This window comes from Podarcis erhardii (genome assembly GCF_964252035.2).
Source record: "Podarcis erhardii genome assembly, chromosome: 2".
Classification (NCBI taxonomy): domain Eukaryota; kingdom Metazoa; phylum Chordata; class Lepidosauria; order Squamata; family Lacertidae; genus Podarcis; species Podarcis erhardii.
This window is the reverse complement of record NC_138498.1, coordinates 29,206,562-29,690,497: the sequence shown is the minus strand read 5'-3', so window position 1 is coordinate 29,690,497 and position 483,936 is coordinate 29,206,562. Positions and strand designations below refer to the sequence as shown.

Genomic DNA, 483,936 nt, shown 5'->3' with positions numbered 1-483,936 from the left:
GAGGGAGCCGCCGGGCAGCGCTCGCCCAGGTGGCATGGCTTGGCGCGCGCAATGGGCGAAGAAGGGGCGTCGCTGCCGCACGTGCAGCCAAGTGTGACCCGGGCGAGCTCACACGCGCGCGCGCGCGCGCGCACACACACACACACACACACACACACACACACACACACACACTGCTAAACTACACGCCCTTCGCTCGAGCCGGCAGGGCTGCGCGCGCGCACAGATTTGCCCAATCCACACGGGCGGGCAGGAGCAGCCCTTCCCGTTTACACGCGCAGCTCCGCCAAATTACGGCCACGGGCTCCCCGCCCTCCTGCGAAACGCGCGCGCGCTCTCTGCGCTTTTGAGCAGGTTCACACGCTAACCTGCGCTGCTTGGCTAAGCAAGGGGAGAAACTTAGATATAAAGCATAAAGCGTGGTACGTTTAATCAATAAATGTATATAAAGAATGGAGTTTCCTACGAATTTCGTTGCAAGGCCATAGGGACCGACAGAGGCAAATGGAAAAGGGGGGCAGATCTTCCCCTGCGCTAGTTGGGAAGCGTGTATGGTGATATTCAATGTGGAGAAAGTATAAATTGCGAATGGTCGTAATGGTCATGAACTGAGGCAGAGAATATTCCTGAGTGATCCTACCAATCCTTGAAAATGCAGGCCCGTCAGGGCCATTTTATACATTACAGATTACAAAGATTGAGGTGGTGAGATTTTGGAGGGTGGGGAGACACACACACACACACACACACATATATATATATATATATATATATATATATATATACACACAGTGGTACCTCGGGTTACAGATGCTTCAGGTTACATACGCTTCAGGTTACAGACTCCGCTAACCCAGAAATATTACCTCGGGTTAAGAACTTTGCTTCAGTATAAGAACAGAAATCACACGGCAGCAGCGTGGCGGCAGCAGGAGGCCCCATTAGCTAAAGTGATGTCTCAAGTTAAGAACAGTTTCAGGTTACGAACGGATCTCCAGAACGAATTAAGTACGGAACCAGAGGTACCACTGTATAATTAACTATAGCAGCCTTTCCAAACCTTGGGTCCCTAGATGTTGTTGGGACTACAACTCCCATCATCCCTGACTGCTGGCCCTTCTCACTAAGGATGCTGGGAGCTGTAGTTCTCAATAACATATGCGGACCCAAGGTTGGGAAAGGCTGAACTAGGTCAAAGAAAGGGTTGAGCTGTTTTGTCAAATATGATTATTTATGTATTATTGTTTTATTTATAAAATGTATATGCCACCTGTAATGGTTCTAGGGGTTGCTCGTGCGTAAACCTGCGCCACACCTGGCTGGGTTGCCTGAGTGAACCTTTTCTGTCCGGACAGCCACTCGCCCGTGGCTGTCTCAATCGCTGGCAGAATCCGTCAGTGGGCATTTATTGAACTTCTTCCAGCAAAGAAGCTCTTTGACGCCTAGTCTCCGCCTACTCTCCCTGCGCGGAAGCCTTCTGCGCAAGGAGGGTGTGGGCAGTGGAGGACCCTTACTCTCCCCGCTGGTCCCCGGCGAGGAGTCATGGGACCGCCTCGCCGATTCCCCCATCTGCCCCCCTTCTCCACTGGTGCTACGCTGATTCCCTTCCCCAGAAGATGGGCTGCCTCTCCCCATCCCGGGACGCGCTCTGGAATCCCTCTGGAGCCAGCTCTCTTCCTCCGGCCCTGATGGCAGTTCCCTGACACCACCCTTCTTCATAGATGATGCCACCCTTCACCAGATGATGTTGGGGCATGTAACAACAAAAGAGAAGATGCAGTTTAAACAGTCAAAATAATCAGTTGTAGAGCAAAACTATCTCGCTGTGCTGGCCCTATACATACATTTTCAGAGGACCTGGCAAAAGAAGAAAGTTCTCCAGCCAGCCCAAAAAGATGGATGTTGGCACCACCAGCTGAACCTCGGAGGGGAGGGTGTTACATAACAGAGGTGTTCTTTCCAAGAAGGCTCTTTGATAAGCAATAAATCCCCTGATCTCATGTATGGGTAGGACCCACAATCACCTCATGAGTACAAAGTACAGTAGTACCATCTAGAATTCTACCACCTCAGTCTACTGTTTCATTATGTGAACAATTGCCTTCATACTCCAAAATAAATGCTTCTTCCTCACGTCATCCTACACAGACCACATATCCTGTTACAGCCTGGATACATCATTATATTATTATTACAGTATTATCATTATTATCATTATTAAGTCGCTTTATCTTGCCCTTACGAACAAACAAAACCCCTCACATATATACATTAAAAACCAAGGGGGAGGGGAAAGAAAGATCTTTAAAACACCCCACCCAATTCTAAAAGTGGTTTTCGTATGGCACCTAAAGATAGGCAATGAAGGTACCAGGCGAGCCTCCCTGGGGAGAGCGCTCCACAAAGCAGGAGCCACCACAGAAAAGCCCCATTCTCTGGACCTTACGGAGAAGGCACACAAGGAAGGGCCTCAGATGGTGAGTGCAGGTTTCAAGGTGATTCAAAAAGGAAAAGGCGGTCCTTCAAGTATTGTCCTGAGTAAATACTTTTTGGCAGTTCCTTTCCATCCCTCTCTATCTTTGAAAGTGAAATACCATCTTTTTTAAAAAAATAAAAAAATAAAAGCCTTGAGGACAGGTGTGCTACGCTGAGTGAACAGCATATGTTTAGAAAATCAAAAGGTATAAACAGAGGGTGAATGTAGAATTCATACAAATAAGATAGGTCTCCTCCTCTCCTTTCTCTGCCACTGACTCCCCCTATTTTGGTCAGTAGTTTTGGCTGCATTCCTCTGCCTTCACTGGTACTTCCCTGAAACGAATGGCTGTATTTGCACAGTGGAGAAAAGCTACTCCGACCCCCTTCAGAACGAGATGAGGAAATGAAACGTATTTATTACATTTGTATCTTGCCATTCCTTCACACAAGGCAGTTTGCATGGCCTTTCCTCCTTTATCATCACAACCCTTTGAGGTATATTAAGATTCAGAGATACTTATTGGTCCAAAGTCACTCAGTGAGTTTTGTGGGGATTTCAACTGAAATCTTCCCACTCTAAATCCAGTGTGCTAAACACTACCATCACATCATTCAGATGCTAGGATCTAATGGCTCCCAGACTTTAGGATCAGTGGGCTGCAGTGTCAACTCAACTTATAATGTTTCTAATTGACCAAGAATGCAGCTGCCACTGTTTTTTGAATCTCCAGTAGCAATGTGGAGATGCTTCCTGTGAAGGCTGGTTCCTTGCATAATGTCGCTGCCATGCCTTGCCCTCTCTCCTCTTGTCTGGGATGACATTTTAGCATCAGAGTGGGCCTGTGGAACCAGATGCCACCCAGTTAAATTGCAAGCCATATTTTAAAGCAAGCCACTGGCAGAGGACAAAGGCCCAAATCCTGAATTAACATTTTTAGTCTGGGCCACAAAGCATAGAAATGGTTAAAACATAGCTGGCTTGAAAGGCCTAATTTTTTAATTAAAGCACCCACCCAGACCCAGTAATCGGAACTCGTTCGCCAAAATAATGTACTCCTGTAATGCTGTTGTGCAACAGCAAGCAGCCTGAAATTCTTCAGCTCTTAGTACGGGGACCTATATTTTCCCACAGTCCATGTTAATATTTAAAGCTGAATTTGCGTACAGTATTAATTTTTCAGAGGAGCCATGGCTGCAAAGAACATAGTGCTGTAGATGTCATCCTGCCATAAATAGATCTTACGTTAGGAGCGAGGGGATAGGGAAAATTAAAAGGTCTCCTTGTGAATAAATGTTCTTTGAGAAGCCGCCCCGATGTTTTTGAGCTCATTCTCTGCCTTCCTGGGGCACAAGATAATACTGCATTTCATGCAGCTACAATTCCCATTTGTAAAACAGGAGTGCAGAACTCTTAATGGGTGGTTACAGAGGCAGTTAACCTGAGTGGGAGCAGAAATGCTTAGAACACAATCTGCTTTCAAATAATATTCCTTTAAAAGAGGAGGATGGCATTTATTTCTTTGAAGTTAAAGAGAGGTGAATTTCATCATGCTTTTGAGACAAGACCCCAGCTGAAAGAAATGGGTTGGAATCCCAAAGAACCACAGTCACCTACAGAGATATATGTTGATATTGATAGGCTAACACAAGTCCTTATCTAGGAAAAGCATTAGTGTCTTGTCACTGTGCAAATGAGTTATGTAGCCTTGCCGCAAGGGGTGTGGGAAAATAATATTTGATGTATTTTTAAAGGGAGTGAAATTCTGAACTGCAGCCTAGAATTAAAGGGTAGGGGAAGGGATATCAAAGTACAGTGATACCTCAGGTTAAGAACTTAATTCGTTCCGGAGGTCTGTTCTTAACCTGAAACTGTTCTTAATATGAGGTACCACTTTAGCTAATGGGGCCTCCCACTGTTGCCACGTGATTTCTGTTCTCATCCTGAAGCAAAGTTCTTAACCCAAGGTACTATTTCTGGGTTAGCGGAGTCTGTAACCTGAAACATCTGTAACCCGAGGTACCACTGTAATGGAACACTGCTATACCAATAGCTTTAATGGAGTTTACCAGGTTTTGTTCTGAATTTTAATTTGTATTTTGAAAGACCGTATGAACACTCTTGCATTGGACTGGCACAAAACTGAGTTTTTAGGCTGTAGATGACTATAAAATACACACTATTTTAAAAACAACAACACTTGGGGCCAATAATCATTCAGTGTTGACATAGTCGCTAGCCAATACGTGCTAATAAAATTTGTGCAGCCACATTCCACATAGCACTCTCTATCAAAAATGCTCTGTGTGTGGAATGAGCCTTTTTCACATTACCACTTTGGCTGGTAAAATTCAATTTACCTTCAGCAAAGCACTACCTTAGAGAAAGGTGTAATTACATCAGATGAGAAACAAATGCATGTGTACTACTGAGCAGTGAAAAAAGTCATTAGGAAAGACCCTCAGTATTAAAGGCCATGCTTTTTATAGATTTGGCCTTTGTATGCAACATCATATAACCTTTGGGGAAACAAGTAAGAATGCACTCTCCATAAACAGGTGTGCTTGTTCCCTGCAATCTTTGTACAAACAAATCAGGGTGGATGTTCAATAAACTAGTTATCTGAATGCAACTTCGCTAAATGCAAATTTGTCTCACCATAATGCACAGAATGGTTGAAATGTGAAGGTACATTGTGGCACTGGAATCATGCTTGGCTTATACATTATACATATTATTTATTTATTAGAGTAGACCCATAACCAAAGTCCTTTGGGTGATGATGCTATACATCCCATAAAGCACCAATCAATTAACGGCACAAAAGTCCTATAAAACAAAACCACTATGTGGGATCAGAGAATACAATCCGCCACCATTATGTAATCTACTAACAGAGAGCCACACCCCTTTGAGAGAAAAAAATCATTGTGGAGTGAAATGTTTTCCTTTCTGTATAATTCTTTCCAGAAATCATCCAATTATGTGTTGACTGTTATCCACTGTCATTGTTATCAAAGCACATAAGCTGTAATACAAAGGCATTGGGGAAAGGCTATATAGCTTATTGGCAGAGCATCTGCTTTGAGTGCAGAAGGTCCCAAATTTAATCTCCAGCAACTGCAGGTAGGTCTGGGGGTGTCCCCCTTTTTGAAACCCTTCTGCCAGTCACGTGTGAACAATACCGAACAAGTAGCAACTTCCTATCTTCCTAAGTGAAGGGATGGTTAACAGGTATCATCAATACAGTGGTACCTCGGGTTACAGATGCTTCAGGTTACAGACTACACTAACGCAGAAATAGTACTTCAGGTTAAGAACTTTGCTTCAGGATGAGAACAGAAATCGTGCTCCGGCAGCGCGGCGGCAGCGGGAGGCCGCATTAGCTAAAGTGGTGCTTCATGTTAAAAACAGTTTCAGGTTAAGAACGGACCTTCAGAATGAATTAAGTTCTTAACCTGAGGTACCGCTGTATATAGAATGAGAACTGGTGTTCAGACAGCCCCAGGTGGTTTGCCTGAGGTCAAACAACAAGCTCAGAGGAGAAAGTGAAGTCTAGTCCTGTTCATCCTCAGCCTTCTCAAATACATACTCACTCACCTTTAGACAGGTAACACTGCCAGACTGCAATTCTGCTTCTCACAGTTCTCAAGTAAACAGCCTGCTGAGACTGCCAGAAGTTTGATCTGATAACACCTGGGGATCACATGGAGATGATTTTAAAAACCAAGGTACCTCCTGGTGCTGAGAGATGGAACTGCACAGAGAGAGCCAAAGAATGCAGCTGTTAACATCACGGTGTGCTCAGCACCTACCAGCTGTGCGCCCAGCTGTGTGCCTCTCGCCTTGAAGCACCAAGATAGCAACACTAACAGGAAACACATGAAGCCTGTCCCAAACTCTGCAAACTCCTGAGCCACATCAAGTGTCAGTTTTACTGGGGAAAGCAGACCCCCTCCAGGAACCATAATCTGTTATGATGCCGCAGTTTGAGACTCCAGGGAATCGGTTGCTTAAAGAGCCAGCTGACTGCCTCAGGGTTTGGTGCATTTCTGATGCAGCTTCCCCAGTGATGATCCAAGGCAGCGCATGGGCATGTGCCTAGGGGCATTGTGTAGGTGGGAAAGCGAGAGTGTGGATGAAACAGGCCTCTCGCAGAACTGTGCAAGAGGCACTAAACTTGGCATCAGTCCAAATCGGGGGGGGGGGGGGGGAGGAATTCCTCTCAGTCCCATGTGTTTCTTCCCTATGCTTTCAGCTGAGCCACATTCAGGCTTGCACCAATTGATGAACCTTCTCCCCACCACCACCATCACCAAAAAAGAGGGGGGGGACACGGGTAGATATAAGATCCTCTCTCTTTCGTTCTTGTGTAACATAGAGCCAGTAAATGAGGTCAGTTGCTCCATAGATTGCATGCTTAAAAAAATGCATGTAAAAAATGCAAATTAAAATTCATTACAGGGTATGTGTTGCACGGCTGTATTTGTCAGAAAATATTACACCTCAAGCCTACCCATGGCTAAGGCACTCTTGTATTGTAGAAAGATAGCTAGGAGTTTACGTGGGCTTAGAGAATCAGAGAATTGTAGAGTTGGAAGGGCCCCCAAGGGTCATCTAGAAGGGATGCGGGTGGTGCTGTGGTCTAAACCACAGAGCCTAGGGCTTGCTGATCGGAAGGTTGGCAGTTCAAATCCCCATGACAGGGTGAACTCCCATTGTTCAGTCCCTGCTCCTGCCAACCTAGCAGTTCAAAAGCACGTCAAGTGCAGGTAGATAAATAGGTACCACTCTGATGGGAAGGTAAACGGCATTTCCGTGTGCTGTTCTGGTTTTGCCAGAACTGGCTTAGTCATGCTGGCCACATGACCCTGAAAAACTGTCTGCAGACAAACACCGGCTCCCTTGGCCGATAGAGCGAGATGAACTCACAACCCCAGAGTCGTCCACGACTGGACCTAACGGTCAGGGGTACCTTTACCTTTACCTTTACCTTTACCTTTACCTTTACCAAGGGTCATCTAGTTCAACCCCCAACAATACAGGAATCTCAATGCAGGCTTGTCTTTACAATCACCGAAAGTGCGCGACAAAAGCCTTCTAGACAGTGTATTGTACTTCTGCAAGCGACTTTTCAATGGCAGCTCTTCTGCGATAAGGGGACAGGCCATGTGTTGCATGTAGGTCCTAGGTTCAAATCTCTGGCACCTCCAGTCTGTCTGAGATCCTGGAGAGCTGCTGCCTGTTAGTGTAGGAAATACTGAACTAGATGGACCATCAGCTTGCCTTGCTGTAAGGCAGCATCCTACAAAAACATCACACACACCATTGCTTCTCTGTTGCTGCTGCAATGTGAGGCCAGAGAAGCCGGAGAACATTGGCAAGAGGCTTGCGGATTGATATGCGTACAGGGTCTTAAACAGTGGAGGGAAGGAAGAAGGAATTTGACATTTTTAGGTTGGCTGGGTTTTTAAAAAAATTGCTCAGTTAGATTTAGCTTCTAAAAATCTTTAATTCCCCATGCAACTGTAGAGATGTGGCTTTGATCATGCTGTTTTATTGATGCTCTCGCTATTATTTTAAATATTTTGTTTGTGTGACTTTCGAAGGAGAACCTTTGGTTTTGAAAAATGGCATACAACTTGAAATAATCACAATTCCTATTACCCGTCTCTTTAAAATTAAAAAATAAAAATCATGTTATTGCCTTGAGAGCAATGTGCTTTTGCCACCTTCCATTGCTGTCCCACTGACTGTCTTGCCTCCCTCCCTCCCCTATGTTCTGTGGGATAAAATTAGAATTCATTAGAGCAAAATAACCAGCAGAGAAGCTGTATCCTCTCTCTACATCACCACAGAGCTTTTAGAGAGCCATTCACCATCTCTGGGCAATCTCTCATGATAACCTAGCAATATCCTGCCTGCAGATAGTAGATGCAAGCTGACAGTGGTGCTCTAGTGGAAAAGGCAAAAAAAAAAAAAAACCCTATGCTCCTCTAAACATGCAATCCCCACCACTACTACCACGTCAGACTCTCCAAGTATATCTATTTTCCAGGAACAGTTCCAGATTTACAAAAGCTGTCCCAGTTTCTGATTTGATCTTAGAAAGTCCCGTTTTTCCTTAGGATGTTCCTATTTTCATCGGAGAAATGTTGGAGGGTATGGAGTTATGCGACCCCCAAGCCAAGGAGATAAGTAACTATACCTTTAAAAGACATCTGAAGGCAGCCCTGTATAGGAAGTTTTTAAAAATGTTTAATGTTTTATTATGTTTTTATATATGTTGGAAGCTGCCCAGAGTATCTGGGGCAACCCTGTCAGATGGGTGGGAGACGAAGAAGAAGAAGAATCGGAAGAGGACATCCCTATTTCCATTGGATAAATCTTGTAGGGTATGCCACACAAAGCGCCCTATTCCTGCATAATAGTCATACATCAGTGGAACATATCCTTTCCAAATATTTTTTTTGGGGGTGTGTGTTGGGTTTTTGTTAAAATGCTTGAAGTTTAAACTGAACACTCAACAAATTACAAAGAAATTCCAAGGACAGGGACATACAGTGGTACCTCAGGTTAAGTACTTAATTCATTCCAGAGGTCTGTACTTAACCTGAAACTGTTCTTAACCTGAAGCACCACTTTAGCTAATGGGGCCTCCTGCTGCTGCTGCGCCACCGCCACACAATTTCTGTTCTCATCCTGAAGCAAAGTTCTTAACCTGAAGCACTATTTCTGGGTTAGCGGAGTCTGTAACCTGAAGCATAGGTAACCTGAAGCGTATGTAACCCGAGGTACCACTGTATCATAAACAGAATCTCCATATCATAAAAAGACTCTAAAAGATGTCTGTGAGACCCATGAACTGCATTCCACGTAGCAATCAAAATAGCCGTGAATATCCTAACTGCAGAAAGTAGAACAGGATGCAAAATAACTGTGCTCTAAGTGTCTTGACAATGCAATATCCCCAAAGAGAAATATTTCTTTTGAGAAATACACGGGGAGGTAAGGAAGAATAGGTAAGCCAATCTTTTAAGACTGGAGACACTGGGCCAGGAAACTAAGGGGAGGAGGCAAAGAAGTGATGGAGGATCTGAAAGGCATATATTGATTTTAACTAACCCACCTACAGATCTCTCAAGTTAATGTTAATCAGCCTCTAGAGAAGTTCAGCTTAAAATGAAGAGTTCTGCTTTGATCTAGCAATTCAGTGCCTGTAAAACTTAATCTTGCATATTCAAATTTCTAATAGCATAATTTAGTGAAAAATTCCCTTAACGATACTAACACTTGGTAACGTTTTTAGGTGAAACTGATCAGAGTAAAAAGTAAATTACCAAAATAGTAGTTAGGAGCCCTGAAAGAGCAGGGGGAGTTGATTTTTTTAAAGAAACAAAAACGTATACCCCAAATAATTCGCAAACTGCAGGGAAATAACCAACAGATTACTGTTATGGAAAATATATAATGAAATTAGTAATTATGATAATTGAAACCACCACGTAAACAATAATTCAATCGTAACAAATAATGAACACTTAGAATTTTGGATGTAATCCAGTATATTTGGCTGTTTTCCAAGGTGCAAGTATGAAATAGTAGAAGGGCCACTGATTAATTGTGAGAACCTAACCTCCAATTGTGATGTTTAGTTGAGGATAGGATAACAATATGGAGTGCTAACCTACTGAGTTTAATGGGTCTTACTGCTAAGTAAACAAGTATAGGAAGGTGGGCTAATCATCTTATGCTGGCAAAACTCAAAGTGGCACATCAGTGTATTGAAACTACAGCGGCACAGATTTATAACAATGGCATGCTAGTTTAAGTTCTGGCTTAGCAGCGGATGGCATGGAACTGCCTGAGTCCTAAGAACACCAGTTAATAAGAACCCCCAATATAACACATCCCATCTTAGACTTGTTTCAGAGCTTGCACTTCAACAGATCCAGGTTGCAGCAGATCCCACTCTGGTTATTGAACCAATTCATATATTTGCACTTCCTAGTTATAATGTTTATCTCCCCATTTCCAGCAGAAGCCTTACCCCATCTATGGGGCAATAGAACAGGGAATAAGTGATACATGGGGTTTGGGAGGCTGCTAGCGGACACATTAAATGATTCATGGGCTACATACCATTCTTCTGGGGAAAAAGAACTGTTTTGCCAGGGTTGCATCACAGCTGCTTTGTCAATAGAGTGGGCGTGACAGAGTGCAAGGCTAGGTTGGAGGAAGCACCTAGCCTGAATGGAATCTCTTGTCTCCTTTTACATAAGAGGCTCTAGCCCTGACAATGCAGTGACAGTCTCTGGCCCTGGTGTGCTGACCTTCCCATGACCCTGCAACAAAATGCATATAAAGGAGCTTCCTTGTAGTGGACTGAAGGGAACTTACAGAACAGGGAGGCTGCTGTGGCCAAAGGTGGCTTTAAGTGTAATGCAAAAAGAGAGAGAGTTGACAATCTCTAGTGGAGTAATGGGCTTGGCAGGGATCAAGAGCACTTGGGGTGTTTTTCCATTTTTGCCCATGACTTTCTCTAAGACCTTGAGTACTGAAGCACCAGTTCACACATGTGGATGCATCTCTAAGTATGTATCATCCATCAGTCAATGATTTTGTCAATCGAAGGTAAATATGTGAATTGCCTCTGCCAAAGGATATTGCATTTATAAGTTCTGTGGAAGTTCTGTACGTAGCATCTGATATGTGGTGGGTGTTGAATGTACATGTGAGAGGACTCATTCAAGGTCTCACTGGGTGGGTGCAAGAGGTGGACAGAAAACATCACCTATGATCCTCTACCCCAACTCAGAAAACAAGAATGCAACATAACCCTTTCTTAGACATTATTGCAGCTTCCATTTTTTAAAATGTTTGTTGCAGCTGTTTTTAACAAATTACTGCTACTGTACCTTATATACTCACTATTGTTTGGTGTAAGGTGGTGGAGGCCGTCATAGCACAGCAACAAGGGGCTCCCTGAGAGTGGTTTTTGTTGTTGCTGCTGCTGTGTGGTTTGCTTGTTTTGCCTCTTCACATTTAAAAAACAACAACATATTTTATTAATCTTTCAGATATATACAGGACCATAAGATTCAACAAGAAGGAAAACAATGCCCCCTAGCCCCTTCTGTAGTAGCCAACAATGAGTGCATCTAGCATGTCTATATGTTTTAAATTTTGTTTGATACTTTATAGTGTTAGCCATGTTGAGAAACTTTGGATGGAAAGGTGGGGTACACATTCATAAATGGGAGTTGCTAATTCAGTTAATGTGTTTCAAATTAAACTTGCTTTTGCTCTTATTTTAATCTGGGGGAAACGCCTCCCTACTCCTCTGAAAAGCTGGGAACAGGAACTGACAATATGGCAGAGCATGATCCTCGTCATTCCAGCCCATTTCATGGGAAAGGACTGGTTTCTGCTGCATAATGGTAAACTTGTTTGCCTGTTTGTTTGTTTGTTTGTTTGACTGGTGGGGAGCATACTCCGCAGATCTTCGCTTTGGCCAATATGATATCTGATGCCGAGCATCCAGTTGCCAGTGGCAATTGATAATACCATGCAACCCCGGAAGATGACCCATTGGCGTCTTGAAAGGGCCCAGGAGAATTGCAGGATGCATCTTGCCATAAATAGCAAAGCTGAGCAAAGGGACCTGGCCTTATAAAAGCCAGGGAGGTGGTTTTAGCTTTCCAAAAAGGAGCCTCCAAGACACAGCCTGAGGAAATTCTGCGGGAGGTAAGTGCTTGCTGTGGATATAGTCAATGCCTAGAGAGAGGCAAGCTAATGTATTAATATGGTAGTCAGAGGGAGGGGACAGTTAGAGAAAAACTGCTAAGTTTTTTCAAGAGCATTAAGAGTCACACTCAGAAAATCCCTGTGATTAGTGAAAGAGGGAAAGAATGGAAGTAGTGGAGGCAGTCAAAACAATCCAGTTCTGAGAGCTAGAATAGTTTGAGAGCTTAAGTAAACTGGTTAGGAATACTAGCTTTGTCGAAGGGATGTTCTATGAACCAAAAAGGTTGTTGGCATTTAATCAAATCAGTGACCCTGGCTCACATGGAACACCTGTGGTGCACAGCATAGGTCGGATGGCTATGGAAAACCAACACATTGAAAAGCTAACATCCCATGGTATTTCAGGCAACCACCGATTGAAAGTTGCAATAAAGGAATTGGTGGTGGTATTGCTGTGGAAAGGATAGCCAAGTTATATATTTAAAAAAGGTAAAGGCAGATGCATACTGATGTTTGCGTGTTTGTTTGTGAAGGAGGGGATTTTGAAAAGTGGGAGCCAGTTGGCTCTTCATGCTATACCCTGATTAATGGCGTACTGTGAATTAGGAGATGGCTCCTGGGTTGCTGTTCCTCTAGCATAAGAGTGGGATGCAACAGGCCGTGGACCTTGGTGTAGTGTTATGTCCGATATATATATTGTGGTTTGTTTTGCTCAGTTAAAGCTTGATTGGGAAGCCAAGAACAAACTTTGAATTCAGATGAGAAACCACAATCCATAGTTTGGATGTAGTGCCAAGTCAAGGGTCATTCTTTGTTGCTGCTGTTAGGGGAGGAGTAAAGCCATTAGCTATGTTGTTCAGTCCCTGCTCCTGCCAACCTAGCAGTTTAAAAGCACATCAAAGTGCAAGTAGATAAATAGGTACCGCTCCGGCGGTAAGGTAAACAGCGTTTCCATGCGCTACTCTGGTTTTGCCAGAAGTGGCTTAGTCATGCTGGCCACATGACCCGGAAGCTGTCTGCGGACAAACGCCGGCTCCCTCAGCCAGTAAAGCGAGATGAGCACGGCAACCCCCGAGTCATCCGCAACTGGATTTCATGGTCAGGGGAACTTTACCCTTTTTTACCTGTAATGTAAGCCATTAATGATGGCTAATGATGGCTAAATGTGACCCTTAAACAAGGCCTGCGTGTGTGATGCTTTGACTACACCCACATACTCAGGACTGGAGATGGAACAATCTGCCCATTTCAGATCTCTGTTTCTCCTTTTCCCAGTCTTGGATTCAGTTCTCCACATTTCTACAGCAACCTGCAAATTTTATTTTTAAAAGTCCTCATGAAAATTCTTCAACAATTTTGGGTGAATTTCTTCTGATAAACATGTTTGTATGCAGTTTTGACCAACCTACACATTTTTGCAGGCAATTCCTCCTACTACAAAGCATTTTTGTATGTTATCATTACCAATATATTCTTTTGTTTGCACGTTTGTCTCCAATCTCATACCCTCCAACATTTATCCGATGAAAACAGGAACATCCTAAGGAAAAGTGGGAAATTCTGGAATCAAATCAGAAACCGAGATGGCTTCTCTAAATCAGGAATGTCTCTGGAAAATAGGGACACTTGGAGGATCTGCAATCTATGGTTTTTTGTAAACATTGTTTGGTTGGAGAGCTTCATCACAAAATTCGAATAGGTTTTTGCTCCCCTGTGGGAGCACTTTAGAAAGTGCAAATCTGATAGATTCGGCTTTAAATGCAAACTGAATTGAATTACTCCCCCTTGCCTACTCAGGACTCCAATGCACAAGCCTGCTCTTGCTGCTACTACAACTTCTGTGCAGTTATTTGGTGCCAACAGTTTGCTAAGTGCAGCCTTTTAAATTAAGACATAGAATAAATTAGAGCCAGTGAGGGGGTGGAAAATGCAGTTTTATTTTTATGGGGGGAAGACATTTAAATGCTGTCTCTGAAAGAACTTGAGGAGAGATGATTTGCAAAATGTCAGTGTTGGAAAAGTCCAACTCTCAAACACTAGAGATAGTTAAGAAAATGTTTCGTGAAGGCAGAGGGCTTCAAAGATGCAAATAGACCAAGGGGCTGGTGGAACATCAAAGACACAAATACAGCAAGCCCCTTTTCTATTTTAGACAAGAGGGCCTCCATGTCATGCCACTTTTTGCAAATGACACTTGAGCCTTTAAATCCCAGAGGGGTAGTAAAATAAGAGGGTAGTCCAGACATGTCTCCAGAAGAGGTGAGAAAGTACAACGCCTACAGAGGGTCTCTCAGCATCCGGGAGTATCCATGGGCAATATTATGGAATGACACCTCCACAATGCCAGATGGCTTGGCAACCAGCACTAGTGAATATATTTTTGTCCAAATACTGGGATCACACCAGCATCCCCTTACCATGCCTTCACATGTCCAAATGGATTGCTTCACTATTCTGTTCTGTGAACAGCAAAACAGTCTCTGAGTTAGTTACCTCATATGAAAATGGCTGATCTTCCTGAATGCTCAAAAGTCATGGGAGAAGAACTGCCTTGTCCTTTCCTAAATAAACTCTTGGCAGGCAGAGTCTGACAAAACATGGGGAGTCCATTGGGAAAGCTGAGTTATTTAGACTGTGTGTGTAATCCTAGAACTAGTTCACATCACAAGACGTTGCCTTGCGAATATAAGAGTCCCTTAGAGGAGGCAATGGAAGGGTCAAGACGAGCACAAGAGGGGGAGCTTTCTTCAGAGTCCCAGCCAAGCCACAGAAATAAACAAGTCTCCCACTACAGTAATATGGAAGAGTGGGTGTCAGGATATATGTCGTAGAGTTTAAAGAGGAAAGTGTGGAGGACTAAGTGGGGTCAGGACAGGCCTTCAACTTGTTGTCACCCAAGTGAGGCAAGGAAGCAGAAAATCTTGAGGAGGTCTGAGGCCTACACAACTGGCTGCTAGGCAAGAATTTATCAATTGCACACTTATGTGTGTTTCCTAGAAGTTCAGGCTCATGAAGCACAATGCACTGCTTCCCTAGCTTCAGGAAAGGACTAAGTTTTGGTTTCAGCTGCATTCAGTTTCATCAGGAGAGTGCTAATACTAGGAAAGACGAGCTATGACAGAGCCTGTTGAAGGACAATAGTACAGGCAACTGTTCGTTTGCTCTGCTAATCTCCAGTTATATCACTGTCATGGAGCACTGCATTTTTTGGGGATTGGGACAGGTTAGGCACATAGCTGTCAACTTTCGGATTTGAAAATAAGGGATCAGCAGCCTCACCTGTCCCGGGGACAGTTTACGGGATATCTAAACATCCAGGATAGCAGCAGGAAGCAGCAGGAAACAGCACTGGAATAAAGGAATTTCCCACCAAAAAAAGGGAAGGTTGACAGCTACCGTTAGGCAATCTTTGCACGCAACAGGTTTCACACAGAGGCCCACCTTGGTGGGAAAGATTGTTAGGAAACAAAATGATCACATCAGGGTGTGGACACCTTAAGGTTCTTCACATGTCAGCACATGACTGATCTAGGCTTGCAACATTTCACCCCAATCTAGCCTGGTTGCCCTCTCAGGTCACTGATTTGCAGCCTTCTCACACCTGAAGCCACACTGTATGAAAGTCTATTTCTCATCCAGCTAAGAACAGGAACCCTCTAACACACTGCTCCAATCCTGTTTTTCAAGATGCTCACAGCTAGGTCTAGCTCCATTTGTGCCCTAGCAGTATTTTAAAAATCCCCACAGTATTTCACCAAAGTTGGATGATAGCTTTTACTTTGAAGAACTTGGTGGAATATATATGTAAAACAATTTCGACCCAATGAACTCCTAGGTCATATCAAACTCAGCGACCATGAGGCCACGCTAGGAGTGCAATTGGCAACTGGCGTTGGCACGGCTGATTTGCCTGCAGATGCATTCATCCAGAATATTAACTTCTCCTATGGGATGCAACAGTTCACTGTAGGTGTGAATTTGAAATGTGGCCTTGATTAAACCTTTGCAGCACGGGTCAGCAAAGGCAACATTCTTTCTCTACATTGAACAGAACTTAGTTGGGAACTAACATTCGTCTGCATATCTTTTACATAGTAGATCTTTCTATACTGCAACTCCCATCTTCTCTGAGCTACTGGCATTCTGGCTGGGGCTAAAGGGAGTTGGAGCCCACGTTGGCTACCCTTGATCTAACCCAAAAAGGAAAGCTCAGTGTTTTTCCTAATGCTTACAGCCTGCTTTATCCGATATGCTTTCGTGTATACCAAGTGACAGTGATTCTGGGATAGTGTTGCCAACTGGCAGCTCGTGAGCTGCATGCAATTTTATCTGCCCTCTGGAGAACCTGCCAGAGACGTGCCAGAATGCCCCCCCCCCCCCCGTTTCAGCTGGAAGAAGAATGGGTGCGGTGGGGAGCAGGGATTGCCTTTCTGCCTAGGCCTGCTTTCCTATCATGGGGTGCAAATGTTGCTTTTATAAGCTCCTGCATCACACCAGCCTATATTCTGCATAATCGAATGTCAACACTTCCACAGTCTACAGACAAACCTCACTCATCATTTCCTAATGGAGAAAAGACCACACCCTCAGGATCGGGCCCTCAGGTTTCCTTTTTCCTTGCTACTGAGAGTGGGAGCCAGCTTTGTCTTTCATCTCCTTTTTTTTTTAAAAAAGTACCACCAGCCTCCCTTTTTGATCCACTCATGTTCCTTTGTAATCCAGCATTTTGCAGTGGCGTTCTGTTGTTGTTGTTAAATGAAGTGTGCACTGCAGAGTTTAGGAAGTGAGGGTGACTCACCCAGGAGTTAAGCTTGTCTAGCAGACGCTTGGCTGCCAGCGAGGGGGAAAGAGCCAAAGAGGCTGAGCCCAGTCAGCTTGATTGGCAAGATGAGCAGCTAGCTCAGTGCAACAGGATTTACTGGAATTTGAAATCTGCCTGTGGTTTTAGCAGGCAATTGAAAGCTTCCTTCCCTTGGATTAAACGGGAGATAATCTCGGTAAATAGCATGACTCCACCATGTGGGGCTGAATCCAGACACACACGCATGACTATATCACCCAAGATTCACCTCTGTGAAGGCAAAGGGATTCAGAGATGGAGGGAAGATGCTACACGGCCCTCTTCCTGCAAGGCAGTATGAACCAGTAGACATAGTGGCTTGCCTCAAGAGTGGAGGAGCAATTCTGAATGAGTTCCTAAAGATGTTGTCTAGCACAAGCCTTGAGGCAATTAATGGCAATCCTTAATCATCCCTGGCATATGCTCATCCAGACTTTCCATCAAAGCTGACAATGACAGCAATCACTCAACTCCTCTAAATGATGCATTCAGTTGCCTGTTTGTTCTTCCCCACAGAAGCAGCCTTTCCTGAATATTCTACAGAATATCCATGCAGCTGCAAATTAATCCGGAGGCTCTTTCCCCTTCTCTGTGTGGCAGTGAATAACATCTCTCTTTTAATAATCATGCAATCTACATATGCTCCATTGTCCCTATTTACCAGGGAAAGTACTGGTAGGGTGTTGGGGGGGGGGGCAGCAGAGTTGCATCTTTCCCTAGTAAATTTATGTTCTCTTCGGCCTTGGATGGATTTTGGGTGTGTGTGCCCTTTTAAAAAGCTAGTCAATGTGTACATTATTAAAATTATGATTCTTCAGGGTTCAGCCCCTCTCCCACAGAATCTAGAAGCCATATATCTTAGGAGGAACAAAAAAAATAATATAAAACAACTGCTCATGGCATCTCCTCAGCAGGGCTGACCTTAGGAATTTTGTAGCCTAAGGACAAAATGGCGCCTCCCACATCCCATGTACGAAAGTCGAAGAAGCGGGCAGTTGACAAATACTTCAGCAGGGGTGATGAGACAGAGTTTGACCACTGCCCTTGAGGGCAGTAGACTAGCTTAACGAGTGCAAGCCTAGCCATGTGTTGGCCACAGCTCTGTCAACGCTCCACCCACAGCATCTGCTGCCTGAGGCAGTAGCCTTACTCTGCCAAATGACAGGGCTGGCCCTGTCTCTCTCAGTTACAGGGTGGCTGTGTGTTCTTCCTCATGGGGACAGTCCCCTTTTTAAAGGAGTACTATATTTGAAGGGCTGTCCCATCCAAATCCAATTCAAAGATAAAGAAGGGAGAGCAAGATAGAACTGGACTGCAGACTGAGCAAGCACATAGGCCACCCCTCACAGTCTTCACCTCTATAGTGACATATATTGTGTTTCTATTTAAATTGTGGTGATTATTCCTAGCTTTGGACCTATATCAGTTCATGCAAATTTTATGCAAGTAAGTGTCCTCTTTTTTGGTGATGCATTTTCCTTTTTTCCGTGATGCACAGGTGGCCACCCTTCCTTAGCTGTAGGGTGATCCTGGCTTCAAAACTTAAGTGTCCACAGTTGGGCCTGGTGAGCATTTAAGGTCCCCAACCCTAATCTGCAGGTTGTCATCAGATTGTATTTTATTCTGATCCTGATTTGATTTTAGGAGATATTTTAATTGATTGTCTGATTTTATGTTAATGTGTTAAACATTTGATGTTAGCCGCTCTGAGTCTGGTTTTGGCCAGGGAGGGCGGGGTATAAATTATTATTATTATTATTACTATTATTATTATTATTATTATTATTATTAACAACATACAGTGGTACCTCAGGTTAAGTACTTAATTCATTCCGGAGGTCCGTGCTTAACCTGAAACTGTTCCTAACCTGAAGCACTACTTTAGCTAATGGGCTTCCCGCTGCTGCTGTGCCGCCAGTATCAACCCAAGATACTATTTCTGGGTTAGGGGAGTCTGTAACCTGAAGCATATGTAACCTGAAGCATATGTAACCCGAGGTACCACTGTACTAGCAAGGATGGCCCACCCATGAGACAAGGTGAGGCGACTGCCTCAGGTGGCAGGATCCACAGGGACAACATATCTGGCCTCCAAGGAATGCACTATCTGGTGCTGGTGCTGCTGCAGTCGCAGTCACAGCAATGGCTGCGGCACACTCCTTGGAGACCAGATCTGACTCTTCCTCAGCAGCCCCCTCTTGCCACCTCTACAGCAACCTCTTGGCAAATAAGGAGGCATTGCTGGTCTCCTCCCACCCCTAGAGAAGCAATAGTGGAGGCTGCCTTCTGGGGTGGAGCTGCACCCTCCTGGTGTGATTTAGGGCAGGCACCTTTCCCAACCGCAATTGGCCTTTGATTCCCACTTCAGCCATCTGATTTGACCCCCCTCCCTTTGTTCCTGATGCACTTCTTCCTTCACCCCTTCTTCCCATTTTGTGGTTTGCCTCAGGTGCCAAAACGTATTGGGCTGACCCTGCATGCTAGCAAGCTGAATGCTGACTCGGCCATTAATTTGTACGTCATCCCCCACTCATGTGCGAGATGAGCTACAAGCCTTTAAGAAACAACTGTGTTCTGCATGACCATTCATGCCTTTATTTGTCTGTTCACCACCGTATTAATTTTAGAAAGGAAACAGTGCAAAATTACTCTGGGGATTGCTGGTGGGGGAGAGACTTATTGGTAACATAATAATGTCGGGTGGGGGGGAGGAATCAGTGCATTGCATAGTTGGCTTTCTTGTAAAGTTGCAGAACTTTTACAAAAAATAATAATCAAGGAGTTTGACAGAGCAGAGGAAAGGAAAGACACAACTGGGCAGAATGCCAAGAGAGTGTTGCTCTTGAAAAAAAAACATTATGTCTTCCTTCACCCTCAACAAAGGGTGTGAGTGGAGGAAGATGAGTCTTGGCTTTTGCACACAAGAGGAAATCGAATTGCCCTTGGGCCCTGCTGTTCACCAGTCCCACCCCTCATTTCTGAACCAGATAACCCTGCAACAACTCTAAATTAGTATACATAGTTGGTTCCATTGTAAGATTGAACATCCTAAAAAGTATTCTTAAGTTTTATGTTGTTGTTGTTGTTGTTTTTAAAAAAACCACTTTATGATAGCTTTACTGGTTAACTTGTTTCAGAAGCGAATGCAAGACAGACTTCCGTGGAGTAAATAAAAATACAGTGGTACCTCGGGTTAAGAACTTAATTCGTTCCGGAGGTCCGTTCTTAACCTGAAACTGTTCTTAACCTGAAGCACCACTTTAGCTAATGGAGCCTCCCGCTGCCGCTGCACAATTTCTGTTCTCATCCTGAAGCAAAGTTCTTAACCCGAGGTACTATTTCTGGGTTAGCGGAGTCTGTAACCTGAAGTGTCTGTAACCTGAAGCATCTGTAACCTGAAGCGTCTGTAACCTGAAGTGTCTGTAACCCGAGTTACCATTGTAGTATATAGAGAGGAGCAAAGGAAGCAGCCTTATTCTGAGTAGGACAATCGGGCCATCTAGCTCAGGCCTGCAATTGGCAATGACTCCCCAGAATTTCAGACAGAAGACTCTCCCAGTCCTACTTGGATATGGCGTGGATTGGAACACTGAGCCATGGGCCTTCCTCGAGGAAAAGACCAAGGAAGAGTACAAGAGACCAGCGGTGGCGGCAGTACAAATCACAAAGCACCTAGTTTAATTGTCTCACCCACCATGAGGAGAAGGAGTCACTCTGGTCCTCAGTTCCCTCGCCCCACCTGCAATAATGCTGACTTATCTTGCAGGGTTATTGCAAGGAACAGCAACTCAGTAATGCACATGAAGTGCTTTGAACATTTGAAAGTACCGTACAAGTATTAAGCATGCTCATCTTATAGGGCTGTCGTAAGGATTGCAGAGATATTTATGTGAAGCACTTTCCACAGTGGAATGTGCTTCATAAACACTGCTTTGAAGGAGTTCCTAAGATTCACCTGCTGCTTTTGAGTTGCTGGGATTTGTTTGGCTTCTTCCTCTTCTCTACCTGCCCCCCCTTCTCTGCAGAGAAGTTGCTTGGAGGAGGTTGTGATGAGACAAGGGGGAACACTCAAGTCAGACTAGCGTTGCTGATGCGTTATGTGCGATACAACTGCATCATCTTACATCCGCACTCCATTTCTTTTGTAGCAACAACGGTATGGCGGACGATTTTACTTGCCAAGTCAAGAAGATGGCCTTGGCCATGGGGGCATCCCTGTCTGACAAGGATATTGACCTGCTGCCTTCAGACATGAGGCATCATGGTAAGGAACAGATTATGGGTGCAAGCCACGGTGCACATCTGCAACAGATGTTTAGATTAGCTCATCTGGAGCAACAAGCGCTCCTCAGTCCCTTACACTGATCTTCAAACACATAACCCAAAGGTTGCATACAGTCCTTCCCCGGATTTTTCTGTGCCCCCCCCAATTATTTCAAAATATATATATTGACTGTTCCCATAGGCCACCCAATGTGATAGATTTTTAAAAATATTGTGTGTGCCTATACCTCTCTCGTAGGTACCTCACTATGATGCTGAATGGCTTTTGTAACCCTCCAGATCCCCAAAATGTGTCTCTTTTAATTGGCCACACCCACCTTCTCACTTCAGCCATGCCCACCTTGACACATGGTCCTCAGAGGTCAGTGCAGCCTTTGGCCTGAAAAAGATTAGAATAACACTCCTCACAAACCTGAACTCAAAGGGTGGCCAACGGATTAATGAGTATAACAGGGGATTAACTAATCTACAAGAGATCATCATTAGCATGAACCATACTTCTAAATATATGTAGGTTCAGTGTGTACAGGTTATTTTCCTTTTATTTGCTCCTGGCTCAAGCTGCCACCCAAGAAAACTTGGGGCCCCATTTTGGAGGTCTGGGTAGCTGCGCCTTGTATGGGAAGTCAGAGCTTGCTCACCTCACTTCTGTAAAGTCCTTCAGCCCCCAAAATCCACCTCACCGTAACAAAGCAGTTTTTGAATTAAAAGCCACCCAATCTGTTGCAGCTTCATTCAACTACGCCAAGTTCTTTGAATATATGCGGCAGTTTCTGACATCAGACGACCGGGAGATACACTTGCGAAAGGCCTTCCAAGTGCTTGACAAGGACGGGAGTGGATTCATTGAGTGGAATGAAATAAAGTAAGAAACCTCTGATGTGAAGTGTTGTCAAGTGCCAGGAGGAGTCAACCTGGGACGACACCCAACATTGGTCAAACCGAGAGTATATTGAAATCAATGTGCTTAACTTTATTGATTTCAATGGGTCTGCTCAGTGTATGACAAGCATTGGGTATCACCCATTCATTCATTCTTCTTACAACACAGAAGAATTTCTACATACACATAATTTTTGGAAGGTTATTTAATCTCTATGGATTACCTTTTTTCAGACTCGAAGCTAAAAAGGATCTCAGGTAGCTGGGCTTGCCTGAGACCTTTAAGTGTTGGTTTGGGAACCAAATGCCCCTCAGTTGCCAGGATTAGGGCTGGGCAATATCTGGTTTTCGACATTGTGATCTATCACCAGCTAAACATCAAAATATACCAGTATATCACAATGTGTGAAATAAGGATGGAGCTATGTAGAGGCATTGGTGGGCTGCACAGTTTTCCCCACATTGTGATTTTTGCATAGCACATGTGTGCGCACACACACACACACACACACACACCGTGATTTGTGATATATTGCCAGGTCAAAAATTATGAAACCAATATCACAATACAGGCTTCAAACCAATTTTGAACGATCTATCGCCCAGCCTTAGCCAGGATAGATATGCGAAATGATGAGACCCAGCACTGAAAAAATACATATTTGTGACCAATGCTTTCCCATAGGTTACACTCCTTTTGGCACACTTTTGGGTGTCAAATTACCCTCCCTGTGGCAACCCACCTGCTGCTTGTCTGTCATTTTTCTTGGACTCAAGAGGGCCAGTTCTGTTCAGAGAGAACTGGGATATGTTACCTGGTCAATCCTCACCCCATGTGTTTGGATGACAAAATGCAGGAGAGCCCTGTCTGAAATCATTATTGCAGAAAACGTTTGGGCTCGCTACTCTTCTCATCCTGGCATGTCAGGCTGCACTGCCAAAACCCACTACTATCTATAATAATGACAAACTCTGTTCTCTATTGCACTTGATAACCTTGGCTAAGACGATTAAGACACATCCTGCATGCTTAACTATAGGCATCCAGGTCTGTCAGCAATTCAGTTTCCCCCTCTCCCCCTTTCTTTTCTTGCTGCAATCCTGTATCCCAAAGCAGGAGAAAAGAGATGTCCCAGAAGAGCAGATGTCTCTGCTACATGAGATGTGGAAAAACAAGCCTACTGTATAGCCTGGAACAGGAAAAGGGAACCTGTGGCCGAACGACTGGTGTTGGGACAACAGCTCACATCATCCCTTACCATTAGTTATGGGGCTGATGGAGCCCCAAGTTCCCCATCCCTGAGCTAGAATATCTTGCAAAACAAGACGCTCCAATTCATAGAACCTTAGATTTGTAGCCCTGGAAGAGATCCCAAGGGTTATCTGGTCCAACCCCCTGCAATGCATTTGTGATACTGGCTCTGCTACTGACTGAAGAGTAATCGCAGAACCACATGCTTCCACTCTCTGAGGCTCAGCTTTTCCCTCCTGCCCTTAGGTACATCTTACAAACAGTGCCCAGCAATATGCCAGTGGTGCCCTTATCAGATGAAGAGGCTGAAGCCATTATCCAAGCAGCTGACACAGATGGGGATGGCCGGATTGATTTTGAAGGTGGGCAGAGAATGTATCATGGCAGTGATGGTGGCATCTCTGGGGTATACAGCACTGGGGGCTCAGAAGCAGAGGGCGCCTAGTCCTATTTAGAACTGGATGGGTCTACCTGCCCAGTTCCCTGTATCCAATACTGTAAGGGGAAAGGCATGTAAGCCTAAGCAAATGCAAAATGTGGCAGAAGAGCTCCTGCTGAGATTCGATCACCACATCTGGAGCTGATCCGAAGGACATCACTAGAACCAGGTACTCAGAAGATAATCGTGGCAAAGTTATGTAAACTGCCAGGGAATACTGTTGGGACAAGTGGCCCTGGAACAGGTGGGAAGTGAGAAGCCTAGAAATAGGCAGGCAGTGTTCGTTTTGGATTGCCTTTTGTTGATTGTTGTGTAGTGTCTTGTTTTGTACTTGTTTTGTTTTTAAAACTAATAAAGCATTTTTAAAAAGAGTGTTAGAAAAGCCTAGACTGTGGCCACTTTTGATGGGCACTTTGGTAAGCAATAAAGGTCAAATACATTGCCTGTCTCCCAACCATTACCCCCAAATCCCCTATGCTAGCCTTTTTACATCTCCTAGGCTAGGGCTTACCCACACTTACCTTTTACCCTGCTCTTTCCAGGTCTGCGCTTTAGTGCTCAGTGTCAATTCAGGTTTTCCATGGATTGATATTTGCTCCGATTGAGCTTTAAAGAGCAGGTTTTTGCAGGGAAAGCTCCAGAGCAAAAAGAAAAAAAAGGGTGGGTGGGTGGGTGTGTGCTCAGACATGGAGCTTTAAATAGCAGACCATGCCAGGAAGGAGAAGAAGAATGGTAAGCAGAGATAAATAAGCCCCTAGTTTGGGCACTTCCGGGTTGGCGCCATCGCCGAATGGCGGACTCCCTCCGAGCTTCGGAGGGAGCCTGCTCGGCAGGGGCTGGGTCCTACCGCGCCGGCGACGCGGGGACCCTCAAAAACCATGGGCGCTGAAACCCATGGACATGGTGACTCGGCTGGCACCTTTTGAGCCCCCCCCCCCGACCCGCGAAGGAGCCTTTTTAAAGGCTGCGGAACGGGTGACGGGGGGGTGTGTGCTTTGAGTCCTCCGCTTCCCCTGCCGAGCGAAGCCGCATGCCATTCAACGGAGAGCGCTGACTTCTTCTATTGGAAATTTGGACTTAAAAGCATAACCCGTGAGTAATCGGAATTTGGATTAAAAAAGGCGAGAAATTTTTAAAGAATTTGGAACGAGCGGGGGAGGCATAAAAAGGAAGTCAGCCCCCCCCCTGTTGTAGAGGAGCTAAAGTAAAGGACTTAATATCTAAGATTGAACGCAACCCTATTTTGATAAAGTTATGAAATTTCGCGATGGAAAACTATAAGATTGAGCTGGAGGAGAAAAGTGGAATTTAATCAAAAAGCAACCCCCCCCCCGCCCCGGAACCTGGGAGCGTTTTAGTTAGAGCGCCGGGAGAAGACAAGGAGAGGTTTTGACAGCTGTCAAAGAGCTGTCAAAGCAGAAGAACAAAAATGAGAACTTTGTTACGAGGACTTTGCCGGTTATATTTGTTACAAATTGGATACAAAATGTTTAAAACAAGGAATAATAAGTTACTTTGACTGGTGGACGTGACCTGGAAGGGAACTGAGTTACTACAATCCACCTAGAGGAGCCGAGGGATATTACAAGTTGTTGACATCGAATTTGACAGAACTTTTTATCTCCTGGGAAACTGCAGAAATGGAACACTATTTTGGCTACAGAGGTTTACACACTATAGTAGACAATAGACTTATCTATTGAAAAATGGAAGGGACTTGGCATCATGTTTCGTTCCTGAATAACAGAGCCTCTGCAGCGGAATTTAGAAGCTTTTGGAATTAGAACATTTGTGCAGGAAAACAGGAAAAGAAAGAGGAGAGAGATTAACAAGAACAACAAGAATAATAAGAATTGGACAAAGTTGGAAGTGGGAGCATTTGGGACATCCAGATTTGAAAGGTTTAAGAAATAAAATTGGAGTTTTTACTCCCAAGTATATAAAAATCTGGATGGAAAAAATGGGCCTTTTTGAGATAGACTCCTTCCAAGATTGGACATTTAAAATTAAAAAAGACTGGTAAAGGACTATGGTTTAAATAAATGTGGGAGCTCCAGGAAGACATCAGATGTTGATTAATATGGGGAACGCAACCAGGAAAAGGGGGAGGGAAATTTGGAATCCAAAGGGTGTAAAATCATATTTTATTTTATTATATTTTAATCTATTATGTATATTAAAGGGGGGAACGCGCGGAAGGGAATAGGTCGATCTTAGGAGATGGGAAAATATTTTTAAATTGGGTTAATGATAATAAGGTTAAAATTTGGGATAATAAATTGCTGATTTTATTTGTAAGAATTGGAATATAAGAGGGGGAGGGAAGGGGAAGTCCTGGAAAGATGTTACGGAAAATAAGATCTTAAATTTGGATGTTTTGTTTTTTTAGATTGTTATAATTGGAAACTCTTAATAAATATTATTAAAAAAAAAAAAAAATAAGCCCCTAGTTTGAGTTTCCCCTCAAGTGATGTCTGCTCACCAACACTGAACTAGTTAATCAATCAATTCAATTTATATCCTGCCCTTTCTCCTAGAGGGGCCCAGGGCATTAATAATAATCAGCTGCTCATGCAGTTGGACTCTGTCTGTAGAACTGGTGGTGGTCCCCAACATTTATGAACTGGCTTATTAATACTTTTTTTTTTTAATGGGAAGGCAAAAAGTTAACGAATAACTGCCTTAAATGCAGCCCCCATCTCAGACACTAAACCTACCTACTTCATCTGCCTGTTTCTATTGCAGAGTTTTCCGATATGGTCACAAAGGAAAAGGTTCCAAAGAAAAAGTAGAAAAGACCAAGAAGAACGGCCTCCCGTTTCCCTACGCAAGAATGCTGTGCTGGGGGTGGGATGATGGAACTTACCTGTCTATGATCATGTTGCACTTTTTGAAAGATCTCTCCTTATTATTAATATTTTTGCAGGGTGCAGTGGGTAGGTGCGTGGGGAATCTGCAGCTTACTGTCAGGGTGTGCTGAGAGAGGCCTCTCTCTCCAAACTGGAAAACCAGCCTGTTAGTCACAAAATGCTACCCAGCCCTTGAATAGGTTTCTTTCCAGGCCCAGGCTACCTGCCCCAGAGCGATTATATCTCACCTGGCCCGGCAGTGGCAGACTCCAACTATGGTGGCGGAGCGAGACCAGCTCTCCAAACTCTTAAAGGGTATTATGGTTAAGAGGCACGTGCTTCCTCCTTTGTCGCAATCCATCCTTTGGTCTGTGTTCATCAAATTTAGCTTTGGCCTAGCTGCTCCCCACTTTGCCTGGTAGTAGACTGACTGCTTTTGGTGAGGAAAGGAGAACGGTTTGCCTGCGTTTTTGGACAACAGGACTGAAAGCGAACCGGAAATGCTTGCGCGTGTTTCGCAGCCTGCCCAAAACCTGACGCGATATTTTCTCTCCCCGGACCTTCCTGCTAGCTTCCCAGTTAGGAACCATTAAGAGCCTAGTGGGTTTTGCGCCAAAGGAAAATGCTACTTTTGTCCTTTCCTGTCCAAGGCAAATAAAAGCCTTCTGTTTTAGCTCAGCGGCTACTGCGTCCTCCTTTGTCTTGACTCTTTGCTTTTGTTTCACCCTCATTGGGGTCTTGGAGGGGGGGGACAGGACGGGAAAGAAGGAAAGCTAGTGGCAGATCTGCAAACCCCCACAAACTGGGTCTCTGTCTTGTGAGGAAGGGTTCTGCTTCCCTGGGCAAATAGCAGTAGGCCTCATCATCAGCTGAACACCTGCTGCTGCCCACACTGCTGAACCCAGGTGCTTTTTATGTGCCAATTGGGCTAGGATTTCTTCCCAGAGTCACATTCTCACTTCCAGTGGTGTCTGAATTGAGGCTTGTTGGGGCGGAAGGCAGAGAGGCCTACAGGAGGAGGCCTCAGGTTCCTCCCTGCTGAGGGCAACACTGAGACTAAGAAAAAGAAAGCAGATTGCCATTGTCACTCCTGGGCTGGTTGTAAGAAGGCAGGCTGGCTGCACTTAGCTGGGCACTGCCCCATTTGCCCTAATGGACCAGCCCTACACTGCTAACTTCAGAGGGATCTTCCTCAGAACGGATGAGAGAAATGTGTATATGTGTTGCATTCACTCTCCCTTGCTTGCTCTGATGTCATTGATTATCACAACGCACCCAGACCCTCCACAACGAACAAGCCTTTCAGCTGCACGTTAGATACAAGGACACATTTAACTTCATATTGAGTCTGGCCCTAAAGAATTTGATTTTCATCCTCCTTAACTTTGAGCAGTGCCTACCACAGCTGCAGGGATGCAGGTGGCACTGTGGTCTAAACCACAGAGCCTAGGGCTTGCCAATCAGAAGGTTGGCGGTTCGAATCCCTGAGACGGAGTGAGCTCCCGTTGCTCGGTCCCAGCTCCTGCCCACCTAGCAGCTTGAAAGCACATCAAAGTGCAAGTAGATAAATAGGTACCACTCCAGCAGGAAGGTAAACGGCGTTTCCGTGCGCTGCTCTGGTTCACCAGAAGCGACTCAGTCATGCTGGCCACATGACCCAGAAGCTGTCTGCGGACAAATGCCGGCTCCCTCGGCCTATAGAGCGAGATGAGCGCTGCAACCCTAGAGTCATCCGTGACTGGCCCTAATGGTCAGGGGTACCTTTACCTTTACTTTACTACAGCTGCATGGGTTGTAGAACCTTAACAGCAGAGCTTTCCATACTTTTCATGTCGGAGACACACTTTTTAGACACGCATCATTTTGCGACACAGTCGTTCAGTTTTACTAGCAAACCGGAGGTTAAACTAACCCCTTTCCAGCCCCCGGAAGGAGCATGGCAACATACCTACATGCTGCAGCCGACACACAAACATGTCACGGCACACAGTTTGGAAAGTTCTGCCTTACAGGGTTCATACCCCAGGAGATGCTCCCTTGCTGCTGGGAAGGATCTGAGGATGGCAGAGCAGTGGTGGCAGAGCCAAAGAGTGCCTCTACTTCACCAGAGTGCATCTCAACAGTCATGTGCTCAGAAGAGGGCTGGTTTTTAGCACATGGCCTGAGAGAGGCTGGTTCTGGATGAGAAGGTTCTGCTCTGTCAACTTAGGCAGGGATTCCTCTTTTCTGCTTACAGGCTCTTAGCAAGCTGAAGTAAAGATGATAGAAATCGGCTTGCTTTGGAGAAAAAAGAAAAGGCGAAAGAACAAGAGACAGATTGCCCATGTGCACTTGAAGCCTCCTCTATCCAGCACAGCTCAGCTTTTTGAGGTTAAGAGAATAGTGCCATCTGGTGGCACCTGTGCTACAGCTGGCTTTTAACACATCCTCCACAGGTCAAAATCGCATGATTGTCGGCAAAGCAGGGCCAGCCTTGCCATTTGGCAGTGAGGCAATACAGCTCAAGTGGCAGGTGCCTGGTTGTATGCTTTGGTTGTGGGGACAGAGCTGTGCATGCCACATAGTTTGCCAGGTTTCTCCATAACTACCCTGCAGTACTTTCCTACCGCTAGTACTGAAATAAAATTCAGGAGCCAACCCAGTCAGCTTCTGTACATGGTATTGGGGGGGGGGGTGCCATGTTGCCCTTTGCCTCAGGTAGCAAAAAGTATTGCGTGGCAAAGTCACCACAAGTTGAACTTTTTCAGAGGGTTGTTTTGGAGTGTGTTTTTTTTTTTTAGCATGGTGACAGGTCCCTGTGAATTCTCATTCACGGACTGGAGTCCTTAATTCCTATTCATATCTGGGAAATCTACACAAAGGGCAATGGCCATGTAACTTCAGTCTTGGTCTTGAGAGGATTCAAAAGGCCATGGTTGATTTCCACTGCAGCATACAACATCCATGTTAAAGGATTTCTGGGGTGGTGTAAGAGAATAATCATGCTAACTGGTTACAAGAAAGGATGGACATGACAGAGAAATTGCTATGCTCCAGTAGGGATGTTTCAAGGGGTCTGAGAAATCTATTTGTCTCTCCTCGTGGAGCTTATAACCTTAGAAAGAGGAACACTGGACAGAGCAAATCTGTCTTCTGGAATTTACTAGAAATGACAACGCCACTGGAGCAGCCCTCTTGCTTCCAGCCATCTGAAGCTTCACATATACATTGTTTGTTGCCATGGAAATGTGCTACCATAAAGACGATTGAAAATAGCAAACATTTCATTAAGAACCATCACTTTGAATAATGCATCTGAATTCAGAAGTTGCCAAGATGTTAGAATTCAATAAACAGTTTCATATACAGTGATGTTTTGACCTGAATCTGATGTCAAGCTATGGCTCTAAATCGCATTAGAAAATATTGCAAAGCTCAGACATAGAATGTTCCTGCTGGTTACTAATGCTAGCCTTCTCTCAAGCTCCATTGCAACTGTAGGGCTTGGGCCACTCTCCAAGATAAACCCTGCATAATCAGTTATATAATGCAGCTGTATTATTTGTGTCTGAAAGGGGCATTGGCCTAGAAATTAGCTAACTGCAAAGATCAAACGTTGCACAGAGAGAATCAGAGGATTAGTACAAGGGTAAATGCCTGCACAAAATGGCAGCACTCCCCACCTTTCTACACATTCCTACTGAATAGTGTGTACGGTGCTTTTACTAGTTGCCAGAGTTCTGGTTTGTAAGGTTCATCCCCGCAAATTCAAAAGTACCCTGAAGTCAGCAAGTGGACCAGCCATGCTGACTGAGGATGATGTGAATTAGAGTCCAACAACATCTAAAGGGCCACCACAGGTTCTCCATCTTTGCACTAGAGCAGGGGTCAGCAACCTTTTTCAGCCGTGGGCTGGACCACCATCCCTCAGACCTTGTGGTGGGCTGCACTATATATTTTTTTTTGCGGGGGGGGGGGAATGAACAAATTCCTATGTCCCACAAATAACCCAGAGATGCATTTTAAATAAAAGCACACATTCTACTCATGTAAAATCACCAGACAGGCCCCACAAATAACCCAGAGAGGCATTTTAAATAAAAAGACACATTCTACTCATGTAAAAACATGCTGATTCCTGGACCGTCCACGGGCCGGATTGAGAAGGCGATTGGGCCAGATCCGGCCCCTGGGCCTTAGTTTACCTACCCCTGCACTAGAGTAACTCAGCACGGATTCATGCAAAAAGGGTAACATGACCAACACATGAAGGTAATTTGGATAAGATGGTAGTTTGGTATTGTTGTCTCTGGAAGTGGTAGAAGATCAAGGATTACTTTCTGAGCGACAGCATATCAGCTTCGTATAGGTACATGCATGCAGTCACACCTCTTCCAAAGAGCAGGAATGGGCAGTGTGGCCTCACAGTTTTGTGGAACAACAAATCCTTGAACTCAGGATGCAGACAGGGATGAATTTTGAACACCGCCCTTTGACATCTAGCATTAGCAGTTACTATGCCTGCTATGAGGGACGCGGGTGGTACTATGGGTTAAACCACAGAGCCTAGGGCTTGCCGATCAGAAGGTCGGCGGTTCAAATCCCCGTGACGGGGTGAGCTCCCGTTGCTCGGTCCCTGCTCCTGCCAACCTAGCAGTTCGAAAGCACACCAGTGCAAATAGCTAAATAGGTACCGCTTCAGCGGGAAGGTAAACGGCGTTTCCATGCGCTGCTCTGGTTCGCCAGAAGTGGCTTAGTCATGCTGGCCACATGACCCGGAAGCTGTATGCCGGCTCCCTCGGCCAATAAAGTGAGATGAGTGCCGCAACCCCAGAGTCGGTCACAACTGGACCTAATGGTCAGGGGTCCCTTTACCTTTACCTTTATGTCTGCTATGAGCAAACATTTTGGAGCTATTACCTAATGGTGGCCCTAAAAGAGACCATCTATTGAATGCAAACTCAGGTTAATGTAATCACAAGAACATGCATGCGTATGCAGTTTATAAATGCACACACACACAGCAAGTGAGAAACCAGGATTATTCATGTTAGTGCTTCCAAGCTTTGCATAATTAGAATGGATAACAGCCCTGAACACTGATCGCTGAATTTCATCAACAATGCAAATAAATTACGGTAATCAGGCTTCTTTCAGGAAAACCTTATGCCTGCAGTCCTGTGCATAATTATTTGAAGTCCCACTAAACTTAATGGGACTTGTCTAAGCTAAATTACACAAGGTTAGGTTGTATCACCCAGGGAACTTCTGACAAAGCAGAAAGGGCATATTTGCATGAGGAAGCCCAGCCGAATGCAGTAAATTTTACTACTAAATACACAGTCACTGCTATTACAGATTCACGTAAATAAACACTTTCATTCAAGGGCAGACTATTGGATCTGGGCATGTAACTGTCCCAAGTTATCTTGCATATTCCAGCCAGTTGCACCTTACCAGAATCAACTACCTCCATTCTGGATTTGGTAATGACAACGCAACAGATTACAGACTATCATAGTAGGTTATTTGCACCTCATTTATGTGGATTTTAAACATCTTCCTAGAAAGTGACTTGTTGGGGGAGACGGGGACTGGGACTGGCAGTACTGAATTCCACCATCAGTAACCATGCTGTCATTTCTTACAACCATGGATAGCAAGCAAGAAGATAATCACCTCCTTTCTCCCACTCTGCACAAGACTGTTTATTTCCTACTGAATCTGGGCAGAGCAGCATTCTGAGGCCCGTTTGCAAAGAGAATAAATCCCTCCTACTCCTCATTTGAAACAAGAGCTCTTTCTAGAAATGCTTTCCCACACTGGATTTCACATGATTAAATACTTAAAAGCCTGGGTGTTCATGCAGAGCTGGAGCTGTGATTAACACCGCGACTGGCCCTGCCATATGCCACACCAGGATGCAGACGTAGAGGTGCTTCTCTGAGGAGTTTCCAAGCATAGTGGGTGAGCAAAGTGCAAACACAAAGGGCAGCCATTTGCACAAAGGACTTGGGTGACAAGACCCATCAAACAGCAGAACAGAGTTTAATAGGACCAATTTTTTTGCTCTCCAAAAGGATGGGACCTTGAGCCCAGTGTCTCTGAAAGTATTACGACATTTTTTTCCTAAGCAGAAAATTATTAATGGTCTTCTGAACATGTGTAGAACATCCCCATGTTACGGAAAGCAGTATTTTTAATTTTAAAAACCAGTATTCAGTTATTTGGACATATGCAGGATACCTCCGTCACAAATGCACTTTATAAGTAACTCCATCTGCTATTTTTCCCTCCCAAACTGAAGGTGGAAAGCAGGAGGAATGTGCATTAGCTTTTCCTTCTCTGACAAAGTCTAGGGAAGAGCTGCAACTCAGTGGAGGAAGAGCATCTGTTTTGCCTAGGCTCCCATCTAATCTCTGGGATTTCCAGGTAGGGTTGGGGGAAAAAACCCTGCCTGAAATCTTGGAGAGCCACTGCCAGTCACTACTGAGCTAGATGGACCGATGATCTGATCTGATAACAGGCAGCTTCCTATATATGTTCTTCTGCTTGATCTGTAGCTACAAGGCCCAGTCTGTTGGGAGCTGCCGGCCGTCCACAGTTGGAACACGAGCTTAAAGTGAGGCCACTCCTCTCTCACTCTCCTTCCACTCCCTTTTATGTCACCTGCTGTGGTTAGCAGAAGGAACGCACAACACAGTTGTGATCTGACACAATTACAGTTCAGTAATATAACAGGAAGCCTACAGATTTCAAAAGGAACTTACTTGGGATACACGGGTGCTTAGGATCTCGAGTCCTTTGCAGTGTTAGCACCCGAGTGGCACACATTCCCAAGCCACCCAAATCCTCTAGGAGGCTACTCTATATGCAAATAGAACAACACATGGGGTAAACAAGCTTATATGGGACAGGTGTGTTTTTGAATGTTTATGCAGGAAAGGCTTTTACCCAGCGTATCTGAACCTCCTTTCCAAACAAAGACATTGGGAGCTGGAGAAAAATCCAATTTTGTATTATGTCTTTAGCCAGGCTAGCTGCAAATAACAAAAGCGGGGGCCACGGAAAGGGTGACAGGTCTGCTTTCAATGATCTTCCTGTGACTTCACAAGTTATGTTTCATTCATTCCCATATTAATGCAAACATTAGGGAGAATAGGAAAAGATAAGATGTAAAAGCAGGGCACAGTCATGAGAATTGAGCAAGCGTCAGCTTGACTGTGCATTATCAATACTTTTTGTACCAGGTTAGGTTTTACTTGAAGCTATTTGAACAATGCAAAAACATAAATTGAATTCCAGGTACCCACATAAAATGGACTTAGGGAATAATAAAAAAAAAAAACCAAGTGTGCCTGCTTCTGCCAAAGACAATTCACTGCAAGATACACCTTGGCTGAAACACAGCACTTTGTGACCTGCACGTAGCACATGATAATTCAGACAGCAAGTGGCTTCAGGTATTGTTAGGACTTAAGCCTAGGCCTGATCACAGGTGTATCTGGTTCACAATAGCAAGGAAGACTCTGTGAAAGGGCAGCAGATCTGCAATGGTCTCAGACACAGGCTCAGAACCAGCCAAATTCTCTTTACAGGCATGTACATTCCAGAAACCAAGGAAAATTTTAGACTGGGCAGATGGATTTTTACTACACAGCTGCCTCTGCCCACCAAGTTACAAATGCGTTATGCTTCACACCCAGCAGCAATTAAAAAAAACCTCTGGAGAAGTAATAAAGGGCAAAAGGTAACTAACAACCGGTGAAGAGACATTTGCTTTTAACAAAGTTCCCAGAGTGCTATTGCTGGACCACAGCACTCTGCTGCTGCAGGCAACACAGCTACTTTTCCAGAATTAACAGTTGTGTGTCTTTAGATTAAGTAAAACTAATCTGCTGTGTTAAGGAAATAATAGAAGTGAAATGGTTTAGGCAATTGCAATAGGACTTGTATAAATACTTATTAATAGCTAGGGGCTGTGCCCCTGCTCGCTTCACTCATCAATCCCCCCGGCTTAAGCCCAAGGTTCCCCTCCCCATCACATGCAACTACAAAACTTGCTTTTCACCTTCCCAAACCCCATGTCTGAATCTACTTCTCCCCTCTGTCATGCAGCCCGGTTTTGCACCCATGTTCGTCTACTTCCCCACCCTTGTGTGTAACCCGCCACACACGCACAAACCACTTCCATGGTAACCTCCTGCAACTTCCTCCTCCCACCCATTGCAACTGCTAAAGACCCTTTTTAACCTTCCGCCCAGTTAGAAAGCCAAGCCACCCTCCCTTCCTGTTTTACAGACCCTTTCATGCCCCTGCTTTAATCTTCATCCCCATTCAGGTGCCTTCTACTCCCTCCTTTTTTTGCAACCCATTTTCATATCAACCCCTCTTTTCCTACCTCCTCCTCCTTTTTCAACTTGCCCTTGCGCAGAGATAACCATCTTCATGACTCCTCCTCTCTCTTTATCTGCAAACCTTTTTGGGATGGCGTATGTTACTAAATCTTTAAGATGTATGAAACCTTCAGAGAAAGCCTGCCAAGTTTGCTCAGTTAAGAGAAGGTTAAGTTCAGATTGCAGGTGTTGTACATATATGGGTGTTTGCTCGTTAATAAAACACCTGTTCTAAATTACTACATCAAATCTGGAGCTTCCAGTTGAACTCAACTCGTGGTACCAGGAGTGAAATACATGATCTGAAGGAACTGTGGAATATTTGAAGGCTCCACATATGTTTATCTCTCTCACATGTGGCGGCTGCAGAGTAGAAGAGGGAGAATTTTGAGTACAGCAAGAAAGGAGGGACACTGAAAAGAGGGGGAACTGGCTGTTTTAAACAATGCTTTGAGTAATGTGTGGTGAAGGGAAAGTGAGAGGGAAAATGCTCTCATCTACCTCCCACCTGCCTGCGTGTCTTCCTACTTTACAACCAATTCAGGCAGTGGCAAACAGGTCAGCTGACTCCTCCTTAGACTCAGTGTTGCCCCTTGTAGAACTCAGCAGGGAAGTTGATGGGGACAACATTAGAATTAGTTGGGTTTGGCTGTCGTTGGCTCTGGCTCAATCTACTGTTGTGCCCCCTGCCTCCTGCCCTACCAGTCCGACACTGGTGCAGACAATACTGGACTAGATGAACTAGTGGTCTAACTTTATATATAAGGCAGCTTTCTGTGTTACCAATGGTGAGTAATGCAGGGCCAAGAATGCAACCGACAGGGGTCTGCTAAGCAGGCAAGACTAGCTTTAGCAGAGAACAGAGAGAAGTAAAAATCACTGCTAGGCAGACATCTTACAAATCAGCTGGATTTACTGTTAAAATACATTGGCAAGAACTGGGATACCACCCAGAGGTCATATCTCAGGCACAAGTAAAGAAACAGGTTAAAAAAAAATATTTTTTTTTAAAAAGAGGGAGAGGTGATCCCTCCCCAACCCACATACAGATTAGTGTTCGTTTTATCTTAAGTCTCTTGTGGACCACGACAGGCACATTTCTGTTGCTGTTCGTGATCACTGGCTCTGCCCTTGCAGGCCTGTTGGTACCAGTGCAGCTGCTACTTGGCTGCTAGCAGCTGCTTACGCTGTTGCTCCAAAAGGGCCTCTAGGTGGTCTGCTCTCTTCACGGCTGCCTGAAAAGAGAAGATAATTCAGTTCAGGGGAGAAATACGTATAGCGGTGAAAGGATGAAAGAGGAAAACAGAAGAATTTGCCATGCAAGGATGTAATCGCAAAAGTTAACAGAAGCTAATAAAATGAACGCAAATCAAAATTATTCTGATCGTTAAGGAATCGCTTTTAAAACAGGAAGGTAAAAATTGTTCAAGGTCTCAATTTTATTGTTGAATTTAATGTGGGGGGGTGGAGAACAGGAAATAGTTACAAGTTAAATTGCAGGGAAATGATTTGGGATTTGGAATGATGGGACAGAAGTGGTTAAAAAGGGTGAGCATAAGCTTCATGTGGCACTGCAAAAGGAGGGATGTTTTACAAGATTGTGTAGGTGTTAATCTAATCACAGTCAGGATTTATCACATTTAGGAAATGGATTCTAGTATATGTTGGAGAGGATGTATAGAAACAAGTAATTAGAGACATCCATGGCAAAGTTGTCCTAAAATCCCGGAGACATGGAGGAAAATGTTAAATATCATTAAACAAATTATGGGAACTAATCTAATAAAAAACATGCTGATTAATTCATTTAATTAATTTAACCGACTTTTAAAAAACCATTAATAATCTCTTAATGAGTACAAAGGTGTTGGTGAAAAGATCCCGAAAATGTGATAAGGAGTTAGCAATTAAAAAACGGGGATCTTGAAACTGCATTAACGTGCAGAAACTAACTAGCCACATGAAAATCAAAGTGAACTGAGAAAGTTTTATTCTATCTTGGGAAAAATCAATGACCAGTTTACTGAAGTGTTTTATTTATGGATTTCTGGAACTTTGTGCAAACATATGTGCACTGTCATATTGATCCAATTGATCCTTCAAAATTAAAAAATAAATAAATGTTAATACTGCTTTTTATTATCAACCCACAGCAATTGTTGTTTTGGTTAATGTTTCCTAGCAAAGAGTTCACACATTCAATTAAATTGCACGCTGGATGGAATAATACTTTTCCCCATTCTTCTTCTAAACTAATTTGCTTCTCAAGTCTTGCAGTGGAGCGGCTCCTCTGTGGCGGATGGCTACAATCATGCTGGATTGAACATTAACCAGATAATACCAAAATTACAAATTCAAATAGCTTTATTCATCTTATTCCCTTGAACATTACAAAATTAACAGCAGTAGCAGGAAAAATAACAACAAAACGAAACACAGGCTAGAATCCAATGCTGTCATTGCTCATATGGAACAGCTTTTGTTCTAGAACACATCTCTACTAATGAGGGAAGGAAATTTTCTTCAACTCTCCTTTCACCCCAAATATGCCATCTTCTGCTCTGTTCTGGAGGGTCTAGAAAAGCCTCTAGAACAGATTTTTGAAGAGCTCCAATGGGAAATACCCCACCCCTCAAGTTTTCAGGCATCCACTGGATCAAAAGCCATTATACAAGTGGAGCGGCAAGACTGAATTCCACTCTCGATATCGCTAGCCAGCTACCTTTGGTTTGCTCTTGATCTTTCTTACTGCCTGCAGAAGTCAGAGGATTAATTTATTTTATAGGGCTTTGGCCTCTCCTCAGTAGTCTCTTTCAAGGTGGAGTTGGTGCCATGAGCATTTCATAATTCTTTTGCAAACTGTGACTCGGCAGCCAGCCAGTGCCTTCAATGTCTCTTCCCCTAATGAGCCCAGGGCTAGCTCTGCCATGTCACAATCTCCACCTGCGTCCTTGGATCCCATGAATTAAAACCATCATTGTTTTCCTCACTTTGTCTTATTCTCTGCATCAATGGTGACAAGGATAAGCAGGTTTGCAGCTCTCACCTCATGTAGTTTTCGAAGGCTGTTCACTGCTTCCTCTTTCTTCACAATTGCTGTCTTCACTCTACAGAGAAGAAAGCGAAAGGAGACTGAGACCCAGGGTCATACACTTATGGTACCCTTGATGTTCTGCTGTCATGTTGGAAGCTGGGGAAGAAGAGGAAGATGTTCCTGCTTCTCCAAGGACAATACCTGCCTCCTCCCTTTGGCTTCTCTAGAAGATCTCACATGACGATATAAGCCCTTTCCCGACATTCAGTGGTGAATGGTGCCCCCAAATGAAGACAGATTTAAGTAGACTGTTTAAACATGTAGTAACTCCAAACATGCAGTCTCTGTACATGTGACTGGGCACCCTGCAAAAAGGCTGGGGTTTCTTTAGGCAAAATGTGATGCTGGGGGGTTGGGTGTGGGTGTGTGTTAAAAATAGATCCAGTTATACATGGGTCTTTCTGCTCTCAGAATAGCAGTAAGAGATTATACAAATGTCTGAAAAATGACTGGGCTGCAGGTTTCTTTTTAGAGACAGCAACAAATGAAGAACCACCCTGAGATCATATGATGAAAGGCAGTATATAAATCTAAGGAATAAATAAAATAAAATATGGGACAGGTGACATTTGAAACTACTGGTTAGTGCTGCAAAAATAGATCATTTTGCTTACTCTGCTGTCTAAGATCTTGAAGATCCAGATTAACGGTAGTAAATCTTTAAGCAAAAAAGACAAGCAACTCAACCTATTGCGTTCACATGCAGTCTAGGTCCAAGGGACGAACCAAAGCTACAGGGACAGATCAGTGCTGACTTGAGATAGTGAAGAGGAATTTGTGCTACTAAAAGTCTCAGAAGAAGTGGTGGGACACAATATAGGTTTTTTCAGTAGTCAGGGACAGCAAGACCTCAGAACCAAGCACAGGTCTCTAACCTTCCCTCCTCATGACTTTCAGATGCAAAATACGTCATCAGCTTATTGGTGCCAATTTGCATAAGATTATACAGGTCACAATTCAGCTTGTTGTGGTGCAGAACTACAGTTATCTAGGCATAGAATGTTAGCTCCCTGATTAGCTACACAGCCCTGTCACATCACCACTTGACAGTTTTGCACCTTGGCAGGGCTGCCACACTAAAACTGACAAGAGCTTCTGCCTTGGGCGTGCATGGGCGGAAAAGACAACAGCAAGCGTCATTTGTGATATGCCAGCCCAGGTTGCTGCAGCATTGTTCTAGGTCAGACCTGAACTCATCTACAGCAAGTGAGATCAATCCTCACCTTTTATGCACTTCTTCCAGCTCCTCCTCTTTGTCCCTCCTCACTCTGTCCAGTTCCAAGCGTTGCCGGGCACGAAGCTCAGCCATTTCTGTCTTGAGCTGCTTGTTCTCCTCCTCTGTGCTCACCAGCCGATCTGCAAATTCCTGCCGGATGACCTCAGAGAGGCTGCTGCGCTCCTGACTTAGATGATCCGCTACCTGTTACAGCAAGCAGAGAGGGGGAAGAGTATGTGACATATTGATGTCACTTTCCAGATATGCAAGAGATAAAGTCAGAGACAAGGCAATGCTCAAGCTGCCATCCAAGGTCTGTCTAATTCTTTGTTCTGCAGTTTACACCAGCAGAATTTACAGGTCCTTAAACCTTATCCAAAGACAAGAACCCACACACCTCTCCCATACTCATCACATCAGGGCCTCTGGGATTCCTCCCTAGCTTCCCTTTCTCCCCTGGATTTGGAGAGGAACCTGTCTGAGCAGAAAAAGCTTACTAGGAAGTCACTGCTTGCCTTCTCTGTGATACACCCACCTTTCGGATATCCTCTGTCTCCTGTTCCTTCTGCCGCAGCAGACCTCGCAGGTGAAAAATCTCGCCTTCTGCCTCTGAGAGCCGTCCCTTCATCTCGTTGCAGCGCTCTTGGAGTTTACGTTCTGAGTGTTCCATTTCTTGCAGCTCTGCTTCATATTTGTCCCGCAATCTCTTTATTCTGAATAGAGAATGGGAAGAGCTCCTGACTGACTGCTCAAGCTGGAGCAGACCCCCCAGTTTTATCAGGAGGCCTTTGAGGCATAATACAGCTCTTAAGACCATTTTTATGAATGAGGTGACTGTAGAGAAGGGTTCTCAAGCTTTCTGCCCACTGGGGCCACTTGAGAGGGCTGAAAATTACTGAGGTCTAGAAGTCACAAAATATTGGTGGAAGGGTAGAATTGGTTTGGAGCTCATATCCTGCAGCATTGCTTTACAAATTTGCCAAAGCACAAATGAAGTGTTCTGGTCTTCTGGCACTCTGAACAAAGTGTGTTTGTGTGAAAAGGCAAGCTAGTCCTTAGAAAGTTTGTTCTGACTTTCAGCTTCCAAAAATACAGAGGTAAGTGCCTTCAGTGACTGATAAAGGCACTGTGGGTCATCTATAACATGCACCAGTTCTAATGAATACCTGGAGCTATGAGAAAAATAAAAAAGGCAAGGTAGCAAATATGTGGGTTCAAGGACCTAGTCACAAAGGAATACCAGCAATCCCACCTGTAAAGTCAGGATTATTACCTGTTGCTTCAAATGGCCGGTGATTCAAGGAAAGCAAAACAAGTGTGTAAAATATGCAGATACACACCACCTGACCTTGCAATCATCACCTGAGGTCCTTCTTTGTGTGCTTCCTTCATGCAAGGACCAGAGGGTGGAAACACAAGAATGGGCCTTTTCTGTGGTGGGTCCCAACTTGCCGAATGCTCTCCCCAGGGAGGCTTTCCTGGAGCCTTCATTACATTTCTTTAGGAGCCAGGCAAAAACATTCCTCTTCTCCCAGGCCTGTGGCTAATTAAACAATCTATGGTCTTTTAAACTATGTGTGGAGGGGTTATTGCTTTTGTTCATTACTATGGTGTGTGTGTGTGTGTGTGTGTGTGTGTGTGTGTGTGTGTAGCAAACTGCCCTGTGATCCTCAGATGAAGGGCAGTATAGCAATTTTAATAACAACAACAACCCTGCACAAGGTCCACACCGAGAACCCAGCTTATAAAAAGCTTAAGCCAAAATGCAGAAGGCCATTTAGGGAACAATGGGAATGCAATTATTTTTGACCTTCATACATAACTGATTTACCTGTTCTCTGTGGCTCTCTCACACTCTTCCTTAGCAGAGGACATGTCAGCTTCTAGCCTCTGAATGACCAGTTCAATCTCCTTGTCCCTCTCCTTCCGCACTTCTTCCCTCAGCTCTCGCTCCCGAGTGAGCAGCCAGGCCTCCTGAAGGCAATACAAGAGAGCCCAGGTAAAGTTTAATCTGGGCCACCAAGGTAAAGCGAGAGGGCAGCTTAAAAGGGGAACTACAACATTACCTCCTTCTTTAGGTAGTTGGCCTCCCAGGCCTGCTTCTCCATCTCCAGCTGCACCTTCAAGGCCTGCACCTCTGCCTTGAGGAAGGAGGAAAGAGCACAGTGAGGCGGGGATCAGGGACAAAGGAGAGAGAGGGGCTGACCCCTCAATCTCTTCCCCTTCCAATCTCCAATATATTAATCCTGGTCCAAGATTTCCAAATCAAAAGAGCATGTGTGTTTACCAAATGGATGCTCAAAGAGGATTGAAATTATTATTTTCATCTACACCACTCCAAAGATTGAAAGGATGGAGCACTACACCAGGCATTCTGCTTTGCAAGAGTGCTCCACACCCGGTGCAACCACATCGGTTGCGTTCCCCCAGAGCCGCCTCTGGCCACAGGAAAACGAAGGTGGCAGGACAGAGGCTGTTTTCAAAACTACTGTCTGTCTCCAACCTCAGCCTTCGGTTTTATACGTCCACATTCTTCACAGAGACATAGAGGCCATGGCCAGGCTTACTACTAGCTTGCCAGGCTCTTTGCCTGTCTGTGTATGTGGTCTCACCTTCCAAACTGCACCCCACTCATCAAACAGAAAGAGAACTGGGAGCAGATTGGGATTCCATTCTAGTCCTGCAATGAAACAGGTCAAAAAACTGAGGTCACTGACACAATTTGTCTGCCAACCCTCAACCACACCATCAAAATCCAAGTGGCAAGTGCTGAATAATGGGAAATAAGGGTTTTCTGGTGGCCCATTCTAGACAAACTTATGCACTTCCTTGATAAGCTACAGCTTGAGAAGAGCTAGCTCACTCCAGTCCTGTATAGCAGGGGAAGGAAGATTTCAGGCTTGTTTGATCTGCCGTGGTTTTTGTTTTGTTTTGTTACTAGAACTCCAAGATCAATCAATCAATCAATCAATCAATCAATCAGAGCCATATTCAAAAGACACAGGGGTATATCTAAAGACCAGGGTGGCTTTGAGCACTTTCTGAGCCCAGAAACTGAGCTCAAAGTCCTTTCCCACAACGGTTAGCTGCTTTCATTTCAATACCCTAATTTAGGTCATTTTGCTGTTGCTGCTCTTGAACCATTCTTTGTTAAAACTATCTGGAGTCAGAAACTCTTACTGATGCGCAACAAATGTACCAGACCTGCCTTCTGCCCACTCCTGTCCTGTATTGTGCCATGCCTCCCTGTAGAAAGCTGCCCCAGTCCAAGAGGGGAAGTGCAGGTAAGTCCATGGGACAGAGCTGATCTACGTAACAGGATGCATGTTTAGGGAGGGGGAGGGCCAACAGGAAATCATGATGCAGTTAAAACTACATTTTCAACTTCAGAAACCAGTCGAATCATATAAAGCAAAAAATGTCATCTACCGATAAACGAGAGGGTATATGGCCCAGCAGTGCAGAAATCCCCAGGGTTGTATACACAGACCTGATGGCGTCGCTCCTGCTCTTCCTTCCCTTTCTTATATTCCTCCTTCAAAGCTTTGGTAACAACAGAGCTGTTCTCTTCCAGCTGCCGCCGCAGGTCCTCCAACTCAGTCCTCTGCCTGGGGAGCACAGATCAATACCATGGAACTGACAGCTTACCCGGCTTGGCGAGACAATCCAGGGACAAGCTGGACCTCACCTCTCTGGAGAAATGGGGGAAACTGGAGCCTCAGTCTGTTCTTAGTCACTCTCCCAGCAAAGGCAATTTAGAGAACTGACCCAGGGTGGCATGGGGAGAGCACGTACCACAGTGTTTCAAGCATCTTGCAATACACAGCAAGAGAGGAAGCCGCAAATCTTCCCGAGAGCTAAAATTTCCCCCTGGAAGTGGAACAAGCTGCTCCAATCTCACCTGGTAACTTAGTATGAGATGTCTATGATGAAAACAATACACTCTGGGACTTGGTGTTTGTTACCTTGCGGAATTCCAGTACTTGGTGGGTTCTTTCTATGCACTCTGCACTGCGCAGACAAACCTGCTCTACATATCCAGCAGCTTTGAAGCCAGTACCTACTTCTCTCACCTGGCCGCCTGCTGGTTGAGCCTTTCTTTCTCCTCGGCCACCTCATTGTACAGTCGGCGCCTCTGTTGCTGCAGAGCCTGTTCCTCCTGCTCCAGTTGTTTCTCATACCTGTGTGGAGGGACTCTTTCAGAAAGGGTCTTACCAAGGGTGCTGTATCCTTGGTTTGGCCTGAAGTTTGGGGGGAAGCAGCAGGAGCAATGATTTCCTATGCTGGGAGAAAATGTAAGATGACACATAGTCCCTTTTGGGCATACTTAAGAGTTATCAAAAAACACAGCCATCACAGAAGAGAGGGGCCAAATTTCTACTTGGGAACAGAGAAGTTGGAAGAGGAGAAACCCGGCAGCTGGGAGGAAAGGCTCAGTAAGAATGTTATCAAGGTCACAGCAAGCATGAAAGTAACTCTTCAGAGGATGCTACCCAGCTCTGTTTATCTGCTACCTCCTTCCTATGGAACAACAGGCACCTGTCTTGGCTCTCTGAAGTTAAGACTAACAGCCAGGATAGCACCACAAAGCTGGACAAGGAAATACAATAAGAGCTTTATGATAAGTGCCAATGTGCTTGCTCTCCCTCACCTTCACGTACTGTATCAATGGTATTGTATTGCCTTTCTCGCCCTGATCTGGCCACAGTGATCCATGTGACGGTCACCTCCAGGCTTGATTACTGTAACTCGCTCTATGCGGGGCTGCCCTTGAAGCTAACCCAGAAACTCCAGCGGGTGCAGAATGCCGCGGCGAGGCTCCTTACGGGAATTCCTTGTCGCGGAATTACCTTCATCCAGTGCTTTACCAACTGCACTGGCTCCCAGTGGAGTACAGGGTCAGGTTTAAGGTGCTGGTTTTGACCTTTAAAGCCCTATGTGGCTACCTACAGAACCGCCTCTCCTGGTATGCCCCGTGGAGGACCTTAAGGTCCACAAATGACAACATTTTGGAGGTCCCAGGTCACAAAGTGGTTAGATTGGTCTCAACTAGGGCCAGGGCCTTTTCAGTACTGACCTCGACTCGGTGGAACACTCTGTCTTATTATTATAGTGGGAGAAACAGCTAAACTAGCAGTATAACTAATCTACACCCAATTTTTTCCAGCTGTTACCTTCCGCTGAGTAAGTTGTTCACACAGTGTTCAGGGGTGTTGCCTTCTCCAACTGTCAAGCAGAAATACTATACCCGAGCAGCTTGTTTCCTGCTGCCACCTTTCTGCCCCAACACTCTCTCTCTCTCTCTCCCCCCCCCCCCACAGGCCACCTTCCCTTCCCTGAACAGCTGCCATGCCAGTCCCCACTTCTTCTGTGTGCCACCACACTGGGTTGCCTCACCAGCTCCTCCCTCTCTTTGCACAGTTGCAATGTAGTCCTCTTCCACTGCCCCTCTGTATAAGTAAGTTGTGCAAGCTCTGCGCCCTAAGCCCTACATACCGTTGCCTTGCCAGCTCTCTCTCTCGTTGCCCCTGCTCTTCTTTCTCATGCTCCAGCATCTCCCTCAGCTCCTCCGTCTGGCGTACGTAGCGCTGGGCTGCCCTCTCATCGGATTGTAGCAGCTCTGCTTCATGCAGCGTTTTCAGCTTTTTGATCTCTAGCTTGTGCTTAGCAATAAGCTTCTGAATCTCAGGCTCCAGACCTGAATGGAGAACAAATGGGGAGGACTATTAGCAAGATATGGGTGGTGGCGGCAAGAGGGGCCGTCACTAAAGAAAGGTCCCACTTGCCAAAGTAGGCGAACTTTGCTGAAAAGCAAAAACTACAATTGGAATACTTTACATTAAAACATTCCATGCACACATGCAACCTTTATATACAGCACATAGCTCTCTGGGCATGGCAAGTGCTGGTTGACCTAGTGAATGATGGAGGCTTACTGTGCATGATTCAGTAAGAAGAAGCCTTGCAACCCTGACAGTCATCTGACTGGGTCACCCTGATCTCAGTTCCAAACAAAAACTCTAGTAACAGAGCTGAGCCATGGTAAGGGAACAGGAAAAAAAAAAAGACCTCTGATCCTAGTAGGGCAAAGAATACACAATACTTACTAAGTAATTCTCAACAAGGAGAGACTACGTCAAATCCTATAGATTGTGCTTTTTAAAAAGTCACTCCCTAGTACTTTTGTTAAAGAAGCTTATTTTTTGCACAAAAAGCTGGAACAATCTCCCCTCCATCACCTCCCTAAAGTCACACATAATGATGACTCAGTTTTAGAAGCAGGGATGCAACAGTGCTAACTGTACTGAACACCCCACCCCAATTGCATTTTAATACAGAGGTTTTTACATTGTTAGTGTCATTACTTTTAAACTTATATATACATATATAAAATGCATTAGCTATGTGTGTTTCATTTGCATTAGTTTTCATTTTAGTGAGCCGCCTTGAGCCACTGGCAAAAGGCAGGATATAGTGTAATAACTGTAATTATTATTACTCTTGCTATTATTATTACTACTACTACTACTACTACTATTACTATTACTATCACTATTATTATTATAAAAGGAGTCAGTTCTGCAGCCCCACTAACTCTACATTGAATAAGCCACTCCTTGTGCATAATGGTAGCAAGAAGATGACTCAGTCACAGCTATCCACAAGTACCTTTAACAGTGATCTCTTTGATCTTCTTGGTTTTCTCATCAATCCATTTCTCCCGGCGGATCTTTTCTGTGGCACTCATGAGTTCCTTCAGCTTCTTTATTTCCTGCAGGGGAAGAAAAGGGGGGGGGGAATGCAAGACACAAATCAGACATTTCTTCATTAAATACTGAAAACATGCTGCCATGAACCTGCCCAGGCAGTCATGAAGTGTCTCCTCTATACACTGAGAAAGCAGTAGGTGCACACCCTACCTCACTGCCTCCCTGCAACTCTGGCTGGATTCCCAGCAATGCAACCTTGCAAAGAAAACCTATAATGAGTTTTCCTTCCCAGCTATCAACAATATATCCAAAGATAGAGAAACAGCAACAGAACCTACCAAAAGCATATACCTAAGTAAATTCGGGTTTGTGCACTACCCTCACATAGATTGAGTATATAAGCAGGACTGTGCACATTTATGTGGCAAAGCAAGAAAAAAAGCAAGATGAGGGATATCATTTCTGAGGATCCCAAATTTTAAGAAGCAGATTTCTAGCCACAGGCACAGAGAAAGGTGGTCTGGTGATTTCAGCTGAAGGTGTACTGTTGGCTGACCTGCTAGTAGCTAAGACAGGGTCCACCCTTCCTTCTACATCCCCTGCCCCAGGAAAAGCAATTCAAGGTTCCCTCTCCCCCACCTTCTAGCTCTCCACTACATTGGCCTTTGCCAACAGAATCAGGAAACCTAAACACTTCAGTCATAAAATGGAGGAGAGAGGGCACACAGGAACATGAAAGAAGTGCCTTAAACTGAGTCGGATCATTGCTCCAATCTAGTTTAGTAGATTGCTCCAATCTAGTTTAGTATTACCTGCAGCGTTTATTCTAAATGCAATAGAGTAACCCTAAATCTGCCCAGGATTATTCGGAGTGGCAGAGGTACTGCTGCACCTGAAGCCCTGATGGTTCCTGCTGACCAGTGCAGAATATGAAGGTGGGGGTAGCTTCCTATTTTTCTGCACTAGCTATAGGCTGGCACAACAGCCCATTGGCCCCTTTCTACCAAATGGGCCAGCTTAGTAAGCTGCGGGTCCCTGGCCAGCTCTGCTCTGCTCCTGAAATGTTCCATTCCAGAGTCTTGCACCAGCTATTGCCAGCAGGAATGTTGGTAGCTGTAGCTCCAAAACAGCCCATGCCTTTGGCAGGGGCAGGAAGGGTTCCAATGGCAGTGGAGCTCTTCTACCCTGCCAGCAGAGCCTAGCAAAGGGACATCTCCACTGAATGCATCCCCAATGCGAGGATTGCAGTCTATTTCTATTTTCCCCTTGTCAGTATTCCACTTTGCAATCTCGTTAGCATACTAGAATTAATCATCGGTGCTCATTGGCTTCTTAGACCCAGAGAAATGATGGTATTGGTTGAAGGACAATGCCACTGCTTTTTCTTGAGAGACGTTTTGCTTACGATGGTGCACACATGTGTTTATTCTGTCCTATTGCTGTCTCTCCTGCCAACCTAGCAGTTCGAAAGCATGTCAAAGTGCAAGTAGATAAATAGGTACCACTCCGGCGGGAAGGTAAACGGCGTTTCCACGCGCTGCTCTGGTTTGCCAGAAGCAGCTTAGTCCTGCTGGCCACATCCCGGAAGCTGTACGCCAGCTCCCTCGGCCAGTAAAGCGAGATGAGCACCGCAACCCCAGAGTCAGTCACGGCTGGACCTAATGGTCAGGGGTCCCTTTACCTTTATTGCTGTCTCTGTACAAACACTTTTTCCAAATTATGGGTGGAATTCGACACAGCAGACTTACTGAAATTAATAGACTTAACTTAGTCAAGTTCATTAATTTCAGTGGATCTACTCTGAGCAGGCCTAGTGTTGAATCCCACCCTTTAAAACAAAATGGAACTTGCAAAATTTATTTGCATAGAAGTTGAAGTGGGGCATGTATACACATCTTGAACAGCAACCCCCCTTTCAAACAATCTTCAATGCTCTGAAAAAAACAACACACCACCCCCTGTCATCTGTCTTCAGTTTTGTCCAAGTCTAGCCACTGAATTTTATGAATAATATTTGAACGTGGGTCTATCCATTTATCAGTAGGCAGTGAGGAATGCAAAAGTGACTGAGGAATTTGGATTGGTTTTGCTTCACAGGCAACTCCACCAAAAGGCTGCTCAGTAAGGCACTGAGGATAAGAGTTAAAGAGCAGTTCCACTTTTGGCTGGCATCTGACATGACCATGAAAACAGACACCTAGAGCGTGCCACTATCAAGGAAGAGCTCTTTGCCCCAAGCTGCAACAAGTGCCCTAGCCATACCCCCAAAGAAGGGACCTAACACAGGAGGTGGGGGACCTGTGGCCCTCCAGATGTTGCTGGATTACAACTCTCATAAACCATTGACCCCTCTTGCTGGGTGTGACTGATGGGAGCTGAGAGTCCAGCAACATCGGGGTGGGGAGGAGGCGTCACAGGCTCTCCACCCCTGGATCTAAAGAATTCACGAATAGTTGCACCAACAGGCTCAAGACAGGTGAGAGAGACAAAAGCCGAAGCCAAAGAGCACGCACAGAAAAGGTTTACCTCACAGAGGGGGCCCAGAGTGCGCCAAACCTAGAGAGAAAGAGGAAGAAGTGAGAGATAGAGGGAAATGGAAAGGAGTGTGAAATAAGAGTGTCTTGGGAAACAGGTGCAAAGAGGCAACTGGCAAATGCTAAGATCTGGAGCAGCTGGGCTCCTGCTCAAAGTGTTTGCCAAGGCGAGGCTCATCCAAGCGCCGAGAAAGCTTCCTACTTTTGCAGGGAAGGGTGTGCCAAGAAGCAGAAGCAGCAAAACCAAGCAAAGGAGACTCCTTGGTTTGGGCAGCTTTGCCAATGCAAATCCTTAGCTGTCTACAGTTTCCCCTTTAATGATAACAAAGACAGTCACAACTATCTTGTATTGTTAATGATCCTATAGAACAAGGGTGCTTAGTTAAGTGCTACAAGCTATTAAGACAATAAGTCAGTTCGGCTTATTAATTCCAAAGCTCTGGGTGGCAGGAGCTTCATTTGCCCTTTCCCAGAAATGTTATAGCTATAATCAAATGGAAGCCAGCAGGGCAAGTCTTTCTTTTTAAGAAGGGCCAACTGCAAGATGGGGCTGAATGGCTTCAGCCAATGAAGCATATTCGAAATGGGATGAACAGCAAAGGAAAGGGGAATGATTTCGCAGGAACCTAGGACAATCCTTCTGGCTTAGTAATGGTAACATATCCCATGCTTAGCTACAAATGCCCTTGCAAGCAGCCATGCTGTTGTGAACTTGCTATACCCAGCATAAAAGACATACAGTCTTAACTTGAGTTAGTCTTAGGCACTGCACTCTATAAACTACTATATTTACTCGAGTCTAATGCGCCACTGAATTTAATGCACACCTCAATTTTCAGAACCTTGAAACCAAAAAAACTGTTTGCTGGTGAATGTCAATGTGCCACCAAATTTAACGAACACCTTAGTATTTGCAACGTAATTTGGCCAAAAAAGGTGAGCATTAGATTCGAGTACATACGGTTATTCCTACCCAGTTTCAGTCAGAGTTAAGAAACTGTTCGGAAAAATAAGGATGAATTGTCATTGGGCCCTGGCAGGGGACTGCTATAAGCATTACCTCCAGGCACAGCAAGAACCAAAGATACAGACTTTGTCATTGCTCCTGCCACCCTAGGATGTCTAGCTCAACCAAAAAATTCGAGAGAGACAAGCACTATTTACAGTCACAACCAATTCTCTCTTTTTGTTACAAATGCCCCTCATTTCAACTTAAAACAGATTTCGTTGCACAGCATGAGGTATAAGAAATCCCTCCCCATTTGCAAAGAAGGAGCAGGATGTCTCCAAATGCATTATGTCACATAAATACTTCCGATTCAGCAGCTAGAGCATCACCTCAGCGTATCAAAGCAACCAAGCATAGAACAAAGAAAAAAATATTCAGGTAGGCTTAGTTGAGAATCTCCTCACCAGGTACAAGAAGAGGCCTTTTCCACCATATTGTGTACAAAAAAAGGGAGGGGAACTCATACACTGGATATTTTTTCGTGTGGAAAACAAAACTTCTACACTTCAGACAGCCTTAATGCTCCCCTCCACCCCTCAAGCATTCTGTATCTCTCGTCTTTCTCTCAGCTGGTCAGGAAAGAGGTCTTCAGAAGGTCCCAACACTGCTTACGGCTTTTAACCTGGTTCCTGTCTACGAACCAAAGGAGAACTATTCAGATACTTTATCTAGCTGGTGTGCAGCTCTGTCACCCAAGGAACTAAAAGCTACTTCCTCACCAGCTCATGCTGCTCCTGCATCTGGGCAATTTTCTTCGTGTATTTCTGATCCACTTGTTTCAGTTCAGTCACCACTGCTTCACATTTCTCGCTCAGAGTCTTCTTATCTTCAATCAGCTGTAGGGGATGGGTGAAAAGGAGGATAAAGTCACAGCACCTCCCCAAAATTACATCTACTATAGTGGCAGGCAATTGGAGAGCAAGGACTTTAAGGCTGCCACCTTACCCAGGTGTCAAAGCGGATGCTGAGCTCCCCCTTCACCATCCTAGTCAAGCATTACACCTTGAATTAGTGTGTTTAGTTGAAGCTGGGAGAGGTAAAAGCATATAGATATGCCAGCAGTGCAAAGGAGTCTAGGAAGGGGGTTGTAAGCGGGGGGGGGGGGGGGCAGAATAATATCTTCACCTTCCCATCTTCAAAAAGGAGTGGGCATGGGGGGAAGGAGGAAGATACCTGGTCGATGAAGGCTAGGTGCCGTTGGATAGCTGCTTCATACTGCTCCCTTTGTAGTGCCAGCTGGCGGCTCAGCTCTTTCTCTGTCCCTTTGACATGACGTACAGTCAGCTCCCGTTGCTGTGCCTGCAGGAAACAATAACCCGGGCATATTAAGAATAAGCTGGGCTATGCAGCCAGTCAAATTAAACCCCGCAAAAAAAACAGAGAAGGAAAAGAAAACACATGTCACGTGTATGCTTACTCTCAGACAAGAGGATCTTCCCATCCAGACAAAGGAATGTAGGAAGATGCCTTATCCCAAGTCACACCACTGGTCCATCTTTCTCAGTGCCTACACCAGGAATGAGGAGACTTTGGCTCCCGGATGGTACTGAGCTACAACTCCTATAAACTAGCCATACTTACTGGGACTAATGGGAGCTGTAATTCAGCAACATCTGGAGGCTCAAAGGTTCCCCATCCTTGGCCTACACTGACTAATGGGGGCTTTCCAGGGGTTTCAGGCAGGGGTTTCTCCCAGTCCTACCTTGGAGATGCCAAAGACTGAATCCGAGACCTTCTGCATACAAAGCAGAACTTCTACCACAGAGCTAATTCCCTTCCCCCATACTGATGGCTTTGTCCGGCTTCACAAACCAGACTGCAGAAGCCTAGGCTGTCAGGTAGGGTAGGCCTCGGCAACTTTGGCTGCTCAGGCTTTAAATCCATGTATCTTCCACACAACATAGCTGAATCCTGGGCTCTGCTGTGCTTTGTGACACATCCCCCTCTTTCCTAGCACGTGCAAACCTGCCAAGGAATTAGGCTCTAGTTACCCACCAGTGCTGTCTGTAGCAATGTGATGGCTCTCTTCTTCTCTTCTACCTCCAGCTTCAGCCGCATGATGGAGCTGGTAACCTCTGTGGCAACTGCTGATGCCTGCTCCAGGTGAGCTAGCTCTTCTTCTGACAAGAGCCCCTGACAGGTGGTAGAAATGCAGGTCTTGGTGTTATTACTAAGAGTTTCTCTTTTAATAGAACATCTAAAGTTACTCAGCTCACGTTTTGCCGATTACAAACCAACCTATTAATTTCCTGAGGCAGACCTAGTTATCTGCCTCAAGGAAGATGAGACCAGCCATTTATGCTGGAGGCCAATACAGCAGCAAAATCCCAACATGAATTTTATGAGCTTGCAAACTCAATCCTCTTTTTTGTTGCATCAGGTGAAGACAATTACCCACTTAATTCATTGAAAACAGACGATTCCCATCTTTGCTGAAAGTCAACTTCATGCTCGGGGGCTCACCTCTCGCTGAGAAGCAGAGGCAGCAGACCTAGGTCGCTCCTGCTCAGATTTCTCCATTTCATCCAAGAAACTAATGATGCTCTGAAGTTTGGCTTCCGAGAGCAGCGTGCCTTCCTCAGGGACTCCCAGAGAATAGTTCAGTTTCCCAAACTTCTCCAGGTTGTCAGCAGTGAGAGAATTTGAGTCAGCCTCCTGTATTTAGGGAGAAAAGGCCAGCTATCTATGCTAGACTTAGACAGGAATGGCAGAGCAGATATACTTCAACCATGAGTTGTGGATAAGAATAGAATCAGAGAATCAGAGAATTGTAAAATTCTAGTGGACATGCACTTATTGATGGATCATGTTTTCTAGGAAAGTCATCTTCTAGTCCACTTTAACTAAAAACCAGATGCTAGTGTGAGTTAAATGAAAGGACTTTCTGACTCAAGAGGGGATGATTTCCTCAACTCTCTTTAGGATAACCAAACATGCAAGTAATACTATCAAAGGTATTTGGAGTTGGTGGAAATAGTTGTGGGTCACAATAGATCAGCAGCAAATTATTGTGCCCAACATGAGACAGTAGCAATGGGGTGCCCTTTACTTCCTGGCCCATGGAAAACAAAAAACCAGAACCTCAAATGAGGTTGTTGATTCAGGGTAACAGCTTCAGAATAAATCATGAGAAAGGAACAGACAAAGACAGATAGATTTCTATATCTATTCCACTTACCCCATCTACCCAAGCATATTTATCTTCTTTGCAGGCCTTGGGTTGTGGTGGCAACTCTGGCTCCTCCTCCAACAACTTTAAGGTATCCAGTAGCTCATTAAGGGTGACTTTGGACTGTGCTCTGCTGGCTGCAGTGATAATAGTCTCCAAGTCTTCACTGCCCATCTTTCCAGAGCTGACATCCTTAAAAACAGAGAAAATCCATGCACGGTGAGATTGCAAGAAGGGTGCATTCCTGGTGTTTCATTTGAATGGGGTGAGTAGATCCATCTCCTCACAGTACAATGAGCAAGCTGACCAGAATATTTCATAGCAAAGCACTTGAAAACTGTGCAAACTGCAAAGTCACTGGACTAAAAAAAAAGAAAACAGCAACTAAGCTTTTGGGAGCATGATAAAATAGAAAGGGGCACCTGTGGCTGATCTTCAGGTAGTTTGTTTTGTCCTGGGACAGACAGACAAGCCCCAGCAGAATGTTCTTCTGTATCTGCGGCTGCCAAGTGGAAGTTGGCATCTGTAAATAACAACAAAAAGGATTTGCTATGACAGGAATCCAGTGCCCAGAACATAATCAGGTGTGGTGGGTTTGTGTGAGAGTTTTTGCTTTTTTAACAGATGGGCAAAGGACTATATCTTGAGCAATGAAGATTTTGGCTGAAAAAACCTCTTCTATTACATGCATGGTGAACGGAGGCTTTTTTTTCAGTCCAAGGTGGAGATCTCCTTGTGGGGAACTTTTGGCTATTTGACGGTGGTAGATGTCGACAAGGCAAAAGTAGGCAGAGCAAGTGGTATGACTTTTACCTTTCTATAGTAGGCTATGTTCCAGCGACACAAACCTCAGAAATTTCTAAACGCATATACAGACCATCTCTCCAGCCTCCATCACAAGGCATTATTGCAAGTCCAAGGACACATTCGAACAAGCCAAAAGCACGTGAGGAGGGTGCAGAGCAGGGCTGATGAATGGCATGGTCTGGATAGGGGTATGGCCTGAGGAAGAGTCCTGAGGGCCAAACAGACCTGGAGAACCACATTTGGCACCAGGTCTGAAACTCCCCACCCTTGGTGTGCAGCTTGTTTGATGAAGGTTTCTAGTTACACTACAATGGGAGGAAGTGGGTGAGCATCACAATGGACTCTTCTTTGACTTGCTCAGATAAAGCACCAATTGCATTTGGATGAGCTTCAAAGTGAAGCTGTGTGTTACTGGAACGAAATGGAACTGTAACACACACATTTTGCAGACCCAGCAATGTACAATTTAGCAATAGTATTTCCATTCCGCCCTTCCCTTTTGATTTCCTCAGGACTTCCCAAGCAAGCTGGGAGCAGCTGCTGCAGCAATCAGTTGCACACATCTTCTCCTGAACACTTCTTGCTTGAGCATCAAGACTTCTCTGAACTTATTCCTTCAACATCTCTGGCATGATACTTTGTGCTTGGTTCTCCCTAATGCAATCTGTGGTCTCAATGATCATATACTGTTTGCAACTTATCTGGTAAAATGATAGGACAGTTGTAGGCCTACCAGATCCAGTATAACTGCACAGACATTGCACTGAAGCTGTGAAGAACCTGGGACTTCAACCCCTATCAGCCAAGCATGGACAGCGGACAGGTATGTTGGGAATTGTAGTTGAACAATATCTGGAGGGTCACAGGTTTCCTACTTCCTGGACTAGAGGAATGTTCAGGAGACATCTTTACCTACAGTTTCACAATCTATCAGTACTTTTCACCTGCATTGTTGGCTTTGATGATGCTGTTGGCAGGGCTAGTGTTCTTCACTGGGCCAGCCTTCTCAGGTTTTCTTCTTCTGGTTTTCTTGCTCTCTTTCATTGCTGCCAGCTCCTCCTCAACCAAGCGTTGCGTATCCAAGACTTTCTGGGCTCTTTTTTGCTGCAGCTCCTAGCAGAAAAAAATGGTGTTAAGTGTTCTGTTATGGTCCACTTGCTCCTCCATTTGCAGAACTGGCAAATAAACACGTTCCAAGCTCTGAACAAACTGAAGCAATGAACTGATCCTCTCTTAATGTCCAAGGCAAGCAATGCTGGTATCAAGCCCCTACCTGGATGGCTGCTCGTCTGGCAAGACGTGCCTTCTCCTCTCGAATCTTTTTCCTCTCCTCATCTCGCCTCCGCTGCAAATCCAACATGTTGCCCTCCTCTGTGAGTTGCTGCTGCCTTTCCTTAAAAGGAGTTGAGGCAGAAAGGATTTTCAGGTGTTATTATCAGTTTCCTATTCTGGTATAAATGACAGCTGGGTTCCCCTGCTCCCCGCAAAAGAAACTAACATGCGGAGATGTTTTCATTAAGGTATCAAGAAGCTCAAGAAATAAAAAGAAATTCAGACATTCCTGTACATTTCAGATGTGGGACAATTAACTGATTTAGGGCTCTGCTACTACCGGACAGGATGAGGAAGGCCTTTCTAATAGCTTTCAGAAAAGGAACGAACAGAAGTTCCTGAAAGTGGGAGAAGGTAGGTTTCAGTGTCCTTCATAATCCCCACTCACTTTTTTCAGGTCTTTGCCAAACAACTTTATGCTCTTTGAAAAAATGGCTCATAGAACTGTAAAAAATGACCAAATGAATGGATATCAGCAAATCAACGCAACTTACTTCGCCAAGTGGCAAAGAACTGGAAAAGTGCATCCGACATTAACTGCCCTGCCCTGAGTATTCTGATTAACAATCAGAACCTTTTGTTTTATCTGAGAATGGTCCCTCCAATGAGAAGCTACTCCTTAAGAGAAAATGTCGGAAGAGGAGATATCACTTCTGACACAGCACCGTATGACCCCAAATGAACAAAACTATTTGGGGAACAAAGAACCACTTTCCTTAATTCTCAGGAAACGTGAAAGTCCGCTTTATACAATGCATGTATGCCATACATACCTCTCTTTTGGAAGCTAGTAAGCGCCTGAGCTGGGCTGCACCTTCCTTGTGCCTCTGAGAGTGTCGTCTGTACCAGCGCTGTATCATCACAGCAGCCAGGTTGACCTGGTTAATGAACCTGAATAGGTAGAAAGAAGTTAACAAAAAGTGAAATGGCTTTCCAACCACAAATAGAAACCCTGCCATGAAGCAGGAAGAGACAAACACAGAGAGAGATGCCATGCTGAAGGAGTGGCTCTTGCCTATATGGCTCCTGTTTAGAAAGAGCCCCCTCACTTTTTTCTTCTTCTTAGAAAACAATATAAAGTCCAACGCTCGGTTCAGAGGGATATATTTTAGACAAACGTGAAAGGAAATCAGGCCCCAGAACTATTTTGTTAGAACCGATAAAATGTGAAAGGACTGACCTATCAGCTGGAAATCATCAAACGCACCTGTTAAAGCTGCTCAGCAACAACATATTATGTACCCTTCTCTGAACTACCATGAGGCTTCCTCTCATCCTTCTGCATAACTTGCCAACATCTCCTCTGGTTATCTCTTTTGTTGCCAGCAAATTCATGCTTACCGCTCAGCCTCCTCCTCCGATACTTCCTGCCTCCTGAGGGGGTTACTGCTACTGCTGTTATTATTGTTCCGAGCCAGGATATTGCTGCTGGAAAAGTTTTTTTGGGACTTCATGTAGCTGCTACTCTCGGTGTCTTCATTGGAAGTGGCTTTGATAATGTTACTAAGAAAACAAGACAAGAACACTTCTGTCAGAAGCATCCTCTGTATTGCTCAACGGGTTGTTAGCATGCCATACTACCCAGTGATGGACACGTGTCTATTTTCCAGAGTGTATTGATACTGTGTTTTTCTCAGGGATACTGTCCTTGGTTGACTGCCTTGGGAAAGAAAATGCTCCCCACACACTAACATAATACATTATTCACTGCCTTTAATGACACTTTGCAAGTGTCAAGTAAGTCCTGCTAAATCACTCCTGCATTTTCATCTATGACGGTGCTTGAATTGGTCAAGGGATGAGCACCAAACATGCAGCTGGGAGGCGAGAGGTTTTAAAGGAAGAAAATCCTTAGCATTTGGCGTACAATGAGGGAAGCTCCTTTTGCTCATATACAGCCCAGTAGTGCGGATCATGAGTCTCTGGACTAACATTAATATGGGGGCTCTTAAAAACAACTGCAGTCTAATTTTTCCTAGCAAGGAAGCTTAAAAATAAGAAATTCAGGAGCAAGTATGCTTTCATTCCCACAGCTCTGCATGTGTATCTATCTATGCCTCCCTTGTTGAAAACCACTATTCCCCCCCCCCATGGCTTGCTCATACTTGAGGTGTTGGGCAGGCTGCCACAGTTAGGCCTTCCCTGGCCCCTTCCAATCAACCTATGGTGCCCACTGGAAGGATGGCTGTGAAAGGACTTACTTGAGGGAGGTTGTGGCCTGGTTGGAGCTCTTGGGCGCAGCTGCCTTGTCCGCAGTGGAGTAGTTATTATGCACCATGGTGGTTACACAGTTGCCCATTGCACCTTTGTTACTCCTCGTAGGAAAGAAGGGCAGTATGTTAGCATATTGAAGGCTGTGGGCCAACATGTGCAGACTTCAATCACAAACCTTTAGGACAAGGGTGGCTAACCCACCACCCTCTAGATATTGTTAGATTCCAACTCCCATTAGAGTCAGCCAACGTGACCAATGGTCAGGGATGGTGTAAGCTGTTCTCCAACAACATCTCAGGGGCCACAGGAAAACCATTAACTGCTTAAGACAGGGTTCAAAAGAAAACAAGGGGGAAATCGTAATGGGGGGGGGATCTGAAATAGGCTTCCCAGGTCTTTACCTGGAAAAAAGCACCAAGGCACCAGGCTACAGTGCTGTCACTGTGCTTGTTGCCCTGTGGCTTCACTGGTACTTTGTAAATTGTCTCTCCTGTCCTCTTGGGAGCAAAATATTGCTTCCCACAACATTTGGAAGAGGAAACTGAATGAGGGAATCAGTGGAGTGGACACGTGGTGACTGCACCCTCTCAGTGAGTTTTCAAAGGGAAAGGCACTGTTACCAGGCAAAGACCTGGCAACCCTAATTTGGAATGTGAGAGCACCAAGTGCAGGCTAAAGGAATGAGACCACATGAAAGCACACTGAAGCGCCGTAGTGCTGTTCAACAACAATGAAAGCAAAAGCAAAGTGGAAAGAATTGTTTTGGCTCAACCCTATTTTAGATTACAACCTGTAGCTAAAAAGAGACTGCTGTTCCTTTTCACATGGTTGTCTCCAGACCCTACTCCATTAACACCCATGGACCAGAAATAATACATCACCCATCTTCAGCAAAAATAGCGCTAGCACAAATCCCACCAGTCAAATTTCAGCAATTTACCTATCACTTCAGAAGCTAGACCTGGTTGCCTTTCTTACCTGTTATTTGCAGTGAAGTTGGCTGCAAGTGGCACATAGATTTCTTTCTTTCTCATGCCTGCAGGGGCCTCTTGAGTACTGGATGGGACGGGAAATGTTCTGGGCTGCTCATCCTGTACAACATAACCAGAAATAAGCATGAAGGGAAATCACCGTCATTGTATGCGGCAGGTCCTCTCCTGATACTTTTATTCTAACTCATGCAGAGAATCCATCTCAGTCCCACCATGATTCTCACTGATACCAAAGCCTGCTGGGAGACAACCCTGTGGTGGTAAGTTTGTGCTGTGCTGAATGTCCCAGGATGGGACTAATAAACTTCCAAACTGGGAGTGAGAGTCAGGGGCACTGATTCTGCGTGCCCAGTGTTAAAAAGCTACACAAGAGCTGTCAACCCCTCAGCTAATGACTGCTAATCCAAATTCCATACCAGGAGCCAAAGTCATTAGCACAGATTACACAATACAAAAGTATGGTAGTAGTGCCATATCCCCCTACTTATTTATTTATTTGTCTTATTTATTGGCTGCCCCATAACCTGAATTCTCCAGTAACACTTCCTTTGAACACCTTTTGCCCCTACTTCCTAGTTCCAAGTATAGCACTGTAGTGCTAGACAGAAGCTGCTGCTTGATTACAACAGAAGGGCATCCCTTTCTCCAGATCTTACACTTAATGCTGCACTAGCATTTAGTGTCGGTGGGGAGATAGCCTGCCCTCTTGTCATGACCGGGGATGGCTGTAGCCTTGTGGCAGGGGGCAGCCTTTCCACTGCTTGTTTTTTAAGGAGAGAGCTATATCCCTGTGCTGGAGAGCACAGCACTCCTCAACAGCTGCCTATGCAAGCATATTCTATGCTGTACTCACCCCAACAACAAGAATGACAGCTGAATGGGGGAAAGTTTCTCCCCTGACAATGACAGCACACTGACATTTATGACCTTGCCCTTACCAGGATGTTCCATGTTGTTTTCTTTTCTGGGGAGACTTTGCTCAGACTTGCTAGTTTCTTTCTTCCACCTGAGCTGCTTTCAAACAAAGTCAGGAAATCTCCGTGCTGCTCCACACTGCTGAGAAGCAAAATCACATGATTACTCAGAAATCTTGGGAGTTTGGTCCATTTCCAGAAGCTGTCCCCTGCTGAGCAAAAGGAGAACTCATTCTCCCCCATAAATTACTACCAAGTGTCCAGGAGTAATAACAAATTGGTTTCAGTACCTTCAAGTAAATGAAATGTATAGAAAGGACAAAGAAAGAGGATTTGTGGAAGGGGGATCTGAATTCGAAAAAATTCTACTGGGAAGCAACAACAAAAATCTTATTAGAATAGAATGGGAAACTAAATATAGGTTAGTAAAGGCCACGATGATACACTGGGGGTCAGATATCAGATATAATATTGAGTTATCAGCATAGGAAAAATTATGGAATAGGGCAATAAATTTCTTGGCTTGGAAGTGTTCAAGACAGAAGGGTCTCTGATGCATATGTGGTGGCACTGTAAATATGCAAAAAAATTCTGAGAGATGGTATCTGAGGAACTGAAAAAAATATTTAAGCTCATTTTTCCGAAGAAACCAGAAGACTTCTTGCTAGCAATAATAGGTGCAGAGATACTGAAGAAAATAAAAAATGTATTTCTGTATGCAACAGCGGCCGCAAGATTAGTGTATGTAAAATATTGGAAAGAAAAGATATCTCCAACAAAAGAACAATGATTGCATAAATTAATAGAATTTGCGAGTATGGTGTCCAACATAAGAAACTGGGATGAAAAGAAAACAAGAAACGAGTGGGATTGTCTGGGAGAATATTTGAAAAAAGATGGAGTTAAGGTAAACTTTCAAGCGGGGATAAATTTATGATCAGCGGTAGAAAGGATGAGCAAACTGAAGCAGTGAAAATAGGATGGAATAATCAAAGGACATGTAGCAAACCAAAGAAAATGTAGGGTGTCAAGGAAGGTTAGGTTGGGAAGTAGAACAAAAAACTTTGATGAGATGACATATGAATGCAAATATGTACTGGAAAATGCATCAATAAAAAATAACTTTTAAAAAAACCTACTACCAAGTGTTTTACTCATTATGGGGTAAACCCTCAAGAAGAAAAACACCCAACTTCCCCAGAAAGTTCTGAACGACATACATGAGTGAATTAGTTTCTGCAAAATATTGCATTTCAGTAAGAAATTTATTTAGGGCTCACCTAAAGGCACTGTTCACACGCTGGTTAACCTGAGTCGTGCTATTGGATCTTCGTAAATTGTTCATAGCTCTGGAGGTGCCAAGCCCTGCATCTTCCTGGAAGAAAAAGATGCACATCAACAATGCTGAATACTTAGGGGTTGGCTACCATGGCCTTGAAACAAAAGCCTCCTCTTACATAGATGGCTGCCCCATCTGCAGCCATCCCAAGATAAAAGAAGGTAAGCCCTACAGGTGATACATTAGCAATGCCCCTGGAAGGCAGCTTGAAGGATCCATTCAGGGCTGCTGCTTTGTTACTGGATGTTCCAGTGTGTGTTTCTGGGTTTTTAATATGTATTCATAATAAAAATTAAACCAGTACTTACAAGAAAAAAGGATAAGCACACTTTTATATACCATCAAAAATTCCATCACGTTTCAATTATTTTTCCTATTACAATTGTAACAATATTCAGTCTCAAGAAGTGGATACAGTCTAATTGTAAAATTCAAGTTATTTTGCAAAGTACAGGATGAATTGAGTCTTTAAAGTTGCCTTGCCCATTTGATATACAAGGGGTGGGAGTGGGGATTGATGGAAAACAACCAGTCCATGTAAAGTGCTTTTTAAAAAAACTGAACAGAATTTTCTGTGCATTTAATGGTGTTGTGTGATTGCTCTGTAAACATATCCCACATGCATGATTCTGTACACAACAATCAGAGGTCTGTGAAATTACAATTTAGCGATGCAGCCTGGGGTTAAGTTATTGCGTAATTCATGAGACTCAGTGGAAGTTACCTTTAGTGATAACTGTAGGCCACTTTGTCATTTAGAACCAGGAACTGTTGTCATCTTAGACCCAATGATAATGCAAACTGATTAGATGGGCAGATGGATGTAATGATCCTTGATCTTTCCATACTCTCTAAAAGTTGCTAGCTTTCATAATGCAATCTTATTGAAAAAACAGCAACTCCAAATCCTCAATATTGTGACTGTTTCTGTCCAAATGATACGCTTCCTTTTGTTTACTACAAAATCTGTGGTCTCTATGTTCAATTTAATTTTTCCTACTTTTCAAATGGCAAAATCTTATATGCATTTTGTATTGTTAAAGCAGTAATATAAGTTTAGGTTTGATAAGAAAGTATTGCATATATTTCACTTTTTCCTTTAAAAAAGCAAAGCAGGTTTCCCCCCCCCCCCCATAGCTTCAGAATTTCTGAATTTTTTTTACAGCTCTAGGGTGGTTTTTGTAACTTTGGGCTAGAACCCCCTTGCGTTATACAAATACAACAATCTTACATGGGCTGCTCTTGTTGTGGACTCTACTAAACACAGAATAAAAGAATGCACAGCATAACCATTTAAGCTTTGTTATTAAATGAAATATGTTTACCAGGAACATACTTAGAAGACAGAATAAACGTCCAAAGAGAGCAAGTCTATTACCCCCATCACCCAATACTCACTAGGATATTCCTCTTGGGCTTGTTTTCAGTAATGACGGAGATGGAGCGAGCAATGTGCTTGCCTGGAGAGGCACTGCTTGGGCGCTGAAGCACTTGCATGGGCAGCCCTGTAAGACTGAGATCCACACCATTGGCACTGGCACCATGGAAGGAAGAGCTGCTACCACGGGCACTCTTCATTGTGATATGGGAGCGGAGGCCTGGAAGCAAAGGAAAACACAAAGGTGAAGATGTTATGTTGTTTACAGGAATTGCTTTCCACATTTCCTATTTTGACCTAAAGCATAGACAAAGGAATAGGGAAAACTCTTGCGAGTATGTTCATAGAACATCTGTCACTGGTCACCTGCAATATCACAGGCCAGCAAATGTCTGTGATGCTCCTGTAACCATTATACACAGACCTCTCAATCTCAACAGAGGCATTTACCTGAGGGGGAGGGGGGAATTACTCATCATTTCCAAGCAACCTGATTTGGAAGCCATGTGCTTCAAAACTGAAATTACCCAGTAACAGACACACTTGCTGAGTTGAACATCATCTGGATTGCATGCAACAATTTAGCAGCAGCTATGCATTCCTGATGCAAAAGCTGGTCCCTAAGTATCTAACGGCCAAACTAGAAGATACAGGGGAATCCATGTACAGTCTAGTGGATATGTTTTGTTTTTAAACCACTGAAAAGGAACATCAGATTAGCAGAACATCTCAACGTTTTTCTCCCTGCCATTTTCTGCTTTCCTAACCAGAGGATGAAAAATATAGGGTCCTTGTAACTTTTTTCCTGCAGGAAGAACAACAGCCTGGAGAGGGTAATTTTGATTGACGTGGGGCGTGAGTGAGAAATGTTATCTAAGTACTCCCTCTGCTGAAATTTGCAGCTTCCTGCCTCTACTTTTCAGTAAACAAACACACTAAACAATACAAAACATTAATGTTAGAACATGGTGTTTCTGCGCCACAGACTGCCCAGACATTACATCCTCCCATGCTGAACTGCCATTCTTGTTTTACAATAATATCTCCTTAGCAGCTCAACCTCTTGTAAGAAGTGGTGCAAGTAAGAGAAAAGCCATTACTTCATCACTTCCCCCCTCACCCTTCCCTGTTGACAACATGTGATAAATGAACAGTTCCTGGCAATGCCAGACACATAAGAGTATATGGGCTTTCAGAAAAGGATAAGGTACACGTGACTATGAGGCCAAGCTTAAGGATATGCATATGCATTATTTCACACTGGCCAGATTTTATTCATAAGAGCATTTATATGCCTGAACTTTGGCCCAAAGTGAGTCCCACCAAACTAGTGCATAGAGGGGTACATAATTCTACCAGTTATAGCTTCCCATCCTCCAATCCTCTCCAAGTAAATTAAACTATTCTGATAAATGTTCTCATTTTATAATACACACACACACACACACACACACATCATATTAGGTTAGCCTTACTTGATTTGTCTCTTAACAAAGAAACTGCCCATCCACACGCCTATTTCCCTACAAGTGCTTTCAATTGCAAATACGTTGGCCCAGGAAAGATAAACACAAACCTCTCTATGGAAACCATAGACACACACCCCATTGATATGGGTGAAGCCAGCAACTAGGCATCTCATAGCTATTTCATTAGAGAAACTGTGTTAAGATTCAAGGCAGCAAACATGACAGGATGAAACTGCAAAAGTGTAGTCAGCCTTTGCATAGGTTCAATATGATTCAAGGCGAATGAAAAGCTTCATACAATCTGTATAGTTACACAGTTTCATTGTTTACTTTTCGCTTTCATTTACCGGTGTCTTGAAAGTTCAATACTCCTGTCATCTGTACGACAAATTTGGCACTGAAGTAGCTGAATGAGGCAATTTCAATGACGCTCCTCATAGTGGTCAACCGGATTTCAGGTATCACCCTATTTACCCAGTAACATAGAGCTTATAGTGTTCCAGTGATGCATTCTTTTAACCTGGAAGCATTTCTTATGCTTACTAGAGTAAACATAGCAAATGCGGCAAAGAAATGATTTAGAAGGGGTTGGGGCTTGAAACCTGGGCACCTAAAATGTAATTTTTCCTCAAGTCTGATGCTATTTACATGAGATATACCTGAACTACTGTGAGTATTTGCATAAGGCTGGTGCCTCTTCAAGAAGGCCGCTGTTTCCTAACAACAGAAGCCTATGTGAATCATACATCCTGGAGTACACAAACATCTTGCGGCACGATGCATAGCGCTTAACACCAGATCTCACGCTGAAAAATCCAAAGGAGAGAAACTTCAGAGCAGCAGACTAGTCCCTAAAAGGGATGCTGGAGAGACAGGATCGGGAGCAACATTCACCTTTCTGGTGCCTTCCCAAAATACTAGAAACGGGTGGGGAAGAGTTCCTTGTTTCTCCAAAGAGGAAGGGAAAGGCATCCAAAACAAGTTCTAGCTCCTCCTCCTTGTCACAGTGCTTTTTTAACAGTTGCAAAGAAGCACCATTCCAAGATGCAAGCTTACAGGGCCAGGGGCTCTGCAGAAGCCTGGGATTTTAAGCAGGACTCTGCAAAACAATGCAAACGTGCAGCAGCCTGCAGGGTGGCGGGGTTGGAGGCGGTGTACAGAGAGGATGGCCACTGTCTGGCTCCCCTCTATATCACAAATGGCTCTCACACACACACTTACCTCACTCAGGTACCCAAAAAACGAACCTCCTCCTTCTCGCTGGTGGTTCAGGTGATGGCGAGAGCCGCCCCCCCCCCGGCCCCGCTTCCACACAGGCTCTGATGGGCTGAGAGGAAGGCCTAGCCTTAAACCGAGGGGGGTTTTCTATCTACAACTCTCCCCCCCCAAAAAAATGGCCCCCGGAGGCGGCTGCTCCCCCCCACTTTCCGCCCCACTTTTATGATGTAGGGGCCTAGTCCTGCGCTGGGGTCATTCTCAGACGCAATGCCCGCTCATCCCCCGGGCCGCCCGCCTAGAGCATTATGGGAAATTCCCGCCCCCTGATGCTGAGGCTGCGACTCCAGTCCACGGCCCGGCAAAGAGAGCGAGGGAGACCAGCGGAAGACGTAGCAGCAGCCGCCGCCGCCGCCGTGAAAAACACACGCGAACTTAGTGCGAAGGGGAGGCCCGCCTCCGCTTTGCCACGGCATTGGCCAGAGTTTGGAGAGGCCTGGCTTCTTACCGGCTGGCCGACCTGTCCTTCTGCCGGCGCTGGGGCTAGGTTGAGGGCGCAGGAAAGGCGGCGGGCGGGAGACCCGCGAGGAGAGAAAGAGATGTTCGCTGGCTGTGGGGGGAGAAGCGTGTAGAGGAGGAGGAGGAGGAGGAGGGGCTTGCACCACAAAGGCGACGACCCCCGACTTAGTCCTGCAACCAGATCAGCCACTTCCTCCTTGCTGGATCTGTTGGGTATTTTCCCCCTTCGCTCTTTCCAACGGGGGTCTCCCTCTGAACTCCGGTTGCAGCTTCCAGGGCTCCCCCCGTTGCCGCCTCTTGCCTGATCTTTTATTTCCCTTTTCTTCCCTCCCCCTCCCCTTTTATGAAGATTACCCGCTCTGAGACCCCACAGCTAATTCTCCCCTGGCCTCCTCGCTGGCCCAGCCAGCTAGCCCTGGGGATTATTTAATGCTTATTTCCCCTAAATTGATTTCTGAATTTTGAATTTTATTGTTATTCATGTTTTAATACTGTATTTTATGCTGCTTTTACAATTAAGTGTTTTAAATTTGTTGTTAGCCGCCCTGAGCCTGGTTTTTGAACCGGGAAGGGTGGGGTATAAATAAAATATTATTATTATGTATTATTATTATCATTGCGAGATCCAAGCCCCAGGCAGGCTCCTTTTTCTTGCCTTAAAGCAACTGCTGCTCCTGCAGCCACCGCCATGTGCGTTGCTAGTCAGCATCGTGGAAGCGATAATACTTTTAACCACCGCTGAGAAGAGGAAGCCCGTTCCCACAACCGACAGCAGTATTTTTATTTATTTTTTCAGACAGGCTGCTCATACATATGGGGTTTGGGACCAAAACACCAGCGATCGCTGGCTTGCAATACAATCCGCATCCCTCCCCTCCCTGGGATCATGTGGTTCGGGGCTAGGTCATCGTAACCACATGGCTGAATCCATTTGAACGAATGAACGCATTCATGTAAACGAATTAGGAAACTTAATTAAGTTGATCATATCCGTCCTTTATTTTTTTTTGTCTCTGTAGCTGTTTTATATTTCATGGTGGACTGTTCTTGAAACGTATGGAGCTGATCAAATAATTACCCAATCTCTTTTTCAAAGGTGATGGCAATGCATGCCCATTTAAGGAAGCATCATATGCTCAGCCAGCTTCTTGGTCCCCAAGTAATCTCAACACTATTGCAGCCATGCCTAAGAGACGAGGTGTGAAGGATGCTTTTGGTAGCCTTGTTAGGCAGTGAGTAAGCCTGACTTCTAACTGCCAGTCAGGAATCAGCTGAAGCTTGGACCAGAATATCCACAAATGCTATGCTAATGCTCATAACATGAAGTATTAAATGAGAAAGGATATTCAATGGCAGTTTTGTGGGTGGGTAAAAAGGTACACCAGCCCAGCAAAGGAGATCACGATCGGATGCATGAACAGACATAATTTAGCTGCTCTGAGTCATCCCTGAAATTAGCATCACTTCAGCTTAGTTCTCACTGTGGCGGCAACCCTTGGCTTTGGCTGCACCACTACAAGCTAGGGCTCACTTGACTGAATGCTTTTCCATTAAAACAAACCCACCCTGCATTTAGAAAAGTAGCAAGTTGAAGAGTGGGAGGTAGGGAAATTTTAGTTACAAGTCTTTAGAATATCAATTCTAGGCATCTGTTTTACAAAATATAAAATTTACGCATCTTGCCCCTGGCAAGCCTTTGGATTGGAATCAGGTCCTTGGTGATGGGAACTCTCTGGATTCAATTATGTTGTCTCATGTTCAGATCAAAACTATATAACAGAATGCTCACATTGTTTAAATAAACTTCCATTACCCTGTATATTTCCAGTACCCCTGCTGCAACATCTACCAGTGCCTGTTCTAACAGCTATTTACACTTATTCCAGAGCCACACATTACATAATAATCTACATGCCTTTTAAGCAAGGTGCATTTTGATGTTTGGAACAGCAAAAGAGTTTTTGTATTGTCATTTTTGCCTGCCAACAGGCACAGCTTATGCTTTATTCTTAACCCTGCTGGGTTAAAACAGCAGCAATCCTGTAAGAGTTCTCAAAATAACGGGAAATAAGAGAGACGGGGAATACTTAATCCACCCCATTTTGGGACAGGGCAGAACACTTTTCATACACACTCATCAGAAGCCAAAAATAGTGCTGATCATAAATCTAGTGTGTGCTCTCAACTGCAATCTGCATTCCATTGCTTGTGTTACCATGTTTTATAAAATTCCAACCCAATCCTATGCAAGGTTAGTTTTGCTTAAGCCTGTTGGTTAGGAACACCAAACAGCATAAGTGTGGTCCTTCTCGGATACAATGCACCATTTATTACCTCCCTCTCCCGTGAGCATCCAAGTGAAGGAACAGCTGTGACAAATAGGGATAGTTAGAGCATTAAGAGCAAAAGAGGGAAAACAGGAGATAAGCATCAAAGCGGGATTATATTACACAGCTAGTGGGGACATTGAAAAAAGACTGGATGCGGGTGGGATGAAATGGTCCAGACCTTTGGAGTCAATGCTAGATCAAGTTGTGTGGAGGGAATATTAAAGCTGCCATCTGATACACATTTATTTGGGGGAAAGCCCACGCAAATGCAATGGGATTTACTTCTGAGTAAACATGGATAGGATCAGATTGCAGCGTGCCTGTTTCTGGCTTGCCTCAAGGCAGGGTGACCAATAGATTTGAGGGTCCTGATTAAACCAAGAAATAATATGGATCAGTTACACATTGGTTGCCCAGCAAAATGAACAAATACAGCATAGCACAATTCATAACAGGCCAGCACCTTGAGTGCCAGACAGATTTCACTTAAGCAGTTCAACCTTAGGCTTGATGAGAAGAGGGTGTACTTTCTATAAAGGACTTTGTGTACACACACACACACTCACTCCCCCCCTAAATCCCTTTCAGAGTGGTTGATAGCACACAAAGTCAGGGCAGGTGTGCTCTCAGAGGGAAAAGTAGTATGCTTTTTAAGAAATGGCAGCTGCGCCATCAATGCTAATGAGAACTGAATCTTCATCAAGTTAAATGCTGCAGAATCTTCATCAAGTTAAATGCTGCAGAAATGCTGCCTTTACATTCTTTTCACATGGATTCAGAGTTGCCAGACCTGCTCAAGGGGTCACATTTCCCTAAAGCAATATCACTTCTGGCTGGAAATAACCAGACTCTCCTTATCAATAAAGAGGAACCTCACTAAAACAATTCTAGAGCCAGAACGCAAGACCAAATCATTGGTCCATCCATTCAGCAGTTTGACTGTAATGGTACAGCTTTTAGTTATTTTGTGCGTAGCCAGTAAACAACAGTAAAGCAAGCCCTCTTCTCACCCATGCCAGCCCATTTGCAAGGGATATAAATATATATATGCCTATTTGAAAAAGGGCAACTGAGTACAAAGTAAAGGGGAAGACAGACAGACAGCTAGTGGTAGATAAAGTTAGGCAAGGGGGCTAAACATGGCAAGAACAGAAGCCGGGCTGCCTAGTTAAGGTACCGGGCCAATTACTGACCAAAAGGAAACAGAAAGCCCTGCCATATAATAATGAAGATCTCAGAAGTATTTTTCTGGTTTTAGATTATTTCTCCTTTGTCGCAAATATTGAGCCTGTCCTTGACCAGTAGCTCACAGAAGGAGATGTTTAAAAACATCTTGTACTGTAAAATGATCTTCAGTTACTGATGGAAACTGCAGATCTGGAGAATGTGTTTTGTTTCGTGTACATTTTAAAGAACCTGACTAAGGTTAATCCTGGTCTCTAGAGTTTCAACTTTTTTCTTTTTTTGTAAGGGGCAAGTGTAAGGTATGGCATTCTTCATATAAGCCAATTCTAGACAGGGCGGACTGCAAACATCAGTAACCCACTGACATGGTGAAACCCCAGCTAGAACCCCTTTTATCAGCAAGCCACTGTTTGTCAAAGGGAGTTGCTGGAAAAGTAATTGTTAACTTGGCAGGAAGATTCATCACAATGCATTTTCCTGTAAGAAAGGTGGTTGCATTAATGTTGTGGGGACCTATTGGAAGATGCCTGTGATGTCACCAGCCGCTGTGGGTTGCATCCAACAAAATTGTCCTGTTCATGCAAGGACTTCTGCTTGCACTATACAACTGCACCTCCCTCTCCCTGACCCCATGCTATCCAAACCTGTCCTGTGGTTCCAACACTCTGGGAGCAGATGGGAGTGCATATGAGAGAAGATGGGGAGGTTCTATTTAACTTTGGAGAAAACACCTAAAACCATATTACCATATCTCTCCCCCCCACACCTGTTCAATTTTTAAGTGTCTGTCAATAGTTTGCCCAGGGCTCCTTAAAAAAACACACACATTTTCATTCTGAGTGTAGATGATGATTTGAGAAACATATCTACAAATAGCTGCATGTGCCTGTTGTATGAATTCATCTCAACAGTATTGCTTGCTATTAATACTGGTGGTAGGAAATCCAAAGGCAGGGCTTAATTTGTACCAGGGACCAGTTCTGGCATATATGAAAGTGCAGAGTATACTCCCCTCCCATGGCCTAACCACAGAACCATCACCACTTGGAAGCAGATCTGGTTATGGCACAGCTATGGTGAAGTGCCTGATGTAGCGTATAGTATTTCCTGGACCAAGTACCCGTGAAGCAGGTAAAAGGGTGCAGAGAGGAACTGAATACAGCACTCTAGGAATAGACACCTCCATTGATTTACACTGGGGCATTATGTTGTTTTCTACTTGTTTATTAATAAATAATCCCAACAGAAAATTTCTCTGTTCTGATTGAAGCATTGCAGGAGGCTCTGTGCTACAAGATTTAATGAATGGAGTGTGCTGGTAAGCAATGCCAGCTGTACCACTTTTAATATCCTGGTGGTTTGTATGTTTAAAACCCCACTCACGTACAGAGCCTGACAGCAACTCTGCTGCAATCTGCCTGCCTGGACCCATAAGAAAGAGTGGGGAGAAAGAGTAGATTTTGCTATAAGGGTTAGCTCAATTTCAAACTTCAGCAGAGCCAGGCAGTACAGAAAGCCACCCGGTCCACAGTAGGACTGGAGACTGCTGTAGAGTAAGCCTGGACTGAGGTTTAAGGATAGCAGGAGTTGTTGACTATGAAAATGACCTCACCATTAGCTCTCCTTCAATTATTGGCACGACAGAATCAGAAGCGCCTTAGTGTTTGCCAGTGTTCTTTAAGGCTGCCTCATTTCTTATGGTCAGAATCCCAAGGTAACAAGCAGAGGACGTAGAAAAACAACAACATAAAAGTGGAAACGGATTTTAAATTGAAAAGGGAAGAGTAAAGGGGGTATTTCTGTCACTTCTGTAGCAACCAGGCATATGAAAACAGACTATATTGTGGGTGTTGGATTGTGCTTTTGTTGTTCAATAAGAAACACTGAAAACAATGAAATTAAAAGGGCAGTGTTGATCATTCATGTCTTCCTTTCATGCTTGCAATGACCCAGCAGAAATAAGAGGTGTAGCGATGGATGTTGCCTCTTCCCCTCTTTCGGGAATGAAGAACAGCAGCATAAGAAAATAGCACCCTCTGGCTATAGGCAGGTGTGCAACAGTTCAGAGAGAGCTAGAAAAACGCATCCATTTGGTGCTATCTCAAGCTGTCCCATAGCCCAAAGGGAACTGCTATGCATTGAGGAAGGAGAAAGCAGACGGTCCCTGGTTATCCTCAGTGGCTCTGGTGCTCCCAGTGCAAGGTGCTGTCCAGGAAGCTGGAGGTATACATTCCTGCTCCAGAGCATCTGCTAATACCATGCCTGAGGGTGCGACCAGTTCCATGCCGGCAAACAAGGAAACTGTGCCATCTGGATCACCTCTTGGAGGCCTGTCCTCTTGGGATTCAGGGTTTGGGAGTCTGCATTCTGGCCCTCGCTGGCCAGGCTCAGGTGGTTGGCTAATGCCAAGTTGGCCAGAGGACCCAGGTTCCAGCATCTGCCCTTCTGATGGATGCACAGCCCTGGTGAGGACTTCAGGTGCTTGGGAGGGCTGTGGTGCGAGACTCAGGGGTTTGAGGATAGCCTCTTCTGCAAATGGCATTGTATCCACCAGTAAGTCATCAGGACGCTTGGATATGGTCCTGGCAGGGGCACAGTGGCCGGGAACCGGAGAAGAGGTCTTGGAAGTGGGATGGCTCCTGCTGAGTGCTTCAAATTGACGCAAGATCTGTTGAAAGTGGGGCAGAAGAGAAAAAGGGAGTGTGCCAAGTATGAGAAGAATAGTAGCAGAAGCAGGGAAAGGAGGACTCTACCCACCACAAGAAAAAGAGAGAGCAAGAGAGCCTAACAACAGGCTGAGGACCAATAGCGACTCCATCCCAGGCTAGTGAAAACACTTCCACCCCTCCTTGCTGCATTCACTTTTACTGTGCTCAAGGGTCTGCTTTCTTGAGTTTCTGTTTGTATATCTTGCTCTTCCTTGCAAAGCTCAGAGTGACTAATGCAGGGCATGGGGGACCTTTTCCAGGCCAAGGGCTGCATTGCCACATGGGCAGGGCAGCCTTCCAGGGGCCACAAACCAATGGTGGGGATGGCCAGAGGCAAAAGGTTGGTGGCGCAATTGATGCAATTCTCGCCTTTGTACAATGAAAGTTCTTAGAGGTTGTGACACACCAGCCACCACATCTATCCTTCCTCCACCCAAGCAAGCAAAAGGTTATCATCCCAGTTCAAGGGCACAATTCAGCCAGGCAAAAGCATTCCAGGAGACCATGGAGCAGGGCTAGTGAAGGGTACGGCTGGGTTTGGGTACAGAGGCTTGGAGGGCTGTGTCTGGAACCTGGGCCTGAGGTTCACCACCACTGGATTACTGTGAGTGCTTCCCTCCAGGCAGAGATCAGGTCCTAGTTTCAACAACGCTATCAACTTTGGGCAGAAACTACTGGGTTCTCCCACTGACTCTTCGATGCCTTTTTCTCAGGCAATCTTGAAGAACTACTATAGCAAGGACATTTATTTATCTAAAATATTTTAAGTCTCCTTTCAGGGCACACAGACCTCCCCAGGCACCTCATAAGGATCCAAAGCATGTGGGGGAAGAAACCAAACCCAAAAGAAACCCAGTGAAATATTTTTTTCAAGTACAGTGCCAATTCAGCCAAATGCAGACCTGAAGAAATGTGTTTTAGAGTGTTTTCTTTAAAAAAAAGAGAGCGAGATCAGCAGTAATGACATCATATGTTCTAAAAGTATGGGTCTACCACAGAGGAAGTCTAACCTCCCGGACCCACCAGCCTAACAGCTCTCGACAGCAGAGTCTCAGACACTGATCTCAATGCTTAGGCAAGCTCATGCAGCTGTAGGTAAACTTTCAGCTAGCATTGTCTCAAACTATTTAGGGCTACTTTTTAAAGGGCAAAACCAGCACCAAATGTTAGCACCTGAAATGAATAGATATGTAACCAATGGAAGAAGATAAGCAGCAACATGTCAAGGTTGAAGGTTCATTCCCCATATGGGACAGCTGCATATTCCTGCCTTGCAGGGACTTTGACTACAACTCAGGGTCCCTTGCAACTCTACAATTCTTTGATTCTGTGATCCAGCACCCAGCTGCCTCAGATGTTCTAGCAGCCATGCTCTGCAGTAGTTGTAGTTTCCAAACTACCCTAAAGGCACAGCACAGTATCTAACAGGGGTGTAACCAAGGCATGCACAACTGTGGCTAGGTCAGATTTCTCTAGGCAGATGATTGTATCATCTCCATTAAAGCCACAATGCACAAGCTGTAGAACCTAAATTAGGTTACGTGCACTGCCAAAAAGCAGGCAAAAGTCTCCCAGAGTGCACCAGAGGCAGTACGAAGGGAGATATTCTAGTCTTGGTCTACTAAAACAAGTGAAATGGAGCAGTAAAAAAGCTATGTACAGAACCAGCCACTTTATGTCCACCCACACAATCATGCCCTGTGTGCAGAAGGAACAAGCCCAGCAAAACAACGAAGAGCCTGGGGAGGCTGTAGCCAGGGCTGCTGCAGCAAACAGGTGTGCAAGCCTTTGGGAGGCAGAGACCCAAGAGGGCATCAGAGGAGAGAGGGACAGAGGCCATTGTTGCCCGTGGTACCAAGGACTATCATTCAAGACACCCCAGGGTGTCACGGCACACTGGTAGAAAACCATTGGCCTACAGTTATCCCTTGCCAGGGTGGGACTGATGGGGCGCCCCTTGAGGATTTCAATACACAAAAGTTGGAAACATAAGCAGGAGTTACCTTTGTTGCTTTGTTGGCTACAGGCCCAGGGCTCTCTTGACTGAGCTCTTGCAAGTGCTGCTGAGTAATGGCCAATATCTGATCATGGGAGAGCAAGTCGGAGCACATGAGGGAATAGATGGCACACATGGCTCTCTGTGGGGGGAAAGGAAAGCAGCAGGGTTAAGAAGACCCTGGGCTTGCACACTGGGTCCAGCTTGAACATCAGCACTCATTCGGGCCTCTCATAATATGTTGCTTCACTGGAAAGAAACAAACAGAAGCTGCTCTTGCTCCACAGCCCACCCTTATGTGGCAAGAAAAAAAAAAATTAGTCCTAGGCTCCAACCCTCAATGAGATTGCAGCCAGCCCCCCCCCCCCCAATGTGGCCAAAGAGTTCCATTTCCCAACAGCTATTTCAGCTCTGAGTTGGAAGTAATCCAGACTGTTTTTCCCTCCACAATTGCTTTTCCAGGAGACTCACCATGCAAACACACTCACTGGGGTCCTTCAGGGTTCGGTTGAGGATAGCCAAGACCACCTCGCAGTTCAGCAGCCCACACCTATGGAGAGGGACAGTGCTGAGCCCAACAGCCAAACCAAAAAAAAAAAAAGGAGAAGAGCAGGGAGAAGTTTTGCAAGGCAAGGGGGAAAAAAAGAGTGGCCTGGTCTCTCCTGGACCTTCCTTGCTCTCCTAATCCAAGAGGAGCAAGGAGCATCAAAGCACCTTTTTTACATGGCTAATGGACAGTTCTTCACAAATGAGGCAGGTGGGGGGGGTAAGAAAAACATTAAGGAGTGGCAAGCTGCCAGCTGTTCCTATTGCTGATGAACGTTGCAACAGGCACCATTTGGATTTTTTGTCTTGAGTGCACAAGTGCTTGGGCCCAGATACAAAATGGATGCGTAGCCATGCAAGGACTGGGGCTGGGCTATGGGTGGAATTCAACATCGCATTCTTTCTATTGTTCCATCTACACAAAGCATTGAGTTTGCCAGGTGGAACAGTCCTTCCCACCCCCTTCACCTGTGCACTGGTTTCTCCTGCTACCTCCCGCCCCCAAATCCAATTTCAGAGGGGCATGGGGGCAGGAAAGAATCTTGTTGCTTCAGCAAAAGTCCTTGCACAGGGCTTCTGCTGAGAATGCTACCCGATGTGTTTGAGTACTTCTACAGTAATGCAGAAGAGGTGGAAGCGAGGAGGAGAAGGGTCAAGAGACGGCTTGGTTAGAAAGGGTGTTCATACTCCTTGATAAAATGCTGGGTCTCCTCGCGTGTCAGGAACACCTTGGAGCCTCTGGTGAGTTTGCTGACGAGGCTCACTTCCTGCAGGCAGTCCCCAAGGTTCTCAGCATCTGTCCTGTGAATGGTGGGGAGAAGGAAGCTGACAAGCCTGTTCTTTCTCCCCCATGCCCCACAAGAGATTCTCACATACGGGTGCATCTTGAAGGTGCAAGCAGTTGGCCCAGGCCCGTTCCCAGCCCCTTGCCCTCCCCAGCTCGCTCACCTTTCAGCAATGCTCCCTGGCTCCAGAGCACTTGAGTGGTTGTCGCTGCCCGACTTACTGTAGGAATCCGATGTCCTACTCAGCTCACTGTTCTCCTGCAAGGAATTCTGAGAGCTTTGCCCACTGTCCAGCTCCTCCCAGCCACCTCCTGCTTGCCCTGGCTGATGGGTCGCTGCAAAAGAATTTCAGAGGAGCAGCCATGGAGGAAGAACTGAAGCCCATCGCATCTCAGAAACTAAGTTCAGGGAAGGCATCTGCACACCACTCCCACCGTATCTCAACGCCAAAAAACTACAATCCATAACCAGAGATTCGTCAACTTGCCTCCCATCCCCAGAGCAAGATCTGGGATAAGAATTTGTTATTAACACTCCCAGTACGAGCAACATGAAAAAGGATTTTGCTTGAATTACAATATTATTTTGCACCAGCTAAATATTATTGTGCACCAGCTAGTAGACATTTGTACCCTAGAAGTGGCTTCTTTTATTCCACCTCACTAATGCAGGGAAGCTCTAAGTGCCTAACATTTGCTCCTCTTTCTATAAGGTTTCTATACAAGTTTTGAAAACAGGATATACCATGCTTTATAAGAGCATAAGAAAAGCCTGCTGAACGGGCCAGTGGCCCCTCTAGCCCAACTTCCTGTTTTCACAGTGGCCAGCAGGATGCTCACAGGAAGTCCAAAAGCAAGACCTGAGCACAAACAGCAGCACTCTACCCACCTGCGATTCCCAGCAGCTGTCATTCAGAGGCACTTACCTCGCTTCTTATGGACAATGACAGAAGGTGGCTTTGTAGGCAAGACGGAGCTTTTGCCTGGAAAAGGTGCTGTCACTGGCTCATAGGCATCATCCTTCAGCTCCCTACCATGGGGACAAGGGAGCTCCTGACCAGGGAGCATGGCATTGGCAACCACCTCCGCTGCCTTTTGGATGGTTGCCAGCAGAACTTTGCCAGTGGATGCTGCAACAATAACAAAGGTTAGGGCAGGTCAGGGCATAGCGGTTTGTCAGCCTATACCACAAGCAGCCAATGTGGTCCCCTCCCAACTCTCATTGGCCCCGGCCAACATAGCCAGTGGTCAGAAATGATGGGGGCTGCAGTCAAGCAACATCTGAAAGTTGTTGGCCACCCTGGGTCTATACACTATAGACACTGAGAAAACCCCAGGGCACAGGAAGAAGCCTTCCAAAGGACACCAAACCATAGCCATTAATTCTTGAAAGAGAGCCCAAGAATGGAAGACGAGTCCAAGACCACTGAAAGAGGCTTCCTCCACTTATACCAGCCTTGGATCTTCAAGATACTAGGATATGTGTGGTTGCTGATGTTCCTCTTTCTAGAGCAGGAGAACAATGCTGCCCTAAGATGGCACCACTGGCTGTTTCCATCCAGTAGATGAAAGCTTCATGCAGGAAAAGACTTGGGTCCTTCCCTTCAGTACCTTCATTTCAGGGCCTCAATTGCCCTTGCCTGAACCATGTTGGCCTTCTTTACAGTGCAAATTCTCAAAGTGGCTTAGAAACCAAGAAGAAAGCTATTGGTAGGTATCACGTAGCATTGGAGCAGGGGCTGAGATCCAGCATACAGGCAGCATGGTGACCTTGTCCCAAGAACTGGGGGTGCTCCTCAAGGACAGTAGTAGTAACACTCAAGACTTCCAAACCCAATGCTTACCGGAGCCACTTCTTTCAAAACCAAAGCCTTGGAGTGAGCCATGGGGGCTGGGCCTGGAGCCCATTCCTGGGAAGAGAGGCAATAAAACGGGCATAAATGAAAAGCAAGACCAGTATGGTGGTGGAATGCTTATTTCCTACCAGCATGCATATGATATCACGTCAAGGTGAGATGGGAAGTCAGCATGAACAGCCTATTGACTTGGGAAGTCTTAAGTTGTTTTGAGTACGGCTTTCCTTTCGCACCAACAGAACATGCAAGGGTTGGGTGTGGTGTGCCCTTATGACAGACAATCATAGCTTACAAGGTCCCTTTTTAAATAGTTGCACATGAAAACCAGATTCCATACTGAAGTTTTTATCTCAACCACCTCACAAAAGCATCAGTGATATTCCCCACCCCCTTAAAATCTTGCTCACAGGCAAGCACTAGCTGAGCCTTCTGGACTTAAAAAAAAAAAATGGTTTCAGGTCAAACAGTATGAACAGGGGAAGGTTCCAAGGCCCCTTTTGCATCTCCCCCTGCTTCAGCATTCTCACTTGGCCATAAAACGAGATCTGTGGTTGACTCTGTTCTCCTGGAATGCTTGAGAGAGACAGGAGAGACAGTGCAGGTTGTTCTTGTCCTCCTGGGCAGGAAGAGCTGGACAGAGTGTCCTTCTTGAGGCCAACAATCTGCCACGCTCCCTCTCTCAATACAAGCTAGTATGGGGGCAAAACAGGAAGAAGCAGTGCTGGTTGAATCCCCACTGAAAAGCCTGTACAGACAGGACAAAAAGTGAAACGCTCTGTTGAATACGGAAGTGAACTGTTGTTTTGAAAAAGTGCAAAAGGATTCGAAACCTGCAGGGCAGGACCAGAGATTTAGAGAAGATCGGAAGAAATATACGAACTATTTGAAGAGCAAATGTAATCAAAAAATTACGCTAGTAGGACTACAAGAAGTTTTGTAAGGGGAAATATATAAAATATTGCAAAGTAGAAAAAGAATAGAGATATTAGTTATGAGATTTAAATGTAATAGTGAAAGTAAGAAATGTAAATTAAGTGAATAGATTGGAAAAATTTCAGATGTGATTGATGGAAATCAAAAAATTGTATAAGATATAAAAGTATGTTTAATTATTGTTGAAAATGATATGTTCAAAAACATACACACACACACACACACACACACACACACAGATAGATATAGATATAGATATAAATATAAAAATAAAAAGTGCAAAAGGATCCAAGACTTTTCAGGAGAAGTCTGGATGCTGAATAGATTTCTGTTCCCCTGGGGATAAGCGGTTTACCTGCTGAAGGCAGCTCTTTAGGTGGAATAGCAGCAGGCTGGGGTAGCAACACATCTGAAAACAAAGCGCTTGCCAGGTCCTGCAAAGGAAAGAAGTACGCTAGCGGCAACCAGGTGAAGAAGCCAGGCCGAAAACCTACCATGTGAAAGGACTTTAAGAGCCTACCTAGATTTCTTGTGACCAGGACTTTTTACTCACCTGTGCAGTCACCCGCACCTTCTGATACAAGCTGTTGCCGTGGAGAGGATCAGGAGGCCCTGCAAACACTGCAAGGCAGAGGAGCAGGTGTGAAAGAGGGGCTCATCCCTGGGTGCCCTAAACAAGTCAGGTTTCCTGGGGCCCACTCCCTTGCAGAGTCCCAAGACCAACCGTTGCGTTGATTAATTTCACTGTCTCTCAGCAACTAAAAACCGCCTATGCAGTACTTTACGTTGCTAATATTCCCAACATTGAGGACTCGGCCAAACAGAAAAAAAGACATGTTTATCCACAGTATCTTGCATTATATGACGTGGCAAAACAAAATATATAAAGGACAGATATTGCAGTACAATTGCGGTGCATGCCCATAAAAATGCAGAAGGAAAATGCCCCAGAAATTCCAGTAATGCAAGAAAACTCCTCGAGAAGGGAGCTGTTGGAGGACCAGTTACCTTTCAATGAGTTTTCTTGCATAACATGAATTTCTAGGGCACTTTTTTTCTGCATTTTTATGGGCACTTTTATTTCGGTATTTGTTGAAAAGTGGAAAGTGTTGCATAGGTCCATTTCATCATTTGCTTTAGTTATCAGTAATAATAATAATAATAATAATAATAATAATTATTATTTATACCCCGCCCATCTGGCTGGGCTTCCCCAGCCACTCTGGGCGGCTCCCAACAAAATATTAAAATACAGTAATCCATCAAACATTAAAAGCTTCCCGAAACAGTAAAATGCAATAGTAAATAAGAACTCTATATTCAGTGGAATGTGGGGAGAAATCATCAGTTGTGATAATCTAGGTCAGGCCCCATACTCTGGCCATTGGAGTTCAGAATAAACCCTGTACTTCAGAGCACAGATATGGAGCTAATATAGATTACAGTGGTGCCCCGCAAGACGAATGCCTCGCAAGACGGAAAACCCGCTAGACGAAAGGGTTTTCCGTTTTGGAGGCGCTTCGCAAAACGAATTTCCCTATGGGCTTGCTTTGCAAGACGAAAATGTCTTGCGAGTTCCTGCGGGGTTTTCCCCTTTTTTTTCCCTTTTCCTTAGCTCTAAGCTGCTTATCAGCTGATCCGCTGATAAGCCGCTTATCAGCTGATCCGCTAAAAGCCGCTAAACCGCTAATAGCGCTAATCCGCTAAGCTGTCAATGGGCTTGCTTCGCAAGACGAAAAAACCGCTATACGAAGAGCCTCACGGAACGGATTCATTTCGTCTTGCGAGGCACCACTGTACTTTTGGCCCTTAAAGTGTTATATGAATATTAGGAAGATACTCTTCCTTGTTTATCAATATAGCCAACCCTGTGTCTTGCGTACCTGTGGCCTCCTGGATGAAGGAAGCATTCCGCTTCAGCTGCAGAAGGAAATATGAGGAGCCATGGCTGCACATGTGGAGCAGGATCTTGAGCACCTGAGGATGCAGAGGGGAGGCTTAGCTGGGATCAGGAGTACTGGGCTGGAAATCCACAAAGCAAATCTCTGTTAACCCCTTTCCTCTACCCTCTTTCAATTACCTTCAACTTGACGTTACACGAGTTGCTCTGAAGGCGATTGAGGAGGTACTCAAGGAGACAGTGACTGCTTCCTGCTGAGTCATGTGAGATCTCTGGAAGTTTGTGATGTTAAGGAGCCAGGAAAGTAAAGGGACTGATGGCGAAGGATCACCTGGAAGGTCGTGCCAGGCCCTGCCCAAGGTGCCATGTTTCAGCTGTTGTTTATGCCACACTATGATTTGACTTGTACTCTCCTTCAGCAGAGTAAGAAATGCTATTTGTTTTTAGCATATAGCAACAGTGGAATTTTCTTTTTTAAAAAAGTTTACATGCAGATCTGAAACAATTAAACTTGCTGGAGATATACTTTGGGTTTAAAGTGTGGGTGAAGTATTGGGAAGGGATAGGAAAGCATGTGCATGTATCTGGAGTGGGGCTGGCTCCTTATCTACCCCACTCTCTGCAGTCCACATTTGATAGGTGGGCTTCTCAATCCTCCAATATCTCCATGCCATCAGGTCACTCATTTTTGCCTCCATGGACGATCAGCTGATTGTTGAGCACATCACTTTGCAAGCCCTGACAATCAGATGATAGTTGGGGCTTGCAAAGTGCTGTGCACAGGTCTTTGCAGGTGCTAACAATCACCTGACTGGCTATGTCTGAAAATTCTCTTTGGCCCACACTATATATGACACAGTGTATATGACATCAAAGGTAGCTTGGTCAAAATGGCCTCATGGACCAAATAGGGAGGTCTGACGAGCCTAATTGCCATAGGTTACCCCATACCATCCCAGTTCTAGGAATCTGAGTAGCTTAGTAAACACTGCTGTTTTCTACATTTCTTATTTTTCATACCAGAATAATCAGCTATCACAGGTGTCACCCAAAAGGCAAAGAAGCAATTTGTATTGAGCTAACTTCTGCTTGAATTAGCTCCCACGTCATTAGATAGATTGGGCCTCTGTTCTAATCACTAGCCTCTGCTCTTCCTAGGAAAAGCAAGCATCACAGTAACCAAAGGAACCCCTAGTTGAGACCGAAGAGCCAACTCTTTCAGAGAGCAAAGGATACTGGCCATCTCTTCAAACAGGTACCCCGGGCATGGGACTTCATCATCTGAGGTACCTTTGATTAGAATGGGTAGCTGGAACAGGACGGGGGGGGGGGGAGAGAGAAAGAAACACACAAGAAGAAAAGTCACTGAGACAAATAACGCGGCGCCTTCTCAAAAGGCAAGAGTTGCATTTTTTGTCCCTGCATGCTACTCCTGACTCGATCCATGAAGCTGCAGCTAAGAAGTAATATTCCCACACACACACATCCCCCCCACAAACCCACAGCTCCACTTGACAACAGTCACAGATTGTGACTGTTTGCCTCATGTAGAAAAGGTCTGCTTAATCTCTATTGGCAGAGTATTTCATAGTGCTCAACTGAGGATGCCAAAGACACTATTTTGTGTCTTTAGGCAAGGTAACCTGGATATAAGTTGTTCAGAGCCCTGTAAATGAACACAAGGTTCATTAATTTCAACAGGTTGACTGAATAGAACGTTTTGATTTCATAGTTGTAAACTGCTTAGTTGTAAACTGCTTTGGCATATGTGGTATATAAAGTAATACTAATACTACTAACGATGTATCTGCTCCAGATACAATTTTCTGCTGCACCAACTGGTCAATTTAATCAGACTTTGTATTGTTACTGAGGTAAACATTCATCCATAAAGCTTTCTTTTTCCCATAACACCTGAACTGCAGGATTTACAAGAACTCCCACCCCAATTTCAAGCTGTGTGACCATATTACAGCATGGGGGCCCTGACAACTCAGCAGCTTAGAAACAACCAGCACAAGTCACGGTTACGAGGATGGAACAAGACCAACTCATGCACTAGTCCTTCTTGGGGATGATGACAATTACATTATTATACATCTCCACCCCCATTAATCACTTCCTCTGGTGCAGTTGTGAAGTTCTCAAAACCATCAAATCTAGTCTTACTATCAAAGCAAAGACACCTACATGAGGCAAACATATACTGCAAACCTGGAACATGTGTATTTTTCAGCGCTGAATTAAACCCTGTGCAGGCCCCTAGGCAGTTGAAATCTCGCCCCTCTCCTGGCTCTACCAGGATGACATTGAACTAAGAAAGCTTGATTGTAATTTTCTTTCAAGATCAAACCAATATCATTTTGATCCGTAGTCATGGGGCTCCTAGGCCCGTGCCTACTCTGCCTATTTGGTAATCTGGCCCTGGGAGTTTTGGCTCCCTACCTCAAAGGAAGATGCTTTTGTATAAAGATTTCATCGCTATAACTCTCAACCATTGTGCTTAAGCCCCATCAGTAACTGCAATAGAATAATCTGGTGAAGCTCTTCGCAAAGATCGCATCAGTTCGGTGTGCAAGTGGTGTATGAGTGGGTGCTCCCTCTTTTTGCTTTTCCAAAAGAAAAAGAAACTCCTTTCCACTAATGGTGTCAGGGGAAAAGGGTTCCCTGCCGAGCCTTTCTCCGGCAAGGTGTATTACCAAACCCAGAGATTTTAAATGGAGCAACACTGACAAACTACCACACCAGCAACAGGCACCCCAGGCGCTCTTCCCCACGGCACCCCCGCCCCCAAGCTCGCACTCAGCAGCGCGTTCTCCCTTCTATACCCGGCTCAAGAAGCTCAGCCGATCCCGCAGAGGTACCGCCGCCATGGCAATTTCCGAGCCCGAACATGTGGAAGCTTCACCTCCTCGCCTTCCGGAACTTGACGCGCTCCAATCGAACGGCGAGCCTGCGCGGGCCCAGCCAATCCAATCCTTCGGCGAGCGGGAAGTAGCTGTCACAGCCGGACGCCACCACCAGAGGTAAGGGCAAGAAACGTTCTACGCCGTCGGACGTAGCGGCGGCCCAATCAGGACGAGGCATAATGGGGCTGCGGTTCACTCCGGAGAGCTTTTGCGAGTTCGGCCCCGCGGGGGCCAATCAGCGGGCGGCGGAACTCCGCTGGGCCAATGGGAGCTGCGCCGCGGAAGGCGCCGCCGTGGTGATGTCTGCGGCCGCCCAGTAGCGGCCGGAGGGTTGCTGGCCGGCGCCATGTCTAGCCGGGGAGTCTGGGGTCGCGTCCGGGAGAGGCTGCAGCGCTTCCCCGAGTTGCTGGCGGGTTGTGGGGAGCAGGTACGGGGCTAGCCCGCCCCCTTGTCGTCATGGCAACGACACCCTTCTCCCTCTCTCTCTCTTCCACGCCCAGGGGACACTTTTCATTGGGAGAGCTGAGCAATGCACGTGTGTGTTTGTGTGTGTTTAAAGTAATCCTTAAAACAAAAGATTAAATCAGATGTAATTTAGTGTCGATCTGTTAAAAATATGGGTGTGTGTGTGTGTGATATTTATTGATTTTCCAGATTTTTAACAGACCCACGCCAAATTGCATCTGATTTAATCTTTTGTTGTAAGGATTACTTTATTATTTGGCCAAAATTAAAAAGTAAATAAAGTAATTGTTATGTACTGAGTCCCCTCCCCTCTAAGTTCCAGTCCTGCCCGGGAGGTCGCATTCATAGTCCTCAAGGTACGCTGGCGGCCTACGTGTGCGTTGCGGCCTGGGGTGTTCCCTGGTCCGGGGTTCTGGTTCTGGCTCGTGTTCCAAGGATGCTGGCTGTGATGGGGCTGTTTGGTCTGGCGCAACCGGCTCGCTCAGTCGTGGTTCTGGTTCCGGTGTCCTTTCGGCCTCCCGGGACCTCTCTGTATTTACTGGTTCTGCCTCTCCTGCTGGCCCCTGCTGCTCTATGGGCCTCACTGCCCCACTGTTCCCCTGGGACTCCTCTGACCTGTCCTCCTCCTCCTGGTTTTCTCCCGGGAATCGTCGCCGTATCTGGTCACAGTGGCGGCGCCAGCATTGCCCCCCATCCGTTAGCACCTCGTACGACACGGGGCCAGTGACCCTGGTGACTGTGGCGGGTACCCATGCAGGGCCTGCCCCAAAATTCTTTGCGTACACTGGGTCCTGGGCCTCGAAGGTCCGGGGGTTCCTGCCTTCCCCCACCCCTACCTCATCCTGAGCTCTATCGGGGTGAAGGCGGTCCAATCTGATTGCAAGGCGCCGACCCATTAGTAGTTAAGCGGGGCTCCGGCCAGTCGTTGAGCTGGGGGTGCTGTGCTGTGCTAGAAGGAATGTGGCAAGGCGGTACTCCCAATCCCCTTGCGTCATGCGGCGAAGGGTGTCCTTGGTGGTCCGCACCATGCGTTCTGCTTGGCCATTGGTGGCAGGGTGGAATGGCGCTGAACGGATGTGGCGGATGGCGTTCTGCGCTGTGAAGGTTTGGAATTCTCCTGACGTAAATGCAGTCCCGTTGTCTGAGACGAGAGTGTCAGGGAGCCCATGCGTTGCAAACAGCCTGCGTAGTACCCGGATGGCTGCGGATGTAGAAGTGGATGGTACCAGTGCGACTTCCAGCCATTTGGTGTAGGAGTCCACCACTATGAAGAATGTTTTCCCCTGAAAGGGGCCAGCGAAGTCCACATGCAGGCGTGACCATGGTGCTCGGGCAGACTCCCAGGACTGGACTGGGGCCCTTGGGGGATCTGGGCGGGATTCTTGGCAGGCCTGGCAGTGTTTGACCCAGGCCTCTATCTCTCCGTCGATCCCCGGCCACCACACATAACTCCTGGCAAGGGCCTTCATTCTTACTACCCCTGGGTGTGTCTCGTGTAGGGCTGTGAGGACCCTTTTGCGGAGGGGCTGGGGAACAACGACCCTGCTTCCCCATAACAGGCACCCCTTGTGGGCCGACAGTTCATGTTTGCGGGTTGTGTAGCTGGCGAATTCTGGCCCGGGGCTGCTGCTGGGCCATCCCCTCCACACCCAGTCCAGGACCTGGGAGATGACCCTATCTTTCTTGGAATGGTGTGCAACTTCTTGTGCCTGAATGGGGCGGTCGGGAAGCAGCTCCAGGCTCATAACCTCTTGTGCAGGTGCCGGGTCGGGGCCTGTTTCTGGTAGTGGTAGCCTGCTGAGGGCGTCCGCATGGCCCATCGCCTTCCCAGGGCGGTGAATCAGTGCATACTGGTAGCTGGCAAGGAAAATTGACCACCTGAGGACACGAGGAGACAGCACTTGGGGGGTCTGCTTTTCGGGGGCAAACAAGCCAAGCAACGGTTTGTGGTCAGTCACCACGGTGAAGGGCCGCCCATACAAGAAATCATGGAATTTTTTTACTCCCTTCACGATTGCCAGGCCCTCCTTGTCGATTTGTGAGTAGTTCCGCTCGGTTGCGTTGAGTGTCTGGGAAAAGTATGCCACCGGTACCTCTCTTCCATCTGGGAGTTGGTGTCCCAGGACAGCGCCAATGCCATAGGGTGAGGCGTCGCATGCTAGCACCACCGGCAGCCTCTCGTCGAAGTGTGCCAAGACCGAGTTTGAGACAAGCAAGTCCTTGACTGCCTGGAATGCGGCCTCCTGGCGATGGCCCCACACCCAAGGGGCCCGCTTGTCCAGGAGTCTGTGTAGGGGCTCCGCTACCGCTGCCTTGTGGGGAAGGAAGGAATGGTAAAAGTTCAATAGTCCCAAGAAGGCCTGAAGTTCAGTCTTGTTCCTGGGCGCTGGGGCATCACAAATGGCCCGTACCTTGTCCCCAGTCGGGTGGACCCCTTCTGCGTCCACCATGAATCCCAGAAAGTCCACCTGGGGCACTCCTAGTAGACATTTTTCCCGCTTTACCTTGAGACCCGCTGTCTGGAAACGGTGCAGAACGGTGCGGAGGCGGTCCTCAAACTCCTCTGGTGTGGGCCCGGCAATCAACACATCATCGAAGAAGGGGGTGACGCCAGGAATCCCTTTAAGGAGAGAGTCCATTAGATTCTGGAATATGCCTGGTGCCACGCTGACACCGAATTGCAGCCGCTTTACCCTGAATGCTCCTCTGTGCGTCACAATCGTCTGTGCCTCTGCTGTTGCCTCATCTACTGGCAGCTGTTGATATGCTTGGGCCAAGTCCAGCTTGCCAAAAATTTTCGACCCAGCCAGGGTGGCAAGGACATGGCTGACCACTGGCACTGGGTATGCATGGGCCGTGAGGGCCTTGTTTATGGTACATTTGTAGTCTGCGCAGATGCGGACTGAGCCATTAGGCTTGACAGGTGTGACGATTGGGGTTTCCCAGGGGGCATTAGGTACCGGTTCCAGCACTCCTTGCTCCACGAGCCGGTCCAATTCCTCGTCTATACGGGGTTTCAGAGCGAACGGGACCCGGCGGGCCTTGAGCCTGACTGGTCGTACTGCGGGGTCAAGCTGTAGAGCAATGGGGGGGCCCGTATACTGTCCCAATTTCCCATCGAAAACCCCCGGAAATTCCTTGCATATGGCGTCCACGTCCACTTGTAAGCTAGTGTGGTTCACCCCGGTGACAGCTAGCCCCAGTGGTCCAAACCATGCCAATCCCAGTAAGCTAATGTAGGAGCCCTTGACCACAAGCAAGTCCAGTTGCCGCGTCCGCCCTCGGTATTGCACCCTGAAGGTCCCCACCCCCATTGTGGGGACCTTACGTTTCTGGAAGTCCCGGAGGGTGAATGGGGCCGGCCTGAGTTTGGGACCCCCAGTAGGACACAGTTTCCTTAAGGTCCTTGCCGAGATTATGGATAGAGTTGAACCCGTGTCAAGCTCCATGTGGCATGGGGCCCCCTCTATCTGTACCTCTACATAAATTTTCTCTATGTTGGGGTGGGGCAACTGGTATACCTGGAAGTCCGTGAGCTCTGTCGAGTTGCCTTGGTGCGTTGGGCCCCGGGACCTGGGGTTCTTGGATTGGTCGTCTGATGCCTGGTGTCGGGTGGGCCGAGCCCGACACACCCGGGCGATGTGTCCCGATTTTCTGCACTGTCTGCACTCTGCATTGCGGAAACGGCAGGTCCTCCTCTCATGACTTTCTCCACAGCTTGCGCAGTTCCCTCCTTCTCGTCGAGGCAGCTGTGGTATGTGGGCTGCTTGAGTGCGCTGCTGTACTCGGTGCACCTCCTCCCTGTCAGATCCTGAGTCGTCGGTGAGGTCTTCATGGTGGACCCTCGGTTGGGACGGCTGGCTCGGCCGTGCCTCTTGTGTCGACCTCTCGGCAGCTTCCGTTGCCAGGGCCTCCTCCAGAGCGACCTGGAACGTTAGGTTCTTCTTAGCGTAGAGGCGTCGTTGCAGCTTCTCATCCCTCAGGCCACCGACGAGGCGGTCACGAAGCATGTTCTCCAGCTCTGAGAAGTTGCAGAACCGGGCGGCTTGGCGGAGAGAGGTCACAAACCCAGTTATGGTTTCCCCAGGGGCTTGCCGCTTTGCGTAGAAGGCATTTCGACGAGCCACCACTGAGGGCTGTGGCGAAAAGTGCCCCTTCAGCTGTTCCATTATTGTTTTGTATGGAACAGTAGCAACGTCTTCAGGCGCAAGGAGAGCCCGGGCGATTTCAAATGTCTCCTCTCCGCAGACGCTGAAGAATATTGCCCTCTTCTTGGCGTCTTCATCATCGGTGACCCCTTTGGCTTCTAGGAGGAAGGTGAAACGGGAGGCGTACGCTTCCCAGTCTCCAGATGCTGGGTTGAACGGCGAGAAGTTGCTGTCAGTTGCCATTCTGAGTTCCTTGTGTCCCGGAGCTGAAGCCTGGATACACGGTGCGAGGCAGCGGTGCGGCAGGTGGCGGTGCTGCGGTGCTGTGTGTGGCAGTCAGCTCAGCGGGATCCCACCTTCGTCGCCAGTGAAATATACTCGGAGTCGCAAAGTGATTTCATGCTCTTTATTCAGCTCATAGTGGTGAGGAGGAATGAATGAATGTCCCCTCAAAGTATCTGCCTTATATACATTATTTACACAATGGGCTGCACATGATTGGCTAATTCCGGAATTGTACTGTAAACCAATCAGGTTGTGGATTCACTTCAATCTGGAGCATGATTGGGTGGTTCCTGCCAACCAATCATACTGCTGCATTGTTCTAGGACCAATCAGACTGCTGCATTCTGAATCCTATTGTTCTAGGACCAATCAGACTGCTGCCTTTTGGATCCTATTGTTCTAGGACCAATCAGACTGCTGCAGTTTGGATCCTATTCGACTCAGTACATAACAGTAATCCTTACAAGTAGATCAGTATCAGCAACCCCACCATGGGCGTAGCCAAGATTTTTGTTAGGTAAGGGCAGGGCTTTTGTTAGTGAGGAGGCAGAACTGACGTGATTTGGTCAGTTAGTTAAGTATTTCTAGTGTTTTACTTGATCTAGAGGGGCAGCTGACCCTCCCGATCCCCCTTGGCTACGCCCCATAGCTATCAACTTTTCCCTTTCCTTGCGAGGAATCCTATTCGGAATAAGGGAATTTCTCTTTTAAAAGGGGAAACATTGACAGCTATGCTGCGACCATAAACCCCACAAGTGCCACACAAAAGATCTCAGGCGAAAAGGCTGCCCGGGGTGGTGGGAAAACGTCCCTCCCCGCTGTATGTGAAAGGGAGAGCTTTGAAGGCGCTGACCGGCAGGCTGACAGATCAACCAATCCATGCTTCTTAAGTGCTTGCCCACCTTCCTGCAAGCTTTTTGCACGCACCACACACCCGTTGCATTCCCTCCCTGCAGAGTCCCCGCCCTAAAAATCTGAAAAAGAATGGCTAGGTGTTCTGGGCTTAGCCCTCAAGAAACCAGTGAGGTTGAACCAAGTATCTATGTGCTTGTATATTTAGATATAGCATCTGACTGGGATTGATCTTTGCAGGCCTCCGTGTACGGCAAGTGCGTTGCCTCCAAGACGACAGGCCACGGGGACCTGAAGAAGGATGCTTGTGCCAAGGAATTTGAGATGCTGATGGACTGCTTCATGAAGAGCGTGAGTCACTTGCATCTCCTTAACTTTGAGAGTGAGGCCAGCATCTTTATTTAGTGCTGCCCTTAGGCTGTGGACTACTACAGAATAGGAGAGCTAGGTCTCCCTTCTTTTTTTATGTTCCTGGAGCTCTAGAGCTGGGACAAGTAACCCTTTTTCAGCTCCAGAGCTGCATTCCCTTCTGGGCAGCCTTCAGAGGGTTGCATGGCAGTGGTGTGCAGAGCCAGAGTAAGTAAATATATATATATATATATATATATATATATATATATATATATATATATGCAGGTTTTGGTGTCCTCGGGTGTCTTCCCGTGTAAAAGTTGGGGTGTCTAGGCGACGTTTCGACGAGGTCTCACTCGTCATCTTCAGGCTGGTGCTTTCGGCTTCTTGTTACTGGAACAGAGCAGGATCTCAGTGTTTGAGTTCCTATAAATACTGTAGAGGGGGTGTGGTGTATAGCCTCCAATGTTCTGGGCAGAGAGGAAGTTCCCAGGCTAGTGTGCCTTTTCTTCTTTTGTTCCTTAATTACTTGAGAGATATCTTGAGTGATTTCTTGAGTGATATCCTGAGTACCACTTAGGTGGGTCATTAGACACCCCAACTTTTACACGGGAAGACACCCGAGGACACCAAAACCTGCATTCCTGTACCCGTGAAAATCTACGAAAGCAAATATATATATATATATATATATATATATATATATATATATATGAGGAGTAATTAATGTAAATTTTACCTTTGTACCTAGGCTAGGTTCTATGCCCCCTCCCCATCATTCTCTGTGTCTTTCATCCAGGCAAGCAAGAAGCATTTTCAGAATTCAGTGACAGATTCCAGCCAGGCCAGAACATGAGTAGAGTACAAGGCAGGGTCAGTGAGGGGCATGGCCTGGGGAGCATTCCAAGGGCCAGATAAGAGAGGCTTGGAGGACCACATTTAGCCCCAGGGCCTAAGGTTTACCACCCCTGCTCTAGGGGGTCTTATTGAGTAACAACCTAAGTAATTGCTATTCACCAGCCTGGGAAGCTTCCTTAAGCCACAGTTCATCCCATAAAAGTAACTTGCTGCGGTGAAAGACCTTTCTGCAAGGATGAGAACAAAACAAAAATTTTGCACACTCACATTAACGGGAAGTAGTTCTTTGCTGCTATTCTCACAGCCACCAAATAGGATACTGGGTGAGTTCAGGGACTGGAACCTGTGGCCGTCCATGTCTTGTTAGTTGCAACTTCCATCAGGCCAAAGCAGTGGTCAGGGATTATGGGAGTTGTACAACACTGGAGTGCCATAGGTTCCCCTTTTCCTAACCCTGGTGTGCTTCTGGCCTGTTCTGCAAGTATCTTAACACTTCGGAGGCTTGCCTCCACACTTGTGGCAGAAGAGGAATACCGTGGCACTTCTGTAGCATTTTCACAGCCCTGTAGCATTTTTTTATTATAAAGAAACACCAATTCAGAGTTGAAATCTGAGAGTCCATGTAGCTTATCTCTGAAAGCACTAATGTTTTTCATTTGGTATAAAATAAACCATATCTTCTATTTAGCACAACTGGTGCCAGAAATGCCCATGGCTCCGCATGTATCTACTATAGAGTCTGAATTCACTACTAGCCTCTATGATCAAAGGGCCTGCTATCAGAAACATTCATTTCATGTTTTGCAGGATGGGGAGTTTTGACCAAAGCAGCTGCTAAAAAGCAGTTTGTGGTCTTTAAGAGAAACTATTTGCATTAGCCTATGCCAAGCTGTTTTCCTCCCGATGTTTTGGACTACAACTCCCATTAGGCTGTGCTGTTGTGCTGATGGGAGTTGTAGTCCAAAACATCTGGCGCTCAAATGCATAATTACAAGGATCTTTGCATGGTAATTACAGGTATCCTGCTTTAAATTGGAGTTTAGCATATTGGAGTCGCCCATCAGAAGAGGAAAGGGTTGGTGTACTCCTTTTTTTAAGATCACGTTTTATGGTGCAGCGTATATATCAACAGATACTTACATAATCCTTAATTAGTGATATGAATCCTAGTGACAATGACTCATCAGAATGTATCATCATTTACAGGCAAAAAGGAATGTAAAGTGAAGTACTGAAGACACACAACTGACTGCAAACTTGGATTTATAGTTGTTTTTGTGTGCTGGATCCACACATATTGTACCAAGGAGAGAGATTTATTTGTTTTTTTAAAAAAATAAAGTTTGCAATATATGCAGATCTATGCCTGTTCAAATTACACACGTAAACAAGCTTTGTTCGGAACTAATTTTTCTAAGACCCTGTGCATCTGGGTTTTTTATTTAAATATGGTGTAAACATGTCTGATACACAGTTTGGGGTGGGGGGCAGGGAGCGAGCAAAATACTACATCATGGACTGGAAGGCATGGAAAGACTGTTCAATCAACCTTTTGCACTACAAGAGGATCCCTGTTATAGTCAATCTGATGATGGAAGCGCTGCAAGCAAGAAGGGCTTGATAAATTTGCACTTTTACCACAGCTGCCTGATTGACAAAATATGGAATTAGTAAATAAGCAGCCCTCCTTCCTTTCTCCTCAGTGTAAATGCCTGTGGGATAGTTAAATTAGCTGTTAGTATCAATGTTGCTCCGAGGATTTACTCGTTCCCTTCCTACTTACAGGAACAAAATGCAAAGTAGAGCACTGCAGCTAGAGCTTTGCTCAAGATAGTTGGTTTTTGTTAATTCCAGTTCTTGAAGATTTGGGGCAAGGAAATATGAAGGCCCAGGGTGTCAGGACTCCATAATAGCCTTTGTTAATTTGTGGCGGGAAAACATATTAAAAAATAATAATACCCTGAACCCTGCCGTGTTGAGGAATCTGTAACTGCATGCCTGATTTCCCTTCTGAACATGCATTTCCTAATTGAAGCTTTGAAAAAAAAATCTAATCAGTGAAACTGCCTAAGGAGAAAAAGGCTTTATAGGCCAAGGTTACTGAACAGCTTAGTAATCCGCCCACTAGAAGTGCAAAGATTGGTGCAGCGTTGTGGCTCCTACTTACCAAAGAAAGCCAGTGAGTCCTTCATCATTGTAGGCACCCAAGGCCAAAGAGCTATGAAGGTTCTTAGGACAATTTTAGACAAGTGTTCAAATCTGGAGTCAAGTCTCCATTTAGATAGGTATTTTGAGTGGGCCCTGTATCAAAGAACACTGGATTCATGACTTCTTTTTTTAATGTGGATGGATGTAAGTAAAAATATTTAAAACTGTCATTCAACCGAATACCTCTAAATCTATTTTACAAGTGTGCCTCGCAAACTGATTTACTCACAGTATATGTAAAGCATTGGCAGCAAAATGGCTGGAAACAAGCAATGGCCCCCTGGTACTTAGTAAGAGCATAACTGAATTTCCGATTCCCCAGATTTATGCTAAACACTCTCAAGTTGATGGCTCTTTGGGTGGCATTTGAGTTCAAGAGAATGTAAAAGACTTGAAACCAAGCCAAGATCAACAGGAGAGGAAGGGACACTTCCTTACTGGTGCATATTGGTTGCAGATTAGAAATCACATTCTGTGAAATACGAACAAATGTTATTTGCATCAAGGACAACAAAAGGCTCCAGGTGAAAATGCTAGCATTTACTTTATTTGTTTGTGCAGCCTGCCCATAATCCACCAGGTGCAGTCCACAGCCTCCTTCCCCAGATTTCACTCTCCACAATTGTATGGAGATGGCTTGTTTAAAATTCAGTTGCTCTATCGAGCGTTGTCACAAGTATCTTTGGTCCTTTAGTTACAGAACAGGCACAGCACATGATCACATCGCTCTTGATCAGAAAAAGCCTGACAAGGACATACAGGGACATCTCCATAACCCTTTAATATTAAAGCAACTTTCCTGGTATTTACAAATAGAACACATGTAGAAAGATCATACAAACATTTAACCCCTTTTTACTTAACAAATGAAACTGAAGTAACAGCAGTCTCAGCTGTGGCTGAACTGTGCTTTGAGCAGCATTACTACTTGAGGTGGTCGCATGTAATGCTAAACCATGGGTATGAGAACAAGCTGCAGTAAGCCTCTGGTGCAAAAAAGATGCAAGGCTGTGATCAGAAGCTTACACTTCTGGTTTAATGTGGGGTAGCCCACATGATAGCTTCCAGATGTTGATAGACTGTAACTCCCAGCGTCTGACCATGCTGAGTGGAGCTGATGGGAGTTGCAGTCCAAAATATATGGAAGACACCACATTAGCCACACCTTAATGTTGCATCTGAATCCCACTCTATGATCAACCTTAACTATATAGTTTGTTTAAGCAAGCCAGTTTCTTACCTGAAGTTGGCTGTTCTAGCAAACCATAGTTAAGATTAAACACGGTTTGTTGTGTTCAGGTGATGTAGAAAGTTTTGTTTAAAAGTTGTTGTTTTTAAAGCTCACATCACAGGAGGGAAATATATACACTCAAGGCTTGCTTAGGTTTGTTCTCGTAACACTAAACTATGGTTTAGTGATATGTCCAGATCAGCCCAGTGAGTCTTCTGAAGATTAAGGCTATAATGACAATCGTGCTTATGACAAGGCAAAATGTCCCTCAAAGTAGGTTAAGTGGAACCAGCCACATTTCTCCGTCTCCTTTAATGGAGACACATCAAGCACACTTCACAGGCAAGATACGGCAAAGGCAGGATCTAGCTCTGCCTCACTTGTCAAGACTGTGATGGTATTGCTATTTTCCTAATAGCAATGCCGTCACAGGTATTTCTGCACCCTAAACCCATAACTGTTCCAGATAAACAGACTGATAGGAGAAAGAGGCCAATTTACAGACTCGAAGACCCTGCTTGTTTATAACAAAACATTCCCACAGTGCCAAATTCTATTATTTCTGCAGCATGGAGAATCTTAGATTAGATGGGAAGATACCATCAGCTGTTAGGGGCATCCAAGAGTCAAATGCTTTCCAGTTTCACCGCATCGTTTATCAACAGCAAATGCCACAAACCCTACCAGGAGGCCTGAAACCAAGCGGCGCTCTGCTCAAGCGCACGAGCACCTTTCACAAACGCTTGGACTGTTGGACCAGGTAGAGGTAGCTTTAAACAGCGCTGCCTGCACTTGCCAAATGGAGGAGAGAGGTAGACGCAGGCTGGCCCACTGGAATAAAGCTGACTTGGAATCTCTTCGTTTTGCTTCCTTTAAATTGCTTCCTCTTGCAGCAGGTGGCTGGCAGAGTTTTCATGCACAGTATGGTTCCATAATGCACTTGGGATAGGAATGTATTAAAAGCATAAACCTAATATTTGATAGTTGAGCAAGAGGAGGAAATGATGGGCAATCTCTTTATTGCTAACGTGGACCCCTGATGCATCAGAACAGCCGCTTATGAGCTTGTTTAAGGATGCCTCTGACACTAACTAGCTTTGTGTTTCTGGACCCATTAAACTGATGGAATGTCTTCTCACTTGAGACACTCATGAAACTCCCCCCCCCCTTCTTCCCAAAGGCATATCAACCCATTCCCCAAATAACAGAAGAATCCAAAATTAATTTAAAGGCAGGCGGGGGGACCTGTGGCCCTCGAGGTGGTGCTGGAATACAACCCCCACTATCCCTTTCCACTGCCTGCGATGGGAACTGGAGTCCAACAACATCTGGAGGGTCCCAGGTTCCCCCTCCCCACTGTAAGGGATGTGAGCGGAGAGGCAGATTTGATCTAGATCAAACAGCAAGCATGAAAACGAGTTCCAGTTCCAAACACACAGAAGTTAAAGGAAATAGTTAAAAGGCAACTGAGCGAGAATAAAATGCAAATGCTTCTTTGGAAAGGTGGCAAGCACAAAGCACTCCAAAACTGAGATGCTCTGCAGGTTAGCCACCAGCAGAAATGAGGGGAAGGGACAAGCTGTTGCAGTACTGAAGTATGAAAGTGGCTGGGCAGCGATGCAATTTCTTCTTCCCTCAAGACTGCACCAGTCAAATTTGTCCGGTTCAGATAGAGCTAGCTGATTTAGGCTGCCAACAGCTGCATCTCCAACTGCAGGCAGCTCAGTAACAAGGCATCCCAAAATGGCCCGACGTTTGGTCTCAGTCATGCAAAGCCTTCCTCTCTCACCCCTCCTCCTCCTCCTCTGCCACAGTTATCTGTTTAATCTGCCGACTATGAAGTGCTTGCTGGGCACCTTCTGCTGCCTGGTTCAAGTGAGTCTCCAGCGCACTGCGGAGGTCATTGACTTTCACATCTGGGAGGGGGTTTAGTCCAATTATCACATCCCCTGTCTCGCTCTCTTCTTCCTCAAGGTCCCGCCTCCTACGGCGCAGGTCTAGGTCAGCCTGCAACTTGAGGTCTCTGTTGGGTTTGGCATTTTCATGCTCCCTGGGGGCAAGCCTAGCCTTCTCTGGCTTCACAGCAGGGTCGTGTTCGGACTCCTGTAACTTCTCTGGTTCTTTTCGCTTGCTCTCCAAATCCGGCCCTGGCTCATTGGCACGATGGGGCTGTGGGCTGTGGCCTCCGGCTGCCACCCCCTCTTTACTACCGCCCCCCTGGCCTTGCAGTTTACCAATGTGGTCCAAAGGTAACGCTTGCTTCTCTCCAACTTTCTCAACCTTCATGACTCCTGGGACCTCCAGGTTCTCGTGCATGTTCTCAGAAACTTTTGGTTTATGAGCAGGATCTGCTTGCTTTTCTTGATGACGGGGCGCCTCTTTGTTCATCTCCCTGGCAAGCGGCTCTCTCTCGGAGACTCTTGGAGCAATCTTCTCACCCGCCACATGAACTTTGGCTGCATCAGGCATCTCTCTTTGGCCTACAGCTCTTTGCGCAACCTCAACCATTTTCTGGACATTCTTGATCTTTTCCAGGGTGTTTTGGGCCATTTGAGTATCCTGGCCTTCTTTCAACCCCACAATCTTTAGTTGCTTTTCCTGGTGATGCCCACCAGCCCTGGCTACCTGTGAGTCGCTTCTGACTGGCTCCACTAACTTCCCAGCTTGATTTTTCCCAGCTTGGTGTAGTGAAATCTTCTCAGCCTCATTTGGATGAGCTGCAGGGATTTTAGGTGGAGCTCCAGTAAATTTGCTGTCTGCTTGCTGCTCTCCTGTGGCCTGTTGTCTTCCCTGGCCATTAGAATCTTGGGGGTGGTTGTCAAGCCCATGCAGAGGACGATCCAGTCCATTATTTGGTATAATCTTTCCAACGTCTTCAAATTTATCTTCAAGACCATCCTCTCTCTCCTTGCTTTTGAGGATAGGCAGGTCAGGTTCTTGGTGTATTTCTGCTGCAGAGAAAAGCAAACAGCTCTTAGTTATTGCATGTTCTAACAAAAGGGAAATCTCCCTACTGACAACAACCGGGGAGTTCACACAACAGCCTCATAAGGAGGTCACACCATTTCCCACCCCAAATTCTCCCTACCGCCGCTCACCCCTGACTGCCATGGTGACCAGGTTAATTTTGAAACTCATAAACAAGGGCAGCAATGTAGTAAAGCAGAGAGGCTCCTCCTAAGCTTCAGGCTTCCTGCAGCTCTGAACAGCTTCCGAGAAATGTGGATGTCTCCCCAAACCCCAATGTCGCCTTTCCTCCACTTCCATCTATCCTCCTGTGGTTTCCAATTACACACAAGTGAGAATTTTCACGCCAGGAAACAGCTTCTGCTATGCTGGCTTCCAGAATGGCTTTGTATTGCTAGATGCAGAGGAGGGAATTGGAGAAGAAGCATTCCTAGGGCAAAGCTGAAGAAATGGGCTCTGTTCATGGTCCACTGATACCACCCTTCTCAGAGTGGCTCCCCAACCCCTATTAATTCATTTATTTATTTTATTATTATTATTATTATTATTATTATTATTATTATTATTATTATTATTTACCTTGCTTTGGCTTTTCCTCTCCTTCCTCCTCTTGCCTCTGCTGGTGGATCTCCTTGTGCTGCTCCTCAATCACAGCCAGAAGCTTTGCTTGCTGATCTAAGAGCTGCTTCTGCTGAACCTGCTGTTCCTTAATCACTTCTAACAAGGCTGCATGGTCCAGCTCCTTCTCCTTCCCAGCTTCTAGAAAGAGAGAGGGGAGGGGAGAGGAAATGGGGCTGGAATGAATGCACCCCAATGGTCTACCATACACAGGAATTCGGAAAGAGTAGTAGTGGGCATGCTACTGTCTCCACAAAACACTTGCATAGCCTTGCACTTATCGGATCTTGAGGTCCTAGCTCACTTTGGTACCTATGGCCACAAGAAACCCAATTCCCCAAGCACCTTCTGGAAATAAATTATCATTCTGGGGTCGTTTTCTCTTGCCATGTCTTCTTTTGTCTGTACACTGAACACCGGCAATGCCCAATGCATTTCAAAGGAGGGAGGGGCAGCTCTTTCCAAAGGGAAGTTGAGTTTGGATCAAAGCGAAATGGAAAACCAAGGCAGGCAGAGGGAACGAACTGCGTGACATTCAAAAGGAAGCGGTACTTCAAGTGAGGGTGTTTCAGGCGCGTTGAGATTAAATGGTTTGGGAGCTGTGAAGGAACCGATGAAATCTCAAGAGAGATTCCAGGGTGAGGTGCCCAGTCAAAAGCAAGCCACGGACGGTGTGAAGACTCGAGTACTTGCAGGAAGTTCAAGCTTAAAAACGCACAGTGCTTTTTCACAAGCGCCTTCAACGTACACTCTATGTATAAATTCAAATCCTGGAGGTTTACGGTTAAAAGTTGCAATTTATTTTGATCCATACCTGCAACTAGCTTTTTAATCTTGGCTGTTTCAGTCCCATTGTGAAGCAGAAGGGAAAAAGACATTATGAAACCATGGCTTTTTTTTTGTGTAGAAGAAAGAAAGAAAACAAGTAATCAAACGTATAGACATGTACCACAAGGAGATTTTTTATAGACAACACAGGTCTTTTTATTTCAGGCTGATCTTAACCCAAGCCAGCTTTCAGACGGAGGACTAGGAGACATCCTATAGTGGGTCACACAGTGACTCAGGCAGCCTATTCTCCTCAGTGTAAGCAGACAAGTCATTCTCAGGTGTTCGGTCTGTTTTCTCCTACACAAACCTTGAATCTTGGCGGCCTATTGGCTTCCTGCTGGCTCCCTTCTACTCCTCTTCCACTCTCACAATGGGTACTTTTTGGGCTAAGGCAGTGTTACCCAAACTTGGGTCTCCAGCTCTTTTGGGACTACAACTCCCATCATCCCTAGCGAGCAAGACCAGTGGTCAGGGATGATGGGAACTGTAGTCCAAACACAGCTGAAGGCCCAGGTTTGGGAAACACTGGGCTAAGGGAAGAAAAGCCACATCCCTGTTCACTGGAACCGACCGTCTAAGCAGGAATTACTGCCTGCCATCCAAAGGGACAACGTAGCCAGAGTCAATTCAGGCACCTTTCCCCCTGCCTGAGTTTGAACTGCACACTAGGCCTCATCCAAGCCACCTTGCATGTGTGGATCCAGCTCCGTGTTGCATATCTGAGCAGACACACCCACCGGATAAGATATTGAGATCATTTCCCTTCTTCTTCTTTTGTCCTTTTCTCTGATCAATAATTTTATTTATTTGTGTTTCTGGTATAATTCCATGTCAACAAAATGTAGACAAAAATACAGTCGTACCTTGGATCCCAAACGCCCTGGAACTCAAGACGTTTTGGCTCCCAAACGCCGCAAACCCGGAAGTGATTGTTCTGGTTTGGAAACGTTCTTTTGGAACCTGAACATCCGACTGGGCTTCTGTGGCTTCTGATTGGCTGCAGGAGCTGCCTGCAGCCAATCAGAAGCTGTGATTTGGTTTCCGAACATTTTGGAAGTTGAATGGACTTCCGGAACGGATTCTGTTCGACTTCCAAGGCATGACTCTAATACAATAAGAAAAGAAATATGTGCATTTGCTCCCCTCCATATGCACAGATTCATGAAAGTATGCCATGGTTTAAAATTTGAAACGAGCGATACCGGGAGGTTCCACTTTGTCAGGGAATCACAGCAATGCTCAATTCCTTGTGCCCATGGGTATGTAGAGAATATTTGGAGCTCCTCTTTGAGAAAGCACTCTGCACATGTTTAAATGCAATATTTTTGCATGTGCTGTACAAGTCTAACATGGGGAGGGAGCAGGGTTTAAAAACTGTGACACCCTCATCTCAAAAGCACACCAGCCTTGCCTAGGAATCTCTCTTATTCAGGCTCGGCAATTACGAAAGATACTTCTAAGTTTCTACATAGCGTGATCACTATTGTCACGTAGGAATTCATGTAAGAGAACACACCTTCTTACTGTTAACTCCCTATAGCTTTTACCCATCTTTCCCCTTACATATTTGCTAATGAGACACCTGCCAGCTTACCTTTCCTACATGGAGGTCACACTGACCATATGGCCCCTTGAATTACCTTATTTAGAACACTCAGCTCGTAGCTTACTCTCAGGGCTCTTGCTACTTCCTAATTAAGGTTGCTAGTTATGCTCTTTTTGAGCAGGAATGCCACCGATTCTAGAAGAGTGCTCTGTGGCTCACCACCAATGTTCCCTTCGCTGAGAACAGTCCCAGTTTCCACATCACAGGCCCAAAACGTCTCCACTGTGAAAGCAAACCTATCCCTGTGCACCACTAATCCACAGACCTCCTGCCAGCAGTGTATGGAAGTCTAGAACATGACATGGAACATAGGAAGCAACCTTACACTGAGCTGGACCGCTGGTTTGTCTACTTCACTACTGCCCACACTGATGGGCAGCAGTTGTGCAGGGTTCAGGCAGGGATCTCTCTAAGTTCTACCTGCAGGTGCTGGGGACCAAACCTGGGGTTTTCTGCATGCAAAACAGATGCTCTGCCACTGAGCTACAGTCCTGCAAGATGGGATTGGGTGCAAAGCTAATTGCCCCAGAGAGTTACACTGAAATGGGAGAGTCAAGTGCTTTGGACTGATAAAGGGACACAATCTTTTCCACGCGACTGCCGGGAGCTGCTCTGCCAAGAATCTCCTTATTTGTCAGAGGCATCCGTACATGAGAGGACTGGCAGAGAGCACATCTAATTCTAGGAAGCCCCCATTTTTCTGTCGTATTTCCACAGTAACAGCTTAAAAGCTTGGACCGGAGGACTTCCAGCAAGGACCTGCTCTGAGGTTATGCTTCACTCACCAGATCAGCAGAGCCCGAGGCTGTGTGTTTTGACTAAGAAAGAGCTCCTGTGTCCAAGAGCAATCTCTGTGTCAGTGGCCTTTAAAAGCATTGCGAGGGAAAGGGTGGGGAGAAACCAGCAGCGGAAAGGAGAAAATCTCCTGTATCCAAGGAATATCTTCCCCCTTGCTTACAGAGAAACAAAAGAACGAAAGAAACTCCACTTGTTTCAGGTTATCAGAAGACTGCCAACTACCAGCAAAGGAAGACCTGGCTCCATCATGGACTGAGTAAGGTCCAGCAGCTCAGCCTCGCTTGCTCTAGGGATCCCCAGTGGTTCTGCTGCCTGGTGATAACCAGGGAAGAGCAAGAATGAAGGTAGCAAATAGTGCTTGAATAAACCTGGGCACCATGTGACTATTATGTACAAACTTTCTTGGACTGGACTGTGCAAATCTTTCGTGAGCTGCTCTGGGAGTCTCTCGGGGCTATAAAGCAGGATAACAGCATGATAAATCAATCCAGGTGCAGACTGCTTGGAGCAAGGGAACGGACGTTTTTTTTTTCCAGGGGAGCTGTTCCCCTTTCAGAGCAACCTTGAATAGAGAGAGGAGTGTGCTCTCCATTACAAGCAGGGGCGGCTATTTTCTCCTGGAAGCACTATCGCTTTCACAGTTGGCTTACGGCACCGATGGGATTGTGGTGCCCAGGTGGCTGCAGCCTCAGATTACAAACTCCCAAGATTACGCCAAGGCAAGATGACCTGGCCTTGCAAACCTAGCCTTGATTGGGTTGTTCCTTTCTTTCACAGAAACTACGAGCTGAGCACACACACACACACACACACACACACCAAGGGCTGCCGGGGAGGGAGATGGGAGCCCCCACGTGTGCATCTGGGGGGCAGAGCAAGGACAGCGCTTACCCTCCAGCTTGCTGTCTGCATTCTCCTCCACATTACGAATCTCCCTCTGTTCCGCTTGGGCTGGCTCCGGCCTCTCTGGAGCAGGCAGCTCCCTTTTTTCACCTGCATACCAGGGACAGACAGACAGACACTCCTTGATGGGGAAAGGAAAGCGACAGATGTTCTCTGCCTCTCCACCCCCGCCTCCCCTCCCCACTCTGCACGCCGCTTTTATCCAACTTGATGACTGCAGAAAAAGTCATAAAATTATTTAACAGCGCTAGAGCCTGCTGGCAGCAAAACCAGGGCTAACTGCCCGAGCCCATTGAAATGCAAACCCTAACCCTACAGAGCTTCGCAGTGGGCACTTAGCAATGTGGCACCTGTCAAGCTCTTCTAGCCCTGGGTCCCTGGTGAGCAGCACAGCACAGCACCTGATGCTTTCGCAAGCGAGCAAGCTACTGCAAAGTAGATAATGCAGGATCTGTCAATGGCAGGCAATTCGTTGCACGCACCCCAGCAATGACTAAAAGAGGCGAACCGATCCAGCCACACTTACAATGGAGGCAGTGGCTGAGCAGGGGCCTGAGAACTCTTCACTGGAAAATTCCCATATATAAAGACTCATTAAAAGCGAGGTACAGTGGACGCTTGGGTTGCGAACGTGATCCGTGCGGGATGCACGTTTGCAACCCGCAGTGGCGCATCTGCACAGGCGTGGGTTGTGATTTGGCGCTTCTGCGCATGTGCAAAGCGCGATTTAGCGCTTCTGCACATGTGTGACCGCTGAAACCCGGAGGTAACCCATTCCGGTACTTCCGGGTTTCGGCGGCCCGTAACCCGAAAAACACAACCTGAAGCGTCTGTAACCCGAGGTGTGACTGTACAAAGGAAGCAAACCCTTTTTATTTCACTCAAGATGGCAGAAACTGTTGTCTTGCTGTAGGATGTGGATCTTTATCTTTTCCCTTTTTTTGGCATGGGCAGGAGGAAAATGCCAGTGCAAATTAGGCTCTGGGGAAGGGCGCGCAGAGGTCATGTGGCGAGAGGGGTTGGCTATGGATAAGTACCAGGAAAGGGAAAGCAAGTGATTGGAGGCTCCGGTTGTGTGCAACTCAGGTGCCCCTGCAGCCAGCGGTGCCCTCTTCCAGAATTCTGCGACAATAGCCAAGCGCTGCACTGATTTGCGGTTTAACTGCAGAAATGCAAACTATCTCAGGGTCCCAAGGGATAAAAACAAACTCCCTAGGAAGATGCATGGGTAAGGCACCCACCTGTCTCAATCTCCTTCTCAGGTTGCATCTTTTCCTTCAAGTGTTCAGCTTGCTGCAGGCGGGCGCCATCCCTCTCGCCATGCTTGTCCAGCTGGATGTCTTTGTAAGGGGGGCGTTCATCCTCGTGTGCAGGAGGCTTGGGTTCTTTCCCTGGGTGGTCCTCCACCTTTTTCTGGCCACCTTCACCCTTTGCCTGTTCGGGAATGGGCTTCAGCTGTGCCTGTTCCTGCTCCTTCCGCAACACAGCATTCCCCTCCGCCAGGTCGTTCTTCTTGGCTGGTGGCTGCTTGTCTTCAGGCTCCTCGTGGTCCTGGCCCTCATCCACCAAGACCTGGTCATGTGGCACCGGGGGCTCGTGGCGGTGGGCTTCTCCTACAGGCTGTGCAATGCCTGTGGGGAGAGAAGGAAGGTGGGTCAGCCAGCAAAGAGCAGAGGACGCACTGCAAAGGAAGGTGTCACCCCCTGCCATCTCATCTACCTGGCTGAAGACAAAATTAAACTAGAATTAGGAACTACAGGAAGAGCTGTGGAATTGGCTAAGTTCACAGACAGTCTCTCACTTTTCCCAGCTCCAGTTCTAAATTACCTTGGTCAGGCCGGTCCAGTTGCACTTCCTCTTTCGGCTTCTCCTTCTCGCCTCTCTTAGGCACGTCCATGGGATCCAAGATCTGTGCCTTTTCCAGCTCTTCATTCCCGTTCTGCAATTTGGGTTTGTCGCGGTCATCGGCCGCTTCTTCAATGGCTGGTTTCTGGTCTGAAAAGGGTGGAGATGGTTAAGCGAGCAAGGAAGGCTAAGATTCTTGCACTGCTAAGCTGGCTTAGGCCAAACTGTGTATTGCACAGGAGGTCTGCAACTGGATCTCCTGTTGCTTTCTGCTCTTAATTAAATGCAGCTGTGCAGGAGAGGTATTGACAATTTGATTGGAGCAGCAATGCGGTTTGACCCTTTTCTCTTGCACCCCTGATCTAAATTCCACTCTACTGCTATTTGACCTAGGGTAGGTGGGGGAGGGCTACAAGTCAAACAGAAACTAGAGGAAGCAAAATTGGGGGAATTGTATGGGAGCCCTCCCCCCTTCCCTTGTGCCTTTTCAGTTGTTTAACAGCTCCCCCACCCACCCACATGCTGCATTTCATTGAACAAGTAAGCATTGGGAGATCTGGTCATGAATTTCCTCCATTCACCTAAGTCCTCCCTGCCCTGTGCTGCACTTAAAGGTAAAGGTAAAGGGACCCCTGACCATTAGGTCCAGTCGTGGCCGACTCTGGGGTTGCGGCGCTCCTCTCGCTTTATTGGCTGAGCATGTGGTCAGCATGACTAAGCCGCTTCTGGCAAACCAGAGCAGCGCACGGAAACGCCGTTTACCTTCCCGCCGGAGTGGTACCTATTTATCTACTTGGACTTTGACGTGCTTTCGAACTGCTAGGTTGGCAGGAGCAGGGACTGAGCAACGGAAGCTCACCCCGTCGCAGGGATTCGAACCGTCAACCTTCTGATCGGCAAGTCCCAGGCTCTGTGGTTTAACCCACAGGGCTGCACTTACTAAGAACAACTGAGATGCTGCTGCTGGAGCCACTAGATGGCAGCATTGCTCTTGCTCATTTGCATTCTGTGCATGTCAAGCAGCAGGACAGGCACAGTGAAGAAGCCAGGCATGGCCAAGGGAACTCACCTGCTGGGGTTAGCAACCAGGAGGAAACATAACAGGGGATTGGCTTACACGGCCTCCACAATAAAAAGGGCAGAGGAAGAAAACAGTCACAGCAGGCGAGGAAGATATAACAAGCACCAAAAAAAAAAAAAAAAAAAAAAAAGGAATCCCCAGATGGGAGTGGACCAAGAAAGCTTGAAAAGCTGCCAGAAAGAAACACAAGCGGCAGTTTGGGGGCCTGTTAATTCACTGCATCCTCCTGAAGGAATCGCCAGCAGATCCCTCTCTGCTTGCAAAGATCATTGCACAAAACAAACAGCATGGCTAGAAAGCGGGGAACGGGGGGGAGCACACAGCAGGCTCCAGTCTTTCCCAATAATACCTCGGTTTAAAGCCTGCAATTACCCTAGATTACCACTCTGCAGGGAGGCAGCCTGCAGCAAACAAGAGAGAGAGACTCCTGCCCTGGTTAAGAAAAAAGCCAAACCTCTGCAGGCCGAATCCTCGGCTCCCTACATCAAGAGAATGCACATGAGGGGGGCATACCCGTCTCGCTCGCAGCTGCTTTTCGGTCAAATGGTAAGTACCACCAACCACCACCACCCTTGCCAGGAAAGCAACAAACCAGCCTTTCCCAGCCTGCTGCCTTCCAGCTGTGCTCGCTGGGCCTTGTGGAATCAGTCTAAAACATCTGGAGGGCACCAGGTCGGGGAAGTTGCCATAAGACGTTGCATTTTCCTACCCAGTCACCAGGGGCCCCGAGGATACAGTTCTGCAAGCACAGCAGAGCTTGCCCTGACTTTTCCCTCGCTCCTGGCAGCAGCTGAAATCGCGCCAAGCATTTCCTGCACGGTTAAGTCTGAAATAGACATTTTCACACTTACACTCCACCCTGTGCCATTTTCACTCTCGCCTCCTCCTGGGAATTAAAACTCTGCTTACACCAAGTGGGGGCAGAGGACTTCCAGCAGGTATACGGAGGTAGTTTTGAGAGGCTGGGAGCAGCGAGCCTCCAATTTGCTCCGGGTGAAGTCTCCAGAGACTCCCAGCCTGTGTATGCGTGCAAATGACCGTGGGGTGTGTGCCAAACTAGGTCTTGGACCCAGGTGAACTAAAAACTAGCTTTGCCCTGCGCAAAGTAAGTAACCAATAAGAGCCCTGCTAGATCAGCTGAAATGCCCATCTAATTCCATGTCCTGTTCTCACACGGTCTAACCAGAAGCTTCTGAGATGCCCCCAAGCAGGATCTGAGTGCAACAGCACTCCCTGCACCTAAGATTCCCGGCGAACGGTATTTGGAGGCTTACTGCCTCCCGCAGCATTATCCTCCATGAAAAGAGGTCCTCTGTGGGTCCTCCTCTCTGAGTGGGCTCACCTCTTCGCTCCTGCCCAATTAAATCACACCGCTGCCCAAAGGGAGAATGCAAGGCAAGCATAGGATGCTGATGCTCCTTCTTGTGTCACTACTTGCACGCTCAGAGGTAGCAGGTGAAAAGGCAGTGAGAATAAGGAGCAGCTGGGTCAGGAGGTTCTGGGGGTCGCTGTGGGGCAGGGGGCTGCAGCAGTGTGCAGCCTTGGCAGATGCCCAACAATGGCAGCCTGGCACTAGCCCTGCTTTCCAGGGGAAATTCTTCTCCTCTCACCCAGCAAGAAAAGAGAGAAGATGCATGTGTGCATAGCTGAATAAGTGTGTTTATTTCTGTGGTGTGAGCATGCAGGGAGTTAGGGCTATGTACACGCTGCATTAAAAATAAAGACCCTTATAAACACACAAAGTTAATCAATGTGCATACATTTGTTTATTTTGCATGATTTATTCTGCTTGTGCTATTCAAGAGAGGAAATACAGATTTAAACAAGGCAACGAAGTCTCACTACCCCCTGGAAATACTGCTTAGCCGTCTCCCCTCAGCATTTGCAATTTCACCCAGACACAATGATCCTAACTTTTCTTCACAGTCTAGTCTCCACAATCCTAGCAACTAGAAACCTGTAATATAGGAGAAATGGAAAAGCTAAGAATAGCACAGATGCTGAATTCTTTAGGTAAAGGTAAAGGGATCCCTGACAGTTAAGTCCAGTGATGGACGACTCTGGGGTTGCGGCGCTCATCTTGCTTTACTGGCTGAGGGAGCCGGCATTTGTCCACAGACAGCTTCTGGGTCATGTGGCCAGCATGACTAAGCCACTTCTGGCGAAACCAGAGCAGCGCACGGAAACGCCTTTTACCTTCCTGCCGGAGTGGTACCTATTTATCTACTTGCACTTTGACGTGCTTTCGAACTGCTAGGTTGGCAGGAGCAGGGACCAAGCAATGGGAGCTCATCCCATCGCGGGGATTTGAACCGCCGACCTTCTGATCGGCAAGCCCTAGGCTCTGTGGTTTAGACCACAGTGCCACCCAATACCAAATTCTGCACAAAGATAGTGGAATATCAGAACACACACGGTTCAGCACATCTAGGCCTTAATTCTTACCCTGTGTCTGGATGTGCCACTTCAAATTGCAGGTGGGGATTTACAGAAACTTTGAGCATCACAGGTAGCATGACAAGGATGAGGGGTTTGGCCTAGTGTTCTCCCAGAAATGTTGCTGTTTTATGTGTAGGAGTCTTTTTTCTCAAGGTGAACCATTTCACCATTTGAGCTCCCACCTGCCATCTGAAGTGGTACTGCTCAGTTTTACCACCTCTGTGAGAAGGAGGGCTCTAGGCAACAGAATGCAACAGTTGAAAACTGCTACAAGCCAGGTAAGAGGTGGCATAAACTGGCACAAAACACCCACAGAGAGCTTGGGGGAAAGCCCCCAAGGTGAACATGAAAGCAAGTCAGGGAATAATTTTGCAAAGAAGCACAGTCACGTGAAACCAATTGCTGCTTGGCTCAGAGGGTCGGGCTACTGGTATTGCTTCCTCCTCCGCTCCGCAGTCCAGAATTGTGTCCTAGAGGCAACGTGTCCCAGAGGCAAACGTCTCTGAGAAAGAAGAGAGCAGGGTCCCTGGCACAGTGAGAATGTTCAAAGTGAAGAGAAACTGTTGGGGGTGGAACTACGCAACCAATACAGGCATAGGAACACAGGAAGGTACCTTATACCAGGCATAGGCAAAATTGCCCCTCCAGATGTTTTGGGACTACAATTCCCATCATCCCTAGTTAACAGGACCAGTGGTCAAGGGTGATGGGAACTGTAGTCCCAAAACATCTGGAGGGCTGAGTTTGCCTATGCCTGCCTTATACCAAGTGAGACCATTGGGTCCATCTAGCTCAATTCTGTCTACACTGACTGACAGTGGCTTCTCCAGGATTCAAAGCAGGGATCTCTCCAAGCCATACCTGGAGATGCTGGGGATTGAACCTGGGTCTTCTGATTGGAAGGCAGATGTTCCACCATTGAGCTAGAGCCCTTTCCAGCAGCACAGCATGACCAAACTCTTACTTCAAAGCTTTGCTGCCCTGGCCCCTTTGAGGGGTCAGAGGAACCTGGCAGGTTGGGAAGTTTGATAAAGCCTTGTAGAAGCTGCCAGATAAGACAAGGCAGCACTGGGTGGGCTACAGGAACCTAGGCAGAATATGGGCAGCACAGATTTCTCAATTCCCCAGTACAGGTGGTGGACTCTCCTTCCTTGGAGGTTTTTAAACGGAGGTTGGGTGACCATCTGTTATGGATGCTTTAGCTGAGATTCCTGCATTGCAGGGGGTTGGACTAGATTACCCTTGGGATCCCTTCCAACTCTTAAGATTCTATTGTTTCCCTGTGGTCTTGTGTTTACAGCCGGAAATGGAGCTCACAACATTTTGCACAGAAATGAAGTTCCCGTGCCGCTGAAAGCCAACACTTAGCAATCAGAATAAGTTATGCAAATTTCTAACAAGTCGCTGTATTTTCATATTTTCTCTCTGTTGAACAGTCTATCAGCTTTTGCCCACATAACTTGGATATTTGGGGGTTGGAGGTGGTAAGGAACAGAGGCCTAAAAGTATGGATTTAAAAGGAGATGAACAGCCAAGAGGACTGGCACCAGGAGCCATCAAGGAGAACAGGGAGCATGCAGGATACCTAAGTTCTCTGATCTTCGGAAGCCTCACTTCAGCGATCCTCTAGTGCTTTGGGCCACTGGCCACATGAAATGTCTCCTTTTGTTAACCACATGCGTTTGGAAGCTTGCTGCTTCCTAACATATGTAAAACAGGGCATGTAATCTTCCCAAACACAATGGTGTGTGCTCCACTACCCGAAAGGCCCACACAGGAAAAATACTGTGCATTGAACAGTCCTAAGTCATGGAGGCACACTGCCCAATAGGCATTATTTTGCCATATAGTGGAATTTGCTTTAAACAAAAATTAATGCATTTGATTTTACATAAAGCTAAGCAAACTCCCTGCCTTGTCCACAGTCCCACAGACTGCAAGGACCTTCTTCTCCCTGGCCCTTAAAAGGGGGGGGGACGGACGATGACTATGATTATGAATAACTTTGGAGAAACCTTGCTGTACAGCTGCAAGGCCAGAGGTTTGGACAGAAATTTGCTAGTTACATTCCGCACCAGTAAACACACCCAAAGCATTAATAAAGTAATGCCTCTGAGACTCCCACCTTATCAGAGGGGGAAGAGAAAACTAAAAAGAAACAGAGAATGTTCTTTATATTTCCTGCATTTCACAGGAGTTTAGGCGGGCAACCTGTACAAAATAAAGCTTGCGGCCGCCCAGCATTCCAGAGCAGGTGAAAAGACCAAGGTCTCGGTGATAAAATTAAATTCCTTGCAGAAGCTTCTGCAGTTTGTAGCAATGGCCGATCCAGGGATAGCCACCGAGTTACAAATCTAACAGGAAGAAAGACAGACAGACAGACAGACAGACAGACAGACACACACACACACACACACACACACACACACTTTCTCTCTCCCTACACACACAGTGCAAAACAAAAGGAGAGAGATAAAATTCTCCACTCTGTAATAAGACAAAGTTGCCTCTAAGCCGTCATTTTCTCAGCAGGAAGCAAAATTAAGTTCATCATCAGGGCGTGAATTAATGGCCTCTCACGCTGCTTGGAAATCTATAAGGGGCTATATGTGGTTTGCAGAGAACCATTTTGCCCAGGATGTGTAATAATCGCTGAAACTGTAGAGTCGCCCTTGTGGTCCCTTTGGATAATGTTACAGTAATGCTGTGCCTCTTAATGTTTTATGAGGGGTGCTGGGCTTAACAGGAAAAGGCGAAGAGGCTGTAAAAGCTTCTTGGCTTACAAAAACAACAGAATATATATATATCTCAGGGCTAAAGAGTTGGGCGGGCAAAGCGTGGAGGGGGGGAGGAAGGAAAAACCCCAAATGTTGGGAGCAAGCCCAAGTGCTGAAGACTGAATGATGGTGCGCACAGAGCCAGCCCAAGCTAAATCATACTACTGTGTCTGCATTGCAACATGGGTGAGGAAGGGGACGTTTCTCACGGGCTTTCGAAGTGTCCCCATTTATTTTAATGGTTCACGAATCGGTCTCTCGGGGACGTAATAAAATCTCATCATGAGCAACCCTAAAAGCTTTTCCTTTTCCCTCTCCAAGAAATCTGACTAGGATAGCAGCAATGTTCCCAGGAAGGTGTGGCTCACTCCAGATTCCTGCCCGCAGCTCCTGCTGCATTACAGCCGATTCAGGCATCTAAGATAGAGTAACCTGATCAAACCGGTTTGTGTTACTGGACAATTTGGGAGAGCATTAATGGGACATAGAGCTGGAAAACATTTCAACCAATGTTTTCTAAAAAACAAACAGACCCAGAATAACTCCTAGCTGCTCAAAAATTATCTTTCCTCATAAAACAGAAAAGGAACAGTTTAGCTGGGCAGTCTGAGAAGCAATTTACCCGTATTTTTCGCTCTATAAGACGCACCAGACCACAAGACGCACCTAGTTTTTGGAGGAGGAAAACAAGAAAAAAATATATTCTGAATCTCAGAAGCCAGAACAGCAAGAGGGATCGCTGCGCAGTGAAAGCAACAATCCCTCTTGCTGTTCTGGCTTCTGGGATAGCTGCGAGGCCTGCATTCGCTCCATAAGACGCACACACATTTCCCCTTACTTTTTAGGAGGGAAAAAGTGAGTCTTATAGAGCAAAAAATACAGTACTATATGTGGTGGAAGAAATGTTAGGGACTAGGAAAGAAGGCTGATCACCAAAGAATTGATGCTTTTGAATGATGGTGATGGAGGAGACTCGAGAGTCCCATGGACTGCAGGAAGATCAAACCTCTCCATTCTTAAGGAAATCAGTCCTGGGTGCTCACTGGAAGGACAGATTGTGAAGCTGAGGCTCCAATACTTTGGCCACCTCATGAGAAGAGAAGACTCCCTGGAAAAGACCCTGATGTTGGGAAAGATGGAGGGCACAAGGAGAAGGGGACGACAGAGGACGAGATGGTTGGACAGTGTTCTCGAAGCTACCAGCATGAGTTTGACCAAACTGCGGGAGGCAGTGGAAGACAGGAGTGCCTGGCGTGCTCTGGTCACAAAGAGTCAGTCACGACTAAACAACAACAAAGGACTGAGGAAAGTGTGCAAAGGAAACTGCATAAACATCTACTCATTTCACAGGCAGCAAAACTGCAGTTTAAGGTGAGCATCCTTCAGTATCATTTGACATAGCCTCTCCTCCCACTGACCTTTACTGGGCCCTGGGCTCCTGCGAAAGGAGAGGAATGCGTCAAGAAGCCAAACTTTTCTTCCGTTCAGAAGTTGGGCTACCCATGTCATGGAAAGTGGAGAAAATGAGTGACAGAGGGTGGGATGGGGGGCTACCAATTGGGCAGAAAACGTTGGCATTTTCTATCTATTATAAGGAGATGACAGCTACAAAAGGGTTCCATTTTGAATGTCTGCTTCCATTGATCTCTCTCCTAGGAATAGGTCAGCCTGTTCAAAACTCAGTAAGTTTCTGAAGAGGAGATCAATGAAGTTTAATCCTTGTTGTATATAAAAGAGAAATCCGCTCCAAATATTAACAGCATCGCCTCTCTAGGATCACTGATGTTCAGGTTGTTTTTTTTCTCCTAGATTTGGCTGCTAGATTCTAAGTGTGCATGACTCAATTCAGATTTTGGATAAAGAAACAGGTTGCTAACCAACTTACATGCTTCTTTGGCTCTAAAGATCCATGAAGGTAAGACAGACCAGCCTCTGGGACATGAGGTTAGATCCTCTGCAATCAATATGTCCCTAACAAAATAACTCACAGAACAGAGAAATCTAACACTTGGCGTCCAGCTAAACTGAAATACAAGCAAACAATTAAAATGTGCTACAGGCAGAGGGCACAAGAAACTAAAAAAGTGCCCCATAACAACACAGGTATGTGCAGAATGAAGCTTTGGGAAGCTAAACACAAAGTACTCAAGCAAGCAAACCACACCATATATTGCAGATGTTCCAAAGTGCCCATCAATTTTGGGAAAGGGATGGGGATAGAAGCAGGAGAAGAAATGCAGTTCCCGATCTCTTGGACTAGGCTCACAAGAGAAAGCTTCTATAAATGGAAACACACAACAACACAAATTCTGCCCAGTGGTTAATGCTCCAAACTGCCTTGTTTCTCGCCAGTGGTTCAAAGGACTGTGAAAGGGGAGAAAAATCATCTGGAACTAAGATGTTATTTATACAGGGCAGGTATAATGCCCACTGGCAGACCTTTTCTCATGTGCAAATCCGAAACTGTCAACAGTTGGGGGGGGGGATGACTATGAAAGTTAAAGTTCAGTAACCTGCACAGTTCTGAATGGCACAACATTTAGAAGAGTGACTAGTGGGGTGCCACAGGGTTCTGTCTTGGGCCCTGTCTTATTCAACATCTTTATCAACGACTTGGATGATGGACTCAAGGGCATCCTGATCAAATTTGCAGATGACACCAAACTGGGAGGGGTGGCTAACACCCCAGAGGACAGGATCACACTTCAAAATGACCTTGACAGATTAGAGAACTGGGCCAAAACAAACAAGATGAATTTTAACAGGGAGAAATGTAAAGTATTGCACTTGGGCAAAAAAAAATGAGAGGCACAAATACAAGATGGGTGACACCTGGCTTGAGAGCAGTACATGTGAAAAGGATCTAGGAGTCTTGGTTGACCACAAACTTGACATGAGCCAACAGTGTGACTCGGCAGCTAAAAAAGCCAATGCAATTCTGGGCTGCATCAATAGGATTATAGCATCTAGATCAAGGGAAGTAATAGTGCCACTGTATTCTGCTCTGGTCAGACCTCACCTGGAGTACTGTGTCCAGTTCTAGGCACCACAGTTCAAGAAGGACACTGACAAACTGGAACGTGTCCAGAGGAGGGCAACCAAAATGGTCAAAGGCCTGGAAACGATGCCTTATGAGGAACAGCTAAGGGAGCTGGGCATGTTTAGCCTGGAGAAGAGGAGGTTAAGGGGTGATATGATAGCCATGTTCAAATATATAAAAGGATGTCACATAGAGGAGGGAGAAAGGTTGTTTTCTGCTGCTCCAGAGAAGCGGACACGGAGCAATGGTTCCAAACTACAAGAAAGAAGATTCCACCTAAACAGTAGGAAGAACTTCCTGACAGTAAGAGCTGTTCGACAGTGGAATTTGCTGCCAAGGAGTGTGGTGGAGTCTCCTTCTTTGGAGGTCTTTAAGCAGAGGCTTGACAACCATATGTCAGGAGTGCTCTGATGGTGTTTCCTGCTTGGCAGGGGGTTGGACTCGATGGCCCTTGTGGTCTCTTCCAACTCTATGATTCTATGATTCTATGCATTACAGAGTACTTCAATGGATACCTCTGGCTTTCTTGGGATACGAAGGAGGAGGAATAGGTATGGTGAAAGGATCAGCTTGGGTTGCCCAGTTCTGATGCCTAGCCTGCAAGGTGACAGTCATGCGCCATGCATTTTAAAACAGGGACCAGGGGGTGGGGTGGTGGGAACCTTCAGCAAAACGTCTTTCCAAAGTCCTTCTTAGAATGCTCAGCATATCATGCTGCAGTGTTAGCCCAGATCCTGACTTGTATGTGAGTCTCTAGCATGGGCGACATTCCAAGATCGGACTGCATTTTGCAGAGGCCCCCCCCCCCCGCCCAAAATGGGGCTGCAGATGATTCTGCAAGCACATGCCTGGCAAGAATGAGGAGAAGGACTTCCCCCAAGAAGTACAGACCGTAGCTGCTAGCTTTCGCAAGGTTACTGAATGGCATCGGGGAAACTAGTTCACCGTTTTCTCCTGACACACAGACTGTAAAACTGAACAAAAAATGACAGCAGGGCAATAGCTCCTTTTTCTGTGTCGCAGGAGCTATTAAAAGATTGCTCTTCCCAAAGCACAAGGGAGTGCTCCAGCGAGCCAAGCTGTTCCAGCAGCTATTAGAAGCCGAGGGGGGAATGGTGCATAATAATCCACGTTTCGCACAGAACCCGGGATTCTCGTCTGAAGAATAACCACAAGCAATCTGGCGGTGGGGAGGAAGACAGGGATGACAAGGCAGGTGTATCCAAAAATGCCTGCCACAGGTGCAAGTTTAGAAGCTTGTGTTGCATTCCCCCCCCCCCATCCTTTCCTATATCCCCTCTGGCCTGCATGCAACGCAGATGTCAGGACTGCCAGCTCTCACCGATAACTGCACATGACGACCATAAATTAAACAGACCAGCAGCGCACACAAGACACCAAGCTAGAGCCATGTCTCATCAGATGCAAAAAAAAAAAAAGGGGGGGGGAATCCGAGTGGATAGATAAAATATAACAAAACGCTGCGGCCAATTTGGGCTGCTTAAATGACTGTCTGAAACTGTCAGGGAAAGAGCACAGAAAGAACGTGAATCAAGTCTTTGATATAGAAAATCACAGAGAGATGAGGAAAGAGGGAGAGGGGGTGGAATCTAAGCAATGATGTTCATGTAAGGAGCTGAAAAATATTACAAAATCTTAATCCGCCCAGGGAGACCCTCTGGGGGAGGGGAAGGTATCTTTCAAAAGCAGAAAGAAATTGCCTAATTAGATTTTTTCTTTTTCTTTTTTTTTAAAAAAAGTGGGTAATTGCCTTCATGTGCTTTCAAAGGCAGCTTAGCAACCTTTTAACGTACGTATGCACTGTGTGTAATAGCAGAGCCTCTCTGAAAGGGGTTTTATACCTTCCCAAAGAGCGTCTGACAGTAAACCCCCAGCAATACAGATGGGGGCGTAATGGGCACTTGGGTGTCGTTAGTGAAAACACTATTCGAAGTTCGCTGGTCAATACGTGTTCACATAAAAGGGCAGCGTTCTAATATTCATAATCCCCAGGCCCATGGGGCAGGGTTTTAATGAAAGTCTGTACAGTTCTGGGCTCTGCAACATCAAAGGCGGCAATAAAAAACAATAACACGCACACACACGCACGAAAAAAGCCCCACACTGCACCTCCTGGCGCACAATTGACAGGCAAGGGGCGCATGGCAAAGGCAGGGTAAGAAAAGGCACAGGGTGGCTGTAGGGATTGCCTCAACACACCAACCCATCAATTAAAGTGGGGCGGGGGGAAGACAGGAGGGGCCCAAAGTCAGGGACAGGCTAAAAACAAACTGCATGCTGCCTGACGAGAAAAGCCATGTGTTTCCGCGAGAGGCTCGTGCAAGAAATAAGAAACAGATGTGGGCCGGAGGAGTGTGCGCCGGGGAAAGCCGAGCAACGCTGCAGCCCCATGCATGCTTTGAATGACAGGATGCATCTGCCTGGGGAGCAGAATAAGCAGCGGTTGAGGGAAGGTGGCCGAGGAACAGAGAGCAACTGCTTGAAAGGCAATCTCATGAGGAACAGAAACACGATGAATAAGCAGCGCCACTCCGGTGGAACGGTGCAGCTCCCAGCATGCCTTGGGAGTTGGGTTCATTGTTGTTTGGTTTCCCTCAGGGCCTATTTTTCTGCATTGTTCCCTCTCGTGTGTAGCTGAGGGAGCTTTTGTACACGTGTGGCTTAAACCTACTTGTTCTGGGGTGGCCAGGGGTACATCCCCGCCCATTCTGACTGGAAAGAGAAAATTGTGAGCCTTCCACTCAGAGTGGCCACAGTGGCTATCGTTCCTCAGTTGCCTCAAGACTAGACTAACCAACTACAGCTCAACAACATGTGGCCATCTTTGACAACAATCCAGAACTTTTTACTGCGGCAGGAATGGAGCTGGCTGGCTGGGGCCACCAGGAGAACGTTAAACCAATGCTCTGTGATTGGAACCGGTTCCCTATTCTCTCCTGGTCACAATTTGAAGTGCTGGTTGTGAGTGGCAAAACCCTAAACAACTGAGCCCCAGTCCCTCCCTCAAGTTCCTTTATAATCTTTGAGGTCTACTAAGGATGCCCTTTAATGATACCATCTCTGCGTCAGGTTCAGTCAGCAAGGGCAAGGAGAAACACACTCTTGGCAGCAGCCCACTGTGAGCTTGGGAACTCTGGCCCACAGCAGACTTGGCAAAGTGGGGCAGGATTTCATGCAATAATCTTATTTCTGCACTCCTACCCACTTGCGCGCCCAAACTCTTACCTGCCCTGAGGTTTGGGGATGGGACTCTACATCTGAACGAACGAACAAACGAATGAATGAATGAATGAAGAATGAAGTAAAATAATGCAAAGCCTACAATGGCTAAAGTGCTCACTTACATTTCTCTATCACATTCCAGTTGGCACAAACAACATTCACACACAAAGTAAGTGGCATGAGAGAGTGGCTCGATCATATTTGTCAGCGTCACAGATGAAAACGGAGGCCTCAAACCAGTCCCGGCAGTCGACTGTGTAAACCCCTCCTTGGTAGGTAACAAATGGATGGAAAGCTGACAAGCTAGATTCCAGTGCTAACATGCGTATTAGAATGGGGGTGAGGCAAAGGGAGGGTTACACAGCTGCACCCCCAAAGTGAAAGGTGTGATTCATCTTCCTCCAAGGCTGCAAGCTTGCTTAATTCCAAGAGTGGACAACTACACAGCCCTGAGGGCCACATCATAAATATACTATGAACTGGAGGACTACAGCTAATTTGTATACTTCAGCGGCCTGCAATTAACAATTTGCGCCTGAGTTTTACTAGCCAGGAAGATATTGAGCTGCAGCTAGTGAGCAAGCTATGCTCTATAATAGGCTATTCCTATCCTAAATTTGCCACCTTCAGCATGACATGTTTTATTTAACCCTTTAGCTTTTTTTTTTTTTTTTTTTGAAGGAAATACAGTGGTACCTCGGGTTAAGTACTTAATTTTTTCCGGAGGTCCGTTCTTAACCTGAAACTGTTCTTAACCTGAAGCACCACTTTAGCTAATGGGGCCTCCCGCTGCCGCCGCACCGCCAGAGCACAATTTCTGTTCTCATCCTGAGGCAAAGTTCTTAACCCGAGGTACTATTTCTGGGTTAGCAGAGTCTGTAACCTGAAGCGTACGTAACCTGAAGCGTATGTAACTTGAGGTACCACTGTAGTAAGAACTGCAATACAATGCACCTGAGGGTTCAAAAACAAACAAGCAAACTTTTGGCTGATTTTCAAATGCTGACAATTTCCGTTCCTAAAATTAAAAAGCTGGAATTCTCAGGCCTTTAAAGAAAATCCCACAGGACACACACACAAACCCCTCTTTGGGATGAAAGTGCAACACACCACCATGTTTTAACGTCAGCCAGCACCTAGCAAAATCAGAGCGGGTGGCAAGTATTGTTCAAAAACAAACAAGCAAACTTTTGGCTGATTTTCAAATGCTGACAATTTCCGTTCCTAAAATTAAAAAGCTGGAATTCTCAGGCCTTTAAAGAAAATCCCACAGGGTTGGGATGAAAGTGCAACACACCGCCATGTTTTAACGTCAGCCAGCACCTAGCAAAATCAGAGCGGGTGGCAAGTCCAAGATTCAATTAGATGCAGAAGGATCACCTTCCAGTTTCTCGCACACCTCTGAGGTTAACAGAGAAAGAGATGCGAGTGGCAAGAGATCTTCTGCCATTTAAAGAGGCAGTTTGGGGAGCTTCTTGAGCCGCTGGTGCTCTGAAACTATCCAAGATTCTGTAATTGAATTCAGCGTCACCCCCCTCCTCTTCGAAATGGTATGGGTGCGATAGGAAGGGGAAGGAAGGGTATTGCCTTGCAGCTAAGCAAGGGATGTACAAAAGCCTAGACTTGCTGGGGATGGTGAACCCCAGGAGAGAACTTCTTCGCCAAGGCTCTATCAGAAAAGTTCCAGGCTGCACCAGGAACACAGCAAAGGCCTCAAAGGGAATAGAACAAAGCCTTTCCTCTGACTGCCTCCATTCTTTGTCTTCACAATGATATTTCAAATCACTTGGGAACAAAACAACAACAAAAACCAGTCAACTCAAGAAGAAGAGGTGAAGAGGGTGCCAGGGTGGGGTGTGGGGGGAGAGCAACACACGGCTTGCTTGAGTTAAGGGGCAGTCGAGGGGCAGCAGACACCTGCTTGCGATGGCCTTGTGAGGTGGGACTGCAGCTGTGCCAAGCCATAATTCCATCAGCAACCTTAGTAAACAAATAATAAATAATGCAAGCCAGTAAACAAAGCTGAAGCATAATCGCAGCCTTTGTCAGGACGAAAACTAGCTCCAAATTTATATCCATGCCACGTTTTTGTTTTTTTTAAAGGGGGGGGGCGAGGAAAGGAAAAAGAAAGGAGGCTCCCATAAATTTACATAACTTTTGAGCATGATGAATGGGCCACTATTGAAACCTTGGGAAATACATCATCAGTAGAGAGGCTTGAAACGGCACAGCTTTGGCTGCTAGTGCCCTTCATACAGGTGGCCTGGACAGAGCTATCTCAAGGCTTCACAGAGAGTCTTTGATAACGGGCACTTGTGTAGTTCTTAACTTAATTCACCAGGGGGCACCGTAAGCTGTGGCCTCCACACGTTGCAGATCTCCCCCCAAAAAGGACAATAATATACCAAAAAGCCATCTCAACACACACACACACACACACACACACACAATATCAAAAAAAAAACCTGAGATGACAACCATTTACCCTTTCTTGAAAACCCATTTTTTAATTGTCTAGAGGGTACAACCACCCTGCAGAGATGCAGACGAGGCAATACAGGAGTATTGAAAAGGATCCATTTGTTCAGCTCTTTTGGAACTGGGGGTGGAACGCAACGTAAGGCTAAGCCTCTTCTTCCGCCAGTAAATGTCCTCCCACTCTTCTCCCCCCCCCCAGCGCACCCCCTAAATCAGTGCTAGACATTCTCCCAACCCTAGGGTTGTCATATTTCAAAAAGTGAAAATATGGCAATGTGTTGAGCTTTATTTTATTTTTATTTTTTGCAAAATCTCCACCCCACCCCACCCCAAGTTTTTTTAGCTATTTTAGGAAAATCACTTCCAATATGGGCTGCCATGCGCCTGGACTTTTTTTTTTGGCAGACGAATCCCAGATATGTCCAGGAAATTCAAGACCTATGGCAGCCCTGCTCAACCCTCTGCAGCAGATTTGATGAGGTTGTGAAGGGGGCAGCGGAGTTCTATTGCTCAAGTGGAAACCCTTGAGATAAGGGGACAGCAGCACACCCAAACACAGTGGCACGTACCTGAGATTTTCACAGAGTCCTGATCCGACACTTTCTTTATTTCAGCTGCGAGCTTGCCTGGTTCCACCGCTTCTATTTTTCCTGGGGTGTCTTCAGTTGCTGATAAGGTGGTATACGTGCTAATGACCAATACTCCCAAGCCAATCCACAGTATGATCTGTGCAAGAGATGTTTCAGATCCTTTAATGGCAGGTCCAAATAAAGTGTGCAAGGAGGGGTGGTGTTGGAATAAAGACATCTAACAGAAACTAGAGGCCTGGGGCCAAATATTAGGCTGGTTATTTCAAAACTAACATCTCTCTCTCTCAGCTTTGCAACTCCTGACCACAGGGCACCTCTCCCCTCTGTACTCCACCAGTTTTCCTTATCACTCATCTCCCCGCCACAAACTTCTTCTCTTGTAATATTATTCAACACCTTTCCCTCTTCCACACTTCTTTCATAGATCTCTCTCCCAGCTTTCCTTGCCCTGCTGCCTTCTCGGGTCCCTTGCATTTTCCTTTCCTAAGCTCCTGCTGCTGCTTCTTTTAACCCCTTCTGCCTGTCTTTGCCGCCTCCTCAGCGACTCAGCCAATGGAGACCCTTTCTTTCTTCTTTCTGCCCAGGAGTGCTCTCTGTGACATCACGGCAGTCCAACCAACCACAGCAGGGGTTTCAGCAGCACCACTACCACAAACTCCCTTGGAGCACTACAATATAGATTGTGTCTCATTAAAACTGCACTTTACAGTGAACTCACTAACAGTGCAATCTACCAGTGAAAACTATGCATGCGTAAGTCCTTCCGTGCAAGTGCTGTTAAGCTACACAGATTTCCAAATACTTCCATATGCCTAATTCCTGGATTGCACCCCAACTCGTTAATCATCAGTGTCAGATATAAGAATCACGACTACCACTTTACAGATGAGGACTGAACAACTGATATTTTGCAGCGATTTGTTCCTTGCCACTTCAGATAAAGAAATAATACAGAAACCTGGCTGTTGGAAATTCCTTATAAAGGATCACTTGATCAGGTATAAAGCTTCTACAAATCTGGAGATTGCCATCTGATAGGGTTGCCATATTTCAAAATGTGAAAATCCGGACACAAAAGTTGAGCTTTTGGGGGCAAAGTCCATCCTTCCTTCCTTCCTTCCTCCCCCCCCTCCTTTTTTTTACCCAAAAGTTGTTTTGTTTTTTGTGTGCAAAATCACCCCCAAAATTAAAGTTTTTAGCTATTTTTTAGGAACGTAGACTTCCAGCTATGTCCGGGACATTCCAGATGTATGGCAGCCCTGTCATCTGAGCAGATATCCTTAGGTGCAGCAAATGAACATGCACAGACCCACAAAAATGTTTTATGAGACTTCAGCACAGTGGGCGTGGGGAAGCTGTGGTGCTCCAGAGGTTGTTCAATTCAAATTCCCATCCTCCCTCATGATTTGCCCTGCTAGGTGGGGCTGAGGGGAAGGGAGAGTCCAACAACATCTGAAATGCGCCAGATTTCTCACCCTTCCTTTGGGCCCTGCCTGCATATGATAAGCCCGCACCCATCTTACAAAGTCTCCACCCTGAACAATGCAGTTTTTCTGTGCATCTTGTACATTCCCGTCACAACCAAATTGGGGGGGAAACATCAAACTTCATATTTGAAATTCAGGAGGCGAGGGAGGAGAGCGGAAGAACCTGCACAGGTGTCCTAGGCCTAAGGGTGTACAGCAATTGCTAAACAAGGCAAAGAAGAGAAAGATGGAAGGACAGGACTACAGACATGCATGATCCCATTAACTGTGCTCTGAAGAGCTAAAATGTGCTTGGAGCACCTAACCAATTTGCACAGAATCTATATTAGATGCAAAAACATCCTTGGGGCGGGAATCTTATTCCACTTTAAAATGATGTCCAGCCATCATTGGGAGGGGATGACTTGAAAACAAGGCAACAACAGGAGCTCATGATTCAGAATTCAAACCAAACCAAACCAAAACAATATGTACTTTCCCAATTGTCGGAAGAATGACTTCTCCGCTCCTCGTTCCTTCCTTTCTGTATTCTTCCCCACTAAATTAATCTCTATCCTAAGATTTTTTGTGAGTAGATTATGCAAATGCGCGCAATATCGTTTTAATTTTCATGACTGATTGCGGGATTTAGTTGCAAAATTAGAGGGGTCTTGCCTCCTAAGGCAGCAGAATTCTAGACTTTCCTGGTCATTACAGCAGTTTCATTGCTTGTACTGGAATATACCCACACATATTGCACTTTGATTTAAGCTATCCCTTGAAGTTTCAGTAATTTATGGGCTACTGGATAGGGGTGATCAGCTGAGCAGATACACAATAATAACGGATAAACAATATGGGCATCAGGAGCGTTTGCCTCGCTTGAGCAGCAGAGCTGCCAAACTCCAAATGAAAAAGGGTACTGGCAGAGAGAGAGAGACGAGCGGGTGGATTGTTGGCTGACAGTGAAGGAGATTTAATTAAACTCTGATGTATTATTTTTACCTAGTTAATCACTGTAATTGTCACTGCAAGGGCTTTACAGGGAACCTGGCCTGCATGTCAACGATGCCACTATTACAGGTGTTGGGAGAACCAAGAAGGCACTGTCAAAAAACCACGCCAGTAATACGGGCCAGAAGGTGGCAAAGAAGTCAACAGGGATGCAGAAAAGGGCTGGTTAAGGTATAAGGAAACCTCAGGTCACGCACTCTCCCTCCTCAAAGGGCTAGCAGATCAAGCAGAATACCTCCAAGTTGGACTAGTCTTCTTTCATACAGTTGTACCTCGGCTCCCAAATACCTTGGGAGTCGAACGTTCCACCTCCCAAACGATCAAAAATCGGAAGTGAGAATGTTCTTTTGGAAGCCAAACATCTGACGGGGCTTCCGATTGGCTGTGGGAGCTTCCTGCAGCCAATTGGAAGCCACACTTTCGTTTTCGAACGTTCCATTCGGATTCCGTTCGACTTCCGAGGTACGACTGTATTTTGAAACGAAAGAGATATAGGCCCCAAAGCTCACTACGGAGAAGGGGCAGCCATTGAGACCCTTGCACCACTGCCAACTGGGAGGCAGACACCCAAAAAGGCTTCTCTCAAGTGGTTCAGCCCTCTGACTAACCAGGAACAGTGGCCCCTGAAGACTGCACTCTTCTAACAAGGATGTCAAACTTTCATTCACAGAGCAGGACTGAATGCTCATACAACCCCAGCCACACTCTGCGTTCAGAGGCAGCAACATCTTCAAATAGCCAAATCTACCTGTTTGATTTTGACTGTGCAGGGCTGAACTCACCATCCAATCAGTTGATGAGCTACACACTCAACACCAGTTGGTCTGCAGCTTTAGTACTACGACAGCAACTCTGTTTAACCTTTGTGAAGCCCCAGTCTAGCTAATGCATGCTAGGAAAAGTGTGTGTTCGTGTGTAGTACATACACAATTTTTTTATATTCTCCATTTTACAGCCCATGGTTTCTCAGTACAGTCTAAAGTTACACTGTCCAGTATTCGCAGCCAAGTGTTTCCTGTGCTCTTTTTATTTATGGGGAAACACTATCTTAAATTAAGGATATACAGTGGTACCTTGGGTTACATACGCTTCAGGTTACAGACGCTTCAGGTTACAGACTCCGCTAACCCAGAAATAGTACCTCGGGTTAAGAACTTTGTTTCAGGATGAGAACAGAAATCGTGCTCCGGCGGCGCAGCGGCAGCGGGAGGCCCCATTAGCTAAAGTGGTGCTTTGGGCTAAGAACAGTTTCAGGTTAAGAACGGACCTCCGGAATGAAATTAAGTTCTTAACCCGAGGTACCACTGTATATAACAAGAAGATAGAATGGATTAAAAATGGGGAAGGTTGCAGAGCATGCAAAGGGTAGAGGAGGAAGAGAGGAGAAGTGGCAAAGTTCTTCACAGAGGATGGGCCAGCACAAGGCCAGATGGCAATCAGTTATAGGCATTTCACAGAATTAGCTTCAACAACCAGTTTCTCACAGATTTTATTAGGGAAGAGATTTTTGCAGGGCATCAAATGGAGAGTTCTGCAATTTAAAAATAAATAAATGTGGGAACAGGTGGTCCATGCCCAAGGAGAAAATGAAAGACACTTTTGAGACAGGGATTGGCAAGATCTGCCCTTGAGAAACGGAACACTGAGACCCAGACAAGCAGGTCGGAGGGATGAAGGGTTTTGACTGCCACGGAAGAAGACATCCATTGAGGAAGAGAACAGAGTAAGGACAAAGACATGGATGAACTGAAAATTGGGTCAGGTATTCAGCCATTCTGGAGAATAAAACTTGGGAGATCAAGAGAGCCAAACGTTAGCCAAAGTGGAAGGTCTCTTGATAACCCTTCCTAACAGACTTGAGGCAGTGAAGGGACCAAATCCTTGGCCAGAGTCTTGAAGGAAAAGGCAGCAAAATGGCCAACCATTCCCACAGGAGCGTGACTTTATGGAACTGGTGTGCAGGAAAAGCCAACATCTTGTCAGGCTGGACATTTCTGTATGTTCTGCCCTTAGCACTGCCCTTGACCACTTCCTGAAAGCTAGGGGATCTGAGGCCTCTGCATAGGGAGCATGAGTGAAAACAGAGCTTGTGTCAGCTCTCAGCCAAGGAACGGCGTGGAGAAAGAACACAGAATTTCTGCGAATGATTCCTAAAGCAACAAAACACGTTTGAGAATGATGCACTTTCAGACTATTCACTTTCCCTCCTTCTTTTCCTCACTAAAGAAGCAGAACGTCTTCATCATTATTGATCAGAACAGGAATATAGGAAGAACAGGAGGCCAGCTTTTACCATAGGACACAGTGCCCCACTTTAAAGAGCCAAAATCATCCAGTACAGTTGGCCTATCAAAGAAAATCCTCACGGTCCGTATCAAAATTTGCATTTGTGAGGCTGAAACCTTGTGCAGAGCCAGACAAAACAGGCAAATTCCCTGTTGCAGAAACGCTGTCAGTAAACTTCAACCCTCTCCTATATTGTGCTCTGAGCCCAGGTTAGCACCTCTGAAACTGGATTCACACAAAATTGCTTTACGTGGTTTACTGCCTCACATCCATCCTTCAGATGACTGTACTCCCATAGACTCCCATAGATTATGCTCCCATGAAAATCCAAAACGGACATCACGTGTGTCATCTGTCTTATTGCGCAAGTTTAATTCATGATAGATATGAGTCAGGCAAAGGAAAAAGGGCAGGGAAGGAAGGGGAGACATGCACCCACTTATCTTGAAAGATTGAAAAAAATATTCCCTGGTAGGCCTGCATACATGTCCTCAAGCCTGAGTTTGAATCTGTCTTACTTTTTCTGCTTTTTACAAAGCAGACTATTAAGCAATTCAATTCCCCCCCCCCATCTAATACATCTGTCTTGCCTTAAAACTATCAGTTGTTAAAACCAGTATTATAGTATCCCCAAACTGCTGATATTTGAGCAGACAGCTACTGACATTTCTTGTGACCATCAAAGTAAACCTCCCTTATCTCAGCTAAACCTACCTCACAGGGTTGTTGTGAAGATTAAGGGGAGGGGAAAGGTGCACAATTCCCTAGGCTTCTTGGAGAAAAGGCATGGCAGAAGAACAATAGAAAGTGAATCTGCGGTATATTTTGGGAAGTTGTTTGTTTGCTGTGCAAACACCTCTTAAGATGTTGTAAACAAATTTTGCATGAAGGTTCCTGAGATAAAAGGTAAGTTTTCATCTATGTTTAGACGAATTGGATACCATTTTGATTGATTTCAAAACTGCACCGAGTTCTTTGGTGCCTTAGAATCCCTGAGCAATGCCAGGTAAAAAAATAAATGAAGAATGCAGGGCATTATAAGAAGGAAGACGAGTGGCACAATCTAGTTCCTTATTGTCCTGCTTAGTTTTCAAGCCTTTCAATCAGGAATGAGCCTTTCCCAACCTGAACTGAGATGTCAAGGACTGAGCTTGGGACAATTTCCATGCAAAGCTTGGGCTCTATCACTGAGCGCAAGTTTCCCCAACACCAGAAGCCTCTTTGTACCAGGGTCAGAACATCAGTGCCTCAATCCCCGTGTTGTCTGCTTGGACTGGCAGGGGCTCTCCAAGCTCTCGAGCCAGAGGTCCTTTTGGTGTGACACACTATTGGTTCTTCAGGGATTGAAGTGTGAACAGGAAGGAGGGGTGGCATTCAATAAAGGAGAGACAAACTCCTGAGGGAGAGGCACTTCCGTTTCTACTTCAACGTGGCTGTTGGTATTTCTTTCTTATAGCAGTTCTTCCCACCACCATCTACCCGATACTTTTAGCTGGAGATAACAAATATTGGACTGAGGACCTTCTACATGTAAGCAGGGGCTCTACCATCACTATGGTCCTTCCCCATGGCAGAGGTGGTGGAGAGTGCATGTGTGTGAGATGCTGAAAACAGGACCGAGTTAGGATGCTCAACCACAGCTTACAGTTATATCACAGACTTGAAGTCAGGCATTCAGAGTTTCCAAGGCTGGACGTGCTGCCTTCTTCCCAATCGATAGAGATCAAAACACCTGAGAAGCCAAATGAAGCTTATTCTCTTTTGTGGACAGTTCTCCACTTAGAAGTACAAAGCAGTAGAAATAGAAGCAGGGTGCAAACACCGCTGGCTAAGACCCAAAGATGGGCTATGTGCATGCGAGAGAGCAGCTGGAGCTTTATTTTCTCAGCTTTTGATTTGGTTTCTGCAACCCCCACTGCTGATAAGAGAAGCCACCATTTGCTTTAGAAAGTAGCTTCTCTCTTCAGCTGTGAGCACAGCCGCAGCCAAACAGAAAGCAGAGCTCCGGCTGCACGTGCTGTTCTCTCCTCCGCAAGCCTGTCCTGTCCTTTGTGGGAAATTAACTTTATTTGGCTTCGCCGGTGTATCAATCTCATTAAGTATAGAGCCAACACACCCAAATGCATCGCTTCACCTCCCGACATACTCAAAGCTGAAAACTGAACGACCCCATCATTCACTCAAGCATCCCATCATTCACATTTCAGGATCTTTTCTTCAGAAGTAATGTCTCCAGTGTTTTCCTGGCCTTGGTCAGCTGCCTAGCTCATAACATTTAGCGTGACTAAGAGGGCTTCAGCCAAGGTAAAGGTAAAGGACCCCCGGAAGGTTAAGTCCAGTCGAATTCGACCGTGAGGTGTGGCGCTCATCTCCACTTTCAGGCTGAGGGAGCCGGCATTTGTCCACAGACAGTTTTTCTGCGTCATGGGGCCAGCATGACTAAACCGCTTCTGGAAATTGATTTAAATGGATAAATAAGAATATGCAGGAATGGTGGGGAAATGAAAGGAACCAGATAAGGGGAAGAAGGGAAATTGTTGAATGCTTTAATTAAAATAAATATATTAATGGTGGAAATGTATATTTGACTGTGATTTTGGAAATGGTAATAATGAAAATTATATTAAAAAAATAAATAAACAAACTGCTTCTGGCACATGGGGGACACTGTGACGAGTACCAGAGCGCATGGAAATGCTGTTTACTTTCCCACCGCAGCGGTACCTGTTTATCTACTCGCACTGGTATGCTATTGAACTGCTACGTTGGCAGGCCCTATTGTACGGATTCAATTGCCGACTTTACGACTGGCAAGTCCAAAAGGCTCAGTGGTTTAGACCACAGCACCGCCCGCGTCCCTGCTTCAGCCAAATTTCAAAGCAATATACAAAGTTCAGCCTTCTGTGCTTCTGCAAGTTCCTGCAGTTTTTCCTCTTCTCCCTTCCACCACTCATTCTCAGTTTCCAGCTCCTCTCAATCTCCTGGCCTTCAATTCATTGTCTGAACCACTCCCAACTTTCCTTTGATAGGCCCTTGTTTGCTCTGCCCCTCCTTGCCTTCCTTGGGTTCCTTTTGCCTGTCATACCCCCTCTGTAAGTCTGGAATAGCTCAGCCAATGACAACTAGGCTCTTAGGATCTGAACAGCTCAGGCCCCTCAGACTGCCCCAACTCTCTGTGACAGCCAAGCGGCTTTGCCAACCTACTGCCAGAGACTTTGTCACCCTCACCAAACCCCTCCGCACATTACGTATAGATTAACCTGGAAAGGTTGACCAGTGTTGTGACATCCCTGGCCCCTCCCTGCCAAGCTACCCTAGAACCTCATGTTTCTCATCATCACCTCGGGGGAAAGCCTGATTTATTAATTCCCAGAAGAAGACGGAAAAAAGACATATTCCAAGCACAGGCTTTCTGAAAGGGTTAACGTCTTTTAAAGTCCCCTTCCGATTTGCAGGTGACAAGACCGTTAAATATAATGGAGATGACAAGGCATCTGTAGGCAATGAGCAGAAGTGACCTCAATGGAAAAGGGAAGAAAAATGGCCTCTTTTTCTTGAGCTTCCCGTAATGCCAGCAAAGTAATTAACAAGATGGTGGGTGAGAGCACTTAAATAAAAATAAAGGAACTTTGCCTGCTTCTGTGTCACCCGTGGGTGATAGTGGGAGGACAGTCGCGGAATGACAATGAACTGAAGTAGATGCTTGGGAAGGCTGAGGTGCGACGCGAGGTCAGGGAACCATTCCCAGACAGAGGGCATCAGGGGCCAAAGCTGAGGAAAGTGGGGGGGAGGGTCCCTGGAGCCTTGTGGATATATCAGCAGCAGCAGATGTTGGGTACAAGGAAAGAGCAGGAATGATTTCCAGGTTCAGGGAATGAGAGGCCAAGAGGGGAGTTCCCAAAGTAAATTCCAGTGGTGGTTTGGCCTAATAGGCACCTGGAGAATCACAAAAGAGCTCATATTCAAACGCTTGTCTTCCTCCACCTGCCCAACCACAATGTTTTTTTTGGGGGGGAGGGAGAGACACTGAATCAAGAGCAAAGGGGAGCCTCCTGAAAGCTTCAGGAATGGAAACACAAGGCCTCATCTGCACTCTACGTTTAAAGCAGTATCATACCAGTATCAAACTCACTCTGCCCATATGGAACCAAGTGTACACAAACGCCTATGGGCGCAGGTTTTGTCCCTGGAAATGCAACAGTAGCTGTTGGTGATGGGGGGGCGGGCAATACAGTGGTACCTTGGGTTACATACACTTCAGGTTACATACGCTTCAGCTTACAGACTCCGCTAACCCAGAAATAGTACCTCGGGTTAAGAACTTTGCCTCAGGATGAGAATAGAAATCGTGCTCCGGCAGCACGCGACAGCAGGAGGCCCCATTAGCTAAAGTGGTACTTCAGGTTAAGAACAATTTCAGGTTAAGAACGGACCTCCGGAACGAATTAAGCACTTAACCCGAGGTACCACTGTAATCCTGCAACGGCAGCATTGGGGGAGGGGGTTCCAAAAACAAACAAACCCACAACTGAGCAGGAAGCAACCGCTTTTCTCACATAGTGAAGGTAAATCTGGCTTTAAACAAAAGGCTCCTCCTTCATCCCATCACTGTATGATGGGAATCACTATGCCAGGAGGGAAATCGCATCTGCTGAATCACGAGCATGCATGCGAAAATGGTGTCAGGTGCATAGAAAAAGCAGCTGGCCTAGAACACTTAAGTATTATGCATTTTCTGAACTGCTCTCCAGTTCCAGATTGATCTGTGAAGCATAGAGAATCTGACATGGAGGAGTGCAAAGTATTACTGAAATTCAAAATGTGCTGTAGAGATCTACAGGGCCTGGTGCTTCCCCACCCTCTCCTAGAGCACTGTCCCCCCAAACCAGGAGGGGATTGAAAAGGGAGGAACAGAGGAAGTTTCTGCGCAGGCACAGTCTCCAGCTGCGTGCATGCAGCCCGTTTGAGGAAGATACATAAACTGGGGGAGGGTCCCCTGTTGCTGCAACTGCTCTATGGATGCTGGGTGGGTGTGCATAGCTATCCAGAGCTGAAGAAGCGACTGTAAGTGGTATCTTTGACCATAAATGCTTAACTATCTGCTATGTGCATTCCTCTGGCAGGGAAGCGCGCTTGACATCCAGCCACATTTGGAATGCTGCAAACAGTTCATGTTGCCCTTTCTCAGAAAAGCTTTATCTCACTGGAAAAGACATAAGGAAGAACAGCCACAGCAGTCAAGGACTTGGGAGCACATACAAAGAAAGCATTTGGGGATTTTTAGCAGGGGGGAAGCGACAAAGGGGGAGATGATAGAAGACTATAGCAGAACTTGGGGGTTGTCCAGTAAAATTGGTAGGCGGTAAGTTCAGAGCAGACAGAATTTCATACTGTTTCATGCAAAACATAGCTTTGGTAATGTCACAGGAAGTGATGGTGGTAACTAGCTCAGGTGGTTGAAAAAAAGGTGAGCCAAATTCATGGAAAACAGAGCTCTCAGCCATGACAACGAAACAAAACTTGTATGTTCAGAGACAGTATATATTTAATTACAGTGGTACCTCGATTTACAAATGCTTCAGGTTACAAACTCCGCTAACCTGGAAAGAGTTACCTTGAGTTGATTACTTTGCCCCAGGATGAGAATGGAAATCGTGTGCCAGCGGCACAGCGGCAGCAAGAGACCACATTAGTGAAAGCACGCCTCTAGTTAAGAAAAGTTTCAGGTTAAGAACGGACCTCTGGAACAAGTTAAGTTCGTAACTAGAGGTGCCACTGTATACTAATGTTTTTATATCAAGTTCCAAAACCACATTACTCCTCCACCCACACCATCAGCAGGCTTGGGGGACCCCAGTTTTACAGACACAAGAAACAAAAAGCAAAAACTTTAGGGGAACCCTCCAACACATTCCAATGAGAACTGAACATGCTCAGCAACCACAGAAAGTCAAGGGTTACAGAGTGGATTTCAGCTTGCACGACTGGACTTTTCCTTCCTCTCCTCCCATCTCCCATTCTAGGTCCCTTCCCTCCCAAAGGAACCTAGAACAACAACATATACTAATGGCAATCTCAGATACTGTGTTTTGACACTTTTTCAGCCAAAGAGGAGCTACTGTCAAACAAGTGGGAGACATCTGCATTCTCCTGGAAATCCCAAGGCTTGCAAATATAAATATAAATATAAATATAAATATAAATATAAATATAAATATAAATATAAATATAAATATAAATATAAATATAAATATAAATATAAATATAAATATAAATATAAATATAAATATAAATATAAATATAAATATAGGGTGGAAGTAGCCCAGTAAGGACTGAGAATGCTCAGTAGCTGCAGAATGCTGATTGTCTGTTGCTGTGTGGGTGGGAGTGGGGAATGCAAAACCCAGGTGCAGCGGAATGGACTGAATATTTTCTGAAAGAGGGCCTGGAGAGCTGGCACACTGAACAGAAGCCCTCCAAGCCAAAATGGTTTGTGTAAGATCTCACTTGCACCTCTGAATTCCAGAACATGGATAAATACAGCAGGGAGGAACTTTCACCTTCATGCCATGCTCATGGGCTTCCCAGATGGGTCATCGTTGGAAACGGGATGCTGATGGACCCAGAGCCTGATCCAGGAAGCTTATTCTTAGTTGGTGGCTATTTCGTTACAGATTGTTCAAGGGCCAAACTATGTGACAGAAAGCCACATTTAATGTTAACACGACCTTCTCTACTGCAAAGTGCCCTTGGGAGAAGGCGCTTTGTACTAGAGAAAGAGTGGCGAGGGGGGAGGAAGGGAATGCTTAACCCTTCTCTGCCACTCGCTTTATCCCCACCATTGTTCCAAACCCATGTTTATCTTGCAATTCTGGGCCTCAAACGCACCGAGCTTCGCAACGTAGAAGGGTCTGTTGGGCTAGTATTACACACAGCTGCAATGTGACATGTAGCTTGATCCTCAGACATCATTAGTCTAAAAGAGGTGCTAGCTGTCAAGTGAGCAGTGCAACACAGAGCCTTTTAGCCATGTATGAATCTAGACTTCCAGACTAATGATAACGGTGATTAAAAAAAAACAACAACAACCAGATGCAATTCCTTAAGCATTCCACATTGATCCAGCTGAAAAATAAGCCGGGGTGGGGGAGGAGTGATGGCTGCAAAATTTGCAAATTTAAGAAGTGAATGGAAAATGTGAACACCTATATAGAAGAAGGGCTGAATGGGCCAGGCAGGTGGGAAAGCTCAGCTTAACCATCTTGTTGACTTTGCAAAGGTTTAGCATACACTGCCACAGATGCAAAACTTTTGTGCAAACCTGCAGTGGTTAGAAATGTGGTCCTTTTAAGAAAAAAAAAAAAAGAGAGTCTCAGTGTTCTGCATTTGCTGCTACAAGATGGCTACATCTCATGCTACCTGATCGCAAGCGTTTCTAGGCATGTTGGCTTCTGCCTTTTCGTCTGCTAACCAGTGTCAGAGAAGAATCACTACATTTCTCCCCGCCCCAAACATCTATCCTCACAAATTTCCTTCAGTGCTTTAATTTGTAAAGGATCGGGTATTTCATGGAAGGGTTGTACTTTATGAATGTTGTAATCCGCTTTGAGAGCTCTGTTCTAAAAGCGGGGTACAAATCTAATAATACAGTGGTACCTTGGGTTAAGTACTTAATTTGTTCTGGAGGTCCGTTCTTAACCTGAAACTGTTCTTAAGCACCACTTTAGCTAATGGGGCCTCCTGCTGCTGCCGCGCCGCTGGAGCACAATTTCTGTTCTCATCCTGAAGCAAAGTTCTTAACCTGAAGCACTATTTCTGGGTTAGCGGAGTCTGTAACCTGAAGCGTATGTAATCTGAGGTACCACTGTATATATAAAAAAGAATAGCCTATGTATGCAATTCTCTCTTGCCTCTCTCAATGACTTTGCTCTTGCTTCGGGAAGCCTTTCAAGAGAGAAAGGCGGCTAACATTTCCCCATCATAAGAGCCAGCGTGGTGTAGTGATTAAGAGCGGTGGACTCGTAATCTGGTGAACCGGGTTCGCTTCCCTGCTCCTCCACATGCAGCTGCTGGGTGACCTTGGGCCAGTCACACTTCTCTGAAGTCTCTCAGCCCCACTCACCTCACAGAGTGTTTGCTGTGGGGGAGGGAGGGAAAGGAAAATGTTAGCCGCTTTGAGACTCCTTAGGGTAATGATAAAGTGGAATATCAAATCCAAACTCCTCTTCTTCATCATCACAAATCAAGCATTTTTGCTTGCAGACCTTCGAGCAACTTTCTTCAACCTTCAGTCTGCCCCTAGGTCTGGCCCGCCATGCTAAGTGAGGATACAGGCCTACAACAGGAACCACAGCAAAAGGTGAGCTTCCCAGGTCATCTGCGCCTCTGCAAGCCTAGCCCAGGGTCTGTACACTTCCTCGTGTTGCTCAGTTACTCAATCATATTTCCAGCATCCCAAGCTTTTCAACTGAGCTACCCGTGCCACTTAATCCAAGCTGCCGTTCTTGGTCTCTGGCTCGCTGCCAGCTGTTGACTGACCAGCTGTCTGTAATAATTAACAACTCCAGTTGGCAGAATTAGACACCCTTTTCCCGGCCAACAAAAACATCTGGGGATGTATTTTTCCCTCCCCCCATAGGAATGGTTCCGAGTTGGAGCGGGGGGGAGAGCACATGTTTCACTCGCCTCCTCCAGGGTCCACCTTGAACTGTGAAACATACACCATCCTTTGGTACAGGGCACCCAGTTTCTGGTATAGTCCCATGACTGGCAAATGGGCCAGTCTTTGTAAATGGCAGGTCCATGAGCTGAGAGAGACCTCTCAACTGAGGAGGGTTTCATTTACTCATAGGAACAAGCTCGTTTGTAAAACTAGTTTGTTTTAATGAACTATGTGCTGCCCTTCAATTAAAAAAACATGTTCAGGGTGCTTTGCAACACTATCAATACAGCAGGACTATACTACAAACAGCTGATGAAGGCAAACTGTCGGCGCAAACCTAGCAGCAATGAGTTATATCGTCAAGGGGCACGTGGGGACATAACAGACCAACCGGAAGCAAGAAGTCAACTCTGCTGCTTCTGATCTGCTCTACTGCAACTGTTTGCCACCTCCTTCTCTTCCCTTGTTAGCCTAAAGCAGAGGTGGTAGCTAGCAACTGTTTGCTTGCCATTGCCTCAATATTGCCAATTTGCTATGCTGATGCCTCTTGAGCAAGGAAGGCCCAGAGGGCAACCCTGGTTGGGGTAAGGGCAAGTGAATAAACCAATTTGTCTGAAAACTACATACAGTACAAAGTTGCATGTTGTGGGAGGGCGGGGTGGGGTCGGTGGGAAGGATACTCCAGGCCTATGTAAAAACAGAATATAGGGGCTGCACTGGCTACCAATTAGTTTCCAGGTCCAATTCGAAGTGCTGGTTTTGACCTATAAAAGCCTTAAACGGCTCAGGACTGCAATACCTCAAGGACCGCCTCTTTCCATATGAACCTACCCGGACCCTGAGATCATCTCCTGAGGCCGTCCTTTGTGTGCCTCCTCCTCGAGGGTCCAGAAGGTGGAAACATGAGAACAGGCCTTCTCTGCAGTGGCTCCCCATCTGTGAAATGCTCTCCCCAGGGAAGTTTGCCTGGCGCCTTCATTATGCACCTTTAGGCTCCAGGTAAAAACATTCCTTTTTAACCAGGCCTTTGGTTGACCTGATCAACATCCCATACCCTTTTAAAACGTGGATCTTATTTTATTTATACCCCGCCCTCCTCAGCCAGGACCGGGCTCAGGGCGGCTAACACCATAAAAACAATTGATTAAAATACAACTTAAAAACAAGATTAAAATACAACATTAAAATGCAGCCTCATTTCAGTAGAAACTCAAATCAAAAACTTTTTGGGGATGAAAACGTCAAATCTTCACCAAGGCCAACTATCCAGACTGGTCCTACATGGGCCAGAAAAAAGCCAGGGAAGTCCCCAAATAGGAGTTCCATCACAGAAGGAGAAAGAAAAAAGAAAAGAGGGGGAGGGGATCAAGTTGATTCCAAGCCAAAGGCCGGGTGGAACAACTCTGTCTTACAGGACCTGCGGAAAGAAATCAGATCCCATGGGGCCCTGGTCTCATTAGACGGAGTGTTCCACCAGGCTGGAGCCAGTGTTGAAAAGGCCCTGGCTCTGGTTGAAGCTAATCTAACTTCCTTAGGGCCCGGGACCTCTAGGGCGTTGCTATTCAAATTATTAATAATAATAATAATAATAATAATAATAATAATAATAATAGGCAGAGAGAGGGTAACACAAAGGAACAGAAAGTAGGTCATGACAAGGTTAGGCCCGGCCTTGGTGAGTAACCAACAGGTAGGCCAGTCGCTTTCCCCTTTTAAGACAACCCTGAATAACTCTATTCTGTATGCACACATAATGGAACGGCCCACATTATTGAGAAAGTTCAGGAAATGTGTAGATGGGTCAGGCACCATAGTGTTTCCTTGGTCAAGTTTCCCACTAGTTCCTAATCACAATTTCCCTACTGCTGTCCCTCCTCAGAAACCTCCCAACCCCATTCAACAGATCCTGATTACTACCACCACCAGCAAGCCACATATTGCAGTGTGAAAAGTACATTTCCACAAAACCAAACTGGATTCATGGCTCTCTTTTAGCTGTTGACACAGGAGAGATGTCTTTCCTGAAGCTGTGCACAAGCACACAGCCAAAGAATCCCTGGATGGCCTGCATAACCTGTTGGCCTAGTGTTCTGTGCAGAATGGTAATTTATTTCAAGACAGACATTTCCGCTTTGCTTGCCTTGTCACTGGCCTGCCAGGGTCAAGCAGTCAGCAAGCCCCAAGTTTTTTGACTGTGAAGTAGCTGGCACTTGCCTCTGGGCAGCTAATATAACTCTCTCTGTGTGTGTATTTATTTTGCTGTGCGGAAGTCTTCCGCTCAACCTGCATAAAAGAGCACCTTGTGACAGACATGCTCCTTCCCTTCAAAAGCCCAGGTTAGAGTTCAGGCCTCTACCTATAGTTAATGTAGCATTAGATCAGGACCAACGATTGGCCCAAATGGCCTGTCCAACTTGCTTACTCTTTGGCGCTGGCACAAGGTAATGTAGATCACATGGTGGAATGATAAGTGGCAACTAAAGACGGAAGGAATGAGCAAGTTCTGTACAGCGATGCAAATCCCCAATGCCTCTCTGCAAAGTCATGTCTCAATAATAGCCTCTGCATCTTCTCCACGTTTGAGATGCAAAAGCTGTTGAGATCTCCCGGAGAAGTGGGAAGGTGAAAATTATATTTTGGACAGGAACAGGACATCCCTGGAGCCTGAACATCCTGCTCCTGCACAGCAAGGTCGTTCAAAAAAATCCTTCTTGATTAACACAGCATATATGCAAGCAAAAGCATGAAAGGCGTAGGTAGGCACCCTTCCAGTTCTGTGATGTATCACAGCTCAGGTGAGTAACTCCAATGCCCTATTGCAGCTTTGCATTCATGGCACTGACATGACAAAATATTCTATACTGATTTTAAAAACCTACATATTTAAGGGCCCCCCAAAAAACCCTATTCCACTGCTAAGCACTAGCAGACCTTTAACCTCAGAGCAATGACAGCATGCCTGAGAATATTTAAATTATGGTCAGAGAGAATGACAAGTCCACCTTGATTTCAATTCCATTTTTTTAAAAAGTAGCGAAGTGGGGGAAATGAAAAGATGGAAGCTAGTCTTGAAGGAAGAGAAAGTTGAAAGTGGCACGAAAGTACAGTATTTACTTTAATCTAACGCACACCTCAATTTTCAAAACCTTGAAACCCAAAAAGGGTTTGCTGGCGAATGTAAATGCGCCACCAAATCTAATGTGCACTCTAATTATCGCAAATGTAATTTGGCCAAAAAAGTGCACATTACTTTCAAGTAAATATGGTAATAATCTTTGAATGAACCAGGACTTTAAAGGTGGGCTTTTTATATTAAAAATGCTTAGAACAAAGAGAAATATATTTTTGTAACAACACTGCATCTGTGTGCATATTTCTTTTCTTATGAATAATTTGTTGTTGTTGTTTTGCTGGAACCCGGAAGTCAACAGTCAGCAACAGGGCACACAATGCTAAGGAGGGGTGCCAAGTTGAAACAGTGGGGCTCTTAAGGTCTTTTAATACTGCATGCAATTTCCATGCTGGAAATGCTAAGGCATGGAGCACACTGGCCCGGGGACTGCAGGCAGCTATTAATGTGCTTCTTAGGCTGCAAGTGATAAAAGCAGGGGCATTCCAAGGTTACCCAGGCTAAAATGTGTGCTTGCTTGCATGCATGCACACAAACACTGCTAGCTGTGTGTTCAAAGTCAGACTGCAATGTCTCCCACCCATGTGGAACAGGAGGTCTGACTGGGTTCCTTGGCGGCAGGGAAATTAACCAAGTTCCCAGGCTCTGTTGCAAGCTGGAAACAGGGTAGGAGTCAATTAGCATCAGCACTGACCTGCGAGCAAAGGGCATTCTTGTGGATCTTCTTGTAAATGAGAGCTGGGCAGATAAAACAGATGAGGCTTCCCATTGTTGCACCTGTTAGGCCCAAGATGGTCTCCACTGGCAAAGAAGAACAAACAAACTGTGAGCAACAGCTCTAGCCAAGACAGAGATTGCGTTCGAGTTAACTGTTCCTTTAAGTCAGTGGTTCAAAGGGAGTCCGGAGGCAAAAGCTGAAGGTCACTTAGCATGACTCAGACACTCCTCGACCACTCATGAGCAGGACGGTGAAGAATGTGCCTTCCCCAACCTTCCCCCTGCCCTCCCCCCGTATGGCAATGGGTAACACGGGGATTGTAATCCACTTGACAGTGACAGCACAAGATCACGCCATGACGCTCTGCTTTCCTTAGTGTGACAAAGTGACGCCCGTAGTGGCATACTCACACTCACTAAAGTGGATTAGAATACTCGCTTCACCCTTAAGTACGTGTTGAAGGGCATGGGAAGCACACTTCTAAGCATCCTGATGGTTTCTATGGTCGGATGACAAACGGCACTTAAGGGAAAACTAATTCATGATAAGTGAATTTTGAATATGCACTCTCTGAGTCTGGATTTCTTAAGGTTATCATGAGGTGTAGAACTTCATCCTTCATGCTGGAGCTTTGAATCAAGACAAAACCTTGAGACAACTGGCTGCAGTTACCCACTGCAACTAAAAACCCAGGAAATCCCTTTTCCCTATTCCCTCTACCCCTCCCTTTCTAAAACCCTTGGGCTTTTTTTTATATCCTACCCAGTGAGGCAGGCTAGGGCAAGAGATAATCACTATCTGGGTGAGGTTCATAGCCAAACAGGGATATGAGTTTTTATATCCCATGTCCTAGTCCAAGACGCTAACCATTAAACTACACTGGCTCCCAGACCTTCTGAAGATCTTGATCCAATTTTCTACCTGGCTAAGTTGCTTACATGGAATCTGATAAACCCCTCTGTAGCTCAGTGCTCCTTCTGCCTCCCCTACAAATATATATGACCAGATCTTGAAGACGACACCGGGCACATAGATATTTGATGTCCTCGTCGGTACTATGTATGTATACCAAGATGGCTGCAAGCAACTTAGAGAACAGAACGTTAAGCTAGGCTTAGTCCTATATAGAACGATGACCGTTTCAAAGCAAGATGTCCCAGAACCATATAAATCCTTGGGAATAAGAATGCAAAAGAAATGGGTGGAAACAAACATGGAGGGCACAGCCAAATGAAAAAAAATGGTGTGCCGATAATAAGCAAACGTTCAGAAGTATAATCACTCCAGTTCTGTGCACAGATACACATCTCTGAATGCAGAGGTATAAAGAAACAGCACACAGACACATATTTAAACTTATAATACCATATGCCGCTATGAAACACCCACAATCATCGGCTCAAGAGGTGGTAGCTAGTAGCAGGCTGCTTATCAACACCCACATACTGTAATGCATGATCTAAGGCAGTTACAAATGTTTACAATATCATCATCTAACTGTGCTAAATTGCACAGGGAGTGGGGGGACGGGGCGGGAGTTGCAGCATTTAAATGGCTTGAACTATGCATAAAGACTCGCTCATTCCCTGTACTGTGTCATGACCAGAAATTACTTCCTGACTAGTCTCTACTGAAGCATCAAGCAAAGGCAGTAAATACCTGCAGATAGGCATTTCCTGTGACTGTGCCGATATTGTCTTTTATTTGAACAATGTATATGCCACTTAACTAAAACAGTCTTTAAGCATTTTACAAAGATACAATACAAAATATAAAAAAATCAGCTATTGTAGAATGCCCCTAAGCACCTTCTCCAAGCACTATGAAACTTTTCTATTTGAAGTAGACTTCAGTAGCTATAATTAAACTAATGTGATCATTTCTACGTGCATTTCAGAATAACTGAATATACATTTTATGCGCGTTCAAATCTTCATAGGCACATGGGAGGCTTTTATATGTGTAATTTAGCCGAAAGGCATGCAAACCTGCTACAAACCCTAAAGACTAGAGTTGGAGAGAGTGAAAACGCAATTAAGAAGCAGATTTCACTTACCGTTCGGGATCATGATTCCTCCAACCATGGTTCCAAACACAACTGCTAGTGTCAGGGCTTTAAATCGGAGAGGTGGCATATAACCACCTGCAGCAAATGTCCCATCTTTTTGCTAATTAAAAAAAGAAAAGGCTAATGAATCAATCAGTTCTTTTAATTTTTTTTATTTAGACAAAAAGGGATTTTCCTCTCTGTTTCTGGGAACCTGTCTCTGATGTCTACACAGCTGGAAACATTTGAACTACAGTCTCCTCCCAATATTCCCAACTATTTGATATGATGTGGGCATTACCCACTGAAGCCTAAGCCTTATACCTGTAAGTTTCTAAATTAACCATACCAATGTGGCTTCATGACCGCAGCCAGAAATATCATGAAGGCTATGAGATCACCGCTGCTGGTCAGCATAGTTTGGATTACTAAATTACAGATTTTCTCATCTTTTGATTTTTTATTTTTTAAAAAATAGTTACTGAACTTATTTGAAGATACAGATTAAGAATGAAACAAGCAGAACAGATGCAGAGAGTGAGTTATGAACATAGTAGGCTTGAGACAGCTCAATTAACTATACATACTGATAATCTTAATTCTTTCTTTCTCCTTTATATTTTCTTTACAGGATCTTCCCTTTCAGAGTTTTGAGATGAAGAGATAATTCAAAAGGTCCATAGTCTAGTGTATATCAAGGGCAGGGAGCAGGCATTATCGTTTACACTTGCAAAGTCAATAAACCCTTCCCTTATTTTCCCAAATGAGTCTTTTATCTCTTGTCCCTTGGTTACCCTTAGTTCTTGTGATAATTTCTCTAAAGACACTTTGCCAAACATTTTGAAACTGCTGCTCAACATTTACGTTCTGCAGCGTCTTCCAGTTCTGAGCTACACACTGCTTGTGCAGCTGAGAATAAATGAATTAACAGCATTTTATGATCATGATCTAAATTTCTATCCAAAAAACATATTTAACAGAACCAAAGTTGGAGATGAAGATATTTCAAGACCAGCAATCTGACTTATCTCCCAGCATACCAGCTTCCAAAACACGTGTACCTGAGGGCAATCCCACCACATGTGGATGTATGTATCATCCACACCACACACTTTACAACATATAGGAGAAAGATCAGGGTTTATCAGAGATAATTTCATCACTGTCAAATACCATTTATATAATGACCGCTCTCTGGCAGTGGCAGATGTTGTTTTACATAGTGGCTTTAACCATGGAGCATTCCCATCATTTATTTCCATCTGTCTATCTAAACTTTATCCCCTAATGTATGCAGCAAGTCATTTGACTCCTTGTCAGACTCCAAAAGCCACCTATAGATGTTATAAACCTCTTATCGCTCCCAAATAACTCAGTGTCTCCTGTTCAAATGCTGTAGATTGGATTTTGATTTTGTCTTTATATGCCTACCAACTTTAAATGTGTGTAAAAGTTTTTCATGGCCTGGAAGCGAGTTCTTCTCCAAAACAGTGGATCACAGGAGGTGACATTTAGACTTCAAACCAATATGCAGATATTTGAACTAGCAGTCATAAAATAGTTCCTGCGGCCAAGATCCACCTGCAGAAATAATTCTACTTTGCTAGTTACATCATGTGTATTCCGCCCCCCAGTAGTATGTACAGTTGTTACACAGAAGACCACAAGGAACCTAAGGAGGGGAATACACTGCATTAGAGTAGCACAAGTGTCAGAACAGCTTTCCATATAGCAGGCTGGGAAACAAAGTGGTGTAAGGCACAGAAAAGGAGGTAGTTGCCACTTCCTTCCCCTATTACTATAGGGGGGAACCTGTGGTCCTGCAGATGTTGCTGGACTCCAACTCCCATCAGTTCCAGCCAGGGATGAGGAGAGTCGGAGTCTGACAACATCTGAAGAACCACAAGTTCCCCATCCCTACCCTAGGATTTGGTCACACATTGTGATGGCTGATCTGATACCACATTGTTTCTCCACGATAGAGTTCAGTATGTTTTAGGTCATGTACTACCTTACGGTACCCAATCACCTGAAATACATGGATAATAGCCTGCAGCTGTTTCTACAGGCACTATAGTTATGCACAGGAAAGCTTGCAGCAAGTATCACCATTTCTCCCTGACCACCCTGAAAGCTACTTAATGCTATTTTTCTATAGAAACACAACCACTTTCTCCTTTTTAGTCAAACATAGCAAAACTTGCTCAATACTACAGTTCCTGGTGATGAAGAAATGAGGAGACATCAGACCAAAACGCCACTAAGTGTGACCACCACCTCTAAGCCTGGAAGGGAGTAATTTTGCTCATTCTTTTCACATGAAAGATAAAAGTGGGAAGTGGGGGAGAGAACAGAGAAGGGCAAAGATGTGAGGACACTCCTGGTTTAAGGTGAGGGAAGCCTAAAAACATCACAGTTAAGTCAAGAACAAGGAACTGTACTGAACCACAAGGGCTTTACCTGCTGTTCAAAGAGTAGGGTATTCAACGCCTGCCGGCAGGGCAGAATCATCATAGGGAACCCAACAGCTACAGACATCATAAACCCCACACGGATCATCTCGGTCACTACATTCGAAGGGAAGTTCATGAGCACATTCCCCTCAATGTCTCCGATGTAGCTCACATAGCCAAAGAACCCCACCTGTTCAAGGAGGAAAGGGGAATTACTTTCAGTGGTCACATACATTTGTTCAACAGAAAGAACAGAAAACTGGGCGTCCCTTGAGCCTGTCCTCAAGACAGTGGAAGACTATCTTCAATTAATCACATCTTTATCCCACACTCCCAACTGATTAGTCCAAATTCTTTAAGCTCTGGCTCATTAAAAAAAAAAAGATATCCGAGATCTCACATCACTTTTGTTGGGTTTCTCTATACATTTCCAAATTCCCATGTATCTTTCCCAAGGCTGGGTGACCAGAGCTGCATGCGGTATGAAAAGAGCAGATGCAGAATGGATTTATGACAGAGTAAAACAAATCCTCTACTATGATACAAAGCAGTGGGATGACATTAAGTCATTCCAAGCACCTGGCTATGACAACATGTAAGGATGCCTTCCAAAAAGTGACAATATTGCAATAACTTCACATTTTCCCTGACATCTTGAATGCGAACACTCACTTTGAAGCCATGGCCACATTTTTATCATCATGAGTAGAGATAATGACCTTGGACTGTTCCAAATACTGCTACGGAAGTCAAGATAGTAACCAAGGGAGTAGAAGTAACCGACCCCAAAACATCAACTCTCCCTTGTCATGACGTTCTCTACATTTAATTGGCTTTTATGTGATATATTTTATGTGACATGGCATACTTCATGTTTTCCTAGCAGCCAACAAGCTTATAATGAAGTACTTCAGGCTACTCTACAAAGGAAGGGCAGGATAAAAATCTGAATAATAATAATAATGATGATGATGATGATGATGATGATGTTACAAGTGTGGTTCATTGCATTCCCATGTTCCAAGCCCAACCAATGGTATTAATAGTTTGATGGTACTGAGAGGAGAGGAGAGACTACAGCTCAGCAAAGGAGGAACTCTAAAGAAACTAATCTAAATTCAAACAAAAAAAATAAAGAGAAAAGAAAGTGCAGAGTCCTCTGTCAAAGTTAGCTTTTAACCCTTGTCTCACACAGAAAGTGGTGGACCCTCCATGCTCTCTCACCTGGGAGCTTTGCTTTCTTCTCCCAGTCTCTCCCTTCCCTGTCTCTCACTCAGGATCCTTCCATAAATCCACCACTTTCATGTGTGTGTAATCCTTGGACCCCAATAACAGCCCAGAACATAGGACAACAAAGGAAAACAAAAGCGAAAAAAGAGAAGAAAGAAGATAAAAAAGATGGAAAGAATAGAAGGAAAGAAGGAATGAATGAATGAACTAACTTCTGATTTTTGTCTGTCAGTTAAATAAAATAAATTATTCGAAACATTCACTCTAGGATGATATCCAACTGTTCTACTTTCTGTTAAGCAATATTTTCTCAGTCTTGAGACCCAAATGTCTGAAATCAATTCATTTTCTTTTCACACAAAAAGTCCAAAAGGGGCTCTCTAACTATTATTATTAATAAATGCCAGCAGTTTTTTTCTCTAGCCAAACGTATCAACTTTGCCTCCAATAACTTCAATATCCATTCCTCCATATTAAACAATAAATATTTCTGCCTTCGTCAATATAAGAGCCTCTCCACTACGATTAGAGATATTATTCCATAGCTCTTTCCCTGCTATGTATCCATTAATTTGCACCCAGTTCTGTAACTTCCGTTCCCATTTCCCGTTGCGCTTTTCGTGATTTTCCATCCTTATCTAAAAAAACCCATCCCTTCCATTTACACTTCTTCTATTCTTTTCCCAATAAAAGCGCCAGAGATTTAATAGCTTTTTCCTCTGAGTTCACCCCAAGTTGTAAAGGTAAAGGGACCCCTGACCGTTAGGTCCAGTCGCGGATGACTCTGGGGTTGCGGCGCTCTGGGGTTGCTCGCTTTACTGGCCGAGGGAGCCGGCATACAGCTTCTGGGTCATGTGGCCAGCATGACTAAGCCGCTTCTGGCGAACCACAGCAGAAACGCCGTTTTCCTTTCCGCCGGAGCGGTACCTATTTATCTACTTGCACTTTGACGTGCTTTCGAACTGCTAGGTTGGCAGGAGCAGGGACCGAGCAACGGGAGCTCACCCCGTCGTGGGGATTCGAACTGCCAACCTTCTGATCGTCAAGTCCTAGGCTCTGTGGTTTAACCCACGTCCCCACCCCAAGTTGTACACAGAGCCAATTCTCTCTCAGCTGTGTTGATGTCAGATGTCACTCCATCTCTCCATCCATGACTAACTTGTGATGAACACATCACCACTTCTTCCTCCCGCCCCTTCACAGGCATGTACTATCCCTAACTCTGAGAGCAGCAAAGGGCAAATGAGGAAGATATGTAACGCTCATCCTGATCTCAGGATACTGATGAAACAAGTTCTACTGTTGTCAGTCCCAGTATTTCTAGTACCTGTAGAGGCATCTCTGGTAGGTATGGATCATGTTAAAACTATATCTTTCTTACTGTTCAATAAGAGTAAGGGGTTTTTCCCACACACACTCCAAGTGCTGTCTCTGCTGCTCTGGAAATGTCCCCAGAGAATGTCCATTGCACGTGGCAGAAAATGTCCTACACTTCTACAAAACATGCTCAGAGGAATATTTTTTACTTTGGGAAGGAGATGGAGCAAAGAGGAGTTGTTGTTGTTGTTGTTGTTTTTAAAGGTTTCTTACCGTAATATAAAAGGTAGTGACCACGTTTAGCGACGAGGCAAAGATGGAACTCATGATTTTAACCGACGGCTCATCCAGACTGTCGTAGGTTGGCAAGACCTGGCTGCAGAAAAGCAGGGAAATGTTAAAACATGTCAGGAAATTCTCCCTTGCCGGTAGAGTGTGCTTGCTGACACCTTCCTCACATGGAATTCAGGCACTTGCCTCTCTACTGCAGTTTACGCCAAGAGGTTTCTGAACACTCACAAGTTTAAGTGGTGCCCGTATATTCCTGCTCCCTCCCTGCCTGCCTGCCATTGCCACATGTGCAATGTAAATATTTCACATATTTTAAAAATAAAAATGTCGCAACGTGAATGACCGCTTGTTTGCCTCAGACACCAGTGGCAGAGCTCCAGACAGCACACTGCAGATTATTGTTCTTGGAGCACCCCGAGCTGATAATTAAAGCAATGCGGTGTTTACAGAATAACGAGCAGGAAGAGAGCTAGAGCATCATATTGTCAAAGAGAAAAGTTAAACAACCAAGACTAAACACTGCGCCTGTCGTATTTCAGCACTGATGCTTGAGCTCAACTCACAGAAAAGCGGAAGGGCCAATTACATGGGGCTTGGGTGCTTATGCACATGGAAAAGCTTTTTCCTAACATCAGGTGTACGGCTTATTGCAGCAGCCAGAGGATGCATGGGCCTGACTTGACCACATGCTCTTGAACAGACAGGGACACCTTGAGAGGGTAAGTAGATAGGAAGGTCATTTAGGATAGAAGCACTTATGAAAACTACCATGCAAGAAAGTAGGGTGGTGGTGTGGAAATCCTTAGCTCTCCTTAGCAGCTGATTTATTTATTTTGTAGCTCCCCATCATTCAGAGGACTGGACCGTTCAGTGCTATTTAAGTATTTACGAAAACGGCAACGTCATGCTATCTATCTGGGTACCTTTATTACCACCACTGTTATATACAATGCAAATGTTGCTTGTCAATACAACCAACCCTGAACATATGCTTGTATACTGAGTGGGGAATAGCACAGCAAAGGTAGGGGGGAACTCCAATGTGAGGTGTGTTAGTTGCACGTGAAAATCCAACCTTAGGGAAGTTCTTGCGATCTCCAACAAGAAGCCACTTGTAAGCGGCATCTTCTGCCTTGCCATTCCCAACAAACTGAGATCCAAAGAACAGGGGATGTCAACAGCAACCACAGGCCCTGCTGATTCGATTCAGGACCATGGCACTGAAGGGGTGGGAGGTGGGAGTTTGAACCTTTCCAATTAATGTAATTTCCAATTAAAACTGTGCCTCCCAATGCTATTTGCTTTGTTTCTGTAAATACAACAGAAACAATGTAAAGATTTGAACTCACTAGCAGGGTTTGAGTAAACACTTACAATTAACAAAAAATAAGTATAAAAACTATAAAGATGAAAATAGAAGGATAAGAGACAATAACAATTAATATAGAGATACCATATGAAGATATATGAAAGCAAGCAGGGGGAGTTAATATGGGGGGATGGGACCAGAAGAGGAAGTTGAGGGAAGTGGGGGAATTTTGATGATTGGACATGTTGCAATAAGATTAAAATGCAAAATTCAATATTTTTTATTAAAAACAAAACAAAACTGTGCCTCTCAATGCTCTTTGCTCATTGCTCATTGCTACAAATGGTGGCACTATGGGGAGTGGAGGGTGGATTTTAGTTGGCAAAAAAGAGCAGAGACTGAAAGGTTTATAACAGGCACCCCCAAACTCGGCCCTCCAGATGTTTTGGGACTACAACTTCCATCATCCCTAGCCAATAGGACCAGTGGTTAGGGATGATGGGAATTGTAGTCCCAAAACATCTGGAGGGCCGAGTTTGGGAGTGCTTGGTTTATAACCACTCGTCACCAGCAACATGACCCCTATTCAAATACCTGTCCTCCATGAATGCTATTAATTAAAAACAAAACAAACAAACAAAAAAAAAACACCCAAGAGGTCTTGTTCATGGATCTCCCTTGTCACATCTAGTTTGGATCCGAGGCTCAACAGGAAATAGGGAAGCATTCTATGAAGTACAAGCAATGTAGCAATGGGCAAAAATTGAACGTCTGTCTCCAGACGCAGCATACCTTACGATCACTCAGTACTGGAGAACAATTACTCAGTACTGCAGAACAAATAGCACCACCTCGCCCTGCATATGAACTCTCCAGAGGCTACTGTCTGGTTGACAAAATGCTGAACTAGAAGGGACTTTTGGTCTCATCTAGAGCTGAAAATCTTATATATTTTAAGGGAGTCAGAAGGATCAAAAGTCATTTACTGCCTCTGCTTCATGAACCATCCCCAAGACATTTTGGCTTTCCAGATATAGCTGTAAAAAGTCCTCTAAACCAGCAAGGCACGTCACACACCAAGCCTCCCTGACTCTTGGGACTCCAGCACACACGACAAGCAGCACACCCTAAATGTGTGCAGAGTTTATTTCTGAGGTAAAATGCCCACCCTGAGGGCCAGGCCAGGATCGAGGCATTCAGGGCGAAGAAGCCTTTGTCTGACAAAACACTTTGTATGCTACAGGCTTAGGCTTCTTCACATCACTTGCAATCACATAAACGCCACTCCTCAGGGTAGACGGAAGGAAGATATTTAGACCAAATGCCCTTTACATTTATCTCTCTATTCCCAAGATGAACACAAGGAGAGAAAGAACACAAACAAGAAGCTCCGGAACCTGATACAGAGAAATAGCAGCTCCTTCTTGATGAAGAGAGAGCTGTTTCTTTTGTTAACAGATTTTCATCTCTGCCATACCAAAAAAAAAAAGGGGGGGGGAATCCCTTGCATGTAGAAAACAGAAAGGGTGCATTTGCAGCATTGGGGGGGGGGGTTCATTACGGACAGCAAGCGACACAGCTCAGAGAAAAGGGCCCAACCCTGCAAAATAAAAGAGGCCTCAGGGGCCAAGCAGCTGGAGTATTTGATCACAGTTAGGGTATCTGAGTCTCATTTCATCTTACAGAGGATGGATGGCCATCCACCAGTCTACTCGGCTGGAAATGGGGACGTGCCCTGCATATTGGAGAAGGGAAAAGGAAGCATAGTGTGGTCAACGTCAAGATGGGTGTTCAGAGTCTTTCAAAAGCAAATGTTTAAAAATACACAGCACCCATTATGCTACACAGGAATGCTTGAGGAATCTGGCATTTGCAAATTCCAGTGTGAACTGACTAACACCCCCTGGACTTCAGCAGATCAGAACTCATACACCAGATTTCACGTTTCCTGGATGTTCTGACATAGTTCTTGGCTGAACCAATGCTTCAAAATGCATATTTTTGAGAGAATATCACTTTAAACCGCGTATTGAAATACATACAGTTGTACCTTGGGTCTTGAACACCTTGTGAGTCAAACATTTTGGCTCCCAAATGCCGCAAACCCAGAAGTCAGTGTTCCGGTTTTCAAATGTTTTTTGGAACCCAAACGTCTGCTGCAGGTTCTGATTGCCCACAGGAGCTTCCTGCAGCCAATAAGAAGCCTTGCCTTGGTTTCCGAACATTTTGGAAGTCAAACGGACTTCCGGAACGGATTCCATTCAACTTTCGAGATACCACTGTATTTAAATGCACATTTTTGTGCAGTTCTTTTTTCTTTTGTCTTACCGATTAATGAGGAAACAGAAGAACGGATTTATGGGTGAACACTCATCAAAGTGAGAGTAGAAATAAGGTTGATTCGCCTTTCCTTACAGTGCTGGCTTCCATTGCACCAGGAACGACAGTGGTGTTAGACTCACCCCCAAAAATAGTGCCGGCCACCTGGGTTGGGACGTTCACTCAAGGATCCACCATGCTTCTGTGTGAAATCCCTGCCTCAAAGGTTACACCACCATTGTTCACATTACAAACAAGCTGTTGTGATGGGGAGACTAGCCTAAGGTCAACATAGGAAGGCTGTAGCAGAGCTAATATTACATTTCTATGCTTCCTGGCTCCCTGCCCCATGCACAATCTGTTAGACCATATGGCACGGTCGCGGGGGGCAAAGACGTTTCTCTTTGAATTTGGCAATGACAAGCCTCAATGCCAGAAAGAGCCAACACCACAAGGAAAGTAGGCATGTGCAAGCCATAGCAACCAGCATTCCGATGCATGTTACTTTTTCGCCTCTAGAGGGAAGGAACTCAGGTCTTATGCTTGTCACTTAAAAAAAGGGGGGGGGAGTGTGAATTGAGAAGTCAGTGACTGCAAGCCTGTCTACTCTGGGATTCATCCGCATGTGACATCATACAGGCCAAGAAGTGTGTGTTATTCTTGCCCTTGGGAAAAATTATAGGTTTAAGCTTTCGGTTTGGCTTGCCACACTGGTGGTGTAGCAATCTATATTTAGATAGATATGTGAATATACTAGTCCAGAACGTATAATTTTCCTGTGTTTCCAACTCCCAACAAATGAAGGTTGGTTACTGAATGGTCGCCACAAGAAAAAACGAGGACAATTTTGGATTTTTGAAAAGCCTGCTGTGGTAACTAGGTACAGCTACAAAAGAATGAATCAACCCTTCTGTCACCAATTATAGCAGAGACACTTAAAACTGAGTGAGGCATGTTCTAGCTGAGAGACATAATAAGCAGGGGGGAAAGGTGAAGAGCCCAGCCGTGCCAAACTAATGCTAACTGCCCATCCCAGGTCCCCAGCTGAACATACACCTATGTTTTCAGCTGGGTCACTTTTCAGAGAAGCCACAAATCAGAGGGTGGCGAGGACAACGCTATCAGAATGTAAATGGGACTCATCTGTGGATGAAAGCTTCCATCTGTCACAACAACAACAAACCCCCACAACTAAGGATATGCATGTGCTACACCAAAAAACCCCACAAGTTTTCCATCCAGGATAGATTGTGCCAATGCTCAGCATTTGCTTCCATGATTAACTTTTACTGACAGATTTGGGGCTTTGAGATACGCAGCAGAAAGAAAAGAGGGGTGGAAAGAGAGAGAGGGAGGGAGGCATGAGAGGAGAGAAGGAGTTTGCAGTCAGGAAGAAACAGAATACGGGGCCCAGGGAACGCCACAGGAGGGGGTTGCATTACGTAACAGAGATCCCATTTGGACTATTGAGGTTTCTGAGCCTTCAGATGTCAGTGACTCAAAGTCTCCACCCTCTTCTCTCAAAGCAAGAGGTTTAAAACATGTTGCTGCTGCTGTTTTAATAAAAGCCAAGAGCCTCAAGCCAAACTCTGGGTTAGCCTTTGTTTTGTGTATTGCACAAACAGAATGCGCAGAGCCCTGCCCACAGCCCAAGAGGGCAACAGGAATCCTATAATCAGCAATGTCAACTTGACCCAAGATCTGTTTCCGTTTACTTAAATATTCTTAGCTGAAATTGTTGTGATGCCTAATGAAGACACACGCGTAAATCATTTTAGGCGGGCTTCGGTGGCCCTACTGTGGTGTAATTATGTCAGCTTAAGTTCTCGTTACCTATCTAGAACGGGGGTCAGTAGCATCCTTAGTAAAGAGACATGACAGCCAACGGAAAATTACACTGGGGATGTATTAGCCTCCTACGAACAAGAAGCTTCTTAAGCACAATGACTCCAGAGTGAAATATAACCCCTTCTCCCAGCTAGGTAACAAAAGGGTCACAACCCAGTCAGATGCTGTACCTCAGTGGGCTGTAAAATATTTTGATTAAAATGAAGACGAGGGGACCAGATGGTATCTATCCCGTACAGGCCACCCTGACCCTTTGCCCTTAAACAAAACTCGTTCCACCCTGCAATCTCTAAGCAGCTGAAGTTGCTGGTACTTACGACTGACAGGCGAAAGACATGCCAAAGATAGGAATGCAGCGAAAAATGCCCTCCCAGCGTGCGTAACTGACCCGCTGCAGCCACTGCCCGCCAAAGAGGCCGTGCTTGAAAGCGGAGAGCACGATCTGCAGCCAAGGAAAAGAAAAGAGAGGTTACAATCTAGACAACAGAGACGCCAAACCCAAACCAACGTCTGGCAAGCCAGATTGCAACAACCAGACGAGCGCCGTGAAAACGATTAAGGGGCCAGGCATCCCGTTTGGTTGCGAGTGTGAGCCTCCTTCCTGGGGGAGGCCTTGCGCTGTGTCCCGTCTCCTTAGGCCTTGCCCTCCCTCCCCACAAGGTGAGTGACCAAACTACAGTTCTCATAAGGTTCCACACATTAAGAGTGTGCCACACACAGAAAGGGTTGCTTAGTAAATTAATAATTGCTTAAGTCAAGTAAGAACTTAGAATATGAGGTTGAATGTATGTAAATATACCAAAATCTTGAGGGAGAATTTCCTGAAGAAATAAATTAAATATTATAGCTTAATCTAAGAAGAAATGTAACATATGGACTTCGCTTATAAATTCATTTATAAATATATCAAAACCGTGAGAATTTACTGAAGAAGCCCGAGACTCTTCATGGGCGAAACAGGTGACAAACGCCGGCACCCTGTCTAATTCTTGTGCGTAGCATCACCGACATCACTGTTTGATCCAACTTACCTTTATGAATATCTACAGGAGCCTGGCTAAAGGAACCTTTAAAGACTGAATCTTCCTTTTGGACACAATTTGAATGAGTTTTCTGTTTGTGGCTTCTGTAGTAGATCTTGTACATAGCTCTCTCAATTTTGGGATTATTAATATAAGATTTAGAATGTAGAATGGTTTTTTAGTGTTTTGTGTGCCGCTTATGTGCTGCTTACTTTATACTGGTCTACTACACACAGGAAGGGTGGCAAAAAAACTAAGACTTACTCTCCACCGATTCTGCTGTCAAATGGATGCTTTGTACACTACTCAAACTTTTCACTGGCATCCCATCCCTTTCCCATATTCAGGACAAACTCCTGGCCTCACCTTTAAAGTTCTCCGAGGTTTTGTCCCATGATATCTTTTGGGTCCCTTTCCTGCCCTACCCTTCTTGTAATCTTCAGCTCCTCCAGCTCTATCATCCTCAGCCTCCAAAACATCTCCTGCTCTCTAACACGACTCCATCTATTCTCCTTAGCTGTCCCTCTCTCTGTGTGGAACTCCTTCATGAGACATGTGCCATCTCTCTTTCCTCCTTCGGTATCGTTCTTTTCTATAAGGGCTTTTGTTTAACCCCTTTAGTCCTCATTTCCAGTTCCAAATTTAAGTATGTACAATCTGTATTTGTCACATTTACCCCTTGTTATCCTGGCCTCTCTCCCTACTTTGGTTGTCTTTCTTCACGGTTTCAGAAGGTAAGCTTCATGAAGGCAGGGACCTCTCTCCGTATGTGTGTGAGATATATGTGTGTAAATAGAGATAAATACACACTCATGCATGCACACTTACGAAACTTTGTAAAGCACCATGTGAAGTAGCACTGGTGTATGCTAGGGGTCAGCAAACTTTTTCAGCAGGGGGCCGGTCCACTGTCCCTCAGACCTTGTGGTGAGCCAGACTATATTTTTTTTTGGGGGGGGGGAAATAAATGTAAAAAACACCAGGCAGGCCCCACAAATAACCCAGAGATGCATTTTAAATAAAAGGACACATTTTGCTCATGTATAAAACACCAGGCAGGCCCCACAAATAACCCAGAGATGCATTTTAAATAAAAGGACACATTCTACTCATGTAAAAACATGGACCGTCCACGGGCCAGATTTAGAAGGCAATTGGGCCAGATCCGGCCCCTGGGCCTTAGTTTGCCTACCCATGGTGTATGCATTATGTTTATTGCAACAGTTCAGGAATATTTTTGCATCTTTACATGAACATCACCAGCTTTGTTACATGGTACCAAGTATCCCAGGGATGGGGGACCAGTGGCCTTGCGGATGGAGTTGGGACTCCAGCTCCCATAAGCCCCAGCCGGTTTGGCCAATGGTTGGGAATGATGGAAGCTTGAGTCCAGCAACATCTAGAGGGCCACAAGCTCCCCACCTCGCCACCAAACTAGCCGCTTTCATTCAGCATCTTAAAGAGTTTGCACAACTTTATATGCTATTTCTAGAATGTGGCCTAAGAAGACATGTTTTTATCTCCCAAATAGAAGCACTGTGGCTGGAAAGTTTGTGGGGGGAAGTGAGAAAAACCTAGGACTGCCATTAGATGTGAGGTGGGTATGGAGGCCGAGGCAGAATGCTTGTTTCAGGAGAATTTGACAACTGGCTCAGGGCATGAGGGCCTGCCAAACCCTCAACAAGCGAACCCTGATAATATACACTCTGTGAGAGAAAGCGAGGAAATTAATCAAGGGATTCTTCTGCAGTCTGTGTGGCCTAAGATCCCATAGTGCACTGTGGTATATAAAATGTGCTGAATCGCTAGAAGCTGGGGACGTGGCATGATCTCCCTGGAAAAATGTGTAGCATTAAGTAGTATATAGAAGACACATTCCCAAGTCTGTGGCCACATAGGACAGCAAGCGGCCTCTCTGTTACGGGTAATGGTCGCCCTCTACCCAGCAGTGCCAGTAACATTAAATACAGAAAGTCTTTCAAATCGAAACCCCGAGCCTATGAGCTCCTGCCAACAGGCAGACCTGGCATCCATTTGAATGTCCTCCGAGAGCCCACCCACGAGGAAAGCTTGGGACACTGTGGAACTTGAAATTTGTATTGCGGTTTCCCTAAGATGAATTAACCACCAGCCACGGAGGAAAACAAAAGCCTCCCAGTCATTAATACTGACCACAAACATAAACACCGTGTAGAAGATCAGAGCCATGGCACTGAAGGACTGTATGGAAGCCATCATGTTCCTCTGGAGACTCAGCGGGAGCACGATGCAGAGGGAGATGATGAAGAGCAGGACAATCCGGAACCAGCCGCTCACCTGGAAGATGAGGAAGAGTTGCAATGAGAACATCCAAATGATCTCTAGGGGAATGGGGGAGCTGCCCAGCAAATTATATATAAACCATGCATACATAAACACAACATATACACACACAATATAAGACACAGAAAGACTTAATGCCTTCCCCACCCACAATACACCAAGATTAAGATTCACTCCGAAAGCAAAGGAAAGGAAAGGCCGGCTTGCTAGGAAAAGCGGCTTCCCACAGGGCGTTCTGTGATTAACTTACATAGTCACTTGGTGCCACTGTTGCTCTACGAAGCTCTTAGCGAGCCCCGTTTTAAAAGCGAAAGCTTGTTGGCTGTTTTAAATGGTAATCCGAACGCAACCTATTTGAATATCTTTTATGTACTTCCAGCAAATAAAATGAAAACTAACCTTGCTGCAGAAAGGGGAAGGGGGGGTGTGGAAATGAAGGAAGAGATGGAAGTCTTGGAAATTCTGACCCAGAAAATTAACCGGCAGCTTTTTAGTATTTATTGTAGCAGGAGGTTTGGAAATGCCTAGAAATATTTAATACCTAATTTGGCTTTGCTTATGACGCATCTTTTAAACTTCTCGGCTCCTTAATCAGAGCTTAACTACATCAGGCCGGAGCAGATAAAAACCGTGCCAAAACACTACTGAATGTCCATTTAGCTTTTCTGGCCTGCCCCTGGCCCTAGGGATTGTTCTCTGGTCCCTATTTCCTCAAGGGGAATTCAACTGTTCCTCTGTCGAAAAGGCAAACAGCAGATATGCTATCAGTGCTTGCACTTTCTTGACCCGGTTTGCCAGGGAATTCACAATCCAGTTGTGTATCCCTTTTTGGAGCTTTGAGATTAACAAACAAACCGGGTACATCCTAAGGCTTACACTATAGCCCTGAAGTATTGTTCAGTTCTCCAAAGTGCTAGATCCCCCAGGTCTGCCACAGATTTCCCCTACGGTCCTTTAGCATTGCTATCTCCTGGTTTTTTGTCGACAGCATCAGTGTAACAGGTGCAGCTCTGCCTAGTCTTGCTTCACATCACTACCAAGTCAAAACACTTCACAAACAAGATGAGAAAATCAAAACAGTACAACACTGGGGATGGGTGGGTGCAAACACCTAAGTCCATTCTACTGGAGTCCATGGACTAATGCAATAAATGTTTCTGGATCTGAACATAAGTGTAGCTACTATATAAACAGAAAGAGATAGTCTTACTACTAAACTAAAGGAAACACGCAGGAAACCGAACACTTGCAGAATATCCATTTGGGGCTGACCCTTGGACTTATATGTGGGCGTTAAGTTTGCCTTGGATCAGGCTGTAATGGGACAAAGTGCTATGTGGCTTCAGCCCTTGCTACTAACTTTGAAAACAGCAGGCTGGAGAGATGCTTGGATGCATCACAACAATACTGTTCAGGCAGGACACATTCAAAAGCAAAAACTTATGCAGAACAACAGGAAAGGGGAAATGTTCTGAATTGCTGGTGATAAGGTCAATATGAAGCAAGCTTACCTGGAGCCCGAACAACCGGGCAAAGAAGTTGGATCCCAAGTCTCCAATAACAACGTAGAAAGCGATGCAGGTTCCTAGCATCAGTCCAATCATACTGCAAAAGCACAAAAATGGGCAGGTCACTCCAAAGCAGAGTGTTCCCTTGGAATGCAGCCCTTATTACATGCCAGGTATGTGCTAACGGCTGCATTCCAGATGCGATCAGCACTCAAACACTGTGAACAGTAACATCATCCACTACTGATGCCCTAGACACCTTTGCTGTGAATTTCCCACCACCTCACTAAAAGGACAGCTTCAGGAGAAGCATTGATTCTGTATATCAGGTGCCTGAGCTTCATGCTCCTTAACGCAGGCAGTGAGCAAACACAAAACGACAGAAATATGGTTGACACCAAGTTCTAATCCAAACAAAGACGTCCACATCTGCTATCACCAGAGGCACAGTCTAAGAAAGGCAGCCTAGGGGGGAACTAGGCCTGTAAAGTGAAACAAGCAGCTGCTGAGACACGATGGGACTCCAGACAGGCCAAATTTATTAGTGAGCCATAATAGTGCCATGTTTCGGAATGCACTGACATTACTGCTAGCAGTCTACGTAGTAAAAACAGACCTACCTGCACATATAGCATGATCCTAATGGTGAGTATTGCTCTAAAGAACCCAACAAAGTCACAGAGGATCTTACATGTAAGCCACATGGTCTAGAGCACATTGCCAAAGCTGCTTCCCTAACTTTTCATAAGCTCCAAATTAAATGCTTCCTAAATCCAGTCTCACGTGGCACATTTTGATTAGTAGCGCAGGTGAAGCCCGAACAGTCCCATTTCACACTTTGTGCATAATGGCAAACTTTTCTCCACTGGAAGAGAATGGAGAATTTGCAGGTTGACATTTCAAAAAGCATGCACGCTTTTCTTTTGTGCAGCTGCTTTCATGTCACGCAACTGTTTTATGAAATAATATCAGGCTACAGGAAGGGCCATAGTGGAGGTGCGGGGCGTCGGCTTTATGAGACACTAATAAAGGAGACACCTTAGCAGCGATACAACTCAAGGAGGTTAAAGCCTCCAGGTGCATGCATGTTAATTTAACTGCCTTTCCAGAGCCAGGAATGGAACCTCTACTTTGGAAATGTGCTTTAAAAGGAGCTATTATTCACTTACACACTTTCAGAGGGCGTGAGCGAGTGTAGCATCACACACAGTTGGGGATGGGAGGAACCAAGCTAGAAGCCCCACTCTCCACAGAGTGGGCTGGGCTTCACCCCCTTCCTGAGGAGGTTGGGCGTTTTAATTAAGTGATCATCCTGGGAACCCGTGCCCTGTTCCCTTTCTCAGCGGGACGGACCACTTCCCCTCCCATTTCCAATCGTATAACATCCCCACAGCAATTACAGAGATTGCTCACATAGAAAAGCAATGGCAAACGAAGCGCTGAGAATATTTTTAGTCATCTCTCAAAGCAGTTTAGCAGCTGGGAATAAGGAAGACAGCCAGGAACACATGACTGTCCAGCACGCCAACGGATTCCCACTTTGAGAACCTCCATCATAAAAAGCAACTTGGTGATGCCACTAGCGCTCAAATTACAGCCTGATCTATCTGCAGAGCCCCTCTTTTTACTGCGTTAGGGACACACGTCCACAGTTGCAGGAGAAGACAAGTCAGAAGGCTTCCCTAGGTTTCTCTTCCACAGCTTAAACTCTGGGGCAAACCAAGGCTAAAGATGTAGTGGAGCAACATCTATCTTTATAGGAGAAAAGTTTTGGTTAGATGCAGCAAAGACCTCTGAACAATGACAGCAGCATCGTGTCATTATTATTGTTAGCTAATTTGCTAATATGATCTAGTGACATCCTGGCTCTACCGAGGGCGATACAATCACAAACAGGATAAAAAGCCATGCCTACTGAATAATGGACAAGTCTCTGCACAGACCAAAGCCAGAGAGTTGAGCAGCTCTCCCCTGTGTGAAAAGCCAAGTCATCGTATGTGATTCGTAATGGGGTGAGCAGTCCAACCCTCCTAACAAAGCAAATGGACCCCATCACCTCCAGCTTGAAAATGCTGGGACTGCAACACCAAGCCATTTACTCCAGCCACCTTAACTAATAAAATCTGCGGGAGTTGGAAGCAAAATTATAATGGATACTTCTAATTCTGTAGGGTCTCGCCCACAATAATGCGAGGAAACAGCTGTATACATACCATGTTGTTGTTGAAATGGCCAATTGCGTATTCAGATGGGTTTAAATTACTTTTACCCAACAGGAGCACTGCAACGTTTTGTTCAAAGCTTAAAATGTGCACAACACCCTCCCCACTTTTCTGCCTAAATAATTATGGCATTCATCCAGATCTTAAGCAATGAGTACCTATTGATGGAGAATCCAGAATTCTGGGAAGATGTTTGAGAAGAGAAATCTGTGCTTAGAAATGCCCATCCCAGGTAAAGTGGGACATTTGTGGCCCTCCAGCTGTTGGGCTCCCGATTCCCACCAGTCTCAGCCAGCCTGGCCAATTTTCAGGGATGATGGGAATTGGAAGTTCAGCTAACATCTGGAGGGGAAGAGGATTCTTCACCCCTGCCCTACAGGTCGGACCAATATGAGCAAATACTGTCAAGTTCCCTAAGAGAGAGGCTGGAATTAGCCAAGAGAACCAGAAAAAAACCCAAAGGTCCAAAACAATAAATGGAACACCAGGTTTGAAGGGATCAGAACTGATAATTTAAACTATAGATAATTTCAAAAACTGGAATTTTGAAGAGGGGAGTGGGGCAAAAAAGAAAGTTACCTGGTTTCCACAAGCATTTTCCCAAGTTTTCCATAGGCATGGAAGGCTAGAAAGAAAAGGGGGAGGAAAACACACACATCACCGTCACAATTATTCAAACATATGTTCAAAACGTGGCATTTTTTTTTAAAGGAACAACAGCCACCAGAGGCTATTCAAGAGGCAGGGCTTTGCTAGTTTTGTATTTCAGAGTTAGTTTTCTTCTACCCCACAGCCACTCTGGGACTGCCCCCCACCCCACGCCTTGGCATACCATTCACAAATCAGAAGCCACATAAAAACAAATTTGGGGGGAAGATTCAAAGCAGGTTCTTCCCTCCCTCCACCCACAAAAAAACTCAACAGCACTAAATAGGAGTTACACATGGCAACTATTAGAAGAAGAAAGTCAGAGCGGAAAAAGAAAATATGTGAGCATGAGAGACTGTGTGGCAAAAAGTTACTGCAGTGCAAAATTTCAATCAAGTCCCCATTTTTATTCCTTCCTTCTCCATTATGACTGAACCACTTTGTGCCGCTGACGGGAGGATTGAGATGGTGCCCAGAATGTGCAGCCACCCTGAGAATATCCATGATTCACAACCCACACCAAAGGGATTTGACCAAGAGATTTCTTTTTCATTTCATACACTGGTCACCGCTCGCAGCACAAAGCAACCGGCATCCTTGAAATCACCATTCCTCTGGAAAGCTCAGCTTGTATTTTCAAAAGGCGTTTTACTATGGGGATAAGAGGGAAATTGCCACCTCTGGTTCTGAGGGAGAGAACCTTTTTTAACCTGGGCCTCTTACTAATGCCACACATTCATGTGAAATGTTTACAGAAGGCAACAGGGCTTTCAGTCCCTCGGCTCGCACAATGTGCATGTTTTCTTGGTGAAATCTGCACATACAAAAACAGCAAAGAAAAAAGAAAAAGAAAATAAAAAAGGATCAGCCGCCCAAGCGCAAGGATGTAATAAAATAAGGGATAAGGACAACAGAAAGGGGAATAAGGACAACAGAAAGGGCGTATCCTTCTCCAATGGAAGGCTCAAAGATAATGCCGCCTTAGAAATAGATTGATTGATTGATTGATTGTTTTTTAAAGCAGATTTTCAATTAAAATGGATCAATTAAACAACAGACTTGGGATCCATCTGTTGAGTCAAGCAACTGCGGAATGAAACTACCCCCTTCAGGCTCAAGATACCTCAGAGGTGGGGAAGGAGGGGGGAAACGCTTCCCTCAAATTTCTTTCAAAAGCTCCCTTTGAAGCAAGCCCAACCTAGCTACAAGAGACAGGTTGCTTGGCTGGCTCCAACTACCTGGATCTAAGAGCAGGAAGTTTGGTTACCAAGGTGTTCTCCTTTTTACTTTGGGCTGCTGTTAACTGCTCTAATTTCACAGCCCACATCCTCTGGCCAGGTCTGAGGAAAGTGCTTGCGATTTTTCTTTTCTGCCTACAGAATCAGAGTTGGAAGGGACTCCAAGGATAATTTAGTCCAGCCCCTGCAATGCATAAATCTTATGTCCAATGTGGGGCTCGAACCCACAACCCTGAGATTAAGAGTCTCATGCTCTACTGACTGAGCTACCCTTAAGAATCCCGGTAAGAAATTGTGCCCAACTACCGCCAAAGAACTGGCAGAGGCAGCCCACAATAGGAACTCTTGCTTGACGAGCATTAGAGAACAGGCCTTGAAACAATTGCAAAACATGGACTGAGGAATACTGGATCAAAATGCCGGCTCAGTCATTCACTCAGCAGAGGGTTTTGAAAAAGTCACGCTCACTCAGAGTTGGTCCATGCACTACCTGAGCTGACCAATATATGGAGGGGGAAATGCTTGCAAAAGCGGTCCATTTGCATGCTGAGTGCAGACATCCTTGCACAAGACTGCAGTGGCTACTTCTGTGAAAACAGATTTCTTGTTTCCAGCACACCCCTTTTACAGAAGGAGCCACTGAGATCTTCCACAGGCACTGCTTACATGAGAAGGCCACTGGTGGGAGGAATTTATAACTCACTTTCCCACCGGTATACGGGAATAAATGGCTTATTTTGCCGGGAAAAGAAAAATAGATACCTGGGCTTAAGCTTTAAGCAATAAAGCAGGCTGAAAATTTAAGTTTGCAAATGAATCCCATTCATCTATGCGCAGGCAGGACCATCAGCATTTCATATTTTAATCTGGCATGTCATCAGTGTCAGAAGACAACTGACTATGTGCCGGCAGGGGTAAAAACAGCATGTGAAGCAACAAGCGCCCCCCCCATAGCAAAGCAAACTCAAACAGTAGGGGGTTGGGGGGTATATAACACCAGTAAAATTGGGTAAAATGTATAAAGTGTGTAATAAATGTTGGAAGTGTAAGGAGACAGAAGGAACATTTTACCATATGTGGTGGGAATGTAAGAAGGTAAAAAGCTTCTGGGAGATGATCTATAATGAGTTAAAGAAAATGTTGAAATATACTTTTTGTTAAAAAACCAGAAGCTTTCTTAATGGGAATACTGGATAATGAAATTAGTAAAAAAGATGTGAAATTAGTTTTGTATGCAGTAACGGCAGCCAGAATTTTGCTGGCACAGAAATGGAAACAGGAAGAGATGCCCACGAAAGAAGAATGGAGGATGAAACTGATGGAATACGCAGAAATGGACAGATTGACAGGGAGAATTAGGAACCAACATGACCAGAGATTCTCCGAGGACTGGAAGAAATTTACAGAGTATATCAAAAATTTCTGTGATGAGCAAATAACGTTTGTTGGCTTTCAAGAAGCTCTGTGAAATTACTGTTAGAAATATTGTTTAAAAAATATGATGTGATTAAGAGTATCTGAGTGAAATATAATATTGGGAAATGTGAGACGAAGATAAAAAAAACAGAAAATTATCAGACAAGCTGAGGGAAGTTCTGGAAAAAAGGGTTTAAATTAAAAATGGATGTATAACTTTGTAAAAATGTTTTTTTGATGGAAAATCTAATAAAAAATATTTTTTAAAAAAGAAATAACCTCATTACGTTATATATTATTGTTATGCAGTCCTTTAGTATACAAAGGACTTGACAATCCTTATTACACTCCTTCTCATTAAAAAGGTCATTATTCTCAGCTTACAAATGAGGAATGAAGGCTGAGACAAGTAACTTGCCCAATGCCATTTAATAAATCCATTGCAGAGCCAGAATCTGGATTTGGGCCCTCTAGATCCAAGACCAGATGTTCTATCTACCAAATCAAACCAGCTCTCTAATTTATATAATGATAGATACGGAAATGTTTCAAGACTGGTATAGGCCTAAGATATCGAACTATCAGTGTCTTTGGGTGTTCTAAAATGAGGCAATGAGTAGATGTTTTAGATTTCCTATGTTGAGACAGATTATTAAACAGATATCAGATAAATTAAACCTATAAATATGTATTTATAAGTATGCAGCTAAACTGCAGTCAGGATCCAAATGGGAGATCCTCCACTTTCCACAGTGAGCATGTCAACCATTTATGAACAGCCAGTCCCTCTCTCTAGTCTAATTAAACAGATGAAAAATAAATAAATCTTGGTCTTGGCTGAAGGACAGGGCTCAAGTGATGGAATGCTTTTCCATAATTCCATATAAAATATTCCCTTCATGCAGAAAACTAGAACATCAGGGGTAAAGGTTCTAGCTAGCTCTATGCCAGTTTTCTACACAGAGGGAATTATTTTTCTGTATGGAATTCAGTCAGATGCTCTTGCAAGACAAACAAACTGACCTCAGCTTCCGTCTACCACAGGTCTCATCCATATCTGAATGTTTATGAAAATGAAACCAGAGCATTGTAGTGCACACAACATTCTTACAGAGAACACGTGAGACCCAGTATACCTTCATAAACACTAAGTATGTAGACAAAATGGCTTTCAGCCAAGATCCTGTAGTAGTTAGAACAACAATCAAGTGTCCACCCAGTACCCTCCTTCAGGAGTTGGGATTACATCTCCTCTCTTAACTTTGCAAACTTTGCAGATATCCAAATTCTTGTGTAATGTCTCAGTAGCCCAACAACCAATAGAGAATAGCAGTGGATGAAATATTTTTACCTATAGTCTTGTGTATTTAAATATTTAACCCTGCCTAACTCAAAGGCATCAAGCAGATATTAGTGTATTTCCCAATTTATTACTACTACATAATATTGGGGTAGGAGTGTACCAGATTACAGAATACTACAGTCATGTATAGTATTATTCCCAATATGTAATAAAGCTTTTATATATACAGTGGTACCTCGGAAGTAGAACGGAATCCGTTCCAGAAGTCTGTTCGACTTCCAAAATGTTCGGAAACCAAGACAAGCCGCGTTGGACATTCGGGTTCGAAAAAACGTTTGCAAACTGGAACACTCACTTCTGGGTCTGCAGTGTTTGGGAGCCAAAACATTCGAGTTGCAAGGCACTCGTCAACCAAGGTACAACTGTGTGAGTGAGTGAGTGAGTGAGTGTGTGTGTGTGTGTGTGTGTGTGTTGTTTGTAGACACTTCAGAGCACACTTGAGAACAGTAAGCTTATTCATTATCATTACAAATTTAAAACAAGGTTTTAAATAAAATTGAAATATAAAGCAAATCCTTTTTGTGGAGGGGCAGCAGAGCCAAGAGCTGTCCTCCCAGCACCAGCATCCCTGAAGCTTACGTAGATGGGGCACAACGAGACCAAGTGAGGCCGTGCTTATGTCCTTTCCGTGGAATTACTTCTACCATCTACATCAAGAAAATAAACAATTCTGAGTGAAAAGCATTAGCTCCTTTGCTTTAAACGATCCTATCAAAGCCCGAGAAAAATTATAGCCACAAACAACAGTATATAATTTAAAAACAGCGACAACATTGCTGCTTCGTTTCTCAGAGACAAATGCTATTGATTTGCCGGACTTGACAGACATCTAGAGTTCCTCCGCCCACCCCGTCTCTCGCTCCCAAACAACATTTAGAGGTGTTTATTCCTATTGTTCCTCTGCCACTTTGGCTTTTGTAGCCAAGGCTTTGAATGCTCTTCCGGAAGACACTGCTTAGATTAAGTTGATTTGTAAAACTTTCCTGTGTCCCTCAAAGCTGCCAAAGCCTCCCACAGAATCGGCATGGGCTCTGCCAGGATCTCTTGCAGCTGGACCGGTGTAGAAGAAAGCCAGCGACAAAGGCTGCTGTGTGTAGCTGCTCAACCTTGATGCATTAGGATGACTGTGGCGGCGGTGGCCCAGCCTTCCCCGGGGCAGAGGATGCCTTTTTCCCAGGCACTCTCCCTTGCTCTGGGCTGATGGCATCTCTCCCAGGGCAAAGGCGGGCAGAAAAGGGAAGCCATTTCTTTCCGCAGCAATGTTTGTGTGCCAAAAAGTTTGGAAGCATTTACTAGCCCTTCTGTGTATCTAAGCTGCTTAGGTTTTTTGGTTGTTGTTTTTTTTTTGAAAGGGAAGGGAACCTCTTCTTCCTGGGAGACACTCCAAGGTGAAGAGGACTCTCTGTATTCAGGCAAAGTAGGAGGAGTGTACAAAGACTTATTGTAACACAGAAGGGGGAAATCAAGGACTGCGGGCATCTGGCGAGAGGGAGAAAGAGCTATGTCTGACTCCCCGTTCCTTTCGCCTCCTTAACCCTACCCTGCCAAAAGACAGAGAGAGAGAGAGAGAGCAGTTATAATAAAGCATATCTTTTGTAGAAAGGCTTTAACCTTCAGGATTACACAAATTTTCTAATTTCTGTTGTTACCAATAGACATATTTTGCAGTGGCTGTGCTGTGCAGCTAAATGAAGGAGCCTCAGGCAACAGAGGAACTGAGGGTATCCATCTGTCAACAGTCACTAAGGAGACTGCACATTTCTTTAAATCCTTTGCAGGCAGGGAGACCAGCCAATTCCCCACTCTGACTCCCCAAGAGGCAACTCAGGAAACGCAAGATGGGGTTATGGCTGTGGGAGGGCAGAAAACAGCATGTCCTGCCATGAGAGTCTTTCACCTCTGCCACCCCGAGGGACAAATCCCACCTCTGCAAGAGGCAAACTTAGAATGGGGTATGGCAGAGTTTCTGTTCCTGGAGCAGCCGCTTTTAAGAAAGCCCAAGAGGAGCTATTCTACCCAGCTTTGTTTTCCAACAAGACGACACATACCAATCAGAAAGGCTTAAATCTTCAGCCCTCTCCGAGCATCTCCTCCCCCACCCAAATCCTTGGGAATCGGAGGAGAGGTCAAAAATAGATGGAGATCCTGGCGCCAAGGCACAGCAGACAAGCTATGAGGAAGAGGGCTGGCGGGCCTTGCCAGAAACCCACACATGAATCTTGCAGATGTTTCGGTTTTCTTGGCTGCTTAGAACTTTGTACACTGTTTCCCCTGACCTCCCCGTTGTGCTGCTGCAAGCACACGATCCAAGGAGCCCACAGTCCATGCCAGGCTTTCTACTGGCAGAACCCAATGTCCTCGGCAGCATGCTGGGCAGGGAAAGTGAGTGGTTTTTGGGAAGAGACCAATAACTTATTCCAGAGACACCCGTCATGCCAGCTCTCTCCCTTAAGAGCACACGTTTGCACCATTATCTTCCTGGATTGTGCAGTCAAAGCAGTTTGGCATCATCTTCGAAGAGTTAAACGTTTCTGCTACCAGCTGCTATTACAGAAAGGAGGAGAGAAACAAGCCTACCCTGGAATACTGTGAATAATTCAGCTGCAACCAGTATGAGTGCCGTAAATTAGGAAGATGGGAGTAAAAAGCAAGGCATAAAATCACCCTTGCCCCCTGTAGACCATGCTCACCTAGTCCAGGATAGGTCCTGCGTTTGCTGAGATTGGCCGATTTCACTAGGAACATACAGGATTGATGAGTCATCCAGGAGCAAAAAATAAGCAGCAGAGCTCCCAGAAAGATGCCACACTAGAAAGGAGGAAATAAAAGCGCTGGGTGAATAATAAGCACTCTCCACCACCCCCTTCTCTCCCCCCCCACCCTACAACTCTTATTTCATGCATTCTTATTGCTGTCCCCATAGCACCTAGAGGCTGCCTGGGATGTTTGCAGCCACACACTAGTCTGTTAAGGGAGATCCCCTGCCTCTGAACAGCAGTCAGCCAAAATGTGACGTACGAGTTCAATTTTATTCACACACACAGTTTATGGCAGAAGACATAGAGCAGCCACCTGTTTACTAAATGGCTCGGTTGCAGCACCTCCTTGCCTGGAAAAGGAAACCAGAGCAATTTATGGAAGGGAACAAGACTACATGCCCTGCTGTTGTGACATTTTCTGGGCATATTCCAGAACAGTGATCTGTCTCAAGCTCCTACCAGATTCATGTTAAACAAGTTAGCATGCTGTTGATCCAGGAGTTTGAACTCCTCTGCAGAGGTGTTACTGGCTGTACTACCCACTTACAGCGCAAACATAAATTACCCTGTTAGCTACCTGTCCCAGAAAGCATTGTGCTGGCTCCCTCTCTGGACGTATTTGTAGAGGAAGCAAGCGGAAGGAGCTCAGAGAAAGGAGGGGGAGAGAGAGAGGACATGAATGGCTGAGCGTTTATTGAAAACAATGCATGACTCCGCAGGAACAAGTGGTGCTAAACTTTAATCACAGCTGCTATTTGTTCTGAGTTGTAGCTTTGGAGTTGCTGGCAACTGTGGGCATAACAAACCAATGTCCTGCTCTGAGAAGCCTTAAAACGTAAATAGCGGCAAAGGGCTACTTTCTCAAGGGAAGGCTTATTGACATCAGTTGGCAGCTGTGAGGTTGGACCAACCAACAAGAATCCCAGAGCCTTCCAAAGGTCTCTCAAAAACACTGCCACAGGTCAATTGTTGTGTGTGTGTGTGTGTCCCCACAAAATAAAGGAAGTCATTGCCATTTCCAGGATTCGGTGGAAGCAGGTGACACAGGATAAGCAAGCCCTTGTCTCCCAGGGCCTGCTGAAACAAAGGCTACACACACAGACCTTTCTGGGCAGAGGTTATACTGGAGTTAGTATCCTACTACTGTGATTTTCCATCAGGTCATTCGTGCAACCAAGTACCACAATCTATTAGCAGCATCTGTTAACAAGCGCTGCCGTGCATTGGGAAAGCATCTGTGACCAGATGTTCATGTGCATAACCACATATCATTTGGTGGTAAGCACTTTTACAACCACAAAGACTTAATTACTACCAGCAGTTCCTAACTCCCGTTAAGTCCAGCACTGAAAAATCAACTATGCCTCCGAGTGTCCGATGACCGACACCTGCGTCTCTTTTACCAGCAGGGGCATCTGTCTATGTGGCTCAAAACAGACGCAAGCACTATGAAGTGCCACTAGCAACACCAGTCTTAAAAGTACGACCTCTGATACACCTTAGGAAGAAAGGGCCTGCGCTTCCTAAGGAGGAGATGTGGACACGCCTAACAGCTCTTCTACTACCCGTCTCGCCTTCCCAATATATATTTTCTCTCTTCTTAAGGTCCTTAACGTATTGCAACATGGCCACAGTTCCTTACACAGCGGTGCATTTATTTCCTATGCACTTTTTGGCTGGTTTAAGCTCTATTATATTGGCATCGCTTTTCTTTTTAGGCTCATCAGACCCTGTTTGCACTTGCATCTTTACCTATTTCTACCTTGCTCATTCATTTTAATCTGAGGAATTTGTAGGTAAGAATGGGAAATGGAATTGTAAGGGAGCTTTATTATTTCTAAATTGCAAAAAGTTCACAACAAAGCACAAGGTTTATTTAAAGTGTGTGGGGGGGGGGAGAGAACCTACAGAAGGCTCTGGGATGGTTACATTATTAGACTGAAGGACTAAGTCACCTCTTGGGGCATTCAGACCATGATCATGCCAGGAGTTTAAATCTTTTCCTCCCCTGTGGGGAGAGAAACCCATGGATACAATGAATGTAAGAAGGAAGGCACAGACATTCATTGCAAAGAAGCATACTCTCAGGCTATCACTTGCCTTCAGACATTATATACAACATGTCGCATATTCACAGATACTGGGAATGTCAAAAATCTGGTAAACAGTCTATTTCTCAGTCAGTCCAGGGTTAAAGCCGAAGATGGCAGCTGCTATTTTCAACTGACAACTCAGCTGCTATTTTCTGATCAAAGAACCATGTTTATTATTTGACTAGTCAAATATTCCAGCAAGAGTACCCTGATGCAGATCTCTCTGCAAGAGAAAAATATAACGACATCATTGGTACCATCTGTTAACGGACCTACTTAAATGACTCAAGTGTTTTGCTTTGCTATATGCTAATGCCATCTGTTGGGAAAAAGATGGAACTAACCAACAGCTAAACATCTTGATTGATTGGAACCTTCTGATGCAAAGGTTTGGAGGGTTTGGAATCTCTTCCAAAAGTTACTTGAATAAGTAATATCAGGTTATCAATTTGCTTAGCAGCTTAGGAAAGGCATTCAGCAGGTTTAGTTTCTGGTCACAAAAAGCTTGTGTTCTAAAACTATGCATACTTACTTAGGAGCAAATCCCATTAAACTAAGTAGGACTTGCTTTCGAGTAAACACACAGAGGATGGTACTGATATTCTTCCATTTTTCTAAACATAACTTACTCTGTTCTGTATTGTTCCATATCAAAATTTGACTTTATGTAGGGATCATGAATCATAAGTCAACCAGAGACTGCTGAAACTGCTAAGGATCTTTTTTTTTAAAAAAGCCTGTGGGTTCTTGTTAGCATATGCAGACTTCCAGCTTTCACAAAAGAATAACTTTCTTGCCATTCATAGCTTAACAAGTTAAAGGTAAAGGTGAAGGACCCCTAACAGTTAAGTCCAGCAACAGGAGCTCACTCCAGCACCACACGCTTAACAAGTTAAGTTTGAATAAAATCCTATGTAGCTTCAGTATTAAATTAGGCAGGATTCACCTAATGAGTCACGGCAACTGAAGCCCTGTGCAAAGACTTTCACTTGATCAATAGCACTTCCCCCATCTTTGCATTCTCCACACAAAATTGGCTGCAGGAGGTCAGAACCACGACCAAACCAGTGCACTGGGTGGAGTAGTAGTGAGAGGATTGTTCCTCCTGGCAAGCCAAAATGCTTGTCCTGATGGAACCAGGAGCGAGATGTCAAATTCCTCCTATTATTTTTCTGTTTTATTTCAAAATAGTTTTTAGCCTAATTGACATTCAAATAATTCTAGAAAAACAGATCAAATTAAATTAAATATATATATCAATTATTGTAAAACCTAATATTGCACAGGAGCCTGGGCAAAAATACAGATTTTAGCTTTGTACTAAGGCAGGCACGTCCAAAGTCTGCTTTGGGGGCCTAATCTGGTTAATCCTGTGACACCTTATTTCCTACAAAAACCTTAACAACTTCAACCCTAAAAAAAAGCTCAACAACTTTGGGGTAAAATACTAAAAAAAGGTCAAGAACTTTGGTTGGCCCTTCACTTCATCAAATCTGGCCCTCTTTGAAAAAAGTTTGGACACCACTGTACTAAGGAGTGTCAAACGAATCAGTGCCTGGCATATCTCAGGGGTGGGGGTGGGGACTCCGTAACTGGAACATCACTACAAGGAAGGCCCTATCCCATGTCATCATATGATGCATCACCCCCAACAGTGGGACAGGAAGGGTCTCCCCCCCCCCCATCCCCAGATCTAAGGGCATGTTCTGTTCAGACACCAGGACCACAAGTCATCAAGGACTTTATAGGTCAATACCAGCACCTGAAATTCAGCCCAGAAACTCACAGGCAGCCAAGTTAAGATCTTTTAACACCAGTGATTCCAGCCGGTTGCCCTAGTCAAAATTCTCACTGCCGCTGTCATGATCTGCACTTACTGGAGTTTCCAAAGTGTCTTTAGGGCAGCTCCATCCTCTGCAGTACTACACTGTAAAGCTGACCATTTTACATTGCAGGTACAAAATCAAGCGACTTTGAGTGGAGAGCCAAGATGCAAGTTCAGAGAACAAAAATAGCTCTGAAAGTGGAATGGGAACACCACAGAAGATAAATAAAACATAACTTTAAGAACTGCTGTCTGAGCCTGCTTTTTTCCACCTCTCCTCCCAGCCCTTTTTCCTTGTGTGTCATGTCTTCTATACTGCAATGCGCTTTACTTGTGGGCTGCCTTTGGAAGCATTTCGGAAGCTTCAATTAGTGCAAAATGTGGCTGCCTGACTGTTGTCAGCTTTGGGGCAAACAGTTCATATAACATCAGTTCTATTGCAACTATACTGGTTGCCTGTACACTTCTAAGCCCAGTTCAGGACCTCAGTGTCTTCTGCAAAACCTCTCCCAATATGAAACCTACCTTGACCCTTAGATCTTATTCTCATACCCTTCTCTGTCGGAGGAACTGGACATGGAAGAAGGGGTTATTCATGAGCACAAATCACCCCATGTATGAGATAAGTCAACAGGTTCAAGGTCATCCAAGCCAGTTGCTATGGCAATGGCCCAGTGCCATCTATATAAGTGAGCAGGACACATTAGCTCATGAGTCAGTCAGTGGGTCTGTCGTGTGTCAGGGTCAGTCTTAGAAGTGAGTTGGAATCTGTGTTACATCTTGAATTGCTGGAGCAACAGAAATACTTTATACTCGCATGTATCTGTATCTACAAAGCCTACAGGCTGTATGTATATACCAATGTCCAGAACTGTTTTACTGAAGCCTGATCTTCTGCAGCAGTAAACTATTTTGGATCTTAAGATGCCTCTGTATGGTGACTGGAACTGGGGGAAACTTCCACTATGTGGGTATCTCACCTCAGATTCCCAACATTCTCCAGGTCCCACCTCTGAAAGACATTGGGATGATGATGACAAAGGATGGGGCCTTTTCAGTTGTGGCTCCCCATCTGTGGAAAGCTCTTCCCAGCAATGTCCACCTGGCAACTTCACTGACATCTTTCCAATGCCCCCAAAAAACTTAGCTCTCAAACCTAACTTTTGATAGACTGCAATAATATGGTCTGTATTAGTGTGCTGCCAAAGCTTCTTGTGGCTGTGTGTGTGTGTGTGTGTGTGTGTATTTTAATGGTAGATGTTTTGTATGATTTTTCTTTTACTGGTATAATATATCTATGGGAGAAATTCAATGTAGCACCAAGTGGGTGGAACAAAGCCCATTCATGCAACAGTACTTTCTCCCTTCTCCTCCCACCAGGCACTCTTTAAACCTGTTTAAGAGCCAGTGTGGTGTAGTGGTTAAGAGAGGTAGTCTCATAATCTGGGGAACCGGGTTTGTGTCTCCGCTCCTCCACATGCAGCTGCTGGGTGACCTTGGGCCAGTCACACTTCTTTGAAGTCTTAATAATAATAATAATAATAATAATAATAATAATAATAATAATTTATTATTTGTACCCTGCCCATCTGGCTGGGTTTCCCCAGCCACTCTGAGCGGCTTCCATAAAAACCAGAAATACACTAAAATATCACAGATTAAAAACTTCCCTGAACAGGGCTGACTTGAGATGTCTTCTGAATGTCAGGTAGTTATTTATCGCTTTGACATCTGATGGGAGGGCGTTCCACAGGGCGGGTGCCACTACCGAGAAGGCCCTCTGCCTGGTTCCCTATAACCTCGCTTCTCGTAATGAGGGAACCACCAGAAGGCCCTCGGCGCTGGACCTCAGCGTCCGGGCAGAACGATGGGGGTGGAGACGCTCCTTCAGGTATACTGGGCCGAGGCCGTTTAGGGCTTTAAAGGTCAACACCAGCACTTTGAATTGTGCTCGGAAACGTACTGGGAGCCAATGTAGGTCTTTCAAGACCGGTGTTATGTGGTCTCGGCGGCCGCCCCCAGTCACCAGTCTAGCTGCCGCATTCTGGATTAGTTGTAGTTTCCGAGTCACCTTCAAAGGTAGCCCCACGTAGAGCGCATTGCAGTAGTCCAAGCGGGACTTTCAGCCCCACTCACCTCACAGAGTGTTTGTTGTAGGGGAGGAAGGGAAAGGAGATTGTTAGCCGCTTTGAGACTCCTTAGGGTAGTGATAAAGTGGGATATCAAATCCGAACTCCTCCTCTTCTTCTTCTTCTTCTGTTCTGGATTATCCCACAGACCTCCAGATCAGATTTAGAAGATGTGGGCAAGGGGGGAAAGTCCTGTTCTGCAAGCAGACCACATTCCACACATGCAACAACTTAGTTGAATCCCATTCTATGTTTATCACAGAATCACAGACTTGTACAGGTGGAAGGCACCACTAGGGTCATCTAGTTCAACCCCCTGCAATGCAGGAATCTTTCACCCAACGTGGCACTTGAACCTACAACCCTGAGATTAAGAGCCTCAGGCTCTACTGAGCCCTTGGAGACTTCAGGGTAACAAGCAACTAACAAGCCTAATTGTGACCCCAGCAAAAATGGGGCAATAATTATCTAGCTGTCAAATTTTATAAGCTGCTCTGAGGGCCTCTTTGGCTAAAGGACTGGGTAAAAATGCTCTGTATAAATAAATACCTATCAAACAAAGCAAACACCACCCAAGGTTAATCCAATTCAGAAGCCAACCACCGATGGTTATTTGCCAACATGCTGCACGCCCTAGGCGGGTGGATCATCAGAAAGCTGGCTGGCAAGAGATATTGGGATCAAAATAATACGGAAAGCTATGGGGAAGGCATCCAACTTCCAGAGAAAGAAGGTGAGATTACAGGTAGATCCCGAATATATAACTCCATTCAAGGTTTTTCTTTAAAAAGTTTGGAAGTCATTCACAGAGGCATGATCAGACTTGGATTCTGTGAACAAAACCTAAATGGACAAATTGTAGAACTCTTTGTGCTTGTAAAGAGAGATGCCGACCATTACCTTGCAAGTGGCAGGTGTAAAACCTGAACAGCCAACACCAGCTGTGCCTTTCCAATTCAGAAACAGAACTTAGTCTTAACAGGAAAACTGAGCATTCAGCATCTTAGGAACTCTGACAAAAGCTCAAGGGGAAGGGACCACTTTGATGCCACTGAGACTGGATACCACAATTACAGGCTGTTCTGAAAGTTCGGAGGATCTCAACCAATAACCCTTAGTTCTAGTTAGAACAACAGTGCTAGACACCTGTGAGTTGTGGTGTATGGAATCTCCTGGTTCAGAGGCAGTATCCCACTGAACACCAGTTGCCAGGGAACAACAAAAAGGAAAGGGATATCACCGTTATGTCCTCTATGTGTGCATCCCAAAGGCACCCAGTTGCACATCGTGAGAAGAGGGATGCTAGAGAAAATGGACCTCTGGTCTAAGGCAGCATGACTCTTCTTATGTCTTTGTCTACTAGAACAATTTCTGTACCAAATTAGGAAGTTCAAACCTGTATAATAATACACATATACAATATACCCCCAAAGCACGTAAAAGTTTTATTTAAAGAGTGCAAGGAGCAGAAGTTGGTTATAGGTCCCTGCATGCTGCAAATGCAGTGCACATGCAACTGTCTGTGGAAGGGGAGGCTGATCACTCTCCCCAGTTATAGGGTAAAGGTAAAGGGACCCCTGACCATTAGGTCCAGTCGCGGACGACTCTGGGGTTGCGACGCTCATCTCGCTTTACTGGCCGAGGGAGCCGGTGTACAGCTTCCGGGTCATGTGGCCAGCATGACTAAGCCGCTTCTGGCGAACCAGAGCAACGCACGGAAACGCCGTTTACCTTCCCGCCGGAGCGGTACCTATTTATCTACTTGCACTTTGATGTGCTTTCAAACTGCTAGGTTGGCAGGAGCTGGGACTGAGCAATGGGAGCTAACCCCATCACAGGGATTCGAGCCGCCAAGCTTCTGATCGGCAAGCCCTAGGCTCTGTGGTTTAACACACAGTACCACCCGTGTCCCTAGTTTTACACAGTGTGGTATATAGGGATGGTGCCTCATCCAGAACTCAACAGGCAGAGCATGGAACTTATTACTGGGGGGGGGGGGGAGCCACAACCTGCCTCCCAGACTGTCCAATGAGGAGGATTCAACCTCAAAAGTAACTGGAACAATAAGCAAAACAACAGCAGGCACAACCAATGCAAGCAATAAAAGATACGTACAGAAGAATGAATCCAGGAACTCAGGAAGACCTGATTGCCACCCCCACATGTAAGGTAGCAGCAAAAGCCCTAAGCCTGCTACCCCAACTACCTGAGAGACAACCTCAACCCACATCCCTGAGACCTGGCAGGAGAAGGGGGAGATCAGAAACAAGGGCTACCATGCAGGGATGCAGAATGGCTTTAATAGGGAGTGGGTGAAGTGGCTTTCCTGCCACTCTTCAACACAGGAACTATTTGAACACCTACGTTCCTCAATTCTGTGACATTTTTGTGCCTGCCAAACAAGTTATACATGTGCGGAAAAACTTCAGTACAATGTCCAACATTGCTTTACTCATGGACATGGTTCCAAGCGACTTATGGACACAACAGAAATACTAAACACAATTGAAATAAACACAATCAATAAAAACTTAAACAAAATGCATCTATATAAATAAAAGACAGGTCTTAAAGATCCTGCCCCATTAAAAGAGGCCACAGATACCCCTTCAAATTAAGGACCAAAAGTCCATGTGAGAAGGGTTTTTTTTCGACTGGCGCCAAAAAATAGATAAAGATAGCACCAGGTGAGCCTCCATAGGGAAAGCATTCCATACATGGTGAGCCACCACTGCAAAGGTCCATCTGAAATAGACAAGATAGACAAGGCAAGGGAACTATTATGCAAAAGTTAAAATAACTTTAGAGTTGTCATGATGAGAAAAGCTCTCTCAGACATAGCTCTGCTAATGGTGAACTCATTTTGAGTCTATCTTTAGGTAGGCAAAACAGCACCATCCACACACAAGAGGGAGAACTCAGAAGATCTGGGGAATGCCAATGATTGTAGAAGTACAAAAATATTTGTCAAAGAAAACCTAAGGGAGGGGAAACCCCATAATAACCCTATAAGGACTGAGAATACTCAGTGGGCAGAAAAACAGGGGGGGGGGAGAGAGAGAGAGAGAAACAGAGACAGAAAGAGAGACAGAAAGAAAAAACAACAACAAATAGAATGGAGTACAGTATGAAGGAAGGCAGCATGGCTGGCAGGCACCCTGAACAGGAGGTCACCACACTGCAACATTTTGTTACATGTCTCATTTTGTATTCTTTCTGAAATCTTTATTGTGGGATAGATGTCTTGAAGATGAAGAATACTGTACAGTGGTACCTCGGGTTACATATGCTTCAGGTTACAGACTCCGTTTACCCAGAAATATTACCTCAGGTTAAGAACTTTGCTTCAGGATGAGAACAGAAATCGTGCTGTGGCGGCATGGCGGCAGGTCCCATTAGCTAAAGTGGTGCTTCAGGTTAAGAACAGTTTCAGGTTAAGAACGGACCTCTGGAACTTAACCCGAGGTACCACTGCAACAGGATTTTTAAAAAGCAAACTAAGAATAAATAGGCTAAACCCCAAGTGTTGTCCTAAACAGTCTGGAAAGTACCCCTCTTGTGTCAGTACTCAGCAAGCGTTAACAAAACATGGTCACTCAGGTCATAAAACTTAACCTGCATATTATAAACTACCTTCTACAATATAAACAACCATCAACAATACAGTACAGTATAAGGCAAACAACTGATCCGAACTCATCTAAAACTGGCTTTTCTCAACAATAAGTGCAAGCCTGTAACTATCAAGCCAAGTGAGAATAAGGGAAAAGATGAATGGGAATGCAAAGTTAGGTTCAGTTAGCAGAAAGCAATTTTTAAATGAAATTAGTAAGTAAAACGTGAGAACATAAGCAAAAAAAGGGGGGCAGAGTGATTAGCATAAAAGGGAGGACAGAAAGTGAGTGCAAGGACTAAGTGAAAGAGCAACTTTCCCTCTTAGGCAACCAACAAAATCAGGTGAAGTGGCTTTGCTTGGTGTGGCAGCAGAACCACCTGTAGGATTCCCAGCTTTATTTCTGGCTGAGCTCTTTTGCCTTTCCGACAGACTGACTGCAGACAGATATTCACAGGGCGCAGCTTTCCCAACAGAAGACAACCCCCTGAGCATCTGCCTGCCACGTGCAGATTCCTTGCCACGAGGACATTTGGGGAGGTTGGAGGAGGGAACTCCCTGAGCACGGGGGTGGGAGTGGGGTCGGGGGTCAGAAAGACTCCCCCCAATTCCCATAGATGCATAATCAAGAATCACCTGTAATCGGGGCAGAGAGAGCCAGAGGAGAAAAGGAGGAGCAGAATTTGGCGCAAACCCGGGACTAACCTGTCGAAAGCAGAAGGGCATCGTTAGCACGCTGACCCCAACAATGCTGTTCACAATATTCATGATCAGGCCCCAGTTGGAACCAGAGGAAGGGGAGGAAGCCATGCTCGGTGGAGGGCAGGCAGGGAGGGAGAGGGACCGTTCTTGGAGGGTGGGCGGGGAGGTCTGACAGCTCTGTTTCAACTCAAGGGGGCGGGGTTGCCGGGGACAGACGTGGCGTGGGAAGAACCAAGGTGTGGAGGGTAGTGGGGGCGGGGGAGGGAGGGACCCTCCAGGGAGTCAAGTTCTTCCCCCTTCCTCTCCCCAGAACCCGGCTCCGGCTTCACGCGTCGCACACACTTCCTCGTTTCACTTGCTCTGTTGGCGCTTCCGGGATGCAAAAGAAAGGGCGAGGGGAAAAAAGAGAATGCAAGAAACCACAGAGGGCGAGAGGCCTAGAGCGGCACGAACACGGAAAGAGGGCAAAGCTCCTTTTGAACCGCTCTGACCGGCCCCGGAGGATTGGTCGTGGACAGGGGCGGGGCAAGAGGCCAGGGTTGCCATGGTAACCACCCCGCGTGACGCTGAGGATCTTTGCTGTACGGCCGCGGTGGTTGGCTGGTTTCGGTGCCCCTCCGGAGCAGCCCGGCGTGGCCGTTCTCGTCGCGAGTCACCGCGCTGGGATAAGTACGCTGTGTGGTGTTGTTGTCGCCGCCGCGGCGAACCAATGCGGCGCTGCCACGTCGCTGTGTGCAAGCGACACAAAAAACAACGCCGCTCATATATACAGTATATATATATATATATAGAGAGAGAGAGATTATAGAACTGGGAGGGACCCCCGAGGGTCATCTAGTCCGACCCCATTGCAAGGAAGGAACATGCAGTGGTCGAACCTGCAACCTTGGCATTAGCAGCAGCTCGTGCAGTTGATAAAATGGACTCGAGGCCAAGGCGGCTTATTGCGCTGTAACGCACTTGCCGCGAGACCCTTCGTCGTCGTCAAGGAAGAGACCTCTGCGCATGTGAAGAGCGCCTTCGCCTCATCACAAGTAGCTGCAGGCAGCCCCCTAAATACCTGCAAAGAGATGTCACTGAGGCTGTAGCATCCAAGGTACTCCTAGGCTCTGTCTTTCCAGGGGGAAAAGCCACTTCTATCTACAGTAAGGCCCTCACGTCACCACCGTCCAAATAATATGCCGTAGCAGAATGTAAGGCAACCGTGGCATCTAGGGCAACAAAGACTCTTTGTGGTTCATTAAACACTCACAAATTTAGGATGGCATAAGCCTTCGCAGACTACACTCCACTTCAGCACAAAGTTTTTGCTGCAATATATTTGTTAGATTTTAAGGTGCCAGCCATAACACATTTTTGTTTTTGCTGCAACAGACTTAACACACAACTTCCCTTCTGGAAATGGGAAAAATGGGGGGTATCTTTTACTTTCAACTGGACTGGAATACAGTAACTGGAATCAAATAATCTGGCTACCCTAAAATTCAGTGCTATAATGCCCCTTTGAGATGATACGGTAGGGTTTCAGCTTCCACAGTACATTATTCCAACTTTCCTCCGGAGAATTTAGAGCAGCATACAGAGTTCTACCTGCATCCATTTTATTCTCATAACAATTGTGTGAAGTAGGTTGAACAGAGAGATGGCGACTGGTCTGAGGCCTCCCTCAGCTTCATAGGTGAATGGGGATTGAGCCTGGGTCTCACAAGATTCTAGTCTATAGCCAGGTGTAGCCAATGTTAAACCCGGCAGATGTAGTGGACTTCAACTCCCACCAGTATGGTCAATGATCAGGGATGATGGGAGTTGTAATCCATAATGTCGGGGCGGAAGCAGTATGTTGTCTAACCCGGCTCTAACCACTGTGCAACACTGGCTCTCAGCTGGCTTTGCGGTGAATCTATACCAGGGATCAGCAACATTTTTAGCTGTGGACCAGCCCACCGTCCCTCAGACCTTGTGCGGGGTCCGACTATATTTTGAAGAAAAAATAAATAAACGAATTCCTATGCCCCACAAATAACCCAGAGGTGCATTTTAAATAAAAGGACACATTCTACGCATGTAAAAACACCCTGATTCCCGGACCGTCCACAGGCCGGATTGAGAAGGCGATTGGGCCGCATTCAGCCCACGGGCCTTATGTTGCCTATCCCTGATTTATATTTTCTCCCCCTCATCTGCTAAGAATTCCGACCTTTGTGTGGGCCAGGGACCTCTCAGGCATTCTGTTGTGACAGATTTGAATTTAATGATTCTCTGGAGCAAGAAGGCAACATGTACAGTAGATGTTCTAACATATAGGTGGCCAATCTGTGACACTGACAGGACATGTGGCCCAGGCAGGAAGTGCCTATGGCACTTCTGGATTAGAAGAGGAGGAACTCTGCTCTGGGAATGGCACAGAATTAGGCCTCCATTATTGAGTGCTTCTGTCATATGCTAGGATTTCAATTGCACAGAAGGCAAAGCCACTACAAGGCACAGGGAATGCAGGTGGGGAGGAGCTTCATAGGTTACACCATTGGTGGCAAAGTCTCACACTCTGGTAAACTTCTACAAAAGATTTACTGGTTCTGACCAGATGACACCATATGGCTGGGACAATCTTCTCAGATGGGCAGGATATAAGAAATGTTGTCATTGTTAAATTATTACTATATTATAGGCCTCAGCCAAAATGATCATGAATGCATCCCTCTACACCAGTCCTAAAGATTTTTTACTGGAAATAAACAGGGTGGCTGTGTGTCCTACTTTACAGAGAACAGCACTCTCTTTGGGAAGGCTGTCTAGTCCAAGTCTGATTTACCTATAAGGAACTGTAAAAATGAGAGCATCAGCAGTCCTTAGTCAACAGACCAAATGGGCACACAAGACACCTGGTGTCTTTCCCACCATTGCAAAATCTATTATATAGAAATTATATAATAGAAATTTCTAATTATAGAAATTTAAATATGCAAATTGATGTCTTCTTTTGTGGTGATACAGATTTCTTTTTTGGTAATGTGTAACTGACCACCCTCAAAGTAAGCCTAATTGATTTCAATTAAATTACTTTTAAGCAAGCATGCATATGATTGCAGCCTGAGCCTATAGAAGCAGCTGGGTGTGTACAGAGATACTGTAGAGAAGCCAGCTGAAAACAAATATAGAGTCAGTCTTTGTAAAATGAAGATTGTCGTTGGCATCAGTCTGTCTTGGGAAACAATGAAGAGCGTGCCTTCGGGATTGAAGTCAAACCGCTGGAGAGTTTCAGTGCCTGCTGTGGCTGTAGAGATTGATATGGGAGAGAGACATGTTTTGTTGCAACTGGGGCAGATGAAGGTGCCCAGTTGCGCTCATGCAGGTGTACCATAGCATTTCTTCTTTCTGCACTTCTCCCAGCAGTCATTGTTCCTCTGGTCGCTCCTGTGGATACGCAACCTGTGTGTTCAGGCGCTGCTGTCATCTGCAAGGGATTCCTAAACGGCAGAGTTAATGTTGCCCGCCTTCATGTCATGTTTGCAGACATCTTTGGAATGCAGAGTTGGTCTGGCAATGGGCCTGGTGCCTGAAGCCAGCTCTCACAGAGCACATCCTTGGGGATCATGCCATTTTCCATTCTGTGGCCATGACCAAGCCAGCGTAGTCGTCACTGATCTAGGAATGTGAACTTGCTGGCTATGTGGGCTTGCAAGAGCACATCTTTGAGACTCTGTCCTACCACGTGATGCCCAAAATCTTCCTGATGCAGCACATATGGAAGGCACTAAGATGTCACTCCTGGCGGGTACAAGTTGCCTACAACTCACTTCCATAAAGTAGCGTGCTCAACACACAATCTTGGTAGACCTTCATCTTGGTATTGGTTGTTAGCATCACATTCTCCCATACCCTTTTGGAGAGGCAAGCCATTGCCATAGTTACCTTGCCAAGACCATATCCAGCTCAGCATTTGGTGAAGAAGTTGCTGGTTATGGTAGTGGTAGAGCCCAGGTAGACAAAATTGTCTACCAGCTCAAGAATGTGGTCATCAATGCTGATGCGTGGAGTGTTGGCGATGTCCTGACCCAGCTGATGGTGGGGCCGAACTCCCTGCAGGTTTGGGCAAAATGGTTAATGAGTCTCTGTAGAGCTTCCCCATAGTGTTAATGCTGTGAATCCTTCTGCCTTCTGCTCAATCTGACGTATAAGCGTAAATACAACCGTATGTCACAAAGACATGTCTCCAGTGACCTTCACCCCCATCCCCCAAAATCAAACCAGAGGTATGCATTGCCACCCCTGAAATCCCTTAGCACTTGGCAATGGGGTGTGCATAACCATATTTTGTGGAGATAAGGGAAATTGCACAGAGACAAGTATGCAAAGAAAACAAAGCAAGAATTATTTCCTTTTCCAGTTTCGTACTATAAGAGGGTTCCACCTTAAGGAATTTTGTATTGCTATCTAGTCCAAGTGCTTTGTCAATAGCTGTCACCACTACGTTGACAGTATGGTCCGCATGTGTGCCTCTTCCTTGATCTGGTGTGTTGCTGATTTAATGGGTTTTCCAGTGACAGCATGCCTAAAGTATGTTTGCATGTGCCAGATTGGCCACACGTGCCAGGCTACATCTAGGACCCTGTGTGTGAAGAAAGGAAGCACGGGAGGGCTATTGCATTTACTGTGTTCTTGACATGTGTTGCATAAGAGGACTGTGTGATTTGCCCACCAGTGCACAAATACCCCAACTCAGGGACTGCCTCCATGTGTTGCAGTGCTGCCCCAGAACTCCTCCACTACCAAGGGCGTCCCAGGTCACTTCAGAAGGGAGGGCAGTTCCACAAAGAAAGCTTCTTCCTCCACTGAAGTGAATGGAGATATCTGCAGGTGCTCTGGATTGAGAGCAGAGGTTTAATACAGGCTCTTTGCTAGAACCCATATGCAGATGCATAAGCCTGTGTAGCGTGCACATGCAACACACAATTATCTATAATTTAAAACATTCCTCTTTCCCTCCTCTGCTTGGCCTGTGATCTCGGAACCCCACCCTGAACTCCATTCTGTTTTTTTCACTTTATCTGTTTCCGATACATGCCAACAGCTGTTTGAAGTTGCCTCTTGTTCTCCACATCAACAAGGATTGTGTTCCGCCAGAGACTGACAGTGAGTGAGATTTTTATAAACTAGCCAGAATTTTCAAACACTAAAAGGGAGAGATGGGAGTTTGGCAACTGCAGGACTAGTCCTTTGCCTGCCCGCCTGCCTGAGCTCCCCCCCTCCCCACTCTCCTATTTATATAACCCCCAAAGTCATAAAAATGACAACACATCCAATAGAAGGGGATGGATCTAATTTACCGCCAGCAGCCCTTATAAAACCACAGATGGGCTGTAGCCTGGGACTTCTCAATTAGATTATATGCTAAAATGAAATTCCATGGATTCTGTCCCAGGCCTGATGGTTAGGGTTAAACCTGGAGTCCCAACTGACGGAGAATCACATGCAAGAGCCAGGGAGCTCTTAGCTCTGCTCAAGCCACCTTGTAATGAGTCTCATAAGCGCATCCCCTCCACACACCCCCAATACCTGAGTATTGTTTGGCATGGCAAAGGATGCTACAGAATCTGGCCTGCGTGGCACTGCACTTCATGTCCTTTTGTAACAGATGTGTGCAGGACGTTTGTATTCTGTTCTAAGAAGCAGAATAAGAATTATGCAGTAAGGTACTCCACCTTCTATGCCAAGAATGGCACTTTTATAATTCTGCAAATTAGACCAGTTTATACCACATTTGTGTAAGTTTCATAATTACTTCTGTCATTAGACATAGGGAAGGGGAAGGAACTATACTGGGGATGAAAACCTTTCCCCTGCTGAGCTTTGGATCAGTTATCAGCGTGTCTTCTCAGTCATGAGAACTTCCAACTTGCTTAAAAATTAAATTATATTCTCAGGAGGTTGCATTCTGCACCCAACTCAAAATGGTGTGCTTCTGAGGTGTTGCAGAGGAGACGCGGCTTTTGATTTGCCCATGTATCTGAATATCCAAGAAAATGGGAAGGACTTTATCTAGGGACATAGGGGAACTACCTTGTTCCAAGGCAGACCATTGGTCCAGGTATTCTTCAACCTTTTTCTATGGTAGCGTACTTGCTTTGAATCCAAAAGGTCCGGTTATCTAGTGTCTCCAGTTAAAAAGATCAGGGATCAGGTGATGGGAAGCACTCATCTGTCATGAATCCTGGAGAAAGGTTGCCTGCCAGAAAATGAAATACTCAGGCTGGACACAAAAATAACTTTCCTATGCTCCTAAAATGTGGTGGACACTGAAATGTGCCCGCTTGATCTGCTCCAGGTAGTGTCTTGACAGATTCTCACTCAGTTTTATGGATGCTGGACTTTCAGGGTAGCTTTTTAGGTTCTGAGCCAGGTTGGTGCAGCTATTCTCTCCTCCTAACACCTTCCGCTCCTCCCAGAGTTGTCATCCACACTTTTGATTTGTCCATCAGGACTACATGCCAGGATCTAAGAGGACTTCCAAGCTGTACAAGTTAACCTGCCTGCCTGCCCCACATGTAGGCCTACCTGGAAGAACAAATGGCATGAAAAATCTCCAAGGATATCCCCCAGTGTTTCTGCTTGTATTTGCACCTAGGTGCACCTGTTCTGCAAACAACATGAACATAACAGTCATTCAAGGACAGGCAAGAAAAAGCAACAAGGACATTGCTCACTTCTTCTGGAACACTAATGCACACATTCAAGTGCTCCCCCCCCCTTTAAATGGTCCTATCCAATGAGCCACTGCACTGCGACTACAGCTTTGAGGATCAATCACGCACGTATTGTTGCTGGCATGAGAGCTGGAATTGGGTCCCTGCAGTAGTCCAATTGCTGACACAGATACTAGGAGGATTGTCACCAGCCAGAATTTTTACTGCCCTCTCCAGAATTTTATGCTCTTGTCCAGTTGCCAGAACTGGGGGATGCAAAGTCAGGGATAAAAAAAGATCTCACCAAGGCATTATTGCCATTATGGTGCATACAAGTGCTGTTTTGGTACAGACTTCAGACAAAGTGTTGCTTGAGGGCAGTGGCTATACCTATGGGCCAAAGAAACATGCACATGGTAGAAAACCTGTGTGTTACTGATGCAAATGTATGTACATTGTGCTGCCATATGAAGTGTCATGGTGCCTGTTACTGGGTGCATGTCTTAAGACTGTGTTTGGGTCTGTTGGTTTCCAGGCATCCCAGAGGAAAGCTAGTTTATCTCCTGCTCTATCTAGGGATTGGCAGAGCTTCCTCACAGGTAGTTCAGCATCTGTGGAGTTGCGGCCAGCCCAAGGTGAGGCAGGTGAGGTAGATGCAGAATCCCAGCTTCTGCTGCACAGGAGGGCAATCTTTGCACGAACAATGAAAAATCCACATCACAAAGGAAAAGCATCCTGCATATTTTGTCCTTTTAAACAAGGATGCATTTTTTTTCTCATAAGAAGAGGAAGGAATCATGAGGGGCTATAGACTTGCTCTTTTTCAAACAAGTCAGCAGGGAAGATACTTAACAGATCTTTCTTTCTTTCTTTCTTTCTTTCTTTCTTTCTAGAAAGTTATTGTCTCTGGTTCCTGGAGTGACTGTGGAAGAACATGAAGGTAAGTTTTCTTTGTTTTTGTTTTGGCAAATACCTCGTTTTTCATCATTATTCCTCTGCTGGGGGATTCTGTAGTTGGATTTGTAGTAGCCACGTACAGCAGCCTAAAGTTGTTGCTCTTAATCCACGTTCTGGTCTCATCTTGTGAAGCGTTTTGGCTGTGTCTTGCTGTGGGACAATAATCACTCAGAAACAGTTCGGATAGACATCATGGGCACACTTTGCCCAAGCACTGCTGCTGGAGGTAGTTATCTAATTAAGCTCACACTGTTGTGGAAATTCAGAAAACCTCTAGTTTCCTCACAACTTTTACCCCCGCTCTCCTGAAGAGGAATACCTTCCGCCTGCCACATCATGGCATATTCCAACCCCTAGGTAAAGGGGACCCCTGACCATTAGGTCAGGTGTGGCCGACTCTGGGGTTGCGGTGCTCATCTCGCTTTATTGGCTGAGGGAGCCGGCGTACAGCTTCCGGGTCACTTGGCCAGCATGACTAAGCCGCTTCTGGTGAACCAGAGCAGCGCACGGAAACGCCATTTACCTTCCCGCCGGAGCGGTACCTATTTATCTACTTGCACTTTGACGTGCTTTCGAACTGCTAGGTTGGCAGGAGCAGGGACCGAGCAATGGGCGCTCACCCTGTCGCGGGGATTTGAACCGCCGACCTTCTGATCAGCAAGTCCTAGGCTCTGTGGTTTAACCCACAGCGTCCCCCTAGTCCCCTAGGGCCTAGCCCAAAAGCCAAGGACACCAGCCTCCTAATGTTAATTTCAGATGTAACTGACAGCTCATTTGGGGGCACTGCCGCACATAGGGGCTTGCATTTATTGCTCATTTTTTAAAAAAATGGAAGCTGTTATCCTCAAGTCTCTACCCATGGGCAGGTCCCATGGCAGCACTAACACTGCAGGGGCCCTTGTAAGCAGCTGCAGCTACAGTAGTGGGAGCTGTGAGTTAAAGGACACTTTCATGTCGACTTTGTTAAGGCTGCAGTCCGATACTCATTACCTGGGACCATGGGCGTAGCCGGGCTGGGGGCCAGCTGTCCCCTCTCCATCAAAGTAAATAAAAAATACTAAAAGTAGACAGATTCAGACAGATTTTTCTGAGTGTTTGGGGTCTAAAAAGTAATTTGAAACAACTGCTGTTGAAACATTTCATTCTGAATCTGCTAGACGGAGCCAGACAGAGGATGATGACAGGTAGGAGTCATGCCCTACCGCCCAACATAAATCCTGGCTACGCCCATGCCAGGAACCAAGTCACACTGAATGTAGTTGGGCCTACTTCCGAGTAGGCATGCAAGATTTGCTCTGTATGTGTGATTTCCATTTGGTGTGCCGGCTTAAATGCCTCGAGCGCAGCCCAGAACACCTGGGTACATGGCCGTAGCCAGGGGGGGCAGCTGCCCCCCCATCAATAAAAATCAATAAAAATACATAGCTAACTGAGGTGTGCTCCCCCCACCAACAAAAGGCCTGCCCCCGCTAACCAAAATCCTAGCAACACCCATGCCTGGGTGAACCTACTAAACTCAATTTCCCATGTGCATGTGCGGGCGGTGAAACCCGGAAGTAACCCTTTCCGGTACTTCTGGGTCGCCGCAGGACGTAACCTGAAAGAACGTAACATGAAGCGGACGTAACATGAGGTATGACTGTACTCTGTCTGAGAGGTGACACAAGGAGAAGGGAGCCTTCGTTGTTCATTCTGTTCCATGACACTCGCCTCTGAGCAGTGTGAGACACCAGAGGTTCCAGGCCCAATTCTCAGGGTTTGGTTTCCTTGGAATGAGGGGCAGTGGAGGCTGTGATATCTTTATGATACATGGTTCATTTACACACATGTACAACCTGAGCCTACAATGGAGGGCTCGCTTTTCCCATAGCCACAGCCTTGGATTTCAACAGAAATAAAGCATGGCTGTCGCTCTCAGGGCATCCACCTGCTTCCAGCCCAGCTCACACACATCCTCTCTCGCTGTTGCCCTCTTCACTACCAGCCAGGTGATGGAGGGAGCCCACCTATTTGCCCTTTTGCCACAGAGCAACTTCCTTTCCTGTACTTAGGGGCCATTGTGGCTCTTGCCTGGCTAATTCAACAATGGGATCCTCAGTTAGATTTTAACCTTTGCCGGGTCCAGGAATTAGAAGGGACCCAGCGGGCACCATACAGCCTAACTCATTGTAACTCACACCACTGCTTTGCTCTTCGACAGATTTTAATAACAGGCAAGTGTCACTTTGTAGTGCGGCATGAATGGGTAAACTGCTGCTCTCCAGATGCTGCTGTACCACAACTCCCATCATCCCTGACCGTTGGCCATGCTGGAAGGAATCCCACAACATCTGGAGGGCGACAGGCTCTCTCTCTTTCTGTTTCTGTGCCTGACCCATTCAAGCTTCTAAATTTGGCTGCTACTGTAAAACACGTTCATAAGCAATAATGCTTTTCACCTGGGCTCTCACTGCATCCACCCTTTCAGATCAAATCCACATGGACGAGCCTCCCCACCTTATGCTGAGCGCTTCTTGAACGTTCCTACATTCTACTTTAACTGTGCCTTCCGCTCAGCGGCAAATGGACAGCCCCAGAATGCACAGAAGTATTTTGTTTGTGCCAACAAAGGAGATAGTGCGTCTCAGCCAGGACTCCCCAAAACTAGTTTCTCTGCTTTCTTTTCTCCCCCAGGCCATGAGAAAACTCCAGACGAAAGGTTTGTGTGCTCATGTACACACACACACACACACACACACACACAGTCACACTGTGTCAGATTAGCTCTGCATGAGCCAACTGCACACTCCCACTGGAACAAACTCCATGCCGCTTGTATAATTTGCAGCAATTGCGCTGGCTAACCACAAGAATTTGCTCTACAAAAGGTCTGCAAGGAGGTGGGCCATTTCTGCCTAATTCCCTCCAGGTGCCACTCAAATTCTTGCATCTCAAGATCAGCAGGTCCTGGATTCTTTTTTGCGTACTTGTGAGTACACCCTCTCTTATAGTTCCAAACTTACAACACACCGGAGAGTGGAGAGACCACCCTCATTTGATGACAAAAAGATATAAATCCTTTGACCAACCTAAAATATATTTTAAGTTACATGATTCTCTCCCCTCCCAAAATTGCTTGCCTTCTTCTATATTCTTTAAAATCCTAGTGGATTTGCAATAGTTTTGTTACGTGACAACAACAATGACTCGTACACGTAAAGTGTGGTGCACTAGTGTTTTCCATAGTATTGTAGTTTATGTACTTTCATACATAAACTACAATACGCGGGTGGCGCTGTGGTCTAAACCACTGAGGCTCTTGGGCTTTGCAATCAGAAGGGCAGCAGTTTGAATCCCTGTGAAAGACTGAGCTCCCATTGCTCTGTCCCTGCTCCTGCCAACCTAGCAGTTCGAAAGCATGCCAGTGCAAGTAGATAAATAGGTACCTCTGCGGCGGGAAGGTAAACGGCATTTCCATGCACTCTGGTTTCCATCACAGTGTCCTGTTGCGCCAGAAGCAGTTTAGTCATGCTGGCCATATTACCTGGAAAGCTGTCTGTGGACAAACGCTGACTCCCTCGGCCTGAAAGCGAGGTGAGCATCACAACCTCATAGTCGCCTTTGACTGGACTTAACTGTCCATGGTTCCTTTACCTTACTTTCACACACATGTCTGGAAACTATGACCCAATCAGTTACTAGCATTCAAATATGTGTGAACATGGATTATTAAATACACACGTACACACAAGTGTTTCTTTCACACAGCTGAGGGACACCACAACCATAGTACTGGTGACCATGCAATTGTTCTAGTTGCTGCTTAATGCTTATAGTTGTCCTTAATGACAAGGCGAAACCTGATGACATTCTGCAGTTTGGAACATTTTAATATGTTGGGACATAGTCTTGAGCTGAAATTTCGCACAATATACCCTGCTATAGTTCTTGCAAACAGTGCCTGGGAAAGCTTTCATTGCTTCTGTCCCCACGACAACATATATTGATTTGCCCATCAGCAGCAAGTAGGACCTCCCAGCTTTCCTTCCTTCCTCCTCCATTTCCAACAAATCGGATTAACAGAATTGACTACCAGGGCCAATTCACACTTTCCCCTTTTGAACTGGATTTAAACGGCTACTTGCAAAAGGGATTGCTTGCTGATAAGCAGCGCAGATGATCAATTAAAATTCCCTCTGTTGGAGCTAATGGGCTTCTTAAACTGTAAGTGCATGGAGTTGTCAAGCCCAGACCTTGAGAAAGCTTTAAAATGTGCTTTAAAAATTCACCTGGTATGGGCCTTACTATTACACACGCAGCAGCTCCCATTACTGCAGCACTATCTGTTTTATGAGACTCTTAAGGGAACAGGAACCCACCCAGAGTCTGAATCTGGCAACTCTGCCAGAGCAGCATCATTACACAGATTCAGAATAAATACAGTTGACACCTCTGTTGTGGCTTCCTAGCAAGGCTTTGTGCCTTCAGCAGCTAGAAGACAAATAAAATGAGTGGGGAAGCCTTTCTTCTTCATTGTGGCCTCCACCTGTTTGACTGCCTATTTTGCAGGTGCTGAAGGCCAGGAAAAAGGCAATCACCACTCTCTGAAAATTAGAGGGTTAATTGGTTTTAAACCTGCTACCCAGGGTGCACTTAAAATATACTTCCCTTCCCTCGTTACCCCAACCTGCTTTCCAGATACTTCAGTTCCTTTTTGTTTTGAGCAACATACTGAGGTTTCTCTATTACTCTAAGTAGAGTATTACAAGTAAGTAGAGCATGAGGATGGAGAGGAAATGAGCTGAACTGAAGCAACAAGCCCAAAGCGAGGTGCTTTTCCTCTCTGGGAGAGCACAGGGATGGCATTTCTATTAGTGGCAAAGTTGTGTAATTATAGCAGCTGGAATGAATGGCTTTGCAGATTGAGATGGTAGTCACAGCTGGAGCAATCTTCTTGGGTTCTTTCACTCTTCTTGGTCTCCTCCAAAGAGCTGAACTTCTCTCAGAAAGCATGGGCCATTTTTTTTAAGACCGAGGGCCAAATTATTCCTTCATGAACGACCTACCTGGGGCCCATCTACCAGGGCCAGAGACAAAGAGAGGCCATGGAGCAAACTTTGTGCCGTAGGCCCTGCAAAAGAAAGAGGTTTCTGAGGTGTGTGCATCTCTTCATTGCTCAACCAAGCGAGCCAAAGGTAGGAGGACCACATTTCAAGAATACATTTCAGCAAGGCAAAAGCATGTGAGAATGTGTAGTGTATGGATACCAGATTTTTTTCAATGATTCCGGGGACACGTTTTTTTTTTTTGTTTTTTTTTTTGAAGCTGGGTAGCAACAGGGAGTCAGTAGTGGAGATGGTGAGGCAAGAGACCCTGGGCCCAAGCATACATGCATATTGTATAAAGGTGCAAATTCCTTCTTTCGAACCCCATGAAACATAAATGCACAGAGTTTTTAAAAAATTGGTCAACGGTCGCTCGCCCACGACTCCCAAGCCTCCCCCGATCAGTCAAAACAAAGGGGGAAGGGGGCAGGAGATCGCACACGACACATCATATGGGGACTTCCGGCAAGGAAAAATGGCGGGCGCCACGGCAGTGAGCAACTCCTGAAGCCAGCCAGAGCCAACTGCGCTACCAGACTGGTTCCGGGCTGCTGAGGCTGCCACTGCCACATTTCCCGGGAACAGATTTGCAAATCGGGGGACATTCTGAGGACAGAATCTGTCCGGGGAAAGATTTGCAAATCCAGGGACTGTCCCCGGGAACGTCAGGTAACCCTAGTGTAGTGACTATGTCACAAGGGATGACTATGACTGTGTCTATAGGAGTGGACAGAGTAGTCTGGAGGAGGGGTGTGTGGGTCACATATTTGGGGCCTGAGCCTCAGGTTGCCCACTGGTTGAAAATACAGGGTTTGTCTAGGTCCAGGCATGGCCAAACTTGGGTCTCCAGCTGTTTTGGGACTACAACTCCCATCATCCCTAGCTAACAGGACCAGTGGTCAGGGATGATGGGAATGGAAGTCCCAAAACAGCTGGAGGGCCAAATTTGGCCATGCCTAGGCTGTACCTGAGCTTCTTAAGAACAAATATTAACATTTCTGGTCCTTGGTTACCCCATTTGTATGCCGGGGGGGGGGGGGAGTTCTAACCTGTATGTGTTTGTTTCCATTTTTCCCATGGTTACCAGATGATAGTAAAAAAGAAGAAAAAAGGGGGCCTAACCTGCTATGTGTGCCTTTAATAGCCGCTTGATCTACTGAAGTGAGGAGCAGAAGCTTTTCACAGAGGGGCACTATAATCTGTGGATCAAGCTGCTGTTCAAGGCGCAGGAGCTAGTAAAACTGTTAGCAATTCTAATTAGCAAATAGGTGATTATGCTGTGTAGTTTTAATCTGCTTCTGCTTATGCAGAAGGGAGAAGAAACATGGTAGGTACTGAAGCTGCAGCTTCCAATCACTGCAAATACTGCTCTGCCTCCCTGTTCCCACCTCCATACCTGAGATTTCTCCAGGTATTTCCCACATACTTTCAAAGTTTGTGGGCAAACCCCCCCCCCCTTTCTTTCCACCCACCTCCTGCAAGGAAAGCAGAGATTCTTAGAACGCTGAATGTTGTGACCTGCTTGGTGCGGTTGTAGGTTGTATACACAGCCCAGGAGGCTATCTGCAGCCGTACCTTTGTAATTCTGAGGGGTGGAAACTGCCTCTGTAAGAATGAATTGTTAAATGGGCCCACTTTCTAGGTGTGATCACACAAAGTGTGCCTTCAGACGATCACTATTTTGTTGGAGAGATTAATGCGCATCCACAGAATTTAGGTTTACTCAGTTGAAGAGGATTGCAGTGCTTTGTAGGCCTGGCACAACAAACTTAAAAAAACCAAAAAACAAAACAAAACCCCACACCAATATGTTTTAGAGTTAGGGAAAGTGACAGAGACACACACTTTAAAAAGTGTGGGCTGAATAAACAGTCAGCAGCCAGACATATAAGCAGCCTGAAAGATGAATGCTCATTGTTTTATAACATTCCTGCAAACAGATCAGAATGCTCAGTAAAGACTGGGCATAGTCTAACCTCCGCATAATCAAACCAGGATACATGCTCAACAAACAGGCTGTCTGGAGGAGCCCTTGGTCATATGTAATACTGTATACTCTACTGCAGAATAGCCTAGGTTGGCATCTCCCAAGCCAGCCAGGGACTGTGGGGGACAACAGACAAAGTCCTTGGTGTCAAGCTCTTTTTGCCTTATTAGGGGCAGGTGCCAGTGTTTCTTGCATGAATAATTAAGCCTGCCTCATTCCTGATTGCTTTGCAATATTAAAAACTAATTGCCACCAACCTGATGAAACGTACTTTATTGATCAGAGTTGCTTGTGACTGCCATTATTCTGTGGCCTCCAACCACTGGCAGGAGATGTCATTTGTCTTGATCACGGAGCGTATTGTGTAGCTTGAACCTGCTGAGAAGTGTACCCACTTGCCCAAATCTGCAAGGAAAGAGCAGCCTCACCTCCCAGGGTTGGCCAATACTGGGAGGGTACAAAAAGCCCTCCTCTCTCTCCCACCTGCAAGAGAAAAATGGCCACCACAGGAAGCAAGCAGCTCTGTCAGCCTGGGACTTGCCACCCTCCCCAGTGCATTGGAAATAAGATTGCCAGCTGATCCCCACTCCCAAGTAGGGTTCTTCTACTTCTTAACAGTCACATGATAGAAATTCAACATCAGAAGCTATCCACATCATGGTAATACAGCAGTGGGGCTTCTGCTCCTGTGACCCGCCCACCCCTTTATTGGGTGTTTTTCATACAGCTGTTAAATGCAATAAAGCCTTATTGTACACAAAATGTGGCAATGCTTCTGCCGGATCAAGTTGACTGAGAGGGACATTGTACCTGTGTGTGTTGTGGCTGCCTTTATGTGTCAGTGAAACAGAGGAGTCCCAGAAGTGTGGCACTGGCGGAAACTTTGAGATTTTATCCTTTAGCTTCAGTTAAGTTGTAGGCGCAGCTTCTCTAGGCTTTTCCTCCTCTGATCCTTTTGGGCATCTTCCTACCTGCCTGCTACTATAATCAAGCAAGAGTGCCACAGAAAAGGTGGACTAGGTGTGAAGACCAAAGGAACAAGGAAGGAAGAGATGGAAGAACTGCATTTTTCTGGTTTGTTGGTTCAAGGAAAAAGTTAGTATATAGAAAGGAGAATTCCTGGATGCCAAGATTCAAGTTTGGGGCAAGTACCCTTTAGTGAGAGAACCCTAGCGGAGATTTAAAATCACAAAACATGCAGCAAAGTTAAGCATGTAAATATAGGTTGTTGGACTTTAAAATATGCCCCTGTGAATTCCAAAACTTCCCTCTTCCCCTAGCATAGAAAAAGACCATGTTTGCGAAGTTAAAAATGGTTTACTTACAAATTCTCCCAAGGTTCACGTTTTTCCATCCAGCATTCAGAAAAGGTTGCATAAGCAGTAAAACCTGGCTTAGTTACAGTGGTGAAAGTTCCTAAATTACTGGTATGGGAACTCAAAAGTGGCTTGTGAGAGCCATGCGATCTAAACTGGAGCAACCAGCTCAAGCCTCTTTATATGCTGAGCTTATCAGGTTGACAGGAGGTTGAGCAATAGGCTTGCTTACCCATTTCCTCCCAAAGTAAGAGGAAGTGACCTTGCTGGGTCTGGCAGGACAGCTTGCTCTGTTATTAACCCCTTTGTGCATTAATTAGACTTAAGTATGTTGGTTAGTTTTAAAGCTAAAATGCAGTCTGGCAAACTTAGATTGACATTAATCAACCCACTACAGTGCCCAAGTCCTCCTTCAGACACGGGATTGTCTCTCTGTGTGTGTTTTGCAGGCCTCTGGTGCTTTTAACACCTGCATGGAACTGGGTTATCTCAAGAACCCTTTGCTCCTATATCGGGGGCAAGGAACATTTTCTAAGGCCAGAGGCAAAAATATTGTTGGAGCAATATATGCAGCTCTTACCTTTGTACAGCAGGCTGCATTCTGGTCATACAAAAGCAAGACGTTTTCACATGCACATCTCTTCATCTTCCATCTAAGCAAGCAATTGTTCAAGAATACATCCCAGCCGGGTAAAAGCAGTTGATGATGGTGTGAAGGAAGGGAATGTAACTTGGGGAAAATCCTGAGGGGTCAATGGAGAGGCCTGGACAGCTGCATTTGCTCTCTAGGCCTAAGGTTCCCCACCCCCCGTATTATATGAACCTGACCGGGCATTGAGGTCAGCATCAGATGACATGTTTTCCATACGGTCATTGCAATACATCTGATAGATGATTTCAGGAGGCAGGGCCTTTTTGTTGCCAGCCCCAAAGTTATGGAATGTCTTCCCTATGGAGCTCTGCAAGCAAGCTTCCCATTATTTTTCCTTTTAGTCATTTTTAGCCATTGAACACTTTTAAAAACCCCAACAATTCTGCAGACTTTTAATTTTCAAATAGTATCGCGCTTTTAGGAGTTTTAAGCTTGGCTGTTTTCAACTCGTTTGATTTATAGATGCTGCTATTTTAGTGTTGTGCATTATTTTTAATCAAAAAAATTTTTAAAAAATTAATTCCCCTGCAAACTGTTTTAAATGCCTTTTTAGAAAAGCAGGATAAATAATAATGCAAAAAAATATTGCCGAACAAAAATTCCGCTTTTCTCTCCCGAATCTTTGCTTATTGCACAGCTGTTCAAGCCCTACTTGGGGCACTGCCAAAATCAGTCAGGCAGCTGGTCTCCTCCTCTTTCTGCTGCACCCTATGCCAGTTTACTGAGAAGTATATGCACCACCGTATTTAATGGGACTTACAGGTGTCCTAGGACTGAAACCTTAATCACTGCAGCCTTAATCATCCATTGCATTGACTGTGAGGGAGTTTTCCTAGCATCAGCAGGAACGTGAAAGTGAATGCTGTACCTGAAGCGTGGCCATACAGCACCTACAAGAGAGAAGAGGGTTCAGCTCTGCCCTCCTTTTTCCTGGGTCTCCTGCACTTTGTTAACAGGTGTATAGCAAGCAGAAATTCGGAGGAGTAAACAGAATTATTGAACAGGGCAATTCTACTACATGGAGAGTTCAGGGGAGCCAGGAATTAAGTTCTTCCGAAGAGTGGTTGGATCAGTCTGGAACCAAACAGGGCACAGAAAACTTGTGATCAGGTTGCTTTAATTGTTTTTACATTTCAAAGCAGATGCAGGGATCTGAAGTTTTGATCAGAGCATCAATGCACTGTGTGTGTTTAACCCTCCCCTCGAGCTCTTTTCCCCATCTAATGTGCTTATCTCAAACTGTACTGTATCTGCGATTCACACCCACTCACCCTGCCTACACAAAGTTAATGTCAACCTGGTGATGGAGGAATTTAGATCAGGGAAGTGAGGGTGGAGTAAAAAATTAAAACGCCATCTCCTTCAACGAACAAGCTGCTGGGTGCTCATATTCTGTTAGCAGAGCAGTTTTAAAGTTGTTGTTGTTGTTTATTTAAATCAGGATCCCATCATGGATTTTCCACATCCCATCTATTTTGGTCCTATACTCAAGTGTCTTTAGGAACCTGTTTGCATGCGGATGAGCCTTATTTCTGTGGAGTTTGTTATATAGTGGAGACAGAGGCCATGTACCTTTTGCACAAAAGGGACGGGAGAACTTTGGCATTCGTTTTGCTGCATTTGTCTTCCTGGCTCTCCTCCTTTTTCAATAGTTATTTTTGGCCATTGCCCACAGTGGATGCTTCAAAAGATAATGGCAGCCCAGCTGGCTCAGACCAGAGGACCGTGTGGCTCAGCACTGTTCCCAGTGGCCCATCAGAGGGACTCACAAGCAGGATGCGACTGGAATCGCACTTGCCCTCTTGTACTTCCCAGCATATTGCCTCTGATCCTGCAGGTCATATATAGTCATCACGACTGTGAGCCACTGATAAATAACCTTATACTCCATGAATTTGCCTAACTCAATTTAAAGGTGTCCCAAGTTGCAGGCCATCACTTCTTATAGTACATAGCTGTCAACGTTTCTCCAAACATTGCAGCCTTTTCTTGAAGAGAAGTTGCTCCAACCCTCTCCATCATTTTGGTTGTTCTTTCCTGTACCTTTTCCAGCTCCAGTACTCCTTTGGGTAGGCAACAAACAGAACCGTACACACCAGAGGCTTGTACAAATTCATTACGATTACGGGTGGTTTTCCAGTTTTCTTTCCAGGTCAGCCACCGCCAGTTCAAACGCCCATCAGTTCCCATGAGAAGTTGGATATTCTGTCCCAATGTGCATCACCTTACATTTACATTATATTGAACCACATTTACCATTTTAAAACTTACTCGTCCTTAAGGAGCTCCCTCGTGACCCCTTTTTGTTTTTGCACCCTGAATAATCTGGAAGTCCATCACCAAACTTGGCACACTTGTTTCCAGATCGTTTATGAACAAGTTAAAAATAAGTCTTGATACAGATCTTTGAGACCCTACTTTCTATTTGAGACCCTACTTTCTCTCAATTTTTGCAACTGTCTACTTCTGTTCTTTAGTTTACCAATCCATAAGAGGACCTGTCTTATTATCCCAGGACCAATAAGTTTATTCAGATGTTTTCAATGAGGAACTTTTATCAAATGTTCAAATACATAATGTGTATTGGGTCACCCCCGTCCACATGCTTATTGAAACTCTCAAAGAGCAAGTCCAAAACTTCAATAAGACAGGACTTACCTTTGCAGAAGCCATGTTGGTTTTTCTTTCAGAAATACTCGTTCTTTAGTATGCTTGACAATTTTATCTTTAATAATGCTTTCCATCAATTTACCCGGAACAGACATTAAGCTAACAGGCCTGTAATTTTCTGGATCCCCCTGGATCCTTTTAAAAATGGATGTTATGTTGGCCACTTTCCAGTATTCAGATGTGAATGCTGTTCCTGGAGACAAGCTAGGTATTTTTTGTTAGAAGATCAGCACTTTCACATTTTTAGAACTCTTGATGGAATACCATCTGGAACTGGTGATTTGTTAAAATGTTTAATTTGTAAATAAGCCTGGAACTTCATCTCTTCTCACCACTGTTCATCTTTACTGTGAGATAGACAGGGCAGATATCCATGCCTGAATTTACAATTTCTGGAAGTTTGAAGAACTAAGGTAGGAATTCAGGTAGGAAAGCAAGGAATTCACTCACCTGTTATGCAATCTGTGTTCTCTCCTGTAGCATACCTTTCGCTTCCTTGTCATTCAATGGTCCAGCTTGCCTCCCTACCCATGAATTATATTGTAAATATTCCTTAAATTGATACTTTTAAAGTTTTTAGTGACAGGCCCCTCAAATTCATTTTCTTAATTCCTGTCACTTGCATTTCATAGGCCCAATTTTGTTTTCATTTGGGCAAGACTTCAGTTTTCTGAAGGACCCCTTCTTATATCTTCAATAGCTTCCTTAACTCTGCTCATTAACCATGCAGGCATTCTCTTGGACTTGGTAACTTTCCTGAGCTGTGCCTATCTTAGCAGAGCTTCTGCAGGTAGCCATTTTATTTTCTCACCATGCCCCAGATGTTGCATTATTCTGGTGTGTTGGAGGGTTAAAAGTGACTCATGCCACTATTTTTATTTTTTATTTTATTTTTTGAGATGGCAACCATTGGTTCCTCACAAAGTCAAGGGATACTGCAGTTTCTGGGGCATGGTAAGTAAATATATGGATGGTGGCCATAGACAGCCATAAAAAGAAAAGAGAACTTTGCTGCCACTGTCACTAGAGACACCTCCCTCCCCCAGAAATAGTGATTTGATCTTCTGTGCCTTTTAGTAATACAGTAATGGAATTCAACCCACGGAGCTCTGTTTAGCTCCGTTTTTCATTTATTCCAAAATGATTACACACCTACTGTAAAATAGCAGCGGTAAGGCTCTCCTGAAAGCAATGGGCAAGTTAGGCAATCTGTCTGTAAACCCTGATGTGGAAAAATAAACCCCCAAATGTCTAGAACTGGCGTTGGTCATATATTTCTGAGCCCAATATCTGCCCCCTTGGGGGAAAAAGCCTAGAAAGTTAGTTTGAACTATTTTTTCCTCAGTTCTTCTCTTGCCATCTAAGGTGGCAAGCATGCCATGGAGAATAGAGAACGATGAAGGTTCTTGAGTAGCCAGGATGATCCAGAAAGCACATAAATTATGTGATCTTCTAAAATACAGATTTGCTCTGGAGATTATTGGTTGCCTCTTGTCCAGCCAGAAATGAGTAAAACTTGGGAGGGAGGACATGGCTGCAGCAGCAAATCTATTTCACATGCACAGCTTCTTCCAAAGCTCTATGTAGGACTTGGTGCAGGCTCTATGCCCTCCACTTATGGAGACAACTTGCACAGGATCGTTTGCAGAATAACTGGAAGCTTAAGTCTAGCAGAAGATCTATACAAAGCTCTGGCTCCTGACCCTCCTTATCCCATGATCCCGATGCGTGACATGTGACTCACTGCACTGAAAAGAACACATTGAAGATATAGATATAGCTACATTAGCAGTCCCCCCAGGAGCTCAGTTTACCTCTCTTTTTTTGGATCTCTCCTTGGACAAGCATCTGTCACAGAACTGGTGGGATGCAGCCGGATATCTAGCCTATCCCATATTGCAAGCAGCAGCCATAAAAATTATTTTCTCCGGGCTGTGTAAAATTCATCTGCTAGTATACTGTCCAGCTACTTTGGTTGGAGGGGTTCTCTCTTAATTATTTTCTGGTGGAATGTTGCCTTTATAATTTCATGTAAGATTACTGAAATATCGCAAGTGCCGTTTGTTCTCTAACCCAAAGTGTCTGTTGCAAGGACTGCTCAAACAGGAACATGTCAACTCGATAATATCTATAGATCTGTGCAGGTAGGCATAAGCCAAAGTACATTCAGCTCCCATGAGAGTGACAGCTTCTGCTAAACGTTGTAATAAATTAGGTACCTGCATCCGTTGTACAAGTCCCATTGAAAAGAATGAGATTTGCCCATGAGTGGATGCATGTGATGGGCCTGTCCCATCCATTCATTGCAGCGGGGCTTGCACACAAAGCTCCTTTAATGAAATTATACCTTATGTGAAAGGGTCAAGTGTCCAAAGAAGTCACAGGTAAGCTGTCTTATACAGTACCGAGTAAGATCGTTGGTTTATCTAGCTCAGTTTGGACTACACTGATAAAGAAGAGTTTGGATTTGATATTCCACTTTATCACTACCCGAAGGAATCTCAAAGCGGCTAACATTCTCCTTTCCCTTCCTCCCCCACAACAAACACTCTGTGAGGTGAGTGGGGCTGAGAGACTTCAAAGAAGTGTGACTGGCCCAAGGTCACCCAGCAGCTGCATGTAGAACAGATAGCCAGGGTTTCTGATGAAGTTTCCCCAGCCTTAGCTGGAGATGCCAAGGAATGGACATTTGATCTTTTCCTTGCAAGGCGTGTGTTGCTTTACAGCTAAGCTATGGACCTAAACCAAAGCTAGGAATATCCCCAACCCCGAGATACAGAGACCAGAATACTAGATCCTGATTTTATAATAATATATATAATCTTCTCTTTAACAGGAGCATATTAACATCCGCAGACATTGTCAGAATAATTATCATTAGAATAACAATAATAATAATAATAATTAATAATAATAATAAAAAAGGGTAGGAGGGGACGGGTGAGGGGAGTCTATAATACACAGTCTTGTGAGGTCAGCGTGGCCTTTCGGAGCCTGCGCTGCCGTGGCCTTCAAGTGCCCCCTTCGGTATTTACATGCTTGCCTGGCATCCGCGCCCCCAGCTAAGCTGGAGGGAAAACAGTGCATCGAACACAAAATAAAACCCATCAAATAGCCCCCTTACCCTCCCACCCCCGTAAAACCTGCCTCTTTTTTTTTTTTGTCTCGTTTGCTTCTTTTTCCATAAAACTTCCCGTCAGAAATACACTATTTACACACGAAATAAATAGAGCGGTAACCTGATTTGTGTTTGGCCTGCGGCAAACAGTCAGAGGTACTAGGGAAAGTATGGCTTGGATTCAAATCTGTACAGAGCCGTGTGGGGAGCCGGGATCAGCCTGCAACCCCGGGGCATGGCAAAGCCGGGAACCTTGCATATTTCAGGGCCTTGCATCCAACGGGCAGGAAACGGTGAGAGGAGACGGGCCCCCTTGCCACTGTCCCTTGGCCCTCCTATCCACACCCCCACCCCGCCAGCCGTTTTCCGGCCCTGGAGCAGTGGTTGCATCCCGCAGTCTCAGCATAAGATGGGCACGCCGTCTGCAGTCACGAGCCGGCCTGTGGTGGGGTCGTAGCTCCCTGCCAGGTAGTAGAGGTCTTGACGGTCCTGGTATTTCTTGCTGCGTGTCAGCTGCTCGTAGTGTTCACGTTCTACCACCTGGCATTTGTGCGAGATGGTTTGGACGTCGTTCTCGTCCTCATGGCACGACTGGTACAGCGCGTTCTGCAAGAAGGCCACATGTCAAAATACTGCACCCCAGCCTTGTGTTTTTTGCAAACAAAAGGGCCGATGCGCGGACCACAAGACCAAGTCCTCTGCAAGAATTGTTGTTTGCCAGTCTGCAAGCACCCGACATTGTGGGAATTCAATCACTTTTCAGCTCAAAGCAACAAGAGATATAGAAAACTGGGGTGCACACATTCCAGAAATCTCCCTCCCAGTGTGGTAGCATAAGCCAATTAGATTACAGTGCTACCTTGGTTCTCGAACATACAGTCATACCTCGGGTTACAGATGCTTCGGGTTGCGTGTTTTTGGGATACGGACGTGCCGAAATGCCGAAGTACCGGAACGGGTTACTTCTGGGTTTCGGCTTCTGTGCATGCACAGAAGCAGTGAATCGCAACCCGCACATGCACAGGCGCGGTGCTGCGGGTTGTGAACGTGCCTCTCGCACCCAAGCGTCCACTGTAATCCGTTCCAGTAGTTCATTCAACTCCTGAAACTGTTTGAAATCCAAGGTGCAGCTTCCGATTGGCTGCAGGAGCTTCCTGCACTTAAGCAGAAGCCGCATCAGATGTTCGCAAACCGGAACACTTCTGGGTGTGTGGCGTTCGGGAGCCAATTTCTTCGACACCTAAGCCATCTAAGAACCAAGGTATGGGGCAAGTTCAACCAGCTTCCCCAGAGCTTGCTGGCCCTTCACTCCTGGCTGCACATGGGATAGCAGGTGATCTCCCACTGGATCCCAAACTACCAGCAGCCCATCCTTACTTTAGTTCAGAGCATGCTTTGTGTTGCTTCGTATAACTGTAGAGTTGGCAGGGGCCACAAGCGTCATATAACCAGAACCCTCTGCAATGCAACTATCTTTTGCCCAACACGGGGGTCGAACCCACGACCCTGAGATCAAGAGTTTTTATGCTCTTACCAATTGAGCTATCCCAGGTACTACTAGTTCAGCCACACCCTGTGCCTGCCTCACCCTCCTTCCCCCCACCTAACTCTCGCCCCCAAATTTCGCTTCCAGCACTTTCTGGCCTCTCACCTTGCCATCGCTATGTCGCTTGCCCAGCTTGGTCTCCTCAGGATGGTAGAACCACTTTACTTTGACAACCATGTTGCTGCCCCAGGATTCCCACATGCTCTCGATGCGGCCGATGTACGGCAGATGGGGTCGCCCGGCTGACAGGAAGACAGCACAGTCACCGATGCGCAGAGTCTCCTTGCCCCGTACAATTGCCTTGTAGAACAATTTCCGTGCTTTCCCCTTCATGCCACGACGCTGCAGGGAAGGGCAGAGCATGCTAAGGCACAGTAAACAGGGGCCTGCGTCTCGCATAGGGTCCCCACCACCACCCCGCCTTCCTACAGGCCCTGGTGGGGTTCTGCCACCTACGGGATTCTGACTGCTGCCACGGAAACAAAGCCCTGCGTGTCAACAGCAGAAGATGCCCTCCGCAGCCTGTAGCAACGGAGCGTAAGTGAGGGGCCCACTCTGGATCAAAAGCAAGCTTGGCTTTAGCGAGAATCCCTGGGAGAGGCTAATCAACAAAAAAACCCAAATGGGGTTGCCAGGCATGTTTTTATGTCCTGCGAGGTACGGGTGCCCAGAAGGGCCATATCGACATGGAACGCAGCCTAGGGACAAGACACACAGAACATGGCTGGTGTCTCACAGGGAGCAAGATAACCGAGTGCGTGGAAGAGAAGCAGCTCGTTCCCACTGTACCCACCAGAGCTTAAATGCAGACCCAGCCCACGCCTCAGGAGAAAACTGGCTCCCGCCAGCCACTCGCAGGAGGCCGCTAGCCGCTATGAAACCTCGGCCGTGTTCCCACAAATTCAGAAGCGCTTACAAAAAATTGGCTGCTATTGCAGATTTCCTGTGTGAAGTATCTGGGACAACTGAATGCCAGTTAGTAAAGACAGTGATTCCCTCGCCAACCTGGAGGATTCAGTGACCGCCGATGCACAGCAGCGAGCGCCAGTCTAATCTTTGTGGGGCTCAGGAAAGCCCCAAAGCCTGTTTTGCAGCTCAGTTCTGAGCCTGTCTATGTGGTTAAGTGTACTTCTGAGCAAAGTGTGCCCGAGATGGGCAGCACAAGCATCCTAATTGATTAACCTGAGGCTGAAGTGTAAAAACAGGAATTCATGGTTCTTTTATCACCAAAAAAAAAAAAAAAAAAAAAAAAGAAAGAAAGAAAGAAAGGGAACTTGGGTCTTTCCGCCAGGTCAGTTACAGGAAGGCAGTATGAAGAGCGGAGAAGGAAGCCTCCCAAGTTTAGCCTATCCTCCTGTTGAAAGGCACAGAAAGACTTATGAACCGCTTCCTCCTACCATTTCCTTGCAGCTCTGTCACAATAGCTCTTGCCAAAACAAAACCCCATTAACAACCAGACAAAGCAGATTCAAAACCATTTCCCTTAATTTGCATACTATAGTACAATCGCACCATATGACATAGAATATTTTATTTTATATATGAGAACATGAGCAATGTTCCAAAAAGCTCCGATGGACTGGCATCCATTTCCCATACCTGAGTGGGATTCCCAGACCACTTCCAGAGCTGGCGTGCTGGCAGGAAAGCAGAGATCTTTGGCCGGTTTTCCACCGAGGGCAGCCTCTGCCGGCGGGAGAACTCTTTGGCTTTGGAAAAGCTCAGGGCCTCCTTGCGCCTGAGCTTGCCCTTGGCCCCAGCGCCAAAGCACCTCTGCAGGGTGCTGCCCTTGGAGCGTAGGGCTTCGGACTGGGCCAGCAGGGCTGGGACAGGGTGCGTCAGGCAGGTCTGCACAAGCAAGGTCGAGTCCTCGTCATCGGAACTATAGGACGAGTCATTGTCAGATGAGCAGAGGCTGGACGTCGAGCCCGAGCCCGAGCTGGAGGAGGTGGACGATCCGGAGGACGATGACGAGACGGAAAGACGTGTCAGGAAGCGGGAGGGGACACTTCCTCTCAGGTCGTCCACCTCATCTTCATCCATGTCTGAGTAGGAGCTGTGACAGTCGCTGTCGCAGTGCAGACCGTACTCCGTTTGACCCGTGTACTTGCGCAGCGCCAGCCCCATGGGCAGCGATGTGCTCTTCTTCTCCTTGATCCCCAAGGCCGGGTGAGCATAGCCGTGGCCGGGCAGTGAGCCAAAGTCCTTGTCGTTCATCAGCAAGGCCTTGCAGTTTTTGTTCTTGGGTGATGTCACGCCCTCGTGGTCCAGCTTGACCAGGTACTCGCCGCCCATTTTCCGGCGCCCTCCCTTGCCCATCTCGACATCCAACCGCTCGGCCTTCTTGGCACGCAAAAGCTTCTGGGTGCACGGCAGAACCAGGCCGGCGCTTCCAAAAGCTGAGTAGGAGTTGGCAATGCGGCTGAACGAGTCTGAGCCAAAGCCGTTGCCAAAAATGGGGGCAGCCACGCTGTGCACAGGGAAAAGCACCTCCTTGGTCCGCAGCTTCTTGCTGCTGCCGTTGAGCTGGAAGAGGTTCTGCCGCATCGCTGTGCTCTTGCTGGAAGTCTTGCGCTTGTTCTGAGCCACAGCTGACCAGCTCAGCAGAGGGCTGGCACGGCGGCCCAGGAAGTGATCTCCAGGCAGGGCTTTTGAAGTTGGGTGCAGCAGGTCAGATTTACCTGGTAGGAAAGGACAGGGTCAGAGAAATACTGGTGGGGGCTGCCAACTGCACTAACAAACTGTGTTTAATCTTCCTATGTCCTTCCCCCATGCAACTGCTTTCAATTATTCTTGCCGGGGCCTGGTCAGATGGGTTGAGCCGATAAGAACTACAGTAGACCCTTGGGTTACGTTACTCTTGAGTAACGTAAACTTCGGGTTGTGAAAGTGGCAAACCAGGAAGTATTTTTCCGGGTTTCACCGCATGCGCAAAGCGCTCTATTGCGGTGGATTTTTCGGGGTGCACATGGACCCTCGGAACAAATTCAATTTGTATCCAGAGGGTCCACTGTATCCTCTTATGTATGCTTAAAAAAAAAGCCGTCCAGAAAGGGGTGGGGAATGAAATGGGTGTTTAAAAAAGTAGATACTACATAGGTAGCGATCACAGTTAGATGAGCGCCACAGATCCTGCAAGTGTCTGACTCGGACACTGTCAAAGTATTTCTGCAGAATGGCAAAAGGCAGGAAGTAGCAGCTCTCACTGTTCAGTCACTTCTCCCTCCCCAGGAATCCATGACACAGCCCACCAGCACCCCTTGACGTGCAAACCATTCTCATTTGGCGGAAGAAATGCTGAGAGACAGAGTGAAGCCAAAAGAAGGGATCTGCTTGTTAGGATCTCCCATGTGTCCAGTGTAGGGTGCATTGACCTCACTTCTTTTTGCCCTTAGTGACATCAATATATAGGCACATAATTACGTTTTCCCTTGGAGTATATTGTCCCTGATTGGCTGGGATCTCCTGAGGAGGAATGAAATGGAGAGGGGACCGAGGGGAGAAGGCAACTGAAGCAGCAGCAGTGGTGGTGGTGGTGTCTTTGAATAGTGATGAACAACCATGAAAAAGGTTGGATTTGGGGCAATTGCAGTCTAAAGAAGAGTAAAATGTTTGGTACAGAGTTCAGAGTTCACCAGGTTTTGTTTATAACTCTATTATACCTTGGTCTATCTCCCTTTCCTGGTGTTCCATCCCCAACTGATGTCCATCAACGCTTTGTCAGGGTTCATGAACCCTGGCCCACCTTTTATGGTGCTGCTTCTTTTTGATGTTTACACACTGCTCTTTCCATAACTCAGATGGGCTTCTTTTTTTGCAGGTAGGGATCCAAGTACTTCTGGATTACATAAGGGACCTGGAGCAAGGAACCAGCTATATTTTGTAATTTTATAAGCTATGTGACTTTGCTGCTCAGTATATCTTTTTTTTTTTTTTTTACATGATCTGTGGTGTTTTATGCATTGTGACTTTGCTGTTATTTTTATTGATTACAGTCCAGTAATGATTTGTAATGGTTTTTGAGGTGTGATTTTCTGTTTGATTATTATTTGCTGATATGTTAAGGGTTCCTTTTATTGTTCAATATTGTATTTGAAACAGATTGACTATTGCATTAAGCCGCTTATTTTTACAGTCATATTTTTTGTTATGATTTGCATTGGATCAGATTGTTTATAGGACGTGTGATCTTTGTTGCATATTTTATCATTTCTATGGCTTGAGAACTGCCTTGCGTGTAACAATATAGAAAAGCGGTGTACATATTAAAAAGGAAATTTCTGTTCTGCTGCAAAGTTTTACTGGGTACTCTTGGGGCAAGTCACCCTCTCCGCCTAATCCCTCTCACAGGGTTTTATGTGAGGATAAAAAGCAAGACAGACACAGGACCTTTGAGCGCCTTTCTAATGAAAGGCAAGTGATGGAGAAATGGCTTACCAGCTTTTTCTTTGCTCGTTGCCTTCTTGCCGGTGCTTTTGGCTGACTCAGAGCTCTCACGCCCCTCAGCGCACAGGCTTGGTGCCGATTCACTAGAATGGGGAACGTCACTGGAAGACCTCTTGTTGCGACGGCAGAAAGTGGAGACCAAGAGTGCAGGAGAAGGCTCTGTGCCTGTAGCAGAGAGGGGAGACTTAGAAATCTCAAGCTCAGATGCAGGGGAAGACTCACTAAGGGTGCCTCCTGAATTCATAGGTTGGTGGCCCATCTGAATTTGCCTTTCATACTTTCTCCTGTGGCAATATTCATCTCCCGCTCTTCATGGTCATGTGCAGGCTGGCAAGATCCCTCTTGCACCTAGCCCAGAAAGCGCAGGATGTTCTCGTATGCCCAAAGGGAATGGCCATTGTGCCCAGAGCTGTGGGGAGTTTTATAACCAACCGGGCACAAGGTGCAGTGAAGCTGCACCCAAGGCGCAGATTGCAGCAAGGAAATTGCTCCTTAGCAAAAGCCCCAGCATGGATGAGGCTCTGCATTAGAACCTCTGCAGGTTTGGATCTGCCGAGGCAAAACAAAACACGGAAGCGCATCAGGTACATCTGACCCTGCATTCCTCCCATCCAAGGATGCTTACACTGGATTTTGAAATCGGGTGGCAACATGCGGATATTAGACACTGCAATGTGGCCTGTGTCCCCATCGTCGAATTCTACCAGCACCGAGTCTGCATCATCCTCTTCATCACTTGAGGAACCTGTGGGACAGAATCTGTGTTAACTTTGGGGACAGACAAACACACGCGCACATCTCAAGCCCGCTCTCCACCCTTTTCTGGACCAGGGACCTGGTTGCTCGCTGCATGCTTGACTCTTCCCCACCTTGGGGTCTGTATTGGCCAGCCCCTCTCACCTCGAATGACATTCCCTGGGTAGAGGCAGCGGGACTTCTGGCTCCAGTAAGCACAGACTCGGGTGCCAGGTGGGAGGCTGTGACTTGACTGTGGCCGCACATCCAGAACCTGGGAAGAAACAAAAGGTCCTGGTTGGCAGGTGCTCTTAGCAAGGCACTTTGCTGCCACTACTGCCTAGCCAAGGGCAATGCTTCACGTTGTACATCATAGAGTGACTGTCAAGGAGAAGATGGAACAAGATTGGCAGAACTGGGTGTGTGGTGAGGCTCTAATATTCAGGCACCGGCATTCCATGCCTTGCATGGCTATCTGCTCATCTGCCATGGTCTCCACTCACATTCTCTTTCCACGCATTCTGCCTAGACACCACTGAATGCTGCCCTTTTCCTAAGCTCCTTACTTTCCAAACACTCCAAAGATTTGGTTTGGAAAAACCAAAGTTGCTAACGACAAACAAACCGCAGAATCAGTAACTGGGCATATTATCTGGGCATATTTGATTAGCACAGTTTATTAACACTGAGCTGATGTTTCCTTAGTGTCAGAACTGCTTGGATTCTAAAAGTCTGCACCAAGTGTGATGAAGATGTCTTAGTACAACACAAGCATCAGCTAAGGCTGTCTCCTCACTGGGGGATGGGAGCACAGCACTATCAAAATGAACAGCAGCTTTTCATACACCCTGTTGGGCACTGTGATGCGCAGCTGGGAAGAAAGGGAGGTATCCTGTCCCCCAGAGCATTTGAAAGCAAGAAGCCAGGTGTGGCTACAAACTCTATGCAAGCCTTCCAATACTGGTTGGTGGAAGATCAACACTGAAGCTAGGCTGACCATGACAAATCCTGTGCACTGTGCAAGTGCATCTAATCCCTCCCAGTTAGCATTGTGTTGTGTTGTCTTTATAGATCGCCCTTTGGCCCTAAAGTCCCCAAAGCAATGAAAAGAATCATGTAGACATGCCCTTGCCTGAATGCATCTTGCCCTTCGCCCTACAACCACACTATCTCAGGCCCTGGTACCCAGAAGACATGCACCTCCTGAGTGTACCTTGCTTGCCTCAGCAAAAATGCTTCTCTCCAGCGTGCTGTGCCAGCTTGCGCTTTGCACATTGGCACAGGGGAGCAGCACTCTCTGCTCCCTGCCTCGCAGGTAAATCCCAGATTCATGAATGCACCACTTGCTGTTGCTCCCAGTTGCATTCGCAGCCCAGCTTCTCCGCCCCCAATTGCCTAAGCAGGCCTGATTAATCCCAGGCCATGATCTGCAGGGACTCACCGCCTCCTGCAGCAGCTGCTCCTGGGAATAGATCCTCTGCCGGTTCCCTCGCTCTCCCTCAATGACGATGCTGTAGCTACGGGAGGGACAAATCAATGGCAGAGATTTATACAGCTGGAGATGTGAAAGGCTGGAAAAGAACTCGGCTTGGCTCATTCTGACAAGATGTGAAATGGGACATTCAATCCTCGGTTTGCAGGGGAGGGAACAGAGCGCTTGCCTTTTGGCCCAGCTCAGTGCAGTTGGGAGCGCATGATGCTCGCTGCTCGGTCCACAGGCCCATATGAGTAGGAGGCGAAGAGCACTCGGTGCTCAATTTGGGGACAGGAAGGGTGCTAAAAGCTTGGTTCAGGAATAGCGGAAAAACATGCTACAGGGATAAACAGCGCAACCCAATAATATAATTACTCAGAAGTAAGTCTCACCTCTGTGAGGCTTACTTACAGGTAAGGAAACACAGGAGTGGCAGGCCAGTGCTTTTATGGAGCACATTTTAAAATTAGCTATTTTAATGCAGGGCAGATGGCTATTACTCTTATTCTGCAGACAGGTAAAAGCTTACCCAGGACCATACCAGAAACTTATAATAGAAGGGGCCTCTGAACTTTCACATCCATCTTTTCTCTGCACCACAGAGGCTATGGTGTGCTTTTTGTTCAGAGCAGCGGGGTAGGTAGGCAGAGGGAAAGCATTGGCTTTGAATTGCCAGGTATCAGGATGGAGATCACCTGCCACTCTGTTTGCGGGTGAGGAAGATAGGGCCACAATATTGAATTTTGAGGTTATGTGAACATTGCAGCATGTTGCCTTGGGCAAGGGTGGTGGTATTACTTTAAAGCAGAGATGGGGAAACTTGTAGTCCAGCAACATCCGGAGGGCCACCAAACCTATCATCTCTGACCACTGGCCAAACTGGTTGGGTCTCATGGAGCGGCAGTCCCATAACATCTATAAGCCCATGGTTTTCCCATCCCTCCCTTTAAAGCAGGCTTTCCCCAAACTTGGGTCTCCAGCTGTTTTTTGACTGCAACTCCCATCATCCCTACCTAGAAAGACCAGTGTTCAGGGATGATGGGAACTGTAGTCCAAAAACAGCTGTAAACCCAAGTCTGGAAAACCCTGCTTTAAAGGAAAGGGTATTAAAGGGACTGCAACTGTGCAAGCACAAAGGAGGAAGGAAGCCCCGGAGAGCAGAGGAAAGGAACTGCCTGCCCCCTTAAATATCGGTGTGTTGCCATTTGATCTTTGCAAGAAATGCCAACCCCTCTCTCCTTGCATCTCTTGCCCATGTTTGTGCCTGGGAAAATGGGGGCTCTTACATGTCTGGTGGCTGCAAACTCTTCACACTTCCGGCGTAGAGCAGGCTGTCCTCTTTCGGAATGAGTACGCGCAGTCCATCCTGGAGATCCTCCTTGTGAATGGTGCATGACTGGGCTGCAGCCAAACAAGGCAGAGCAAGGCATGAATCCACAGCTCACACTGCTCCCCCATTCCTTAAACCAGCATACTTCTCAACTATATATATAGTTTGGAATCTGCCTCCAGGATATGACAAAAACTATTATTAAAAAGGAATATCCAGCTGGCCAGCAAGCACCTTCGTTTAGGACCTGCTGCTCTTAAGACTGCATCTCTTGCAGCGAGTACACAACAGAGGGTGGGCTTGCACACTCGTTAACAAACTTCAAGACCGCAGCTCTTGGGGGATGTTTCCCCAGCCTCGTCTACATGTGGAGACTGGAGCAGAGCCAAGAAATGCACCCAGTGGTGTGGTCTCCAATACACGGCATCATCCCAGAGCTGCTCAGCAGAATCCTTTCTGCACCTCCCAGCGACCCACTGCAGCAGTCTTGCTCTACACCCCTGTCTGCCCCGCCTCAGATTTCGCTTCAGCAGCAGCTTATGTACCAATACCACCACCCTCCATCTCGAATACTTTCTCCTCCTTTCGTCTGCCTTTGCTCTTGTCCAATGATCTGTGTGGTTCACACACATGCAGGGAGAGAGAGACTCTACTGGCCCCTGCTCCCACCCCCAACAACTGAATGCTAAACTGTGAGGGAGTGCCAAAACTCACCGGGGGTCATGTCTTGCTCCGTACCAGTGGGGGGCATCTCCTCCTCTTCAGAGAAGCTGCTGTTATCATCAAACTCAAAGTGATCCTCAATGGCGAAGCTCTCCATCAGCCGGCTGACCGCCCGGCCTTTGCACTGGAAAAGCCAAGGAGAAAATGTATCGCATGTGACAAACTGTGTCTTTGCCCAAGGTGCGAAGGGATGGAACAAGGGTCTCCTAAATCCTGAATCAATAGTGAAACCTCTGCACCACCCTGACCTTTGCTAGATGGGGCCATTTCCCACTGGATGAATTCTCAGGGCAGCCAGAGGAGTTCCCACCCAGCAAATACCCTGACAGCAGCAAGGCAGATCTGAGCCATCAGCTCCTCCCTGGAGGAAAATGGCGGCAGCCGTAGGACCCTTAGGAGAGGGCAAGTGGCGCTGACCTACCCATGCCCTGCATTGCAGGAGGTGGCGGCCGTTTCCTACCTGCTTGCTGACCACCTTGTTCTTGACCTTGGCCAGCTTCTTGCCTTTGCTGAGGATGGCCTTGGCATTGCGGGGAGAGAGCGCCAGTGCCCCATTCTTTCTCTGCCAAGAGGGAGGGAGGGAGGAGAAAATGGGGTTAGGGAAAAGGCCGGCCAACACAGAAATCTCCGGGCAAAGGAGCAGTGCTCTACAGAGTACCTACCCTGACACAAATGGCAGTAAAGACCCTCTTCTTTTCTCTTTTTTATTTTAAAAAAATGTTTTTATTTATAAATTTTTAACAAAAAAAAATTTCAACAACATTTCTAGTTTAACAATCTCTTCATCGACAACTTTACCTCCCTCCATGGTTCCCCCAAAATTTCAATTTAGGCTGCGTATTATCATTATTCTGTACCTTTGCCTTATCACAAAGGAAAAACAGAAAGTTCATCCCCCACTGCTGCCCTTATTCAAATCCTACTTACACGAGTTTTTAAGTATTCTGCAAACATTTCCCAATCTTCTTTAAAACTGGCCTCTTTCTGATCTCCAATTCTACGCGTCAATCCTGCCAATTCTAAGACCCACCCCTTTCCTCAGTGCCTCATACCTAGAAGGGGCCCGTCTGCTTGGCAGAAACACTGCCCTGTTGCATCCAGCTCGCTCCAGCCCATTGGGTCCCACCTTCCTTCCAGGGACAGTGCCCCTGGCACCCCCCACTCCCTTGAGGAACACCTCCAGTCTGGCCTTTTTGCGTGCATACTCACCCTGAGGGCCGACTGCAGCACCTTGCTCTTCCGCGTGGCTTTCTTGAGGCGTTCACTGTTGAGCTTTCCTGCGTCGTCCCGGGTTGCAAACAGTCGGGCTTGGCTGCCAGAGAAGAGCCCCTCGTTCGCGGCCGATGTCCCAGGCCCGCACTGCAGCTCCTTGGCCTTGCTCTTCAACTTCTTCTTGCTGGAAGCCTCGCAAGATGCTGCCCGGCAGACGGGCACCTTTTCCAGTCTCCCTACGCCGGGCTTCACCGGGCGCCGCTTGATTTTGACTTGGCCCTCGGGACTGGGGATCCGGCAGGGCCCTGTGGGGATACAAAAGAGTTTCTGATACCTTGCCTTGTGGCCAGGTCTTCCTTTCTCCTTGCACAGCCTGGCTTGTATAATAGGTATAAGCATAACACAAGTCCAGATTTTGGGCAGCCCCATATCTATTAGCAGCTTGTGGGCCAGTCTGATAGCCTCCCCCCCTTCTTTGGGGGCTTTGCTTTTGGTATGCAGTGTGATACCAGAAGCTGGATCTCAGAACCTTGCCTGGGCGGGCGCCCACAGATTCTCTGTAATTTAAGAGTTGGGCCCATATGAATCCTTCACTGCCATCTTGCATCCATCCTTGCGCATGATTAAAATTAGGGCCATGTACATACTATTATACATTTAAAGCACATCCTCTCCACTCAAAGAATTTTGGGCACTGTTGTTTAAGGGTTGCTGGGAACAGTAACTCTGGGAGGGATAAACTACAGTGCCCAGAATTCTTTGAGAGGGAAAATGTGCTTCGAATGTGCTTTAAGGGCATAGTGCATACACAGCCACAATTTGGCAGGATGGACTGACTGGGAAGACAGGCGGACCCGATGCAATCTTAAATTATTTTCTTACCAGGCTTCAGTGCCTTATTCTCTGCCAGTTGGGATGAATCCTGCATCTTACCAATAACGTTTTGCCACTTTTTGTTTCATATTACCTAGCAGCCCCTGCCTCTCCTTTTTCTTCTTTGCCTTCTGATTCGCTTCCATCTTCACCACCGAGGAAGGAGAGGGGCCAATCACAGCAGGGTTTACTGTCATGTGAAGGGTGGAGCTGGTGTCGCTGGTCAAGTCATCAACACCACCATCGTCGTCGCTTTCATAGTCTTTGTGGCGATTGTCATCTGCGGGCAGAGAGGAGAATCAGAAGAAATGGGAGGGAGGGAGGGAGCAGGCCATCTCAAGATGGGGGAGGGACTCAGAGGGCATTATGGACCATAACAGGGAGGGGATGCAAGGCATTCTACATGATGCCTCGCTACACTGGTGTCCAGGCTTCTGTCATCAAGGCACACCCAAGACAATTGCTGCGTTGTTTTTGAGGCCTATATACCCTAACACGAACTGAGAAGCGAGAGTTCAAAGCCAGCAGCTTGCAAAACATTTTATACATCTTGTTTGGGGCATTTTATTGCACTGCCTCTTTTTTAATGAATTTTTGGCAGCAATCCAGCATTTGGGAACCATTGGATTTGAGGACTTAATGCAGGAGGAGCCCCTGATAAACTGCCCTGGGGTGCTCATCATGGGTACAACAGTGGGGCAGCAGCTCTTCCAAACGTAACGAAACAAAAAAACCAGGCACACAACTTGGAGGGTGTTTTGGGCCTCGCAACTGCCCCCCTCTGTCAACCCCGCAGCAAATCTGGCCTGCGTATCCTCCTCCCCCTCTCCCAATCTTGAGTTCTTACATCCTGGCTCTTGCCCCTCTTGACAATGTCCCTTTGTTCTTTTGGCTTTGGGGAGTGGAAGCAGGATTTCTGTCTCAGCCTTGGCTTCCTGATAAGATGCCCCAGAAGCTCCAAGGGAAACCCATAAGGCTGCAGTCAAACTGGAGCGGACATTGGCCCCAGCAGAGGCCAGCACGTGCAGCTATTTTTAAATCCCACAGCTTCCTCTGCTTGCCAGGAGGAAACACGCTGAGCGGCAAAAGCTCCTGGCCAGAGCAGAAGATAACAGGTTTTTTTTTCCCCTGGAGGATGAACTTGCTCCGTGAACGGCTTGGGAGCGACAAATTGCGCTTTGCCTTTCCCTAGTGGGAAGGTGGGAGGGCCGGTAGGGATTCTGTGTCTTGGGAGTCCAGCACACTGCCCTACAGGACACACACATACTCCCTTTCCACAGGGCCGGAGGTCAGCAATTGTCCCAGGGCCTGTTTTAGCCGTGACAGATACAGCAAGGCAACAGCTGCAAAGTTACTAACATCCTCTTCACCTCTTACTTATTTAAGAACATTTAGTTACTGCTTGATTGCAAGAAAACCGCGGTAAAGTGGTTTACAAAGATAGAAAATAAAACAATACCGCTGTGGATAAAACTCAGTTAAAAACAGGTTATTTAAAAAAAAAAATCCAGAAGAAAATTAAAACTAATAGTTGCTAAAAAGAGATGAAACACACAGCTACATGTCTGAAGAGGTTTGAAGTAAGGTAAAGGTAAAGGGACCCCTGACCATTAGGTCCAGTCGTGGCCGACTCTGGGGTTGCGGCGCTCATCTCGCTTTATTGGCCGAGGGAGCTGGCATACAGCTTCCAGGTCATGCGGCCAGCATGACTAAGCCACTTCTGGCAAACCAGAGCAGCGCACGGAAACGCTGTTAATAAGAGTACAGTGAAAGGCGCTTTCCTGTTGTCAATAGGCAGGGAGTTCCAAAGGTCAGGTGCTGCCACACTAGAAGACTGATTTATTTTGAGTGTGGAATGAGGATTTTGCAGCACCTGTAACAGTGCCACTTCCACAGATCGAAGTGGTCAAGTGCAATATGAGGCAAGGTGATCCTGCAAATCAACTGCTCCCAAGCTGTTAAGGGCTTCGTTTACTAATAGCAACATGCTGGTAGCAAACAGGCAACTGGTGCGCATCTCTGACCAGAAGTGCCAACAGGGTCTACAGCATTGCCAACCTTTGCTTCCCAGCAAACCCCACCCTTTTCCACCGCCACCCATACCTGCATCAGTATTTCCTGTGCTTGGCTTGACCTCTGAGGTAGTGAGGTCCTGCTGTGGGTATTTGGCAGAAGGCGTTGCTTTGGAGCTCTTGGGCCGGGAGAGTTTCTTTTGGATCCTGGTACCGGGGCTGGGCTCTTTCCGTCGGAACGGGCCAATGTTTGCGGGCAAGCCTTTGCTCTTGACCTTCTGCTTGAGATGGGAGACCTTGTGCACCACGGTGGAAGTCAGCTTGTTTTGGGAGCTGCTCTTCTTGCAACGCACCTTCTCCTGCAGCATGGAAACAAACACGAGTCACTACGGTCCAAAAGGTGCCTTCTCCGCCGTCTCCCACTCCCTCCCGCTCACATCTGTTTCTTACAATCAGGGTACATTGGAAAGGACGCTGGGGAGCTGCTGCCAGTCAGTGTAGACAGTACTGAGTAAGATGGACCAATGGTCTGGTTCAGTAGAAGGCAGCTTCCTATGTGATCGGTAAAATGAAACTCTCAAATTGTACAATTGTGCACATTTCTGCCTTACTTTGACTGTTGGGGGGGGGGGGGGAGGACCGCAATTTACTGGAAGATGAAAGAGATGCGAGTGTCTCACATATGAAGATACAGCATTCCAGAGATCTTACTAGGCCAGTCCTCAAAGCCTAAAGCATCATGGTTGATGTGGCAAGTGTCTTCCCCATCTGACTGGCTTTGGAAGGCAGGCAGAATGTCAATGGCCTAGCTTGTTCACCGACAAGCTACTTTTTACTCAATGACCAAAAAGGTGAAAGAACGAAGAGGATGGCTGTGCTAGATAAGGCTCTGTGCTGGACTCACCTGGGAGTTTTTAATGCCACCATAAGCAGTCTCTGATATTTTCCTTTTCTTCTTCTTCGGCTCTCCCTCAGCCCGCAGCTCTGCACACAGCAGAGATAAGCTGGCCTTTACTGACCTGTGAATGGGAAAGAATGCTCAGTTTGGAAAAAGCCCAATGGAAAGACAATTCAGCTCACTGACACCTCCATTTGGGGGCTGGAGCCCACGGGGTGGTAAGGTGCAGAGGTGGAGCCTTACACAAAGGAAGGAATTTTTACCTAAGTTTTCAGGATGGAATGAGCACACACAGACACACACGCGCCAGTTCTTAGCATCCTACAATTCCATGCAGCATCAATTACCATAAAACGTTGGTTCTAGACTTTAAGGCTATATGAGAAAAAACTATGGGGGAATTCTTGTGGCTACTGCTGCCTGCCTTGCCCCGCGCTCCTGTCTTCCATTTCCTTCCCCCAGTTAATTCACACTCATTCCAAGTCCTCTTCCATATACAAGGGTTAAAATGTGTTGGGTCAGAAGGACACATGCAACTTTTAAACAAACTTGTAAAATAGAAGCCCATTTTGTGCCGAGGTTTTTTTGGTTTGGCACAATTTATTTTGAGCGCGAAAATCAATATTGCTTTGGTCTACAGGATCTGGGAATTTCCTTCTGATAAAACAGTATGGACCTGCCTCATTATAACCATTATATGCCCCGGAGTCCAAGGTTGCCATACAAGGATGGAGAGTGCCGGGCAAATGTTCAGGTTCAAGTCCCCAGTCTCTACCCTTTGATCCAGCTGTCTTGGTGCTGGGTGCTCACTAAAGTTTCTAAGAAGCTCACAGCATTTCTTCTGCCTTTGGGGAAGAAGAGCTGGAAACTCCCCCCCCCCCCATTTCTCCAGAGCAGGAGGGCACAGCAGGAACTAGGTGCCAAGACATCTGGGTTTTATTGAACTCCACTGTTTCCTCAGGAAGCCGCTTGGATGAAGACTGAATTGTGGTAGCTGTGTAAAACAGGAGACCCAATTTCTCCTGACACATACAAGGACTAGTTAGTATTACTAGGAAAATGTTAGTATTACTGAGGCTGTGACAGGCAGGGGAGCTGTGTGTGTGTTTTGTGTGTGTGTGTGTGTGTGTGTGTGTGTGTGTGTGTGTGTGTGTGAGATTAAATACACCTCTATGTTCTATGCACACATTTACACCTCACTTGAATTCTGCTTGCACCTCTGTTTTCACAGAGAGAAAAACCAGAACACAACTTTTAAAACAGAAAGGATCACATACAGTGGTACCTCGGGTTAAATACGCTTCAGGTTACAGACTCTGCTAACCCAGAAATAGTACCTCGGGTTAAGAACTTTGCTTCAGGATGAGTACAGAAATCGCGCGGCGGCAGCAGGAGGCCCCATTAGCTAAAGTGGTATCTCAGGTTAAGAACGGACCTCTGGAACGAATTAAGTACGTAACCAGAGGTACCACTGTAAAGCAGATAGAATTGGGCATCTAAATGTGGCCAAATCAAGTTTGCAAACCCTTCCCCCAAAGCAGGGAAGGTTTACATTCCTCCCTAAGGGGCGAGGAGACTGAATGGATTCCCTTTGTGCGTTGCTCAGAAAACGGGGAAGAAGAGATCATTACTGAGTAAAGAACCCTGCTTTGCACCCTTGTCAAATGTCACCCATCTTCACCAAGTGAAATTGAAACGTGCCTCCCTTATGGGTCGAAAGGTGTATGAGGGTTTATACGGGGAGTCTAGCAGGACAAGGCACTTCCGGGGGGGTGGGGTAGGTTAAAGCAGCTGGAGGGTCTTGTCCGCAAGACAAGAGTCTGAGCTGACGCCAGTGTTGGATACATGCCCCCCCCCACTTTTCTTTCTTTCCCGTTTCCCTTAGGTGGGGAAGATGGCATGCTGCATCCCTCCCACAGGTCCTGTTGCTGCTTTAGGAAAAGGGAGGGGGAGATTCCTTGGACTTTTCATGCCTTCCAGCAACATTCCGGAGCGGCTGCCACTTCTGCTGCAGCTCATTAATTCACCAGCTATTGGGAGGGGAGGGGGGGGGGGACTTTGGGACAATCGCTTCTTTCAGCTGAGCTTGTCAGAAGGGTTTATGTGCAAGGGGATTGCCAGAGGAGCTACAGCGGAGCTCCTGCCCGGGCAGCTTAACTCCCTCAGCACCGGAGGGATGGCAGCACAAGTTGCGTAAGCAGTTTCGGTGCCACCGCTCTTGCGGTCTTGGCTCCGAGGGAACAGGTTTTATGGGCGTGCGTGGTTGGACATGGGTCTTGGGGGAACTGAGAAGCTAGGTGAGGCATGCCTCTCTCTGATATGCACAATGATAAGAGCCCTGTTCAGGCACTCATGCAGCCTTATTATTACCATTATTGTTATTATAAAGGTAAAGGAACCCCTGAGCATTAGGTCCAGTCATGGCCAATTCTGGGGTTGCGGCGCTCATCTCGCTTTATTGGCCAAGGGAGCCGGCATACAGCTTCCGGGTCATGTGGCCAGCATGACTAAGCCGCTTCTGGCGAACCAGAGCAGCTCACAGAAACACCGTTTACCTTCCCGCCGGAGCGGTACCTATTTATCTACTTGCACTTTGACGTGCTTTTGAACTGGTAGGTTGGCAGGAGCAGGGTCCGAGCAACGGGAGTTCACCCCGTCGTGGGGATTCGAACCGCCGACCTACTGATCGGCAAGTCCTAGCCTCTGTGGTTTAGACCACAGTGCCACTCGCGTCCCTGTTAGGGTAGAAGTACTCCCCCCCCAAAGCAGACAAATTCATTTTCATATGCAACAGCCGCAGCGAGAATACTATATGCACAAAAATGGCGAGATGCGGTAGTACCTACTAAAGAGGATCAGCAGGTGAAATTGACGGAATATGCCGAACCAGCATGTTTAACAAGTAAAGTCGGGGATCAGCAGACTTTTAAGGAGGAGTGGAAGATGTTTGTAGATTATTTAAGGAAAAAACTATTGTAAACATGTTAAAACGCAAGTAGGCTTTGAATAAGAAGAGGAGTAAAATCATATCTGAGAAAATTGTGGTGTATAACATGCAGCAATATTTGAAAAAGTTGGAGAAACCATGGAGGGGTGGAGGGGAAGTCCAATGCTAACTGGCAGTTAATTGGAAAATGTTGAATTTGGGGTGACTCCCATTTAGCTGAAAGGGCTTTGAAGCCTCTGCAATAGGGGACCTTAATAAAAGGGTGCCACCAAGGTCTGGACTGAAGCTGGCATAGGTTGGGATGTTGGAGGCAGGGCTTGTGTGTGTGTGGCCTGTTCCCCTCCTCAGTTATGTGGAGCCTGTGGCCTTTCAGATGTTGCTGGACCACGGCATCAAATATCCCTGTCCATTGGCTATGCTGCCCGGAGCTGATGGCAGCAGAGTCCCCAGAAACATCTGGAGAGTCACAAGCTTTCCTATCTTCAGTTTAAGTCAGTGTTTCCCAAACTTGGGTCTCCAGCTGTTTTTGGAGTATAGTTCCCATCATCCCTGACCATGCTAGCTAAGCATGATGGGAGTTGTAGTCCAAAAACAGCTGGAGACCCAAGTTTGGGAAACGCTGGCTTTAAGCCGTGATATGTTCACACACATGCCTGAATCAAGCTAAGAAGATCTGGAATTCTGGAAGAAAATCACCTCAATTCTGCAGTATTACAACTCAAATTATGCAACTGGATTAAGCAAATTACAAAGACTATGCTTTCTTTTTTCCCTTTTTTTTCAAAATTCTGGGTATTTGTTCTACTTAAGGAGCAGGGCAAGACCTGTAAGGACTCGTGGAAGAAATGTGAGAAGCAGGATAGGTCTCTTGAAGAGGAGGAGGACTGGGAGCCATGGGGAAGAATTAGGAGTAACATGGAGTTAAGTTGCCTTGCCCTCCTGACCAATGCAAGCCCTCTGAGCCAGCTCTCCCATTTTCCTGGGGATGCAATGAAACTTCCACGTAGATTATCACGTCTGATGTTCCTGCATGTACTAATAAGCTAAGAGCTATAATAGATTCCCACTATATGCATGCCAACTAAATGTGCATCATAAAAATCTGAGGGAATGATCATCGCATTAATTCCTAACACAAAGTACCTTCTATGTAGGACTCTGGTAATGTGCAAAGTGATCCTAAGAGTTTGGCAGAAACAGCCAGCACGGTTTTGAGCTGTTTCTTCATAACCAGCACTGGGGCAAAACTTAGCTAAGGAAAATGAGATGCAGAAGAAGCAAGGTGAAATTTTCAGGGGGTCTTTGCAAACTATGGGATCGGAGTTAATCTCTGTGCTCTGTAGCATTGCTGCAAGCACGCAGTCTCCTGCAGCTGCTGGCAAGGACTGTTGGCATATCTTGGCCATGGCTGCATGCGTGGGCATACTGTATAAAATACAAATTCTGCACCACAGAAATTAGAATTCCGTGACCTATCTCAATTTGAGCATGTTTATGCATTTTCTTTTATTTTGCATAAACTGATCCTGGGACATTTGCCGTTTTAACTATATATTAGGACACTACAGATCAGCCCCAAACCACTGCTGAGCAGCCTTTTCTGCTTTGGGGAGAAACCAGCTGTGTAACTTTCAAGCAGATCTTTGCAGCGATAAGTTCTAGAAACGTGCTCTTGAAAAAAGGAAATTAAGCCGAGAGTTCTGTTGGAAGCTGAGCATTCATTCAAGCTGAACTGAATGCCTAGTGCCCTTCTGTGCTCCCTTGGAATTGCAGCACATGCAAAGCCATGTTCTTAGAGGAGCGAGGTAGTTGCTCCACAGGCATCTGTGCCCGGCTCTTCCATGGAATAAGCCATGGCCCACTGGCCCAGTAAAACCCATTGGAGGAGAGTGCCAGGATTCCTGCTGCTAGTGTGTACTCACTGCTGCCTTCCCAACACTTCCTGTCTCCACAAAGGGCAGTGTGTGTGTGTGTGTGTGTGTGCAAGCTACATAGAGCAAGCTAGACAGTGTTTCCCAACCTTGTGCCTCCAGCTGTTTTTGAACTACAACTCCCATCATCCCTGACTAGCAAGACCAGTGGCAAGGGATGATGGGAATTGTAGTCCAAAAACAGCTGGAGGCACAAGGTTGGGAAACACTGAGCTAGAGGAAAGCCTGGATCGATCTCATCCGACACACTGAAAAAGAAGCAACGAAGGGACACGTTGCTTGATGTCAGGAGAAAAGGAGCAGGAAGCAAAGGCAAAGAGAACAACTCTCTTGTGTTTCAAGCAGAATCAAGACTAAAAAATAGCCAGAGGAGGTGCACACTCCCTACCCATAAACAAGAATCAAATTAAAGAATCAAGCCTGGCCTAATCTGAAGCAGGCCATCCATGTTTTCTTTTTATTTTGACACCTCCTAAATCAGCCTTCCCCAATCTGGTGCCCTTCATGAGTTTGGGACTAAATGTCCCATTAGCCCGGTCATGCTGGCTGGTGGGATTTGTAGTCCAAATAAATACAAGTTGGGAAAGTCCATCGCAAAGGATCCGCTCCGCATCGCGTCGGCAGTTCTTTCACAAGCAGCGTCCTCCCAGCATAGTAAATATGAAATGAATTAGCTCCCTGAAGGCTTTGTTCCCATCCCCCCGTACTGCTGGCTGGCTTCCCGCTCGGATCTCCAGCGCTCGTTAGTTCTAATTGCTCCACTCCGGCACCCAGAGAAGCCGCCTCTTGTTTGCTCCACCCTGGGAATGCAGCCCAGGGTTTGAGGCCGCGCAAACCCCCTTTCCCCCTTCCCCGAGACGGCTTCTGTTCACACTCCTCTCCCGGGCCTTGCCCCCTGCACCTCGACCTTCTGACCCGGGGCTGACCCTGGAGCTGGTGCCAAATTCCATTCCTGCGGCTGCAGCAGGCGAGGAAGGAGGGAATTCCCTGACAAGCAGAGGGATGGGAAGGGAGCAGAGCACCCTCAGGCAGGCAGGCAAAGGGCCATGGGCAGAAGGCGGGGTGCGGAAAACAGGCCAGCAAGCAACTCGGGGCTCCAGAGAAAGCCAAGCTGCCCATCTTCACACCTCGGGCACCAGCGGGCAGGGAGCTACCATGGCTCCAGGCCACCGCTCAGTTCCGGGGAGTGGCTGGAGGGAAGCAAGCTTGGCAGGGGTTCTCTCGCTCGGCGTGGGAAGCTGCGGGAATGTTCCCGATAGGAAGCAGGCCAAGGGGCTGGGCCTGCAGCTGCCACAGGAACATGTGTTGCTTCAGCGAGGCCAAAAGCAGGGAAGGGATGCCATGATGGCTGGGAGACTTGGCCTGGCAACGCACAGCAAGGGGATCCTGTGCCACCGTGCCTCGCCTGGCTGGGTTTACAAGGCAAGGCCTGTGCGCCAGGATGCAAATCAGGAAGGAGCGCAAGCCGCCGTTCAGGTGTGGAGCGGTGAGTGTCGTGGGTGTGCAAGGTCCCCTCTGGCAGCCTGTGTGGTTTGGAGCCATCCTGCAATACTTTGATCTGCAGGGAAAGGGGGTGTCGGTTCAATGTTGCACGAACGCTCTCAGGAAGGGCCGAGCTGTTGCTGTGTTTATAGGGCTACTTGGAACAACATCTCCCCTACTGAGCCCATTTTGAAAAGTCCAGGAAAAGCTACGCCGTGCTCTGAGCCCACTAAAGCATGTAGAACAGGGTGCAGGTATTATTTAGGTTGCAACTCATGAATGCAAAAAGCACTCCCTAGGTACAGGAATTAGAAATTGGGGGAAGAGAGAGAGATAGACAGACAGACAGACATTGCATCCTAATTATACACTATATTTGAGACCTGAGAATAACACCCCCACTGTGGACAGTGAGAGCTTCACCAATGCAATGCCATTGGTAGAATGTGGTTACGCTATTTCCAACTGGGCCCACCTACTGAATAGAGCAACTTTTCGGAGGCAGGAAGGCAGTATGAGAGACTGTTGATGTCCCCTGTTACAGAAGGTCACGGCCACCACCCCTCTCCTGCCATAGTCTCTGGTTCAATGTATCTTACAGATTCTCATAACATTTGCAAAATGCAGAGACCACATGAGGATGGAATGCCAATGTCCCAGGGCAAGGATATTGGCTCTATCCATACCCGCTTCAAGTCTCCAAATAACCTGCCACCTATAAACAGCTTCGTTTCACCACTGATGAAAATGGTCAAAGATATTCGTCCCTCCTTTCAAGCGGAAGAGTTTCCCGACCCGGTATTCTCCCTTTCCGAACAGCCGGGAGCTCTACTACCGCTGTGGAATGTGTGTAAGTCACGGAACTCAAAAGGATGCAACCCCACGTTTTAAAAGCAGGGTGATAGTGAGGCTTGGTTGTTAAGATTTGCTCGTACGCTGCTGGAGCCACAGAGACAGTATGGTGGGAAAGACCGGCATTTGGAGGGGCCTCTGTTTCCCGCCTCCATCTCAACTCCTCTCCACTGTTCCTCTGAAGCCACAGAACAGTTTAGTAGAGCCCAAAACAGGGACTGCCTTCAAAATCAGCTAAGAATGTATTCCCTTCTGGATTTGGTTTTGCATAAACCTACACAGCTCTGCAAGGTTTGGGGAGGGAACAGGAATAAATCCAGGGGAAAGGGTCCAGGCAAGGGCGGTGGGAGGGAGGGAGGAATGGGAGAAGGCAAGCAAGTTCTCCAGCAAGCCCTGGAAGATTTCCACGAGCCATATGGTGGAGCCATGTTGCAACCCAAAGCCAACACTAACTGCTTTTTTTCCCCTGTAACCTTCACTACATTTGCTAATGTTTTGTGACATAAAACCTAGAGATTAATTTTTTTTTCTTCTGTCTTAATTGAAGGAACCATTTAGTACAGATTTAACTATTATTACCAAATCATCAGGATTGATGCAGCACACACACGCGTGCTCCAATCATGTTTGGACTAGCTTGGAGGATTTATGCAAATGGGCCTGCCGGGAGAGGCAATTTGTAGCAGAGAAGGACAATTATACAGGGCCCGTGAGTGCGGGAATGACTGTGCCGGGCGGCTAATGGATAATCATAAAGCGCCAGCAGCAATGAACACCACTGCAGTGTGACCAATGACTTTATACAGCACAGATAAAGAGGCTTTTATGCAACACTGCCTTCCTCTTCAAAAGAGGGGCAATTCTTTCCCCCCAGAACGGTGGCAGGAGGCAAAGCAGTCACGAGGTGGGGGAGCACAGAGGAGCAGGCCTCTCTCCAGCCCCGCCGCTCCCCTGGGTCTCGGTGCCCATTTGCAACATGCAAGACAAACCCCTGCACTCGGCGCTGAAATGCAACCACTTCTGGGGCGAAGGCACTGGTTAACAGCCACGAACAACAACATGGGAAGACTTTGACCTCAAGGGACTCCATTAACACCACCAGCACTACCCACCCCACCCCCCGACGCAAGCAGTGCTCTATAATAGCTACACTGCAAGCACAGGGAATTGTGGGGGGTGGGGGTGCCCCTGCTCCCTCTTCCTTAGCAACTGTGCTGGCTTTTTAAGTATATAAAGATACGACAGGGCAACACAGGAGAAGCATGCATACAGCTTCATACACAACAGCCACCCTAGTAAACCTGAGCAGAGTGGGCGCTTGCAAATTGATTGGTGGGGTAGCTTGGAGGGCTGCCCCACATAATGGATCCCATAACGTGGTGCATGCACACCATTTGAATGGCAATGTTCATCAACTCAGGGGAGGGGGGTTGGCCCCTTCAAATATTTTACCGGGGGTGGTGGTGGTGAAGACCCCATAGCCCCTAGGAGTTGGCTCCCGTGAACGCAAGAGTAGAAGGTACAGAAGGGGTGCATAAGCCTTTCTGTGCTTCCCACATTTCTCCGCGGGCCCCGGTTCCAAGACTGAAAATGGGTTCAAGCTTGGGGAGGAAATAAGTGAGGCAGGCAGGGGAGGAAAAGGTGATCTGGAAAGAAAAGCAGCCGGCGGAGGAAAGGTTCCGTGCCCTCCCCAGCCCTGCTTCTACAGGGACTTGGCAGCTACCCAGCATTTGGCCACGCAGCCCTGCCAGTTCTCCCCGTGCACTCCTGTAATGATGCCCCCACATGCATGTGCTCATTCACGCACACCCACACTTCCTCACACGTTGGAAATACAGCATGTTGCGCACGCAGCGGCTAGGGTGCCCTTCCCGCCCCCTGTGAGCCGAGCCCGGTCACTCACTTGACCTTCCTGCTGTCGCTCTTGCTGATGGAGCCCTGGCGCAGGGAGCTGAGAGTGCTGGAGTGCTTGCGCTTCCTAGGTCGCCCTGGTCCCCGCCGAGCCGGACTCCGGGAGCTCTCGTCTCGCCTATGGGCAACAGCCACAATAAGCACACATCCAAGGGGCAAGCGTTCCCCTAGCTCTTGCTTGGAAGGGCTGGTGGTGTGTGTGTGTGTGTGTGCCTGCCTATGGTCTACAAAGCTGAAGAGGAGTTCGAAACTCTCGGTGCAAGAGACCCATTTGCTTGCTTGGGCTGCAGGAGCCATAACAGACAAGTCCAAGATCAGGTGTTTTTTTCACACCCTCGCCTCTTTCTCAATGCTTTGTGGTCTTACCCACATTCTCTGGGGCACCTTGCCCTGCAAACCTGCTGAAAAAAGGCAAAGACACTTACTCGTGGTCGTGCCGCCTCTGCAGCTTGGCCAGCTCCCGCTGCTTCTCCTTGTAGCGCCGCTGCAGTTCCGCCAGCCGCAGCCGCATCTCTACTTCCTGGGTGTCCAAGTTCTCAATGGCTGCTTTCAGGGGGCAAACCTGCGGGAGAGAGGGGGAAGGATCCTTCACTGGGGTGGGAAAACAAAGAGGCCATGCCACGTGCACCATGCTCTGTGCAAGTCGTCCATTCATTCCTAACCTTCTCTTTTCCCTTCGAGTAGCAGGCCCAAGAACTTCCAGAGGTGAAGAAGGGGTAGGGAAGGCCAGCTGGCTGGAAAAGCTGACCTTTGGGTGGTCTACCCCAATCAGTGTCAGGTTTTGGCTGAATGCCTTCAGGGAAAGAAATAAGGGCCCGCCCGCCAAAAAGGTGGGGAACAACCAATATTGCATTGTCAGGGATTTTAAAAGCACGGGCCCAGTTGTTCCCTATGGCAGATGACAGGTTTCAGCAGCAGAAGAGGGGGATCTCATCAGATAAAGTGGCTAGGAGTTCTGTAGATTTAAAAGGAACAGGGCATGTGTGGTTCAGAGACACACCAGACTTCTGACTTGTTCTAGCCAGGGCCAGAACTGTGCCAGGATGGAATGATGGACAGCTGGAAGGAACATTGTTTATTCTCCTTCTGCTGTCAGAGGCAGGGGGTCACAAGTGGAGAGTGTGCCACCGCTCTGACGTTCTGCTTTCAGGCTTCCCATAGGCATCCCACTGGCTGCTATGAGAACAAGGTGCTAGAATAGGTGGGCTACTGGCCTGTTCTAGCAGGCTCTTCTTATGCTTTTTAATTTATTGACATCACCTGTTAGCTTCCTTGGAAGGAAACGAACGACAGGGCACAAATGATTGCAATCAACGAACAAGCACATCCTCTCTGTCCCCTATTTTAAATGCCCTGGGTACACAGGATACTTACAGGCTTGGTCTTAGGGGTCCAGATGTATTTGCGGCGGGAGGCCCGCATGCGAGGACGCAGGTCCACGCAGGGCACAGCAGCTTCTGCCAGGTCGAGGAGGTCAGGGGGGCTGCTCTCCAGGCCGGTTGCCTCAACCAGGGCCCAGGCGGCAGCGAGAGTGGCCAGGCTTTGCAGATTGAATGCTGCCAGGTCTTCATCCAGCACTGTGGAAAGGGGGGAAGGTTAACGTGGTGGAAAAACCATTCTCATCCACAGGGGAAGGAGACATACATTAAGATATCATACACCTTGGTCTTTGGATCTTGGGTCCCTCAGGAGGTTGTGGACTCTCCTTCCTTGGAGAGGTTTGTAAGCAGAGGTTGGTTAGCCATTTGTCATGGATGCTTTAGCTGAGATCCCTACTTTGAACTGCATGACCACTGGGTCATGACCTCCCAACTTGGCAACTCTATGATTCTATTGGGTGTTTCCGGGCACATAAAAGGGGCACACCACCCTGAAACCATTGTCCCCTCTCTGCCCCCAAAGCAACCTTGGGTAGCAACTGGGTGCAGGCTTGTTGTTACTACTGGCCATGTCTTCCTATTTTTCCGAGCGAACTGTGGCTCTGTTCCTTTCTCGGACACACCCACTGGTAAGGGGTTTTTTTTTGGGGGGGGGAGAGAGGTTAGCCTGGTACAATGCTCACTCTGGAAAGGTTGCCTTGCCTCTGCCTGCTCTGCTCTCTATACCCTGCTACTCAAAGACATCAGGCACACGGTCGTGTTTATCTCAGGCAGATACCACACATCCATCCAGGCAGAGGGGAAGTTATTGGGATGCCACATACTTCGGGGGGGGGGGGCGAGAAAAGGCAATTTGAGCCGAGGGGGCAGCAGCCAGGAGCTAGAGCCGTCTGAACTTGGGGGAAGGAGAGGGGCCTCTTCAGATAGCATCAAACTTGAGAGGAGGCTTTTGGGAAGAACCTTGCCCAGAGGGGATTGATCAGAAGGGTAACGTAGTTCCAAACTACAAATTTTAAAAGTCCCTGGAGATGATGAGCAGATGGTGGAAGGGGGCGGGGACGGAGAGTCGCAGATAAGGTTTTTGCTGTACATCAATTTGCTTTGTGCTTGTGTACAAGGATGTCTGCCTGCGAATGTGCCTGCACACATGTGCGAGGAGGCATGCAGGGGAGTCCTTGTATGTGGTTTCCGTTCCACTGTGGGCAAAGAACGGTTCCGGTGTGTGAGCAGTAACCGTTTGCCGTAGAGATGAAAAGCGCAGACTTCGCTTAGCCACAGGGGGTGATAACCATCTGCATATGTGGGCTGGTGCAGACCCCCTCGTCTGGGGAGTTGGGAAAACGGGAGGCTGAAAACGGCAGCGGAAAGGTGATAGAGACTAAAAAAAGCAAGACTTTCACTATTTTCATTCTGCTGATTTTTTTTTTTTTTAAAAAAAACACCCCGCCAAACAAGAGCACTAGAAAGTTCTCAAGAGCGATGAGATTCTGAAACAGGAAGCATCTAAGTGGTATGGAGGCAACCCTTTCTCACTGGTGTTCACTGGTTAATGCAGTTGAATAAGACAGGTATTTTCCTATTTTTTAAGGACCCTCATAATAATAACAATGGGCCTATCCCAAGTCTCTACACTGGCCAAATTCAAGGTCCAAACTAGACAATGAGCCTCCCTAAATTGTCTTCTGTATGCAACAGAGTAGCTGCCTCAAAGGCTCTTGCCTCCCAGACTCACAAGGGGTTAATATCCTCTTCCGAGAGCTCAAATCAAAGGTTGAGCTACTCCTAGCGCTGGCTAGGCAAGCCCCCAATGTGCTGCCTGACCCCTGACTTCACTCCGCAGTTTGGCAGGACTCCAGACTCTGGGGGGTGGGGGGAATCGCAACCTCTAACGATTAGCTCTTCTTTATGGCGGCAATTATGAAAAGACACCGTTTCCCTAGCTAGCCACCGGGATGCTTCAAGGCCTGACATGCAGAGTCCGTACTTCATAAGAGAGTGCACCTAGAGCAGAAGCCTAGGAAGGCAACTGCTGCTCAAACTCTGGGGTTTTCGCCTTGGTTCTCAACTTCCAGATCCCCAGAGCAGTCCAAGTTTCCTGCCTGGGTAGCAGATCACGTAACTCCAAAGGCACTGCATAAGGATATCATGGCCTACGAGGGACCAAAAATAGGGTACAGTTCTACTGGTGATCTGAGCGAGTTCAGATACTGTTCTGCAAGCCCGAGGAGGGTCTTAAGGTCAGGAGGGGATCCTTTAACTTATATATACAAAAGCCTACAGGGCTGTTAGGAAGAGCCCTGCAGGGTTCTTAGGGACAGCACCACTTATCTATGCGAAGGAAGTGGTGGGGTGAGTACCGGGGAGGGAGAAGCTCCTGATCGAAGTGGATCCTGCAGTTCTGTTCGCCACCCATTTCAACCAGGTGCCATCTTTTAGTTCACTAGATACTGACTGTCACAATGGTTCGATTACATGGCTTCGTATTTTGACTCTACATTTTTATTGTGATAGCCGCAGTATGTTTTGTTTTTGTTTTTTTAGCTTTGTGGTTTTGTGGCTTTTACTTCGTGAACTGCTTAGAGGTTTTCTATCTAGAGCAGGTTTCCCAAACTTGGGTCTCCAGTTGTTGTTGGACTACAATTCCCATCATCCCTGACCACTGGTTCTGCTAGCTAGGGATGATGGGAGTTGTAGTCCAACAACAACTGGAGACCCAAGTTTGGGAAACCCTGATCTAGAGGAAACTTATCTATATATTGATTAAACAAATATTCCTGTGGGGATGGGGAGGTGAGCAGCAGGTAGCTTCCGGCATGGCTCTCACGGAGGGGTGTAAGACAGGAAGAAGCAGAGAAACTTTCTTAACCAGCAGTATGCCTGGTGCGGAAGCAATGTGGGGCAAATAATGGGGGCCCTGCTGGCAAGCTAGGGGAGAACGCTGAAAGGCTACAGTTGTGGACAGGCTGTTTGAGCAGTTCAATGGGAGATCACACATGAGAGTGATGTGCATTTGCCCTTCGGCTGCTTAATCGTTCAGTGCCAACACTGGAGAGCTAATGGAAGATATCAAGGGAGCAGGCCCTGGCACGGATGCAAATTCTACAGTCTCAAAGGTACAAACTTGACAAGACCAAGGTCTGGGGAAAAAATCTGGTTCAAGTCCCAAGATAATGTTCCCATCATGAACAACCTTTCAGTCTCCAGTGGGCTGTCATCATTCCTTCGCATCTTAAGCTCCTACAACACGCAGAGGAGTGGCGGTCAACTCCTTGCTGTCCAGGCAGGAGGCAGGGCTGTGCTTAGCAAGCATAGGGCGGGGAACTGACCCTCCAGATGTTGACAGACTCCAGTTCCCATCAGCTCCAGCCAAGAAGGCCAATGGTCAGGAGTGATGGGAGTCCGGCAACATCTGCAGGGCCACTGGTTCCCCATCCCTGGCGTATAGGAAAGAAGTTTCTCATTCCTCTAACAACAATGGAAATTTAGCCCCGTCTCTGACTCTTGGCAGGCTGCCCTCCTGAACCAAAGAAGTAAGCAGTGCTTAGCTACCATGAACAAAATGAGTGGGCAAGTCACCCAGACAAATACAGAATCCTCTTCCCAGTCCGCTTGCTTGCTTGCTGGTCCCTGGCCTCCGTGAGAGGGAAGGGACAAAACAGTGGCAGGAGGGAGAGGGAGAGAAAAGATAGCCCCTGCCTTCCTTACCATGGGCGGCAGTATCGCACTGCTGGCGACGGAGTTCCAGTTCTGCCAGCTCACTGAGCAGGGCAATGCCAGGAATCCCTGAGCTGCATGGCGAGGGCAGGGGAAGGGAATCTGCAGGAGGTGGCGATTCCAAGGCTGGGAGCTCGCCCAGATCGATGCTGGCAGCAATGAGGGCGTCCAGGCCGCACGGGGCCACCTGCACCTCGGCATGCATCAACAGGTCATCTGGCGAGCTGGCATCGCTCTCGTCTTCCTGGCATTCATCTTCTAGTGCTGCGGCTGGGCTGTCCTCCACAGCCATCACCTCCGGCGAAGGCCCTGGAACAGCAGCTTCGGGCCTAGGCTCCTCCTGGCATTCCTTCGGGGCAGAGTCCAAGCTGTCTGGGCTGTCCCCGACCAGCAGGGGGCAACACGGCGTCTCCTTGGCCAGTTCCGTGGAGCTCGGCCTCTGGGGGTGCACAACGAGGTGGGGAGGGTGAGGGTGGGAGGAATCCACTTCGGGGTCCCCAGCCCCACTGGATGGGCGAGCTTCTGACTCGCATTGTGGCTCCTGCTCCGGTGGGAAGGTGCGTGACTGTTCGGGCTCAGCTGCCGTGGAAACCGTTTGCATAGTGTCAGGATCAGCTGGGTCCAGGGGTAAAGGTGATGCATAGCCCAGGCCAGCCACAGGGTAGGAGTAACCAGGGGGGAGATCTAGAGGAAGAAAGAACAAGGAAAGAGCACCAGGATAAGCTATGGTACACACACAAAAGCAGGGGGCACAGGGTCAGCTTGGGACTCTCCAAACCAAAACTCAAGATAACTCAAAGCTCGGCTCTGCCCTCGCCGCTTCTGGAAGGATCCTTTAAAAAAATCCAATATGCTCAGAGACTCTGCGCCTGTTCATTGGGGGAGATAGGGAGCCCAGAGCACTTGTTTTTTAGATGTCCCTTTTATGAAGAGGCACGTAGTGAGACCATTGATCCCCTGCTGGTGAGGCTCGCTAACCTCCCGGAAAAGCAAAAAATTGACCTGTTCCTGTTAGGAAAGATCCTAAGACAACCCGGATGGTCGCCAGATTCTGTGTACAGATCTGTAGGCGCAGACCATCCCCCGACCCAAACTAGTTTGTTAAGAAAATCCCCAAACTCGGTTCCATGGGTGACTCTGGGTTATCTCTCTGCGGTAGCTTATCTTAAAGTTTTAGGTGTCTATACGCTTATCACATTTATAAATTTTAAATTTATTGTTGTACATGGTTTTAAATGTTTGTTTTCCCTCTGGGATTGTACCCCCAAGTGTGTTTTATAAGCTGGTCTCCGACCGTAATAAATTATCTATCTATCTATCAAGATAATTCAGATGAGCCTGACCTCATATCCTGCACCCTTCCTAACAGAAGACTGGTCCATTCTAACAACTTCCGAGACTGCAATAGGTTATGCTAATGGCACGTACTCCCTTGCTGTTTATTTATTTTCTGGCAGCATTGAACTTTCTACAAATTACCTAAGAAGAATGGCATTAAGACTTTTGTGGTACCATGCCTGTAGGAAAGGGGAGGGGGGGGAAAGCATGAACAGGGACCAAGAGGGGCTGATCAGGTTCCGATCCTGAACAGTGGAAAATCCCTCACTGATTGTTTCCCAAACTTGGGTCTCCAGCTGTTTTTGGACCACAACTCCCATCATCCCTAACTAGCAGCACCAGTGGTCAGGGATGATGGGAATTGTAGTCCCCCCCCCCAAAAAAAAACCCCAGCTGGAGATTCAAGTTTGGGAAACCCTGTTCTAGAAGTCCATCCGGTTCCTGGGTCTTTAAGTACACCCTTTCCAAACCTTTCTGCACAACAATGATTGAAAACGTTGAATGTGTTGGCTAAAGCCTGCGTAAAATAACTGCACTCTGAACTACATGCTATTGCCTATGCCTAGCAGGGCACAGATCAAGACACTTAGTACAGGGAGAGGGAGTCCATGCCATGGACTAGTATGATTGATATTGGGTGCAAGCAGTGCACAAGTATACCGTGTCTCTTCCCAGCTCCCCCTTCCATGCATAGCCTGCCATGAATCCCTACCTGGTTCCAGTGATTTGGGATAGTCCTGGGCTGGCCTCCCTTCAGGCTGCTTGTCCTCGGCCTCAGGGCCAGTGGAGCTCTGCGAGGGCACCGGACTGACAGCAGGTGAGCGTGGCACCACAGCAGGGCAGACAGGTAAAGTGCAGGGGGCAGGGCATTTGGGCGGGTGGCAACACGGGGAGAGCTTGGCTGAGCAGGCAGCTGCTGGCGACAGGCCCTTCGGGGGAGCGTTTAAGGCAACAGCTTTGTGGGATGGTTTGAGTGGCTTCTCGGGGCCTGGCATCTCCAGCTCAGGGGGCGGCTCTTCGGGCTTCCGCTACAAGGAGGAGAGAGGTGGACGGGTCAGCGAGTGCCTGAACCCCACGCAACCAACCTCACAAAATGGTAATTGACCCAACGACAATACAGTCAGTATATGCATCTTAAGACTTGCATTTGTCCCCACTGCTTTGCAATCCTAAACACGTCTGGTTCCACATCACTTCCTGTTGATATGTCCTTATCAGCCCACCAACTCTGGTTCCTCACCCCAGTCCTGATCCTATACTCAGGTTGAATCGGTGGCCATTTATTTTGACTGCGTCCCCTTCTCAGTCGGGAACAATGGGTTCAAGGAAAACCTGGATACACTTCCGATGAAGGTTATTTTGGGTTTCCTATTTTAGTGCTCTGTGCCACTCTAGCAGATGTGAGCTGCGCATGCTTCCAAGTAAATAAATCAGGATTCCGAGCCAAAGCAACTCAGATTCCGCACCAGCAAAAAGCAAAATACTGCAACCTAGATGAAGTTATGGAAACAGGAATCATTTTATCTATCTTAATATCTTCAGCTTCTGCTAGTTGAGGTAGCAGGAGGCAATAACCTATGCAGGGGGCAGAAACTCTTGACTGTTGGGGTTTTTCATCCAGCCACACCCCTCTGATTTCCAAGATGTCTCCAGGCATCAATCCCACACTTTTCCAAGCACATCTTTGCAACTATATTTGGGGAGCTGAGCTTCAGAGAAGGTTGATCCTCGGGCCAAACATAATTATTATTTGCTTTTTGCGGTGCTTGCTCAGAATCACAACACACACACACACACACACACACACACACACACACACACAAGCCCTAATTGTCACCCTCAGGAAGAGTGCTGTTCTTCCACATAGGATACTGGTGTCTATCACCACCATGCAGCGAGAAGCAGGATGTTGACGACCATAGCTCTGCAGCCAATAGAGCTTTCTTTGAGATGACTCAGGAGATAAATTCTTACAGTCATTCAGAATCTGGCCAAGCACCGTATTTTGAGCCAGTGAGGGATTTCTCATCAGATCAGATTGGCTGGAGAACTCTGTGTGTGTGCGTGTGTGTGTGTGTGCGCGTGCACACACACACACACACACACACATTTCCTTTCCCTTGAAGCATGGTGGGTTACTTAGTGGGTGAGTCGTCTGTAGCTGCACAGTCACCTTTCTGCAATGCATTTGCTTCATGTGTGTTAATGTGTGCCAGCCTGGACCGTAGGGGCTGAGCTTTTGCAAAGCGGCTGCATGGGTGGCCCAGACTTTCATGCAGAGAGAATATTTGATGATTCCTTGGTCCCCCGCCCCCCCGACCTCAGATTACCCATATTCCCCAGAGGGAGGAGGTTCCTTTCGCAGTAAGCAGATCCTTTCTAGCCGCCCAACAAGAGAAGCCTGATGGGTACCGAGAGGGGTTACCGTGATGATGGCCTCACTTTGCACACCTACCTGGCTGTGTGTGTGCCGCTGCACTTCCAGTGCCTGTGCTGCACGCTGCTGTTGCTGCTGCTGTTGCTGCTGCAGGGCATAGAGTTCTTGCTGACGCAGGAATTGGGAGCGGGAATAGACAGGGAGTTGCCCTGTGTGCTGCAGGTGAGAGCCAGGCCCCCGGCTGGGATACATGGGTGGCCAAATTGATGCCTGATCCATCACCTCAGCTGCTGAGAGACAGGGAGATTAATCAGAGAGGTAAACAAAGCCAGAGAGTATGGAGGTGCCTCCCCGATCCCTGAATTAGAGAGCCGCACCCATCTCCTCTCATCAGAGGGGCAGCTCCCGTATACCCCATCCCAGCTACTATCCAGCAGCGGTGGTGGAATGTGCCAGCCAATTAGTGCCTGGCTGCTACTTACCCAGGGTATGGGGCGCCCCATGGGCTGGAGGCTCAGAAGGCAGGATTACTAGCTGAGCAGGTGGTTCCTGTGACAGGGGGAAGACTGGCTGCATGGCACTGGGCATAGAAGCTGGGAAGCCGGGAGGCAGGTTTTGATGAAGAGCAGGGTGCCCGATGCCTAGAGAGAAGAATGCACTTGACATAGAAAGCCCAGCCCACTCAACACACCCTCCCAGCAGCCACATCTTCCCTAGGGAAAGAGATTGTATCAGAGCAAAGTGAGGCTTTGCTTTTTCATGGTTCCCTCAGGGTAGGCCAAGAAGCATTCGGCTTCTCGTGCATATGCAGACAAATGAAAATCCACCGCAAGAGGCAGGGAGCAGGTCATGTATGTACCACGCAGATAATATCCACTTAGGAAGATCACCATGTATCACACAGTCCTTACGAGATCTAGGAGAATCCCCTCCACCTATCTCTACCTATCAGCTGTGACCCCCGGGAAGGCAGTCTCCCAGGTCTGCAATACCTCTGAGGGTTGAGTCATAGGACAGGCAATAATCTAGTTTTGCCCGCATAAAATTCTATATGGAAAATCGTATGTATACGCAGGTGTTTTTGCTGCATGTACAGATGACTCTTTCTTGAGGCAAGAATTTTTTGAGCATATGAAGTGGTCCTAAATGTCACTCACTAAGGGCTGCCTTAGGCTCTCGACAGCAATTAGGGCTAGAGGTTACGGTGAGGCTTACGCAATAACCAGTTTAAAAAACGGGCAGGAAACAGGCAGAACAGGGGGTCGCAAATAACGAGACAATAGCAATCCAGAGACTAAAAGCAACGCCAAGGGATGGGGCAGCAGGAAAGCACAGAAGGAAACTGAAACTGCCAGGAGAAGAGAGTAGAAAGCTGTAGATCAGGCGTGAAGTGAGATCAGAAATGGACCAGAGATAAGGAAGAATAAGAAGAAGGAGAAGGAGAAGGAGAAGGAGAAGAGGAGTTTGGATTTGATATTCCACTTTATCACTACCCTAAGGAGTCTCAAAGCGGCTAACATTCTCCTTTCCCTTCCTCCCCCACAACAAACACTCTGTGAGGTGAGTGAGGCTGAGAGACTTCAGAGAAGTGTGACTAGCCCAAGGTCACTCAGCAGCTGCAGGTGGAGGAGCGGAGACACGAACCCGGTTCACCAGATTACAAGTCTTAACCACTACAGCACACTGGCTGAGGAGAGGAGCTGCTGTCGGCATGGCCTAGGCAAGGGTTCTAGGTAGAACGCTGACACCCAGCAATACTGACCGTACGAGTGTCCACCCATCCAAAGAGAAGGGCTGCGTGTCCGGGGCAACCAGTGGGTATGAGCCGGGTGGGTATGGGCTGCTGGGTCTCCTCCCAACTGGCTGGCCTGCAACGAGGAACTGCCCGCAATCATCAGGTGGGGTGTAAGGTCTCCAGGGCAGCTGCTGGATGGATGGATGCGGGCAAATTCCACCAGGTCCTTGTTATCCCTGTTACATCAAAAATCAGACGGGACAAAGGCAGGTCAGCTGCAACAGGTCAGGATCGTCCAGGCCTGTAAAGGGACTACACAATGTGGGCTATCATGTAATGTACAGGCAATGCCCCGCTCTCCAAATTTGTATGGGAGTTTTGTTCTGCAATACAACTGAAAAACTCCGCAAACACCCTGTTTTTCCCCTTTTGTGACATTTTCGGGACCCTTTCAGATTTGGTGCAATGCATGTGCAGTCGTGCACATGTTGAATACACGCAAATGACCGGGGGGTTTCCTGTAATGGTCATTCTGTGGCCTCCAGGTCTAAAGGTCAGGCACCTGGAGTAACCAGAAGACCAGCTATCACATGAACAGGCTCATCATGGGTCCAGCGTTAAGAGCATTATATGCAAAACCCACTGCACTCCCTTCCCCACCTTTGATACAAATTGATGGTAGATACCATACATATTTAAACCAATTTTTCGCACCCAAAAGGGACCCATGGCTGGTGACAGAGGTCGCCGCAGTCAGGCACCTGCTGAGGTCCCAGGGGCTCAGAAGTGCCCACCAACATCAGAAATGTGTTGAGAAATGTATTATACTTGCTGTTGCAATTTCCGTAACTCACCTCACTGCCTTCTCCCTGTTTATTGGGAGTGGTGCTTGTTTTGTTATTTGATGGTGGCAGACAGTTTTGCTTGTTACAGGAGGCAAGCACTGGCTCTGTTTCATTCTGTGGAAGAGAGACCACCATGATTTATTCCCAAGATGCAACGCTTGGCAGCAGGCACTGCATTTTGGGAAATGCAATGTGGCAGCCGCCACAGAAGAACGCCAAGCCAGTGCTCGCCTCTCACTCCCGGGAAGCGTAATATGCACCACTACCAATAAAGACATCTGCTGGGAGGAGGTAAGGGAAAGTGCCAGCAGCAGCAGCAGCAACAGGGACTCTGAAGGGGAGCTGGCAACATTTGGCCCAGACAGGAGCCCATGTTGGTACAAGATAAGGGCCTACTACTAACAGGACCCACTCAAGCCTGGTGCCAGCCCAGAGTGGCTTAGAGATCAATACAAAGTTGATAGTTCCTGCCCTCAGATGTAAGGCAGCCAGCAACAACAACTGTGCTTCCAAGATGCAGGTGGGCCTTCTGAAAGCCTCTCCAGCCTAACCATAAAGCGCCATAAATCGCCCTTACTGGATCAAGAGATCTCTCCCAGCAAGCCCCAGGCGCTCCTCACACAGCCGGCTCCGTTCCTCTTCGGCATCCAGGTCAATGACATGCACAGGCCGTGCCGCGCCAGCTTGCGGGAAAAGAAGAACGGAAAAGGCAAGATTAGCTATCACCTTCTGGCAGGACTTCCCCAAGGGCTGGCATCTTTTCTCCTGGCGACACGAGCAGGGGCGGGAAGCGAAGGAGCAGGAGGCAGGAGAAAGGAAGGTCACAGGAGCACATCACTTCTGCATTCCATCCCCCACTCCAGGGGTTAGAACTTAAAGAATAAGGGATGGGGCACAGGCCCCTCTTGAAGAACTCGGCATGGCATTATAAGAGTGAGCTTGCAGCTCAAGCGTCAGGGGCTGAAAGTCTGGAATGAGAGTTCACGGATAGGAGGGAGGGCAAGGCCATGGTCTGGTTAATAATAATAATAATTTTTTATTTATACGCCGCCCTTCCCGGTTCAGAAAACTGGGCTCAGGGCATCTAACAACGAATTTAAAACACTTAATTGATGCAACAAAAAACATCATAAAATACAGTATAAAACGTGAATAACAATACATTCATGATTCAAAAATCAATTTAGGGAGGGAAATCCATCCAATAAACATTAGATGATCACCAGGGCTAGCTGGCTAAGTTTGTCCTATTTGGGCCAGCGAGGAAACCAGGGGAGAATTAGTTGTGGGATCCCAGAGCGGGTAATCTTCATAAAAAGGGGAGGGGGAGGGAAGGAAGGGGAATAAAAGATCAGGCTAAGTTCAAATTGAAAGCCAGGCGGAATAGCTCTGTCTTACAGGCCCTGCGGAAGGAAGTTAAATCCTGCAGAAGCCTATAGGCTGAAGCCCCTTCCCTTTCTATGTTAAAGGGGCTCTTCATGTGGAAGGGGCGGCATGGCACAGCTCCCTAGTCCTGCCCCTGGACACCCATACATTGAGAGCAGCTACCCTGCTATACGGGATCCCAGTTTGGATAAATGCCTTCAATCAGGCCACGGAAAGACTTCAAAATCAGTTTTCCTTCAATAAAAATCTGGCGTACCAAATTGTGTCCCTACGCTGCCCTACGCCTCGAAAGTTAACCAAAGACTTCTAGTAACAAAAGCGTAGCTGCTAACGTTTCAGTTCCGGTTGCGGCTGCGTTATAGACCGAATGTAAAAATTAAACAGATAGGAATCTCACTAGACGGCTTATCAGAAAATCCTGTGTTTGAGGTAAATCAAACGCAGATGGCTAGACAATGAATTCCAAGAACTTAGCAGCCAAATCAGGAATAGGAGTGTGTGTGGCAAGTCCGGGAATGGAGCACGGTGGGAAGCCAATGGCGTTGCATCTCTCCCAGTTAACCAACCCAGATCCATGTAGGGCCTACATGCTGGGGAGTGCAGTTGTCTATACCAGGGAACTGAATGGGTGTGCATTCCCGACTGCTCAGGATCCCCCAACTGCCTGGAGAAGGGGGTGCCAAGGTGCTGCCTGCAGGAGCATGTGCACCCACAGGGTCCCCCTCCCCACTGAAAATAGGTTTAAAAGAAGCATTCTACTGAGACCCAAAGAACAGTATGTGGTGTTTGCTGGGCTGTGGTTGCACACATGGCATGTGAGCACTGCTGACCACAGTTTGCAAATGTGCCCATCAACACCAAAAGTCTGGGGAGCCCTAGTTTAGTGGTTATGTGCATGTAGGCACCCGCAATGCAGGTCTGTAGACGTCAGGGGCAGCGTGATGTTGGGGAGGGGCCAATGGCTCTGTCCCCCAAACAAGGACTTTGTTGCAGTTGCCCCCATCTTACCTTTGAGCCCCATGGCAGCCCTGCTCTGCCGACTGGAGCTGGAGCCGTAGGCCGGTTCGGGCCGGCTAAGCGTATCCTTCTGGCGAGCCACAGCTACGGCGATGCCCACGGGAGGCTGGCGCACCTCACCGTCCCCGTGTCCCAGCTCGTGTTCCCTGCTGCGGGCGCAGTCCGGGCGCTCCATTTCCTGCTGGCCCTTGGCGCCCAGGAACTTGCCCCCGTCCTGGTGGGCGCAGCTGCCCTTGAGGCTGCCTAGTCCCACGAAAGGAGCTTTCTGCCCCACGATAAGTGCTTGGTTGCTGTACTTCAGCAGGTTCTTCATGGCCGACACGTCGTCGGGCGGCGCCTGCATTTCCTGGGTGAGCACCGAGCCCTGAGTCATGAGCGCGGCCTGCTGGAGGCTGCTGCTGAAAGGGTCCAGGTAGGAGCTTTTCCTCTCCTCCACCATGGGCAAAGGAGGGGGGCCCTGGCCCTGCACCGGCCACGGTGGCAGGTGCGGCCCGTTGTAGCCCAGAGAGCTGAGCTCCATGGACTTGCGCTTGGACTCCGCGTGGGCCCCGGCCTGCTCCATCTCCGTCTGCAAGTGCTGCTGGTGGCGGATGCGGGCCACTTTCTGGTTCCCGGGCGTCGGGGGCTCCTTGGGGGCCTTGTCTAAAGTGCAGCAGGACTGGCTGAGTTTGCACAGCGTCTCCTGAGGGCTAGGCCGCGCACAGTCCTGAGGGGGCACCATCTCAAAGTGCCCACCTTTAGGCTGGTGGGTTAAGCTCCCAAAATGGCCGTCGGAGCCCGTGCTGTTCAGGTACTCCAGGCCTTTGAGGCGGGCCGCGTTGGAATTCTGCGGCCAGTCCAGCCGCCGCTCGGCTTTGCCCTCCACCTTGAGGTGAGAGAAAGGGTGGTTCCCGTAAGGGGGTGGGTGCTCGGGGCCCATGTCGTGGGGGCGCTCCTTCCCCTCGCAGGGCTCAGAGGGCACCTGGAAGGAGCGGCTCTTGTCAGTCAAGTGGCCTACGGAAGGCACAAAGGTGGCTCCGCTGATCCGCAGCTCCCGGCCGGCCTTATCCTGCAGGGGGCACATCCCGTCAGGGCTGGAGTGGAGCTGCAGGCAGGGGAAACTGCCTGTGGTCGTGCTCAAGGCCGGGGCCCCGGTGGGCAGGCTTGACGGGACGGTGTAGGAAACCGAGTGGTGCAGCATCTGACGCCGCTCCAGGCACTCGCTGTAGGACTGGGGGGGCTCGTGGTGGCCGAGGTCCTTTGCACAGCGGCTCTGGGCTCCCGCGTGGCGTGGCAGGATGCCCCCGCCGCAGCTGGGCAGCACGGCTTTGCCCGAGTCGCCGTTCAGCACCTTGGAGCTCAGCAGGCAGGAGGGCAGGTGCTTGGGGCGGTTGTCGCAGGAGCCCCGCTGGGGAGCCCCTTCCTTGCAGTTGGCCTCAGGCGTCATGGGCATCCCCAGCTTGTGCCGCTCCTTGGCCGCCGCCTCCTCCTCGGCCAGCCGGTCCTTCCCCTCGCCCTTGGCCCCTTTGTCCCCCTTGGGCAGCACAAAGCGCTCGTAGTCCTTGTGGCACTTTTGCCCGTGGCCTGCCTCCCGGTCCCGGCTGCAGGAGCCAATGGGGTGCCCTGGTGCGGCCCGGGCAATGCTGGGGAAGTTGTGATTGGCTGACAGTAGGGTGGGCTGAGCCGGTAGGTTCCGCAGGTAGAAATTGTCTGGAGAAAGAGGGAAAGTGGTTAGGAAGCGTCTCCTTCGAGAAATAATGCCCCAGGCAAACACCCCATCTCTTCCTCCCCTAAAAATATTGATTGACATCCAATGCCCTTTTAAAATGTGCTGGGGAGCGGAGGGTTTCATTGGGTTCTTCTTTTTATTTTTATTGTGTATTTTGCATATTGTGGTTTTATGTTGTGAACCGTCCTAAGACCTGCAGGTATAGGGTGGTATAATAATAATAATAATAATAATAATAATAATAATAATAATATCCCCCATGTCTTGTTGCCCAAGCAAGTCTAAAGGTTCTAGCCTCTCCTGCTTGCGTGCTGCAATAGCTCTCTTTTAGGAATTGTGCCACTTGCAAGGCAGAGACTAAAGATGTTGTGCTGGGATGGTGGCATTGGCCTCAGATGCCCTTCAGTCACAGAGAAACCAACTCCTTATTCCCTTCCCTCTCTGTGCAACTGCCTCCCAAATCTGTGCCCTTGATAAGGCGCCGGACTTCGTAGTGGTTCTTCTACCCCTTTAGAAGGGCGTATCTGCACGTTTCCCTGCAATCCCAACCATGACTCAACACTTGCCTTTCTGGCTTTCATAGAAACGGTGCTGGCCATACAGGACGTTGCTGTTTCCATGGTGATCCAAGTGGCTCATGGGAAGAAAAGTGGATGCTAAGCTCCCGGAGAACCTCGGGTAACCTGGAGCTAAAACAAGAGGCAGCGAGGAATGAAATGCTGGCTTCACAAGACAGCGGTCGTGTAGTCAAGTCCCTGGCTTGGGCCCTTAAGTCTGATCTGTCTCTATGTACCATAAATGTCAAAAGTAGACTGCCAGTGGTGGGTGGGTGGGGAAAGATATTCAAAACATTTGTTAAGACAGATTTTTATTATGGCAGTCCAAATAAACACCCAGTGCTCAGTGTTGGGAAATATCTGGCTTTCAAACAGCAAGAGGTGAATAGAAAGGTAGTCCGAAATTGTTGGTACCACAGCAGAAAACTCCTCTGGTGCTAGGCTGGGCAGAAGAAGCTCCCACGGGACTCTTTGGGAAGGGGGATCACATGAAACAAAGGCTGTTTGGGGTAATGAAGACACCCTATAGCATGAGCACAAGAAAATCCTGATGAATCACTGGATTCTTCATAAAATTTAGCACGGATATCTCAAATATTAGTCCCACAATTATGTGCAGTTTGGGGGGGGGGCAAAAAACCTCCGCTTGCCTCTTCACAAGGCTGGGGCATGCTCCTGTGCTTAAATAAATACAGTAGGAATAAATAAATCAAGTTCTGCACCAGGGTGACTAATTATGGAAATCAAGCACCTCTATGTTTATTTGCAATAATTTATTCCACATCATGGTTTCAGCTTTACCAATAAATAAATAAATAAATAAATAAAATAAAATAAAATAAAATAAATAAATAAATAAATAAAATAATGCTTTGAGAATCGATAGAGAGAATGGATAAATGGGATTGGTAGAGGAGGAAATGTGCCAGTGGGGTCAGGCAATGAATAAGTGAATATGCCATCTGGGGCAAATGCGGAGCTGCTGAAGGGATTGAAAATAGATGCTCTCAGGCCCACACTGATGGGGTCTCTCTGCAGGCTAGAAACTTCTTCAAATATTAACTTGAATAGCCCAGATCTTAAAGAACCTGGAGCTACCATATGCACCTGAATCCATTCCTGTGCAGCAGTTACCAGAGAGGCATGAAATAAACACAGTCACTGACTTTACAACCTTTACTAGGATTGTATCCTCCTGGCTTCCTGCCAGTCTGTGTCTGGGTCAAGGTGTCAAATGCTGCAGCTAAGGATTTTACTTGGGAGGGAAGGTAGGGGAGAGCCAAGCGTTTTGATGGGCACCAAGGTGAACTGCCTGTTGCAGCCTTGACGAACGCTAGCTCTGGGTTTTGGATGTTAACGCTCAGGGGGACGTGGGCCCAATTCCTGGCTCCTCCAGAGACTTCATCTGCAGTGACTTTAGATAAATACCTCAACTCTGTGCAACTTAACCTCAGCTCCCTCCTTAGTAAAATGAGAACAATCAGGGGTGACACATCTCACTAATATTGGGAGATGGAACAGCAATGTGCATTTTTTTAAAAAAAGGGAAAACTAAAACCAAACTAGAGATTTGGGGGAGAATACAGGAATGCTTGCTACTATAAGCACTTCAGAAACTGAAACTGCCTCTTGCTACAATTCAGAGTAAGGAAACCAATTTGAAGGATTGGTCAAAAAGATGGGTGTTTAATATTGGTAGGATTAAACTGGCGAACACAAGAACAAAGTTTTTGTTTGCTCTGAGGGAAGAAAACTAAAAGTACCACTTAAAAAGTAAAGTGCCATGTACTTTATTAATTTGGGGGGGGGGAGGGGAATAAGATGCGTGCATTCAGCTAGACCACTTTTCCCAAACTTCGGTCTCCAGCTGTTTCCGGACTACAACTCCCATCACCCCGAGCTAGCAAGGCTGGTGGTCAGGGATGATAGGAATTGTAGTTCAAAAACTGCTGGTGACCCGAGTTTTGGGAAACACTGAGCTAGACAGTATTTCACTTTCTTTCTTTCTTTCTTTCTTTCTAGTATGTTGAACTATATTAATAGGTATGTGGTTGTCATCCTGAAAATTAGAATGGAAAAGACTTTGCATTACTAAAAGCACATATACGTGTGTGTGTGTGTGTGTGTGTATATATATATATATATATATATATATATATATATATATATATGTTTTGGTGTCCTCGGGTGTCTTCCCGTGTAAAAGTTGGGGTGTCTAGGCGACGTTTCGACGAGGTCTCACTCGTCATCTTCAGGCTGGTGCTTTCGGCTTCTTGTTACTGGAACAAGAAGCCGAAAGCACCAGCCTGAAGATGACGAGTGAGACCTCGTCGAAACGTCGCCTAGACACCCCAACTTTTACACGGGAAGACACCCGAGGACACCAAAACCTGCATTCCTGTACCCGTGAAAATCTACGAAAGCAAATATATATATATATATATATATATATATATATATATATATATATGCGCGCCTGCAATTTATAGAGATGACTAATAATAATGAGAGCTAGTCCAAATAATCCCAACAGACATCTCCTCAGACACTGTACACAGCCTAGTCCCAAGGAAAAGTTTTTCCACGCTCCTTTTGCTGGTGACTCAGCTTCCCAGGGCTAGGATCTGAGCGGTGGCAATCGCTACGTGCAGGGTGTCAGGCCAAGCCACCAACAGCTCCCACCCTAACCTGCACCCTTGTCTGAGTGTCGCCATTGTCTGTTTGACTCTTCTCTAGGAGGAAGAGGCAGCCAACTCTCTCTTTATTCCTCTCTCTCTCTCTCTGTCTGCCCAAGTTAATCTCCCCAGTCAGCCACACACCAGCACTTTCAGCCCCGCTGCCCCACCCCCATCTACACACACACACCCCCCCGGACAGGCCGCCCGTCAGCATGATGCCGAGAGCATTGCCTGCACCCCGACCCACCCCCCCTCCCAGCAGCCCCAGCATGCCGGAAGCCAGCTGGCAGCCGTTCAAACTAGCAGTCGGGCTGGCTGCCAGGGCACTGTGCCAGCAGCACCTTGCCGCTCACACTTGAACTTTCTGCATCTCGCACGGAGGGGAGGATACTGGGGGAAGGGCTCAGTGAGAGCGAGTCACCGCAGGAGACACAGAGGGAGAAGCGAAGAAAGCACACTGCGAAGAATTAGGGTAGCTAGAGTTGGGACGAGCATCATCACAGCACGGCTGGGGCGGCCAGGAATGGGACCAAGGCAGGGAGGGAGGGGGTTCAAGGAAGACCTGTGGTTTGGGAGCAGAGACGGCTGGGGAACGGGGGAGACTGGTTCTCTCCCCCCCCCCCCAGGGGAGGGCTGTGGGTCACTCATGAAACACAAAAACGGGACATTTTTTTCTTTTCTTCCACCCACAAGGCTGGAAGGACAGAATAACTGGAGAGGGAGACTGGGAGCATTGGCTGGGAATTTGGGGGCCAGGATAAAGGGTGGTTTGGTGGGAGTGAGGGGCAGCAAAGCTGGGAACCCCACTGTAGCAAGTTCATTCTTAAAAGTATTTTCCTAGTTCCTCCTCCTTTTTTCAATTAAAACAAAAAAACGGAAGGGAGTAGGGGCCAGTTGGGAAATCTTAGGGGAATTCCTGCAGCTAAAAAGAAGGAAAATGTTAGCTCACTAGTGAGGAGAAAATGCAAACAACCCCATTGTTCCCTCCTGCTTACTTATCCCTCTTCCTCTCCAACACCCTGCCAGCATATATACAAAGGGAAGGCCCCACCTCTGGGCTTCCACGACAGGACAGTTTAAACAAGGGATGAGGGACCTTTGGACCACCAGATGTTGTTTCAGTGTAGCTCCCATCATCCCTGACCAATGACCATGCTGGCTGGGGATGAAGGGAGCTGGAGTCCAGCAACATCTTGAGGGGGTGGCAGGTTCCCCAACTCTCATTTAGGGAGTTACAACTAGGCAGCAAGAGTTTCAAGCAATGTTGAGTAGATAGAAGAAGAAGAAGAGGAGTTTGGATTTGATATCCCGCTATATCACTACCCGAAGGAGTCTCAAAGCGGCTAACATTCTCCTTTCACTTCCTCCCCCCCCCAACAAACACTCTGTGAGGTAAGTGGGGCTGAGAGACTTCAGAGAAGTGTGACTGGCCCAAGGTCACCCAGCAGCTGCATGTGGAAGAGCAGGGACGCGAACCCGGTTCACCAGATTACGAGTCTACCGCTCTTAACCACTACACCACACTGGCTCTCAAACAGATAGGCCTGGTCCCTGGGCTAGAATGTTCCTTTCAGACACTTTATTCCCCCTCCTTCCTAAGAATGGGGCGTGGAACGATACGGAATTAAACTCAAGTCAATATTAATGAAGCCCATTCTCTTCCACAAATGCTGGGACCTCCCTAAACAAGGTTATTTGACATGCACAAAATATTCTATGGATGCTTGGTGCCTGGCACAAAAATACTGTTCTTCTTCTTTTCTTTTTATTTCAAAGTCATGTTACTAGTCCTTGTGGTTGTGACAATATGGATGGTTGGGCAGCAAATGCAAGTCTCCACAATCCCAAAAGATCCATATGCTGCATGCCTACCTCTCCCACCTTTCGCACTTTTACGTATGCCATTGTACCAATTCATCTTGTTCTGCCATCACAAAACTTGCATTTTTGAAGATGCATAGAAAGACAGGACTGATATACGAATTAAGGACATCTATATGTACATATTGGTTTTCATAATTTATTCTGTTAGCAGAATGTGAGCAGTCAAAGCACAGAATTCCAGCTCTCTTGGCTTTATTATTTGGAACTTTTAATTTGTGCACATACAGAATACAGGCAGGACTGAGAGATTTATAGGAATTGAGAAGCACCGCTCCCCTCTTCCATGTGCTTCTGGATATTCCACCAAGGCAGCGTTGAGTAGTTCCACCAAACCCCTTTACCTTCATGGGAGTGTGAGAACCAAATCTGGGAAGTGCCGGAGTGGGGGCCGCGGAAGGCCGGTTCTGATGGGGATGACGCCGGGCCTGTGGGATGTGGTGGTGCTGCTGAACCCAAGCTGCTGCTGAGGAAGCTGCCCATAAAAGACGAGGCAGGTGAGTTTCCCATCAACCCACTTCCTGCTAGATGCACACACACAAAAAGAGAGAAGAGGGAGGGAGGAAAAAAGAGTGTCGGCATATGGATGGACATCATGAAGATCAGCAAACTTTCTAAAGTGGCAATTATTGAGTTCTCGATTTGTCATCCTGTCCATAGGCTCATGGTACAGGGCGCTACTTTGCAAATAAAATACCTAAGCATGATCTGAAAGCAACATTTATGCAATAGCACCATACATATTTTTGCTTAAAGACCTAGCTCAACATAATCTAATAAAAATCCTAGTTCACTGAAATGTTTGTCCCTGGAACTGGGCTTGAGGAGGAAAGAAAACACTTCCAGCAGATGTGAAGGCCCACCTACATGCTTTTACACGCAGTGCCTGGATGGAAAAACACAGTTTCCCACTCAATCTGGCAAGCTCTGGTGGGCAAATATCATCTGCCTGCTGTCTACTCCAAGGAAGGAGTTGGTATTAATGTGAATCCCCATCAAAGACTTCTGAGAGTCATAAACTGGATGCATCTCCTGAGCATGGTACCTAGATACATGCAAGCAAGGAAAGGCTGGGAGCATCCATTGCGCCTAATAGTTGTGCATCTACAAGCTTATCAGGAAACAAATGACTGTGGGTAAATGTGTCACTAGGCCTTGAAACCTGGGTAGTAGCTGGCACATATACAGAACCCTTTAATATACAAGCCTGTGACCTTGTCAGCACTCATACGTCAGCTCAACACTAGCAGCTTCTACGCAAATGTACCAGCCCTGCAGAATGAGCAAAGGAAAACAACCCAGACGCAGCATATTGAGCACCTCCATTTCCATGTCCAGAATGACTCCAGGAAGGGAGAATGAACCACAGGGAAATGAACCGGATGGATGCAAGTTCTCCAGAAAGAAGTATTCAAAAATTGCTTACTGTATAGAGTGCAAACATGCTCACAGTTCCTGTGAAACAACGCATTCCTCCTACATTTTGAGTCAATGACTCTCTGGCAATCAAGTTCCTTGCAACTGGGTCTCCAAACCACTGGAAAGAGTACCCCACCTCATTTTGCAATACCTGTGGAGACACATCCCGAACCCACTTCCCCAGTGTAGCAAACCTCAAATGCAGCTATGGTCACATCAGCTAGGCACCTGAGGGTAGTGGAGCTCGACTTGTGCACCAGTCCATACCCATGGGAGCTGTGTGACGTGGGAGCTCTATGAGATTTAATAGCCTGCTCAGTGAAGAGAACACAGTTCATGGGAGGGAGCAGATGATTTCGTGTAAACCTGCGTTACATTACTCACTTACCTAGACAATGCACAGTGTTACTGCACAGGCCAGCCTGTGATTTCTTGCCAGAACTGACTCTAGAACAGTTTATTTAGGAAATACTCTTAATCCATGGCTCACACTTGGGACTCCTTGTATTCACTGATCATGACTGGATCTGCCCGTGAGATGGCAGGACAGCTATGCAGGTGTAACAGCAGCTCTTGAAGGTGGCTGGCTTTTTCAGGGGTGGCTACTGCTCCAGCCCCCTGCTAGGGCAAAAGACTTGAGCTAACAATGGAAAACTCCTCGATGCAGAATGTTTGTAAGCTTGCTCCCCTATTTTGATTTTCCCACTTCCAAGGCACTCACTGCAAGGGCTTATCCAGCTCTACAGATACTAAAATCTCTCTCTCTCTCTCTCTCTCTCTCTCTCTCTGTGTGTGTGTGTGTGTGTGTGTGTTTTCTGGCAGGGTTTCAAATTCATCATGGGATAATTCATCACCACCAAATTTCTGCCTTTGAAACAGCTGCTTAAGGTGAAGGGGAAAGCTTACCAGAAAAGATGGCAGCTCACCCAGCCAGGCCTGCAAATAGTGCTGTGCTCTATCTATGGGCAACGGTCCTAGACCTTTTAGTCATTACCCCTAGGTATTTGACGTGGGCGAGTGCCTGGTGAGGCATCCAGCCAAAAAGCAGGAAGTACTCCTCTCTTTAAGCCAGCCCACGCTCCCTGGCTAATCCCACTGGGATGCCTCAGCGATGAGTGTGGGGAAGTGGTTACAAGGGCAGGGCCAAGGCAGTTCTCCCCACAGCTGGGGTGGGGGTGGGAGCCTGATCACTAGCTAGGGAAGTCCCTTTCTGGACATGACATTGTGAAGAGACTAGGTCAGATCAGAGTAGGCGGTGGCGGCGTGAGAGAGCCAGCCCAGGACGGAGCTTAAAAGCCTATCACTTTAGGCTTTCCCATAGGCTAAGCACAAACCTGTGAGCGCTAAGGAGATCCCTGGGGAGTTTCTGAATCTCAGACCTGATCCGGAACTGCCTAACAGTGCCACAGGCTTCCTTCCTTAAGGGATGCCCAAGCCCCATAACATCCCTAAACTCCTGTTGAGTTTGACAAAAAAGAATTAAGTGACACCTAATTTTAAAATACCATATTGGAAAAGAATGGGAGCGGCAGAGCTGTTTTTTGTTGTTTTGTGCATACCAACACCCCGCACCACACGTCGAATATCTAAAAGCTGTACTATTGAACTCCTATTTCTTCCAGGTGGCGTTGTGTGGATTTTTTTAGAGGGCTCAGCTGGGTGATGCAGTCAGTAAGTAGAGAGGGCTTTGTAAGGTCAGCAGATATATAATTGCCCAGAACGTGGGTTCTGGGGCAAGAGTTCGGGCAGGAAGGAGGATGGGAAAGGAAATACTAGCGAGAAGCACTTCTCTTTCTAGCAGGAGTTACATATCTCCCTAATATTCAGGCTCAGCCTCAAATACCATAAAGGAACCCCAGAACAGGAAACGCAGCTCACTTGTGTTCCCGTCCCCCGCAATTCCATGCTAGAACATCAGAGCACGCCAGTGATCATGTAAGGAAAAACAGATCCTCACCCCAGTCCTTGGAATCACCACCAAAGGGCTATCCTAGCTGAATTAAAATGATGATCTCCCATTTTGTGCCTTACTATTGCTATGCTGAGCATTAAATAACATTAGATGACTGAGGGCTGATCAGGATACTACTTTCTTATCTTAATTTTAATGCCCGTCATTTCTTCCCACCAACATCTTTGTGTATTTGTCTGAGATACCCAGTGGAGATCTGAAGGCTCCCCCCTGAGAATGGAAGAGTTCATCAAACCGGTTGAGAAAGGAAATTGGGCATCATAGAGGCCTTGTCTCTCTAGTTTGGCTGGTAAGCTCCTATTGTCATCCTGCAGTAACTTAACAATCAGAATTGTGATTGAGTTTCTAGACTTTTGGAGGCAGCATAGTTTTTCCTGTGTGTATGCATCCTAGAAGGTATGACACAGCGATGCAGGTGGAGAAGGGAAGGTTCTGAACACATGACTCTGCCTTATGTTTAAAACAAGTTACAGTATTTAATTTGACAGGAAAGGTAATAGTGAGGGTGTGCCAATGAAGGTGCATGGCAATAGGTTCACCTGCCTGATATCACTGTCAAATGGCCTTGAGGGCAAGTGGTTCCTGGGTCTGTGAGATAGGTTAATTGCCTGTTCTGGATAGGGTTGGAAGAATCATGTACTGCATCTAAGGTTCTCCCTGATCCACCCCTATCAGTAGAGGCCAAAGAGACCTCTGTGGCCAGGGGCGTTTTTTTTACAAGTTCTGGCTAGTACGCCAGCTGCAACTGTTCTTGGAATTGTCTGAACGGAAGTCCTTGTGTGGGCTTCTGCTGATGGGACTCATTACTTGAATCTCACTCTCTGATGTGGCACTGTTCATGTTTCTCCACATCTCTGAGGTTTGGTTTGCCTTTACTATAAGAGCCCAACCTTCAGTGCAGCAAGCTCTGCCCTGTGGAACTGCCTGCCAGTAGATGTTTGGCAGGAACTATCCCTGCCTTCTTTCAGGTGTCTTCTGAAAACTGTACTATTTAGGCTGGCCCTTAAAACACGAGTGTCACTTCTTAGCTAACCAGCACTTACTGATGTCTTTATATTTATGTTTTATGGGTATTCATAGTCTGGTTTTATTGCATTTTGTATGTTACCAAGCCACCTTGACACAAGGAAGTGCATATTATAAATATTTAAATAACAAACACACATTAAAACCACACTTTTTACAAACAAAAAACAGGAAAAGTATTGCTAACGTAATCTACACCTTAAGCGAGTGCTCTTTCCCCAAAATGTGATTATTATTTTTCTAGAGTCTGAAAGAGGCAGAAAACACGAGGGCAATGATTTGGTGACATTATAATATAGATTCTCTGTAAAAGCAAGTGAACAAGATGTGGTTATTCTAGAGTGAACAGCTAGCACAGAAGTACCGCTAGAACAATCCATAAATCAAGAAATCAGTACCAGGTTTAATTACCTCTCTCAATCTTGGAACTCAGAAGAGTGGTTGGGGCCAATGAGCACATGTGCACATGCCCAAACCCACTTTACATGGGCTACAGGCAAAACTGCTGATTAGCGTACAACTAGCCTGCTTGTAGAAGCTCCTGGCCAAATTCCTCCCCCCCCCCTTTGTTGTCCCTTCACACACCTAGCGTTACAGTGGTACCTTGGGTTACATATGCTTCAGGTTACATACGCTTCAGGTTACAGACTCTGCTAACCCAGAAATAGTGCTTCAGGATGAGAACAGAAATCGTGCTCCGGCGGTGCAGCGGGAGGCCCCATTAGCTAAAGTGGTGCTTCAGGTTAAGAACCATTTCAGGTTCAGAACGGACCTCCGGAACGAATTAAGTAGTTAACACAAGGTACCACTGTATAATGAACAGCTGACAATTAAAAAGCAAGGCCCACACCACCATTAGCCTGGCTCTGGAGTTTTGTGCTCTACAGCTCCCCCCTTCAACAAGCAACCTTATCTGCAGCTACAATTTCAAATCAGTTAGCCGGTGGCCATGCATTCCTAGCACCTCCACCCATTTGGCAGCACAGCCTCAGACCACACAGCATTCTGCGTCCCACGGTTCCCCATCCCGCTGAATCGGTGCCATTTCCGGCAGCTGTGGTTGCTACGGTACTTCTCCCTGTCCTCTCCCATCCCGCTTTTCCACAGCTGTGTGTGGAGTATGGACAGTACTACCAGGCCTAAGAGAAACCCAGGATGCATTGAAGAAAATAAACTTCCCCACCCCCGCCATGTATCCAAGCCCCCACAGACTCTGAAGCCGTTTCAGGGCAAAAGAGTTGCCCTCTCAGGCCGAGCTGCCAAGGATAAATAGGAAAGGAGGAGAGGAGCAGTTGGTCCTGGCATGGGGAGGGAGGCGGTTCCTGTTTCTAGGCCGAGCCTATCTGAGAAGCCGTGGTGCGGTGCGGTGCCTTGGCTTGCGTCTCCCTGAGAACAGAGCCCCCCGCCTCAGCTCTCTCACGCCTGCCAGCGTTTCCCAGCCTGTGAGTCACAAGCTGCTGGCAGTGTCTGCTCCCCTGACTCTGCAGCTGATCAGCTCCTCTCCAGTTTCCCACCCACTCCTCAAACAGCCAAATCCTTAGCCAAACCTCTCGCGCTCCGCTTGGAGCCCCTGGATCCCATGAACTGGAAACGCATCTCTGGGCAACTCCCTCCTCCCAGTCATTTCGAGCCAAAAATACAATAATTGAGAGGAAAGGAAAGGGGGAAAACACATAACTGAATGGAGATGTTCGCTTCTGGGACGCAATGACCCTAAGGAAGGACGCAGACAAGATATATTATTCCATACATGAAAAAAGAATCATCCTAAACCTATTGGGGTTTTTTGATATCAAATCTTTTTGAGTCTCCACCTCCTTCCTTTCCTCACCTGTAGTTTTGGTGCTGTTCCCTTGTTTTCCTGCTGTATTAATTCAAACGGCCAGCAATTCACAGCTTGTTGGTGCATACAGTAAACCCACAACTTATACAGGGTTTAGGTTCTGGGGATCCGCACCTAAAACTTGTGTAAGGTGAAAACACATTGAGTTCAATGGCGGGTGGGATTGCCAAAGTCTTTTTCCCCCAGACGGTTGCCCCTTTCTCTCTCCACCCCCCCCCCAGTATAATTGCCAAGCTGAATGAGCACAAGTTAAATGTGCGTAAGAGCTGTGGGCTTGCTGCAGATAGTTGCTCTGTTAAATTTGCCTTTCAAATTGAATTTCAAAAGGCTCTCTTGGGGTCTGGTGGCAACATGGCTGGCGAAGAAGGGTTTCCAACTATTTGACTGGGCTCTGCACCTGTGCCTTTAGCAACATCTTAGGGATCTGCAGGGATTAGCAGGTGATAACGCCAGATGATTTCTGCAGATCAGGTTGCTGTTTCAAAGCACTGGAGCAAGCCAGGGGTTTACCCCCCTCCCTGGTCAGTTATCAGTCCTAATGGTACTGCTATGTATGTGCAGGCAGGAGCTCAAGGGGCTGAGTTTCTCCCAAGTTTTCAGCATAGAAGTTTCCAAAGTTTCAAGGAAGGTGGGGTGGATCTTGTTTGCTGGGCCCACTGAGGCTCAGTTGCCCCCACCTCCCACCCTACCCTGCTTTTGTAATTCAATGCTTTAAGAAGCACAGCATCCGTCTCCTCAAAGCCGTTGTTGACTGTAAAGTTTGCCTGTATAAAAGGGAATTCCAGGTCCAATCCCACTAAATTCTTGAAATCCAGTTTGCTTTACATCATTACAAGATGGGGACGCAGGAGGCAAAAGCAGGTCTAGGAAAGGAATATCCACTGAGTAACACAACAAAGGCTGAGAAAGCAGCTGCTTCCCATGTTTTTCCATTGATTCAAACTCTTTGTGGTTTTAGTCAGTAAACCAGAGCTCTACAGGGGATTTTACTTCTCTCTGGCCACTGGAAACCAGGAAAAATAATAATCTAAATCCTTATAAAATCCTCATAGAAGCAGAATCCAAATATCTTAGCAAGCAAACCATTATGACCAGGAGGAACGCCATCCACCACTGTCTGTGGAAAAAACGAGGCTATGTTGGTTCCCCAACCCTTCAAATGAGTTGCAGGAAACAGGAATTTCCACCTTAAAAACAACACTGGGGGGACGGGGACTTTCCCCCTTTCACCACTGGGCAAGAATTACCATAAATTCATTCATGATGTCAGAGTAAGGAGACAAGGAAGGGGAAAGTGTTCAGGTTTCTAAAGGAGGAAGTCTTGAGTCTTTCAGCCGGTTTGCAACTCCAACCACAGATGTATGGCTGTTGGTTGCTTTCTCTTTTTTTAAAATGAAGAGGAAAAACCATTTTGCACAAATTCAGTGGCACTCATTTCTTCCTTTAGTTATTTACTGTATGTGATGGTTGCCAGCTTGAAGCTTCACAAGAGGATTAGACAAATTCATGGAGGGTTAAGTCTGTCAGAGGCTACTAGCCACAATTGCTATGTTCTGTCTCTACTGCCAGAAGCAGCATGGGGAAAACAAGATGGGAAAAGTGCTATTGCACACAAAACCTGCTTGCGAGCCACTGTGGGCTGACTAGGTGGGCCTTTGGTCTGATCTTGCAAGGCTTTTCTGATGTTCTTATAATGTATTATGTGTGCCCTACTATTACATGAGGCTTCTAGTGGTGTCTCATCCAGACTACAAATCAAGTTTACTCATTTGCTTCAGAATGTTGCAGTACCTATTGTTCCCAAATCACCCACTGGACTCACTCTCCTATTTGCTTCCCGTATGCCAGAGCTGAGCCCTGACACTAAAATAAGAGCAAAGCACAGGTCCTGGTCAAACACAGGCACTTTGCTAGCCGCACCTAAGGATCTCCTGATGTGAATCAGTGGAGCCACCAGTGAATCATATTTAAACAAAGCAATCAGCTCCAGACTGGACACTAATAGGATACCAAGCCAGGGCTACAGCATCCCTTATTCCAAGGCCTTACAGTACACCCCTCAGTCTGAGCTACCATTTGCTGCTCCCTCGGGGCTGGGCTCCTTTCCCATCATTCATAGCTACACGAATGCCCTTCAACTCTGACCCAAAAGGTGGCTGTTATTTCCAGCCCTGGATTTCATCCCATCGTTGCCTCCCACTTAAAACCTTCCAGGTGTCACTGCCGCCCTCAAGAGAAGCCCAGGGCTCCTAGTCTTTCCATGACGCCCCTTTCTGTCCCAAAGCCATGCACTCCTTGCCCCGTACATGCCTTGAGCTGGTGCCCCTCAGTCCATCCACAGCCCATCTGCCATCTTATTTCCAGCGTGAAAAAGAGCATGGAGGTTGGTGAGAGACGACGACAGGCTAGCTGAGAGTGGGAGGACTTTTCTGCGAGACCTTTTTGCGAGAATGTGTGTGATATTTGGGATGTCCTGGGCTCTGAGCTCCAAACAGCTCAGCTTCTGCAGTGTGCGCAAAGGACAGAGGCTAATTTGCACTGAGGCTTGGATGAAGTTATCTACCGTATTTTTTGCTCTACAGTGGTGCCCCGCAAGACGAATGCCTCGCAAGACGGAAAACTCTCTAGACGAAAGAGTTTTCCGTTTTGGAGGTGCTTCGCAAAACGAATTTCCTATGGGCTTGCTTCGCAAGACAAAAATGTCTTGCGAGTTCCTGCGGGTTTTTTCCCCTCCCCCCCCCTTTTCTAAGCCGCTAAGCCGCTTATCCGCTAAGCCGCTAAAAGCCGCTAATAGCGCTAATCCGCTAAGCCGTCAATGGGCTTGCTTCGCAAGACGAAAAAACCGCTAGACAAAGAGAATCGCGGAATGGATTCTTTTCGTCTTGCGAGGCACCACTGTATAAGACTCACTTTTTCCCTCCTAAATAGTAAGGGGAAATGTTGTGTGCGTCTTATGGAGCGAATGCAGGCTGCGCAGCTATCCCAGAAGCCAGAACAGCAAGAGGGATTGCTGCTTTCACTGCGCAGTGATCCCTCTTGCTGTTCTGGCTTCTGAGATTCAGAATAATTTTTTTCTTGTTTTCCTCCTCCAAAACCTAGGTGCATCTTATGGTCTGGTGCATCTTATAGAGCAAAAAATATGGTGATTGGCCACTGAGAGCTGCTGGATACTGCAGCTGCCCCTCGTTCTTTGAGGCAATGCCCCTTTCTCCAGATCATCCCGAACATCCCCTCTACCGCCAAAAATAACCTCCAACCACATTTCAAGACATCATTGCTCCACAGTGCTTTTTTTATTTTGAAACTCTCGTTTGGCAGCTTTATTTGGGCTTCAGGGACGGGACCCCACTGCTGCGGCCAGATCATTAAGTGAATGGGGAGGAAACCGGGGAATGGGATAAGCCCAGGTTGTCCCCACTTACCCCATGTTACTGAGGCAACTCTATCAGCCCTGGAAGCATCAATTCAAACAGCGCATGACACACACATTCTCCATAGAGCTGCCCTGGCTTACAAAGGCAGCTGCCTTGATTGCCATTGTTGCAGCAAACAGCACCCATTCATCCCTGCCCTGTTGCTGCACGGCAATGCACAGCTCCAAACCCATCCGTCTTAGCCTCTCATTTCTCTACCTGACAAGCCTTCTGTGACTCAGCCAGCCCACATCTCCTGTTTTCTGTGGGTCTCCTTGATTCGATGTGCAGCTTCCTCATTGTTCTGAATTGTAAAGCAATTTTAGAGTTTAAAAGCAGTGGTGGGACATCTCTCTCCCCACCCACCTACCCGCCACCGCCCCAGCCTAGCCATGCTAGAATCTCAGACATCTGTAGCTCACACACTCAATATGTTTGTGAGTTTGGGGTGGGGGGTGGGGGTGGGGAGGTTTGCTGGAATTTATTCTAGAACCTAGAATAATTGAACCAGCAACAAACTCCTACCCCTCCTACCCCAAGAGAGTTGGGCTCACACTTTCATAGTTTGAGCTGACAACTTCTTGTTCACTTTCCTTTTAACAACACTTGGCAAAGGTACTGCCAAATGAAAATGGGTAATAGATAATGTAGATCTTTCACTGGTCCCAGCTTTTGAGTTACAGAACAACCATTTTAGCAGAAGATGACATTAAAAACTGAGCATTTATGCCCTCTGTGGATAAATGTGATTGATTATTTCAGACAAAGCAGCAGTTCATCCATAAAGTACACAACATATACTTACATGCACACACAAATTCATAGGATACATACACACAATACTTTATACTAGAATCAATGGAAAGTGAATACCTGGTTTTTGTTTTGTTTTTACAGTCTACACACAATCAGGATCTATTGCATATTTTTTTGCCCCTGAAAAGCGCTATTTGAGAAACTGCTTTCATTCTGAAAATAATAGCTCATTGCACATTGATTCTGCATTTCCCTGCATTGTGTCCATTTGAAAACAGATGAAAAAGGATGTAGCCAGTGCTGCTGTTTGGTGAGTGTATACTAAAGATTGCAATCACCCCTTCCTTCTTCATTCACCTGGGGCACATGCAGGGAGGGAAAAGAATAGCTAACCTAATCAAGGGGAGGGTTTTCAAAATTGTATCAAGTAACCACACCCACCTTTGTGAATGGCAGGATCTGGAATCAATCTAGTTTGGAAGCAACATGTTGGAGATGGCTGCATAATGGATTCCAGATCGAGAAAAAACTACATTTTTGTGCTGCAAATGCATTCGTGTGCATGCAGCTGGATATATATCTATGGATATAGATACACAAATCCAGCGCAACTCATATGTCTCTCACCTAATCAAACACCAGGAGGGAGGAAGGGATAGCTGGTTGATATATTTAACTTGAAAAAGAAATGGCGCCCCTATGTACTTCCTTTGCCAAAGTTGGAGGCTCAGAATGCAATGAAGACCGAAACACACAGATGAAAAATGGCAGGTTCCCGAGAGCCTTCCACAGTCAAAAGTGCTATATAAATGCTAAGAACTATAATTGTCCAGCTAGATTTCAATAGCCACTTGAGCCGGGCTGAAATGCAACAGGCACTGAAACTACAGATTGATCCCGAGAGACGTGACAGAACTATAGGAGGTTATACAAAGCAGACAGGTCCTAACTTGGGCATGAAACGGCGATATAGGGGAAGCCTACAAGTGAGGCAGAAGCAAAAGGGGTTTTGGGGGTGTGTGAGAGAGGGGGCGGCTGGGTGCCCAGTGGACTGAGGTGTTTGAACAGAACAAATCTGAGGAGTGGAATCAAGGACAATATGGCCAGAAGTGAGGAAGCCCAACTCTTTTTTCCCATAGAATCATAGTTGGAAGGGACCCCATGGATCATCTAGTCCAACCCCCTTCAACGCAGGAATATGCAGCTGTCCCATTCAGGGATTGACCCTGCAACCTTGCCATTATCAGCACCACGCTCTAACCAACTAAGCTATCTTGTGTGTGTTTCATGATGAACTCAAGTGAGTGAACTCAAGCAGCTGAGCAGGGGTTTTCCCACTCCTGTTTCAGGTTCAGGAGCCATTACAGAAAAGGGAACAGGCTATTCTGGTGGTTGGAAAGTTGTAGCTGAGCCCAGGACACAGGTCACTGGGCTCAAGCTTGACTTCCCCAGAAGAGCTGCGCTGGGGAGGGCCTCACCCAGCCCCAGCCTCTGGGGGCTGTGCGGGAAATACTCAGACAAACATCTGTGCAGCTCCCAGTCAGGTTTCAGTGGCTGGAAAAGGAGGCCAAGTTCTGTGGGAGAGGCCTGGCCCAAAGCAGCTCTGCTGGGAAAAGGTTCAGCAGCTAGGACTGCCTTGAAAATAACCTCCAGCTCTGGGCTCCACTGCAAACGGAACAGCCGCCATCTTAGCGCACACCAAGAGCTGAAGCCAGAGACATTCCAACTTTAAAAAAAGAAGTCACACAGAACTTCGAGAAGCGGATTCATGCCTAGTAGATCCAAACTCAGAGGAAGAACGCTAATACCAACCTCTCCTCATAGCTACACAAATGTAATACTTCCCAGACAGGAGGTGCTGAGCTTCAATTCTGACCGGAAGTTATACGCTCTGAGTGATGCAAGTATTTTCCATTAACCCCAGACATGTGCTAATTTCCTTTATCTCTCACAGGCACTCTGCACATGTTCAGTTACACAATTATCTCATAATTTAATTCTAAGCCCCGACGTGGAAATTTGATTACGGGGCCAAGCCTTTATATAACCCAGCTCAAATTAAGTGCTTCACAAATTATTCAGTGCACATTTCCTGTCTCGAAGAAGTGATGCAAACACACATATTTCCTGCTGTGTAATCTTCACAGCAAACAAACGCTACCTACCCAAAAGCATGCCCATGAATGCAAAGCCAGCACAGTCAACCATAATCACACCAGCGTGCAGAATGTAAGGAGGAGAGGGAGGCTGCATTCAAATGCATGGTGCGAAACAACAGAAATGTAATGCTGAGCACTGAAGAAGCACCAACCCAGAAACGCAGAGAGGGCATGTCATGCACAACCAGATAAGTATCATAAATTCGCCTTTGGTGCATTCAAGGGTTCTCAACGCACTGCCCTCAATATGTGTAAGGCACTGTGAAGCAGGAAGACATAACCTTGCTAACCTTTTTTTTAAAAAAATAAAAAACCCAACAATGTGGCTGATGGGAAACTGACCCACCTCCACTGGCTACCAAACCACCAACTGCATACCCTCCCAACATTTCTCCAATGAAAACAGGGATGTCCTATTTAATAATAATAATTCTGCTATTTATACCCTGCCCATCTGACTGGGTTGCCCCAGCCACTCTGGGCAGCTTCCGACAGATATGAAAACATAATCAAACATTAAACATTAAAAAAACTTCCCTATAAAGGGCTGCCTTCCGATGGCTTTGGGGGGGGGGGTCGAATAGCTCCATACCCTCCAACATTTCTCCGATGAAAATGGCGACATCCTAAGGAGAAGCGGGACATTCCGGGATCAAATTAGAAACCAGGATGGCTTCTGTGAATCTGGGACTACCCCTGGAAAATAGGGACCCTTGGAGGGTCTGCAACTGCAGTAAGTGCATTCCGTGTGGAGTTTCTCAGCTTTTTGCACGTAGAAATTCATTTCCTCTTCATCTCTTTGGAGAAGCAAAGGGAGGGAAGGCCTGGAACAAGGGAGGGGACCTTGCCCAAGGGAACTTTAATGAGTCAGTAGCAGAGGCAAGGCAGCCCGGGGACTGCTAGGCCCATTCCTATGCTCAGCCCAATCAGGAGCTTGTTTCTCTTGAAACAAGCTCCTTGGCCGAGAAGGCAAACCACAACATGCATGAGTCAGGGACTAGCTGTTAAGGGTTTGTGCCAGTGAGGGCGAGGGAGGCAAAAACTTGGCTCCAGGGCTTCCGTTGCTCAATTCTTTGGATTTGCGAAAATTCTGGGAATGGGAAAGGCCTGGGTTTGCGCCCATCCTTGAATCAAGAAGGATCTGGGGGAAAGTGTGAAAACAACAACTACCAGCACCACCACACAAACCCAGAAGCCAGCATGATATCCAGTGTGCTGCACAGCCCAAATACCATTTTCCACACAGTAATATCACATGGTCTGTATGTACGGTTGTTGGCTTTTGTTTCCAAAAATTATGGCCCTTCGGGTTGAGTGGCTCTGAGCTTATTTAAAATATATTTCATTTTTCTTTGTGAACACAACCAGCTTCAGGGGTGGGTGGGTGGGTGTACACTTTAAAACAACCTGAAGGAGTCAGCGTCGCTGAGCATATGTGGAATCTGTATAGACATTATTCGAAGCTATAAGAAACACACACACATGAAAAAAAATATTGCCTGAATCATAGAAAAAGTCTAAGCCATTATGTATACATCTGACAAGAACATGGGAGTTCAGCTAGTAAAATTTTGTCTGGTTGTTAGTCTTACCCATAAGGCAGTTTTCTTGAGATGAGGAGAACTCACTGAGGAAATCTAAGAACTTAAACTTCCACTTTTTTTTTTTAAAGAATATTTTAACTCTTACATATAACTGTCTAAAAATGAGAACTGCTGCATGTGCCCCAAATGATTAAAATTCAAATAAAAAAGGGAAATAAGTAATAGTCACCTTTTAAAAATCTGACAGTTTTTAGTCACTTGTAATTTTAAGGACCTGATGTCTTGACTTTTAACAGTTTGGGGTGGTTACTCCAGTTTGCTGGGGCCAGAGTATTAAATTACAATAACACACAACCTAACTGCTCCTTTGGTAAGTCCTTACAGTGGGGAGTTCCCAAACTTTTAGGGTCTAGGAGCACTTTTGGAAATCAAGAAACGGTTGCAGGGACCATGAAATACCCATTTCACAGAAGAAGATCTGAAAATAATCATAACTCCCTTGAAATAGGCAGGACACTTAATACATACATACCCCCAAACAAATAGAATACAGACAAAAAAACCCAAAAAGCAAAACGCTCACCTAAATAACAACAAAACTGTTTAAAATAATAATAATGAAACATTGGAAGGGTCATAGCAGGTGCCAAAGAAAGACAGTTAAACTGCCCACATGATCAAGTAAGTGGTAATGCTGAGACATCTGAACCCTCATCTCTGAATTCTACATATGCAAACAAAAAAATCCCAAAATGCCCTAGAGGTAGATTGCTAACGGCTTTGTGGAAAGTTGCCAGGTTCAGACTAGTAACACACTTGTCTGTGCTAGTGACAATAGGGCACAAGGTGGATCACTTCCAGGCTACCAGCTGGAACTAATAGGCAGATCCCAAATAAAGATAAAAATAGATTGGTTGACTTTCTACTGTACAGCAAAGTATTTGGGAGCGCCTGTCCCAAACAGCCATGTACAGCAGTGAGAGCATAGAGCCACAGCTCTGGCCTTCTTGTTAGCAACCCATCTTAAAAAAAAAAAAAATACATTATGCATAGCTCGTTGCCAGGATGCCCTGGCTCTCTGTGACAGATGCACAGCCAGCTGCGCTGTGCCCGGTTCTAGATAACGCAGCCAGCCCTCTGCATTCAAGGGCATGTGAAAAATCGCCTCTCTTCCAAAGCCAACCAACCATAAAGATTCCCTGGGCACCGTCCTGCCCTCCCAATTCAGACAGTTCCCACTAGAACCTCTGCGTGTACACATGACGGAGCGAGACGGCACCTGAATGCAATATAAACACATGCACTGCCCAATTGTATCTGCGTTCCTTCTCCTGCTTGGGGCTTTTCTCTGCTCTGAAACCCCTGGTCCCCACCTCCCCAGCCTGCGCATCTCATCAGAGAGGGCGTCTGAATGAGGCCCATAATCAACGCCCAGCCTTAATAGCCGGCAGTGGCAAACATAGGAGAAAAATAGCCTCAAACTGGCCTGAATTACAGGTTGTTAACTGTAATTGGATATAAGCTCTCACTGGGTCTTTTCAGACTGTCCACAGGTTGGTGTGGAACTGCGATGTGTACATTTCAAAATTCCTCCTGACCACATCAAGGGATGCAAAGTCTGCCTTAAGCTCAAAAGTGCGGCATGCTGAGCCAGACCCAGCAGCTCCTTCTGTAACATCAGGGGTTTCCAGTCTTTTAAAACAGAGCAGAACTGGTGTGTGTGTGTGTGTGTGTGTGTGTAAGCATTGTGGTCTGCCCCCCCTTTAAATACCATGGCTTTCTCTTTTCTCCCCTTTGATGTCCCCTGGTCCTTTTAGATAGCATTTGGGCTTCATTCAAAGTTCTACAGTAAGGACAGACAAATTCCGCAATCCGAGGTGTCAATCTGAAAATGCTAACTTAATTGGATGGCTGTTTCTGCTTCCAAGGTTCACCTTTTCAAAGAACCTGGTAATTTGTGTTGCAACAAAAAACAGGGTGAAAAAAAGAAGAAAGGTGGTGGAGGGGACTGGCAACAGGTGATCAGCAGGATCAGGAAAATTATGAACAGTAACTTTCTGGGAAAGGGACAGAGTGCTGTGTCGAAGCGTTAAAGCCTTATCACTTGCTTGCTGAAATCCAAGTCAAGCAGTTCCTTTGGTTTCTGCAATTTACATCAGACATGACCCACTAGCAATCCTCAGCAATTACAAGACTTGCAGAGTTGGTTATAAGAAAATATAGGTGTGATTGCAATTTGTAAGCCACACAGAACACACTGAATACAGAGAACCTTGTTCTCAGGTGCTCATACATAGGATTCCGCTGCAAGTTTCTTAGGATGTCAAATATAAGGGTCCACATTAGCACAATAGAGCTCATGGGTACTCAGAATACATGCACACTGGTCTGGAATCCTCCTTCCCTGTAGGAGTCAGCACCACTTCTGCAAAGATAGGAGTTACGGTTGCCACAATTTTCTCCAGCAGGGCTCCTGTGCTTTTAAACAGCTAGTGATTTGGAATTTAGCAGGTGTCACAAAGATGAAATGGCGCTGTGGAAAGTCACCTGCTACGCATCTTTGCAGGTTGAGGATCAATTGCTTAGATGGCATTTGCCCCAAAGCAAATACTATTCTCTTATTTCAGTCCTGGGCAAGAAGAGCACTCCGTTCTATTCCTGAGTCGGTCGGATGTGGAAGCCTGCAATTACGGAGAATCGTGGGGCATGAGGTTTGGGGCGCTGGCTCTCTCTATCCGGATGCCCACACATTTTTCCCAGCGAGGAAATCAATGTGCTTTGACGAGTACCAAAAAATCTATCTACCCTCAAGCAGCAGGAGCACCAAACAGTGTTGCCAGCTTTTGGGAGGGTGGGGGCGAAGGTGGGAGTTATTGTGCCTCTACTAGACACAAGAGAGGCTGAAAATCCAGCACCTGGACCTTTTCCCTGCAGGGAAGCACAGTGTTGGGTGGAAGAAAAGGAAAAACCCTGCTCCTGGTTTTCTGCCTATTACTCAGGTGCTGACAGCAGCTCTGCCAGGTTGGCAAGCCCAGGTTGGCAACAAAGGCTAGCAAGCCAAGCAATGAAGCAGCCTCTTTCAAAGGATATCGAGCTAAACCAGGTCCTATACCCCTCTCTACCTCGTCTTTGGAGTCCCAGATGCACCAAAGATCTGCCTCCCCCAGGCTACACGAGAATGCAAGCTCGTCTACCGCCCCATCTCACCAGCAACTTCCCATTTCATTAAGCAATAGGTATGACGTCTAACCATCTGTCCTCACTCACAGCGCACTGGAACCAAAAACAGACACTAGCAGGAACCTCAATGTATGGAACCTCCACTCCCAACTGCCGCTATGGCTTCCCCTGCATCTCTGTGGACATCCAGGCAGCCAGGAAAGTCTCGACTCCTGGCTAGTGCAGCAATCCCTAGAGCAGGTTCCTCCCTCGCAAACACAATGTTACCTGGATGAGTAATTCTGTTGTGGGATGGGGAATGGATGGGCAGCAAAGAGTGGGGAAGAGGTGGCAAACTTGGGATGGGGAGAGAACATTGTGCAAGCTCATACAGGAGGCTGGGGCAGGACAGCAGCTGGACGCAGGGCTCTTTCAGCTTTTCATAGCATTTCATCATGGATGCGAGTCTTAAGCCAGCAGCAAGATGCTTAGCTGGCTCACATGGGAGGTTGCTATTTGGGTAAAGGTTTGATGCATGCAACACAGGCGTTCTTTCAAAACTTCTGCAATTCCAACGCCAGACGTCTCTTGGCTTTGCTCAGAACGAGCTGAGCTACGGCAGATAACATAACAACCATTTTAGCTGGCAATGGTGGGAGAAGGCAAGGCCAGCTTGCTTAAAAATTCAACTGAGTTTGCAAGAATTTGGGTCATTTTTACAGAGGGCCAGCACGGTGGATGGGAGAGATCCTGGTTCAAATTCTAGCAATTTTGCGCAGTCTTGGGCAAGTCGCTGTCTTGCTTGGTTACCTTACAGTTAGGGGCTGTTTCAACAGGAAAGAACTTCTGCTAAAATGGAAATGTCTGAAATGTAAAACGTCTTTCTCAAACTTGGCATACATTGCCCAAGCATCCTCAGAGGCTCTAGCTCCTGTTTTGTGGTATGCATGTTTTTTTTTATTAAAAAAAGGGAAAAAAACATTCATGTGCTCCAAATATTGTGGCTTTAGCAGGTACACAGTGTAAGGCTATAACATGTACCTGTTACAATCGCAGCACATTAAGTAGTCAGAGCGAGAAAGGAATTGCAGAGCATTTTGAGGAATAAAAAAGGTGTAATGAAGCTGCTTGATAATAAACTGGGATAAAATCCATGGGAAAGTTCTCCTGCGCACACCCCACTGAAGTGAATGGGAGCTGTGCAAGGTCACAGTGGTGATTCTCTCCCCCCCCCAACTCACCCTAATTTTAGTGGTCCGGGCAAAGAAATGAACTGTGACACTGCAGCCTCTTGAGTCGCCTCTCTCTCTGATGCAACCGCATGCAGCTTTGCAAGGAAAGTGCATAATCAAAACCATTTTCAAAAAAATAAAACGAGGGAATATGCAATCAGTCATAGTGCACTCTGCACTATATAAATTCTGTGCCAGGTGAACAGAGCCAACTCAAGACAGCACAGAAGTTCATCCAACTGGTTGGGAAACAGGTATTTAGATTCTGTACGAGGAGGAAGACCCCATCAAATTCTCCATCCTCCTTTATTATACCGTCTCCCACTGGTCAAGCTGCTAGGGATAATGGGAGTTAGGAGGCCAACAACGCTGGCTGGGAGGGTTCAATGTTGGCTAAATCTTGCTTAGATTTAGGGATGCAACTGGTTTCACTTCACTCAGAGCAGTGAGTTATCCTCAAGATGTGTGTGTGTGTTTTTAAGGTTTGTACAGTGGTACCTCGGGTTACATACGCTTCAGGTTACAGACTCCGCTAACCCAGAAATGTTACCTCAGGTTAAGAACTTTGCTTCAGGATGAGAACAGAAATTGTGCTCTGGTGGCGCGGCGGCGGCAGTAGGCCCCATTAACTAAAATGGTGCTTCAGGTTAAGAATGGACCTCCGGAAAGAATTAAGTACTTAACCTGAGGTACCACTGTATACACATTTGAATGCAACTTTTCCCAGGTCAAAACCTAATGCTATATTGTGCTGGCTCATGAAGACGCGAGTCAGGTTTCCATTTCTATTATAGATGCTCAAAAGTCCTGCCCACATCACATAAGTCCTGCGTGTGTATGTGTGTGAGAGAGACGGGGGGAGGAGAAGAAGGAGGAAGAGGAGAAGGAAGAACTAAATGAAGGTGCCACTAGCTCAATTTACTGTTAAGACCAGTGATCTAATCCAGAGATATATTGCTGCAAATAAAACGGTGGGAAGATTACATTCGAAATTGCACATAAGCATGCGCATGCACACACACACACACACACACACACACACAATTAACGGCTGTTCATCTGAGGGTGGGGGTAGAGGAACAACAGTGTAAGAGAAAGCGGCTCATTTCCACAATAACGTTATATTTTATTGAAACAATCTCTAAAGTTTTGGCCCTAAAAGTGTGAAAAGGCCTGTGGCGAAACCAGCAATCTGGCAGCTCCCTTTGCAAACAGTTTAGCAGGTGCCGTAATAAGGAATGGAGAAGCCAACGGTTGCAAATTAGCACCCAAGTAGCTTTGCAAGACAGGCTAAGAACTCCTCCACGCCCCCACGCCCCATTGCTGGGTTTCCAAAAGTCTTCCTCTATAAGTGCTGCCATCACCCAGTGTAATCTTAGCCTGTCTTGCTCATCAATCAATTTGCCCCATAAAGCCCTTTGTCACACTGAAATATTAGAGAAACATCCACTCCATCAGCTTATGCAAACAGAACAAATCTCACCGGGCTTCTCCAAATATTGATTACACTTCCTAATTTATAGCAAAATAATAATGGCAACAATGATTGCAATAATAGTAGTAATAATAATAATAAGAAGAAGAAGAAGAAGAAGAAGAAGAAGAAGTTGGGAGCAGCAGGGGGGAGGCATGGGAGGAGCGAGGAGAGAACATGGTTGTGTGCGAGAGAGAATGAGATTGGGAAAGCAGCTGGTGACTGAAAAATAAATTGCAACCAACATGGAAAATGTGGTGAATGTTTTGTGGTAAATGAGGGGTGACAAGCTAGAGACAGAGGAGGATCAAAGAAGTGAGGGAGAGAGGGAGAAGGAGGTGGAATTTCTTACAGAGACCTTTTTTCAACCCCATCCAACCTGGCAAAAAGGTTTCTTTACACAGGAAAGTCTTGGTACCTTTATACAGGCCACCGTGATTCAAGACTGTTTCACGCATTTGACACATGAGAAGCAAACCCAGGTTTGTCACCCAATATGTATTTGAACAGGGAGCAACAGTCAACCACAGCTCCCTGATTACTTCTATTTATATTCTGCTCTTCAGCCCAGATAGACTCCCTTAGCAGCTTCTCATGGAAGCCCATCACAAGATACGACGTGATGTGCATCTTATGGGATGTTTAGAGCAGGCAACGTGCACGAGTGTACCTGTGCAATACACGCATTTAACAAACATGATATGCTGCAGTGTTAGAAAATATGGGGCAAACCATGGAGGGGCGGTGGGGAAGTCGAATGTGAAATGGAAAAGCATGTATCAATTTGTAAACTTCTGAAACTTAGAAATAAAAATAAATTATTTTTAAAAATGCACCTTTTACAAACAAGTGAGTCGCATTCACTCAATATTTTCAGGCATAGCTTTGTAAAAGTCTTAAGGATGCACACCTAAAAACTTTATAAAGACTTTGAAAAATCGAGACATGTTTTAATAGTCTATTTTCAACAAAACTCATGCTTGTGAAAAGTGAGAATAGACACGCGCCCCTCAGATCACTACAAATAAAAAATATAAGGAGAGATGGCAGAAGGCCCAATAAGAGTCCCATCCTCTGAGGAGGAAGTGGAGGTGAGGGAAGTTAAAAAGGGAAGGGGTCAGATCTCCTGGGCTGTTTTCCTAGGTAATCTACAATTCAAAGTATTTTCTCCCCCCTCCACCAACAGATTTCTGTGTTTTAGGTTCATGGAGGTTACTCTAGTTAAATCTTATTGTAAAGAGCTCTGGAGAAAAGCAAGCCCCTAACTAAACAAGGTCAAATCTGTAGAATTTGGACCCCAAAAAAGAAAAGGAAAAAAAGATGCTGTGTTATGGTCCCTGCCTGGCTCTAAGCACCACGTAACAGAACAGTTGGCACAGCTGCATAAACACCGCTGTCTGGGAAGCAGGGAAGTTCACAGAGACTGCTAGAGTGTACTCCTGAAGAAACAGGATGGAGAAGAAAGTAACCCTTCCAAGTTCATCCTGAAAGCACCCTCCAAGTCCCAAACCTGTTCGGAAGGTAACTGGAGAACTTCCTGGAGCTGTGTCAAAAGGCAAGAATGGATGGTTTCTCAGTTTCGCCTCAGCAAGCCACCTGCGCCCCATATTGGACTGCAAAGCATGTGCCCAATCACAACCTGTGTGAACCTTATAAAGGGGGGGGGGTAGGGTTAGGGTAAGAACATAAACTCAACTTCTGTCATGGTGTTGCAATCCCTCATTGGAACTCTCTAGTGACCCCCACATGGCAGTTCAAAGAGTTGCATGATGCTGAATATTAGAATCCACAGAAAGGGAATCTGGGACGCAAGGACCTACAGTCAGAAACATAGGAAGATGTCAGTCTATTTAGTCCATTATCTAGCCCACGGGTAGGCAAATTAAGGCCCTGGGGCCGATGCGGCCCAATTGCCTTCTCAATCCGGCCCGCAGACGGTCCGGGAATCAGCGTGTTTTTACATGAGTAGAATGTGTGCTTTTATTTAAAATGCATCTCTGGGTTATTTGTGGGGCATAAGAATTCGTTCACCCCCCCCCAAAAAAATAAATAAATATAGTCTGGCCCCCCACAAGGTCTGAGGGACAGTGGACTGGCCCCCTGCTGAAAAAGTTTGCTGACCCCTGATCTAGCCTAATATTGTCTACTCTGACCATAGCATCAGCTACTCAGTGTCTCAAACAGTAGTCTTCTCCATCACCTCCTACCTGATTCTTTTAACCAGAGGTGCCAAGAATTGAACCTGGGAATGTCTGCATCGTGTGTTCTGCCAACGGGCTATGGTCCCTGCTGAAACAATGACGGCCAGGAAAAGAGTGCTAATCTTATAATGTTTATTTGGGACTTCCCAGAATTAGCCCTGGACATGGCTTAAGATCATATTTCTAGGTACCCTGAGGTAGTCCAACCTTGGATTCAGCAGTGTGCGTTTGTGCGTGCGCGTTTGCAGCCATGTTACAACTTGGTGACTTTCCTAGATAATGGAAAGAAATGTATTATTTCTGAACTTATAAGTGAGCTTAGGGGACAGATTCTTAGAGCTTGATGGTGATCATCTGGAAGCATCTTAAAGCAACTGACTTTAATTATTATCTTGTTAGTTATGTCACCGAAGAAGAAATGCCGTATGAGATCAGCAGATCTTTTCAGTCCTGCTAGGCCACTGCCCCACTTCCGACTCTGGCAACGCTCCACGCCTCAGAGAAAGCTTGGCAGTCGCCCCGTTGTGAGACAACCAGTTTATTTTAAACAAAACATTTCTATCCCACTTTCTTTCCCACTTCAATGGAGATACTCAAAGCGGCTAACAATATATAATAATTAATAATAATAATAATAATAATAATAATAATTTATTATTTGTACCCCGCCCATCTGGCTGGGTTTCCCCAGCCACTCTGGGCGGCTTCCAACAGAGATGAAAATACACTAAAATGTCACATATTAAAAACTTCCCTGAACAGGGCTGCCTTCAGATGTCTTCTGAATGTCAGGTAGTTGTTTATTGCCTTGACATCTGATGGGAGGGCATTCCACAGGGCGGGCGCCACTACCGAGAAGGCCCTCTGCCTGGTTCCCTGTAACTTAGCCTCTCGCAGTGAGGGAACCGCCAGAAGGCCCTCGGAGCTGGACCTCAGTGTCCGGGCAGAACGATGGGGGAGGAGACGCTCCTTCAGATATACTGGATAAATTAGGGTGGGGGTGTATGGCAAAATCGCATAATAACGTAAGAGGAGCCCAGGAAAATGTGCACCCCTTGGAAATACAGTACTTTAAAAAAAAAAAAAAACAATTTTATCTCTTTCAGCTTTGAAAATATGTGCCCGGTCAATTTTGGGGTCCTGTTAGAAATTGCGGCCTAGGCCTCAGTTCCGTGGCAGGGAGTTCTCCCAAGGGCTGACATGCTGAGGGGCAGACGAGCAAGTCTTCCTCTTGATGATTCATAAAACAGCTGCTTTCCAGTGTCAATGAATATCTCCTTTGCCTCCCAGCAGCCTATAGTTTGCTTCCTCTGTTTGCCCCGCTCTTCACCTTCCTGGGTGCCCATTTCCTTCCTTGTAGAACAGGGTTTCCATGGAACAGGAACCTCTGGGAGGAAGGAAACCCTGGGAAGTGGAGGGGAAGGGCAGACTGGAGGAAACTGTTAACACCATCCAAATACAAACCTGTGGAGGGCAGAGGGGGTACACAAATGGAGCCTGTGTGTGTAACAGATTCAAGTTTGGTGGGCAAAGGGCACTGCAGGTAGGGACACCTGACACCCTTGCTTACCATTCTTATACTTAAAAGCGCTGGTGCTCAAGCCTGTCTGGAATATATATACCTTGGAAACCCTTGTCTCTAATCCTCCAAAGTGAGTGGGGGGGGGACCACTCTGCACATGCTCAGAGCATTCGATTAATTCTTTGCATATTCCTCCGAGCTCTGACACTTGTTTGAGGGATGAGCTCTAGACTGAAACCTGCTCCAGCTTAGGCCCTGAAGTGGCCTGGGGTTTGCTCTCAACCTCTGGAGAGGAGCTCAGCAAGTTTCTCGGCCAGGAAACTTGAAAACACTCTTGTCAGCTCTTGCAGTAAACAGCAGAGCAAAGGCCCCGAGTTAGGCTGCTTGTCACACACAGGTGTGCTGGGCACATGCAGGCAAGTGACAGTACACAGGCATCCTTACCCATCACACAGCAAAAGGAGGGAGGGGGTTCTGGTGGGCCACTTAACCTAGCAACTTCCCTTGAAGTGCAGGGACCAATTTAGTGAAACCACCAGGGATGTCTTTAGAGAAGAGGCCCTTGTCCCCAACACACAAACACACACACAGCCCCTTCAGAGAGGCTCACCAGCTGCTTCAACAAACAAGACCCCGCTACAAGTCAAAGCAAGCTGGGGTCAGAACCCATCCTAGTGACCCATTGGCAAAGCACCTCTTGGCTCTCATCCCCTCATCTCCCAATCAGTTTCTGGTTCCTTCGGTTGATAACGCCAGAACTTGTTAAAACAAGGCGACTACATGCATGCGCGACAGCCTCCTCAGAGGACGGTTCCTGTCAGCCGTGTCTCCCAAGATGGCTGCATCCACTTCAGGAGGGGATTGCTTGTAACCCTCTTCTTTAACAGGCCCGGAGCTCTCCGTATAGATTTAAAGATTCCAAGCCCCTGAGAATTGTTTGGATTTTCGCTATAATTACTTGGGGTCTGCTTGGCTGCCAGCCAACGAGAAGTGCTGTGCCCTCAACTGATGCCTCTCTTCCTAAAATAAACTCCCAGAGAAGAATTGGGAGGCAAAGTGGGGAGAAAATGCCATCTATGCTCCTGGCAGTTCAGATCTCTTCTGGCGCCATTTTTGCCTCTCTTTTGGAACCCAAGGGGTGGGTGCATGTGGGGTAGAAGAGAACACCAGCTTGCAATATTTCCCTTACAATACGCAAGGTACTGGTCAGACATTCAGAACATCCCCTCTCATTGCTGCCGTTCTCAAAAACTCCCATGTTCCCTCTCAGCGTTGCTGGAACCAGGGAAAACAATGGGGTGCATTTTTTTTTCCTTTTCTTTTTAGGCCCATGAGGGATAAGCCAGTGAGTAATACCAGGGAAGACTCTTGTCATCTGCTGCCTGTAAGTTCCCAAACTTTGGCACAGAGAGAACGGCAAAGCCTTTCATTAAGACATCAAGGCATGGACTCCTAGAAAGGCATATTCTGCAGCACCAAAGCAATATTATGAAGGCCAGACTCTCCCTCAGCAGACAAATTAGCAAGCAACAGAAGTAGGCTTTAATTATACAAAAGTGCTGGCAATTTTTATTTACTTTTTTTGTTGCTGTACCATTACATAAACTGCCTGGAGCTGGGGAAAGGAGGCATATAAAATACCTGAAGTTAATAAACATTAACAAAAGTGCTTTAGATATTATGTTGGCTTAAGATACTGATTGCTTTGACAACAAACAGCATGTGGATTCCTTTAAAAAATGGTAAGGGGAGAAGAATAAACCGTTTTGCACCAAGCATCAGTAAAACTGCAAATCCTATATCTACTAACCTGGATCTAAACCCCACTGAACTTAGCTGGACTTGCGATATACAATAGAACTGTGCTGTTCATCTCCGGTACTTGAAAAATAACATTAAACTAAAAGAATTGATTTAATGTACCATATTTTTCCATCTATAAGATGCCCCCATGTATAAGACGCCCCCTAATGTTGGACATTCTTTTTTAGGGGAAAAACCTATTCTTATACACGGAAAAATACGGTATATGGTACTTTCACACCTTGTTCTCTGAAGTATCCAACACAGGGCACCATCAAAAAGATGATATACGTATGGAACATTCCTAAAATCCAACATGGCTACGTGGCAAGTTCATCGGGGTCTGCTGGCAGAAAAGGTGTTTTAATAAAGTATTAATAAAACAAAGTAAGTGAACAAGTGGCCTTGGCTTAATCCAAAATAAATTCAGGATATTTTGAGATTATCTGCAATGCTTTGGGTAAATGGCATATTTTGTTTGGGGAGAAGACAGAAAACTAGCAAAGTTTATCTAAGAGATTCCATTGCACCGGCGAAAATACATTTTTCAGAACCTGTTCACACACGCTATATTTTCTGTCTACAAGACTTACCATATTTGGGAGGCTGAAACAATGTAATCTGTAAAAGAGGTATCATGGCTATTGGTCCACAGCAATAATTCAATTCTGACAACACGTTTTACAGCTGTCACAATCACAGGAATTGCCGCAGGCAGACCTGTATTCAATATCACCTGATACCTTAGGTTTCCACATGTATAGCATGTTTTGCATGTCACAGTAAGCCATAGGTTTCTTAAAAAAATATCTATGGTTTTATGTGAACACCTAGTGTGCTGGTGCACATTGCTGAAAAGGTCTCACTCCACATGAGTCAAGAGTCTGGCTTGTTATAATATAGAAACCCATGCAATTGGCTTATTTCCCACAATCAAACCATGAGCAGTAAGTCAAAAACAAACCATGGTTACCATTCACGATTTCTCTGGAGTGGAACAAACCACAAACCTGGGTTATGACATCTCATCAAGCCAGGTTCTAGTTTGTTCCTAGTGCTGTAGCAGCATCAGAGGATGAACAGAACAAGAACTTTTGAGCTGCATGTACCAGCATGTTGCTTATTCATATTAAGGACATAGGAAGCTCCCTTATACTGAGTCAGACTGGTAGTCCATCTAGCTCAGTGTTGTCTACACCAGTTTTCCCCAAACTTGGGTCTCCAGCTTTTTGGGGGGACAACAGTTCCCATCATCCCTGACCACTGGTCTTGCTAGCTAGGGATGGTGGGAGTTGTAGTACAAAACCAGTGGAAGATCCAAGTTTGGGTGACTCTGGTCTATACTGATCGGCAACGGTTCTCCAGGACTTCAGGCAAGAGTCTCTCCCAACCCTACCTGGAGATGTTGGGGATTGAACCTGCGACTTTATGTTTGCACGGCAGATGCTCTTATCACAGAGCTATGGCCCTTCCCTAACGTAGGAACACAGGTTGTTGTTTTTAGCGATGGTTTAACACAGGGGTGGCAAACCAGTGGCTGATAGAACAGCATCTGGAGGACTTTAGGTTCATCATCTCCGGTTTAACGGGACCTGCAAACCGGACTTTTGTGTGCTTACGAACACGTTCCAAACTGCTTGTTTAGACAAAAATAAAAAAAATCAGTATTTTTCAGCTATTAATTTCACTGCAAACTGAAACTGTGCAACTTGGATAGCAGCTAGTTATTGCTTTGCCCTCCAATGCAAATCACAAAAGGCCGATCAAGAGATACGCCATTATGAAAGCTTACTTTTAAGTTACTTTCCTAAGTTCTGTCCACATATCATAATAAATGCAAGTTCTTCTCCTCTTGCTCTTCTCAATTCAATCTGTGCCTTCACCCAGCAGTTACAAAGGGTTGTGGTTGCTGTTTTTTCTCGGGTGCTTGCACGTTTCTGTTTCCTGTCAGGGCTCCCTTTTTAAATATTTGGCAAATAGGAAATAAATGCGGAATTCTCCCTGTATTATAATTTAAGATTAATCCATATTGTTATGGGCCTAAATAAATGTTGTAATATTGAAATGCAGTTCAAATTAGCTTGACAGAGTGCCAGAAGCACAATTAAAATGTTATCCAATGGGTAATCACAACCTAGTCTCTACGTTGTAAGTGCCACTTGCAATCTGTCGCCTTTTGACAAGAGAGAGAGGGTGGGGGGAAGAGAGAGAGAGAGAGAGAGAGAGAGAGAGAGAGAGAGAGAGAGAGAGAATGCAGAATAGATGTCCTGATCAATGCCAATGGTTGAAAGCCCCAAATAGATCTTGAACTTCTTTGGCTACAAAACTATAAAGCATTCTTTATACTCCTGTCTGCTGGTAGTGGGTGGGAAATACTGAAAGCAGGATATCCAGGATTTGGATACCAACAAGCTACCCACTAAAGATAAGAGTTGGACAGCCGGGTTTGTTTGTTTTTTAAAGACCACGGAAGGTGGTTTGAAAGAGGCATCAAAGCCCATCTTGTATATACAGTCTCATCGCACTATCACTTCATGTACATTTTTGTATTGTTATAAAAACCTGTTTTGCATGAGATGACTGTGAGAAAAATGAAATACACATATATACCCAATAATTAAAATGAAACACTCTTAAAAACTATCTGTCTCCAGCCTAAGAGGGACTGCCTACTTGATCGGAATCAAACTGAGTATGGTGGTACCTTGGTTCTCGAACAGCTTAGTTGCCGAACGAATCGGCTCCCGAAAGCTGCAAACCTGGAAGTAAGTGTGCCGGTTTGCAAACGCTTTTCGGAAGCCGAACATCCGACACGGCTTCTGCTTTAGTGCAGGAAGCTCCTGCAACCAATTGGAAGCTGCGCCTTGTTTTCAAATGGTTTGGAGAGTAGAACAGACTCCCGGAATGGATTAAGTTCAAGACACAAGGTACCACTGTAACATCTAGCTTAGTCTGCAATCCTAGCCCTGCTTACCTGGAAGTAAGACCCTATGAATTCAACTGGACTTAATTCTGAGTAGACATGGCGAGTACACTGTTGTTTCTGATTCATAAGGGCCATGAGAATGTGCAACAGGAGGGAAAAATCAATTATCAAGAGTGGGTTTCATGCCCAATATCATCATCTTCTTCTTCTATAGAACATTAAATCTCTTGCTCCTACTGATAAAAATATCTGATCATGGTCAAGTTGCCTGTTGCATGCTATTTTGCCATCAAGTGTTTTAAAATGGCATTTTAAATGGCATTTTCCATTTTCAGTCCTCCAAGTGACCAACAAGAAGTGGGCAGAAATGTCAAACTGTGTGGAGAACTTCTCATCTCTTCCTGTAGTCCAGCAGGAAGGCGAAACATATTCTGGGACAGAGGTGGGCAGAAGGCAGATTAAGGTTTACAACTGGTAAAATGGTATTTTCAGAGGAAAACCAGCAGCACAGATCAGCAGTACCTCTATTGCTGCATTGCTACTATGAGCTGTGATGCAATTAGGAAGAAGCATTAACTGAAAAGCATCTTTCTCCTGCCCACTCTAAATGAGGTTGCTGAAACGGAACACTCAGGGGGAAAACAAGGTGTTGAACTTTTGTGTGCAAGGACTTCTGGGCTCGGTTCTGGACTGGATCACAAATACTTCAAATCTTAGAATTGTAGAGTTGGAAGGGACCCTGAGAGTCACCTGGTTCCACCCCCTGCAATGCAGGAATCTCAACTAGATCATCCATGACAGATGGCCATCCAACCTCTGCTTTAAAACTTCCAAGGAAGGAGAGTTCACCACCTTCCCAGGGAGTCCATTCCACTGTCGAACAGCTCTTACCGTCAGAAAGTTCTTAAGATTTTAAGTCGGAATCTCCTGTCTTGTGACTTGGACTTAGCATGTGTTCAGAGGCGCCCTATTCACAGAGACGCTATTTTGCACCTAACTTTGGTTGTTGTTTTTTACTAGAACTGAGATCCACCAAAGAAGATCTAGCAAGTTTTAAGCCCTGTCCTAAGATATTAGCTAGAAACATTTTCAGCTGTATTCAACAGGCATGGATTAAGAAATGCAAACTTATGGTATAACTTATTTTGCTTGTTTATTACATTTATGAAACTTCCTTCCATTGTGAAACAAAGGTGTGCACATGCGCTTCCCAGGTAAGTAACTCATCCAGGTTGGGCCAGACCCAAACCTGCTTAGCTTCAACCAAGACCCATGTCACCTTCTCAGTGGAACACACATCCATTTACAGCCAATGGAACTGTTGACATCTGTACAGTAAAGGGTGATTCCTCAATCTTTAGTGGCGCAGACAAGCACATCAGGTACTTGGCCACCATATCTCATGCATATTCACCATACTTTGAATATTCTGAGGTGGGGAGAGCTATCAGTTCATGCATCCATAAGGTACACTTCCTAGAAGTGCCTTTGCTTTTCTAGCAAAAAATAAACTGCTTACCTAGTCCTGGAGGAATGGAAGCAGAAGAAACCCTAGCACTGTCACTGGCTGAGACAGTATCTCCCCCTGAACCCACTTTCCTTTTTTTAAAAAAGACTGTTCTCCTGATACGTACAGTTCCCTTGCAACATTTATGTGGCATCCTTACAGAAATACAGAGATAAATTCATGCCTATAGAGCACTGGCTTTTAACAGTTGGTGCAATCATGAGACGTTGCACAAAAAAACCACAGGATGAAAAAGCCTTTCCCCGCTTGCATGCCCAGAGTTTGTGTTGATTAAGATTACGGTGCGGCGTTTTCAGAGGACAACTGGTGTGGTACAGATCAGACTAATAGAATTATATTAGCTATAATGTGATTAGGAACAAAACAAAAAAAGTATTATTTGCATTCAGTTTTATCTCCACTGGGCCTGATTAGATGCAAACATAGATGGCTTCCAAATCATACTAGAAAAAGAAAAAGACCTTAAATGTATGCTTTGCTACTTGTTCCAAGAATAGGGAAACTAGGCTTATTATAAATTGTTGTAAGGGATATGCAGTAATCCACATTTGGGAGAGGGGTGATGTTTTGCTGCTCCAGAAGTTTCTCCGAAAGCTTCTGAGAAGTAAAACTAACTGCATGAAAATGTATTTAAGGATGAAGAAAAATGATAGGTAAAAGATAATATCCAAGAGATATTACAATAATGCAAAATGTGAAGTTTAGAAAGAGTAACAGGCAAAATTTCAGGCCAGTGAGCTCTGCAAGGTTTTGGGGTTTCCAGCAACTTTTGTTGTGAAATGTGCCCTAAAAACAGATCCAGACATTCATGAGTAGATAGTGTGGAAACTCCTTGCTGTAGAAAGCCAAGAAACACATGCAAACCTCTAAAAGACAAAGCAGCTCAAAAAGTCAGAGATTTCAAGACCACTTTCACATGCCAGCTGAATACAGTGGTACCTTGGGTTACAGACGCTTCAGGTTACAGACTCCGCTAACCCAGAAATAGTACCTCAGGTTAAGAACTTTACCTCAGGATGAGAACAGAAATTGTGTGGGGGCAGCGGGAGGCCCTATTAGCTAAAGTGGTACCTCAGGTTAAGAACAGTTTCAGGTTAAGAACGGACCTCCAGAACAAATTAAGTTCTTAACCCGAGGTACCACTGTAACGTCTGTTATCTGAGCCCCTCTTGTTTTGGGTCCAGGTTTTCAAAGAGCCTCTAACATGGGCACATTAATGGAGAATCCAGCCACGCTATATGGTAAAAAGTAATTGTTCGCTACCATTGTGTCGACTTTTCACATTCAGATCTGTTGCTCTGACGTTCCCCATTCTCCTACCAGAGGAGGTTTTCAGCCACGCAGCCAGTGGAGAAGCTGGATCGCTCCTTTGATTTGTATGTACAGATATACAGAATTGTAATGTTGGAAGGAACCCTGAGGAACATCTAGCTCAATCCCTCGCAATGCAGGAATATGCAGCTGTCCCATATGGGGACAGAACCTGCAACCTTAGTGTTATCACCACCACGCTCTAGCCAACTGAGCTATCTAGGCTGGAGTGATGTCACCATGCTGCATCTCACCTGTGGCCACCAGGCACGGTTCTGTGGACTCCCCCTGCAACCATAGCCTAAAGCCCGGTTTGGAAACCGAGATTAAGGTGGTCAACATTTGCTCTGTCCGTGTTACTGCCACATTTGAAAGCTTTTGCTCTTTAGAGATTTCTTTCAGACCTTGGATCATTCTCTTTATTGTGTGCATGTGCGCGCGCACACACACACAGAGCAACGTTTAAGTGTCAAAGGTAGATTCCAAAAACTGAGTGCAAGACTCCAGGAACAGCCTTACATGTGCCCTACAGTGGTCAAGAGGTGGGTCTTTCCCCCCCTCTTCCCCCGCCCCTAACCCCTTGCAAAGGATAACATTAGCCTTGTGTGATGCCGCATACTGTCAGCAATAAAGGCAGATATGCAGCAAATCCTCCTCAGCTCTGCCTCGCAGTGAAATCTGGAACGAAATTAGAATGCAGAACTGCTGCATCCGTGTGGTTTCTTACACCCACTGCAGCTTGCAATTGTTCCCCCTCTTCACCCTGGGTGGCGTAATTCACACTCTGGGAAGAACCGAGTGTAAAATCGCTGTTACTGTGATGCTGGCAAGTTTCACACCTCCTTAGCAGCGGTGTGAACCAGGTAAAGGCACAAGATCCAAGGCCATTTTGTCCCTGTATCTCTGCCCCCCCCATTCTCTTGGTGAGCCTCCCCAGCCATCGATAATTCCAAGGAATTGTACATTCCAGCCTTGGCCCCATTCACTTGTTTTCAGAGATCATGGGAATGCAGGTACAGCAGAGGGTCAGTGCCATGTGTGGAAGTCCTTAGCCCCTCCCTTTAGCTGCCACTTAACCCCTGAAAAGCAATGAAAAGGGACGCGGGTGGCGATGTGGGTTAAACCACAGAGCTTAGGACTTGCAGATCAGAAGGTCGGCAGTTCGAATCCCCGCGATGGGGTGAGCCCCCGTTGTTCGGTCCCTGCTCCTGCCAACCTAGCAGTTTGAAAGCACGTCAAAGTGCAAGTAGATAAATAGTTACCGCTCTGGTGGGAAGGTAAACGGCATTTCCGTGTGCTGCTCTGGTTCGCCAGAAGCGGCTTAGTCATGCTGGCCACATGACCCGGAAGCTGCACGCTGGCTCCCTCGGCCCATAAAGCAAGATGAGCGCCGCAACCCCAGAATCGGCCACGACTGGACCTAATACTCAGGGGTCCCTTTATCTTTACCCCTGAAAACCATAAATTCACCTCCAACCAACCAATTTTGGAACCTAGATAGAGGAGTAACAAATTCATCCTCTCCCCACTGCCAGGGGGCAGTCTAGGCTCCAAAATGCAGCAGAACGGGGCAGGGTGTGTTTCCAGGCTTTTTCCATGGGTGCTCCGATTATATGCAATTTCACGTAAGCGTGTGGTGCCTTGGAACGTAACCTTCATGCAAATCGTTCGCTGCCCGTGCAGATGAAGCACTTATGGGTCTCCATCTATTGTTGTTGTTTTGGACTACAATTCCCATCATCCCTGACCACTCATCCTGCTAGCTAGAGAGGATGGGAGTTGTAGTCCAACGACAGCTGGAGACCCAAGCTTGGGAAACCCTGACAGGTCTCATTTTCCAATCTAGGTGCATTGATTTCTATTAATAGACCAATGTTGTAAGCCAAGAATGGTCAACTGGCAACTTGAGGGCCCCTGAAAGTAGTTTATTTTATCCTTTGCCCCCCTACCAAACTGGGTGACCTTACTCCCATAGTTCACTATCTGGGAAAACATGGGGGTAGCCAATGTGGGGCCTTCCAGAAGTTGTTGGGCTACAGTTTCCATTAGCCTCAACCAGCAAAGCCAATTGTCAGGGATGATGGGAGTTGTAGTCCAGCAAAATCTTGAGGACACTCCTTTGGTGTAGTCACAGAGTATCCTGGATTTAACTTAAAAAAAAAAAATCAGGGCAAAGGAAATACTATCCAGGACAGGCAATAGATTCTCTGGGGCCCTGAGTTTAGACACATCAAATAGCTAAAAATTTAACTTTGCAGGAGTTTCTTTGAAAATCTACTTAAGTCAAGAGGGTGGTTGGCTTTCTTTCTTTTTTTTTTTAGGCTCACATGAGGGGGAAAGAGGGGAGAGAGAAATTACCCAAACAGGCTGCATGCAATAAAGTAGAATTTATAGGTGCGTGCCTTCCAACCACCAGTAAGATAAATATTGGTTTTATTTTGTGAATCCCACTTCAGCCTTAAGAGGAGGGCTTCTTCATTGCTCTGCTATGTGATTGCAAGCAGGTAGATGAATGAAATAGCGAAATGTATGAGAGGAAAGTGTAACTAAATTTGGAACTGTTAGGTTTAACTGGGAAAGGATATAGATATAAGTGTTCTGAGAAGAGAGCACTACTTACATAGAAAAGGGAGTGGATGAAAAGCAAACCAAGGGAGGAATCCAGTGTCTCACTGTTACAACCGCTCCATCAGCAAAAGCATTTCTGTTTGTCCTGGGCCGGTTCTGGGGGTTAACTGAACAACCCCCTACCAGCCAATTTTGGGGGGGGTATGGGGGGGCCTGTTGTAATAACAAAAATACTTGCATCAAGAACGAGTCCTTAGATGCAACCTAATCCTGCTGCAGTGAGTTCCATCGGTTGACAACGTTACAGGTTAAGAAATCACTCCATGTGACCGCTCTCAGAATGTAACGCTTGAAGCAATGGTGAAAGAGAACTCATACACTTCAAGCACAGAGGACAAAGCAGAAGGTTTATAGGTGGCACAGGATTGCCATAAAAAGCAGTTCGCTTTTGCAACCTGTGGTTTGGATAGAATACTAACCCAGGTGCCCTCTCTGGTCCAGCAGTATATAGTGATAAATTACATCTGAGCTAACTTGCTTGCTTGTTTAAAGAAGCAGGGTTGCCAGATACAAAAGAAGGCAGAACTCCTCAACCCTAACTGTTGCACAGAAGAGGCAAGCCAGTTATATCCATAGAAGTCACCTCTTCCACACTATTATTAAAATGTTCCGGAGACCTATCCTCTTTTTGCATCCAGGCAGCCTATTAAGATAAGGACGCGGGTGGCGCTGTGGGTTAAACCACAGAGCCTAGGGCTTGCCGATCAGAAGGTTGGCGGTTCGAATCCCCGTGACGGGGTGAGCGCCCGTTGCTCGGTCCCTGCTCCTGCCAACCTAGCAGTTCGAAAGCACGTCAAAATACAAGTAGATAAATAGGCACCGCTCTGGGCAGGAGACTGCAAGAGTGTTGTGGGGTGTAAGGACAGTTGGGGGGCACCAAGGCAGAGGAAACAGGGACGCTGCAGTTGAAGCAAAGTAAACAGGGGCCAGAGGGACGTGGGTGGCGCTGTGGGTTAAACCACAGAGCCTGGGACTGCCGATTAGAAGGTCGGTGGTTCGAATTCCCACGAAGGGGTGAGCTCCCGTTGCTCGGTCCCTGCTCCTGCCAACCTAGCAGTTTGAAAGCACAAAGTGCAAGTAGATAAATAGGAACCACTCCAGTGGGAAGGTAGACGGCGTTTCCGTGCGCTGCTCTGGTTCACCAGAAGTGGCTTAGTCATGCTGGCCACATGACCCGGAACCTGTACGCCGGCTCCCTCGGTCAATAGAGCGAGATGAGCGCCACAACCCCAGAGTCAGTCACAACTGGACCTAATGGTCAGGGGTCCCTTTACCTTTGGCCTATTAAGAAAAAGGCACAGTTACAGCCAGGAAGAGTTGAGCAAGCCCGGAGTATGATTTAAGGGGAATGGGTTGGGGTTACAAAACCAGCCGCACCTACAAGGGTCCCCAGCCCCACTTGAACACCTGCACCTGTTCCAGATTCAACGTCTGCCCCCTCTATGCTTAGTTTTCCTTACGCGTGTCTTAAAGATGACATGGGAGGAATGGAAGGGGAGGGGGATGAACCTGCTTGCTCCTAAGACACGCACATCCTGGTAATGTCCACAAGGTCTGAATAAATGTATCCTGTTGACTGCGCACAGATGGTTTGGCAGGATACATATGCTCAAAATTGTGCATATTCTTCAGGCATTGCCAAGGCAAGTGTTGAGCGATTGTCTTCCCCTGTTCCAGAAATGTGTCTTTATTTTATTCCTGTTTTTGCACTTATATTCCGCCTTTTCTCCAAGGACTTCAAAAGTAACTTGCATTGTTGTTCGCCCATTTCCCCCCTCCTGCTTTATTTGTTACAATACAAGGTTTTGTGGGGAGGGGGGGTTTAACAGTAAAAATATCCAACTTCCTTACCAAACTCCTGAGATGTGAACTGCCCTGAGAGCTTTGGATGAAGGGTGGTATATAAAATAATAATAATAATAATAATAATAATAATAATAATAATAATAATAATAATAATAATGTGGTAGCAGGTCTAGAACAGGTAATACCACTCTCTCTCCAAAGCAATGTTATACACATAGGAAATTGCTTAGATAGGGCTCTAGACACCACATCTTTCATGTAGTTAAAGTATTTTCACTCTGCTTTTCAGCCCCCAAAAGGCCTCCGATTTACAAATATCAGGCTTGAGATTGCCAAGTCATAACACAAAAGGAAAAGAAATTTGGAAAGAGGAAAGAACCAAATATGCAGGCACATTTTCCTAGTTACAGATTTCAAATAATGACCAGCTGGAATTGTAAGACTTCAGGAAGGAGGAGGCAAAGAAGAAGAAAAGGTGCTGAACTTTCAGGAAAACAGATGGGAGAGGCCCCCAGGGGATCCATTTCTTTCCTTCTGTTGTACAGGCAGAGGATCTAGAATGGAAGACATTGCAACTTGTGGTGTTTTGGTGTTTTTGTGGTTAGAAGTTGACTTGAGCCCGGTACAGCAGCTGGGATATACATATTTTAAATAAAGACAGTAACTGCCCCTGAGAGGGCTGCAAGTGTCAAGCAACTGAAGTGTGCTGCGTGCAAATTTTGCAGGATGGGGTGTGGCGGAGTGAAAGAAAACAATGCTGTTTCTGGACAAAAAGAAAAAGACAAGATCAAGTTAGGGTTCAGGACGCACTTGTAGTTCCACATGGAGACTTGCCTGTCTCATCTTGCTTCATTTTATTTTACCGGCCGGGGGGGGGGGGTGTACACATACACACATACATATATATATATATTAATTAATCCATTAGAGAAGCCTTACAATAGTTCCCAGCCATTTAAAAATGCATGCCAAAGTAAGTCATTTTTGGCACACTGATATGCTGAAGTTGAGCATCTCACCTGATTTACAAAAAACAAAACCCAAACTCTTCCTTTTTGTCCCCTAGGAAAACATCGTGGATGGAACACTCCACCAGCTATTTACAGTGGTACCTCGCAAGACGAATGCCTCGTAAGACGAAAAACTCGCAAGACGGATTTCCCTATGGGCTTGCTTCGCAAGACGAAAACGTCTTGCAAGTTTGTTTCCTTTGTCTTGCAAGTTTGTTTCCTTTTTCTTGAAACCGTGCATTCAGGGGGTGCAGTTGCGACTTGACTTCGAGGAGCAACTCATAGCACGCGGTGTAGTAGCCTTTTTTGAAGTTTTTGAAGACTTTGGTGATTTTTGAAGCTTTTCCAAAATCCATGCCTCGCTGACTGGACATGAGATTTGTAAACAAGTTGATAATTTGTTTGGAAAAAACTTTTAACGATGTAAATGGGAGCGGGAGACGTGAGGGAGTCCAAAGAAGTGATGAAACTATGTTTGTGACAGAAGTAAGATTGTTTATTATTTGTGCATTTATATTTAAAAACTTTAATAAATATCTTTAAAAAAAATAATTCATGCCTCGCAAGACGAAAAAAATCGCAAGACGAAAAAACTCACAGAACAAATTAATTTCGTCTTGTGAGGTACCACTGTACAGGTGTGCGTTAAAAGTGCTTCTGACCCCTTGACATTTTATCATATGTGGTGGGATTGTAAGGTAATAAAAAAAATTGGGAAATGATTTACAACGAATTAAAGAAAATGTTCCATTTAACATTTGTTAAAAAACCTGAAGCACTTTTGTTAGGGATTGTAGGGAAAGATCTGCCAAAAAAGCTGAAAAACATCTTCATGTATGTACGCGACAACGGCTGTGAGAGTTTTAATAGCACAAGAATGGAAGACTGAAGAAACCCCAACTAAAGAATCATGGCAAGAAAAATTGATGGACTATGCAGAACTGGCAAAACTGACATACAAGCTACGGGACAAGGATAACTGTGACTTTAAAGATGAATGGGAACCCTTTACGAAGTATTTGAAGATGCAACAAAGCAAACTGGTCTCCTTGGCTGGCTTTGAATAAACATTCACAAACTTTTTATTGATAATAATCAGCTAAATAGTTTGAGGATCTATACAACTGTGTAACATGCAGAAAACAGCATTTTTAGAGAAATCAAAGACTGGAACTGAGGGAAGTCGGGGGGGTGAGGGTGGGTGGGTTCTGTGGGGGGAGGGAGGGGGAGGGAGGAAAAAGGGGGGATAAGGATGATATGTTTCTAGATAATATGTTTTGTTTTAATTTTGAATACAAAAGTTATTTTAAAAAAGTGCTTCTGACCCCTTTGAAAGAGGAATGTCCATATAGAAGGCACTCTTACCAGCCTGATCCTATGCAGGTTTACTTTGAAGGAAGGAAGCATCCCTGAATGCAACGAAAACTTTTATTTTGATATATTGTATCTGGCTTTTCTATATCGAAACAGCTTAAAGAATACAGTTTCAAGCACTGTATATCGCAACACAGGCTCCAGCACAGGTATCAAAGCACTGAGCTGACAGGGACCCCGACACCCCATATTTAGTATTTCAGGTGCCGTACCTGATTTCATTCAGGTCCATCCTAAGCTATTACGCAGCAGATTAAAACAAGGCTTGCATGTTTCTCTTTTTTGCTCAAGTTCTTGGAGCGCCCTTTGCATCGGCACCCAGAATCCCAGAGAGTCACAAACTAGTGTGAAGACAACATCTAGGAAGGCATCATTTGCTGGTAGCGGAAAAAAAAGAGGAAGCCTCCAGATGCACAGGAAAATATTTCATTAGGCCCAAGACGTTTCAGAGTAAATCCCATGTTTGGAAGGGCGGTCTTGAGCCCTGTTTAGGGAAGTTTTTAATATCTGATGCTGTATTGTTTTTAACACTCGATTGGAAGCCGCCCAGAGTGGCTGGGGAAACTCAGCCAGATGGGCGGGGTATAAATAATAAATTATTAAATTATTATTATTATTACAGTGGTACCTCAGGTTAAGTACTTAATTCGTTCCGAAGGTCCGTTCTTAACCTAAAACTGTTCTTAACCTGAAGCACCACTTTAGCTAATGGGGCCTCCCGCTGCCGCCGCGCCGCAGGAGCACGATTTCTGTTCTCATCCTGAAGCAAAGTTCTTAACCTGAGGTAATATTTCTGGGTTAGCGGAGACTGTAACCTGAAGTGTATGTAACCTGAAGCATATGTAACCCAAGATACCACTGTATTATCGGTCTTCAACCTGATCTGTAAACCCCTGTTGCGTTGCTACAAAGACCACTCCTAAACAGCCGTGGTTTGCCTGTGAATCTCTCGTTCGCCTCCTTAGGGCGGAAAGCAGGCAGCTGAACACTTCAGACATCCACCCAGCACAAGCCCTGGGCCACGTCTTGGAAGCAGCCTTTCCCCCAACTCTGCACAGAGGAAGGGATTGAATGCCAAGGATGAATTCACCCCTTTTCTGGGAGACAGCTGAGTCAGCCCTCCTCGCAGAGATGAGCTGTCATAAATATCTTTCTGAAAAGTACATTTTAAAGATGCTGTAATACCAGGGTGTTTTAATATTTAATTAGGCTATCGCCACACGGCACATGGCTCACTCGCCCTCCCCCCCACCCTCAACACATAGACCAAAACACACAGCAGCAGACCAAACGCTAGCACAGCCCTCTCTCCAAGTCCTTGTAGCTCGGTCGACATTCCCAGCAATTTTGCAGAACAGATGTTTCCCGGCCAGTGTCACTGTCTGTCCCACGCCCTTCTGAATTGGGGGAGTCCCAGAGTAGCCCAGGAGGAGGAGCGAAGCCCCTACCCCCTTCTCTCTGCGTCCAAGCACACCCTTGGGGATGTGGTTTGTCAGGATGAAGGGATCATTTTCGAAGAAAGCTTTTGTTACACTGCAAGCCCCTATGATAAACGACTTCTGAGAAATATTTCTCCGCTCCCTAGTCTTAAACGCCATTTGCATGGCAAGAGTCTGCAACTTCTCTGTGCCTGAACACCGGGGGGGGGACCCCAGCCTCCAAATTGCAAGATTTGCTTAATATTCATGATCTCTCTCTCTCTCTGGTTTTCCTTTTAATGTTACTTGACATCTGCTTAAAAAAGAAAAAACTACAAGTCATCCCAGTGGACTCTGGGCCCGCTGTGGTGTGAGAGACTTAGTAACTACAGCTGGGCAAGCCTGGGTCATAAGAACTGCCCTGCTGGTTTGGGGATAAAGGTCTACTTAGCCCCGCATCCAACATGGGACAAAACCTGCTCTCTCGTTTGCCCTCAGCATCTGTTGCCAGACTGCCCCTAAACGTGGCAGTTCTGTTTAGCTCTTGTGGGCAACGGCCACAAATACTTAAGATTTTATCTCCTTCGCCACTGCAGCGCTAACACACGGCCATTTGTTACATCCTGCCTACACGGCAGTTGATTCTTTCCGTCCTATGCGCAGAACTCAGGACAGAGCCATTAAGTCACAAACTTTTCCAGTCTCATGGCAGGACCTCTGTTCATTTCCTCCTCCCCAGCACAAAAACCCCCACACCTGCCCCCTCCCTGTATGACGGGAGTGTGCACAGCTGCATTGACTGATGGATTGGACCCAGGAGGAAACTGAATGGATGCCCCACCCTCAGCCATCCTCACAAAGATTTCAGTGAATCCCACCTGTGCTACTAAGCTGACTTCTGAAAGTTGGGAGGATAAAACAGGCTATGCAAATGTTTTATTATTAACAATTGCTTTCCTTAAAAACCCTGTCCTAAGCATGTGTTGTGTGCTCTGCTTCTCTCTCTCTCTCTCTCTCTCTCTCTCTTTCACCCACAGACACTAACATACAGCTTAGATCACAAGCAACTGCTTGAATTTACACCTCTGATTTTCACCATGATGACTCACAATTTTACAAGGAGGCTTCAATACATCAAAGAGAGAGCCGCCACTGCTAAACCAAAGGCCCGCTTTGCAGCCCCAAGAAGAACATCCCGGGCTACAAAATTTTGGGATGAATAATAGTACGTATAGTACATCCAAAAAACCCTTTCGTACCCACAAGTGAAAAACATGCCCCATAGTTATTCCAGGCCCCGTAACCCATCCAATCTCTCACAGATGCAAGCAGGCAAAATAGCATCTCTGGGAAGATCCAGAAAACAAACGCTAACACACAGATGAAACTACTCAAACCGTAATTCTCTAAGATTTTTGGTTTCTCAGGATTCTGCTTTCTTTCTGCCTGACACATGTGTCTCTATCTGCATCCTCTGTAAGCTTCAGAAGGAGTGCCACTAATAAGGAGTAGACAAGTTAATCTCAAAATCTGTTTTAACTTTGACATACACTTTTTATTTTTCCTTCTCCAGGAAAAAAAGAATACACAATTCATTTTCTAGTGAGTCTGCAGAGGCATATTTTTGTGTGTTTGGGGGGGGGGCGTGTTGCAGAGAGATAGGAGCAAGAGAAGGACTAGTATGTGCATGGGGTGGAGGGGGAGAGCGCCTGCCAGGATGATAAATAGCTAAATGAAACTTGGGGAAATCTTCCAGCTTGCTCCATAAAAGATGATGGGTTATCATCTCACGCTGCAACTGGCTGGATGAAGGTGGGGGGGTACGTGCGTGTTCTCGACCCATGCTTCGCTAATCACCAAGATGAAATCTTTTAAAAGTATTTTATAGAAGGTTTCAAGATAGCTTGCCGCTTGATCCATTCACTCCCACCCAGGGCTGCTTTTATTTATTTGCCGTGCTCAATGGATCTGCGTTGGAGACACAGCTACATATTAGTGTGTGTGTGAGAGAGAGAGAGAGGGAGAGATCAAGGGATCCTACCACCAGCCTTGGGTGACTTGGACTCTCTCCGCTGCTTTTCAAGGTCTTAGAAAATCAAAAGCAACAACTCTTTCTCTCTCTCTCTTAAATAGTACACAACCCCACCTGTTTAGGCCCCATCAATTTCCCAGTAATGCCTCCCCCTCCCTTTTAAAACAGCTTCTGATCCCAGTTTGGAATTTAATCCATTGAGACAGCTGTAGGGAAGGAAGGAGAGACAATTGCAACTTTGGCACTGAATGCAACCATCTGATAGGCAAAAGAAATAAACAATTTGCCAGGAAGACTTAGCCCAAAGAGAGCTGACACTATCTCCTTCTCATCCAGCCATTTGCTTACACTCAAGAGATTGCCTGCACAGAACTCCCACTGTTCCTTATGCAAACCCCCTTCCCAGCAAAGCAATTTGCTGCACCGTCCAAAAGTATTATTTAGCGTAGAATGCTGAACAGGAATAAAAACCACACTGCTGCATATATACGGGACAGGCACACGCTGTATTCTATACGGTAGCTTCTCATTCATCTGCATGGTCTGAAGGACATCCAAATTGTACGAATAAATGGGTGTGCCATTTACATGTGGGGGTTGTGTTAACATGGAAGACCCACGGTGAGTTTTGGTAGTCACGAGCTTCAGCTAACCAAGGTTTTAGAAAATGGAAATTTCTACTGTATTGCGCTATTAAGATATCCAAGGGGGAGAAAACCAATTCAGGCCCCTTGTACAATAATAAGTTTGCAGGACACATCAGTCCCTATCGTGGCATCTCTTATTTTATGTATTCATCCAGAGCACTGAAATGACATTCTAGCGTAAACCTAAAGAGGCAGGCACCACTGGTAAGAGTACCAGGGGGAACCCAGAGGAAATTTTATTAATTTGCCCCTGTCTAAAATTCACCGCCCTCAAGGATTTTCCCTTTATGATATCCTTATAGCTACAAGGCGATTGTGGGCCTGCCGTAATAGCCCTTCTGGTCACTTGAGAGAATTTTAATTGCTCAAAGGCTTTACTACCATTATATGTTATTAATTACAACACTCTAATTAGACTTTTTCAGCTATTTCAACAGTTTTAGGAGAATGATCAAGACTTGGCCCTGTAGGTTTGGAAGTATAAAAGTACCTTGTTTGCTATTTTTGCAGATTTTGGATGTTAAAAAAACACACACACCAGGAAACATGATCTATTGGTAATAAAGTTCTCAGGAGTACTATATGCAGGAAGCGTAATATTCGGAGCCTGTTTAAGGTTATAGCATACATTTGGAACAAGCCTTCAGTTTCAGATATAGTCTGAAAACTCTGCAAACTATAGCATGCAAAAGAAAGGTTTTGTGGGATTTTGATATTTATCTATATCTTATCCACTATATCACTATTTTTCTGAGTAGATTCTCAGATATTCAGCCCAGAGTCTCAACATTCAAGTGTATATATATTTTGAATCCCCTGAATGTATTCTGCGGCAAAGTGGTCAGAGCACACCAACATTAATGGATATTTTCTTAGAAATTACACAGATCAATAAACCACAAATTATTACGGCTACACTTTACAAGGTTTCCCTCCCCCCCTTTTTTGGTAAATTAGGGAAATAAGAATCCTCTGAACCATTTAGAGTTGCCTACTTACTTCTTCAGTTATGATATGTTTTCAAGATATTTAGAACAATAGCCACTCTAAAAGAACACAACTGTGTTTTGTGAATCTCTGGTTAGCGTCACCTCTCCTTTTTGATTATAGAGATTCAATCACTGGTGAGAAATAAGTTAAGTACTTGCATTCATATTTCAATGATATACAAATAGAGGAACAGAAAGGACACACATATATGCGCACAGAAAGGAAAATTAAGAATTACATTTCAGGAGTCTACATGCTGTACTTCTAATACCGATGATGCTTCATGTATATGTGTGGCCACCCCATCCCATAGATTTTTAGATTGTCACTGAGCCTACGAAGCAGTTTACAAGGCCAAAATGGATTTTCTCCATGTGGTTTGGAGCTTTCTGTTCAAAATAAGAATCGTTCTAAATTTGACTTGCAGGAGAGAGAGAGAGAGATACAGCGAGGAAGATGGCACTCCAAAACAGATTGACAAAAAGAGCCTTACAAGAAGAGCCTTACAAGTTTTTCGCTTTGGTCTGCAAGACTCAAGTTTGCACAATCCTAACCTACAAACACAGATAGATAGGCAGGCCAGTGGATTAAACCCTGAAGTTGAAATACAGCTGGCTTACAACTGACCGAAGGAACTGACCGAAGAAGGCAGGTGGATTTCTGCACCCTCTCGTGTTAGTTTCACTGATCCACACACACACACACACACACACACACCAAGCAGCCTATGAATTATCACAAAAGCCTTTTCTGATGTTCGCCCATAAGTCAAAGCTAACTGATGGTTTTATTTTATTATTTATTGGGAATGATTGGTGTTAATTAGTTGGGTCTAATTAATTATTACATGCCATATTTTAAATGCCAGCTCCCCCTACGCATTTACACATATACCACACTCCACCCCCCCAACCCCGCAGTTTTACATACCACAGGCAAAACAGTGAAAAGGACGAGAATTGTGCTATGAGGTAAAAAAAAAAAAGCTGAGATGATAAGAAAGCAGTTTTCATAGCTAACAGGGTCTCTCTGTCTGTCTGTCTCCTCTACACACACACACCCTGGTTGAAGTGGATTGGTACATTCATTATTCTTAATATGTTCCTGTTTTAAAGGCACTCAGCTAGAACAGTCTGTCCTTAAGAAGGAGGAAGAGAGGGGAGCCAGAAATATTGGGATTTTTTGGCTCTGAAGACCCCTGGTTTAATGGGTAAAGGGCTCTTTTGTAAGTGGGTAGCGCATGGAGAATTGAAGGGTAGGGAGAGGAGCTGTGCTCTCACATTATTTATGCGTGCAGTCTACGCTAATGGCATATGCAAGTTGACAGCATACATCCTATCAACTTGCTGAAGTGTATCTTGATTGTTCAAACACACTCTTAAAGGTGCCCGATCATTTATCAAATTAAAATAACTGTGCTGTGTTTCAAAGGGCTCTGAAGATCTAAATTGCGTTCTCGCGTCCCTAATACCCCCTGCATCTATGCACAACCCACCCCCCAAACCCTGAAGTCTCCTCCCACCTTTCGAAGCTACTCAAGATGCAATGGGGTAGGGAGGAATAAAAGAGGGAGTTTGCTGGGTGTAGGGCAGGGTGGGGGGAGGATGGAGGGAGGAGGAAGCAACGCACCCCCCCCACTCCACCCGCTTTGTGCGCTCGCCCAGAAATATGCCATTTCATGATTCTGTCTTTTTTCGTTCTCTGCTATGTCAAAAACTCCAATACAAATCTACTAATCCAGCAGGAAATGATGGACTCCAGAAGCCTGACCAATTAAATTTAGACTCATGAAAAGCTTGGTGGCTAGTAAATTATAATTTTTATTAGCTTGAACAATGTTCCTGTAAGAGAAAGTAGTCTCTCCCATGAATGGCTCTTGTATAATTTATTTAACTTCATGAGCCTTGCCAAAGCCCTGAATATTTTTAGATCTTTCAGTTCTAGGGTTTGGCATTTTTCTTTCTCATATATATATATATTTCTGAAGGGATATTTTTAGGCTTCTGCCTGTTATTTAAAACAACCTTCTTTGCATTTGGACTCCCATATGCTGAACAGCCTCTTCTGCTCCGAGGCTAAGGCCCATTTTGAAGCAGTGGTGTAAATTTTGTACTGGGAAACGTGTTCTGCACGTGGAAATATTGCCTTGCCTCTAAATTAGCATCATAGTCAGTCTCACACACACACACACACACACACACACACACACACACACACACAGCGCGCCTAGTTGCTCCTGGAAGGGGGGGGGGAATCTACCTCTTATATGAATAATTAGACATGATGGCAAAGCAATTCCCAGTGGGATAATGTACATTTCAAATTTGAACTTTAATTTTTGTGCGCTTTCTCCCTCTCCCTCTCTCGTGTACAACCGTAACCACCTTGTGTAACCATGTGCGCCTTGCAGTTCCCGTGCAAAAGATCAGCACTGGCAGTTCCTTGCTGTTATCTCTGCCTTGCCTTTGATGTCTCATGCTACTTGTCATTTATAAGTAAAGATGGTTAGAGTCTTTAGAACATGCCTTTGAACAGTAACTCCTTTAGCACCTATTTAATGCTAGGAACTGTGTTGCAGAAACATCCACTGGTGTTAGATAGTTAATGAGGTATTTACTAAAATGTATTTTCTTTAAAAGAGGGCTAGGTAGGGGAAGCATGCCAGATGAGGAAACTGTAGGGTGGGGTGAATCCTGCAACGGAGTCTCCCTCCCCAGGAATTTATTGTCTTTCTTCCTATCACTGGATTCAACAGTACCTACATCTACAAAAAAAAACCCAAACCCCCACCCTATTACTCCCAAGAAAATTTCCAGCCTAGGACCGCTGCGACGGTTTTCATTCATAAGAAATGTCTGTTTTGAGATCCTTTGCTATGCTCGTTGGAAGCATAAGCCCATTCCTGGCAGCTATCGTGCTTTCTTTTCCCTGTCAATTACTTACAATTGGTTCTTTTTAATCTCATGTACCTGCGCAAGCTATTTCAGGCAAGTATTTCCAGCCAACCTTTGAGGGGGCATTGAATGGCGTGCAGCTACCTTCCTCAGATATGGGGGATACAGATAGCATTTGGGTCTCCCTTCCTTCCACCAGTCCTCTTGGTAGGACTCTCGTTTGCATACCAAATAAGAGTCAACTGCAATGTGAAAATCCAAACAGCTCCAGGCAGGAGTAATGATGAATAATGCTGCTAATATCCTTTTCTTTCCTTCCTTCCTTTTTTAAAAAAAAAATAATATTTTTTTTCACAGCTTTGACTTTGGACCATCTGCATTAGAGACACGCGCGCAAACACACAAATCTAATGCTGTGCGAAAAATAATGAGACAAAACATTTTAATTGCACCTTTTGTGACAAGGTTACTATAACAGCGCTTTACCATAAAATTTCTACAGCAGGATTATAAAACTATCAGCACTCTGCTTTAAGAAAAACAATTTGCTAAACGCTAAAAGCTAGCTTCAAAAAAAAAAAATCCAAGGTCTCGTTGGCCAGGTTGTTGTTGTTTCAAAGAGAGAGAGAGAGAGAGAGAGAGAGAGAGAGAGAGAGAGAAACTGTTTGAGGAAAGGAATAGGGAGGGTACACCAGATCTCCATGGGGAAAGAATTCCAGAGAGAAGAGAGTGTTGGAATATATGCTTGAACGGTGAATGCATGCCTTGTGGAATTTCGTCCGAGTGGACATAAAAATTAAGCGCACTCTTGCAAGAGCACTTTGCATTCCAGTCTTTTCCCAGTGGATTTGCTTTGCATCCGGCCTTTTGGAATTCTGTGCTCGGTTTTTGTTTCTGCTTTAGTTGCCCAAAGAGATGTGGGTGCCCGAAACGCAGCTTACGAACGGAACCGGCCCCTCCCAACCTATTTTTTTTGAGTGACTAAAGCCCTAAGTATTAAACTAACTATATTACATATAAGCGGGAAGGTCTCTTGCCTACCTCTATTAAATGATACAAGGAGATAAGTGTGTTGCTTGTTCCAAGTGTAAAAGGAAAAAGAAACCTTAGGCAGACTTTACCGTCCTTTATAGACTTAATAACAGCAACAACAAATAACAACAGCTACAACAACAACAATAATAATGAAAAGCACCTGGCAAAGATTCAGCACAGCCGAGCCTGTATATTCACATATTGTGACCTCTGGTTTTGGAGAGGCCTTTCCCTGTATTATAATTGTGCATCAGTGTCAAGATTCCATCAATAATTTATTCTATGGGAATTGACAGTTTGCTTCTTGAACGTAAAAAAAGAAAAGGAAAAGGAGAAAATCCACCTAACAAAAAACATTAAAAGCACACATTCAAAAGGAGAAGAGGTAGGAACAGAATCCCTTCCCCATATTTCTAATTATGAGCTTAATCAAAATTCTCATTTTTTAGAAGAAACCCCCCCACAATAGAATAGAAAAATAAAAGAGATCAACAGAAGGGTTTCATATGGCTTGGAAGCAGGACAAGGGGTATTGAATCCAGACTATGGAAGAAAAGCACAATGATTGACACCAATCATACTCCTCATCCAATTTGCCTGGGTTTGCATTTTAAAATTCTTTCCTGGTGTTGTTTGAACCTAACAGGTTAAAAAAAGAAGACGACTTCACTCCAATGAGCATCTTCTATTTTATTTAAAGAAAAGGGATAAAATCTAAAGCCTAGAGAAAACCCTGCAAATCTATGATTCAATTATTTCAAATAAAGCACAAGTAACTTGTGTTGCACATAACATTTGTTAGCACTTTTTAAATCTGATCGTGCTAAAAGTCCATTAAGAACTCTGAATTTGGGTATGTATTTTTAAACAAATAAATAAACGTTGGGTTGCACTCCCAGTAGATAATTTTACCTCATGCCATCTTTTTTAATCCATGTACTAATTGTAATCCCATTAAAGCAGATATAATTTTATTAGCATTCACAGTTCATCAAGCTAACAACAATGGCTGTGACTGCTGAGTTTAGAGAAAAATAAAAACTGCAACATCTTTTTCTTTTTTGCTCTGATGTTTAAAGTAACTTGTAAACAAAACTTAATTGGCTGTGTGTGGCTTTGTAAATCTAAGATTAAATCCCCACTACCATAAATATATAGCCAATATGCAACATACACAAAATGAAGGTGCTCACTACATATTCAGAGGCTGCCACAGCATTTGAAAATCAACCATATGACAAAAACTTTGAGGACAGAAATACATTTATCGACTTTGGGTTAAATATAGAGTCTGGTTAGGTTACACTGAAAACAAATTCAAACATTCACAGTGAAAACAAAATGTTTTTAACTCCAAACCATCTATCCCTGATAAGAGCAATGTCATTTCCAAAAATAAATCCAGTACAGCTAAATCAAACCCTTCGCAAACAAAAAGGCTACAAATACTCAGAAACAAAAGGCAAAATATACAAAGTCATATTCCCTTACTCAGCATTTTCTTATTCCTTCCTCGGGAAAAATTCCAATCCAGGGAATTTTTGCATTCAAGCCTCATGAGTTTAAATCCCTTCTCCTCATCGTATACAAGGATGTTAATGAAGACTTCCAAGACGGTATAGTTCTTACCTCCAACGAGATTCTTAATTTTGGAGTTGGGTCGTTTAGGATACAGTGGATGTTTAAATTTTGTGTGTCCTGACATCCAGCAAACTAGCTAGCTAGCCCCTATAGATTCTATTTGGTACGTTCCCCTTCTCCCAAACAACTAATTGATGCCACAGACCATCTCCTGGCACATATAACCCCCCCACTTCTGATTTTTCTTGCCAAACTTTGTGTCTTTAGCAGGATACCACAAGCACTTGTTAAAGCTAACACATGCACTGCAAACCCATTCTCACCCTGACACTTCAGGGCTTTATATAGAAACAGGATTTTCTAGTCTTACACCACCCGCTCTATTAATGCTAACCCTGCACATACAGCTACCCCTAATCTGAAAGAGCATAGCCGGCTCCTGGGTGCTCACCCTTCCCTGGCAAATAACAGCCTTTTTGTTCAGGCAATAGAATTTCTTAAGGATGTTAATGCAGAAAAAGGGTTTCTTCTCCCCCCCCCCATACACCCCCCCCTCTTCTCTTCTGTGGGATTTATTTCCCTTCAGTTCCAGCTACTACGGGGGTGGGGTAGGGGGTGGAAAGGCCCTTATTTTAACCACTTCTCCCCCATGACTAAATTTTTTAAAAAAGAAAAGGAAGACTCCACGGTAAGGAATATGTGGGTTGCCAGGGGCGGGGGAGAGAGAGCGAGGACGGGACGCATTTCGCTTGTTATCAGCCTGGTACATCCAGATTTGAGAGAAAATATACAGCTTCCTCCTCTTCCACATCCACTAAACCGAGCTGCACGTGCGCCCCCATCATTATGAATTATTAGCCAAGGGCAAAAGGGCCATCTCCCCCTCACTTTTGAGAACCCCCCATTCTACCATATAAAAGATGTTTCAAAAAAAAAGAGGAAAAGAAAGGAAAACCGTGCCTCCTTTCTTCCCCTCCTCCCACCCTCCGAATCCTCTTGAATTATGATGATTTCCCTTTCTAACATGCCCGCCTCCGCTTCTGCATGCCATGCAATCTCTGCCCCGGCCCCCCATGCAATCAAAGGCCAGCTGAGGGCTTTTGTTTGTCCCCCTGCCCCCTCTTTCCAAGAACTGTTTTTTTTTAATTAAAAATTTAGAAAGTATTAATGCTTAATAAACCCAAAACAAGAAACAAAATACGTTAGCGGAAAGGGCATTTGCAAAGAGCAGCCGGTCTACAGTGGTGAATCTATTAATTGCAACATCTCTCTCCCCTCAATTCTATTTTTTTGGGGGGGGGGGGAACTCCTCTTAAGTAAGCTGCTGAGATCTTTCTGCACGGATGCAACCCGAGCAAGGATCGATCAGCCTCAAGATCAAGACGCAATATATATATTTTTAAGTAAATATATAATCTTTGCACAATTGCGCGCCCATCCCTTGGCGATGGAGACCCTTTTGCAGCCAGGAAGAAAAGTGACCGGGCCCTTCCCCCTCTCCCTCCCTCCCAGGCCCGATCCTCCTCTGCTCCCCTCTCCTCACCCCGGTGCCCCCCACTGACCTGTGTGCGTAGCCATGGAGATGGGCGAGGGGAAGTATTTCCCGGGCTGGAAGTGCCCCGCGTGCTGCACCGAGTTGTGCCCGGAGGAAGCCAGGCGGCTGGAGCTGTTGCGGTGGCCCCTCTCGGCCAGGAGGTGAGGCGGCGGCGCGAACTCGCGGCCATCCATCCCGGGGCCGCGCTGCTGCTGCTGCTGCCGCCGCCGCCGAAGCCCCAGCAGGAAAGGGAGGCCAGCAGAGCGAGCGAGCGAGCGAGCGAGCGGCACCGACGGGCGGCCAAGCGGGCAGGCGGATCCCCCTCCGCGGAGGGGAAGGGGCAGCGCGCAGCGCCCCAGGCGCCGGGGACCGAGGGCTCCCCGCTCTCACCACGAGGCTGGCGGCAGCCCTCCGCGGCTCCTCCGCTTCTCTTGGCCCCGGGGATCCAGCCTCATTCTCTGCAGAAAACAGAAGGGGAGGGACAGAGCGGAGAAAAGCGTGAGAAAGCAGCCGGGAACTGGAGGAGGTGAGCGGGGAAAGGGGGCGATCCGAGAGCGCACGGAACCCAAGGCTTCCCCGCCATAGCAGCAAAAGGCTACTGGTGATTTTTAGTATTATTATTTTAAAAATAAAGCAAGCCATCCTTATCGATTACCGAAGCGGGCGTCGGATTTATCGCAGAGGACAGCAAACCCTTTTTAAAATTATTTTGGAGAGGTAAGACCCCCGTCGATTCGGCGCTTGTAGCTCGGTCCCTTTGCGCGTTGCGCGGCTCCCCCGGCAGAGAAACGGAGGGGAAGGTGTTGAAAAAAGAGAAAAGAACCCCGCCCCCCCAAAAAAAAACCCCAGGGCGCCCAGGAACCGAGAGCGGGGGCTGGTAACGAAGATGGAATTATGCATCTTTCCCCCGAATGGCTAAGTTTTTATTTGCCTGTTGTAGTTGTATGTCGAGTTTAAATCACGGGATTATTACCCTTTCCCACCCCCCACCCCCTTTGAGTTGCTAAGCGATTCTCTCCAGAGCTGGTCAATAGTATTTGGGTCCTCTATCCTGCTCTCTTCCATGGGCAAACCAAACCAGACGAATGCGTCGTTATTTTCATCACAGTGGAAAAGGGGGGGGGGTTCCCAACCTGATTTATTAAGCTTCGATCAATTGCCTTTCAAGTTATTTTGGGTGGGGTGAGGGTATTTTGAAGAGGAAAAAAAAAAATTCTCCCCTCCCCAGCACACGGGCTTTGATTATGGGCGAGAGTTGCCCTGATGGGATCCAAAAAGAAAGCCCCCTTCAGCAAACTAGAGAAAAAGGAGATCAGCCCAGAGAAAAAGAGCTTGATGCCCTTCCACGACTCAAGCCCAGGAACAAATATTTCACTGCACAAGACACCTTAGTGGCAAAGCCTTGCATTCTTCCTCCAAGGACAGAGGTTTAAATCCTACAACTGTATTCCTAGACAAAACAGTTATGTAAAGTCCTTCCTAGCCATTCAATCCATTTACACGTAAGGGGTTTTTTTGGCTTACGACCAATGTGTAACATTAAGCCAAGAGGAAGGGAAAAGGGGGAATAAAAGACCTTCCTCGCCCCCCTCTCCCCCCTTCAGATGAACCAAGCAAGGTTGTGTTGCATTGGAATATTTTTTGCTGATTTCTAACTACAAATATTTGCAACTCCCCTGCAAAAATGTGATATATGAATTGGGGGGGGGGGGAGACTATCCTACTGCATCTGCTATGGGGGGTGGAGACACACACCCAAATTATTTAGACCCCTTCTGCCCCCATGTCCAGACAATTAAGACTACTGTACACATCTAATATTTCTGGGACTCAATAATGTCTGAAGGATTGATATCACCTACAAACCCAAAAGGAAAGGGTGGGGTGTGTGAAAAAAGGTAAAAGACTACAGTGTATTGAAAATACATAATTGTAAATCTTAGAATTCACACACACAGTATTGCGTCTCAATCACAACAAAGCCACATACAGGCTGCAGTCCTGTGCACGTTTACCTGGCAGTAAGCACCATTGAACACAATAGGATGTACTTCTAAGTAAATAGGCAGCGGATTGCACTGTGAGATGCTTCCCATTTACTCAATACAGTTTTTAATTGCTGGATTCAACGCTTGCAGCTCTTTAACAGTGCCGGACTATTTGGTGTTTGATTTAATCTACAACTGAAAACATAATGTATTAAGTGACTACATATTTGCACAGCTGATAAGGTTTATATATATCACACACACACACGCTAAAAATATAAATATATGGGCAGCTTTTGCATTGTAAATAAATGAAATTACTAAATACAAAAGGGCAGGGTTTTTCTCTATTTCCCTGAATGGATCATCTCTCTGCCCTCAACTAAGATTTTTCTGCTTTGCAATTAAAAGGAATTACAAAGGATTTCTGTCTTCTACAATGAGGGGGGAGCACTTTTTCCCTTTCAGCAATCAACAAAAATAATGTAAAAACCAGCGGATTATATATGAGGGGCCCACTTCAAAGGGTCAGGAAAGGGGGGAAATGGGGGTGGGGGGAGAGGGAGAGAAGAATTGAAGCCTGGAAGACAAAAGCTAAATTAGCAGCTTCAGCAACTTTGGGGTTCGATACATCAACGTGAAGGGAAACGTCTTGTGTAGGATTTCTCCTCTCTCTTCTCTCCCTCCCGCCCCCTTTTCTCTCTAGGAGGAGGAAAACAGTAAGAAAATCTGAGGTGCAAGACGGAAATAAAGCAGCTGATTGGAAAAACGCGATTGCAGGCCGATGCAAAGTTTCGGTCTGAGTGCTCCAGCAAGGCTTTCTCACCACGCCGTACCACAGAGAGGGCTTGCTGCAAGATGGTGTCCATCCTGGTCGTAGTGAGAGCCGAAGGGGAAGGAGGAAACCAGGCTTCCCCCAGCGGCCTCTTCCACGGGGGCTTATCTGCAGAACAAGGAGGGCCTTAGGATCCATTCGCGTTAAACAAAACAAAAATAAGAGGATCTCGCGGGAGGCTTCGATCCGGAGCGCTTGCTTTCCGCATAGCCAAAACGACTAAGGCGATTCTTTAGAAGAACAAGACGCTTGCGAGAGCCAGGAGGTTCGGAATGAATCGGAGGATTCAGACGTTGCAAAGGGAACAAAAGGATGTTGCAAATTTGCACGGTTCGGTTCCAGTGAGTTACGCCCCCTCCCCCCCCCAAATATATACAGATAAATATACATATATATATGGGGGGCATAGAAAGAAATGGGGTGGGGGAAATGAAATAATCCAGTTTTATACTGTGTTGTCAAATCTACCGAGTATCCGCGGTGTTGCGCGCAGCAGAAATATTTTATCCTCTCGGAGGGTTCCGAGGCGTTTAGTGGGGGGACGACGACGACGACGACTGGGAAATCCGGCGAGTTTTCAAACGCTTCGGCGCACCAATCTCGGGCCTGGCAGGGAGAAGGGAGAGGACCACCAGCCTCGGCGGTGCTTGCTGATTCTATAGCCCAGCGAAGAGGCCTCTCGAGCGGCCGCGAGCAGAATGATCTTCCGGTGCCGGGAACCTAGAAAGCTTCCGCTAGGCATCATCGGCCCGCGAAGAAATCGGAGAGATCGGCCCCCAAAGTGCCTCCACCGACGCCTCCCCACAGTGCATTTTATGCAATATTATACATTTTTCCAAATCTTGTTATTTGCCAAATCGCATGTGTGCGTGTTTGAATCTAGAGAGAGACATTTAAAGGATGCCATACTGAAATTGCTGTGCATGTAGCTTTCCGGCCAGAGCCGCCCCCCCCCCCTTTAAAAATAAAGCTATCACTAAAGGGATCCGAGAAGGAAGGACCGAGAGAGGGGCGGACGCGGGGAGAGATCGGAGAGCGAGAGACAAAGCGCCTCTCCCAGCTGCTCCCTTGCAAGACGATTGCCTCTCCCGTGCAAAAACGCAACCTGGTTCAACCTTCTAAGCTGAACCAAAAACAAACGAAGAAAGGCCTTTACCTCCAATCTTAATGAAACATTTCCTCACGACACCACGACGGCATTTTCCTCGCCACTGCAAAACTTAAAAGCCTTACTTCCTACGTAAAATCGACATACATGCGCAGAAACACAGACAGGGGCATAAATAAATTAGAATGCATCTGTTCCAAGTATTTTAATTTTTTTCCCTTTCCAGTTCGGAATAGCCGAATATGCATGAAACACTTTCGGTCGCAGACTGCACTTAGCGTCGAGCAGAAAACCCTAACTCTCGCCTGCATTGTGATTTAATTTTTATTGTGATTTAATTTTTAAACAAGGGAGGCTACACATTTGCATGCATTCCTTCTCCCTCCCTCCCCCCCCAAAAAATACTACAATGCCTGCGTTTGTTTGTCTTGCAAAGCCCCCATTCACGACTCCGTTAGGAGAAAAAAAAAACACCCCCACCCCCCACACAATTCAACAACTAGAATTTCAGTAAGAAATATGCGAACAATCGTGGGTTTTGTTAGTACTGCCCGGAGCTCGGTACAACATTTCTAAGGCACAGCTGAACCACTGAGAAATAAAATAAACCTTCATGCACGTATTTCGCAGGCTTTCTTTTCGTTAGAAACAATACGCATCTCCTTCCCCCAAGGATGTCGTTAAATTATATTCAATTTAGTTAAGGAATTGATACAATTGAGGTTTGATACCAATGTTACACACAGCGAATACCAGGTGTCTGAATTGCCTTTAAAATGAAAAAATAAGCTCAAAATAATTTCTGCTAGCAATATTTTGCAAAAAAAATGTAAAAAATAAATTAATTCAGACCTGACCACCGTGAGGGTGTGCTCGATAATAATAAAAAAATAATATATTTTTTTATAAAAAACCAAATAATGCACTTTTCAAATATATATATATATATATATATACACTAAATAAATTTCAATTACTTACTGGAGGGAGGGGTGTTCCTTTGCACACAGGGAACGCAATACAATTAAATCAGTGACTGGGACTTTGTTGTATTCCTACTGGTATTTGCACTGTGCTGACTGTTGCACTGTAAATGTACTGGCTGCTGCTCCTTGCAGAAAGGAAAAAAAGACCCTGTCGCGGGCTCCAGCTTCCCCAACCTCGCAGCTCAGTCCTGCAAGCAACTCTCCCTGCATACTAATAAGCTCGTGCCACTCACTCAGGGTGAGCACGCTCGCTGATTGGACGCCCGGCCCTCTACGGTAATAAGCTCGTGCCACTCTCCTTGCGTAAACAGGCTTCCCCATAGGCTGGCGCGGGGCCAGGGAGCTGCCAATCAGAGAGCAGCAGGGTTACTACTCAACCCAACGGCGCCTAATTCAAGTCCCTCCAGTTGCGCAGCTCCCCTCGCGCAGCTTAGCCTCCGCTTTGCTGAATGGGGGGATACGTAGCAAGCGCGGGGGAGGGAGGGGGAAGGAAGAAAGCGCTGCGGAATGGGGAGGGGAAGAGCCCTGCCAGAGAGAGCGGCTCCAGCCCACACACGCACGCCAGCTGGGTGGTGAGGGGTTTCTAGAGGGGGGGGTTGCCTTGTTGTTGTTTCTTTCGCTTTAGCAAGGCTGGCCAGGGCGTGTGTGTGTCTCGCAGCGGCAGAGCCCAGTCATCGCTACGGAGTCGCCTTTGCACCGATCAGTGCGTTGGGGAGGGAGGGGGGGAGCGCCTGGCTCACGGCAGCTTTTTTCTCGAGCAAGGTATGCCTTTACAAACCAAACACTTAAGAGAGAGATTTACGACCGTAGGGGTCCCTAGCACTCCCGTGCATTTCAACATCCCTGGATGATATTCCGTGCTGGGGGGGGGGTGAGTGAAGAGTATTTAAAGCGCTCAAGGACACGAGTTCCCATGGGGATTTGGGGCGGGGGGGGCGCAACTGCTTCGTGAGCACGTGCTTCTCCAGACGCAAAGGAAGCCCCTCTTCTTTCGCGCTACGCCGAGGCACATGCGAGCTCCCAGGTGGGTTACCATAAACCGAGATCTATTTATTTGTACAGTCATCCTTTTCCCTCCGCCCGGCTCGCTCTCTTTCACCCGCCGCACACTTCGCATCACCATTAATCCCATCATTCAACCACCTTCACAGCAAAGCTCCCGACGCATTCGCTGAAATTGTAAAAAAAAACAAAAAACCCAAACAAGCAAGCAAACTGCAATCACGATTCTGCTGGCAGATTGTTCTTTTGCAACCATCTATGCTTCCCTCGATTACCTGCCTTCTGCTTCGTAAATATGCCGCATAATTTTCTCTGCTCCTTCCTATATAGTATTAAAACTATTTTTTAAAATAAAAAAATAGCTGCATGGTACAAAAACACACACCCCACACCGAGCCTCCGATTTTACACCGGCGACGGAGAGGTTAACCACACCGCCTTCCGTTTATTCCCTTCCTCCTCCTCCCCCCCCCCGCCCCGTTCCTTTCTTCCAACCCGCCCTTCCCCACTTCCAGGAGACGCCCGGATTGGTTGGCAGTCCCCCAGCCCGCTGTCCATCACCCAGTGTAAACAAGGCGCTGATTGGCTGCTCGCCAGTCCGCACTGGGCTGCCTGAAAAAAGCAATTACTGGCCCCGCGGTTTGCAGGGGGCCCGGGGCTGGTTTGATGAAAGGAGATAAGCTGGGGACTGTTTCCAGCGCACCCCCCCCAGGCACCCCCCCACCCCCGAGGCCGAGCCGACTGTCCCTGGAGCCAAAAGAAGGTCAAAGAGTGGAGAGGATCAAAAGGAGCAAAGAAAAGGGGAAACGGACTGAGTCACTATTAGCGAGTCTGAAAGCAAAGCCATTCATTCCAGGCAGGGTGGTGCTCAGGCACCGCGGGGCGGACGGGCAGCCTCGCCTCCCTGCGCAGGATTGGGGACCGGGGGACCCGGCAGCGCCCGCCGTCGCAGTACCAGCAGCGCAGAATGGGCACAACAGCCGGGGAAGTTCTAGCGTTTCCAGGGGAAGAGAGGGGAGGAGAGGCAGAGCCGAGGCTTCTCCTTCCCGTACACGGAGAGCCGGATGGGCGGGATGCCCCGGGAAAGCGGCTCCGGCTCCGGCTCCGCTCCCCACTTTGCAAACGCAGCTGGTTCCCACATCTCCCCCCAGTTTTCCAACAGGGCCATCGCGCCCTCCATTTTGCCAAACTGCGTGCCTCGGAATATTCCTCCGAGGATTTTAAATTTTTTTTTGCAGAAGCGGAATATGCAGCGAAGCTAAGCGGGAGAAATGCCCGCGCCCTAGGGATCGAGCGAGGTGGAAAGGCAGGCGCGCGCGCTTGCCGTGCGGTGGCGGCGCAAAGCTTCTCTTCCCTATACTGATGGGTTTAAAAAAAAAAAATTAAAAGGGAGTGTAATTGATTTGGAAAATGCAGAATAAATCAGAATAACCCGTAAGTAATATTAGATTACAATGGAGCTATTCATTAACCGGTGGGGCAAATTGAATTAAGGCGACCGAGAAGGAGCAAGCGTGCGCCCGCCTGTATACACCCAAATGGGTGTGTGTGTTTGCAATTCTCACCGCGGTGGTGACTATTGGGGTTATAGAGAAGTCGCCTCGTGTTTAAAACCTAGGAAGGGCACCGATTGAAACAAACTTGCCAGCCCGCGGATTGTTTGGGTGCTCACTCGCCAAGTTTTCTATTTCTGCTCCTAACGCTGTGTTTAGATTAAACTGTGAAAGAGCCGATCCGTAAGCACGAGCCGCGCGGATAAGCCTAGGAAGGCTTCCACTTGGAAGACACTTCCTAGGATAAAGGCCCCTTGGACGCAGCGGCGACGGACTGACTTCCCAATAAAACACGCGCAAAAATTGCTTAGGAAGAATGAATCTCCAAAGGGAAAGAAACTTTTAACCCAAGAGGCCCTGGGTGATTTCACAGGCGATATGTGTGTAGAGTGATTGAGAGAGTTCGACTGAGAATCTTAATATTGTATCTAGAAGAAATTACAAACGTGCAAGCCATTGTTTTTCTGTTGTTTTTTTTAAAGAGGGAATGGGGTTTTGAAAAGGAGCGTGTTGTGACCAGGGGGTGGGGAGAGGGAATAGTTTGACAAATACAAAGCAAGGCTGTTGAATTGCTGATTTTAAAAGTGACGAGTGGGAGGAAGACACGCAAGTGCACTTTCAGACGGTACCTTCACCTGGAGTCCGGGAGAATAAGAGAAGCTACGGAATGGGCATGCAGATTTGAAGTGGAGTGTGGAAATTGGAGGGGTGGTATTCTCCAGAGTTTTGTTTTTTTAAAAAAATCACCAGTAAACACACACGACTCTCACGCATGCACAAAATAACGATTGTGTGTTGTCCTCGATCTCTTCAATCTGCCCCTCTTTCTGCTCATCCATCAAGCCAGGCTTTTAGCCAGGACACAGGCGGGTGGGGTGGGGTTGGGGGGGAACACTCTGTGTCACAAAAGGTGCGATTGTGCCTGCCTTCCAATATATATATATATTGGACTGTTTCTCTAACAAAAAGCCGTAGGCTCTGGATTTTGACAGGGAAACTTATATGAAGGTATACATTCAGCAATCTGCATTAAGCTGCAAGTAGAGAGTCCAGATTTATTTTTGTAAATATCCACTCACCCTAAGGAAAATTCAGGTAAGCACAGAAGAAACACGGGAAACTTTTGAATCACGATTTTTCTAGTGGGGGACAGAGGCAACGTGCCTACGTGTCTTCTCCTGCATTATCTCTCTAAATTATTATTAGCCTAGATCTTGTGAAATACAAATGAAGGAAAGGAAGTAGGTTTAAAAACAGAAAAGCGAGTGAGTTGTACATATTTTCCTCGGTTTTGTATTCCGCCTTTCTTCCGTCATGGAACCCAAGACATGTGGTCCCTGAGCGGTCACCCATCCAGATCCTGACCAGATCCAGACCTGCTTAGCTTCGGCTCAGTGGGGGCCTCCTCCTCCTTCACACCATAGTATACCCTGCTAGTCCAGCTTGGCACCCATTAAGAACCCTTCTTCCTTTCCTGCAGTCCCATCATTGGGGAGTCCCTCTTGTCTGTCCGCCCTTAAATTTCCAACTCCTTTTAACCGTGGCTCCCTTGTCAAACGGGCTCCGCGTCCACCCTTCCACCTCCACCTTTGTGGATCCGGCGTTAAACAGCAACGTGAGAGGAAACCCTTTGTGCGAGAACTCTCCGCTGTTTCCCCAGGTTTCTGCCTTGGTCTGAAGGTCCAGAGGAGAGCTTTCAACTCCGCATCCGTAAACAGATGAGAGGGGAAATGCGGTCTCGAGGTTTCCTCTCCGCCTGCTCGTATCGCCTCTCCAGATGTCCAGAGATAAAGGCAAAATAACGTTCAAACGTTACAGCCAGACAACTCAGACGCTTTATCCCGACGCGCAACGTCCGAACAAAAAAACTTCGCCCCTTGATCCCATTTTGCGGGGGAGGATAAGGCTGATTGGTTTGATTTTGGAGTTGTTATTTCAAATTAAGGGAATTTAGCACAAGCAGCTGGACGCGTTTACCGGGAGGAAGCAAATTCCAGCTTCCTGGATCCTTTTTGCAGGTCATCATATTTAGGAGCGCAAAAGGCGATCCTAAAACACACTTTAATAAAGTCTCCTTGAAATATAGACAACTTTATTTCCAAGCTGATGTAGTTGGTTGGGGGCGGGGAGGTGTGGACCGTGCAAACAGCAAGCGTTAGGCGCAATCCTATGCGTGTTTACTCTCGGGATTGAAGCATGACCTGGTGGGTATGGGGCCCGATTCTGGACAGTTTGCTCGAAAGCGCAAGTCTCACCTCTGTTAAGATTGCAACTCTGCACAAAATTGCATTCGCAAGCCTAATCACGTCTACTCAGAAGTAAGTCCTGTTGAATTCAATTGGGTTTACTCCCAGGTAAATCGGGTTATGAGGATTGCAGCCGAAGGGCCTTTGGGCGGGAAACTTGGAAAACAGTTGATTACTGACTGTAAAAACAACAACAACAACCAAGGGCGGGACTGCTGCCCCCTCCCCCAGCAATTCCAGGGGTTGGGGGGGAATTAGAAGGGCGAGACTGCAAAACTTCGAAGTGCGGGGATGTGAAGTGGTTCTTAGGCCTTTCTACTCCCCTCCCCTTTTTAACTATTTGTTGGGGGGGCTTGCACGAGGGGGGGTGTAGAGGTTAGAGGAGGGAGGCGGGCTGCTGACCACTCTTTCAGGTGGTGTTTTGTAATGAATGCGCCAGGTCTCCGAGAAAGCAGCGGTTGCCCTGCAGTGGGGAATGGATGGAAGGGTAATTAATGCAAAGTGACTGATTGCTCTTGAAGAAGGCCAGTCCAGTAAAGGGGATTGTCCCTGGTCATTGAAGCGTCCTTTGATTGACACTTTCCTTCCCAGCCCCAAGGCGAAGGCGAGGACCCGAAGGCGCTGCGTTTTGTCACTCGGCTCAGGCCACGGGGGTGCAGAATCTGGACAAAACAGGCTTAGCAAAGATGGTTTTTGTGTGCGCTTCTACGGGATTTTTGTTTGGTTTTTTTTGTGGTGGTGGTTCTGTTTTTAAGGCGAATATATTTCCAGAACCGATAATATAGTAAGAAACTGTGTGTCTGTGTATGTTCCACCCCCTTAAATAATTTCAAATTAAAAAAAAAAGATTAACAAATTGAGAGAGAGAGAGAGATCAGCGAGGGGAATGGAGTCGAGAAACAGATGCGCCCATAAGCGAAGCTGACCAGAAACGAATCTGACCCAACTTGTCTCGATCTAAATCCTGAATCACATCCTGAAGCTTCTCTGTTGTTGTTTTCCTTGTTCTTTTTTTACCATTCTAGGATTCTGATCAGGACAACCTTAGGACTTGCTGGGTCAGGGGCAAAGAACCACCCCCCTTCAATCCACAGTTCCAGATTTTTTTTTTAAATAATAATAATAATAATAATATGAAACGGATGTCCAAGATTCGTATTTTGGCTTCCATATTTGCACCACCTACTCCCCCCCCCGAGTTTCTCTCCCCCCGTCCCTTCCTTCTGTTCACTTCAGATTTTTTTTGTGTGTTTTTCTTTTATTGTTTCAAAACAGTTGTTACAGCAAATAACTTTAGACAGGACTAGTGTATAAACCAGAGGTCTGCTGGCAAATTACCAGTTCACTCGTACTCTGCCTGCTCACTTACACAAAGTGTGTGTGTGTGTGTGTGTGTGTGTGTGTGTGTGTGTGTGTGTGTTTAGAGATAGTTTTGTATTCTCCACGAAGGGAATGGAGGGGGGGAGAGAGAGGAGAGGAGGTAGAAGAGAAAGGGGAAAACTCCATTTAGCTTTTAGATGGGCCGCAAGTACACTGTCAGCAGAAGTTATAGCTTCTCTCCCCCCCTCCCCATTTTTAAAAATCTGTCCAGGGTTAACAAATGTTTTTAATTTAACAGGAGCAAAGCTTCGGTATCTCTCTCAGACTTCCTCCATAAGAGAGCGAAGATAATGGAAGGAGAAATAAATATTTAGAGTAGGCTTCAGAAAGATCGCCTGGCACCCCCCAATATATATATATATATATATATATATATATATATATATATATATATATATATATATTTGTAAATTCGTCCAAAGCCCGCTTAACCGCTACGCTCACCTTTCCTCTCTCTTTTTCCTTTAAAAAAATGATAATGGGTGTTTAGAAGCTGAAGTGAGTGGGATAAATCGATCCAGGATCGATCAGGGTCCCCTGGCGACCCTCATTGCTCCTCCTCAGCAGTAATCCGGATTGGGTTCAGTGGGCGCTTACTCGCAAGTAAGCCTCGCGCAGGCTTGGTCTGCCGCTGCTGCCATTAAGCCGCGCTTGGGACTCCGTTAATATAGCCAGTCTCATGCAGAGAATTAAGCTCGTTTATCTCGGGACACATTAAGAAGATTTGATTCATCTCTCAAGGCCAGATTTAAAAGCCAAACTGTCTCCCTCTCTCTCCTCTCCTCTCTCGAAAGCAATTGCTAGAACTCTGGTTTGGTGATCAGCAAGATCCTGGTCAGTTTCGTTCTCTCTTATAGAGAGAGGGGGGGGGAGTGCCTTGTCAAGGAATCGCGTTTAAAGCAGAACTGGCACAAGGCCTCGCAAATCTCGGTGTCGTGTTCTGTCTGCGAATCAATGAAATCGAAGTATTGAGGGAGGGGGTCGAGCAGATACAGAGCAGGATGCGTGTCCAGCGCGGCTCTTCAGCCCTCAGGGAAATCTCTCTCTCTCACACTCACACACACACTCACACACACACAAAACAACCCTGACATATTTAGAATCGGGCTCTAGCAGAAGCCACTTTTACGTAGGCAGCTCGACTCTCTTTTCAGTCCGGTTTAAAGCCATCTCGCTCCGATCCTTCACGAGCTACTCGGAAGAGGAGAGAATTCTGATTCCCACATCTAAAGCCCAGGCTAGGAACTGCATGGAGACTTGGACCAGATGCAGAAGACTCCAGTGGGCTTCCTTCCCCGTTAGCCCAGGTCTCTGCCACCTGGTCGCGAGTGGTGCCCTTGCCTTTTTTTAATGTTTGCCATCCACCCTGATGAAGACTTCTGGAGAACTCGGAAGTTTGTACACTATTTCGTGGCTTTTTTTGCTTTGGCGAAATAAAGAGGTGGCCTTAAACAATAAAAAAATAAAAAAGGACATTGTTCTCCTCTCCTCTCCCTTTGCGTCTCCCCTCCGCAATTGTCTCCCCGCTGTCAAAACGCACAATGCAGTTTCCTCGGGGCAGGGACTTGCCACCCACTTCCTCCCTTCAAAGAACACCGTGGGTCTGTTATTATCATAATTATTAAGCTGTTCCACATAACTAACTTGCGATCTAAGTTCACAATATCCTTCCCATTTTTTTATGTTTTTATTTGGTAGGTAAAGCGTTTGTTGTGCAGCCCCTTAGCATCTTTTCCTCTGTTATAACGCGCTGGGAGACGAATCTTCACATTAAGTTCAGTATTCAAACAAGCTGGCATTGGCAGAAACGGCAGATTATTCCCTCCTTCGCCCCCGCACCTTTCTTTTTTCCTCAAGGTAACCAACATGAAAACATCTCCTTTTCATGTCCAAATGAATATGCAATCATTTTAAATTCTCAGACCTTAGCTAACCTTCACACTCTGGGGAAATGTGTTAAAATATTGCAATTTAATATCTTTCCATCTGGAAAAGAGAGAAGGAAGGAAGGAAGGAAGGAAGGAAGGAAGGAAGGAAGGAAGGAAGGAAGGACGGGGGACCCCTCCCCCCCAGTATGTCAAATAAAATTATGGATTAACTCAGCACGCTAAATAATTGCCTAATAAGGGCTGGGAGACGCAAATCTTTGCATTTGGGTAATTGTATGTTGGGTGCCTTGCCTAATGCAATTGTTTGGGCCCGGTTCATTGTTCCATGTGCTATTTGGTCAACGAGCAAATTAGAAACAATTTCTTGGCTAGGAAGAATTACTCTTAATTCTTCTCGCGCACAAAACGCTCATTGGAAACCGGGAGGAAGCGGCGCGGAGGAGGGTGCGGGGGGGGACCTACCCACTCAGTACATTTAACAAACTTTTAAAAACGGGCTCCGATTTTCTGGAGTTGGAGAGGTTGGTGGATTAGAGAGGGAAGGAGGGAGAAACGAACGAACAAATGAATGAATGAATGAATGAATGAATGACACGGTACGATCCTGAACGTACATGGAGTACATCCAATGGATCTCTGCGTAAAGAAAGGAAGGCAAAACATTGCAGCAGCTCGTTCCCGGGTTCCTCTGGGGGAAAAAGTATCCGTCCGGTGGGCTCCCGGTCAGTCCACCTCGATTTGTTCGAGGGGGCAGCCCGGATCTCCTTAAAGCCAATGAGCTATCCCGCGATCACACACACACACACACACACACACGTGTCCCCGGGTGGAGGGGAGGCCGAGCACGTGCTGCGTTTTGGCTGCCAACAGCCCCGCGCGAACATGCCCTGTTTTATTTTACATGCTAAAAAACAGACTACTGTAGGATTAAAAAGAGAGAGAGAGAGAAAACCACACGCAAATCCAAACCCTTCGGGGACAGAAACACGGGGGGGGGGGGTTGGCTTTCCGGAGGAGGGGAAGGAAAATAAGACACCTTGGTCGTGCGGTGCACGTCTCTCCGCATCTGCCTCCAAAACCAGCTATTTTCTGAGCTCCCCCGTCCAACCTGGCTCGGCTCGGTCTGAGTACTTCGGCTCAACTGGCTTATGAAGAGCCTGTTCACGGAGGTTTCCTGGTTAAAACCCAGTTGTGCTCCTTCCAAGGAAGGGGAAACCCCACCTCGGATCGGGGCGTCAGGCTCCTTCGGCCATCCTTTTAGATGCCCAGAGCTTCCCTTTTCTCCACCGCCTCCCTTGTCCCACTGAACTGATTCTTGAAAACCTGCCCTCTTCCCCTTATCTAACAAGGACAAAGGCGAGAGGAGGGAAAACCCATTTTATGGGGCGCTCTGTTTGCGCTGCGCCTGCATTAATGTTTTAAAATAAAATATATATAAACACACGATCTAATCTTTTGGGTGGTATGGGGGACAGTTAAAAAGCATAAAAATAAAACAAACGTTTTAGGCTTGTACACGAATCTCTCTCTGACCCAGTTCAGGGGATTCTCTGCTAAAGGTTAGGCCTAGCGCATCTTCAAGAGGGGAAAGGACAGGCTGGGGTGTGTGTACTGGACACAGGGTTTCTAGGGTGTGTGAGTGTGTACACACACACACACATATATTCATATTCATTCATTCCCTAGAAATGAATATATATATATATATATATATATATATATATATATCCCTTATGTTTGCGAAATATCTTGGAGGGGAACCCTGTTCTCCCTTTTGAGGGATGCTCCCCATTTTTGAAATGTTTGCTCCTTTATTCCAAAATTGCTCCATGGACTTTTGGAGGGGAGGAGACATCTTGCATCTTCCCCCCTTCCTTTCCAAAACAAGCAAGCGAACCAAACACCTCCAGTGACACCCACAAAAGCAACTCCTGCGTTGCTGCACCAGGCTTTCCTTCTGGTTCCTTCCACCAGAGGATGCCTGCTTTCCAGGAGTGCCGCTCGCAGTGCGTTGCTGCCTCGGTTCATTCCGCGCCTCGCTTTCCCCGCTGTCTGGAAAGGGGGGCTCCCGAGTCGTCCGAGATGGGCGCAACCCCCTTCCCACTCCAGAACCGGGCAGCAGCTCCTCCGAAGAGCACCAGCCTGCTGACCGGCCTCAGAAAGCCTCAGTCGCTTAAAGAGACTTGCAAGCGAACGAGTGCTGCAGTTTTGTGGTCAGGGATCCCCAGCAAGGTCACCCAGCCCTCTCCAAAACTGACCCCTTTGCCTAATATAGGACACTAGCATAGGCTGGAGATTTAGGCCTTGGGTCATCTTCTTTAGCCTCCCTCCATCTCTCAGGAATGGTCCCTTCAAAGTGAGCTAGACCAGGATCAGGATAGCAGGAAAGTCAAGACAACGCATCTCCCAAGTTTTCCAGATTTTCTGAATCCAGAGCTCGGAAGGAATTCAGATTCTTTGAGAATCCCCCCCCCCCCCGCTAAGATAGACCCATTATTATTATTATTATTATTATTATTATTAAATTAAATATTGTATGTATGTTTGTTGAAGCTGGGAGAATGTAGGAGCTTGCATTATTCATGGGGACCGCAAAGAGTAGTCAGGGAAATGAAAAAGGCGTAGATTTCGGGGGGGGGGAGTGTGCATTGAAGCAAATTCGGCAGGAGCGAGTAGAAATATCAATGATCTGGACAGTCCAATCAGCTGGGAGAAGTGGGGATGGGGGGGAGAGAGAGAACGAGATAGAGGCAGAATCCAAATAGATCTACTCCCTCCCCCCCCCTTTTGATCAAACCTGGACAAGATATCAAATGGTCAAATTCCTCTCCTCCCACCCCCACTCCAACATACTATCTATCTACACACACACACACACACACACACACACACACACACCCATCCCCAGGCAAACACAAAATGTTTTCTGCACTAGGCAGGGAGATCCCCCACTAGCCCCGGTTCTTTATGCATATACAAAGGAAAACTGACAAATTTGTTAATCAAATAAATCTAAATAGATAAAAGTTTATAGTGGCAGACAGACCGATATTGCACGGAGCTTACAACACATTTTTAATCTCAAAAGAGACATCTCTGCTGCTTCCAAAGGCAGGTTTGTGTGTGTGTGTGTGTGTGTGTGTGCACGCGTGCTTACGTGTGAGCGAGGGCTCTTTGCCCACAGCAAGAAGTGATTTCTAACAAATAAGGGGTCCCACTTTGCTCAGAGCTAATGAGCATTTATAACCCACCAAGAATCTTAGTGCACATATATTACACACACACACTATTTACATGCATCCAGTCCGTACAGAGGGCAGCTCAGCCCTGCAGCCTCTCCTCAAATCCCAATGAACTGTACAAGTCATAAGGGAAAGCGTAGTTTAGCTTTAAAAAGAAATTGTGGACAGTGTGAGGGAAGAGGCCAACCTGGCGTAGAATCCCCCCCCCCCCAAAAAAAAGCGTTCTCCGTTGGATCATCCCCAAACAAGGGATTTTAAAAAAGGGAAAGGGTGGGGGCAAGTCGGTGTTCCGGACCCCCAAACCTTGAGCTAAAGCTCTGTTAAATGCAGAGTTGTAATTTGTAGCTAAATATATCCTAGTGTGTTCACACACTGGAAGTATAATTCACTGTGTTTGTTGTGTGAGGTTATCAAGCAACCCGCCCATCTGGGTTAAATTAAAGCGAGTTTAATAAACGATCCCAGGCGTAGCCAAATCTCTCTTTCCATTCTGGAGCCAGATTGATAGGGAGATATACAGCACCGATCGATCGATGGGATACAATTCCCACCTACCCACCCCCACCTTTTTATTTTTGGTTAAGAAAGAGGGAGGTATAGAATTTGAGCTACGGATGGAAAAAGTAGTCCAGGTTTGGGACAAACCTTCGGAGGCAAGAGGCGAGGTGTGGTCTGTGCGCGCCTGTTATTTTAAGAACGAAACCAACTAGCCATCGAGCATCTATAACTTCCCCTCAACGCTTTCTGGATCAAGTTGAGGGTTTGGGCACTTTGGTGATGAGAGATCGCGAATACACAGAAACACACACAGGACCCCCGCCCCCACCTCCCCAAGCTACCTGCAGATGCCGAAATAAAGGTTCCTCGAATGCCATCCACTGTCCCTTCTTTAGAGTCAAGGCAACCTAATCCCAGCAAGTATTTGGGGAAGAAAAGAAGAGTTATTTGGGGTGGGGGTGGGGAGACGAGAGACCGTTTCCCCCGCAAACATGTTGTGACATGTCATAAGGGTGCCTGTTTTGATAAACACATAATTAGTGCCAGGATGTATGAGCAGCTGCGTAAAAAGGCGCAACTTAGATAATAGCCGCCGCTGCTGCTGCAGCAGCACACACCCAAAGAGCGGATTTGCAAAGCTTTTAAAGTGGTCATTAGGGCCCCCATTGGCTGAAGGGGGCCCAGCCGGATGGGGGGGTCAGGTAAATGGGAGCGTGCAGGGAGGGAGGGAACGCCCTCCCCACGCAGACACCCACCCACATCCACACAAAGAAAGGGGGGAGCAGCAAGTGATTCCTAAGGTAGCCTCCACTGGACAGGATACATTGCTGGGGTGGAGTGGGGGGGGGTCCAATCCTTTCTGTCCATTTCTCCCTCCCTCTGCCTTGTTCCCGCGGTGGTGCTGGATGCTTAACTACTTTTATTGTTGTGTAAAGTGAAGGCCCTGGTCTCTCTCTCTCTCTCTCTCACTCTCTCTGTGTGTGTGTGTCAGAAAGACAGACACTTTAGCTTTCCCAGCCAGGGGGCTCCTACCTCCAAGGCTGGCAGGAACGAAGACCACGTAAAAACCCGGTCACCTCCCCCGTCTCCAAATTTGATTTTAGAGCATCCAGAACCCCTTTTTAGAAGGGACCCCTTTTATCGTCTTCATTTTAAAAAAGAAAGGGGGGAGCTCTCTCCTCTCCTGGAATGGTCTTCTGCGATAGAAGGGAGCAACTCAAGGCTCTCCCCACCCCCCAGAAAGGAGGGAGAGGTGCGGGAGGAGGCTGCCAGTGCGGGAGAGAGCGAGGGAGAAGAAGTGTCCGCCGCGCACCTTCCCTCTCCCTCTGCACTGTGGGCTCGTTAAGAATCAATGCAAACTAACTGGATTTGGGGGGGAGGGGCTCCTCCTGCAGAGGCTTTTTTTTTTTACACACACACACTTTAAGCAGGGTCTTCTAGAACCCAAAACACATAAGGGGAGCATTTGAAACGCCATGCCCAGAAGAAGCAGAAGGAAGCCATCCAAGAGACTGGCTGACATCACATCCCTGTTTTTATTCCTCAACTCCCCACTCCTCAAGTCCCCACTCCCCTTTCCACCCCAAGCAACTTTTAACACTCTTAACTTCACGGCTCTCTAATAAAAAACAGCGGCGATGGTTTGCACCGGATTGCTGGTGAAAGACTAAAAGTCACTGAAACTCTCTTGTGTGAGTGAGAAAGAAAGGCGCGCGCGCGCGCGCGCGCGCACACACACACAAAAACGGGGGGGGGGGGCGCACAGCAGCAACTTCGCCAAAGCCCCACGCATTGGTCCTATATTTTTTTTTTCCTATTAAAGATCAATAGATTCTAAGAGAAGCTACAGGAATTAATTTATTTTTTTCTCATGCCATTTTTCCTGCCTTTGATTGCATCGCCCGTTTCCACGCGCTTCCATTCCCCATTTGGTACTAGCAGCCCCTTCTCGCCCACCATGAATACAACCATTGTTACCACGTTGTTAAATTGTACCACGTAAACCTCATGGGGGGACCTTTTCTTTTTTAAGTTCGTGCGTTTCTTGTCTTTCAAAACGGGAGGCATCATATCGTAGCTGTAGCCGGCTCCTCCGCTTCTACATCCATTCTCCCTACCGAAAAACAAGCGGGCGAGAATCTGGGGCCTCCCCTCCTCCCTTTAGACCCCAGATAATCCATGAATGAAATATCGTCTGTACAATAGTCCAGCGGAACTAGATTCAGCCCAGTGTTCGGGGCAGATAATTTTTACATTCTCCTCCTCAATGCAGGACAGAAGACGCCATCGTTTTATACACCTCTTTTTATTCTATTTTTCTGTCCAAAAATGGGGCAAAGGGAGAGACTGGTCATTCTACGCTGAACATTAGGTGGTGGTTGTGGGGAGAAAGTCTTAAGTCCTTCCAAGATTCTCTTATTCTCTCTCTGTCTGCCTCCCTTCCGAAATCAGAGAGGGAACAATACGATCTCTCCTTAATGGAGGTTCTCCCCCCGCTTTAAATTTCTCCATTTCCCCCAAACCTCCTCCCCCTGCTCCCCAAACGGAGCTTCCAGTTTCCTGTTGCAAAGGGGCGGCAAGGGGGGTTAAGGAAAGAAAGAGAGAGAAAAAGAGATCCCCCCCACTCGTCTAGCCTAGAAACGGAGAAAAAAGGAGGCAGGGAAGACCATTGCGTCCCAGGCTGCCTTTGTGCTGCCTCTCCGGGATCGACAGACTAAACAAACCCTTTTCCCGCGCCTCGGCCGTCGCGAGGGAGGGTGAGAGAGAGAGAGATCGTGGGGCGAAAGGATCTTCCGCTCTCCAACTTCGGCTTCCACACAAAGGTAGAAAAGGATCGGAGGAATCTCTTCCGCCTCCCTAGCCTCCTCGGCCTCAAGATACAGGCGCCGGAGCTGTGCGCCCGGGCGTCGGCTAGAACGCAGAAGTTAATTTTATTTTTGTGCATTTTTTACACTGGACTATTTTCCCCTCGGAAACAGGCAAGCGAAGAGCCGCAGCGCCTCCTTCGTCTTGGCCAGCGAGGGAAGAAGCTCCGGCTCGGAGGGGAGCAGCGGCCTCGGCGGGAGACGAAGCTGCTGCGCTCGGCTGGCTCGGAAGCGAGTCGCCGGCCGGCCATCTTCGCGGCCTCTTTGCTTTCTTCCCGCGCTGACCCGCGCCCTCTTTTACCCTGGGTTTGGTTGGTTGGGGAAGCCGCCTTCTGCTCACCTTCCTGGGCTCCGATTCCTCCGAGGAGCAAAAACAAAAGCAAAACAAAAAGAGCCGTATGTATGTTGGGGAGGAAGGAGGGCCGGGAGGAGCAGCAACAGCAGGAGGCCTGGGTTTCTACAAACTCGTCCCCCTCGCCAACGCCGATCGCGCTCTCCCTAGGATCGGTGCGGTTTCGCGATTGGATCCCTGCCCCCCCCCACTTTGAAAAGCGCCCCTCTTATCTTAAGAGTGTGCGATCTCTTTCTGCTTCATCAAAAAGAGATCATACTCGGTGATTGCTAGCAAACTGCGCGCAGAGGCAAATGCTCCCCCCCCCAAAAAATGTCCCCTTTTCACGGCTTAATTAAAAAATAAAGAAATGGGAGAGTTAGGGAGAAAGGTGCCTACGGGGATCCCTGGTCGGTGGAATAAAATAGACAGCAGCAACCAGGGTTTCCCCTCCGTTTCTCCTAGCAGTGGATGAGTTTCACCCATTAATAGAGGAAAAAGCGCCACAATATATGAGCGCACCAGAAAGAGGCAAGGAAACAACGTTTTCACAACAAAATTCCGACCGGCAAGGAAATCTGAAAAGGATCTAGCAAAAGAGGCCTGGGAATGGGGAGAAGGGGACGCCGGGGAGTTGCAAAAAAAGGCTGTCCGGGTCCGAGGCCTCCTTTCTAAAGCACAGTTGCCGCCGCCGCCCCCTCCAGCTGCTGCCGCCTCGCCAGCCCGTCCTTTCACTACCTCTTTTGTTAACAGAAAAGTCAATCCCTTTAATTAAAAATCGTTAAATAAATCTATCTCTTTACTAGCACAAATATACTTTCTATACCGAATTTGCAAAGACATCGATAGGTTTTCGCGCGGCGAGGTCCAGAGATAATTTGATTTGAGGCGGAAGAGAAAATAAAAGAAACAAGAGACTTTAAAATATAACACAGATGCACATCTACATGCTTTTTGGCCTCTTCAGAAAAACAGAAAGTTAATGCTTTTCGTACAGAAACTCCTGGGTCTCTGAGCAAGCCCTTTTTGTCCGAGGCACTGGATTTCTCAGATTTCTTTTCACGGCGCAACCCTGCACATGTTTACTCGGGAGTAAGCGCCCCGGTGCTGCCTATGGGGGTGCTGAGTAAGGCCCGCACCCGGACGAGGGAGTAAGCCTTATTGAAATTACTTGTGAATAAACATGCATCGGATTATTATTGCTCGGTTACTTACTCTTCGAGCGGAAAACAAAAGCGAGGCCTGAACAAAGCAGATCGCAGGGAGCCAAGCTTAAAAACGGGCGTAAAGAAAAAGTCCGGTACTTGGGAGTGTGGCAATTTGGGGAGCGAGGTAGGGTTTTATATTTTTATAAAATGCTTTTGCAAGCAACTTTAGTTCGGGGTTTTGATTATACAAAGAAGGGGGAGAAGAAGGGCAATTTGCGTTTCGATTCAAAGCCTATCTTTAAAACATTGCCTGCGAGTCGCGGCCAAGGTTTGGAAGGGGGTTCTACTTTCCTTCCTGCAACAACGTGGAGGCGCCGCGGATTTTGTTCTAAGCTAAGGCTTTGTAGCTCAGACTGCTGGTACGCTTCAAAAGCAAAACGTCCCCCTTACTATTCTTTTTTAAACGGGGAGCCCTCCTGCCCCCTTCTAAACTGACCACAGTTCTATGCAAGGGCATCACATTAGTTTTATTGTTGTGTACAAAGTTAACAAAAAGGAGGAGGCGAAGGAATGTCCATTTCCACGCAGCCTTGCAAAACGGTGTGGGTTTTGCACCCCGATTTCAAAAATATTAAGAGATAAGCGAGGTGATACCGCTATGGGGAACCAACTCGGGTTTTCTAAGCCTGTTACCTCTCTTTTGTGGGTGCGGGCAGTTTAAGTGGACGTGTGTTTGTTTTTGTGTGTGTGTGTGTGTAACCCCCCCCCCACATTTAAACACAAAACCGTAACTTGGGGGCAATAAATTGTACGCTCTTCCTGAATGAATAAAGTTCCTTTACAGCGCCAAAGTAAATACAGAGCAAAATTGCATTTTGGAGGGAGGGGCATTGCGATATATATATATTTTTCATGTATGAATGAATTGTTTTCATTTTGAGGGGGATTTCGGCTGGGTATGCGCGCGTGGAGGTTTTGAAGGAGAAATCTGCAAGGAGCTTCTTGAGTTACAAGATGGGGGAGAGAGAGAGATGTACAAAAGTGGCAGGCAGGGGCTGGGCGAGTTGGAATGTTTTTGCCATGTGGTGGGGGAGGCAGAAGGCGACATTTCTCTCTCCCCCCCCCCCCCGCTTTGGAATTAAATCTCCATTCATGCGGCAGTTAATGAGAAGGAAAACAGAAGAAGAGAACGCGTTAAAAATAATAAAAAGGGGGGGGACGAGAGAAACTTCACAAATACAAACAATGAGAACAAATCGAGACAAAACAATTACTTACAGATCGCTGCTTTCCTGGGTCAAAGTTCTGTTTAACAAACCGCAGGAACAAACAAAAAAAAAAATCCACTTCACTGTAAAAAAAAGGGGGGGGCCACTGGAGATATCCAAGTCGTGGACTGGAAAACGCCAATATTAGAATACAGGTGATTCCCCCCCCCCCCCTCTCTCTCTCCTTTCCCCGGAGCTCCTTTCTTTCTCTGTCTCTAGAAAGCGGAAACTGGAGATGGTTTTTGCATGTGTGCGCGCAAGATCACAGATCTCTTTTTTTTCCCCCCACACCGCCGCCGAGGCGTTTGAGGATTTGCTTTTTACGGCGACGGCACAGTCCTCTCTCTGGCTGCTGCTGCTGCAGTTGCTGTTGTTATTATTATTATTATTATTACGAATTTGGCATTTAGTCGCGAGTCTTCTGCTCCCACTCCGAGGTCCCCCTCCACTCCTACTTGCCCGTGTGGAGTAAATCCATTCAATTAGGGCACCAAGACGGAGCTGGAGGCTCTATAATCTCAAATTTATGGCCGGATGACGTGCCTCTCTCTCCCACAATGGAGACCAGTGACATTAAACAGAAAATTGATGAGAGAGAAGCGAAATCTAATCTCTTTCCCCCCACTTCTTCCACGCCATTGCTGCTGCTGCTACTCGCTAGCCTTTTTTTCCATGGTTTGGAGCGGCGGGGTGGGGGGCGGGGAGGGCGAGACAGGATTTTCTTGTTGGTTGCGGTGGTGGGTGTGAGAAGGGAGCGCGCTCGGGGTGGGTACGAGAGCAGCACAGTTTATAGTCTCCGGAGGCAAATATGATCCGAACCATTTATTCATTACCCTCTCGCGATCCCTGTACAATTGAGGCATGTGCTAAGAGAGAGCAAGGGGCTTTCGGAGTTTCCGAAATCGCCCCCAATCCTACTTCACGCACATCTTCTCCACTCCCTCTCACCCGCCCCCTTTTTATCTCGCTGTATTTTATTTTGAATCTGCGACTTGGGCTTCGGAGATTTATCTGACTTTTTTTTTTAGTGCAAAGTGGCATTTTCTCACTGGCTCAAGAAATGCAATCGGAACCCCTGCTTTTTTGGATATGTGTGTGTGTTAGGGAGGGACTCTCTCTCTCTCTCAATGTACCACACTTTGGGAGGGAGAGAGAGAGAGGGAAAAAATAAAGAAAATATTCATGCGCAAAAGGAGAAGTTTTCTTTTGGAGCCGGCTACATTCCGCCTCTGTTAGAAGACAGGCGCTATCTAGCTCGTCAACACACATGCATACATACACACAAACATAGAGGAGAGGGAGTGAAGGCGGAGGGAGCGAGGAAGGCGGCGGGGGGGGGGGGACCCCAAGCAGGATCTGTTGGACTAAAGACAAAAGTAACGTCCCTGTTGCAGCTGCAAAGGCAGCGCGGGGGAGGGTGTGCGCGCGGGCGCGTGCGGGGGGGGGGGAGTGAGCAGAGGAAATCCCAGCACCTCCGCGTTCCAAACCAGAAGAGGAAACCGAGATTTGCGTTCCCTGGTTCCTTCTGTGCGTGTGTTGCACAGCCTATCTGCCACACGTACTTCCACAACAGCCAGAGAAGCTCCTATTCACCGCCCCAGCAGCAGGCTCCTCTCAATTAAATCCCTCCCCCACAAGACTCGCAATTTCAGCTACAGAAGACACCCTGCAAGAGCCGGAGGGAGGCCATTTACTTTCAAGTTTCTTTTCTGCCGTCCCTTCTTCTTCCTCTCCGCTCTCCCCCCCCCCCGGCACCTCCCATATCACCGTCCTTGTCTGGAGATGAGTTTACAAACTCCGCGGCTGCTCCCAGCGCCACAGACGTAACAATGGCCCGGTGGAAGAGCTGGATGAATCTAGTGGATTTTGCACTTTTTTCCTTCCAAGGGGGCGGGGGGGGGGACACCGGGAGCTCCCAACTAGCTCCTTCCTCAGCCTCTTTTGTCTGTTCATGCCTGGAAGGTCATCGACATGAGAAGGGTTGCAGAAGCAGCTACCACAGGAGCCAGCCCGGCCTCGTCACAAACTCCCTCAGGACATGGCTTTCCACCTTTCCCTCCCCGGCGCCCCCTCCCTCTCTCCACACACACATGCAAGAGTTCAGTCTTGTAGCAGGGAGTACCATAGGCCTGTAATAAGGGGCAATATTTTCATCTGGTTGGTTTGAAATCCACCACTTTGTAATGAAAATGGTACCTGGACTTGTGGGTATCAATGGGTCAATACGAAGTTCCATAAACGCCAACCAGTGTTCCTGCCTACTTGTTTTTGAGCCGTGCTGCAGCATGCCAGTGAAACTGCTCTCAAACGAATGGATTTTGTGCGTGCTTTTAAATGTTTTCAGCACTGTTTTTAAATCAGTTACTTTATTTAATTGTTTTGTAATGTGTTATATTAATTGTGTGGCTTTAGCTGTATCTGTTTTAATTTATGCAATGAGCCATCTTGAGTCCTGCGCTGGGAGAAAGGCAAGCTAAAAATAAAATAAAGTAAAATAAAATAAAATAAAATAATTCAATACTGCAGTCACAAAGTGATATTAGAGGATCGTCACCGTGCTCACTGGAAGGACAGATCCTGAAACTGAGGCTCCAATACTTTGGCCACCTCATGAGAAGAGAAGACTCCCTGGAAAAGACCCTGATGTTGGGAAAGATGGAGGGCACAAGGAGAAGGGGATGACAGAGGACAAGATGGTTGGACAGTGTTCTCAAAGCTACCAGCATGAGTTTGACCAAATGGCGGGAGGCAGTGGAAGACAGGAGTGCCTGGCATGCTCTGGTCCATGGGGTCACGAAGAGTCGGACATGACTCAATGACTAAACAACAACAACACCGTGTGTGGCTGTGTCCATGTCCAAGGATGCTCATTCCTTAAGTCTTCTTAGAGTATATTATAACCTAGTCTTCTGACACTGCATTGGATGAATGCCTTCAAGATGTTGGCCTTCCAGATGTTGCTGGACTACAGTTCCCATCATCCCTGATCATTGGCCATGCTGGCCGGGGCTGATAGGACTTGGAGTCCAACAGTATCTGGTCTGGTGGACCAAACAAGTCCTCCATACATGCTCTAGATCAGGCATGTCCAAAGTCTGTTTTGGGGGCCTAATCCAGCCCACCGGTCGGTTTAATCCGGTCCCTGTGGCAGTTTATTTCCTGGGGTAAAATCCTAAAAAACTTCAACAACTCCAACCCTAAAAGCTCAACAACTTCAATCCTTTTAAAAAAGGTCAACCACCTTGGTTGGCCCCCATGGCCCTTCACTTCATCAAATCTGGCCCTCTTTGAAAAAAGTTTGGACACCACTGCTCTAGATAATTCCAGGGAATAGTGTTTATGCAAATGACCCTCTAGTCTAGGAAGACAAGACTGAAGTCTGGTTCTGACATTTTGTGTGTTGTTTTTCTTTCCTACGTGCCTTGTTTCCTTGACCTTGTTTTGCCCTTGCCTGCCTTCACACCATGCCTACCTTGAAGAACTATGGTTCGATCCCTTGCTCTCCACCCTCTCTCTTGCCTCTTCCCTACCAGAGTTGCAAGGATGAGTAAGAATACAGATTTGGATGTCTCATTACCTGTTGCTCGGACGCCGCAGGGACTGGAACAAGACCTGACGATATCACTTCCTGTCCCACTGGGACCAGCCGTTTATCATCTTCTCTTGTTGCTCACCTCTCAACGTTAAAGCTCGCATTCTGAGCTCATGGCACCCCTGTTGCACAGCTTGGACCTTCGCGCACAGAAGGGAATTCATGCCGGCTCGATTTCTGAAACAAGAGGTGATATGGGGCTCATTTCCCACAACCTCTCCCCATACTGAAGCCACTCACATGGAAGAGGAGACATTCTTGCCTGCTCAGGTCTGCACAAGTGGTAGGCTCCCTACCACTTGGCAGGCCCCAAATGCTCAGCAAGAGGGTGTTTTTGGCTTGACAGATCTCAAGCCATAGAGTCCAGATTTAATAAGAGGCTATTAATATGTTTTCCCCATATATATATATGCACACACAGTGGTACCTCGGGTTAAGAACTTAATTCGTTCTGGAGGTCCGTTCTTAACCTGAGGTACCACTTTAGTTAATAGGGCCTTCTGCTGCCACCACCGCACAATTTCTGTTCTCATCCTGAAGCAAAGTTCTTAACCCGAGGTACTATTTCTGGGTTAGCAGAGTCTGTAACCTGAAGCGTATGTAATCCGAGGTACCACTGTATATATTTACATGCATTTGTCCCAGTGAAATGTCTCTTGGTGACATTATCTGCCTTCCCTTCCCTTCCCTTCTGCAATGCCAGAGGACCTCATAGACCTCCTATGGGGGCAAAGCAGGAAGTTTCAGACTGATTCTGTAGCTGAGGCCCAGAGAGGCTGTCCTCAGCCCATGGCAGAGGACCCCACCGCTGTAAAGAAAAATGCCCCAGAGCACCTTGTCTGTGAGCTGAAGTCTTGAGCATCGTGTCCACATGGAGAAGTATGTGGGTATTTAATTGCATTCAGGCTGGGTGCAAGGTTAGTCATCTGGGGCAAGGAAGGTGACGTGCCTGGGTATTGTCCTACTCATGCCTACCTTCATATGGAAAAGGTCAATGTACCCGTTTTGCCTGCCTTTCTTTGGAAAGGTGCCCTGTTAGCTTAGGGCAAGGGGTTATTTCAAATACCTTTCTGATGTTCTTCATCATGAAGGACATCTGCTTTGTTTCCTCTCCTCCACCCCTTTTTCCCCCTTTAAAAAAAGTTTTTCTGAGTTTCTGAAGACTCGCAAGCTTTTCTATGCCTCTGGGTAGTTAGGTCCGTAGTTGTAGACTGCTTTTAGATTCGGGATGGTTCACACACTCTTACCAGGCTTAAAGGTAAAGGTAAAGGGACCTGTGACCATTAGGTCCAGTCATGACTGACTCTGGGGTTGCGGCACTCATCTCGCTTTATTGGCCAAGGGAGCCGGCGTACAGCTTCCAGGTCATGTGGCCAGCAGGACTAAGTCGCTTCTGGCGAACCAGAGCAGCGCACGGAAACGCTGTTTACCTTCCCGCCGGAGTGGGGATTCGAACCGCCAACTTTCTGATTGGCAGGACCTAGGCTCTGTGGTTTAACCCACAGCACCACCCGCACTTAATTCAGTTTAAATTGCACCAAATTGATGCTGGGCTGGGGACAGGCAGGTTCCTTAAGCGGCTTTCAGTTTTCCTACCTGGTTTTCTTGTTTAATTTAGATGTGCCCTAAATTAAACTTGAAATGCTTACCAGAGTAAAGAAACGAGCATGGATCTGACTCCTGGAGCCACACAGATATCAGGGACATCCAGGCATTCTAAGTCACCTGCTCTGGTTATCAATCTTTATTTTAGCTTTACAGAAGAGAACCTGAGAAGATATGTTGATGCAGGGACTTTACAAGGGCTCAAAAAGAACTGTAGTTGGGTGGCATGGGGTGGGGTATAGAAACTAGAAAATTTTGAAACCTCCTATAGATTATTTATAGCATTTGGCTTTAAAGTGCTCTTTTGCTTTCTGTGTTTCTAGTCTTCTTCTATAAAGATGCAGGGTAAAATTCCAACGTTGTGTTCCTCTAATCATTCCATCTGCACCCCCTGTATGCTGTTCTGGGGCTTCCTCCACCGCCAAACCAATTTTGGAGCTGCAGGAGGAGAAGAGGGAGAAAGCCCTGTTGCTCAAGCAGAAGTCCTTGTGCAGTTCTTCTGCCGATGGGGCCGGTTTGGTGAATCCTGCCTGCAGGTGTTTCAAGTGTTGTCTTTGGACCAAGACCTGGGTTCAAATCCTCGGCTGCAAAGCTCAGAGATGACAATGGGGCAATCATTGCCAGCCTAACTTCTGATCCGACTGAGAACGGGCAGCTCCACTGCTTTGCAAGTCAGAAAGCACCTCTGAATGTTTGTACAGTGGTACCTCGGGTTACCCACGCTTCAGGTTACATACGCTTCAGGTTACAGACTCCACTAACCCAGAAATAGTACCTTGGGTTAAGAACTTTGCTTCAGGATAAGAACAGAAATTGCGCCGCGGTGGCAGCAGGAGGCCCCATTAGCTAAAGTGATGCTTCAAGTTAAGAACAGTTTCAGGTTAAGAACGGACCTCTAGAATGAATTAAGTACGTAACCAGAGATACCACTGTATGTCTTCCTCACAAACATGGCTAGAAACTTGCTTTTTAATTTAAAAATCCAAAATTAAGAGTTTTAATCAATAATCAATATTATGAATCAGATGTCATTTTGGGCCGCGCATGTGTCTGGAATACATGTAGACTTGATTAAAAGATGGTTTACCCTGTGATTGGTTTTAAATGGCTTCCCTAATTTAGCTGACATGTAGATTAATTTTTTAAGGTCAGTTTCCATGCTGGACAAAGGTCATTGTTAGTAAAGGGCATAAATTTAAATACTTTAACATGAGCAAATGCATCTTGTCCTTTCCATTAAAAAAAATAAATAAGTGCCAACAACCACAAGAATGCAAGGAACTAGGGTTGCCGAGAAACTTCTACTTTTAAACTGACTGAGGGCGTGGCTTGGAGTTTAGGGTGTATTTTAGGCCTCTGTTTGAAATTACCAGATAATTGAAATGGGATCTCTGCCCCATAAGCCTGAAAGGACCGAAGTCATTGCAGAGGGCCTGAGACCTTTTCCATACTCTGTGCCTCCATTTCTACTCCTGGTGTAATCATGCCTTTCTGACCCCTGGATGAAATGCAGAGGCATAAAAGCGACCATACACAAATCCAGCAAGAATCGGGTCCTCCCTACTCCTCTCGCTCCTGCCCACCTGAGGTATTCTCTCTGTACTAGTTTTGGAATGATGAGGGTGGCAGGAACTAGCTGGCTATAGCTGCGACCGTGTCAGCAGCATGGAAGCCCAATATAGGTCTTTTTTTTAAATTTTAATTTTATTTAACATAATTGTTACAAAATATAAGCAAAACACTTCAAATACATACACACAAATACACTTCAAATAAGCATATATACATGAAAAAGGAACAAAAGAGAGAAAAAGAAAAGTAAAAAGAAGAAAAAATAAAGAGAAAAGAAGAAAAGTTGGAAGAATTTCTTCCAAATTTATTCTACAAATATCTTAATATGAAAATAATAATAAAATTTCATTGATTGACTTCCATCGCTTACACTGCACTTCCTATATACATTTTAAGCATGATTGTATGTTATTCCATATTTTCCCATACAATCTCACACAAATATTCTAATCAATAAGTTTTCTAAATCTTTCATAAATCTATTCTAAACACAACCAATACCTTACATTTAATCCTTGTCTACATAAATAATCATTTAAACATTTCCATTGTTTCTGGATTATATTTTTGGGTTTTTGTCTTATCAAATCAGTCAACTTTGCTAATTCCAAGTATTCGCATAATTTATTCAACCATTCTTCTTTGGTTGGAACATAATTTCCTTTCCAATTACCCAATGTGGGTCTTGAATGGGGGAACCTAAGAAATGGTAGATATGAATCTAGCCGTTGGAGTATCAGCTAGTTCCGGCCAAAAGAGAACTTCAGGAAGACCAACCACACCAGCTAAGAAAACCTTCCTGTACTAGGGGAGGGGAACCAGTGGTCCTCCAGATATTGCTCAACTACAACTCCCATCAACCTGACCATTGTCCATGCTTGCTGGGAGTTGAAGTCTAACAACATCTGGCAGGTTACAGGTTCCCTCTCCTTTGCAGTAACATTTAATCTAGGAACTCAAGTGGCTGTCTTTTTTTGGATTCCTGTTGACATTCTAGGTCAGGGGTCTGCAACCTTTAAGACAAAAAGAGCCACTTGGACCCGTTTCCGAAGGGGAAAAAACTGGGATCCGCAAAACCATTGCGACATTTAAAACAAATATAACACTGCATATATTGTTTCTTACCTTAATGTCCGATCTGACAGCGGGCGGGAAGGTGACGTCGGGACGGGGCGTGACTAACACACGCACCGCCCCCATGTGACGTCACAGCCAGTACAGCGCCCGCCACAGTGGGGAGTGTCGGGGCGCACAATGCACCTCCTCCCCTCGCTAGTATCCGCCCCGGAGCCGCGGCAAAGGTGTAAAAGAGCCACATGCGGCTCCGGAGCTGCGGGTTGCAGACCCCTGTTCTAGGTGCACCAGGTGGCTGAAGCAGAAAGGGTGTACTTGGTGATGACACTCAACTGTGGAACACCCTCCCTGGGGATCTTGCCAGTCACTTACCTTGATAACATTTTGGTTCAAGGGAAATACCTTTTACCCCCTCTCCCTTGCAGAGGCTTTGTAATCCTTTCTACATTGCTTTTGTGCTGCTCATTTGTTTGTAATTCTGCTGACTGTTCATTTATCCTGTGGTGTCTTGTTCTTCTTTTAATGTTTGGTTTTCATTTGCTTTACTGTAAATTTTAACTTTTCATTAGGCATCCTGCTGGATCTGGGAATCTGTTGAAGGTCAGGGTATAAACTTAGCAACCAAATAATTGAATACCTTTATTCCACCCAGAGCAAGTTGGAAAAGTAAATTCCTTCCTTCCTTCCTTCCTTCCTTCCTTCCTTCCTTCCTTCCTTCCTTCCTTCCTTCCTTCCTTCTTAACAATTTGACTTTATTAACAGTATTTTTTTGTTTCAATATTTCAATATTTGTAAACAACAACATGTAACTAAGTGAGCCTTCTTAGAAAGGTGTCTTGGAACTAAGTTTAAGGAAAGAAATAGAGAACTGCTGGCAGGCAACAGAAGCCGGGCAGATGGGAAAAGGCGTGTGCAGTTGTGAAAAGGATGGCCAAGCAAGGCTGGGGGAAAACCCTCTCGAGGATTCAGAGGAAGAGGAAGCGATGATGTGCCTTCATGGTGGCGCCAGCACTGGCCACTAAAGCTGCAGAATATGGCCAGGCCCTTTCCCTCCCACCATTATTTCAGAATCTGAATTGTGGAAGTAGAACACGCATGCTTCGCACTAAGTTTATACAATTAAATGTGCCCAATTTGCCTGGTGCATTCCGGTTACAGAATTTGCATTTTGTGGTTGTATTTGATTTATGTGTGTGTGTTAGCAAAAGCACACAGCCCTGTGGTAACAACTGAGCTGATCTCTAGGCAATGATATGTAGGTATAAACCTGTTTGTGCATTAAGGTGAAATCCTTGTTTTTTCACTGAGCTGAAGCCCTGCAGGTATAGCAGGTTGAAACTCTGTCATCAAACTGTATAGAAACCCATCCTGCATGTATAGTTTTTAGGCTGAGAAGGATGAACACCCAAGGAGTTTAAGCAATGGTATTTTGGCACACAGACCTTATACAAACCCCTCCCAATTTTTGATAGACGCTTAATAATAATAATAATAATATTTATACCCCACCCATCTGGCTGGATTTCCCCAGGCACTCTGGGCGGCTTACAGAATATCTAAAAATATCAAGCATTGAAAACCTCCTGATACAGGGCTGCCTTCAGATGTCTTCTAAAAGTTGTGTAGTTCTTTATCTCCTTGACATCTGAAGGGCGTTCCACAGGGACGATGCCACTACCAAGAAGGTCCTCTGCCTGGTTCCCTGTAACTTCACTTCTCTCAGTGAAGGAACCAGTAGAAGGCCCTCGGAGCTGGACCTAAGTGATGGAGCTGGAGACGCTCCTTCAGGTATACTGGGCGGTGGCCGTTTAGGGCTTTAAAGATCATCACCAACACTTCGAATTGTGCTCGGAAACGTACTGGGAGCCAGTGAAGATACTTTAGGCCTGGTGTTATATGGTCCCAGCAGCCACTCCTGGTCACCAGTCTAGCTGTCACATTCTGGATTAGCTGTAGTTTCCAAGTCACCTTGGAAGGTAGCCCCACGTAGAGCACATTACAGTAGTCCAAGCGGGAGAAAACCAAGGTATGCACCACTTTGATGAGACAGTCTGTGGACAGGTAGGGTCTCATCCTGCGTACCAGATCTTCTGCAAACTTTTGATCTTTTGGCTGCATATATTATTCCCCCCCCCCCACACACACACATTCACATCACTGGAAATTTGCTCTCTGGCAAGGAATTTGATTTCCAGAAGTACATTAGAATTCACAGAAGAGTAATTGTTAGAGGCAAGGTTACTACGCCCTGCAAAACACTCCATCACCATCACTGTCCAATGCTGAACCTAGTCTTCCCACATCCATCTCATTCCAGTCTGGGTCTCTTTCAGTATCCAGCCTCGTCAGAATACTGGAATTCTGCAAAAACCAGAGCACTGCAAGCAGACAGAACTTCCGCTTGGGGGCTTTAGGCAAGCCACACTCCCACTGCTTCAGTTCCCCCATCTGTAAAACTAGGAAAAATAAAGACCTACTTCAAAGGGTATTTTGAGGAGAAATGATAAGAAAGATTGAAATGCCCTTGATGCGATGCAGGACTTACTTCTGGGTAAGCAAGCCTAGGAGTGTGCTATAAAATTGGCTGCGATCCTGAAGAAAGGCTATACGCCCTAACAGACTAAGGTGGCAGTAAAAATGCCACTGCCTAAACCCTGTTAGCTTGAGCAAGCCAGGACTGAAGGTGTGCAGACAGATTTTGAACACACATTCTGCCACTGACACAAACAGTAGGGAAAATGTTGTCCAGTTAGTTTGCTTTTAGTTCAGCTGCTTAGAGCATGGTGGTGATAATGCCAAGGTTGCAGGTTTGATCCCCGTATGGGACAGCTGACTATCCCTGCACTGCGGGGTTGAGGGTTGGACTAGATGATCCTCAGGGTCCCTTCTGACTCTACAATTCTACGATGCACTCTTTTCATGGTAATGAGGGGGCAGCGGCTTCTGATCTGGCAGATCCAACACCCTCATCCACCCCACCCCAACATGCCCCAGGAGCACACCCTGTTTCTGGACATGCTCCCCCTTGGAGCAGCGGTTCTCAACCTGTGGGTCCCCAGATGTTGTTGGACTACAACTCCCATCATCCCTGACCACTGGTCATGCTGGCTAGGAATGATGGGAGTTGTAGTCCAACAACATCTGGGGACCCACAGGCTGAGAAACTCCGCCTTGAAGCATCTTCAGTTACAGAGTGACTTCAGTGGGGCTTTCAGGTGCCACAATAGGGAGACTTCTGCCCATGGGCTCCCATTCTGCCCTTGATCTTGCTCTCACCTGGAGAGAGGGTCTGTAGCCATCCCACAGCCTCTCAGTTGCCTGCCCAGTTGATCGCAGGATTGCTTCATTAAGCAGTGCATTTACTTCAAAGCATGCTGCATGAGAACATCAAAAGGGCTTGCTTCCATGTTTATGTGTCTTGCACAGGGGTCCTAAAATATTTGGGGAAATATTCATAGAGTTAGCAGTGACAATGGTTTCACTCCTGCACAATCAGCCTGACTGCAGCATTTGATTTGCATTTAAAAAAAAAAAAAATCATACATTTTTCATTTCCGTGTGATCATCACCAGCCCTTTCAGCATTGTTTGTGACAGTATGAGGATCCTCCTCACAATATCTAAGCAGGGAAGCCCTCACCCCCATTTCGCAGATGGAAAGTAGGAGGCTGGAGCAATTTGCCCCTAGTAACAAAGTGGGGAGGAGTAATTTGCGCTTCTCACAAATTTATCCCAAACTCCTGGTCTATCTCTGTGCTCACCATCCTGATTAAACGTTTCCTGCTGACACTTGTGCATAGATTTTGGCAGCGCCTGTGATTTTTTTGCTTTGGAACAAGGGCTGTGGCCCTGAGTGGGGAGAAGAAAAAGAACCAACTTAACTCCTATTAGCCACTGCCATTGTATCAGATGTGTTAATAATCGGGTTTGCTAATGCAATTGCTACCACGATGCGAAAATCCGACTGGAAAATGTATTAGAGCAATTATCCCTCTTACTACCTCAGCCTGGTGTAGCATTAATATTCAATTTTGATGTGGAAGTCCTATTATGTTAATGACTTTTGTGACAAAAGTCATTAATGTAAGACTCCCTCTCTCTCTCTCTCTCTTTTTTTAACGGCACGGCATTAGCTGGGTTGAATACCAACGTGACGTCGGGTAAGTCTAACAAGATAAAACAGAAACTTGCCGTCGCTGCACTGTGCAGTTCCTTAACATATTCCTAGTGTGTTAGCGAGAGCTGCCATTACCTCGCTACAATGGGGAATGATATACACTACAAAGTCAATAATTCGACAAGACCGAGCCTTGTCTAGAGAGAGCTCTAGTTCCTCAAAACCACAGCCTGTTATCAGAATCTCAAATAAAAGCCTATGGCAAAGGCAGTTTGTTGCAGCTCTATGATTATAGAAATAGCCCGTCCAGAAGTACCAAAGGGCTGTTTTTAATTCAATGTCCCTTGGAGCAAAGCTTGCAAACTGTCCCTCATTACAAAGAGCATCACTCAGTGCTTTTTGGGGGGTTTTGTTGTTTTTTTAAAGTCAAATTTCTGAACGTCCTGCATTAAGTGTGGTGTGCCCTAAATTGCAGGTGTACAAAAAGCTGAATCAGGAAAGGAAGCCATTGATGGGAAACTTCTGTAGATTTGCTCTGAACCACACAGCGTTGCATAGGCACATCAGCAGTGCCTTGCAACGAACAATGCACAGCAGGCATCGAATCCCACAAACGGAGTTTAGCCCTCTCCTGGGCGGAAAGCTCACACTTATTTAGAAAAAGCCGAGCAGGATAAGGGTGCAATGAACGAGAGGGATTTTCATGGGATTTAAACAATGGCTGTTTAAGCGTGGTGTGGTCCTCCTTAGTGAGATGAGGACAGTTGGGAGCTCCTCTCTTAATTTCTCCGAGTCTTTAGGTAGTGGAAGTGCTAGTGAGGAGCACAAATGTGACCCTCAGCTTCTTGGAGAACTGTTGTTGGTTATGTTTACCTTTCGGCTTCCTTAAGTCCAGGCTGAAATTAAAAGCAACTGATGCAACCTCTAGAGTAGAAAAAGACTTTGTCTGAACTCTGGGAAAAATCACAGTCACCGAGAGCCTAAGGGTGCCTCTCTGTTAGAAGGTAAAGGTAAAGGGACCCCTGACCATTAGGTTCAGTCGTGACTGACTCTGTGGTTGTGGCTCTCATCTCGCTTTATTGGCCGAGGGAGCCGGCGTACAGCTTCCGGGTGATGTGGCCAGCATGACTAAGCCGCTTCTGGTGAACCAGAGCAGCGCACAGAAACGCCGCTTACCTTCCCGCCGGAGCGGTACCTATTTATCTACTTGCACTTTGACGTGCTTTCAAACTGCTAGGTTGGCAGGAGCAGGGACCGAGCAACAGGAGCTCACCCCGTCGCAGGGATTCGAACCGCCAACCTTCTGATCGGCAAGTCCTAGGCTCTGTGGTTTAACCCACAGCGCCACAGTGAAGCTATTTGCCTCAGGTCATGGACTGACATACACTGGCTTGAATATCTAGGAATATAGGGAACTGTGTTATTGCCACTAGTCCACCAGGTCCACTACTGTCTCCATTGAGCTCTCCAGGATTCCAAAGAGAAATCTTTCTCAGCTCTACTTGAAGACAGCAGGAATTGAACCTGGAACTTTCTGTATGCAGAGCATGTGCCCTGCTTCTGAGTGATGGCCCCTCCCCTTGAGGCTGGCAGAAGACTTTTGAGTGATAAATGGCATCTCCTGCTCTCATACTAATTACATTTTCTCCCTCCTGCTCAAGTTTTTGAGTTCTGGGTGCCCAAATAGGCTGGGTTAAGGAAGGAGGGCGAGAAAACAGTTTCTTGCTGCTGCTTGAAGTCAAAGTTTACTTGTTAGTTCTTTAAGAAAAAAGTAAGAAATACCGTACTTTGTAAGAAATTAAGACATGAAATTTTGAAGGAATAACATGAACAAATGTTGCAAATTCTGGACATTTGTCTACAATCAAGCTTCATGCAAATTTCATTTTGGTTGACTTCATGTGTCTGTTTTGTGGAGGTCAACTTCAATTGGTTGCCCAGGAGTTGAGTGGCCGTGTAAACAACAGGATAGAATTTTTATACCTTTAGCCATGGTGTTAGAGACAGAATTTCAGCAGGAGGAACCAAAGTCTGCAAGCTACACCTGCTGAAATTCTGTCTCCTAAGAAAACTATTTAGAGGTACAGGAAGCCTCATCTTTCTTGTGCATCCAGCCACTCCTAGACGACAGGCTGAGGTGACATTTTCAGGTGGTAGATTTACACGACAGGTGCCTTCTCAACCACAGAGCACAATCTACACACAAGCCTAACTGTGCAAGCCTTACTGAAGTGAACCAGAACTTGTGCAAGGCTGGTTAAAGGAGACCCTGTTGATGAACTGAAACCCATGTTAACCGATAGGAGTGAGTGTATCAACTGGAAGTTGTATCCAAGGCCCTAAAACGCCTCAGAACGTTGGTTGGATAGTAGATGGATAGTTAGAGCATGGTGCCGATAATGCCAAGGTTCAAGGTTTGATCCCCATAAGGGACAGCTGCATAGTCCTGCATTGCGAGGGCTTAGACTAGATGATTCTCAGGGTCCCTTCCAACTCTTATGCTTCTAAGGATGGGCACTGGCCTTAAAGCAACTCCATCTGGGCTGATATCTGCTCACTGCCCCATATATCTAGATTCAGGTAGGTAGCCATGTTGGTCTGATGCAGTTGAAATAATAATAAAATAAACTGTCCAGCAGCACCTCAGAGACCAACTAAGTTTGTTCTGGGTGGGGTTTTTCTCAGGAGGGTAGTAGGAGATGGGTGATTGACTCAATGTTGCTGAATTACAACTTATTACCAAAATGAAAACTATGGAGAGACCTGGTCTGAATAGAGATACTGGATTTTTGTCTCATTACACATGCTAAAGCTATTTTTGGTCATCTGCATACTATCTGTTGCCTTTTTCTGTAGGACTAATTGCAGTCGTCTGAACAACTAAACAACAACAATTGCAGTCGTCAACAGGTTTACCATACCCATTGAGTCCATCTCCTATTACCCTCCTGAGAAAACCCCCACACATCCTCCCACTATATATAAGGGTCTGGTGATTTCTGTTTCAGTGTATCTGAAGAAGTGTGCATGCACACGAAAGCTTATACCCAGAACAAACTTAGTTAGTCTATAAGGTGCTACTGGACATTTTTTTTTTTTTAATTCTTTCAACTGCCCCATATATCATCATTATTATCTTTAATCTTTACCCCATCCTACCATAACACATGGCATGCCAACCTTTCCGAACCTGGTGGCCTCCAGAAGTTTTAGCCTCCAACTTCCATCATCCCCCTGCCAGCACAGACAATGGCCAGGGGGATTATGGGAGTTGTAGTCCAAAACATCCACTTGGTTCAAGAAGGCTGGTCTACAGGGTAAGTGGTAAAGGAAGGGGGAAGAAAACAAAAGCTTTCATTGTCCTAGTTACAGGTAGGTAGCTGTGTTGGTCTGCCGTAGTCAAAACAAAATAAAAAAAATCCTTCCAGTAGCACCTTAGAGACCGACTAAGTTTGTCATTGGTATGAGCTTTCGTGTGTATGCACACAAAAGCTCATACTAATGACAAACTTAGAGTGTGCATGCACACGAAAGCTCATACCAATGACAAACTTAGTTGGTCTCTAAGGTGTGACTGGAAAAAAGCTTTCATGTTGGAGTAGCACTAAACTTTAAGGTCCTGTCCTGGTTCAATTTGGAAATGCAATAGAAAGAAATGAATTTGATGCCTTCCCCAACCCCACCCCTACGCTTTCTGGCTCTGCTTGCAGTCTGCCTCAGTGTGCATTTCCAACAGACATTTTAAAGGTCAGTGTCACCCATGCAGGTCTGGGAAAGTTGCAAGCGGCGTGGCAGAGCGGAGATAATGTCCCCAATTCATTATTCTGACTCAGGCCCTTTTCATTTCTGCACCGAGCCGCCTCCCTATCTTTCCCCCTCTGCATAAGTGCTTTCCCCCTCCCTCCCCACCCGCCGCCACAGTCCTCCTGCTTCTTATTTCTCCTCCAAGAAACAAAACAGATACATAAGGTTGGTAAGATGAAGTGTCCTCTGCTAATGTCTGCCTGTGATTCAGCCCAAAGGGCTTGGCAAAGAGACTGTGCTGAAGACATTCAGAAGCAAAAGAACACAAATGAGTTTTAAGAGACGTTTTGATTTATTTCTGGAGCGGAGGCAAATGGCGAGCTGGGGATGGGGAACTTAAGACACCTGGTGTGAGGCTGAACTGGGGGCACTTTAAAGGACCAGGATACGCAGGCGGCAGCGTTTTCCTGTCTCAGAAATGTGTTTTCTTCGAGATGTAAAAAGGAGTGGTGGCGGCAGCAGCAGCGACAACAACAACAACCCATGAGCCTCCCTTGACCTATTTGGGCTGCTGTCCTTGTCCCTTTGTTTGCTTGTCTGGATTTTCGCAAATCATCCCAATATATCCACCCAGATGGGCCAATCAGTTTTCTGCAGAGCACTCCCTGCTTTTAGCTGCCGCTGCTGCCAGGATTTCCATCCGCTCCGGCTACAGAAAAGGTCAGCCAGCAAATAGGCAAGAGGAGTCCTGAAGTAGAGGAGAAAGCATGTCATTGCCATGTAGGCTGTCTTCTGACAGGCTACACAAAGCCAATTGTCAGATCCCATTGCCACTGGGGAGCTCTGTGCTGGTGGAGGTGCCAAAGGGGGAAGGCCAAGCGGAGGGCTCCCCCTCCCTCACGGTCCAGCCATCATGTGACGATTCCCTGGGAAAACCTATTTTTCTGGCCGACTCATTGGTCCTACACACTAAGGGGCTATTGTTATTTACTGTTTATTGGGGCCTCCGGGACAATCAGGGCAGAGGGGCGGTGTCAGGGTGACCATTTGGCCCAGGGGCTTCGAGCTCAAAGGAGGCCTCAGATTTAGACAATTGTTTAAAAAAATTATAAGTTTCGCAGCTTGTTTATATGCACACTGGACCCAAATGTGACGCACTCTCAGATAGGAAAGGCTTTGTTAAGTATCCCCTCAAAAAAGTTACATCCCTCTTTATTTTTGGCACCTAATTCTGTTTTTTTGGGTGTTGTCATTTTTATTATAGCTAGGGGTCTTAAAAGCTGGTAGGGCTAGGCTTCTCTGAACCCCTGAGATAATCTATGGGTTTCTACTTTCTATGCTATGGGTTAGGTGTGCATTGCGAAAGGGACGTCCCCCCTCTACTTTTAAGAAGAGGGAGCGAAGGTCTTGCCTTGTATGGCTAACATTGCTTTCTTTTTTTTCTTTTCTTTTTGGTGAGGCCTCAAAAACTTGCTGCCACCTCTGCTCTTGAAATTCACAGCTTGTGTGCAATTTAATATTGGATGAGCCTTTGAACTTTGCTGAGAATCTTGGCTCTCTGTTTAAAATCCCCCCCCCCCCTTAGATCCTGAAGGTTTTGGAGGACAGGCTGTCAAAGCCCAACTATATCGCTTGCTAGTCCATTCATTTTTATCAAAAAATATATAACCCTTGATTGCAATAAAATCTCAAAGCGGTTTACAAGAAATATTAAAATTGCAGTTAGAAAACATTTGAAGGTGACTAAAACCAACAGTAAGGAGAATAAAACACGTCAAGATCTGTATGTCTGGATAGACTTAAAACAAAACTGTTTTAAGCCAAAAAGAGAACAGCGAAGGTGCCTGGCTGAAATTATTAGGGAGTTCCAACGTGTAGGTACTGCTGCATTAAAATCTCTTAAAATAAATTAAAATAAAAGTCTCTTACAGTGCAGAGTATTATGTGGCACCTGTAACAGTGACAGTTCCACAAATTGAAATGGTTGAAGTGGACACATCTACAGAGTAGGGAGATCCCACAAGTGGTCTCAAGCTGTGAAGGGCTTTACTGGGTTTGAGCCCCACACTGGGCAAAAGATTCCTGCATTTCAGGTGGTTGGACTTGATGACCCTGGGGGTCTCCTCCCAACCCTATAATTCTAGAACCTACATATCAGCAGTAAGTAGCTTCTTCTCTTTTTCTTCGGCAATCACTCATAGCCAAGTAAGGTTGTCTTCCATAAACACGGTTTTAAAAGTGAGTCCGTAAGTGACTGTGGAGGCTAATTCTGGATCCACACGTCCTTCCACAGTGGGGACATTGGTTTCTGGGCGAGAGTTGATCATGGTGTGGATTTGCCAAGCGTGCCTTCTTCTTAGCGCATTTCTCCTTTTGTCCTGTGTTCGAGCGTCTTCAAAACCCATGACACCTTTGGTAAAGGCTGTTCTCCAATTGGAGCACTCACAGACCAGTGTTTCCCAGTTGCCGGTGTTTCTACTACATTTTTTAAGATTTGCCTTGAGAGAGTCTTTAAACCTCTTCTGTTGACCACCAGCATCACGCTTTCCATTTTTAAGTTCAGAATAGAGTAGTTGCTTTGGATAATCAGCCATCCTCACAACATGACCAGTCCAACAAAGTTGATGTTGAAGAAGCATTGCTTCAACACTGGTGATATTTGCTTCTTCCAGTACAATGGTATTAGTTCACCTGTCTTCCCAAGTGATGTGTAAGTACCACCTTGAATCTGGCATAGTAACAAATGGGCAACTGGTACAGATCTCTAAGCAGAGGTATCATATGCTGAAAGCGTCATGAACCCCATGGAGCGGATTGGTTGGGTGATGAGAAAGAGTGGGAGGAACTCAGGGAGCTGGAGGAGGGCTCTGATCCAGGGAGAGGCCAGGGTTGCCATACTTCTGGTTCTTCCTGGGTACATCTTCTTTCTCAGCCTTAAAATTTGTGTCCAGGTGGGAATTTTGAAATTTGGCAAAATGTCTAGGGTTTTTTGTTTTGTTTCCACGGATAAAGCCTTCAGATATATTTGTATGTATACAAATACTGATATATTTGTGTTTTTCACTGTATTATGTTTTGCATTTCAAGAATTTAAAAAAGACCTTTAAAAAAGGATTATGTTAGTTGTTGTTTTTTAAATGACTTTTGTATTTTCAAAAAGTTTGAAGATCACAAACTGGGGGGGGGGGAGTCTCCATGTTGACAGGTTTGGAGATTTACATTTTGCTTGTATTGGATTTCCTTTGGCCCAAGGCAGAAACTTTCTGACTCCTGAGGATCTGTTTCAGAATATTGGCACTTGACATACATCCCAGAATAGTCAAACTCCCTGATCACTGCTGATGTGGCTTGGTGTCATTCCTCTTTTCATATCCTCTAACACCGTACATATTCACCAAGGGCAAGCCCTATCTTCCATAACCTATGAGGAAGGACATGTCTCACTCAACTTTGCTCCAAGCTTAAAGGTAAAGGTACCCCTGCCCATACGGGCCAGTCTTGACAGACTCTAGGGTTGTACGCTCATCTCACTCTAGAGGCCGGGAGCCAGCGCTGTCCGCAGACACTTCCAGGTCACGTGGCCAGCGTGACAAAGCTGCTCTGGCGAACCGGCACCAGCGCAGCACACGGAAACGCCGTTCCGGCACCAGCGCAGCACACGGAAACGCCGTTTACCTTCCCGCTATAAAGCGGTACCTATTTATCTACTTGCACTTAAGGGTGCTTTTGAACTGCTAGGTGGGCAGGAGCTGGGACGGATCGAACAACGGGAGCTCACCCCGCTACGGGGGTTCGAACCACCGACCATGCAATCAGCAAGATGCTGAGGTTTTACCCACAGCGCCACCCGCTCCAAGCTTACTGCATGTGTTTGAAGCTATCTTTCTGTATTTTCTCCCCAAGAGTATTTTGCCTGTGTTCTCCTCACTGCTGCTTGGATAAATGCATGAATCTGACCTTTTACTCTGTAAGTAAAGCATTTTAACTTACAGTACTTAGCAGTGTGTGGTCTGTTCATTGCAAGAGGAGTAAAAACAGGCAAGCGCTGTATACAACCTAATGGGATAAAATGATCTAACAACCTATATTACTTACCTTGTGAGTTTAAACTCTGCAACTGGGTGATTCCCCCTGCTGGAAAGTGAGTTTAGCCCCACATTTTGAATCCAGCCAATCCAACCAGTTCTTTTGTCATTTACCTCACAAAAGTGGGTCACAGAGATTCATATTTTTCTCCCACAATATAAACATGGCATAGGCTGAGATATGCATATGGATTGGTTCATGCAATAATTATGGCTATTTCTGCACTAGTATATTTCTGCAATAATTATGGCTATTTCAGCACCCAACCAATAGAACTTGGGAACTGTAGTTGAATGTGAAAACACTACTGTATAGGGATCCCAAGAAAAATTCTCAGCATCTTCACAACACCACAGTCCCCAAGACATAGCCCTGGCCCCTCAATCAGTTTCATGTTGTTTTAAATTTGTACTGTAGGTAGATGTGACCACAGTTAAGCCAAGTAATGCTTATCTACCAACATTCCCCTGCAAACAATTGGAGATAAAGTAAAAGTAATCAAGGGGTGGGGTGGGGAATTAGACCTTCCCTGTTTCCTGAGAAGATCACTTTGAAATCAGAATGTCGTTGTTGTTTTTTAATGATGGTTAACTCCTTGAGGCAGGGATGGCTTACCATTGCTTTGTATCACATGCTCCCATTCACATCTGCCTTTGACGGGGCTTGTAAAACCATGTTTTGTAAAGGAACACAGCTGCATCATTGTATTTGGTTGCATGAGGCTAAAGGACAAACACATCACAAGGCGTGGGACAGATTCGACATCCTTATTGCTTAGTAAGTCTCAGGAAATTACACCGCCTGATCACAAGGAATATATTTTCAGCCAAGATTGTCTTAGAACGGACTGACTCATCAACCATATATGGCATCTGCCAAGGGTGCACAGACCAGGATGCAAGAGGATGGGGACACAGAGAGGAGCCCTTGCACCTTTCATAGTTGCATAGACAGGAAGTACTTAGGAGAGGAAACTTGTGCAGAGATCAGAAAGGCCGAACACGCCAACATTCCCTTGTCTCTACACACCTATTCAAAGTAGAGGAGCTCAGTCCATCTCTGGTCATTCAACTGCTTTTGCCCTGGGTTTTGGCCCCATGGGAGTTGAATCAACCAGGAGGGAGAGGAAGGGCAAGGACTTCACACAGGTTTGGGCAAGGAAGAGGGAAGAATATGTGGACATGGAATCACAGAAGTGTAGAGTTAGAAGGGACCACGAGGGACGACTGAGTCAGACTAACAGCCCATCTAGTTGAGTCCCAACTACATTGGTGGGCGGTGATTTCCCAGGGTTCCAGATGGGTGTTGTCCAGGCTTATGTGGAGATGTCAGGGATTAGACCTGCATGCAAAGCAGATACTTTGCGCCACTGAGTTGTGGCGCATCCCAAATGGAGTTGGCGTCCAACGCGTAAGGAATCAGATTCACAGGGCAACCATGGCTGGAGGTTAACTCTACTCTGCTAATGCCCCTTCCCTCAGGGGTAAACCTTTTGGCGATTTTCACAGAAACTGAATAATAGAATTGTAGTGTTGGAAGAGTCATCTGGTCCAACTCCTTGCAGTGCAGGAGTCTCAGCTAAAGCATTCATGACAGATGGCCATCCAGCCTCTGCTTAGAAACCTCCAAGGAAGGTTTTGAATGGAGTGTATCAGGAATCACAACAATTCTGAGGTTCGGGCATTTCTAAAGACATGTAAGACCTGTTTGCATTTAATTTTATTCAATTAATCTTATTACTTAACTTCTGCCACAACTTGTTTATGATTCTTATGGCATTTTACACTATAGGTATTTTTAATTTTAAAAATTGTCTTCCTAGTATTTTAGCAGTTTCTGTTATGTATTCCATCAAGAGAACTCCTCTTATGGGGTAGCACAGAAGTAATTTAAGGGTAACTAAGTAAACAAAAAAACACCTTGCCCTAAGCTAGATATGCATTTAACAAGCCAAAGCTGTGTTTTTAAAACATGAATGTTTGCATGGTACTTTATCATTGTGTTTTCTAAAGCCAATTCATCACAATTTTGCATGCCACATGGTACATCTATTCACACACACGGTTTTGATTTTTTTAAAAAACCCACATACTGTATAAACATTTCCTAAAGCATCCTCAGCAGGTATTTTCATGCTGCCTTCCTTGTCTGTTTTAAGAATTCTTTACATTTAGAAAGGGTGGCGGTGTGGTTTGAAGCTCTTTAGAACGTAAGAGCCCTGCTAGATCAGACCAAAGGTCCATTTGGTCCAGCATTCTGTCCCCACAGTGGTCAAGCAGATGCCTATGGGAAGTCCACAACCGGCACATGAGCACAACAGCACTCCTCACTTGTCATCCCCAATAACTGGTACTCGGGAGGCGTATTGCCTCTGATATTAGAGGTAAGAGAGCCATCCTGGCTAGTGGAATTGATAGCCTTATCCTGAACTAATTATTCTAATCTCCCTTTAAGTAGCCATCACTGCATCTTCCATAGCTTAACTAGGCACTGCGAGAAGAAGCACCTCCTTTGGTCTATCTAGAAACTCTTGGCACTCCTTCTCCTTGGATGGATGAGCCCTGGTTCTATTCCCCTTGAGAGAGGTAGAAAATCACCTCTCTAGCCATTTTCTCCACACCATCCTGTACCCTGATGTATCTTCCCATGCAAATGCCTCCCATTGTTACTGTTTTATCTTCTCTCTCCCAGACAGGCTCAGAGGCCAGAAGAAATGATTGTGAGCATAAGAACGTAACAGCCTGCGGGATCAGGCCATTGGTCCTTCCAGTCCAGCATCCTGTCTCACCTGTCAGGGGCTGGACTGAGGAAGAATAGTGGGGACCCTCCCCCTTCCCCTGAACCTTCTAGAGAACAGGAGGACAGTATAGATTTAGAACAGTGGTTTGCAGAAGGGCATATTTCAGAGGCTGCAGAGGGCAGAAGCTGGGAAATATTGGAAGAGGAACAGCAGGAAGTAGAAGAAACAACAGGGGAGAGACGGCTGACAGACTCAGTGTCCTTGGAAAGCATTCCTGACCAGCCCCCCGCCCCCCAGGACTAGGGTAGTAGAACAGAGAGCTCAGCAGCAGAAAGCTCAGATTACCCAACATAGGAATGACGTCGAATAGGGAAGACGTGGGGGTAACCGGACTTTACTTGGAGCAATGCCATATTTAGGGAAGGTTGCATTCCTTTGTTACTCTCTGTGAATTATTGAATAAATTGCATGGTAAGAACTTTGATCGTTTCTCTGATTCTTGGCTGTGTCCATGGGAGGGACCTGATTCCCCGGAGGCTGACATCACCAGAGGCGCCGACTCGTGTCCCAAGACTGAGGGGGGGTCTGTCGTGTGCGTGTGACGTCATGCGCACATTGAGTGTGCAATGTTGCATCGTCGGGAACAAGCATGGAACCCAGCAGGTTGAGGCTTCAATGGCCAGTGGCTCCTCCTCTCTCGTGCTCAGGAGGAGGCCACTGAAGCCATGCCATGCCACGCTGCGCTCAGCTCCACGCTCAGCTGCCTCAGTGCTGAGGGGGCCTATCCCCCTCCCAACATATATTGCGGGGGCTGAACACACCTTGGCCCACATAGAATTGGTCTGCCCATTTCTCACAGTGGCCAACCTGATGCTTACAGGAAACGAGGGGGCAGAGCATGAACCCAAGAGCACTCTCCTCTCTTATAATTTCAAGCAACTGGAATCTGGTAGTAGGGTACAGCCATCACGGCTAGCAGCCATAGATTGCTCTCTCCTCCATGCAGTCATTTGCTCAACAGAATTGGTGAGCATAGGAAGGGCATTCATATAAACCAGCAGGCACATACTTGGGAAATTTTTCGGTCTTGTTTATGATGTCCACCTATATAATAATAATAATAATAATAATAATAATAATAATAATAATAATAATTTATTTATACCCCGCCCATCTGGCTGGGTTTCCCCAGCCACTCTGGGCGGCTTCCAACAAAACACTAAAATACAATAACCTATTAAACATTAAAAGCTTCCCTAAAGAGGGCTGCCTTCGGATGTCTTCTAAAAGTTTGGTAGTTATTTTTCTCTTTGACATCTTGTGGGAGGGCGTTCCAAAGGGCGGTTGCCATTACCGAGAAGGCCTTCTGCCTGGTTCCCTGTAACTTGGCTTCTTGCAGCGAGGGAACCACCAGAAGGCCCTCAGCGCTGGACCTCTGTGTCCGGGCAGAACGATGGAGGTGGAGACGCTCCTTCAGGTACATGTAAACTTCGAATGTGGCCAACAGATGTTCAGAAATGCCTGTGACATAGATATAGGGGAAAGGTAAAAAGGGTAAAAGACCCCTGGACGGTTAAGTCCAGTCAAAGGTGACTATGGGGTTGCAGCACCTATCTCGCTTGAGGCCAAGGGAGCCGGCATTTGTCCACTGACAGCTTTCCATGTGGCCAGCATGACTAAACCGCTTCTGGCACATCGGAACACCGTGATGGAAACCAGAGCGCACGAAAACACTGTTTACCTTCCCATTGCAGCGGTACCTACCATATTTTTCACCCTATAGAACACACTGTCCCATAAGGCGCACCTAGTTTTTTGGGGGGGAAATAAAGGGGGGAAAATTATTTTCCCCCCAGGCGCGGGGCTGGGGCGGGGGAAGCCCGAGCTTCCCCCGACCCCAGCCCCCAAACAGACAGCTCTCTGCAAGCCGTGGGAGCCCAGCGCCGGGCTCCCGCTGCTTGCGGAGAGGTCCGCGAAGCCTGGACACGCTGAGCTGAACCCGCGCAGGCTTCAGCATTCAGGCAACTCTCCGCAAGCAGGGGGAGCCCAGCGCCGGGCTCCCCCTGCTTGTGGAGAGGTCCGCGAAGCCTGGAGAGCAGGAGGGGTTGGTGCGCATCAACCCCTGGCTCTCCAGGCTTCAGCGAAAGCCTGCATTCGCCCCATAGGACGCACACACATTTCCCCTTCATTTTTGGAAGGGGAAAAGTGCGTCCTATAGGGCGAAAAATGCGGTATTTATCAATATGCACTGGTGTGCTTTCGAACTGCTAGGTTGTCAGGAGCTGGGACAGAGCAACGGGAGCTCACCCTGTTGCGGGGATTCGAACCGCCAACCTTATGATTGGCAAGCCCAAGAGGCTCTGTGGTTTAGACCCCAGCGCCACCCGTGTCCCTTATGACACAGGTATACATTAGCCAGAAATCTACGCTTTGTTGCACACTTGGTGACCAGCCTTGATTTGCACCTGCGTGGGGGGGCCAGTCCTAACCAATGTGGATTTATTGCGCAATAAGCTGGAAATGCAAAAGATCCTAAATGCACCACTAGCTATTGCTTTGAAATGTTCTACCCACAGTGGATGCAGGCAACAGAATCTTTACCTTTTCTTTCTGAGAGGCATGCTGATAGGTAAAAATGACCTGCCTAGCTTTCCCTTTAATCTTTGTTTCTCTAGGTTAAGCGTAGCCAGTTCCTTCAGACCTTTCTCACATGAACCTTTTATCTAGACCCTTTATCATCTTTGCAGCTATCCCCCGAAGCCTTTCCAGCTTGTCAATACCCTCCTTGAGTTTAGGGTCCCCGCAGACTAATTCAGGGGCTCTTTTTATTTGAAGCTAAGGGCAAATCCACAGAATCATTTCAATGAGTGATGATCATGTGTCAGCTGAACATCCCCTAGTCTGAGGATGTTCCAAAAAGTTTTTTAAAAAATGTTTCCTTTAAAAAAAGAAAAGAACAAAAATGAAGGGTAGCGAACCTGTATCCTTCTGGAGGTGGCTGGACTACAATATCCATCATCCCTGACTATCTGGAGTCCAAAAACATCTACAGAATGGGTAGGCAAACTAAGGCCTGGGGACCGGATCCGGCCCAATCGCCTTCTCAATCTGGCCCATGAACAGTCCGGGAATCAGTGTGTTTTTACATGAGTAGAATGTGCCCTTTTATTGAAAATGCATCTCTGGGTTTTTTGTGGGGCCTGCCTGGTGTTTTTACATGAGCAGAATGTGTGCTTTTATTTAAAATGCATCTTTGGGTTATTTGTGGGGCATAGGAATTCGTTCATTTCCCTCCCCCCCAAAAAAAATATAGTCTGGCCCCTCACAAGATTTGAGGGACAGTGGACCGGCCCTCTGCTGAAAAAGTTTGCTGACCCCTGATCTAGAGGGTTGGATGCGGGGGCGCACATGTTTTAAACACACACACTGTCACAACTTTCCAAAACACACTAGTATAGGTTGTGGAGTGGCAAGGAATCTCCTGGAGGCAACTATTAATTTCTTTAACGATTTATTAGATTACATTTTTGGTGTGAGGAATCCGAAGTGTCTTCTGCAGGCCGAAGCATTTGCCCAAGTAATAGGTTTTCTCCCCACATACCTTCCCTCCTTCATCCTGGAACAATATATTGCTCTCGGCCTTTCATTCTGGAGGAGGAATGAGAATGAGCACACAAATTAGATTGTAAAGGACACAGTTTAAATCCTTAAATTTCCTACACTGGCTTCACATCCGCTCCCAGATCTAGCAGAAGGTCCCTTACCTTCCAAGTTCTACATGACCTTGCTTCCTGCATCCCTCTGCTCTTATATCAAAACACATCCCTGACCATGACCTTCACTCTTCCAGCATCACCGTCCTCGGTCACTCAAAGAGCTCCTGATCTCTTCCACAACTCCACCATTTTGTCCTTGATGTTCCTTGTACTTGAAACTGCACTGCACTAAACATGAGCGATGCCTTTTCTTTCCTTCAAGTCCATCCTTAGAATCCTTTTTCCATAAAGCCTTTGGTACAGCCCCTCGGCCCTCATGCGAAGGCTAGTGAGTCTTTGCCCCCCCCCCCAATGTTGTTGGATGGCCAGTGGGCAGAGAAGATGGGCTTTGTAGTCCAGTAACATCTAGAGGACTGCAGGTTTTCTTTCTTTGACCTAAAGTGAGAAGGCCTAAGTACCTGTGACTAAAATAGCACACATTTTCGCCATTTGCTCTTGTCTCCATTTCTTCTGCTGCCTCCTGCCTATCAATTTATAGATTGTAAGATGTCTGGATAGAGACTTGCTCTCTTATACTAAAGTGCAGTGCTTTTTTCTGGGGGAACTCGAGGGTATGCAATACAGTGGTACCTCAGGTTAAGTACTTAATTTGTTCCAGAGGTCTGTTCTTAACCTGAAACTGTTCTTAACCTGAAGCACCACTTTAGCTAATGGGGCCTCCCGCTGCCGCTGCGCCGCCGGACCATGATTTCTGTTCTCATCCTGAAGCAAAGTTCTTAACCCGAGGTATTATTTCTGGGTTAGCGGAGTCTGTAACCTGAAGCGTATGTAACCTGAAGCGTATGTAACCCAAGGTACCACTGTACTGGCACCTTTTCCCCCTAGAATTAAAACACTGGTTAAAAGTGTGGCACTCACTGCAACAAATTCATGGCGATTACCAGCACCCTCTTTTTCTCTAGAAGAAAAGCACCGCTCAGGTATCCCTATAAATTGGTGGTGCTGTATAACCACCACTAAACAAATATACAGTCATACCTCGGGTTACAGCCGCTTCAGGTTGCGTTTTTTGGGTTACGGACCACCGAAAGCCAGAAGTACCTTAACGGGTTACTTCCGGGTTTCGGCAGCCGGACATGCACAGAAGCGCTAAATCACGCTTTGCGCATGCGCAGAAGCGCCGAATCGCAACCCGCCCGTGCGCAGACACAGGTTGCGAACGCTGCGGGGTGTGAATGTGCATCCCGCATGGATCGCGTTCGCAACCTGAGCGTCCACTGTATCAGTAATTTCCAGATCTTCAAGTGGCAGCCTATACTTTTGTGTTTCCACAGAGAAGATCCGTAGCTTGCATATTTCTCGGGAGATCTACCTCACACTTTGAGACAGGAGAGAGAATCAGATCCAGGCACAAGTGTTCAGAGAGAGGGAGGCATGCGCCAAGTCTTCCGGAGAGATGGAAGGTTGCTGGGAAACAGCAGGTTAAGAGCTTTGAGACAGGAAGGTTTCCCCCCCAAACCCCCTCCACACTCCAAAATGGTTCTTCACTTGCCAGTGGGTGGCAAACACTGTTTAGCTGTGCTGATTGAGGAAGTTGGTAAGAGGTTGTTCTGGAAGACCAGAGCAAAAATAGATGAGAGAACAACGGTCAGGCTGTGGTTAGCTAGCCTGAATTGCTATGATTAGTGTAGGAGAGGCAGCAGCTTAAGCACTTGACTGGCTACACCTCTCCCAGAGGGAGGAAAAGGGGACTATTTCACATTTGCATATATGACACTTCGAAACGCCTGCAGTCGGAAAAGTCTCTGCGCATTGAGTAACGCTGGAGCGCCATTAAATTGGAGCTTCATTGGAGGCGCTTAGAGGCAAAGCAAAACAGGAGGACAATTAAAAGGTGGCCATGTGACAAGTTTATTGCCATCTTTGTCCTCTTCAGTGACTTGGGTCAGGTTTCCCCTCTCTCTTTTGTTTTGCTTGTGAAATCACTGGGGCTGCTTTGCACCTGCAATCTCAGGAGTAGGCTATGCTTTTCCATTGGAAGGCCATCTAGCTATGGAACACCCACTTCCCAACACAGTAGGGGTGTGTGCACATGGCACCGAGTGAGTATGTCGTGTGTGTACACAAACAGTTGAGCTGTACGCTTGTACAATTATTCACATGTAACAGTCCAGGAGTGTACAGTCTGTGTTTGCATAGGATGTGCTGTGCAAATCAGCAAGTGTACACGCAAATCAAACAAACACTTGAACATGTGTAGAGACAGCTTGTATCTGCGTTCCATGGAATGTGTAAGCAAGCATTCTGTCATGCTCTACAGTCAAGAACAAGAGACAGTCTAAAACAGTGCTAAAAAGCAGGTTGGCTTCTATCTTAATTGCCAGTGCCATTGATATCACCAGGGGCAGGGAGCAGGTTTAGTCCCCACCTCTAAATTGTCTCTCAGAGCATCCCTTTACTTTCTCCCACTAGATGAACAGCTGCCATTTGTTGGCTGCAGAGAAGTAAAACTTTGCACTCTGGTATATTGGTGGCGCTGTGGGTTAAACCACAGAGCCTTCGGCTTGCTGATCAGAAGGTCGGCGGTTCGAATCCCCGCGATGGGGTGAGCTCCCATTGCTCAGTCCCTGCTCCTGCCAACCTAGCAGTTCGAAAGCACGTCAAAGTGCAAGTAGATCAATAGGTACTGCTCTGGCGGGAAGGTAAACGGCGTTTCCGTGCGCTGCTTTGGTTTGCCAGAAGCGGCTTAGTCATGCTGGCCACATGACCCGGAAGCTGTACGCCGGCTCCCTCGGCCAATAAAGCAAGATGAGCGCTGCAACCCCAGAGTCGGCCACGACTGGACCCAATGGTCAGGGGTCCCTTTACCTTATATTGGTTTACAATGAGGACAAAATAGAATCCAGTCCTCATTGAGGAAGAGGTGCAATGGCAATGGACCCTGCTGCAAGGCCTGGCAATTTACCATCCTTCCCATACAGTGGATGACTTACTTATACACACACACCCAAACCCCATAATGGCAGGCATCTTCCTAATCTATTAGAATGAACACAGCAGAGTACAAAGAGGTCCATTTGTTCCAGACAGAAAGCAAAGTAGCACTTAGAAGTGCAACCTGGGAACAAGATGAGTTATATGGTTTCCTCTTCGGCTGCAGAGAATCTGCAACTCCAATCAAAGTGAAGGATTAGAGAAAAGCTGAAGGAGGGCTAGGCCTCCTCAAGCACTATTAGTGGAGCAATCCTATACATGTCTACTTAGAAGTAAGTCCTATAGCGAGGCAAGAAGCATCTAGTGTGGAAGCATCCCTGGAGGTTCAGTGGATAGCGATCTTTCCTAACTGGACTTGGGTAAATCACTGAATCCCAAAATTCATTCTTTATCTATGAAACGGGAAGAATCTATATCACAGGGTTGTCACATGGATGCACATAAAAGGAACAGCGCAAAGCAGTAAACTCAAGGTTACCTGTTCCACAGTATTACTCTGTGGAAGCACAAAATAAATTAATATTGGGTAACACTCTTCTGCAACCTGAGCCACTCAGCTTCCACCCCACCCCCCATCTAAAGTGCAAGCTTCTAGACCTAGGTTGGAAACCTCATGCCTAGGGGGCAAATGTGCACACACACACACACACACACACACCCTGGTCTCACTACCTGGCCCTTGGAACTCTCCCCAGGTCACACTCTGTTTTCCACCCCAAATGTTTTTGCCTGGCTAGAATGTGTTCTTGGACTCTTGTCAATGCCTCTTGTTTGCCTGGTTAGAGGACAGAGGGGGATTTGTGAATGTGTGTAGGAAGTGACCTCCTATAGAACAACAAAGGTTGCCCTAAAGGGAAAGTGGCCATCAAGCTGAAGAACCTTCCCACTCCCTTGTCTAGACCTTGTCTAGGTCTGTGTCGACAGAATTCAGAATGTGTGGGGAATTGTTGGTAGAATTGTAGAGGCCTGGGAGATGGGGAGGTATTTAAAAAGGATACCCAGCAGTCAAACAGTGGTATGGGCCCCCTCCTCCCCCTAAAATTAGGCTTGAGAGAACCCTTCTGCTGTAGTCAATAGAGCATGTTGCAGGGTTTGTGTTTGTGGTGCCCACAATACTTTATCCGCTTTGCAAAGGTGCACAAGTCCCCCGCTTTGCAAAGGTGCACAAGTCCCCAAGTGGCTGGAACCGCCTGCTCTCTTTATGATCAGCAGAACCAAAATAAACAAATGTGCTTAAATTACGTTGATCGCAACATTTCATCTTTCATTTGGGATACCTTGGTGCATTATTATTATTATTATTATTACTACTACTACTACTACTATTATTATTATTATTATTATTAGCAGCAGCAGCAGCAGCAGCAGCAGCAGCAGCAGCAGCAGCAGAGTATACTCAGCACTCTTGGAAAGTTATATGTGTGTCACACCTCAATACTTTTGTGACTCAGCTGGGACTTTCTTAACTAAGGGGAAGAGCTTCTCAAAAATATACATCATTTTGAGAGCAGGATCTTCGGGTACACACTGCCAGTGGAATGAGGAACAGGAGCCAAGCAGAAACAAGAGTGAGAGTAAGAGAAACTTTTGTTTTGAAGGTGGGAGATACTGAGGGAGGGGTTCCAACAGGAGGGGAATGAGTGTGTGTGTGTGTGTGTGTGTGTGTGTGCGCGCGCGCGCTGTCAGAAGAATGTGGCTTGAGTGGTTGCTCCAGTGGGTGGGATGCCCCTCGGGGATTATAGTTGCTGGACTCCAGATTCTGCTGTCTACCTCTCCATCTGCATTTATTATCATCACTGCAGACATTTGTGACATTAATTATCTTCCCCAACATCAAAAGCTCCCCCCACTTGTTCAGCGACTAAACAGAAGGCCTTTTCTTCCCATTGCCACGGGGCAATTCCAGAACCCCCTCCCCACTCTGCTTTCAGTCTCAAGGGCAGTTTTTGCCCCTACTCCCAATGAAAGGAAAATTGCTGACACAAGGGCTTTGTCTCTCCTCTCTCCCCCACCCCCTTGCTCTTTCAACATTTTAGTACCTCCCAAGCCCCCTTCCTCCACTTCACTAACACCATCTACTTGCAAAGCCTACACAGAATAGGCTAGCAGCTCCCTGTGTGTTTCATAGGGCTGAGATATTATTTAGGTAGAATGACACAACACTCCCTGGGCAGGACCCCTTTCAACTGATCAGAGGGGAGAAGAACGCACTGCAGTCTGGCTATCAAAGGCAGAAGCCACAGGACATGGCCTGCTGGATTTGCTTCAGAGCTGGCTTGGCTTCTGAAGCTCCCAACAGCAAAGGCTGCATTCCTATACACAAGGTAAAGGTAAAGGGACCCCTGACCTCTGGGGTTGCGGCGCATCTCGCTTTATTGGCCAAGGGAGCCGGTGTACAGCTTCTGGGTCATGTGGCCAGCAGGACTAAGCCGCTTCTGGCGAACCAGAGCAGCACATGGAAATGCCGTTTACCTTCCCACCGGAGTGGTATCTATTTATCTACTTGCACTCTGATGTGCTTTTGAACTGCTGGGTTGGCAGGAGCAGGGACCGAGCAATGGGAGCTAACCCCATCGCGGGGATTCGAACCGCCGACCTTCTGATCGACAAGTCCTAGGCTCTGTGGTTTAACCCACAGCGCCACCCGCGTCCCTCCTATACACAAACCAGGGTGTAAACATCGCTGAATTCAATGGAACTTACTTCCGAACTGGCATGTAGAGGGTTGCACTGTCTTGTCTACATTTGCCTGGGAGTAAGCCCTATCAAATCCAATGGGATTCACTTCATATAGGATGGTGTTCCTGGCTGCAATGCAACTTACAGTGGTGCCTCGCAAGACGAAATTAACTCGTTCCGCTAGTCTCTTCGTCTTGCGGTTTTTTCGTCTTGCGAAGCACGGCTATTAGCGGCTTAGAGGATTAGCACTATTAGCGGCTTAGCGGCTATTAGCGGCTTAGCGGCTTAGAAAAAGGGGGGGGGAGGAAAAAAATTCGCAAGAATTCCATAGGGAAATTCGTCTTGCGAAGCACGGAAAACGGAAAACTCTTTCGTCTAGTGAGTTTTTCGTCTTGCGAGGCATTCGTCTTGCGGGGCACCACTGTACTTGGGAGTAAACGCCCAAAACAATGTCTCTCCCCTGCCTGCCTGATAACAGAACATGAATTTGGCAAAACAAAATAAAAAAATTCTTTCCAGTAGCACCTTAAAGACCAACTAAGTTAGTTCTAGGTATGAGCTTTCATGTGCATGCACACTTCTTCAGATACACTGAAACAGAAGTCACCAGACCCTTCTATATAGTGAGAAGGTGGGGTGTTGTTTATTATGCCCTAATTCAGGGTGGTCGAATTCTAAATTAACCCTGGTGTGCCTTTCCTCTATTTTTTATTCACTTTCACCTTGGGCAGAGTGGCAATTCTTTTGGCTACAAATAGAATTTGTAATTTATTTATTTTTACATCTTGTGCCAACTCATCCTTCCCCATCTAATCACAAACTGGCTGTGTGCTCACAATGATTAGATGCGTGTACAAGCAGTGCTCCTGTGCTCGCATCCTGCTTGCGGGTTTCTCATGGGCATCTGGTTGGTCTGATCCAACAGGCTCTTCTTATGTTCAGTTTGTGGGAACCAGCCCTTCCCTGCAGTGGATTGAAATGCAAGTTGCTTTCAACCTTTTTGGACATTTCACTCACACTGGCATACTGTTGCGGGGGCGAGGGGCGGAGCCACAGGGGTGGTTGCCCCGGTCGCAAAATTGTTAGGGACACAACATTTCAACACCCGGAGCTGCCTCAATACAGCTGAATGCTTCCGTTGCTGAAAATGGCTTCTCCGTGCGAACCAGGAAGTGACCTCTCCAGACAACGGAATGACTCTTCTTTTTTTTATCTCTGCAGCTATGATCTCTTGGGTGACACAGACACTGTTTTGCAGTTGAATGTGCATATGTCCTCCATCAGTTTCCCTCCCTCCCATCCCTCCGCATGGCCCCGGGCACTGGCAACCCATGCTACGCTACTGTTCGCACGTTAACATATTTTTGGCAAACACAGTGAATTTAATTGCGCACCTGAAACTGAAGTGTGCAAAAGAGACAAACATTTGGTTTAGAAACGTGTTGATCACAATAGGGAGAGGGGCAAAGGATTGGTTGTGGCTCCTGCTTGCTAACAAACCCAGATTTGCTGCAGTATAATGAGAGAAATGTAGGAGTCTTAGGTCTGCACTAGAACATAAAATGTGTGTGTGTGTGCATGTTAAACCTGCCTGTCATGAGCACAGCCTTAGGGAAAAATTAAGGAAAGCCACGTGTCATTCTCTCTGGAGTTGCTTAGAAGGTCCTCTGGGTCCAGATTAAAGGAAGTGACCCTTACGTGGATCAGGAAGCCCCATCCCACTGGAAGTGAATTTCCATATATGACTGGGAGTTGGCAGAGCGAGGTTGAGCTCTCAGTTTGACAAACAGACCATTCTGGAGCTCTGAAGGGGATTTGAAAAGTCAAACACAGGAGTCAGACTTTGCCTGTAATGGCAAAAATTACATTGCCCTTCACCTTTTTAGCAAAAGGACTCATTTCAAACAGCAGTTAACTTACAGGCTCAATTCTACAGAGAATTATTTCATATATTAGCTTTGCTTTAGACACGCTGCAGTGATAGGCAGCTGCACGAAGTGCGTACCCTACTCTAGGGACTTTGCTCAGGTTGTTGCATTTCGGCTGCTGTAGCAGAACAGTCTGCCAACAGGAAGCCTCTGGAAGTAAAACCATGGAAATAAATGCACAGACCCAGCAGTGCTAGCAAAAAAAGAGAGTGGGCAGGAGGAGGCAATTTTTATTTTTTGCTTCCTTGCTACTGGATTCAAGGAACACTATACTGGAGGAGAAAGAAGCACATGGTTTTAATGCTGCCACCCCTTGGGAACGAATCCTACAGTTCTTTAAAATCACAATATTAATTCAAGACTCTCAGTTAAAAAGAAAATAGAAACCTTCAAGTCCCAATGTTGAGTCAAGACATGTTCAGTTTAGGATGTCAGATATAGGATAATCACCTTTTGGGTCCTGTTCCCTATATGCAGAAATAAAGCAGCTGAAGGTGTTCCTGGCATGGCCCCACTAGCTTCTCAAGCTTTTATTACAGGGGCAGAGGGAGGACCAGTTAACCCCAAACTGTCACACAGTTGATTAGACAAACCATGGCTTGGTTCTCCAAAGTTTGATTTGTTTCCCAGCTGCTCTTGTTTCATGTCTTTGAAGCACGATGAAAGTCTGGGGTGGGTTGGCCAAACAAACCATGGTTAAGGAAGGCTGTTGGATTTGTAACACCAAGCCATATTTAAAACAAACCAAGATTCACAAGACAGCAACAAACCATGGCTTTAGATCATTGTTTTTTGGCAGTGAACAAAACATATCTAGTTACTGGGCAGGGTTCAGTGATAACACCTAGCCATGGTTTAATAAACCATAGTTTAATAAACCACTATTTACTGTTATGTGAAAACAAGGACAATGTATATCTCACAGAGATTTGAAAACCAACCAGTAACATACATTATCTATACATTCTTAGGAGTTCAGTGCTATTTGCTCCCCTCTCCCTGCCAAAGAAAACAGTCTGTAAAATATAGTTGATGCCTTTATCAAGGACAGGAAGACTCAGGGTGGATCTACACACAGGGGGAAAAACAATGCTAAAAATAATCAAGAAATTAAATTGTTATAAAGAAAGGGGGGGAACGCTATGTAAAATTGCATAGAAAAGTTTTCTGCTCTACAGTACCATCTGGTGTTGCATGTTTATAACATATTCAAAACACTATTTTTTTGACTAATGTAGCTGAGTCCTAAGTCTCCTGATAAGCAGATTCCATGGCGAAGAACTCAGGAACGAAAAGGCTATTTGTAAGGGAAAGAAACCACTTGCCTTCTCTTCATTTGATTCTGAGCACCTGGTAAGAGTGTCTAATTCAATTCCAAAGTTACCCAATTTGCCCAGAGCCAAAATTTGTTTCCAGCACAGATTACAAAGCCTCTCATCTAGGCTGTCTGTTGCTTCACTTGCTAACTCCTAAGACAGGATTTCCCCTTCTTCTATATTCCTGAAGGCCAAATTCAAGTGATTTTAATTGCAGCAGGAGGAAACAGTTCTTGCTGATAGAAATCCAGCCCCTTGATTCACATCACTCAAGGCTGCTCTTGGGGCAGAAAGAGGACTTCCTTTTGGAGTCATAAATTCCACTTGCTTCAATGTTAAGAGCACAAAGGACTAAACTATGTGTATAGGGGAACCTCAATCCCAATGTCTCCCTTTGCCAAAAAAATTGTGTCAACTGGAGGAAAAGATTCCGGGGTGGTGGAGAGAGAGAATTTTCCAAATTAATATTGGATTCCAAATAACAGGAGAGGGTCAATTGTTGAGAATGGTGCTTCAAGTCCAAGACATTAAAAAGTAGCGTAAAAGGTTGACACCATAGGATAGAAACATAATTGGTCTCAAAGAATGTGTTAACAGTCGCATAAAGCTAGGACCTTTATAGCAATTAGATTTCATTATCTGGCTGCGGAGTACATTCTTTTCTTAGTTGGATTCATAAGGTTTTGGAGCACTCACAACATTTGGAGGCAAATGCTCTTTGAAGCTCATGTCAGATTCGCAAGCATAGAAGAAGGAGAAGTACTATTCCTCTTTCTAGACAGGCAATTGCAACTGCAGCAAATAATGCATTGGTTTAGAACAAAATGCTTCAAGACAGATGATGAACTGAGGTCTTCTTGGAGCAACCTTGGAGGACCACGTGGGATGGGCCTAGCAGTGGAAATTGGGAAGGTTCAGGGATCGCAGCAGTGACAAATCAATACAAATCAAGCCAATGGGTGAGGTGACTAAGAGAGAACATCTGCCGTAATTTGAGATAGCGTTCTTCAACCTGGTTGGCACTGGTGGGAGGTGAAGACCAAACCATCTGGGGGTGACCACAGAGAGGAAGGCAGTTTTAAAATCTATAATGCACGTGTAACTACCTACGGATAGCATCGGGCTTCACTAAGAGACATTGCTTTCCTCTATCAAGAGCTAAGAGAGCTTGACCATTATTTGACCTTGCCAAATGCTGATCTTTCCTCTGGCCAGGTAAGCAGCTCTGCTGCCAGCCGCCAAGTCCTCTGGAATTGATTAAACAGGCCTCTTGCACCAAACAAAGTGTAATCTTTCATCGGGTTCTTCTAGCAAATCTCTCCCTCCTGTCCATCCTGTGCCTGCTGAACCAATCTGGAGCAGCCGCTGGTCCTTGCAAGCCCAGAGACTTTGTCCCTGCACCATCACTGCTGTGTTTACTCGACAGTCTGCACTGATGCGCTGGCAACTGCAAGCCGACGCCATGGCCCTAGGGCTGCAATATTTCCTTAATGACACCTTGTGAGCCCGTCGATACAGAAATGGAAATATATGTTTTTAATGAGATGCAACCGCATGCTGGGTCACAGGTCGCCTCCTTCGGGGTTGACCTGGCAAAGGCTGCCTTTCATTGTCAAACATGTCAGAAGATTGTCATGGACTTAACCCCCCCCCCCAAGACAAGGGGTGTGGGTGTCAGACTTTGAGGTCAGCCATTGGGCTGCTTTCTCTTCTCTCCAGCAACAGGGCCTCCCTGTTGTCAAGTTTCTCTGTGGCTACCAGGGGAAGAAGCGATCAGTTGTGGAGCTGGGCTTTTCCTCTATCGTGTAGGCTCATTTGTGTTGTTTATAGAGTGCTGACTAACAGGAGAACCCAGCTCTCCCTTATCCTGTTCCCCCTCCCCATGCTCAGCTTTCCAACGCTGCCTAGTGACGAAGCTGAAGTATATGCCACCTTTTATGAAGGAGTTGTCTCTCTCATAGGCACCCATCTTGTGTGTTTGCAGGCTGTAACAGAGAGAGTGTCAGAAATCGGCTCAGCAGAATTGGAGACTGAGAGAGATGTCACAGCTCTGATAAGCTAACAACTCATATAAGACAGTACCAGAAGAGCCTGGTTGGCTACCTCCCCTATTAGGATTGGGCCTTGGTTGTCTGCAGTGCTATTTCTGTAAGCAAAATAGGAAAAAGAGTGGCAGCAAAAAGAACTCACCATGAACACCTCCCTTGTTCTCTTAGAATGGCAATGGCGCCCACCTGAGAGGTGCCAGAATTGACTTCAGGCTGGTGGGGGAAAAGACCCTGGTTGTTTGACTGCTGTCAAGGTTTGGTTTGGGCAGCTTGCTCCAGCAATCTAAGCCCCTGTCCTCCCAATTTCTTGACTCTGCCTCTTCCATGCTTCTGATGGCATCCAGATGCCGAAGGCTGAGCCATGGGTCTGAGGCATAGCTGTCAACTTTCAGATTTGAAAATAAGGGATCAGCAGCCTTGAAAATAAGGGATCAGCAGCCTCACCTGTCCTGGGGACAGTCTACGGGATATCTAACAATCCGGGATAGCAGCGGGAAGCAGCGGGAAATGGCGCTGGAATAAGGGAATTTCCCACCAAAAAAGGGAAGGTTGGCAGCTATGGTCTGAGGCCTGAAACCATGAGGAAAGAAGGCTCACATTTGCCTTGTTGGCAAGCCCTATGAGGTGACTTCAGCTTAGAAGCGGCAAACCATGACTGAAACATTCAGATACAAAAACATTCTGCACCAAGCGCATTTGGGCAACAACCTTGGATGCTCTCTGAGAAGGTCTTTCCAAGCAGTGTTTAGCACGTAGCCCTTTCCACCATGGTTAGTCAGTTCATTGCATGGAATCCAAACCATCTTCCCTCAAGCGAGCACTTCTGCAGCAGGCAACCTGCACTTCCCTAGCATTCACTTACAATACTTGGTAGCTAGGAAGATGCAATGGTCTTCCCGCCTACCACAAAACACACATTAATCGTAGCAGTTTATGTTGTGCAGAGTGAAGTTCAACAAGTGCAACAAACAAGACAGATTCCCCATTGCTCACAATTTGTCAGTATTTTATGTTTTGTTGTATTTTTTATTGGGGGGTGTGTGTGTGTGTGTGTTTAATCCCACATCCCCACTCTGCAGCTCAATAGCAGGAGCACTCATGCATCCTTGGGAACAGCTGAAGCTCAGTGGATAGAGCACATTCTTCACTTCACAGCATCTCCAGGTAGCGTCTCCCTGCCCAAAACCCTGCAGTGCCATTGTCAGCCATTTCATTGACAATATTGAATTAGATGGAACCTATGGTCTGACTCTGTACGAGGCAACCTCACATCTTCCCACCCTTTAAAATTTAAAACTGAATGTGGCAACACACCAGCACTGCTACTCCCTTTGACTGTAGCAAAGCTCTATAATATTAGAATGTGTCCACATCTAAAAATATCTAAGCGGTATACAAAACTACAGTCAAAAACATATACAATAAATAAGAGAATGTGTCTTGATTGGGCTAGGAATGAGAGTGACAAGAACCCATGTTTTTGGTGGCCAGTATCAGAGTTGTCCCTGCAGGCGGGTTGTGTGGTGGTGAATAGGGGTGGCTGCACTGGCCCCCACACTTTGGGATGACCCACCTTCTTCTTCTATCTTTTTTTTTAACGTTTTGTGTCCCCTTAGGCCAATGCATTCTTACTACCTTGGCCTTTCCCCAGAGATCTCAAGAGCAATAGTTTTGGCCTTGCAACTATGGCCTTGCAAGAGTTGAACGAAATATAAGTGCTTGCCAGAGCTTCTTCCTCGTCTTCCTGGATGCTCGCAGATTTGAATCCAAATGGACTGAGTTCCGTTTGTCAAAGAAATTAAGCAGCCATATGTCTCTCATGATCAGGGCTTGAAACACAAAGCCTCATACTGCAACCTGAATTGCTTTATATCTATGTGCTTTCCAATGCCAGATTTCCAATGTCAACAGGCTTTAAAACATGTTTCCCAAGTGAATATTAAGAGTGCCACTGAGCATGGGGAGAGTGCATTTGCTTCATCCCCCTCAGTAACTGAAGCAAGCCTTCCACAGCAGGGATCAGGGATCATTGAGCTCCCAGGTCAGATGGCTGCACAACTTCCAGTAAGACTTGAGTCCCTCCTCCCATTAGCGCAGAAGAGGCTGTGAATTTTTGCAATAAACCAGTACAAATGCTTATTGCTGTCACCAAATTAAAGGAGTTTAAAGTTGATTAACAATCTTCCTTTTATTTAATCAACCAATAAATTAACCATTCACCAATTAATCAATCATTATGAATTGCCAGCACTTCATTTCATTGTTTGTTGAGGTTTGTATAAATTTTAGTTGTTTTAAGTATTATTATTTAACTGTGCTTTACTGATTGTTTATTTAACGTTTAGAAACAGCTTTGAGGTCCGTTTTGATGGACAACCTAGATGTCCAGGAAGTTATTTATTTGACCTTCCTTTTCCAACAAGTCCTTTAAGTGGATTTTTTGCTTTTCTCAATCTGTGTCTGTGCCGAAATTGAAATAATTTTTATATGTGTTTTTATTGTTAAATCGTTTAAGGATGTTTTATGGGAAGTGATTCCTAAACAAATTCTATGCATACTTTACCTGGTAGTAATTCTTACTTAATTCATATTTAAATAAATTTAAATAAATATGTAAGTTCCTAAACCTCAATATGGGTACCCTTTCTGAAATACAGGAGGGAGCAAAATATAACTTATAGTTTAATAAAGAAATCTATCATTTACTGTTAGAAGGCCTCAGCTAATATTGTCCCTGCTATGGCATCATATCATATCAGAGCCAAAGCATATATATAGTGTGTGTGTGTGTGTGTGTGTGTGTGTGTGTGTATTGTAAGCCTACTGATCAAAATTGCCCCCACTAATTAATCAGCTAAAGCTTTCATTGTGCATTCTAAAAATTAAAAAGATTACAGCTTGCAGTCCAAAGAATACAATTTTCTGGAGGGGGGGGATGAAAGATTTTTTCAGCTGGTCTAAGCATTTGGCTTGTGATTTGTTATGGGTTTAAAAAAAAAAACCCCAAAAAACCATTGAAGCTGGCAGCACTGGATTCTCTCTCACCCCTTCTTCTGTCTCCGAGATTAAAAATGGATACAATTTCATTTTCTCAAATTACGTTCCCATAGATGAATGAGTCCCAGCCAGACTCTTCCTTCTTCTGAAACGTGCTACTGTTCTGCCTGTGTGGCGGCAATGGGTTTCTGCAGTGTGTGGTGCGGTGTGGTGGTGAAAGTCACAGTGAGGCGTAACAGCAAGTAAGAGATGCTATAGCAGGTGGCATGTTGCCATGGCTGGAGGCGGTTTGGATGTCACAGCAATTGTGGTGGCTGCTGAGGGGCGTGGCGGATTGTGGAGCTTGTGATGTGGTGTTGGCACACGGGCTGGGCTGCTGCAGAGGGCCGGAGACTGCTGCTGCTGCTGCTGCTTCCGTTGCGGTTGGCTGCTGCTGCTGCTGTTGCTTGCTGCTGTCTTGTTGCTCAGCGGAATATTGAAGAATCCTTCCCCACTGCCAATGGGAACAAGCCGCTCATTCCATTTTGAGAGTGTCAGTGTCTGGGGAAGGATCAATGGGAACACTGTGTTACAAGTAGGAGTGGAAGGGGCCAGTTGTCAGCCGCTGTAAATCTCTGCTCCACTTGCACAGATCGTTTTGCTAGCAGGAACAGCACTCGGCGTGCACCGTGGAGAATTGATGCAGCCAAAACAAGACGTCAGCACACCTATCTGTGGTTGACCGGATTTCTTTTCAGGGTACCTTTTTCTGAAAGTGACCGTTCCGCTGATGTTCGTGTCGGAGGGCTCTGCTGCCAAGTTCCACCTGATTCAGAAACAGGCTTTCGTTGCAAAGGATTGCATTTGGGTTTAATAGACTGTCTGACAGACTAGAACTGGGAAAGCAGAGATTCAAATAGAAGCTAAGCCGTAGATCTACCGGATAGCAACCTCAGGATATTACTTGGAGTTGTGAAAAGTTCAGGGCATTGTTTACTAAGGTGTCTCCTTTGGAGAGGGGTACATTGAACGTGTATGTGTTTGTAGTGGTCTGTTTACTTACAGATACGCAGATTGAACAGGAATTAAAGGATACAGCAAAATGCATCTAAGCAGGCAGTGCTCGTCGCAAAGCACCATCAGCAACTTTGGAACGTGTCCCTCTCCTAAATATTCCTCCTTTGAAAATGCTTAGCAAATCTGGTTCCAGATGGCTGTGACTCAAGGTACTTTTCCAAGCTGACTTTACACTATAGCAGCCAAATTGCACATTAGTTGCATTGTCTCCCATTAATGACCAGGCAATCTTAAGCCTAGGGAGAAAGGCATTGATCAAATTCCCATAAGATTATAGCATGGGCTCACACCAAGTGTCTCACTTTTTGTTAGCTACCTGTACAAAAAGGAATATAATGGCATGCCTACAAAAGTTTGCTGTTGGGATTTAGACCTGCTGATTCAGTGCGTGATCTATGCAAAGCACCTGCCTGTCATTTTAGTCCCTGTGCCAATTCACTGTAGTACCCTGAGCACATTGGTGTAAGTGGAAGATGTCATATCAAGCATGGAAACAATGCACAAAACTTCATGCAATGTGGAAACTCAAAGAGTTGTAGGAAAATACTTCCTATGCTGCTGGCATAGTACAAAAGCATCATATATAGGAAGCTATTCTCCTAGCTTGCATGACACATAATCAACTTCCTCAGCATGATGAAGATGCAAGACATCCTCTGTAAAAGGAAGGTGCTTACTAACAGATTTGTGGCTTGCACTTGGTAGCTTGTCTCCAGTTACAGGGCAAGTAAAGATTGTCAGAATCCAACAAAAGACTGATGCTTCACTTACACAATACCCTTGCCCATGTCTTTAATGTACAGAGTTTGGCTGAATCAATATATATTATTATGATTGATTAATTAATATGTTGCTTAATTGCTAAAGTGGCTCCTAAGCGGTTTACAAGTATAAAACCAATTACAAACAACACACACAATTAAAATGCATTATAAAACGATTCCATCGTTAAAATAACATCCACGGTTAAAAGTACAATAAAAGCCCAATAAAACAGCACAACAATTCAAAGTTAAAATAGCAATTAAAACAATGAAAGCAGGAGGTTCAGGTCAGGAAATCAGAGGAATGCCTTCTAGAGCCAGCAGAATGCCAATATTGATGGGGCCTCTCGTATTTCAACAGGGAGAGAATTTCCCAACACTGGTAACCACCACTCAAAAAGCCCATCTCTATGTTACCACCGACCATTATAATACTAGTAGTACTAGTAATAATAATATATAATATATATTAATAGTAATAATAATATATAATAATAGTACTATTGCAACTCTAACTGGGTTTCATTTGTCAATCTGAATGCCTTTATCAGGCAATGGAGGGGAAGGCGGTCTTTCAAATATCCCAGTCCAGAAGTCTTTACAGCTCTGTAAAGTAAGTAGCAGGACCTTAAAACTGGCTTGGTAATAACAGTCAGACAGTGCAGACCCCTTAGCACTGGAGTGCTTGATGCAGAGCACCACTGACCACTTGGGTTGCAGCATTCTGCATCAGCTGCATCCTCTGGACCACCCATAAGGGAAGCCCTACACTAAGTGCATTACAATAGTCTAAATGTGAGGCTACCAATATATGAGTCACAGTGGCCAAGTTATTCCTGAAAATATTGGGTGACAGGTGCTCTTCAGACCTGGAAACCACTCACCCACAGTGTCTCTGTCTTAACAGGATTCAGCTTCAGGCCCTCATCCAGCCCACCACAGAATCTAGCCCTTGGTTCAGCTTCTGCAAGGCTTGGAATTAATTGGGAGATAAGAGTTGGGTGTCATCAGCATACTGATGACACCATGCCACCAATCTCCTGGTCACTGCTCCTAATGGCTTCATATACCACTAGGGATACCCTGCCAGAATCTGGACACATAGTCCTCCAATGCTATCCTCTGAGACTAGCCATGCAGGTAGGAGCAGAACCACCATAAAACAGCATCTCCAACTCACAGCCCATGGAGACAGTCCAGGAGAATACCATGGTCATGGTATCAAAAGCCACTGAGAGGTCCAACAGGAGCAACAGATTCACACTCTCCCTGTTGCCCCATTGAAGAGGGCAACCAGAGCCGATTCTGTGCCAAAGCCATATGTGAACCCAGACTGGAATTGGTCCAAATTATGTTAACTCCAAAAGTGTCACAACCTTCCCCAAAAAGTGGGTATTAGCAATCAGGCAACAGTTGTCAAATACCCCAGCGTTCAGGATAGGTTTTTCCAGGAAGAGATGCACACCTCCAACAAAGCAATGGTGACCACCCTCTCACTGGTGAGAGCCAGTGTGGTGTAGTGGTTAAGAGCACTGGACTCATAATCTGGTGAACCGAGTTTGATTCCCCGCTGCTCCACATGCTGCTGCTGGGTGTCCTTGGGCTAGTCACACTTCTCTGAAGTCTCTCAGCCTCACTCACCTCACAGAGTGTTTGTTGTGGGGGAGGAAGGGAAAGGAGATTGTTAGCCGCTTTGAGACTCCTTAGGATAGTGATAAAACAAGATATCAAATCCAAACTCTTCTCTTCTTCTTCTTATGCAAGAATGCATTAACCTCCTCTTAGATTCAGCCAGTCCACTCTCCCACCCACAACTTGCACGAACGAGCCAGGATGGGCAGGAGAGCGCAAGTAAGACATGGACAGCCAAAAGCACCTTGTCCACACCTTCAGGCCTCAATAAATGAAACTCATTCCACAGAAGTGAATAAGACAGGGTGCTGGATACCTTACCAGAGACTGGATTGAAGATCAGCATGAAGGCAAGTGATTATGTCATCAAAGTGCCTAGCGAATATATGACACAGCAGCACCATACATTCCACTCATCCCTATAAGGTGCTGCTAGGCTATGTACCTCTTGTATCAATGAACTGTCAGAGCATTATTATTGCATGGATGGTACGTCAAGAGTATTAGCTATTGGATCGGAGATGAATATGATATCTTGAAACTGACAGGAATGTGGTGCTGAACCATCCCTCGCTTATTAAGACAGCTGGGTTTGCAAACAATACTCTTTAGAAGCATTCAGTCCATTTTTGTAACATTTGCAATATCCAGTGTTAGAGTGTTCCACAGGCTAAATTATCCCTAACTGTGAAAAGCCTTTTCTTTGCTAGGACTTTGCAATCTTCGCATTTCAATATCACACTCATCCTGCAAAACAGAAACAGCAATAGTTCCTGATCTGCCTTCTTGATACCATTCATTATTTTACAGACCTTTAGCCTTGCCACTTTAAATTGTCTCATCTTTAAAATAAACAAACCAGATCTTTCAAATCTCTCTCTTTGCAGGAGAGCTCCTCTCAGTCCTTAATCATTTTTTTTGCGGTTCTCCTTTGAACACTCTCCAATTTGATGATACCCTTTTTGAGATGAGCCGCCTGAGTACATACAGTATTTCAGATGAGCGAGAACACTGTTTGGATAATAGCATTTAAAACACCTCCATCTGACAGTGTAAAGTCCTATTGCATATCACAGACTTCTACTGTTTGCCTAGGCTCTGTCACACAGCTGCAATTTGTCCCTTAAATTTAAGATAGTCGGGACCAGAACTGAGGCACAATAGGAAGAGAACAACTATACTCAGATGCTCAGAAAAATTGAATTGATTCAGTAAGGTTGCGATCCTACACATACTTCCCTGGGAGTAAGTCCCATTAAAACTCAATTGAGTTTGCTACTGAGTGCATGTGTGCTGCACAAGTAACTGGGGAATGTCATCCTTCTGTACAACACAAAAAGTGAAGTCACAGTTAAAAGAGTTTATCAGTATTTTCAAATATTAGTCAACTAGCTCTGAAAGATGTTTAGCCCAACATCCTGCACCCCAGGAAACTGACTTGTGAGAACACTACAGAACAGCACAATGGGAATGGGACGCTGGTGGGATAGTTCTGAATTCCTCAAATAATAATAACAAATAATAATAATTCATTTATCTAATATATCTAGTATAGATATAGTATATAGTACAGTACATATCTAGTTGTCTAGTACTGTATAGAGCTGCTACGTTCTACACAAAGGGTTATTCTTCTCAAGCAACAGGTTCTGGAAACAGAAGCCTAATGGTAACCAAAGGCAGGAGTTGGCCTAAACGATTGTCTCCACCTCCATCATCCGGCCTGGACACTGAGGTTCAGCTCCGAAGGCCTTCCTCATTGTGAGATGTGAGGTTACAGGGAACCAGGCAGAGGGTCTTTTTGGTAGCGGCACCCACCCTGTGGAACACCTTCCCAGCAGATGACGTCAAACAGATAAACAGTGATGTGATTTTTTTTTATAGGCTGCTCTGTTCGGGGAAGTTTTTAGTGTGTGATGCTGCATTGTGTGCTTTTACCATTTTTTGTTGGGAGCCCCCGGAGTGGCCAGGGCAACCCAGTCAGACGGGCGTCATATAAATAATAAATTACAGTGGTACTTTGGTTCTCAAACTTAATCTGTTCCGGAAGTCCGTTCCAAAACCAAAGCGTTTCAAAACCAAAGCATGCTTTCCCATAGAAAGTAATGTAACACGGATTAATCCGTTCCAGACTTTTAAAAACAACCCCTAAAACAGCAATTTAACATGAATTTTACCATCTAACGAGACCATTGATCCATAAAATGAAAGCAATAATCAATGTACTGAAGTCACACAATCAATCAATCAATCAGTAGCTGAAGTGGGTTCCATACAGTCACAAAAACAAAACAAAAAAGCCGCAAAAACAAAAATGCAAAATAAATAGCAAAAACAGACACACCTCAGTGTGGCACTCAAAACGGAAACATAACACTCAAAACGGAGCATGTTCAGCTTTCAAAAAATGTTTGCAAACCAGAACACTTACTTCTGGGTTTGCAGTGTTTGGGTTCCAAGTTGTTTGAGTACCAAGGCGTTTGAGAACCAAGATATCACTGTATCATTATATTTATTAATTAAGTACCTATACTCTTGTCAGGGGGCAACTAAGCCCAAACAAAGTGACCTGGCACACAAACACACAACCCCTGCACCCTAAATTCAAGAAGACCCCCAACACCCCTTTTCCTACCCCAGTGCAAGTTGTCCATGACAAAAAGTGTCTCTCACTAAATGCAAACAAACTGTGGAAAGGACAACAGGTTGAAAGTGGAGACAAGAGATGTACCTTTCCCCCTTTATCTGTTTGTTTTGTAACACACATAAAAAACTTTAATAAAAACGAAGAAGACGACGACGACGGTCAACAAAACACAACACACCGCTTCCTTTCTCGTCTGAATTCTTCCTCAGGCAGGTCCCCCTCTCAACTCTGCCCACCCTTCTTCCCAGCCTGAAGGGGAGGTTTCCCGCCCAAACAGTAAAGGATGCTGCAACAAGCGAAGGGGCTTCACTCCGGAGCCCAAAGGGGGCGGCGGCGGCGGCGGCGGCGGCAGCGGAGGAGGCGGCTTCCCTGGCAGCCCTTTCCCGCCGGTGTCTCGGCGCCATGTGCCTCGCGGAGCGGCTCTCCTCCTCCTTGGCTGCGAGCGCTCAAATATTTACCCAGGCGAAGGACACCACGCCACGCCCCGGCTGGGTTTGGAAACCGCGCGGCGGCCAAGAAAGAAAGGAGCAGAGGAGGGGGAAAGAGTCTCTAAATAAAGCCTCGTCTACCTGGAAGAGCGTCTGGATTCCCGGGTCGTTTTTATTCGCCCGCCAGCAATCCGAGGCGGCAGCGGGGCGGGATTTTCTCTCGGCCAAGAAGCGCGGCTGCTGCGGCTGCTGCTGCTGCTGTTGCCGCCGCCGGACACTCTCTGGGTGAACCTGCCTGCGGTCATGTTGGCAGCCGGGCTGGAACAGGAAGTTAGCATTGTAAACCGAGGGCCCTTTCAAGCCCTGGCGAATTCCGCAAGCGAGCGCCGCTCTGCGCGCACACACACACACACAGAGCACACACGTGTGCGCGAAAGGCGCGCTCGGCCAAGCCAGCCTTCTCTGGGTTCCCAAAGAGGTCGGCAGGGGTGCCTGCCAACTTGAAATGAAATATTGGAGGGGGGACAGGTAAGCCCCGCCCCGCATAATCGATCACATTCTGATCACCGTTTGAATGGCAATGCCAATAAACTTGGAGGGGGGGCGCCCAGTGCCGGATTTAGGTATAAACTAAACAAGCTATAGCTTAGGGCCCAAAAAAAATTTAAAGGGAAAAAAATGTACATTTCCAAAATACATGTCATCGTTGGCTCCTACGGACGTGGGCATCCATCAGCGGCTCCCCAGGCTCTTCTAGCTCTTTGCAGGCGCCCTCCGAAAAGAAGGGCTGCAGTGGATCAGGGCCAACATATGGGGCTGGTTGGGTTTGTTATTGCTGCTTGCCACTTCTGCCACTTGGCCAAGCAAGAGATTAGGCAGGAGGCCTCCCAGTTCTGGAGGTGCTTTGACGTTTGCAACGTTCATGGCAGTGGACGTCTCTTATTACCATTTTACAAATGAGGACTTTGGGATTGGTTTGCACACTGCGTCCTTGATTCTTTTCCCTTTTAATGGAGATTTCATGTCCAGCTTCATATAACCAACATGAAGGGGTTAACACTATAGAGTAAGCTGCCCTGCCAGACTTAGCTCACTTTGGGAGGGATGTGGTAATCAAGCCTTTGTTCAACCTCCAGTCTACCCGAGAAGTTCAACTGTGAGCTCTTACAAGCATTTATTGAGTTCCTGTAGCAATAATTTTTAAGCTTTCACCACTGTGACTAAGCCAACTTTTACTGCCTGTGCAACTTTTTCTGAACTCTGTATGGAAAAGCACATGAATCTGACCTTTGGAAAGTTCGTAAGTAAACCAATTTAATTTACCAATGTGGTCTTTTTCTATGCTAGGGGAAGAGGGAAACTTTGGAAGGAACTTGGAAACTTTGGAAGGAACTATTTCAGAGGCCTAACTGCCTATATTTCCATACTTTGCTACATATTTTGTGATTTTAAATCCCGGCTGGGGTTCTCTCACCAAAGAGTACTTGCCCCAAACTTGGAACTTAGTATCCAGGAATTCTCCTTTCTGTGTTATATATTTTCTCCTGCAGCAACACTTAGGAAAGGTGTCCCTCCTTGGCACGAGTTTGGAGAGATGCTTCATGTAACCCTTGTTCTCTTACCACATTTCTCTTCCTATTTCTTCCTTAAAGAGCTTCCATCTGTAAACTACCTTCTTGCAAACAGTTAATGGGAAACAGCAGCTGGACTACATGTGTTGCCCTGCTTCTGCCTCTCTCACCCTTTTGGCTCCAACTGTTTCCAGCTGTTCACCCACAGCTGCTGTATCCAGATTTTTTTAAAACCTGGATTTGCACTCTTCCCCCCAGTTACCATCTGCAGACCGTGGTGTTGCTGACAGCCCCACATTCTTCTGTAGTGAGGATATTCCTACAAGGGTCCTCTCCTAGTGTCCATTACTGAAGAGAAGAAGGAGACCAAAGTCCGCATAGTAGATATCCTCAGGCATGAGGAACTGGTGGCTCTCTAGATGTTGTAGCACTCCAGATGTTGCAGAAGTCCAACTACCATGAGCCACAGCCAGCATGGTCAGTAGTCAGGGATGTTGATGGGAGCTATTGCAACCCAACATTGGGAGGGGCTGCCTAGGAAGAAGTAGCCTAATAGAACAATCATTTGTATGGAAGTAAGCCCCACTGAATAAAAAGAGGCTTACTCTTGGGTAAACATGCATATGAATGCAGCCAAACTATCTGGACTGATCAAAATGCTCAGTCCTATCCTTGCTTAACTAAGGGCCAGAATTAGGATAATGGTCATCAAAATGAACATTGGGCCCTTTTAGCTACTATTTGATTTCCCCCCAAAAAACAAAAACCCTTTTGCTTGCTTTCTGAAATTCATCCTCTAATGTTTGATCCATTGCCGTCAAGCTCCTTCTTTGTCCTGCTCCATATTAACTTGGTTACATGCCCTACAGAAATGCATGCAACATAACAGTGGACAGGGAATCTATTCATTTGCCTACTAGTTTCTTTCACTGATGTCCTTGGAAGCAACCTCGTAAGAACAGGCATCTGTGGAAGGGTGGGGGGGTGGGACATACACTGGGTGCTTTACTGGGAAGTATCCATAGATGAAAGGAACATCAACACAATTAGCACTGTCAGTATCTACAGAGAAAGGGCAATGACTAAAATGGCTCCTCTTTTAACTTTTAATTGCTGAAACATGTCCGCTAAAAACCTAAGGAGCTGTCTTCTGCTGAGCCAGAGCAATTGGTCCATCCAGCTCAGAATTGTAGATATCAGGGTGAGGAACCTGTGGATCTTTGGGTGTTGTTGGACTACAGCTCCCATCTTTCCTAATCATTGGCCATGCTAGTTAAGCTGAGTGCTCCATTGTCGCTGTGTATGCCTCCCTCTCCACCCCTTCAGTGACTCCATTTCAAAGCAAATTGGTGCAGGGATGTTGTTCGCCAGGTTAGCGGGTTGTAGGCCACCCGTCTCGTCGTTAGTGTTGAGCACCTCTGGGTTTCATTGCTCAGCACAGTGCCTCCACGGGGCCAAAGTCACTGGGAATCTTATCGGGATGTGGCGTTTATGATGGTTGAGCTCCACAAAGCCTCAGCAATATTGGTCCATTTGAGCCACGGAGGAACCAGTGTTCAAATGCATGCCCCAGATATTTCTCATAGGCGTGTTATATAGACCAAAGCAAAGGATAGCCAGCTGAGGGTGAATCAAGAAATGTCTTAGCAGAATTGGCAAGGATCGCTTGTGGTAAAATTGGCTAAACTTACTGCAAAAGATCGTGATGCTGTGATGTTTCGGTGCTGCCAAAAATCTGCTTACGTTTGCAGTGGATGGAACAGACTGTAAAATGAAGGCAGTAGTTGAGCGGGCTACTCATTCATGGTCTACGCTGGTTGGCAGTCACTTTCCAGAATTTAGATTAGGAGTTTTGGCTCGACTTGAGACTGAACACAAGTGTTTTACATGCAAAACATTGCACAGCCGCTGAGGTACAGCACTTTGCCGTAGGATGCATGAATACAGGAGCTCAGACTCAGATAGCCTTTGCAATATGGCTGTGACAATTTGGCAAGCTCTACCTATTCTTTTGCTAAGAATTGAGACTCTGATATACTTGCACGAGGGCAACTGAGTGTGAGGTTAAAGCTCGGGTTTCCATCCTAGAGCTTTAATCACTGCTTCATCTTACATAGGAACATAGGAAGGTGTCTTATATTGAGTCAAACCATTGGTCCATGTAGCTCAGTACAGTCTTCAATAAGCCTCTCCCAGCCCTACCTGGAGGAGCTGCTGGGGACTGAAACTGCAACCTTCTGCATGCAACTCAGAGGATGGTACGTGGTTCTTCAAGATTCTTCAGAACTTGCCGTGGTGAATCAGTGTAGACTTGTTAGCAAACAAACCTGTCTAGTCCATATGAAGACATCTGGGAGCAAAGCTAAAAAGTTAAGCCAAGCAGCTGAGCAAGCCAGATGGATGAAAAAGGCATCTTAAGGAAATTGAAAGAGCTGAAATGACATCACATTGTCTTTGCTGAGGCCCATGAATAGAAAGAAGAGCCTAGCTGATGAAACTACAGGAGGTGCGGTGCAATAATTGGACCTGAGGTGAAAAGGCTGAGATTTAGTACTCAGATATGAGGGCCCACCAAAAGACTGAATTATAGTGCATGAGTAGTAGATTTATACTGGACCCTCCACACTTTACACTTTCCTAGTTGTTGTGATTCCCCAATGTTGCTTTATTTATTTGCCATCTGGAAGAGCACTCTTGCACTCTTCCACCCCTCACCCCAGAACAGAAGTGGCATGAAAAGTTACAGGATTTTAGGAGGAAGCTCTGGGACATGCAATGGTTGGAAATGAAGTGCTAAAGTCTTTTGCAGGTACAAAGAGCATTGAAAGTGGGATAGCATATAACCACCCCAGCGCTGTCATGAGCACAGATCACCACAAATGCACAATTAAAAGGATCTCTGGAGGGGCCCATGTTGTTGGCCTTCATCACTGCTAACAGAAATCCTAGATCTGAGGGACCTTGCCTACACCAATCCTCATCTCCAAATCCACCTAGTTCTTGGTGCTCTCCTCAATGGATCTTTGCCACAGGGTAGCAACAGGGATATGGCACCATTAAGGAGTCATAGAGAGACAGAGGAAGAACACTTTGTATTTCCATTCCCGCCCGTGTTGGGTCCACCCAAAGGGCAGATGCGGTTGGATTGCTTCCTCATGGACTCAGTGCTAATCCTGACAAGGGTCTCATTATAGGCCAATTCAGTTAGGCGCAGCAGGCTCGCCCTCTCAAGCCTAGTGCTTGGAAGCTTAGCGATGGGGGTTATTTGTCAGAGAGCAGGAACCAAAATATAGCAGACAGAAGAAAGACTTTCATGGAGAAACTGAGACTCGAGTGTTCTTTGATTCTGTCCCTTTCCCCCCTCCTCCTGGCCCCCATTTCTGTTTGGCTGATCAAAGGGTCTGATTGTATGTGACGGCAATGAGAGAGCAGCCTCATCTTGCAGCTTTCTTGGGTGGGAGGAAGGGTGCCAGAATAGGGGCAGGAAATGGAACAACACAGAGAGGGCTGTGAAGCAGCTGATCTCATATATGAGGAAGGGTAATTAAAGAGTGGGTATATAATTTATTATCAGTGCTGCATCACTGCCGTTCATAAATGGCTTCCTCTGTGCCTAATGCTGAGATGCACGGCCTACTATACCTACAGGTAATACTGCCTCGAGGTATTGTCTAAGATGTTCAAAGCAAAAACAAGAAAACCCTTGCTTCCATTTTACAGGCAGTGAAGGAACTGAGGTAGCACCAGACAGGAAGTGATCCTGATTGAGTAAGTTTGGTCTCCATTCCACTTCATCCTAGGTAAGACATCAACAGGTACACTGCAGCCTCTTCAGCAGAAAAGAGAAACCTCAGGTTCACAAGCTGAATGTGGCCTCCCTGGCCTTTCTACCTGGCCCTCGGGATCCTTCTCAGGCCACATGATTCACCGTCCCTGTTCTGTGTCCTCAAATGCTTTTGCCTGGCTGTAATATGTCCTGGAGCAGTGATGAGGGCTCTTGCTTGCTTGAATGGAGAGAGGTTTGTGTAGAAATGTCTGGTTTTTCCCTAGCTGGAGTACAGCCAACTGGACAAAGGTAAGAGTCACATCCATTGCTCTGTCTGCTTTTGCCTCTGGCGAAGCCCATCCCTGGCGTGAGGCCTCTGGGAGGTTTGCCCATGAGGCAATGCAACACTCAGGCTGAGTGGGGGAAATGTTCCCCATTTCTGCTGTAAAGTTCAAAGAAAAGGCGTGGAAGAAATTATTGTGGACTTGAACTATACATTCTTTGGAGAAACCTGGAAGATAAACCCGAAGAAGAAAAGCTTGAGATGGAATCAAGTTGTAAAACATTTAATATTCCAGATCTTTGTGTCTTCCTCAATTATTTTTAGAACAGCAACTTCATAGTTGTTGTCAAGGTCCCCAGATGTTTTTCTCCAAGGCAGCACTCCTCTTGTGAGAAAATTCCCCAACACTTATATCACAGTCCTTGTTGCTGGCAAATTCTAGTGCTTCTTCCATGTTGTGCATCTGCTTTGCTCATGAGTACCATGTGGAATGTAGCTACGTGAAACTGCAAGCACCTACTGGCTAGTGCCTATCACAACAACATGAAATCCACCACCAGTTTCTCTGCGACCTTTTTTATGTACTTCAAATAAATTATTTTACTTAATTAAAATAAAACAGACGAGGTTAAGTGCTCCTTCACTGTATTATTCAATATACCTTTGAATACCAGATAATGGCATACAACAGAGGAGCGCTCCTGGATTGGTGCTTTGTTTATAGGTTTCTCAGAGGCATCTGGGTGGGTAGCACTGGAAGCATTGGACTAGGTGGGCCTTTGGTCTGATTAACATGGCTTTCCCTCTGCTCATTCAAGCTTACTCAACACCCCCATAGTTTTGCTACCTCCTTTAAAAAAGTTAGTTTTTTTGATAGCCATTCCAAAATTCCTACAGTGCGTGCCTCCAGTGGACTACACTAACATGAATATTTCTGCACAGCAATGTTCTTTCCCCTGCCTCCATAGCAGGGAGGTGAGGAACTAGTGGCCTTGTGGATGCTGAACTCCTTCAGCCCCAGCCAGTATGGTCCATGGTTAGTCAGGAACAATGGTGAGCTGGACTACACCTGAAGGACCACAGGTTAGCAACGCTTGCCATAGACTACCCAAGCATCTCACTCTTCTTGGATCCACCTCTTGCCCAGAGATATTAAGTTACGTCTCCAAGATTGCTTCCTTACCATTGGATAGGGAGATGAGGCAACTGCAGCCTTTTCTCCCCACTCCCAATCCTGGTGTTCACACTCCTCTGCTGTTACAAACAGCAGTCCAGGTGTGCTACACAGCAGGAAATAACAAGACATGTCTGAGAGTATAGGAAATAAATGGGAGAACCTTTGCATGTGTCATCTCCCATTCAGCTGGTGAGGATCAGCAATCACCATGATAGCCTTATTATAGAATTGTAGAGTTGGAAGGGACCACGAGGGTCATCTAGTCCAACCCCCTGCAATGCAGGAATCTTTTGCCCAACGTGGGGCTCGAACCCACAACCCTGAGATTAAGAGTCTCATGCTCTACCGACTGAGCTATCCCTTATGCTCAATGCTTAATGTCACATTTTTAAATATTTGGACCCTTTATATGGTAAGCACACACACCCTTCTTCCTTTTTCCTGACAGGTAAAACAGTTTCTGATTAAACTCGTTATTTTCAAGAGCTGTAAAACATTTCTGGAACATTTGCAAAAACGATGTGTGTGTGATTTTAAATTTCCCTATTTATTTTTTAATGTAAGCACACACACAGACACACACACACACACCCCACCCTGGACAGCGAACAAACTCGCATCAGATAAAAGCCCAGAATCTTTCTCCTTCTTTCCAACTGGCAATTGCCGAGAGACAAAAGAGGCTTTTGTGGAACACAAATGGCAGCTAGAGACTTCCAAGCACCCCTCTGGTGCTGAAAGAGTTAACCTGGCACCCACCCCAGTTCTCTACCAGGGAGTAGCTAGGTTAATTGGGCAGGCCTCTCTTGTGCGATCCATCACCGAAGGGGAAACACGGGACGGACGGGGGTAATAACAACAAAGTCTCTGCTAATTTGGGAAAATTGCACTGATTTGGGAAAATTGCAGTGTTTTCCCCCAGGTGATTGACGAGCTTTGGAAAAGGGAGGCTTTTGGGCCCAGTGCCTGTTCGTGTGGCACTCACTGCTGGCTTCGCTCTGCTGCCTCTCCGTGCTCAGAGTTGGCAGGGGCGAGGCAGAGCCACTCGGAAGCCAAGGAGACGTTGACATCACTTTTTCTTTTTCTTTCTTTCCCAGAATGGGCTCTCCCTCCCTCCCAAGGCCTGGGGTGCTTCTCCTCCGCCCTTGGTTAAGAGCATCCTATCTCTGGCTTCAGACCTGCTCTGAAAATCAAACATCCTTCGCTTCCCTGAGATGTCAGGAGCTTGCTATTTGGAGAGACTGGAAGGGAACCAGGCCTGTTTAGTCTGAGGGAACAGTTTCCCCGCCATTGATCCATGGCCAAGTCTTTGCCACTGACATCCTGGCTGGCTTTGGCATGGCTGCGGTCCCAATGCATATACACACTCTTCAAAATCCCCACCTCCTCCTCTCTCTTCTACAGCTTCTAAGCATAATTCTAAGCATAGAATTCCATAATTCTAACAGCCTGTCTCTTCCAAGCGTAGAATACAGACCCTCCAAGGGTCCCTGTTTTCCAGGGACAGTCCCACATTTCCAGAAGTCGTCCCGGTTTCTGATTTGATCCCGGAATGCCCTGCTTTTCCTTAGCATGTCCCTATTTTCATCAGAGAAATGTTGGAGGGTATGGAGTTATGTGACCCATGAGCCAAGGAGATAAGTAACTATACAACCTTTAGAAGACATCTGAAGGCAGCCCTATATAGGAAAGTTTTAAAAAAATGTTTTTTTATGTTTTTAAATACAGTGAAACCTCAGTTTTCGAGTGTCTCAGAAGCCAAATGATTCGGAACCCGAACGCCGAAAACCCGGACATGAATGCTTCCATTTTTGAACACGCATCAGAAGTCAAACGGCTTCTGAGGGACTTTTCTCCATTTTCTCAATGGAATTTGCTGACCGCCCATTGCGCCTCAGTTGTCGAACATTTCAGAAGTTGAATGGTCTTCTGGAACGGATTATGTTCGGCAACCGAGGTTCCACTGTATGTTGGAAGCTGCCCAGAATGTCTAGGACAATTATTATTATGGAATAGGATGTTCCTATTTTCATTGGAGAAATGTCACAGGGTATGAGAATATATGGAAGACTGGCTTTTCAGGCCCAGCATTTCAGATTTCACTCAGGAATAGAACTGCGATGTCACACGCAGCAAAATTCAAGGGCCAGTCCTTTGGCTACATTCAAATGGTGAGGAAACTGTCACTTTTAGGAGTACCTTTGTGATACTGCGTTGTCTGCCTCAAGGTCAATTCAGCAGGAATTCCACTCTTTTAAAATTATTTATTGATTAAAAATTTACATATCTATACATAAAGGTAAAGGTACCCCTGCCCGTACGGGCCAGTCTTGACAGACTCTAGGGTTGTGCGCCCATCTCACTTAAGAGGCCGGGGGCCAGCGCTGTCCGGAGATACTTCCGGGTCACGTGGCCAGCGTGACAAAGCTGCATCTGGCGAGCCAGCGCAACACACGGAAACGCCGTTTACCTTCCCGCCAGTAAGCGGTCCCTATTTATCTACTTGCACCCGGGAGTGCTTTTGAACTGCTAGGTTGGCAGGTGCTGGGACCAAGCAACGGGAGCGCACCCCGCCACGGGGATTCGAACCACCGACCTTTCGATCAGCAAGCCCTAGGCGCTGAGGCTGTTACCCACAGCACCACCCGCCTCCCATATCTATACATATACATATCTAAATTTTCTATTCTCTACATAATTTTCTTTTTCTTCATATGATTCAGCAGGAATTCCAGTTAGGTCAGGAAAGTTTGGCCAGAATGAGAATGGTGTTAGTGGGTGTACATCAGTCCCCAGTTCAAATCTCACGTCAGCCATGAGTTCATTGGATAGCCTTGGACAAGTGATTCTCAGCCTTGGTCTTATATCTGCAATATGGGAATAACAATACTGCCCTACTTTATCCCCAACCTGGAACCCACCAGGGGGACCCATATTTTAATGTTTTTACCATAAATTTGTATGGTGGTAATGGTGCCATTGCAACCCACTTCAGACCAGGCCACAACTTGGTAGACTCACTAACTGAAGGCCAATGCCCTCCCTTATGGAACTGCTACCAGGGTTTCTGAGGTAATGCAGTTGGCTGAGATGTCTGTGAAGCGTGGTAAATAATTCTGTTAAAATACCAGCACTAGCACTTAGGAAGCTATCTGGTACTATCTGTCTATTTAGGCTAGTGTGGTCTACTTGGACAGGCATTGTATCTCCAGGGTTCTCCGGCAGAAGGTCTTTCACATCACCCCTTACCTGAAGAGTCTGAACCTGGAAAATACTGCATAGAAACCATATATTCATTCATTGAGCTCTTCTTCCTCCCTACAAAGGTGTGTACACACACAGAGAGACAGACAGACAGACACACCCACACACCCCTTGGGCAGGCCTTGTCTAGGATTGGAATCCAATACTTATTTCAGCCTAAGTGAGACTCTAGAAGCTAAACCCAACATGTGGGTACCACACTATGATTCACATGGATAGCACAGACCCCTTAGACACCCCAAGACCCCTTCCTCCTTTGAAAAAAAAATAAAGGGTTTTTGAGTGTGTGTTTTCAGGTGTGTGTTTTCTGTTGCTTGGTTGGGTTAGCAATTTCTGTTTTGGGGTTCCTGCTCTTCTAGCTGTGTTTTATTGGTGATATGGGGAGAGGCTATAGATGTTGCACCGGGGTTTTTTTAGGAGGGGGATTTCTCTGCATTGTCCGTTGCTTTTCTTTTTTGTGAAAATGGGCATTTTGTGGTGGCCACAACAGATCTCTAGATGTGCCCCATGCCCCCTAAAAAAGTGGTGGATCCCCAGAGCCTAGACCAGCAAGGCAGGAAAGCTGTTGTAGGGGTGGGGCACCCCTTTTAGAAGCCAGTCTGAGGTCTAGTTTGCATGAACAGCAGCTGAGGTGGGAAATTTTCTCTGGTGACTTCATACTTCTCCATGAAAAACAAAACAAAACTCCTCTCTTTGGAAAACTAGCACATTAGAGGGGTTAACCATTCTCCTGTTGCTTTTGTTGAATGGAGGACCAGTCAGTCATGCTACCCTCCCCAAACTTGCAGTCTAAGGTCCAGGAAAAGTTTCACCACCTCATCTGTTTTTCATGTGAACTGCAGCTCCCATGGTGCTGGAGAGGGTGGGGAAGTGAACTGCTGGCTGGGGGAAAGTACGAACTGGAACCGCCAGAAAAGCAATGGAGTAAAACTGAAGGAAGACTCGACCTTAGTCCAGGATTCCAAGAACTGAGCAAAATCTTGGCGGTCTCTGAAGGGAGGCTCCCAGCCTAAGCATGGGCCACAGCAGGGGGGGGGGGGAAGGTATTATTAATCCATTTGAACATTGCTGTACTATCTTTCCAACCCTCACAGCGGCTTACGAAAATAAACAGTGAAAGCACAGTACAAAACCAAGAACAGAAAACAAAAGAAATGCAGTGATCTTCTGAAAAGGCTACTGTGATTGCGAGATTGCCTTACCCCCGTATATTGCCCACTTAACAGCCACATAATACCCATTCCACGTTTGTAAGAAATTGTAGCACTGCTCATATTTTGGAATCCCATGCCTATCGGCAGTACCCTTTCCAGCCCCTGATAAAAACATTTATGTTTAGACAAGCCTACCCAGAAGGCTGAAATGTGTTTTAATCCGTTTTTAGCTTATTGTTTATTTTATTTTTAATTATTTTTTTAAAAAATTGGAATATTTGAAATAGTAGCTTTTACCATTTTTAACTGATAATTTTATTGTCCCCCCCCCCTTAGTAAACTACTTTGAAGTTGTTTTAACAAGCAGGCATATATACATTTTATGAAATAATATTTTTTTAAAAAAATTAAAGTTATGCCAATTATAGAGGATCTGTTTTAATTCTGCTGCATCAGATTTTTACTGAGACATCATGAAACAGCAAATAATGTCTGTGTGTGGTTTCTCATTTTCTACCTGGGGTGGGGGGTGGGGATCACAACCTTGGGGGGGGGGTTGGGGGAGATAAATGACAATAGGAAGTGATGTGAAATGACATTCAAATTTCCAAAGTTGGTAACTGCTGGGATCTGTTTTTTATCTCATGCAAAGTATAAACATGAAACAGAGCCTAATTATAAGTTGGGGTGGGCATGAAATCAGCAAGGGGGCTAATACATGGGAGAAGCTATATTCTCTTCAGTGGAAAACAAGGTGGAGAGGTATCCCAAATAAACTTGCTAAATATCCCATTAATCTTTTGAAAATACACTTAGGGAATATATAGTGGAACACCATTAAGTATGTATATTATCCATGGCAGAACATTCATCTTAACTGCCCCAAATACTAAATTTACAGTAGGTAGCGCCCATCTTTCCAAATCGCTGGAAAAATCCTTCAGCACCCTAATTAAATCCCTTTTAATCATTTGAGAAATCTCTCTCAGAACCAAAATACCTAGATATGTTATGCCCACTGGGTACAAATAAAATTGCCATTGGGTGTATATAGTCAGTGGTCTACCGTAAGCCCACTGGCATTCATTCAGAGTTCAACCAATCAGTTTTATACCCTGAAATTCTACCAAAACCATTCTTTCTTTTCTTCCTTCTTTTCCTCCTTTCTCCTTTCCTTTCTGTTCATTTATAATCCCCTCCCCCGCACCCTTTGTTAAATTTGGAAATAAAAAATACTTTTTTAAAAAGGGAGGAATGTTTGGAGAAGGTGGCAAGTCTCAGAGGCCCATCATCTCCACATCTGTGTAGAAAGGCTTCTTCTCTGTGTCACTGGACTTTCCTGTCCCCTCCTCTGCTCCTCTCACCTGTCCTTTTGAGCTCATACTCCAACGGCGAATGGAATTATCCTTCTCAACAACTTTGTCCTAATTTTTGCAGGGGTGGGGGGGGTGGTTAGAGGTGGCAGGGCGCCTTGAGCATCCATTCTCATACAGGGAACGGCAGCGACGATAGGATAAAAAAATCGGGAATGGCGTCAGATGCAGGCTGCAGGACGCCCTTGGCTGCTCCTGGCCAAATCCAGTGGGCAGACCAGTCACCCAGAAATGAAACAGCATGACAAAAATATGAGAGGGTAGAAGGGGAGCAGCTCTCCCCAAAATTAGTCAAGGCAGGTCATTTATGTTTGACCTGCAGCCGGTCATCAATTAAAGCTGCAAAATCTATGTTGAGAAGCGGCTCTTCCTTTTCCTCCTAAGGGAAACAGGAGAACAGCAACTGATAAGACGAAAATGAAGAAAGTGAAATAGGTGGGCCATCTGAACATGTTTAAGTACATCAGTCTGTGTTTTCATCTTTGCTGCTTTCCCTCTTCCTATCCAGGTATCGCCATCCATCTACTGATCCGTCTCTGTTTCCATTTGTCCATCTGTCAGGAACTAATTGGGTCTGCATTTCCTCATTCAGACCAGATCCTTCTGCGTAGCCAAGGCTTCCTCTCACGCTTCCTTTCAGCTTTTCAAAGGATTTATTGCTTGGTGTGTTCTCAGCGAGAGAAATGCAGTGGCTTGATCCTGTTTAAATGCTACGTCCTCTTATCTGTTTTTTGTTGACCTATATGGTCATGCATTCCTTAGTAATAAATAGCATTCTGCATATGCACAGAGGCACTCCCCCACCTTTATATGTGAAATGGTTCCTGGGATGGTACTTTTAAACTCTTTTAAACTCTGATTAAATTGAATTGTGGTTTGAAACGTGCAGGAATTTACCTATTGTAAAAGGCTGGATGCTGGCGCTTCAGTTAATCAGTTTGTTTATTAGGATTCTTAGGATACTTCCATGCTTGGAGCAGGCAGTACAAATCCCAAACAGCCTTTGTTTTGCATGTGATCTATACTTGGGGTAAGAAGGTGACGTCTTCTGATTGATGACCTCAGCCAGAAAATCTCCCCATCTTGTCAGTTCAGCAAAATCTCAGGATACCATAAAACATACAATGAGAGTATCCAACATACAACTACAAGCCCCAAAATTGTGTGAGTATAGTTATGATATCTCAGTGGACAAAAGCATACAAACAAGTAAAACAACATACAACAGAAAGAAATGGTTAATAGCCTGTTTTGACCTTATCAAGTTTGTCCAGGCTAGCCTACTTCCTTGGGAAGAGACTTTTCAGATTTACCAGTAATCTTCATAGGGAAATATGCCAGATTATTCCTCCCACTTGTCCGTGAATGTCAAGATTTGGTCTTATTATAAAACTGTTTCTCTGTAAACATAACTTGTAGCTACAGCATATCCCATTCCAAACAATAATAAACAACAAGCAGACTAAAAAAAAAAAACACCTTCTTACTGCAGCTGAAGATTGGATATATGATAGCCTAGGCGAACTTGTAGCCATGTTACGTATTTGCATGGTTTTGAAAACATCCACAGAATTCTTAGGGCTTGTCATTTGTTCCTTGTCAGCAGATTCCCCACCCCAATAAAAGCTTCTTTGAATGTATAACACGGGCTGGATGGGACGTATCTCAAGGAAGAGATACTCTCAAACTGGAAGCATGGTCAATTTACCAGGAATCAGATTGTGAGTGTGTACCTGCAGGCAGAATCTGGAGCCCCCAGCAAACAGAAAAAGTCTGCTCTTTGGACCCAATAAGGGCAGAAGACCAAGCTCCTAGTATTTGCACATGGCTTGGCAAATGTGGAGGTCTTACAGCCCCTGCAAATTGCATTGGCTGATGCATTGCACATCTTGTTCCCCTTGGTGCCTAAAAAGACCACTGAGACTGGAGGACGCACAATCCTGGATTAGGGTAGTTTATTAGGTTACCAGAAAAAGACATTTTATGTTTCTGCTCAAGCACAAGGAAATTTTTAATCGTTTGACCCTGGTGACTGGCTTGGCACTACACCAAATGCCACACCACTTATGATGATCAGGACTAGAAGCATCATAGGAACACAAATAGCAGCCTTCTACTTTTCAGAGGTTCTACTGCAAAAGTTTTCAGCCTTTTTGAGTCCATGGCTCCCTTGGCCAACTACATTCTTTCTGTGGCACCCCTGTGGGGCTCAGGAGCCCAGTTGTGTCACCCCTTGCCTGCAGATATGGTAGCCTCTTGCCGTTTTTCGATCACCCTCCCTTGTGGAGTGTTCCCTCAGCCTCCTCTCCTCTCCCCTATCCTTGGGAGTCCTCTGGGCAGCTGCCGCTGCTGCTCCTGGTCTTTGAGATGCCCCTCTGCTCCAAAGAGAGGTGTCTCCTCACACTGCCCCACAGGGACTTGGGAAAAGGATGCTTCTGGCCTTAGTGGCCCAAAGAAGACTGGCTAAAAGTGAATGTGAGGCCAGCACCTTACCTTGGGAGACAGCAGTGGCAGCAGCGGGTGCTGCTAGGCTTGCGTAGTGGAAAGGCTCCCCTTCAGCACCAGGCATTCAGCTCCCAAGCAGGCCTTGCACACAGTAAGCACAAGGCCAGCACAGCGCCTGCCTGCCTGCCTGCCTCCCACTTGTCTGTCCATTCCCAATAGCAAGGTCTGACAGACTGGCTGGCTGGGCTCCCTTGCTCCCTTACTTTGAGGCCACCTCAGCTCCTCACAACCAGCACCCCCTGGCCAGCCCCAGAGGCACCATTCGCCTGAGGAGCTTGTAGCCAGGGCTGCTGCAACAAACAGCTTGGCAAGCCCTTGGCAAGCAGAGACGTGAGAGGGCATCAGAGGAGGGAATGAAGGAAGGAAAGAGGGACAGAGGCTGGTGTTGCCTGCAGCACCGCTGACCATCATTCAAGGCACCCCAGGGTGCCACAGCACACTGGTTGAAAACCACTGTTCTACTGGATCAGATCTATGCTGAGAACGGTCTACGCTGTAAGAACATAAGAGCAGCCTTGTTGGATCAGGCCAAAGGCCCAACTAGTCCAGAATTTAGTTCTTAGAGCAGCCAGCTAGATGCCTACAAGCAGGAACTTCATGCAACAGTATTCTCCTCTTACAGTGGAAACAGAACATAACCATCAGGGTTAGTAGCCGATGAAAGTCTTATCCTCCAGGGGTGGTCCATGGTGGTAGATATCCAGGTATTCTGCAGTAGACTGATGCATGGGCATAGCCAGGGTTTATTTTAGGGGGGCAGGACACCCACCTCTCCTGTTCCAGAACCGACGTAATTGGTCAGTTCGCAGAAGCAACACCCATCGCTCATTCGGGTTGCCAGTTGCATCACTAGAATGCGCCACAATACCATACAAGTGACCTCAGCAAGCGTTTCCATTCCAAATATTCTGATTATTTCTATTAGTATTTTAATTTATTTACTTGATGGGGGGGCAGTTGCCCCCCTGCCCACACCCATAGATCAGCGAGGGGCTCTGACTCCCATTTGCTTAACAGCAACAACAAAAACTGCTTTAACCATTTAAATGAGGCTGTTGTGATGCAGAAAGCTGATTAGGAATGGACTTTTATGAAAGCTCAGTTCAGTTTTTGCTTTGAAAATGAACCCCTAGGCTCAGGATGTGCTCAGAGGCAGCCTGTTCCTTGAAACCAGCTGTCCTCAGCTACAAGGCAAGACTAAGGCAACTGGAGTTTGGGAAAAGAAGAATGAGATATTATGGGGAAATGTTATAACATTCTGAAGAGCATGGGCAATGGGGATAGAGAGAATACGTTTATTTACTGCCCACTCATAGAAAATATCAAGGCAGAATACAAACAGAACGTAAGCTACATAAGAACAATACGAATATTGTATTCCTTTCTTATAATATTAGAAATGGGAAGAAAAAGTCATCCAACAAAGTTGATGATCTGGATGAAAGGAATTAATGTTTCATACAATGCATAACTAACTTATGGAATTTTTTGTCACAAGAAACAGTGATGGTGGCTGCTATCTCTGAAGAGGGGTGTGGGTGGGTGTGGGTGTGTTTAAAGAAAGGAGACAAAGTCATGGGTCTACCAACATCTACTAGCCATGACAGCTATATTTGTTTGTTCTACTGTTAACAATTGAAATCCTTCTGTTTTCAAAAACGTCCAGGGCAAAGAACAATGTTTGAGAAGTTTGGAATGTTTAAATGCAAATTAACAAATGAAACCAATATTCTGCATAATGAAAACCAAGATTTTGAGCCAACCTGTTGAGCAGATTTTGGCCAGCCTGTTGAATAAGCTGCCTCCTAAAATAATCAGAATATATAATAGCTAGGACTTCACTACCTATTGACTGATTTTCAAATGTTTATGCCACCCAGAAAACAAGTGAAGGCCAAAAAGATGCTGGTTCACAACTCCCTTCTCCAATTCATGAAGCCAGTACCTGGAGGCTCACTTTAGCAAGGCTTCTACTTACCGTAATTCCTAAAACGAATGGATAACTTCAGTGTCAAGGTGGCCTCAGTCATAAAAAAAAAAATACATTTACCTATAAATAAACCTCATAAACTCTAAGACAGACCAGCGAAAACAACTAGCAATGTTGAGAAGGTAAGGAGACACTGGTTACCTCTTTATTGCACTTCAGACATGCTACATAATTCAGCCACAAAGTTTAACAAGCCTTGGCCAAAATGCACATAACTAAGTTCAGAAAAGGATGAGACGAATTCACAAAGGGCAAGAATAACAATGCTAGCTAGCTATGAGGCAAAGCCAGCTCCTAAAATACTTGCAGAGCAAGCAGCCCTCTGGAAGACACAATCTAAGGGGTCCCCTGAGTTCTGGACACTGGGAAAGACCCCCAAGTCTTTGAGTGAACTTATGAGTGTGTCTTAGAATTAGGGAACTGTGGAGCACACATACACTACAATTGTCAGGGCAAAGCACAAATCAAATTCAAATTCAGGATGACTCAGACACTGAAGTCTTAAGAGTCAGTTCCGTTTCCAGGTTTTTTCTTATTCTTTGCAAAAGCGCTCTTGGATGTTTATTGGTATAAGTAAACACAGCGAGTGTTTTCACAGAAGACACAAAAAGAGCAGTTGACCCTTTCACTCTTTTCTATGAATATGATGAGGAAGAGAAAGCAAAAGAAACTTGAAACCTGAAAGCACATGCCAGCCAACAAAAGTTTTCATATTTGCATTATGGATATGGGAAATAGAAACAAAGTCCTCTTTTAGGTTCAGCATGGGACTCTTAATCTCAGGGCAATGGGTTTGAGCCCCAGGTTGGGCAAAAAGATTCCTGCATCTCAGGGGGTTGAATGGGATCGCGGCCCTCATGATCCCTTCCAATTCTACAATTCCTTGCCTCTATGATCAAGGCTGAAGGCAAATTCTGCAATGTCAGGGATGCACTTCCCAGCCTCACTGCTAGATTATGAGCATTGCAACCAGCCAAGAAGGGATGCGGGTGGCGCTGTGGGTTAAACCACAGAGCCTAGGACTTGCCAATAAGAAGGTTGGCAGTTTGAATCCCCACAACACATTTCCTGAGATGAGGGAAGTTAAAAGGTAAAGGGACCCCTGACCATTAGGTCCAGTCGTGACCGACTCTGGGGTTGCGGCGCTCATCTCGCTTTATTGGCTGAGGGAGCCGGCGTACAGCTTCCGGGTTATGTGGCCAGCATGACTAAGCAGCTTCTGGCGAACCAGAGCAGCACACGGAAACGGTGTTTAGCTTCCCGCCGGAGTGGTACCTATTTATCTACTTGCACTTTGACGTGCTTTCAAACTGCTAGGTTAGCAGGAGCTGGGACCAAGCAACGGGAGCTCACCCCATCGTAGGGATTCGAACCGCCAATCTTCTGATTGGCAAGTCCTAGGCTCTGTGGTTTAATTCACAGTGCCACCCGCGTCCCTTGAGGGAAGTTACCGTACTTTAATTAGCAACCTTGAGTTCCCAAGCGGCACCGTCCTTGTGCAACTTCTTGTTCAAGGATGGCTGGGAGAACTTGCACAAGTAGCGGGAGGGAATAGTGCCTGAATTAGCATGAAGACAACCCATTTTATTATGGCACACCCTTTTGCAAACTACAGCATCGATGTAATCCTCAGTCTCAGGTATGTACTGTATATGCACATGGTTTCCATGGTATGGAAGGAAAGCACATGAAATCACCACCACCCTGCCGAAACTAAGCAGGTCTGGGTCTTGTCAGTGCATGTATGGATGGCCACCTTTGGCTCCTTGATAGAAGATAAGGCAAATATAAAAGTAAGTAAATAAAATAAAATTGAAAAAAAAATTGTTGTAAGGGGTGTGGAATTGTGGTCCCAGGGAAATTAAATGCACAGAGTACAGATACTGAGCGACTCAATTAGAGCTGGAATGTATGCAAGATAAGCAGAGTAACCCTTTGCAAAAGCAATGATAGGCCCCGTTCAGCCCTGAGAGGGAACAATAAAAAGATTACTTGGCTAATACACTCGGTAGATGTACATTTCCTCAGGCATCTGGATCCTGCCACTGTTGGGAGATACAATACAGGGCTTAGTGGACTTGACTCAGTGCAGCTGCTCCTTTACTCTTCCCGGTAACAGCCCCCCACCCCAATAGAAACAATAAAGAAAGGTGAGGGTGGGGTTTGCCAAACAGGATCTATTTAATTGCTTTTAAGATTCATTTCAATGCAAATAATTTGGGCAGGGCCAGACCTAAAGAACATTTGCCCAACCCAAGGATTGCAACATTATCATAGCCGTGGATGGAAATCGAGAATGACAAAACAGAGCAAATAAAATGAGACAAAACTGGTTACCCAGTTGGAACTACTCCCCCTCCAAAGGTCCCTTGGCATGGATAAACAGCATAAAGACAGAGAAGCAAATTATCAAGTTTTTAAAATGCGTTCCTTTTCAATAACCCAACTCAAGTTTTCTTTATTTTAAATAAGCAGCTAACTCAAAAGGGTTCTTATCTTACTTGCAAAATTGCAAGCATCTGAGTACATTTATATCTTCCTGTTACTACTTCAGTTGGTTGACTTTGCTATATGTTTTCCCCCTTAAGGGTCAACCATTAATACGATCCTGAAATACAGACTCACTAGAAGATTCTGGTGAAGTTAAAGTGCCTTGTGTCAAGGGCTCTGATGCTCCCATCATCCATAGCAAGCTGTATGCCATGATATTGACAGCCAGGAAGGCATACAGCGATGTACTCTGTATCCCTATACCACAATGTGCTTCACTTGGTAGCATTGGCAATCTTCTACTTGGGCCACGTGTGCATTTTCAGTGACACACAATGTAGCGACACACAAAAACTTTCTGGGGAAATATTTCAAATTCTGAAGAGCGAGCATCAAATATTTAGGGTCCGGCCCTGTACAGAACCGAGGAAATATTTAAATACTTAGGCACCTCAGCCAACAGTTAAGCCCTTGAGTGACAAAGTGTCTGGAATGGTTTCCCCAGTCCTGACGCTTCCAGTGCTTAATTTCTAAAATGAGAGACAGCTGCTGTGTGGATTTTAGAATGCACAGTCAATTATATGTAGCATGTGCATCTCACACATATAGGCAATGGCGATACACCCTGTAGCAGATGTTAAGCAAGTACAGCCAGAGTCACAGCCCAAGACATTGTGGTGCCTGAGGCAGAAAATCTAAACTGCCACCCCCACTGGTGAAAGATAAAATAAAACAAACATAGCCATTGACAGTTTGATGCCCTTTAATGATACCCAAAACTCTGCTCTCAGAGGCAAGCCACTGTACCCTGCCTAATAGTGTGACTAGGTAAAGTCACCCACCCTAGACTGTGTGAATGAGTCTGAATGTCTTGTACTGATGAATACTACTCTGAAGTAAGACGACTAGCTAAACAGTGCCATGACCCAGTTTCCTTGCGCTGTAAAATAACTGCTTTCTGAAGTTTATGGTTGATTTCCTCACATGTGGCCCGGATTTGCTGCCAGGGTGGAATCAGAACTGCCTTTACCCAGGAGAAAATCTGAACTCCCAAGGAACTATTACCCCAAGAGAATTTATGTAAAGGCTATGATAACATTTACATGAGCAGATTTAAGGCACTTGTGGTCCCACATTTGCTTACTTGGGGGACGGCAATATTGAGTCAATTTCACCCTGTCATCGACTTCAGATTTTGTTCTCTCTGCCATACCGAAGAGTTGTATACAGGAAGTAGGTCTTTGCATGGCTGGGAGAATGGCTTCAGGCCTTCTGGGGGTAATTAAAGAGCAAAACCAAGGCTGATTAACTGTGGATTGCTTGGAATGTTTCTATATATTCTAGTAGCAGTCCCTTCTTTGAGAAGGGTTTTTTGATTGCACACAAAAAATAATTCTGTATCCACATACACCTCAAAATCTAATCTGGTTAGATGTTCAAAACAGAAGATATAAAACTGGTATTTCCCTACCAGTTTTAATAACAGGCTCTCTCTCTCTCTCTCTCTCTCTCTCTCTCTCTCTCTCTCTCTCTCTCTGTGTGTGTGTGTGTTTGGTACAAAAAAAAATCAGCATTTGAACTTTAAGTGAATTAAGGATAAAAAAAACCCAACGCTGACACATTTAATTGTAGGGTGTTTTTTCCATGATATGATCTTATTTTGCCTGAATTCCGAAATATCACCACAAAATTAAATAGTGAATTTGAAAGTTGCTATTTTTTTTAATGAGATGTTTAAATCTTACATTTAAAAAAAAAAATGGATGGTTATTGATTATGTAATATCTAAAGGCCAGATGATCCTTTATAAATTACCATAGTGGCAATTAATGGGTTTACATGGCTGTGAAAAGGCAACCTGCTTGTCATAGAAGCAGGACGGCTTCAAACACATTGGGACTGGGGTGAGGGTGGTTGGGGCATGTCCTAAACTCACTTACTATAGAGCAAGTTCCCAATAATTCAGTGGCCCATACTCCTGATTAAATATGCTGAGGTTCATGTTGCTAAATTAAAGTGGAATGGCAATAGCTCAGTGGTAGAGCTTGCATGCAGAATACAGTATGTCACATGTTCACTCCAGGTAAAACTAGGAGACCACTGTCAGACATCCTGGAGAGCTGCTGCCAGTCTGTGTAGAATATATTGAGATAGATGAATTAATAGTCTGGCTCGTTATAAGGAAGCTTCCTAAAATTTTAATTCAAAACAGCAAAATTACCTCGACACTCACCCCAAGCGTATGTATTCTAGAATTCTGTCTCCTGCGGACATGCAAATTGCAGGCTTTCATTCAGTAGTCAAAGAAAACACTACATTAATTCAATGCTGCTCTTTCTGAAAAGGATTTCGGAGTACATCACTGTACTTCAGATGAATTCCCACAAAACCTCCCCTTTTAAAGTTTTCGCTGTTCTGTAAAAGAAAAGAAAAAACTTCACCGAATGCCGTATTTTCCAGATGACACCTGGGTTCAGGCATTATCCATTTGTTTCCAATAATTATTCCTTGCCTAAAAGCAAAACAACAAATAGACGTTGCAGCACAATCCTAGAGGCGTCTAAGCAGAAGGAGGCCCCATAGACTTCAGGGGAACTTACTCTTAGGACTTTCAGCCTTAACACCATTAACAGATTTCACTGTCCTAGTTACACACACACACACACCCCTCCCAGAACGGACGGAAAGATTAAATTAGAAATGTTAACAACTCTCTTAAGTTGTTATTTTCCCGAATGGGATTGATTTTGAGCTGAAATCACCTTTCAAAACACAAGAGGCAGCGCGTGTGCTTTCCTGCTTTCGGTTCCTAACCGGGGGTGGCGTGGGGTGGGGAGAGTGGGGAGTTCATGTTCAGTCGAGGGCCGGAAGGTCACCGTGGGGAGCGCCGCTACAAAGGAGCGCCGAGTTCAACGCCTATTACGTTCTGCACAACCTGGCGGTGTGGCCTCTCCCCCCCTTTTTTCTTTTAAGAGACATATTTGAAATATCAATCATATGCCTTTCCTTGAAATGGCCCTTGTTTAAACGGTCACAGATTGGAAGGCCTGTTCAAACATTATTGCCCTAGACAGACAGACAGCCTAATAGCTCCTTGGATGAGTTGAGTTTGAAAGGCCAGTATAAATATAGCGAGAGGGGAGAGAGAGGTGTTTTTTTCCAGGCCCCCGCTCGCAGCAAGGGCATCCCCCAGCGCAAGCCGGAATTTCTGGAGCAAAAAAAATAAATGCACACCCAAAGGCAAGAGCTCTGGCCTCTGATTGGCTCAGGAGCCTCCAACAGCTGGGCTTCCTTCCCCACCCCTCCCCCGCACCCCCCTCTCCTTTATCAGATTGGAGAGATCCTCCCTCTCCGCAAACAAAGAACGAGAGTCATTCAAGCGAGACGAGGCGTCCCGCTGATTGGCCGAGAGCTGCTAGGCGCGACGGTGGGGATTTAAGGTGGACGAGCGCCTTTGGGCCCCCCCCCCATGAAAAATCGCGGGGGGGGGGGCTGGCTTGTTTTGCAGCGATAGGAAACTGAGCCGGGAAAGAGGAGCTGCAAGAGCTTATCCCGGTTGCTAGCCAGTCTGGCTTTGACTACGGTGGGGTGTGGGGGGGATGGGAAGTGTGTTGTTGGGGGTGGGGTGGGGAACAAGCCCGCCCCTCCTTAAGAGAGGCACGGCGGAGAAGTTCCCATTGATTAAAGCTGCGAAGGGTGGGGGGAAGGGCAGGCTGGAGCGGCTCTTCCCAGCAAAGCTGCCTTTCTTCCCCTCCCCCCTCTTCCTCTCCCTCCCTCCCTCCCTCCTCCCGCCCCGGGCGCTCCTCTCTCCCCAGCTCCGCCGCCGCTGCTTCTCTCCTTTCGTTCTCCCTGGGGGTGAGACCTGAAGCAGAGCCGGGCAGCGAAGCCTCTCGGGCAGCCTCGGCTGCAGCAGAGCGTTATTTATCGCGGCCGGCTTGCATGCACCGCGGCCGCCTCCATGCAAAGCCTTCTCTGCAAAAGCAGGCATGCACAGCCGGAGCTGTGTGTGTGTGCAAACGCGAGGAGGGGTGGCTGCAGCAGCAGCAGGAGAGCCGGAGGGGAGGGAAGGGAGAGTTGGGGGCAGGATCGGATTCTGCAAAGAAGAAAGAAGCGGCTGCTGCAAGGCACAGCCCGGCGACGGAGCAGGCAGCTCTGGCAGGAAGGCGCCGCTTGCAGTAACTTTTTATTTTTTGCTGGAAGCAGCAGCAGCAGCAGCAGATCGCCGGTCGAGCAAGAAGCGGGGGCGATCGCCTTCGATCCTGGAGGGGACTGCTCTCTCCCGGATGCACCAGGACCGTGTCCTCTCCAGCTGGGAAGATGCAAATCCGCTGGCCTGGGGGGCGAAACAAATGCGTCTGGTCTGCTGTCGTGGGGTGGGGCGAGTTGTGCTTTGCAAAGCTTGGGGAAAAAAGGATCCGAGTGGAGGAATCGAGACAGCAGGCAGGCGAAGCGGCTGATCTCTGCGGCGCACCGGTCTCCAGCGACGAACTGCATGCAGAGCCATGGCGAGCCGGAGACCCGGATGTACGTGCGAAAGCCCAGGCACTGCGAAGACACGTGGTGACGGGGAAACCGGAGAGGGATCGCCTGTAATGAGATGCTGCTTCCTCCTCCCCGCCTCCCAGCTGAGCTTGTAAAATATTTTGGCCGGAGGCGAGATCCCAACGAGGAAGCATGTCTCCCCCGCTTCAGGGTTGCAGAGAAAATCCGCGTTGAATTTTAATGTTTTATTGGGGGAAGGGGTGTATGTGTGTAGAGAAAAGGGCAGGAGGGGGGGGAAAAGAAAATACTGTGGGGAGGTTTCTCCCTACCCCCAATCTCTCTCTCTGTTAATAACTCATTGGGGGAAAAGGGACTGGCTCTCTGGATTTGCAGGTATGTGGTTTTATTTATTTCCCGCCTCCCATATTATTTCCCCACCTCCCGTGATTGTGAACAATTCGCCCCATTCCCTTCATCCCAATATCTTATTTAAAACAGAATAACATCCAATAAAGAGACAAAAATAAAATATGCTCGATCTGATTGTTTCGAATACTTGGGAAATGGAACGCGCAAAATATCGTACTGGAGCGAAAATAAAACATTTTTTTTTTAAAAAAAAAGCAATTAATTAATTAAATCCATGTTAGGATTGTATTCAAATGCAAAACGGGCCCAAAATGGAAATGCAGGATTATAACAAGTCACATATCGCCTAAAATGTAATAAGAAATTCTTAGTGTATTAAAATTAGGGTGGTTTTACATATACGGTATTGTAAATTTATTTTTAAAACAGTGGGTCTTGGGGAAAACTAGGCGTTTGATTTCTGAACGTTACAAACACTGAAGATAATTCACTTTCGTAAAGGGGTGGGGGGATTTCCTAATGCTAACTGGCACGTGACATAATTTCCCACAGTAATACCACTAACATTATTTCCAATAATACTGTATTAATAATTTATAAATAAACGGTAATATTTGGACCATTGTGGACCTTCATTTGAACTTTTTCTTCCTTTACTCAAAGTCCCGTCCCCCCCAGAAACAGTTATAGGTGATTAGGTCAGAAACTAGTAAATGTTCAAATATTTCGGATGGCATTTTAATTTAAATCTAGGCTTCGGGCAGGTGGAACCATTTTTGTCGGGGTTTGGCGGTTGTTAATGTAAAAGGAAAATAATTGTATTAAATACGAAATTGCAGGAAAAGATGGAAAATCTGTCCCCTTAAATTGAACAAAAAACAACCCTATTTACATGCAAGAGGCCCGGCAGATTCTAAACACCCTAAATGTTCTAAATTTAAAGGAAATAGATCTAAGGCCGAAAACAAAATGGATGGATAAAATGAAGAAAATTTAATTTTTGTTGGTAATAACAAATATGAACAAGCAAGTGGGGATTTTTATGAACGATCACCCCCTTTTTAAGGATTCAGAATTTCAATTGCAGAAAATAGACTCGCCAGTTCCCTTTGAAAACTGCCCATGACGTTATTATTTGTTTCCAAGTTTTCATGAATAAAAACGTTAATGGTTTGTGGAACAATGGCTCTATAATACACAAATACCACAGCCAGTCTTAGCATTGTATTTCCCAGGCGTTTTTAAAGGACTTTCCTTCCCAAAGGCGTGGGAAATTTTGCTCTAGTATATTCCAGTTTGCAATGAACAAATACTCTAAATTAACTAGAGCGCTGGTGTGTTGGGGGTGGGGGGTGGTCGTTTTTGGTAATATAAAAGCTGAATTCATTAGAACTTTAAAATAATTTAAAAATTAAAAGATATTTCTATACAAGATTTTAGCGAGACACGCATTAAATATATTGTGCATCGGGAGTTTCAAAGAGCCCAACTCTGAATACCTAAAACACTTTTTCCCCTTTATTAATTAAAACACCCTCTAAAAAACAATCTCGATTTAACTGGCGAGAGGGGAAGCCAGGAAAAACACAACACTATTTTTGTAGTAGATTTCTTTGCAAGATTTCCCACCTATGCAATTCTTTCTATTTTACTTTATGGGTGCCTTAAGCTTCATTTCCCCCCTTTCTCCAGCGTTTAAAAGTATCCATATATTTAAAGAATATAATTTAGATCCAATCTTATCTGCCACATGGCTTTTTTGAGGGGGGTTATTTAAGTTTGGAATTCTTAGTCCTATTTAATTTTTAGTAGATGCTGTGGAAATCCTTGCTTCCGAGTAAACGTAGGTAGTCTCGAACTGTAAATCCTATTTAAAAGGAAAAAAATCAGTTTTTCTCTTTGATAAAATGTACTGAGCCAGAATGAAAATGGAGCTGAGCGTTCTCTTCGTTTTGTTCAAATAACCCACCGTTTGAGTCTTTCCCCACCTCAAAAGATTAAGTGGTGCTAATATTGAACATCTAGCTTTTGCCCCCGTATTGGTGCATCGAAATCGCCACTATTTCTGGAGTTTTACACTGGAATTAAAACTTGCCGTGCAAATGCTTTTTTTTATTTTAATTAGAAAAGGGGGGTTCGGAGCTAGACTCTTTGCTTCCATTCCTTTATTTATAGGTACTTGTTTTGCAAAATGTTTCCATTTGGAATATCCTGGCTAGTGTGGTTTCTTCCCCTTTTACGAATATTTATTATACTGAGCTTAACATCTTAAACTCGCGGATCCTCGGCTCTATCTTTCGTCGTCCCCTCCGCGCCCAATCCTTCCCCTCTCGAGTTAAGATATATATTTTTTTATAAATTGATTTCCCCCTCCCGCGATTTATATATTGTACAGGGCTTGTGTCGAGAAGCCCTTGTTAATATTCTTTAGCTGGGATTGGGGCGTTCAGGTTTTCAGCGCTGGGAAGGGAGGGGGGACCCTCCGGAGATTTTGCAGAGTTCATATTGCCTCTTTCTCCCTCCCTGCTTATCCCCCACCCCTTTTCCCCTCTTTTAAGACTTGGAGTTGAAAGTGGCAGGAAAAAAAAAATAATTAGATGGAAATAAAAGATTAGACTAGGAAATCGGGCAGGGCTTTAGGAGGATATAACACTAGGGACATAAGCCACACATTAATAAATCTTTCTCCCAAGATCTGACAAAAGCTGCATCCTACAGATTTCTCTCCCTCTCCTCCCCCCCCCTTTCCACCCACTTCTCCCTTTAATAACTAAAACTTTGCATCTGCTTTAGAGTTATTTTTGCCCCAGTGCCTCGAAGCTGCCAGGTACTCGGAGGTTAATTTCACTATGTGCGTTTGTAAATTTATTTGGAAAGATAAAGTGTAATCAGTGGGTGGTGGGGTTTTTTGGGGGGTGGGGATGGGATTTCTTTTCTTTTTTCCGGGAAAGAGATTTCTTTGAACCAGGAGAAAGCCCAGGCGCCAGATCGTATTCTCCTCCCCTCCCCGCACTTCCAAAATTTTAATTTTGATGGGTTCATTCTCTTTCGCCCCTTTCCCTCCCCAGTTGCTCTGATATACTCATAAGACCTCTCTGCGTTTTAAGGAATATGGGGCATTTTCGTTCGGGGTTTTTAACATATCGTGACTGTCACCTCTCGATCCAGCTAACTCGATCCATTTTCAAAGGGTCCCCTTTCTTGTCTATTGAATTTCCTTCCACGATCGGATCGTTATAGATTTCTAACCGCGTGCGTGTCTGTCGAACCCCGACTCTGCAGAGTTGCCTGGGTTCTTGCTGCCTTTGTTTTAAGATATATATGAGATATTTTTAAAGGTCCAAATTAATCACAGAACCCTAGTTGCAAAGGGCTGGAATAATTTTGTGTGTCTTTATTCTTTCCTGTGTTGTTGTTGCCGGTTTATGACCTTTTCATGCTGTTAAAAGGGACGTCTTGCCACATTTAATTTTGGTTCCAATGAGATATGGAAAAAGGGGAGCCCGGCGTTTTGAAGTAATTTGATAAGCCATCAAGTAGCAAATCCGAATGGGGAGGAGGGAGAGGAGGTGGGGGAGAAATTGGGGGGGGGGGACTTGACTGCTCCAGGTAGAGTTTTCTTTATAACCTGAATTTACAATGAAAGCATTCTCCTTTATGGATATAATATATTAGATTTCACAACTTAATTCAGCGGAATGGTCGCGTTTAAGGATCTCCGACTGATTTTATTACACTGAGCCAAATTGGATGTTTGTGCTTTTAAAAGGGAAACGGTTGTGACATGAAGATATATAATTTTTAAAGTAAGAAAAAAATATACGATGGTGGGGGCAGGGGAACAAAATTATCTAGGGGCCTGGGAAAGCCAGGAAGGACACAAACGATTCAAATGTAGTTTCTGAAGGCCAAGAGTTGGAAAGAGAGAGACGATCTGCAACAACAACAAAAACCCAGCAAGTGAAATGAAAGGGACGAGGCTCCTTCCGAGGCAGGCGTGAAACCAACCAGATCTATAGGGTCATTTCGTCGCTTCGGCTCCAGCATCCTCTGCTTCTTAAGGAGGATTTGATCACACTTGGGAAGCCTTGTGTTGTCTATTTAAAATACAGTAAAATAAAAACAGTTTGGGGACGTACATGAGGGGGTAGTTGCTTTATTTAAATTTTAAGGAAACCGCCACTTTCATTCCTTGTTTACCGGTGACTTGTAACTGGAGAGATTAATAAGAGAGAATAACCGTTGCTTCCGCGACCGCATTTGCGTTTGGTAAAAGCATCAAACGGAGCTCTCCTTTCGTTGCCGAGCATCGGGAGCTGAGCATCGGGCCAGGGGTAGTAGGGGAAACTTCCACGGCGGAGAAATTTGGAAAGACAGAACTAGGGCGCAAATTTATGATGGGGCAAGGAAGGCGCGGGGGTGGGTGGGATTTTTCTCGGTGGATCTTCTATTCGAGCCCTTGGGGAGGAAGACAAAAGCAGAGGGAACCTTTTTAAAAAAAAAAAAAAGGGCGGACGGGAGAGGGAGTCGTTTAAAGATTCTAATCTTAATTTAAGGGCCCTTTCCTCTTGCAACGCAAGCCCCAAATCGCACATTTTAAGAAGCCTAATACAGAAATGGGTGTCCAATTTTATATGCATACACACGCACTTTTTACGCTCCACGGACTCTCTTGTAAAACCGTTCAATTCGCCATCCGCCTCCGACCCGATTCTTTAATATTGACAGTAATTGTGCGTCTATATAAATGCACGTCTATAAATGCGAGTTGCACAATTTGTGTTATCACAGACCTGTCCTCGTCCCTATGCACACAAAGAACCCGGGTGGGGGGGGCAATTTCCCCCCCTTAGCGGCTCTTTTTTCCAGAGCTTCCTTTGTAAGCAAAGGGCTGGACTCGGAGGAGGTAGATACTGTACGATGGAGTCGCCTCTCCGGCTCTCGGTTGAACCAATTCGCAGCAGATCCAAGGACCGATGTGGTGGTGGCGGCGGCGGCGGCTTTGGTGTAGGCGGAGGAGCCGACCCGCAACGCAGAGACCTTGCGGCAGCGAGGATAGAGGAAGCAGGGCGTCCTGTTGGGAGCCGGCGAGGCGGGGAGAGAGAGCTTGGCCGGCGTTTTCTGGATCCGGCACATTTCCAGCTTCGGTGGGCTGCCAGAAGCTTCCGGCGAGCCGGGCAGAGCGCGCGGGTTGCGCAGGCCACCTTGCGCCGTCGGCTCCGCGCTGCTTGCCTGCCTGCCTGCCTGCCTGCCTCTCCCCGGTGCCGTCGGGAGGACGCGGGTTTCTCTCTCGGTTCCTTCTTCGGAGCGCCAAGGATCTCCGGCTTCTTGCGCTGCCAGAAAGCGGCCGAGAGCCGAGCGCCGCCGCCGGAATGGGCGAGGGCGCGCCGGCTCTTAGACCTGCCTCTGCATCTCGAAGGCCTGGGCCTGCTTAGCGCGTCCCCGCGGGCAACAAACCCGCGCAAAGCGGAGCCAGGACCCCGTTCTTGGCTGCCAGCAGGATCCAGGATCGCGCCCCCACGCTTAAAGAAGTGCTGGGGAGAAGAGACCCCAAATTTAGCCAACGACGAGGAGTCGAAGTCTCCTTTAAAACACACACTTTAAAAGCGCGCGGGCGGAGCGGGCTCCACGCTGAATCCGCGCGGCTTCCACGATACGTGTCGGTGCATTTGCGCCGCGCATTATGCAGAGACCTTTCCCTACAGGCAGGGTGGGATTCCCCCCCCCCCCCGGTGTTTCCAAGTCCCTTTAATTTCAGTGGGAGAGTGAAGTTTGGGAGCAGGAGAGCGCTCTGCGCCGAAGCTGCGATCCTGGCTGTTAGGGGAGTGAGATCCCACAGTTTGCAAACTGCAGACCCAACCAACCAACTCCGCATTGTATTGCATTGAGGGCTGGGGTCGCCACCGGGCGCTGCCTCGTGTGTTTATCGGTTTGCCCCAAGCGGGCTGTGTGGACGCACCCCCTGTTCTTTCTTAGATGCCCACGACGAGAGCGAATTCAGTATCTGGCAAAGAATGACGCCGACGGAGATCAGAGGCAACTTGATGCAATCTTACCTAATCAGGTATTTTACAATGGATCTAGGGAAACAGCGCTGGGGCCTTGTCTCTCTCCTCCCCCCACCCCCATATCTCAAGCATATATTGATACCTACTGGGCAACAGCTAAGTCGCATTGCTTACATAAAGGCGGTGCTACCTGCCTAGAAGGCTAATATTTTAACGCCAGCTCCTTCGGAGCTTCCAGGAGCTTGCACGGCGAGTTTCTTCTGTTCAAAGAAATCTCTTCTCTGTAGAGCAAGGGGAGAGGGAGAGACACCCCCCCCAATGCACCCTGCCTAACGCATCACAGACTCGTAGATTACACACTACCTTTCAAAATATTTTTTGAACACCAAAAAAAGCGCCTGAATCTCTCACTATCTCATCCCACCTTTTAATGATTCCCTCGCTAAGGATCTGTAGAGAGCCTGGCATGTGCGCATAGGTGGAAGGTTTGTATTTTTTTTTCCCCCAGTTTGAATTTATAGTTGCTTTAAATCAAAATATGTGATGCACAGATTCGGTGGGATCTGTGGGAGAGCGCAGGGAGAGAGGAGGGCGGGGACGCCTGGATTTCCGCGGGGGCGGTGTTTCCTAGTGCCTTTTGTGCTGAGCCCGAAGGTGCTGCGTGGGTCCCGTCTCTCTCCGGACTCCTGGATCTCTGGATTTTGCCTCCCTTTGTAGCTGCGATGAGGCCCAAAGGCAGGAGGAGCGCGCCTTTCCCTTGTTCCAATCTGCTGGGTGGGCTCCCTGTTCTGCGGGAGACCTGAACGTGAGCCAAGGCACCCTAGACAGGGGAGCTCCATCCACGCAGACCCGTCTCCCTCCTTTGCCATGCTCCCAAACTCCCGTCTTCTGGATTCTGCGCCCATCTACCTGCTGGCGTCAGCTCCTTCCACCAGGCTCTGCGTCTCCTACTCCAGCGCGCATCTCCACCTCTACAAAGTTCCCCTTTTCTCCCGGGCCTCAGCATCTCAACCTTCCCCCCGCAGCGATGGCTGGTCGCTGCTGTGTCTCCCTCATCCTTTGCCTCAGTGCAGATTTGGCTTCCTGGGGCGACTTGGGGGCGCGGCACGAAGGCCTGAGAGCTGGGCCAGGAGGTGTCCATTCTGGTGCGCCCGAGCACGAAAAGGCAGGAGCAGCGGAAGGGGCCAACCTCCGTTCTCGATCTTCAGCATCTTTGGCTTCGGCTTCGCCCCCGACCCCACAAAAGCCGGCTGGAGGGACCAGATCCTGAGCTGAGAAGGCCCACTCCAAACACACAAAGGAAAGGGGGAGAACCACCCTCATTCTCCTCCTGCAGGAGTCCCCTCAAGCCCCCCCCCCCACTCCTGCATGGCCCTCGTGATAGCTCTACTACGGAAGTGTGAGTTTAAAAAAATTGTTCTTGACAGCGTCAGGCTGCCTTGTGCCCAAGTCTCTGAAACCTTGCTCCTTGTCTCTCCTTCCTTGCTTTGTTGAGGGAAAGATGCAAGGGAGAAACAATCTCTTGTCTCAGTAAAATCAGAGCTGTCCATTCTTTCCATAGGAAAGCCTCCGTTGCCTTTACCTCCTCTCCCTCCCCCAAATTCAGGAAGCCAAGATGATATGCCTAGTAGTCTACAGGATAGATATACATAAACTAATAATGCACAATGTTTAAGAGGTTCCACTGGCTTTGGGGAGAGCCTTGTTCGGTAATCTTTGAAGATGCAATTTACAAATGTACCCTGAATGAGCACAAGGATTCTCATCTTGATATCTCAATCTCCCAGGCATATATTACATTACAATGTCGTTTGCATTTCTCCTTTGAAAATGGGTGTGGGGGTGACCAGGTGTTCCAACTTCAAAGAGGGAATTGGATCATCCGTGTAAGTACACAAACACACCCACCCACACACCCCACGTTGCACTGGATCTCCACTGTGCTCTGTCTCTTTTCTAGCCTCTTCTATTCCTCCCAACTAAATGGTGATAGTCTATTGGGTTGTGTACTGCTGCTGTTTGAACATGAAACGCAGAACTGTGACCTGAATATGTGTACAGTACCAAATTGCCTTATGGAACAGATAGCACATGATGATAGACGAAGTTATGTATGGGGGTGCTTGCCTAATTGCCTTCTATTTAATTGAATCATTTGTGGGCATCCATATAGGAGCAGACTTCAAAGCATACAAAGTTGTCTTGTAGCCAAAACCCGTGGAAACAGTGGGATGTATGTAGTGGTATTGCTCATTGGTGGTAAGGCTTCTGGTAGCAAAACAGGGACAGAAGCCATGGGCGTAGCCCCACAAATCAAGTAAATCAATAAAAATACTTAACTAACTGAGGTTCTGCACCACCTAACATAAAGCCTGCACCCCTGGCATAAATCCTGGCTGTGCCCATGTCAGAAGCATGGTTTTTTTTTTGCCATGGCAGTCCCCATGACCCCCTAAATTTGCTCAAGGGGGCCCCACCCTCTGGAGTAGATTTAGGGTTATGTAATCCGCAAGAGTGGCGCTGTGGTCTAACTCTAAACCACTGAGCCTAGGGCTTGCCGATCAGAAGGTCGGCGGTTCGAATCCCTGCAATGGGGTGAATTCCCTTTGCTCCGTCCCTGCTCCTGCCAACCTAGCAGTTCAAAAGCATGTCAAAGTGCAAGTAGATAAATAGGTACTGCTCTGGCGGGAAGATAAACAGTGTTTCTGTGTGCTGCTCTGGTTCGCCAGAAGCGGCTTAGTCATGCTGGCCACATGACCTGGAAGCTGTCTGCGGACAAACGCCGGCTCCCTCGGCCTATAGAGCTAGATGAGCACTGCAACCCCAGAGTTATCCGCGACTGGACCTAATGGTCAGGGGTCCCTTTACCTTTACTAATCTGCAAGGGGGAGAGGCAATAACTGCCAACATTTTCTTCCCTCCCTTTGCTGCAGGTGGGAGCTTTACTGTCACACTGAGCAACACTTCTGAATGCAGCCCCACAACGCTTCTACATGGCAGCTCTGGAGAAAGCATTTTAAGCATGGCAGCTATGCAAGACCGGCTTCATAGCATATTGAGAGGTGCATTGGGTTCAAATCCTGGCTCATTTATTGACTCGCTTAGTCAATAAATGTGCTGACCCACATTGCAGGGTCCTTGTGAGGATGAACACGCCCTTGACACATTAAGGAGCGGATCTACACCACAGTCAGAAAAAAAATGCATATCGAACTGGATCTTGAGTACAGGCTAGTGAAGTCAATGGGACTGGCTTCTAAATAAATTTGTGTCGAGGGCAGAATTGTAAAAGAAAGAAAGAAAGAAATGATGCCCTCAGCAAGCCACAGCGCGATCACAGCAAACAAGGGGAACAGACAAATATTATACACTTACCCTGCAATTTTAAATCTTAAGCACATTGCACTTAAATAGCATTTATATGTTTATAATATAAACCTCACAGCAAAAGGCTTTTTGGCAGGATGCAGACAATTGTTTTTGAGAGAGCTGAAAGTGGTTTGAGGAAGGATTTCCCATACTGTACATCCACACATGTGTGTGAACAGACTGTCTCCCCACCCCCACCCAAGCAGTCACCTCTGGTCAAGCAGGTTTGGCAGGTTTTTGGCCCAGGATAAAAACCTGACAAACCTTTTCCTTACAGGCAAAAGTGGGATAGCTGCACACCTCACAAGCAACAACGATCCCTCCTGCAACACTTTGGAAAATGCTTGTCTCCAGTCTTAGTATGTAGTGCATTATGAAGTTCAACTTTATATACCGGGTATATGCTGGCACTAGCAAAAAAATACCCCCAATGGATTTCTATGGGACTACCCCAAAGGATGTATTTTTAATGACTGCAGTTTTAGGCTTCTGTTCTGAGTCTCTGAAACCAGTGAGCAAAACGGTGAGCATATCCTGAATGTCCCTCATCCCCCCCCCGGCTCCATCTTTATTGCACAAGCCTAAAAGGCAACCCTTGAATCTAGATGGTTTCTTCCAGCAGATTGATACCTACCTTCCATGTATTCTTTTCAGTGCCTGCTGAAGACATTATTATTTAGATAGACCTACCCATATGTTTAGAAAGTTGGTACGAGCTTTAATTTGCTTTGGCCTATTCTGTTGCTGTTTCAACTTTTGTATGTTTTAGATTATGGTTGCAATTTTTTAAAAAAGTGATAATCTTATTTTATCTTTTTGTAAACAGCTTTGCAGGTTTTTTTTCTATAATCAAGCAAGCTGGATATAAATTTTATTAAGTAAATAAATAAATAACTCAATAACTGATTTCTTTGTTTTGTTTTGTTGGGCGGGTGGGCCGTCTGGAATAAAAGTAATCCAAAACACACTAGCAAGAATTTGAACTGGAGCGAGATGTACAACTCTGGGCAAGGCAGAAATTACATTTTTGTTTTTCATGCAAAAAAAGTTCCCTTTCCTTTGCAAAGTTAACATGGGAATTGTATTCTCACGTGGTTAATATTGGAAATGGCTCCCAGGCCCGATCCTAAGCCTTGTTGACTCCTGAGCTGGAAAATTTATGCACCTGTGACCACCAGGCACTTGCAGCCCTCTGAGGTCTTCAGCGAGGTCCACGAAGTGTTCACTGCCCACCGCATTTCTACTGCCTCCCTGCAGAGTTTGTGCTTACCTAAGCCATCCTTCCTATGACACTTGGACTCCTGCCAGGCTGCCAAACAGCTGCTTGGTGACCTCGGAGGGGAACCATTCTGATGGGCAGGATGCAGCCTGGGGAGCAACCTTCCTGCATTCTGCCATCCCCCATGCAGTTTGAGCAGGCCAAGAATTGCATAATTGTGATGGGAGGAGCGTCGCTCAGGGAGGGGAGAGTTAACAGCCTTGGCACTGTGGGTTCCTTTTGGAGGAAGGGTGGAACATAAATTAAGCAAATAAATAAATAGATGATGTCTCTTCTCAATAAGTCTGTGTGTGTGTGTGAATGGCCTCATCCACCATTGGCACATCACTGGCTCCAGCCACATCTCTTTCAGTTGCACCCACTGGCAGGCAGCCTCCGGGTATCCATGCACTGTTGCAGGTGTTTCATGCGCCTTGTGGCTGCGTGGGGGGAGGGTGTGAGTGCAGAAAAGGTTGTCCACACCTGATATAATGCCACCCGTTTCCACTGCCTAAGGTGGCTCTCTCACTCTTCTTAATAAGTGTGATGGTCCTACTGGCTCATTTTCATTTTAAGGTTCGGGTACTGAACCCTTTTGCGATGCTGATGCTGATAAGCGTCAAAGCTGAACAGCCTCCGTTTTCGTGGTCCATGCTCTGTGGAAATGGAGAATCTGCCTGGTTTGGGGTCTTGTTTCAGCAGATGAGCATCTGCAAGTGAATGGACCTGAAGACACTTGTAGGTCCCTCTTCTCTGAGAACACATGCCTGTTTTTCTGCTAACCAGGTGGCCTCCTGCAAATGGCAAAGATGCATTTAATTTGTCCTGCGTTTCTTCTTTCTGCTTTGTTGGGGAAAGTCTTGGAAGCGCTCACCTGTCCCTAGCCTTGCTTTTTTGGATGCCTTCAGGAACTGTCACAGCTCACACACAGCAGCAGCTTTCCAGCCTACACAAATAATTTATTGAGTTTACCGGACAAATGAGATCACCGGACAAATGCAAACAATTAAATCAAAATGACTTGGGAGGGAGGACAACTTAAAGCCACAGCCCTTTGCTTTACCCATTGGATGACATGTTTCTGGCACAGTGCTAACAGGGGAGAGTCCTTGAGAGAAAGGCAATTCGGAACATGGGACTGCCCTGCTAGAAAAACCTCTGGACATTTCAGCAAAGGAATTATTGCCAGGCCACACAGTGCAGGGGTTCCTTGGTACCCCCTCATGCTACAGAAGTTTGTGAATAGTTGGGAATTCACCCTTCACTCCCCCCACCACTGACAAGTTATAATTTTTGTCCAGCCATCGCCCTCTCCCATACACAAACAATTTAGAACCTCAATAGAAAAAGTCCCAATGGCTGGCTGGTCACTTCTGTGGTTGTGAAAACATAACAGGAAACTAAATGATCAACAGTTTGCTACACCTTAATGAAATCTCAAGATCTGCTAGCTGAAGTGTTCAGCCTCATGTGACCCAATGGCAGGACCGGCCTTATGTGCAAGCCTGGCTCAAGAAAGTTTGTTGTCTGAGGCAAGGGACAAGATGCAGTCCTCGACCTCATCCCAAGTACGGACAACCAACTGGACTAGTAGCTGAATCTTTCAAAACTGGCAACAGGATAGTATCCTCTACCATGCGTGAGCAGACAAGCTATGGGGCTTCAAGTGGTGCACAGAGTTCTGTCCTCTCAACAGAACTGTTACTCCTCCAAGGGGCTCAGGAGGAATAACTAGGGAGATACCACTGCTCTCCCTGGTGTCTGAAGCCATTTTCCCACTCTACCTAATGGTAGGGCCGGGCCAGTCTATGTCTGGTTTTGGAGTGTGGGGTTTCCTTGACCATTACTTGCATTTGTATGAAGCCACAGTTACTCATGGGATTCATCCCCACAGACTTTAATGGGACTTCATGGGGGATGAGCTTTCTGTAAAGGGATAGGATTAGTGCTTTGGGGGCACAATCATTCTTGGCATGTTTTTGTCAGGAACCCGTCCTACACTCAAGTAGGACCCTGGTAGAGACACATGCCCGACTGGCATGTTCTCTTCCTCCTGGTCGTTCGTTCGGGAGCTTCAAAAGCTTTCTTCAGCCCGAACATCACAGCGACCGATGCCAACAGACATCGGCACACTTAGGGATCCGCAGAGTCTTCACAGCTTGTGTAACAGACCTCAACAACTCAGCATTTTGGCTAATCTACTTTATTTACATATAAACACACATGGAGCTCAGGAATTCTAACAGTTTTCTGGTTCATTCTGTGGAGCCTCAGCAAGAGAAACTCACCCGTGAATTGAGCCCTATGAAGGAGCAGCCTTTCCAGAAGCAGCGGTGGGCCACTGGTTTGTGGAAATGCACGCAACATGGTCACACTCAAAGTCTGATCACACACAATCCGAAACACAAGAGTGCGGGTATGATTTCTACACACATGGTCCAACATGGAAGGCCATCCCTGTTGGTTAACATTACTCACACTGTAGAAGCTTTCCATCTAAATATTACATAAAACAGCTGACGGATGTAGACAACTGATGGACAGATAAGTAGGGGAAGAGGAATGAAAGAACTGGATCAGCATTATTTCAACTTTGCTTTAGTAGTGAGCCTTCCTTGGGAAGTTAAAAAGGGTTTGGTTGTCTCTAAGAACATGTCTATCCAGCAGCTGCCTGTATAACCACTAGCTAGGTGCTGCAGTGTAACACCAGGTGTGGGACATCTACCTGGAAAAGCCTCTCTTTCACCAAACCCAGGTTGACAGCAGGAGGTTGGACATGCAGACTGCACATCCAGCTCTGGTCCCAGATTTATCCTTTCTTGGTATATGGACAGGTGAGAGGCCAGCATGGAACCAATGAGAACAAGAGGTCAGTTGCTGTTGTGATTGCCACTCAGAGAAGGGGTGTGATTTAGATTTCCTGCCCAAACAGCTTGAGTCAGATCTTCAGTGGTACCGGTGGACAGACTTATTTGTTTGCTTATTTACATCCGTTATATACTGCCCATCAACTTTGTGTACAAAAATGAGATGAAATTCTTAAGTCAGGTTAATCAGTGTTTTAACACTGATTAACGTTCAGAGTGTTTTAAAAATAACATGTTTAAAAGCTGGGGGTTGTTGTTTTTTAAAAAATGGTTTCATTTGGGCATCAGGAAGATTGGTGACAGGCAAACTTCTTTCAAGAAGGAGTTCCTTAAATTACAGAATCACTAACTCATAGAGCTGGAAGGGACCACAATGGTCATCTAGTCCAACCCCCTGCAATGCAGGAATCTTTTTGCCCAACATGAGGCTCAAACACATGACCTGGAAGACCCTAAGTCTATAACAGAGTCTATAACATGTAACAGATGGTCCCTGCCAACTCTACAATTGTATGATTATTTGAAAACTGAAACAATCACATATTCCTCCACTGTCTAGCCCTGCCTTCAATTTAATTCCCTTCCTTTCCTTTCCTCTGTTGTTTCCTATGGGTTGAATTCCAAATTGTAAGCTCTGTGGGGCAGGTACCCATCCATATACTCTGATGTATTAGTAGAAATGATGATGATGATGATAGTGACACTTGGAGAAGAGTCTCCAGAGATGATATCAATGCAAATAAGATTTATTTTTATTTTTGTATGGTGTACAGAACCAGTATATGCACTGGTGCTACCAATGCACTACTTGGGAAAGGTAGTCTATTTACAAACATGTTTGTTTGCTTTATGTAGGCAAGAAAAAAATTAAAAATCCTTCCTTCCTTGCCGCTACCCACTTGGGTAAGGTTGCCAGTTTTATTGGGGGGGGGAGGGGTAGATTGGTGGTGTTTTTTTTAACTGGACCTAATCTCATGCTTTTTGGCATGCAGGTATTAAGCATGCAAAATTTGCCTCATCTCTTTATCCCCATGCCAGGAAAAGCCTGAGCTGTTTAATTTGGGCTTACACATGAGCAGAGCCAATTTTGTGTGTGTGAAAAAACTTGCTTTAAACAAAAAGATTAGCAGATGTGACTGGCTGATAGTTGCCCTGGCTATTACAGGGCACAAGCTTGTGATCTCACCTTGTCTGAAGGTTCCTTGTCACTCAAGACTGTTCCATCACAACAGTTGTCTCAGGTTAAAAAGTGGAAGCAACAGGGGAGAGTGCAGTTTTGTGGTGCCAGACGAAACAACCATCTATAGTATTACCTTTGGGAAGATTTGTTTGCAGGTACGGTGGAAGTCATGCCTGAGTGGACTGGATAAAATGACCCAATGCACGAAAGACACAAAATCGCTTCAGATGGTGCTTTTAAGAAAGACCGACTTTATCCATTTGAAATTTAAAAAAAGAAAAAAAAGTTTAAGGGTATCACTGAAGTTTTTCATCAGGCACAGTCAGTGATAATTCTTAAAATTTATATGGTGCTTCAGAGTATTTCAAACACTTCATTATCTCAGGAACTCTTCCAAACAACTGTGCAAAGCAGGTCAGAATTAAAGTCTCCATGTTGCAGCTTCACTAGAGGAGTTTGCTGAACACTACCTAAAAACAACACATTTTATTATTGGGTCACACCTAATCAGTTAATAGCTGTGGTGAGATTTTATGAAAGGAATTCTAAGCTCCCATGTGAAAATTCACCACTACATGACACCAGTCCTTAGATGACCATAGAATTTGTGTGTGTGTGTGTTTTAAAGTAGTGCGAAGTTCAGAAGAGAGTCCTCTGTTCCTCACTGGAAGCTCAGTATGAATCACTGGATAAAATGTGACAACTTCATTGCAAGATTTCTTTTAGCCATTCATTTATTGGAGAGATGGGGAAATTGTGGTCCTTCGTATCTTGTTGGATTATAACTCCCATCATCCTTAACTATTGCCCACGGTGCCTGGGACTAATGGGAATTGGAGCTTGTCAACAGTTGATGGCTAAGGCAGTGTTTCCCAACCGGTGTTCCGCGGCACACTAGTGTGCCGCGGGACATCGGCTGGTGTGCCGTGGGAGGGAGGCGGGCGAGTGGGGCGGCGAGAGGCGGGGCGGCGGCGGCGAGCACACGCGGGGCGGGGAGCTCCCTCCCTCCCACATCCCATCGCCCCGTGCTCCGCGCTGGTGTCCGCAAGCCTTGCGCACCCGGGGGATCTCCCCCCGGGAGCGCAAGGCTTGCGGGCAGCAGCCTGCAGCGCGGAGCACGGGGCGCCCTCCAGAGGACGCCCCGTGCTCCGCGCTGGTGTCCGCAAGCCTTGCGCACCCGGGGGATCTCCCCCCGGGAGCGCAAGGCTTGCGGGCAGCAGCCTGCAGCGCGGAGCACGGGGCGCCCTCCAGAGGACGCCCCGTGCTCCGCGCTGGTGTCCGCAAGCCTTGCGCACCCGGGGGATCTCCCCCCGGGAGCGCAAGGCTTACGGGCAGCAGCCTGCAGCGCGGAGCACGGGGCGCCCTCCAGAGGACGCCCCGTGCTCCGCGCTGGTGTCGGCCAGCCTTGCGCACCCGGGGGATCTCCCCCCGGGAGCGCAAGGCTTGCGGGCAGCAGCCTGCAGCGCGGAGCACGGGGCGCCCTCCAGAGGACGCCCCGTGCTCCGCGCTGGTGTCCGCAAGCCTTGGGCACCCGGGGGATCTCCCCCCGGGAGCGCAAGGCTTGCGGGCAGCAGCCTGCAGCGCGGAGCACGGGGCGCCCTCCAGAGGACGCCCCGTGCTCCGCGCTGGTGTCGGCCAGCCTTGCGCACCCGGGGGATCTCTCCCCGGGAGCGCAAGGCTTGCGGGCGTCAGCTGGCAGCGCGGAGCACGGGGCGCCCTTCGGAGGACGCCCCGTGCTCCACGCAGGTGTCCGCAAGCCTTGCGCACCCGGGGGATCTCCCCCCGGGAGCGCAAGGCTTGCGGGCATCAGCTGGCAGCGCGGAGCACGGGGCGCCCTTCGGAGGCCACCCCGTGCTCCGCGCTGGTGTTGGCAAGTCTTGCGCACCGGGGGATCTCCCCCCGGGAGCGCAAGGCTTGCGGGCAGCAGCCTGCAGCGCGGAGCACGGGGCGCCCTCCAGAGGACGCCCCGTGCTCCGCGCTGGTGTTGGCCAGCCTTGCGCACCCGGGGGATCTCCCCCCGGGAGCGCAAGGCTTGCGGGCGGCAGCTGGCAGCGCGGAGCACGGGGCACCCTTCGCAGGACGCCCCATGCTCCGCGCTGGTGTTGGCCAGCCTTGCGCACCCGGGGGATCTCCCCCCAGGAGCGCAAGGCTTGCGGGCGGCAGCTGGCAGCGCGGAGCACGGGGCGCCCTTCGGAGGACGCCCCGTGCTCCGCGCTCGTGTTGGCAAGCCTTGCGCACCCGGGGGGCGCATGGGGCGCCCTGAAACAGAGGGTTCCCCATGCTGCGGACTGTAGCCTGCCGCCAGACGCGCGGGGCGCCCTGAAGCAGAGCGCCCCTCGCGCCAGGCAGACATGGGCCAGCCCCACAAGCTCGGGGGACAGCGGGGAGGCGCAGCACCGCCATCCCACTGTTCCCCGACCTGGTTTTTTTGGAGGGAAATAAAGGGGAAAAAATTTTCCTTTATTTCCCCCCTCAAAAAAGTAGGTGCGTCCTATGGGACGGAGCGTCCTATGGGACGAAAAATACGGTACTTACTATTTCATAATAAAGTAATTATAAAATACTTTCTTTGTGTTTATTTGATTCCTATTAAAGAGAGTTACTTTATATATAGTCAATATAGGCACAGAGTTAATTTTTTAAACATTTTCTAATGGTGGTGTGCCTCGAGATTTTTTTCATGAAACAAGTGTGCCTTTGCCCAAAAAAGGTTGGGAAACACTGGGCTAAGGTTTCCCCATTCCTGTTCTGCTCAATAGATCAGACTTCCCTACCATAGTGGCAAATGTTGCTGGACTTCAATTGCCGCTACAGTGGTACCTCGGGTTACATACGCTTCAGGTTACATACGCTTCAGCTTACAGACTCCGCTAACCCAGAAATATTACCTCGGGTTAAGAACTTTGCTTCAAGATGAGAACAGAAATCGCGGTGCAGCGGCAGCAGGAGGCCCCATTAGCTAAAGTGGTGCTTTAGGTTAAGAACAGTTTCAGGTTAAGAATGGACCTCCGGAACGAATTAAGTACTTAACCCGAGGTACCACTGTATCCTGCTGGCTGGGGGTTCTTGAGAGAAGCTGAGTTCCAACAACAACTGGAGGCCCCCATATTTATTGACTGGCCTAAACTATGAATGTGATCCACATTTTTGGTCCCGTGGATTTTTTTTTTTTTATTTCTCTTTATTAAGTTTCATTCTTCACATACTCACAAAAAAGTAAAACACAAAACATTAAATAAAAGATAAAAGGACACCATCGCAAAAAGAAAAAAGGGGACAGGTCAAAAAAGTGAAAAAAGAAAAAATAAAAAGAAATAAATAAATAAACATTAGACCAATACAAATCACACACTATCTGACTTCCTTCCCTATTGATTTCGGATTTCTAATTTTTTAAAATATCACTTTTGCCGCTGATATTGATTATTAGTTTGTACATCGGAAGTTTTATATTAGACCTGCTATAGTTGGTAGGTTTTTAAAGTTAGTTTCTATATATGCCATGAATTTAGACCAATCGTTATTCAACTTTGTATTCTTTTGTTCTCTGATTCTCTGCGTCATTTTTGCCAATTCGACAAAATCATATAGTTTTGTTTGCCACTCCCTTACGGTTGGTATATGCGTACTTTTCCAATTTTGAGCGATTAACATTCTGGCCGCTGCTGTTGAATATTGGAATAAAGTTTTATCTTCTTTCCTAATTTCCTCCCCAATCATACCTAATAAAAAGGCCTCTGGCTTTTTAGGGAACGTGTATCTAAATATTTTTTTTAACTCATTATATATCGTGTCCCAACATTTTTTTATTTCCCCACATGTCCACCACATGTGTATAAAATTACCTTCTTTTATTTTGCATTTCCAGCAGGCCTTATTACCAGTCTTGTACATCTTATTTAGTTTCTCTGGTGTTATATACCATCTGTATATCATCTTCTCTAAGTTTTCTCTGATTGCAACACTCGCCGTAAATTTTATTCCCTCATTCCACAGCTTTGACCATTTTTCATATTCTATGTTGTGCCCCAGGTCTATCGCCCACTTCACCATAGCTTCCTTAATTTCTTCGTCTTTTGTATCCCAATCTAATAATATATTATACATTTTGGATAGTAACTTAGATTTACTTTCTATTATTTCTGTCTGAAATTTCGATTTCTTGTCATTCATTCCAATTTTTTTGTCTTCTGTCCATATTGCGTTGATTTTATGATACTGTAGCCAGCTTGTCAATTTCCCCTCATATGGTCTTAGTTTCCTCATATGGTCTTAGTTTCCAACTGTCTTCCGATCTTATCAATAAATCTTCATATGTTAGTTTTGGCTCCTCCATGTTAATTTTTTTAATTATTAGGATGTTTGTTGGGGACAGCCACCAAGGTGTTCTCCATTCCAACAGCTTTTTGTTTTTTTCCCAGGCTTCATATAATGGACCCCTGATAATATGATTTGAGAACCCCTTGTGGGCTTTCTCCTTATTTGACCATAGGTAGGCATGCCAGCCAAACCTATTGTCTGCCCCTTCCAAGTCCAATAGGTCAGAATCTTCCAATGTTATCCAATCCTTAACCCAACATAGGCAGGCGGCTTCATAATATAATTTTAGGTTAGGGACTGCGAGCCCTCCTCTCTCCTTTCGATCCGTGAGTAATTTAAATCTGATCCTTGGCCTCCTTCCCTGCCATATGAATCTTGAAAGGGTTTTCTGCCAGTCTTTGAATAATTTAGACCCCCTAATTACAGGGATGTTTTGGAATAAAAACAGCATTTTTGGAAGGACATTCATCTTTATTGCCTCCATCCTACCCATCCATGAGAGATTAACTCTATTCCAGACATCCATATCTTTTTTGATTTCTTTCCATGTTGTCGAATAATTGTCTTCAATTAAATTTATATTTTTTGATGTAAGCCATATTCCTAAATATTTTATTTTTTTTGCTACCAATATACCATATTTTCTCTCTAATTTTTCTTTTTCCACCTTTCCTAAATTCTTTATTAGCATCTTTGTCTTTAATTTATTCAATATAAAGCCTGATGATTTACCGTATTCTTCTAAAGACTCCAGCGCTTTACCAATGCTTCTTTGCGGCTCTTCCAGGGATAACATCAGATCGTCCGCATAGGCTTTTAACTTGTATTCCTTCAGTCCTATTTTAATTCCTTGTATTTCTGGTATCGATCTTAATTTGTTCGCCAGAACTTCAAGCACCATGATGAATAAGAGTGGGGAGAGAGGGCACCCCTGCCTTGTTCCCTTCTCTATTTTAAATGTATTTGTAAGATTATTATTTATTACCAATTTTGCCAATTGTGTTGAATATATTGCCTGTATTCCTTTTAAAAATTCTCCCTCTATCCCAGCCTTTTCCATAGATTTTATTAAAAACGCCCAAGAGACATTATCGAACGCCTTTTCGGCGTCTATGAAAATCAGTGCCGCCGGTATCTCGTTGTTGATCTCTAAATACTCAATTATGTTTATAACATGTCTTACATTGTCTTTCAAAAACCTGTTCGGGAGGAAACCCGCCTGGTCTTTATGGATTAAATTTGCTAAACACTTTTTCAGTCTACTTGCCATGATGTCTGCATATATTTTATAGTCATTATTTAATAGAGATATTGGCCTGTAATTTTTAATGTTCAATTTATCTGTGTCCGGTTTTGGAATTAACGTTATAAATGCCTCCCTCCAAGACTCAGGTATTTTTCCTCCTTTCAGGATATTATTCAATGTCTTACAAAGCGCTGGTGTCAATTGACTTTCCAAAACTTTATAGTATTTTGCCGTGGATTTGAATGAGAAAGTTAAGAATGTATTGGATCTGATTAATTCAATCTGCATTTTGTGCTCTGTATTGTAGTTTGTGATTTGTTGTACACAGGGACGGGCCTGCCCGTGTGACAAGATGAGATGATCGCATCAGGCGACAGGATCCACAGGAGCAGTAGATCTTTATTCTCCCTGGATGAGACAGTATGGATCATGACCTGCCTGTAAAATGGGAATACTTTTTAAAAGAGGATGTGACACAGAGAGAGATGGGGGGTTAGTAATGAAAGCATCAAACAGGACGTCAGACACGTTTGTTCTGGGTCCTGGTATATATATTTAAATATATATTGCCCAACAAATGAAAAAGCACATTTAAAATTAGTCGTAGGACAATCCAAAGAACTGAATTAACACATGTCCTAGATGGAGCTAGGAATGGAAACTGCATCTGCCACTGTGGCTAAAGATCGCTGCTTCTAAAATGGGATCTTCTCTTGCCTGCTAGAAATATCACCGGGCTGCCTCATGCCATTATTCTAAGTGCCACTTCTGAATTCTAATCTTACATAAAAACCCAATATGAAATGCGCAGTGTCATTATTTAACATTTTAAAATCAGTAGTTACGCAATCACCTTAAAAAACTAAGAGCCGATGATCATCTTCTGAGCCCTTCTGTGAAATCAGCAGCCTAGTTAAGAGTGTTCCCATTTCACAGAAGTGAGAGGGACAAGTCTTGTCATCACTCCTGGGCCTCAGGTAGGGGCACTAAGATGCAGTAGCTCAGACTATTACTTGTTCATCCCTCACTGCAAGAAGTGAGGTTACAGGGAACCAGGCAGAGGGCCTTCTCGGTAGCGGCGCCTGCCCTGGGGAACGGCCTCCCACCAGATGTCAAGGAAATAAACAACTATCTGACTTTTAGAAGACATCTGAAGGCTACCCTGTTTAGGGAAGCTTTTAATGTTTGATATTTTATTGTGTTTTTAATATTCTGCTGGAAGCTGCCCAGATTGGCTAGGGAAACCCAGCCAGATGGGCGGGGTAGAAATAATAATTTATTATTATATTATTTTTATAAAGTGTGTATCAGTTGCAGGTCACTACCAGGGTAAGATGTGCAAAGCGAGGTGAAGGGCTTTTACACACTATAATTGCACTAGCCGGGTTAGCCGCTTGTTCCAAAATAATCTATGGAGGGTTGATTCACATAATAATATAATCATAGAATTGTACAGTTGGAAGTGACCCCAATAGTCATCTAGTCCAAACCATTGCAATGCAGGAATCTCCACTAAAGCATTCATGGCAGAAGGCCATCCAACCTCTGCTTAAAAACCTCCAAGGAAGGAGAGTCCTCCCGGGGGAGACTGTTGCTGAACAGCTGAACAGCTCTTGCTGTCAGAATCCTGTACTCAGAATCTCCTTTCTTGCAACTTGAATCCATTGGTTCGAGTCCTACCCTCCAGAGCAGGAGACAACAAGATTGCTCCATCTTCCATGTGACAGCCCTTTAGGTATTTGAAGGTGGCTTTCATATCTCCTCTCAGTCTCCTCTTTCCCAGGCTAAACACACCCAAATCCTTCAACCATTCCTCAAAAGGCTTGGCTTCTAGACCATGGGTAGGCAAACTAAGGCCGGATCCAGCCCAATCGCCTTCTAAATCCGGCCCACGGACGGGCCGGGAATCAGCATGTATTCACATGAGTAGAATGTGTCCTTTTATTTTAAATGCACGTCTGGGTTATTTTGGGGGCCTGCCTGGTGTTTTTACATGAGTAGAATGTGTGCTTTTATTTAAAATGCATCTCTGGGTTATTTGTGGGGCATAGGAATTCGTTCATTTTCTTTTCTTTTCAAAATATAGTCCGGGCCACCACATGGTCTGAGGGACGGTGGACCGGCCCCTTGCTGAAAAAATTTGCTGACCCCTGTTCTAGACCCTTGATCATCCTAGTTGCCATCCTCTGCACATGTTCCAGCTTGTTTCCCTCCCCATATTGTAAATGGAGGTGTGAGGAGAGACTGAGGCTGAGACAGCTCAGCTTACCTAAGATGGCCTATGAGTTCTTGTCAAAGGTGAGATTTGAACAAAAGACTTAGAATCACAGAACTGAAGAGCTGGAAGGGACCACAATGGCCATGTAGTCCAAACCCCAGAAATGCAGGAATCCTTTGCCCAACATGGGGCTTGAACCTACAACCCTAAAATGAAGAGTCTCATGCTCTACCGACTGAGCTATACCCAGTGACGACATCTTGAGATGTAACATAGGCTGCATACACATTCTATACAGTGGTTACAGGTTACAGATGCTTCAGGTTACAGACGCTTAAGGTTACAGACTCCGCTAACCCAGAAATAGTACCTCAAGTTAAGAACTTTACCTCAGGATGAGAACAGAAATCACGCGGCGGCGGGAGGCCCCATTAGCTAAAGTGGTGCTTCAGGTTAAGAACAGTTTCAGGTTAAGAATGGACCTCCAGAACGAATTAAGTTCTTAACCCGAGGTACCACTGTATTTAAATTGCAATTAAAGCACATGGCTCCCCCCCCCCGAAAAAGAATCCTGGGAACTTTAGTTAAGGGTGCTGGGAACTGTAGCGCTGGTGAAGGGTAAATACAGTTCCCAGGATTCTTTGGGGGAAGCCACATGCTTTAAAGGTATGATATATCTTCCATCACTACGCTACCCCAGCTTTCCACTGAAGCCTCCCTTGATGTTTTTTCAAAATGTGCGCATTCAACACGGTTAAAGAGGCAAGCTTGCACAGCTTTCAACAATATCTGCTAAACTTTTAAAAAATAAAATAAAAGCAAAGAAGTCTCAAAATGGTGGAGCGCTTGTGGCATGAGAGAGACAGAGAGGAGGGAAAACCTTGATGCTGTTCTTTTTTTTTTTTTTTTTAAAGGCTAGATGACAGCTCTTGCGTCTGAGTGAGAAACGGCTCACCCTATTAAAGAAGCGAAACGCAAAATGGCTGGGGCAGGCCCAGAGGGGGAAATGTTGTGGTATCATCCATGAAAGGACTGTAGCTCCTCTGCCTTGCATGCAAAAGGTCCCAGGTTTGCACCACTGCATTGCCAGATAGGGCTGGGAACAGTTCCCTGTTTGGAACCCTGGAGAGCTGCTGTCAGTGAGTGGACACAGATGGACCAATGACCTAGTAGGAAGCAGATTCCTAGGTTTCTGGATGATGTCACAAGCACAATGTCAGGGAGACCTTTGGTCCTCCATTCCTCCCTTCAGGCTGTCAGAATAGCAAGCGATGTGCTAGCTGTATGTATGTGAGAGAGAAGATTCTTCTAGGGATCAAAGTCTTTTGAGCCCTGAGAAGAAGAGACATCATTGCAGTCGAATTGCTACCTCAGGGTTACACACCAGCCAGATCTCTTGCTAGGTTTTCTACCTGGTACCAGCACAGGAACGGCACACGAACACTTCCGTGTTTCTGGCAGAGAAACTCTCCAATAGAAGGCGATAGCATGCCTTCTGTTAGAGAGGGTGTATGATGCTCAGTTGGGCCTGGAAAGAGAGAGGCTTGGGATCAGTATTTCCATGGGCCCCTGCCATGGGCCTGAATATGCAAGCTGGATTTGACCCAAACAATAAAAAGCAGTCTGAACAGAGTCTTTTACCTAAAGGAGAAACAGGTGGTGAGAAATGAGGGAGAGGTCACATGTTAGAAGAGTAGGATTGTGTATAGCACCCCAGTGGCATGCAGTGTGTTTTGGGGTGCATTGCCTTCTTCTGCAGTAGCCTCTGCACTGGTCATGGGGAGAGGCAGTCAAGTCTTGCCCTCCCCACATCAGTGTCCCTCCTCTCCCCAAAGCTTTGCTTTCCTACACAAGAGTGAAAGGCACCCTTTCATGTAGGAGGATGTTGGGGTATGTGGGATGGAGGCTAAACTTTTCCCTTCCCCGTGTGACTTACTGAGAAGCAGGTCTGCTTCTGTCTTGTTTCTTGGTCACACCACGGTGCGACAGATTGTTTGGAGAGGGGCACAGAATGTTTGGAGCCGCAGCTGTGTACATGCCATGCATTTAAAGCGCATTTTCAAGCACCCCCCTCCCCCAAAAGAATTCTGGGAACTGTAGGATTCTTGGGGTGGGCGCTTTACAAAGTGTACACAGCCATAATTTAGGATTCCTATATTTCAAAAAGTGAAAATCCGGAAACAAAAGTTGTTGATCTTTTTTTCCCCCCTCCCAATACTATTGAGGTTTTTGGGACCATGGGTGGTGCTGTGGTCTAAACCACAGAGCCTAGGGCTTGCTGATCAAAAGGTTGGCGGTTCGAATCCCCGCAACGGGGCGAGCTCCCGTTGCTTGGTCCCTGCTCCTGCCAACCTAGCAGTTCGAAAGCATGTCAAAGTGCAAGTAGATAAATAGGTACCGCTCTGGCCGGAAGGTAAATGGCGTTTCCGTGTGCTGCTCTGGTTCGCCAGAAGCGGCTTAGTCATGCTGGCTATGCTGTACGCCGGCTCCCTCGGCCAGTAAAGCGAGATGAGCGCCACAACCCCAGAGTCGGCCACGCCTAGACCTAATGGTCAGGGGTCCCTTTACCTTTACCTGTTGCGGTTTTTGAGCTATTTTTTTTTTGTACATTCACCAAAAAACAACAACACTTATGACATGGGTTGTCATACACCCGGGTTTCCCCAGACATTTTTACCGATTTTTGGAAATTCTGCCCAGACGTTATTTCTGACAGACGAATCCCGTTTATGTCCGGGAAATCCGGACATATGGCAGCTCTATATAATTTCATATACTGTATAGATATGAGTGTATATACCCGCACAAACTACCATGGTTCCTATAGGTTACTCACACACTTGATGGCGATGAAGGAGGAGGAAGAGATAGAGCAAGCAGGAGTACAGTGGTACCTCAGGTTACAGACACTTCAAGTTACAGACTCCACTAACCCAGAAATAGTACCTCGGGTTAAGAACTTTGCTTCAGGATAAGAACAGAAATCCCGCGGCAGCAGTGGGAGGCCTCATTAGCTAAAGTGGTACCTCAGGTTAAGAACAGTTTCAGGTTAAGAACGGACCTCCAGAATGAATTAAGTTCTTAACCTGAGGTACCACTGTATACATTTTCTCCTTATATCCTCCATCTGCATCTGCCACCCATGGTTCTGATATAATAAGATCTATGCATGGAAACAAGGAGAGAGCATGGCTCACTGGTAGATCATCCCTGGAATCTCCCGTTTAAAGAAGACCAGATAGGAAGGGATAGGAAATCACCTGTACACGAGACCACAGAAGTGATGATAACAGGCTAGATGGAGAAACAGGTCTTAACCTGGTATGTCAGCTTTCTATGTTCCTTCTCACGTGGTGGATCACAAACGGCAGGCCTAAATCAAACACACACCCAGAAGTGCGGACATTGTATCTTTCCCCAGCCTTGCTTTCCGTGAAGTGTGAATTTAAGAAATTTATAAGCCACTTCTCAACATTATGTCTCACAAGTGGAGAGCAGCAATTAAAAATGAAAGGCAACCTAACACCACAAGTCAGGGGTGATCTTTCCGTGGGGAGAGGAAGTTCCTCAGCCAAGTTTAAAGGCTTCCTCTTCCGCAATTAGATGCAAATCCCCATCTGTATTGTCGTGTTCGCCATGCCCCCCCCCCAAGTGGCTGGATGTCTCTTCCGATGCACATCCAGGCCTGGAGGCATCAAATGTCCTGCATGACTAGTTCCTGGCTAGGGCTAGATCAGGGTGTGCGTATTTTACCCCAGTGTTTGTTGTGGTTACATTTTTATATATAGCAGTGCTATATCAACACATGTCAAACAATTACCTTAAAAAAGCAGCAGCAACGTGATTTATGCCTTTGGCATTCATACCTATCCCCATTTTTAATTGTGCGTAAGAATAGTCGGTGTGTAGAATGAGTAAGCTAGCCAGAATCAGAGGTGGTCCAGAGGAACAAGCAGCTGTGGTCTGAAACACTGGCTGTGCATTTGGAGGTGATGGTGGGGAATGGACAGCTACTCTGGGACCTCCGCTCCTTACCTAAAGGGTGTCCCATAAAGAAAACAATGGGCAACAAGTTAAGCCCCCCCAAATTAGCCTTACGTAGGTTGCTTCTAAAGTGATGTCAGGCGGCAGTGGATCCAAACCCCACGGCCAGTCGCCAGGAATGGATAAGACCAGGAAAAGTTCTTACCAACTGCTTTTTATTCAATATTCACAGAGAGAGGCTTGGAAATGCTGCCTCTTGGAATACAATGGTACCTCGGGTTAAGTACTTAATTCGTTCTGGAGGTCCGTTCTTAACCTGAAACTGTTCTTAACCTGAAGCACCACTTTAGCTAATGGGGCCTCTTGCTGCCACTGTGCCACTGGAGCACGATTCTGTTCTCATCCTGAAGCAAAGTTCTTAACCTGAAGCACTATTTCTGGGTTAACTGAGTATGTAACCTGAAGCGTATGTAACCTGAGGTACCACTGTAATGGCATTGCCCAGAGTAAATCTCCCCTCTCCTTCTCTTCCACTTCCTTATTTGTCATCCCTTCTACGGGTGGCACTGAGGGCCCTTTGCTTTTGAGGCCTTTGCTCTCCTACTTTTAAGGCTCGCCAGGTTCTGGGAGATGGTGGCTCTGGATAATGGTTTCTAGCGATAATGTGTCAGCCAGCTGCTCCAGCTCTGCCTCCTCCTCCTCTCCCATTATTTCCCAACTTTTCACCTCATCTTCCTCTGAGCTGTGATCTCCCTCAAACCCCTGTTGTAATTCTGGACTGTCTACTTCTTCTCTGGAAGGGTCAGGCTGGGCAGGCGGTCTCCACCATTCTTCCTCTGCTCAGTCCCTGACAAGTGAATACCAGAACTTTAGATTTGCCCAATGAATGGGGATGATGGGGCTGTTGCCCTGATATTGGGCTGCCTTCGGAGACAGTTTGGAACCTTCAGCTGCTGCAGAATTTGGCGGCCATGTTGCCCACTGGGGCAAGATGGTTTGAGCATATAACACCAACCCTGGCCTGACTGCATTGGCTGCCAATCAGTTTCTGGTATCAATTCAAAGTGCTGGTTTTTACCTATAAAGCCTTTAATGGCTCAGACCGTACAGTGGTACCTTGGGTTAAAAACACCTTGTGTTACAAACACTTCAGGTTACAGACTCCGCTGACCTGGAAGTAGTACCTCAGATTAAGAAGTTTACCTCAGGATGAGAACAGAAATCGCACGGCAGCGGGAGGCCCCATTAGCTAAAGTGGTACCTCAGGTTAAGAACAGTTTCAGGTTAAGAACGGACCTCTGGAACAAATTAATTTCGTAACCAGAGGTACCACTGTACTACCTCAAGGACCACTTCTCCCCATATGAACCGACTCAGACCCTGAGTTCATCACCTCTCATTTCCACGAGAGGTGGCAACATGAAAGAGGGCCTGTTCTGTAGTGGCTCCCCCTTTGTGGAGGCTTGCCAGGCACCTTCACTGCATATCTTTAGGTGCTGGGCAAAAACATTCCTCTTCTCCCAGGCCTTTGGTTAATTAAGCAGTTTATGGCCTTTTAAAAACACACACACGCTTTACCTGGCGTGCTCTGGTCCATGGGGTCTCGAAGAGTCGGACACAACTAAACGACTAAACAACAACAACATGGCCTTTTAAAAACACACACACACACTGTCTTATTGTTTGTTCGTTGTGTATTTTTGTATTTTTATACTGTAAACCACCCTGTGATCCTCAGATGAAGGGTGGTATGCAAATTTAATAAATAAAGTAAATCCACTTTTTAAAAAATGCACTTTTTCAGATAGGAAAATGAGAGGGAAATGCACTGAAAAGTGAGGAGCGACCAAATGATTAACAGGAAGATGTGTAACCACTGAACAGACATATCAGATGAATGCTCAGCTATGCATGCAGGTCAGAATCAACGCTTAATAAAGACCGAGCATAGTCTAACCTCTGTGTAAACTTTGTGTGAACAAATCAGGAAGAATGTGAAATAGACAAGTTTTCATATATTCTGTCAGGCTTCAGGAGAACATCACATAATGAATTTTGAATTGGTTTGAAGCAGAGTTTGTTTTATTCTGTTTTGCTTTTCCAATCTGGCTGTTACTTTTCTTCTCTTTTAAAGACCAACCTCAGCGCTGGGCAATGGGCAGTTTTCATCTGGAATACATTTTGATGGCTTAACATACTCACGTAAGTAACAATTTAAGCCCTATCACACAAGGACCTATCACACAAGGACCTACCCAAGGGGCAGGACGTTTCTGTCTTTTTTCTCTTGTGGCAGACATGGCTGCACTTCTGGAATGTTTTCAGAAGGTCCCCATTTTGGAAAATAAGACAAAATTAATTGTTGCTTTTTTAAAAGAGGCAAATAGCAACACAAGCATCAGAGTGTGGAGATTAGTTTCGGTCTTGGGGAAGGAGTTTTAAGTCCTGTGTTGTTGTTTTTTAACTCCCCTCCCCCCCAAAGCTGCAATCAGAAGTTGGTTAAAAATTAAACAAGCCGAGCAGCCAACCTTGCTGAGGCTGGTATTCTGTGCAGAGAAGAGATAACAGGGCCCTGTAGTTACCATTTCAGCAGCTCAGAGAAGGGCCTCTTTGTTTTGATGTTAAACATTACAGGACTTACCCCCCTTCTGGGAGAATCTCTGCAGAGAGACAAAGTCTCTGGCTTCCCTTCATGTTGACATTTCCGTGCACAGAGGGCAGAAGGCTGTCATGTCACTCCTTCCAGGGAAAAGTAAGGGAGGATTCTTCATTCCCTCCCTAAAAGGGTTAATCACCTCCCCCCATTCCTTAAAGAAAAAAACAGGATCCAAGCTCTTTTGGAAACCCTGAGGAACAGTGGTACTAATGCTAGAAAGCATTTAAACAAATCAAGGTTTTATTTAAAACAAAAAACCAAATTGTTCCAGAGTTGCAGGGCAGTTGCATTCCCAGATTTGTCATTGTGGGGAATGTAGCGTACCCCTCGCCATGAAACTGCCTCAAGTTTCATGCTTCATGAAATCCACAAAACTGAAAGGGGATCACTGATCATCGCTGGGTCAGCAACACTAAGAAGCAAGCCTTCCAACTGTTCTAGAACTGCAGGTGTAGGTCATGCATGGTTCTTCAAGTAGGAAACTGGCTTTCCTGGGAAGCAGCATTATATCATCAGGGTGCAGCAAGCTTCTCTCTGATCCCGCCAGTTAGGTGTCAGGAGAGAGAGAGAGAGAGAGAGAGAGAGAGAGAGAGAGAGAGAGAGAACCCAATAGGTTATCCCCAGCCTCAGCGCTTTCAGCAAAATATAGGAAGTAGGAGACTGTGTGCCCCACTTTACAGAGCGTGGTCCTCTGTTAGAAGGCATCCTCTGTTTTAGGGGTTGGAAGCCTGTTGTGGGGGAGGAAGGAAAAGGAGATTGTTAGCTGCTTTGAGACTCCTTAAAGGTAAAGGGTAAAGGGACCCTTGACCGTTAGGTCCAGTTGTGGCCGACTCTGGGGTTGCGGTGCTCATCTCACTTTATTGGCCGAGGGAGCTGGCATACAGCTTCAGGGTCATGTGGCGAACCAGAGCAGCGAAACGCCGTTTACCTTCCTGCTGGAGCAGTACCTATTTATCTACTTGCACTTTGACCTGCTTTCGAACTGCAAGGTGGACAGGAGCTGGGACCGAGCAACGGGAGCTCATCCCGTTGTGGGGATTTGAACCACCGACCTTCTGATCGGCAAGTCCTAGGCTCTGTGGTTTAACCCACAGTGCCTCCTTAGGGTAGTGATTAAGCGGGATATCAAATCCAAACTCCTCCTCCTCCTCTTCTTCTTCTTCTTGACATTTGTTGGACTATGATTCCCATCACATCTGATCATTGGGCAGGCTGGCTGGGGCTGATGGGAGTTGAAGTCCAACAAAACATCCATCAGGCCACAGGTTCCCCATCCCTGCCCCATTTGGCACAATTCTGGTGTAAAGGGAATGGACCCTAAGAAGGGAGAGCAGCAAGGACCTTAAAACATGGCCCATCAATAGATAGCACACAGACTGTGAAAGCACACAGATTTCCCCGCTGTGGTGATGTAATAATAAAAGATCAGGCTTACTAGCTGCTTTGCTTCTCAATATTCTCTGGTCGGCCTCTGTTATTTTCTCCTACCAACAGGGAACCCACGTAAGGACTCTATATGGGCTCTTGGATACCCCATAAGGGGAAAGGGGCAGATTTTGTTTACAACAGTGAGACTTATTGTCTCTCTCTTTAAACTGTAATAGCAATCATTTCTATATTTGCATCTATCCGCACAAATTGACCACTGCAGATTTTATGCAAAAAAAATATGTATGCCATCCTTTTTCGTGGTCCATTTGATTCTTTTCATTGATGCGTTGCGTGGCCAATGTAATAGGAAGCTCAGGACATGGCAAGCCTAGTTCAGATTCCCTGGGTGTGTACACAAATGAGAGACGAGAGGCGGAGGCAGACGCAGAAACGAAGGCAGGCGATCGTTTTCCGTAGGAAGCAGTAAAGAGTGATCCCATAATTCAAGGGCGCTACCATTTGATGGTCAGCACCCAGAAAATGTGGGCAAAGGAATGATTTCCATATGCTTCATTGGACAAGCTGTATCTGAAGGGCATCTTGTACAACGTCACATGTAATGCATTGCACTGAATGTAATCTATCTAATGTATTATGTTGAATGTATTGGACATAATGTACCGGGCACGAAGCTGAACACGGTTGGTTCGTGATGGAATGGGCACAACTGTACATTGTGGGGGTATAACACACTCCTTGTGTTTTGTTATGGGTATTAGACCTGTCATGTTTGGAGCCTGATTTAATAAATGCGTAAGTGGGAGATGCAGCCTCTGTGTGAGGCAGCAGTTGTCCGGGAGCAGAAACTGGTGCAAATTTATCTGGCTTTGATGCTAGGCTGGCCCCGCTGGCTACCTCCACATGTTTGGTATTTCAGGATAACTGGAGGCAATTAGCATTATTTACCAACATTCAGCAGGGAAAGGAGGCCTGTCTGCTTTGACACCATGGGCTGGCTTGTCCTGGAATGAGTGGAATGCAGGGCAGGAGAGAGGGAGAGAAAGAGAGAGTTCACACTGCTGTCCCAGGCTGAGTGGCTAATACAAACCTTTACCAAGAAAGGTAAAGGTAAAGGGGCCTCTGACCATTATGTCCAGTCGTGACCGACTCTGGGGTTGCAGCGCTCATCTCGCTTTATTGGCCGAGGGAGCTGGCGTACAGCTTCCGGGTCATGTGGCCAGCATGACTAAGCCGCTTCTGGCAAACCAGAGCAGCGCACGGAAACACCGTTTACCTTCCCGCCAGAGTGGTACCTATTTATCTACTTGCACTTTGACGTGCTTTCGAACTGCTAGGTTGGGAGGAGCAAGGACCGAGCAACGGGACCTCACCCTGTCGCGGAGATTCGAACTGCCGACCTTCTGATTGGCAAATCCTAGGTTCTATGGTTTAACCCACAGCGCCACCCGCACCAACAAAAGGATAGCCAAAAAGACACTTGCGGCTTCCAAGCAACTGCACCAGATAGGGCTGGCAGTAAAAGCCCAAACGTGAGTTCAATGTGAGTTACTTCCACTTAGGTGTTTACAGCAGGGTTTCCCATACTTGGGTCTCCAGCTATTGTTGGACTACAACTCTCATCTTCCCTAGCTAGCAGGACCAGTGGTCAGGGATGATGGGAATTGTAGTCCAAAAAAAACCAAGTTTGGGTTGCAGCGGTTCTCAACCTGTGGGTCCCCAGATGTTGTTGGACTACAACTCTCATCATCCCTGAGCTCAGGCCTTGCTAGCTAGGGGTGATGGCAGTTGTAGTTCAACAACATCTGGGGACCCACAGGTTGAGAAAGGCTGGAGGATGGTAAAGGGTTGCCATACGTTTCGATTTGGCTGTGGGGGGATTTCGAAAATTTTTCTCAACAACTTTTTGAGTTGGGCAATTCCCCTCCCCCTAAAAAAACCCACCTTTTGTGCCCCTATTTTTACTTCTTGAAATATGGGTCGCAGTCTAATAGGAGATATGACATAGGTTTATACAGCTTTGTAAGCTGCAGGAAAGGTATATACAGTGGTACCTCAGGTTAAGTACTTAATTCGTTCCGGAGGTCTGTTCTTAGCCTGAAACTGTTCTTAACCTGAAGCACCACTTTAGCTAATGGGGCCTTCCGCTGCCGCCGGAGCATGATTTCTGTTCTCATCCTGAAGCAAAGTTCTTAACCCGAGGTACTATTTCTGGGTTAGTGGAGTCTGTAACCTGAAGCGTATGTGTCAGGGTTGCCTCTAGGTCCCAGCTCACAGAGGACCAACACCAGGCTGCTATTATGTACAAAAGTCTTTATTGAAGTATAATTACCATCTTAAAGCCAGAGCGTGCAACCCTACGTCTAGACTCTAGATAGGCGAAGTCCCCTCTGAGTCACTCCCCCTTCCGCACCAGTTTAAGATCCTAGCCCGGCTCCACCTCCTGCACTGTTCCTTCCTCCTCTGGGTCCTTCTGCCCCCTGGGGTTTCCTCCCTCCTGGACTCTTCTGACGCTGACCCCCCTGGGTCTTGCCCTTCCTTCCGGCGGGCTTTAGGACCTGGCTCCCTATCCGGGCTACCTGCTGTGCCGCTCGCCTGTACATTTGAACTTGGCCTCCTGACCGTTTCCTGTACATTTGAACTTGGCCTCCTGACCGTTTCCCCGCTCTCCGATGGAGGCGTGGCCAATCCTGACTCATCTCCTCCCTCTGGTGGTGGGAAGACTGGTCCCGATGCCTGGGACTCCTCCCCCCCACTACCCTCTGGTGGGGACGCTGGTCCTGATTTCCAACTGCTGCTCAGGGAGTCCCCGCTGGCCCCTTCCTTCTGGGGTTTCCCCCTTGCCCTGGCCATCGGCGCTCCTCTCTGTGAATCTTCCGATTCGCTGGAGAGACTCGTGGACTCTCTCTGACCACTGTCACTGCCTACACCCCCCTCGTATTCCTCCTCCTCACTCTCCATTTGCTCCTTCTCCTGTGTCTCTGCTCCTGAACCCCTGACAGTATGTAACCTGAAGAGTCTGTAACCCGAGGTACTACTGTATCTCTATGTCTGTCTGTCTGTTTGACTTTTAACATTGCTTGGGGGTTGCAGGATCATGTTCTTTTAAACAAAAAACTATAGTGGACATTTATTTATTTATTTAAGATATTTTAAACCTGTCTCCCATCATAACTGATCCAGAGTTCACCGTAACATCAAATATAATCTCAAGCTATAGTGAAGCAGAGCAGAGCAGAGACAATAAATGACACAATCAAAACAATTATCAATAAATTACATATCAAAGCAGCCTTTAAATACTACAGGGCAGGTGCTTCCACCCTGGGCATCATGTGATTGTATTAACCTCCCACAAATACCTGGATGAAGAGCTGGTTCAGGGGGGAGAGCATTACTTAAGCAGGGCACCACCACAGAGAAGGCCCTTTCTCACGCCAGCAGGAAATGCATGCTTCCTGGCGATAGGACCTGGAGTAGGGCCTTTTCAGAAGATCCTCATTACATGGGCAGGCTGAAACAGGGAGAGGGGCTCCTCAGGTACTTGGGTCCCAACTTGTTTAGGGCTTTATAAGCACCATTTACTTATTAGGAGCAGTTATTTGTGAATGCTAGATGGAACCTGTGTGTTCCGAGGCAGTAAATCTCTGCAAAACAGATGCTAGGAAGTCACAACAGGGAAGGGCTATTGCTTCCATGCCTATATTGGGTGCTTCCCAGAAACATCTGGCTGATCACTGATAGAAACAGGATGTGGATTAGACAAACGGTTTGCTCCAATCTAATAGCATTTGGGTGGGGAATCTTTTTTGGCCTGGTGGGCGAGATGTTTATCTCTCCCCCCCCCCCCCGGCCCAGTTTGAAAACTAGGTGGGAACACTAACCTGTCAATCATCTGGTGTCATAATATGGTCAGGTGATTGAAAGGCAGTTGGTCCTGCCCACCTGTCAAAGGTGGGCAGCAGGGGTGGGAGGAGATAGTGAACAATGGGGATTGAACTCCATTGTAAATCGGCTTTCATTCTGAAATCAGTGCAGATTTGTGCTTTCCACAGGGGTGTGCATCAGCTGATCCATGGGGAATTCTGTTAAGTTGTGGGTGAACATATCAGACTGTTATGTAGTGAAGTTTCACCCTGGGCCAGCAGGGGGATACTGTATATAGTTTTCACTCAGGTCTGTAGATAGTTTTCCCTCAGGTCCGCGTCAGTTATTTTAGGCGGGAACTCTGGGCTGTTGTTGTTACAATGTTGACAGCCGGCTGCCTATAAAAGCAGGCCGGCTGAGCTGTTTGCAGTCAGTTCTATTCCAGCTTACGAAATAAAGAGCTACTTGGAGAAATCGCTGTGTCGTCTGCTATGTAACCCACAACTTAACACTGGCGACGAGGGTGGGATGGATGGACATCAGAGCACAGCCAGATGCGGCCAGCCTCTGAACTGAGCTGAATCACTGAGCTGAATCACAGAGCGAAATCACTGAGCGAAATCACTGGACAGAACCAATTCAGAGCTGACTGTTCTGGCTAGAGCACGGTGTTCCATCCATCGCCCTTCACGCCGGCATCGGAATCATGGCTTCACTTGTGCCTCTACCGCCGTTTGCGCCAGCCTCTGAATCATGGGATTCCTACCTCGCTCGGTTCGACTGCTACCTCCAAGCCAACGAGCTGACAGCAGTATCAAAGGATCGTAAGCGGGGCCTATTCCTCAGCCTCTGTGGGCCTGAGGTGTTTGAGACGGCCCGAGCATTGGTTGCGCCTGAAGCAGTCCAGGCAACACCATGGGACACGATCCAAGAGAAGCTCCGCAACCACTACGCACCAAAGCCGTCCAAGATTGCTGCCCGCCATGCGTTCTACCACCGGAACCAGGCAGAGGGGGAGTCAATCAACAACTACACCACCGCCCTGCGACAGGCTGCAATGCACTGTGAGTTCCGAGACTTAGACGATGCCCTGATGGATCGAATCGTCTGCGGGGTCCGGGACATCCATCTGCAACGGCGTCTCCTCGCCAAGCCAGACCTCACGCTGCAGAAAGCCATTGAGGAGGCTGTGGCCTCAGAAGCTGCTGAACGCTCCGCCCAGGAGATCCGCAAGTGCAGCAGCCCACGTCTTGCTAGGGAGCCAGTTCCGGTGCATCATGAAGAGGCCAGCAGTGATGAGGCATCCTCCAGTGAAGGCGATGACGTGCACCAGACAAAGCGGGAGCACAGGAAGTTCCAACAGAAGTCCAAGGGCCAACCGGAATGTGCCGGCTGCGGAGGCAACCATTCCCGTGCCAAGTGTCGATTCAGAGACGCCATCTGTAGGAAGTGTTCCAGAAGGGGCCACATCGCTAAGGTCTGCCGATCGGCTCCGTCTGACACCCCCCCTTCATCGACTCGCAAGTCCAAGCCTTCACTCCAGTCTGCCAAGGAAAGTTGTTTCGCTCTCACCAACTGCCGCTGCCCGTCTGGAACCACGATTGGCCAAACCGACTCGCCTACGCGACGCAAGCTGAACGTCACGGTGCTCATTGAAGGAGCTCCATGTGACATGGAGATCGACACCGGGTCTGCCCTGTCCATCGTGTCGTGGAGCACCATCAAAAGACTGGTACCCAGAGTGTCCAAAAGGCAACTCGACTCTCACCGTGTACACCTGAGAGACTACCAGGGAAACGACATTCCCGTGGTAGGCGTTGGCCGGTTCCGGATTGCCTTCAAGGATTTTTCGGGCCTGCTCCGGTTGGTGGTGGTCGAAGGTCAGCGGCCAAGCCTCCTAGGGCTAGACTGGTTTGATGCCCTCGGCCTGGAAGTCACCGGCATCAACTGCATCTCTAACGCAGAGACTGAGGGTCTGGTCAAAGACTTTGCCGAGGTTTTTGACGGCACCTTGGGGCAATATACAGGTACGCCCATCTCCTTTAGCCTTGATCCACAAGTCGCCCCCATCAAGCTAAAGCCACGCCGGGTTCCCTTTGCTCTCAAGGCTAAGGTGGACGAACAACTGGACAAACTGATCGCCCAAGGAGTTTTGGAGCCGGTTGACCACGCCAAGTGGGAAACCCCCATCGTCACGCCTGTCAAGCCAGATGGGTCGGTGAGAATCTGCGCTGACTACAAGTGCACGATCAACAAGGCACTTCAGCAGCACGCTTATCCGGTTCCTGTTGTCCAACACCTGCTGCATTCCCTGGGTGAGGGTAAGGTCTTCGCTAAGCTGGACCTTGCCCAAGCCTATCAACAACTGCCAGTCGATGATGCCACTGCTGAAGCCCAGACGATCGTCACCCACCGGGGGGCATTCCGTTGCCGCCGGTTGCAGTTCGGGGTGAGTGTGGCTCCTGGCATCTTCCAAAGCCTTATGGAGCGTCTCCTGCAAGGGCTTCCGGGCGTGGTACCATATTTTGATGACGTCTTGGTGTCTGCAGACTCACACCAGCAGCTGTTCGAGCGCCTCCGTGCCGTGCTGACCAGGTTCCAAGAAGCCGGGCTCAAGGTAAAGAGGGAGAAGTGCCAGATCGCCGTTCCACAGGTAGAGTTCCTGGGCTATCTTATCGATGCCTCCGGCCTTCACCCGACCACATCCAAGATCCGCGCTATCCAGCAGGCCCCCACCCCAAAGAACAAGACGGAGTTGCAGGCGTTCCTGGGGCTGCTGAACTTTTATAACATGTTCCTGCCCCACAAAGCCACAGTGGCTGAGCCTCTTCACTGACTCCTTAGTACAAAGACGCCTTGGGCCTGGGGTCATCGGGAGACGGCGGCCTTCAACGCGGTTAAGGCTCTCCTTTCATCAGACAGTGTGCTGGTACAGTACAGTGAATCCAGGCCGCTGGTCCTTGCCTGCGACGCCTCACCTTTTGGCATCGGTGCTGTCCTTAGTCACCGTTTTCCAGATGGAAGAGAAGCACCGCTCGCCTACTTTTCCAGGACACTATCTCTGACGGAACGGAATTACAGCCAGCTCGACAAGGAGGCATTGGCACTTGTGGCTGGAGTGAAGAGGTTCCATGAATACCTCTATGGCAGGACTTTTGACCTCATCACTGACCACAAGCCACTCCTGGGCCTCCTCGCCGGTGATCGTCCAACTCCACCGGTCCTCTCGCCACGCATGCTGCGATGGACTGTTTTCCTGGCTGCCTACCACTACCGGCTCATCCATCGCCCGGGGAAATCGATGGGCCATGCCGACGCCCTCAGCCGTTGCCCTCTTCCAGCATTTGTGGAAGACCCGGCTCCAGCTTCATCGCCCCACAACTTAACACAGACGACACAGCGATTCTTCAACAGCTCTTGTTTATTCACAGGCCAGAACTGAACTGAACTGAAGGGTTCCGCCAGCCTGCTTTTATAGAGCTCCACTACAATGCAACAGTAACAACTTTCTATAACTATCCAGTCACTGAACGTCACTTTCAATTCCTTATTTGCATATGTGGAGCTGAGTGAAAATTATCTACAGTATCCCCTCTGCTGGCCCAGGGTGAGAACTTCAGTACATAACAAATTCACTCACGCTTTCTTCAGGGTTTGTGTGTGAATTTCCTATTGGGAGCTCTCTTGCACACTTGAACCAAATAGAATTAAACTCCCTGTGCAGTGACTGACGAGCAGGAAGTTCAATCCTGCTTTCAGCAGAAACCAGCCATATGAGCAGCAAATCCAGCTGCTTCTTTACCTGCCCCACAACACATAGTACACAGGGGCGGAGGAAGGGGTGTGTGGTGGGGGCGGGTCGCCCCGGGTGTCACCACTGAGGGGGTGACAAAATGCCGGGCGCAACTCACTGCAGGGCCTGCAGCATGCCCGAGCCACAGATCTCTCCTGGGCGTGACGCGGTGGCCCAAATTGAGAGCTAGTGTAGTGTAGTGGTTAAGTGTGGTAGACTCGTAATCTGGTGAACTGGGTTCGCTTCCCCGCTCCTCCACATGCAGCTGCTGGGTGACCTTGGGCTAGTCACACTTCTCTGAAGTCTCTCAGCCCCACTCAACTCACAGAGTGTTTGTTGTGGGGGAGGAAGGGAAAGGAGAATGTCAGCCGCTTTGAGACTCCTTCGGGTACTGATAAAGCGGGATATCAAATCCAAACTCTTCTTCCCCCTCAGCTGTAGGGCAGCTGAGGGGAGGAGGCAGGCAGATTCCTCGGAGGCCCCATGGAGCATCCTGCCCCGGCTGGCCCTGCCCCTGGGCGCAGGGCAAGCATGCCGCCCCAGGCGCCCGATCGTCTTGCTCCGCCACTGATAGTACATCACGACTGGAGCAAGTGGCCGTGTGTTTTTTTGAAGATGGGATCTCAAGCCAAATGGAGGCCTGGTGAGTCAAATATTGCCATGGGCTGGAGGTCCCCAATACTTGCAACAGTACACCTTCTTAAGTTCAAGAGATGCTTTACAAGGTCACTGAGGATGCTGCAATTAAACTCCTGGGTGCTGCCTAACTATGGACAGCCTGGGAGTTTGGACCCAGATAACTGTTTGGCTCTGCAAAGGATCCTGGGATACACATCTCATATTGAGTCATTGGTTCACCTAGAAGAAAGGATTCTGGAGACTGTCCACATCTTCCAGAATCTGTCACTGCTCCATACTTCAGATTTTTAAGACAGTTTGCCAAATGGGAGCAGAGCATGTTTTTAAAAAACCCAACTATTCCTGCCTTAACTGTCCTAAAGTTCCATCTAATTCCCGAGGGTGTCAGTTCCTTAAGATAAAGTCTATGTGCTGTTAGTCTTGAGCATATATTTGGCCCTTTTCAGTGGGTGCAGGTATTATAAAAGTCCTCCTGATTCTTTGTTTTTCTCCTCAGAGTTTTTATTCCTGCTCTGTTTAACCACCTTTTTTTTTTTTTACATACATAGATAGCATAAATAGAGCCCCTTCTCTCCCATTTTCCTAATAGTGACCATAAATTTATTTACATTTCTAATATGCCAGATACGTGACCAATGACACATTGCATCTTTCTAGTGTGCGCTGAAGATATGAATTGAACTTTAGTCTCTGAGCAATTAAGGCCTCCTGAAACTGCACTTCATTAATGGTTGTTATGCAATAAAAACTATAAAACTGCCCTTATTTGCGATATAAAAATGCAATTTGTTTTAATTTATGTTGGAAAATCCTCATTGAGTTTCTTCATTGGGCCCTGCCAGGCATCTGTCTGACGCCAGGAGAGTTCTGCGTTCAACGAAAAGGAGAAAAATGGCAGGAGACGTACGCAGGAGCCCAATTGCTCCGCTGATGACTATTCCTTAGCGTGTTTGCGGAGGACAAAGAGTTACTGAATTCAAAAAGAGAAGCACACACAGAGTGCGTCCATTCCACCTTTGCTATAACTCAGATGGCAGAACAAGCAACACTTGAGAAACAGCCGAGACCCACGTGCATGGTGGAAGTTTTGAGACTGTGGACCCCAACTCAAACAATTGTGCTATCAAGAAATTTTGGCTAGGATGGAGTGGTTAGAGAACGCAGTTAGGCTGACTCAGGCTAGCCCAGATAAAATGCTGGTGTCTTTTCCGTTCACATGCCCCGATGATACAATTTTGTTTAGATTTTCCACAGAAGCCACAAGATTGTGTTAGGGCATCGCAGGCTAGAGCAGCAATCAGAATATGGGACAGTCTGGAGGTTCTGCAAGAGAAATCCATTCCAGAAGTCCGTTCAACTTCCAAAACATTCGAAAACCAAAGCATGGCCTCTGATTGGCTGCAGGAAGGTCCTGCAGCAAATCGGAAGTTGCGGAAGCCGCATTGGACGCTCAGCTTCCAAAAATAGTTCACAAACTGGAACAGTCACTTCCGGGTTTGCAACATTCGGGAGCCAAAACGTTCGGGAACTAGGCTGTTCAACTTCCAAGTATTTTCTATAAAGTATTTTTGTGGAGTCCTGCAGTTCTACGCTCAGAGCTGGAGGGAAAATTTCCTCTGGCAAACCTGAAATTCTGCTCCAAGGAAAGAACAGTCATAAAAAAATAGCACAATTCTGCATTGATTTCAGAATGAAAGAACTGCCGTGCCAAATCAGAGCAGCTGTGTCAGAAAAAGTGTTCGAAGCAGAGCATGAGGAATACAGGCACCCCTCGCGGTTTGCTCCCAGTTTTTGGCAATAAGTAATGCTGAGTCTGAATGTGAACATTCCTGCTTCTAGCTATTGTAGTTGATGGCGTATCTACCAAGTCTGTTAATGCAGGGGTTGCCAACCTGGTGCCCTCAGGTGCCATAAAGGCTGCCTTTGGTGACCCCAGGATGAACGATAATTCCCAGTTTCCCAGCTTTCATTTCTAATAAAACAAAATGCTGTTTCTAGCATTCTTAGAACCTGAAATGCGAAGCAAAAATGTACAGATACAATTCTTCTCATTTTGTTGTGAGAAATTAGCCTATCCAGTGTTTTCAGTGTTTTACTTTGGCCCCCACTACCAAGGAAAAAAATGCCCTCCTGGAAAAACCCTTCCCCCTTGGAAAAAATCCTGTGGATATTGTTGTTTGTGATAGAGGAAGGGATGCACATGTAGTCAGAGACAGAGACTGAGACAGAGGGGAGATATACTGTATGTATGTATGTATGTATGTATGTACAGTGATACTTAATTAATTCTGGAGGTCCGTTCTTAACCTGAAACTGTTCTTAACCTGAGGTACCACTTTAGCTAATGGGGCCTCCCACTGCCACTACACTGCCGCCACGTGATTTCTGTTCTCATCCTGAGGTAAAGTCCTTAACCCGAGGTACTATTTCTGGGTTAGCAGAGTCTGTAACCTGAAGTGTCTGTAACCTGAAGCATCTGTAACCCGAGGTACCACTGTATGTATGTATGTATGTTCTGTGAGAAGGAAAGGTCTGTGAATGTGTGTGTGGGGGGGGGAAGGTACATGTGGAAGTGTGAATGTCAGACATATGGAAGCTCTCTCCGCCCCAGGTAGTTGTGCTGGGCATCTCTTTAGCCTCCTGAGGGGATAAGGCATGTCTGCCTCTAGAGCCAATACGAAAGGAAAACATGATGATATTAATTATGTAAAGACTCAGCAGTGAAAAAACAAAACGAACTGAATTGTGGTTTGCGATGCTAAATGCAAGCAGCAGCGAGATGGAGAATGTCCTTTCTTTAACGAATGCATGTTAGCAAGGAAATTGACAGCATGTTACATCCCTAACTCCAACACAGGTTGGATGATTGGCGTGGGGTGGGGTGGGGTGGGAGGGCACCCTTCATAGAAATTCCAACTTTTTGACCAGGAGACCCATATATTAGGCAGGTGGATTTGGAGATTTGCTTCCGGTGTTGAGCCAAAGAAACAATACAGGGATTTTGTATCACCCACCCCACTGCCCAAGGACCTCCTCTGCCTGAGCTGGTGGAGGTGAGCTCAGAGGTGGTTTTGGAGAAAATTCACACTATGGCTGCCTTATCCGGCTCAGCTCAGGACTTAATGGCCGCCATGACAAACCCTAGCGCTATCTCAGTACATCATTGGAAAGCTGCACTCTTGGCCCAGTTTTTGCAGCAGAATTGATTGGAAACGATCAGCTGATAGACTTAAGATCCCCATTGCCACAGATGGTTCATTCCATGGTGAGGATTGGTTTGGCAGTGGCAGTTCCCCCCTGCAGGTGTAGGGGACCAATTCAGATGGTTTGTCCCCAGAGATGAATGGAATCAGAAGGATTCCTGAATGCTTTGAAGAGTTTCTGACTGTCATGGCAGATGGTCTCGCTATGGAACTGTGAGATTGGAAGAGCCTTGGACTCCATCACTCCTGAGTACAGTGGTACCTCTGGTTAAGAACTTAATTCGTTCCAGAGGTCCGTTCTTAACCTGAAACTGTTCTTAACTTGAGGTACCACTTTAGCTAATGGGGCCTCCTGCTGCTGCCACGCTGCTGCTGCACGATTTCTGTTCTCATCCTGAAGCACAGTTCTTAACCTGAGGTACTATTTCTGGGTTAGCGGAGTCTGTAAGCTGAAGCGTCTGTAACCTAAAGCGTCTGTAACCCGAGGTACCACTGTACTCTCTTGGGCACTGTACAGCTTGTGCATCTCCCTACTATTCCAGGGAATGGCAAGCAATGAAACAGACCAGAGGACGGACGTACATTTCATAGCATATTTGACAGAGCACAGGTTTGAGTGTATAATCATGGTTGCCCTGGGTCGGCAAAGGAGGTGAAAAAAAGCACACTTCCGCAGCTCTGTTGCATTTCTGGATAGCCATACAGAAAAGCTGATTAGGGTGCCAGATAGACCAAACCCAAAAGGGGGCCATTTGGACCTTCAGCAGCCTGCTGGAAAAAAAAAAGACAACTTTGTGAGGCACCGTGTGAGAAAAGAATGTGATGCCCAGCAACCTCTGTGCTGTCCTGCAGCTCCCCTGCTATTCTGCAGTCCTTGGTGACACCCAGCAGCCCTACAGCCCCCTATGCCACCCTGCAATCCCCCCTGGCGCCCAGTGCGCCCCCCCGCCCTTGCCTTCCTTCACAGCTGAGATAGGTGAAGAATCTTCTCTTCAATAACACCATTAATTGATTGATGTTTTTGAATTATGGTGCTGGAGGAGACTCTTGAGAGTCCCATGGACTGCAAGAAGATCAAACTTCTCCATTCTGAAGGAAATCAGCCCTGAGTGCTAACTGGAAGGACAGATCCTGAAGCTGAGGCTCCAATACTTTGCTCACCTCATAAGAAGAGAAGACTCCCTGGAAAAAATTGAGGGCACAAGATGAAGGGGACAACAGAGGACGAGATGGTTGGACAGTGTTCTCAAAGCTACCAGCATGAGTCTGACCAAACTGCAGGAAGCAGTGGAAGACAGAAATGCCTGGCGTGCTCTGGTCCATGGGGTCATGAAGAGTCGGACACGACTAAACGACTAAACAACAACAACAATTACATAATATTCACAGCTTTGGGGGGGAAGGATATGATGCCAACAAATGCTGCTTATATTCGCATGGAGTAACAATGAGTGACTATGTGATCAGTAGCAATTTCTGCAGTCGTTTCCATTGCCACTGGGATTTTCTGGCATCCCTAGCTGGTACTGTATTGCAGATCCATGTGGACACAGCTGGGCCAGGCCCTTTTGGCCCAGCTCACCCACCCATGTCTTGGTAATGCACACCAAGTCAACCTCCTCATCCATAATCAGGGTGTTTTATAATGTGATTCCAGCATTGCAGGGGGTTGGAATAAATGACCCTGAGGGTCTCTTCCAATTCTACAATTCTATGATTAAGCAAAAGCACCATCAGTTGGGATGGCAACCTGGCACAGCAACTCAAACCTTGATGGACAGGAAGTGGCCAAGGATGGGCAACAGCCCTGAGACATCTGTTGCCCCATCTCCTTACCTGGCTTGGCCATCTCCAACTGCCTTAAAGGTAAAGGTAAAGGGATCCCTGACCATTAGGTCCAGTCATGGCCAACTCTGGGGTTGCGGCGCTCATCTCGCTTTATTGGCCAAGGGAGCTGGTGTACAGCTTCTGGGTCATGTGGCCAGCATGATTAAGCCGCTTCTGGCGAACCAGAGCAGCGCACGGAAACGCCATTTACCTTCCCGCTGGAGTGGTACCTATTTATGTACTTGCACTTTGACGTGCTTTCAAACTGCTAGGTTGGCAGGAGCAGGGACCGAGCAATGGGAGCTCACCCGGTCGTGGGGATTCGAACTGCCGACCTTCTGATCAGCAAGTCCTAGGCTCAGTGGTTTAACCTACAGCACCATAATAATAATAAAAATTTTATTATTTATACCCCATCCACTGGCTGGGTTTCCCCAGCCACTCTGGGTGGCTTACAGCCTATCTAAAATACCCATAATAACCCTATCAATCGGGGCACTCCAGTTACTCCTTCCCTGCCCCCGTCATTCATGCACATACCCCTCCACAAAGGGGCAATTTATCTCTCTAAAGGGCAAGTCCCTCTAAAACACTGGCTCTTAGAGATGCAAACTCTTGTGTCGAAAGTGAGACTCAGTATGCAGGGTGGCTATTACACAATCTATTGCACCAAGCAGGAAGGCGTGGCTTGCGCAGTGCTTCCTGGCCCATTCATTTGCCTGCCTTGGCAATAGTCCATGTTTCCTTATGGAGACCTGCCTAATAATTTGAGAAAAATTGCCTTGGAGATCCAAGGGAAAAGAAACAGTGCAAAACAAAACACAAAAAGGGGGGTGGGGCAGGAACTCACGGGATAGATTTGAGCAGAAATTCTTCTGTGACCTCTGCAGGCAACTCGATTGAAGTAGTACTAGCTTACAACAGGAGCCTCCTTCCTACGCACTTGTGGCCCAGCCCCTTGTAAGATGCCACCCATAAATCCATCAAGCTCCGTATTATAACTAATCCTGTGATTTTTTATGTCTGACAACCTGGCAGAGAATCACCGCCACCTGCACGATGGGGAAATCACAAGAGGAGCATCTCCGAAGAGCAGGCAGATGCGTGTAAAATAGAAGGAGATGATAACAGAAATGGCATTTACAAACTGACAAGATCAGGGGCAAAACAGCCATGGCAGATATGAATAAGCAAGCTGGCCTCCCTCTTCAATTTTGTCAAAAAAATAATAATGTTGCAGCTCCTTGAGGGGAGCGGCAAATGTCCCAATCTTCCCTTCCTCCTTTTGTTTCCATTCGTTTCCTCATCGTTCCCTCCCGTCCACAAGCTGTGTTTTGCTTTATCTGTCTCTCCTTATTGCATCGGTATAAAATTGGGACCAAAAAGAAGAAGAAGAAGAAGAAAAGGCTGCTAACTTGCAAGATGTGCCCTGTACAGGACAACCCTTCATCACTCCAACAGAGCTCCCTTATCTTCTTTTCCTTGGATGTTTCTTCTTCTTTGGCAATCACTCATAGCCAAGTAAGATTGTCTTCCATAAACACGGTTTTAACATTGAGTCCGTGAGTGACTGTGGAGGCCAATTCTGGATCCACACATCTTTCCACAGTGGGGACATTGGTTTCCGGGCGGGAGTTGATCACGGTGTGGATTTGCCAAGCGTGCCTTCCTCTCAGCACGTTTCTCCCTTGTGTCCTGAGTTTGAGTATCTTCATGATACTTTTGGTAAAGCCTGTTCTCCAACTGGAGTGCTCACAGGCCAGTGTTTCCCAGTTGTCAGTGTTTATACTACATTTTTAAAGATTTGCCTTGAGACAGTCTTTAAACCTCTTTTGTTGACCACCAGCATTACGCTTTCCATTTTTAAGTTCAGAATAGAGTAGGTGCTTTGGAAGACAATCATCAGGCATCCGCACAAGTCCAACGAAGTTGATGTTGAAGAATCATTGCTTCAACGCTGGTGATCTTTGCCTCTTCCAGTACACTGGTATTAGTTCGCCTGTCTTCCCAAGTGTATCCCATATAGAATCACAGAACTGTGGAGTTGGAAGGACCCATGAGGATCATCTAGTCAAACTCCCAGCAATTCAAGGAATCTTTCACGCAACGTGGGGCTCAAACCCATGACCCCGAGATAAAGAGTCTCATGCTCGACCGACTGAGCTATCTGAGGAGGTGAGCTGCTGCTTGTCTCAGCCCTGCTTCTTGGAAAATACGATAAAAGGTCATGTAGGGGATTTATATATGTGAATATGAATGGTAAAAGGCAAAGGACCCCTGGATGGTTATATGCAGTGAAAGGTGACTATGGGGTTGCTCTGCTCATCTCACTTTCAGGCTGATGGTGGCGGCGTTTGTCCACAGACAGCTTTCCAGGTCATGTGGCCAGCAAACTGCTTCTGGCGCAACGGGATATTGTGATAGAAGCCAGAGCACACGGAAATGCCATTTAGCTTCCTGCTGCAGTGGTACCTATTTATCTACTTGCACTGGCATGCTTTCGAACTGCTAGGTTGGCAGGAGCTGGGACCGAGCAACGGGAGCTCACCCCGTCACGGGGATTCGAACCGCTGACCTTCCCTTCAGCAAGCCCAAGAGGCTCAGTGGTTTAGACCACAGCACGGTGATGCCAAGCTGTAAGGTTGAGGACAGATTGTGCAGCCCAGGATGCTGCTGGTACTAGCACAGGAGACATTTTAACATTTCACTGACCATACCAAAATACTGTTTCCCTGCTAAGTGAGTTGAAGACTACGTCCATCGTGTATGGTTCTTCTGTTGCTCTCTAGATCCAATTTACTTTACTTGCCTTACTCATATTTTAATGCCAAAAGAATTAAAAGAAAACAGTAATGCTTCTGTTGCAGACAACTGCATTTCTTCTTGAGTACTCCAATGGCACACAGATTGTTGAATGGGTAAGATGCACAATTTCATACAGCTGGTGTTTCCATCACAGCTGCTGCACAGTTGCATGGTTGCACAGAGTTCATGTCAGATTGGTGATGCAGTGAGTGATCTCACCAATGAATGACAACACAAGGTAAATAAATAATTGGAAGCTGACGGCTTCTCCGATGTAGCACTCAGCAAGGGAATGCTGGTCTAGTGCTTTCAGGCCCCCAAAATGGTGATCGATAGCAAAACATCCTTCCCCCTCCCCATGTCTATGAGAATGCTCACCATTTTGTTGACCTTCCCCTGTTTAAAAGGCACAGCTTTTGAGAAGGCTGCATGCTTTCCACTCTGGGCACATCTTGCCTGGATTTCAGAAAGGACTATTGTCAATTTCAACTCCCTGCTTTAGATAGGGAGAAGCGACAAAGCTATACAACAAGGCCTTCCCTCTGATCTCTCCATCGCATCCCATGAGGAGCGGATAATGCGCCGAGAGGAAATTGCAGGAGTATTGTGCAAATGGGGCAAAGAATTGCAGTCAGAGTTGACTTTGCAGGATCTTCTAGATAAATCCTTACAGCTCTTCCCAGAAGCGCTAGGCTTTAGAAGTCCTCTGAGCAGCAAGCAATGCTGAAATAGGGGCCAAACAGACTTTAAAACTGGTAAAAGGCATCACTTTCTGGCCCATGCCCCCCTCATGTAAACTGTGGCTAGATAGTCTGTGGTAGCAATATTATCCCCCGCCCTAAAATGACCCCATTGGCCCTCGCTCCGGAAAAACAAACCATTTGCCCAGAATGTTTCCATATTCCATATTCTATTGTGTTTGTGGCAGCAAAAGCTTCCACACTGGCCAAATAGCTGATGGTGGGGACTTGGAATTGGAATAAAAGAATCAAACAGTTTGCAGTTTAGAGTTTATGCAGGACTGGGAAAGTTGTTCGTTTTGATGGGGTTAAAACTGAGGATAAACTGAGGCCAGCAAAGAGGTTATGGGATGGAGATGAATTAAAGGAGAAGAAGCCAGGAGGCAAGGAGGTTGAAGGAAGGGTGCAAAGAAGGCAGCGAATGGGTCATAGGATTGGTAGGAGAAGCAATAGTAAGGACTTGAAGGTTGTGCAGCCCAGGATGCTGCTGGTACTAGCACAGGAGACATTTTAATATTTCACTGACCATACCAAAATACTGGTCCCCTGCTAAGTGAGTTCAAGACTACAGACTACGTCCATCGTGTATGGTTCTTCTGTCGCTTTCTGGATCCAATTTACTTTACTTGCCTAACTCATATTTTAACGCCAAAAGAATTAAAAGAAAACAGTAACGCTTCTGTTGCAGACAACTGCATTTCTTCTTGAGTACTCCAATGGCACACAGATTGTTGAATGGGGAAGATGCACAATTTCATACAGCTGGTGTTTCCATCACAACCGCTGCACAGAATGAGTTGTGAGGAAACAGGTGCATAAAGGAACTGATGCAAGGATAGAGTGATCAGAAGGCCAAGGGGTTGGAAGAACATCATAGTGTGTAAGAAGAAGAAGAAGAGTTTGGATTTGATATCCCGCTTTATCACTACCCAAAGGAGTCTCAAAGCAGCTAACAATCTCCTTTCCCTTCCTCCCCCACAACAAACACTCTGTGAGGTGAGTGAGGCTGAGAGACTTCAGAGAAGTGCGACTAGCCCAAGGTCACCCAGCAGCTGCATGAGGAGGAGCGGAGATGCAAACCTGGTTCACCAGATTACGATACTACCGCTCTTAACCACTACACCACACTGGCTCTCCAGAAGGAAAGAGGCTCTCTCCTCTGGGGGAAAAGAGAGGGGCACTAGGGAAGCTGACCAAGCCTATGATGGCTCTAGAGTTTGGAGGGCCTTTGGGCAGCAAGATGCCCTGAGTGGACCTCTCCCTCTTCCTCATCACTGCCCATTCCTTTTCCCCTCTTTCTGTGGGCCCAGTCGACACAACTGTCCAGAAGGAATGTGTAAGGCACATGAAGGGTGTTCCTCCGTGCTCTGCTCGCTGTTTCTAGGCTCAGAAATGGTGGGTGAACAGGCCCAGAAAGTGGAAAGCAGAAGAGGCTTGGAGGGTCAACACCAGCCTCTTGCAGGAATGTGGGCCGAGGACGGCGCCCAGCTTTGCCTACCTCTGACGCCAGCCCTGGGTCAAGAGACAGAGCAGCTAAAGGAAGGAGCCAGTTGCCTTAAAAGCAGAAACCTGAGGAAACAAATAGATAGCAGAGAGAGACATGAAGCTGAAGAAGAGTCAAGGAGAAAGCAGGACTGGGTAAAAAGTGTAAACAGAGCCTTGAGGCATTGTGCATTATTAGTAGGAATGAAGAAAGCAGACAAGGGAGGGAACCTCTGGAGGGATCGGGTTGCTTCTTAAACCTACTATCTTCTCTAAACCCTAAAAAGGGGATTCTCCCAGTTGTCACGTCTACAGTCACTTCAGCACTGCGACACAGCAACCATATCTGGGCAATGGAGGTCAAAAAGCAGCAGGATGAGGAAAAGATGGGGCTAAATCTCACCAACAGAATTGAACTAATGCAAGCATAGTATCTTACCTTTTTTATTATGATTTAAATAACCATGTTTTCTAGGGTCACCATGGCAAGAGCTGTCAGAGATGCGAAACAAAGCTGATACCATAGCAAACTTCTCTCAACATCTTCTGCTTACAAATCATATGATTAAAAAAGAACAAATTCAGTAGTACATGTGGCTTTCACTTATATATGTTGTGTTTCCAGCTTTGTTTTGTTTTTAAATTCAGGGCAGCGTGGGGTGGGGATGCTAGCTAAAAATGTGAAGGTTGCATCCTTAAATGGAATCAGTGAGTTGAGATGTAGGAGATCCACTTGATCGGTTTTCTGTTTGAAAACCTACAAGACCTACAAGACTGTGTGAAGAGGGGTTGCTTTTCCACAGTGCGTTTTTGTGCATAGCAGTTTGCAATTGTACACACCTTCGTGCAACAATGTCATCCAAAGCGGAAGCTGCTATCCATGTTGTCCATACACACAGGTGGGCACGGTTTTGAACTAGTGAGCAGTGGTGTTCTCTATTCCCCACCCCTCAATTAGAGTTTCCACAGACTTTTCTTTTTTAAAAAAAACAAAACCAAAACCAAATTATTTATCACTGTCTTTCGAAAGAGCGGGACTGGAAACTGGTGTGTCGATGTACTGATATACCGTAGTGTCAGGGAACTGCCATCGGAGAGACAGGTAGTGGACAGGCTACAGGAGAATAGGAGAGAATCTGCGGTAGAAGAGGGAACCAGCAGGGGGAGTGCAGGAGTCACAGCGGAGGGGAGGCTCTGGGATGCTTCCAGTGAGAGTAGTGGAGAGGTAACGGGACCCCCGTTGGGAACGCCCACCCTTCGCCGGAAACTGTCACGCAGAGAGTCTCGAAAGCGCATGTCTGTCAAAGAGCTTTTATGTTGGCGTAAATTCCGTAGACGCCCACTGTCAGATTCTACCAGCGACTGACGGAGTCATGCTTTGGGGGCTCCGTTAGTGCATCGGTTTGGATGACCAGCCAAACCCCAGAGGGATCAAGCTTTTACGCACAAGCAGCACACTATCCCACCACAGCAATCTGACAGTCTTTGAAAGCAGCTTGTGCAAGCAGAAGGCATCATGAGCGAACCATCCGGAACCGGAGGAGCAGGAGCGGGAGCTGGCGCAGATCCAAGCCTGGAACAAAGGTACAGGGCGTTGGAGGTCCAGCTGGCACTGCAAACGGCGAGGCTCGAGGAGAGGAGGGCTCAAGATGCAGATAAGGGGAAGACCACCCCACTTGCCAGACGGGTGCCTGGACTGGTGCAGAAATTTGGGGGGGATCCCCGGAACTATCAAGCCTTTAGGACAGAGATGCAATATGCACTCAATCTACTGTTTGATGACTTCCCCGACGAGAACTCTAGAGTGGCGTACGTGATTGGCCATCTAGAGGGAGGGGCGAGGGACTGGGTTCGGCCCCTGATGGCAGCCAATAATGAAATCTTAAAGGACACAATGAAGTTTTTCCGCGCCATGGACTTGATGTTTTCCAGCGAGATCGAGCAGGGAGTGGTGCGCAGGCAGTTAATGGCGTGTAAACAGGGGAGCCGATCTGTACGTGAGTACTGGACTGAGTTCACCATGCTGATTCATAGACTTGGGTGGGACCTTGCTAGTGAACCTATTCAAATGCTGTTTGAAGAAGGTCTCTCTCCGGCAGTGAAAGATGAACTTTCCCGGGCGCCTAGGGCGGAGTCTATGGATCAGCTGACTAAATCAGCGCTGTCCATTGGGGCACGCCAGGAAGCTAGAGCTATGGAAAAGCGGGAAGGAAAGGGGGAACGTTGGAAGGACTTCCGCATTCCAGAGATTCCGGAGCAGCCTTTCCCGCCAGCAGAGCCGATGGAACTTGGAACAGCGCGCGCGCGCGCAGTTTCAAACACCAGTGAAGGGCGGAAGAAGGAGGGAAAGAGCGGCAAGAGATGCTATCTCTGCCAACAGCCAGGTCACTTTGCCAGAGTCTGTCCGCAAAGGAAGGAATGGCAAGGGATGGCGGGAACTGTTGGGGGGAAGGAGGAAGAAGAAATCACGGAGCCAGTAAAAGCCAACGCCTGGTTGCCAACATCAGGGCACAGCAGCCAGGCCAGGGAGTAATGAATGTGCCCACGCCGGAACCTCCAAGACCAGCGCTTGTGATAGAGGTGTTGCTGGAACTGGCAAACGGACACCCACTGAAGATAAAGGCGCTATTGGATTCAGGTAGCTCATGTAATTTCATGAGCAAAGAGTTTGCAGCTGCACACCAAATACAGACTATCCCATTGAGTAAGCCTTTGCAGGTTACCACGATTGATGGGAGGGAGCTGTTGGGAGGAGAAGTGAGCCAACAGACTGTACCAATGATAATGAGGGTGGCACGACACACCGAACTGATAGCGTTTAACGTAGCCACCTTGGGAGGAGCTCCTATTATCTTGGGTATGAGCTGGCTGGCGCTACACGATCCGCTAGTAGGCTGGCATCAGAGAGTGGTTTCCTTTGGATCAGCACATTGCCTAGAACACTGCAAGGAGGGAGAGGCTCAGGCAGGCGCCAGGGGCACTCTAGCAGGGATGGAAGTGATGGACAAAGGGAGGGTGCCACCACAATACGCTGACTTGCTTGACGTATTCAGCGAAAAAGAAGCAGATAAACTGCCCCCGCACAGACCCTTTGATTGTCAAATTACCTTACTCCCAGGAGCACAATTGCCAGTGGGCAAGCTGTATGCAATGTCAGACAGTGAGATGCAGGAGTTAAGGGAGTTCATTGACAAGAATCTCAAGCGAGGTTTCATCAGAGAGTCACGAGCGGTGGGGGGCAGCCCAGTGTTCTTTGTGGACAAAAAAAACACAGGCAAGCCCAGGCTTGTATGTGATTTCAGGGCCCTAAATGCAGTGTCAGAACCAGTGACTTTCCCTATGCCCAGAATTGATGACATTCTAACACGGGTGAGAAAAGGGAAAATTTTTACCAAGCTGGACCTTAGGGGGGCATATAACTTGATACGTGTGAGAAAGGGGGATGAGTGGAAGACCACTATGTTCACCCCCTTGGGGGCCTTTGAGTACACCGTTATGCCTTTCGGATTACAAGGGGGCTCCGCCTGTTTTCAATCATTCATGAATCACGTCCTGGGGCCACTGCTCTACAAGAACTGCGTAGCGTTCTTAGATGACGTTCTGGTGTACTCAGACAATGAGGAGCAGCATGTGCGAGATGTAAGAGAGGTACTGAGCAAGCTGCGAGAAAACCGGCTGTGGGTGAAACTGGAGAAGTGTCAGTTTCATACCAAGGAGGTGGAATTCCTGGGGTACCGGTTGTCTGACAAGGGATTGGCCATGGATCCCAGCAAGGTTCAAGCGGTACTGGAATGGAAAACACCAAAGACCAAGAAGGACGTGCAAAGGTTCCTGGGCTTCGGAAACTTCTATAGGAAGTTCATCAAAAACTTTGCCCATTTAACAGCGCCCATCACGGATTGTCTTAGTAGCAAAAAGAAATTTGTTTGGACGGGAGAAGCGCAACAAGCGTTCGAACGCTTAAAGCAGGCGTTTGCGTCGGAAGAGCAACTCTTGCACGTGGATCTACAACAACCAATGAGAGTGGAGACTGACGCGTCAGACCGAGCGGTGGGGGCCGTTCTTCTCCAGCCGGGAAAAGATACGTCTGAATGGAGACCGTGTGCATTCTTCTCGCGGAAGTTGAACAAATCAGAGAGGAACTACACAGTGTACGACCGAGAACTGCTCGCCATTCATGAAGCATTCCGGAAATGGCGGCACTTGCTGATTGGGGCGCAGCACAAGGTTCAAGTCCGAACTGACCACAAAAATCTGGAATACTGGAGAACAGCCCGAGTGCTGAACCAGAGACAAGTGAGATGGGCCCAGGAGTTCTCCAAATTCCACTTTGAGATTCGTTACGTGCCCGGCTCCGAGAACGTGAGGGCGGACGCTCTTTCCAGGAAACCTGAGTACTTAGAGGGGGAGGGAGCGCCTGAGGCAAGGCATGTAATCCCTGAAGACCGCTGGGTGTGTGGGGCGGCATTGGTGGGGCAGAGGGAACTGATAGAGGGTACGGAGAACGATGAATACGCCCAAGAGAAACTCAGAGAGCTCCGGAGGACAGAGGAGAACACAGGGGGGTTCGAAGAAAAGAACGGGGCGTTGTATTACAAAGGGGCACTGTACATACCCGACGGGGAACTGAGGGGCAGAGTACTCAAGCAGTTGCATGACAGCCCCACAGCGGGACATTTTGGACAGCACAAAACCATGTGGTTGGTTACCAGGGAGTTTTGGTGGCCCAAGGTGAGGGAGGACGTACGGGAATATGTCAGGGGTTGCGACAGGTGCCAGCGAGCGAAAGGAGAGAGGGTGGCGCCAGCGGGGCTATTACAACCCTTACCCACGCCCGAAAGGCCATGGGAGGCAGTATCCATAGATTTTATGACGGACCTGCCAAAATCCAAAGGCAAAACAGCTGTCATGGTGGTGGTAGATCAATTAACCAAGATGTGTCATTTTATAGCTTGTTCACATGCAGTCACAGCGGAGGAAACCGCCAAGTTGTTTGTAGAACATATTTTCAAGTTGCATGGCGCCCCCTTGAGGGTGGTCAGCGACAGAGGGAAACAATTTACTTCCAGGTTCTGGAGGAAACTTATGAGCTTACTGCACGTAGAACTCAATTTCTCAACTGCCCGGCACCCAGAAACCAATGGGCAAGCGGAAAGGGCAAATGGGGTTTTACAACAATACCTGAGGTGTTATGTAAAAGACAGAGAAAATGATTGGGTGGATAAGTTACCTCTAGCAGAATTTGCCTACAACAACGCGGAGAACGTGTCCACAGGGATGAGTCCCTTCCTGGCAAATTATGGGTGTCACCCCCGGGCATTCCCAGGAGAGGGAGGGGAGAGGTGGAGCGTGCCGGCGGCGGAATATTTTTTTGAAGAGATGGAGGCGATCCACCGTCAGCTTCAACTTAACTTAGAGAAAGCCAAGGAAGAATATAAGAAGCAAGCAGACAGAAATAGGAGGGAAGGTGAAACTATAAGGGTGGGGGACCGGGTGTGGTTGTCCACCCAAGGGCTACCGTTCAAGGGCGGGAGTAAGAAATTGAGGCCCAAAAGATTGGGACCCTTTGAGGTCATACAGCAGGTCAACCCCGTGGCATTCAAACTCAGGCTGCCCAGTCACATGAAATTACACCCAGTATTTCACAGGTCATTACTGTCGCCGTACCGAGAGGGACGCGAGTGGGGGGAGCGTGAGAGAGAGGCCACCCAAACGCCCGTGATAGAAGAGAGAGAGCGCGACATGAACGTGGCAGGAATCATTGATTCCAGGTGGAAGGGGAATCAGGTGGAATATCTGGTAGAATGGGAGGGGGAAGCAGAGTCGGAAAACACTTGGGTACCAGCAGAGGTAGTCAATGACGAGGTTTTAATAGAAACATTTCATCAGCGTTTCCCAAGAAAACCGCAACCCGTGGCTCGATTTAGAAGGGAACACTTTGGGACCACCGATGAGGAAGGAGAGTTTGAAGGGTTCCCAGAGTCAGGGGTGGGTGAAGAAGCCGACTCCGACGAAGAAGAGGAAGACGGGGAGAGAGACGGTACGCCGTGGCTGGAAGTGTTAGAATCCTCGGACGACGAGGAGAGTTCCTTCAGGGGCTTTCCGCCCTCACCGCCAGTGGGAGAGGAGGCGGGAGGGGGTGAAGGGGGCCCTGGGGGGGAGGTGGATGTCAGGGAACTGCCATCGGAGAGACTGGTAGTGGACAGGCTACAGGAGAATAGGAGAGAATCTGCGGTAGAAGAGGGAACCAGCAGGGGGAGTGCAGGAGTCACAGCGGAGGGGAGGCTCTGGGATGCTTCCAGTGAGAGTAGTGGAGAGGTAACGGGACCCCCGTTGGGAACGCCCACCCTTCGCCGGAAACTGTCACGCAGAGAGTCTCGAAAGCGCATGTCTGTCAAAGAGCTTTTATGTTGGCGTAAATTCCGTAGACGCCCACTGTCAGATTCTACCAGCGACTGACGGAGTCATGCTTTGGGGGCTCCGTTAGTGCATCGGTTTGGATGACCAGCCAAACCCCAGAGGGATCAAGCTTTTACGCACAAGCAGCACACTATCCCACCACACGTAGGTATATATATCAGTATACGGAGGCGGCTCAGTTACTGCAATGCATCCTATTTCATTCACAGGCAAGTTAAACATGGTGAGGGCAAGTGGCCCAGCCCTGCCATGTCACTAGGTCTGCCCCAGTAGGAGGTGACCTGGGAAAAGTGCTCTCTGTGTACCCATGCATATTGGAAAAGTCAATTCTCTGTCCCAGCAGAATGTACTTTGGATTGACCAATAGTATGAGACAAGGACAATGTGGGGATGACTTTGAAGGTGACTCAGAAACTACAACTCATTCAGAATGTGGCAGCTGGACCAGAATGTGGCTTTCAGGCCACGGGTCCTGAAAGACCTATATTAGCTCCCAGTGTGTTTCCGAGCACAATTAAAAGTTTTGGTGCTGACCTTTAAAGCCCTAAACGGCCACCGCCAGTATACCTGAAGGAGTGTCTGTTAGTATTTCACACCTCCGATGCTGCAGATGAGATTGGTGTAAACCACACGCCTGTCTGGGAAGAGTGTGGGAAAGGAAGACAGTCTTATCTCTTCCGCTGTATGTACTATTGTACTGTACTTTTGCTTTTATTTGTTCTTGTTCTCTCGGAGCTGGAGAGAGAGGACACCATGACTCCTTTGTCTGTACATAGTGTGTAGATAAATACGTAGATTAGCTCTATGATGTCTCATGCTTCTTGCTGTGTTATGCTAGAAGATTAGTGTGCATATATCATTTGATATATGTTACTGAAGCACACTGGAGAAGAAGGGAAATGCCTTTTCTAGAGCTGCGCATACCGGGGGACGTTCGGAGTTCAGGGGCTGCAGGGGCACCCCAGGGTGTTTTCTAACAGTGTCTCCATCCCCATCGTTCAGCCCGGACACTGAGGTCCAGCACCGAGGGCCTTCTGGCAGTTCCCTTACTGTGAGAAGTAAGGTTACAGGGAACCAGGCAGAGGGCCTTCTCGGTAGTGGCACCTGCCCTGTGGAACGCCCTCCCATCAGTTGAGATAAGTAACTATACAACCTTTAGAAGATATCTGTCAGCAGCCCTGTATAGTGAAGTTTTTAATGTTTGATGTTTTATTATGTTTCTGCATATGCTGAAAGCTGTCCAGAGTGGCTTGGGTGACCCAGTCAGATGGGCAGGGTATAATAATAATAATAATAATAATAATAATAATAATAATAATAATAATAATAATAATAATGTTGTGTGTACAGCACCACGAAAAGACACCTGAATCCCGCAATGAATGCACATTATTGTGCAGTTTGTATGGCAATGTTTGACTGTTGAACAGCTCACACCATCAAGAAAATCTGATTACTCTGTCACATACTTAAATAAATCTATGGAGCCCACTTCTTTCATGGGACCTTACTTCCAAGTTAAGTATGCTTGAGAAACACCCCAAAATGGCTGAACCTGAGCTGGGCTTGAGGCTGTGTTCTTCTGGAGCAATGCCTCTTGTCTTAATTACAGACAGGGGAATTAGCTGCTGTAGAACGAAAAACCATCCAACTGTTGTGGAAGTGGGTGTATTTGGATATATATGTATAAAACCTACGCTAGCTAGCCAAGATGTCAAACAACGTTGTCATGGAGACAGATTAGGAGTGATATGCACACATTAGCTGGAGGAGGTAAACTCTGTACCGTTAGTCCTGAATAGCGCTGGCTAATTATGGTCGGTTTGTAGGGGAGCTTGAAGAGGGCAGCAAGCGGAGGAAAGGCCATGATTGTGTTGCATGTGGCCCTCTGGGAATGGGGTGTGCCAGGGCCCCAGAGAACCAAAGGGCCACACCACAGGGACCCACACGACACCTTTTGCCCATTCTGCTAAGAGGGCCTATGTGATTGTGACAGGGACATAGGTGCGTCTAGCCAAGGCCATATTTACTCCATATATCTATGATGCCGCTTTAAACAGACATGGCTTCCTCCAAGGAATCTGGAAGCAGTAGAATCAGAGAGTTGTAGAGTCGGAAGCCACTCTACAACGAGGGTTGTCTAGTCTAGTGCAATGCAGGAATCTCAGCTAAAACATCCATGACAGATGGCCATCCAACCTCTGCTTAAAAACCTCCAAGGAAGGAAAGTCCACCCCCCCCCCCGGGGGAGACCGTTGCACAGCTGAACAGCTCTTACTGTCAGAAAGTTCTTCCTGTAGTCAGAATCTCCTTTCTTCTAACTTGAATCCATTGGTTTGAGTCCTACCCTCCAGAGCAGGAGACAAGAAGCTTGCTCCACCCACCATGTGACAGCCCTTTAGATATCTGAAGATGGCTATCATAGCTCCTCTCAGTCTCCCCTTTTCCAGGCCAAACATACCCAGCTCCTTCAGCCATTCCTCATAAGGCTTGGTTTCTAGACCTTTCATCATCCTAGTTGCCTAGGATCCCTGAGAGATAAAGGACCCCTGACAGTTAAGTCCAGTTGCGGACGACTCTGGGGTTGCGGCGCTAATCTCGCTTCACAGGCCGAGTGAGCTGGCGTTTTTCCGCAGACACTTTTTCCGGGTCATGTGGCCAGCATGACTAAGCTGCTTCTGGCGAAACCAGAGCAGCGCACGGAAATGCCATTTACCTTACCACCGGAGCAGTACCTATTTATCTGCTTGCACTTTGGGGCTGCTTTCGAACTGCTAGGTTGGCAGGAGCAGGGACCGAGCAACGGGAGCTCACCCTGTCGTGGGGATTCGAACCACCGACCTTCTGATCGGCAAGACCAAGAGGCTCAGCGGTTTAGACCACAGCGCCACCCGCGTCCGTATTAAGAGAGATGACCGTACCAGCTGTTAAAAATAACCTCCAGTGAAGGAGAGTCTTATCAACCACCTCCTAAGGCAGTCCGTTCCACTGTAAAACAGCTCTTACTATCATAAAGTTATTCCTAATGTTTAGTCAGACTTTCCTTTCCTGCTGTTTGAACCCTGTAGTTCTGGAGCAGCAAAACAAAAAACAAAAAAACACAAACTTGTTCCATCTTCCACATGACCTCTCAGTTGTCTCTTCTTCAGGCTAAACATACTCAACTCCCTCAAGTGTTCCTCTTAATGCTTGGTTCCAGACCCATTATCATCTAGGTCACCTTCCTCTGCACATGTTCCAGCTTGTCAATAACTTTCTTAAATTGTGACGCCCAGAACTCCAGGTGTGGTCTGACCAAGGCAGAATAGAGCAGTACTATTACTTCCCTTGATCAGGAAACTATATTGCTGTTGATGCAGCTTAGAATAACATTAGCTTTTGTTTGTTTGTTTGCTTGCTTGCTTGCTTGCTTGCTGCTGCATCACATTGTGGACTCATATGAAAACTAAAAACACCAATCTCTTCAGAACTTCATGGTCTTTAATATGATATGTCACACGATGGACTTACTCTAAAGTTTAATCGTAAATTACAAAATTTCAATTTTATTTTTTTAAGTGATTTTAAAAAATTAATCTGATTAAAAATTTCCAGAAAGGTTGTATTGATTATTTAATATTTCTAAGAGTTACCTGCAAAATTTCATCTTGGGATCTCAAAGGGATCATATTTAAAAATGTCTGCCTTATTTAGGATAAATGTATCTTCCTGGGAGTAAAATATAACAGAATAAACAAGACTTCAACTATAGGCATTTCTTCAACTTCAGGCATTTCTTTAGAAAGTTATTCAATTAAAAGGTGTCTGAAAAGCTAGCCAGGCTTTTCTTTTAAAAATGTGTTCCAAAGCTGAGTGATAGCTTGTTATTGCGTGATAGAATTAACGCTTTGAAAGAATTCTTGTTAGTACTCCATTTCATGAAGTACAACAAAATACGTACCTGCGAAGACACCATGCGGCTTCCTGCAAGAGTACAGCAGCCTGCTCCATTACTTAACTGCTCTGCTTCTTACATGCACAGCCTCACACGCTGATTGCTAATATGTCCTCAGCTGGCATACAATGTGCTGTGTTCTTTGCCTGCATCTTCCCCACCCCTCTCTCCTCACATAGGCTGGTACAGGAGATAAGCTTTAGGGAGGGGGAGGAGGAGGAAAACAACAACAACGTTCAGCCATGAGATGCTTTCCCACATCACAAAATTGGCTCCGCGTCGGCTCAGTAACAAGGAAACTCCTGGCTTGATTCTGAAGTTTCAACTGCCACAGCACATTCCTTCCCGGAGCACCTATTTAATAATCACGGTGTCTGTTTTCCCTCCACTCCCTGTAACTGACGTGGGCTGATGTGTCTGATACAGAAGCTATTGGTTTGGCACAATTATAATGGGTCCTGCTGGGAAATGGATCTTGCAAACCTAGGAAGATGATGAGTTCAGACCAGGAATTTGGGCTCATCTAGTCCAGCACTGGACGCAGGTGGCGCTATGGTCTAAACCACTGAGCCTAGGGCTTGCCAGTCAGAAGGTCAGTGGTTTGAATCCCCGCGATGGGGTGAGCTCCCGTTGCTCAGTCCCTGCTCCTGCCAACCTAGCAGTTTGAAAGCACGTCAAAGTGCAAGTAGATATATAGGTACTGCTCCGGCGGGAAGATAAACGGCGTTTCAGTGCGCTGCTCTGGTTTCGCCAGAAGCAGCTTAGTCATGCTGGCCACATGACCCGAAAAAACTGTCTGCGGACAAACGCCGGCTCCTTCGGCCTGTAAAGCAAGATGAGCGCCACAACCCCAGAGTTGTCTGTGACTGAACTTAACTGTCAGGGGTCCCTTTACCTTTAGTACAGCATTACAGCCTACACCGACTAACAAGAGCTCTCCAGGGTCTCTAGCAGAGGTCTTTCCCATCACCAAATTCCTGGTCATTTAACTGGAAGGGCTGCAGGCTGCAATTGGGACCTTCTTCGTGCCAAGCATGTGTTCTGTCGCTGAGCTGTGGGGGGCCTTCCCTTCTTATGTGGATGTATTTGAGGGTATCAAACCTATTTACATTTTGGAAACGTCAGTCTATCAGGCCAGATTCAACCCATGCAAAGACTTCTGTGAGGGCAGCAGGGCTATTTTTTGTAGGGTTAACAACAACAACATGCATTGCAGATTGATACGGAAACTGGATAGAGAAGACTTGTGAAGGAACACTAACTTGTGAGCCAGACACAGAAACATCCCTATTCCTTGGTGATGCAAAAACAGCTCAGCAGAATAGTACATCTCCTTCAGTTTCCTGTGTAGCCAAAAGGAAATGAGCAGCAAAAATCCCATGCACATATGCTGAGAAATAAACTCAGTGAGGCTTACTTCCAGGGAAGTGGGTATAGGTTTGCAGCCTGAAATAGAACAGGGCCCTGCCTTGACTTATACTGTGGCCAGCAATACATATCTCCCATCCATGCCATTAATGACACTTGTTCTTCCACCAGCACCAGCATACAGAGTCCCCTTAAACACACACACACACACACACACACACACACACACACACACATTTTTACTCTATCCTCAATCTTTCCTATTCCCGCATGTATCAGCTGTGCAGACAATCTTTTTCTTTTTGTAACAGCAGGCAGGCAAATTTTGCTATTTTCCCACACCTGGAAAAATGGTTTCTGCTCCTCTAATTTGTGATGGCGTCTAGGGCTGCCAGACTCTACTTGCCAACTCTAAGAGCCCCAGGGCAGCAAGGCAATATGCAGCTGGGGATTGTCCCTCCTTCAGGTTTGGATGTGCCTTCCATTTGCAGAAGTTTCTTCTGTCTTGCTGCCTAGGGCAAACCCGGGATTCTGTTTACTACAGCAGGACTGAGAGTAAAGCAGGCAAATGGACCCAGCCAGCGGTGAGCATTAGACTTGACAGCCAGGCCTAGCATTGGAAAGTTGCTCTAGTTCTGAGCGGTGGAGGGTTCTGAAAGCTTTATACAAGAAGGAGAAGTGTGCTCTCCAGACCAACTAATTCCCACACAAGGAGACCACAGCAGGGGCCTCCCATGTTTTGCCCTCCTACAAATAAGAGCAGCCTCTGCTGAATCAGACTGAGTCCTAGAGCGAGAGATTGCCCAAAGTTGTTGAGCTTTTTACGGAGATCAATCAAACTTATTGAGGGGTTTTTTGGGGGGAGGGGGGAGGCTCTTAGAGGGACGGACAGTGGCTCCACCACCCTGCAGCCCCCCATGCTGTCCCCCATGTGCCACCCTGCTTTCCTAGGCTACTGCTGAGTCCAGCTTTCTCTCTCCAATAGTGGCTGGCCAGATGTTTCCCAGAAAGCTAATGACCAAATGGAGACAGCCATGCCATTTGCCTGCCTCTACCAGTAATAACAAGGGATGCTGTGGGTTAAACCACAGAGCCTAGGGCTTGCTGATCAGAAGGTCGGCGGTTCGAATCCCTGCAACGGAGTGAGCCCCCATTGCTCGGTCCCTGCTCCTGCCAACCTAGCAGTTCAAAAGCACGTCAAAGTGCAAGTAGATCAATAGGTACTGCTCTGGCGGGAAGGTAAACGGCGTTTCCGTGCGCTGCTCTGGTTCGCCAGAAGCAGCTTAGTCATGCTGGCCACATGACCCGGAAGCTGTACGCCGGCTCCCTTGGCCAATAAAGCGAGATGAGCGCCGCAACCCCAGAGTCGGCCACGACTGGACCTAATGGTCAGGGGTCCCTTTACCTTTACCAGTAATAACCTGCCTCTACCAGTAATAACAGCAAGAGCAATCTACGGTTTACTCAGCATGATGGTTAACCCCAGCCTTTGTGGGACCCACAGATTATCCAGCCCACCGCAGCACCATATAACTCCATAGACCTTTCTAATCTAGTTCCTTAAGGCTGCATGAAAGACCTCTGTTCTCTTATGCCTCTGACCCTTGGAGTTCTGGTTTTAGCGAGCGTAGTCTTCTTTTTCTTCGTGCTTCTGGAACTGGGCTGACCCTGCATCCAATGGTGAAGGGGGGGTGGGCGGAGGAGGGAAGCAACATCTGTTGTTGCCATATGGGACGGCCCCCTCCTTTCCCTTCCCAGGAGCCCCAGCCTGTTCCAATTTGTGGAATGCCTTTGGGTTCGGCGTGCCTCACCCCACCCTAACCCTGGGTTCACCACTCCATTCCTCCTCCTCCCCTTTGGCTCTCAGATGCCTTGTGCGCTTCAAAAGCATCTTCACCCAAAGTTAATTGCTGAACTTTCCCAGAAGGAAGCTTGAGTGATTGCGATGGAGAGCATGGCAGGCTCTCTTCTCATTACTAATCAGGCCCAACAGGGCGGGCTGGGGGTGAGCAGGGAGTCAGGGAGAGAGAGAGAGAGAGAGAAAGAGAGAGAGAGAGGCTAAAAAGCCATTAGCATTGGAGGCAAAGCACAGCAGCTGGGAGGCTGGGCGGATGACGGTGTGGCAATTTTGCAGCGCTTCAGGCACAAGGCCTCAAACGCAGTGTGCTTCGGTTCTCAGAAGCAGCAACCCGGCGTACCACTCTTTCATCCTGTTGCACATTCAGCCCCGGAAGCGAGAGCTTCTGAGGCCCGTTTCGCAACATTTACAGGTGGCACAAAAAGGAGTGCCTGGGTCTGCACCCATGTCCTCCGTCTCAAACACAGCTTCCCAGATCTGGTTCGATCCCAACTTGTCCTGTCCCTTGATATTACCGTCGGGGCACAACCTGAAGCAGGGGCTTGCAGGGGGTCAACCACGCAACACAACCCACGTTCTCTGAATGCCCTGGGAATATATGAAGCAATAATGGAGCACATCTGAAAACATGCAAGACAGACTTTCCTGTGTGGCCTGCTCTGACCCATCTGGAATGAACCCAAGAGGGCTTCAGAGTTGTGGAAAGGCTCGCCTCCCTGGCACTTCTCTTTTTAGCAACTGAGCACTGAATAAGTTAGCCTATTATGGAAGCTATTCAAGAGCTGATGTGCTAATGTGTGAAAACGCCCTCGTGGAGTGCTTGCACCAGTTTCATAGCCAAATCCATATAAGTGTCTGCAGGGAGTGGTGGCAAGGGGTCATCCAGCTGAACCATAATCCCCAGATTCCATTTTCAAAAAGGAGTAAGATTCTAGGATCTGTAGAGCCTGAGATATGAGGTGAAATGTACAGGCAATGTATTCTTTTCTTTTCTTTTTTTCCTGAAGAACTAGCTTGCACCTCCCTTTCGGTGTTCTACTATTCCTCACCCCCTGAAACAGGGTTTCCCCCAAAAATGTTTGAACTACAATTCCCATCATCCTTAGCTAGCAGTGTTCAGGAATGATGGGAATTGTAGTCAAAAAAACAGCTGGAGATCCTACTTTGGGGAAACCCTGTGAAACATTGCTGCAGACACCTATGCATACAGACATAGGTTTATTTAGAAGCCCTCTACCTCAGATCACCATGACAGTCGGACCATTGCTATGCAGCCTGCTTGGTTTTAAGAGTCCTGACAGCCAGACAACATCTGGGCACACCTTTCCAGATTTTAAAAGTATATTTTGGTCCTTGTTGCCAGTCCTGTTGCCTGCTACGCAACAGGATGGCTTCACACACAGGGTTTCCCTTCAACCTAAAGCCCATCCAGTCTTTAAAAGGATAAGATTAATGTATCATTTCCTCCTTGTCTTTTGGGTCATATTGGGTCATATTTTGTGTTATCATATTGTGGCTTTATCCCATGAAGCGTCCTGAGACCTGCAGGTAGAGGGTGGTATAGAAATTTAATAAATAATAATGATAAACTAAATATTAGAAGGTACTGAAATATTAATACAAAGCTTACGGCACACTAGGAACTCTAGACTAGTTTATATTACGTTGTTCTGATGATAATGATGATGTCTCTGACACTCATTAGCTGAGCTGACATGGTGACACAGAATGCTCCCAAACATTCCAGCTACTCAAGGCAAAAAGCTGTCCGAATGCTTGCAGTTCAGCTTCTGTGGGAGGACGGAAATTTGTCCTAGAGCCAAGAGCAGATTTGCAGTGCAGGCGAAATAGTGGGAGAGATTTTGAGAAGCATGAGAAGCTTGAGGGGCAAGGACATTGGATGCAAAACAGCTGCAGAATAAGCAATCTGCTGAGAAGCAGGGATCTGAGGGAAAAGCAGGCGACAGAGGCTTCCATAATGGGGTGAAAGAGAGTAGAAAGAAAGAGAAGGAAAGGCCATAATCCTCCCATAATCCTAGAACTCACAGTTACTCGGGGGAAAGAACTGGCAATAGAATTTGCCGCCACAAAGTGTTGTGTTGGCCACTAGCTCAGATGCATTATAATTTGAAATACAGTGGTACCTTGGGTTACATACGCTTCAGGTTATATACGTTTCGGGTTACAGACTGCGCTAACCCATAAATATTACCTCAGGTTAAGAACTTTGCTTCAGGATAAGAACAGAAATTGGGCGGCGGCACAGCAGCAGCAGGAGGCCCCATTAGCTAAAGTGGTGCTTCAGGTTAAAAACAGTTTCAGGTTAAGAACAGACCTCCAGAATGAATTAAGTACTTAACCCGAGGTACCACTGTATTAAGCCATTTTAGGAGAGCTTTTCCCCTAACAATACTTAAAATAAAATGCATTAATAAAAAGAAGAAGGCTTTAAAAGAGGATTAGGCGAATTCACGGAGGAGGACAAGTTTATCCATTTGCCACGAGTCAGGATGGCAAATAGCAAAAACTGCATATCTGGAAGAACTGAACTGCTAAATACCAGTTCCCGAAGGGTAGCAGGACAGAGTGGGGAGAGGGATGCTGAGCTCAGTTCATGCTCTGAGAACAGAGTGTTGGACTAGATGGGACTGTGGGCTGATCAAGCAGGGCTATTTTTATTGTCCTTCCTCAAGCTAGCCAGGAGGCTTTTTCGAAAACCCATTTAAACATCGCTTATGACAGTGTCCTCATAAAAAATCTGGACTGGAAATTCCATGCGACACCATAAAAGCTTCTGAATATCTTAGCTGTAGTGGGGACAGAATGGGAAATGAAGTCCCTTGGAATGACCACAAGAAAAACGGTCCTTGTTTGGCAGCAAACAGGCACATTCTAACAGTGCTGCAGGAAAGCCAGTCTAATATTTTTTTGTCTCTGCTTGGAATGTCTTAGTAGGCCGATAATTTCCTCTTTTGCTTTTTTCCCAACAGCTTCTTACCAACTTGGTATGATTCACACACAATGCTGTCCTAAGGATGTGTGTTGTTGCACACCTTCCAACATTTCTCTGATGAAAATAGGAATGTCCTTTCAACAACAACAACAACAACAACAACAACAATTTCATTAACAACAACAACAACAACAACTTCATTATTTATACCCTGCCCATCTGACTGAGTTGCTGCAACCACTCTGTGCAGCTTCTGACATATATAAACATAAACATAAAGGTAAAGGTAAAGGGACCCCTGACCATTAGGTCCAGTCGTGGCCGACTCTGGGGTTGTGGCTCTCATCTCGCTTTATTGGCCGAGGGAGCCGGCGTATAGCTTCCGGGTCGTGGCCAGCATGACTAAGCCGCTTCTGGAGAACCAGAGCAGCACACAGAAACGCCATTTACCTTCCTGCTGGAGCAGTACCTATTTATCTACTTGCACTTTGGCGTGCTTTTGAACTGCTAGGTTGGCAGGAGCAGGGACCGAGCAACGGGAGCTCACCCCGTCACGGGGATTCGAACCGCCGACCTTCTGATTGGCAAGTCCTAGGCTCTGTGGTCTAACCCACAGCGCTACCCGCGTCCCTATATAAACATAATAAAATATATATTAATAAATTAATATAATAATAAATTATATAACAAATTAATATAATAAAAATATATTTTATATAAACATAATAAAACATTTAACATTTTAAAAAACCCTCCCTGTACAGGACTGCCTTCAATGCCTTCTAAAGGTTGTATAGTTACTTTTCTCTTTGGCTGGGCGGGTGGGGTCACATAACTTCATTCCCTCCAACCTTTCTCTGGTGAAAATAGGAACGTTTTAAGGAAAAGCAGGACGTTCCAGGATCAAATCAGAAACTGGGTCAGCTTCTGTAAATCCAGGACTGATCCTGGAAAACAAGGACACTTGGCAAGTCTGTTGTTGTTGTTGTTGTTGTTGTTGTTGTTGTTGTTCCTCCTCCCTAGCCTTTCCCCATCAGAAAACAGCTCACACATGCAGAGGCACCTCCACCAGGAATTCTTAAACCCTCCGAAATCCTCCGCTGCTGCTGACCTCAGCAGAGCTTCTCAAGGAGAGTCTGGGGGAGAAGGAAAAAAACCCTCTAAAATTTGAGTTTGGGGGAGGGAGGGCTCACTCTCTATTGGACATCCACCTGCCAACAAGATGAATGCCTAGAGTGAAAAATATCAGCCGTGGGAATGAAATCAATTGTTGGCTGCAAGGGCCGGTCTGGACATGAATCCCAAACTCCTGCAATTGGGCTCCACCAGGCCAAACACAAATCAAGTTGTTTTCCCCAGGAACAGTGTTACAAATTAAAATTCCAAATCCACCTCTATTTCCTAAGCTGTCATGCCCCTTTATATCGCCTTTTTAAAAAAACAAAAACAACGCACGTGGGCCCATGCACAAAAACCCTATTAAGCCAGTTTAAGACAAAAGCACAGTTGTCGGGAGGAAGATTTGTAATCAGTTCACATTTATTAAGTGCTAGACCTCCTGGTGGTTCTCCCCCCCCCCCTTTCCTATCCTTTCTCTCCCTCCCCCCCCCTGCATTTTCATAAAATAGACTGAGACCCAGGGACTCTCCGAGGCCACCTTTTCTAATTAAAATAATTACAACCTCCTAGCATCACTTAGGGGCATATTTATTCACTTTAGCTCTCGGAAGCCAACGAAAAAGAATCTGGAATTTCAAGCAGGACTGGAACAGTTGCTTCTTTCCTAAGCGGGGCTGGATTTTGGCTCCCCTTCCCCACATTACTGAAAAAGAAATGAGAGAAGAAGGGTGGGGAATATTTATCAAGTTTGCCTTACAAACTATCATGGAGAGAGAACAGGGAAAAGCAGTATGAACTTTTTTTATAACATAGGTATAAGTGGGGTTGTGGCAGATCCAGTGTCAACACATAGCATCCTTGGGAAAATGTCCACTATTTGGACGCCAGCCCTGGACCCCTGTGCTGTGGGGCAAGGGGGTAGGCGTTAAAGGCTTGGAAGGTAAAGGTAAAGGGACCCCTGACCATTAGGTCCAGTCGGGACCGACTCTGAAGTTGCGGTGCTCATCTCGCTTTATTGGCCGAGGGAGCCGGCGTACAGCTTCTGGGTCATGTGGCCAGCAGGACTAAGCCTCTTCTGGCGAACCAGAGCAGCGCATGAAAACGCCGTTTACCTTCCTGCCGGAGCGGTACCTATTTATCTACTTGCACTTTGATGTGCATTCGAACTGCTAGGTTGGTAGGAGCAGGGACCAAGCAACGGGAGCTCACTCCGTCGCGGGGATTTGAACCGCCGACCTTCTGATCGGCAAGTCCTAGGCTCTGTGGTTGAACCCACAGCGCCACTAAAGGTTTGGAACTGTCCTTTAAATCCACGTCCGACCGATGCTCTCCTTGGAAAGATCACAGCTCAAGGGTAGACCATCTGCTTTGCATGCAGGTCCGACCCACCCATGAGGCGGGGTGAAGCAGCCGCCTCAGGCAGCAGAATGTGGGATTTGAACCCATGAGCCTAAGATTAAGAGTCTCTGCCACGTGAACTATCCCAGACAGCTCCATGAAGAAGGCTCTGAATCAGGGATGGGGGAACCTGTGGCATTCTAGCTGTGTTCATACTCTTAACTTTCACCAGCCCGGGCAAACTGTGGTGCAGTGCCGGATTTACATATAGCTAAACAAGCTATAGCTCTTTTGCCCCCCCCCCAAAAAAAATGTAAAGGGAAAAAAACTGGGTGTACATTTCCAAAATATAAGATAAAAAACAAATAATAATGATAATAATAAATAATTTTTATTTATACCCCGCCCTCCCTGGCCAGAGCTGGGCTCAGGGCAGCTAACACCAGTAAAATTACAATAAAAACATAATGGGGGGGGGGAGAGATCAATTTAAAATACAGGTTAAAATACAATTTAAAATGCAGCCTCATTTTAAAAGTAGCCAAAACCATAAGGGGCGGGAAACATAAGGGTCAGACTGAGTCCAAACCAAAGCTCTGTCTTGCAGGCCCTGCGGAAATAAAGTAAAACCTGCATACAGCAACATTGTTTTGTGTTGTATAGGCTCCTAAGATGTAAGGCCTTCTAGCCTGCTCCCTAAACTATCACTGGTTTGCTCATTTCTATATACAGGGTGCCTACATTTAGCATGGAATGGTTGCATGGCAACATGTGCAAACGGCTTTAGATACCTATTAAAGATAAAAGTAAAGGGACCCCTGACCATTAGGTCCAGCCGTGGCCGACTCTGGGGTTGCGGCACTCATCTCGCTTTACTGGCTGAGGGAGCCAGCGTACAGCCTCCGGGTCATGTGGCCAGCATGACTAAGCCACTTCTCGCGAACCAGAGCAGCACACAGAAATGCCGTTTACCTTCCCGCCGGAGCGGTACCTATCTACTTGCACTTTGACGTGCTTTCGAACTGCTAGGTTGGCAGGAGCAGGGACCGAGCAACGGGAGCTCACCCCGTTGCGGGGATTCGAACCGCAACCTTCAGATCGGCAAGCCCTAGGTTCTGTGGTTTAACCCACAGCGCCACCCTCGTCCCATTTTAGATACCTATTAGGGTCCATAAATTACCATATAGCATATATTCAACACACAAAAAAGCAACAATTTGTTGTTGACAAAGGACAGCTGGACATATAAAGGGCTCCATTACCTTCAGTAGCTTAGGGCCTTATCAGTCTTAAATCCGGCCCTGCAGTGGCTCCAATGGTCTGGGGCGAAGGGGACTGGTGTCCTGCAACATATGAAGGAGCCACAGGTTTAGGCTCTAAACTGACAGCAGCCACATCTCTGGATCACTGGCACATCTGAACTTAGCACACACTACTCACTAGACTGCTATAACTTGGTCCTGACTTCGGTCACGGCAGCATATTAAATAGCTATTGCCTCCACCAGGAGAGTTCAGTTGAAGAGTAGCAGAGGGGAAACCACCACAAAGTGCAAATTCCTAAAAGAAATGACTTCATGTCAGCTAATCATCGGACTGTAAGGAAAGTCTGAGCAGAATGCTTGATTCATGATCCTGTGTCCCTGAAACAAAACAAACAAACACCTGTTTGTTATTGTCAGCCTGGATAGCTCAGCTGGCTAGAGCTTGGTGCTTATAATGCCAAGGCTGCAAGTTTGATCAGTCGCATATTCCTGGATTGCAGGGGGTTGGACTAGATGACCCTTGTGGTGCCCTTCCAGCTCTACAATCCTATGATTCAAACAAATAATGTTGTATATCGAATGGATGCCCTTAGAAATGATGGTCTTTCTCCAAACTGACCCAGCTGTAATTCTGAAGGACTCCTTTTTAACCCCAGCTATGGTTTGGTTTTGTGGCTTTGGTTTGTTGTAAGTTTGTACTGCATTTATCACTCTATCCATTTAAAATGTTCAGGTTTCGGTAGAATTTAGCTGCTGAATTTGCAAAGCGATTGCACACGGCATAAGAGGTGTGTGAGCTGAAACGATCAACACAGAAAGAAACAGGTGCCGGGATTGCTCTTTTGCTCTCGGTGTGTTTTGCTATATTATTTTTCAAGGGAACCCTTCCCCCCAATTAGTTGTAATTTATTCCTGAAACAAGGTAAGAAACAGCTCAGAGATATTCATAGCTGCAGCCGACTAACTCCCAGGCATCTATTTCTGATGACTCTTTGGAAAAGAAGGGATAAAGAATTCTGCCCCCTCTTTTTTGGAGAAGAGAGAATAAGAATTCCTCCACCCTTAGAAAAAGATTATATATCAAAACGCATTGGGGATAAAAGAACAAATTCAAGCAGCTGGGTTTTTTTCTGTTTTGGATTCCCCCCCCCCAGCTGCCTTTGATCTCCCCCTGTTGTGTGTATATTTTATCATTATTAATTTTTTTATAAAAAAAAGAGTCCAGGCTTATTTTTTAAAGTCATTTTAAAAACGCAGAAACACACAGCAATCCAAAACATTTTCTGACCAGATGTCAGGGAAATGAACTGATATGTGAATAACCTTTGCAGAATTAACTGTAGAGAGAAATGGACCCCAGTTCAGAGTTAAGTGAGAACAGGGTTGAATACACACCATTCACGTAAAGCACATTTTCCTCTCCCTCCTGGGAACTTCAGTTTACTCCTCACAGAACTACAATTCCCAGCACCCATAACAAACTACCAGAGACAAATAAGGCAGAGACAAACAAGGTCAGGTCCAGGGCACCAGACCAGATGAAGGTGAGCAGACATTTGACTCTGGCTACAGGTTCAAGGGTCTAGTTCACAGAGGTAGAACATGGTGCAAAGTACAGGTGAAAAACTCTAGACCTGTTTCCCAGAAGCCCCTTCCCCCTTCCTTCTGCAGGAGCTGAGGAAAAGCTAGAACCATCTAGGATAACTAGATCAGCCTCAGCTATGCCTTCTCTTCCAGGTACAGCAGACACACAACATCCAACCTTCTAAAGATGCTAATGGGAATGAAATGGGCAAATGCCATTCCATGATTTAATTCCCTTTTACATATGTTTAGCTTCCTGTGGTGAATGTATTTTAAATTGAAATGTGACCCATTGTGAGGAACATCCATCCTGCATTCTTCTTTTTTTGTGTGTTTTAAAGCTTCCTTTCTTCTTTGAAAAGGCTTCCCACACCTCTTAATAGTCTGGAGTATCTGAAAAACAGGTGAGCTTTTGCCCTGACACATCTGACACAATGAAGGACATTTCAGAGGTATGCATAGAAAATGCTATCAAGTAAGCAGGAGGCAAACTTTTTAAAGTCACTGGGCTATATGAAGTTCGAAGTACTGCATTTAAATCACAATCCAGCAACACCAGCAATGGTAAATGCAACTCAAGGGTCACAGAAGTCAACATGTCTCATCAGCAGGCCTCAGAGGAGCCTCAATCTCCACTATTTAGGGTGCTCCTGCTTCAGTTGTAGACAATACAAACAACATCTACTAACTAAACATCTTCAGCAGATAAGGAAGAATGACTCCAGTCTTCCGATTGTCCCTAAAATGCCTGATCAAATAAAAATGCAATTTTTATTGTGGCCAGAATTTGAATGATGGGGTTCTGATAATACTCACTTTGCAGCTTCTCATTCCTCAAACAAGAGGATGTTTACTTGAGATATCTCTGTTAAGGTGTCCCTTGAGCATCGCCCTGGAGGATTCTTAAGCTCTTGAGTATTATGCATTCCTTCCTCGAAACAAAAGGGGGGGGGGGAGAAGCCCTCTGTCATTACTTCATTTTGATGTCATTGGCCATCAGGCTGTAGAAGGTAAAGCATTTAAATCTACACAAAAACCTTATTGGGGGGGGGCAGGGAGCAGGGGGCAGGGCAGAGGAGGATTAGATGATCTCATAGTGGTAGCTCCAAAAGTGGCTGAATGAATTGATTTTCTAAATCAGGGCTGGGATACCTCCAGTCCCTTTGCCAGTCTTGGGCCGGGGGCCGCAGATAGGTGGATGGGCTCCTAGCCCAACATGGAGAGGCACAGTTTTGGGGGCCCCCTGGGTCTGCACCCTTGGTGGGGGCCAACCTAGTCAACCCCCTAGATTCTGCTAGGTAGAAAATTGCTAGTCTCTGGAAAGAACTGGAGTACCCAGCACCCTTAACAAACTATAGTTCCCAGGTTTCTTTGGGAGAAGTCATGTGCTTTAAATGTATACAGTGTGGACGTGACTGAAATTTGCAAGAACCTCCAGACAGCAGTCTTCAGAGCCTTAAAAAACCCCCAAAAAGTGACCTCTCTCTGTCAAATCTAGCATCTCCTCCCTGCAAGCTGTTGTTGTTTAGTAGTTTAGTCGTGTCCGACTCTTTGTGACCCCATGGACCAGAGCATGCCAGGCACTCCTGTCTTCCACTGCCTCCCATAGTTTGGTCAAACTCATGCTGGTAGCTTCGAGAACACTGTCCAACCATCTCGTCCTCTGTCGTCTCCTTCACCTTGTGCCCTCCATCTTTCCTAACATCAGGGTCTTTTCCAGGGAGTCTTCTCTTCTCATGAGGTGGCCAAAGTATTGGAGCCTCAGTTTCACGATCTGTCCTTCCAGTGAGCACTCAGGGCTGATTTCCTTCAGAATGGATAGGTTTGATCTTCTTGCAGTCCATGGGACTCTCAAGAGTCTCCTCCAGCACCATAATTCAAAAGCATCAATTCTTCAGCGATCAGCTTTCTATATGGTCCAGCTCTCACTTCTATACATCACTACTGGGAAAACCATAGCTTTAACTATACGGACCTTTGTTGGCAAGGTGATGCTTTTCAAGATGCCGTCTAGGTTTGTCATTGCTTTTCTCCCAAGAAGCAGGCATCTTTTAATTTTGCACTCTCCTCTTTCACCCTCAATAAAAGGTTCTTTAATTCCTCCTCACTTTCTGCCATCAAGGTGGTGTCATCTGCATATCTGAGGTTGTTGACCGCTACCTCTCTCTGTCAAATCTAGCATGTCCTCGCTGCAAGCTGTTAGCACAGGCTATCATAGGATCCAGGACCACAAAAGAAAAGAAAAACCTCTCCTTGCTGCTCCCTAAACAGTTGTCCAACCTTTAATTGAAGGGCTTATAAATCAAGTGCAAGTTCCATGCTCGTGACATGGTAACAGAGAGATGGAGAGACATCTGGGAGAGACAGTCCTCTGTTATCAGAGAAATCTGGGCGCCTCCACAGGGAGCAGACCCGGCAAGACTAGGCAAGTCACGGTCTGGCTGCTAATAAAGATGGTCAGGGTAGGCAGCCTGCCCTCCTGCTCCTCCTATTCTTTCTACCACCTTTTGTGTCTGTGTCAAATGCAGGTTGCCTCTTGCTCAGGTGTGTCTCAGGAGCAACATGGAGGGAGGAGGGGAGATCGAAGAAGTGAAGGGGGAGAATCAGGCACAAATCAGCACAAGCCTCCCACCCTATAAATTGTTTCTGGAACTATGTGTTGCCTGAGACCCCCTCAGATGATGTATGGGAAGCACCTGTCATCTGGGAAGCCCAAGGAACAATTGAATGAGACCTGCTCTCTCTTTTTAGACAGGTAAAACCAGTGTTAGAGCAGAAAGCCAAGGGGGGAAAGAGAGCGGAAGTCGGTTCTTCAGGCAAATCTGTCAATGGGTGGAAAGATGACTCTCTGAGGTCAAAGGTTCCAATCTGATCTGAGGTCAATGCCCATGGGGGGGGGAATAGTGACCTGACCCCACTGGACAATGAACCAGAAGGTGGTGGTGGGGTCAGGTCGCCTCCTTGTCCCACGGTTGGAGAGGGTTCTTCTGAGGCCCAGTTCCTTCTGCTTGTCCATCTCCAACTAGTCAGCAGGGATGGAGGAGCCAGATGGCACACCCAAGGGCACCGTGTCAGATCTGAGAGGGGTAGGAGATTCACAGTAAAGTGGAAAGATCTGCTCTGCGGCATAGTCAACAGCAAAATGCAGCATATGTTCAGAACCAATGGTTGGGGGTGCCTTTTATAACACGTAGTAATGGTTGCAAGACGTGCTTCCAGATGGGGTTTTATTGTGAGATAGTTGCTCCTAACATACGTGATTTACTTCTTTTTTTACACTGTTCACATGACATTGTGGGCACCAAGCTGCCAACCCCTTATGCCGCCCCCCTTCTATTTAATCCGGATTTATCCTGTTGCTGGCGGCCCATTTGTGATACCTGAATGACCCTTTGCTGTTCAATGGAAACCAATTCTCCTAACCCACTCCTAACAACTCCTAACCCACAATAATACTATAACCAGACCTAACACGGACACTGGCACCAGAGCCTGCAATAAACCCAGATGCCAACTTTGCTGCCACATACACCCGGACAACACCATTACTGGCCCCAACAACATCACACATACCATCTCGGGACTATTTAATTGCTCATCGTCTAACATTGTGTATGCCATCAAATGCCAACAGTGTCCTTCAGCTCTCTATATTGGACAAACAGGCCAGACCTTACGCCAAAGAATAAACGGACATAAATCTGACATCAGGAATCACAAGACTGAGAAACCAGTAGGAGAACACTTCAATCTCCCAGGACATTCTATACAAGATCTCAAAGTAGCTGTTCTATTACAAAGGAATTTCAGAAATAGACTGGAAAGAGAAGCTGCTGAATTGCAACTTATCACCAAACTTAAAACCATGGAGAGACCTGGTCTGAACAAAGACATTGGATTCTTATCTCATTATACATGACAAAGTCATTTTTCACCTTCTCACCCCTTGCTTTTTCCTGTAAGACCTATTGCAGTCGTTAAGAGTCGTCAACAGGCTCATCACAGCTATCTGCCAATCACCCATTCCCACCACCCTTCTGAGTAATACCCCTCCCCACCTTCTCACTATATAGAAGGGTCTGGTTACTTCTGTTTCAGTGTATCTGAAGAAGTGTGCATGCACACGAAAGCTCATACCTGGAACTAACTTAGTTGGTCTTTAAGGTGCTACTGGAAGGAATTTTTTTATTTTGTTTTGACTATGGTAGACCAACACGGCTACCTATCTGTAACTGGAAACCAATTCTGTGCACGTCAAATGAAGGCCACTCCTTTGCCTGCCTCCCACCTAATGTTGCATCTGGGTGTGGTTTGGAGAAAAATGGTCTAGAGCAGGCACCCCCAAACTCGGCCCTCCAGATGTTTATAGGACTACAACTCCCATGATCCCTAGCTAACAGGACCAGTGGTCAGGGATTATGGGAATTGTAGTCCCAAAACATCTGGAGGGCTGAGTTTGGGGGTGCCTGGTTTAGAGGGGCAAATTGGAACCCCTGCTGAGCCACATTCAATGGCTACTAACCATGGGGGCTTTGTTCTACCTGCAGGCAGTAATAAGTCTGAATACCAGTTCCTGGAACTACAGGAGAAGAGAGTGTTGCTGTGGTTGGGTCCTGTTTTTGGGTTTTCTCACAAGCATCTGGTGAACAGGATGCTGGACTAGATATGCCACTGACCTGATCCAGCAGGCTCTTCTTAAATTTGGTGATTCCCCATCCCTGCTGTGTGATATGATGCCCACATCTGGAAGCCCAAGATCTAGATCCTTAAGCATGGGGTTTTGCGCATTTGACATGCGTACATTGAACATTGTTTATAAACATAGCCATTCAGCATATAGAACTTGACCCCGAGATATAGGTGCTCCTGTTATTATAATCACCTAGGTCTGTAACCACCAGTGTGGTGTAGTGGTTAAGAGCGGAAGTCTTGTAATCTGGTGAACCAGGTTCGCGTCTCCGCTCCTCCACATGCAGCTGCTTGGGCTAGTCACACTTCTCTGAAGTCTCTCAGCCTCACTCACCTCACAGAGTGTTTGTTGTGGGGGAGGAAGGGAAAGGAGAATGTTAGCCGCTTTGAGACTCCTTTGGGTAGTGATAAAGCGGGATATCAAATCCAAACTCTTCTTCTTCTTCTTCTTCATGGCAGGTGAGAGTGGGGCAGCAGGGAGTAGGGCACCGAACAAACTACAACCCTCCCCAGCCTCTGTAAGAAGTCCCATCGAATAACTGCTTGATTCAGCCTCCTCTCTTTCTAAAATTCAATGGTACAGAAATGCAGGAGGTTTCCAGCCAGGGCTGTGTATATTCTATTCAGCAAGCCAGAATTAGTTTTTGATCGAAGTATTGGCATAATGAGAATTTTATTTATTTTGAAGCATGTTTCTGGCCCCCGTGGTCACTTTGCGAGTGTGTTGAATCGAGTGAAGTCTCAGGAACTGAAGCTGGCTGGACAGTGCTTCTCCCAAAGGCCACGGGGTGAGGCTTCCGTCTAGCCTAGTGCTTGCACAACTTCCTGCCCAGTGGCTGTCCTTTCCCTGCTGTCTACCTAGCCCTGATATACATGTGTTTCCTCCCTCCCTCCCTAAGGAAAGCATCTCTTCCTGCACTGCCAGCTACAAGCTGCCTTGAAGGCCTACTTATTCAGGCAAAAGTACATGTGACACACAATTGTAGGTGACCCACTTTCCCCCTGTTTGACAAACTGCAGTCAAACCCCTTCATGGTGCGAACAGTATCTCCTCAGACTCATCCAAGAATTCTGGCTCCCCCGTCACAAACTGAGCCTGATCCATGGCTTGGTGCTATGCGGGGGGGACTCCAAGTCATGTGCTGGCCATACAGTCAGGTCATGATTCTGCGGATCTTGTGTTTATGCAGCCCCACCTGCAAAACGACTCATTTGGGGAGTTTCTGCTGAGCAGTGGCAGCACAGTAAGGCAGGTGGTATGGGGCCTTGTGGGTGGTATGGGGGCTTGTGGGTGACACAAGAGCTTCAGGGCCCCAGAGCCACTGTCCATCTCACTGTCCATCTTCCAAACAAAGCTCAACAACTTTAACCCATCTTTGCACCCCAGGCACCAATGGGGGTTGCTATGCCGGTGCTGCTGTGTACCAGTGCAAAGGATGCCACCAGCAGTAACTTCCACCCACTGTTTGGGGTGCTCCTTGACAGCAGCACCCCAACACCGGCTTCCGCAGTGGATCTGGGGAGGACTGGGCAGAGAGACACCTCTGTCTCATCCAGACCCCTTTCTGCACTGCTGACCAGGTGTTTGGATTGCTTTGTTAAACCTTAAGGTGCTGCAGAACTCCTTGCTGTTCTTACTAGGAAGTAAATTCCAATGAACTCAATGGGAATTCCAAATAGACATGCATAATACAGTGGTACCTCGAGTTACATACGCTTCAGGTTACATATGCTTCAGGTTACATACACTTCAGGTTACAGACTCCGCTAACCCAGAAATAGTACCTCAGGTTAAGAACTTTGCTTCAGGATAAGAACAGAAATTGCACAGCGGCAGTGGGAGGCCCCATTAGCTAAAGTGGTGCTGCAGGTTAAGAACAGTTTCAGGTTAAGAACGGACCTCTGGAACAAATTAAGTACGTAACCCAAGGTACCACTGTATTGGGCTTTTGGAATACCGAGCCCGAAATCCGCAACACATTGGCCTGACTGCAAACCCTGTTGCACTCAGTGGAACATAACTTCTTCTGAGTAAGGATACATAGGACCAGGCTTCCTCCAAACCAGGCCATCCTGGACCAATAACAGCAGGCCGACAAAAACGCACTAGGTGTGGGGAGAGTAATCTTCCAGTCATAGTGAGAAATAAAGCATGTAAGAAGTTTCTTCTATCGCTTTTCTTTTGCGATGTCCACATAGTGAGTGAGTTAGGTAGAATATCCTGGGATTTTAGTTTGTTAACTTAAAGGCTCTTATTGGAGGAGTTTGCTTGGCATTTTTGAATTCGGCTTCAAGGCAGGAAGAGATGGTTTCACAAGGATATGGTTTTGCAGGAAAAGGGTGTGCTCTGGCCAGAAGGAATGTATCTTGGAAGAAAGCAGGCATGGTGTCAGGCTCAGTTCTGTTTACCAGAAGCCAGAGAAAGAGAGAGAAAGAGATAAAGAGAATGTGAAAGAGATACTACAGTATCTCCTCCTATCAAGCAACATGTAGCTGCATCTGTAGGGCAGATATCTGCATTTCTTTAGAGACAAGTGACCTGAGAAGAACCCCTTTGGTGGCACCACAGACAGAAAGCCAGACCCCCAAGGCCAGAGGGCTCAGCCTCGGATTCAAGCTGATGCATTGATCACATTTCTCCAAGCTGATATCGCAGGCTGTCTGCAGACTTAGGAAAACATCAGACTTCCATTAGAATTCCTGGGCCCCAGGCAACGAGATAGGAACATATATAGCACTGACATGCTACATGCATGCTACAGATTGAGCAATGGACACATTCCTACAGCAGGGAGCAACCTGCCACTCCTTCCTGTCTCCCCCCACAAGTTCCTAGAAGATGCTGAGACAGTTCTCCATGCACACAGTGCTACACATGTCTGACAATTCGGCTGCATCTGCTGCTACGTTATGTTACGAAACTTCAGCTGGTGCAGAATGCAGCAGCCAGGTTGCCCACCGGACCAGACGATTTGAGCATATTACAGTGAGACCTCAGGTTAAGAACTTAATTTGTTCTGGAGGTCCATTCTTAACTTGAAACTGTTCTTAACCTGAAGCACCACTTTAGCTAATGGGGCCTCCTGCTGCCGCTGTGGAACCTTGGTTCCCGAACTTAATCCGTTCCAGGAGTCTGTTTGATTCCGGAAACAGTTCAGGAACCAAGGCGCGGCTTCTGATTGGCTGCAGCAGCCGGGCATTCGGGCGTTCGGCTTCCAAAGAATGTCGAAAACTGGAACAATTATTTCTGGTTTTCGTTTGTTCGGGAGCTAGAACGTTCAGCTCCCATGGCGTTCGGGAGCCGAGGTTCCACTGTATATACATTTCTCTGATTTTACAATCATTTTGACATTTTAAAACTTGACTTCCTTCCCCCTCTTTCTGCGGTTCCTTAAATTTAATCTATTCTGCATATCCAAATTAACTTAACTTACTCATTTATTTATCTGCTTTTAAGTTTTGGTTTATTATTGTATATGGGGGGGATTGCTTCCTTCAAATCAACACAGGGGTGCAGAACTGCAGCAGTTTGGGCAGGGGGAGAGCATTGCCACGCTGGTGTTGCCTATAATTAACATCCAGGTACTCAAAAGGCTAAATGCACCATCCATGCACACCTTTGAGAGCTGAATCCCGAGGCATGGCAACCCTAGCGGCTCAAGCTTAAGGAAACGTTAACAAGGAACACAGGAAGCTCTCTTATAGGAAGTCTGTCTCTTGTCCACCTGGCTCTGTACTGTCTAGTCTGACAGGTAAACAGCTCTCTGGAGCCTCAAGGTGAGGCCATCCCTGCAACCTGCTCGCTGGATCCTTTAACTGGAGGTGCCAACCTGAGGCCCACGGCATGCCACGCATGTCTCTCTGCTACTCTGCTTGAGCTCTCCCTGCCCGACAAAAGACAAAAAAAGACAAAAATGAGGGACAAAACAGGAACAGTGATTTGCCAGAAACAGGGACAAGACAACTGGGACCAGCAAAACATATGAAACAGTAACAAAGAAGACAGAAGGAAAAACCCTCCTGAGTTGCTTTGGAACAAACATGCACACTGGTTCTGAAGCAGCAGACCCACTCAAAAGATAGATCAAGGATTTAGAAGAAGAAAAAGAAGAAAAAGAAGAAAAAGAAGAAAAAGAAGAAAAAGAAGAAAAAGAAGAAAAAGAAGAAAAAGCAGAAAAAGCAGTGCTTTTGTTTGTTAAGGGTTAGGCGCAATTGCAGTGGACTGATTGCACAGCCAGCAGGGTGGAAGAGAGCAAAAGGCAATAAATTGAGTACAAGGGATGACTTGGTTTGGTTTGACCCTGATGGAGGAAATCCATGCATTGTAAACTAAGAGGTTGTTACAAAAGCTGTTCTGAGCCAGGAAAGACCTTGAATGGCAAATGGACAGGCAGGGGAGTTGAGAACCCACCTAAAGCTGGGAAGGTTGCACTTGCCTTGACAGGTGCCTATCCCAATGTTTTGCCAAAATTGAAGTAGCTCACCACGCTTCGTTGGTATGATTTCATAGAACTGATAGCCCTTTCTTGCCCTGCATGTTAGCTGATAACTCTAATGTGTTATAGCTGAAGCCTTATGGCTAGCTCTGACTGGATGTAGAAGCGGTTCTTCCCTCTCCACTGGCACTTGGATCTTTCCAAAGCTCTCTAGCTATGCAATGAAGAAGATTCAGCTTCAACCATCACCTTCTATAGGGGGCATTCCCTAGGGCAGGTACAGGAAGAAGGGAGACTCGTATTGCACCCAGGCATTGCACTCATATTGCACATTTCCCCCTGGATGCTAGACTAGATGGACCACTGAACTGATCCAGGAGGCTCTTCTGTTCTTCTTTGGATGGTAGACTGCTACAACAAAAGCCATTCTATCTCCCTGCTGTTTTCTAATCTATCATTTTGCAGTTTACCGGTACTTCTGCTGCTGCTATTGTGTGTATATACAAAGCTTTGAACAACTTGGGTCCAAGAAACCTGAGGCCTTATATCCCAGCCTGTACCCCGAGATCAACTGAAGGAGTACTGTCAGTTGTCCCCTGTGTAACTGAGGCCCAACTGGCCTCAATCAGGCCAGCCATTCAGTATCCCTGGTCCCATACTTTGGAACACTCAACCGGCAGAGATGTGGTGGGCAGCTTGTAGGTGTCTCTTGGAGGCCATTTTATACCAACAAGCCTGAGCAGTTGTTTAAAATTTCCTTGAGTCAGTCATTTCTATGATTGTTCTGTATTGCTTTTATTTTTTATGTTTTTTGTAATGTCCTGATATTTCATAAGAGGTTGCCGTACAAATACTATTATAAATAAATAAAATTCATGCTAAAACCTGAGCAGCAAAATCCCCAAATGAGTTTTATTGACTTATTTTTTTTATCACAGGTCAATGGATGGGCATTTACAAATGTTAACAGGTACTACACTTGATCATAGCCAAAAGGCCAGGAAGCATTTATGCATTTGGACTCTTCGTTGCTTCTGCAAGATCTTTTATGCTGGGAGGAAGGAGTCTGCTTCATCAGGGTTCTATGGGACTGTTGTGACTCAAAAGCCACATTGAAAACAAATAACCATGAATCATCAGGAACTGCCGCATGGCATCAAATTGCAAGATTCGGGTTCCTATAAATGCAAAAGAAACAGCCGCTGATTCTAGTACCTATACTTAAAGGACAGTTTCACACATAACAATTTTCCTGCTTGGATGTTCACAAGAATATCCATGGATACCTTTGCATGTGCAGATCACATATATGTCTATTTAATAACGTGCACAGATGCTGGGAACCCATGATTGGCATGGCAACAGGTGGCTCCCCAAGCCAAAGGCAAAAAGCAGATGAGCAATTGTCACACTTTTCTTCTGTACTTATGTAAGAAGGTAGGATTTGAGGAGCAGTTTTAAGCATGACAGGAAGCTACAGGAAGACCACTGGACATACACAGGCAGCACAACGTAGGAAACCGTGGCACACTGATCTCTTACGAGGACTAGTTAGTTAAATACCTCAGTAATAAATAATAAGCAAACAAATATCCTTTTCTCTTTCAGTCTTGTTCTGGTTCTCTGAAGCTCTAGATTTCTCGCTGCCTGAGCAAAGCTGCAAGAGCATCTGTAGGAAAAAACTAACCTCTCTAGAGGTCCTCATGGAAGACCTTCTCTATAGTACAATTGCCATGGAAGGCGACCTTTGCCTGCGAGCAGCCAACTCTCAGCAAGCATCATCAAGGCCATCATTTCTACTAAATGACTCCAGGCGGCTGCCTAGGAAGCACCTCTTTGAAAGAAGGGGAGAACTGTTTTGTTTCAACAGCAGCTGCGAGGAATCCTCATCCCTGCATCCCTCCACCAATCACATTAGTCCAGGATTGACAGTGGGTCAGCACAAAACCACAGACTTAAAAGGATGCTGTAGCAGAACCAAGCTATAAAGGAACGAGATGGGGATATAGAGGCAATCCACCCTGGAACTAGTGGCCCAAAGAAAATCTATGTACACACATCGCACGGATACTGCATGGCAGGGCCTGTAACCAAAGCCACTGGGTAGCTGATGTCACCAACTGCTGTTTGGCATTTTGGTTAATGATTTCTGTGCAAGGGTGCTTCAAATGACCTTTTTCCATGAGAGTGGGATGGGGGATCGGTTGTCTAAGGAACAAGGGCCCCCCCCTCCACCCCATATTTGGCTCTTCCGGTATTTCAAGAGTCTAAGCACGCCCTCTGCTGGATATTCAGCAGACTTGCTCAGAATAGGCTTGGGAACAGGGTCAAATCACTCTTGAAAAGCCACTTTTGCATCTGAAATAATTCTGAGGGACGCATATTGCTATGTTAATTGTGGGGGAATCGGTGCTGGCCTTTAACTCATTCTGTGCCAGCTCCCTTTTAACTCTGTGCCCCATACATAATACCCCCATCACTCTGAAAACTCCTCTCAGGTATCCTTCCTCTCTCTCTCCCCCCCCCCCATAACAAACAGAAAGACACACTCTTTCCCTCTCTATGAACCACCACAGATCTGTATGCTGTTAACTCCCTCTTCCCACTCCACCCTGTGGTTTTCTCTGCAACCCCATCTCTTACAATTCCCCCCTCTCTCTCATACACAGATACCACACACTTCCAGTCTCTCTTTAAAATTCCTTCCTACCTTTTCCTCCCAGCCACTTCTCGCTGAGTTCAGCAGCAAAAAAAAAAAAAAAAAAAAGACAACTTACAAGGCTTTCACACTTTTCCCTCCCTGCAATTCACAAGAGGAGGAAAGCATGGGCCCAGCAGCCTTGGCGCAACAAGCAGGAAAAACTGATGTTAACTCCAGCACACACCTGGGAATCCAAGGACTGCATGAGCAATAAAGATGATTCTGGCATTCCCTCATCTCCAGCTTCGTCTTTGATGGGATGCTTGAGCATTAGAAGCTCCCGCAAAGAGGAAGGAGATGGTCTGTAAACAAAAGAATACTTCGTATTCCCCCAAGAAGTTGAAGCTAGTCAAGGAGGGTTCATCGCCCATGAGGCTTGATGTTGTGCCAGCCTGCTTTGGAGTTATTTTTTAAGGATAGAGACTTCAGATTCCATTTGTTTTTCAGGGGGGTGAGTATTTAAAAGGTTTTAGGGAGCTTTGCAAGCTGCGCAGTACGGAGAAGCATGGGTAAATGGGCTTCTTTATATTCAGAGTAAACATGCCTTATGGATCACCGGCCACCAAGTTGTGATTATGTGAGCCCGGGGCTCATAATAACTCTTTGGGGGGCATGTTATTAAAGCTTCATCTTTCCTCATTCCAGGGATGGCTAATTTCTGTATTCTCAAAGGCTTTCCCCGTTCTCTAAACAATGGACCATAGGCTGGATGTGTATGTTGTCATCCTACCCTGCCTCTCGTCGCTCTGTTATTAGGGAGGGATCGGGTTTGATAATAAAGGCCAGCAAGATGTTAACACTAAAGTACAGAATCTCTTTATCTCACATAGCATTTGAAAACCATTTTCCTTATGAATGGAAGTGGGAGCAATTTTCAAAAGAGCTCATCTCGAGTGAAATTTGTTAAGATTTCCAGCTGGTCAGGTTCTTTAAAAAAAAACACCAAAAACTGCCTGGGTGTAATATTTGGTTTTTGTAGCACTGCGTGAGAGCTAGCCACCAGAATTGGAGGGAGGGGGAGGGTAAAAAAACCAGGCATTTGGCATGGTTGCCAGAGTTCTTGTTGGGTAAATCTAGAATGTTTAAACCAAAGGATTGTTTTTAGTTGGTTAAGCTGTTTAGTCAATACTTGCACACTACTAAGATGCCATGTTACCGAACGAAACCCTAATGCTGTGTTTCTTACGCAATCTCATGTGAGTTGGCAGCATGCCTGGAAGAGCTGCTTGCATAGCTGCCATCCATAGGCTGCTCTGTCGAGCCAGGAAAAGTGTGTGTGTGTGTGTGTGTGTGCAGACAAATAAATGTGATGTTGTGGCAGAGTGCATAGTGCTTTCACACCTGCTTTGCTGCCTCCTTCGCTACTCCAGGTTCTATGCAGAAGGGGGCAATGAGATGCCCACATTTTTTAATATCAGAAGTTGGCGCAACCATGGAATGGTCTTAACTCAGCGGCAAAGTATCTGTCATGCATGCACAACATCCCTGGTTCAATCCTTGACAGAGGGCCTTCTCGGTAGTGGCACCTGCCCTCCCGTTAGATGTCAAGGAGATGAGTAACCATATAACCATATAAGACATAGGAACGAAGTATAGGGAAGCTTTTTAACGTGTAATGTTTTGTTATGTTTTTATATATGTTGGAAGCTGCCCAGAGTGACTGGGGCAACTCAGTCCGATGGGTGGGGTACAAATTTCATCATCATCACCAACAACAACATCATCATCTCCGGTGAGAAAGTCTTGCCTGAAACGCTGGCGAGCTGCTACCAGTTGTGTGGAGAATACTAAGCTAGATTAGTATTGGATTGGTATAAGGTAGCTTCCTATATTCCTTACTGGTCAGGCTCCAGCCAAGATTACATGGTGGGCTGCCAGCTTGCCACCCCTGTTTCATACAATGTGATGAGACAATAGAGACTGGCTCTCCTGTTGTGATGAGTTTGCTGCTGTACTGGTGGCAATGGACATTGTTATTGTTCTTGGTCACCCTCTAGTGGGTGTTGAAGGCCAAATTCACTCTGCCTGAACAATAGTGTCTCCCCCCACTCCCTTAATATGAGCCTGGCCAACCACTGATGTGCATGGCAGCCATTTTGGTTTGGGACTTGAAAGCCATACCCTCCAGCATTACTCTGATGGAAATAAGGACGTCCATCATCATCATCATCATCATGCACCCATCTGACTGGGTTGCCCCAACCACTCTGGGTGGCTTCCGACATATATAAAAACATAATAAAACATTAAACCTTAAAAAACTTCCCTATTCAAGGCTGCCTTCTGATGTTTTCTAAAGGATGTATAATTACCAATCTTGTTGGCTCAGGGGTCATATAACTCCATCGCCTCCAACCTTTCTCTGATGAAAATAGGGATGTCCTAAGGAAAAAAGGGACATTCCAGGATCAAATCAGGGTGGCTTCTGTTAATCCGGGACTGTCCCTGGAAAATAGGGATGCTTGGAAGGTGTAGCATGGCTAACTAGTGATGTCCCTGACAGCTATTTCGGTTTGGGACTTGGTCAGTGAGCTTAACAAGCAGAGAGCTCATAAGTTGCAGAGAAAGAGACTTAAGAGGAGACAACTCAAGTATATGTGTGAGCCAACTTTGGAATCTGATCCTTTACTTCAGGATGTGACACTCACTCCTTGTTGTGTTGGCGATGTTTAAACCTCTAGGACAAAAGCTCATGCGGAAGAGGGGCTAGCTTCAGACACAAAGGCAGAACCTCTTCAGTCCAAACTGTGCAGGTGAGGGTCACGTAGTGCCAGAGTCTGATGTGCTTGGAAATGATTGATGACCTGGTTTGGGCGGTCATAAACAGCAATCATTTATTTCTTTTCTTGTTCTCAGGCCTCGAGGCTGTGCAGATAACCTCAAAACTTGAGATTCAAACTCATGTACCTGTTTGAACCTGCGCAGACAGAACCCAGAACTTTTGTTCCTTAATTAAGTGCCGAGACAAAAATGGGATGCTCAAACGAATCGCCCTTTTTCTCTGTTAGGGCCTTTGGCAACACTAATTTTGTGGTTTGGGGATCTGGTGTGATACTTTTTTTTTTTTGCATGAATTTTTTAACATTGATCCTCAGAGGCAGCAGTTTGGATAGGGCCTCTTAGTGCAGGCTGAAGGCTGGAGAAGTGGTGTCTGTCTGTCTGTCTGTCTGTCTGTCTGTCTGTCTGTCTCTCTCTCTCTCTCTCTCTCTCTCTCTGTGTGTGTGTGTGTGTGTGTGTGTGAAGACACAACCTTACTCTGCTGAATGTGTGCTGTGGAGATTATATGGGGAAAGTGTATGGAATAGTTTCAGAGCCCTTTGTCTAACAGACACATTGACCTTTCTCTTCAGACACGTATAACAAAAGGACCCCTCCTCTCCCCAGGGGCCCTTGAAGCATCCTTTCTCATAAGCTTGGACTGCAGATGAAAAGGTATTTGCATGGAACACAAAAGCTTCCAGTCCTATTTCACCTACAGGTCAAGAATCAATAGCAATGGACTTCCCTTAGTCAGGTAATAACTGCCTCCACCCTTTCTGGCTGAACTTAAAAGGGCGGTCCTTAAAGACAATAAAAGAACTGGTGAGGGAGCCAATAAGAAATGAGGGGAAATGGTGAGAGCAATATATTCCTTTTCAGAACTAATCAGTTCAGTTCAGTTCAGCTCAACCAAAAAGGTTAGCTTTACTAAACCAGAAACTCAATCCATTCCAGCACAGCTGCTGCAGAGCTGGAACAATTCTTACCTAAGACAACTCAATTTGAAACACGCCATCCACCCAAATTTTGCCCTCTCCATCATAACCTGCTCCCAAATCAAGCTAATTTAACTACTTGTAAGCCATATCAATGTACGCTACCTTGGCCAAAAACCTAACTTGAATTAAATTAGTGTATTTTGAAGGCAAACGGGGCCAAATTTCCCAAGTTTTCTGAATTAGTGGAGCTCACAGCCAAATTCAAGGCAACTGACCCCTAACCATTAGGTCCAGTCGTGACCAACTCTGGGGTTGCGGCGCTCATCTCACTTTATTGGCCGAGGGAGCCGGCGTACAGCTTCCGGGTCATGTGGCCAGCATGACTAAGCCGCTTCTGGCGAACCAGAGCAGCACACGGAAACACCGTTTACCTTCCCGCCGGAGCGGTACCTATTTATCTACTTGCACTTTGACGTGCTTTTGAACTGCTAGGTGGGCAGGAGCAGGGACCAAGCAACGGGAGCTCACCCCGTCACGGGGATTCGAACCGCCGACCTTCTGGTCAGCAAGTCCTAGGCTCTGTGGTTTAACCCACAGCGCCACCCGCGTCCCCACGTCAACTGAAGCAACTCCCAAATAATAGTTCACCTCAGCCAAACTAAGCTAACCAGTGAAACCTTTTTGACAGGATGAACTAAGCTTGAGTTTTGGACGAAGTTTGCGCAAAGATGAGGTCTAGCTGCCTTCACCAAACTGGTGCCCTTCAGATATTTTGGACCATGGCTGCTTACACACTATGCAGTTTAAGAACACTGCAAACAGATGACTTCCTCCAAAGACGCATGGGATGTGTAGCTTGTTAAGCGTTCTGGGAGATCTTTGAGAGTTTCAAGAAGCATACAGGTGAGCTCCAGTCAACATTGTGTATTTAGACTTTCAGAAAAGAGATGGTGTCAACATAGAATCATAGAATAGAATCATAGAGTTGGAAGAGACCACAAGGGCCATCGAGTCCAACCCCCTGCCAAGCAGGAAACACCATCAGAGCACTCCTGACATATGGTTGTCAAGCCTCTGCTTAAAGACCTCCAAAGAAGGAGACTCCACCACACTCCTTGGCAGCAAATTCCACTGTCGAACAGCTCTTACTGTCAGGAAGTTCTTCCTAATGTTTAGGTGGAATCTTTTTTCTTGTAGTTTGGAACCATTGCTCCGTGTCCGCTTCTCTGAACAAAAGATGTCCGGTTTCTGGAATCATAGTTTAAAGCTTCCTTAACACCGGACTATTGGCAGAAGATGGGCAGCACCTCACCAGGATTAGATGTGTTTGGCTGAAGGATTATGAACATTAGTGCATTGCAGAGTGGGGCTGAGGTGCTCACCTGACCTCTGGTCACCTGCATTGATGATGGAGGGCCAAGGCAGTGGTGACAACAGCATGGTGCAGACCTGCCAGCAGAGCCATTTCAGCACTCCTGCTGGTATGTTTGCACCAGGCTGACCTTGCCACTGACTCACTCCTCCCCATGTCCATTCCAGTATGCCAGTCCATCGCCAGATGTCAGGTGAGCACCTACCCTAGCCCACCCCGATGTCTGCTATTGATAATCAACCTAGGCTGGAACTAGATACCACAAAAATAGTTTCAGGAAAATGCATGGTAACCCTCATAATGGGAAATCACTTGGGTGTAAGATAGAACTCTACAGCACCATCTGGTGCCACAGTATTATAACGCATTTAAAACGCCTTTTCTTTACTAATGTAGCTGAGTCCCTAATCAAAAGGGCTTTGAACTAAATCCTGTGATGGCCCAAAGGTCAATATGAAAGTAAGCACAAAAGGAAGGGACTTGGATGCTGCAGGAGAAACTGGGGGTGTTGAGCTGTTATCTAGCAAACTGCAAAATAACATACCAGAGGAGACATTGGATCAGACCAGCCACATTTTCCAGTGTTTATATACTAATATGCAGAGTATACGAAACAAACAAGATGAGCTTGAACTCCTAGTACAGGAAGATAAACATGACTTGATAAGATTGGAATGTAGCAACTGAAGGATATAACTTGTTCAAAATCAAGAGATACAACAAAAAAAGAGAGTGGCTGGAAGCATTTTATTTTTTTTAAATGTACACCTTCACAAACATTAAGGAGAGCAAATATGGTAGCATAGCCCCATGGAGAGCATTTGAGTAAAAATGAATAGAGGAAAAAACGAAAAAACAGCATTGTGGTCAGAGTCTACTACAGACTGCCTAACCCAGGCAAGGGTGCGGATAATAACTTTTCTGAAATAAATTATAGATGTTTCAGAGAAGCAACAATTAGTAGGGATGGGGGCTTCAGCTACCCTGATATCTGTTGGCAGACCAATCTTGCCAGGCATGGAATCTGCAGTGAATTCCTGACATGCCTTGCTGAAAACTTCTTCTTTCAGAGCAAGGCAGAAGAAGGAATGAGGGGACTGGTTACCCTCGACTTGTTCTTTACCAATAGGGAAGCAAGGCAGACTCAAGCCATCAATTTAGAACACATCCAATGCACATTTAACAGCACATTACTTCCCGCAAAGAGTCCTGGGAACTGTAGTTTGTTGAGGGTGCTGGGGATTGTAGCTCTGTGGGGGATGGGACGCTACAGTTCTCGGAATTCTTTGGGGGGAGCAATGTGCTTCCAAATTCTTGATCCTGTGGAAAGCCGAAGGTGAGCATAGTCAAATGTGTGTTATGAATTTCAGGAAAGCTGAGATTTTAATAAATTCAGAGAAATGCTACGTGGGATGGATGCCACATATTGATGTGGAAAGGAGCCCCAAATGGGTGGGAGTTTTCTTAAAGGAGTTACTAGAAGCACAAACAATCCCTCAAGACTGAGGAAGCATCTCAAAATGCCAGAGAGTGGCTGCATGAAAAGCTTTGTGAGGAGTTGAAAATAAAAGAAAGGCACCTGTTAGAAATGGAAGGAAGCCATGGCTGGTGGACACTCGGATGAATACAGATGAGGAGCCCAGGTTGGTAGAAAAGCTAAAGCTCAGAAAAAGCTAGTGAGGGATGCCAGGAGCAATGAAATAGCTTGTTCAGCTCCAAAGAAGAAGAAGGGAATGGTAGGCCTGCTGTTCAGAAAGGATGAGTAAATACCAACGGGCAACACCAAGAAGACTGGACTGCTCACCTCCTCCGCTGACTCCATCTTCTCCCAACAGGGGAAGGGCCATAGCTCTGTGGGAAAGTATCTGCCTTGCATGCAGAAGGTCTCAGGTTCATTTCCTAAGGGTTATGAATGCCCCCCATCTGAAATTGAACTGAACACTGAGATCCAGCACCAAGGGCCTTCTGGCAGTTCCCTCACTGCAAGAAGTGAAGCTACAGGGAACCAGGCAGCGAGCCTTCTCAGTAGTGGCACCATCCCTGTGGAATGCCCTCCCTTCAGGTGTCAAGGAGATGATTAACTATATAGCCTTTTGAAGACATCTGAAGGCAGCCCTGTATAGGGAAGTTAAAAAAAAAAAGTAGTGTTTTATTATGTTTTTATATATGTTGGAAGCCGCCCAGAGTGGCTGGAGAAATCCAGTCAGATAGGTGGGTTATTATTATTATTATTGACAGCTGCTGAAAATCAGTGTAGACAATACTGAGCAAGATGAGACCTATGATCTGACAATGCCCTCCCAAAGAATCCTGGGATGTAGCTTGCTAAAGGTGCTGGGAATTATAGCTCTGTGATGGGTAAACTACAGTTCCAAGATTTTAGGATGTATGTGGAGAATTTGTTTTAAATGGGTGGCGTTGTGGGTTAAACCACAGAGCCTAGGACTTGCCGATCAGAAGGTTGGCGGTTCGAATCCCTGTGACGGGGTGAGCGCCCGTTGTTCGGTTCCTGCTCCTGCCAACCTAGCAGTTCAAAAGCATGTCAAAGTGCAAGTAGATAAATAGGTACCACTCCAGCAGGAAGGTAAACGGCGTTTCCGTGCGCTGCTCTGGTTCGCCAGAAGTGGCTTAGTCATGCTGGCCACATGACCCGGAAGCTGTATCTCGGCCAATAAAGCGAGATGAGCGCCACAACCCCAGAGTCGGCCATGACTGGACCTGATGGTCAGGGGTCCCTTTACCTTTACCTATGGACGTAGTCTTAGTTTCTCACCACGGAGAGGCCTGAAGTACAAGGACTTCCAGGAAACCTAAATTCAGAAAAGAAGGCAGGGGGAGATTGGCTTTAATGCTCACTTCTGGGCCTCTTGGCATTTCCAAGTCCCCCAGGCCACAAGGGGCAGATGTTTTTCCTGCAAACTGCGCAGCCTAGCAAACAAGGCATTTCACATTCTGATAGGGGGTGAGGGAATGAATAAAGAAAAGCAAGTTGGGGGTTGGATAAAAAGGCAAGCTACAACTGTAATACTGGGCCGGTTATTGCCAGCAATAAATATTTTCGATTTCTTCCAGAATGTATCTGTCCACGGATGATAATTACGTTTCACAGGCTCTCCCACACGTTTTGCTCCAAGGCCTGCGTCTTTAAGCCCCTACCCCACCCCAATACCGAGCTGCGGGTTTTATTGCCAGAGGTCAGGGTGTTCTGCCCTGTTTTATTCCTTGTTTGTTTGAAATTATGACGTTGCCTCCACAGCCCTATCTCCACCCGCTTCCCCCAACTGGGTGGCAGAGTGCGAAGGGCCCTTCTTGCGTGAGCAGACATTTCTGTGGATATTCCTCACATCCCTTCCATAAAGGGCTTGCTTATTGAGCTCATAAAAAAAGAAGACACGGCGAAACCTCTGGAGCATTTCTTAAGGGTTGCATTAAACCTCTGAACAACACTCGGTCCAGACACCGGCCTGTGGGGCAGATAGGGTAGCTTCGTACCTCTCCCATGAGCGACGTTTGTGAGAGACAAGAACTCTTTGCAAGGGCCTTTTTCTGTGTACAGTGGTACCTCGGGTTACGGACGCTTCGGGTTACAGACTCCGCTAACCCAGAAATAGTACCTCGGGTTAAGAACTTTACCTCAGGGTGAGAACAGAAATCACACGGCAGCGGGAGGCTAAAGTGGTACCGCAGGTTAAGAACAGGTTCAGGTTAAGAATGGACCTCCAGAACGAATTAAGTTCTTAACCAGAGGTACCACTGTAGTTTGAGAAGGAGGAGTCTTAACTGCAGGGGTCTTTGGAGTATCTTAAAGTCAAAAAAGGAGATGGATGGCAGAGCTGGCAAGAAGAATCTGAAAGGGACAATATATGACTGGTCTGGTACATGGATTTGTCGCTTACCCTGAAAGGGGAGGGCTACTACAGTAATTGAATACAGGGGACCAATGAAACCTGTGTGCAGTTAAGGTACTTGCTTTGCTCCTGACTCTTGGCACATACCCTCCAAGTGTCCCTATTTTCCAGGGACAGTCCCAGATTTACAGAAGTCAACCCGGTTTCTGGTTTCATCTCTGAATGTCCCGCTTTTCCTTAGGATGCCCCTATTTTCATCAAAGAAATATCAGAGGGTATGGAATTGTGTGACCCCTATACAACCTTCGGATGACATCTGAAGGCAGCCTATACAACTATACAACCTTCGGATGACATCTGAAGGCAGCCCTGTCTAGGAGAAGTTTTTTAATGTTTAATGTTTTATTATGTTTTTATATGTGTTGGAAGCCGCCCAGAGTGGCTGGGGCAACCCAGTCAGATGGGCGGGGCATAAATAACAAAATAATTGTTGTTATTATTATGGAATAGGATGTCCCTATTTTCATCAGAGAAATGTTGGAGCGCATAAACCTGGGCCACGTCGTTTTACAAAGGCAGCCCTCTTCTAGGAAGCAACAGGCCCTGGGTACCGAATGCCACGTTATTCTGCACCATATAAGATAATTACAGGCCTGCAGGATGCCAGATTTCCTGAGGACATCAATGGGGCTGAAAATTAAATGTTCGCTTAAAAAGGCGAAGAAGCTGGAACCCTGCATAATAAGGCTTACTCTGAACAACAAAGATCTCCTGCACCCGGGCATGTAACCAGGACAATTAAACAAGACAATGGGAACCTGACTGCACCATACTGCTTTGGACCCACACCGTCAACAGGGACAAATATGCTTGCCCAGATGGACAGCTACACAAAGGGATGTCTAGCTGAGCCCACAAAGTGGTTGAAAGATTGCTTGGACTCTGGAAAGTCTTCTTAGGGCTGGTTCGCAGATGAGCATATATCACCTGATATCTCATCATTCAGTGACTTTCAGATGACCGAGTAACTGACTCTATTTAAATAGGTGATGTCAGACAGCATGAAAGCACTCTGGCTGTGATGTTTGATCTGAGATGGCTGCTTCGCATTCGTAGGTCATCACTTGATTTTGCCGCTATCGAGTGATGAATAAGCATGTGTAAACTCATCCTGAGAGGAAGGCAGTTTTGGGAAGACTGTGTTTGTGTCACTCTTGGATCACAAATTTCCCCACTCTGGAGGGGAGTCTGGGATCTGCTGCTTCTCATGTATTGATCCTTAACCTGAAGCATTATACAGTCATACCTCGGTTTTCGAACATCTCTGTTGACAAACATTTCGGTTTTCGAATGCCGTAAACCCGGAAGTAAATGCTTCGGTTTTCGAACGCGCCTCAAAGGTCGAACATGAAAAGCGGCTTTCGTATTGAGTTTTCCATTTTGAGGCTTACGTACTGAGTCTTCAATTTGCAAATGTTTCGGAACTTGAACTGTCTTCTGGAATGGATTAAGTTCGAAAACAAAGGTACCACTGTATAGAAGAATTCTGCAAAACCCCATAAGCTCACAAGAAGAGCCCTGCAGCTAGATCAGACCCAAGGCCGACCTGGTCCTGTTTCTCACAGTAGCCAAAAATATGCCTCCAAGAAGCTCATGAGAAAAACATGAGTGCCAGAGCATTCTCCAATTGTGTTCTGATGTGCTGGCATCTGGGTACATGCTGCCTCTTGTCCTATAGGTAACATATAGGCATCATGGCTAAGCAGCCCTTGATAGCTCAGTTGGTTAGAGTGTGGTATGGATAACACCAAGGTTGCAGGTTCGATCCCCATAAGGGACATCTTGCATTGCAGGTGGTTGAACTCGAAGATCTTCAGGGTCCCTTCCAACCCTACGATTCAGCTTTATCTTCCATCAACTTGCCTAATTCCCCTTTAAAGAAATGTTTATCGGGGTTTTCAATTAAGTGTTAACAGAGCAGATAATGTAAGAAAACAATATCATAAACGTGCACATAAACTGAAATATAAATTAACACAAACATTTGTTTTGTGGGTGGCAAGATGGAAGAAAACAAAAGCAAACTTTCTGAGTTTCTTGTCCATGGTCTCGCTTCGGAGCTTCGGAGGCGCCGATACATCTCCTTGCCAAGGGCACAAGTGGGTCTAGGTGCGCCTCTGCAAAAATGTACACATATGGAACTGAAGCCTAGATGCACACTTTTCATCCGAGAGAAGGGACAGGTGCAGGATTCTGGATTCAAACCATCAGTCCATTTCGGAGGGCATGTTATAGCAATTGGTTTCCCACCAGGTTTTTCAGGAATGCCAGAGATTGCATCAAGAAACTTTGTCTGGGTCTAACTCCTTCTGTTTTATAGGGGCTGGTGAGTGGATGGAAACGTGAGCAAAGTCCCACCTGGAATTAGGCAGAGAAAATGAACAGGAAAGAAGATGTGGTGGAAAAAGTGAAATCTGACCTAGCCTTTCAACAAGGATCCTAAGGAACCATCCTCAGGGACCTCAGGGACAAGGCTCCCCAAAGCACCCGAGATGCGGGCATAATTGCTCTTAACATTAACTTGAAAACTGGATAAACAGTATAATCTCATAATAATACAAAGGCAGAGGCTCATTTATCACATTTTTTCTCTCCTGCTGACAGGAATTCTCTAGGGTAGCTTCCGATGGATTAAAATAATTGAAAGCTTTTAAATATTAGGTAGCATCGTGGCTTCTTCAACACCTCCACTGGCTGGGAAGGTGAGGCAGAGCCTCTGGGGGCATTAGTAGAAGAGAAAATTAAGGATATTTGAATAACTGATGGAACCATCCAGCCAATCTCATGCTATCCAGTTCTAAGCATTTCCAGGACGCCTAGCTAGAAGGATACTCCCTCTTTTGGTATCCTATACAGTTTCTCCTTGGGTCTCTTCCTTCCCTTTGAGCATCTCTCTTCCTGGACCTAGCAATCCATTCAAGTTACCTCTTCTTTCATTCAGTCTCTAGCGTTCTGTAATTGCACTGCGTACCCCATGAAAGTACTGTCATTCCATTCCTTACCTGTCCTGCAACTAAACTAAACAGCAAACAGAAGGAGGTAAAAGATGAAACGCAATCTAGTTCTTGTTTTTGTAGGAGATGAACTGATTTCTCCTGCCTTCACCACTAATGCTCTAGGCTCAGCCAAGCATTTTGAAAGTCCAGGAAGAATGGAATCAAAGATCAGCCGATAGTCTAGTCAAAAACTTTATTGCCACCTGTTGCAAATGGCAAAATGGACACTCAGGTCCTGCCACTGACAGTAGTCACAGAGAAAGTCAGCTCATGTGGAGTCACTTAATGACTCAGAATGCATGAAGACATATTTAATAACAGCAGTGAGGCCACTGTGGAATCATAATCACAGCATTAAGGGCACATGTACAGCCTTCTCCCACAGATCAAGCTGGGGGGAAACCGATTCATCTTTTTTTTAGCAGGAACTGGCTGTGCTTAGCATGGATTGGCTGGATGTTGTGTCAATCACATGGCCACTCCCCCTTTTCAGAGACGGCTGTGTACAGAGCTGATTTTATATATTTTGTTGAAATAATTTTTGCCAAAGTTCTTAGCCAAAAAAGGCTTCCAAATCAGCTCAAAATTAGGGGTGTATGAGGAAATAACAACCACAACCCAGGGCTTTTCTTGTATTTTCTTATTAGCTTTCCAAGTCAACCCATCAGCCATTATCCCAGTCCTCAGCGTCTCTGCCCCACTTGCTACTTCTCAAACCTAGCAAACCTGATATTGGATATTTATTGGTTGCTCTGCCCTTCTCCTTTGCATATTCTGGGTTTCATGGAGTGCAAAAGAGCCACACCAAAAACGGTCTGGGCCAATCTAGCCTATGTGCCCATAAATACATGCAGCCTACCTGTAACTGGGATTCTTTCTGCATATGAGATATCTGGAATATCTGGGATGGAGCAGGAAGGATGCTGTGTGGGGGAATGAGTCATTCACTCAGTGTCCTGGAAAAGGTTGAGGCCAATAGTTATGATATCTTTGACCAAGGTTTTGAGGGCAGCCTTTATAGGTATGACACCATCTCATGACATCATCTCTATTAGTAATACCTACTCCTGTTTGCCCACAAATTTGTGCCCACCCCCAATTGCAGCTTCTTTATTTGTTTATTGGTGCTGTCACACAATTAGAAAAAAAATCAAAACTGATTAAGTGCATGAGTGCCGGTTGACTGATTGATTAAATGTGCATGCATTTACATATGGGGGAGGGGAACCGCTCTAATCTTCTAATACTGTTTACCGTGCTTCTAAAAATAATGTTAACATTTTAAATATGCTGCCCGATTCATCGGAGGGTATCCTTTTTAGCACTTAAAATATTGCAATCAATTAAATATTGTACCTTGTTGTTTATGTTTTTGGTTTATATTCCACTCTGTGACAGTGGCTTATTTATTTATTTACTATTGAGGATCACACTCTCTAGGAAGGTGGACTGCAGACCAGATGTGGTCAGGGCCAAAGTCAAAATTGGGTGGAGCCACCCCTTACTCTCTCTCTTTATTTCCATTCCATTGGCTGCCGAGAGAGAGGGAGAGGGAGGCAGAGAGATTACTATTGCCAGAGGTCTAAACTTACACAAATAAAGACATCTTCCCCACTTACGCAGGGTAAGTGTTCCTGGGTACTGCATGTATACATTAAATTGTGTGTAGTGGGGAATATCATCTAAAAAGCCTGTAAACACGCTCTAAACCTCTGGAAACCCTTTTTAAAAAACCCACAGTTTGAATTGATTTATTTAATTACTTCCCGGTGCCACACGCATACACGGTCGTGCATGAAGTGTAGGTGGGTTCCTACGAGGCAAGACACAGTGATAACAGCAAGAGCTTTTATTGAACTAACAGAACTTGACAACAGGGGCAAAGCAACTGCTTATATATATTTCTGAAGGCCTGGGCCACTCCCACTCCCAACATGATTGGCTGTCTTAACTTCTAAGCTGTGAATCATAACTCAGAGTTTAAGGGCCAATGGCAGAGGCCCAAATCCTGAAATGTTCTGTGATTGGATATCAGAACACAGGGGCTCAGAATCCTGAGTCCAGACTCAAGCTCAGGCAAACACAGACCACTGAATACATAACAGTGCACATGTTGAACACACGTATGTAGGGAGACTTTACACCAGAGTTGCCTCAGTTGTGGCGCTCCAGAGGTGGTTGATCTCCCAACCCCTCATCCCCAGCTAGCCTGACCATCCAGCAGGGATGATGATAATTGTAGTCAGTGTTGTTGTTTTTTTCTGGGGGGTGCAGGGATACACATACCCCTAAACATTTTGTGAATCTTCGTACTTTTGTCCATTTACTGTATTTATCTTTCCTGATTTGAACTATAAAATGGTGATTTTTTTTGAGTCAAAATGAGAGTACCCCTAAACATTTTTTTAAAGAAAAAAAGCACTGGTTGTAGTTGAAGGGGGACAACAAATTAAACACCTGTGGTTTCCACAAATTCCCCCCTCCCTCTCCCACACACACCCCAACCCAGCATCACAAAATGGCTGCCCTCCACTCCCTCAACAACAGCGATTTGCACAAATTTTTCAGATGGGCATTGATAAAACTAATAACAATGATGTGCTTTCCCTTCCCTTTTAAGCATCGTCATCACCCTAACTTAGCATGAAGAAAACACTTCTGAGTTTTTAAAGTACAGTGGTACCTCCGGTTAAGTACTTAATTCGTTCCGGAGGTCTGTTCTTAACCTGAAACTGTTCTTAACCTGAAGCACCACTTTAGCTAATGGGTTCTCCTGCTGCTGCCGCGCTGCCGGAGCACGATTTCTGTTCTCATACTGAAGCAAAGTTCTAAACCCGAGGTACTATTTCTAGGTTAGCGGAGTCTGTAACCTGAAGCGTATGTAACCCGAGGTACCACTGTATTTTGCAGGTGTTATCTTGGTAGCTTCTGACAGTGTCCTATAAGGTAAGGCAGTAGTGTTATTATTTTCATCAAAATAATGAAGATGCAGGGCAGAGGCTGAGAGCAATTAACCTGCCCCAAAAGGCCAGATAAAGAGTTGGTGGATGAGAGGCAGGGAATTTGCCCGTGCCTATCACTTTCTCATTCTTCCAATCTTCAGTTCTCCACAACTCTGCAGCGTTTTTTTAAAAGATCCTCACAAAAATCCATCATTTTGGTACCAATTTCTTCTAATAAACACATGTTTGTATGCAGTTTGGACTAATGTACACATTTTCGCAAGCAATTTCCTTGAATACAACGCATCTTTGTATGTCAATCTCAAAAATATATTCATTTTTTTCTGTGAACTTTCCCCTGATTTATGCATTTTGGTAAAGCTTGGTTGTAGACCTGCATCTCAAAATCTGGGCAAGTGCCAATTCCAAAGGATTTCTGTACTTTGGTTCTCATGCTGTTACAGAAAGTGCAGATTTCACTGGTTTGCCTTTAAATGTGAACTGAATAAAATTTTTCCTCCACCCCTCCTGGGAACCTCCCAAGTCCTGCTCTTAGTGACTACCCATTCTACACAAAGCCCAAGTGCAGTCCTACTCTTACCTGGAGCTCTTTGTTCTGCAAGGAGTCCTTTCTGTAGCACACTTGCTGTATGATGGCAGAAATGTAAGTCCGTACTGTCTGCACTAATTGACAGTGGCTCTATAGCCTTTAAGCCAAAAGGTCTCTTCTTAGCCCTACCTGGAGATGCCAGGGATTGAACCTGCATACAATGTAGACACTCTGCCGCTGAGCCGCAGCCTTTCCCCATTCAGCTCTGGACTGAATGAGTCGATCTGTGGCTTGCTGGCTGGCTGATGCATTCAGCCCCAAAGGTCAGGGCCTGGCCTTGATGACCTGTGCTTTTGTCTTGCTCTGCGATTCTCATAGCCTCTCCTGTTCCGACATGTGGAAGATGCCTTGGGCCTTAGCTGGATCACACGCCCTTCCCCAATGAGCCAGCCGGCTCTGCCAAGCAATGTGTTTCCAATCGCCTGCTCCCAAACCTCGCCGAAATCCAAACCACGTGCCATCTGCTCACCTGCAACTAATCAGCCCCGAGCTACTGAATAAATGTATCCCACGCCTCAGCCGGTGCCGCACTCCTGTGTGCACAACCCTGCTCCGGTGGTGGCTCACTACTCCTTCCTCCCTCAGTTCATTTGTGCCCAATGCCAAACATGGGCAGCTCCATTAAGGTATGGCGTGGGTCCCATGGTTGGGTTTAGCAGAGCCTCACTGGGAGCCAGATCTGGGAAGGAAGCCTCACTGGAAACACGGCTACCTCCCAAGTAAAACAGCCTGCAATTGTTACAGGCATTCTGCAAAGCAGCCAAGCATCCAGTATTTTGCAATCTGAGAGATGAAACTGTGTTGTGTAAAGAAATGAAAGCCTGAAGTCTTAAAAGGCAGCAAACTCCAAAGGCTAGGTAGGCTCCAACCCTAATATACCATATTCTAACCTGATTCTGCCCACTAACCTCACCTCTCCAAAGGGGTGCATGCTAATAACAAGCACAACAACAACAGTAGTAGCTTTATTTGTACCCCATCCATTTGACTGGCATAAAGTATAAGGTAAAGGTAAAGGACCCCTGATGGTTAAGTCCAGTCAAAGGCGACTATGAGGTTGCAGTGCTCATCTCACTTTCAGCTTGAGGCAGCCGGCGTTTGTCCACAGACAGCTTTCCGGGTCATGTGGCCAGCATGACTAAACTTCTGGCGCAACAGAGCGCACGGAAATGCCGTTTACCTTCCCGCCACAGTGGTACCTATTCATCTCCTTGCACTTGCGTGCTTTCGAACTGATAGGTTGGCAGGAGCTGGGACACAGCAACAGGAGCTCACTCCGTGACAGGGATTCGAACTGGCAACAGTGCCGGATTTATGTATAGGCTAAGTAGGCTGAAGCCTAGGGCCTCTAAATCTAGGGGGCCTCACCAGCCCTAATACTCCCTAGCAGGCAGTCTCCCCTCTCCCAAAATTGCAAACCCAAGACTTCATGCGAGGGCAGGACAACTCGGGCCCAGCAACTATTAGACTCAGGGCTAGCCAGTGGGGCCCAATTTGAAGCAGTGGGGCGCAACTTGAATTTTTTTTTTGTAGGGCCCCAGTTTATAGCCAAAGTCTGCAAAATCTTATAGATATAAATAAAGTCCATCTAGATTGCCCTGGTGCAGGGGCCCCCTTAGGAGTGGCCCACAGATCCATCCTGGCCATGGGGCACATCGGCATCAATGCGACATAACAAATAAAGGCTTTATATCAGGGACGGCACAAAATCTGAAATGGCAGCAATTGTGTTTCACTCCCCCAAACCAGATTATTGTGCATGTATAGTTGACCACAAACATGCGCCCAATCCTTACTTGTGTCAGTGTATATAACTCATATGTATGTATATATCCCACTGATCTCATGCATATACATTATCACACAGTGTCTCATCTCTCTCTGCCTCCGTTCCTGAGACTGAAACAAGAGAATACATTTTTACTCTAGTAATTCCACATAC

The 483,936-nt window shown here is 46.3% G+C and overlaps 5 protein-coding genes and 5 long non-coding RNA genes across 32 annotated transcripts; 4 read left to right on the top strand and 6 right to left on the bottom strand.

Moving 5' to 3' along the window:
- The first annotated feature begins 12,140 nt into the window (after positions 1-12,140).
- Positions 12,141-27,442, top strand: PVALEF (parvalbumin like EF-hand containing). Its single transcript, XM_081850024.1, has 5 exons — positions 12,141-12,223; positions 21,212-21,327; positions 22,077-22,212; positions 23,728-23,843; positions 26,666-27,442. The coding sequence occupies exons 2-5, from the start codon at positions 21,222-21,224 to the stop codon at positions 26,710-26,712; spliced, it is 405 nt and encodes a 134-aa protein (XP_081706150.1). The 5' UTR covers positions 12,141-12,223; positions 21,212-21,221; the 3' UTR covers positions 26,713-27,442.
- Positions 27,443-36,037: 8,595 nt separating this feature from the next.
- On the bottom strand, positions 36,038-65,064 carry CEP131 (centrosomal protein 131). Of its 11 annotated transcripts, none has more exons than XM_081849537.1 (27): positions 65,045-65,064; positions 61,873-62,072; positions 60,416-60,510; positions 59,160-59,277; positions 58,208-58,320; positions 57,217-57,330; positions 56,357-56,518; positions 55,789-55,906; positions 54,957-55,076; positions 54,628-54,796; positions 53,299-53,399; positions 52,886-53,068; positions 52,171-52,362; positions 51,703-51,840; positions 50,881-51,006; positions 50,427-50,543; positions 48,691-48,720; positions 46,124-46,226; positions 44,951-45,152; positions 43,528-43,737; positions 42,945-43,062; positions 41,521-41,595; positions 41,286-41,428; positions 39,990-40,167; positions 39,462-39,658; positions 38,191-38,251; positions 36,038-36,379 (listed from the first exon to the last, which is right to left on the bottom strand). In XM_081849537.1, exons 2-27 carry the CDS (start codon positions 62,050-62,052, stop codon positions 36,305-36,307), a joined length of 3,438 nt encoding a protein of 1,145 aa, XP_081705663.1. In that variant the 5' UTR covers positions 62,053-62,072; positions 65,045-65,064; the 3' UTR covers positions 36,038-36,304. The 11 variants fall into 11 exon arrangements, with proteins under 11 accessions (XP_081705663.1, XP_081705661.1, XP_081705660.1 ...); XM_081849535.1 differs by having other exon boundaries at positions 43,528-43,695; XM_081849534.1 differs by lacking the exon at positions 65,045-65,064 and adding an exon at positions 64,543-64,969.
- A 5,253-nt stretch (positions 65,065-70,317) lies between these two features.
- Positions 70,318-82,319, bottom strand: TEPSIN (TEPSIN adaptor related protein complex 4 accessory protein). Of its 2 annotated transcripts, none has more exons than XM_081849715.1 (13): positions 82,122-82,319; positions 80,530-80,602; positions 79,474-79,565; positions 79,277-79,370; positions 77,947-78,014; positions 77,749-77,827; positions 76,449-76,514; positions 75,531-75,734; positions 74,769-74,940; positions 74,508-74,621; positions 73,746-73,824; positions 73,282-73,416; positions 70,318-71,238 (listed from the first exon to the last, which is right to left on the bottom strand). In XM_081849715.1, the coding sequence occupies exons 1-13, from the start codon at positions 82,164-82,166 to the stop codon at positions 70,702-70,704; spliced, it is 1,758 nt and encodes a 585-aa protein (XP_081705841.1). In that variant the 5' UTR covers positions 82,167-82,319; the 3' UTR covers positions 70,318-70,701. The 2 variants fall into 2 exon arrangements, with proteins under 2 accessions (XP_081705841.1, XP_081705842.1); XM_081849716.1 differs by lacking the exon at positions 82,122-82,319 and adding an exon at positions 81,739-82,035 and having other exon boundaries at positions 79,474-79,563.
- A 9,575-nt stretch (positions 82,320-91,894) lies between these two features.
- SLC38A10 (solute carrier family 38 member 10) lies at positions 91,895-173,015 on the bottom strand. 2 transcript variants are annotated; one of them, XM_081849560.1, is made up of 16 exons: positions 172,770-173,015; positions 162,336-162,453; positions 155,560-155,605; positions 152,762-152,855; positions 151,101-151,244; positions 148,224-148,348; positions 142,413-142,515; positions 139,600-139,782; positions 137,149-137,260; positions 135,069-135,175; positions 117,796-117,952; positions 102,151-102,318; positions 101,565-101,954; positions 100,312-100,413; positions 96,147-96,326; positions 91,895-95,551 (listed from the first exon to the last, which is right to left on the bottom strand). In XM_081849560.1, the coding sequence occupies exons 1-16, from the start codon at positions 172,872-172,874 to the stop codon at positions 94,386-94,388; spliced, it is 3,300 nt and encodes a 1,099-aa protein (XP_081705686.1). In that variant the 5' UTR covers positions 172,875-173,015; the 3' UTR covers positions 91,895-94,385. The 2 variants fall into 2 exon arrangements, with proteins under 2 accessions (XP_081705686.1, XP_081705687.1); XM_081849561.1 differs by having other exon boundaries at positions 91,895-95,548.
- Positions 173,016-173,287: 272 nt separating this feature from the next.
- LOC309335089 lies at positions 173,288-213,145 on the top strand. 5 transcript variants are annotated; one of them, XR_014153332.1, is made up of 4 exons: positions 173,288-173,435; positions 180,343-180,389; positions 193,015-193,069; positions 200,011-201,074. It is a non-coding gene; the product is annotated as an uncharacterized lncRNA (long non-coding RNA). The 5 variants fall into 5 exon arrangements; XR_014153331.1 differs by lacking the exons at positions 173,288-173,435; positions 193,015-193,069; positions 200,011-201,074 and adding exons at positions 173,442-173,911; positions 212,368-213,145; XR_014153333.1 differs by lacking the exons at positions 173,288-173,435; positions 193,015-193,069 and adding an exon at positions 173,442-173,911 and having other exon boundaries at positions 200,600-201,074.
- On the bottom strand, positions 194,914-313,469 carry BAHCC1 (BAH domain and coiled-coil containing 1). Of its 7 annotated transcripts, none has more exons than XM_081849473.1 (29): positions 312,806-313,469; positions 290,486-290,915; positions 240,565-240,744; positions 235,671-235,793; positions 233,388-235,085; positions 231,571-231,676; positions 231,003-231,107; positions 230,176-230,384; positions 228,896-229,054; positions 228,492-228,703; positions 226,749-227,064; positions 224,690-225,382; positions 220,980-221,182; positions 220,031-220,167; positions 219,598-219,723; positions 210,489-210,603; positions 209,676-209,943; positions 207,667-207,852; positions 206,697-207,004; positions 205,948-206,049; positions 205,479-205,611; positions 204,721-204,835; positions 203,402-203,477; positions 202,126-202,234; positions 201,851-201,970; positions 201,217-201,390; positions 198,379-199,460; positions 196,885-197,121; positions 194,914-195,839 (listed from the first exon to the last, which is right to left on the bottom strand). In XM_081849473.1, the coding sequence occupies exons 2-29, from the start codon at positions 290,649-290,651 to the stop codon at positions 195,633-195,635; spliced, it is 7,665 nt and encodes a 2,554-aa protein (XP_081705599.1). In that variant the 5' UTR covers positions 290,652-290,915; positions 312,806-313,469; the 3' UTR covers positions 194,914-195,632. The 7 variants fall into 7 exon arrangements, with proteins under 7 accessions (XP_081705599.1, XP_081705602.1, XP_081705598.1 ...); XM_081849476.1 differs by lacking the exon at positions 312,806-313,469 and adding an exon at positions 295,370-295,586 and having other exon boundaries at positions 205,503-205,611; XM_081849472.1 differs by lacking the exon at positions 312,806-313,469 and adding an exon at positions 295,370-295,585.
- LOC309335131 lies at positions 290,860-295,291 on the top strand. Its single transcript, XR_014153378.1, has 2 exons — positions 290,860-290,983; positions 293,152-295,291. It is a non-coding gene; the product is annotated as an uncharacterized lncRNA (long non-coding RNA).
- A 74,624-nt stretch (positions 313,470-388,093) lies between the features above and the next one.
- On the bottom strand, positions 388,094-388,697 carry LOC309335157. The gene is made up of 2 exons (XR_014153406.1): positions 388,604-388,697; positions 388,094-388,411 (listed from the first exon to the last, which is right to left on the bottom strand). It is a non-coding gene; the product is annotated as an uncharacterized lncRNA (long non-coding RNA).
- A 1,181-nt stretch (positions 388,698-389,878) lies between these two features.
- On the top strand, positions 389,879-394,015 carry LOC309335112. The gene is made up of 2 exons (XR_014153355.1): positions 389,879-390,017; positions 392,895-394,015. It is a non-coding gene; the product is annotated as an uncharacterized lncRNA (long non-coding RNA).
- Positions 394,016-450,981: 56,966 nt separating this feature from the next.
- LOC309335144 lies at positions 450,982-482,750 on the bottom strand. Its single transcript, XR_014153392.1, has 4 exons — positions 481,986-482,750; positions 455,459-455,574; positions 453,057-453,137; positions 450,982-451,159 (listed from the first exon to the last, which is right to left on the bottom strand). It is a non-coding gene; the product is annotated as an uncharacterized lncRNA (long non-coding RNA).
- Positions 482,751-483,936: the final 1,186 nt, after the last annotated feature.

Coding starts and splice junctions, on each gene's coding strand:
- PVALEF (XM_081850024.1), top strand. CDS start 21,222: ATGGCGGACGATTTTACTTGCCAAGTCAAGAAGATGGCCTTGGCCATG. Junction 21,328..22,076: donor TTCAGACATGAGGCATCATG/GTAAGGAACAGA, acceptor AATCTGTTGCAG/CTTCATTCAACTACGCCAAG. Junction 23,844..26,665: donor TGGCCGGATTGATTTTGAAG/GTGGGCAGAGAA, acceptor TTTCTATTGCAG/AGTTTTCCGATATGGTCACA.
- CEP131 (XM_081849537.1), bottom strand. CDS start 62,052: ATGAAGAGTGCCCGTGGTAGCAGCTCTTCCTTCCATGGTGCCAGTGCC. Junction 53,069..53,298: donor TACCTGAAGATCAGCCACAG/GTGCCCCTTTCT, acceptor TCTGTTTTTAAG/GATGTCAGCTCTGGAAAGAT. Junction 40,168..41,285: donor GAGAGAGCCACAGAGAACAG/GTAAATCAGTTA, acceptor TTCTCTATTCAG/AATAAAGAGATTGCGGGACA.
- TEPSIN (XM_081849715.1), bottom strand. CDS start 82,166: ATGGCGGCGGTACCTCTGCGGGATCGGCTGAGCTTCTTGAGCCGG. Junction 78,015..79,276: donor CTTCATCCAGGAGGCCACAG/GTACGCAAGACA, acceptor TCTGCCTTGCAG/TGTTTGCAGGGCCTCCTGAT. Junction 71,239..73,281: donor TAGCCAACAAAGCAACAAAG/GTAACTCCTGCT, acceptor CACTTTCAACAG/ATCTTGCGTCAATTTGAAGC.
- SLC38A10 (XM_081849560.1), bottom strand. CDS start 172,874: ATGGCTTCCTCCCCTTCCTCTGGTTCCAACTGGGGCCTGATCATGAAT. Junction 152,856..155,559: donor AAAATGCTTGTGGAAACCAG/GTAACTTTCTTT, acceptor GTGCTTTTGCAG/TATGATTGGACTGATGCTAG. Junction 102,319..117,795: donor GGACTCTGTGAAAATCTCAG/GTACGTGCCACT, acceptor CACCCTTTTCAG/ACCAGAAACCAGCCATTGAA.
- BAHCC1 (XM_081849473.1), bottom strand. CDS start 290,651: ATGGATGGCCGCGAGTTCGCGCCGCCGCCTCACCTCCTGGCCGAGAGG. Junction 231,677..233,387: donor GGCTGCCATGGGGCTCAAAG/GTAAGATGGGGG, acceptor TTTTCCCGCAAG/CTGGCGCGGCACGGCCTGTG. Junction 230,385..231,002: donor AACAGGGAGAAGGCAGTGAG/GTGAGTTACGGA, acceptor TTGATGTAACAG/GGATAACAAGGACCTGGTGG.